Here is a 576,716-nt window from a genome sequence, read left to right as displayed (position 1 = left end):
GGCCTGAACTTTAACAGGGTCCATCTCGATAGTAGAAGGGGAAAAAATGAAACCCAAAAATGAAACCTTCTGAACACCAAAGAGACACTTTGACCCCTTCACAACCAAAGAATTCGCACGCAGGACCTGGAACACCATTCTAACCTGCTTCACGTGAGACTCCCAATCATCCGAGAAGACCAAAATATCATCCAAGTATACAATCAGGAATTTATCCAGGTACTCTCGGAAGATGTCATGCATAAAGAACTGAAATACTGATGGAGCATTGGAAAGCCCGAATGGCATAACCAGGTACTCAAAATGGCCCTCGGGCGTATTAAATGCTGTTTTCCATTCATCGCCCTGTTTAATACGCACAAGATTATACGCACCACGAAGATCTATCTTGGTGAACCAACTAGCCCCCTTAATCCGAGCAAACAAATCAGACAGCAGCGGCAAGGGGTACTGAAATTTGACTGTGATTTTATTAAGAAGGCGGTAATCAATACAAGGTCTCAACGAACCATCCTTCTTGGCCACAAAAAAGAACCCCGCTCCCAATGGCGACGACGACGGGTGAATATGACCCTTCTCCAAGGATTCCTTTACATAACTCCGCGTAGCGGCGTGCTCAGGCACAGACAAATTAAACAGTCGACCTTTAGGAAATTTACTACCAGGAATCAAAGCGATAGCACAATCGCAATCCCTATGCGGAGGTGGGGCACTGGATTTGGCCTCATCAAATACATCCCGGCAATCCGACAAGAACTCTGGGACCTCAGAAGGGGTGGATGATGAAATAGACAGAAATGGAACATCACCATGTACCCCCTGACAACCCCAGCTGGACACAGACATAGATTTCCAATCCAATACTGGGTTATGGACCTGTAGCCATGGCAACCCCAACACGACCACATCGTGCAGATTATGCAACACCAAAAAGCGAATATCCTCCTGATGCGCAGGAGCCATGCATATGGTCAGTTGGGTCCAGTACTGAGGCTTATTCTTGGCCAAAGGCGTAGTATCAATTCCTCTCAATGGAATAGGACACTGCAAGGGCTCCAAGAAAAACCCACAGCGCCTAGCAAACTCCAAGTCCATCAAATTCAGGGCAGCGCCTGAATCCACAAATGCCATGACAGAATACGATGACAAAGAGCAGATCAAAGTAACGGACAAAAGAAATTTCGACTGTACCGTACCAATGGTGGCAGACCTAGCGAAACGCCTGGTGCGCTTAGGACAATCGGAGATAGCATGAGTGGAATCACCACAGTAAAAACACAGCCCATTCCGACGTCTGTGTTCTTGCCGTTCATCTCTGGTCAAAGTCCTATCACATTGCATAGGCTCAGGTTTATGCTCAGATAATACCGCCAAATGGTGCACAGTTTTACGCTCACGTAAGCGTCGATCGATCTGAATGGCCAAAGACATAGACTCATTCAGACCAGCAGGCATAGGAAATCCCACCATGACATCCTTAAGGGCTTCAGAGAGACCCTTTCTGAAAATTGCTGCCAGAGCACATTCATTCCATTGAGTGAGCACAGACCACTTCCTAAACTTCTGACAATATATCTCTACCTCATCCTGACCCTGACACAGAGCCAGCAAGATTTTCTCTGCCTGATCCACTGAATTAGGTTCATCATAGAGCAATCCGAGCGCCAGAAAAAACGCATCAATATCGCATAATGCAGGATCTCCTGGCGCAAGGGAAAATGCCCAGTCTTGAGGGTCGCCACGTAATAAAGAAATAATGATCTTCACTTGTTGAAACCAGGGATTCAAGCTTGAGGAGGCTAATTTGCATACTCCAGGTGCCTTCTGGGAAAAGCGAAGAGTCTCCCTAAGCTAGAAGATCGTTGGGTACAGCCGGGACCAGCTGCTTGGAAAGCATCACCAAACCAGGGATTCAAGCTTGAGGAGACTAATTTGCATATTCCAGGTGCCTTCTGGGAAAAGCGAAGAGTCTCCCTAAGCTAGAAGATCGTTGGGTACAGCCGGGACCAGCTGCTTGGAAAGCATCACCAAACCAGGGATTCAAGCTTGAGGAGGCTAATTTGCATATTCCAGGTGCCTTCTGGGAAAAGCGAAGAGTCCCCCTAAGCTAGAAGATAGTTGGGTACAGCCGGGACCAGCTGCTTGGAAAGCATCACCAAACCAGGGATTCAAGCTTGAGGAGGCTAATTTGCATATTCCAGGTGCCTTCTGGGAAAAGCGAAGAGTCTCCCTAAGCTAGAAGATCGTTGGGAATTTTTGCCTGTAGGACATTATTGCAAGAGAGCTTGGCTGAGTAGATTACACAAGAAGGAAAACACACAACAAGTCAGCAGGATCTAGGAGCAATATGGCAGATGTGACAACCTACATGGTGAGCTGCAGCATGTGCTACATGTTCACAGATCGACCAGAAGAAGAATCAAATTTCACCTGTCAGAAGTGTAGACTAGTGGCCCTTTTAGAAGAAAAGGTGCGGGGTCTGGAAGAAAGAATAGCAACTTTGAAACTCATCAAAGAGAATGAAGACTTTCTAGACAGAACAGAAGCATCTCTACTGGTCACAGAATGTGAAAAAAGTGTCAGAGAACCTCCAAAAGCAGATGAGTGGAAGCATGTGACCAAAAGAAGCAAGAAGACCATGGAGAAATCACCAACCACACAACTGAAGAACCGATATCAAATCTTTGTAGAGGATGAAGATGGCACACCTAAGGATGAAGCAATACCAGCAAGCAAAAAAGAAAAGGGCACACAGCAACAAGTGACAGCAAAAAGTACAGCCAAGAAGCAACGAAGAGTGGTGGTGGTGGGAGACTCACTACTGAGAGGCACAGAAGCAGCCATCTGCAGACCGGACATAACTGCAAGAGAAGTATGCTGCCTTCCAGGTGCGATAATCAAGGATGTGACCGATAGGATACCAAAGCTCTTCAGCTCCAAGGACGTTTCTTCTGATACATGTTGGCACCAATGACACGGCAAGGAAGGACCTACCGACAATCTGCAAAGACTTTGAAGAGTTGGGGAAGAAAGTAAAGGAACTGGATGCACAGGTAGTTTTTTCTTCTATCCTTCCAGTAGACGGGCATGGCACCAGGAGATGGAACAGGATCCTTGATGCAAACAACTGGCTAAGACGATGGTGCAGACAACAAGGATTCGGATTCCTGGACCACGGTGTGAATTACTGGTACGATGGACTCCTCGCCAGAGACGGACTACACCTCAACAAACTGGGAAACACACATTCGCCAGAAGACTCGCTACACTCATCAGGAGAGCGTTAAACTAGAAGAAGAGGGGACGGGAAGAAAAACATTAGACTTGAACAAAGAAGACCCAGGAAAACATACTCAGATGGGAGGTAAGAACATTTCTAAAACAATCCACAGCGAGGAGATTGGAACAAAACAAAATCCTCTAAACTGCATGCTCGCAAACGCCAGAAGCCTGACAAACAAGATGGAAGAACTAGAAGCAGAAATATCTACAGGTAACTTTGACATAGTGGGAATAACCGAGACATGGTTAGATGAAAGCTATGACTGGGCAGTTAACTTACAGGGTTACAGTCTGTTTAGAAAGGATCGTAAAAATCGGAGAGGAGGAGGGGTTTGTCTCTATGTAAAGTCTTGTCTAAAGTCCACTTTAAGGGAGGATATTAGCGAAGATAATGAGGATGTCGAGTCCATATGGGTCAAAATTCATGGAGGGAAAAATGGTAACAAAATTCTCATTGGGGTCTGTTACAAACCCCCACATATAACAGAAACCATGGAAAGTCTACTTCTAAAGCAGATAGATGAAGCTGCAACCCATAATGAGGTCCTGGTTATGTGGGACTTTAACTACCCGGATATTAACTGGGAAACAGAAACCTGTGAAACCCATAAAGGCAACAGGTTTCTGCTAATAACCAAGAAAAATTATCTTTCACAATTGGTGCAGAATCCAACCAGAGGAGCAGCACTTTTAGACCTAATACTATCTAATAGACCTGACAGAATAACAAATCTGCAGGTGGTTGGGCATCTAGGAAATAGCGACCACAATATTGTACAGTTTCACCTGTCTTTCACTAGGGGGACTTGTCAGGGAGTCACAAAAACACTGAACTTTAGGAAGGCAAAGTTTGACCAGCTTAGAGATGCCCTTAATCTGGTAGACTGGGACAATATCCTCAGAAATAAGAATACAGATAATAAATGGGAAATGTTTAAGAACATCCTAAATAGGCAGTGTAAGCGGTTTATACCTTGTGGGAATAAAAGGACTAGAAATAGGAAAAACCCAATGTGGCTAAACAAAGAAGTAAGACAGGCAATTAACAGTAAAAAGAAAGCATTTGCACTACTAAAGCAGGATGGCACCATTGAAGCTCTAAAAAACTATAGGGAGAAAAATACTTTATCTAAAAAACTAATTAAAGCTGCCAAAAAGGAAACAGAGAAGCACATTGCTAAGGAGAGTAAAACTAATCCCAAACTGTTCTTCAACTATATCAATAGTAAAAGAATAAAAACTGAAAATGTAGGCCCCTTAAAAAATAGTGAGGAAAGAATGGTTGTAGATGACAAGGAAAAAGCTAACATATTAAACACCTTCTTCTCCACGGTATTCACGGTGGAAAATGAAATGCTAGGTGAAATCCCAAGAAACAATGAAAACCCTATATTAAGGGTCACCAATCTAACCCAAGAAGAGGTGCGAAACCGGCTAAATAAGATTAAAATAGATAAATCTCCGGGTCCGGATGGCATACACCCACGAGAACTAAGAGAACTAAGTAATGTAATAGATAAACCATTATTTCTTATTTTTAGGGACTCTATAGCGACAGGGTCTGTTCCGCAGAACTGGCGCATAGCAAATGTGGTGCCAATATTCAAAAAGGGCTCTAAAAGTGAACCTGGAAATTATAGGCCAGTAAGTCAAGTCTAACCTCTATTGTTGGTAAAATATTTGAAGGGTTTCTGAGGGATGTTATTCTGGATTATCTCAATGAGAATAACTGTTTAACTCCATATCAGCATGGGTTTATGAGAAATCGCTCCTGTCAAACCAATCTAATCAGTTTTTATGAAGAGGTAAGCTATAGGCTAGACCACGGTGAGTCATTGGACGTGGTATATCTCGATTTTTCCAAAGCGTTTGATACCGTGCCGCATAAGAGGTTGGTACACAAAATGAGAATGCTTGGTCTGGGGGAAAATGTGTGTAAATGGGTTAGTAACTGGCTTAGTGATAGAAAGCAGAGGGTGGTTATAAATGGTATAGTCTCTAACTGGGTCGCTGTGACCAGTGGGGTACCGCAGGGGTCAGTATTGGGACCTGCTCTCTTCAACATATTCATTAATGATCTGGTAGAAGGTTTACACAGTAAAATATCGATATTTGCAGATGATACAAAACTATGTAAAGCAGTTAATACAAGAGAAGATAGTATTCTGCTACAGATGGATCTGGATAAGTTGGAAACTTGGGCTGAAAGGTGGCAGATGAGGTTTAACAATGATAAATGTAAGGTTATACACATGGGAAGAAGGAATCAATATCACCATTACACACTGAACGGGAAACCACTGGGTAAATCTGACAGGGAGAAGGACTTGGGGATCCTAGTTAATGATAAACTTACCTGGAGCAGCCAGTGCCAGGCAGCAGCTGCCAAGGCAAACAGGATCATGGGGTGCATTAAAAGAGGTCTGGATACACATGATGAGAGCATTATACTGCCTCTGTACAAATCCCTAGTTAGACCGCACATGGAGTACTGTGTCCAGTTTTGGGCACCGGTGCTCAGGAAGGATATAATGGAGCTAGAGAGAGTACAAAGGAGGGCAACAAAATTAATAAAGGGGATGGGAGAACTATAATACCCAGATAGATTAGCGAAATTAGGATTATTTAGTCTAGAAAAAAGACGACTGAGGGGCGATCTAATAACCATGTATAAGTATATAAGGGGACAATACAAATATCTCGCTGAGGATCTGTTTATACCAAGGAAGGTGACGGGCACAAGGGGGCATTCTTTGCGTCTGGAGGAGAGAAGGTTTTTCCACCAACATAGAAGAGGATTCTTTACTGTTAGGGCAGTGAGAATCTGGAATTGCTTGCCTGAGGAGGTGGTGATAACGAACTCAGTCGAGGGGTTCAAGAGAGGCCTGGATGTCTTCCTGGAGCAGAACAATATTGTATCATACAATTATTAGGTTCTGTAGAAGGACGTAGATCTGGGGATTTATTATGATGGAATATAGGCTGAACTGGATGGACAAATGTCTTTTTTCGGCCTTACTAACTATGTTACTATGTAACTGGGTTACCAGAGGAGCGGGGTTTCAAAGCCAGAAACAGTTTACATTTATTTTTGAAACTCAGAAACTTAGCTCTATCTCCAGAAAACAAATCAGGAATAGGAATTCTAGGTTCTAACATAGAATTCTGAACCACAAAGTCTTGAATATTTTGTACTCTTGCAGTGAGATGATCCACACAAGAAGACAGACCTTTAATGTCCATCACTACACCTGTGTCCTGAACCACCCAAATGTCTAGGGGAAAAGAAAGACAAAACACAGTGCAGAGAAAAAAAAATGGTCTCAGAACTTCTCTTTTCCCTCTATTGAGAAGCATTAGTACTTTGGGCCTCCAGTACTGTCATGAACTGGTGATTTAGAACCACAATGGACCTGGTGGTTAAGAGCACAGAAAATGACCTGATAGTTACTAATAACACAGGACGAGCTCTGAGACGTGGGAACTCTGCTGACCGCAATCCCTAATCCTATCACACCACACTAGAGGTAGCCGTGGAGCGCTCCTGACCAGACCTAGGCGCCTCGGCACAGCCTAAGAAACTATCTAGCCCTGAAGATAGAAAAATAAGCCTACCTTGCCTCAGAGAAATTCCCCAAAGGAAAAGGCAGCCCCCCACATATAATGACTGTGAGTAAAGATGAAAATACAAACACAGAGATGAAACAGATTTCAGCAAAGTGAGGCCCGACTTACTGAATAGACCGAGGATAGGAAAGATAGCTTTGCGGTCAGCACAAAAACCTACAAACAACCACGCAGAGGGCGCAAAAAGACCCTCCGCACCGACTAACTCACATCCACCAGAGGAAGCCCATGGACAGAACCAGCCGAAGTACCAGTCATGACCACAGGAGGGAGCTCGACCACAGAATTCACAACAGAATTGGCTGGAATTGAGATCGGACGCCATGTCACGTTTAGAGAGCCCCTGATGTGCCTAAACAGTGGAAACTCCCCACAAGTGACACCATTTTGGAAACTAGACCCCTTAAGGAACTTATCTAGATGTGTGGTGAGCACTTTGAACCCCCAAGTGCTTCACAGAAGTTTATAACGTAGAGCCGTGAAAATAAAAAATCGCTTTTGTTTACACAAAAATGATCTTTTCGCCCACAAATTCTTATTTTCACAAGGGTAACAGGAGAAATTAGATCACCAAAGTTGTTGTGCGATTTCTCCTGAATACGTCGATACCCCATATGTGAGGGTAAACCACTGTTTGGGCGCACCGCAGAGCTTGGAAGTAAAGGAACGCCGTTTTACTTTTTCAATGTAGAATTGGCTGGAATTGAGATTGGACGCCATGTCGCGTTTGGAGAGCCCCTGATGTGCCTAAACAGTGGAAACCCCCCACAAGTGACGCCATTTTGGAAACTAGACCCCTTAAGGAACTTATCTAGATGTGTGGTGAGCACTTTGAACCCCCATGTGCTTCACAGAAGTTTATAATGTAGAGCCGTGAAAAAAAAAATCACATTTTTTCTACAATAATGATCTTTTTGCCCACAAATTTTTATTTTCACAAGGGTAACAGGAGAAATTAGACCACAAAAGTTGTTGTTCAATTTCTCCTGAGTACGCTGATACCCAATATGTGGGGGTAAACCACTGTTAGGGCGCACGGCAGAGCTTGGAAGAGAAGGAGTGCCGTTTTACTTTTTCAATGTAGAATTGGCTGGAATTGAGATCGGACGCCATGTCGCGTTTGGAGAGCCCCTGATGTACCTAAACAGTAGAAATCCCCCACAAGTGACCCCATTTTGGAACCTAGACCCCCCATGGAACTTATCTAGATGTGTGGGGAGAACTTTGAATGCCCAAGTGCTTCACAGAAGTTTAGAATGCAGAGTCGTGAAAATAAAAAAAAAATATTTTTCCACAAAAAAGATATTGTAGCCCCCAAGTTTTTATTTTCACAAGGGTAACAGGAGAAATTGGACTGCAATAGTTGTTGTCCAATTTATCCCGAGTACGCTGATGCGCCATATGTGGGGGTAAACCACTGTTTGGGCGCACGGCAGAGCTTGGAAGGGAAGGAGCGCCTTTTTGGAATGCAGACTTTGATAGAATGGTCTGTGGGCATTATGTTGCAATTGCAGAGCCCCTGATGTACCTAAACTGTAGTAACCCCCCACAAGTGACCCCATTTTGGAAACTAGACCCCCCCAAGGAACTTATCTAGATGTGTGGTGAGAACTTTGAATGCCCAAGTGCTTCACAGAAGATTAGAATGCAGAATCGTGAAAATAAAAAATATTTTTTTTTTCCACAAAAAAAATATTGTAGCCCCCAAGTTTTTATTTTCACAAGGGTAACAGGAGAAATTGGACCTCTAAAGTTGTTGTCCAATTTATCCTGCGTATGCTGATGCCCCATATATGGGGGTAAACCACTGTTTGGGCGCACGGCAGAGCTCGGAAGGGAAGGAGCACCGTTTTGGAATGCAGACTTAGATAGAATGGTCTGTGGGCGTTATGTTGCGTTTGCAGAGCTCCTGATGTACCTAAACAGTAGTAACCCCCCACAAGTGACCCTGTTTTGGAAACTAGACCCCCCAAGGAACTTATATAGATGTGTGGTGAGAACTTTGAATGCCCAAGTGCTTCACAGAAATTTATAATGCAGAGTCATAAAAAAAATATATATATATTTTTCCACAAAAAAAGATTTTGTAGCCCCCAAGTTTTTATTTTCACAAGGGTAACAAGAGAAATTGGACCCCAGTAGTTGTTGTCCAATTTATCCCGAGTACGCTGATGCCCCATATGTGGGGGTAACCCACTGTTTGGGCGCACGGCAGAGCTCAGAAGGGAGGGAGCACCATTTGACTTTTTGAGCGCAAAATTGGCTGTCGTGTTTGGAGACCCCTTGATGTAACTAAACAGTGGAAACCCCCCAATTCTAGCTCCAACCCTAACCCCAACACACCCCTAACCCTAATCCCAACCTGATCCATAATCCTAATCACTAACCCTAACCATAATCACAACCCTTACCCCAAAACAACCCTAATGTCAACCCTAACCATAACCCTAATCAAAACCCTAAATCCAACACACCCCTAATCCTAATCTCAACCCTAACCTCAAACCTAACCCTAATCCCAATACACCCCTAATCACAACCCTAACCCTACTCACAACCCTAACCTTAACCCTAATCCCAAACCTAACCCTAATCCCAAGCGTAACCCTAATGCCAACCTTAACCCTAATACCAACCCTAATCCAAACGCTAACCCTAATCCCAACTCTAACCCTAACTTTAGCCCCAACCCTAGCCCTAACTTTAGCCCCAACCCTAACCCTAGCCCTAAGGCTACTTTCACACTTGCGTCGTTTGGCATCCATCGCAATCCGTCGTTTTAGACAAGAAACGGATCCTGCAAATGTGCCCGCAGGATGCGTTTTTTGCCCATAGACTTGTATTGCCGACGGATCGTGACGGATGGCCACACGTCGCGTCCGTCGTGCACTGGATCAGTTGTGTTTTGGCGGACCGTCGGCACAAAAAAAGTTCAATGAAACGTTTTTTTGTACGTCGCATCCGCCATTTCTGACCGCACATGCGTGGCCGTAACTCCGCCCCCTCCTCCCCAGGACATAGATTGGGCAGCGGATGCGTTGAAAAACTACAGCCGCTGCCCACGTTGTGCACAATTTTCACAACGTGCGTTGGTATGTCGGGCCGACGCATTGCGACGGCCCCGTACCGACGTAAGTGTGAAAGAAGCCTAACCCTAAATTTAGCTCCAACCCTAACCCTAAATTTAGCCCCAACCCTAACCCTAAATTTAGCCCCAACCCTAGCCCTAACCCTAGCCCTAACCCTAGCCCTAACCCTAACCCTACCCCTAACCCTAGCCCTAACCCTAGCCCTAGCCCTAACCCTACCCCTAGCCCTAACCCTACCCCTAACCCTAACCCTAATTTTAGCCCCAACTGCTGTTCTCCTGCCGGCCAGCAGATGGAGACAGATGGCAGGCGCACTGCGCATGCGCCCGCCATTTTGCCGGCGGCCAGGAGGAGCAGCAGGAGGATCCAGGGACGCAGGTGAGTATTGTAGGGTCCCCGAATCCCCCTATTTCTCTGTCCTCTGATGTGCGATCACATCAGAGGACAGAGAATTACACTTTACTTTAAACAGTTAATTACCGGCGATCGCAAAACAGGGGTCGGTAAAACCGACCCCGATCATGCTCTTTGGGGTCTCGGCTACCCCCGGCAGCCGAGACCCCAAAGATTCTCGCGGGGCCGGCCGGCGGGCGCACTGCGCATGCGCCTGCCATATTTAAGATGGCGGCGCCCACCGGGAGCCACGAGGAGCACCGGGGGAGATAGGTAAGTATTGGGGGGCCACCTGGGACCCCTTTTCTCTGTCCTCCGATGTGCAATCACATTGGAGGACAGAGAAATTAAAAAGAGATCGCTTTTTTTTTTTTTTGCGATCGCCGGTAAACGGTTAATTACCGGCGATCGCAAATGCGGGGTGGGTAAAAAAAAACCCCAAATCATGTTCTCTGGGGTCTCGGCTACCCCCGGCAGCCGAGACCCTGGAGAAAATCCGACTCTGGGGGGCGCTATTTACTTTTTCCACAGCGCCGTTAATTAACGGCGCTGTGGTTTAAGTACCCTTAGCGGCCGCCGTTAAAAGGCGTATCGGTGGTCGCTAAGGGGTTAAGTTTCCTGTCCTGACACTTTGATGTCTTTCTTGGTCTACCAGTATGTTTGCCTTTAACAACCTTCCCATTTTGTTTGTATTTGTTCCAGATTTTAGACACAGCTGACTGAACAACCAACATCTTTTGCAACATTGCGTGATGATTTACCCTCTTTTAAGCGTTTGATCATCCTCTCCTTTGTTCCATTTGACATCTCTCGTGTTGGAGCCATGATTCATATCAGTCCGCTTGGTGCAACAGCTCTCCAAGTAACATAAGCATAGGGGTAAAATAATGGACTCACTCAATTCTGAGGAAAAAATTATGGAATCACCCTGTAAATTTAGATGCAGACTAACGAGCAGATCTAATTTGATGCAGATGTTAGTTTTGGGAATGAAAATTTACAGGGTGATTCCATAATTTTTTCCTCAGAATTGAGTGAGTCCATTATTTTACCCCTATGCTTATGTTACTATGTTAAAAAAGTAACCATTACTGACTACCACATTTTTTGTTCTTGACTTCTTTTAGTGTTTCTTAAAGCCAGAAAGTTGCCATTTGAATTTACTTTAGTTTTGTGCCATGTCTGTGATCTGCTTTTTTTTCTACAAAATTAAACAACTGAATAAACATCCTCCAAGGCCGGTGATTCCATAATTTTTGCCAGGGGTTGTAGTTCTATAGAAGCAATTCACAAATGTAAACAGTGTATAAGAAAATAACTGCTATAATACTGTTCCTATGACCAAGAATATAACTACTATAATACTGTTCCTATGACCAAGAATATAACTACTATAATACTGCCCCTATGTACAAGAATATAACTACTATAATACTGCTCCTATGTACAAGAATATAACTACTATAATACTGCTCCTATGTACAAGAATATAACTACGATAATACAGCTCCTATGTACAAGAATATAACTACTATAATACTGCTCCTATGTACAAGAATATAACTACTATAATACTGCTCCTATGTACAAGAATATAACTACTATAATACTGCTCCTATGTACAAGAATATAACTACTATAATACTGCTCCTATGTACAAGAATATAACTACTATAATACTTCTCCTATGTACAAGAATATAACTACTATAATACTGCCCCCTATGTACAAGAATATAACTACTATAATACTGCCCCCTATGACAAGAATATAATTACTATAATACTGCCCCTATGTACAAGAATATAACTACTATAATACTGCCCCCTATGTACAAGAATATAACTACTATAATACTGCTCCTATGTACAAGAATATAACTACTATAATACTGCTCCTATGTACAAGAATATAACTACTATAATACTGCTCCCTATGTACAAGAATATAACTACTATAATACTGCTCCTATGTACAAGAATATAACTACTATAATACTGCCCCTATGTACAAGAATATAACTACTATAATACTGCCCCCTATATACAAGAATATAACTACTATAATACTGCCCTCTGTGTACAAGAATATAACTACTATAATACTGCCCCCTATGTACAAGAATATAACTACTATAATACTGCTCCCTATGTACAATAATATAACTACTATAATACTGCTCCTATGTACAAGAATATAACTACTATAATACTGCTCCTATGTACAAGAATATAACTACTATAATACTGCCCCATATGTATAGGAAGATATGTTTTTCCTTTCTTGCTGAGGCAGTACGGTGTTGCTGATGGGAAAGGTTTGTGATGTGCAGGTTTGCTGGTGTCAGGGGTGACGCAGTACACAGCAGTATGCATTATTTAGGGTGTGGGGGTGTTGTGTTACCGCTTCCTAATCTGATACCAGAGATGTGAGCACAAGCTCAGTTCCCGCTTCGCTCTATCCCCTTCGGGGGTTATATGGACGTCTCCCTTTGGCTGAGGAGCGGTGCACTTGCTATGTGGGATGGTTGTTTTTTTCTAAGGTTGTAGATTTCAGGTCAATTGAGGAAACATTTACAAAACACAGAGAGGATCAGTAGGAGGACAAGAGGACAGTCTGCATAAACTGCTATCAATAAACATTGCTCTGGGGCTACTTTGGGTGGGATTGACCCAGTTTAGAGCCGACATGTTGTGTAGTCATAGTACCACTTTTCTAGCTAGGTAAATAACATATAAGGTCTAATCCGAGTGACGTGGTGGGGAAGGGATCATGAAAAAATGTGGTAAGATAAGAAAAGTTTATCATTAAAGAAAATATGTATTTTCATATTTTATTCTTCAAGGGGAGTTCCCGTTTAGTAAAATTTCACAGCTTAAAGAGGCTGTCTAGTTAAATAGATATACGGTATATGGGGCTGCTTTATTTGAGATTCTTTGAGGATCAGATATAAAGAGCGTCTCACTTTCTGGAGGACCTGTGCTGCCCTCCGTTATGTAACTAGAGTCCGATGGGCCCCGATGCAAAAATTTGGACCCAGGCCAACCCCATGCATGTTGGTCAGATGTATGGGACTTTGTAACATTCTAAATCTTATAAGGACATACCACCAGGTATATATTTCCCCCAATCCTAGGTCCTTCCAGATATATCCCCCATCCTAGGTTTCTTCCTGGTATATATGTTCCCCATCCTGGTATATATGTCCCCTATCCTTGTATAAATGACCCACTTCTCAGTATATATCTTCCCCATCCTGGTATATATGCCCCTCATCCTAGGTTCCTTCCTGGTATATATGTTCCCCATCCTGGTATATATGCCCCCCATCCTGGACCCCCTCCTGGTTTATACTGTATGCCCCCATCCTGGTATAAATGTCCCCGTCTTGGTCCCCTTCCTGGTATAATTATGTTCCCATTCTGGGTTCTTAATGGTATATATGTCTCCTATCCTGGTATAATGTTCCCCATCTTGAGCCCCATCCTGATATATATGTCTCTCATCCTGGGCACCTTTCTGGTTTATATGTGTCCCATCCTGGTATATATCCAGTCCACTGACCTGTTGCTCTGCGGTCAGTACCCCTGTCTGTTGAGCTATTGCCTTTTCTTCCCTATCCAAATGCTGATAGCTTTTATTGTCTTTGTTATCCATTCTCGGTTTGCTCCTCTCCATGTGTTTTCCACTTTCCCATTTTGGTCTACCATATCACATTCTGGGGTGGGTTTTATATGTTTACCCTTCACTGCACTTCCTTGCTGGCTATACATCTAGGTGTACTTGGGTTGAGAAGTTCCAGCCCTTCAGCTAAGGGGTTTACGCTGCATGGTCAACACCAGTTGAATTCGTTCAGTGAGTCTGTTTGTTTTCCTTCCCAACTCCTCTTCCTTTCAACTCTTTAGGTTTCTGGGAGGTTACACTTGTTCAGGTTACTTTTTGTTCTCCTTTCCTTTCCTTCTCTACCTTATATGAACATGTTTTAATTTTCACACCCTGCTTTTCGTATGTTCCTGCACATTTTACTCTCTTCTTGTTGGCAGTGTAATGCAGCCTCACATCTGATCCCTCAGCAGGTAGGAGAAACCCCTCAATTGCCTTTTAACCCCTTTACCCCCAAGGGTGGTTTGCACATTATGGACCGGGCCAATTATTACAATTCTGTCGTCCACTGTCCATTTATGAGATTATAACTCTGGAACGCTTCAACGGATCCCAGTGATTCTGACATTGTTTTCTCGTGACATATTGTACTTCATGATAGTGGTAAAATTTCTTTGATATTACCTGCGTTTATTTGTGAAAAAAAAAACGGAAATTTGGCAAAAATTTTGAAAATTTTGCAATTTTCCAACTTTGAATTTTTATGCAATTAAATCACAGAGATATGTCACACAAAATATGTAACAAGTAACATTTTCCACATGTCTACTTTACATCAGCACAATTTTGGAACCAACATTTTTTTTTGTTAGGGAGTTATAAGGGTTAAAAGTTGACCAGCATTCCCACCCAATTTTTATTTCCTACCCAATTTTTATTGCAATAAGTAATGCATGGTCCAAATTTGCTAGGCCCAAAAGAGGAACAGAAAGATTCGAGTCTCTGAAAAATCGGGCTATTTCTTATATATTCGAGCTGCATAATAAATTGGTCAATCCCAAATGGTCCGATTACAAAATCACAAAACTTTCCCATATATTCGACGGAGAAAATTTTGTACTTTTTAATTCTCTCAAAAACACTTATAATATCCCCTCTTCTATGTTTTGCGAGTACATGATCATCAAGGATCAATGTCAGAAATTCTTATCAAAAAAGCCCAGTTTTTCTGAAGCGGCTCTAAATCTGATTTGTAACCCCGACCATAATATTTTCTGGAGCTACAAATATATCTATAGCTGGTTTAACCATGATTCAGACTTCGCGAAATCTCCTTCCATGCTGAAATGGGAGCAAGATCTGCAGACAATAATTGACCCAGATGAATGGGAAAGTGCCTTGGTCCACTCATACTCCGCTTCCATTTCTATGTCATTACAAGAGTCCTATTTCAAACTAGTCATACGCTGGTACCTCACCCCAGCAAGACTGTCCATGATAGGGGGTCATACCTCCCCAGATTGTTGGAGGGCTTGCGGACACAGGGGCAACTTGCTCCATATTTTCTGGAGCTGTCCCAAAATTAAATCACTTTGGTCTAAAATCTCTGGTCTGATTGGAGTACTTCTGAATAAAAATTTCATCTTGACTCCTCAGATGGCATTGCTCTCTGTAGGATTAAGTGACACACACTTTCCTCTTAAAGCGTTGGTCATTCATATTCTTTTGGTCACCAAAAATGCCATCGCATACAATTGGAAAAAGCCTAAACCTTCATCATTCCAAGAGATCAAAGATCGTATTGACCTCCATAGAACATACGAGCAAAAATTCGCCCTAAATAATGACAGCCTCAAAAAATGCTCAAAAAAATGGGCTCGTTGGGAAGAAGTTTTCCCGTAGCAATTTTCAGCTGAAATTGTCACAAAGTGAACCAGACTTTGATTTAATGTGTCTGTAATTCAAGACTGGCCAGTGAGTCCACCCTTCTTTCGTGATCAAATGTATTTTAATTATTCACCTTCCAAACGTTGTTTTATCATTTGACAAATATGGTTACCTGTTGTCGCTTACTTCAAGTGTCTTCTCTCCCCTTTTTCTTCCCATGTTCTTCCCCCCCCCTCCTTCCAGCCCCCCTCCACTCCCCCTCCCCTCTCCCCTCATCCCCCCTTTCCCTTTTCCCTTCCTGCCCAGTTAATTGTTAAAATCGAATAAAGATTATTTGGAAAAAAAAAAAAAAAGTTGACCAGCAATTTCTCATTTTTACAACACCATTTTTTTTAGGGACCATTTGAAGTCATTTTGAGGGGTCTATATGATAGAAAATAACCAAGTGTGACACCATTCTAAAAACTGCACCCCTCAACGTGCTCAAAACCACATTCAAGAAGTTTATTAACCCTTCAGGTGTTTCACAGGAATTTTTGGAATGTTTAAATAAAAATGAACATTTAACTTTTTTTCACAAAAAATTTACTTCAGCTCCAATTTGTTTTATTTTGCCAAGGGTAACAGGAGAAAATGGACCCCAAAAGTTGTTGAACAATTTGTCCTGAGTACGCCAATACCCAATATGTGGGGGTACATCACTGTTTGGGCGCATGGCAGAGCTCGGAAGCGAAGGAGCGCCACTTGACTTTTCAATGCAAAATTGACTGGAATTGAGATGGGACGCCATGTTGCGTTTGGGGAGTCCATGATGTGCCTAAACATTGAAACCCACCACAATTGACACCATTTTGGAAAGTAGGCCCCCTAAGGAACTTATCTAGATGTGTGGTGAGCACTTTGACCCACCAAGTGCTTCACAGAAGTTTATAATGCAGAGCCGTAAAAATAAAAAATCATATTTTTTCACAAAAATGATTTTTCACCCCCAATTTTTTATTTTCCCAAGGGTATGAGAAGAAATTGGACCCCAAAAGTTGTTGTACAATTTGTCCTGAGTACGCTGATACCCCATATGTGGGGGTAAACCACTGTTTGGGCGCATGGCAGAGCTCAGAAAGGTAGGAGCGCCATTTGACTTTTCAATGTAAAATTGACAGGAATTGAGATCGGATGCCATGTTGCGTTTAGAGAGCCACTGATGTGCCTAAACATTGAAACCCTCCACAAGTGACACCATTTTGGAAAGCAGACCCCCTAAGGAACTCATCTAGATGTGTTGTGAGAGCTTTGAACCCCCAAATGTTTCACTACAGTTTATAACGCAGAGCCGTGAAAATAAAAAATCCTTTTTTTTCCACAAAAATTATATTTTAGCCCCCAGTTTTGTATTTTTCCAAGGGTAACATGAGAAATTGGACCCCAAAAATTGTTGTCCAATTGGTCCTGAGTACGCTGATACCCCATATGTGGGGCGAACCACCATTTGAGCACATGGCAGAGCTCAGAAGGGAAGGAGCGCCATTTGGAATGCAGACTTAGATGGAATGGTCTGCAGGCGTCACATTGCGTTTGCAGAGCCCCTAATGTACCTAAACAGTAGAAACCCCCCACAAGTGACCCCATGTTGGAAACTAGACCCCTCAAGGAACTTATCTAGATGTGTTGTGAGAACTTTGAACCCCCAAGTGTTTCACTACAGTTTCGCAGAGCCGTGAAAATAAAAAAAATAAAAATTCCACAAAAATTTTAGCCCCCAGTTTTGTATTTTCTCAAGGGTAACAGGAGAAATTGGACCACAAAAGTTGTTGTCCAATGTGTCCTGAGTGCGCTGATACCCCATATGTGGGGGGGAACCACCGTTGGGGCGCATGGGAGGGCTCGGAAGGGAAGGAGCATCATTTGGAATGCAGACTTAGATGGATTGGTCTGCAGGCATTACATTGCGTTTGCAGAGCCCCTGATGTACCTAAACAGTAGAAACCCCCCACAAGTGACCCCATATTGGAAACTAGACCCCCCAAGGAACTTATCTAGATGTGTTGTGAGAACTTTGAACCCCCACGTGTTTCACCACAGTTTATAACGCAGAGCCGTGAAAATAAAAAATATATTTTTTTCCACAAAATTATTTTTTAGCCCCCAGTTTTGTATTTTCTCAAGGGTAACAGGAGAAATTGGACCCCAAAAGTTGTTGCCCAATGTGTTCTAAGTACGCTGATACCCAATATGTGGGGGGAACCACCGTTTGGGCGCATGGCAGAGCTCGGAAGGGAAGGAGCATCATCTGGAATGTAGACTTAGATGGATTGGTCTGCAGGCGTCACATTGCGTTTGTAGAGCCCCTGATGTACCTAAACAGTAGAAACCCCCTACAAGTGACCCCATACTGGAAACTAGACCCCCCAAGGAACTTATCTAGATGTGTTGTGAGAACTTTCAACCCCCAAGTGTTTCTCTACAGTTTATAACGCATAGCCGTGAAAATTAAAAAACTTTTTTTTTCACAAAAATTATTTTTTAGCCCCCAGTTTTGTATTTTCCCAAAGGTAACAGGAGAAATTGGACCCCAAAAGTTGTTGTCCAATGTGTCCTGTGTACGCTGATACCCCATATGTTGGGGTAAATGTCATGAACCCAATGGCAGGGAATCACAAAAGGACAAGCACAAAAAAGAAAACAAGCTCTAGGGTGATGGAAACTGAGCTGACCGCGATCCTGAACCTCAACACACAACTAGCTGTAGCCGGGGAACGTGCCTACGATGATTCTAGACGTCTCGCGCCAGCCGAAGAACTAACTTTCCCTATTAGAAGAAACACAGACCTCTCTTGCCTCCAGAGAAACACCCCACAGAAATAGCAGCCCCCCACATGTAATGACGGTGAAATGAGAGGAAAGCACATACGTAGTTATGAAAACAGATTCAGCAAAATGAGGCCCGCTAAAGCTAGATAGCAGAGAATACAAAAGTGAACTGCGCGGTCAGCGAAAAACCCTACAAAAAACCATCCTGAAATTACTTGAACTCATGTTCCAACTCATGGAACATGAGGAGTAATATCAGCCCACTAGAGCAACCAGCAAAAAAGAATCACATATCTGCAAGCTGGACTAAGACAAAAATTAAGCAAAACGTGGAACAGGAAAATCAAAAACTTAGCTTGTCCAGAAGAATACAGAAGTGGGAAGCAGAGGTAACAAGACACACTGATTACATTGATAGCTGGCGAGGAAATGACAAGAAAGCCAGGTTAAATAGGAAACTCCCATATCCTGATAGAACAGGTGGACACCAGAGACCGCAGAGAACACAAGTCACCCAGTACCATCTGTAACCACCAGAGGGAGCCCAAAAACAGAATCCACAACAGTACCCCCTCCTTGAGGAGGGGTCACCGAACCCTCACGAGAACCACCAGGGCGACCAGGATGAGCCCTATGAAATGCACGGACCAAATCAGCAGCATGAACATCAGAGGCAACCACCCAAGAATTATCCTCCTGACCATAACCCTTCCACTTGACCAAATATTGGAGTTTCCGTCTGGAAACACGAGAATCCAAGATCTTCTCCACAACATACTCCAATTCTCCCTCCACCAGCACCGGAGCAGGAGGCTCAAGCGAAGGAACAACAGGTACCTCATACTTCCGCAACAACGACCGATGGAACACATTATGAATAGCAAACGATGCCGGGAGATCCTAACGAAACGACACAGGGTTAAGAATTTCCAAGATCCTATAGGGACCGATGAACCGAGGCTTGAACTTAGGAGAAGAGACCTTCATAGGAACAAAACGAGAAGACAACCACACCAAGTCCCCAACACGAAGTCGAGGACCCACGCGGCGACGGCGATTAGCAAACTACTGAGCCCTCTCCTGGGACAACTTCAAATTGTCCACCACATGACTCCAAATCTGATGCAACCTATCCACCACCATGTCCACTCCAGGACAATCAGAAGGCTCCACCTGACCAGAGGAAAAACGAGGATGAAACCCCGAATTACAAAAGAAAGGAGAAACCAAGGTAGCAGAACTAGCCCGATTATTAAGGGCAAATTCGGCAAGCGGCAAAAAGGTAACCCCGTCATCTTGATCAGCAGAAACAAAACACCTTAAATAAGTTTCCAAGGTCTGATTAGTTCGTTCCGTCTGGCCATTCGTCTGAGGATGGAATGCAGACAAAAAGGACAAATCAATGCCCATCTTAGCACAGAACGTCCGCCAAAATCTAGACACAAACTGGGATCCCCTGTCAGAAACGATGTTCTCCGGAATCCCATGCAAACGAACCACGTTCTGAAAAAACAGAGGGACCAACTCAGAGGAGGAAGGCAACTTAGGCAAGGGTACCAGATGAACCATCTTAGAATAGCGGTCACACACAACCCAGATGACGGACATTTTTTGAGAGACAGGGAGATCCGAAATAAAGTCCATGGAAATGTGCGTCCAAGGCCTCTTCGGGATAGGCAAAGGTGACAACAATCCACTGGCCCGAGAACAGCAAGGCTTAGCCCGAGCACAAACCTCACAAGACTGCACAAAAGAACGCACATCCCTCGACAAGGAAGGCCACCAAAAAGACCTGGCCACCAAGTCTCTAGTACCAAATATTCCAGGATGACCTGCCAACGCAGAAGAATGGACCTCGGAGATGACTCTACTGGTCCAATTATCCGGAACAAACAGTCTCTCAGGCGGACAACGATCAGGTTTAGCCACCTGAAACTCCTGCAAAGCACGTCGCAAGTCTGGGGAGACAGCAGACAAAATCACCCCATCCCTAAGGATACCAGAGGGCTCAGAATTTCCAAGGGAGTCAGGCACAAAACTCCTAGAAAGAGCATCCGCCTTCACATTCTTTGAACCTGGCAGGTATGAAACCACAAAATCGAAACGGGAGAAAAACAGTGACCAACGAGCCTGTTTAGGATTCAGACGCTTGGCAGACTCAAGGTAAATCAGATTTTTGTGATCAGTCAAGACCACCACACGATGTCTAGCACCCTCAAGCCAATGACGCCACTCCTCAAATGCCCACTTCATGGCCAAAAGCTCCCGATTACCAACATCATAATTCCGCTCAGTGGGCGAAAACTTTCTAGAAAAGAACGCACATGGCTTCATCACTGAGCAATCGGAGCTTCTCTGTGACAAAACCGCCCCCGCTCCAATCTCGGAAGCATCAACCTCAACCTGAAAAGGAAGCAAAACATCTGGCTGACGCAACACAGGAGCAGAAGAAAACCGGCGCTTAAGTTCCTGAAAGGCCTCCACAGCCGCAGGAGACCAATCAGCAACATCAGCACCCTTCTTAGTCAAATCCGTCAAAAGCTTAACAACACTAGAAAAATTAGTTATGAAACGACGATAAAAATTAGCAAAGCCCAAGAACTTCTGTAGACTCTTAAGAGATGTAGGCTGCGTCCAGTCACAAATAGCCTGAACCTTGACGGGATCCATCTCAATAGTAGAAGGGGAAAAAATATACCCCAAAAAAGAAATCTTCTGGACTCCAAAGAGACACTTTGAACCTTTTACAAACAAAGAATTGGCCTGCAGGACCTGAAACACCTTCCTGACCTGCTGAACATGGGACTCCCAGTCATCCGAAAAAACCAAAACATCATCCAAATACACAATCATAAATTTATCCAGATATTCACGGAAAAAATAGTGCATAAAGGACTGGAAGACAGAAGGAGCATTAGAAAGTCCAAAAGGCATCACCAAATACTCAAAATGGCCCTCAGGCGTATTAAATGCGGTTTTCCACTCATCACCCTGCTTTATCCGCACAAGATTATACGCACCCCGAAGATCAATCTTAGTGAACCATTTAGCCCCCTTAATGCGAGCGAACAAATCAGTCAACAATGGCAAAGGATACTGATATTTAACTGTAATCTTATTCAAAAGACGGTAATCTATACAAGGCCTCAAGGAACCATCTTTTTTGGCCACAAAAAAAAAACCTGCTCCCAAAGGGGACGAAGATGGCCGGCTATACTGTCATGATCCCAATGGCAGGGAATCACAAAAGGACAAGCACAAAAAAGAAAACAAGCTCTAGGATGATTGAAACTGAGCTGACCGCGATCCTGAACCTCAACACACAACTAGCTGTAGCCGGGGAACGTGCCTACGATGATTCTAGACGTCTCGCGCCAGCCGAAGAACTAACTTTCCCTATTAGAAGAAACACAGACCTCTCTTGCCTCCAGAGAAACACCCCACAGAAATAGCAGCCCCCCACATGTAATGACGGTGAAATGAGAGGAAAGCACATACGTAGTTATGAAAACAGATTCAGCAAAATGAGGCCCGCTAAAGCTAGATAGCAGAGGATACAAAAGTGAACTGCGCGGTCAGCGAAAAACCCTACAAAAAACCATCCTGAAATTACTTGAACTCATGTTCCAACTCATGGAACATGAGGAGTAATATCAGCCCACTAGAGCAACCAGCAAAAAAGAATCACATATCTGCAAGCTGGACTAAGACAAAAATTAAGCAAAACGTGGAACAGGAAAATCAAAAACTTAGCTTGTCCAGAAGAATACAGAAGCGGGAAGCAGAGGTAACAAGACACACTGATTACATTGATAGCCGGCGAGGAAATGACAAGAAAGCCAGGTTAAATAGGAAACTCCCATATCCTGATAGAACAGGTGGACACCAGAGACCGCAGAGAACACAAGTCACCCAGTACCATCTGTAACCACCAGAGGGAGCCCAAAAACAGAATCCACAACAGGTAAACCCCTGTTTGGGCGCACGGGAGAGCTCGGTAGGGAAGGAGCACTGTTTTACATTTTCAACCCAAAATTGGCTGGAATTGAGTGTCTAAACAGTGGAAACCCCCCAATTATAACTGAAACCCTAATCCAAACACATCCCTAACCCTAATCCCAACGGTAACCCTAACCACACCTCTAACCTTAACACACCCCTAACCCTTATCCCAACCCTATTCCCAACCGCAAATGTAATCCAAACCCTAACTTTAGCCCCAACCCTAACTGTAGCCTTAACCCTAGCCCTAACCCTAATTGGAAAATGGAAATAAATACATTTTTTAAATTTTTCCCTAACTGAGGGGGTGATGAATGGGGGTTTGATTTACCTTTATAGTGGGATTTTTTGCGGATTTTTATGATTGGCAGCCGTCACACACTGAAAGATGCTTTTTATTGCAAAAAAAAATTTTTGCGTTACCACATTTTGAGAGCTATAATTTTTCCATATTTTGGTCCACAGAGTCACGTGAGGTCTTGTTTTTGCGGGACGAGTTGACGTTTTTATTGGTAACATTTTCGGGCACGTGACATTTTTTGATCACTTTTTATTCCGATTTTTGTGAGGCAGAATGAACAAAAACCAGCTATTCATGAATTTCTTTTGGGGCGGGGGGCGTTTATACCGTTCCGCGTTTGGTAAAATTGATAAAGCAGTTTTATTCTTCGGGTCAGTACGATTACAGCGATACCTCATTTTTATCATTTTTTTATGTTTTGGCGCTTTTATACGATAAAAACTATTTTATAGAAAAAATAATTATTTTTGTATCGCTTAATTCTGAGGACTATAACTTTTTTATTTTTTTGCTGATGATGCTGTATGGTGGCTCATTTTTTGCGGGACAAGATGATGATTTCAGCGGTACCATGGCTATTTATATCTGTTTTTTTGATCGCGTGTTATTCCACTTTTTGTTCGGCGGTATGATAATAAAGCGTTGTTTTTTACCTGTTTTTTGTTGTTGTTTTTTTACGGTGTTCACTGAAGGGGTTAACTAGTGCGACAGTTTTATAGGTTGGCTCGTTACGGACGCAGCGATACTAAATATGTGTGCTTTTATAGTTTTTTTTTAAATTTAGATAAAGAAATGTATTTATAGGAACAATATATACCGTATATACTCGAGTATAAGCCGACCCGAGTATAAGCCGACCCCCCTAATTTTGCCACAAAAAACTGGGAAAACTTATTGACTCGAGTATAAGCCTAGGGTAGAAAATGCAGCATTTACCGGTGAATTTCAAAAATAAAAATAGATGCTCCATACCGTTCATTATTGCCCCATAGATGCTCCATATACAACTGTGCTATATAGAATGCTCTGCACCGTTGATTATGGCCCCATAGATGCTCCTTATAATGCTGTGCCATATATGCTCTGCACCTTTGATTATGGCCCCATAGGTGCTCCTTATAATGCTGTGCCCCATATATGCTCTGCACCTTTATGGCCCCATAGGTGCTCCTTATAATGCTGTGCCCCATTTATGCTCTGCACCTTTATGGCCCCATAGGTGCTCCTTATAATGCTGTGCCCCATATATGCTCTGCACCTTTATGGCCCTATAGGTGCTCCTTTTAATGCTGTGCCCCATATATGCTCTGCACCTTTGATTATGGCCCCATAAATGCTCCTTATAATGCTGTGCCCCATATATGCTCTGCACCTTTATGGCCCCATAGGTGTTCCTTATAATGCTGTGCCCCATTTATGCTCTGCACCTTTATGGCCCCATAGGTGCTCCTTATAATGCTGTGCCCCATATATGCTCTGCACCTTTATGGCCCCATAGGTGCTCCTTATAATGCTGTGCCCCATATATGCTCTGCACCTTTATGGCCCTATAGGTGCTCCTTATAATGCTGTGCCCCATATATGCTCTGCACCTTTGATTATGGCCCCATAAATGCTCCTTATAATGCTGTGCCCCATATATGCTCTGCACCTTTATGGCCCCATAGGTGTTCCTTATAATGCTGTGCCCCATTTATGCTCTGCACCTTTATGGCCCCATAGGTGCTCCTTATAATGCTGTGCCCCATATATGCTCTGCTGTCATGATCCCAATGGCAGGGGATCACAAAAAGGACAAGCACAGATACAAACAAGCTCTAGGGCGATGGAACCTGAGCTGACCGCGACCCTGAACCTAACACACAAATAAAAGTAGCCGGGGAACGTGCCTACGATGATCCTAGACGTCTCGCTCCAGCCGAAGATCTCACTTCCCCTATCAGAAGAAACACAGACCTCTCTTGCCTCCAGAGAAATACCCCACAGCAAATAGCAGCCCCCCACATATAATGACGGTGAAATGAGAGGAAAGCACATACGTAGTATGAAAACAGTTTCAGCAAAATGAGGCCCGCTAAAGCTAGATAGCAGAGGATACAAAAGTGAACTGCGCGGTCAGCGAAAAACCCTTCAAAAAACCATCCTGAAATTACTTGAACTCATGTGCCAACTCATGGTACATGAAAAGCAATTTCAGCCCACTAGAGCAACCAGCAGCAGAGAATCACATATCTGCAGGCTGGACTAAAAACCAAATTAAGCAAAACACAAAACAGGAAAATCCAAACTTAGCTTGTCCAGAAGGTTCTAGGAGCAGGGAGCAGAGGTAACAAGACACACTGGATACATTGATAACCGGCGAGGAAATGCCAGCAAAGCCAGGTTAAATAGGAAACTCCCATATGCTGATGGAACAGGTGGAACCCAGAAACCCAGGAAAGACAAGTCACCCAGTACCATCAGTAACCACCAGAGGGAGCCCAAAAACAGAACTCACAACAGTACCCCCCCCTTGAGGAGGGGTCACCGAACCCTCACGAGAACCACCAGGGCGACCAGGATGAGCCCTATGAAAAGCGCGAACCAAATCATCAGCATGAACATCCGAGGCAACCACCCAAGAATTATCCTCCTGACCATAACCCTTCCACTTGACCAAATACTGGAGTTTCCGTCTGGAAACACGAGAATCCAAGATCTTCTCCACAACATACTCCAATTCTCCCTCCACCAGCACTGGAGCAGGAGGCTCAAGAGAAGGAACAACAGGTACCTCATACTTCCGCAACAACGACCGATGAAACACATTATGAATAGCAAACGATGCCGGGAGATCCAAACGAAACGACACAGGGTTAAGAATTTCCAAGATCCTATAGGGACCGATGAACCGAGGCTTGAACTTAGGAGAAGAGACCTTCATAGGAACAAAACGAGAAGACAACCACACCAAGTCACCAACAAGAAGTCGAGGACCCACGCGGCGACGGCGATTAGCAAACTGCTGAGCCTTCTCCTGGGACAACTTCAAATTGTCCACCACATGACTCCAAATCCGATGCAACCTATCCACCACCATGTCCACTCCAGGACAATCAGAAGGTTCCACCTGACCAGAGGAAAAACGAGGATGAAACCCCGAATTACAAAAGAAAGGAGAAACCAAGGTAGCAGAACTAGCCCGATTATTAAGCGCAAACTCGGCCAGCGGCAAAAAGGTAACCCAGTCATCCTGATCAGCAGAAACAAAACACCTTAAATAAGTTTCCAAGGTCTGATTAGTTCGTTCAGTCTGGCCATTCGTCTGAGGATGGAATGCAGACGAAAAGGACAAATCAATGCCCATCTTAGCACAGAAAGTCCGCCAAAATCTAGACACAAACTGGGATCCCCTGTCAGAAACGATGTTCTCAGGAATCCCATGCAAACGAACCACATTCTGAAAAAACAGAGGGACCAACTCAGAGGAGGAAGGCAACTTAGGCAAGGGTACCAGATGAACCATTTTAGAAAAGCGATCACAGACAACCCAGATGACGGACATTTTTTGAGAGACAGGGAGATCCGAAATAAAGTCCATGGAAATGTGCGTCCAAGGCCTCTTCGGGATAGGCAAAGGTGACAACAATCCACTGGCCCGAGAACAGCAAGGCTTAGCCCGAGCACAAACCTCACAAGACTGCACAAAAGAACGCACATCCCTCGACAAGGAAGGCCACCAAAAAGACCTGGCCACCAAGTCTCTAGTACCAAATATTCCAGGATGACCTGCCAACGCAGAAGAATGGACCTCGGAGATGACTCTACTGGTCCAATTATCCGGAACAAACAGTCTCTCAGGCGGACAACGATCAGGTTTAGCCACCTGAAACTCCTGCAAAGCACGTCGCAAGTCTGGGGAGACAGCAGACAAAATCACCCCATCCCTAAGGATACCAGAGGGCTCAGAATTTCCAAGGGAGTCAGGCACAAAACTCCTAGAAAGAGCATCCGCCTTCACATTCTTTGAACCTGGCAGGTATGAAACCACAAAATTGAAACGAGAGAAAAACAGTGACCAACGAGCCTGTCTAGGATTCAGACGCCTGGCAGACTCAAGGTAAATCAAATTTTTGTGATCAGTCAAGACCACCACACGATGTCTAGCACCCTCTAGCCAATGACGCCACTCCTCAAATGCCCACTTCATGGCCAAAAGTTCCCGATTACCAACATCATAATTCCGCTCAGCCGGCGAAAACTTTCTAGAAAAAAACGCGCATGGCTTCATCACTGAGCCATCGGAGCTTCTCTGTGACAAAACCGCCCCCGCTCCAATCTCGGAAGCATCAACCTCAACCTGAAAAGGGAGCGAAACATCTGGCTGACGCAACACAGGAGCAGAAGAAAACCGGCGCTTAAGTTCCTGAAAGGCCTCCACAGCCGCAGGAGACCAATTAGCAACATCAGCACCCTTCTTAGTCAAATCCGTCAAAGGCTTAACAACACTAGAAAAATTAGTTGTAAAACGACGATAGAAATTAGCAAAGCCCAAGAACTTCTGTAGACTCTTAAGAGATGTAGGCTGCGTCCAGTCACAAATAGCCTGAACCTTGACGGGATCCATCTCAATAGTAGAAGGGGAAAAAACATACCCCAAGAAAGAAATCTTCTGGACTCCAAAGAGACACTTTGAGCCTTTTACAAACAAGGAATTGGCCCGCAGGACCTGAAACACCTTCCTGACCTGCTGAACATGAGACTCCCAGTCATCAGAAAAAACCAAAATATCATCCAAATACACAATCATAAATTTATCCAGATATTCACGGAAAATATCGTGCATAAAGGACTGGAAGACTGAAGGAGCATTAGAAAGTCCAAAAGGCATTACCAAATACTCAAAATGGCCCTCAGGCGTATTAAATGCGGTTTTCCACTCATCACCTTGCTTTATTCGTATAAGATTATACGCACCCCGAAGATCAATCTTAGTGAACCATTTAGCCCCCTTAATGCGAGCAAACAAATCAGTCAACAATGGCAAAGGATACTGATATTTTACGGTAATCTTATTCAAAAGACGATAATCTATACAAGGCCTCAAGGAACCATCTTTCTTGGCCACGAAAAAAAAACCTGCTCCCAAAGGGGACAAAGATGGACGGATATGTCCCTTTTCCAAGGACTCCTTAACATAATCCCGCATAGCAGTATGCTCTGGCACTGACAGATTGAACAAACGACCTTTAGGAAATTTACTGCCCGGAATTAAATTTATAGCACAATCGCAATCCCTGTGAGGAGGAAGCGAACTGAGCTTAGGCTCCTCAAAAACATCCCGATAGTCAGACAAAAACACAGGAATCTCAGAAGGAGTAGATGAAGCGATAGAAATCGGAGGTGCATTATCATGAACCCCCTGACAACCCCAGCTTAACACAGACACTGATTTCCAGTCAAGGACTGGATTATGAGTTTGTAACCATGGCAGACCAAGTACTAGAACATCATGCAAATTATACAGTACCAGGAAGCGAATCACCTCCTGATGAACGGGAGTCATACGCATGGTCACTTGTGTCCAGTACTGAGGTTTATTCATAGCCAAAGGTGTAGAGTCAATTCCCTTCAAAGGAATAGGGACTTCCAGAGGCTCCAGACTAAACCCACAGCGATTGGCAAATGACCAATCCATAAGACTCAGGGCAGTGCCTGAATCCACATAGGCATCGACGGAAATGGATGATAATGAACAAATCAGAGTCACAGACAGAATGAACTTAGACTGTAAAGTACTAATGGCAACAGACTTATCAACCTTTTTTGTGCGTTTAGAGCATGCTGATATAACATGAGCTGAATCACCACAATAAAAGCACAACCCTTTTTTCCGCCTATACTTTTGCCGTTCACTTCTGGACTGAATTCTATCACATTGCATTATCTCAGGTGACGGTTCAGACGACACCGCCAAATGATGCACAGGTTTGCGCTCCCGTAAACGCCGATCAATCTGAACAGCCATAGTCATAGACTCATTCAGACCAGCAGGCGCAGGGAACCCCACCATAACATCTTTAATGGCCTCAGAAAGGCCATCTCTAAACTTTGCAGCCAGAGCGCACTCATTCCACTGAGTAAGTACCGACCACTTCCGAAATTTTTGACAATAAATTTCTGCTTCATCTTGCCCCTGAGAGAGGGCCAACAAAGCTTTTTCAGCCTGAATCTCTTGGTTAGGTTCCTCATAGAGCAAACCCAATGCCAGAAAAAACGCATCTGCATTAAGCAACGCAGGGTCCCCTGGTGCCAATGCAAATGCCCAATCCTGAGGGTCACCCCGCAGGAAAGATATAATTATCTTGACTTGCTGAGCAGGGTCTCCAGAGGAGCGAGATTTCAAAGAAAGAAACAACTTGCAATTGTTCCTAAAATTCAGAAAACGAGATCTATCTCCAGAAAAAAACTCTGGGACAGGAATTCTAGGTTCAGACATAGGAGCATGTACAACAAAATCCTGTATATTTTGAACCTTAGTGGCAAGATTATTCAGGCTGGAAGCCAAACTCTGGACGTCCATGATAAACAGCTGAGATCAGAGCCATTCAAAGATTAAGAGGAGGAGGAAGTAGCCAGGCTGCAATAAGGCTAGGCAGCAAACTCTGAGGGGAAAAAAAAAAAAAAAAAAAAACTTCCTCAGACTACTTATCCTCCTACTTCAGCCAATACAATTAACACTTTGTGGGCCGGTTATACTGTCATGATCCCAATGGCAGGGGATCACAAAAAGGACAAGCACAGATACAAACAAGCTCTAGGGCGATGGAACCTGAGCTGACCGCGACCCTGAACCTAACACACAAATAAAAGTAGCCGGGGAACGTGCCTACGATGATCCTAGACGTCTCGCTCCAGCCGAAGATCTCACTTCCCCTATCAGAAGAAACACAGACCTCTCTTGCCTCCAGAGAAATACCCCACAGCAAATAGCAGCCCCCCACATATAATGACGGTGAAATGAGAGGAAAGCACATACGTAGTATGAAAACAGTTTCAGCAAAATGAGGCCCGCTAAAGCTAGATAGCAGAGGATACAAAAGTGAACTGCGCGGTAAGCGAAAAACCCTTCAAAAAACCATCCTGAAATTACTTGAACTCATGTGCCAACTCATGGTACATGAAAAGCAATTTCAGCCCACTAGAGCAACCAGCAGCAGAGAATCACATATCTGCAGGCTGGACTAAAAACCAAATTAAGCAAAACACAAAACAGGAAAATCCAAACTTAGCTTGTCCAGAAGGTTCTAGGAGCAGGGAGCAGAGGTAACAAGACACACTGGATACATTGATAACCGGCGAGGAAATGCCAGCAAAGCCAGGTTAAATAGGAAACTCCCATATGCTGATGGAACAGGTGGAACCCAGAAACCCAGGAAAGACAAGTCACCCAGTACCATCAGTAACCACCAGAGGGAGCCCAAAAACAGAACTCACAACACTCTGCACCTTTATGGCCCCATAGGTGCTCCTTATAATGCTGTGCCCCTTATATGCTCTGCACCTTTATGGCCCCATAGATGCTCCTTATAATGCTGTGCCCCATATATGCTCTGCACCTTTATGGTCCCATAGGTGTTCCTTATAATGCTGTGCCCCATTTATGCTCTGCACCTTTATGGCCCCATAGGTGCTCCTTAGAATGCTGTGCCCCATATATGCTCTGCACCTTTATGGTCCCATAGGTGCTCCTTCTAATGCTGTGCCCCATATATGCTCTGCACCTTTATGGCCCCATAGGTGCTCCTTATAATGCTGTTCCCCATATATGCTCTGCACCTTTATGGCCCCATAGATGCTCCTTATAATGCTGTGCCCCTTATATGCTCTGCACCTTTATGGCCCCATAGATGCTCCTTATAATGCTGTGCCCCATATATGCTCTGCACCTTTATGGCCCCATAGGTTCTCCTTATAATGCTGTGCCCCTTATATGCTCTGCACCTTTATGGCCCCATAGGTGCTCCTTATAATGCTGTGCCCCATATATGCTCTGCACCTTTATGGCCCCATAGGTGCTCCTTATAATGCTGTGCCCCTTATATGCTCTGCACCTTTATGGCCCCATAGGTGCTCCTTAGAATGCTGCTGGTGCTGCCATAAAAAAAAAAAAAATCACATACTCACCTCTCTTCTCAGGACGCCGGCGCTTTCAATAATTACCTGCTCCACTGCGGCTCCGTCTCCAGCACTGACGCTCAGCAGAGGGCGCGCACTGACTACGTCACAGCGCCCTCTAACCTGAGCGTCACTGCTAGAGGACGCTGCAGACGGAGCTGGAGCGAGGAGCAGGTAATTATAGCGCTGCGCTCCCCTTACCTGCTGCGGCGCGGTCCCTGCAGTCCCTGGCTTCTCCGCCGCTGCAGCTTCTTCCTGTAATTGAGCGGTCACATGGCACCGATCATTTACAGCAATGAATATGCGGCTCCTCCCCTATGGGGGTGGAGCTGCCTATTCATTTCTGTAATGAGCGGTGCCATGTGACCGCTCAGTGCAGGAAGAATCTGCAGCGCCGGAGAAGCCAGGGACTGCAGGGACCGCGCTGGGAGCAGGTAAGTATGACTACACAGCCCCCGCTCCCCCTCCCCTGCTGACACCCGGGTATATGACTCGAGTATAAGCCGAGAGGGGGACTTTCAGCCCAAAAAAATGGGCTGAAAATCTCGGCTTATACTCGAGTATATACGGTATATATTTTTTTTTTAGGAATTTTTTTAAAAATTTTATTTTACACTATAACATTACCCCAGGGATGGGGCATCATGTTATAGTGTAAGATCTCTGATCTGACACTTTGCTGTGCACTGTGTCAGATCAGCGATCTGACGTGCACTCCCGGAGGCTTCCCGGCACCTGCTCTGAGCAGGCGCTGTGAAGCCACCTCCCTCCAGGACCCGGATGCCACGGCCATTTTGGATCCGGGCCTGCTGCAGGGAGGAAGGAGGTAAGAGACCCTCGGAGCAACGCGATCACATCGCGTTGCTCCGGGGGTCTCAGGGAAGCCCGCAGAGAGCCCCCTCCCTGCGCGATGCTTCCCTATACCGCCGGAACACTGTGATCATGTTTGATCGCAGTGTGTCGGGGGTTAATGTGGTGGGGGCGGTCCGTGACTGCTCCTGGCACATAGTCCCGGATGTCAGCTGCGATAGTCAGCTGACACCCGGCCGCGATCAGCCGCGCTCCCCCCGTGAGCGCGGCCGATCGCATATGACGTACTATCCCATCGGTGGTCATACAGGCCCATCCCAACTTGACAGGATAGTACGTCTTATGTCAGAAAGGGGTTAAGGAGCCAGGTCGGAGATGGTGTTTTTCAGATGTACAACTAGGGTCTTTTTAGTCTATACAGGGAACAGTTGGATGTGGGTGCGGCATTTCTCTGTAATAGGTCTTCCTTTTTTCCGTTACCCATAAATGTGTGTTGCGTTCATAACATTATAGTGGATCGCCCCCATGGGTCTGTGGGGTACTCGGTACCGGGGCCTTCGGTTTACGGGGGGATGTCACAGTGGCTGACCCGGTCCGTTGCCCTGGGACGTCCGTTTAAAAGGGAAAGGTCTTTAAAGGGATAGAGTTCATGTTCGGGACGCCACCTGTGGTATTCGGTCAGGGTGACCGACGCAGCTTTGAGGGGTCCGCTGGGGTGATGTTATGGCAGCTAGATGGTATACCTTCCCACAGGTGAAGTATGTCCCCAGGGCTTCCCACTATGTAGATTGTGAATGGTGAATGGCGCAGTGAAGAACGAGGACACAAGGGTGCAGTCTCTTTACCTTTACTGAAGGCTTCAGCATCCACAGTCCAGGGCAACAGATCACAGGGCAGGCAGAGTCCGGCTGGCTTGGAGGCAAGTCCAGAGTCCCCTTATCGAGATGGAAATCAGTAGCCTTCCCTTCCCAGTGTTGTAGTCCCTTACTGCTAAGCTTCTCATAATGTCCTCACAACTGTTGTAGATGTTATGTCTCTCTCTCTGTCCCCCAGATAGGATAGGACAAACCCGTATGACTGGTGGCTTGAGGTGGTTTATAGGGACTCTATCATGCTCCAGCCTCTAAGGGGTGCCACCTTGCCTCCTGGGTGTAGGGCGGACCGGTAACGTGAAATTAGCTGTCCTGCCGGTCTCTGGAGCAAGGCATAAAGGTTGTTACTCCCTTGGTGTTCCGGCTACCGGGATTCTGCGCCTCAGAAGGAGGCAGCCTGTGTAGGGCTGGTCCCCTTCTGATATGCACTCCTTTGCTACGACTTCCTTGCATGCTCGCTGCAATACAGTTCTACCTTCGATGTCTCATTCTAGGAGCTGCAGCTCTGAGGGCATGCACAGCTCTGTGTCCTTCTCCTTTGCTCTGTGGGGAGTGACCTAATAAATAGGAGCAAGAGCTCCCCCTGGTGACCTGGAGTGTGAAATGTGTTGCATGTTTGTGATACCTGGATGCAGTTATCCTTCTTTGCCTCCAAACGTAACATCACCCTCCCCTAGAGGAGAATGATATGACTGCAACAACCAGGAACCTGGGGTTCTGCAATAGCCAGCCCTTAGTGTGTTTTGGAGTGTCAACATGGATCCATTGAACACCTTAGCCACACAATTATAAACTTTATCCTTGGAAGTTGCGGATATCAAGCGTCAACAATAACTTACATGTTCAGCTGCTCCAAATTACTTGTTCCAACACGGCGTCACAGTGGAACCCCAAGTAAAGTCGCTGGACTGCTTAGACAGGGACAGGAGTAAGTTCTCAATCTTTTTTGCCTCCTGCAAGTTATACTTTTGCCTCCTGTCTCCTCTGGTTCCGAGAGTCAACAAGTGGGCATTGTTTTGTCTTTGCTCCGCGGAGCAACAACAGGCATGGACATTTTCTTTGACAGAGGATTCCCTGGTGTTGTCCTCTGATGAGGCATTTATTTTCAACTCTTTTGCTTTATTTATGACAACCCTGACAAAGTCACTGTGTTTGAATCCAAGATCCATAAGCTGGTTCAGGGAGGCTGTAGAGCTGAGGACTACTGCTCAGAGTTTGGCCTCTGAGCAAGATAGACCTCCTGGAATGACCCTGCTCTTCGGAGTCAGTTCTGCCTGGGACTTTTGGATTAGATTAAGAACATGCTGGTCTACAGTCCTTGTTTACAGTCCCTGGAGGCAGATACAGTATGTGTCAGAGGGATACCGCTGGGGCCAGAAGATCCCGGCATCTGGTTACACAAACCCTTGAACATTAGATCTGCTTCATATTCATTTTAGCAGTGCAATTATTCCTTGCTCTGTTATTGCAAGGGTCAATGTGTGTTCTGTCTATCTACTGGAGCTCTCTGACCTGAATTGTCTCAGCTGTTCTGTGTTTTCCACTCTTCTAAGGTATATATGATCACATTTTGCACTAAGGAATTGCTAGTGATTCCTAGTTTGGTGGTGAAGAAGAGTTCTGCATTACTAACAGTCAGTTGGTGTTGTTAACAGGAGATTAGAGATGGGCGAACCCGAACAGTAAAGTTCGGAGTCCATACCGTACTACTGTTCGGTCACGGACACTGAACACGGACTTCACCAGGAAGTCTGTTTTACTGTTCAGTTGCGGTCCCCCAAACACAGGGTGTTTATCGCACTGCCATATGCATGACAGCGCGGCAAACACAGCTTCTGATTGGTGGTGAAATCATCACCGCCGGTCAGAGAGCCGCAGTTCCCACACTGTCAACCGACGCCTGTTGCTGCTAATAACAGTGAAAGCAGGAGCGACTGATGTGAGTATCCTTCGGCCGGTGTCTGCACTATAAGTAAATAATTAAAGAAAAAAGACGGGGTGGGTTGCCCTGTATTTTTTATAACCAGCCAGGCAAAACTCACAGCTGGGGGCTGCAACTCTCAGCTCTTAGCTTCAGCAAGGCTGGTTATCAAGAATAGAGAGGTCCCCCGCGCCATATTTTTAAATTAAAATAATAAAAAAAAACAATGTAGGGTACCTCTCATTTTTGACAACCAGCCAAACAAGCAGACAGCTGGGGGCTGGTAAGGGGCCATAGATATTGCCCCCCGTCCTAAAAATAGCAGCCCAGAAAAGGCGCATCTATTAGATGTGCCAATTCTGGCGCTTTGCCCGACTCTTCCCTCTTGCCCTGTAGCGGTGGCAAATGGGGTTCATGTTTGTAGGATTGATGTCACCTTTGTATTGTCAGGTGACATCAAGCCCACGGATTACTAATGGAGAGGTGTCTATAAGACGCCTATCCATTACTAATCGTATAGTTACATAGTAACTTAAGACACATCCAGAATAAAGTCTTTTATTAGAAATAAAACAAAACACACTTTTTCTTTTTGATGTAAAAATTACAAACACAGTTTTACTCACCTAACGCCTAATTCCACTTAATCCCTCATCTCCTGTAAGAATACAAAAATAGAAAACAACAATATCCCTCACCTGTCTATCTGTTAGCACGAGTGCCCTAAGTACATGGCTAGAGGACGTCTAGAAGCATGCCTAGCATGGGGAAGGGAAGAACTGTCTGCAGCATAGGTGAATGAAGAGACATGCTGGAGCGATTACTCCCATCAGCCGCTCCTGCTTTCACTGTTATTAGCAGCAGCAGGCGTCGGCTGATGGGAGCGGTAGTCCCATCAGCTGACACAAATGACCGGAGGTGAACTTTATTCTATTTTTAGGCTGGAGCAGTCAATATCCATGGGCCCTTAGCAGCCTGAGAATGCCAGCCTCCAGCTGTCTGCTTTAGCAAGGCTGGTTGTCAAAAATGGGGAGACTCCATGTCGTTTTTTAAATTATTTATTTAAGTAATTTAAAAATACAGCATGAGCACTCCTCTATTCTTGATAACCAGTCTTGCTGAAGTTGACAGCTGAGGGCTGCAGCCCTCATCTGTGAGTTTTGCCTGGCTGGTTATCAAAAATACAGGGGAACCCATGCCAGTGTTTTCATTATTATTTAGTTACAGCGCAGGAGGCAGCTGATGAATACTCCCACCAGCCGATTCTTCTCTTACTGTTATTAGCGGCAGCAGGCGTAGGCTGATGGGAGCAGCTGACACCAGTGACTTGAGGTGAACTTTATACCTCCAATCATAGCTGCTGGCTCACACTGTCTTTTGACAGTGTGGGAACTCCGGCTCTCTGACCGGTGGGGATGATTTCACCGCCGATCAGAAGCAATGTTTGCTCCGTTCTCATGCACATGACAGCGTGGAAAACATTGGATGTTCAGGCCACCCGTTCAAGTGAATGGGGTTTGGGTCCTGGTACTGTTCTGGCACCCAAACCCAAACTTTTTGTAACTGTTCATCAGAACCCGTCAGACCCAAACATCCAGGTGTCCGCCCATCTCTACAGGAGATATCTGCTTGGATTTGGTATTGGGTGTTAATCCTAATCTTCTTTGCCATTTGGTTTATCCCTCCTATAGTTCCCTTGATTTCCACTTATTTGTTTTCTATGTTTATAGTTTTCTTTTACCCCTGTCTGTTTTCCCAGTCTGTCAGGTTTGTGTTTTCATATACACTCCTGTACCATACCTCCCTGGTGGGGGAGGAAACAGGTCAGCATGCATATAAGAGCATAGCAAGGTATGAGACCCCAGCATCTCAACTATCAGGGGTAATCTGGGAAACCGGTGATAGCCTAGGGTCCTCCTAGTTTGAGGGGCTGGGATGAAGCCCATTGCTTTAGGAAATCTTGCTACAGTATCGTGACATTATCACCAGCCAATACTTTTTTAGATTAACTATGGATCCTGTGGCTGCTTTTGTTGAACAGTTACAAACACTTAGCATTTTCCCTGACACCTGATTTCTAGTCGCTTCAGATGGTCGAGGAATTGTTTAAAGCTTTGGATCTAATTTATGATGATCCTCACCATGTCTTTCTGGCTGAGTCTAAATTACTTTGGATTTAGCAGGTAGACCGGCAAGCGGAGGAGTATTGCTCCGAGTTCCATAGGTGTTCTACGGATACTCGGTGGAATGATCCCACGCTCAGTTTCTAATTTTCTCTGGGGCTCTCAGAGAAGGTGAAAGATGTCTTTCTTCTTTATGAGTCCCATGCCTCTAGCAATATGAGTAGTCCGCTGTCTACGAGGGAGACAAAAAGAAACATCTCAATCTTTGTGTGGGTCAGGTATCAATGGAACCTAGAGCTGAGTCTACCGAGAAACCTATGCAGTTGAGTGGGACGAACCATTGTATCGATCCTCTTGCAGTCCGGCACAAAGAAGGAGTGTGTTTTTTTTTTGTGGCAAGAAGAGCCATTTTGAGGGCACCTGTCCATTCTTACTTAGTTGCAAACAAACATTTGGAAAACTAAGAAGCCCGGGTGTACACATGTTCTCTGTGGCCAGGTTGTAATTCTTTTTACCTGCCGAGATCCATATAGGCAAAAGTAAGGTGGTTATGTCGACTTTTTTGGACAGTGGTATGAGGTTTAATCTGATTGATGCCTGGTTCGTCCAGGACTAGGATCTCAGTCTTTATAAGTCGTCAAGGCCTATACCTTTAATAGCTATCGATTCTGCATTCTTAGGCCAGGGGTATTTTACTGAGGTCATTTGCAGGTAGGGGCCATGCACGCAGAATCTATTTATCGTTATGTGTTAGAGGGCTTGCCCTTCCTGGTGAGTCTTGGTCTACCTTGGCTGACGTTACACAATCCCATGGTGGACTGGCAGACTCAGGAAGTAGTAAGATGGAGCAATTACTGTAAAAAACACTGCATGTGTACCTCGGTCTCTGCCGGAATACCTGTCTTATTTTGAGGTTATGTTCTCGGAACAGGGGTGTCAAGAACTTCCAACTTATGGACCATATGATTGCTCCATTAATTTAATTTCTGGGTTCAAGACGTCTAACAGCAGGTTATGGAGCGCCCCCAGACGCAGGGCCACGCGCTCTCGGTACCGGGCCTCTCTGGTTCGGTTCTGAAGCTGTCACGGTGGCTAGACCCGGTCCGTGACCCTGCTAAGGGGCGTCCAATAAAGGTGGTACAGTCTATCAGGGATTCGTGACGCCACCTGTGGTGTTCGGTCAGGGTGACCGACGCTGCTGTGGGGTCCGCTGTGGTGATGGAATGGCAGCTAGATGGTATACCTTCCCACAGGTGAAGTGTGTCCCCAGGGCTTCCCAGTAAGGTGGATGGTGATGGTGTGAGGTGCGGGCAATAACGAGGACACAAAGTTGCAGTCTCGTTACCTCTTTACTGAAGACTTCAGGATCCGCAATCCAGAGCACGCTTAACAGGGCTATCTGAGACCGGCCGGTCGATGGGCACTTCCAGAATTCCCTTTGCAGGTGGAAATCGTTGCCTACCAATAGCGCCTGTGTGTTGTAGTGCTACCCTGCTAAGCATTCAGAATAGTCCTCACAACTTCTGTTCTCGTTCGTTTGTTCTTTCTAATGTGTTCCAGATGTTTCTAGTTCAACGTCCCCCAGGTATGTTATGGCTAGGACGCACCCGTATGACGGGAAGGCCTGGAGTTCTTCCGGGACCCTAGAGACGCCCCTCTCCCACTGTTGCCCCCTATGTCTTCGTAGGTGTTTAGGTGAGACAGCCAACCTATAACTAACTGTCCTGCGGAGTTTGAAGTAAGGCGTAGAGTCAGTTACTCACTCGGTGTTTCGGCCACCGGCTACGCGCCTCAGTAGGATGTTGCCTCGGTCTCACAGCACGACTCCTACTGGCTCTCCTTTGTGCTTGATCTCGTTTCTCAGTGTCTCACAATATCCTTCGCTTCGTGTCTCTTTCTTAGGATACCGCCGCAGGGTGTGCAGGCGCGGTTCCGTAACGTTCTATTCTGGTCGCTAGGTGCCTGTCAGGTTCCCACGCCTGACAGGGACTCCCCTGTGTCTTTTCCCTGCAACACCCCCTGTCATGGGATGTTGCCTGAATCCAACCCAGTCAGCTTCTGACTAACTTTCTATCCAACCCCTAGTTTTACCAGTGTGAGGAGTGGCCCAATAAATAAAGCCTTTGGCTCCCCCTAGTGGCCGGAGTGTGAAGTGTAATGTGTGCTGGTGATACCTGGCCAGTAGAATTCCTTCAGTGCCATCAGACGTACCATCACTCCCCTTAGTGGCAGAGTGTCATACTGCAATGACCAGATCTCTGGGGCGCTGCAGTTACATAATGTTTCAGGTCAGAGGGGCAGGCCATGTAGGACTACAGTATATCACTGAAAGTCTGGCTAAGGGTCATCCCCTGTTACAGCAAAGTTTTTCTTTGTTAAGAAAAAGGATGTGGGGGTTACATCCCTGCTTAGATTTCCGAGAACTAAATTTTATCACGGTTTGGGATCCGTACCCTCTCTCTCTCATTCCGGATCTCTATAATCAGATTGCTGATGCTAAGTGATTTTCCAAACTGGACCTCAAGGGGCTTATAATCTTATTTGTATTAACGGGGAGGATGAGTGGAAGACTGCTGTTAATACACCAGAGGGACACTAGGAAAACTTTGTTATGCCATTTGGGTTGACTAATGCTCCCGCCGTTTTTCAGCACTTTGAAAACTTTTTTTCTGCCATCTAGCAGGTAGATTTGTGGTAGTCTCTGTGGATGACATATTGATTTATTCGCTGGACTCCAAGTCTCATCAGGTACATGTCTGACAGGTCTTTCAAATACTCAGAGAAAATAAATTGTATGTCAAATCAGAGAAATGTATGTTTTCGGTTCAGGAGATCCATTTTCTGGGGTATCTATTATTGTCCACCGGTTTTTGCATGGATTCGGTGAAAGTCCAGGAGTTACTGGATTGCGATCATCCTGAAAACTTAAAATCTTTCTATAGGTTTTTTAGGATTCACCAATTATTACCTTAAGTTCATGAAGAACTTTTTTGGCAGTAACCAAACCATTTACAGATATGACCAGGAAAGGGATGGACTTTTCTAAATGGTCCATTCTGGTCAGTGAAGCATTTGCTGCTTTAAAGAGATATACTGCTTCTGTGCCGATTCTTATATCTCCTGACATCACTCAGCCACTCATTGTGGAGATTGACGCATCAGAGGTGGGGGTGGGGGCTGTATTGTTGCATCTCCAAGTAAATGGCGTCTGTGAGCATACTCCTCCAATCAATATCTTAAATAGGTTATACCCTAATGGTCTCATTAGACATTATGAATTTAATCGCATTATGTGATTTTGAGCATCCTGTTTTTCCTTCTTAAGCTCTCTTTTTTTTTATTTTAGATATCTCAGATGCGCTGATTGAATATTGGATATGTTAGTCTCTATGGAATCATACAACATGCAAGTGAATATTAATATATTATTTTTTGTGGCAATAGAAATAGATTTTTTCTATGGATTTAGTAAAATATTGTCGTCATATAATATGTGTCACGGGGTTACCGCTACAGAGAGGAGCCAGAAGACCGGAGCATCTGATTGCTCCTACTCCTGTGCTGAAAGGAAGCACTTCACCTTCTTTTTAAATGGTGTAAATTAATTTTGGCAGTACGGGGGTTAATCGACCATGTTGGGAGCTCTGGGAGTCTGGGCTCTCAAGTGTGCACCATTAGCCACTCCCTTCCCCTATATATAATGTGGGTCCTGACTGAAACACATTGTCAGAGTTAGCTTTTGCTGCATGGCTGGAAGGATAGGAGTTAGTAGTTATATGAGTAGGAGTTTGGTGGATTCAGATGTGACTGTTGCTTGGTTTTGAGTCTGTGATAATTCCCTTTCCTTCTCCTTCTTTGGTTTTCCCCATTCTCCACTCCCCTATGCATTCCTCTGTTATATGTGAGTGAATATGTGTATGCCTAGTATTTTCCATTGCCCCTGTTTGCATTACCTTGTTTGTCTGGTTGGTGTACTACGGTGCACAACTACTCCCCTCTTCCCTGCGTGGGGAAAGGGTACAGACTGAGGACGAATTCAGGAGATAAGGCAAAGTACGTGGCCCTGGCATCTTCACCTTCAGAAGTAAACCGGGCAACAGGACGAGCTAGGGCGCCCCCTAGTGTTAGAGACAGGGAAGGAGCCCCTGGTCTCGGGTCACCTGACAACCGAGTTGTGACAATATGGATTTTGTAATATTGCGATATGAATGTAGAATTTTAATAAATTGAAATAAATTTATAGATCAGAGATAGTAAATATTAAACTTAGTATTATTGATACAGGCTAAATTAATGAATACGTATGATAATTTTTGTGATCATTTTATTATATATGACATCTTATTTTTGTCTATGTACATTATTCAACTTTGCATTTATTGATATCCAGAGAGGGAATTTTACATGTTTGTATAAGTAGGGATATGTTTTATTGTATTTTTTTTCTATTTTTTTTGTATATGTTGGAAATATTTCATATATGGATTTGGTGTTTGTTGATGATTTATGCATATTATATATTTGTTCAATTATATATCTGTTTATTATACAGTAGGGGAAATTAATATTTGATCCCTTGCTGATTTTGCACGTTAGCCCACTGACTAAGACATGAACAGTCTATAATTTTAAGGGTAGGTTATTTTTAACATTGAGAGATAGAATATCGAAAATAAAGTCCAGAAAATTACATTGTATAAATTATATAAATTTATTTGCATTTTGCAGTGAGAAATAAGTATTTGATCCCTTACCAACCATTAAGAGTTCTGGCTTCTACAGACCAGTTAGACGCTCCTAATCAACTCGTTACCTGCATTAGAGACAGCTGTCTTACATAGTGACCTTTATAAAAGACTCATGTCCACAGACTCAATAAATCAGTCAGACTCTAACCTCTACAACATGGGCAAGGCCAACAATCTTTATAAGGATGTCAGGGACAAGATCATAGACCTATACAAAGCTGGAATGGGCTACAAAACCATAAGTAAGACGCTGGGTGAGAAGAAGACAACTGTTGGTGCAATAGTAAGAAAATGACTGTCAATCGACATCGATCTGGGGCACCATGCAAAATCTCACCTCGTGGGGTATCCTTGATCATGAGGAAGGTGAGAAATCAGCCTAACACTACACAGGGGGAACTTGTTAATTAAGTCTCAAGGCAGCTGGGACCGCAGTAACCAAGAAAACCATTGGTAACACATTACGCCGTAAAGGTTTAAAATCTTGCAGTGGCCACAAGGTCCCTCTGCTGAAGAAGGCACATGTGCAGCCTGTCTTCAGTTTGCCAATGAACACGTGGATGATTCTGTGAGTGATTGGGTGAAGGTGCTGTGGACAGATGAGACAAAAATTGAGGTCTTTGGCATTAACTCAACTCGCCGTGTTTGGAGGAAGAGAAATGTTGCCTATGACCCAAAGAACACCATCCCCACTGTCAAGCATGGAGGTGAAACATTGTTTTGGGGGTGTTTCTCTGCTAAGGGTACAGGACTACTTCACCGCATCAGTGGGAGAATGGATAGAGCCATGTACCATGAAATCCTGAGTGACAACCTCCTTCCCTCTGACAGGACATTAAAAATGAGTCGTGGCTGGGTCTTCCAGCAAGACAATGACCCAAAACAAACAGCTAAGGCAACAAAGGAGTGGCCCAAAAATTAACACGTTAAGGTGATAGAGTGGCCTAGCCAGTCTCCAAACCTTAATCCCATAGAAAACGTATGGAGGGAGTAGAAGCTCCGAGTTGCAAAGCGACAGCCTCAAAATCTTAATGATTTAGAGATGATCTGTAAACAGGAGTGGACCAAAATTCCTCCTGACATGTGCGCAAACCTCATCATCAACTACAAGAAACATCTGACGGCTGTGCTTGCCAACAACGGTTTTGCCACCAACTATTAAGTCTTGTTTGCCAGAGGGATCAAATACTTATTTCTCACCAGGGCTGCCATCAGGGCATGACAGCCGTGACTGGCGTATGGGGCCCGGTGAGCAGAGGGGGCCCGCATCGGGCCCCGTCTCATCTGGTCACCGGGCCCCCCCTGCAGGCGCTGCGGCAGCGGCACACTATTGACGTGCGGGCCCGCGCCCGCACGTCAGTAGTTAACAGCCGCCAGCCAGTCTGAGGCTGGCGGCTGAATAGGGCCGCAGTGCGCAATCGCCGGCGTCTGACGTCATTGTCAGCCGCCGGGCTCGGCGGCGAGTGCGTCTGTGTGGAGCCTGGAGAGGGAGCTTCACCCGGCGCTGGAGCTTGGCCAGTTAAGAAGTTGTGTTTTTTTTTTTTCTTTGAGAGCTGCTGCGATCCGGGGGGCAGGATGATGGACACACAGGGGCAGAAATGCTGGACACAGTGAGGCAGAATGCTGGACACACAGGGGCAGAAATGCCGGACACAGTGGGGCAGAAATGCTGGACACAGTGGGGCAGAATGGTGGACACAGTGGGGCAGAATGGTGGACACACAGGGGCAGAAATGCTGGACACAGTGGGGCAGAAATGCTGGACACAGTGGGGCAGAATGGTGGACACACAGGGGCAGAATGGTGGACACACAGGGGCAGAATGGTGGACACAGTGGGGCAGAATGCTGGACACACAGGGGCAGAAATGCCGGACACAGTGGGGCAGAATGGTGGACACAGTGGGGCAGAATGCTGGACACAGTGGGGCAGAAATGCTGGACACAGTGGGGCAGAAATGCTGGACACAGTGGGGCAGAAATGCTGGACACAGGGGCAGAAATGCTGGACACAGTGGGACAGAATGGTGGACACACACAGGGGCAGAAATGCTGGACACAGTGGGGCAGAAATGCTGGACACAGTGGGGCAGAAATGCTGGACACAGTGGGGCAGAAATGCTGGACACAGTGGGGCAGAAATGCTGGACACAGTGGGGCAGAAATGCTGGACACAGTGGGGCAGAAATGCTGGACACAGTGGGGCAGAAATGCTGGACACAGTGGGGCAGAAATGCTGGACACAGTGGGGCAGAAATGCTGGACACAGAGGGACAGAAAGGTGGACACACACAGGGGCAGAAATGCTGGACACACAGTGGGGCAGAATGCTGGACACAGTGGGGCAGAAATGCTGGACACAGTGGGGCAGAAATGCTGGACACAGTGGGGCAGAAATGCTGGACACAGTGGGGCAGAAATGCTGGACACAGTGGGGCAGAAATGCTGGACACAGTGGGGCAGAAATGCTGGACACAGTGGGGCAGAAATGCTGGACACAGGGGCAGAAATGCTGGACACAGTGGGACAGAATGGTGGACACACACAGGGGCAGAAATGCTGGACACAGTGGGGCAGAAATGCTGGACACAGTGGGGCAGAAATGCTGGACACAGTGGGGCAGAAATGCTGGACACAGTGGGGCAGAAATGCTGGACACAGTGGGGCAGAAATGCTGGACACAGTGGGGCAGAAATGCTGGACACAGTGGGGCAGAAATGCTGGACACAGTAGGACAGAAAGGTGGACACACACAGGGGCAGAAATGCTGGACACACAGTGGGGCAGAATGCTGGACACAGTGGGGCAGAAATGCTGGACACAGTGGGGCAGAAATGCTGGACACAGTGGGGCAGAAATGCTGGACACAGTGGGGCAGAAATGCTGGACACAGTGGGGCAGAAATGCTGGACACAGTGGGGCAGAAATGCTGGACACAGTGGGGCAGAAATGCTGGACACAGGGGCAGAAATGCTGGACACAGTGGGACAGAATGGTGGACACACACAGGGGCAGAAATGCTGGACACAGTGGGGCAGAAATGCTGGACACAGTGGGGCAGAAATGCTGGACACAGTGGGGCAGAAATGCTGGACACAGTGGGGCAGAAATGCTGGACACAGTGGGGCAGAAATGCTGGACACAGTGGGGCAGAAATGCTGGACACAGTGGGGCAGAAATGCTGGACACAGTGGGGCAGAAATGCTGGACACAGTGGGACAGAAAGGTGGACACACACAGGGGCAGAAATGCTGGACACACAGTGGGGCAGAATGCTGGACACAGTGGGGCAGAAATGCTGGACACAGTGGGGCAGAAATGCTGGACACAGTGGGGCAGAAATGCTGGACACAGTGGGGCAGAAATGCTGGACACAGTGGGGCAGAAATGCTGGACACAGTGGGGCAGAAATGCTGGACACAGTGGGGCAGAAATGCTGGACACAGTGGGGCAGAAATGCTGGACACAGTGGGGCAGAAATGCTGGACACAGTGGGGCAGAAATGCTGGACACAGTGGGGCAGAAATGCTGGACACAGTGGGGCAGAAATGCTGGACACAGTGGGGCAGAAATGCTGGATACAGTGGGGCAGAAATGCTGGACACAGTGGGACAGAATGGTGGACACACGCAGGGGCAGAAATGCTGGACACACAGTGGGGCAGAATGCTGGACACACAGTGGGGCAGAAATGCTGGACACAGTGGGGCAGAATGCTGGACACAGTGGGGCAGAATGCTGGACACACAGTGGGGCAGAATGTTGGACACAGTGGGGCAGAATGCTGGACACAGTGGGGCAGAAATGCTGGACACAGTGACAGGGGCAGAATGCTGGACACAGTGACAGGTGCAGAATGCTGGACCCAGGGGCAGACTGTGAGACCCAGGGGCAGAATGCGAGACATGGGGCAGAATGGAGATACGGGGCATGATTGGAGACAAGTGTCAGGATTGCAGACATGGGGGCATGGTTGGAGACATAGGGGGCAGAATGGAGACATGGGGCATGATTGGAGACACTGGGGGCAGAATTGGAGACAGATCGTGCAGGATCATGGGGCAGGATGGATATGATGGAGACAGATAGGGCAGGATGGAGAGATCACATGGGGCGATCATATGGGGCAGGATAAGGAGATCATATGGGGCAGAATGGATACTCATGAGGGCAGGATGGGAGAATATCTGGCTGACGCCAGGAATGAGACACACGGGGCCAGGCTGGGTGATATTATTAATACCATAGGGGCTAATTTAGGGATATTATTACTGCAGTGATGTATTTATTTTATTTTTTGAGTATACTGTTTTAAATGGGGGGTGGTCCTGTTACTGTATAGAGTGATACTATGTCGCCTTCTTCATGTGGTGCAATGTAGAAGTTGTGAAAAATTAAGTAATGTGTTCTGCAAGCGGAGCTCGAGATAACTGTGTTATTTCCTGCAGAGAGAAGTCCTGGCTGGATGAAATGATGGCGGTCTGTGCTGGATGAAAGATGAAGGACTTCACCTAGAGACGTCACTGGTGAGTCAGTGTGTTACCTATACACTGACACTATACACTGTATACAGAGCTCCTGTGTATAATTTCACTAGTGATCACTATATTATCTGTACACAGACACTGCATACTAAGTACAGATCTCCTGTGTATAATGGCACTTATGGTGATAGTATGGTGCTTTTTTAAAAATTACTGATCAGAATTGTAGTATTCAGTCACTATGTGGTGGTAATATGTGGTCTGGACATGGTGTTGTGGTATTTGTTCCTTGTATGTGATATTATTCGATCACTGTGGTGGTAATATGTCATCTGGTCATGGTGTTGTGGTATTTGTTCCTTGTATGTGATATTATTGGGCATTTTAAAAATTGAAAAATAAATAAAAATATACCTAAATTGTATTGCATATTTTAACAAATATTTAATAGGTTACAGCAGAGTAGGGCCCGGCCAAAAGTGTCTACCGTGTTATGGTGGCGGCTTAAAAAATCTTTTGGCCAAAACAAAAGCTGCCTGCTATATGTGTGATCTGGTGATGGGAACTGTTAATGTGTGATTGGTGAGAAGTGGAGTTTTTCCAAGAGAGAGCGGTGGGACTGTGGACAGTTCGAGGGGTGGAGCCTGGAGGTGGGGCTGGGGTGGAGCCTGGGCGGAGTCTCAAGGGGGCCCCGAAAATTTTGCCAGTATGGGGCCCCGAAATTTCTAGTGGCAGCCCTGTTTCTCACTGCAAAATGCAAATAAATGTATATAGTTTATACAATGTGATTTTCTGGATTTTATTTCTGATATTCTATCTCTCAATGTTAAAATTAACCTACCCTTAAAATTATAGACTGGTCATGTCTTCGTCCGTGGGCAAACTTACAAAATCAGCAAGGGATCAAATACTTATTTTCCCCACTGTATGTATATTTGTTTAATTATTAATGTATTATATTTAGTTTTAGCTTGGAATGATTGTTTGATTTACGTTTTTTTCATATGTTAATGATTATGATATAATTTCCTTGGGATTGTTGTATATCAAACCTTTTTTGTAACATTATTTCACAATTTACAAAAGCCTGAGATGGGACGAAACGTCTTGTGTGGATTTTCATGTATCGGATTAAATGTCATTCAGGTAAGCGGTTTGTCCCTGTCAGCCTCAGTCTTAGAATTTTGAGTAAACATCACAATTCGGTGCTGGCCGGACAACCTGGTAGTAAAACCACCACAGATCATCTTCTTACTCACCGTTTCTGGTGGTCTTGGGGCATCAGGATGTTCGTGAGTACCTAGCTGCCTGAAGTACTTGTGCTCGCTCTAAGACCCCAAATACTCGTCCGTCTGGGTCTCTCCAACCTTTGGCAATTCCCTGTAAACCATGGACTCATTTGTGTGTAGATTTCATCAGTGATCTACCCATGTCAGAAGGTAACACTGTAATATTGGCGTTGGTTGATAGATTCAGTAAGATGGCTCATTTCATTGCACTACCTGCTTTACCAAATGCCAAGACTTTGGTACAAAATTGTATTAAAGAAGACATGAAATTACATGGGATCCTGTTAGTGACCTAAGGGATCAATTTATTTCAAAATTTTGAAAAGCACTTTGTGCTTGTTTAGGGATTGATCTTTAATTTTCTTCCTCCTTTCTTCCACAGTCTAATAGGTAAACTGAGCGACTGAACAAAAATCTTGAGACATATCTTAGGTGCTTTGTCTCCGAAAATCTGAAGTATTGGTTTTCTTATTTACCTATAGCTGAGTTCACTATGAATAACTGTTGTCATGAATCTTCTGACAAGTCCCTGCTTTTCGGGTCATATGGTTTTCATCCTCAATTCTGCACTTTCAATAGGAATTGTTCTTCAGGAGCACCTGAGGAGGAACGTTTTGTCTTCGTCTATTACATCAGTGTGGCAAGGTCTTCTTAATAATTTGAGGAGGATGGGGTCCAAATATAAGAGTATGGCTGATTAGAAACGCTTGGTGGGTCAAGAGCTGTGTGTTGGTGGTTTGGTGTGGCGGTCCTCAAAGAACTTTAAGTTGAAGGTTCCTTCTTGGAAACTGGGACCCACGTTCATCGGCCCCTATAAGATAGTTGCAGTTGTCAATCAAATAGTGTTTCACCTTGCTTTGCCACCCAGATTTCAAAATCCATAATGTTTTTCACCGATCACTTCTCAAAAAATATATTGCTTCCATTCAACTTGTCACGAGGATGTCATGTCCCCATGGAAGACTTGGAGTTAGACGGTCACATCGTTTAATGAATTGCATTCCTCTTTAGAGATGGTGTGATTCATGTCCTAATCTAAATGGATTTCCCTTTTTCTTCAGTGCCGAGCGGGTTAAGGACTCTTTCCATGCTGGCTGAGACCATACAGTCTGGTTTTTCTCAGCTGCAACTACTTACCCTTTACTCCCTCTATATATACTCGTGTTGGGCATCTCCACAAGCTCCCCCAACTAACTGCCGCTTTATTGGCATCTTACCGGATGTATTCAACATTAGGAACTTGTACCCCTAGGGTATTTTACCTCTTTTTTTGGTCATTGTTAGATTTGTTTGCCCATGTGCAATTAGGAGCATTTGTTCCTTTATACGGTGGACTTTTTTTCAGATCTACGGTAGACTTGCACTTTTTGTTTCAGTGGTATTATTTTTTTGTTCATCTTACTGCATGGATGATGATTACTTGTCAGTAGATCTAGTCACTCATTCACTGTTATATCCATGTTTTCTATCTACACGTGTGTATTTTACATGGTTGGTCTTTATTGTTGTTAATAAATTGTTCCACCAGATATTACAACATGTATGCCATAGATGGATATACTTTTTTAATACATCTGTGTTTAATTCTTAGCCACTTGAACCTGTCTATTCTGGCCTGTTGAGTTCTTGCTTATCGCTTTATTATGAGTCAATAATGTTTTGTACATGTCATGTTTATGACTTTTTTTTAAAATGTTTTTTCTCTGTAATTGTTTGTTGTGTATCCAATAAAATCTTTGGGTATTTTGCGGTGATCCCTGTCATGGTCTGTAGCTTTGTATTTGGTATTATTTTTGTCTCTGGGCGTTTAGTCCCTGCCGATGAAAGATTCATCTTCCTGTGCTGAGTGCTAATGCTATGTAGTTGAAGTTTGGAGTTGTGATGTGCTGTAATTTGCTGTGGTACGTATGTGTTTATCTCCTGTTTCCTTTTCCCATTTAGTTTAATCCTCCCTGTCCCTATCCTCCTCCCTATTGTTGGCTAGTGCTGTTGTATGATAGAGGTTTTCTGTTATCCCTTTTTTGTCTTTGCGTCTGGTTCACCTTTCATTTCTGTGCCATACCTCATGGGGTGGGGGAGGGGACACATTAGAGTTTTTACCGGAGCATAGTAAAGTCAGAGACTCGGGTCTCTCTACTTTTAAGAGTACCCGTGGGACAGGAATAGTTAGGGTCTCAGCTCCAGTTTCAGGCCCCTCTTCTTTACTGAAGAATGTCACAACGTGACAAAAATATCTCCGCCACCACCTTACCCAGAATTTGGAATTCCAGATAGTTAAGATTATCGACTCTCTCGTGGTACGCCGGTCTTTTCTATATTTGGTACGTTTGAAATGTTACGGTCCTGAGGAGAGAATGTGGGTACCAGCATCTAATGTTCATACGATAAACCTGGTTCTGAGGGTCCTGAGGATCCTCTGAGGAGAGAGGTTACTGGCACAGGAATTCTGTGACAGAGAGGGGCCAGAAGATTGCGGCATTTAGTTACACAAACCCCTGCACATATTAGATCTGCTTCATCTTCCTTTTAGCAGTGCAGGTCTCACTGATGACATTTCATCCCTCTAGATCTTCCCCATCACCTGTGAGGGATATTATTGAGAAGATGAAGGAACCATAGCACTGAAGAGCTAAACGGGAGACGTGTTTTGTGCAGTGAGGGATAACACTTCTCTACCTGGCGTCTGATGGGTTTGGTGATTCCAGGAGAACGTTACCCCCTGCCTGCATTATGCCCGTTGTACAGATGGTGGAGGAGGAACATGCTATGGGCTTGTTACCAGTGGTTGGCCTCGGCCTCTTAGATCTAGTGAAAGGAAATCTTATCACTTCAACAAGACATTGTGAATAATTGTAGCTTCTAGCTTTGTCGGAACAGTTTGGGAAAGGCCCGTTTCTATTCCCCATGTCTGTACCCAGTTCACAAGGTCCATACAGACATGGAGGGGGCAGAACATGATATGCCTCGGAGACCCCGGAGCTCAACCCCATCCAAGACTGGAGATTGTGTGACCGGCCTCTCTCCAATATCAATATCTGGCCTCACAAATGCTTAAAAATCCCCACAGACACCTCCAAAATCTTGTATAAATCCTTCTCAGAAGAGCAGGAGCTCCTTTAGCTGTAGAGAGACCGACTCCATATTAATACCTATGTAGGATGAAAGGTCATAAAAGCTCCTGGAGGTGTAATATGGAGGGGGCACATACTTTTCTCTAGATTGTGTAGATATGAGATAGATGTAAATAACGCGTTGTAGAGTGAAGGGGTTAATACCCATCATAATATTTTCCACCCAGGGACTGAGCTGTGATATATCAGTAGAGCAGCAGTGCTTTCACTATCCATCATGTTCAGAGCAGCGTGGACATTGTGGTATTTACCTTGGCATTAGTGGTGTTTAGCCACCACCTCACCCCAATCCACCCAGAACAGTGGGACTACGCAGGAGTGTGAGCCGTCACTGCTGTTTTTCCTTCCTTCTCTCATGTGAATTGTCTTTTAGTAAACAGCGTGACATGTCCCCTCACTCCTCTCCACACAAATATTGATCCTCGACGCTCGCTGTTCCATTATGCGCTGGTTGTGCACACACTCCTAAAACATGACACTTGAGTAGGAAAGTGCCAGGAAAAAAAAAAAGATGAATGGACCCATGAGAAAAAAATCACGGCGAACCGCGAGAGGGGCGGTTATAAGTGGCATCTCGTAATCCAACAATGGTTAGACCAGAAAATGCCGCAGGCCGGTCATGGAAAGTTTTAGAACTCGAGAACTCAAACTTTAGACCCCCAATATCTATCACTGAATGTGAGTCATTGACCACAAAAGTGGAGTGAAGCCGAAAAGTCTGGTCAACTGTTATTGGCCAGAGATTTCCAAATATGGCTCCACTTCTTTAGATGCAGGCGAGACATGGCCGGCCCATGAGCAACTTTTATCCTGTAGCCTCAAAATAGAAGAAGAATGGGGGTCCCACAGATCACTGGAATGACCTTTGAAAGAAAAAAAAGCACTGGTTACCCTTGTGCAGTGGCGCTATGTAGGTGGTGTGCATGTGGGACCATCACTCTGCTGCTTGGCAGGCAACACAGCTAAAATCCATTGGAGAAGTAATTCCAAACTTGCCAACTTTTCAAAGCAGCCGTATGGGAGACAGAGTTCGGAGGAATCCAGGAGGTCCATCCTTTTCCAGAGAGCCATCTGGATGTTGGCATTTACGGCTAGAGGTCAGTACTGACGTCACACACATGGGTCCATTCCCCCTAGATGATTATTTGAAATGATAGTTCTGAGGACTTTCTCCTTTCCCAATCACCTGATGAACAAGCAAAACAGAACACATGAGAACCATGACACTCTATGCACATAGAATAATCTATTATTTTGTGCGCATAGGATGTAACACTAATTCCGGCGCCCCTGCATGCTTCCCCTTCCCCCTCCATGGGGGGATGCAGACTTACTCACCTACCTGGCCACCACACAGGCTTCCCGGCGGTGCGCCTAGTTCTTAAAGAAGCAGCGTGTCCACTGTGAAAGTGCCTCAAGTCAATAGGTGGGAGGCATTCTCCCTAGTAGTAAAGTGCCTGAGCAACCCCTGTAGCTTCCCGTCAACTCTTGTGTGCAACTGTATGTTGCCAGGATCCTGTCCTAATCCATTGCATTTGGTTTGCTATCCTGATTTTGTTTGCGTTTTCCTGGATAGTGTGCAAATTACCCTTAAGCCGCTCTAGTGGTACCTGAATCCTGAAGCTGCTCTGGCGGTACCTGAATCCTGAAGCTGCTCTGGCGGTACCTGAATCCTTAAGCCGCTCTGGCGGTACCTGAATCTTGAAGCCGCTCAGGCGGTACCTGAATCCTGAAGCTGCTCCAGTGGTACCTGAATCCTGAAGCTGCTCCAGTGGTACCTGAATCCTGAAGTCACTCTGGCGGTACCTGAATCTTGAAACTGCTCTGGCGGTACCTGAATCCTGAAGCCACTCTGGCGGATCCTGAAACTGCTCCGGCGGTACTTGAATCCTGAAGTCGCTCCGGCGGTACTTGAATCCTGAAGCCGCTCTGGCGGTACCTGAATCCTGAAGCCACTCTGGCGGTACCTGAATCTTGAAGCCACTCAGGCGGTACCTGAATCCTGAAGCTGCTCCAGTGGTACCTGAATCCTGAAGCCACTCTGGCGGTACCTGAATCCTGAAGCCGTCCAGGCGGTACCTGAATCTTGAAACTGCTCCGGCAGTACCTGAATCCTGAAACTGCTCTAGTGGTACTTGAATCCTGAACCACTCTGACGGTACCTGAATCCTGAAGCCGCTCAGACGGTACCTGAATCCTGAAGCCACTCTGGAGGTACCTGAATCCTGAAGCCGCTCAGACGGTACCTGAATCCTGAAGCCACTCTGGCGGTACCTGAATCCTGAAGCCGCTCCGGCGGTACTTGAATCCTGAAGCCACTCTGGAGGTACCTGGATCCTGAAGCCACTCTGGCGTTACCTGAATCCTGAAGCCACTCTGGCGGTACCTGAATCCTGAAGCCACTCTGGAGGTACCTGAATCCTGAAGCCACTCTGGCGGTACCTGAATCCTGAAGCCACTCCAGCGGTACTGTAGCCACACCTGTGTGAACAGTCTCCGAATAAGCCTTGTCTGTGACTCCGAATCCTACCTAAGGATATGAACTGGGATATAAACTGGGGTGCATGCAGCATGTAAGTGCACGTTCACACTCGCTACTAAACAGATTTAAAAAAAAAGACAGAAACACAATAATTGAATAAAATAAGTAGCAACAGTGAATGAAAATAATGAAAATAATATAGGGTACTTTGATAAAAAAAAATGCGAAAGCCACAGTCTCACAGCTCTTTTTAGTAATGCCGCTTGTGGTTGCAGCACCAGTTTAGCTGCACAAACCAGGCCAACCCTTATCTGTAAATGGAAGCTGTAGTCTGCTGACACCTGCATGACCGCATATGCCGAGTACGGTCTTTTCCTACGTATGTAACCTAACCACCAAGACTGCCCACCGACCCAACCTTTTCCTTAAATAAAAACATAACCAATTATTCTTTTGGATATTTTGGCCACAGCGGCCAACTTTTATTAACAAAATTAACATAAACATAAATACAACAGTATAAATTCGAGGGGAGGGTTCTTGGAGCTAAAAAGATCTGGCAAAACCCCACAAGAGAAGATCGACCACCATATTACCCTCAGCCGTGAAAACCAGCTCGAGGGCACCGTACATCCCGTTCCGGGAAGAGAAAAAACCACCGACAGCTCCCAGGGTAAAACCCCGTCCAGAGCCCATACCAAAATGCCAGATCCAACCCCACCACATTTTAAATTGCCTGCAATTATGCTCCAATTCCTTCCCCCAACCAATCAGCGTCAACTCCAAGAACCCCCACCCCCCCACCACACACGAACAGCCCTGACCACCTCAGGCTCGTGAGTGCCCCAACGCCACCAACGCCCGTTCAACTCCCTCTTGCAATGCTAAAGTCCACAAATCAATCCCAATCGCGTTTAAGTGGACTCCGTCCTCCAACCAGTAGTTACCAAGCCCTGACTCCAATTCAAAATGTCTCACACTAATCCCCCCGTTCCTGGAAACAAAACCCGCTATTGCCCTATTCAACTTGACCCTAGCCCTATTAATACCCTTCAAAGATCTAGCCCCCCTCCACTGTTTCCTAGGCACAATATCTGACCACACAATCAACACCCCAGGAAATGATACCTGCAAGCTCAACAAATCGAACCGTATGTCCCTAATCAACTCCCTGACAGGCCGCACACCCAAGTCGTTCCCCCCCAAATGCACAATTAAAATGTCAGGTTGTCTATCTAAACGAACCGCCTTAGAAAATTCAGAAAGGGACCTGCTCCACACCATCCCCCTATATCCCAACCACCGAATGACAACTTGACGCCTACTAAACCCCAGTTACCTACCGTCCGGCCTGACCTCGGCCCGCAGCGCCCCCCAATGAACGAACGAATGTCCGAAGATCCAGGCTAAGTAAGGGGACACACCTGCAACAAGATGCATGAAGAAAAAACACTTGGGTCAAATACAAAATCATAATCACACCACTAAATTAATGACGGACGTAACTTAAGTAACGATTGGAAGTCCACCTGCCAATTCTACAAATGTCTTCCGCGCCCAAACCCAAACTATCAGCTTCTGATGCCGCCCCGATACGAAATGAATGCGACCCAAACAAATCCGGAGAAAGGCCCAACTCCCGCAAGCCCCTTCTTAACACCGCAATGAACTGAAAGCGTGACAAAAAGGACCCCTCTACGTGACACAACAAAGGGCCAGATCTGCCTGACCATAACTGCCAGTATGCTTCCAGACAACCTCTAGGGCACATCAGAGACCCGTTAACCCTCCCCAGCACCACACGTTTTCCTCTCCCCATTTGGTCAGTCTTTGAACGCCGAATCCAAAAAACGATACCCCCCGTCCAAACTTCCACATCCTCCGCCAACAAACCCCCTGCTCGAACTCTGGAACTCGACACCAGCTCCCCAACACGCAATGCCCCAAAAAATGCTAATGAAAAAGCGAGACGAAATAACGCCAACTCAAAACTCGAACCACAAATAATCTCCAAAACTCCGCCCAACCGTTCCAAAAGGCTAAACGAAATGGGGCGGCGACGGTCAATCGACTGATTGCCTCTCCTAAAACCCCTAAGTGCTTGTCTGACCAAAAAATGCTTTGTCGCGTCCACCAACCCCTGCAACTTAAAAGCAAAAGCCAATCCAGCAACAAATTTGTTTACCTTCGAAATCGACCAACCTTCCTCGGCCGCCTTACCGATCAAGAATAACACCGCCAACATCCTATCTTCGTCAGACACCAACTGGCCCCACACCGACACCCAACTTTGCCATACCCTCCAAGAGGCTTCGTATGATGCCCAGGTTTGACTCGTCACAGACTCCCGAATCAACCGGCCCGCTTGTCCATAATCACGCTCCAAAGATGCAAAGGGCATTCCTCTCCCGACATCTCCGCGTCCGGCGCCAATTCCCGAAAACGGTCCCACTGGAAACGAGACAATGCATCGGCTATTGAGTTCTGCACACCCGGCACATGCACAGCCGAAATACAAGCGTTCAGCTCCAAGCACCGGAAAACCAACTCCCTCACTAACTTAATCACCGGGGGGGATGAGGCCGATAAACTGTTCATCAGCGACACGACGTTCATGTTGTCGCAATGAAAACGAATCCTCCTGTTAGCAAACATTTCACCCCAAATGGAAACCGCCACCACGATGGGAAACAATTCCAGCAAAACCAGATTTTTTGTAAGGCCCAACTCCCTCCACTGGCCCGCCCACCGTCCGGCACACCAACGACCACCGCAATAGGCCCCGTAACCAGCCGAACCGGCTGCATCCGTATAAATCTCGCAATCAAAGTTTGTTAAGACCTCCTGCTGAATCAACGACCGCCCGTTGTAATTGCACAAGAAACGTTGCCACACTAGCAAGTCGTCTTTGTGTTCCTTGCTCAGGCGAACAAAATGATGCGGCTCTTTCACACCTGCTGTTGCGACCGACAACCTGCGACAAAATATCCTGCCCATGGGTATGATCCGACATGCAAAATTCAATCTACCCAAGAGAGACTGCAACTCTTTCAAAGTCAGCTTCCTCCTCCTTCTAGCTCTATCAACCTCATGCTGCAGCATGGCCAACTTATCCTCCGGCAACCGACACTCCATTCTCTTGGAGTCAATTAAAATTCCCAAAAAACTCAACACCGTGGTGGGACCTTCCGTCTTATCCGCCGCTAATGGAACTCCAAAAAGCTCTGCTACCCAAAACATAGCCGTTAACGTATTACGACACACTGCGGAATCAGGCGGCCCAATAAACAAAAAATCATCCAAATAATGGATAACCGACTGAACTCCCGCCACGTCCCTAACCACCCACTCCAGAAAAGTACTAAATGTCTCAAACAATGAACAAGAAATGGCGCAACCCATTGGCAAACATCTGTCCAAATAGTAACCACCATTCCAAAAGCAACCTAACAACGGAACACTGTCCGGATGCACCGGAAGCAACCGGAAGGCCGATTCAATATCCGTCTTTGCCAACAGCGCCCCCGGGCCATGCCTTCTCACCCACTGTACCGCTGCATCGAATGATGTATACTCAACAGAGCACAGTTCTTGGGCGATGCCATCATTTACCGACCGACCCTTTGGATACGACAAATGTTGAATCAACCGAAATTTATTCGGCTCTTTCTTAGGCACCACCCCCAAAGGGGAAACCACCATACCCTCAGTCGGCGGGTTCAAAAACGGCCCAGACATCCTTCCCAACTCCACTTCTTTCTTGAGTTTAACATCAACCACCTCGGCATGCAACATTGCCGACCGCAAATTCTTAATCGAAAAAGGAACCTCGTGACTCGGGGGAGGAATCCTAAAACCATCTGCAAAACCATTAAAAATAATACCTGCCTTCACCTGATCAGGGTACCTATTTAGAAAGGGGGCCATCTCGTGAAGCCTCACCGGGCTCTCCCCCTTGACCGGCACCCACAACTGGCTTTCCTTTCCCCTTCCTGAAACACTTTGAAGCCCCGTGTGAACTTCCATTACAGTGGGAACACACGTGCTTAAATTTACAGGTGTTACCGTATTTACACTGCCCGTCATTAAACTGCCAGCAGGTTCCAGACTTCTCCTTTGCTCCCTGTGCACCCTGACTACTGCTTCCGTGTCCCGCCTGCTGGCTGCCACCACCCCCGGACCCATGAAAGGACTGCCAATGTCTAGCTGGGGCCATAACCTTCAGCCAAAGGCCTATATCCTTCTGGTCCCACCTAATTTCCGGCCTCACCGCCTTTCTCTGCCTAAACTGCTCATCATACCGCAGCCACGTCTGACCGCCGTATGTACGATGCGCCTCCCCAATCGAGTCCAGATAGCAAAACAAACCCGAGCAATTCTCGGGCGCTTTCTCCCCCACTACGCTCGCCAATATTGCGAATGCCTGTAACCAATTCACAAATGTCTGCGGAATTAACCGCCACCTCCGCTTTTCTTCCTCCTCCTTTTTGCTATCGTCTTTTTTCCCTTTATCCAAGTTAAACTTCTCCAACGGAAGCAGAGAAAAAAATTTCCACATACTCGTCTCTCCAAATCTTCTCCTTCACCTCCTTTTTTAAATGCGCTCCCAACGGCCCTTCAAAGCACACATAAACTTCCCCTTTCGCTCTGTCATCTAATTTGACCGTATCGCCTTTCTCCTTCTCTGTCTGAACCGAAACCGATACACCTGCCGATGCCACCTCCAATACCCGACTAGGGCTTACCAACCCACTTCCCGACGGGGGTGCCACCCCTCGCCCAGCCAACCACGCCTCCACCGGCGATGCGGCAACCCCAGTTGCCGACCCCCCCTCCAATCTACGCAAAATTTGCGACATACCCTGCAATAAGTCCTGCATACCTGGCACCTCTGCCACAATCGGCCCACTCCTCTGCCGTTCCTCACACACCGCCACCCGACCTCCCCTAACTTCCTGCAACCCGGCCCCTGCGGGCGACAAACCAGACATAGACTCATACTCACAACGCTGCGCGGGTGCTGTGTCCCCGCCAGCCGGACCTCCGGATCCCTGTCGCTCCGACCTCCCTTGACGATCACCGCTGGACTCCGACACCTCCTCACCGCGTCGATGCCCTGGGCCCGCGCCCCTGGCCTCCTCGTCACCAGGGGGGACCCGAGCGTGATGGAACTGCTGCGCCGCTAGCCCTCTCTGTCCCAGGCCCGCGCCCCTGGCCTCCTCGTCACCAGGGGGGACCCGAGCGTGCTGTAGCTGCTGTACCGACCCACTCCTCCGTCCGTGGTCAATCTCCCCCGCCACCTAACCGTCCGATGAGTAACGGGTAAATGCTGCTCTGTGCTCCGGCGACCTCCTGGGCGACCTCGACCGATCCCCGCGTTCCAACCCGGGCGAGCCCGCCCGGTCGTGTAACATTCTTCGCTCCCGAGCAGGCAGCTCGACACTGCTGCCTGCATCTCTCTCTCCGCTGCGCCGTTCCGTACAAGCGGGACGTATAAGATCCCCTGACCGCTGACCGTCCGCCGCCTGTGTACTCCTCGTGGTCATCCCAGCAGGCACCCTGGGAGGTGACGGGCTGTGGGTGCCTGCCGCCGGTAAAGGGTCCGGATTACTGGCTGCTGCTGCTGCTCTTCCTGGCCGTGCTGCTCCTCCTAGCCGCGCTGCTCCTCCTGGCTGTGCCGCTCTACCTGGCTGTGCTGCTCCTCCTGGCAGCGCTGCTCTTCCTTTTCCTGCCGCTGCGCGCCCCCTGGGCGCTGTGGATCTGCTGGGGGCAGGGGGAGCGGCGGCCGCTCTCCCTCTGGACACCGGCACAGCAGGAGAAGCCGGTGGAGCGGCGGCCGCGCGTCCCCTGGGAGCAGGAGACCTGACAGGAGCTGGGGAAGCTGCGGCTGCGCTCTGCCTGGATCGCGCAGGCCGCGCTTCCGGTCCGGCGCTCCCGGCAGCAGCGGCGGTGTCCTGGGCCCGACTCCCGGCGCCTGCAGGCCGGGTACTTGGATTCCTGCCAGAGCGGGAGCGACCAGAGGGGGCAGCGCCGCCGGACTCACCGCCCGCAGGGTCCCTGGAGGGGCTCCGGAGCCTGCGCCTGCCACGCGCCGGGACTTCGGGGGATAGTCTCTCTGGGGGCCTGGTCCTCCTGCCCCGTGAGCTCTGCCCGGATCCTCCTGCAGCACCGATGATGGAGGCCAGCTGGGCCTCAAGCCAGCCCCCTCTCCTGGACCTGGCCATCTCTCTCAGCTGGGACATCATTGAATCCGCCGACGCCATCCTGCACGTCTTCCTTCTCCTGAATTAAGGTAGGGAATGGCGGTTTTCCCGCACTTTCCCTACTACCTCCCCCTTCTAAACCCCTCCCCCCCTTTCCATTCTCCTATCCCCAGCCGCAGCATTATTTAAAAAGACCGCCCGGCTGAAAGCAGTCATGGGGGGCCTCCTCCCAGCTGCGCTTTGTTCCAGCCCCCATCTGGACAGTGAAGGGCAATATGGAAACAGACTACATAAGTGAGCACAAATACCCTGTGTACACACATTCACTAAGCTCACGCGTACTCACGTAGGGGGCGCACACAGTCAGCACATTCGCTTTTGATCATAGTTTCTGCACTGTCACTATAATTCCGCCAGTTATACTCCTTCTGACTAATCTACAAAAATAATCTCTACAATTTCTGAAAATCAAGCAGCCCATATACTGGTCCTATACATGGGCCCCTAGTTGTTTTTGATTGTCCCGGAATAAACTGCAAGAGCGGCAAGGCGGGAAGAGATTTGGCGCAGAGACAAGCGGAACGTGCGCAGAGAATGACGTCAAGGCCAAAACCCCGGAGCACCTCAGGAGAGCTGATCCAGAGGGCTGTTGCGTGCCTGTGACCAAGAATGAGATGACGTTGGTTTAGGTCCATGAGCCAGACGTTGCCTGTCAAGATCTGAAGTCCAGATCCATACCAGTCAAGGTCTGTGAACCAGACTATGCTAGTCAATTCTCAGAGCCCAGCCCTTGTTTCTCCAGGCCCGATAGACACCCGTTGCAGGCTAAGCACCAAAGACCCGGTGGAGACTCCAATGCGAAAGTGAACATCTATGGCGGTGAATCGGAGTAGCGAGTCATTACTTCAGCACTGACCTATGGTACAGGGTGCAGTCTGGGGTAGTGCGGCCGATGGGACGGGCGATCAGCCAGTGTGAAAAAGGATCAGAGAGTATTGCTAGACTTTATCAGAAGGACTTGCGCCTTAGCGGAAATAGCCAGATACCCTCGCTAGGGTGTCACATGACTGTAGCTTGATATCCTGGGGCCCTATCCCTAAAGCTAGGGGTGTTCTAGCTATTCCTGCTACCCAGATTACTTCTAATGCTGAAGATGCCAGGGCCATGTACCTTGCTGAACTCCTGAATTAGTAATAGTCTTTCCCCTCCACCACCCAGGGAAGTAGGGAGTAGTTGTATATAATAATACACAAACCAGACTAACAAGAAAAGACGTTCAGGGATAAATGAAAATACCAATCATACATACATGCACTCACAAACAACAGAGTGGAACACCGAGAAATAAAAAAAGGAACAACCAAATTGGAGAGAATGAGGATATGCACACAGACAAATTACCAAGCAACAGTCTTTAGATCAACACTCCAAATGCCTCCTCAACAAACATCTCCAACTCCACACAAGGGAATATAATACTAGCATTGGCAATTCTGATTGCAAGAGGCAAGTATAAACAGCAGAGGAGAGTGAGCAACACTGAACAGGTGAGATCATCAAAGCAAGAAAACTTAAGAGACTCTCAACCGAACAGAAAATACCCATGCACCGCTAGCAGAAACTTGCACCGTTTAAGTGACAGAGCCAATTTGGTACTTAATGACGGAGCCAATTTTTAGAATTCTCACCACTGTCACTTTATGAGGTTATAACTCTGGAACGCTTTAACTGATGCCGCTGATTCTGAGACTGTTTTTTTCGTGACATATTGTACTTCATGTTAGTGGTAACAATTCTTTGATATTACTTGCGATTATTTATGAAAAAAACGGAAATATTTTGAAAATTTTTTAAATTTTACAATTTTCAAACTTTGAATTTTTATGCCCTTAAATCAGAGATATATGTCACACAAAATAGTTAATAAGTAACATTTCCCACATGTCTACTTTACCATCAGCAGAATTTGGGAAACAACATTTTTTTTTGTTAGGAAGTTATAAGGGTTAAAAGTTGACCAGCGATTTCTCATTTTTACAACAAAATTTACAAAAGCATTTTTTTAGGGACCATCTCACATTTAAAGTCACTTTGAGGGGTGTAAATAACAGAAAATACCCAAACTTGACACCATTCTAAAAACTACACCCCTCAAGGTGCTCAAAACCACATTCAAGAAGTTTATTAACCCTTTACGTGCTTCACAGGAACTGAAACAATGTGGAAGGAAAAAATGAACATTTAACTTTTTTTTGCAAACATTTTACTTCAGAACCAATTTTTTTTATTTTCACAAGTGTAAAAAGAGAAAATGAACCACAAAATGTGTTGTGCAATTACTCCTGAATACGCCAATACCCCATATGTGGGGGTAAACCACTGTTTGGGCGCATGGCAGGGCTTGGAAGAGAAGGAGCACCGTTTGACTTTTTCAATGCAGAATTGGCTGGAATTGAGATCGGATGCCATGTTGCGTTTGGAGAGCCCCTGATGTGCCTAAACATTGGAAATTCCCCACAAGTGACACTATTTTGGAAACTAGACCCCTTAAGAAACTTATCTAGATGTGTGGTGAGCACTTTGAACCCCCAAGTGCTTCACAGAAGTTTATAACGTAGAGCCGCGAAAATAAAAAATCTAATTTTTTCTGCAAAAATGATCTTTTCGCCCTAAAATTTTTATTTTCACAAGGGTAACAGGAGAAATTAGACCACAAAAGTTGTTGTGCAATTTGTCCTGAGTAAGCCGATACCCCATATGGGGGATAAACCACTGTTTGGGCGCATGGCAGAGCTTGGAAGAGGAGTTCCGTTTGACTTTTTCAATGCAGAATTGGCTGGAATTGAGATCAAACACCATGTCGCGTTTGGAGAGCCCGTGATGTGGAAATCCCCCACAAGTGAACCCATTTTGGAAACTAGACCCATTAAGAAACTTATCTAGATGTGTGGTGAGCACTTTGAACCCCCAAGTGCTTCACAGAAATTTATAATGTAGAGCCATGAAAATAAAAAATCCTTTTTATTCTCTCAAAAATGATTTTTTAGCCCGCAATTTTTTATTTTCTCATGGGTAACAGGAGAAATTGGACCCCAAAATTTGTTGTTAAGTTTGTCCTGAGTACTCTGATACCCCATATGTGGGGGGGGGGGGCACTATTTGGGCACACATCGGGGCTCGGAAGGGAAGTAGTGATGTTTTAAAATGCAGACTTTGATGGAATGGTCTGCGGGCGTCATGTTGCATTTGCAGAGCTCCTGCCTCCTGATGTACCTAAACAGTAGAAACCCCCGACAAGTGACCCCATTTTGGAAACTAGACCCCCCAAAGAGCTTATCTAGATGAGTGGTGAGCACTATGAACCCCCAACTGTTCCACAGAAGTTTATAATGTAGAGCCATGAAAATAAAAAATTATATTTTTTCCACAAAAATGACCCCCAAATTTTTACTTTCACAAGGGTAACAGGAGAAATTGGACTCCAAAATTGTGAAATTTATCCTGAGTACGCTGATACCCCATATGTGGGGGGGGGGAGGCACTGTTTGGGTGCATGGCAGAGCTCGGAAGGGAAGTAGTGACGTTTTAAAATGCAGACTTTGATGGAATTGTCTGCGGGTGTCATGTTGCATTTTCAGAGCCCCTGATGTACCTAAACAGTAGAAACCCCCCATAAGTGACCCCATTTTGGAAACTAGACCCCCCAAGGAACTTATCTAGATGTGTGGTGAGCACTTTGAGTGCCCGAGTGCTTCACAGAAGTTTGACACAGAGCCGTGAAAATAAAAAAATAATTTTTTTTCCACAAAAATGATTTTTTTAGCCCCCAATTGTTTTTATTTTCGCAAGGGTAACAGGAGAAACTGGACGCCAAAAGTTGTTGTGCAATTAGTCCTGAGTACGCTGATGTCCCATATGTGGGGGTAACCCACTGTTTGGGCGCACGGCAGAGCTCAGAAGGGAGGGAGCACCATTTGACTTTTTGAGCGCAAAATTGATGTACCTTAAAAGTGGAAACCCCCCAATTCTATATCCAACCCTAACCCCAGCACACCCCTAACCCTAATCCCAACCCGACCCATAATCCTAATCACAACCCTAACCATAACGCTAATCACAACCCTAATCCAAAACACCCCTAACCCTAATCCCAACCCTAACCATAACCCTATTCAAAATCCTAAACCCAATACACCCCCAATCCAAATCTCAACCCTAACCTCAAACCTAACCCTAATCCAAGCCCTAATCTCAATACACCCCTAACCCTAATCCCAACCCTAACCTTAACACTAATCCCAAACTTAACCCTAATGCCAACCCTAACCCTAATCCAAACCCTAATCTCAACCCTAATCTCAACTCTAACCCTAACTTTATCCCCAACCCTGGCCCTAACCCAAACTTTAGCCCCAACCTTAACCCTAACTTTAGCCCCAACCCTAACCCTAACTTTATTCCCAACCCTAACCCTAACTTTAGCCCCAACCCTAACTCTAACCCTAACTTTATTCCCAACCCTAACCCTAACTTTAGCCCCAACCCTAACCCTAACTTTATTCCCAACCCTAACCCTAACTTTAGCCCCAACCCTAACTCTAACCCTAACTTTATTCCCAACCCTAACCCTAACTTTAGCCCCAACCCTAACCCTAACCCTAACTTTAGCCCAACTCAGTTTAGCCGAACTGTAACCCTAATTGGAAAATGGAAATACAATTTTTTTTTATTTTATTATTTTCTCCTAACTAAGGATCTATCACAGTGACCAAAATGAAACAAGAGAAAGAATCTGCCTGCCAGCAGATCACGGCAGGCGCCCTGCGCATGCACCCGCCATTTTCTCACCGGAGGAAGAAGCCGGAGGCCAGGAGGGGACGCAGGAGGACCCAGGGACACTGGTAAGTATGACAGGGTCCCCGATCCCCCTATTTCTCTGTCCTCTGATGTGCGATCACATCAGAGGACAGAGAATGACAGACACATCGCATTTTTTTGTTTTTTGCGATCGCCGATAAACTGTTAATTACCGACGATCATAAAACAGGGGTCGGTAAAAACTGACCCCGATCATGTTCTTTGGGGTCTTGGCTACCCCTGGCAGCTGAGACCCCAAAGATCTGCCGGATGCCGGCCAGCGGGCGCGCGCACACGCATTTTTTTGCCAGAAAAAGATGGCGACGCCCATGGGGAACCACGAGGAGCACCGGGGGACACGGGTAAGTATAGGGGGCAATCGGGGACCCCATTTCTCAGTCCTCTGATGTGCGATCACATTAGAGGACAGAGAAATTAAATGGCAAATAACTTTTTTTTGGCGGCCGCCAATAAAAGGTTAATTACTGGCGATCGCAACCCGGTGGTCGGTAAAAAACGACCCGAATCATGTTCTCTGGGGTCTCGGCTACCCCCTGCAACCGAGACCCCAGAGAAAATCCAACTCTCGGGGGGCGCTATACACTTTTTCCACAGTGCAGTTAATTAACAGCGCTGTGGTTAACCCTTAACTGCAGCCGTTAAAAGGCATATCGGCGGTCGTTAAGGGGTTAATATGATGGTTAAGTGCTTATAATCAGTGCAGGAGTATGTAGAATCAGAGCACGCGGTTTTTTTGGCCCCTCTCTGTTGCAGTAAACTTGTGAGAGTAAGAGGGACCTCTGGAACCTCTTGGCTGGCCCGGATCTATCAAGGTGTGTCGCGTGAAAATGACGGATCAGCCTGAACACATAGAAATCAGATGTTGGTGCCCACATTCTCTCTTCAGGACTGAAACCCTTCCAGTGGACCAAATACTGTAGAGACGGATGAACCAAGCGCAAATCAACGATCTTAGGCTAGGTTCACATTTGCGGTTGAGTCCGCAGCATTTCGTACGCAACCGCAAACGCATGGCAAAACGCATGCAAACGCATGATAACGATGCGTTTTTTATCCGCATCAACTTACGCATGACGGATAAAAAAACGCAACGTTTGCACACGTTTTTGCATGCGTTTGCGTTGTTTATGCGCATGCGTTTGTTATGAAAAATGTTTTCAAGGAGAATTTCCTTGAATCATAATGCTACAGGATTGACAATGGCCACAATCTTATAAGCACCGATGAACCTGGGTCCCAGTTTCCAAGAAAGAACCTTCAGCCTAATGTTCTTTGAGGACAACCACACCAAATCACCAAAACACAGGTCTGGACCCACCAAGCATCTCCAATCAGCCATACTCTTATATTTGGACCTGTTGCCGTGCCCTGGACTGGGGCCTACCATCTGCAGTAAACCAGGTAACGACTTACAACTTCATTTATTCACCGGCACAAACTATCCACGCCTCACATCATAGGACCCCACTTCACCTGTGGGAAGTGTACCATCCGTGCTGCAATAACAACCCCCAAGGACCCCCTTCAATGCAGCGTCGGCACCACTACTGACCGAACACCACAGATGGCGTCACGACAGACTCATGAACATTTTTCCCTTTAAAGACCGTTCCCCTTTAATGTTGAGCCCCAGGGCCACAGACCAGGTCGCAGCCACCGTGACATCTCCTTTAATAGCCGACCGGACCTGGCACCAAGTACCCTATCCTGGTGGGTTCCTGAAGAACGATTCCTATTAAACGAGCTGAACTGAGGATGAAACTCATGAGCCCTGAAGAATGAGGACTTACCAATAGACTCATGACAAGAATTATTTACCGCAAATTCAACTAGAGGTAAGTAGGTAACTGAATCCTCCTGATTCTCAGTTTCTTAGAAAAATATGCACACAGATGCCATTTATTAGGAGATGCACCCTGCGACAATACAACCCTCACCCTCACTTCAGATGCTTCAACTTCTACAAGAAATGGCTGAGTGACATCAGGCTGTATAAAAATTCACACAGATGCAAAACATTTCTTCATGATATCAAAAGCCTCCCTGGCCGAACTAGACCATTTGGAAAAGTCTTTCCCTTTCCGGCTCATATCCGTAAAGAGATTTGGCCACTACCGAAAAGTTTTTGATGAACTTATGGTAGTAGTTGACGAAACCCAAAAACCTTCGTAACAACTTTAGTCCTCAGGACAATCCCAATCCAGTACCGCCGGGACTTTCACTGGATCCATATGAAAGCTGGTGGACAATGAGAAATAACCTAGAAAAGGGATCTCCTCAACAGAGAACATACATTTCTTAGGTTTGACAAAAAATGTATTGTCTCTGAGTATCTGTAAGACCTGCCTGACATGTATCTGAAGGGATTTGAGGTCAGGCGAATAAATCAATATGTTATCAAGATAGCTCACAACAAATCTACTGCCAAGTGACTAAAAATGTCATTCCAAAATGCTGAAAGATGGTGGGAGCATTAGTCAATTCAAATGGCATTACAAGGTTTTCATAGTAACCCTCAGGTGCATTGAAGGCATTTTAGAAAGCCATTTGGCTCCTACAATCTGATTCAAGAGGTCCAGAATGAGAAGGACTGTGATCCGATTTAGTTTGCGAAAATCTAGGCAAGGGCTCAAAACTCCCTGTCTTTTTTCTTGACAAAGAAACACCCAGATGCAACAGATGAGGAAAATAGTTTAATATAGCCCTTTGCCAGACTATCAGCGATATTGTCCTTTATGGCCTGCCATCTTCCTTGACTAACAAAGTACAAAAACCCAAACTTTGATTTTTATTTGATAAAGGTTAAAGTGGATATCTGGGATGTTAGAAAAAAAGGCATGCATTCACTAACAGAGGCAACTACCTGTCTGTTGAACCGAGTGACGATCATTGACCGCTCCTGCCAGAGATTCAGCTACTCCGTGTCAACTGAGCAGTAGTTTCTCTTCCTGGGAAGGACTACTGGGTTCATGCTGATTGACAGCCGACTCCCGCTGCCTAATTGGAGGAAGCCTGCTGTCAATCAGCATGACACCAGTAGTCCCGCCCTGTCAACAGGAAGAGAAACTGCTGCTCTGTTGACATTGAGAAGCTGAATTTCTGGCAGGAGCGGTCAAGAATCTGCACCAGGTACAACAGGCAAGTAGTTTCTTCTATTAGTAACTACATGCCTTTTTTTTAATAGTTTCGGATATTCCCTTTAAATATATAAAACGTAATAGTTCTGTTCCTCTTGCTCTGTAAACCGCACTCCTGAAGCCATGCACTACCTGTAATTTGTGTCCAATCGGCCTGTATAAAAGAATGGTAGTGGCAGCAAGAAGTTCATTTTGTTCTTTTTGTTATGTGGAGTTGGCAGTGACGTAGCGGGGTGTATATATACTGTATATATATATATATATATATATATATATATATACATACATACAGTGCCTTGCGAAAGTATTCGGCTCCCTGGAACTTTTCAACCTTTTCCCACATATCATGCTTCAATGCAATGCATGCACCGGGGCGTCGCGAGGAGCGGGAAAGGCCTTTTCCTGATCCGGGGGGCCGACGGACGGTGAGTATATAACTATATTTTATTTTTTTAAATTATTTTTAACATTAGATCTTTTTACTATTGATGCTGCATAGGCAGCATCAATAGGAAAACGTTGGTCACACCGGATATATATCAAGACACCGGATATATCCCCCAAAAAACCTCCAATAACAATAAATATATCTATCTATAGATTAGAATACAATACCTCCCATATAACCCACTATAAGGATAACCCACGTTAACCCCTGAAAAAATACCCCTACCAAATGCATAACTACTAGAAACTAATATTCTAAAATTTATTCTTCTCTTTTCCTTTTTCTCTTGCTTATCTTCTCCCAAACGAATATACAGAACCACTGCATACTCCATAGAAGATTAAAGAACCCATAGACAGGCCAATAGGCAAGAACCTCTCATATACTAAAAAAACACACAAAAGAATAAACTGTTAGAAGATAAAATCAAAATTAATACATATATATTAAAATACCCCTCTCTTTTCTGTTCGCCGTATTCTCTCACCGCCTCTCTGTCAGGCAAGTGCGCATGCGTTGCGATCCTGCCCTCGGTCGCTTGCAGCGACGCTCACAGACTGACACGTATAGCTTATGTTTGCGTGTCATTGAGCGTCGGCAGGAAGCGCGTTGTTATGGGGGCGGAGTCGCATGCGATGCGCCTTCAGTGCCTACGGATTCTACAGTATTAGCACCTCTCCTATACAAGCACGGCTGCCCCTCACCTCGGCACGCCCCCGGAAGAAGCAGGAGGCGAAACGCGCGTCGGGGTGAGGGGAGGCTATTAATGCAAGGTAAAACACTTCTTTTGCTTGGTATGACGGGGGTATTCACGCAGGTTCATTACGGATGGGTGGTTCTGGTCTCAAGTGTTCTCATTGATATTGCTACCCTCCATAAGACCACTGTGCTGGGTATTATATTCCTTTTGTAAGCAGTGTATACATTAGGAGAGCTGTATTGGCTGGCCATTCCACTGGTTTATGCTGTAGTACTACCAATTGTTGGTGTATATTATTATCATTATATTAATCCGTTGTTTTGGCGTGGGTATTTCCCCGTGTAGTCTAGCTACTATTTAGTATTGATTATTGAGTAACAGCCTTGTATTTTTGGTGTCCCCTACGGTTAATTTTGCTTTTTTATTATGTTATTTTAAAAAGTATTAATAAACATTGGTTTTAACTTGAATGGGACCTCTTCTTCTTCTCACATGTATTGATGTGGGATTAGTTTAGCATTGTGAAGTGCCCTGGCATCGTTAAAGGGACTCTGTCACCTGAATTTGGCGGGACTGGTTTTGGGTCATATGGGCGGAGTTTTCGGGTGTTTGATTCACCCTTTCCTTACCCGCTGGCTGCATGCTGGCTGCAATATTGGATTGAAGTTCATTCTCTGTCCTCCATAGTACACGCCTGCGCAAAGCAATCTTGCCTTGTGCAGCCATGTACTATGGAGGACAGAGAATGAACTTCAATCCAATATTGCATCCAGCATGCAGCCAGCGGGTAAGGAAAGGGTGAATCAAACACCCGAAAACTCCGCCCATATGACCCAAAACCAGTCCCGCCAAATTCAGGTGACAGGTTCCCTTTAAAGACAGGTGTTGAATAAAATTTTGTTTTAGCCAAAGATTTTACTTTTTCACACAAGAAGTGGGTAAATATGGCAACAATATTTGTCCCACGATTTCTACTGATAGTGGCAATACCCCATATGTGGCTGTACAGTGCTACTTAGCCATGCGGAGAGACTCGGGAGGAATGGAGCGCTATTTGCCTATTCAAGTAAATGGGTCTGTCCACGTCAGTGTGTTTCCATGGACCATGTGCCCATGGGCAAAACACGCTGACGTCCATTTTTTAATGTCAGCATGGGCCATAAAACTTCCTGCACACGTGCATACACAGACACACATGGATGTCATCCATGTGACACGCATCGGCGCCAGGGAAGAAGCGTTACAGTAAGCACTGTTACCCGGCACCAGGTGGTGAACACGGCTCTCCTCATTCTTCCCTGCTCTGCTGGCGATCGGCGCGAGTAGGGGAGAATGATGAGAGTTACATCAGAGTAATAAAAGAGACAGCAGGCGGCGGCTGAGGGGACTATTAGGCCGGCCTCACACTCAGCGTAAAAAAATACGGTCCGTTATTTACGGCCGTAATACGCAGAAAAGTCCCCAAAATAGTGGTCCGTATCTCATTCGTAGGCAGGGTGTGTCAGCGTATTTTGCGCATGGCATCCTCCGTATGTAATCCGTATGGCATCCGTACTGAGATTTTCTCACAGGTTTACAAAACATATATACTGTCTATATATATATATATATATATACAGTGGGGCAAAAAAGTATTTAGTCAGTCAGCAATAGTGCAAGTTCCACCACTTAAAAAGATGAGAGGCGTCTGTAATTTACATCATAGGTAGACCTCAACTATGGGAGACAAACTGAGAAAAAAAAATCCAGAAAATCACATTGTCTGTTTTTTTAACATTTTTTTGCATATTATGGTGGAAAATAAGTATTTGGTCAGAAACAAACAATCAAGATTTCTGGCTCTCACAGACCTGTAACTTCTTCTTTAAGAGTCTCCTCTTTCCTCCACTCATTACCTGTAGTAATGGCACCTGTTTAAACTTGTTATCAGTATAAAAAGACACCTGTGCACACCCTCAAACAGTCTGACTCCAAACTCCACTATGGTGAAGACCAAAGAGCTGTCAAAGGACACCAGAAACAAAATTGTAGCCCTGCACCAGGCTGGGAAGACTGAATCTGCAATAGCCAACCAGCTTGGAGTGAAGAAATCAACAGTGGGAGCAATAATTAGAAAATGGAAGACATACAAGACCACTGATAATCTCCCTCGATCTGGGGCTCCACGCAAAATCCCACCCCGTGGGGTCAGAATGATCACAAGAACGGTGAGCAAAAATCCCAGAACCACGCGGGGGGACCTAGTGAATGAACTGCAGAGAGCTGGGACCAATGTAACAAGGCCTACCATAAGTAACACACTACGCCACCATGGACTCAGATCCTGCAGTGCCAGACGTTTCCCACTGCTTAAGCCAGTACATGTCCGGGCCCGTCTGAAGTTTGCTAGAGAGCATTTGGATGATCCAGAGGAGTTTTGGGAGAATGCCCTATGGTCTGATGAAACCAAACTGGAACTGTTTGGTAGAAACACAACTTGTCGTGTTTGGAGGAAAAAGAATACTGAGTTGCATCCATCAAACACCATACCTACTGTAAAGCATGGTGGTGGAAACATCATGCTTTGGGGCTGTTTCTCTGCAAAGGGGCCAGGACGACTGATCCGGGTACATGAAAGAATGAATGGGGCCGTGAGATTTTGAGTGCAAACCTCCTTCCATCAGCAAGGGCATTGAAGATGAAACATGGCTGGGTCTTTCAACATGACAATGATCCAAAGCACACCGCCAGGGCAACGAAGGAGTGGCTTCGTAAGAAGCATTTCAAGGTCCTGGAGTGGCCTAGCCAGTCTCCAGATCTCAACCCTATAGAAAACCTTTGGAGGGAGTTGAAAGTCCGTGTTGCCAAGCGAAAAGCCAAAAACATCACTGCTCTAGAGGAGATCTGCATGGAGGAATGGGCCAACATACCAACAACAGTGTGTGGCAACCTTGTAAAGACTTACAGAAAACGTTTGACCTCTGTCATTGCCAACAAAGGATATATTACAAAGTATTGAGATGAAATTTTGTTTCTGACCAAATACTTATTTTCCACCATAATATGCAAATAAAATGTTAAAAAAACAGACAATGTGATTTTCTGTTTTTTTTTTCTCAGTTTGTCTCCCATAGTTGAGGTCTACCTATGATGTAAATTACAGACGCCTCTCATCTTTTTAAGTGGTGGAACTTGCACTATTGCTGACTGACTAAATACTTTTTTGCCCCACTGTATATATATATATATGTCAGTGAGACACATATATGTATATATATTAATATTTCATACAGCGCTAGATAGCTTAAAAGCCGGTAATTCAATTGCCGACTTTTGCTATCTCCTTCTCAAACCCGACATGATATGAGACCTGGTTTACATACAGTAAACCATCTCATATCCCTTTTTTTTTTGCATATTCCACACTACTAATGTTAGTAGTGTGTATGTGCAAAATTTGGGCGCTCTAGCTATTAAATTAAAGGGTTAATTCGCAGAAAAAATTGGCGTGGGCTCCCGCACAATTTTCTCCGCCAGAGTGGTAAAGCCAGTGACTGAGGGCAGATATTAATAGCCTGGAGAGGGTCCACGGTTATTGCCCCCCCCCGGCTAAAACATCTGCCCCCAGCCACCCCAGAAAAGGCAGATCTGGAAGATGCTCCTATTCTGGCACTTGGCCACTCTCTTCCCATTCCCGTGTAGCGGTGGGATATGGGGTAATGAAGGGTTAATGCCACCTTGCTATTGTAAGGTGACATTAAGCCAGATTAATAATGGGGAGACGTCAATTATGACACCTATCCATTATTAATCCAATAGTAGGAAATGGTTAAAAAAACACACACACATTATTACAAAGTATTTTAATGAAATAAATACACAGGTTGTTGTAATATTTTATTATACTGGTAATCCACCTGAAGACACTTGTCACCTGTAATAAATGTAAAAAAACAAACAACAATATTCCATACCTTCCGATGATCAGTCTCGTCCCACGCTGTAAATCCATCTGAAAGGGTTAACTAATTTTACAAGCAGAAGCTCTGCTAATGCAGCTGTGCTCCTGCCTGTAAAACCCCGGGGAACTAATGGAATGTAGGTGAATGACCTGTAGTTACCTCGAGTTGCGGTGATGCGCCTTCTGCTGGATGTCCTCATATGAACTCGAGCGTGGGAAAATATTCAGAAAAGTTCTCCAGTACAACTCGTCTGCAGAGAATACAACAAAGACACATTTAACTTCTCACATTCCAGCCATCACCATCTATTCCCAACCTGCACAAACTCCTCATCCTGCTGATACCCCAATACTGAGCCTCTGCTGCCATATGTGACCCTATTACTGCCCCTGATACCCAAATACTGAGCCACTGCTGTATGTGTCCCTCCGTTCTCAGCCGGACTGAACTGCAGTGACTTCTGTGAGATTTCCGCTAGCACCGTGAGCCGTAAGCCTATGTTTTGGTGAGGTAAGCTGTTGTGACCTAACACCTATGTTTCTGAGAGTAAGGCTGTCAGGTAAGAGTTATAAGGGCTGTTTACACCTGATTGATCGTTTTCAATCTATTCCCCGTGTAAACAAGACAAGCAATCAAACACACAATCATAATCTTGTTCGATCTTGATCAAAGTTGTTTTATGATGACATATTGGTCAGCATTTGTGGGCAGCACATCACGCCGTTACCACAGAGGATATCAGCAGCCGGTTCCCATTTGGGACATCACCAATCACTATGAGGCCACTGTAGATGTCATTACCGTGCCGCAAAATAACATTTGTGATGGACTCGCCAGTTCTCCTGTCCTGTAATGAGGTTAATGATGACCTCGTAATACGACCTTGGAAATTACGGGAGCAGAGGGAAAAAAAGCTGAGTTCATCACAGATGTTATTATGTGGCACTACGAATTTTGGGAACCGTTAATGTTATTAGACGAGAGCTTCACAGCGACATATGTCGCGCAACATAGAAATCGCAGTGTAATCCGCAACCTACTGCATATGCAACATGGTCACAAATGTGTCCAGTCGTGTTGGATTTTCTCTCACAAGCGACTGTTACCATAAACTTTATGTGACTGCGACATTCCTGCGATTTGTCTGCAATTAATTTTTTTTTTTTTGCAGCAAAATCGCACGTTGCAAAAATGTTTTTGGTTGTAGAACTGGTCTGAGAACTGCTGTCGTGCAACAAATTTTATTCTGTAGCCCAAGCCCAAGATGCACTGTGGAAATTATTATGGGGCACTGTGCATATTATGGGGCTTTGTGCATATTATGGGGCACTGTGGATGTTATTATGGGGCACTGTGGATTTTATTATGGGGCACTGTGGATGTTATTGGGCACTGTGGTTGTTATTATGGGGCACTGTGGTTGTTATTAAGGGGCACTGTGGTTGTTATTATGGCGCACTGTGAATGTTATTATGGGGCACTGTGGTTGTTATTATGGGGCACTGTGGTTGTTATTAAGGGGCACTGTGGTTGTTATTATGGGGCACTGTGAATGTTATTATGGGGCACTGTGAATGTTATTATGGGGCACTGCATATTATGGGGCTTTGTGCATATTATGGGGCGCTGTGGATGTTATTATGTTGCATGTGGATGTTATTATGGGGCACTGTGAATGTTATTATGAGGCACTGTGAATGTTTTGGGGCACTGAGGATGTTATGAAGCACTGTGTATGTTATTTTGGGCACTGCCCTATACATAGAACAACTCGGCACAGACGGCGACAACCGTGGCACACGCTGCAAACACGTTTCCTACAGCGGTGCTCCAGGTGCGGCGAACGTCTGTGGAGAAAATCCAATCTACCTGAAGATTTCATCCATTATAAGTTTATGCTTAAAACATACAGCTCTGCCCTTCACCTCTACAAACAAGCCTATTTCAACACCCTCATCACCTAACTGTCCAATAACCCTAAACTTCTCTTTGACACTTTTCATTCCCTACTCAACCCAAGAGTGCAGGCCCCAACCACGGATCTCCGCGCTGACGATCTGGCCAATTACTTCAAAGAAAAAATTGACCACATTCGACAGGAAATCATCTCCCAATCTCTTCATACCATGCACTGTCCTCCCTCCCCCACTGCATCTAGTTCACTCTCTGACTTTGAACGAGTCACAGAAGAAAAAGTATTCAGGCTCCTTGCATCTTCTCGCCCAACCACTTGCACCAGTGACCCCATTCCGTCACATCTTCTCCAGTCCCTTTCCCCAGCTGTCACCTCTCACCTAATGAAAAATTCAACCTCTCTCTCTCTTCCGGTATCTTTCCCTCCTCATTTAAGCATGCCATCATACACCCATTACTTAAAAAACATCCCTCGACCAAAACTGTGCCGCTAACTATAGACCTGTCTCTAATCTTCCCTTCATCTCTAAACTCCTCGAACGCCTGGTCCACTCGCGTCTTACCCGCTATCTCTCAGATAACTCTCTTCTCGACCTTCTACAATCCGGTCTCCGCTCTCTACACTCTACTGAAACTGCCCTCACTAAAGTTTCTAATGATCTACTAACAGCTAAATCTAATGGTCACTACTCCATGCTAATTCTCTTGGATCTCTCTGCAGCATTGGACGCTGTGGATCATCAGCTCCTCCTCACTATGCTCCGCTCCATCGGCCTCAAGGACACCGTTCTCTCCTGGTTCTCCTCCTATCTCTCTGACCGATCCTTCACTGTATCTTTTACTGGTTCCTCCTCCTCTCACCTTCCCCTTACTGTTGGGGTTCCTCAAGGATCAGTCCTAGGCCCCCTCCTCTTCTCTTTGTATACTGCCCCTATTGGACAAACAATCAGTAGATTTGGTTTCCAGTACAATCTCTATGCTGATGACACCCAATTATACACTTCTGCTCCTGATCTCACGCCTGCCATTTTAGAAAACACCAGTGATTGTCTTACCGCTGTCTCTAGCATCATGTCCTCCCTCTATCTGAAACTGAACCTGTCAAAAACTGAACTCCTTGTGTTTTCTCCCTCTACTAATGTACCTATGCCTGACATTGCCATCTCCGTGTTTGGTTCCATCATTACTCCCAAGCAACATGCCCGCTGCCTTGGGGTCATACTTGATTCCGAGCTTTCATTCACGCCCCACATCCGATCACTGGCTTGCTCTTGTTATCTGCACCTCAAGAACATTTCTAGAATTCGACCTTTTCTTACTTTCGACTCTGCAAAAACTCTTAGGCTATGTGCACACATTGTGGATTGTATGCGTTTTTGCCGCCTGTTTTCACGGCGAAAGTGCTGCGAAAACGCAAATGTAACCCACTGAATTCAATGGGATTCCGCAATGCTGTGCTAATGCTGCGTATTTTTCCGCGGCGGAATCGCATTGTGGAAAAATACGCAGCATGCTCATTCTTTGTGTGGAATCACGGCGATTCTGCACACATAGGAATGCATTGATCCGCTTACTTCCCGCATGGGGCTATGCCCACCATGCGCAAAGTAAGCGGATCATGTGCAGATGGTACTCAGGGTGGAGGAGAGGAGACTCTCCTCCAGGCCCTAAAAAAAGAATTAAAATAAAAAAATAGTTATATACTAACCTTCTGGCGGCCCCCGGATCCAGCCCAGGCCTTAGCGATGCTCCCGGCAGAACCCGTTCCCAGTGATGCCTTGCGACAATGACTTGTGATGACGTAGCGGTCTCACACTATGTTTGACAAGTGTGACCAACCTGTCAATCATTTTTCCAAGCTACAGGTCGCTTTGAAAACACTAGCATTCTGCAAGCTAATTACGCTTGCAAAACGCTAGTGTTTAACGGGAATATGCATGCCAATTCCGCATGTGTATTTCCCGCGGCAGGGAGTTGCGGAATTGCTGCTGAAATTTCCATGGCAATTTCGCAACTGTGCACATAGCCTAACTGTTTCTCTTATTCAATATCATCTGGACTATTGTAACTCTCTACTAATCGGCCTCCCTCTTACCAAACTCTCCCCGCTCCAATCTGTCCTGAATGCTGCAGCCAGGATCATATTCCTCACCAACCGTTACACCGATGCCTCTACCTTGTGCCAGTCATTACACTGGTTACCCATCCACTCCAGAATACACTACAAACTTATTACCCTCATCCACAAAGCACTCCATGGCTCAGCACCACCCTACATCTCCTCCCTGATCTAAGACTACCACCCTACCAGTGCTCTCCGTTCTGCTAATAACCTTAGATTAACATTCTCAATAATCAGAACCTCCCACTCCCGTCTCCAAGACTTTACACGTGCTGCGCCAATTCTTTGGAATGCACTACCCAGGTTAATATGATTAATCCCCAATCCCTAGTTTTAAGCGTGCCCGAAAAACACATTTGTTCAGACTGGCCTACCACATCAACGCATTAACCTAATTATCCCTGTGTGGCCCATTCACAAAAAAAATACTTAAACCATAATCAGGTTCCTCGCATCATGTTCTCATACACTTTATGCAGTTATTAGCCCTCTGTGTCTGTACTGCTACATACTTAGGCAGGTAACTGGTTCATGCAGCTTTACATGAACACCGGAACAACGAAAGCAATTGTTACCATCCACTTCTCCTGTCTCCCCTTTTCCTCATAGTTTGTAAGCTTGCGAGCAGCAGGGCCCTCATTCCTCCTGGTATCTGTTTTGATCTGTGTTTATTGTTATGCTGTAATGTCTATTGTCTGTACAAGTCCCCTCTATAATGTAAAGCGCTGCGGAATATGTTGGTGCTATATAAATTCAATTATTATTATTACTGTGCATATTATGGGGCACTGTGAATATTATTGTGTAGCACTGTGCATATTATGGGGCCCTGTGGATATTATTGTGTGGCACTGTGGATGTTATTATGAGGCACTGTGGATATTATTGTGTGGCACTGTGGATGTTATAATTGGGCATTGTGGATATTACGGGGTACTTTGGATGTTATGGGGCACTGTGTGTATTATGGGGCATCGTGGATATTATGGGTCACTGTGTATATTATTATGTGACACTGAAGATGTTATTATATGCATCGTGGATGATAATAATATATAAGGCACAGTGGATATTATTACAGGGCACTGTGGATGTTATTATGAGTTACTGTGGGTTTATTATGTGATGTGGCGGGTGTGTAAACAGATGATACGAGGGACCAAAATTGGAGAACATCTTAGAAAAGGAGAGCAGGGAATCGCTAGATTAACGATAGCTCAGTCTAAAAACATGTGATTTTAGGGCACATGTACACTGTGGATACTGGGAAGTAACCGGATTGCCTGGTGTAGAGCATTCCAGAGAACGGGTCAAGCACAAGAGAAGTGTTGGAGACGGGAGTGGGAGGCTCGGGTTCTAGAAGATGCTCGTCTTGGGTCATTAGCAGAGCGGAGGGCACGGGTAGGGTGGTAGGCCGAGACGATGGAAGGGTGCTGAGCCGTGGAGCGGTTTGTGGGTGACAGATGTTTATGCTGGGCTCTGTAGTGGACAGCAATGACCGGCACAGGGTTTACACTATTAATATGGCGCTGTGGAGGGGCTGCAGGTGCCATTACAGGGAAACGATGACTGGTAACCAATATAACAAGTTTTTATGAGTAAGAAGAGATTTTTTTTCTTCATGGATTATATATGTCATAGCAGCCATCAGACTACATGATCCATACACAGGCTGTACCTAATATCCCAGACCTTGTAGAACTACAAAGGACAGCATGCTCACAATGCTACACTAGTGACACTGAGAAATTACCTTTGGCTGTTAATGTTTAATTAAGTTGTTTTAATAAAAAAAAAAAACAACCCTATAAAATGTCATAAAAAGGTGACGTAAAACTGTCAATAAAGTTGTTTAAAAAAAAAAACCCACTTCATTTCCGCTCGCAGTTGCTAGGAGGCTGGAACGCATTACGTCACTTCCGCCTGTCAGTGAAAACATGGCGGCGCCCAGAGGACACGCGTTAATTCACCGAGTGTTAGCAGAATGTCCGGTGACGAAGGCTCGGGCCTGTGAGCTGATGTTACCGCACGGGCCGGTGAAGACCCCGGTGTTTATGCCGGTGGGAACTCAGGGCACCATGAAGGGAGTCACGGCCGAGCAGCTGCGGGACCTGGGCTGTGAGATCTGCCTGGGAAACACCTACCACCTGGGCATGAGGCCGGTAATAAGGCAGTGGAGGAGGGGGCGCAGGGCTGAATGACAGGAAGTGCTACTGTCTGCTGAACTACAACCCCCAGCATTCCATAGTTCCATTCTACGGGGGAGGGTCTTGTCTAATAAAGTTTTTTATTGTTAATATTTAGGAAAATGTATATGCAAATGAGGGTGTCTTGTGATCCTATTGGTTTAGAGGCGTCACATGACTTCTCTCAATGCTAAAAAATGGCGCGTCCAGCAACTACTTGTAATGAAAAATCAATCCGAAAGTTTTACACTCCTTTATTATTCCGAATATCGCCTTCACGTCTCAGGATGTAGCGGCACGGGGTGTACGGAAGGGTGTGGGGTGCATGGAGGGCGTGGGGTGTACGGAGGGCACAGGGTGGGTGGAGGGTGCGGGGCGCATGGAGGGCACGGGGTGTATGGAGGGTGTAGGGGGCATGGGGTGTGGAGTGTATGGAGGGCACGGGGTGCATGGAGGGCGTGGGGTGTATAGAGGGCACGGGGTGTACAGACGGTGTGGGGTGCATGGAGGGCGCGGGGTATATGGAGGGCACGGGGTGTACAGATGGTGTGGGGTGCATGGAGGGCGCGGGGTGTATGGAGGGTGCTTGGAGGGCATGGGGTGTACAGACGGTGTGGAGTGTATGGAGGGCGTGGGGTGTACAGACGGTGTGGGGTGTACGGAGGGCACGGGGTGTATGAAGGGTGGAGGGTGCGGGGCGCATGGAGGGCACGGGGTGTACAGACGGTGTGGGGTGCATGGAGGGCGCGGGGTGTATGGAGGGTGCTTGGAGGGCATGGGGTGTACAGACGGTGTGGAGTGTATGGAGGGCGAGGGGTGTACAGACGGTGTGGGGTGTACGGAGGGCACGGGGTGTATGAAGGGTGGAGGGTGCGGGGCGCATGGAGGACACGGGGTGTACGAAGGGTGTTGGGTGCATGGAGGGCGTGGGGTGTACAGACGGTGTGGGGTGTACGGAGGGCACGGGGTGTATGAAGGGTGGAGGGTGCGGGGCGCATGGAGGGCACGGGGTGTACGAAGGGTGTTGGGTGCATGGAGGGCATGGGGTGTACAGACGGTGTGGAGTATATGGAGGGCACGGGGTGCATGGAGGGCGTGGGGTGTATGGAGGGCGCGGGGTGTACAAACGGTGTGGGGTGCATGGAGGGCGCGGGGTGTATGGAGGGCACGGGGTCTACAGATGGTGTGGGCTGCATGGAGGGCGCGGGGTGTATGGAGGGCACGGGGTGTACAGACGGTGTGGGGTGCATGGAGGGCGCGGGGTGTACAGACGGTGTGGGGTGCATGGAGGGCGCGGGGTGTACAGACGGTGTGGGGTGCATGGAGGGCGCGGGGTGTATGGACGGCTTCATTAGTATAAAATTTCGAGCTCTAAAAATAATAGTAAATGATTCGCCCCAAAAGGTAAAACGGAAAGATTCGAAACACGACAATTTCCAATCGTTGGAAAAAAAAAAATGCAATAACGTGAAATGGACCTGTCGTATCGACCCCAAAATGGTGTCGGTGAAAGCTACAGCTGAGGATGCAAAAATGAGACCACTAGCGGAAAACTAAAAATGGTGCTGGTCTCAGAAAATGGGGACACAGAACAATTTTTTTTTTCTAACAAAATTCAGAGTTTTTACACCACGAAAATTATATAAAAAAAACTCGATAATTTCGGTGACCGTGGAATCACACCAACCAGAAGGATCTTGTTACCGGGGGGATTTTACAGAAGAGTGAGCTTGGTTTGAGACCCCCTCCCCATTACATGGTGGGATAATCAGATGAAGATTCACTATAGGCTGCAGTCTCTGCCCCCTCCCTGAAACAAAATGTGATTAGTGAAGTCCATACCTTTGGCTGGGCTAGTCCCTACTCTGGTGAGCATGCACCGATTGTCAATTCCAACGTATGCTCTGTGGATCTCTGTCACTGTGCAATGTGCATAGTGACAGTGCACTCTCTTGTTGGCTCAGATAAGAAGCAACGATCCTGCAGGAGAGCGCACTGTCAGTGCGCCTTGTATGAATACCCGGCGTGTAGAGACTAGAGGTGCCCCCGAAAGTGACATCGCTTGTAGAGGCAGCACTGGCTAATTCTCTTACAACGATCACTGACAGTGCACTCTCGTCGGCTCAGATAAGAAGTAGCGAGCCTGCAGAAGAGCGCACTGTCAGTGTGCATTGTATGTATACCCGGCGTGTAGAGACTAGTGACGTGACTTGTAGGGGTAGTGCTGGCTAATCTTCTTACAGCGATCAGTGACAGTGCGCTCTTCTTGATGTAGTCTTCACTGATAGGGCAGTAACACTGACGAGAGGAATAGTGTCACCCAGCTGCACATTTTGGCCAGAGCTACCTGGTGACTTTGGTTACATGACATGGAAGTGAGCAGAGCGGTGGTCCCACATGCACACATCGTCATAGGGACTTTGAGACCCCCCTATTTTGGGATTGGTGGCTGTCGGACGCCCCAGAGATCATACATTTATTACCTATCCTGTAACCCTTGTGTCCCCCCGAGTCTCCTAATCGCCCTCTGTCCTTGTGGACAAATATTCCCCCCTCTTCGCTTCCATGATAGAATTTAACCCCTTCTTGCTTTTCTCCGTCAGGGCCCAGAAATAATGAAGAAGGTAAACGGCCTCCACGGCTTCATGAGCTGGGATCGAAACCTGCTGACTGTAAGTGTGGAGCTGGGAGAGAGGGGAGATGTTGTCTACGATGGTGGTGCTCTGACAGATTCGTGCCGTGCCAGATTCTAAGACATGTCGTTAGCAAATGTGATGATATCCCTTCGTATTACAGGGGCACAGGTTTCCCTTTACCAGGGTGGGCACAAAATGTTCTATGTTTTTGGGACAATTGCTCCCCCATATTGTGTCCAGTTGAACTCTGGAGGTCGAGCCAAGAACCTGGTAAATAGTGCGATAACAAGTTCCCCTGTAGTCCCTGACCGGTTTGTGACTTCAGGAGTGACGCCTGCAGAGCAGCGCCGTGCGCCCCCGATGCTTTCTCTAGGACCTGCTCTATAGCGCCACCTATCGTACCACATTTTCTACCAGATATTAGTGAAATGTTTCTGGCGTCTGTGACTTTTCCCCCCTTTCACCCGGCCACAGGACAGCGGCGGCTTCCAGATGGTGTCGCTGGTGGAGCTCTCCAAGGTGGCGGAGGACGGCGTGCACTTCACGTCTCCGTATGATGGGAAGGAGATTCTCCTCACCCCGGAGAAATCCATCGAGATCCAGAACGCGTTGGGTGAGTGAGTGACGTCGCGTCGTCCTTAAAGGGACAGTGCTGGCGAATACTGGATGCATGGTCTCATGCACGTAACACGGTCATCATATTAGAGGCGAGCAAAAAGATTTGCGCTGATTTCATGGCGGCCAGACCAGGGGAGTGTCACTACTGCGTCCGTCATCATGGCCACTCCTTTTGCTCATGCGCCGTCATGACGTGCGCCACTTCATGGCATCGTGGGGTCTAATCAGCACAAGGATTGCCATGAAGGAACAAACTGGACCAGGGTTGGCTTTTTGCTCATCTCTTATGATCATGCCGGATCATTTTATGTACGCAGCTTTCATGTAGAACAATGTTGTCTTATTTATTACAACATTGTTGCGACCGCACTTTGAAGCCAGGGAGACCCTCGAGGACCCCCGAACTACGTCTGATTAGCATCGCTGTTAGCCTCCTCGGGACGGAGCAGAAATTGTCAGCACCCGTTCTCATCCCTCCTCCGCCCGCTGCAGTGTGTGGTGTGCATTGTCAGTGCCCGTCCTCATCCCTCCTCTCCGCCCGCTGCAGTGTGTGGTGTGCATTGTCGGCGCCTGTCCTCATCCCTCCTCTCCGCCCGCTGCAGTCTGTGGTGTGCATTGTCAGCGCGCGTCCTCATCCCTCCTCTCTGCCCGCTGCAATGTGTGGTGTGCATTGTCAGCGCCCGTCCTCATCCCTCCTCTCTGCCCGCTGCAGTGTGTGGTGTGCATTGTCAGCGCCCGTCCTCATCTTTCCTCTCCGCCCGCTGCAGTGTGTGGTGTGCGTTGTCAGCGCCCGTCCTCATCCCTCCTCTCCGCCCGCTGCAGTGTGTGGTGTGCATTGTCAGCGCCCGTCCTCATCCCTCCTCTCCGCCCGCTGCAGTGTGTGGTGTGCATTGTCAGCGCCCGTCCTCATCCCTCCTCTCCGCCCGCTGCAGAGTGTCGTGTGCATTGTCAGCACCCATCCTCATCCCTCCTCTCTGCCCGCTGCAATGTGTGGTGTGCATTGTTAGCGCCCGTCCTCATCCCTCCTCTCCGCCCGCTGCAGTGTGTGGTGTGCATTGCCAGCGCCCGTCCTCATCCCTCCTCTCCGCCCGCAGGCTCTGACATCATGATGCAGCTGGATGATGTGGTGAGCAGCACCATCTCCGGTCCTCGGGTGGAGGAGGCCATGTACAGGTCGGCACTAGGAGGCGCTCACACTCGCCCGTCTTCACATCCGTAATTATGACACGTGACGTTGCATTGTCGCCATTCTCCGGCCTCAGATCCGTCCGCTGGTTAGATCGCTGCATCGCCGCCAACCGGAACCCGGAGAGGCAGAATCTGTTCGCCATCATCCAAGGAGGCCTGAATGCTGAGCTGCGCAGGAAGTGTTTGGACGGTAGGTTCAGCATCACGGCATGTGGGGGACCGGCCTCACTGTGCAGCATGCTCAATCCTGCAGGCTTCACAGCTGAAATCTCCCAGCATTCTCTGTAGGCTCAATATTCCACTACTAGTGTTCTCTGATGACTGACATTTGGGAATCGTAGTCTTTACACCACGGCCTACAGAGTACAGCTCTGGGGTGTAATGCAGGATAACTAATGTATGTACACAGTGACTGCACCAGCAGAATAGTGAGTGCAGCTCTGGAGTATAATACAGGATGTAACTCAGGATCAGTAATGTAATGTATGTACACAGTGACTGCACCAGCAGAATAGTGAGTGCAGCTCTGGAGTATAATACAGGATGTAACTCAGGATCAGTAATGTAATGTATGTATACAGTGACTGCACCAGCAGAATAGTGAGTGCAGCTCTGGAGTATAATACAGGATGTAACTCAGGATCAGTAATGTAATGTAATGTATGTACACAGTGACTGCACCAGCAGAATAGTGAGTGCAGCTCTGGGGTATAATACAGGATGTAACTCAGGATCAGTAATGTAATGTATGTACACAGTGACTGCACCAGCAGAATAGTGAGTGCAGCTCTGGGGTATAATACAGGATGTAACTCAGGATCAGTAATGTAATGTATGTATACAGTGACTGCACCAGCAGAATAGTGAGTGCAGCTCTGGAGTATAATACAGGATGTAACTCAGGATCAGTAATGTAATGTAATGTATGTACACAGTGACTGCACCAGCAGAATAGTGAGTGCAGCTCTGGGGTATAATACAGGATGTAACTCAGGATCAGTAATGTAATGTATGTACACAGTGACTGCACCAGCAGAATAGTGAGTGCAGCTCTGGGGTATAATACAGGATGTAACTCAGGATCAGTAATGTAATGTATGTACACAGTGACTGCACCAGCAGAATAGTGAGTGCAGCTCTGGGGTATAATACAGGATGTAACTCAGGATCAGTAATGTAATGTATGTACACAGTGACTGCACCAGCAGAATAGTGAGTGCAGCTCTGGAGTATAATACAGGATGTAACTCAGGATCAGTAATGTAATGTATGTACACAGTGACTGCACCAGCAGAATAGTGAGTGCAGCTCTGGAGTATAATACAGGATGTAACTCAGGATCAGTAATGTAATGTATGTACACAATGACTGCACCAGCAGAATAGTGAGTGCAGCTCTGGGGTATAATACAGGCTGTAACTCAGGATCAGTAATGTAATGTATGTTGTTATGACCTGGTGGTTAGGACAAGAATGGACCTGATGGTCAAGAGCACCCGGAAAGACCTGATAGCTACAAAAATACAGGACAAGCTCTGGGAAGTGGAAACTCTGCTGACCGCAATCCCTAATCCTATCACACACACTAGAAATAGCCGTGGATTGCTCCTAACGCTCCCTATGCAACTCGACACAGCCTAAGAAACTAGCTAGCCCTAAAGATAGGAAAATAAAGCCTACCTTGCCTCAGAGAAATTCCCCAAAGGAAAAGGCAGCCCCCCACATATAATGACTGTGAGTAAAGATGAAAACACAAACACAGAGATGAAATAGATATAGCAAAGAGAGGCCCGACTTACTGAACAGACAGAGGATTGGAAAGGCAACTTTGCGGTCAGCACAAAAACCTACAAAAAGCCACGCAGAGAGTGCAGGGAAAAAAAACCTTCCGCACCGACTCACGGTGCGGAGGCGCCCCTCTGCGTCCCAGAGCTTCCAGCAAGCAAGGCAATATTCACAATAGCAAGCTGGACAGAAAAAATAGTAAACAAGAAAATAGCAAAGAGGAACTTAGCTTCTGCTGGAAATAACAGGTAACCAGAACGATCTAGGAGCGAACTAGACCAGTGGTACAACATTGACAGCTGGCATGGGGCAAAGATCCAAGTGGAGTTAAATAGAGCAGCCCACTAACGACTTAGCCTCGTCACCTGTGGAAGGAAACTCAGAAACACCCACAGCCACCAGAGGAAGTCCATGGACAGAACCAGCCGAAGTACCATTCATGACCACAGGAGGGAGCCCGACAACAGAATTCACAACAGTACCCCCCCTTGAGGAGGGGTCACCGAACCCTCACCAGAGCCCCCAGGCCGACCAGGATGAGCCAAATGAAAGGCACGAACCAGATCGGCAGCATGAACATCAGAGGCAAAAACCCAGGAATTATCTTCCTGACCATAACCCTTCCACTTGACCAGGTACTGGAGTTTCCGTCTCGAAATACGAGAATCCAAAATCTTCTCCACCACATACTCCAACTCCCCCTCAACCAACACCGGGGCAGGAGGATCAATGGATGGAACCACAGGCGCCACGTATCTCCGCAATAACGACCTATGGAACACATTATGGATGGCAAAAGAAGCTGCAAGGGCCAAACGAAATGACACAGGATTGATAACCTCAGAAATCTTATACGGACCAATGAAACGAGGCTTAAACTTAGGAGAGGAAACCTTCATAGGAACATAACGAGATGACAACCAATCCAGATCCCCAACACGAAGTCGGGGACCCACACAGCGCCGGCGGTTAGCGAAACGTTGAGCCTTCTCCTGGGACAATGTCAAATTGTCCACCACATGAGTCCAAATCTGCTGCAACCTGTCCACCACAGTATCCACACCAGGACAGTCCGAAGACTCAACCTGCCCTGAAGAGAAACGAGGATGGAAACCAGAATTGCAGAAAAACGGCGAAACCAAAGTAGCCGAGCTGGCCCGATTATTAAGGGCGAACTCAGCCAACGGCAAAAAGGACACCCAGTCATCCTGATCGGCAGAAACAAAGCATCTCAAATATGTTTCCAAAGTCTGATTAGTTCGTTTGGTTTGGCCATTTGTCTGAGGATGGAAAGCCGAGGAAAAAGACAAATCAATGCCCATCCTAGCACAAAAAGATCGCCAAAACCTCGAAACAAACTGGGAACCTCTGTCCGAAACGATGTTCTCCGGGATACCATGTAAACGAACCACATGCTGGAAAAATAATGGCACCAAATCAGAGGAGGAAGGCAATTTAGACAAGGGTACCAAATGGACCATCTTAGAGGAGCGATCACAAACCACCCAAATGACCGACATCTTTTGAGAGACGGGGAGATCCGAAATAAAATCCATAGAAATATGCGTCCAGGGCCTCTTCGGGACCGGCATGGGCAAAAGCAACCCACTGGCACGAGAACAGCAGGGCTTAGCCCGAGCACAAGTCCCACAGGACTGCACAAAAGAACGCACATCCCGTGAGAAAGACGGCCACCAAAAGGATCTAGCCACCAAATCTCTGGTACCAAAGATTCCAGGATGCCCAGCCAACACTGAACAATGAATCTCAGAGATAACTCTAATAGTCCATCTATCAGGGACAAACAGTTTCTCCGCTAGGCAACGGTCAGGTCTATCAGCCTGAAACTTTTGCAGCACCCGCCGCAAATCAGGGGAGATGGCAGACAAAATTACCCCCTCTTTGAGAATACCCGCCGGCTCAGGAACACCCGGAGAGTCGGGCACAAAACTCCTTGACAGGGCATCAGCCTTCACATTCTTAGAGCCCGGAAGGTACGAAACCACAAAATCAAAACGGGAGAAAAACAGCGACCATCGAGCCTGTCTCGGATTCAACCGTTTGGCAGACTCAAGATAAGTCAAATTCTTGTGATCTGTCAAGACCACCACGCGATGCTTGGCTCCTTCAAGCCAATGACTCCACTCCTCAAATGCCCACTTCATGGCCAACAACTCTCGATTACCAACATCATAATTGCGCTCAGCAGGCGAAAACTTTCTAGAAAAGAAGGCACATGGCTTCATCACCGAGCCATCAGAACTTCTTTGCGACAAAACAGCCCCTGCTCCAGTCTCAGAAGCATCAACCTCAACCTGAAATGGGAGCGAAACATCTGGCTGGCACAACACAGGGGCAGAAGAAAAACGACGCTTCAACTCCTGAAAAGCCTCTACAGCTGCAGAAGACCAATTGACCACATCAGCACCTTTCTTGGTCAAATCAGTCAACGGTTTAGCAACACTAGAAAAATTAGCGATGAAGCGCCGATAAAAATTAGCAAAGCCCAGGAACTTTTGCAGGCTCTTCACAGATGTCGGCTGAGTCCAATCGTAAATGGCCTGGACTTTAACAGGGTCCATCTCGATAGTAGAAGGGGAAAAAATGAAACCCAAAAATGAAACCTTCTGAACTCCAAAGAGACACTTTGACCCCTTCACAAACAAGGAATTCGCACGAAGGACCTGGAACACCATTCTGACCTGCTTCACATGAGACTCCCAATCATCCGAAAAGACCAAAATATCATCCAAATACACAATCAGGAATTTATCCAGGTACTCTCGGAAGATGTCATGCATAAAGGACTGAAATACTGATGGAGCATTGGAAAGCCCGAATGGCATAACCAGGTACTCAAAATGGCCCTCGGGCGTATTAAATGCTGTTTTCCATTCATCGCCCTGTTTAATACGCACAAGATTATACGCACCACGAAGATCTATCTTGGTGAACCAACTAGCCTTTTTTTTTGTATAAATCAGGTTTATTGAAGCAAATAAACAATACAAACAATAGTACAATGCTGAAACAATTGTTAAACTCAGCGGGTTACAGCCCGTAGATCGTATAAGAAGAGAGAGTCTCAGCAGGTATTAAATGTAGTTGGCCACTGCCAACGATAACACTTTCAAATTAGTAATGATATTCTTCACAGTTGAAACTAATAAGCAGCATCAAAGGCAATCAAGCATTACTAGCTATATTAATCCTTTGTATTAGTGTATAATGTCACTAGATGTAAAAAGTAAGCAAAAGTAGAAAGAATTAAAGAAACGGAAAAAGGAGGAAAGAAAGGAGAGGGAAAAAAAAAAAAAAAAGGAGGGAGAGGAGGGGAAAGGAAAGCGGGTGAAGGTAAGAGGGTACACTATGTGTGAGGAGTGCGACACTCCTCCCGGGCCGATCCCAGGCCCCACGTAGAGGAGAGAAGAACATTGAGTCATCAACATTGACTCCAGGCCGCAACAGCAAGTCAGAGGATATGGGTCACTGCCGTTACGCTAGCGCTCCCAGATCGGCTCCAGATATGAATTAGGACCTGGACAACCATGCATCCGGTTCCGGGGTCTCCCTGAATACAATCCATGAAGCCCAAGTGTTAAAAAATTTCGTCGAGTCCCCCATGGATTCACTTATCAATTGTTCCATTCTGTAAATGTTGTTAAGCTCCGCAACAAAGTCGGAGCCTGAGGGGTAACGATCTTGCTTCCAGTATCTAGGAATCAAATTCCTGGCAGCCGTAAGAAAATGTCTGAGAAGACTCCTCTTAAAACCAGATATCGACATGTCACACAGAGACAAGAGAGCTAGTTCCACTGTGGGTTGTATTTTGCGAAAGGCTAATTTGTTATGGAGATCAAAAACCAACATCCAGAATTTCTTTATGGGTGGACATTCCCACCAGATATGGACATAAGTCCCTTTTTCTGATGAACATCTCCAACAAGTATCCGGTATCACCGGGAACATGGTGTGAACCTGGCAGGGGCATCTATACCACCTCGACAGAACCTTGTAACTCCTCTCCTGTGATACGGCCGACAGCGAAGTCCTAAAGGTGAACAGCAAGATCTTATCCCTTTCCTCTTGGGATAATGAAATCCCCAAGTCACTCTCCCATCTTGAGAAAAATGTTGGGAAGTCATGTGTTGGAGTCTGACTCTCCTGGAAAAGATTATATAAGAGGGACACCTTACGAGACGGGGGCTACTCTGCGAGACAAATTTTCTCGAAAGGGGTCAACACCCCCATGGACTTGTTGAGTTTAAATGATGTGCCTATGAAGCTCTTTAGTTGTTCGTAAAAGAACCAAGAGCCCTCAGGAGGTTCCCCCCCCTGGTATACCTCCCGTAGGGACTTAATACCTGTCTGGTTTATGAAGTCAAATATAATGGGTTTTGAAGCTCTGTTTTTATTCAGGAAATTTTCCCTACGGAGACCTGCAGGGAAGTGAGGATTGTCGTAGATTGGGGTTAGTGGACCCGGGGCTGTAGAAGTTATAGTATTTCTGCCACTCTGTCGAATAAGTAGGAGCATGTTTCTAGTCATGAATGGAAGGTTCGACCTCGCCCCCCCCCCTCCTGTGTTCCACAATATCGTCTGAGGATCCCCGCCAACAAGATCGCCCTCCAAGCCCACCCATTTCTTGTTGTTGCTGCTATGATATAGGTCTAATATGCAAGAACCTATTGAGGCACGACTATATACTAGGAAGTCTGGTAGGCCAATTCCCCCCCTCCTCTTGGACCTGCTTAATACAAAGTGAGATATTCTTGATCTAGCATGGGACCAGACCAGTCGGATGACCGCTTTCTTGAGTCGTGAGAAAAAGGACGCGGGAAGATATAATGGGATTGTCTGGAAATAATATAAAAGGCGAGGCAACAAGTCCATTTTAATTACATTAACTCTACCAAACCAGGACAATTGTAATTTATGCCACTTCTCTAAGTCCAGCTCCGCTTTTTGCAACGCCTTTTTGAAATTTGCATCGTACAAACCAGATGTTTTGGCTGTTATTCTGATCCCCAGATATGGAAGTGAATCAAAGCGCCAACCGAACGGGAAAGAGGCTCGCAGCCTACTCACCTAAGATGGTGGTAGGGATATATTTAATGCCATGGATTTATGGGAATTAATTTTAAAATTGCTTAGGTGACCGAATTTCGATAATTCTAGTATAATATTGGGTAAGCTAGTTATGGGGGAGGTAACATATAAGAGGATATCATCGGCAAAAAGCGCCAACTTGTGTTCCTCCGAACTTAATTTAACTCCTCCTATGGAGGGGTTATTGCGTATGGCGGTTGCCAGGTATTCCATTGACCCAACTAGCCTTTTTAATACGAGCAAACAAATCAGACAGCAACGGCAAAGGATACTGAAATTTGACTGTAATTTTATTAAGAAGGCGGTAATCAATACAAGGTCTCAAAGAACCATCCTTCTTGGCCACAAAAAAGAACCCTGCTCCTAACGGTGATGACGACGGGCGAATATGACCTTTCTCCAAGGACTCCTTTATATAACTCCGCATAGCGGCGTGCTCTGGCACAGATAAATTGAACAGTCGGCCCTTAGGAAACTTACTACCAGGAATCAAATTAATAGCACAATCGCAATCCCTATGAGGAGGTAGGGCACTGGACTTGGGCTCATCAAATACATCCCGGTAATCAGACAAGAACTCTGGAACTTCAGAAGGAGTGGAAGACGAAATAGACAAAAATGGAACATCACCATGTACCCCCTGGCAACCCCAGCTGGACACAGACATAGATTTCCAGTCCAATACTGGATTATGAACCTGTAGCCATGGCAACCCCAAAACGACCACATCATGCAGATTATGCAACACCAAAAAGCGAATATCCTCCTGATGTGCAGGAGCCATGCACATGGTCAATTAGGTCCAGTACTGAGGCTTATTCTTGGCCAAAGGCGTAGCATCAATTCCTCTCAATGGAATAGGATACTGCAAGGGCTCCAAGAAAAAACCACAGCGCCTAGCATACTCCAAGTCCATCAAATTCAGGGCAGCGCCTGAATCCACAAATGCCATAACAGAATAGGATGACAAAGAGCAAATCAGAGTAACGGACAATAGAAATTTCGACTGTACCGTACCAATGGTGGCAGACTTAGCGAACCGCTTAGTGCGCTTAGGACACTCGGAGATAGCATGAGTGGAATCACCACAATAAAAACATAGCCCATTCCGACGTCTGTGTTCTTGCCGTTCAGCTCTGGTCCAAGTCCTATCACATTGCATAGGCTCAGGCCCATGCTCAGATAGTACCGCCAAATGGTGCACAGCTTTACGCTCACGCAAGCGTCGATCGATCTGAATGGCCAAACACATAGACTCATTCAGACCAGCAGGCATGGGAAATCCCACCATGACATCCTTAAGGGCTTCAGAGAGACCCTTTCTGAAGATTGCTGCCAGGGCACATTCATTCCACTGAGTAAGCACAGACCTCTTTCTAAACTTCTGACAATATATCTCCGCTTCATCCTGACCCTGACACAGAGCCAGCAAGATTTTCTCTGCCTGATCCACTGAATTAGGTTCGTCATAAAGCAATCCAAGCGCCAGGAAAAACGCATCAACATCACGCAATGCCGGATCTCCTGGCGCAAGGGAAAATGCCCAGTCTTGAGGGTCGCCGCGTAACAAAGAAATAATGATCTTTACTTGTTGAACAGGGTCACCTGAGGAGCGAGGTTTCAAGGCAAGAAACAATTTACAATTATTTTTGAAATTCAAGAACTGAGATCTATCACCAAAAAACAAATCAGGAATTGGAATCCTAGGCTCTGACATCGGATTCTGAACCACAAAATCTTGAATGTTTTGTACACTTATAGTGAGATTATCCATCCAAGAGGACAGACCTTGAATGTCCATGTTTACACCAGTGTCCTGAACCACCCAGAGGTAAAGGGGAAAAGAGAGACAAAACACACTGCAAAGAAAAAAAAAATGGTCTCAGAACTTCTCTTATCCCTCTATTGAGATGCATTAATACTTTGGGCCAGCTGTACTGTTATGACCTGGTGGTTAGGACAAGAATGGACCTGATGGTCAAGAGCACCCGGAAAGACCTGATAGCTACAAAAATACAGGACAAGCTCTGGGAAGTGGAAACTCTGCTGACCGCAATCCCTAATCCTATCACACACACTAGAAATAGCCGTGGATTGCTCCTAACGCTCCCTATGCAACTCGGCACAGCCTAAGAAACTAGCTTGCCCTGAAGATAGAAAAATAAAGCCTACCTTGCCTCGGAGAAATTCCCCAAAGGAAAAGGCAGCCCCCCACATATAATGACTGTGAGTAAGATGAAATCACAAACACAGAGATGAAATAGATATAGCAAAGAGAGGCCCGACTTACTGAACAGACTGAGGATAGGAAAGGCAACTTTGCGGTCAGCACAATAACCTACAAAAAGCCACGCAGAGAGTGCAGGGAAAAAAAACCTTCCGCACCGACTCACGGTGCGGAGGCGCTCCCTCTGCTTCCCAGAGCTTCCAGCAAGCAAGGCAATATTCACAATAGCAAGCTGGACAGAAAAAATAGCAAACAAGAAAATAGCAAAGAGGAACTTAGCTTCTGCTGGAAATAACAGGTAACCAGAACGATCCAGGAGCGAACTAGACCAATAGTACAACATTGACAGCTGGCATGGGGCAAAGATCCAAGTGGAGTTAAATAGAGCAGCCCACTAACGACTTAGCCTCGTCACCTGTTGAAGGAAACTCAGAAACACCCACAGCCACCAGAGGAAGTCCATGGACAGAACCAGCCGAAGTACCATTCATGACCACAGGAGGGAGCCCGACAACAGAATTCACAACAGTATGTACACAGTGACTGCACCAGCAGAATAGTGAGTGCAGCTCTGGGGTATAATACAGGATGTAACTCAGGATCAGTAATGTAATGTATGTACACAGTGACTGCAGCAGCAGAATAGTGAGTGCAGCTCTGGGGTATAATACAGGATGTAACTCAGGATCAGTAATGTAATGTATGTACACAGTGACTGCACCAGCAGAATAGTGAGTGCAGCTCTGGAGTATAATACAGGATGTAACTCAGGATCAGTAATGTAATGTATGTACACAGTGACTGCACCAGCAGAATAGTGAGTGCAGCTCTGGGGTATAATACAGGATGTAACTCAGGATCAGTAATGTAATGTATGTACACAGTGACTGCACCAGCAGAATAGTGAGTGCAGCTCTGGGGTATAATACAGGATGTAACTCAGGATCAGTAATGTAATGTATGTACACAGTGACTGCACCAGCAGAATAGTGAGTGCAGCTCTGGATTATAATACAGGATGTAACTCAGGATCAGTAGTGTAATGTATGTACACAGTGACTCCACCAGCAGAATAGTGAGTGCAGCTCTGGGGTATAATACAGGATGTAACTCAGGATCAGTAATGTAATGTATGTACACAGTGACTGCACCAGCAGAATAGTGCATGCAGCTCTGGAGTATAATACAGGATGTAACTCAGGATCAGTAATGTAATGTATGTACACAGTGACTCCACCAGCAGAATAGTGAGTGCAGCTCTGGGGTATAATACAGGATGTAACTCAGGATCAGTAATGTAATGTATGTACACCGTGACTCCACCAGCAGAATAGTGAGTGCAGCTCTGGGGTATAATACAGGATGTAACTCAGGATAAGTAATGTAATGTATGTACACAGTGACTGCACCAGCAGAATAGCGAGTGCAGCTCTGGGGTATAATACAGGATGTAACTCAGGATAATTAATGTAATGTATGTACACAGTGACTGCACCAGCAGAATAGCGAGTGCAGCTCTGGAGTATAATACAGGATGTAACTCAGGATCAGTAATGTAATGTATGTACACAGTGACTGCACCAGCAGAATAGTGAGTGCAGCTCTGGAGTATAATACAGGAGGTAACTCAGGATCAGTAATGTAATGTATGTACACAGTGACTGCACCAGCAGAATAGTGAGTGCAGCTCTGGGGTATAATACAGGTTGTAACTCAGGATCAGTAATGTAATGTATGTACACAGTGACTGCACCAGCAGAATAGTGAGTGCAGCTCTGGGGTATAATACAGGATGTAACTCAGGATCAGTAATGTAATTTATACACAGTGATTGCACCATCAGAATAGTGAGTGCAGCTCTGGGGTATAATACAGGATGTAACTCAGGATCAGTAATGTAATGTATGTAACACAGTGACTGCACCATCAGAATAGTGAGTGCAGCTCTGGGGTATAATACAGGATGTAACTCAGGATCAGTAATGTAATGTATGTAACACAGTGACTGCACCATCAGAATAGTGAGTGCAGCTCTGGGGTATAATATAGGATGTAACTCAGGATCAGTAATGTATGTACACAGTGACTGCACCAGCAGAATAGTGAGTGCAGCTCTGGGGTATAATACAGGATGTAACTCAGGATCAGTAATGTAATGTATGTAACACAGTGACTGCACCAGCAGAATAGTGAGTGCAGCTCTGGAGTATAATACAGGATGTAACTCAGGATCAGTAATGTAATGTATGTACACAGTGAGTGCACCAGCAGAATAGTGAGTGCAGCTCTGGGGTATAATACAGGATGTAACTCAGGATCAGTAATGTAATTTATGCACAGTGATTGCACCATCAGAATAGTGAGTGCAGCTCTGGGGTATAATACAGGATGTAACTCAGGATCAGTAATGTAATGTATGTAACACAGTGACTGCACCATCAGAATAGTGAGTGCAGCTCTGGGGTATAATACAGGATGTAACTCAGGATCAGTAATGTAATGTATGTAACACAGTGACTGCACCATCAGAATAGTGAGTGCAGCTCTGGGGTATAATATAGGATGTAACTCAGGATCAGTAATGTAATGTATGTACACAGTGACTGCACCAGCAGAATAGTGAGTGCAGCTCTGGGGTATAATACAGGATGTAACTCAGGATCAGTAATGTAATGTATGTACACAGTGACTGCACCATCAGAATAGTGAGTGCAGCTCTGGGGTATAATATAGGATGTAACTCAGGATCAGTAATGTAATGTATGCACACAGTGACTGCACCATCAGAATAGTGAGTGCAGCTCTGGGGTATAATATAGGATGTAACTCAGGATCAGTAATGTAATGTATGCACACAGTGACTGCACCAGCAGAATAGTGAGTGCAGCTCTGGGGTATAATACAGGATGTAACTCAGGATCAGTAATGTAATTTATGCACAGTGACTGCACCAGCAGAATAGTGAGTGCAGCTCTGGGGTATAATACAGGAGGTAACTCAGGATCAGTAATGTAATGTATGTACACAGTGACTGCACCATCAGAATAGTGAGTGCAGCTCTGGGGTATAATACAGGATGTAACTCAGGATATGTAATGTATGTACACAGTGACTGCACCAGCAGAATAGTGAGTGCAGCTCTGGGGTATAATATAGGATGTAACTCAGGATCAGTAATGTAATGTATGTACACAGTGACTGCACCAGCAGAATAGTGAGTGCAGCTCTGGGGTATAATATAGGATGTAACTCAGGATCAGTAATATAATGTATGCACACAGTGACTGCACCATCAGAATAGTGAGTGCAGCTCTGGGGTATAATATAGGATGTAACTCAGGATCAGTAATGTAATGTATGCACACAGTGACTGCACCATCAGAATAGTGAGTGCAGCTCTGGGGTATAATACAAGATGTAACTCAGGATCAGTAATGTAATGTATGCACACAGTGACTGCACCATCAGAATAGTGAGTGCAGCTCTGGGGTATAATACAGGATGTAACTCAGGATCAGTAATGTAATGTATGTACACAGTGACTGCACCATCAGAATAGTGAGTGCAGCTCTGGGGTATAATACAGGATGTAACTCAGGATCAGTAATGTATTGTATGTACACAGTGACTGCACCAGCAGAATAGTGAGTGCAGCTCTGGGGTATAATACAGGATGTAACTCAGGATCAGTAATGTAATGTATGTAAACAGTGACTGCACCAGCAGAATAGTGAGTGCAGCTCTGGAGTATAATACAGGATGTAACTCAGGATCAGTAATGTAATGTATGTACACAGTGACTGCACCAGCAGAATAGTGAGTGCAGCTCTGGGGTATAATACAGGATGTAACTCAGGATCAGTAATGTAATGTATGCACACAGTGACTGCACCATCAGAATAGTGAGTGCAGCTCTGGGGTATAATACAGGATCAGTGCAGGATCGCAGTAGTGTAATCTCACATACATGCAGGGATGTTTGTGGTTAGTGGATGTTTAGTGTCCGTTCCTATTGTCATACAGTCATTTCCGGGTTCCTCACATTCGCGCTGTGTCTCCAGTGACGTCTGATGAAGTGAATCTCATTTTGAGAATGTCATTAGATGTACATCTGATTTCTTATTTACGGTAGTTGGAGTCGGCCATGTTTTTTCATGGATCGTAACAATTTTAATTAGCATTTTCCACACTTTCTGCCGATCCTAAAGTGATTGTCCACAAGAGAACAGGTCTTTTTTCTCTGTTTTAAACAATCTAAATAGGTGGCGATACGGTTATGATTTTTTTTATATCTCTTTTTAGTTTTTTGGGCTCCTTTGTTCTCATGCCGATGTTTAGATTGTGCCTGCAGCCACCGCTAGGGGGAGCTCATGACCTCACTGCATACTGATTAATATGGAAGTTGTCGGCTCTGGAGCTCCCTCTAGTGGTGGCTGCCAGAATCATATGTTTTGTCATTTCCTTAGACCACATAACTAGTAAACGTCTTCCTTCCTTCTCTTCTCACGATTTGTCACGTTGCAATGTGACTTTTTTCTATCTTTAAAAATAGTTGTCTGATCTCTTTTCAGAGATGACCAAGCGAGATGTTCCTGGATTTGCCATTGGCGGCCTGAGTGGAGGGGAGGAGAAGGACCACTTTTGGCGGATGGTGACTCTCAGCACTGACTACTTACCCAAGGACAAACCACGCTACCTCATGGGAGTCGGGTAAGGCCCTTCTGGAAGTATCGTGTTTTCTCTCTTTCTTAAAGGAATTTTGCGTGACCTTAAAGGGTACATGTGAGAAGTGTTAACCTATGAGGTACTGAGACCCCCACCGATTGCTCGTCCCTGTCTGTGCACCCAAGCGGCCATCAATTAAAACTTTTATTACTTTGACTTGTCAAAACTTTTATTCTTTTCTGTGGGATATGATCGGTGTCCGTCAGTAAGTGATCGGCTGCAGTCCGTCTGCTGGCGATCAGTGCAAGAAAGTGTCTCCACAGCGCCATACACACAGTTCTGGCTGAATCTGGTACTGCAGCACCAGGTACAGCGACCTGAGGCTGAGATTTGGGCCGTAGTTAAGTTTTGTCAGGGATCTTCCTAGTATGATGGTCTCCATTTTGTCCGGTCTTTGTATTTTTTTTTTCTGACAGCTCCCTTTGTCTACATTTTTGCACTTTCTTACAATGACTCTCATCCTCCTCATACATTACTGCGGGGGCCGTAGTTCTGTGCGCTGATTACACCACACATCTGTGCTTCTTGGCATCACTCTTCATATTGAGAAACCATCAATCTCTGAATTAATGTAATCACTGATCTTCAAAGCCTTTCTCTGACTCTGTGGAGTCTCATCTCCCAGATCCCTACCGATTTCTCTGACTCAATGGTGTCTCATCTGCTGGATCCCTACCGATCTCTCTGACTCTGGGGAGTCTCATCTCCTAGATCTCTCCCGATCCCTCTGACTCTGGGGAGTCTCATCTCCTAGATCTCTCCCGATCCCTCTGACTCTGGGGAGTCTCATCTCCTAGATCTCTACCGATCCCTCTGACTCTGGGGAGTCTCATCTCCCAGATCTCTACCGATCCCTCTGACTCTGGGGAGTCTCATCTCCCAGATCCCTACTGATCCCTCTGACTTGGGGGAATCTCATCTCCCAGATCCCTACCAATCCCTCTGATTCGGGGAGTCTAGTCTCCCAAATTTTTACCGATCCCTCTGACTCAGGGAAATCTCATCTCCCAGATCCCTACCAATCCCTCTGACTCTGGGGAATCTCATCTCACAGATCCCTACTGATCCCTCTGACTCAGTGGAGTCTCATCCCCCAGATCCCTTGTGATCCCTCTAACTCAGTGGAGTCTCATCCCCCAGATCCCTTGTGATTCCTCTGACTCAGTGAAGTCTCATCTCCCAGATCTCTTGTGATCCCTTTGACTCAGTGGAGTCTCATCTCCCAGATCCCTAGTGATCCCTCTGACTCAGTGGAGTCTCATCTCCCAGATCCCTACAGATCCCTCTGACTCGGGGGGAGTCTCATCTCCCAGATCCCTTGCGATCCCTCTGACTCGGGGGGAGTCTCATCTCCCAGATCCCTTGCGATCCCTCTGACTCAGCGGAAGCTCATCTCCCAGATCCCTTGCGATCCCTCTGACTCGGAGGAGTCTCATCTCCTAGATCCCTTGCGATCCCTCTGACTCGGGGGAGTCTCATCTCCCAGATCCCTTGCGATCCCTCTGACTCAGTGGAAGCTCATCTCCCAGATCCCTACCGATCCCTCTGATTCTCGACAAATTAGTAGACAAAAATATTCCTAGAACGTTTTCATCCACCTTTCTGTCTCCTCCAGATACGCCACCGATCTTGTAGTTTGTGTCGCTCTTGGGTGCGACATGTTTGACTGCGTGTTCCCCACCAGGACGGCCGTAAGTATCTTCTGCCTGATGTATGATGACGACCTTTAACCTTTTCAGGAACCGGTTGATACCCAGAGCGGAGTTCCCCTGATTTTTTGGTGTAAGTTGTTGTTCAGACTTGGGGGGCACGTCTACAGTGACTGTGAGCAGTGTGAGCTGTCAGGATTCCCCGTTATTAGCGGCAGGTGCCGATTTGCGTGCTCCTGGCCACATTCCCACTAGACGTGTCCGGCCTCGCTCCGTACACTTCCACTGTGGATGGATGCACACGACTAGTCTGCATGTGACTGCACCTATGCAAATAGCCGTGTCGGAGGATCCTGACAGCGTGCAGTGGGCACACTGAGGATTCACAAATCTACAGCCACATAGACTGCAGACCTGTACCCAAAGCTTGGACAACCCTATCAATTTCTGTCAGCGCCATTTAATAAGCGCAAAAGCAGAGGTGCGCCATTTTGTGGGCCCATCCGACTCCTTATGGTGCGATCGATCCTTGTGGATCTGCAGAAGATTTTCCCACCCCCATGGCGGACATCTTGTTACTCCTGTAAGCCCCTGAGCCTTCATAGGAGACCGTCGTCTACTGTATATAGGGAGCAAGTCCCCTGAGGAAACTAAAGGAAGTAAAAGAAAAAAAAAAGTTATAAAAGTTGAAGAAAAAAAATAAAATTTAACCCCGAAAAGTTTTTGTTTTGGAAAACCATGTAAACTGATCCTGAGGGTGATGGGATCGGCCATGTCTGGTCTCCGGGGTCATTATCTCCCCGTCCCTGGTGTTATCGCTGATTCTTGGGCCTTACGGAGGCGACGTTCTCGTAATTACTGTTACGCTCCACAGATCCCCAATCTCCTACTAATCCTAATCCTAAAACAATTAGGCCCCGTCCTCCAGGGTGATGGGAAAGCTCTAGTGTAATCTCAGGGTAACACTAAAGGGGGCGACCATCTTTAATAAAAGGGGTATTCTCAAGTTTGGAAGTTATCACTCATCCATAGCCAATCACTAAAGGTCCAACTGCTGGGACCCCCCCAATCCTGAGAAGAGGGGCTCTGAAGAGCCTGTGTGAATGGACCTGTAGTCAGTCACGCACAAATAGCTCTATTCACAGGAGCGGGAATTACTGAGCTGCTGCAGCACCTCCTCATACACACCTCATCTGCTGCAGAACCTCCTCATGAACACAGCTGCTGCAGCACCTCCTCCTCATACCTCAGCTGCTGGAGAACCTCCTCATAAACACCTCAGCTGCTGCAGAACCTCCTCATACACACCTCAGCTGCTGCAGAACCTCCTTATATATTTATTTTGTTTCTTGTAGCGGTTCGGCTCGGCGCTGGTCCCCTGGGGATCTCTTCAGATAAAGAACAAACAGTTTGCTAAGGATTTCCAGCCCATAGACGAGGCCTGTAAATGCCCCACGTGTCAGAGGTGAGGTGCTGTGTGATACCGGCGCAGGCTGTATGCAATGACCACAGATCCGTGTCCTCAGGCCGATGATTTCTTCCCTAGATATTCCCGCGCTTATATCCATGCGCTGTATAAAAGTGACACCGCAGCGATGCATCACATCACCGTCCATAACATCGCGTACCAGGTATGTGCCAGACAGGAGCTGCACAGGGGACACGTATACTGTGTGCCGAGTCTGCTCCTCCCTCTACAGGGTGGCAGGCAGGAGGGAGGAGCTATGTGACATGGGTCTGCCCCTCCCTCCACAGGGTGACAGGAGGGAGAAGCAATGCGACATGGAGTCTGCTGCTCCCACACAGGGTGACACGGTCAGGAGGGAGGAGCTATGACATGCAGTCTGCCCCTCCCTCCACAGGGTAACAGGAGGGAGAAGCTATTTATCATTTTTTGCCCCTCCCACCACAAGGTGTCAGTCAGGAGAGAGGAGCTATGTGACATGGAGTCTGCCCCTCCCACCACAGAGTGACAGGAGGGAGGAGCTATATGACAGAATCTGCCCCTCCCACCACAGGGTGACACTCAGGAGGGAGGAGCTATGTGACATGGAATCTACCCCTCCCACCACAGGGTGGCAGTCAGGAGGGAGGAGCTATGTGACATGGAGTCTGCCCTTCCCACCCCGGGGTGACCCAGTCAGGAGGGAGGAGCTATTTATCATGTTTTTGCCCCTCCCACCACAGGGTGTCAGTCATGAGAGAGGAGCTATGTGACATGTAGTCTGCCCCTCCCACCACAGGGTGACAGGAGGGAGGAGCTATGACAGTCTGCCCCTCCCTCCATAGGGTGGCAGTCAGGAGGGAGGAGCTATGAGTCTGTCCCTCCCTCCACAGGGTGACAGGATGAAGGAGCTATGTGACATGGAGTCTGCTCCTCCCACACAGGGTGACACGGTCAGGAGGGAGGAGCTATATGACATGCAGTCTGCTCTTCCCACCACAGAGTGGCAGTCAGGAGGGAGGAGCTATGTGACATGGAGTCTGCCCCTTCCACCACAGAGTGGCAGTCAGGAGGGAGGAGCTATGTGACATGGAGTCTGCCCCTTCCACCACAGAGTGGCAGTCAGGAGGGAGGAGCAATGTGACATGGAGTCTGCACTTCCCACCCCAGGAGAGAGGAGCTATTTCTCATGTTTTTGCCCCTCCCACCACAGGGTGTCAGTCAGGAGAGGAGCTGTGTGACATGTAGTCTGCCCCTCCCACCACAGGGTGGCAGTCAGGAGGTGTCACGATTCACACCGTGACCGTCACCCCTACGTCACGGATCGGGGTGACCTTTAGGCCAACAGACGGCTATCACATGTGCAGGGGGGCTTATCTTAGTTATCCCTCCACTGCTACAATGTGATGAAAAACACAGACAAGGCTACTGACCTCTTAGTTTACAGCAGGGGCTTATTCTAGGTATCCCACTGCTTTTCAATATACCGCGAACTGCAGGGATTTATGTATATTCCGCTTTACAGTTCTGCTTGAAAACTTGCAGCTCTCTGGCGCCCCCCTCACCCTCAGGTCAGACTAGGTACTGCACCTGGGGTAATTAGTCGCCAGAAAGGCTGCCTGCTATGTACTGGCTATTGGGCACGCTGCAGCGAGGCGATATAAATACTCCCACTCAAGCAGGAACAATATCAACGCCGCAGTCGCTACAACGACTCTCAACTACCCAGTACAAAGGTATGCTGCCACCAGCTTCGATTAAATGGGTCCGAAGCTAACCCAAAACAGTAGCATAATTCCCTTCAGAAGACTTAGGGTCCTTTTTAGAGCAGGAAGTACGAAAACTAGTAATTTATATATTTTACTCCAAAAGAAGGCAGTGTTTATAAAAAGGCATATAAAGATGTTACAAAAGAGACAATTGTAAATATGTACAAGGTAATTATAAAATAAAGGGATTAAATGAGAAAAGGTACAACTCACATGTTCTCAGTTCATTTCAGGCGAAACCATGCTGGTGGGCGGAGCTCCCAAATGTCCCCATGCATAGGTCTGGCAGTGAGGGCTCCTCTGGTAAGGTTCAGACTCAGACTCGGAAGGCTTGGGTAAAGTGGAGTCACTTAAATAACCACAGCCTCTTGACATCACTAAAGGGGATGGTTTCCTCAGACCCTCCCATCTCCTCAAACATACCAAATTTAACACAAAGTAATATATATATACTATAATATATATATAATGCTCATATCGCCGCTCAAGAGCATTCCAGAATCCCAGCACACCCCTCATTCAGCTTATTTTAAAATTGGCTTTCTAATGAAACCAAATTTGGGCTGGTTGGAACATGCAGTTCCAGAGAAATCTGTATTTTGTTGCCTGGTGGAATTAGAGGCGAGTGCTTACAGGGGACGATAGATCCGCCGAAGGAGGTTAGCAATATATACTTGTTATTTTTCTAGCCCAAATCGGTGGCCCAATATCTTACTATAACTGAACAAAGAACCGCATGGCTTTGAGAAGGCTATCAGACCAATTCTAGCTGGAGAGAGAATTGTGCCGCTACCAGCGCACTAGACCTTTCTGGCTTGGGGGCAGGGCAGAGCATTGAGAAGAAAAGCTCCACTCACACATTCCAGCAACACACAAAGAAGAGAAGGGGGGGGGGGACAACGCCCACCCTATATGTGCTGGCAAGAGAAATTAAAACTTATTTTATACATTTTCCTCACAGGAGGGAGGAGCTATGTGACATGTAGTCTGCCCCTCCCACCACTGGGTGGCAGTCAGGAGGGAGGGGCTATGTGACGTGATAGGACATAACCCATATTCTCTTTCCGTTCTCCAGCTAAACCTGATGCGCTCGGTGCGGGGCAGCATTGTGGACGGCTGTTTCCCACAGTTCGTGCAGGATTTCATGAGAACCATGTACGGCACAAAGGACAAGTACCCACGGTGGGCCGTGGACGCCCTAATGACTGTCGGCATCACCTTAGAGTGACCTCTGGATGAGGTGTAGGACGTGCGCTCCTTCTCCGGGACCCCTCTGTCTTCTCCCGCAGGACAGGGGGATGTCGCACCTCCAGGGGACTTTCCGGTGGTGATCCAGGAACCCACATCCTGCTCCATTACTCTGCAGTTAGATCTGTCGCGGCCTCCATACTGGACACCACCGAGCTTTCCCACGATGATGGATGAGGACCGCGTCAAGGACGCCTGCCATGTTTGTACTGCAACCTGTCCGTTTCAGGAGCTGTGGGACCCGCTGGGCCTCGGCCGGACAAGGGTTTTCTCTATTTTATTCATGAATCTTCTGTCTTTCTCCGCTTTTTTAATATTTTTTTTACAATAAAGCAGATGGTGTAGATGAGGGCGGCCTCCGATCTAAACCTTAGCATATTCCAGAAATGGTGGCAGATAGAAATCACTGGGACCCATTGATGACCCTTACCTGCACGTCTGGGTTCTCCTGACGCAGGACAGGTGCCAGTGATGGGCGCTGCGTTACAGCTCTGGGGTGGCTGCAGACGACCCTCCTAATTCATGATGGGGGTCCAGGAAGCTGAGATGTTTGATGGGGTCCTCACACTATAGCCCCACCTGGGATGTAGAGGGAACACCGTGGTCCGTGGGAGCCTCCATTTCTGATGGTCGGGGGCATTATTTAGGGAACACATGAATTTCAACATGAACCACCTTGTAACACACATTTTATTTTTGCCAGAATTCTGGAGTTTTTTTTTTTGCGCAACTGATAAATGACCAACTTTTTCAATTTTTGCCGTTTTCATGCCCCTTCCTGGGCAAATTTTTATATTTTTGGGAAAAAATGGAGAGAGTATGGCTGAACGTGGCCGACAAATTCGGCATAATTTACCCTATCAGAGTGGCGCAAATTATACCGAATAATCTCACAGGGCGCTGCTTATAACGGCCCCCCCCCCAATGAAGTTGGCGCAAAATGGGAACATTTTCAGGACTCTCCAAACTTCATATTCTCTTATTATTATAGTCGAGACTTGTCATTAAAGGGGTTGTCCATGGGATGGGGTGGCAATTTTCCTACAGCGGGGGTCCGACCTCTGGGTTCCATAAGATCAAATGGAGCTGCAGTGCGCGTGCTCTACCCCTGCGCCGTTCTAGAACCCCCGATTCTCGAGATCTATGAGGGTCCTAGCGGTCAGACTCCGGCGATTAAGATTTTATCACCGAATGCCAGTGATAGGGGATGACTTCCAAACCTCAGAGTACCCCTTTTGATTAACTGATTGGAAATGGGATTTCACCCTTCCCCTCTGGTGATCCCGTCCCCAGAATATTTAGTCAATGCAGCAGTATTTTCCATTTTCTGCAGCCCACGCGCCCCTCCCCCGCCACCTTCTTGTGCTTTCAGCATCTCTTGGTGCCTGGTTTACATTGTTTCTGCCCCGCCGGTGCTATATAAATGTATTTATTTAATGTACACGGCTCCGGAAGCCGATAATTACTGACATGTGCTTCCACCGGCAATCAGAGCAGGCGGGCGCAGCCTATAGATAGCCACAAGACCAGAGAACGCGCTGCACACTGCGATAGTCACCTCCGGAGCCCTCCTGACTAATCTTAAAAGCTGGATGCATGGATGGACTAATGGATGGATGGATGGATGGATGGATGGATGGATCTCTGCCCTGGGATCCAACCGTGAAGGGACAGACTGCATTCTATCACTTTGCAGCTAGAGGGCGCCAGAGCACCGCTGGAGAATGCAGATTTATGCCGCAGATCTGCTGTGTGATGGATCCTAGTGATTATGCTGCAGACCCTCGGTGGTGTTACTGGGGGGCCCGATAGAAGATCCATCATCTCTCCTTCCCTATCGTGCGCCATGTTCCTGTCAATCAAAGCCCGTTTTGCTATTTTTTCCCGACTGTCTCGTCGCTAGTATTCCTATCCATACACTCATGTACTGAGTTACTGTCTCTCTGTTCTCCCCCAGAGCAAATCAGAGTCCAGCTTTTATCTATCTGGCGCATGATGGGAAAAAAATATCTAAAATCCGTCTCTCATGTAGCAGTCACATATATATATATATATATATATACACAGTCTCACATTCAGAAGTAACTTGTGCACAGTCGCTCTCATACAGTCACTTCCGTACAGACAGTCACTGTTCTATACTCTCCCCCCATACAGTAATGCCTCCTGCATACTCTCCCCCCATACAGTAATGCCTCCTGCATACTCTCCCCCCATACAGTAATGCCTCCTGCATACTCTCCCCCCATACAGTAATGCCTCCTGCATACTCTCCCCCCATACAGTAATGCCTCCTGCATACTCTCCCCCCATACAGTAATGCCTCCTGCATACTCTCCCCCCATACAGTAATGCCTCCTGCATACTCTCCCCCCATACAGTAATGCCTCCTGCATACTCTCCCCCATACAGTAATGCCTCCTGCATACTCTCCCCCCATACAGTAATGCCTCCTGCATACTCTCCCCCCATACAGTAATGCCTCCTGCATACTCTCCCCCCATACAGTAATGCCTCCTGCATACTCTCCCCCCATACAGTAATGCCTCCTGCATACTCTCCCCCCATACAGTAATGCCTCCTGCATACTCTCCCCCCATACAGTAATGCCTCCTGCATACTCTCCCCCCATACAGTAATGCCTCCTGCATACTCTCCCCCCATACAGTAATGCCTCCTGCATACTCTCCCCCCATACAGTAATGCCTCCTGCATACTCTCCCCCCATACAGTAATGCCTCCTGCATACTCTCCCCCCATACAGTAATGCCTCCTGCATACTCTCCCCCCATACAGTAATGCCTCCTGCATACTCTCCCCCCATACAGTAATGCCTCCTGCATACTCTCCCCCCATACAGTAATGCCTCCTGCATACTCTCCCCCCATACAGTAATGCCTCCTGCATACTCTCCCCCCATACAGTAATGCCTCCTGCATACTCTCCCCCCATACAGTAATGCCTCCTGCATACTCTCCCCCCATACAGTAATGCCTCCTGCATACTCTCCCCCCATACAGTAATGCCTCCTGCATACTCTCCCCCCATACAGTAATGCCTCCTGCATACTCTCCCCCCATACAGTAATGCCTCCTGCATACTCTCCCCCCATACAGTAATGCCTCCTGCATACTCTCCCCCCATACAGTAATGCCTCCTGCATACTCTCCCCCCATACAGTAATGCCTCCTGCATACTCTCCCCCCATACAGTAATGCCTCCTGCATACTCTCCCCCCATACAGTAATGCCTCCTGCATACTCTCCCCCCATACAGTAATGCCTCCTGCATACTCTCCCCCCATACAGTAATGCCTCCTGCATACTCTCCCCCCATACAGTAATGCCTCCTGCATACTCTCCCCCCATACAGTAATGCCTCCTGCATACTCTCCCCCCATACAGTAATGCCTCCTGCATACTCTCCCCCCATACAGTAATGCCTCCTGCATACTCTCCCCCATACAGTAATGCCTCCTGCATACTCTCCCCCATACAGTAATGCCTCCTGCATACTCTCCCCCCATACAGTAATGCCTCCTGCATACTCTCCCCCCATACAGTAATGCCTCCTGCATACTCTCCCCCCATACAGTAATGCCTCCTGCATACTCTCCCCCATACAGTAATGCCTCCTGCATACTCTCCCCCCATACAGTAATGCCTCCTGCATACTCTCCCCCCATACAGTAATGCCTCCTGCATACTCTCCCCCCATACAGTAATGCCTCCTGCATACTCTCCCCCCATACAGTAATGCCTCCTGCATACTCTCCCCCCATACAGTAATGCCTCCTGCATACTCTCCCCCCATACAGTAATGCCTCCTGCATACTCTCCCCCCATACAGTAATGCCTCCTGCATACTCTCCCCCCATACAGTAATGCCTCCTGCATACTCTCCCCCCATACAGTAATGCCTCCTGCATACTCTCCCCCCATACAGTAATGCCTCCTGCATACTCTCCCCCCATACAGTAATGCCTCCTGCATACTCTCCCCCCATACAGTAATGCCTCCTGCATACTCTCCCCCCATACAGTAATGCCTCCTGCATACTCTCCCCCCATACAGTAATGCCTCCTGCATACTCTCCCCCCATACAGTAATGCCTCCTGCATACTCTCCCCCCATACAGTAATGCCTCCTGCATACTCTCCCCCCATACAGTAATGCCTCCTGCATACTCTCCCCCCATACAGTAATGCCTCCTGCATACTCTCCCCCCATACAGTAATGCCTCCTGCATACTCTCCCCCCATACAGTAATGCCTCCTGCATACTCTCCCCCCATACAGTAATGCCTCCTGCATACTCTCCCCCCATACAGTAATGCCTCCTGCATACTCTCCCCCCATACAGTAATGCCTCCTGCATACTCTCCCCCCATACAGTAATGCCTCCTGCATACTCTCCCCCCATACAGTAATGCCTCCTGCATACTCTCCCCCCATACAGTAATGCCTCCTGCATACTCTCCCCCCATACAGTAATGCCTCCTGCATACTCTCCCCCCATACAGTAATGCCTCCTGCATACTCTCCCCCCATACAGTAATGCCTCCTGCATACTCTCCCCCCATACAGTAATGCCTCCTGCATACTCTCCCCCCATACAGTAATGCCTCCTGCATACTCTCCCCCCATACAGTAATGCCTCCTGCATACTCTCCCCCCATACAGTATTGCCTCCTGCATACTCTCCCCCCATACAGTAATGCCTCCTGCATACTCTCCCCCCATACAGTAATGCCTCCTGCATACTCACTCTCTCTTACAGTTTCTCTTCTATGTCGTCTAACACACTTTTCTATAATATCAATCATAATATAATCACTTCTATGTAGTGTCTTGCAAAAAAGTATTCACCCCACCTTTTTTCGTGTTTTGCGATCCCGCAACCCGGATATTCACTTTTTTTGAAGGCTTACATCAGTTCATGTATAGACCATATTACACTCAAAAACAAAACCCCAAACTAAAGACGAAAAACTCCAAGCGTACATAATATCAATCAGCTGACCAGTGGTGCACATAGACCACAAAGAGAATATAATCCTTTAAATAGAATATTGATAATAAAATTGAATACATTAAGAACTAGTACTACTGGACACCATATTGTCAGGGAGAGACTACACTGAACACATCATCAATGCCTTTACAAATTAATCATATCTAGTGTTGAGCATTCCGATACCGCAAGTATCGGGTATCGGCCGATATTTGCGGTATCGGAATTCCGATACCGAATTCCGATACTTCCCGCGTATCGGATACCGGAATCGGAAGTTCCCAGAATTCAAACTGAACGCAGCAGCCAATGAGGAATGATTGGAAGTGTGGGCACATCCTGTTTAGCATGGTGGGCATGTAAGTACTGGCAAGGCTGTGATTGGCTGCTGAAATGATGTCACTCTGCACTATAAAAAACGCTGCCGCCATTTTGCGCTCACTCTGCTGTGATTTCAGTTAGGGACAGGACGCTGTGTTCTAACTGAGGGCCAGTTGAGCTAGCTAATTGCTTTATTTTCCTTTCCAAAGGCTAATTTAGCAAAACGCTGTGTGTTCTTCACTGTTCACCTTGCTCTTGCCTTGCAGCGCTGTTTTAACAGCGTTCTGCAAGGTCTCTCTGTGTGTGTGTGTGTGCAGCTCACTCTGTAGTCTGTGTGCAGCCATATACCCGGTTGTATTCAGCTCAGGGGGGGTTCACACTGCCTCACACAGTTGTCCTTTTTTGCTCATAGTGCAGCCTGCTGCACATTTTTTCTCAAATTTCCTATTAGTGTTTTTCCACCCGTCTCCAGCTAAATTGTGGAAAAACACTACATAGGCTAACCTAGAGGGGGGTTTTTGGGCCTTGCAGCGCCGTTTACGGCTGTCTGCACGGTCTCTGTGTGAGCGCAGCTCGCCCTGTAGTCTGTGTGCAGCTATAGCCGGTTGGATTCAGCTCAGGGTGCGTTACTGCCTCATACCTTGAAAAAAAATTTCATTTTTTTCAAATAGTGCAGCCAGTTTAAAATTTAAAAAAAAAATTTCCTATTAGTGTTTTTCCACCCGTCTCCAGCTAAATTGTTGAAAAACACTACATAGGATAACCTAGAGGGTGTTTATTGGGCCTTGCAGCGCCGTTTACGGCTGTCTGCACGGTCTCCGTGTGATTTAAACTAGCTCTGTAGCCCGATCTGCAAAAAAAAAAAAAAGTAAAGTTCACCAAACACAACTTAACACTTGTGTAGGCCACATTTGAAAAATAATAAAGTTTAGTCCACAATTTACAACATTAGTGTTTCTTACACCTGTTAGGAGGAGCATTTCAGGAATAAGCACACTAAGGCCTTAGTACTTTTCTGCTTATCTTTATCTGTCAACCAAGATGAAGAGGGCAGGGAGTAAGGCACGTGGGCGCAGAGCAGGGAGAGGAGCAGGGAGAGGACGTGGTGATTCTGTGCCTGCTGCGGGCGCCGGTGACTCGTCGTCACTCAGTTTCAGCAGGGAACAGTCCTTCATGCGCAGCTTTGTCGGAGAGCGCCGTTGCACCGCTGCTGCGCGAAGACCAAATTGAAGCCGTTGTCGGGTGGATGGCAGCTAACGCCTCGGCATCGACTTCAGTTAGTGCCACATCCTCTCAGGCACAGACCACTGGAGAGCAGCCATCTGTCTCTTCACTACCTGCCAAATTGGCCAGGCAGTCAGAGAGCCCAGCACAGGAGCCGTCTCTACTTCTGTTCTCTGAATCTCTTGGCTTGGAAACAGGGGGCCAGCCAAGCAGCATTGGAGAAATGGAAGAAGAGGCAGTGTGCAGTGATGCCCAACAGCTTTGTCTCTCTGACTCTGAAGAGGCGGGTGGGCCAGTGCCTCCGGTGACCACAGCGCAGTACGCATCTGATGATGAAACTCAGGTGCCGCTTTCTGGTGCGTACTGTGCTGCCGAGACTACCCAGGAGGAGCAGTTGGTGGCAGAGGGTAGTGGAGATGATGAGGTCGTTGACCCATCGTGGCGTGAGGAACAGGAAGGTGGTGGGAGCAGCTCTGAGGAAGAGATTATCTTTACGGGCCAAAGAGAGAGAGGGAGGGGGAAGACTGCGGAGCCTGTAGCCTCCACTTTGGCACCCGTTAGGAGCCTGTCTCTTTCCAAAGCCAAAAAGGGCGCTCCCAAGACTTGCAGTGCCTGGTCCTTTTTTGACACAGTTGCAGATGACATTTGTTTTGTCAAATGCAAGCTGTGTCATCAGAAAGTAAAAAGAGGGAAAAATGTCAGCAACCTCAATACCACAAATATGTGGAAACATGTGCGGACCAGGCACGCGGGGGAGTTACAGAAACAGACTGAAGATGTAGGCCAACCAACAGCGGCAGCTACCACCTCTTCAGCTCGTGTTGCCTCTTCCTCCAGCTCACGCACAGCTGGTTTGGCTTCCTCCCAGGATCGCCATGGAAGAACCTCTGGCACTGTTGTCCAGAGACCTTGTGTAATTCCACCCACAGCACCACCTTCCCAGTCATCCTCACACTCCCAGTCTACTCTACAGCCATCGGTAGTACAGGCATGGGAGAAAAGGCGGGCATTCTCGGCCAACCACCCCCGAGCACAGGCTCTGAATGCAGGCATTGCCAAACTGTTGTCCCTGGAAATGCTCTCGTTCAGGCTGGTGGAGACTGACAGCTTCCGTGACTTGATGGCTTTGGCAGTCCCACAGTACAAGGTGCCCAGCCGCTTTTACTTCAGCAGGCAGGCTGTCCCTGCCCTGCACAGGCATGCTGAGGGAAACATAAAACATGCGCTACTGAACGCCGTCAGTAGCAAGGTCCACCTCACCACCGATGCGTGGACCAGTCAGCATGGACAGGGGCGATACGTTTTCCTCACTGCCCATTGGGTTAATGTTGTTGAGCCAGGTACAGATCGTGCGAGTGGCGCAGGACGTGTCCTGCTCACTCCAAGGATTGCAGGAATCCAGTCTGTACGCATTGACTCCTCCTCTTACACAAGTTCCTCAGAATCAACTCTGCAGGAGCCGTCACAGTCCACCTCCACATGGACCCGTGAACGTTTACCTATGACCGACATGAGCACAGCCGTGGCCAAACGTCAGCAGGCCGTCTTGAAACTAGTTTCATTGGGGAATCGAAGCCACACAGCGCAGGAGCTCTGGAATGCCATCAAGCAGGAGAGCGATGTGTGGTTATTGCCAGCGAATCTCCAGCCAGGCATGGTAGTGTGTGACAATGGCCGAAATCTGGTGGCAGCTTTGGCCCTTGGCAACCTCACTCACATCCCATGTCTGGCACATGTGCTCAATTTGGTTGTGCAGAGTTTTCTGAGGGACTATCCGGATCTTGATGCCCTGCTGCACAAGGTCTGCCTAGAGTGTGCTCACTTGCGGCGTTCCAGCTTGGCCAGATCCCGCATTGCTGCTCTGCAGCGCCGATTCCGCCTTCCGGAACACCGCATCATATGTGACCTACCTACCCGGTGGAATTCCACGTTACATATGTTGGAGCGGTTGTGTGAGCAGCAGCAAGCAGTTATGGAGTACCAGCTGCATCAGGCGCAAAGAAGTCGCAGTCAGCGCCGATCAGACTTCACAACCACAGAGTGGGCCACTATGAAGGACGTCTGCCAGGTTTTGCGTCCTTTTGATTATTCCACGCGGATGGCAAGTGCAGATGATGCACTAGTCAGCATGACTGTCCCCCTTATCTGCCTGCTTCAGCAAACTTTGCAAGGGTTAAGGGATGATGTTGTGGAAGAGGTGGAGGATGAGGAGTCACCTTTTCCATCAGCTTCTGGAGAGTCAGCGCCACGTGGTTCCTCACAAAGGGGTACGCAGGGGCCAATTTGTGAGGAGGATGAGGAGGAGTCAATGGAGGAGGAAGAGCTCCGTCCAGAGGAGGGAGTGACACAATTGTCCAGTGGTCAGTGTGTACAGCGAGGGTGGGGTGATGACGAGCGGGCAGAGATCATGTCTCAAGCAGGGGACAGCGTTTCTGGGCCAGTTGGCACTCTGCAGCACATGGTGGATTTCATGCTGCAGTGCCTGAGAAACGACCGCCGCATCGACCACATTCTCAACATGCCTGATTATTGGGTGTTCACCCTCCTCGATCCTCGCTACCGGGACAACGTCCAAAACCTCATCCCAGCGTTGACCCGGGAGCGTAAATTGCGGGAGTACCACGACACACTGGTGAAATCTATCATCTTCTCCTGTCCAACTGAGAGGAGTGCTGCTAGTGCTTTACAAAGCAGCTCAGTGCGTCGAGGCAGTGGGGGAGGCTCTGCCCAAAGAGGGAGCAGAAGCAGTGCCTCTGCCCAAGGCAAGCCCAGTATGGCACAACTCTGGCACACTTTTGTGTGCCCGCCCCAAATGTCTACACCATCACCGGCGGCTCCAGTCAGCAGGAGGCAACGGTTCCGTCAGATGGTGACAGACTACATGGCTTGCCCTCTTACTGTACTCCCAGACGGCTCTTCCCCGTTCAAGTTTTGGGTCTCTAAGCTGGATACATGGCCAGAGCTAAGCCAGTATGCATTGGAGGTGCTGGCTTGCCCTGCGGCTAGTGTCTTATCGGAACGTGTCTTTAGTGCCGCAGGTGGTGTACTAACAGACAGTCGCATGCGACTATCCTCCGATAACGTTGACCGGCTTACTTTCCTGAAAATGAACCAGGCCTGGATCTCGCAGGAATTTGCCACTCCTCTGCCTGATTAAGTAATTGGGTGTCATCCAGGTCTCCTGATGTGTTCATCTTTCTACCACCTGAACTGCTATTCCTGGGCTCCAACACCACCAGTTGCGGCTCAGAAGTGCAGGCTGCACAGTAAAAACATACGACCCAGTGTTATTGGGTTTCAGTAACGTCTGCTGATCCCCAGCTGTGTAGCCGGCAATGTGTCCTGCGACCGCCACGCTGGCACAACAACCTAAATGTAAGGGAACCTGTCCCCCCCCCCCCCCCCGGCGTTTGTTACTGAAAGAGCCATCTTGTGCAGCAGTAATGCTGCACAAGGAAAAGGTAGCTCTTTTTTTTTTAGCTCCTTGCACACGCAGAACTTAACACTTATAAAATGTGTTCACTGGTACCGTTATACCGTCCCGGAGCTGGGACTTTCCTTCGTAATGTGACGCAGCACAGCAGTCATTCCTACCCCCTTGGTGCCATGCGCTGCCTCCTCAACGTTGTTTTAAGCTGTCACGGAGCCTGCGCTGTTCTGTTATCCCTTGGGCATGCCCTATTTGCGCTGCCTGTCTTCTGACATAATTTGGTGTCAGGCTGGCTGCGCCTGTGCGGCCGCGCTGCCCGAGATCCCGCCTCGCAGTGTCTTCTGATTGAATCACACTGCGGGCCTTGGATCCATGGACATGCGCAGTGCATATCTTCCCCTCGGGCTCTCGCTCATCTTCCTCCGCCTTCTTTAGACTGTGCGCCGTCAGCTGATCCCTAATAGCATGCCACGGCCGTGACATCGCAAAGTCTGAAGAAGAGAGAAGGAGGGGAGTGAGAGTCGAGGATATGCACTGTGCATGCCCATGGATCCAAGGCCCGCAGTGGGATTACGTTAGACGACACTGCGAGGTGGGATCTGGAGCAGCGTGGACGCACAGGCACTGACAGCTTGACATCAAATTATGTCAGAAGACAGGGAGCGCTAATTGGGCATGGCCAAGGGATAACAGAACAGCGCAGGCTCCGTGACAGCTTAAAACAACGCTGAGGAGGCAGCGCACGGCACTAAGGGGATAGGAATGACTGCTGTGTCCCATTACGAAAGAAATTCGCACCTCCGTGACGGTTTTACGGTATAAGGGGACACATTTTTAGTGTTTACTTCTGTGTTTGCAAGGAGCATAATTAAAAGAGCAACCTTTTCCTTTTGCATCCTTAGTGCTGCACAAGATGTCTCTTTCAGCTACAAACGTCTTGGGGGGGGGGGTTAAAGGTTCCCTTTTAACTTGCTCCAATCAGGCTTCGGCCTACACTCTGTTCCTCTGCTCCTCCTGCTGTCCCTGGGCTCTAACACCGCCAGTTGGTGCCTGGAAGTGCTGTCTGCACAGTCAACAGTCGCTCCTCTGTTATTGGGGTTCAGTAACGTCAGCTGATCCCCAGCTGTGTGTGCGGCAATACCTCCAATCTGCTCCTCCTGCTGTCCCTGGGCTCTAACACCGCCAGTTGGTGCCTGGAAGTGCTGTCTGCACAGTCAACAGTCGCTCCTCTGTTATTGGGGTTCAGTAACGTCAGCTGATCCCCAGCTGTGTGTGCGGCAATACCTCCAATCTGCTCCTCCTGCTGTCCCTGGGCTCTAACACCGCCAGTTGGTGCCTGGAAGTGCTGTCTGCACAGTCAACAGTCGCTCCTCTGTTATTGGGGTTCAGTAACGTCAGCTGATCCCCAGCTGTGTATCCGCGGCAACGTGTCATGCGACCGCCATGATGGCACAACTAAAATGTAAGAGGACCTGTCCCCCCCCCCCAGGCGTTTGTTACTGAAAGAGCCACCTTGTGCAGCACTAATACTGCACAAGGAAAAGATCGCTCTTGAAATTATGCTCCTTGCAAACGCTGAACTGCACACTCATGTAATGTGTCCCCTCACACCGTCAAACTGTCCCTGAGGTGGGACTTTCCTTTGTAATGTGACGCAGCACAGCCGTCATTGCTACCCCCTTGGCACCGTGCGCTGCCTCCTTAGCGTTGTTTGATTCCGTCCTGGACCCTGCGCTGTTATGTTATCCCTTGGCCATGCACAGTTTGCGCTGCCCGTCCTCTGACATCATTTGTTGTCGTCCTGGCTGCGCCTGTGCGTCCACGCTGCCCGAAATCCCACCTCGCAGTGTCGTCTAATGTGATCCCACAGTGGGCCTGGTATCCATGGCCATGCGCAGTGCATATACTAGCCTCTCACTCCCCTTCTTCACGCTTCTTCAGACTAGGCGGCGTCAGCTGATCCCTAATAGCATGCCACGGCCGTGACGCCGCACAGTCTGAAGAAGCAGGAAGGAGGTGAGTGAGAGGCGATGATATGCACTGCGCATGCCCATGGATCCCTGGCCCGCAGTGGGATTACATTAGATGACACTGCGAGGTTGGATCTCGGGCAGCTTGGACGCACAGGCACTGCCAGCCTGACACCTAAATGATGTCAGAAGACGGGCACCGCTAACTGTGCATGGCCAAGGGATAACATTACAGCGCGGGCTCCGTGACAGAACCAAACAACGTTGAGGAGGTGGCGCACGGCACCAAGGGGGTTGGAATGACGGCTGTGCTGTGTCACATTACAAAGGAAAGTCCCACTTCCGGGACGGTTTGACGGTGTGAGGGGACACATTATATGAGTGTGTACTTCAGCGTTTGCAAGGAGCATAATTTTCGGAGCCACCATTTTCCATGTGCAGTATTACTGCTGTACAAGATGGCTCTTTCAGCAACAAATGCCTGGGGGGGGTTAAAGGTTCCCTTTCAACTTGCTCCACTGCAGGCTTCGGCCTACACTCTGCTCCTCTTTGATTCCCTGGGTTTCAACACTGTCAGTTGCCACCTGGAAGTGTTGTTTACACAGAAAAAACACTAGGTGATGTGTCAGTGGGGTTCAGCACCGCCTAGGTGATGTGTCAGTGGGGTTCAGCACCGCCAGCTGTTCCCCTGCTGTGTAGTCGGCAACGTGTCCAGCACAAGCCACGCTGACACAACAGAACAAAAGCTGCCACCAGTGCAGGCTTCGGCCTACACTCTGCTCCTCTCCTCCTCCTGCTGCCCCTGGGCTCAAACACCGCTAGTTTTTGCCCGGACGTGCTAGCTGCACAGAGAAAAACACCAGCCAATGTGCTAGTGGGGTTCAGCACCGCCAGCTGTTCCCCTGCTGTGTAGCCGGCAACGTGACCTGCAAACGCCACGCAGGCACATGAACTGAAATTAAAGGGACCCTGCCACCCACCCCAAGGTGTTTCTATGTATAACAGCTACCTTGTACAGCAGTAATGCTGTATTTGTACAAGGTGGCTGATGTTTTCTCCTTGCCCACGTGGAACTCAACACGTACAAAATGTGTCTCATTGAGACCATTCCACTGTCCCTGAGGTGTGACTTTCCTTTCTAATGGTACGCAGCACCACCCTTGGTAGCGCTGCCAGTCTTCTGACATCATTGGTTGGCTGCCTGTGCCTGTGCGTCCGCCCTGCCCGACACAACCCCCCTCGTTGTCTCATATATTTTGGCTGCGAGGGTGTGATTGATGGGCATGTGCAGTGCAAATGTTCGCCTGTCTTAACTCATCTCCTTCCGCCTTCTTCAGACTGCGGCCTCATGGCCGTGGTAGGCGATAAGGGATCAGCTGAGGCCGCCCAGTCTGAAGCAGGTGTAAGGACATGTGTGAGTGGCAAACATATTTACTGCACAAGGGCACGAATCCCAGCCACGCAGTGTGGTTTTTTGAAAACACACTGCGGGTCTGGGATTCATGGCCATTGCTAACCGCACCGGCCAACATGAAATGAGGTGAGAAGACAGGCAGCGCTCACAGCGCATGGCCAAGGGATCACAATAGCGCAGACTCCTGTACAGCAAATAACAACGCTCAGGAGGCTGCGCCCAGCACCTAGTTGTAAATTTTGACACCTGTGCTGCGTCTCCTTAAAAAGACAAGTCACGCCTCCACTACTGTTTGACAGTATAATGGGCTAAATAGTGTACGTGTTTTATTCAGCGTGTGCAATGAGCAAAATTAAGAGAGCAACCATTGACTTGTGCAGCATTAATGCTGCACAAGGTGTGGCTCTTGTACCTTGCAACACCTGAGGGGGGGTTAAAGGTTACCTTTGAAATTGGTTCAACTAGGCTTCGGCCTACACTCTGCTCCTCTCCTCCTCCTGCTGACCCTGGGCTCTAACACCGCTAGTTTTTGCCCGGAAATGCGAGCTGCACAGAGAAAAACAACAGCCAATGTGTTAGTGGGGTTCAGCACCGCCAGCTGTTCCCCTGCTGTGTAGCCGGCATCGTGTCCAGCACAAGCCACGCTGGCACAACCGACCAAAAGCTGCCACCAGTGCAGGCTTCGGCCTACACTCTGCTCCTCTCCTCCTCCTGCTGACCCTGGGCTCTAACACTGCCAGTTTTTGCCCGGACATGCTAGCTGCACAGAGAAAAACACCAGTCAATGTGTCAGTGGGGTTCAGCACAGCCAGCTGTTCCCCTGCTGTGTAGCTGGCAACGTGTCCTGCAAACGCCATGCAGGCACCTGAACTGAAATTAAAGGGAACCAGCCCCCACCCCCCAGGTGTTTCTATGTATAACAGCCACCTTGTACAGCAGTACTGCTGCATTTGTACAAGGTGGCTGACTTTTTCTCCTTGCCCACGTTTAAATAAACACGTACTAAATGTGTCTCATTGAGACCATTCCACTGTCCCTGAGGTGTGACTTTCCTTTCTAATGATACGCAGCACCCCCCTTGGTAGCGCTTCCCGTCTTCTGACATCATTGGTTGGCTTGTTGCGCCTGTGCGTCCGCCCTGCCTGAAACAATGCTCCTCGTTGTCTTACTTATTTTGACTGCGAGGGTGTGATTGATGGGCACGAGCAGTGCATATCTTCGCCTGTCTTAACTCATCTCCTTCCGCCTTCTTCAGACTGTCCGGCCTCATGGCCGCGGCAAGCGAGAAGGGATCAGCTGAGGCCGCCCAGTCTGATGCAGGTGTAAGGACATGAGTGACAGGCGAAAAAATTTACTGCGCAAGGTCACGAATCCCAGCCCCGTAGTGTGACTTAAAGAAAAGACACTGCGGGTCTGGGTTTCATGGCCATCGCTAACCGCACCTGCCAAAATGAAATGAGGTCAGAAGACAGGCAGCGCTCACAGCGCATGGCCAAGGGATAACAAGAGCGCAGACTCCTGTACAGCTAATAACAACGCTCAGGAAGCTGCGCCCATGCACCAAGGTGTTATTTTGGACACCTGTGCTGCGTCTCCTTAAAAAGACAAGTCACGCCTCCACTACTGTTTGACAGTATAATGGGCTAAATAGTGTATGTGTTTTATTCAGCGTGTGCAAGGAGCAAAAGTAATAGAGCAACCATTTACTTGTGCAGCATTAATGCTGCACAAGGTGTGGCTCTTGTACCTTGCAACACCTGAGGGGGGGTTAAAGGTTACCTTTGAAATTGGTTCAACTAGGCTTCGGCCTACACTCTGCTCCTCTCCTCCTCCTGCTGACCCTGGGCTATAACACCGCCAGTTGTAGCCTGGAAGTGCTAGCTGCACAGAGAAAAACACCCGCCAATGTGTTAGTTGGGTTCAGCACCGCCAGCTGTTCCCCTGCTGTGTAGCCGGCATCGTGTCCAGCACAAGCCACGCTGGCACAACTGGCCAAAAGCTGACACCAGTGCAGGCTTCGGCCTACACTCTGCTCCTCTCCTCCTCCTGCTGCCCCTGGGCTCAAACACCGCTAGTTTTTGCCCGGAAGTGCTAGCTGCACAGAGAAAAACACCAGCCAATGTGTTAGTGGGGTTCAGCACCGCCAGCTGTTCCCCTGCTGTGTAGCCGGCATCGTGTCCAGCACAAGCCACGCTGGCACAACCGACCAAAAGCTGCCACCAGTGCAGGCTTCGGCCTACACTTTGCTCCTCTCCTCCTCCTGCTGACCCTGGGCTCAAACACCGCTAGTTTTGGCCCGGAAGTGCTAGCTGCACAGAGAAAAACACCAGAAAAAGTGTTAGTGGGGTTCAGCACCGCCAGCTGTTCCCCTGCTGTGTAGCCGGCAACGTGTCCTGCAAACGCCATGTAGGCACATGAACTGAAATTGAAGGGAGCCTGCCCCCCACCCCCAGGTGTTTCTATGTATAACAGCCACCTTGTACAGCAGTACTGCTGCATTTGTACAAGGTGGCTGACTTTTTCTCCTTGCCCGCGTGGAACTCAACATGTACAAAATGTGTCTCATTAGAGACCATTACAATGTCCCTGAGGTGTGACTTTCCTTTTTAATGACACGCAGCCCCCCCATTGTTAGCGCTGCCCGTCTTCTGACACCATTGGTTGGCTGGCTGTGCCTGTGCGTCTGCCCTGCCCGACACAACGCCCCTCGTTGTCTCATATATTTTGACTGCGAGGGTGTGATTGATGGGCACGAGCAGTGCATATGTTCGCCTGTCTTCACTCCCCTCCTTCCGCCTTCTTCAGACTGTGCGGCCTCATGGCCGTGGCAGGCAATAAGGGATCAGCTGAGGCCGCTCAGTCTGAAGCAGGTGTAAGGGACATGTGTGAGCGGCGAACATATTTACTGCACAAGGCCACGAATCCCAGCACCGCAGTGTGACTTTATCAAAAGGCACTGTGGGTCTGGGATTTATGGCCATCGTTAACCGCACCGGCCAACATGAAAAGAGGTCATAAGACGGCCTGCACTAACAGGGTATTGCCAAGGGATAACACAAGAGCGCAGTCTCCTGTACTGCAAATAACAACGCTCAGGAAGCTGCGCCCATGCACCAAGGTGTTATTTTGGACACCTGTGCTGCGTCTCCTTAAAAAGACAAGTCACGCCTCCACTACTGTTTGACAGTATAATGGGCTAAATAGTGTACGTGTTTTATTCAGCGTGTGCAAGGAGCAAAATTAAGAGAGCAACCTTTGACTTGTGCAGCATTAATGCTGCACAAGGTGTGGCTCTTGTACCTTGCAACACCTGAGGGGGGGTTAAAGGTTACCTTTGAAATTGGTTCAACTAGGCTTCGGCCTACACTCTGCTCCTCTCCTCCTCCTGCTGACCCTGGGCTCTAACACCGCTAGTTTTTGCCCTGAAGTGCTAGCTGCACAGAGAAAAACACCAGCAAATGTGTTAGTGGGGTTCAGCACCGCCAGCTGTTCGCCTGCTGTGTAGCTGGCATCGTGTCCAGCACAAGCCACGCTGGCACAACCGACCAAAAGCTGCCACCAGTGCAGGCTTCGGCCTACACTCTGCTCCTCTCCTCCTGCTGCTGCCCCTGGGCTCAAACACCGCTAGTTTTGGCCCGGAAGTGCTAGCTGCACAGAGAAAAACACCCGCCATTGTGTTAGTGGGGTTCAGCAACGCCAGCTGTTCCCCCACTGTGTAGCCGGCAAAGTGTCCTGCAAACGCAACACAGACACAAAGCTGCCTCCATTGCAGGCTTCGGCCTACACTCTGCTCCCCCTGCTTACCCTTTGCTCCAGCACCGCTAGTTGGGGCTCTAGGAAGACAATCTTTAATAGGCAACGCATCTGGGTTCCAGCACCGCCAGCTGGTTCTCGGCAGTGTTTTTGTCACGGGTACTCCCTCGTGCCCAGCCTGGTTCCAGCACCGTCAGCTGTTTCCGGGTTGTGTCAAACTCGCTGAGACGCCTATGCTTGCCCCGTCGTGTTGCGGTCGGGTTAGCCAACTCCAGGGTGCCTCCAGTTTAGGAGCTTCCTATGTGGGCTGCATGAATTGGTAGTCAAGGCTGGTTCTGTAGTGCCAGTAGGCCCAGCTCCCCCTGTAGGACTGTTGGGGTTCGGTAACTGCGGCTGCCTCGCGGCCTAGCTGTTCTCTCCTCTCCTGTGGGCCTTCGGGTCCACCACCTGGTTCCAGCACCGTCAGCTGGTTCTGGGCCGAGCCTTTGGCTTAGGTGCCTCCTCCTGGGTATCCGAGTTCCGCCAACGCCTGGCGGTCCTCGGTAGTGCTTTTAAGCGCGGGGACCTACAGCTTAGTAACCGGGTTCCAGCACCGTCAGCTGGTCCTCGGTCGTGCCATTGGCTCTTGCACACTGGGGCAACGCATCCGGGTTCCAGCACCGCCAGCTGGTTCTCGGCAGTGTTTTTGTCACAGGTACTCCCTCGTGCCAAACCTGGTTTCAGCACCATCAGCTGTTTCCGGGTTGTGTCAAACTCGCTGAGACGCCTATGCTTGCCCGTCGTGTTGCGGTCGGGTTAGCCAACTCCAGGGTGCCTCCAGTTTAGGAGCTTCCTATGTGGGCTGCGTGAATTGGTAGTCAAGGCTGGTTCTGTAGTGCCAGTAGGCCCAGCTCCCCCTGTAGGACTGTTGGGGTTCGGTAACTGCGGCTGCCTCGCGGCCTAGCTGTTCTCTCCTCTCCTGTGGGCCTTCGGGTCCACCACCTGGTTCCAGCACCGTCAGCTGGTTCTGGGCCGAGCCTTTGGCTTAGGTGCCTCCTCCTGGGTATCCGAGTTCCGCCAACGCCTGGCGGTCCTCGGTAGTGCTTTTAAGTGCGGGCACCTACAGCTTAGTAACCGGGTTCCAGCACCGTCAGCTGGTCCTCGGTCGTGCCATTGGCTCTTGCACACTGGGGCAACGCATCCGGGTTCCAGCACCGCCAGCTGGTTCTCGGCAGTGTTTTTGTCACAGGTACTCCCTCGTGCCAAACCTGGTTTCAGCACCGTCAGCTGTTTCCGGGTTGTGTCAAACTCGCTGAGACGCCTATGCTTGCCCCGTCATGTTGCGGTCGGGTTAGCCAACTCCAGGGTGCCTCCAGTTTAGGAGCTTCCTATGTGGGCTGCATGAATTGGTAGTCAAGGCTGGTTCTGTAGTGCCAGTAGGCCCAGCTCCCCCTGTAGGACTGTTGGGGTTCGGTAACTGCGGCTGCCTCGCGGCCTAGCTGTTCTCTCCTCTCCTGTGGGCCTTGGGGTCCACCACCTGGTTCCAGCACCGTCAGCTGGTTCTCGGCAGTGTCTTTTGCTCTTGTACCTTCTGCTCCCCATCCTGGTTCCAGTACCGTCAGCTGGTTCCGGGCAGAGCCTTTGGCTTAGGTGCCTCCTTCTGGGTATCCAAGTTCCACCAACGTCAGGTGGTCCTTGGTAGTGCTTTCAGGCACGGGTACCTCCTGCTTAGTAACCGGGTTCCAGTAACGTCAGCTGGTCCTCGGTAGTTCCATTGGCTCTTGGACCTTCGGCTACCCATCCGGGTTCCAGTACCGTCAGCTGGTTCTCGGCAGTGTCTTTTGCTCTTGTACCTTCTGCTCCCCATCCTGGTTCCAGTACCGTCAGCTGGTTCCGGGCAGAGCCTTTGGCTTAGGTGCCTCCTTCTGGGTATCCGAGTTCCGCCAACGTCAGGCGGTCCTTGGTAGTGCTTTTTAGCACGGGTACCTCCTGCTTAGTAACCGGGTTCCAGTAACGTCAGCTGGTCCTCGGTAGTTCCATAGGCTCTTGAACCTTCGGGTAGCCATCCGAGTTCCAGTTCCATCATCTGGTTCTTGGCATTTTCTCAGCCTTCTTGTACCTTCTGCTACATTTCCAAGTTGAAGACCCTAAAGTCGACGACCCGGAAGACCACCCCGATGACGACGACAACCCGGAAGACCACCCCGATGACGACGACGGAGACGACGACGGCGGAGACGACGACGGCGGAGATGACGACACTGGAGACGACGACATGGAAGACCGAGAAGCAGAAGAACAATAGGCTGCAGAACAAAGAGCAGAAGAACATTAAGCATAACACTTAATATCAGGGCAAAAGATATTATCTCAATTATATGCAGAAGAAGACTAAGCAGTGTATGGGGGTGAGTCCGTTCCTCCTCGTGGTGCCCCTGGATAAAGCCTGATGCTGCAGGCCAAACTGAACGCGGACAAATGTAACTTTTGTGACTGGCAGAACGGAAGGTGTAATCTTCCAACTTTTATAGATAACAACTACGGGAATGCCTGTCACAAATGAGAATATGATGAAGAAGTAGAATAGGAAGAATAATAACAGTGGAATAAAAAGAATATGTAGAATAGGAAGAATAATAATAGTTGAATAAAATGAATATGAAGAATGTAATAAAAAAAAAGGTAAAGGATGAAGAAGAAGATGAATAAGGTGAAGAAGAAGTTGATGTCAAAGATGCTGATGATGATGAAGATGAAAGTGTGGGAAAAGTAAAAAAAAAAAAAAAGGGGAAGGGCGTGGAATAGTGAAACATTAATATCTGACAAAATAAAAAAAATATTTACATAGTCAATATCTTTGTCACTCCGAACGTCTTTAAAAAAAAAAAAAAAACATGCTATTCTATTTGATTGGGCTAAACCTCTATGACTTTAATGTCTCCGCCACCTCCCCAAATACATCCTACATTATTCTTAGTTGTTTTCCTTCATGTAGAATGAACCTACAAGGAAAGAAAGGGTTTATTTTAATTCCGATATTTTGGTCCCATTGACTTGCATTGGGATCGGGTATCGGTATCGGTGATATCCGATATTTTTTGAATATCGGCCGATCCTATCCGATACCGATACTTTCCGATATCAGAAGGTATCGCTCAACACTAATCATATCGTATCGACGTGCAATACTGATCAATGAAAGCTTAAAATCACAAAATGCAATAGTCTGGGGCCACAAATAAAATTCAGAAGCCAGCCATAATACCTACAGGTTAATTATGAAAAAAATTAAAGTGCAAATGCATGTAATATAATCCATGGCAAACTGCTGCTTCATACGGCCCCATTATTAGAAAAGAAATACGACATATCTTACCAATGAAGTAAACAGGTGATGTGCCAGTGAAAGTCCGTCCCCGACGCACGTTTCGTCAAGACTTCCTCAGGAGGCCTCCTGAGGAAATTGAAGGGTTGACCAGTGATTTCTAAATTTTCCAATAAAAGTTACAAAACCATTTTTTTTTTTTAGGGACCACATCGCATATGAAGAGACTTTGAGGGGTCTATATGGCAGAAAATACCCAAAAGTGACACCATTCTAAAAACAGCTCCCCTCGAGGTGCTCAAAACCACATTCAAGAAGTTTATTAACCCTTCAGGTGCTTCACGAGAACTGAAGCAATGTGGAAGAAAAAAAAATTAGCATTTATCTTTTTTCACAAAATATTTACTTTAGACCTAAACATTTTTATTTTCACAAGGGTAGCAAGAGAAAATGGACCCCAAAATGTATTCTGCAATTTCTCCTAAGTACGCCAATACCCCATATGAGGGAGAAATCCACTGTTTGGGTGCACGACAGAGCTCGTAAGGGAACACTCGTAAGGGGACCTTTTGAATGCAAAATTTGCTGGAATCAAGAGCGGATGCCACGTTGCATTTGGAGAGTCCCTGATGTGGAAACCCCCCACAAGTGACCCCATTTTGGAAACCACATCCCTCAAGGATTTTATCTAGGAGTACAGTGAGCATTTTTCACCCACAGGTACTACAAAAAAATGTAAAAAATGTAGTAACAATAGATTGTCATACTGAATATGTCATCAGAGCCACCATCAGTGCATTACTGCCCTTACTGCTGCATGGGGCCTGGTGAGCAGCAGTACAGAGGAGGGCACAGGCCCGCATCTTATGCTTCTGCTCACCAGGCCCCATCATGCTCTAAAATGCTGTGCACGTCGGCGCTAGGGCCTGGGAGCTTTCTCGGAGCTGTGCACAGCCGTCTAACACGTATGTGCCGATGCATGTAAAGAAGCTGCGGAGACACCATCACATGTTTCTCGAAGCAAGCAGTGAATAGCCAGGCCTTTCCCCGGGAAGGAACAACCACGGGAAGGGCAGCATCCTATGACATATAACACGTGATGGTGTCTCCGCGGTGTTGGATGTTTTGGTCTCCCCGAGGCCAATCATCTGTGCCTTTATAGCCTTTTTACTAGGCACTGCTCCTAATAGCCAGATTCCTACTCCACACTGATGAGGGGCAAAAACCCCGAAACAGCTGTCTGTGGATGGATACCATGCTTGGCATAGGTGGCTTTCCTTCATAGGATGCTGCCCTTCCCGTGGTTGTTCCTTCCCAGGGAAAGGCCTGGCTATTCACTGCTTGCGTTGAGAAACATGTGATGGTGTCTCCGCAGCTTCTTTACATGCATCTGCATATTTCCCATAAGGGATGGGGGCAGTGTTCTGGAATCACTGCGTTGAGAAACACGTGATGGTGTCTCCGCGGTGTTGGATGTTTTGGTCTCCCCGAGGCCAATCATCTGTGCCTTTATAACACGTATGTGCCAAACTGTACAAGAAAGCCAGAAGGAAAGCTGCGGCTACTGGGAATCGTATGTGAGGCAAGTATGAAAAACTATATTTTTCTTTGTAAAATTCATTAAATGGGTGAGGGGGAGAGGGTGACTGTACATTATGAAGTGGGGGAGAGGGACTGCATATGCTGATGTGTGTCTGGGGCGGACTACACATGATGAAGTCGGGTGAAGGGGACTGCAAATTATGGAGTGAGGGGAGTGGGGGACTGCAAATCATGAAGTGGGGGGATGGGGACCTGCAAATGATGAAGTGAGGGGGCAGGCTGATTGCAAGTGATGAAGTGGGGCAGGGTGACTGCAAATGATGAAGTGAGGGGGACTGCAAATGATGAAGCGGGGGTTGAGGGGGACTAGAAATGATGAAGTGAGGGAGGATGGGGGACTGCAAATCATGAAGTGAGGGGGATAGGGGACTGTAAATGATGAAGTGGGGGCAGGGTGATTGCAAATGATGAAGTGAAGGGGAGGGGGACTTCAAATGAAGTGTGGGCACTGCAAATCATGAAGTGAGGGGGGAAGCGGACTGCAAATCATGAACTGGGGGGTGATGGGGGACTGCAAATGATGAAAGGGGGTTAGGGTGACAGCAAATGATGTGAGGGGGAGGGGACTGCAAATGAAGAATTGAGCGTGAGGAACGGGACAGCAATTGAATGTAGGTGGGGAGAGCAAATGATTAATTGAACGTGGGGGTGGGAGAGCAGATAATGATGACTTTTGATGGTGGGGGGAGAAATGATGTATTGAATGTGGGGGGAGCAGTTGATAATGAATAGAGGGTGGGAGAGAGAGAAGACATGACAATGAATTGGGGCAGAAGGGGCATGTAAATACAATGAATCGGGGAGTGGGAGGTACATAGTGGGGGGAATTGAAGATGCAGTGACTGGTAATGAATTAGGGAAAGAGTACAGATGCTAATTACATATTAGGTGGGGAAAGTGGCTATGTATAGTTGGGGCACAGTGGTTGATTATAATTTATATTTGGAATGGTGGGTTGTATAATAACTAGTTATGTATTAATGGTGTGTGCTCGGCTGTATTCTGCTGCGTATTGTAGAAGAAAGGGAAAAAGTGGGGAATGTGCTCTTGAAGTGGTGCTTTAGGTAACTATGTGTTATTTTATGCAGAGACGAGTCCTGGATGGAATAAGTGATAGCGGTCTGCGCTACATGATAAAGAAAAGCAAAGATGAACGACTTCAGCTAGAGACATCACTGGTGAGTCAGTGTGTTACCCGTACACTGACATTATACACTGTATACTATGTGCAGAGCTCCTTTGTATAATGTCACTGGTGATCACTTTATTACTTGTATACTATACACTATATACAGAGCTCCTGTCTATAATGGCACTGTATTACCTGTACACTCACTAAATACAAAGCTCATGTGTATAATGTCACTGGTGGTCACTGTATTACCTGTATACTATACACTATATACAGAGCTCCTGTGTATAATGCCATTGGTGATCACTGTATTACCTGTACACTGACACTATATACATGTGTATAATGTCACTGGTGATCCCTGTATTACCTATACACTATATACAGAGCTCCTGTGTATAATGCCATTAGTGATCACTGTATTACCTGTACACTATATACAGAGCTCCTGTGTATAACGTCGCTGGCGATCACTGTATTACCTGTACACTGACACTATATACATGTGTATAATGTCACTGGTGATCCCTGTATTACCTGTGCACTGACACTATATACAGAGCTATGTATAACGTCACTGGTGATCACTGTATTACCTGTACACTGACTCGATATGCCTCTTGTTAATGGTGCTGTTTAGTTAGCGTTGCCTCTTGATAATGGTGTTTAGTTAGTGGTGCCTCTTGTTAATGGTGGTGTTTGGTTAGTGGTGCCTCTTCTTAATGGTGTTGTTTGGTTATACAAAGCTCCTGTATATAATGTCTCTGGTGATCACTGTATTACCCATACCATGATAGTATATACAGAGCTTCTGTGTATAACATCACTGGTGATCACTGTATTATCTGTACACTATATACAGAGCTCCTGTGTATAATATTACTGGTGACATTATACACTGGAGCTCTGTATAATGTTACTGGTGATCACTGTATTACCCATACACTGACAGTATCTACAGAGCTTCTCTGTGTATAACGTCACTGGTGATCACTGTATTATCTGTACTGTTGTGAATTCTGTGGCTGAATTCACTCCTGTGGTCACAAGTGGTACTGCAGCTTCTGAGCTTCCTCCCTCAGGTGTTCTGGTGAGCTCGTTGGCTGCTTTGTTATTTAACTCCGCCTGATTCTGTCTTCCTTGCTCCTTGTCAATGTTCCAGTGTTGGATCTGAGCTTCTGGATCTTTCCTGTGGCCTGCTGCTCTGCTTAGATAAGTGCTTTTTTGCTTTTGTTGCTACTTTTTCTCTCCAGCTTGTCAATTCGTTTTGCTGGAAGCTCTGAGACGCAAAGGGTGTACCGCCGTGCCGTTAGTTCGGCACGGTGGGTCTTTTTGCCCCCTTTGCGTGGTTTTTTGCTTTAGGGTTTTTTGTAGACTGCAAAGTTCTCTTTGCTATCCTCGCTCTATCTAGAATATCGGGCCTCACTTTGCTGAATCTATTTCATCCCTACGTTTGTCTTTTCTTCTTGCTAACAGTCATTATATGTGGGGGGGCTGCCTTTTCCTTTGGGGTATTTCTCTGAGGCAAGTCAGGCTTGTTTTTCTATCTTCAGGCTAGTCAGCTCCTCAGGCTGTGCCGAGTTGCATAGGTAGTGTCAGGCGCAATCCACAGCTGCCTTTAGTTGTGCTTAGGATAGGTTCAGGTATTGCGGTCTACAGAGATTCCACGTCTCAGAGCTCGTTCTATTGTTTTTGGGTTATTGTCAGATCACTGTATGTGCTCTGATTGCTGGCACACTGTGTCACTGGATTGCCTACATAACAGTACAAGGAGCCACCCTAATGATTCTCAATAGAGGGAAAAAAGAAGTTCTGACATCATTTTTTTTTCTCAGCTCTGTGTTCAGTCTTTTTTTTCCCCTAGACATTTGGGTGTTTCAGGACACAGGTGTGGACATGGATATTCAGGGTCTGTGCTCTTCAATGGATAATCTCGTTACAAATGTACAAAGGATTCAAGATACTATTGATCAGAAATCTATGTTAGAACCAAGAATTCCTATTCCTGATTTGTTTTTTGGTGATAGAACTAAGTTTCTTAATTTCAAAAATAATTGTAAGCTATTTCTGGCCTTGAAACCTCATTCTTCTGGTAATCCTATTCAACAGGTTTTGATTATTATTTCTTTTTTGCGCGGCGACCCTCAGGACTGGGCATTTTCTCTTGCGCCAGGAGACCCTGCATTGAGTAATGTCAATGCGTTTTTCCTGGCGCTCGGATTACTTTACGATGAGCCTAATTCAGTGGATCAGGCTGAGAAAAATTTGCTGGCTTTGTGCCAGGGTCAGGATGATATAGAAGTATATTGTCAGAAATTTAGGAAGTGGTCAGTACTCACTCTGTGGAATGAATCTGCGCTGGCAGCTTTGTTCAGAAAGGGTCTCTCTGAGGCTCTTAAGGATGTCATGGTGGGTTTTCCTATGCCTGCTGGTTTGAATGAGTCTATGTCTTTGGCCATTCAGATCGGTCAGAGTTGAACGGCAAGAACACAGACGTCTGAATGGTCTGTGTTTCTACTGTGGTGATTCCACTCATGCTATTTCTGATTGTCCTAAGCGCACTAAGCGGTTCGATAGGTCTGCCGTCATTGGTACTGTACAATCCAAATTCCTTCTGTCCATTACCTTGATATGCTCTTTGTCATCGTATTCTGTCATGGCGTTTGTGGATTCAGGCGCTGCCCTGAATCTGATGGATTTGGATTATGCTAAACGTTGTGGGTTTTTCTTGGAGCCTTTGCGGTGTCCTATTCCGTTGAGAGAAATTGATGCTACACCTTTGGCCAAGAATAAACCTCAGTACTGGACCCAGCTGACCATGTGCATGGCTCCTGCACATCAGGAAGTTATTCGCTTTCTGGTGCTACATAATCTGCATGATGTGGTCGTGTTGGGGTTGCCATGGCTGCAAACCCATAATCCAGTATTGGATTGGAACTCTATGTCGGTATCCAGCTGGGGTTGTCAGGGGGTACATGGTGATGTTCCATATTTGTCTATTTCGTCATCCACTCCTTCTGAGGTCCCAGAGTTCTTGTCTGATTATCAGGATGTATTTGAAGAGCCCAAGTCCGATGCCCTACCTCCGCATAGGGATTGTGATTGTGCTATCAATTTGATTCCTGGTAGTAAATTCCCTAAAGGTCGATTATTTAATTTATCCGTGCCTGAACACGCTGCTATGCGCAGTTATGTGAAGGAATCCCTGGAGAAGGGACATATTCGCCCATCGTCATCACCACTGGGAGCAGGGTTCTTTTTTGTAGCCAAGAAGGATGGTTCGCTGAGACCGTGTATTGATTACCGCCTTCTTAATAAGATCACTGTTAAATTTCAGTATCCCTTGCCATTGTTATCTGACTTGTTTGCTCGGATTAAGGGGGCTAGTTGGTTCACTAAGATAGATCTTCGTGGTGCGTATAATCTTGTGAGAATCAGGCAAGGAGATGAATGGAAAACTGCATTTAATACGCCCGAGGGTCATTTTGAGTATCTAGTGATGCCGTTCGGACTTGCCAATGCTCCATCTGTGTTTCAGTCTTTTATGCATGACATCTTCCGTGAGTATCTGGATAAATTCCTGATTGTTTACTTGGATGACATTTTGATCTTCTCAGATGATTGGGACTCTCATGTGAAGCAGGTCAGAATGGTTTTCCAGGTCCTGCGTGCTAATTCTTTGTTTGTGAAGGGATCAAAGTGTCTCTTCGGTGTGCAGAAAGTTTCATTTTTGGGGTTCATCTTTTCCCCTTCTACTATCGAGATGGATCCGGTTAAGGTCCAAGCCATCCAGGATTGGACTCAGCCGACATCTCTGAAAAGTCTGCAAAAATTCCTGGGCTTTGCTAATTTTTATCGTCGCTTCATCTGTAATTTTTCTAGCATTGCCAAACCATTGACCGATTTGACCAAGAAGGGTGCTAATTTGGTTAATTGGTCTTCTGCTGCTGTGGAAGCTTTTCAGGAGTTGAAGCATCGTTTTTGTTCTGCCCCTGTGTTGTGTCAACCAGATGTTTCTCTTCCGTTCCAGGTCGAGGTTGATGCTTCTGAGATTGGAGCAGGGGCGGTTTTGTCACAGAGAGGTTCTGGTTGCTCAGTGTTGAAACCATGTGCTTTCTTTTCCAGGAAGTTTTCGGCTGCTGAGCGTAATTATGATGTGGGCAACCGAGAGTTGCTGGCAATGAAGTGGGCATTCGAGGAATGGCGTCATTGGCTTGAAGGAGCTAAGCATCGCGTGGTGGTATTGACTGATCATAAGAACCTTACTTATCTCGAGTCTGCCAAGCGCTTGAATCCTAGACAGGCCCGTTGGTCGTTATTTTTTGCCCGCTTCGATTTTGTGATTTCGTACCTTCCGGGCTCTAAAAATGTGAAGGCGGATGCTCTGTCTAGGAGTTTTGTGCCCGACTCTCCGGGTTCATCTGAGCCGGCGAGTATCCTCAAGGAAGGAGTCATTGTGTCTGCCATCTCCCCTGATTTGCGGCGAGTGTTGCAAAAATTTCAGGCGAATAAACCTGATCGTTGTCCGGCGGAGAAACTGTTCGTCCCTGATAGGTGGACTAGTAAAGTTATCTCTGAACTTCATTGTTCGGTGTTGGCTGGTCATCCTGGAATCTTTGGTACCAGAGAGTTAGTGGCTAGATCCTTCTGGTGGCCATCTCTGTCACGGGATGTACGTACTTTTGTGCAGTCCTGTGGGATTTGTGCTAGGGCTAAGCCCTGCTGTTCACGTGCCAGTGGGTTGCTTTTGCCCTTGCCGGTCCCAAAGAGGCCTTGGACACATTTCGATGGATTTCATTTCTGACCTTCCCGTTTCTCAAAAGATGTCAGTCATTTGGGTGGTCTGTGATCGCTTTTCTAAAATGGTCCATCTGGTGCCCTTGGTTAAATTGCCTTCCTCCTCTGATTTGGTGCCTTTGTTCTTCCAGCATGTGGTTCGTTTGCATGGCATTCCTGAGAATATTGTTTCTGACAGAGGTTCCCAGTTTGTTTCAAGGTTTTGGCGAGCCTTTTGTGGTAGGATGGGCATTGACCTATCTTTTTCCTCGGCTTTCCATCCTCAGACTAATGGCCAGACCGAACGAACCAATCAGACCTTGGAAACATATCTGAGATGTTTTGTTTCTGCAGACCAGGATGATTGGGTGTCCTTTTTGCCGTTGGCTGAGTTCGCCCTTAATAATCAGGCCAGCTCGGCTACCTTGGTCTCTCCATTTTTCTGCAATTCTGGGTTCCATCCTCGTTTCTCTTCAGGACAGGTTGAGTCTTCGGACTGTCCTGGTGTGGATTCTGTGGTGGACAGGTTGCAGCAGATCTGGACTCAGGTAGTGGACAATTTGACCTTGTCCCAGGAGAAGGCTCAACTTTTCGCTAATCGCAGACGCCGTGTGGGTCCCCGACTTCGTGTTGGGGATCTGGTTTGGTTATCTTCTCGTCATATTCCTATGAAGGTTTCCTCTCCTAAATTTAAACCTCGTTTTATTGGTCCGTATAGGATTTCTGAGATTCTCAATCCTGTGTCTTTTCGTCTGACCCTCCCAGACTCCTTTTCCATACATAATGTATTCCATAGGTCGTTGTTGCGGAGATACGTGGCACCTATGGTTCCATCTGTTGAGCCTCCTGCCCCGGTTTTGGTGGAGGGGGAATTGGAGTATATTGTGGAGAAAATTTTGGATTCTCGTGTTTCTAGACGGAAACTCCAGTATCTGGTTAAATGGAAGGGTTATGCTCAGGAAGATAATTCCTGGGTTTTTGCCTCTGATGCCCATGCTCCAGATCTTGTTCGTGCCTTTCATGTGGCTCATCCTGGTCGGCCTGGGGGCTCTGGTGAGGGTTCGGTGACCCCTCCTCAAGGGGGGGGGGGGGGGTACTGTTGTGAATTCTGTGGCTGAATTCACTCCTGTGGTCACAAGTGGTACTGCAGCTTCTGAGCTTCCTCCCTCAGGTGTTCTGGTGAGCTCGTTGGCTGCTTTGTTATTTAACTCCGCCTGATTCTGTCTTCCTTGCTCCTTGTCAATGTTCCAGTGTTGGATCTGAGCTTCTGGATCCTTCCTGTGGCCTGCTGCTCTGCTTAGATAAGTGCTTTTTTGCTTTTGTTGCTACTTTTTCGGTCCAGCTTGTCAATTCGTTTTGCTGGAAGCTCTGAGACGCAAAGGGTGTACCGCCGTGCCGTTAGTTCGGCACGGTGGGTCTTTTTGCCCCCTTTGCGTGGTTTTTTGCTTTAGGGTTTTTTGTAGACTGCAAAGTTCTCTTTGCTATCCTCGCTCTATCTAGAATATCGGGCCTCACTTTGCTGAATCTATTTCATCCCTACGTTTGTCTTTTCTTCTTGCTAACAGTCATTATATGTGGGGGGCTGCCTTTTCCTTTGGGGTATTTCTGAGGCAAGTCAGGCTTGTTTTTCTATCTTCAGGCTAGTCAGCTCCTCAGGCTGTGCCGAGTTGCATAGGTAGTGTCAGGCGCAATCCACAGCTGCCTTTAGTTGTGCTTAGGATAGGTTCAGGTATTGCGGTCTACAGAGATTCCACGTCTCAGAGCTCGTTCTATTGTTTTTGGGTTATTGTCAGATCACTGTATGTGCTCTGATTGCTGGCACACTGTGTCACTGGATTGCCTACATAACACTGTACACTATGTACAGAGCTCCTGTGTATGTCACTGGTGATCACTGTATTATCTGTACACTGACACTATATACAGAGCTCCTGTGTATAATGTCACTGGTGGTCACTGTATTACCCGTGCACTGACACTATATACAGAGCTCCTGTGTATAATGACACTGGTGATCCCTGTATTACCTATACACTATATACAGAGTTCCTGTATATAATGTCACTTGTGATCACTGTATTACCCGTACACTGACACTATATACAGAGCTCCTGTGTATGTCACTGGTGGTCACTGTATTTCCTATACACCATATACAGAGTTCCTGTGTATAATGTTACTGGTGATCACTGTATTACCTGTACACTGACACTCTATACAGAGCTCCAGTGTGTAATGGCACTGTATTACCTGTACACTGTCACTATATACAGAGCTCCTATGTATAATGTCACTGGTGATGACTGTATTACCCGTACACTGACAGTATATACAGAGCTCCTGTGTATAATGTCACTGGTGATCACTGTATTACCCATACCCTGATAGTACATACAGAGCTTCTTTGTATAACTTCACTGGTGATCACTGTATTATCTGTACACTATATACAGAGCTCCTGTGTATAATGTCACTGCTGATCACTGTATTACCCATACACTGACATGACAGTATATACAGAGCTTTGATGTATAACGTCACTGGTGATCACTGTATTATCTGTACACTATATACAGAGATTCTGTGTATAAGGTCACTGGTGATCACTGTATTACCTGTACACTGACACTATATACAGAGCTCCAGTGTATAATGTCACTTGTGATCACTGTATTACCTGTACAGTATACAATATATACAGAGCTCCTGTGTATAATGGCACTGTATTACCTGTACACTGTCACTATATACAGAGCTCCTGTGTATAATGTCACTGGTGATCACTGTATTACCCGTACACTGACAGTATATACAGAGCTCCTGTGCATAATGTCACCGGTGATCACTGTATTATCTGTGCACTATATACAGAGCTCCTGTGTATAATGTCACTGGTGATCACTGTATTACCTGTACACTGACACTATATACAGAGCTCATGTGTATAATGTCACTGGTGATCACTGTATTACCCGTACACTGACAGTATATACAGAGCTCCTGTGTATAATGTCACCGGTGATCACTGTATTATCTGTACACTATATACAGAGCTCCTGTGTATAATGTCACTGCTGATCACTGTATTACCCATACACTGACATGACAGTATATACAGAGCTTTGATGTATAACGTCACTGGTGATCACTGTATTATCTGTACACTATATACAGAGATTCTGTGTATAATGTCACTGGTGATCACTGTATTACCTGTACACTGACACTATATACAGAGCTCCAGTGTATAATGTCACTTGTGATCACTGTATTACCTGTACACTATACAATATATACAGAGCTCCTGTGTATAATGGCACTGTTTTACCTGTACACTGTCACTATATACAGAGCTCCTGTGTATAATGTCACTGGTGATCACTGTATTACCTGTACACTGACACTATATACAGAGCTCATGTGTATAATGTCACTGGTGATCGCTGTATTACCCGTACACTGACAGTATATACAGAGCTCCTGTGTATAATGTCACCGGTGATCACTGTATTATCTGTACACTATATACAGAGCTCCTGTGTATAATGTCACTGGTGATCACTGTATTACCCATACACTGACAGTATATACAGAGCATCTGTGTGTAACGTCACTGGTGATCACTGTATTATCTGTACACTATATACAGAGCTCTTGTGTATAATGTCACTGGTGATGACTATTACCTGTACACTGACACTATATACAGAGCTATGTATAACGTCACTTGTGATCACTGTATTACCTGTACACTGACTCGATATGCCTCTTGTTAATGGTGCTGTTTCGATAGTGGTGCCTCTTGATAATGGTGGTGTTTGGTTAGTGGTGCCTCTTCCTAATGGTGGTGTTTGGTTAGTGGTGCCTCTTGTTAATCGTGGGGTCTGATTAGTGGTGTCTCTTGTTAATGGTGCGGTTTGGTTAATGGTGCCGCTTGATAATGGTGGTGTTTGGTTAGTGGTGTCTCTTGCTAATGGTCTTGTTTGGTTAGTGGTGCCTCTAGTTTGTGGTGGTGTTTCTTGTTAATGGTGGTGTTTGGTTAGTGGTGCCTCTTGGTGATGGTGTTGTTTGGTTAGTGGTGCCTCTTGTTCATGGTGGTGTTTGGTTAGTGGTGCCTCTTGTTCATGGTGGTGTTTGGTTAGTGGTGCCTCTAGTTTGTGGTGGTGTTTGGTTAGTGGTGTTTCTTGTTAATGGTAGTGTCTGGTTAGTGGTGCCTTTTGGTGATGGTGGTGTTTGGTTAGTGGTGCCTCTTGGTGATGGTGGTGTTTGGTTAGTGGTGCCTCTTGGTGATGGTGGTGTTTGGTTGGTGGTGCCTGTTATTATTGGTTTTGATTGGTTAGTGGTGCCTCTCGTTAATGGTGTTGCAGCCTCTATTTACTTTCAGAAAAGGTAACGTGTATATACTGACAGCCATGTGACAGTTAGATTACACACAGAGGGACGTCTTGTCACTAAGCATGGGACTTATAAAGGTAATTGCTTGCACCAGAACTTTTTAGGGGCTTCATAGCAAAAGGGGTGAATACATACTGTATGCACATGACATTTTTTACTTATTTAATCTCATAATGTAATTTATGCTTATATTTTTCTCACTTCACCAACTCAGACTGTTTAGTGCTGATGCATCACACACACATCACATCACAAAAATATTTACACACAGGTTGTAATGTAACAAACTAGGCAAAACACCAAGGGGGTGAATACTTTCGCAAGCCACTGTATATAGTCTCGTGTGCAGTCTAATACAGCAGTCACTTCTGTATAGTCTCATACAGTCACTTTTGCACAGCCGCTCCCTCCCGCAGCAGTCTCTCTCATATATGGATACCTCTTTCACAGCAGTCACTTCTATACAGTTTGATGCTAGTGCAGCAGTCACTTGTATGTCTCATCTCTGCTTCATCCGTCTCTTCTGTAATGTCTCTTTCCTGGAGCACTCACTTCTATGTAGATTCTCTTGCAGCAGTGTAATGTAAAAATCAGTATTTCTCCTTTCGCTAAGCATTTGTAATTGACAGTCTCTAATAATTCCCCTGTATGTGGCGTCTGCCTCTCTCTCTCTGTGCTCTGAGCATTCTTCATATCTGCAGACAGTCTCTATCCTTTATCGGCAGTCTCTTTATTTTTTCACTTTTTTTTGCAATCCACATTTCTACTTTTGGTCTATCCTCTTTGAGCAGTCACTTATAGCCTGTCTCTTGCCACTTTCTGTCCTCTTCCCCTCTCTGGGCAGTCACATCTATCTACTGTGGTCTCTGTCTGTCTCTGAGCTGTCACATCTATCTACTGTGGTCTCTTTGTCTCTGAGCTGTCACATCTATCTAGTGTGGTTTATTTCGGTCTCTGAGCAGTCACATCTGTCTACTGTGGTCTCTTTCTGTCTCTGAGCAGTCACATCTGTCTACTGTGGTTTATTTCTGTCTCTAAGCAGTCACATCTGTCTACTGTGGTCTCTTTTTGTCTCTGAGCTGTCCTTTCTATTTATAGTCAGTCTTTCCTCCTGACCAGCCACTTGTAGTTTGGAGAGGCTCCTTTCTGAGTCAGCCTCCTTCCCCTCCAGAGCAGTCATTTTGTGTCTCTGTAAACAGTCACTTGCACCTACATTCTATTTCCTTAATCAGGTGTCTCCACAGTTTCTTCATTGTCTCTAAGCAGTCACTTGTCTCTACAGTCAGTCTCTCCTCACTTTCTTAGCAGTCACTTGTAACTACAGACAGCCTCTTTCTGAGCAAACACCTGAGTCTGCAGTTGGTATGTCGCTTTGGGCAGTGTTTTCAGTGAATCTCTACACTATCCTCAGGAGGTCACCTGTCTCTTTAGTCTTTCTCTTGTCTCATCAGTCACCTGTCTCCTCAGTCTCTTCTCTCAGCAGTCACCTGTCTCCTCTGTCAGTCTCTTCTCAGTATTCACCTGTCTCCTCAGTCTCTATCCTCTCTCAGCAGTGACCTGTCTCCTCAGTCTCTATCCTCTCTCTGCAGTGACCGTCTCCTCAGTCTCTATCCTCTCAGCAGTGACCTGTCTCCTCAGTCTCTATCCTCTCTCAGCAGTGACCGTCTCCTCAGTCTCTATCCTCTCTCAGCAGTGAGCTGTCTCCTCAATCTCTATCCTCTCTCAGCAGTGAGCTGTCTCCTCAATCTCTATCCTCTCTCAGCAGTGACCTGTCTCCTCAGTCTCTATCCTCTCTCAGCAGTCACCTGTCTCCTCAGTCTTTATCCTCTCTCAGCAGTCACCTGTCTCCTCAATCTCTTCTCAGCAGTCACCTGTCTGTTCAGTCAGTCTCTTCTCTCAGCAGTCATTTGTCTCCTCAGTCAGTCTCTTCTCTCAGCAGTCACCTGTCTCCTCAGTCTTTATCCTCTCTCACCAGTCACCTGTCTCCTCAGTCTCTTCTCTCAGCAGTCACCTGTCTCCTCAGTCAGTCTCTTCTCAGTATTCACCTGTCTCCTCAGTCTCTTCTCTCTATTCACCTGTCTCCTCAGTCTCTATCCTCTCTCAGCAGTGACCTGTCTCCTCAGTCTTTATCCTCTCTCAGCAGTGACCTGTCTCCTCAGTCTCTATCCTCTCTCAGCAGTCACCTGTCTCCTCAGTCTTTATCCTCTCAGTCACCTGTCTCCTCAATCTCTTCTCAGCAGTCACCTGTCTATTCAGTCAGTCTCTTCTCAGCAGTCACCTTTCTCCTCAGTCTTTATCCTCTCTCATCAGTCAACTGTCTCCTCAGTCTCTTCTCTCAGCAGTCACCTGTCTCCTCAGTCAGTCTCTTCTCAGTATTCGCCTGTCTCCTCAGTCTCTTCTCTCTATTCACCTGTCTCCTCAGTCTCTATCCTCTCTCAGCAGTGACCTGTCTCCTCAGTCTCTATCCTCTCTCTGCAGTGACCGTCTCCTCAGTCTCTATCCTCTCAGCAGTGACCTGTCTCCTCAATCTCTATCCTCTCTCAGCAGTGACCTGTCTCCTCAATCTCTATCCTCTCTCAGCAGTGACCTGTCTCCTCAGTCTCTATCCTCTCTCAGCAGTCACCTGTCTCCTCAGTCTTTATCCTCTCTCAGCAGTCACCTGTCTCCTCAATCTCTTCTCAGCAGTCACCTGTCTGTTCAGTCAGTCTCTTCTCTCAGCAGTCATTTGTCTCCTCAGTCTCTGTCCTCTCTCAGCAGTGACCTGTCTCTTCAGTCTCTATCCTCTCTCAGCAGTGACCTGTCTCCTCAGTCTCTATCGTCTTAGCAGTGACCTGTCTCCTCAGTCTCTATCCTCTCTCACCAGTCACCTGTCTCCTCAGTCTTTATCCTCTCTCAGCAGTCACCTGTCTCCTCAATCTCTTCTCAGCAGTCACCTGTCTGTTCAGTCAGTCTCTTCTCTCAGCAGTCATCTGTCTCCTCAGTCAGTCTCTTCTCTCAGCAGTCACCTTTCTCCTCAGTCTTTATCCTCTCTCAGCAGTCACCTGTCTCCTCATTCAGTTTCTTCTCTCACCAGTCAACTGTTTCCTCAGTCAGTCTCGATCCTCTCTCAGCAGACACCCGTCTCTTCAGTCTCTCTCTCTGAGCAGTCACCTGTCTCTCTTTTATCTCTCTTTATGAGCAGTTACCTATCTGGTCAGTCTGTAACTCTCTCAGCAGTCACACATCTTTTCAGTCTGTCTCTATCCTCTCTCTGCAGTGACCTGTCTCCTCAGTCTCTATCTTCTCTCAGCAGTGACCTGTCTCCTCAGTCTCTATCCTCTCTCAGCAGTGACCTGTCTCCTCAGTCTCTATCCTCTCTCAGCAGTGACCTGTCTCCTCAGTCTCTATCCTCTCTCAGCAGTGACCGTCTCCTCAGTCTCTATCCTCTCAGCAGTGACCTGTCTCCTCAGTCTCTATCCTCTCTCAGCAGTGACCTGTCTCCTCAGTCTCTATCCTCTCTCAGCAGTGACCTGTCTCCTCAGTCTCTATCCTCTCTCACCAGTCACCTGTCTCCTCAGTCTTTATCCTCTCTCAGCAGTCACCTGTCTCCTCAATCTCTTCTCAGCAGTCACCTGTCTCCTCATTCAGTTTCTTCTCTCACCAGTCACCTGTTTCCTCAGTCAGTCTCGATCCTCTCTCAGCAGACACCCGTCTCTTCAGTCTCTCTCTCTGAGCAGTCACCTGTCTCTCTTTTATCTCTCTTTATGAGCAGTTACCTATCTGGTCAGTCTGTAACTCTCTCAGCAGTCACACATCTTTTCAGTCTGTCTCTATCCTCTCTCAGCAGTCACCTGTACCTTCTGTGAATCTCTAACTCTGGACACTCTCCCATGTCTTTAGTCAGTGTCTCTCTCATCAGTCACTTGTCTCTCTCCCTCTGGGCAGTCAGTATCTTCTATCTTCCTCTGGGCAGTCTCTTCTCTCTCTCACTGGTCAGTCAGTCTCTCCTCTGCTTCTCGCTCTGGGCAGTCAGTCTCTCCACTCTCTGGTTAGTCAGTCTCTCCTCTCTCTGGGCAGTCAGTCTCTCCTCTCCCTCTGGGCAGTCAGTGTCTCCTCTCCCTCTCGGCAGTCAGTGTCTCCTCTCTATCTCTGGGCAGTCAGTCTCTCCTCTCTATCTCTGGGCAGTCAGTCTCTCCTCTCCCTCTGGGCAGTCAGTCTCTCCTCTCCCTCTGGGCAGTCAGTCTCTCCTCTCCCTCTGGGCAGTCAGTCTCTCCTCTCCCTCTGGGCAGTCAGTCTCTCCTCTCCCTCTGGGCAGTCAGTCTCTCCTCTCTCTGGGCAGTCAGTCTCTCTTCTCCCTCTGGGCAGTCAGTCTCTCCTCTCTCTCTGGGCAGTCAGTCTCTCCTCTCTATCTCTGGGCAGTCAGCATCTCCTCTCTCTGGGCAGTCAATCTCTCCTCTCCCTCTGGGCAGTCAGTCTCTCCTCTCCCTCTGGGCAGTCAGTCTCTCCTCTCTATCTCTGGGCAGTCAGCATCTCCTCTCTCTGGGCAGTCAATCTCTCCTCTCCCTCTGGGCAGTCAGTCTCTCCTCTCTCTCTGGGCAGTCAGTCTCTCTTCTCCCTCTGGGCAGTCAGTCTCTCCTCTCTCTCTGGGCAGTCAGTCTCTCCTCTCTATCTCTGGGCAGTCAGCATCTCCTCTCTCTGGGCAGTCAATCTCTCCTCTCCCTCTGGGCAGTCAGTCTCTCCTCTCCCTCTGGGCAGTCAGTCTCTCCTCTCTATCTCTGGGCAGTCAGCATCTCCTCTCTCTGGGCAGTCAATCTCTCCTCTCCCTCTGGGCAGTCAGTCTCTCCTCTCCCTCTGGGCAGTCAGTCTCTCCTCTCCCTCTGGGCAGTCAGTCTCTCCTCTCCCTCTGGGCAGTCAGTCTCTCCTCTCTCTCTGGGCAGTCAGTCTCTCCTCTCTCTGGGCAGTCAGTCTCTCCTCTCTCTGGGCAGTCAGTCTCTCCTCTCTCTCTGGGCAGTCAGTCTCTCCTCTCTCTGGGCAGTCAGTCTCTCCTCTCTCTGGGCAGTCAGTCTCTCCTCTCTCTGGACAGTCTCTCCTCTCTCTGGGCAGTCAGTCTCTCCTCTCCCCCTGGGCAGTCAGTCTCTCTTCTCTCTGGGCAGTCTCTCTTCTCTCTGGGCAGTCTCTCTTCTCTCTGGGCAGTCTCTCCTCTCTGGGCAGTCTCTCCTCTCTGGGCAGTCTCTCCTCTCTGGGCAGTCTCTCCTCTCTGGGCAGTCAGTCTCTCCTCTCTCTGGGCAGTCAGTCTCTCCTCTCTCTGGGCAGTCAGTCTCTCCTCTCTCTCTGGGCAGTCAGTCTCTCCTCTCTCTCTGGGCAGTCAGTCTCTCCTTTCTCTCTGGGCAGTCAGTCTCTCCTCTCTCTCTGGGCAGTCAGTCTCTCCTTTCTCTCTGGGCAGTCAGTCTCTCCTCTCTCTCTGGGCAGTCAGTCTCTCCTTTCTCTCTGGGCAGTCAGTCTCTCCTCTCTCTCTGGGCAGTCAGTCTCTCCTCTCTCTCTGGGCAGTCAGTCTCTCCTCTCTCTCTGGGCAGTCAGTCTCTCCTCTCTCTGGGCAGTCAGTCTCTCCTCTCTCTCTGGGCAGTCAGTCTCTCCTTTCTCTCTGGGCAGTCAGTCTCTCCTCTCTCTCTGGGCAGTCAGTCTCTCCTTTCTCTCTGGGCAGTCAGTCTCTCCTCTCTCTCTGGGCAGTCAGTCTCTCCTCTCTCTCTGGGCAGTCAGTCTCTCCTCTCTCTCTGGGCAGTCTCTCCTCTCTCTGGGCAGTCTCTCCTCTCTCTGGGCAGTCTCTCCTCTCTCTCTCTGGACAGTCTCTCCCCTCTCCTCACAGTCTCTGTCTCCCCCATCACAAAGCAGTCTGATGGCCCCTCATGCACCAGTAGACCCCATACTTCGCTCCCTGTGCGCTCCTCTCTCTGCAGAATACTAATCTGTTGAAGGGTCTCACTTTTCTCCTGCCCCCCCAGTATGACAATACACTTGTGGCTCTGGCCCCTTCTCTACCTTTCTCATTACACCCCCCAATGTCCCTGGCTCCCAGCCCCCTCTTCCTCCTGTTGCTTTCTCTTCCCAGCCCACATCTCTGAGTCTGTGAATAAAAAGCATTTCTCCTTTCTCCTGCTCCTCCTTCTCCCTCCCCTGATTGAGGAATTACAGCAGGGAGCAGTGCATTATATGGATATATAGGTGTAGTGCCCACCTGTACCCTGGGCGCCGCTCTGCGTGCCCCCGTGTGGAGCGTCGTCCCCTATAGCCCCCATACTCTCCATTGATATACGGGCAGAGGAGAAGTTTTGATCCCTGGATAAGAGCGGTGGAGAGGAAACCCCAATATGCTCCTATTATCAAACCATTACCCACATCTTAGACTTCACAAAGTCCGAATTTTGGTACCCCATTAGCTTCTGTCTCTGGACTGGCACCACATGCCAAGGAAATTAGTGGCACCACCAAAACAGGACCACCGGAGGAAAAGTCCCAGGTGTTATGAACGCCCCTTTAATTCATGGATGTGTCCCTTAGGACTCTGCAGATCCGATGACAGGTGTCGGAAACTGAAGATAAAAGTGGCAGCAGGCAGCTGGCAGGATGGAAATGGAAAAAGACGTCCAGCCCTTACCACCCCGGTACAGGTTCCGAGACCTGCTGATGGGAGACTGGCAGCAGGATGAAAGGTAAAGGGGTCCGCAGGGTGGGGGGTGGCGGTAACGAAAGGGTTAAGAGATGCACATGGAGGAAAAGATGGGACTAAAGGCGGCTGGTCCCTGTCACAAATAAACTTAGGAGGAAATCACCATGTAACAGTCAACAGGTGTCTACGCTGTATATAATGTACAGAGAGGAGCCGTATAATACACAGATATTACTAGGATCCCAGAGGAGTCTGCACTGTATATAATGTACAGAGAGGAGCCGTATAATACACTGATATTACTAGGATCCCAGAGGAGTCTGCGCTGTATATAATGTACAGAGAGGAGCCGTATAATACACAGATATTACTAGGATCCCAGAGGAGTCTGCGCTGTATATAATGTACAGAGAGGAGCCGTATAATACACAGATATTACTAGGATCCCAGAGGAGTCTGCGCTGTATATAATGTACAGAGAGGAGCCGTATAATACACAGATATTACTAGGATCCCAGAGGAGTCTGCACTGTATATAATGTACAGAGAGGAGCCGTATAATACACTGATATTACTAGGATCCCAGAGGAGTCTGCACTGTATATAATGTACAGAGAGGAGCCGTATAATACACAGATATTACTAGGATCCCAGAGGAGTCTGCACTGTATATAATGTACAGAGAGGAGCCGTATAATACACTGATATTACTAGGATCCCAGAGGATTCTGCGCTGTATATAAGGTACAGAGAGGAGCCGTATAATACACAGATATTACTAGGATCCCAGAGGAGTCTGCACTGTATATAATGTACAGAGAGGAGCCGTATAATACACTGATATTACTAGGATCCCAGAGGGGTCTGCACTGTATATAATGTACAGAGAGGAGCCGTATAATACACAGATATTACTAGGATCCCAGAGGAGTCTGCACTGTATATAATGTACAGAGAGGAGCCGTATAATACACAGATATTACTAGGATCCCAGAGGAGTCTGCACTGTATATAAGGTACAGAGAGGAGCCGTATAATACACTGATATTACTAGGATCCCAGAGGAGTCTGCACTGTATATAATGTACAGAGAGGAGCCGTATAATACACAGATATTACTAGGATCCCAGAGGATTCTGCGCTGTATATAAGGTACAGAGAGGAGCCGTATAATACACAGATATTACTAGGATCCCAGAGGAGTCTGAACTGTATATAATGTACAGAGAGGAGCCGTATAATACACAGATATTACTAGGATCCCAGAGGAGTCTACGCTGTATATAATGTACAGAGAGGAGCCGTATAATACACAGATATTACTAGGATCCCAGAGGAGTCTGCGCTGTATATAATGTACAGAGAGGAGCCGTATAATACACTGATATTACTAGGATCCCAGAGGAGTCTGCGCTGTATATAATGTACAGAGAGGAGCCGTATAATACACAGATATTACTAGGATCCCAGAGGAGTCTGCACTGTATATAAGGTACAGAGAGGAGCCGTATAATACACAGATATTACTAGGATCCCAGAGGAGTCTGCACTGTATATAATGTACAGAGAGGAGCCGTATAATACACTGATATTACTAGGATCCCAGAGGAGTCTGCACTGTATATAATGTACAGAGAGGAGCCGTATAATACACAGATATTACTAGGATCCCAGAGGAGTCTGCACTGTATATAATGTACAGAGAGGAGCCGTATAATACACAGATATTACTAGGATCCCAGAGGAGTCTGCTCTGTATATAATGTACAGAGAGGAGCCGTATAATACACTGATATTACTAGGATCCCAGAGGAGTCTGCACTGTATATAATGTACAGAGAGGAGCCGTATAATACAGATATTACTAGGATCCCAGAGGAGTCTGCACTGTATATAATGTACAGAGAGGAGCCGTATAATACACAGATATTACTAGGATCCCAGAGGAGTCTGCACTGTATATAATGTACAGAGAGGAGCCGTATAATACACAGATATTACTAGGATCCCAGAGGAGTCTGCACTGTATATAATGTACAGAGAGGAGCCGTATAATACAGATATTACTAGGATCCCAGAGGAGTCTGCACTGTATATAATGTACAGAGAGGAGCCGTATAATACACTGATATTACTAGGATCCCAGAGGAGTCTGCGCTGTATATAATGTACAGAGAGGAGCCGTATAATACACAGATATTACTAGGATCCCAGAGGAGTCTGCACTGTATATAATGTACAGAGAGGAGCCGTATAATACACTGATATTACTAGGATCCCAGAGGAGTCTGCACTGTATATAATGTACAGAGAGGAGCCGTATAATACAGATATTACTAGGATCCCAGAGGAGTCTGCACTGTATATAATGTACAGAGAGGAGCCGTATAATACAGATATTACTAGGATCCCAGAGGAGTCTGCACTGTATATAATGTACAGAGAGGAGCCGTATAATACACAGATATTACTAGGATCCCAGAGGGGTCTGCACTGTATATAATGTACAGAGAGGAGCCGTATAATACACTGATATTACTAGGATCCCAGAGGGGTCTGCGCTGTATATAAGGTACAGAGAGGAGCCGTATAATACACAGATATTACTAGGATCCCAGAGGAGTCTGCACTGTATATAATGTACAGAGAGGAGCCGTATAATACACAGATATTACTAGGATCCCAGAGGAGTCTGCACTGTATATAATATACAGAGAGGAGCCGTATAATACACTGATATTACTAGGATCCCAGAGGAGTCTGCGCTGTATATAATGTACAGAGAGGAGCCGTATAATACACAGATATTACTAGGACCCCAGAGGAGTCTGCACTGTATATAAGGTACAGAGAGGAGCCGTATAATACACAGATATTACTAGGATCCCAGAGGAGTCTGCACTGTATATAATGTACAGAGAGGAGCCGTATAATACACAGATATTACTAGGATCCCAGAGGAGTCTGCACTGTATATAATGTACAGAGAGGAGCCGTATAATACACAGATATTACTAGGATCCCAGAGGAGTCTGCGCTGTATATAATGTACAGAGAGGAGCCGTATAATACACAGATATTACTAGGATCCCAGAGGAGTCTGCGCTGTATATAATGTACAGAGAGGAGCCGTATAATACAGATATTACTAGGATCCCAGAGGAGTCTGCGCTGTATATAATGTACAGAGAGGAGCCGTATAATACACTGATATTACTAGGATCCCAGAGGAGTCTGCACTGTATATAATGTACAGAGAGGAGCCGTATAATACACTGATATTACTAGGATCCCAGAGGAGTCTGCGCTGTATATAATGTACAGAGAGGAGCCGTATAATACAGATATTACTAGGATCCCAGAGGAGTCTGCGCTGTATATAATGTACAGAGAGGAGCCGTATAATACACTGATATTACTAGGATCCCAGAGGAGTCTGCGCTGTATATAATGTACAGAGAGGAGCCGTATAATACACTGATATTACTAGGATCCCAGAGGAGTCTGCACTGTATATAATGTACAGAGAGGAGCCGTATAATACACTGATATTACTAGGATCCCAGAGGAGTCTGCGCTGTATATAATGTACAGAGAGGAGCCGTATAATACACAGATATTACTAGGACCCCAGAGGAGTCTGCACTGTATATAAGGTACAGAGAGGAGCCGTATAATACACAGATATTACTAGGATCCCAGAGGAGTCTGCACTGTATATAATGTACAGAGAGGAGCCGTATAATACACTGATATTACTAGGATCCCAGAGGAGTCTGCACTGTATATAAGGTACAGAGAGGAGCCGTATAATACACAGATATTACTAGGATCCCAGAGGAGTCTGCACTGTATATAATGTACAGAGAGGAGCCGTATAATACAGATATTACTAGGATCCCAGAGGAGTCTGCGCTGTATATAATGTACAGAGAGGAGCCGTATAATACACTGATATTACTAGGATCCCAGAGGAGTCTGCGCTGTATATAATGTACAGAGAGGAGCCGTATAATACACTGATATTACTAGGATCCCAGAGGAGTCTGCGCTGTATATAATGTACAGAGAGGAGCCGTATAATACACTGATATTACTAGGATCCCAGAGGAGTCTGCGCTGTATATAAGGTACAGAGAGGAGCCGTATAATACACAGATATTACTAGGATCCCAGAGGAGTCTGCGCTGTATATAATGTACAGAGAGGAGCCGTATAATACACAGATATTACTAGGATCCCAGAGGAGTCTGCACTGTATATAATGTACAGAGAGGAGCCGTATAATACACTGATATTACTAGGATCCCAGAGGAGTCTGCACTGTATATAATGTACAGAGAGGAGCCGTATAATACACTGATATTACTAGGATCCCAGAGGAGTCTGCACTGTATATAATGTACAGAGAGGAGCCGTATAATACACTGATATTACTAGGATCCCAGAGGAGTCTGCACTGTATATAAGGTACAGAGAGGAGCCGTATAATACACTGATATTACTAGGATCCCAGAGGAGTCTGCACTGTATATAATGTACAGAGAGGAGCCGTATAATACACTGATATTACTAGGATCCCAGAGGAGTCTGCACTGTATATAATGTACAGAGAGGAGCCGTATAATACACAGATATTACTAGGATCCCAGAGGAGTCTGCACTGTATATAATGTACAGAGAGGAGCCGTATAATACACTGATATTACTAGGATCCCAGAGGAGTCTGCGCTGTATATAATGTACAGAGAGGAGCCGTATAATACAGATATTACTAGGATCCCAGAGGAGTCTGGACTGTATATAATGTACAGAGAGGAGCCGTATAATACACTGATATTACTAGGATCCCAGAGGAGTCTGCACTGTATATAATGTACAGAGAGGAGCCGTATAATACACAGATATTACTAGGATCCCAGAGGAGTCTGCACTGTATATAATGTACAGAGAGGAGCCGTATAATACACTGATATTACTAGGATCCCAGAGGAGTCTGCGCTGTATATAATGTACAGAGAGGAGCCGTATAATACAGATATTACTAGGATCCCAGAGGAGTCTGGACTGTATATAATGTACAGAGAGGAGCCGTATAATACACAGATATTACTAGGATCCCAGAGGAGTCTGCGCTGTATATAATGTACAGAGAGGAGCCGTATAATACAGATATTACTAGGATCCCAGAGGAGTCTGGACTGTATATAATGTACAGAGAGGAGCCGTATAATACACTGATATTACTAGGATCCCAGAGGAGTCTGCGCTGTATATAATGTACAGAGAGGAGCCGTATAATACAGATATTACTAGGATCCCAGAGGAGTCTGGACTGTATATAATGTACAGAGAGGAGCCGTATAATACACTGATATTACTAGGATCCCAGAGGAGTCTGCACTGTATATAAGGTACAGAGAGGAGCCGTATAATACACAGATATTACTAGGATCCCAGAGGAGTCTGCGCTGTATATAAGGTACAGAGAGGAGCCGTATAATACACAGATATTACTAGGACCCCAGAGGGGTCTACACTGTATATAATGTACAGAGAGGAGCCGTATAATACACTGATATTACTAGGACCCCAGAGGAGTCTGCTCTGTATATAATGTACAGAGAGGAGCCGTATAATACACAGATATTACTAGGATCCCAGAGGAGTCTGCACTGTATATAATGTACAGAGAGGAGCCGTATAATACACTGATATTACTAGGATCCCAGAGGAGTCTGCACTGTATATAAGGTACAGAGAGGAGCCGTATAATACACTGATATTACTAGGATCCCAGAGGAGTCTGCACTGTATATAATGTACAGAGAGGAGCCGTATAATACACAGATATTACTAGGATCCCAGAGGAGTCTGCACTGTATATAATGTACAGAGAGGAGCCGTATAATACACAGATATTACTATTATCCCAGAGGAGTCTGCGCTGTATATAATGTACAGAGAGGAGCCGTATAATACACAGATATTACTATTATCCCAGAGGAGTCTGCGCTGTATATAAGGTACAGAGAGGAGCCGTATAATACACAGATATTACTAGGATCCCAGAGGGGTCTGCACTGTATATAAGGTACAGAGAGGAGCCGTATAATACACTGATATTACTAGGATCCCAGAGGAGTCTGCACTGTATATAATGTACAGAGAGGAGCCGTATAATACACTGATATTACTAGGATCCCAGAGGAGTCTGCACTGTATATAAGGTACAGAGAGGAGCCGTATAATACACAGATATTACTAGGATCCCAGAGGGGTCTGCACTGTATATAAGGTACAGAGAGGAGCCGTATAATACACAGATATTACTAGGATCCCAGAGGAGTCTGCTCTGTATATAATGTACAGAGAGGAGCCGTATAATACAGATATTACTAGGATCCCAGAGGAGTCTGCGCTGTATATAATGTACAGAGAGGAGCCGTATAATACACTGATATTACTAGGATCCCAGAGGAGTCTGCTCTGTATATAATGTACAGAGAGGAGCCGTATAATACACAGATATTACTAGGATCCCAGAGGAGTCTGCTCTGTATATAATGTACAGAGAGGAGCCGTATAATACACTGATATTACTAGGATCCCAGAGGAGTCTGCACTGTATATAATGTACAGAGAGGAGCCGTATAATACAGATATTACTAGGATCCCAGAGGAGTCTGCGCTGTATATAATGTACAGAGAGGAGCCGTATAATACACAGATATTACTAGGATCCCAGAGGAGTCTGCGCTGTATATAATGTACAGAGAGGAGCCGTATAATACAGATATTACTAGGATCCCAGAGGAGTCTGCACTGTATATAATGTACAGAGAGGAGCCGTATAATACACAGATATTACTAGGATCCCAGAGGGGTCTGCACTGTATATAATGTACAGAGAGGAGCCGTATAATACACAGATATTACTAGGATCCCAGAGGAGTCTGCACTGTATATAATGTACAGAGAGGAGCCGTATAATACAGATATTACTAGGATCCCAGAGGAGTCTGCACTGTATATAATGTACAGAGAGGAGCCGTATAATACACTGATATTACTAGGATCCCAGAGGAGTCTGCACTGTATATAATGTACAGAGAGGAGCCGTATAATACACAGATATTACTAGGATCCCAGAGGAGTCTGCACTGTATATAATGTACAGAGAGGAGCCGTATAATACACTGATATTACTAGGATCCCAGAGGAGTCTGCACTGTATATAATGTACAGAGAGGAGCCGTATAATACACTGATATTACTAGGATCCCAGAGGGGTCTGCGCTGTATATAAGGTACAGAGAGGAGCCGTATAATACAGATATTACTAGGATCCCAGAGGGGTCTGCACTGTATATAATGTACAGAGAGGAGCCGTATAATACACAGATATTACTAGGATCCCAGAGGGGTCTACACTGTATATAATGTACAGAGAGGAGCCGTATAATACACTGATATTACTAGGATCCCAGAGGAGTCTGCACTGTATATAATGTACAGAGAGGAGCCGTATAATACACTGTTATTACTAGGATCCCAGAGGAGTCTGCACTGTATATAATGTACAGAGAGGAGCCGTATAATACACTGATATTACTAGGATCCCAGAGGGGTCTGCGCTGTATATAAGGTACAGAGAGGAGCCGTATAATACAGATATTACTAGGATCCCAGAGGAGTCTGCACTGTATATAATGTACAGAGAGGAGCCGTATAATACACTGATATTACTAGGATCCCAGAGGAGTCTGCACTGTATATAATGTACAGAGAGGAGCCGTATAATACACAGATATTACTAGGATCCCAGAGGAGTCTGCACTGTATATAATGTACAGAGAGGAGCCGTATAATACACAGATATTACTAGGATCCCAGAGGGGTCTGCGCTGTATATAATGTACAGAGAGGAGCCGTATAATACACTGATATTACTAGGACCCCAGAGGAGTCTGCACTGTATATAAGGTTCAGAGAGGAGTCGTATAATACACTGATATTACTAGGATCCCAGAGGAGTCTGCACTGTATATAATGTACAGAGAGGAGCCGTATAATACACTGATATTACTAGGATCCCAGAGGAGTCTGCACTGTATATAATGTACAGAGAGGAGCCGTATAATACACTGATATTACTAGGATCCCAGAGGAGTCTGCACTGTATATAATGTACAGAGAGGAGCCGTATAATACACAGATATTACTAGGATACCAGAGGAGTCTGCACTGTATATTATGTACAGAGAGGAGCCGTATAATACACAGATATTACTAGGATCCCAGAGGAGTCTGCACTGTATATTATGTACAGAGAGGAGCCGTATAATACACAGATATTACTAGGATACCAGAGGAGTCTGCACTGTATATAATGTACAGAGAGGAGCCGTATAATACACAGATATTACTAGGATCCCAGAGGGGTCTGCACTGTATATTATGTACAGAGAGGAGCCGTATAATACACAGATATTACTAGGATCCCAGAGGAGTCTGCACTGTATATAATGTACAGAGAGGAGCCGTATAATACACAGATATTACTAGGATCCCAGAGGAGTCTGCACTGTATATAATGTACAGAGAGGAGCCGTATAATACAGATATTACTAGGATCCCAGAGGAGTCTGCTCTGTATATAATGTACAGAGAGGAGCCGTATAATACACAGATATTACTAGGATCCCAGAGGAGTCTGCACTGTATATAATGTACAGAGAGGAGCCGTATAATACACAGATATTACTAGGATCCCAGAGGAGTCTGCACTGTATATAAAGTACAGAGAGGAGCCGTATAATACACTGATATTACTAGGATCCCAGAGGAGTCTGCACTGTATATAATGTACAGAGAGGAGCCGTATAATACACAGATATTACTAGGATCCCAGAGGGGTCTGCACTGTATATAATGTACAGAGAGGAGCCGTATAATACAGATATTACTAGGATCCCAGAGGAGTCTGCGCTGTATATAATGTACAGAGAGGAGCCGTATAATACACAGATATTACTAGGATCCCAGAGGAGTCTGCACTGTATATAATGTACAGAGAGGAGCCGTATAATACACAGATATTACTAGGATCCCAGAGGAGTCTGCGCTGTATATAATGTACAGAGAGGAGCCGTATAATACACAGATATTACTATTATCCCAGAGGAGTCTGCGCTGTATATAATGTACAGAGAGGAGCCGTATAATACACAGATATTACTACTATCCCAGAGGAGTCTGCACTGTATATAATGTACAGAGAGGAGCCGTATAATACACTGATATTACTAGGACCCCAGAGGAGTCTGCACTGTATATAAGGTTCAGAGAGGAGCCGTATAATACACAGATATTACTAGGATCCCAGAGGAGTCTGCACTGTATATAATGTACAGAGAGGAGCCGTATAATACACTGATATTACTAGGATCCCAGAGGAGTCTGCACTGTATATAATGTACAGAGAGGAGCCGTATAATACACTGATATTACTAGGATCCCAGAGGAGTCTGCACTGTATATATTGTACAGAGAGGAGCCGTATAATACACAGATATTACTAGGATCCCAGAGGAGTCTGCACTGTATATAATGTACAGAGAGGAGCCGTATAATACACTGATATTACTAGGATCCCAGAGGAGTCTGCTCTGTATATAATGTACAGAGATGAGCCGTATAATACAGATATTACTAGGATCCCAGAGGAGCCTGCACTGTATATAATGTACAGAGAGGAGCCGTATAATACACAGATATTACTATTATCCCAGAGGAGTCTGCACTGTATATAAGGTACAGAGAGGAGCCGTATAATACACAGATATTACTAGGATCCCAGAGGGGTCTGCACTGTATATAATGTACAGAGAGGAGCCGTATAATACACAGATATTACTAGGATCCCAGAGGAGTCTGCACTGTATATAAGGTACAGAGAGGAGCCGTATAATACACTGATATTACTAGGATCCCAGAGGAGTCTGCACTGTATATAAGGTACAGAGAGGAGCCGTATAATACACAGATATTACTAGGATCCCAGAGGGGTCTGCACTGTATATAATGTACAGAGAGGAGCCGTATAATACACAGATATTACTAGGATCCCAGAGGGGTCTGCACTGTATATAATGTACAGAGAGGAGCCGTATAATACAGATATTACTAGGATCCCAGAGGAGTCTGCACTGTATATAATGTACAGAGAGGAGCCGTATAATACACAGATATTACTAGGATCCCAGAGGAGTCTGCTCTGTATATAAGGTACAGAGAGGAGCCGTATAATACACAGATATTACTAGGATCCCAGAGGAGTCTGCACTGTATATAATGTACAGAGAGGAGCCGTATAATACACTGATATTACTAGGATCCCAGAGGAGTCTGCACTGTATATAATGTACAGAGAGGAGCCGTATAATACACAGATATTACTAGGATCCCAGAGGAGTCTGCGCTGTATATAATGTACAGAGAGGAGCCGTATAATACACAGATATTACTATTATCCCAGAGGAGTCTGCGCTGTATATAATGTACAGAGAGGAGCCGTATAATACACAGATATTACTAGGATCCCAGAGGAGTCTGCACTGTATATAATGTACAGAGAGGAGCCGTATAATACACTGATATTACTAGGATCCCAGAGGAGTCTGCACTGTATATATTGTACAGAGAGGAGCCGTATAATACACAGATATTACTAGGATCCCAGAGGAGTCTGCTCTGTATATAATGTACAGAGAGGAGCCGTATAATACACTGATATTACTAGGATCCCAGAGGAGTCTGCACTGTATATAATGTACAGAGAGGAGCCGTATAATACACAGATATTACTATTATCCCAGAGGAGTCTGCGCTGTATATAATGTACAGAGAGGAGCCGTATAATACACAGATATTACTATTATCCCAGAGGAGTCTGCACTGTATATAATGTACAGAGAGGAGCCGTATAATACACTGATATTACTAGGATCCCAGAGGAGTCTGCGCTGTATATAATGTACAGAGAGGAGCCGTATAATACACAGATATTACTAGGATCCCAGAGGAGTCTGCACTGTATATAATGTACAGAGAGGAGCCGTATAATACACTGATATTACTAGGATCCCAGAGGAGTCTGCACTGTATATAATGTACAGAGAGGAGCCGTATAATACACAGATATTACTAGGATCCCAGAGGAGTCTGCACTGTATATAATGTACAGAGAGGAGCCGTATAATACACAGATATTACTAGGATCCCAGAGGAGTCTGCGCTGTATATAATGTACAGAGAGGAGCCGTATAATACACAGATATTACTAGGATCCCAGAGGAGTCTGCACTGTATATAAGGTACAGAGAGGAGCCGTATAATACACTGATATTACTAGGATCCCAGAGGAGTCTGCACTGTATATAATGTACAGAGAGGAGCCGTATAATACACAGATATTACTAGGATCCCAGAGGAGTCTGCACTGTATATAATGTACAGAGAGGAGCCGTATAATACAGATATTACTAGGATCCCAGAGGAGTCTGCACTGTATATAATGTACAGAGAGGAGCCGTATAATACACTGATATTACTAGGATCCCAGAGGGGTCTGCACTGTATATAAGGTTCAGAGAGGAGCCGTATAATACACAGATATTACTAGGATCCCAGAGGAGTCTGCGCTGTATATAATGTACAGAGAGGAGCCGTATAATACACAGATATTACTAGGATCCCAGAGGAGTCTGCGCTGTATATAATGTACAGAGAGGAGCCGTATAATACACAGATATTACTATTATCCCAGAGGAGTCTGCGCTGTATATAATGTACAGAGAGGAGCCGTATAATACACTGATATTACTAGGATCCCAGAGGAGTCTGCACTGTATATATTGTACAGAGAGGAGCCGTATAATACACAGATATTACTAGGATCCCAGAGGAGTCTGCTCTGTATATAATGTACAGAGAGGAGCCGTATAATACACAGATATTACTAGGATCCCAGAGGAGTCTGCACTGTATATAATGTACAGAGAGGAGCCGTATAATACACAGATATTACTAGGATCCCAGAGGAGTCTGCGCTGTATATAATGTACAGAGAGGAGCCGTATAATACACAGATATTACTAGGATCCCAGAGGAGTCTGCACTGTATATAAGGTACAGAGAGGAGCCCTATAATACACTGATATTACTAGGATCCCAGAGGGGTCTGCACTGTATATAATGTACAGAGAGGAGCCGTATAATACACTGATATTACTAGGATCCCAGAGGATTCTGCGCTGTATATAAGGTACAGAGAGGAGCCGTATAATACACAGATATTACTAGGACCCCAGAGGAGTCTGCTCTGTATATAATGTACAGAGAGGAGCCGTATAATACACTGATATTACTAGGATCCCAGAGGAGTCTGCACTGTATATAAGGTAAAGAGAGGAGCCGTATAATACACTGATATTACTAGGATCCCAGAGGAGTCTGCACTGTATATAAGGTACAGAGAGGAGCCGTATAATACACAGATATTACTAGGATCCCAGAGGAGTCTGCACTGTATATAATGTACAGAGAGGAGCCGTATAATACACAGATATTACTAGGATCCCAGAGGAGTCTGCACTGTATATAATGTACAGAGAGGAGCCGTATAATACACAGATATTACTAGGATCCCAGAGGAGTCTGCACTGTATATAATGTACAGAGAGGAGCCGTATAATACAGATATTACTAGGATCCCAGAGGAGTCTGCGCTGTATATAATGTACAGAGAGGAGCCGTATAATACACAGATATTACTAGGATCCCAGAGGAGTCTGCACTGTATATAATGTACAGAGAGGAGCCGTATAATACACAGATATTACTAGGACCCCAGAGGAGTCTGCGCTGTATATAATGTACAGAGAGGAGCCGTATAATACACTGATATTACTAGGATCCCAGAGGAGTCTGCACTGTATATAATGTACAGAGAGGAGCCGTATAATACACTGATATTACTAGGATCCCAGAGGAGTCTGCACTGTATATAATGTACAGAGAGGAGCCGTATAATACACAGATATTACTAGGATCCCAGAGGAGTCTGCACTGTATATAATGTACAGAGAGGAGCCGTATAATACAGATATTACTAGGATCCCAGAGGAGTCTGCACTGTATATAATGTACAGAGAGGAGCCGTATAATACAGATATTACTAGGATCCCAGAGGAGTCTGCACTGTATATAATGTACAGAGAGGAGCCGTATAATACACTGATATTACTAGGATCCCAGAGGGGTCTGCACTGTATATAAGGTTCAGAGAGGAGCCGTATAATACACAGATATTACTAGGATCCCAGAGGAGTCTGCACTGTATATAATGTACAGAGAGGAGCCGTATAATACACTGATATTACTAGGATCCCAGAGGAGTCTGCACTGTATATAATGTACAGAGAGGAGCCGTATAATACACTGATATTACTAGGATCCCAGAGGAGTCTGCACTGTATATAAGGTACAGAGAGGAGCCGTATAATACACAGATATTACTAGGACCCCAGAGGAGTCTGCTCTGTATATAATGTACAGAGAGGAGCCGTATAATACACTGATATTACTAGGATCCCAGAGGAGTCTGCACTGTATATAATGTACAGAGAGGAGCCGTATAATACACTGATATTACTAGGATCCCAGAGGAGTCTGCACTGTATATAATGTACAGAGAGGAGCCGTATAATACACTGATATTACTAGGATCCCAGAGGAGTCTGCACTGTATATAATGTACAGAGAGGAGCCGTATAATACACTGATATTACTAGGATCCCAGAGGAGTCTGCACTGTATATAATGTACAGAGAGGAGCCGTATAATACACTGATATTACTAGGATCCCAGAGGAGTCTGCTCTGTATATAATGTACAGAGAGGAGCCGTATAATACACTGATATTACTAGGACCCCAGAGGAGTCTGCTCTGTATATAATGTACAGAGAGGAGCCGTATAATACACTGATATTACTAGGATCCCAGAGGAGTCTGCACTGTATATAATGTACAGAGAGGAGCCGTATAATACACAGATATTACTATTATCCCAGAGGAGTCTGCGCTGTATATAATGTACAGAGAGGAGCCGTATAATACACAGATATTACTATTATCCCAGAGGAGTCTGCACTGTATATAATGTACAGAGAGGAGCCGTATAATACACTGATATTACTAGGATCCCAGAGGAGTCTGCACTGTATATAAGGTACAGAGAGGAGCCGTATAATACACAGATATTACTAGGATCCCAGAGGAGTCTGCACTGTATATAATGTACAGAGAGGAGCCGTATAATACACAGATATTACTAGGATCCCAGAGGAGTCTGCGCTGTATATAATGTACAGAGAGGAGCCGTATAATACACACATATTACTAGGATCCCAGAGGAGTCTGCACTGTATATAATGTACAGAGAGGAGCCGTATAATACACTGATATTACTAGGATCCCAGAGGAGTCTGCACTGTATATAATGTACAGAGAGGAGCCGTATAATACACAGATATTACTAGGATCCCAGAGGAGTCTGCACTGTATATAATGTACAGAGAGGAGCCGTATAATACACAGATATTACTAGGATCCCAGAGGAGTCTGCGCTGTATATAATGTACAGAGAGGAGCCGTATAATACACAGATATTACTAGGATCCCAGAGGAGTCTGCACTGTATATAAGGTACAGAGAGGAGCCGTATAATACACTGATATTACTAGGATCCCAGAGGAGTCTGCACTGTATATAATGTACAGAGAGGAGCCGTATAATACACAGATATTACTAGGATCCCAGAGGAGTCTGCACTGTATATAATGTACAGAGAGGAGCCGTATAATACACAGATATTACTAGGACCCCAGAGGAGTCTGCACTGTATATAATGTACAGAGAGGAGCCGTATAATACACAGATATTACTAGGATCCCAGAGGAGTCTGCACTGTATATAATGTACAGAGAGGAGCCGTATAATACACAGATATTACTAGGATCCCAGAGGAGTCTGCACTGTATATAATGTACAGAGAGGAGCCGTATAATACACTGATATTACTAGGATCCCAGAGGGGTCTGCGCTGTATATAATGTACAGAGAGGAGCCGTATAATACACAGATATTACTAGGATCCCAGAGGGGTCTGCGCTGTATATAATGTACAGAGAGGAGCCGTATAATACACTGATATTACTAGGATCCCAGAGGAGTCTGCACTGTATATAAGGTTCAGAGAGGAGCCGTATAATACACAGATATTACTAGGATCCCAGAGGAGTCTGCGCTGTATATAATGTACAGAGAGGAGCCGTATAATACACAGATATTACTAGGACCCCAGAGGAGTCTGCACTGTATATAATGTGCAGAGAGGAGCCGTATAATACACAGATATTACTAGGACCCCAGAGGAGTCTGCACTGTATATAATGTACAGAGAGGAGCCGTATAATACACAGATATTACTAGGATCCCAGAGGAGTCTGCACTGTATATAATGTACAGAGAGGAGCCGTATAATACAGATATTACTAGGATCCCAGAGGAGTCTGCGCTGTATATAATGTACAGAGAGGAGCCGTATAATACAGATATTACTAGGATCCCAGAGGAGTCTGCACTGTATATAATGTACAGAGAGGAGCCGTATAATACACTGATATTACTAGGATCCCAGAGGAGTCTGCACTGTATATAAGGTACAGAGAGGAGCCGTATAATACACTGATATTACTAGGATCCCAGAGGAGTCTGCACTGTATATAATGTACAGAGAAGAGCCGTATAATACACTGATATTACTAGGATCCCAGAGGAGTCTGCTCTGTATATAATGTACAGAGAGGAGCCGTATAATACACAGATATTACTAGGATCCCAGAGGAGTCTGCGCTGTATATAAGGTACAGAGAGGAGCCGTATAATACACAGATATTACTAGGATCCCAGAGGAGTCTACGCTGTATATAATGTACAGAGAGGAGCCGTATAATACACTGATATTACTAGGATCCCAGAGGAGTCTGCACTGTATATAATGTACAGAGAGGAGCCGTATAATACACTGATATTACTAGGATCTCAGAGGAGTCTGCACTGTATATAATGTACAGAGAGGAGCCGTATAATACACTGATATTACTAGGATCCCAGAGGAGTCTGCACTGTATATAAGGTACAGAGAGGAGCCGTATAATACACAGATATTACTAGGATCCCAGAGGAGTCTGCACTGTATATAATGTACAGAGAGGAGCCGTATAATACACTGATATTACTAGGATCTCAGAGGAGTCTGCACTGTATATAATGTACAGAGAGGAGCCGTATAATACACTGATATTACTAGGATCCCAGAGGAGTCTGCACTGTATATAAGGTACAGAGAGGAGCCGTATAATACACTGATATTACTAGGATCCCAGAGGAGTCTGCACTGTATATAATGTACAGAGAGGAGCCGTATAATACACTGATATTACTAGGATCTCAGAGGAGTCTGCACTGTATATAATGTACAGAGAGGAGCCGTATAATACACTGATATTACTAGGATCCCAGAGGAGTCTGCACTGTATATAAGGTACAGAGAGGAGCCGTATAATACACACATATTACTAGGATCCCAGAGGAGTCTGCACTGTATATAATGTACAGAGAGTAGCCGTATAATACACAGATATTACTAGGATCCCAGAGGAGTCTGCACTGTATATAATGTACAGAGAGGAGCCGTATAATACACTGATATTACTAGGATCCCAGAGGAGTCTGCACTGTATATAATGTACAGAGAGGAGCCGTATAATACACTGATATTACTAGGATCCCAGAGGAGTCTGCACTGTATATAATGTACAGAGAGGAGCCGTATAATACACTGATATTACTAGGATCCCAGAGGGGTCTGCACTGTATATAATGTACAGAGAGGAGCCGTATAATACACAGATATTACTAGGATCCCAGAGGAGCCTGCACTGTATATAATGTACAGAGAGGAGCCGTATAATACACTGATATTACTAGGATCCCAGAGGAGCCTGCGCTGTATATAATGTACAGAGAGGAGCCGTATAATACACTGATATTACTAGGATCCCAGAGGAGCCTGCGCTGTATATAATGTACAGAGAGGAGCCGTATAATACAGATATTACTAGGATCCCAGAGGAGTCTGCGCTGTATATAAGGTACAGAGAGGAGCCGTATAATACACAGATATTACTAGGATCCCAGAGGAGTCTGCGCTGTATATAATGTACAGAGAGGAGCCGTATAATACACTGATATTACTAGGATCCCAGAGGAGTCTGCACTGTATATAATGTACAGAGAGGAGCCGTATAATACACAGATATTACTAGGATCCCAGAGGAGTCTGCACTGTATATAATGTACAGAGAGGAGCCGTATAATACACTGATATTACTAGGATCCCAGAGGGGTCTGCACTGTATATAAGGTACAGAGAGGAGCCGTATAATACACAGATATTACTAGGATCCCAGAGGGGTCTACACTGTATATAATGTACAGAGAGGAGCCGTATAATACACAGATATTACTAGGATCCCAGAGGAGTCTGCACTGTATATAATGTACAGAGAGGAGCCGTATAATACAGATATTACTAGGATCCCAGAGGAGTCTGCACTGTATATAATGTACAGAGAGGAGCCGTATAATACACTGATATTAATTGGATCCCAGAGGAGTCTGCACTGTATATAATGTACAGAGAGGAGCCGTATAATACAGATATTACTAGGATCCCAGAGGAGTCTGCACTGTATATAATGTATAGAGAGGAGCCGTATAATACACAGATATTACTAGGATACCAGAGGAGTCTGCACTGTATATAATGTACAGAGAGGAGCCGTATAATACACAGATATTACTAGGATCCCAGAGGAGTCTGCACTGTATATAATGTACAGAGAGGAGCCGTATAATACACTGATATTACTAGGATCCCAGAGGAGTCTGCACTGTATATAATGTACAGAGAGGAGCCGTATAATACAGATATTACTAGGATCCCAGAGGAGTCTGCACTGTATATAATGTACAGAGAGGAGCCGTATAATACACAGATATTACTAGGATCCCAGAGGAGTCTGCACTGTATATAAGGTACAGAGAGGAGCCGTATAATACACTGATATTACTAGGATCCCAGAGGAGTCTGCACTGTATATAATGTATAGAGAGGAGCCGTATAATACACAGATATTACTAGGATCCCAGAGGAGTCTGCACTGTATATAATGTACAGAGAGGAGCCGTATAATACACTGATATTACTAGGATCCCAGAGGAGTCTGCACTGTATATAATGTACAGAGAGGAGCCGTATAATACACTGATATTACTAGGATCCCAGAGGAGTCTGCACTGTATATAATGTATAGAGAGGAGCCGTATAATACACAGATATTACTAGGATCCCAGAGGAGTCTGCGCTGTATATAATGTACAGAGAGGAGCCGTATAATACACTGATATTACTAGGATCCCAGAGGAGTCTGCACTGTATATAATGTATAGAGAGGAGCCGTATAATACACAGATATTACTAGGATCCCAGAGGAGTCTGCACTGTATATAAGGTACAGAGAGGAGCCGTATAATACACTGATATTACTAGGATCCCAGAGGAGTCTGCACTGTATATAATGTATAGAGAGGAGCCGTATAATACACAGATATTACTAGGATACCAGAGGAGTCTGCACTGTATATAATGTACAGAGAGGAGCCGTATAATACACAGATATTACTAGGATCCCAGAGGAGTCTGCACTGTATATAATGTACAGAGAGGACCCGTATAATACACTGATATTACTAGGATCCCAGAGGAGTCTGCACTGTATATAATGTATAGAGAGGAGCCGTATAATACACAGATATTACTAGGATCCCAGAGGAGTCTGCGCTGTATATAATGTACAGAGAGGAGCCGTATAATACACTGATATTACTAGGATCCCAGAGGGGTCTGCGCTGTATATAAGGTACAGAGAGGAGCCATATAATACACAGATATTACTAGGATCCCAGAGGAGTCTGCACTGTATATAATGTACAGAGATGAGCCGTATAATACACAGATATTACTAGGATCCCAGAGGAGTCTGCACTGTATATAATGTACAGAGAGGAGCCGTATAATACACAGATATTACTAGGATCCCAGAGGAGTCTGCACTGTATATAAGGTACAGAGAGGAGCCGTATAATACACTGATATTACTAGGATCCCAGAGGAGTCTGCACTGTATATAATGTACAGAGAGGAGCCGTATAATACACAGATATTACTAGGATCCCAGAGGAGTCTGCACTGTATATAATGTACAGAGAGGAGCCGTATAATACACTGATATTACTAGGATCCCAGAGGAGTCTGCGCTGTATATAATGTACAGAGAGGAGCCGTATAATACACAGATATTACTAGGATCCCAGAGGAGTCTGCACTGTATATAATGTACAGAGAGGAGCCGTATAATACACAGATATTACTAGGATCCCAGAGGAGTCTGCACTGTATATAATGTACAGAGATGAGCCGTATAATACACAGATATTACTAGGATCCCAGAGGAGTCTGCGCTGTATATAATGTACAGAGATGAGCCGTATAATACACAGATATTACTAGGATCCCAGAGGAGTCTGCGCTGTATATAAAATGTACAGAGAGGATCCGTATAATACACAGATATTACTAGGATCCCAGAGGAGTCTGCACTGTATATAATGTACAGAGAGGAGCCGTATAATACACAGATATTACTAGGATCCCAGAGGAGTCTGCGCTGTATATAAAATGTACAGAGAGGATCCGTATAATACACAGATATTACTAGGATCCCAGAGGAGTCTGCACTGTATATAATGTACAGAGAGGAGCCGTATAATACACAGATATTACTAGGATCCCAGAGGAGTCTGCACTGTATATAATGTACAGAGAGGAGCCGTATAATACACAGATATTACTAGGATCCCAGAGGAGTCTGCACTGTATATAATGTATAGAGAGGAGCCGTATAATACACAGATATTACTAGGATCCCAGAGGAGTCTGCACTGTATATAAGGTACAGAGAGGAGCCGTATAATACACTGATATTACTAGGATCCCAGAGGAGTCTGCTCTGTATATAATGTACAGAGAGGAGCCGTATAATACACAGATATTACTAGGATCCCAGAGGAGTCTGCACTGTATATAATGTATAGAGAGGAGCCGTATAATACACTGATATTACTAGGATCCCAGAGGAGTCTGCACTGTATATAATGTACAGAGAGGAGCCGTATAATACACTGATATTACTAGGATCCTAGAGGAGTCTGCACTGTATATAATGTACAGAGAGGAGCCGTATAATACACAGATATTACTAGGATCCCAGAGGAGTCTGCACTGTATATAATGTATAGAGAGGAGCCGTATAATACACTGATATTACTAGGATCCCAGAGGAGTCTGCACTGTATATAAGGTACAGAGAGGAGCCGTATAATACACAGATATTACTAGGATCCCAGAGGAGTCTGCACTGTATATAATGTACAGAGAGGAGCCGTATAATACACAGATATTACTAGGATCCCAGAGGAGTCTGCGCTGTATATAATGTACAGAGAGGAGCCGTATAATACACAGATATTACTAGGATCCCAGAGGAGTCTGCACTGTATATAATGTACAGAGAGGAGCCGTATAATACACAGATATTACTAGGATCCCAGAGGAGTCTGCGCTGTATATATTGTACAGAGAGGAGCCGTATAATACACAGATATTACTAGGATCCCAGAGGAGTCTGCGCTGTATATAATGTACAGAGAGGAGACGTATAATACACAGATATTACTAGGATCCCAGAGGAGTCTGCACTGTATATAAGGTACAGAGAGGAGCCGTATAATACACTGATATTACTAGGATCCCAGAGGAGTCTGCGTTGTATATAATGTACAGAGAGGAGCCGTATAATACACTGATATTACTAGGATCCCAGAGGGGTCTGCACTGTATATAATGTACAGAGAGGAGCCGTATAATACAGATATTACTAGGATCCCAGAGGAGTCTGCACTGTATATAAGGTACAGAGAGGAGCCGTATAATACACAGATATTACTAGGATCCCAGAGGAGTCTGCACTGTATATAATGTACAGAGAGGAGCCGTATAATACACAGATATTACTAGGATCCCAGAGGAGACTGCACTGTATATAATGTACAGAGAGGAGCCGTATAATACACTGATATTACTAGGATCCCAGAGGAGTCTGCGCTGTATATAAGGTACAGAGAGGAGCCGTATAATACACTGATATTACTAGGATCCCAGAGGAGTCTGCACTGTATATAAGGTACAGAGAGGAGCCGTATAATACAGATATTACTAGGATCCCAGAGGGGTCTGCGCTGTATATAAGGTACAGAGAGGAGCCGTATAATACACAGATATTACTAGGATCCCAGAGGAGTCTGCACTGTATATAAGGTACAGAGAGGAGCCGTATAATACACTGATATTACTAGGATCCCAGAGGAGTCTGCACTGTATATAAGGTACAGAGAGGAGCCGTATAATACACAGATATTACTAGGATCCCAGAGGAGTCTGCGCTGTATATAATGTACAGAGAGGAGCCGTATAATACACAGATATTACTAGGATCCCAGAGGAGTCTGCGCTGTATATAATGTACAGAGAGGAGCCGTATAATACACAGATATTACTAGGATCCCAGAGGAGTCTGCACTGTATATAATGTACAGAGAGGAGCCGTATAATACACTGATATTACTAGGATCCCAGAGGAGTCTGCACTGTATATAAGGTACAGAGAGGAGCCGTATAATACAGATATTACTAGGATCCCAGAGGAGTCTGCACTGTATATAATGTACAGAGAGGAGCCGTATAATACAGATATTACTAGGATCCCAGAGGGGTCTGCGCTGTATATAAGGTACAGAGAGGAGCCGTATAATACACAGATATTACTAGGATCCCAGAGGGGTCTGCGCTGTATATAATGTACAGAGAGGAGCCGTATAATACAGATATTACTAGGATCCCAGAGGAGTCTGCGCTGTATATAATGTACAGAGAGGAGCCGTATAATACACTGATATTACTAGGATCCCAGAGGAGTCTGCTCTGTATATAATGTACAGAGAGGAGCCGTATAATACACAGATATTACTAGGATCCCAGAGGGGTCTGCACTGAATATAAGGTACAGAGAGGAGCCGTATAATACACAGATATTACTAGGATCCCAGAGGAGTCTGCACTGTATATAATGTACAGAGAGGAGCCGTATAATACAGATATTACTAGGATCCCAGAGGAGTCTGCGCTGTATATAATGTACAGAGAGGAGCCGTATAATACACTGATATTACTAGGATCCCAGAGGAGTCTGCTCTGTATATAATGTACAGAGAGGAGCCGTATAATACACAGATATTACTAGGATCCCAGAGGGGTCTGCACTGAATATAAGGTACAGAGAGGAGCCGTATAATACACAGATATTACTAGGATCCCAGAGGAGTCTGCACTGTATATAATGTACAGAGAGGAGCCGTATAATACAGATATTACTAGGATCCCAGAGGAGTCTGCGCTGTATATAATGTACAGAGAGGAGATGTATAATACACAGATATTACTAGGATCCCAGAGGAGTCTGCACTGTATATAATGTACAGAGAGGAGCCGTATAATACACAGATATTACTAGGATCCCAGAGGAGTCTGCACTGTATATAATGTACAGAGAGGAGCCGTATAATACACAGATATTACTAGGATCCCAGAGGAGTCTGCGCTGTATATAATGTACAGAGAGGAGCCGTATAATACACAGATATTACTAGGATCCCAGAGGAGTCTGCACTGTATATAATGTACAGAGAGGAGCCGTATAATACAGATATTACTAGGATCCCAGAGGGGTCTGCGCTGTATATAAGGTACAGAGAGGAGCCGTATAATACACTGATATTACTAGGATCCCAGAGGGGTCTGCGCTGTATATAAGGTACAGAGAGGAGCCGTATAATACACAGATATTACTAGGATCCCAGAGGAGTCTGCACTGTATATAAGGTACAGAGAGGAGCCGTATAATACACAGATATTACTAGGATCCCAGAGGAGTCTGCACTGTATATAATGTACAGAGAGGAGCCGTATAATACACAGATATTACTAGGATCCCAGAGGAGTCTGCACTGTATATAATGTACAGAGAGGAGCCGTATAATACACAGATATTACTAGGATCCCAGAGGAGTCTGCACTGTATATAAGGTACAGAGAGGAGCCGTATAATACACAGATATTACTAGGATCCCAGAGGAGTCTGCACTGTATATAAGGTACAGAGAGGAGCCGTATAATACACAGATATTACTAGGATCCCAGAGGAGTCTGCATTGTATATAATGTACAGAGAGGAGCCGTATAATACACAGATATTACTAGGATCCCAGAGGGGTCTGCGCTGTATATAATGTACAGAGAGGAGCCGTATAATACACAGATATTACTAGGATCCCAGAGGAGTCTGCACTGTATATAATGTACAGAGAGGAGCCGTATAATACAGATATTACTAGGATCCCAGAGGAGTCTGCGCTGTATATAATGTACAGAGAGGAGCCGTATAATACACTGATATTACTAGGATCCCAGAGGAGTCTGCACTGTATATAATGTACAGAGAGGAGCCATATAATACACAGATATTACTAGGATACCAGAGGGGTCTGCACTGTATATAATGTACAGAGAGGAGCCGTATAATACACTGATATTACTAGGATCCCAGAGGAGTCTGCACTGTATATAATGTACAGAGAGGAGCCGTATAATACACTGATATTACTAGGATCCCAGAGGAGTCTGCACTGTATATAATGTACAGAGAGGAGCCGTATAATACACAGATATTACTAGGATCCCAGAGGAGTCTGCACTGTATATAATGTACAGAGAGGAGCCGTATAATACACTGATATTACTAGGATCCCAGAGGAGTCTGCGCTGTATATAATGTACAGAGAGGAGCCGTATAATACACAGATATTACTAGGATCCCAGAGGAGTCTGCACTGTATATAATGTACAGAGAGGAGCCGTATAATACACTGATATTACTAGGATCCCAGAGGAGTCTGCACTGTATATAATGTACAGAGAGGAGCCGTATAATACACAGATATTACTAGGATCCCAGAGGAGCCTGCGCTGTATATAATGTACAGAGAGGAGCCGTATAATACACTGATGTTACTAGGATCCCAGAGGAGTCTGCACTGTATATAATGTACAGAGAGGAGCCGTATAATACACAGATATTACTAGGATCCCAGAGGAGTCTGCACTGTATATAATGTACAGAGAGGAGCCGTATAATACACAGATATTACTAGGATCCCAGAGGAGTCTGCACTGTATATAATGTACAGAGAGGAGCCGTATAATACACTGATATTACTAGGATCCCAGAGGAGTCTGCACTGTATATAAGGTACAGAGAGGAGCCGTATAATACACTGATATTACTAGGATCCCAGAGGAGTCTGCACTGTATATAATGTACAGAGAGGAGCCGTATAATACACAGATATTACTAGGATCCCAGAGGAGTCTGCACTGTATATAAGGTACAGAGAGGAGCCGTCTAATACACTGATATTACTAGGATCCCAGAGGAGTCTGCGCTGTATATAATGTACAGAGAGGAGCCGTATAATACACTGATGTTACTAGGATCCCAGAGGAGTCTGCACTGTATATAATGTACAGAGAGGAGCCGTATAATACACAGATATTACTAGGATCCCAGAGGAGTCTGCACTGTATATAATGTACAGAGAGGAGCCGTATAATACACAGATATTACTAGGATCCCAGAGGAGTCTGCACTGTATATAATGTACAGAGAGGAGCCGTATAATACACTGATATTACTAGGATCCCAGAGGAGTCTGCACTGTATATAAGGTACAGAGAGGAGCCGTATAATACACTGATATTACTAGGATCCCAGAGGAGTCTGCACTGTATATAATGTACAGAGAGGAGCCGTATAATACACAGATATTACTAGGATCCCAGAGGAGTCTGCGCTGTATATAATGTACAGAGAGGAGCCGTATAATACACAGATATTACTAGGATCCCAGAGGAGTCTGCGCTGTATATAATGTACAGAGAGGAGCCGTATAATACACTGATATTACTAGGATCCCAGAGGAGTCTGCGCTGTATATAAAATGTACAGAGAGGATCCGTATAATACACAGATATTACTAGGATCCCAGAGGAGTCTGCACTGTATATAATGTACAGAGAGGAGCCGTATAATACACAGATATTACTAGGATCCCAGAGGAGTCTGCGCTGTATATAATGTACAGAGAGGAGCCGTATAATACACTGATATTACTAGGATCCCAGAGGAGTCTGCACTGTATATAATGTACAGAGAGGAGCCGTATAATACACAGATATTACTAGGATCCCAGAGGAGTCTGCACTGTATATAATGTACAGAGAGGAGCCGTATAATACACAGATATTACTAGGATCCCAGAGGAGTCTGCGCTGTATATAATGTACAGAGAGGAGCCGTATAATACACTGATATTACTAGGATCCCAGAGGGGTCTGCACTGTATATAAGGTACAGAGAGGAGCCGTATAATACACAGATATTACTAGGATCCCAGAGGAGTCTGCGCTGTATATAATGTACAGAGAGGAGCCGTATAATACACAGATATTACTAGGATCCCAGAGGAGTCTGCGCTGTATATAATGTACAGAGAGGAGCCGTATAATACACTGATATTACTAGGATCCCAGAGGAGTCTGCACTGTATATAAGGTACAGAGAGGAGCCGTATAATACACAGATATTACTAGGATCCCAGAGGAGTCTGCACTGTATATAATGTACAGAGAGGAGCCGTATAATACACTGATATTACTAGGATCCCAGAGGAGTCTGCACTGTATATAATGTACAGAGAGGAGCCGTATAATACACAGATATTACTAGGATCCCAGAGGAGTCTGCACTGTATATAAGGTACAGAGAGGAGCCGTATAATACACAGATATTACTAGGATCCCAGAGGAGTCTGCACTGTATATAATGTACAGAGAGGAGCCGTATAATACACTGATATTACTAGGATCCCAGAGGAGTCTGCACTGTATATAATGTACAGAGAGGAGCCGTATAATACACTGATATTACTAGGATCCCAGAGGGGTCTGCGCTGTATATAATGTACAGAGAGGAGCCGTATAATACACAGATATTACTAGGATCCCAGAGGAGTCTGCACTGTATATAAGGTACAGAGAGGAGCCGTATAATACACAGATATTACTAGGATCCCAGAGGAGTCTGCACTGTATATAATGTACAGAGAGGAGCCGTATAATACACTGATATTACTAGGATCCCAGAGGAGTCTGCACTGTATATAAGGTACAGAGAGGAGCCGTATAATACACAGATATTACTAGGATCCCAGAGGAGTCTGCACTGTATATAATGTACAGAGAGGAGCCGTATAATACACTGATATTACTAGGATCCCAGAGGAGTCTGCACTGTATATAATGTACAGAGAGGAGCCGTATAATACACTGATATTACTAGGATCCCAGAGGGGTCTGCGCTGTATATAATGTACAGAGAGGAGCCGTATAATACACAGATATTACTAGGATCCCAGAGGAGTCTGCGCTGTATATAATGTACAGAGAGGAGCCGTATAATACACAGATATTACTAGGATCCCAGAGGAGTCTGCGCTGTATATAATGTACAGAGAGGAGCCGTATAATACACTGATGTTACTAGGATCCAAGAGGAGTCTGCACTGTATATAATGTACAGAGAGGAGCCGTATAATACACAGATATTACTAGGATCCCAGAGGAGTCTGCACTGTATATAATGTACAGAGAGGAGCCGTATAATACACAGATATTACTAGGATCCCAGAGGAGTCTGCACTGTATATAATGTACAGAGAGGAGCCGTATAATACACAGATATTACTAGGATCCCAGAGGAGTCTGCACTGTATATAATGTACAGAGAGGAGCCGTATAATACACTGATATTACTAGGATCCCAGAGGAGTCTGCACTGTATATAATGTACAAAGAAGAGCCGTATAATACAGATATTACTAGGATCACAGAGGAGTCTGCGCTGTATATAATGTACAGAGAGGAGCCGTATAATACACTGATATTACTAGGATCCCAGAGGAGTCTGCACTGTATATAATGTACAGAGAGGAGCCGTATAATACACAGATATTACTAGGATCCCAGAGGAGTCTGCGCTGTATATAAGGTACAGAGAGGAGCCGTATAATACACAGATATTACTAGGATCCCAGAGGAGTCTGCACTGTATATAATGTACAGAGAGGAGCCGTATAATACACAGATATTACTAGGATCCCAGAGGAGTCTGCACTGTATATAATGTACAGAGAGGAGCCGTATAATACACTGATATTACTAGGATCCCAGAGGAGTCTGCACTGTATATAAGGTACAGAGAGGAGCCGTATAATACACTGATATTACTAGGATCCCAGAGGAGTCTGTGCTGTATATAATGTACAGAGAGGAGCCGTATAATACACAGATATTACTAGGATCCCAGAGGAGCCTGCACTGTATATAATGTACAGAGAGGAGCCGTATAATACACAGATATTACTAGGATCCCAGAGGAGTCTGCACTGTATATAATGTACAGAGAGGAGCCGTATAATACAGATATTACTAGGATCCCAGAGGAGTCTGCACTGTATATAATGTACAGAGAGGAGCCGTATAATACACAGATATTACTAGGATCCCAGAGGGGTCTGCACTGTACATAATGTACAGAGAGGAGCCGTATAATACACAGATATTACTAGGATCCCAGAGGAGTCTGCACTGTATATAATGTACAGAGAGGAGCCGTATAATACACTGATATTACTAGGATCCCAGAGGAGTCTGCACTGTATATAATGTACAGAGAGGAGCCGTATAATACACAGATATTACTAGGATCCCAGAGGAGTCTGCACTGTATATAATGTACAGAGATGAGCCGTATAATACACTGATATTACTAGGATCTCAGAGGAGTCTGCACTGTATATAATGTACAGAGAGGAGCCGTATAATACACAGATATTACTAGGATCCCAGAGGAGTCTGCACTGTATATAAGGTACAGAGAGGAGCCGTATAATACACAGATATTACTAGGATCCCAGAGGAGTCTGCACTGAATATAATGTACAGAGAGGAGCCGTATAATACACTGATATTACTAGGATCCCAGAGGAGTCTGCGCTGTATATAATGTACAGAGAGGAGCCGTATAATACACAGATATTACTAGGATCTCAGAGGAGTCTGCACTGTATATAATGTACAGAGAGGAGCCGTATAATACACTGATATTACTAGGATCCCAGAGGAGTCTGCACTGTATATAATGTACAGAGAGGAGCCGTATAATACACAGATATTACTAGGATCCCAGAGGAGTCTGCCCTGTATATAATGTACAGCGAGGAGCCGTATAATACACAGATATTACTAGGATCCCAGAGGAGTCTGCACTGTATATAATGTACAGAGAGGAGCCGTATAATACACTGATATTACTAGGATCCCAGAGGAGTCTGCGCTGTATATAATGTACAGAGAGGAGCCGTATAATACACTGATATTACTAGGATCCCAGAGGAGTCTGCGCTGTATATAATGTACAGAGGAGCCGTATAATACAGATATTACTAGGATCCCAGAGGAGTCTGCACTGTATATAAGGTACAGAGAGGAGCCGTATAATACACTGATATTACTAGGATCCCAGAGGAGTCTGCACTGTATATAATGTACAGAGAGGAGCCGTATAATACACAGATATTACTAGGATCTCAGAGGAGTCTGCACTGTATATAATGTACAGAGAGGAGCCGTATAATACACTGATATTACTAGGATCCCAGAGGAGTCTGCACTGTATATAATGTACAGAGAGGAGCCGTATAATACACAGATATTACTAGGATCCCAGAGGAGTCTGCCCTGTATATAATGTACAGCGAGGAGCCGTATAATACACAGATATTACTAGGATCCCAGAGGAGTCTGCACTGTATATAATGTACAGAGAGGAGCCGTATAATACACTGATATTACTAGGATCCCAGAGGAGTCTGCACTGTATATAATGTACAGAGAGGAGCCGTATAATACACAGATATTACTAGGATCCCAGAGGAGTCTGCACTGTATATAATGTACAGAGAGGAGCCGTATAATACAGATATTACTAGGATCCCAGAGGAGTCTGCTCTGTATATAATGTACAGAGAGGAGCCGTATAATACACTGATATTACTAGGATCCCAGAGGAGTCTGCACTGTATATAAGGTACAGAGAGGAGCCGTATAATACACGGATATTACTAGGATCCCAGAGGAGTCTGCACTGTATATAATGTACAGAGAGGAGCCGTATAATACACTGATATTACTAGGATCTCAGAGGAGTCTGCACTGTATATAATGTACAGAGAGGAGCCGTATAATACACAGATATTACTAGGATCCCAGAGGAGTCTGCACTGTATATAAGGTACAGAGAGGAGCCGTATAATACACAGATATTACTAGGATCCCAGAGGAGTCTGCACTGAATATAATGTACAGAGAGGAGCCGTATAATACACAGATATTACTAGGATCCCAGAGGAGTCTGCGCTGTATATAATGTATAGAGAGGAGCCGTATAATACACTGATATTACTAGGATCCCAGAGGGGTCTGCACTGTATATAATGTACAGAGAGGAGCCGTATAATACACTGATATTACTAGGATCCCAGAGGAGTCTGCGCTGTATATAATGTACAGAGAGGAGCCGTATAATACACAGATATTACTAGGATCCCAGAGGGGTCTGCACTGTATATAATGTATAGAGAGGAGCCGTATAATACACTGATATTACTAGGATCCCAGAGGAGTCTGCACTGTATATAATGTACAGAGAGGAGCCGTATAATACACTGATATTACTAGGATCCCAGAGGGGTCTGCACTGTATATAATGTATAGAGAGGAGCCGTATAATACACTGATATTACTAGGATCCCAGAGGAGTCTGCACTGTATATAATGTACAGAGAAGAGCCGTATAATACACTGATATTACTAGGATCCCAGAGGAGTCTGCGCTGTATATAATGTATAGAGAGGAGCCGTATAATACACTGATATTACTAGGATCCCAGAGGAGTCTGCGCTGTATATAATGTACAGAGAGGAGCCGTATAATACACTGATATTACTAGGATCCCAGAGGAGTCTGCACTGTATATAATGTACAGAGAGGAGCCGTATAATACACAGATATTACTAGGATCCCAGAGGAGTCTGCACTGTATATAATGTACAGAGAGGAGCCGTATAATACACTGATATTACTAGGATCCCAGAGGGGTCTGCACTGTATATAATGTACAGAGAGGAGCCGTATAATACACTGATATTACTAGGATCCCAGAGGAGTCTGCACTGTATATAATGTACAGAGAGGAGCCGTATAATACACAGATATTACTAGGATCCCAGAGGAGTCTGCGCTGTATATAATGTACAGAGAGGAGCCGTATAATACACAGATATTACTAGGATCCCAGAGGAGTCTGCACTGTATATAATGTACAGAGAGGAGCCGTATAATACACTGATATTACTAGGATCCCAGAGGAGTCTGCACTGTATATAATGTACAGAGAGGAGCCGTATAATACACAGATATTAATAGTATCCCAGAGGAGTCTGCACTGTATATAATGTACAGAGAGGAGCCGTATAATACACTGATATTACTAGGATCTCAGAGGAGTCTGCACTGTATATAATGTACAGAGAGGAGCCGTATAATACACTGATATTACTAGGATCCCAGAGGAGTCTGCACTGAATATAATGTACAGAGAGGAGCCGTATAATACACAGATATTACTAGGATCCCAGAGGAGTCTGCACTGTATATAATGTACAGAGAGGAGCCGTATAATACACAGATATTACTAGGATCCCAGAGGAGTCTGCACTGAATATAATGTACAGAGAGGAGCCGTATAATACAGATATTACTAGGATCCCAGAGGAGTCTGCACTGTATATAATGTACAGAGAGGAGCCGTATAATACACTGATATTACTAGAATCTCAGAGGAGTCTGCACTGTATATAATGTACAGAGAGGAGCCATATAATACACAGATATTACTAGGATCCCAGAGGAGTCTGCACTGTATATAATGTACAGAGAGGAGCCGTATAATACACAGATATTACTAGGATCCCAGAGGAGTCTGCGCTGTATATAATGTATAGAGAGGAGCCGTATAATACACTGATATTACTAGGATCCCAGAGGAGTCTGCGCTGTATATAATGTACAGAGAGGAGCCGTATAATACAGATATTACTAGGATCCCAGAGGAGTCTGCACTGTATATAATGTACAGAGAGGAGCCGTATAATACACTGATATTACTAGGATCCCAGAGGAGTCTGCGCTGTATATAATGTACAGAGAGGAGCCGTATAATACACTGATATTACTAGGATCCCAGAGGAGTCTGCACTGTATATAATGTACAGAGAGGAGCCGTATAATACAGATATTACTAGGATCCCAGAGGAGTCTGCTCTGTATATAATGTACAGAGAGGAGCCGTATAATACACAGATATTACTAGGATCCCAGAGGAGTCTGCACTGTATATAATGTACAGAGAGGAGCCGTATAATACACTGATATTACTAGGATCCCAGAGGAGTCTGCGCTGTATATAAGGTACAGAAAGGAGCCGTATAATACACTGATATTACTAGGATCCCAGAGGAGTCTGCACTGTATATAATGTACAGAGAGGAGCCGTATAATACACTGATATTATTAGGATCCCAGAGGAGTCTGCACTGTATATAAGGTACAGAGAGGAGCCGTATAATACACAGATATTACTAGGATCCCAGAGGAGTCTGCACTGTATATAATGTACAGAGAGGAGCCGTATAATACACTGATATTATTAGGATCCCAGAGGAGTCTGCACTGTATATAAGGTACAGAGAGGAGCCGTATAATACACAGATATTACTAGGATCCCAGAGGAGTCTGCACTGTATATAAGGTACAGAGAGGAGCCGTATAATACACTGATATTACTAGGATCCCAGAGGGGTCTGCACTGTATATAATGTACAGAGAGGAGCCGTATAATACACTGATATTACTAGGATCCCAGAGGAGTCTGCACTGTATATAATGTACAGAGAGGAGCCGTATAATACACAGATATTACTAGGATCCCAGAGGGGTCTGCGCTGTATATAAGGTACAGAGAGGAGCCGTATAATACACTGATATTACTAGGATCCCAGAGGAGTCTGCACTGTATATAATGTACAGAGAGGAGCCGTATAATACACAGATATTACTAGGATCCCAGAGGAGTCTGCACTGTATATAATGTACAGAGAGGAGCCGTATAATACACAGATATTACTAGGACCCCAGAGGAGTCTGCACTGTATATAATGTACAGAGAGGAGCCGTATAATACACAGATATTACTAGGACCCCAGAGGAGTCTGCACTGTATATAATGTACAGAGAGGAGCCGTATAATACACAGATATTACTAGGATCCCAGCGGAGTCTGCACTGTATATAATGTACAGAGAGGAGCCATATAATACACAGATATTACTAGGATCCCAGAGGAGTCTGCACTGTATATAATGTACAGAGAGGAGCCGTATAATACACAGATATTACTAGGACCCCAGAGGAGTCTGCACTGTATATAATGTACAGAGAGGAGCCGTATAATACACAGATATTACTAGGATCCCAGCGGAGTCTGCACTGTATATAATGTACAGAGAGGAGCCATATAATACACAGATATTACTAGGATCCCAGAGGAGTCTGCACTGTATATAATGTACAGAGAGGAGCCGTATAATACACAGATATTACTAGGACCCCAGAGGAGTCTGCACTGTATATAATGTACAGAGAGGAGCCGTATAATACACTGATATTACTAGGATCCCAGAGGAGTCTGCGCTGTATATAATGTACAGAGAGGAGCCGTATAATACACAGATATTACTAGGATCACAGAGGAGTCTGCACTGTATATAATGTACAGAGAGGAGCCGTATAATACACAGATATTACTAGGATCCCAGAGGGGTCTGCGCTGTATATAAGGTACAGAGAGGAGCCGTATAATACAGATATTACTAGGATCCCAGAGGGGTCTGCGCTGTATATAAGGTACAGAGAGGAGCCGTATAATACGGATATTACTAGGATCCCAGAGGAGTCTGCACTGTATATAATGTACAGAGAGGAGCCGTATAATACACTGATATTACTAGGATCCCAGAGGAGTCTGCACTGTATATAATGTACAGAGAGGAGCCGTATAATACACTGATATTACTAGGATCCCAGAGGAGTCTGCACTGTATATAATGTACAGAGAGGAGCCGTATAATACACAGATATTACTAGGATCACAGAGGAGTCTGCACTGTATATAATGTACAGAGAGGAGCCGTATAATACACAGATATTACTAGGATCCCAGAGGGGTCTGCGCTGTATATAAGGTACAGAGAGGAGCCGTATAATACAGATATTACTAGGATCCCAGAGGGGTCTGCGCTGTATATAAGGTACAGAGAGGAGCCGTATAATACGGATATTACTAGGATCCCAGAGGAGTCTGCACTGTATATAATGTACAGAGAGGAGCCGTATAATACACTGATATTACTAGGATCCCAGAGGAGTCTGCGCTGTATATAATGTACAGAGAGGAGCCGTATAATACACTGATATTACTAGGATCCCAGAGGAGTCTGCACTGTATATAATGTACAGAGAGGAGCCGTATAATACACTGATATTACTAGGATCCCAGAGGAGTCTGCACTGTATATAATGTACAGAGAGGAGCCGTATAATACACAGATATTACTAGGATCCCAGAGGAGTCTGCACTGTATATAATGTACAGAGAGGAGCCGTACAATACACAGATATTACTAGGATCCCAGAGGGGTCTGCGCTGTATATAATGTACAGAGAGGAGCCGTATAATACACAGATATTACTAGGATCCCAGAGGAGTCTGCACTGTATATAATGTACAGAGAGGAGCCGTATAATACACTGATATTACTAGGATCCCAGAGGAGTCTGCACTGTATATAATGTACAGAGAGGAGCCGTACAATACACAGATATTACTAGGATCCCAGAGGGGTCTGCGCTGTATATAATGTACAGAGAGGAGCCGTATAATACACAGATATTACTAGGATCCCAGAGGAGTCTGCACTGTATATAATGTACAGAGAGGAGCCGTATAATACACAGATATTACTAGGATCCCAGAGGAGTCTGCGCTGTATATAATGTACAGAGAGGAGCCGTATAATACACAGATATTACTAGGATCCCAGAGGAGTCTGCACTGTATATAATGTACAGAGAGGAGCCGTATAATACACAGATATTACTAGGATCCCAGAGGAGTCTGCACTGTATATAATGTACAGAGAGGAGCCGTATAATACACTGATATTACTAGGATCCCAGAGGAGTCTGCACTGTATATAATGTACAGAGAGGAGCCGTACAATACACAGATATTACTAGGATCCCAGAGGGGTCTGCGCTGTATATAATGTACAGAGAGGAGCCGTATAATACACAGATATTACTAGGATCCCAGAGGAGTCTGCACTGTATATAATGTACAGAGAGGAGCCGTATAATACAGATATTACTAGGATCCCAGAGGAGTCTACACTGTATATAATGTACAGAGAGGAGCCGTATAATACACAGATATTACTAGGATCCCAGAGGAGTCTGCACTGTATATAATGTACAGAGAGGAGCCGTATAATACACAGATATTACTAGGATCCCAGAGGAGTCTGCACTGTATATAAGGTACAGAGAGGAGCCGTATAATACACTGATATTACTAGGATCCCAGAGGAGTCTGCACTGTATATAAGGTACAGAGAGGAGCCGTATAATACACAGATATTACTAGGATCCCAGAGGAGTCTGCACTGTATATAATGTACAGAGAGGAGCCGTATAATACAGATATTACTAGGATCCCAGAGGAGTCTGCACTGTATATAATGTACAGAGAGGAGCCGTATAATACACTGATATTACTAGGATCCCAGAGGAGTCTGCACTGTATATAAGGTACAGAGAGGAGCCGTATAATACACAGATATTACTAGGATCCCAGAGGGGTCTGCACTGTATATAAGGTACAGAGAGGAGCCGTATAATACAGATATTACTAGGATCCCAGAGGAGTCTGCACTGTATATAATGTACAGAGAGGAGCCGTATAATACAGATATTACTAGGATCCCAGAGGAGTCTACGCTGTATATAATGTACAGAGAGGAGCCGTATAATACACAGATATTACTAGGATCCCAGAGGAGTCTGCGCTGTATATAATGTACAGAGAGGAGCCGTATAATACAGATATTACTAGGATCCCAGAGGAGTCTGCACTGTATATAAGGTACAGAGAGGAGCCGTATAATACACAGATATTACTAGGATCCCAGAGGAGTCTGCACTGTATATAATGTATAGAGAGGAGCCGTATAATACACTGATATTACTAGGATCCCAGAGGAGTCTGCACTGTATATAATGTACAGAGAGGAGCCGTATAATACAGATATTACTAGGATCCCAGAGGAGTCTGCACTGTATATAAGGTACAGAGAGGAGCCGTATAATACACAGATATTACTAGGATCCCAGAGGAGTCTGCACTGTATATAATGTATAGAGAGGAGCCGTATAATACACTGATATTACTAGGATCCCAGAGGAGTCTGCACTGTATATAATGTACAGAGAGGAGCCGTATAATACAGATATTACTAGGATCCCAGAGGAGTCTGCGCTGTATATAAGGTACAGAGAGGAGCCGTATAATACACAGATATTACTAGGATCCCAGAGGAGTCTGCGCTGTATATAATGTACAGAGAGGAGCCGTATAATACACAGATATTACTAGGATCCCAGAGGAGTCTGCACTGTATATAATATACAGAGAGGAGCCGTATAATACACAGATATTACTAGGATCCCAGAGGAGTCTGCGCTGTATATAATGTACAGAGAGGAGCCGTATAATACACTGATATTACTAGGATCCCAGAGGAGTCTGCACTGTATATAATGTACAGAGAGGAGCCGTATAATACACTGATATTACTAGGATCCCAGAGGAGTCTGCACTGTATATAATGTACAGAGAGGAGCCGTATAATACACAGATATTACTAGGATCCCAGAGGAGTCTGCACTGTATATAATGTACAGAGAGGAGCCGTATAATACACTGATATTACTAGGATCCCAGAGGAGTCTGCACTGTATATAATGTACAGAGAGGAGCCGTATAATACACAGATATTACTAGGACCCCAGAGGAGTCTGCACTGTATATAAGGTACAGAGAGGAGCCGTATAATACACAGATATTACTAGGATCCCAGAGGAGTCTGCACTGTATATAATGTACAGAGAGGAGCCGTATAATACACAGATATTACTAGGATCCCAGAGGAGTCTGCACTGTATATAATGTACAGAGAGGAGCCGTATAATACACAGATATTACTAGGATCCCAGAGGAGTCTGCGCTGTATATAAGGTACAGAGAGGAGCCGTATAATACAGATATTACTAGGATCCCAGAGGGGTCTGCGCTGTATATAAGGTACAGAGAGGAGCCGTATAATACACTGATATTACTAGGATCCCAGAGGGGTCTGCACTGTATATAAGGTACAGAGAGGAGCCGTATAATACAGATATTACTAGGATCCCAGACGAGTCTGCGCTGTATATAATGTACAGAGAGGAGCCGTATAATACAGATATTACTAGGATCCCAGAGGGGTCTGCGCTGTATGTAAGGTACAGAGAGGAGCCGTATAATACAGATATTACTAGGATCCCAGAGGGGTCTGCACTGTATGTAAGGTACAGAGAGGAGCCATATAATACACAGATATTACTAGGATACCAGAGGGGTCTGCACTGTATATAATGTACAGAGAGGAGCCGTATAATACACTGATATTACTAGGATCCCAGAGGAGTCTGCACTGTATATAATGTACAGAGAGGAGCCGTATAATACACTGATATTACTAGGATCCCAGAGGAGTCTGCGCTGTATATAATGTACAGAGAGGAGCCGTATAATACACAGATATTACTAGGATCCCAGAGGAGTCTGCACTGTATATAAGGTACAGAGAGGAGCCGTATAATACACAGATATTACTAGGATCCCAGAGGAGTCTGCACTGTATATAATGTACAGAGAGGAGCCGTATAATACACAGATATTACTAGGATCCCAGAGGGGTCTGCACTGTATATAAGGTACAGAGAGGAGCCGTATAATACAGATATTACTAGGATCCCAGACGAGTCTGCGCTGTATATAATGTACAGAGAGGAGCCGTATAATACAGATATTACTAGGATCCCAGAGGGGTCTGCGCTGTATGTAAGGTACAGAGAGGAGCCGTATAATACAGATATTACTAGGATCCCAGAGGAGTCTGCACTGTATATAATGTACAGAGAGGAGCCATATAATACACAGATATTACTAGGATACCAGAGGGGTCTGCACTGTATATAATGTACAGAGAGGAGCCGTATAATACACTGATATTACTAGGATCCCAGAGGAGTCTGCACTGTATATAATGTACAGAGAGGAGCCGTATAATACACTGATATTACTAGGACCCCAGAGGAGTCTGCACTGTATATAATGTACAGAGAGGAGCCGTATAATACACAGATATTACTAGGATCCCAGAGGAGTCTGCACTGTATATAATGTACAGAGAGGAGCCGTATAATACACTGATATTACTAGGATGCCAGAGGAGTCTGCTCTGTATATAATGTACAGAGAGGAGCCGTATAATACACTGATATTACTAGGATCCCAGAGGAGTCTGCACTGTATATAATGTACAGAGAGGAGCCGTATAATACAGATATTACTAGGATCCCAGAGGAGTCTGCACTGTATATAATGTACAGAGATGAGCCGTATAATACACAGATATTACTAGGATCCCAGAGGGGTCTGCGCTGTATATAATGTACAGAGATGAGCCGTATAATACACAGATATTACTAGGATCCCAGAGGAGTCTGCTCTGTATATAATGTACAGAGAGGAGCCGTATAATACACTGATATTACTAGGATCCCAGAGGAGTCTGCACTGTATATAATGTACAGAGAGGAGCCGTATAATACAGATATTACTAGGATCCCAGAGAAGTCTGCGCTGTATATAATGTACAGAGATGAGCCGTATAATACACAGATATTACTAGGATCCCAGAGGGGTCTGCGCTGTATATAATGTACAGAGATGAGCCGTATAATACACAGATATTACTAGGATCCCAGAGGAGTCTGCTCTGTATATAATGTACAGAGAGGAGCCGTATAATACACTGATATTACTAGGATCCCAGAGGAGTCTGCGCTGTATATAATGTACAGAGAGGAGCCGTATAATACACTGATATTACTAGGATCCCAGAGGAGTCTGCACTGTATATAATGTACAGAGAGGAGCCGTATAATACACTGATATTACTAGGATCCCAGAGGAGTCTGCGCTGTATATAATGTACAGAGAGGAGCCGTATAATACACAGATATTACTAGGATCCCAGAGGAGTCTGCACTGTATATAATGTACAGAGAGGAGCCGTATAATACACTGATATTACTAGGATCCCAGAGGAGTCTGCGCTGTATATAATGTACAGAGAGGAGCCGTATAATACACTGATATTACTAGGATCCCAGAGGAGTCTGCACTGTATATAATGTACAGAGAGGAGCCGTATAATACACAGATATTACTAGGATCCCAGAGGAGTCTGCACTGTATATAATGTACAGAGAGGAGCCGTATAATACACAGATATTACTAGGATCCCAGAGGAGTCTGCACTGTATATAATGTACAGAGAGGAGCCGTATAATACACTGATATTACTAGGATCCCAGAGGAGTCTGCTCTGTATATAATGTACAGAGAGGAGCCGTATAATACACTGATATTACTAGGATCCCAGAGGAGTCTGCGCTGTATATAATGTACAGAGAGGAGCCGTATAATACACAGATATTACTAGGATCCCAGAGGAGTCTGCACTGTGTATAATGTACAGAGAGGAGCCGTATAATACACAGATATTACTAGGATCCCAGAGGAGTCTGCACTGTATATAAGGTACAGAGAGAAGCCGTATAATACACTGATATTACTAGGATCCCAGAGGAGTCTGCTCTGTATATAATGTACAGAGAGGAGCCGTATAATACACAGATATTACTAGGATCCCAGAGGAGTCTGCACTGTATATAAGGTACAGAGAGGAGCCGTATAATACACAGATATTACTAGGATCCCAGAGGAGTCTGCACTGTATATAATGTACAGAGAGGAGCCGTATAATACACTGATATTACTAGGATCCCAGAGGAGTCTGCACTGTATATAATGTACAGAGAGGAGCCGTATAATACACAGATATTACTAGGATCCCAGAGGAGTCTGCACTGTATATAATGTACAGAGAGGAGCCGTATAATACACTGATATTACTAGGATCCCAGAGGAGTCTGCACTGTATATAAGGTACAGAGAGGAGCCGTATAATACACTGATATTACTAGGATCCCAGAGGAGTCTGCACTGTATATAATGTACAGAGAGTAGCCGTATAATACACAGATATTACTAGGATCCCAGAGGAGTCTGCACTGTATATAAGGTACAGAGAGGAGCCGTATAATACACAGATATTACTAGGATCCCAGAGGAGTCTGCACTGTATATAATGTACAGAGAGGAGCCGTATAATACACTGATATTACTAGGATCCCAGAGGAGTCTGCACTGTATATAATGTACAGAGAGGAGCCGTATAATACACTGATATTACTAGGATCCCAGAGGAGTCTGCACTGTATATAAGGTACAGAGAGGAGCCGTATAATACACTGATATTACTAGGATCCCAGAGGAGTCTGCACTGTATATAATGTACAGAGAGTAGCCGTATAATACACAGATATTACTAGGATCCCAGAGGAGTCTGCACTGTATATAAGGTACAGAGAGGAGCCGTATAATACACTGATATTACTAGGATCCCAGAGGAGTCTGCGCTGTATATAATGTACAGAGAGGAGCCGTATAATACACAGATATTACTAGGATCCCAGAGGAGTCTGCACTGTATATAATGTACAGAGAGGAGCCGTATAATACACAGATATTACTAGGATCCCAGAGGAGTCTGCACTGTATATAATGTACAGAGAGGAGCCGTATAATACACAGATATTACTAGGATCCCAGAGGAGTCTGCACTGTATATAATGTACAGAGAGGAGCCGTATAATACACTGATATTACTAGGATCCCAGAGGAGTCTGCACTGTATATAATGTACAGAGAGGAGCCGTATAATACACTGATATTACTAGGATCCCAGAGGAGTCTGCACTGTATATAATGTACAGAGAGGAGCCGTATAATACACAGATATTACTAGGATCCCAGAGGAGTCTGCACTGTATATAATGTACAGAGAGGAGCCGTATAATACAGATATTACTAGGATCCCAGAGGAGTCTGCCCTGTATATAATGTACAGAGAGGAGCCGTATAATACACAGATATTACTAGGATCCCAGAGGAGTCTGCACTGTATATAATGTACAGAGAGGAGCCGTATAATACAGATATTACTAGGATCCCAGAGGAGTCTGCACTGTATATAATGTACAGAGAGGAGCCGTATAATACACTGATATTACTAGGATCCCAGAAGAGTCTGCACTGTATATAAGGTACAGAGAGGAGCCGTATAATACACAGATATTACTAGGATCCCAGAGGAGTCTGCACTGTATATAATGTACAGAGAGGAGCCGTATAATACACAGATATTACTAGGATCCCAGAGGAGTCTGCGCTGTATATAATGTACAGAGAGGAGCCGTATAATACAGATATTACTAGGATCCCAGAGGAGTCTGCACTGTATATAATGTACAGAGAGGAGCCGTATAATACACTGATATTACTAGGATCCCAGAGGAGTCTGCACTGTATATAATGTACAGAGAGGAGCCGTATAATACACAGATATTACTAGGATCCCAGAGGAGTCTGCGCTGTATATAATGTACAGAGAGGAGCCGTATAATACACTGATATTACTAGGATCCCAGAGGAGTCTGCGCTGTATATAATGTACAGAGAGGAGCCGTATAATACACTGATATTACTAGGATCCCAGAGGAGTCTGCACTGTATATAATGTACAGAGAGGAGCCGTATAATACACTGATATTACTAGGATCTCAGAGGAGTCTGCACTGTATATAATGTACAGAGAGGAGCCGTATAATACACAGATATTACTAGGATCCCAGAGGAGTCTGCACTGTATATAAGGTACAGAGAGGAGCCGTATAATACACAGATATTACTAGGATCCCAGAGGAGTCTGCTCTGTATATAATGTACAGAGAGGAGCCGTATAATACACAGATATTACTAGGATCCCAGAGGAGTCTGCTCTGTATATAATGTACAGAGAGGAGCCGTATAATACACAGATATTACTAGGATCCCAGAGGGGTCTGCGCTGTATATAATGTACAGAGAGGAGCCGTATAATACACAGATATTACTAGGATCCCAGAGGAGTCTGCACTGTATATAATGTACAGAGAGGAGCCGTATAATACACAGATATTACTAGGATCCCAGAGGAGTCTGCACTGTATATAATGGACAGAGAGGAGCCGTATAATACAGATATTACTAGGATCCCAGAGGGGTCTGCGCTGTATATAATGTACAGAGAGGAGCCGTATAATACAGATATTACTAGGATCCCAGAGGAGTCTGCACTGTATATAATGTACAGAGAGGAGCCGTATAATACACAGATATTACTAGGATCCCAGAGGAGTCTGCGCTGTATATAAGGTACAGAGATGAGCCGTATAATACACAGATATTACTAGGATCCCAGAGGAGTCTGCACTGTATATAATGTACAGAGAGGAGCCGTATAATACACTGATATTACTAGGATCCCAGAGGAGTCTGCACTGTATATAATGTACAGAGAGGAGCCGTATAATACACTGATATTACTAGGATCCCAGAGGAGTCTGCACTGTATATAATGTACAGAGAGGAGCCGTATAATACAGATATTACTAGGATCCCAGAGGAGTCTGCACTGTATATAATGTACAGAGAGGAGCCGTATAATACACTGATATTACTAGGATCCCAGAGGAGTCTGCACTGTATATAATGTACAGAGAGGAGCCGTATAATACACAGATATTACTAGGACCCCAGAGGAGTCTGCACTGTATATAATGTACAGAGAGGAGCCGTATAATACACAGATATTACTAGGATCCTAGAGGAGTCTGCGCTGTATATAATGTACAGAGAGGAGCCGTATAATACACTGATATTACTAGGATCCCAGAGGATTCTGCGCTGTATATAAGGTACAGAGAGGAGCCGTATAATACACAGATATTACTAGGATCCCAGAGGAGTCTGCACTGTATATAATGTACAGAGAGGAGCCGTATAATACACAGATATTACTAGGATCCCAGAGGAGTCTGCACTGTATATAATGTACAGAGAGGAGCCGTATAATACACAGATATTACTAGGATCCCAGAGGAGTCTGCGCTGTATATAAGGTACAGAGAGGAGCCGTATAATACAGATATTACTAGGATCCCAGAGGGGTCTGCGCTGTATATAAGGTACAGAGAGGAGCCGTATAATACACTGATATTACTAGGATCCCAGAGGGGTCTGCACTGTATATAAGGTACAGAGAGGAGCCGTATAATACAGATATTACTAGGATCCCAGACGAGTCTGCGCTGTATATAATGTACAGAGAGGAGCCGTATAATACAGATATTACTAGGATCCCAGAGGGGTCTGCGCTGTATGTAAGGTACAGAGAGGAGCCGTATAATACAGATATTACTAGGATCCCAGAGGGGTCTGCACTGTATGTAAGGTACAGAGAGGAGCCATATAATACACAGATATTACTAGGATACCAGAGGGGTCTGCACTGTATATAATGTACAGAGAGGAGCCGTATAATACACTGATATTACTAGGATCCCAGAGGAGTCTGCACTGTATATAATGTACAGAGAGGAGCCGTATAATACACAGATATTACTAGGATCCCAGAGGAGTCTGCGCTGTATATAATGTACAGAGAGGAGCCGTATAATACACAGATATTACTAGGATCCCAGAGGAGTCTGCACTGTATATAAGGTACAGAGAGGAGCCGTATAATACACAGATATTACTAGGATCCCAGAGGAGTCTGCACTGTATATAATGTACAGAGAGGAGCCGTATAATACACAGATATTACTAGGATCCCAGAGGGGTCTGCACTGTATATAAGGTACAGAGAGGAGCCGTATAATACAGATATTACTAGGATCCCAGAGGAGTCTGCGCTGTATATAATGTACAGAGAGGAGCCGTATAATACAGATATTACTAGGATCCCAGAGGGGTCTGCGCTGTATGTAAGGTACAGAGAGGAGCCGTATAATACAGATATTACTAGGATCCCAGAGGAGTCTGCACTGTATATAATGTACAGAGAGGAGCCATATAATACACAGATATTACTAGGATACCAGAGGGGTCTGCACTGTATATAATGTACAGAGAGGAGCCGTATAATACACTGATATTACTAGGATCCCAGAGGAGTCTGCACTGTATATAATGTACAGAGAGGAGCCGTATAATACACTGATATTACTAGGATCCCAGAGGAGTCTGCGCTGTATATAATGTACAGAGAGGAGCCGTATAATACACAGATATTACTAGGATCCCAGAGGAGTCTGCACTGTATATAATGTACAGAGAGGAGCCGTATAATACACTGATATTACTAGGATGCCAGAGGAGTCTGCTCTGTATATAATGTACAGAGAGGAGCCGTATAATACACTGATATTACTAGGATCCCAGAGGAGTCTGCACTGTATATAATGTACAGAGAGGAGCCGTATAATACAGATATTACTAGGATCCCAGAGGAGTCTGCACTGTATATAATGTACAGAGATGAGCCGTATAATACACAGATATTACTAGGATCCCAGAGGGGTCTGCGCTGTATATAATGTACAGAGATGAGCCGTATAATACACAGATATTACTAGGATCCCAGAGGAGTCTGCTCTGTATATAATGTACAGAGAGGAGCCGTATAATACACTGATATTACTAGGATCCCAGAGGAGTCTGCACTGTATATAATGTACAGAGAGGAGCCGTATAATACAGATATTACTAGGATCCCAGAGGGGTCTGCACTGTATATAATGTACAGAGAGGAGCCGTATAATACACAGATATTACTAGGATCCCAGAGGAGTCTGCACTGTATATAATGTACAGAGAGGAGCCGTATAATACAGATATTACTAGGATCCCAGAGAAGTCTGCGCTGTATATAATGTACAGAGATGAGCCGTATAATACACAGATATTACTAGGATCCCAGAGGGGTCTGCGCTGTATATAATGTACAGAGATGAGCCGTATAATACACAGATATTACTAGGATCCCAGAGGAGTCTGCTCTGTATATAATGTACAGAGAGGAGCCGTATAATACACTGATATTACTAGGATCCCAGAGGAGTCTGCGCTGTATATAATGTACAGAGAGGAGCCGTATAATACACTGATATTACTAGGATCCCAGAGGAGTCTGCACTGTATATAATGTACAGAGAGGAGCCGTATAATACACTGATATTACTAGGATCCCAGAGGAGTCTGCGCTGTATATAATGTACAGAGAGGAGCCGTATAATACACAGATATTACTAGGATCCCAGAGGAGTCTGCACTGTATATAATGTACAGAGAGGAGCCGTATAATACACTGATATTACTAGGATCCCAGAGGAGTCTGCGCTGTATATAATGTACAGAGAGGAGCCGTATAATACACTGATATTACTAGGATCCCAGAGGAGTCTGCACTGTATATAATGTACAGAGAGGAGCCGTATAATACACAGATATTACTAGGATCCCAGAGGAGTCTGCACTGTATATAATGTACAGAGAGGAGCCGTATAATACACAGATATTACTAGGATCCCAGAGGAGTCTGCACTGTATATAATGTACAGAGAGGAGCCGTATAATACACTGATATTACTAGGATCCCAGAGGAGTCTGCTCTGTATATAATGTACAGAGAGGAGCCGTATAATACACTGATATTACTAGGATCCCAGAGGAGTCTGCGCTGTATATAATGTACAGAGAGGAGCCGTATAATACACAGATATTACTAGGATCCCAGAGGAGTCTGCACTGTGTATAATGTACAGAGAGGAGCCGTATAATACACAGATATTACTAGGATCCCAGAGGAGTCTGCACTGTATATAAGGTACAGAGAGAAGCCGTATAATACACTGATATTACTAGGATCCCAGAGGAGTCTGCTCTGTATATAATGTACAGAGAGGAGCCGTATAATACACAGATATTACTAGGATCCCAGAGGAGTCTGCACTGTATATAAGGTACAGAGAGGAGCCGTATAATACACAGATATTACTAGGATCCCAGAGGAGTCTGCACTGTATATAATGTACAGAGAGGAGCCGTATAATACACTGATATTACTAGGATCCCAGAGGAGTCTGCACTGTATATAATGTACAGAGAGGAGCCGTATAATACACAGATATTACTAGGATCCCAGAGGAGTCTGCACTGTATATAATGTACAGAGAGGAGCCGTATAATACACTGATATTACTAGGATCCCAGAGGAGTCTGCACTGTATATAAGGTACAGAGAGGAGCCGTATAATACACTGATATTACTAGGATCCCAGAGGAGTCTGCACTGTATATAATGTACAGAGAGTAGCCGTATAATACACAGATATTACTAGGATCCCAGAGGAGTCTGCACTGTATATAAGGTACAGAGAGGAGCCGTATAATACACAGATATTACTAGGATCCCAGAGGAGTCTGCACTGTATATAATGTACAGAGAGGAGCCGTATAATACACTGATATTACTAGGATCCCAGAGGAGTCTGCACTGTATATAATGTACAGAGAGGAGCCGTATAATACACTGATATTACTAGGATCCCAGAGGAGTCTGCACTGTATATAAGGTACAGAGAGGAGCCGTATAATACACTGATATTACTAGGATCCCAGAGGAGTCTGCACTGTATATAATGTACAGAGAGTAGCCGTATAATACACAGATATTACTAGGATCCCAGAGGAGTCTGCACTGTATATAAGGTACAGAGAGGAGCCGTATAATACACTGATATTACTAGGATCCCAGAGGAGTCTGCGCTGTATATAATGTACAGAGAGGAGCCGTATAATACACAGATATTACTAGGATCCCAGAGGAGTCTGCACTGTATATAATGTACAGAGAGGAGCCGTATAATACACAGATATTACTAGGATCCCAGAGGAGTCTGCACTGTATATAATGTACAGAGAGGAGCCGTATAATACACAGATATTACTAGGATCCCAGAGGAGTCTGCACTGTATATAATGTACAGAGAGGAGCCGTATAATACACTGATATTACTAGGATCCCAGAGGAGTCTGCACTGTATATAATGTACAGAGAGGAGCCGTATAATACACTGATATTACTAGGATCCCAGAGGAGTCTGCACTGTATATAATGTACAGAGAGGAGCCGTATAATACACAGATATTACTAGGATCCCAGAGGAGTCTGCACTGTATATAATGTACAGAGAGGAGCCGTATAATACAGATATTACTAGGATCCCAGAGGAGTCTGCCCTGTATATAATGTACAGAGAGGAGCCGTATAATACACTGATATTACTAGGATCCCAGAAGAGTCTGCACTGTATATAAGGTACAGAGAGGAGCCGTATAATACACAGATATTACTAGGATCCCAGAGGAGTCTGCACTGTATATAATGTACAGAGAGGAGCCGTATAATACACAGATATTACTAGGATCCCAGAGGAGTCTGCGCTGTATATAATGTACAGAGAGGAGCCGTATAATACAGATATTACTAGGATCCCAGAGGAGTCTGCACTGTATATAATGTACAGAGAGGAGCCGTATAATACACTGATATTACTAGGATCCCAGAGGAGTCTGCACTGTATATAATGTACAGAGAGGAGCCGTATAATACACAGATATTACTAGGATCCCAGAGGAGTCTGCGCTGTATATAATGTACAGAGAGGAGCCGTATAATACACTGATATTACTAGGATCCCAGAGGAGTCTGCGCTGTATATAATGTACAGAGAGGAGCCGTATAATACACTGATATTACTAGGATCCCAGAGGAGTCTGCACTGTATATAATGTACAGAGAGGAGCCGTATAATACACTGATATTACTAGGATCTCAGAGGAGTCTGCACTGTATATAATGTACAGAGAGGAGCCGTATAATACACAGATATTACTAGGATCCCAGAGGAGTCTGCACTGTATATAAGGTACAGAGAGGAGCCGTATAATACACAGATATTACTAGGATCCCAGAGGAGTCTGCTCTGTATATAATGTACAGAGAGGAGCCGTATAATACACAGATATTACTAGGATCCCAGAGGAGTCTGCTCTGTATATAATGTACAGAGAGGAGCCGTATAATACACAGATATTACTAGGATCCCAGAGGGGTCTGCGCTGTATATAATGTACAGAGAGGAGCCGTATAATACACAGATATTACTAGGATCCCAGAGGAGTCTGCACTGTATATAATGTACAGAGAGGAGCCGTATAATACACTGATATTACTAGGATCCCAGAGGAGTCTGCACTGTATATAATGTACAGAGAGGAGCCGTATAATACACAGATATTACTAGGATCCCAGAGGAGTCTGCACTGTATATAATGTACAGAGAGGAGCCGTATAATACACAGATATTACTAGGATCCCAGAGGAGTCTGCACTGTATATAATGGACAGAGAGGAGCCGTATAATACAGATATTACTAGGATCCCAGAGGGGTCTGCGCTGTATATAATGTACAGAGAGGAGCCGTATAATACAGATATTACTAGGATCCCAGAGGAGTCTGCACTGTATATAATGTACAGAGAGGAGCCGTATAATACACAGATATTACTAGGATCCCAGAGGAGTCTGCGCTGTATATAAGGTACAGAGATGAGCCGTATAATACACAGATATTACTAGGATCCCAGAGGAGTCTGCACTGTATATAATGTACAGAGAGGAGCCGTATAATACACTGATATTACTAGGATCCCAGAGGAGTCTGCACTGTATATAATGTACAGAGAGGAGCCGTATAATACACTGATATTACTAGGATCCCAGAGGAGTCTGCACTGTATATAATGTACAGAGAGGAGCCGTATAATACAGATATTACTAGGATCCCAGAGGAGTCTGCACTGTATATAATGTACAGAGAGGAGCCGTATAATACACTGATATTACTAGGATCCCAGAGGAGTCTGCACTGTATATAATGTACAGAGAGGAGCCGTATAATACACAGATATTACTAGGACCCCAGAGGAGTCTGCACTGTATATAATGTACAGAGAGGAGCCGTATAATACACAGATATTACTAGGATCCTAGAGGAGTCTGCGCTGTATATAATGTACAGAGAGGAGCCGTATAATACACTGATATTACTAGGATCCCAGAGGATTCTGCACTGTATATAATGTACAGAGAGGAGCCGTATAATACACAGATATTACTAGGATCCCAGAGGAGTCTGCACTGTATATAAGGTACAGAGAGGAGCCGTATAATACACAGATATTACTAGGATCCCAGAGGAGTCTGCACTGTATATAAGGTACAGAGAGGAGCCGTATAATACACAGATATTACTAGGATCCCAGAGGAGTCTGCACTGTATATAAGGTACAGAGAGGAGCCGTATAATACACAGATATTACTAGGATCCCAGAGGAGTCTGCACTGTATATAATGTACAGAGAGGAGCCGTATAATACACAGATATTACTAGGATCCCAGAGGAGTCTGCACTGTATATAATGTACAGAGAGGAGCCGTATAATACACAGATATTACTAGGATCCCAGAGGAGTCTGCGCTGTATATAATGTATAGAGAGGAGCCGTATAATACAGATATTACTAGGATCCCAGAAGAGTCTGCGCTGTATATAAGGCACAGAGAGGAGCCGTATAATACACTGATATTACTAGGATCCCAGAGGAGTCTGCACTGTATATAATGTACAGAGAGGAGCCGTATAATACACTGATATTACTAGGATCCCAGAGGAGTCTGCACTGTATATAATGTACAGAGAGGAGCCGTATAATACACTGATATTACTAGGATCCCAGAGGAGTCTGCGCTGTATATAATGTACAGAGAGGAGCCGTATAATACACTGATATTACTAGGATCCCAGAGGAGTCTGCGCTGTATATAATGTACAGAGAGGAGCCGTATAATACAGATATTACTAGGATCCCAGAGGAGTCTGCACTGTATATAATGTACAGAGAGGAGCCGTATAATACACTGATATTACTAGGATCCCAGAGGAGTCTGCACTGTATATAATGTACAGAGAGGAGCCGTATAATACACAGATATTACTAGGATCCCAGAGGAGTCTGCACTGTATATAATGTACAGAGAGGAGCCGTATAATACACTGATATTACTAGGATCCCAGAGGAGTCTGCCCTGTATATAATGTACAGAGAGGAGCCGTATAATACACTGATATTACTAGGATCCCAGAGGAGTCTGCACTGTATATAATGTACAGAGAGGAGCCGTATAATACACAGATATTACTAGGATCCCAGAGGGGTCTGCGCTGTATATAATGTACAGAGAGGAGCCGTATAATACACAGATATTACTAGGATCCCAGAGGAGTCTGCACTGTATATAATGTACAGAGAAGAGCCGTATAATACACAGATATTACTAGGATCCCAGAGGAGTCTGCACTGTATATAATGTACAGAGAAGAGCCATATAATACACAGATATTACTAGGATCTCAGAGGAGTCTGCGCTGTATATAATGTACAGAGAGGAGCCGTATAATACACAGATATTACTAGGATCCCAGAGGAGTCTGCACTGTATATCATGTACAGAGAGGAGCCGTATAATACACAGATATTACTAGGATCCCAGAGGAGTCTGCACTGTATATAATGTACAGAGAGGAGCCGTATAATACACAGATATTACTAGGATCCCAGAGGAGTCTGCACTGTATATAATGTGCAGAGAGGAGCCGTATAATACACTGATATTACTAGGATCCCAGAGGAGTCTGCACTGTATATAATGTACAGAGAGGAGCCGTATAATACACTGATATTACTAGGATCCCAGAGGAGTCTGCACTGTATATAATGTACAGAGAGGAGCCGTATAATACACTGATATTACTAGGATCCCAGAGGAGTCTGCACTGTATATAATGTACAGAGGAGCCGTATAATACACTGATATTACTAGGATCCCAGAGGAGTCTGCACTGTATATAATGTACAGAGAGGAGCCGTATAATACACAGATATTACTAGGATCCCAGAGGAGTCTGCACTGTATATAATGTACAGAGAGGAGCCGTATAATACACTGATATTACTAGGATCCCAGAGGAGTCTGCACTGTATATAATGTACAGAGAGGAGCCGTATAATACACAGATATTACTAGGATCCCAGAGGGGTCTGCACTGTATATAATGTGCAGAGAGGAGCCGTATAATACACTGATATTACTAGGATCCCAGAGGGGTCTGCACTGTATATAATGTGCAGAGAGGAGCCGTATAATACACAGATATTACTAGGATCCCAGAGGAGTCTGCGCTGTATATAAGGTACAGAGAGGAGCCGTATAATACACAGATATTACTAGGATCCCAGAGGAGTCTGCACTGTATATAATGTACAGAGAGGAGCCGTATAATACACTGATATTACTAGGATCCCAGAGGAGTCTGCACTGTATATAATGTACAGAGAGGAGCCGTATAATACACTGATATTACTAGGATCCCAGAGGAGTCTGCGCTGTATATAATGTACAGAGAGGAGCCGTATAATACACAGATATTACTAGGATCCCAGAGGAGTCTGCGCTGTATATAAGGTACAGAGAGGAGCCGTATAATACACAGATATTACTAGGATCCCAGAGGAGTCTGCACTGTATATAATGTACAGAGAGGAGCCGTATAATACACTGATATTACTAGGATCCCAGAGGAGTCTGCACTGTATATAATGTACAGAGAGGAGCCGTATAATACACAGATATTACTAGGATCCCAGAGGAGTCTGCGCTGTATATAATGTACAGAGAGGAGCCGTATAATACAGATATTACTAGGATCCCAGAGGAGTCTGCACTGTATATAAGGTACAGAGAGGAGCCGTATAATACACTGATATTACTAGGATCCCAGAGGAGTCTGCACTGTATATAATGTACAGAGAGGAGCCGTATAATACACTGATATTACTAGGATCCCAGAGGAGTCTGCACTGTATATAATGTACAGAGAGGAGCCGTATAATACACAGATATTACTAGGATCCCAGAGGAGTCTGCACTGTATATAATGTACAGAGAGGAGCCGTATAATACAGATATTACTAGGATCCCAGAGGAGTCTGCGCTGCATATAATGTACAGAGAGGAGCCGTATAATACACTGATATTACTAGGATCCCAGAGGAGTCTGCACTGTATATAATGTACAGAGATGAGCCGTATAATACACTGATATTACTAGGATCCCAGAGGAGTCTGCACTGTATATAATGTACAGAGAGGAGCCGTATAATACACTGATATTACTAGGATCCCAGAGGAGTCTGCACTGTATATAATGTACAGAGAGGAGCCGTATAATACACTGATATTACTAGGATCCCAGAGGGGTCTGCAATGTATATAATGTACAGAGAGGAGCCGTATAATACACTGATATTACTAGGATCCCAGAGGGGTCTGCACTGTATATAATGTACAGAGAGGAGCCGTATAATACACTGATATTACTAGGATCCCAGAGGGGTCTGCGCTGTATATAATGTACAGAGAGGAGCCGTATAATACACAGATATTACTAGGATCCCAGAGGAGTCTGCACTGTATATAATGTACAGAGAGGAGCCGTATAATACACTGATATTACTAGGATCCCAGAGGAGTCTGCACTGTATATAATGTACAGAGAGGAGCCGTATAATACACTGATATTACTAGGATCCCAGAGGAGTCTGCACTGTATATAATGTACAGAGAGGAGCCGTATAATACACAGATATTACTAGGATCCCAGAGGAGTCTGCACTGTATATAATGTACAGAGAGGAGCCGTATAATACACAGATATTACTAGGATCTCAGAGGAGTCTGCGCTGTATATAATGTACAGAGAGGAGCCGTATAATACACTGATATTACTAGGATCCCAGAGGAGTCTGCACTGTATATAATGTACAGAGAGGAGCCGTATAATACACTGATATTACTAGGATCCCAGAGGAGTCTGCACTGTATATAATGTACAGAGAGGAGCCGTATAATACACTGATATTACTAGGATCCCAGAGGAGTCTGCGCTGTATATAATGTACAGAGAGGAGCCGTATAATACACTGATATTACTAGGATCCCAGAGGAGTCTGCACTGTATATAATGTACAGAGAGGAGCCGTATAATACACAGATGTTACTAGGATCCCAGAGGAGTCTGCACTGTATATAATGTACAGAGAGGAGCCGTATAATACAGATATTACTAGGATCCCAGAGGAGTCTGCACTGTATATAATGTACAGAGAGGAGCCGTATAATACAGATATTACTAGGATCCCAGAGGAGTCTGCACTGTATATAATGTACAGAGAGGAGCCGTATAATACACTGATATTACTAGGATCCCAGAGGGGTCTGCACTGTATATAATGTACAGAGAGGAGCCGTATAATACAGATATTACTAGGATCCCAGAGGGGTCTGCGCTGTATATAATGTACAGAGAGGAGCCGTATAATACACTGATATTACTAGGATCCCAGAGGAGTCTGCACTGTATATAATGTACAGAGAGGAGCCGTATAATACACTGATATTACTAGGATCCCAGAGGAGTCTGCGCTGTATATAATGTACAGAGAGGAGCCGTATAATACACAGATATTACTAGGATCCCAGAGGAGTCTGCGCTGTATATAAGGTACAGAGAGGAGCCGTATAATACACTGATATTACTAGGATCCCAGAGGAGTCTGCGCTGTATATAATGTACAGAGAGGAGCCGTATAATACACTGATATTACTAGGATCCCAGAGGGGTCTGCGCTGTATATAAGGTACAGAGAGGAGCCGTATAATACAGATATTACTAGGATCCCAGAGGAGTCTGCACTGTATATAATGTACAGAGAGGAGCCGTATAATACACTGATATTACTAGGATCCCAGAGGAGTCTGCACTGTATATAATGTACAGAGAGGAGCCGTATAATACACTGATATTACTAGGATCCCAGAGGAGTCTGCGCTGTATATAATGTACAGAGAGGAGCCGTATAATACACTGATATTACTAGGATCCCAGAGGAGTCTGCACTGTATATAATGTACAGAGAGGAGCCGTATAATACACAGATATTACTAGGATCCCAGAGGAGTCTGCGCTGTATATAATGTACAGAGAGGAGCCGTATAATACACTGATATTACTAGGATCCCAGAGGAGTCTGCACTGTATATAATGTACAGAGAGGAGCCGTATAATACACTGATATTACTAGGATCCCAGAGGAGTCTGCACTGTATATAATGTACAGAGAGGAGCCGTATAATACACTGATATTACTAGGATCCCAGAGGAGTCTGCGCTGTATATAATGTACAGAGAGGAGCCGTATAATACACAGATATTACTAGGATCCCAGAGGAGTCTGCGCTGTATATAATGTACAGAGAGGAGCCGTATAATACACAGATATTACTAGGATCCCAGAGGGGTCTGCGCTGTATATAATGTACAGAGAGGAGCCGTATAATACACTGATATTACTAGGATCCCAGAGGGGTCTGCGCTGTATATAATGTACAGAGAGGAGCCGTATAATACACTGATATTACTAGGATCCCAGAGGAGTCTGCGCTGTATATAATGTACAGAGAGGAACCGTATAATACACTGATATTACTAGGATCCCAGAGGAGTCTGCGCTGTATATAATGTACAGAGAGGAGCCGTATAATACACAGATATTACTAGGATCCCAGAGGAGTCTGCGCTGTATATAAGGTACAGAGAGGAGCCGTATAATACACTGATATTACTAGGATCCCAGAGGAGCCTGCACTGTATATAATGTACAGAGAGGAGCCGTATAATACACTGATATTACTAGGATCCCAGAGGAGTCTGCACTGTATATAATGTACAGAGAGGAGCCGTATAATACACAGATATTACTAGGATCCCAGAGGAGTCTGCACTGTATATAATGTACAGAGAGGAGCCGTATAATACAGATATTACTAGGATCCCAGAGGAGTCTGCGCTGCATATAATGTACAGAGAGGAGCCGTATAATACACTGATATTACTAGGATCCCAGAGGAGTCTGCACTGTATATAATGTACAGAGATGAGCCGTATAATACACTGATATTACTAGGATCCCAGAGGAGTCTGCACTGTATATAATGTACAGAGAGGAGCCGTATAATACACTGATATTACTAGGATCCCAGAGGAGTCTGCACTGTATATAATGTACAGAGAGGAGCCGTATAATACACTGATATTACTAGGATCCCAGAGGAGTCTGCACTGTATATAATGTACAGAGAGGAGCCGTATAATACACTGATATTACTAGGATCCCAGAGGGGTCTGCACTGTATATAATGTACAGAGAGGAGCCGTATAATACACTGATATTACTAGGATCCCAGAGGGGTCTGCACTGTATATAATGTACAGAGAGGAGCCGTATAATACACTGATATTACTAGGATCCCAGAGGGGTCTGCGCTGTATATAATGTACAGAGAGGAGCCGTATAATACACAGATATTACTAGGATCCCAGAGGAGTCTGCACTGTATATAATGTACAGAGAGGAGCCGTATAATACACTGATATTACTAGGATCCCAGAGGAGTCTGCACTGTATATAATGTACAGAGAGGAGCCGTATAATACACTGATATTACTAGGATCCCAGAGGAGTCTGCACTGTATATAATGTACAGAGAGGAGCCGTATAATACACAGATATTACTAGGATCCCAGAGGAGTCTGCACTGTATATAATGTACAGAGAGGAGCCGTATAATACACAGATATTACTAGGATCTCAGAGGAGTCTGCGCTGTATATAATGTACAGAGAGGAGCCGTATAATACACTGATATTACTAGGATCCCAGAGGAGTCTGCACTGTATATATTGTACAGAGAGGAGCCGTATAATACACTGATATTACTAGGATCCCAGAGGAGTCTGCACTGTATATAATGTACAGAGAGGAGCCGTATAATACACTGATATTACTAGGATCCCAGAGGAGTCTGCGCTGTATATAATGTACAGAGAGGAGCCGTATAATACACAGATGTTACTAGGATCCCAGAGGAGTCTGCACTGTATATAATGTACAGAGAGGAGCCGTAAAATACACAGATATTACTAGGATCCCAGAGGAGTCTGCACTGTATATAATGTACAGAGAGGAGCCGTATAATACAGATATTACTAGGATCCCAGAGGAGTCTGCACTGTATATAATGTACAGAGAGGAGCCGTATAATACAGATATTACTAGGATCCCAGAGGAGTCTGCGCTGCATATAATGTACAGAGAGGAGCCGTATAATACACAGATATTACTAGGATCCCAGAGGGGTCTGCGCTGTATATAATGTACAGAGAGGAGCCGTATAATACACTGATATTACTAGGATCCCAGAGGAGTCTGCACTGTATATAATGTACAGAGAGGAGCCGTATAATACACAGATATTACTAGGATCCCAGAGGAGTCTGCACTGTATATAATGTACAGAGAGGAGCCGTATAATACACTGATATTACTAGGATCCCAGAGGAGTCTGCACTGTATATAATGTACAGAGAGGAGCCGTATAATACACTGATATTACTAGGATCCCAGAGGAGTCTGCGCTGTATATAATGTACAGAGAGGAGCCGTATAATACACTGATATTACTAGGATCCCAGAGGAGTCTGCGCTGTATATAATGTACAGAGAGGAGCCGTATAATACACTGATATTACTAGGATCCCAGAGGAGCCTGCACTGTATATAATGTACAGAGAGGAGCCGTATAATACACAGATATTACTAGGATCCCAGAGGAGTCTGCACTGTATATAATGTACAGAGAGGAGCCGTATAATACACTGATATTACTAGGATCCCAGAGGAGTCTGCACTGTATATAATGTACAGAGAGGAGCCGTATAATACACAGATATTACTAGGATCCCAGAGGAGTCTGCGCTGTATATAATGTACAGAGAGGAGCCGTATAATACACTGATATTACTAGGATCCCAGAGGAGTCTGCACTGTATATAATGTACAGAGAGGAGCCGTATAATACACTGATATTACTAGGATCCCAGAGGAGTCTGCACTGTATATAATGTACAGAGAGGAGCCGTATAATACACTGATATTACTAGGATCCCAGAGGAGTCTGCGCTGTATATAATGTACAGAGAGGAGCCGTATAATACACAGATGTTACTAGGATCCCAGAGGAGTCTGCACTGTATATAATGTACAGAGAGGAGCCGTATAATACACTGATATTACTAGGACACCAGAGGAGTCTGCACTGTATATAATGTACAGAGAGGAGCCGTATAATACACTGATATTACTAGGATCCCAGAGGAGTCTGCACTGTATATAATGTACAGAGAGGAGCCGTATAATACAGATATTACTAGGATCCCAGAGGAGTCTGCGCTGTATATAATGTACAGAGAGGAGCCGTATAATACAGATATTACTAGGATCCCAGAGGAGTCTGCACTGTATATAATGTACAGAGAGGAGCCGTATAATACACAGATATTACTAGGATCCCAGAGGGGTCTACACTGTATATAATGTACAGAGAGGAGCCGTATAATACACTGATATTACTAGGATCCCAGAGGAGTCTGCACTGTATATTATGTACAGAGAGGAGCCGTAAAATACACAGATATTACTAGGATCCCAGAGGAGTCTGCACTGTATATAATGTACAGAGAGGAGCCGTATAATACAGATATTACTAGGACCCCAGAGGAGTCTGCACTGTATATAAGGTACAGAGATGAGCCGTATAATACACTGATATTACTAGGATCCCAGAGGAGTCTGCACTGTATATAATGTACAGAGAGGAGCCGTATAATACACTGATATTACTAGGATCCCAGAGGAGTCTGCACTGTATATAATGTACAGAGAGGAGCCGTATAATACACTGATATTACTAGGATCCCAGAGGAGTCTGCACTGTATATAATGTACAGAGAGGAGCCGTATAATACACTGATATTACTAGGATCCCAGAGGGGTCTGCACTGTATATAATGTACAGAGAGGAGCCGTATAATACACTGATATTACTAGGATCCCAGAGGGGTCTGCACTGTATATAATGTACAGAGAGGAGCCGTATAATACACTGATATTACTAGGATCCCAGAGGGGTCTGCGCTGTATATAATGTACAGAGAGGAGCCGTATAATACACAGATATTACTAGGATCCCAGAGGAGTCTGCACTGTATATAATGTACAGAGAGGAGCCGTATAATACACTGATATTACTAGGATCCCAGAGGAGTCTGCACTGTATATAATGTACAGAGAGGAGCCGTATAATACACTGATATTACTAGGATCCCAGAGGAGTCTGCACTGTATATAATGTACAGAGAGGAGCCGTATAATACACAGATATTACTAGGATCCCAGAGGAGTCTGCGCTGTATATAATGTACAGAGAGGAGCCGTATAATACACAGATATTACTAGGATCCCAGAGGAGTCTGCGCTGTATATAATGTACAGAGAGGAGCCGTATAATACACAGATATTACTAGGATCCCAGAGGGGTCTGCGCTGTATATAATGTACAGAGAGGAGCCGTATAATACACTGATATTACTAGGATCCCAGAGGGGTCTGCGCTGTATATAATGTACAGAGAGGAGCCGTATAATACACTGATATTACTAGGATCCCAGAGGAGTCTGCGCTGTATATAATGTACAGAGAGGAACCGTATAATACACTGATATTACTAGGATCCCAGAGGAGTCTGCGCTGTATATAATGTACAGAGAGGAGCCGTATAATACACAGATATTACTAGGATCCCAGAGGAGTCTGCACTGTATATAATGTACAGAGAGGAGCCGTATAATACACTGATATTACTAGGATCCCAGAGGAGTCTGCACTGTATATAATGTACAGAGAGGAGCCGTATAATACACTGATATTACTAGGATCCCAGAGGAGTCTGCACTGTATATAATGTACAGAGAGGAGCCGTATAATACACTGATATTACTAGGATCCCAGAGGAGTCTGCACTGTATATAATGTACAGAGAGGAGCCGTATAATACACTGATATTACTAGGATCCCAGAGGAGTCTGCGCTGTATATAATGTACAGAGAGGAGCCGTATAATACACAGATGTTACTAGGATCCCAGAGGAGTCTGCACTGTATATAATGTACAGAGAGGAGCCGTATAATACACAGATATTACTAGGATCCCAGAGGAGTCTGCACTGTATATAATGTACAGAGAGGAGCCGTATAATACACAGATATTACTAGGATCCCAGAGGAGTCTGCACTGTATATAATGTACAGAGAGGAGCCGTATAATACACTGATATTACTAGGATCCCAGAGGAGTCTGCACTGTATATAATGTACAGAGAGGAGCCGTATAATACAGATATTACTAGGATCCCAGAGGAGTCTGCGCTGCATATAATGTACAGAGAGGAGCCGTATAATACACTGATATTACTAGGATCCCAGAGGAGTCTGCACTGTATATAATGTACAGAGAGGAGCCGTATAATACACAGATATTACTAGGATCCCAGAGGAGTCTGCACTGTATATAATGTACAGAGAGGAGCCGTATAATACAGATATTACTAGGATCCCAGAGGAGTCTGCGCTGCATATAATGTACAGAGAGGAGCCGTATAATACACTGATATTACTAGGATCCCAGAGGAGTCTGCACTGTATATAATGTACAGAGAGGAGCCGTATAATACACAGATATTACTAGGATCCCAGAGGGGTCTGCGCTGTATATAATGTACAGAGAGGAGCCGTATAATACACAGATATTACTAGGATCCCACAGGAGCCTGCGCTGTATATAATGTACAGAGAGGAGCCGTATAATACACAGATATTACTAGGATCCCAGAGGAGTCTGCACTGTATATAATGTACAGAGAGGAGCCGTATAATACACAGATATTACTAGGATCCCAGAGGGGTCTGCACTGTATATAATGTACAGAGAGGAGCCGTATAATACACTGATATTACTAGGATCCCAGAGGAGTCTGCACTGTATATAATGTACAGAGAGGAGCCGTATAATACACAGATATTACTAGGATCCCAGAGGAGTCTGCGCTGTATATAATGTACAGAGAGGAGCCATATAATACACTGATATTACTAGGATCCCAGAGGAGTCTGCGCTGTATATAATGTACAGAGAGGAGCCGTATAATACACTGATATTACTAGGATCCCAGAGGAGTCTGCACTGTATATAATGTACAGAGAGGAGCCGTATAATACACTGATATTACTAGGATCCCAGAGGAGTCTGCACTGTATATATTGTATAGAGAGGAGCCGTATAATACACAGATATTACTATTATCCCAGAGGAGTCTGCACTGTATATAATGTACAGAGAGGAGCCGTATAATACACAGATATTACTAGGATCCCAGAGGAGTCTGCTCTGTATATAATGTACAGAGAGGAGCCGTATAATACACAGATATTACTAGGATCCCAGAGGAGTCTGCACTGTATATAATGTACAGAGAGGATCCGTATAATACACTGATATTACTAGGATCCCAGAGGAGTCTGCGCTGTATATAATGTACAGAGAGGAGCCGTATAATACACTGATATTACTAGGATCCCAGAGGAGTCTGCACTGTATATAATGTACAGAGAGGAGCCGTATAATACACAGATATTACTATTATCCCAGAGGAGTCTGCACTGTATATAATGTACAGAGAGGAGCCGTATAATACACAGATATTACTAGGATCCCAGAGGAGTCTGCTCTGTATATAATGTACAGAGAGGAGCCGTATAATACACAGATATTACTAGGATCCCAGAGGAGTCTGCACTGTATATAATGTACAGAGAGGAGCCGTATAATACACTGATATTACTAGGATCCCAGAGGAGTCTGCGCTGTATATAATGTACAGAGAGGAGCCGTATAATACACTGATATTACTAGGATCCCAGAGGAGTCTGCACTGTATATAATGTACAGAGAGGAGCCGTATAATACACAGATATTACTAGGATCCCAGAGGAGTCTGCACTGTATATAATGTACAGAGAGGATCCGTATAATACACAGATATTACTAGGATCCCAGAGGAGTCTGCACTGTATATAATGTACAGAGAGGAGCCGTATAATACACTGATATTACTAGGATCCCAGAGGAGTCTGCGCTGTATATAATGTACAGAGAGGAGCCGTATAATACACTGATATTACTAGGATCCCAGAGGAGTCTGCGCTGTATATAATGTGCAGAGAGGAGCCGTATAATACACTGATATTACTAGGATCCCAGAGGAGTCTGCACTGTATATAATGTACAGAGAGGAGCCGTATAATACACAGATATTACTAGGATCCCAGAGGAGTCTGCTCTGTATATAATGTACAGAGAGGAGCCGTATAATACACAGATATTACTAGGATCCCAGAGGAGTCTGCTCTGTATATAATGTACAGAGAGGAGCCGTATAATACACTGATATTACTAGGATCCCAGAGGAGTCTGCACTGTATATAATGTACAGAGAGGAGCCGTATAATACACAGATATTACTAGGATCCCAGAGGGGTCTGCACTGTATATAATGTACAGAGAGGAGCCGTATAATACACAGATATTACTAGGATCCCAGAGGAGTCTGCACTGTATATAATGTACAGAGAGGAGCCGTCTAATACACTGATATTACTAGGATCCCAGAGGAGTCTGCACTGTATATAATGTACAGAGAGGAGCCGTATAATACAGATATTACTAGGATCCCAGAGGAGTCTGCACTGTATATAATGTACAGAGAGGAGCCGTATAATACACAGATATTACTAGGATCCCAGAGGAGTCTGCACTGTATATAATGTACAGAGAGGAGCCGTATAATACAGATATTACTAGGATCCCAGAGGAGTCTGCACTGTATATAATGTACAGAGAGGAGCCGTATAATACAGATATTACTAGGATCCCAGAGGAGTCTGCACTGTATATAATGTACAGAGAGGAGCCGTATAATACACTGATATTACTAGGATCCCAGAGGAGTCTGCACTGTATATAATGTACAGAGAGGAGCCGTATAATACACTGATATTACTAGGATCCCAGAGGAGTCTGCGCTGTATATAATGTACAGAGAGGAGCCGTATAATACACAGATATTACTAGGATCCCAGAGGAGTCTGCGCTGTATATAATGTACAGAGAGGAGCCGTATAATACACACATATTACTAGGATCCCAGAGGAGTCTGCTCTGTATATAATGTACAGAGAGGAGCCGTATAATACACAGATATTACTAGGATCCCAGAGGAGTCTGCGCTGTATATAATGTACAGAGAGGAGCCGTATAATACACAGATATTACTAGGATCCCAGAGGAGTCTGCACTGTATATAAGGTACAGAGAGGAGCCGTATAATACAGATATTACTAGGATCCCAGAGGAGTCTGCACTGTATATAAGGTACAGAGAGGAGCCGTATAATACACAGATATTACTAGGATCCCAGAGGAGTCTGCACTGTATATAATGTACAGAGAGGAGCCGTATAATACACAGATATTACTAGGATCCCAGAGGAGTCTGCGCTGTATATATTGTACAGAGAGGAGCCGTATAATACACAGATATTACTAGGATCCCAGAGGAGTCTGCACTGTATATATTGTACAGAGAGGAGCCGTATAATACACAGATATTACTAGGATCCCAGAGGAGTCTGCGCTGTATATATTGTACAGAGAGGAGCCGTATAATACACAGATATTACTAGGATCCCAGAGGAGTCTGCACTGTATATAATGTACAGAGAGGAGCCGTATAATACAGATATTACTAGGATCCCAGAGGAGTCTGCACTGTATATAAGGTACAGAGAGGAGCCGTATAATACACAGATATTACTAGGATCCCAGAGGAGTCTGCGCTGTATATAATGTACAGAGAGGAGCCGTATAATACACAGATATTACTAGGATCCCAGAGGAGTCTGCGCTGTATATAAGGTACAGAGAGGAGCCGTATAATACACAGATATTACTAGGATCCCAGAGGAGTCTGCGCTGTATATATTGTACAGAGAGGAGCCGTATAATACACAGATATTACTAGGATCCCAGAGGAGTCTGCACTGTATATAATGTATAGAGAGGATCCGTATAATACACAGATATTACTAGGATCCCAGAGGAGTCTGCGCTGTATATAATGTACAGAGAGGAGCCGTATAATACACAGATATTACTAGGATCCCAGAGGAGTCTGCACTGTATATAATGTACAGAGAGGAGCCGTATAATACACTGATATTACTAGGATCCCAGAGGAGTCTGCCCTGTATATAATGTACAGAGAGGAGCCGTATAATACACTGATATTACTAGGATCCCAGAGGAGTCTGCACTGTATATAATGTACAGAGAGGAGCCGTATAATACACAGATATTACTAGGATCCCAGAGGAGTCTGCGCTGCATATAATGTACAGAGAGGAGCCGTATAATACACTGATATTACTAGGATCCCAGAGGAGTCTGCACTGTATATAATGTACAGAGAGGAGCCGTATAATACACTGATATTACTAGGATCCCAGAGGAGTCTGCGCTGCATATAATGTACAGAGAGGAGCCGTATAATACAGATATTACTAGGATCCCAGAGGAGTCTGCACTGTATATAATGTACAGAGAGGAGCCGTATAATACACTGATATTACTAGGATCCCAGAGGAGTCTGCACTGTATATAATGTACAGAGAGGAGCCGTATAATACAGATATTACTAGGATCCCAGAGGAGTCTGCGCTGTATATAAGATACAGAGAGGAGCCGTATAATACACAGATATTACTAGGATCCCAGAGGAGTCTGCGCTGTATATAATGTACAGAGAGGAGCCGTATAATACACTGATATTACTAGGATCCCAGAGGAGTCTGCGCTGTATATAAGATACAGAGAGGAGCCGTATAATACACAGATATTACTAGGATCCCAGAGGAGTCTGCACTGTATATAATGTACAGAGAGGAGCCGTATAATACACAGATATTACTAGGATCCCAGAGGAGTCTGCACTGTATATAATGTACAGAGAGGATCCGTATAATACACAGATATTACTAGGATCCCAGAGGAGTCTGCGCTGTATATAATGTACAGAGAGGAGCCGTATAATACACAGATATTACTAGGATCCCAGAGGAGTCTGCACTGTATATAATGTACAGAGAGGAGCCGTATAATACACTGATATTACTAGGATCCCAGAGGAGTCTGCCCTGTATATAATGTACAGAGAGGAGCCGTATAATACACTGATATTACTAGGATCCCAGAGGAGTCTGCACTGTATATAATGTACAGAGAGGAGCCGTATAATACACAGATATTACTAGGATCCCAGAGGAGTCTGCGCTGCATATAATGTACAGAGAGGAGCCGTATAATACACTGATATTACTAGGATCCCAGAGGAGTCTGCACTGTATATAATGTACAGAGAGGAGCCGTATAATACACTGATATTACTAGGATCCCAGAGGAGTCTGCGCTGCATATAATGTACAGAGAGGAGCCGTATAATACAGATATTACTAGGATCCCAGAGGAGTCTGCACTGTATATAATGTACAGAGAGGAGCCGTATAATACACTGATATTACTAGGATCCCAGAGGAGTCTGCACTGTATATAATGTACAGAGAGGAGCCGTATAATACAGATATTACTAGGATCCCAGAGGAGTCTGCTCTGTATATAAGGTACAGAGAGGAGCCGTATAATACACAGATATTACTAGGATCCCAGAGGAGTCTGCGCTGTATATAATGTACAGAGAGGAGCCGTATAATACACTGATATTACTAGGATCCCAGAGGAGTCTGCGCTGTATATAAGATACAGAGAGGAGCCGTATAATACACAGATATTACTAGGATCCCAGAGGAGTCTGCGCTGTATATAATGTACAGAGAGGAGCCGTATAATACACAGATATTACTAGGATCCCAGAGGAGTCTGCGCTGTATATAATGTACAGAGAGGAGCCGTATAATACACAGATATTACTAGGATCCCAGAGGAGTCTGCACTGTATATAATGTACAGAGAGGAGCCGTATAATACACAGATATTACTAGGATCCCAGAGGAGTCTGCGCTGTATATAATGTACAGAGAGGAGCCGTATAATACACTGATATTACTAGGATCCCAGAGGAGTCTGCACTGTATATAATGTACAGAGAGGAGCCGTATAATACACAGATATTACTAGGATCCCAGAGGAGTCTGCACTGTATATAATGTACAGAGAGGAGCCGTATAATACACAGATATTACTAGGATCCCAGAGGAGTCTGCGCTGCATATAATGTACAGAGAGGAGCCGTATAATACACAGATATTACTAGGATCCCAGAGGAGTCTGCACTGTATATAATGTACAGAGAGGAGCCGTATAATACACAGATATTACTAGGATCCCAGAGGAGTCTGCACTGTATATAATGTACAGAGAGGAGCCGTATAATACACGGATATTACTATTATCCCAGAGGAGTCTGCACTGTATATAATGTACAGAGAGGAGCCGTATAATACAGATATTACTAGGATCCCAGAGGAGTCTGCGCTGTATATAATGTACAGAGAGGAGCCGTATAATACACAGATATTACTAGGATCCCAGAGGGGTCTGCACTGTATATAATGTACAGAGAGGAGCCGTATAATACACTGATATTACTAGGATCCCAGAGGAGTCTGCACTGTATATAATGTACAGAGAGGAGCCGTATAATACACAGATATTACTAGGATCCCAGAGGAGTCTGCACTGTATATAAGGTACAGAGAGGAGCCGTATAATGCACTGATATTACTAGGATCCCAGAGGAGTCTGCACTGTATATAATGTACAGAGAGGAGCCGTATAATACACAGATATTACTAGGATCCCAGAGGAGTCTGCACTGTATATAAGGTACAGAGGAGCCGTATAATACACTGATATTACTAGGATCCCAGAAGTGTCTGCACTGTATATAATGTACAGAGAGGAGCCGTATAATACACTGATATTACTAGGATCCCAGAGGAGTCTGCACTGTATATAATGTACAGAGAGGAGCCGTATAATACACTGATATTACTAGGATCCCAGAGGAGTCTGCACTGTATATAAGGTACAGAGGAGCCGTATAATACACTGATATTACTAGGATCCCAGAAGTGTCTGCACTGTATATAATGTACAGAGAGGAGCCGTATAATACAGATATTACTAGGATCCCAGAGGAGTCTGCACTGTATATAATGTACAGAGAGGAGCCGTATAATACACAGATATTACTAGGATCCCAGAGGAGTCTGCACTGTATATAATGTACAGAGAGGAGCCGTATAATACACAGATATTACTAGGATCCCAGAGGAGTCTGCACTGTATATAATGTGCAGAGAGGAGCCGTATAATACACTGATAATACTAGGATCCCAGAGGAGTCTGCACTGTATATAAGGTACAGAGAGGAGCCGTATAATACACTGATATTACTAGGATCCCAGAGGAGTCTGCACTGTATATAATGTACAGAGAGGAGCCGTATAATACACTGATATTACTAGGATCCCAGAGGAGTCTGCACTGTATATAAGGTACAGAGAGGAGCCGTATAATACACAGATATTACTAGGATCCCAGAGGAGTCTGCACTGTATATAATGTACAGAGAGGAGCCGTATAATACACAGATATTACTAGGATCCCAGAGGAGTCTGCACTGTATATAAGGTACAGAGAGGAGCCGTATAATACACAGATATTACTAGGATCCCAGAGGAGTCTGCTCTGTATATAATGTACAGAGAGGAGCCGTATAATACACAGATATTACTAGGATCCCAGAGGAGTCTGCACTGTATATAATGTACAGAGAGGAGCCGTATAATACACAGATATTACTAGGATCCCAGAGGAGTCTGCGCTGTATATAATGTACAGAGAGGAGCCGTATAATACACTGATATTACTAGGATCCAGAGGAGTCTGCACTGTATATAATGTACAGAGAGGAGCCGTATAATACACAGATATTACTAGGATCCCAGCGGAGTCTGCACTGTATATAATGTATAGAGAGGAGCCGTATAATACACTGATATTACTAGGATCCCAGAGGAGTCTGCACTGTATATAATGTACAGAGAGGAGCCGTATAATACAGATATTACTAGGATCCCAGAGGAGTCTGCACTGTATATAATGTACAGAGAGGAGCCGTATAATACACTGATATTACTAGGATCCCAGAGGAGTCTGCACTGTATATAATGTACAGAGAGGAGCCGTATAATACAGATATTACTAGGATCCCAGAGGAGTCTGCTCTGTATATAATGTACAGAGAGGAGCCGTATAATACACTGATATTACTAGGATCCCAGAGGAGTCTGCACTGTATATAAGGTACAGAGAGGAGCCGTATAATACACTGATATTACTAGGATCCCAGAGGAGTCTGCACTGTATATAAGGTACAGAGAGGAGCCGTATAATACACAGATATTACTAGGATCCCAGAGGAGTCTGCACTGTATATAAGGTACAGAGAGGAGCCGTATAATACACAGATATTACTAGGATACCAGAGGAGTCTGCACTGTATATAATATACAGAGAGGAGCCGTATAATACACAGATATTACTAGGATCCCAGAGGAGTCTGCACTGTATATAAGGTACAGAGAGGAGCCGTATAATACACAGATATTACTAGGATCCCAGAGGAGTCTGCACTGTATATAATGTACAGAGAGGAGCCGTATAATACACAGATATTACTAGGATCCCAGAGGAGTCTGCACTGTATATAATGTACAGAGAGGAGCCGTATAATACACTGATATTACTAGGATCCCAGAGGAGTCTGCCCTGTATATAATGTACAGAGAGGAGCCGTATAATACACTGATATTACTAGGATCCCAGAGGAGTCTGCGCTGTATATAATGTACAGAGAGGAGCCGTATAATACACTGATATTACTAGGATCCCAGAGGAGTCTGCACTGTATATAATGTACAGAGAGGAGCCGTATAATACACAGATATTACTAGGATCCCAGAGGAGTCTGCACTGTATATAATGTGCAGAGAGGAGCCGTATAATACACTGATAATACTAGGATCCCAGAGGAGTCTGCACTGTATATAATGTACAGAGAGGAGCCGTATAATACACTGATATTACTAGAATCCAGAGGAGTCTGCACTGTATATAATGTACAGAGAGGAGCCGTATAATACACAGATATTACTAGGATCCCAGAGGAGTCTGCACTGTATATAATGTACAGAGAGGAGCCGTATAATACTCTGATATTACTAGGATCCCAGAGGAGTCTGCACTGTATATAATGTACAGAGAGGAGCCGTATAATACAGATATTACTAGGATCCCAGAGGAGTCTGCACTGTATATAATGTACAGAGAGGAGCCGTATAATACACTGATATTACTAGGATCCCAGAGGAGTCTGCCCTGTATATAATGTACAGAGAGGAGCCGTATAATACACTGATATTACTAGGATCCCAGAGGAGTCTGCCCTGTATATAATGTACAGAGAGGAGCCGTATAATACACTGATATTACTAGGATCCCAGAGGAGTCTGCACTGTATATAATGTACAGAGAGGAGCCGTATAATACACTGATATTACTAGGATCCCAGAGGAGTCTGCACTGTATATAATGTACAGAGAGGAGCCGTATAATACACTGATATTACTAGGATCCCAGAGGAGTCTGCTCTGTATATAATGTACAGAGAGGAGCCGTATAATACACTGATATTACTAGGATCCCAGAGGAGTCTGCCCTGTATATAATGTACAGAGAGGAGCCGTATAATACAGATATTACTAGGATCCCAGAGGAGTCTGCACTGTATATAAGGTACAGAGAGGAGCCGTATAATACACTGATATTACTAGGATCCCAGAGGAGTCTGCACTGTATATAAGGTACAGAGAGGAGCCGTATAATACACAGATATTACTAGGATCCCAGAGGAGTCTGCACTGTATATAAGGTACAGAGAGGAGCCGTATAATACACAGATATTACTAGGATCCCAGAGGAGTCTGCACTGTATATAATGTACAGAGAGGAGCCGTATAATACACAGATATTACTAGGATCCCAGAGGAGTCTGCACTGTATATAATGTGCAGAGAGGAGCCGTATAATACACTGATAATACTAGGATCCCAGAGGAGTCTGCACTGTATATAATGTACAGAGAGGAGCCGTATAATACACTGATATTACTAGGATCCAGAGGAGTCTGCACTGTATATAATGTACAGAGAGGAGCCGTATAATACACAGATATTACTAGGATCCCAGAGGAGTCTGCACTGTATATAATGTACAGAGAGGAGCCGTATAATACACAGATATTACTAGGATCCCAGAGGAGTCTGCACTGTATATAATGTACAGAGAGGAGCCGTATAATACAGATATTACTAGGATCCCAGAGGAGTCTGCACTGTATATAATGTACAGAGAGGAGCCGTATAATACACTGATATTACTAGGATCCCAGAGGAGTCTGCACTGTATATAATGTACAGAGAGGAGCCGTATAATACACTGATATTACTAGGATCCCAGAGGAGTCTGCACTGTATATAATGTACAGAGAGGAGCCGTATAATACAGATATTACTAGGATCCCAGAGGAGTCTGCACTGTATATAATGTACAGAGAGGAGCCGTATAATACACTGATATTACTAGGATCCCAGAGGAGTCTGCTCTGTATATAATGTACAGAGAGGAGCCGTATAATACACTGATATTACTAGGATCCCAGAGGAGTCTGCAATGTATATAATGTACAGAGAGGAGCCGTATAATACACTGATATTACTAGGATCCCAGAGGAGTCTGCTCTGTATATAATGTACAGAGAGGAGCCGTATAATACACTGATATTACTAGGATCCCAGAGGAGTCTGCACTGTATATAAGGTACAGAGAGGAGCCGTATAATACACTGATATTACTAGGATCCCAGAGGAGTCTGCACTGTATATAAGGTACAGAGAGGAGCCGTATAATACACAGATATTACTAGGATCCCAGAGGAGTCTGCACTGTATATAATGTACAGAGAGGAGCCGTATAATACACAGATATTACTAGGATCCCAGAGGAGTCTGCACTGTATATAATGTACAGAGAGGAGCCGTATAATACACTGATATTACTAGGATCCCAGAGGAGTCTGCACTGTATATAATGTACAGAGAGGAGCCGTATAATACACAGATATTACTAGGATCCCAGAGGAGTCTGCACTGTATATAATGTACAGAGAGGAGCCGTATAATACACAGATATTACTAGGATCCCAGAGGAGTCTGCTCTGTATATAATGTACAGAGAGGAGCCGTATAATACACTGATATTACTAGGATCCCAGAGGAGTCTGCCCTGTATATAATGTACAGAGAGGAGCCGTATAATACACTGATATTACTAGGATCCCAGAGGGGTCTGCACTGTATATAAGGTACAGAGAGGAGCCGTATAATACACTGATATTACTAGGATCCCAGAGGAGTCTGCACTGTATATAATGTACAGAGAGGAGCCGTATAATACACAGATATTACTAGGATCCCAGAGGAGTCTGCACTGTATATAATGTACAGAGAGGAGCCGTATAATACACTGATATTACTAGGATCCCAGAGGAGCCTGCACTGTATATAAGGTACAGAGAGGAGCCGTATAATACAGATATTACTAGGATCCCAGAGGAGTCTGCGCTGTATATAATGTACAGAGAGGAGCCGTATAATACACAGATATTACTAGGATCCCAGAGGAGTCTGCACTGTATATAATGTACAGAGAGGAGCCGTATAATACACAGATATTACTAGGATCCCAGAGGAGTCTGCACTGTATATAATGTACAGAGAGGAGCCGTATAATACACAGATATTACTAGGATCCCAGAGGAGTCTGCTCTGTATATAATGTACAGAGAGGAGCCGTATAATACACTGATATTACTAGGATCCCAGAGGAGTCTGCACTGTATATAATGTACAGAGAGGAGCCGTATAATACACAGATATTACTAGGATCCCAGAGGAGTCTGCACTGTATATAATGTACAGAGGAGCCGTATAATACACTGATATTACTAGGATCCCAGAGGAGTCTGCACTGTATATAATGTACAGAGAGGAGCCGTATAATACAGATATTACTAGGATCCCAGAGGAGTCTGCCCTGTATATAATGTACAGAGAGGAGCCGTAAAATACACAGATATTACTAGGATCCCAGAGGAGTCTGCACTGTATATAAGGTACAGAGAGGAGCCGTATAATACACAGATATTACTAGGATCCCAGAGGAGTCTCCACTGTATATAAGGTACAGAGAGGAACCGTATAATACACAGATATTACTAGGATCCCAGAGGAGTCTGCACTGTATATAATGTACAGAGAGGAGCCGTATAATACACTGATATTACTAGGATCCCAGAGGAGTCTGCACTGTATATAATGTACAGAGAGGAGCCGTATAATACACAGATATTACTAGGATCCCAGAGGAGTCTGCACTGTATATAAGGTACAGAGAGGAGCCGTATAATACACTGATATTACTAGGATCCCAGAGGAGTCTGCTCTGTATATAATGTACAGAGAGGAGCCGTATAATACACAGATATTACTAGGATCCCAGAGGAGTCTGCACTGTATATAATGTACAGAGAGGAGCCGTATAATACAGATATTACTAGGATCCCAGAGGAGTCTGCGCTGTATATAATGTACAGAGATGAGCCGTATAATACACTGATATTACTAGGATCCCAGAGGGGTCTGCACTGTATATAATGTACAGAGAGGAGCCGTATAATACACTGATATTACTAGGATCCCAGAGGAGTCTGCACTGTATATAAGGTACAGAGAGGAGCCGTATAATACAGATATTACTAGGATCCCAGAGGAGTCTGCGCTGTATATAATGTACAGAGAGGAGCCGTATAATACACTGATATTACTAGGATCCCAGAGGAGTCTGCACTGTATATAAGGTACAGAGAGGAGCCGTATTATACACTGATATTACTAGGATCCCAGAGGAGTCTGCGCTGTATATAATGTACAGAGAGGAGCCGTATAATACACTGATATTACTAGGATCCCAGAGGAGTCTGCACTGTATATAATGTACAGAGAGGAGCCGTATAATACACTGATATTACTAGGATCCCAGAGGAGTCTGCACTGTATATAATGTACAGAGAGGAGCCGTATAATACACTGATATTACTAGGATCCCAGAGGAGTCTGCACTGTATATAATGTACAGAGAGGAGCCGTATAATACACTGATATTACTAGGATCCCAGAGGAGTCTGCCCTGTATATAATGTACAGAGAGGAGCCGTATAATACACTGATATTACTAGGATCCCAGAGGAGTCTGCCCTGTATATAATGTACAGAGAGGAGCCGTATAATACACTGATATTACTAGGATCCCAGAGGAGTCTGCACTGTATATAATGTACAGAGAGGAGCCGTATAATACACAGATATTACTAGGATCCCAGAGGAGTCTGCACTGTATATAATGTACAGAGAGGAGCCGTATAATACACAGATATTACTAGGATCCCAGAGGAGTCTGCACTGTATATAATGTACAGAGAGGAGCCGTATAATACACTGATATTACTAGGATCCCAGAGGAGTCTGCACTGCATATAATGTACAGAGAGGAGCCGTATAATACAGATATTACTAGGATCCCAGAGGAGTCTGCACTGTATATAAGGTACAGAGAGGAGCCGTATAATACACTGATATTACTAGGATCCCAGAGGAGTCTACACTGTATATAATGTACAGAGAGGAGCCGTATAATACAGATATTACTAGGATCCCAGAGGAGTCTGCACTGTATATAATGTACAGAGAGGAGCCGTATAATACACTGATATTACTAGGATCCCAGAGGAGTCTGCCCTGTATATAATGTACAGAGAGGAGCCGTATAATACACTGATATTACTAGGATCCCAGAGGAGTCTGCCCTGTATATAATGTACAGAGAGGAGCCGTATAATACACTGATATTACTAGGATCCCAGAGGAGTCTGCACTGTATATAATGTACAGAGAGGAGCCGTATAATACACTGATATTACTAGGATCCCAGAGGAGTCTGCACTGTATATAATGTACAGAGAGGAGCCGTATAATACACTGATATTACTAGGATCCCAGAGGAGTCTGCACTGTATATAATGTACAGAGAGGAGCCGTATAATACACAGATATTACTAGGATCCCAGAGGAGTCTGCACTGTATATAATGTACAGAGAGGAGCCGTATAATACACTGATATTACTAGGATCCCAGAGGAGTCTGCACTGTATATAATGTACAGAGAGGAGCCGTATAATACACAGATATTACTAGGATCCCAGAGGAGTCTGCACTGTATATAATGTACAGAGAGGAGCCGTATAATACAGATATTACTAGGATCCCAGAGGAGTCTGCACTGTATATAATGTACAGAGGGGAGCCGTATAATACAGATATTACTAGGATCCCAGAGGAGTCTGCACTGTATATAATGTACAGAGAGGAGCCGTATAATACACAGATATTACTAGGATCCCAGAGGAGTCTGCCCTGTATATAATGTACAGAGAGGAGCCGTATAATACACTGATATTACTAGGATCCCAGAGGAGTCTGCACTGTATATAATGTACAGAGAGGAGCCGTATAATACACAGATATTACTAGGATCCCAGAGGAGTCTGCCCTGTATATAATGTACAGAGAGGAGCCGTATAATACACAGATATTACTAGGATCCCAGAGGAGTCTGCCCTGTATATAATGTACAGAGAGGAGCCGTATAATACACTGATATTACTAGGATCCCAGAGGAGTCTGCACTGTATATAATGTACAGAGAGGAGCCGTATAATACACTGATATTACTAGGATCCCAGAGGAGTCTGCACTGTATATAATGTACAGAGAGGAGCCGTATAATACACTGATATTACTAGGATCCCAGAGGAGTCTGCACTGTATATAATGTACAGAGAGGAGCCGTATAATACACAGATATTACTAGGATCCCAGAGGAGTCTGCACTGTATATAATGTACAGAGAGGAGCCGTATAATACACTGATATTACTAGGATCCCAGAGGAGTCTGCACTGTATATAATGTACAGAGAGGAGCCGTATAATACACAGATATTACTAGGATCCCAGAGGAGTCTGCACTGTATATAAGGTACAGAGAGGAGCCGTATAATACACTGATATTACTAGGATCCCAGAGGAGTCTGCGCTGTATATAATGTACAGAGAGGAGCCGTATAATACACTGATATTACTAGGATCCCAGAGGAGTCTGCACTGTATATAATGTACAGAGAGGAGCCGTATAATACACAGATATTACTAGGATCCCAGAGGAGTCTGCACTGTATATAAGGTACAGAGAGGAGCCGTATAATACACTGATATTACTAGGATCCCAGAGGAGTCTACACTGTATATAAGGTACAGAGAGGAGCCGTATAATACACTGATATTACTAGGATCCCAGAGGAGTCTGCGTTGTATATAATGTACAGAGAGGAGCCGTATAATACACAGATATTACTAGGATCCCAGAGGAGTCTGCACTGTATATAATGTACAGAGAGGAGCCGTATAATACACAGATATTACTAGGATCCCAGAGGAGTCTGCACTGTATATAATGTACAGAGAGGAGCCGTATAATACACTGATATTACTAGGATCCCAGAGGAGTCTGCACTGTATATAATGTACAGAGAGGAGCCGTATAATACACAGATATTACTAGGATCCCAGAGGAGTCTGCACTGTATATAAGGTACAGAGAGGAGCCGTATAATACACTGATATTACTAGGATCCCAGAGGAGTCTGCGCTGTATATAATGTACAGAGAGGAGCCGTATAATACACTGATATTACTAGGATCCCAGAGGAGTCTGCGCTGTATATAATGTACAGAGAGGAGCCGTATAATACACTGATATTACTAGGATCCCAGAGGAGTCTGCACTGTATATAAGGTACAGAGAGGAGCCGTATAATACACTGATATTACTAGGATCCCAGAGGAGTCTGCGTTGTATATAATGTACAGAGAGGAGCCGTATAATACACAGATATTACTAGGATCCCAGAGGAGTCTGCACTGTATATAATGTACAGAGAGGAGCCGTATTATACACTGATATTACTAGGATCCCAGAGGAGTCTGCGCTGTATATAATGTACAGAGAGGAGCCGTATAATACACTGATATTACTAGGATCCCAGAGGAGTCTGCACTGTATATAATGTACAGAGAGGAGCCGTATAATACACTGATATTACTAGGATCCCAGAGGAGTCTGCACTGTATATAATGTACAGAGAGGAGCCGTATAATACACTGATATTACTAGGATCCCAGAGGAGTCTGCACTGTATATAATGTACAGAGAGGAGCCGTATAATACACTGATATTACTAGGATCCCAGAGGAGTCTGCCCTGTATATAATGTACAGAGAGGAGCCGTATAATACACTGATATTACTAGGATCCCAGAGGAGTCTGCCCTGTATATAATGTACAGAGAGGAGCCGTATAATACACTGATATTACTAGGATCCCAGAGGAGTCTGCACTGTATATAATGTACAGAGAGGAGCCGTATAATACACAGATATTACTAGGATCCCAGAGGAGTCTGCACTGTATATAATGTACAGAGAGGAGCCGTATAATACACTGATATTACTAGGATCCCAGAGGAGTCTGCACTGCATATAATGTACAGAGAGGAGCCGTATAATACAGATATTACTAGGATCCCAGAGGAGTCTGCACTGTATATAAGGTACAGAGAGGAGCCGTATAATACACTGATATTACTAGGATCCCAGAGGAGTCTACACTGTATATAATGTACAGAGAGGAGCCGTATAATACAGATATTACTAGGATCCCAGAGGAGTCTGCACTGTATATAATGTACAGAGAGGAGCCGTATAATACACTGATATTACTAGGATCCCAGAGGAGTCTGCCCTGTATATAATGTACAGAGAGGAGCCGTATAATACACTGATATTACTAGGATCCCAGAGGAGTCTGCCCTGTATATAATGTACAGAGAGGAGCCGTATAATACACTGATATTACTAGGATCCCAGAGGAGTCTGCACTGTATATAATGTACAGAGAGGAGCCGTATAATACACTGATATTACTAGGATCCCAGAGGAGTCTGCACTGTATATAATGTACAGAGAGGAGCCGTATAATACACTGATATTACTAGGATCCCAGAGGAGTCTGCACTGTATATAATGTACAGAGAGGAGCCGTATAATACACAGATATTACTAGGATCCCAGAGGAGTCTGCACTGTATATAATGTACAGAGAGGAGCCGTATAATACACTGATATTACTAGGATCCCAGAGGAGTCTGCACTGTATATAATGTACAGAGAGGAGCCGTATAATACACAGATATTACTAGGATCCCAGAGGAGTCTGCACTGTATATAATGTACAGAGAGGAGCCGTATAATACAGATATTACTAGGATCCCAGAGGAGTCTGCACTGTATATAATGTACAGAGGGGAGCCGTATAATACAGATATTACTAGGATCCCAGAGGAGTCTGCACTGTATATAATGTACAGAGAGGAGCCGTATAATACACAGATATTACTAGGATCCCAGAGGAGTCTGCCCTGTATATAATGTACAGAGAGGAGCCGTATAATACACTGATATTACTAGGATCCCAGAGGAGTCTCCACTGTATATAATGTACAGAGAGGAGCCGTATAATACACAGATATTACTAGGATCCCAGAGGAGTCTGCACTGTATATAATGTACAGAGAGGAGCCGTATAATACACAGATATTACTAGGATCCCAGAGGAGTCTGCACTGTATATAAGGTACAGAGAGGAGCCGTATAATACACTGATATTACTAGGACCCCAGAGGAGTCTGCTCTGTATATAATGTACAGAGAGGAGCCGTATAATACACTGATATTACTAGGATCCCAGAGGAGTCTGCACTGTATATAATGTACAGAGAGGAGCCGTATAATACACAGATATTACTAGGATCCCAGAGGAGTCTGCGCTGCATATAATGTACAGAGAGGAGCCGTATAATACACTGATATTACTAGGATCCCAGAGGGGTCTGCACTGTATATAATGTACAGAGAGGAGCCGTATAATACACTGATATTACTAGGATCCCAGAGGAGTCTGCGCTGCATATAATGTACAGAGAGGAGCCGTATAATACAGATATTACTAGGATCCCAGAGGAGTCTGCACTGTATATAATGTACAGAGAGGAGCCGTATAATACACAGATATTACTAGGATCCCAGAGGAGTCTGCACTGTATATAATGTACAGAGAGGAGCCGTATAATACAGATATTACTAGGATCCCAGAGGAGTCTGCGCTGTATATAAGATACAGAGAGGAGCCGTATAATACACAGATATTACTAGGATCCCAGAGGAGTCTGCGCTGTATATAATGTACAGAGAGGAGCCGTATAATACACAGATATTACTAGGATCCCAGAGGAGTCTGCACTGTATATAATGTACAGAGAGGAGCCGTATAATACACAGATATTACTAGGATCCCAGAGGAGTCTGCGCTGTATATAATGTACAGAGAGGAGCCGTATAATACACTGATATTACTAGGATCCCAGAGGAGTCTGCACTGTATATAATGTACAGAGAGGAGCCGTATAATACAGATATTACTAGGATCCCAGAGGAGTCTGCGCTGCATATAATGTACAGAGAGGAGCCGTATAATACACAGATATTACTAGGATCCCAGAGGAGTCTGCACTGTATATAATGTACAGAGAGGAGCCGTATAATACACAGATATTACTAGGATCCCAGAGGAGTCTGCACTGTATATAATGTACAGAGAGGAGCCGTATAATACACGGATATTACTATTATCCCAGAGGAGTCTGCACTGTATATAATGTACAGAGAGGAGCCGTATAATACAGATATTACTAGGATCCCAGAGGAGTCTGCGCTGTATATAATGTACAGAGAGGAGCCGTATAATACACAGATATTACTAGGATCCCAGAGGGGTCTGCACTGTATATAATGTACAGAGAGGAGCCGTATAATACACTGATATTACTAGGATCCCAGAGGAGTCTGCACTGTATATAATGTACAGAGAGGAGCCGTATAATACACAGATATTACTAGGATCCCAGAGGAGTCTGCACTGTATATAAGGTACAGAGAGGAGCCGTATAATGCACTGATATTACTAGGATCCCAGAGGAGTCTGCACTGTATATAATGTACAGAGAGGAGCCGTATAATACAGATATTACTAGGATCCCAGAGGAGTCTGCACTGTATATAAGGTACAGAGGAGCCGTATAATACACTGATATTACTAGGATCCCAGAAGTGTCTGCACTGTATATAATGTACAGAGAGGAGCCGTATAATACACTGATATTACTAGGATCCCAGAGGAGTCTGCACTGTATATAATGTACAGAGAGGAGCCGTATAATACAGATATTACTAGGATCCCAGAGGAGTCTGCACTGTATATAATGTACAGAGAGGAGCCGTATAATACACAGATATTACTAGGATCCCAGAGGAGTCTGCACTGTATATAATGTACAGAGAGGAGCCGTATAATACACAGATATTACTAGGATCCCAGAGGAGTCTGCACTGTATATAAGGTACAGAGAGGAGCCGTATAATACACAGATATTACTAGGATCCCAGAGGAGTCTGCACTGTATATAATGTACAGAGAGGAGCCGTATAATACACTGATATTACTAGGATCCCAGAGGAGTCTGCACTGTATATAATGTGCAGAGAGGAGCCGTATAATACACTGATAATACTAGGATCCCAGAGGAGTCTGCACTGTATATAATGTACAGAGAGGAGCCGTATAATACACAGATATTACTAGGATCCCAGAGGAGTCTGCGCTGTATATAATGTACAGAGAGGAGCCGTATAATACACTGATATTACTAGGATCCAGAGGAGTCTGCACTGTATATAATGTACAGAGAGGAGCCGTATAATACACAGATATTACTAGGATCCCAGCGGAGTCTGCACTGTATATAATGTACAGAGAGGAGCCGTATAATACACTGATATTACTAGGATCCCAGAGGAGTCTGCACTGTATATAATGTACAGAGAGGAGCCGTATAATACACAGATATTACTAGGATCCCAGAGGAGTCTGCACTGTATATAATGTACAGAGAGGAGCCGTATAATACACTGATATTACTAGGATCCCAGAGGAGTCTGCACTGTATATAATGTACAGAGAGGAGCCGTATAATACACTGATATTACTAGGATCCCAGAGGAGTCTGCCCTGTATATAATGTACAGAGAGGAGCCGTATAATACACTGATATTACTAGGATCCCAGAGGAGTCTGCCCTGTATATAATGTACAGAGAGGAGCCGTATAATACAGATATTACTAGGATCCCAGAGGAGTCTGCACTGTATATAATGTACAGAGAGGAGCCGTATAATACACTGATATTACTAGGATCCCAGAGGAGTCTGCACTGTATATAATGTACAGAGAGGAGCCGTATAATACAGATATTACTAGGATCCCAGAGGAGTCTGCTCTGTATATAATGTACAGAGAGGAGCCGTATAATACACTGATATTACTAGGATCCCAGAGGAGTCTGCACTGTATATAATGTACAGAGAGGAGCCGTATAATACACTGATATTACTAGGATCCCAGAGGAGTCTGCTCTGTATATAATGTACAGAGAGGAGCCGTATAATACACTGATATTACTAGGATCCCAGAGGAGTCTGCTCTGTATATAATGTACAGAGAGGAGCCGTATAATACACTGATATTACTAGGATCCCAGAGGAGTCTGCACTGTATATAAGGTACAGAGAGGAGCCGTATAATACACAGATATTACTAGGATCCCAGAGGAGTCTGCACTGTATATAATGTACAGAGAGGAGCCGTATCATACACAGATATTACTAGGATCCCAGAGGAGTCTGCACTGTATATAATGTACAGAGAGGAGCCGTATAATACACTGATATTACTAGGATCCCAGAGGAGTCTGCACTGTATATAATGTACAGAGAGGAGCCGTATAATACACTGATATTACTAGGATCCCAGAGGAGTCTGCCCTGTATATAATGTACAGAGAGGAGCCGTATAATACACTGATATTACTAGGATCCCAGAGGAGTCTGCACTGTATATAATGTACAGAGAGGAGCCGTATAATACACAGATATTACTAGGATCCAGAGGAGTCTGCACTGTATATAATGTACAGAGAGGAGCCGTATAATACACAGATATTACTAGGATCCCAGAGGAGTCTGCACTGTATATAATGTACAGAGAGGAGCCGTATAATACACAGATATTACTAGGATCCCAGAGGAGTCTGCGCTGCATATAATGTACAGAGAGGAGCCGTATAATACACTGATATTACTAGGATCCCAGAGGGGTCTGCACTGTATATAATGTACAGAGAGGAGCCGTATAATACACTGATATTACTAGGATCCCAGAGGAGTCTGCGCTGCATATAATGTACAGAGAGGAGCCGTATAATACAGATATTACTAGGATCCCAGAGGAGTCTGCACTGTATATAATGTACAGAGAGGAGCCGTATAATACACAGATATTACTAGGATCCCAGAGGAGTCTGCACTGTATATAATGTACAGAGAGGAGCCGTATAATACAGATATTACTAGGATCCCAGAGGAGTCTGCGCTGTATATAAGATACAGAGAGGAGCCGTATAATACACAGATATTACTAGGATCCCAGAGGAGTCTGCGCTGTATATAATGTACAGAGAGGAGCCGTATAATACACAGATATTACTAGGATCCCAGAGGAGTCTGCACTGTATATAATGTACAGAGAGGAGCCGTATAATACACAGATATTACTAGGATCCCAGAGGAGTCTGCGCTGTATATAATGTACAGAGAGGAGCCGTATAATACACTGATATTACTAGGATCCCAGAGGAGTCTGCACTGTATATAATGTACAGAGAGGAGCCGTATAATACAGATATTACTAGGATCCCAGAGGAGTCTGCGCTGCATATAATGTACAGAGAGGAGCCGTATAATACACAGATATTACTAGGATCCCAGAGGAGTCTGCACTGTATATAATGTACAGAGAGGAGCCGTATAATACACAGATATTACTAGGATCCCAGAGGAGTCTGCACTGTATATAATGTACAGAGAGGAGCCGTATAATACACGGATATTACTATTATCCCAGAGGAGTCTGCACTGTATATAATGTACAGAGAGGAGCCGTATAATACAGATATTACTAGGATCCCAGAGGAGTCTGCGCTGTATATAATGTACAGAGAGGAGCCGTATAATACACAGATATTACTAGGATCCCAGAGGGGTCTGCACTGTATATAATGTACAGAGAGGAGCCGTATAATACACTGATATTACTAGGATCCCAGAGGAGTCTGCACTGTATATAATGTACAGAGAGGAGCCGTATAATACACAGATATTACTAGGATCCCAGAGGAGTCTGCACTGTATATAAGGTACAGAGAGGAGCCGTATAATGCACTGATATTACTAGGATCCCAGAGGAGTCTGCACTGTATATAATGTACAGAGAGGAGCCGTATAATACAGATATTACTAGGATCCCAGAGGAGTCTGCACTGTATATAAGGTACAGAGGAGCCGTATAATACACTGATATTACTAGGATCCCAGAAGTGTCTGCACTGTATATAATGTACAGAGAGGAGCCGTATAATACACTGATATTACTAGGATCCCAGAGGAGTCTGCACTGTATATAATGTACAGAGAGGAGCCGTATAATACAGATATTACTAGGATCCCAGAGGAGTCTGCACTGTATATAATGTACAGAGAGGAGCCGTATAATACACAGATATTACTAGGATCCCAGAGGAGTCTGCACTGTATATAATGTACAGAGAGGAGCCGTATAATACACAGATATTACTAGGATCCCAGAGGAGTCTGCACTGTATATAAGGTACAGAGAGGAGCCGTATAATACACAGATATTACTAGGATCCCAGAGGAGTCTGCACTGTATATAATGTACAGAGAGGAGCCGTATAATACACTGATATTACTAGGATCCCAGAGGAGTCTGCACTGTATATAATGTGCAGAGAGGAGCCGTATAATACACTGATAATACTAGGATCCCAGAGGAGTCTGCACTGTATATAATGTACAGAGAGGAGCCGTATAATACACAGATATTACTAGGATCCCAGAGGAGTCTGCGCTGTATATAATGTACAGAGAGGAGCCGTATAATACACTGATATTACTAGGATCCAGAGGAGTCTGCACTGTATATAATGTACAGAGAGGAGCCGTATAATACAGATATTACTAGGATCCCAGCGGAGTCTGCACTGTATATAATGTACAGAGAGGAGCCGTATAATACACTGATATTACTAGGATCCCAGAGGAGTCTGCACTGTATATAATGTACAGAGAGGAGCCGTATAATACACAGATATTACTAGGATCCCAGAGGAGTCTGCACTGTATATAATGTACAGAGAGGAGCCGTATAATACACTGATATTACTAGGATCCCAGAGGAGTCTGCACTGTATATAATGTACAGAGAGGAGCCGTATAATACACTGATATTACTAGGATCCCAGAGGAGTCTGCCCTGTATATAATGTACAGAGAGGAGCCGTATAATACACTGATATTACTAGGATCCCAGAGGAGTCTGCCCTGTATATAATGTACAGAGAGGAGCCGTATAATACAGATATTACTAGGATCCCAGAGGAGTCTGCACTGTATATAATGTACAGAGAGGAGCCGTATAATACACTGATATTACTAGGATCCCAGAGGAGTCTGCACTGTATATAATGTACAGAGAGGAGCCGTATAATACAGATATTACTAGGATCCCAGAGGAGTCTGCTCTGTATATAATGTACAGAGAGGAGCCGTATAATACACTGATATTACTAGGATCCCAGAGGAGTCTGCACTGTATATAATGTACAGAGAGGAGCCGTATAATACACTGATATTACTAGGATCCCAGAGGAGTCTGCTCTGTATATAATGTACAGAGAGGAGCCGTATAATACACTGATATTACTAGGATCCCAGAGGAGTCTGCTCTGTATATAATGTACAGAGAGGAGCCGTATAATACACTGATATTACTAGGATCCCAGAGGAGTCTGCACTGTATATAAGGTACAGAGAGGAGCCGTATAATACACAGATATTACTAGGATCCCAGAGGAGTCTGCACTGTATATAATGTACAGAGAGGAGCCGTATCATACACAGATATTACTAGGATCCCAGAGGAGTCTGCACTGTATATAATGTACAGAGAGGAGCCGTATAATACACTGATATTACTAGGATCCCAGAGGAGTCTGCACTGTATATAATGTACAGAGAGGAGCCGTATAATACACTGATATTACTAGGATCCCAGAGGAGTCTGCCCTGTATATAATGTACAGAGAGGAGCCGTATAATACACTGATATTACTAGGATCCCAGAGGAGTCTGCACTGTATATAATGTACAGAGAGGAGCCGTATAATACACAGATATTACTAGGATCCAGAGGAGTCTGCACTGTATATAATGTACAGAGAGGAGCCGTATAATACACTGATATTACTAGGATCCCAGAGGAGTCTGCACTGTATATAATGTACAGAGAGGAGCCGTATAATACACTGATATTACTAGGATCCCAGAGGAGTCTGCACTGTATATAATGTACAGAGAGGAGCCGTATAATACACTGATATTACTAGGATCCCAGAGGAGTCTGCACTGTATATAATGTACAGAGAGGAGCCGTATAATACACTGATATTACTAGGATCCCAGAGGAGTCTGCACTGTATATAATGTACAGAGAGGAGCCGTATAATACACTGATATTACTAGGATCCCAGAGGAGTCTGCACTGTATATAATGTACAGAGAGGAGCCGTATAATACACTGATATTACTAGGATCCCAGAGGAGTCTGCCCTGTATATAATGTACAGCGAGGAGCCGTATAATACACTGATATTACTAGGATCCCAGAGGAGTCTGCACTGTATATAAGGTACAGAGAGGAGCCGTATAATACACAGATATTACTAGGATCCCAGAGGAGTCTGCACTGTATATAATGTACAGAGAGGAGCCGTATAATACACAGATATTACTAGGATCCCAGAGGAGTCTGCACTGTATATAATGTACAGAGAGGAGCCGTATAATACACAGATATTACTAGGATCCCAGAGGAGTCTGCACTGTATATAATGTGCAGAGAGGAGCCGTATAATACACTGATAATACTAGGATCCCAGAGGAGTCTGCACTGTATATAATGTACAGAGAGGAGCCGTATAATACACAGATATTACTAGGATCCCAGAGGAGTCTGCACTGTATATAATGTACAGAGAGGAGCCGTATAATACACTGATATTACTAGGATCCAGAGGAGTCTGCACTGTATATAATGTACAGAGAGGAGCCGTATAATACACAGATATTACTAGGATCCCAGAGGAGTCTGCACTGTATATAATGTACAGAGAGGAGCCGTATAATACACTGATATTACTAGGATCCCAGAGGAGTCTGCACTGTATATAATGTACAGAGAGGAGCCGTATAATACAGATATTACTAGGATCCCAGAGGAGTCTGCACTGTATATAATGTACAGAGAGGAGCCGTATAATACACTGATATTACTAGGATCCCAGAGGAGTCTGCCCTGTATATAATGTACAGAGAGGAGCCGTATAATACACTGATATTACTAGGATCCCAGAGGAGTCTGCCCTGTATATAATGTACAGAGAGGAGCCGTATAATACACTGATATTACTAGGATCCCAGAGGAGTCTGCACTGTATATAATGTACAGAGAGGAGCCGTATAATACACTGATATTACTAGGATCCCAGAGGAGTCTGCACTGTATATAATGTACAGAGAGGAGCCGTATAATACACTGATATTACTAGGATCCCAGAGGAGTCTGCTCTGTATATAATGTACAGAGAGGAGCCGTATAATACACAGATATTACTAGGATCCCAGAGGAGTCTGCGCTGTATATAATGTACAGAGAGGAGCCGTATAATACACTGATATTACTAGGATCCCAGAGGAGTCTGCACTGTATATAATGTACAGAGAGGAGCCGTATAATACACTGATATTACTAGGATCCCAGAGGAGTCTGCCCTGTATATAATGTACAGAGAGGAGCCGTATAATACACTGATATTACTAGGATCCCAGAGGAGTCTGAACTGTATATAAGGTACAGAGAGGAGCCGTATAATACACAGATATTACTAGGATCCCAGAGGAGTCTGCACTGTATATAATGTACAGAGAGGAGCCGTATAATACACAGATATTACTAGGATCCCAGAGGAGTCTGCACTGTATATAATGTGCAGAGAGGAGCCGTATAATACACTGATAATACTAGGATCCCAGAGGAGTCTGCACTGTATATAATGTACAGAGAGGAGCCGTATAATACACTGATATTACTAGGATCCAGAGGAGTCTGCACTGTATATAATGTACAGAGAGGAGCCGTATAATACACAGATATTACTAGGATCCCAGAGGAGTCTGCACTGTATATAATGTACAGAGAGGAGCCGTATAATACACTGATATTACTAGGATCCCAGAGGAGTCTGCACTGTATATAATGTACAGAGAGGAGCCGTATAATACAGATATTACTAGGATCCCAGAGGAGTCTGCACTGTATATAATGTACAGAGAGGAGCCGTATAATACACTGATATTACTAGGATCCCAGAGGAGTCTGCTCTGTATATAATGTACAGAGAGGAGCCGTATAATACACTGATATTACTAGGATCCCAGAGGAGTCTGCACTGTATATAATGTACAGAGAGGAGCCGTATAATACACAGATATTACTAGGATCCCAGAGGAGTCTGCACTGTATATAATATACAGAGAGGAGCCGTATAATACACTGATATTACTAGGATCCCAGAGGAGTCTGCACTGTATATAATGTACAGAGAGGAGCCGTATAATACACAGATATTACTAGGATCCCAGAGGAGTCTGCACTGTATATAATGTACAGAGAGGAGCCGTATAATACACAGATATTACTAGGATCCCAGAGGAGTCTGCACTGTATATAATGTACAGAGAGGAGCCGTATAATACACTGATATTACTAGGATCCCAGAGGAGTCTGCACTGTATATAATGTACAGAGAGGAGCCGTATAATACACTGATATTACTAGGATCCCAGAGGAGTCTGCTCTGTATATAATGTACAGAGAGGAGCCGTATAATACACTGATATTACTAGGATCCCAGAGGAGTCTGCACTGTATATAATGTACAGAGAGGAGCCGTATAATACACAGATATTACTAAGATCCCAGAGGAGTCTGCACTGTATATAAGGTACAGAGAGGAGCCGTATAATACACTGATATTACTAGGATCCCAGAGGAGTCTGCACTGTATATAATGTACAGAGAGGAGCCGTATAATACACAGATATTACTAGGATCCCAGAGGAGTCTGCACTGTATATAAGGTACAGAGAGGAGCCGTATAATACACAGATATTACTAGGATCCCAGAGGAGTCTGCTCTGTATATAATGTACAGAGAGGAGCCGTATAATACACAGATATTACTAGGATCCCAGAGGAGTCTGCACTGTATATAATGTACAGAGAGGAGCCGTATAATACACAGATATTACTAGGATCCCAGAGGAGTCTGCACTGTATATAATGTACAGAGGAGCCGTATAATACACTGATATTACTAGGATCCCAGAGGAGTCTGCACTGTATATAATGTACAGAGAGGAGCCGTATAATACAGATATTACTAGGATCCCAGAGGAGTCTGCCCTGTATATAATGTACAGAGAGGAGCCGTATAATACACTGATATTACTAGGATCCCAGAGGGGTCTGCACTGTATATAAGGTACAGAGAGGAGCCGTATAATACACTGATATTACTAGGATCCCAGAGGAGTCTGCACTGTATATAATGTACAGAGAGGAGCCGTATAATACACAGATATTACTAGGATCCCAGAGGAGTCTGCACTGTATATAATGTACAGAGAGGAGCCGTATAATACAGATATTACTAGGATCCCAGAGGAGTCTGCGCTGTATATAATGTACAGAGAGGAGCCGTATAATACACAGATATTACTAGGATCCCAGAGGAGTCTGCACTGTATATAATGTACAGAGAGGAGCCGTATAATACAGATATTACTAGGATCCCAGAGGAGTCTGCGCTGTATATAATGTACAGAGAGGAGCCGTATAATACACTGATATTACTAGGATCCCAGAGGGGTCTGCACTGTATATAAGGTACAGAGAGGAGCCGTATAATACACTGATATTACTAGGATCCCAGAGGGGTCTGCACTGTATATAATGTGCAGAGAGGAGCCGTATAATACACTGATATTACTAGGATCCCAGAGGAGTCTGCTCTGTATATAATGTACAGAGAGGAGCCGTATAATACACTGATATTACTAGGATCCCAGAGGAGTCTGCACTGTATATAATGTACAGAGAGGAGCCGTATAATACACAGATATTACTAGGATCCCAGAGGGGTCTGCACTGTATATAATGTACAGAGAGGAGCCGTATAATACACAGATATTACTAGGATCCCAGAGGAGTCTGCACTGTATATAATGTACAGAGGAGCCGTATAATACACTGATATTACTAGGATCCCAGAGGAGTCTGCACTGTATATAATGTACAGCGAGGAGCCGTATAATACACTGATATTACTAGGATCCCAGAGGGGTCTGCACTGTATATAATGTACAGAGAGGAGCCGTATAATACAGATATTACTAGGATCCCAGAGGAGTCTGCCCTGTATATAATGTACAGAGAGGAGCCGTATAATACACTGATATTACTAGGATCCCAGAGGGGTCTGCGCTGTATATAATGTACAGAGAGGAGCCGTATAATACACTGATATTACTAGGATCCCAGAGGGGTCTGCACTGTATATAATGTACAGAGAGGAGCCGTATAATACACAGATATTACTAGGATCACAGAGGGGTCTGCCCTGTATATAATGTACAGAGAGGAGCCGTAAAATACACAGATATTACTAGGATCCCAGAGGAGTCTGCACTGTATATAATGTACAGAGAGGAGCCGTAAAATACACAGATATTACTAGGATCCCAGAGGGGTCTGCACTGTATATAATGTACAGAGAGGAGCCGTATAATACACAGATATTACTAGGATCACAGAGGGGTCTGCACTGTATATAATGTACAGAGAGGAGCCGTATAATACACTGATATTACTAGGATCCCAGAGGAGTCTGCACTGTATATAATGTACAGAGAGGAGCCGTATAATACACTGATATTACTAGGATCCCAGAGGAGTCTGCACTGTATATAATGTACAGAGAGGAGCCGTATAATACACAGATATTACTAGGATCCCAGAGGAGTCTGCACTGTATATAATGTACAGAGAGGAGCCGTATAATACACTGATATTACTAGGATCCCAGAGGAGTCTGCACTGTATATAATGTACAGAGAGGAGCCGTATAATACACAGATATTACTAGGATCCCAGAGGAGTCTGCACTGTATATAAGGTACAGAGAGGAGCCGTATAATACACAGATATTACTAGGATCCCAGAGGAGTCTCCACTGTATATAAGGTACAGAGAGGAACCGTATAATACACAGATATTACTAGGATCCCAGAGGAGTCTGCACTGTATATAATGTACAGAGAGGAGCCGTATAATACACTGATATTACTAGGATCCCAGAGGAGTCTGCACTGTATATAATGTACAGAGAGGAGCCGTATAATACACAGATATTACTAGGATCCCAGAGGAGTCTGCACTGTATATAATGTACAGAGAGGAGCCGTATAATACACTGATATTACTAGGATCCCAGAGGAGTCTGCACTGTATATAATGTACAGAGAGGAGCCGTATAATACACAGATATTACTAGGATCCCAGAGGAGTCTGCACTGTATATAAGGTACAGAGAGGAGCCGTATAATACACAGATATTACTAGGATCCCAGAGGAGTCTCCACTGTATATAAGGTACAGAGAGGAACCGTATAATACACAGATATTACTAGGATCCCAGAGGAGTCTGCACTGTATATAATGTACAGAGAGGAGCCGTATAATACACTGATATTACTAGGACCCCAGAGGAGTCTGCTCTGTATATAATGTACAGAGAGGAGCCGTATAATACACAGATATTACTAGGATCCCAGAGGAGTCTGCACTGTATATAATGTACAGAGAGGAGCCGTATAATACACTGATATTACTAGGATCCCAGAGGAGTCTGCACTGTATATAATGTACAGAGAGGAGCCGTATAATACACAGATATTACTAGGATCCCAGAGGAGTCTGCACTGTATATAAGGTACAGAGAGGAGCCGTATAATACACAGATATTACTAGGATCCCAGAGGGGTCTGCACTGTATATAATGTACAGAGAGGAGCCGTATAATACGGATATTACTAGGATCCCAGAGGAGTCTGCATTGTATATAATGTACAGAGAGGAGCCGTATAATACACTGATATTACTAGAATCCAGAGGAGTCTGCACTGTATATAATGTACAGAGAGGAGCCGTATAATACACTGATATTACTAGGATCCCAGAGGAGTCTGCTCTGTATATAATGTACAGAGAGGAGCCGTATAATACACTGATATTACTAGGATCCCAGAGGGGTCTGCACTGTATATAATGTACAGAGAGGAGCCGTATAATACACTGATATTACTAGGATCCCAGAGGAGTCTGCGCTGTATATAATGTACAGAGAGGAGCCGTATAATACAGATATTACTAGGATCCCAGAGGAGTCTGCGCTGTATATAATGTACAGAGAGGAGCCGTATAATACACTGATATTACTAGGATCCCAGAGGGGTCTGCACTGTATATAATGTACAGAGAGGAGCCGTATAATACACTGATATTACTAGGATCCCAGAGGAGTCTGCACTGTATATAATGTACAGAGAGGAGCCGTATAATACACAGATATTACTAGGATCCCAGAGGAGTCTGCACTGTATATAATGTACAGAGAGGAGCCGTATAATACACTGATATTACTAGGATCCCAGAGGAGTCTGCACTGTATATAATGTACAGAGAGGAGCCGTATAATACACAGATATTACTAGGATCCCAGAGGAGTCTGCTCTGTATATAATGTACAGAGAGGAGCCGTATAATACACAGATATTACTAGGATCCCAGAGGAGTCTGCACTGTATATAATGTACAGAGAGGAGCCGTATAATACAGATATTACTAGGATCCCAGAGGAGTCTGCGCTGTATATAATGTACAGAGATGAGCCGTATAATACACTGATATTACTAGGATCCCAGAGGGGTCTGCACTGTATATAATGTACAGAGAGGAGCCGTATAATACACTGATATTACTAGGATCCCAGAGGGGTCTGCGCTGTATATAAGGTACAGAGAGGAGCCGTATAATACAGATATTACTAGGATCCCAGAGGAGTCTGCACTGTATATAAGGTACAGAGAGGAGCCGTATAATACAGATATTACTAGGATCCCAGAGGAGTCTGCGCTGTATATAATGTACAGAGAGGAGCCGTATAATACACTGATATTACTAGGATCCCAGAGGAGTCTGCACTGTATATAAGGTACAGAGAGGAGCCGTATAATACACTGATATTACTAGGATCCCAGAGGAGTCTGCACTGTATATAATGTACAGAGAGGAGCCGTATAATACACTGATATTACTAGGATCCCAGAGGAGTCTGCACTGTATATAATGTACAGAGAGGAGCCGTATAATACACAGATATTTCTAGGATCCCAGAGGAGTCTGCACTGTATATAAGGTACAGAGAGGAGCCGTATAATACACTGATATTACTAGGATCCCAGAGGAGTCTGCACTGTATATAATGTACAGACAGGAGCCATATAATACACTGATATTACTAGGATCCCAGAGGAGTCTGCACTGTATATAATGTACAGAGAGGAGCCGTATAATACACTGATATTACTAGGATCCCAGAGGGGTCTGCACTGTATATAATGTACAGAGAGGAGCCGTATAATACACTGATATTACTAGGATCCCAGAGGGGTCTGCACTGTATATAATGTACAGAGAGGAGCCGTATAATACAGATATTACTAGGATCCCAGAGGAGTCTGCCCTGTATATAATGTACAGAGAGGAGCCGTAAAATACACAGATATTACTAGGATCCCAGAGGAGTCTGCACTGTATATAATGTACAGAGAGGAGCCGTATAATACACAGATATTACTAGGATCCCAGAGGAGTCTCCACTGTATATAATGTACAGAGAGGAGCCGTATAATACACAGATATTACTAGGATCCCAGAGGAGTCTCCACTGTATATAAGGTACAGAGAGGAACCGTATAATACACAGATATTACTAGGATCCCAGAGGAGTCTGCACTGTATATAATGTACAGAGAGGAGCCGTATAATACACTGATATTACTAGGATCCCAGAGGAGTCTGCACTGTATATAATGTACAGAGAGGAGCCGTATAATACACAGATATTACTAGGATCCCAGAGGAGTCTGCACTGTATATAAGGTACAGAGAGGAGCCGTATAATACACTGATATTACTAGGATCCCAGAGGAGTCTGCTCTGTATATAATGTACAGAGAGGAGCCGTATAATACACTGATATTACTAGGATCCCAGAGGGGTCTGCACTGTATATAATGTACAGAGAGGAGCCGTATAATACACTGATATTACTAGGATCCCAGAGGAGTCTGCGCTGTATATAATGTACAGAGAGGAGCCGTATAATACACTGATATTACTAGGATCCCAGAGGAGTCTGCGCTGTATATAATGTACAGAGAGGAGCCGTATAATACACTGATATTACTAGGATCCCAGAGGAGTCTGCGCTGTATATAATGTACAGAGAGGAGCCGTATAATACACTGATATTACTAGGATCCCAGAGGAGTCTGCACTGTATATAATGTACAGAGAGGAGCCGTATAATACACAGATATTACTAGGATCCCAGAGGAGTCTGCTCTGTATATAATGTACAGAGAGGAGCCGTATAATACACAGATATTACTAGGATCCCAGAGGAGTCTGCACTGTATATAATGTACAGAGAGGAGCCGTATAATACAGATATTACTAGGATCCCAGAGGAGTCTGCGCTGTATATAATGTACAGAGATGAGCCGTATAATACACTGATATTACTAGGATCCCAGAGGGGTCTGCACTGTATATAATGTACAGAGAGGAGCCGTATAATACACTGATATTACTAGGATCCCAGAGGGGTCTGCGCTGTATATAAGGTACAGAGAGGAGCCGTATAATACAGATATTACTAGGATCCCAGAGGAGTCTGCACTGTATATAAGGTACAGAGAGGAGCCGTATAATACAGATATTACTAGGATCCCAGAGGAGTCTGCGCTGTATATAATGTACAGAGAGGAGCCGTATAATACACTGATATTACTAGGATCCCAGAGGAGTCTGCGCTGTATATAATGTACAGAGAGGAGCCGTATAATACACTGATATTACTAGGATCCCAGAGGAGTCTGCGCTGTATATAATGTACAGAGAGGAGCCGTATAATACACTGATATTACTAGGATCCCAGAGGAGTCTGCACTGTATATAATGTACAGAGAGGAGCCGTATAATACACTGATATTACTAGGATCCCAGAGGAGTCTGCACTGTATATAATGTACAGAGAGGAGCCGTATAATACACAGATATTTCTAGGATCCCAGAGGAGTCTGCACTGTATATAAGGTACAGAGAGGAGCCGTATAATACACTGATATTACTAGGATCCCAGAGGAGTCTGCACTGTATATAATGTACAGACAGGAGCCATATAATACACTGATATTACTAGGATCCCAGAGGAGTCTGCACTGTATATAATGTACAGAGAGGAGCCGTATAATACACTGATATTACTAGGATCCCAGAGGGGTCTGCACTGTATATAATGTACAGAGAGGAGCCGTATAATACACTGATATTACTAGGATCCCAGAGGAGTCTGCACTGTATATAATGTGCAGAGAGGAGCCGTATAATACACTGATATTACTAGGATCCCAGAGGAGTCTGCACTGTATATAAGGTACAGAGAGGAGCCGTATAATACACAGATATTACTAGGATCCCAGAGGAGTCTGCACTGTATATAATGTACAGAGAGGAGCCGTATAATACAGATATTACTAGGATCCCAGAGGAGTCTGCACTGTATATAATGTACAGAGAGGAGCCGTATAATACACTGATATTACTAGGATCCCAGAGGAGTCTGCACTGTATATAATGTACAGAGAGGAGCCGTATAATACACAGATATTTCTAGGATCCCAGAGGAGTCTGCACTGTATATAAGGTACAGAGAGGAGCCGTATAATACACTGATATTACTAGGATCCCAGAGGAGTCTGCACTGTATATAATGTACAGACAGGAGCCATATAATACACTGATATTACTAGGATCCCAGAGGAGTCTGCACTGTATATAATGTACAGAGAGGAGCCGTATAATACACTGATATTACTAGGATCCCAGAGGGGTCTGCACTGTATATAATGTACAGAGAGGAGCCGTATAATACACTGATATTACTAGGATCCCAGAGGAGTCTGCACTGTATATAATGTGCAGAGAGGAGCCGTATAATACACTGATATTACTAGGATCCCAGAGGAGTCTGCACTGTATATAAGGTACAGAGAGGAGCCGTATAATACACTGATATTACTAGGATCCCAGAGGAGTCTGCACTGTATATAATGTACAGAGAGGAGCCGTATAATACAGATATTACTAGGATCCCAGAGGAGTCTGCACTGTATATAATGTACAGAGAGGAGCCGTATAATACACTGATATTACTAGGATCCCAGAGGAGTCTGCACTGTATATAATGTACAGAGAGGAGCCGTATAATACAGATATTACTAGGATCCCAGAGGAGTCTGCACTGTATATAATGTACAGAGAGGAGCCGTATAATACACACATATTACTAGGATCCCAGAGGAGTCTGCGCTGTATATAATGTACAGAGATGAGCCGTATAATACACTGATATTACTAGGATCCCAGAGGAGTCTGCACTGTATATAATGTACAGAGAGGAGCCGTATAATACACAGATATTACTAGGATCCCAGAGGGGTCTGCGCTGTATATAATGTACAGAGAGGAGCCGTATAATACACAGATATTACTAGGATCCCAGAGGAGTCTGCACTGTATATAATGTACAGAGAGGAGCCGTATAATACACAGATATTACTAGGATCCCAGAGGAGTCTGCACTGTATATAATGTACAGAGAGGAGCCGTATAATACACAGATATTACTAGGATCCCAGAGGGGTCTGCGCTGTATATAATGTACAGAGAGGAGCCGTATAATACACAGATATTACTAGGATCCCAGAGGAGTCTGCGCTGTATATAATGTACAGAGGAGCCGTATAATACACAGATATTACTAGGATCCCAGAGGAGTCTGCACTGTATATAATGTACAGAGAGGAGCCGTATAATACACAGATATTACTAGGATCCCAGAGGAGTCTGCACTGTATATAATGTACAGAGAGGAGCCATATAATACACAGATATTACTAGGATCCCAGAGGAGACTGCTCTGTATATAATGTACAGAGAGGAGCCATATAATACACTGATATTACTAGGATCCCAGAGGAGTCTGCACTGTATATAATGTGCAGAGAGGAGCCGTATAATACACTGATATTACTAGGACCCCAGAGGAGTCTGCACTGTATATAATGTACAGAGAGGAGCCGTATAATACACAGATATTACTAGGACCCCAGAGGAGTCTGCACTGTATATAATGTACAGAGAGGAGCCGTATAATACAGATATTACTAGGATCCCAGAGGAGTCTGCACTGTATATAAGGTACAGAGAGGAGCCGTATAATACACTGATATTACTAGGATCCCAGAGGAGTCTGCACTGTATATAAGGTACAGAGAGGAGCCGTATAATACACTGATATTACTAGGATCCCAGAGGAGTCTGCACTGTATATAATGTACAGAGAGGAGCCGTATAATACACAGATATTACTAGGATCCCAGAGGAGTCTGCACTGTATATAATGTACAGAGAGGAGCCGTATAATACACTGATATTACTAGGATCCCAGAGGAGTCTGCACTGTATATAATGTACAGAGAGGAGCCGTATAATACACTGATGTTACTAGGATCCCAGAGGAGTCTGCGCTGTATATAAGGTACAGAGAGGAGCCGTATAATACACTGATATTACTAGGATCCCAGAGGAGTCTGCACTGTATATAATGTACAGAGAGGAGCCGTATAATACAGATATTACTAGGATCCCAGAGGAGTCTGCACTGTATATAATGTACAGAGAGGAGCCGTATAATACACTGATATTACTAGGATCCCAGAGGAGTCTGCACTGTATATAAGGTACAGAGAGGAGCCGTATAATACACTGATATTACTAGGATCCCAGAGGAGTCTGCACTGTATATAATGTACAGAGAGGAGCCGTATAATACACTGATATTACTAGGATCCCAGAGGAGTCTGCACTGTATATAAGGTACAGAGAGGAGCCGTATAATACACAGATATTACTAGGATCCCAGAGGAGTCTGCACTGTATATAATGTACAGAGAGGAGCCGTATAATACACTGATATTACTAGGATCCCAGAGGAGTCTGCACTGTATATAAGGTACAGAGAGGAGCCGTATAATACACAGATATTACTAGGATCCCAGAGGAGTCTGCACTGTATATAATGTACAGAGAGGAGCCGTATAATACACTGATATTACTAGGATCCCAGAGGAGTCTGCACTGTATATAATGTACAGAGAGGAGCCGTATAATACACGGATATTACTAGGATCCCAGAGGAGTCTGCGCTGTATATAATGTACAGAGAGGAGCCGTATAATACACAGATATTACTAGGATCCCAGAGGGGTCTGCACTGTATATAATGTACAGAGAGGAGCCGTATAATACACAGATATTACTAGGATCCCAGAGGAGTCTGCACTGTATATAATGTACAGAGAGGAGCCGTATAATACACAGATATTACTAGGATCCCAGAGGAGTCTGCGCTGTATATAATGTACAGAGAGGAGCCGTATAATACACAGATATTACTAGGATCCCAGAGGAGTCTGCACTGTATATAATGTACAGAGAGGAGCCGTATAATACACAGATATTACTAGGATCCCAGAGGAGTCTGCACTGTATATAATGTACAGAGAGGAGCCGTATAATACACAGATATTACTAGGATCCCAGAGGAGTCTGCGCTGTATATAATGTACAGAGAGGAGCCGTATAATACAGATATTACTAGGATCCCAGAGGAGTCTGCACTGTATATAATGTACAGAGAGGAGCCGTATAATACACAGATATTACTAGGATCCCAGAGGAGTCTGCGCTGTATATAATGTACAGAGAGGAGCCGTATAATACACAGATATTACTAGGATCCCAGAGGAGTCTGCTCTGTATATAATGTACAGAGAGGAGCCGTATAATACACTGATATTACTAGGATCCCAGAGGAGTCTGCTCTGTATATAATGTACAGAGAGGAGCCGTATAATACACTGATATTACTAGGATCCCAGAGGAGTCTGCACTGTATATAATGTACAGAGAGGAGCCGTATAATACACAGATATTACTAGGATCCCAGAGGAGTCTGCGCTGTATATAATGTACAGAGAGGAACCGTATAATACACTGATATTACTAGGATCCCAGAGGAGTCTGCGCTGCATATAATGTACAGAGAGGAACCGTATAATACACAGATATTACTAGGATCCCAGAGGAGTCTGCACTGTATATAATGTACAGAGAGGAGCCGTATAATACACAGATATTACTAGGATCCCAGAGGGGTCTGCACTGTATATAATGTACAGAGGAGCCGTATAATACACAGATATTACTAGGATCCCAGAGGAGTCTGCGCTGTATATAATGTACAGAGAGGAGCCGTATAATACACAGATATTACTAGGATCTCAGAGGAGTCTGCGCTGTATATAATGTACAGAGAGGAGCCGTATAATACACTGATATTACTAGGATCCCAGAGGAGTCTGCACTGTATATAATGTACAGAGAGGAGCCGTATAATACACAGATATTACTAGGATCCCAGAGGAGTCTGCACTGTATATAATGTACAGAGAGGAGCCGTATAATACACAGATATTACTAGGATCCCAGAGGAGTCTGCACTGTATATAATGTACAGAGATGAGCCGTATAATACACAGATATTACTAGGATCCCAGAGGAGTCTGCACTGTATATAATGTACAGAGAGGAGCCGTATAATACACTGATATTACTAGGACACCAGAGGAGTCTGCACTGTATATAATGTACAGAGAGGAGCCGTATAATACACTGATATTACTAGGATCCCAGAGGAGTCTGCACTGTATATAATGTACAGAGAGGAGCCGTATAATACACTGATATTACTAGGATCCCAGAGGAGTCTGCACTGTATATAATGTACAGAGAGGAGCCGTATAATACACAGATATTACTAGGATCCCAGAGGAGTCTGCACTGTATATAATGTACAGAGAGGAGCCGTATAATACAGATATTACTAGGATCCCAGAGGAGTCTGCCCTGTATATAATGTACAGAGAGGAGCCGTATAATACACTGATATTACTAGGATCCCAGAGGAGTCTGCACTGTATATAATGTACAGAGAGGAGCCGTATAATACACAGATATTACTAGGATCCCAGAGGAGTCTGCGCTGTATATAATGTACAGAGAGGAGCCGTATAATACACAGATATTACTAGGATCCCAGAGGAGTCTGCACTGTATATAATGTACAGAGAGGAGCCGTATAATACAGATATTACTAGGATCCCAGAGGAGTCTGCCCTGTATATAATGTACAGAGAGGAGCCGTATAATACACTGATATTACTAGGATCCCAGAGGAGTCTGCACTGTATATAATGTACAGAGAGGAGCCGTATAATACACTGATATTACTAGGATCCCAGAGGAGTCTGCACTGTATATAAGGTACAGAGAGGAGCCGTATAATACACTGATATTACTAGGATCCCAGAGGAGTCTGCACTGTATATAATGTACAGAGAGGAGCCGTATAATACACAGATATTACTAGGATCCCAGAGGAGTCTGCCCTGTATATAATGTACAGAGAGGAGCCGTATAATACACTGATATTACTAGGATCCCAGAGGAGTCTGCACTGTATATAATGTACAGAGAGGAGCCGTATAATACACAGATATTACTAGGATCCCAGAGGAGTCTCCACTGTATATAAGGTACAGAGAGGAACCGTATAATACACAGATATTACTAGGATCCCAGAGGAGTCTGCACTGTATATAATGTACAGAGAGGAGCCGTATAATACACAGATATTACTAGGATCCCAGAGGAGTCTGCACTGTATATAATGTACAGAGAGGAGCCGTATAATACACAGATATTACTAGGATCCCAGAGGAGTCTGCACTGTATATAATGTACAGAGAGGAGCCGTATAATACAGATATTACTAGGATCCCAGAGGAGTCTGCACTGTATATAATGTACAGAGAGGAGCCGTATAATACACAGATATTACTAGGATCCCAGAGGGGTCTGCACTGTATATAATGTACAGAGAGGAGCCGTATAATACAGATATTACTAGGATCCCAGAGGAGTCTGCACTGTATATAATGTACAGAGAGGAGCCGTATAATACACTGATATTACTAGGATCCCAGAGGAGTCTGCACTGTATATAATGTACAGAGAGGAGCCGTATAATACAGATATTACTAGGATCCCAGAGGAGTCTGCACTGTATATAATGTACAGAGAGGAGCCGTATAATACAGATATTACTAGGATCCCAGAGGAGTCTGCACTGTATATAATGTACAGAGAGGAGCCGTATAATACACAGATATTACTAGGATCCCAGAGGAGTCTGCGCTGTATATAATGTACAGAGAGGAGCCGTATAATACAGATATTACTAGGATCCCAGAGGAGTCTGCACTGTATATAATGTACAGAGAGGAGCCGTATAATACACAGATATTACTAGGATCCCAGAGGAGTCTGCGCTGTATATAATGTACAGAGAGGAGCCGTATAATACACTGATATTACTAGGATCCCAGGGGAGTCTGCACTGTATATAATGTACAGAGAGGAGCCGTATAATACACAGATATTACTAGGATCCCAGAGGAGTCTGCTCTGTATATAATGTACAGAGAGGAGCCGTATAATACACTGATATTACTAGGATCCCAGAGGAGTCTGCACTGTATATAATGTACAGAGAGGAGCCGTATAATACACTGATATTACTAGGATCCCAGAGGAGTCTGCTCTGTATATAATGTACAGAGAGGAGCCGTATAATACACAGATATTACTAGGATCCCAGAGGAGTCTGCACTGTATATAATGTACAGAGAGGAGCCGTATAATACACGGATATTACTAGGATCCCAGAGGAGTCTGCTCTGTATATAATGTACAGAGAGGAGCCGTATAATACACAGATATTACTAGGATCCCAGAGGAGTCTGCGCTGTATATAATGTACAGAGAGGAGCCGTATAATACACAGATATTACTAGGATCCCAGAGGAGTCTGCACTGTATATAATGTACAGAGAGGAGCCGTATAATACACAGATATTACTAGGATCCCAGAGGAGTCTGCTCTGTATATAATGTACAGAGAGGAGCCGTATAATACACAGATATTACTAGGATCCCAGAGGAGTCTGCGCTGTATATAATGTACAGAGAGGAGCCGTATAATACACTGATATTACTAGGATCCCAGAGGAGTCTGCTCTGTATATAATGTACAGAGAGGAGCCGTATAATACACTGATATTACTAGGATCCCAGAGGAGTCTGCACTGTATATAAGGTACAGAGAGGAGCCGTATAATACACAGATATTACTAGGATCCCAGAGGAGTCTGCACTGTATATAATGTACAGAGAGGAGCCGTATAATACACAGATATTACTAGGATCCCAGAGGAGTCTGCGCTGTATATAATGTACAGAGAGGAGCCGTATAATACACAGATATTACTAGGATCCCAGAGGAGTCTCCACTGTATATAAGGTACAGAGAGGAACCGTATAATACAGATATTACTAGGATCCCAGAGGAGTCTGCACTGTATATAATGTACAGAGAGGAGCCGTATAATACACAGATATTACTAGGATCCCAGAGGAGTCTGCACTGTATATAATGTACAGAGAGGAGCCGTATAATACACAGATATTACTAGGATCCCAGAGGAGTCTGCACTGTATATAATGTACAGAGAGGAGCCGTATAATACACTGATATTACTAGGATCCCAGAGGAGTCTGCACTGTATATAATGTACAGAGAGGAGCCGTATAATACACAGATATTACTAGGATCCCAGAGGAGTCTGCTCTGTATATAATGTACAGAGAGGAGCCGTATAATACAGATATTACTAGGATCCCAGAGGAGTCTGCACTGTATATAATGTACAGAGAGGAGCCGTATAATACACTGATATTACTAGGATCCCAGAGGGGTCTGCGCTGTATATAATGTACAGAGAGGAGCCGTATAATACACTGATATTACTAGGATCCCAGAGGGGTCTGCGCTGTATATAAGGTACAGAGAGGAGCCGTATAATACACTGATATTACTAGGATCCCAGAGGAGTCTGCACTGTATATAAGGTACAGAGAGGAGCCGTATAATACAGATATTACTAGGATCCCAGAGGAGTCTGCGCTGTATATAATGTACAGAGAGGAGCCGTATAATACAGATATTACTAGGATCCCAGAGGAGTCTGCACTGTATATAATGTACAGAGAGGAGCCGTATAATACAGATATTACTAGGATCCCAGAGGAGTCTGCGCTGTATATAATGTACAGAGAGGAGCCGTATAATACACAGATATTACTAGGATCCCAGAGGAGTCTGCGCTGTATATAAGGTACAGAGAGGAGCCGTATAATACACAGATATTACTAGGATCCCAGAGGAGTCTGCGCTGTATATAATGTACAGAGAGGAGCCGTATAATACACTGATATTACTAGGATCCCAGAGGGGTCTGCGCTGTATATAATGTACAGAGAGGAGCCGTATAATACACTGATATTACTAGGATCCCAGAGGGGTCTGCGCTGTATATAAGGTACAGAGAGGAGCCGTATAATACACTGATATTACTAGGATCCCAGAGGAGTCTGCACTGTATATAAGGTACAGAGAGGAGCCGTATAATACAGATATTACTAGGATCCCAGAGGAGTCTGCGCTGTATATAATGTACAGAGAGGAGCCGTATAATACAGATATTACTAGGATCCCAGAGGAGTCTGCGCTGTATATAATGTACAGAGAGGAGCCGTATAATACACTGATATTACTAGGATCCCAGAGGAGTCTGCTCTGTATATAATGTACAGAGAGGAGCCGTATAATACAGATATTACTAAGATCCCAGAGGAGTCTGCGCTGTATATAATGTACAGAGAGGAGCCGTATAATACACTGATATTACTAGGATCCCAGAGGAGTCTGCACTGTATATAATGTACAGAGAGGAGCCGTATAATACACTGATATTACTAGGATCCCAGAGGGGTCTGCACTGTATATAATGTACAGAGAGGAGCCGTATAATACACAGATATTACTAGGATCCCAGAGGAGTCTGCGCTGTATATAATGTACAGAGAGGAGCCGTATAATACACTGATATTACTAGGATCCCAGAGGGGTCTGCGCTGTATATAATGTACAGAGAGGAGCCGTATAATACACTGATATTACTAGGATCCCAGAGGAGTCTGCACTGTATATAATGTACAGAGAGGAGCCGTATAATACACTGATATTACTAGGATCCCAGAGGAGTCTGCACTGTATATAATGTACAGAGAGGAGCCGTATAATACACAGATATTACTAGGATCCCAGAGGAGTCTGCACTGTATATAATGTACAGAGAGGAGCCGTATAATACACTGATATTACTAGGATCCCAGAGGAGTCTGCACTGTATATAATGTACAGAGAGGAGCCGTATAATACACTGATATTACTAGGATCCCAGAGGGGTCTGCGCTGTATATAATGTACAGAGAGGAGCCGTATAATACACTGATATTACTAGGATCCCAGAGGAGTCTGCACTGTATATAATGTACAGAGAGGAGCCGTATAATACACTGATATTACTAGGATCCCAGAGGAGTCTGCACTGTATATAATGTACAGAGAGGAGCCGTATAATACACTGATATTACTAGGATCCCAGAGGAGTCTGCACTGTATATAATGTACAGAGAGGAGCCGTATAATACACTGATATTACTAGGATCCCAGAGGAGTCTGCACTGTATATAATGTACAGAGAGGAGCCGTATAATACACTGATATTACTAGGATCCCAGAGGAGTCTGCACTGTATATAATGTACAGAGAGGAGCCGTATAATACACTGATATTACTAGGATCCCAGAGGAGTCTGCACTGTATATAATGTACAGAGAGGAGCCGTATAATACACAGATATTACTAGGATCCCACAGGAGCCTGCGCTGTATATAATGTACAGAGAGGAGCCGTATAATACACTGATATTACTAGGATCCCAGAGGGGTCTGCACTGTATATAATGTACAGAGAGGAGCCGTATAATACACAGATATTACTAGGATCCCAGAGGAGTCTGCGCTGTATATAATGTACAGAGAGGAGCCGTATAATACACAGATATTACTAGGATCCCAGAGGAGTCTGCACTGTATATAATGTACAGAGAGGAGCCGTATAATACACTGATATTACTAGGATCCCAGAGGAGTCTGCACTGTATATAATGTACAGAGAGGAGCCGTATAATACACAGATATTACTAGGATCCCAGAGGAGTCTGCGCTGTATATAATGTACAGAGAGGAGCCGTATAATACACAGATATTACTAGGATCCCAGAGGGGTCTGCACTGTATATAATGTACAGAGAGGAGCCGTATAATACACTGATATTACTAGGATCCCAGAGGGGTCTGCGCTGTATATAATGTACAGAGAGGAGCCGTATAATACACTGATATTACTAGGATCCCAGAGGAGTCTGCACTGTATATAATGTACAGAGAGGAGCCGTATAATACACAGATATTACTAGGATCCCAGAGGAGTCTGCACTGTATATAATGTACAGAGAGGAGCCGTATAATACACAGATATTACTAGGATCCCAGAGGAATCTGCGCTGTATATAAGGTACAGAGAGGAGCCGTATAATACACTGATATTACTAGGATCCCAGAGGAGCCTGCACTGTATATAATGTACAGAGAGGAGCCGTATAATACACTGATATTACTAGGATCCCAGAGGAGTCTGCACTGTATATAATGTACAGAGAGGAGCCGTATAATACACAGATATTACTAGGATCCCAGAGGAGTCTGCGCTGTATATAATGTACAGAGAGGAGCCGTATAATACACAGATATTACTAGGATCCCAGAGGAGTCTGCACTGTATATAATGTACAGAGAGGAGCCGTATAATACACTGATATTACTAGGATCCCAGAGGAGTCTGCACTGTATATAAGGTACAGAGAGGAGCCGTATAATACACTGATATTACTAGGATCCCAGAGGAGTCTCCACTGTATATAATGTACAGAGAGGAGCCGTATAATACACAGATATTACTAGGATCCCAGAGGAGTCTGCACTGTATATAATGTACAGAGAGGAGCCGTATAATACACTGATATTACTAGGATCCCAGAGGAGTCTGCGCTGTATATAATGTACAGAGAGGAGCCGTATAATACACAGATATTACTAGGATCCCAGAGGAGTCTGCACTGTATATAATGTACAGAGAGGAGCCGTATAATACACTGATATTACTAGGATCCCAGAGGAGTCTCCACTGTATATAATGTACAGAGAGGAGCCGTATAATACACAGATATTACTAGGATCCCAGAGGAGTCTGCACTGTATATAATGTACAGAGAGGAGCCGTATAATACACTGATATTACTAGGATCCCAGAGGAGTCTGCACTGTATATAATGTACAGAGAGGAGCCGTATAATACACTGATATTACTAGGATCCCAGAGGAGTCTCCACTGTATATAATGTACAGAGAGGAGCCGTATAATACACAGATATTACTAGGATCCCAGAGGAGTCTGCACTGTATATAATGTACAGAGAGGAGCCGTATAATACACTGATATTACTAGGATCCCAGAGGAGTCTGCACTGTATATAATGTACAGAGAGGAGCCGTATAATACACTGATATTACTAGGATCCCAGAGGAGTCTGCGCTGTATATAAGGTACAGAGAGGAGCCGTATAATACACTGATATTACTAGGATCCCAGAGGAGTCTCCACTGTATATAATGTACAGAGAGGAGCCGTATAATACACAGATATTACTAGGATCCCAGAGGAGTCTGCACTGTATATAATGTACAGAGAGGAGCCGTATAATACACAGATATTACTAGGATCCCAGAGGAGTCTGCACTGTATATAATGTACAGAGAGGAGCCGTATAATACACAGATATTACTAGGATCCCAGAGGAGTCTGCACTGTATATAATGTACAGAGAGGAGCCGTATAATACACAGATATTACTAGGATCCCAGAGGAGTCTGCACTGTATATAATGTACAGAGAGGAGCCGTATAATACACTGATATTACTAGGATCCCAGAGGAGTCTGCACTGTATATAATGTACAGAGAGGAGCCGTATAATACACTGATATTACTAGGATCCCAGAGGAGTCTGCGCTGTATATAATGTACAGAGAGGAGCCGTATAATACACTGATATTACTAGGATCCCAGAGGAGTCTGCACTGTATATAATGTACAGAGAGGAGCCGTATAATACACACATATTACTAGGATCCCAGAGGAGTCTGCGCTGTATATAATGTACAGAGATGAGCCGTATAATACACTGATATTACTAGGATCCCAGAGGAGTCTGCACTGTATATAATGTACAGAGAGGAGCCGTATAATACAGATATTACTAGGATCCCAGAGGAGTCTGCACTGTATATAATGTACAGAGAGGAGCCGTATAATACACAGATATTACTAGGATCCCAGAGGAGTCTGCACTGTATATAATGTACAGAGAGGAGCCGTATAATACACAGATATTACTAGGATCCCAGAGGAGTCTGCACTGTATATAATGTACAGAGAGGAGCCGTATAATACACTGATATTACTAGGATCCCAGAGGAGCCTGCACTGTATATAATGTACAGAGAGGAGCCGTATAATACACAGATATTACTAGGATCCCAGAGGAGTCTGCACTGTATATAATGTACAGAGAGGAGCCGTATAATACACTGATATTACTAGGATCCCAGAGGAGTCTGCACTGTATATAAGGTACAGAGAGGAGCCGTATAATACACAGATATTACTAGGATCCCAGAGGAGTCTGCACTGTATATAATGTACAGAGAGGAGCCGTATAATACACACATATTACTAGGATCCCAGAGGAGTCTGCGCTGTATATAATGTACAGAGAGGAGCCGTATAATACACTGATATTACTAGGATCCCAGAGGGGTCTGCACTGTATATAATGTACAGAGAGGAGCCGTATAATACACTGATATTACTAGGATCCCAGAGGGGTCTGCACTGTATATAAGGTACAGAGAGGAGCCGTATAATACACTGATATTACTAGGATCCCAGAGGGGTCTGCTCTGTATATAATGTACAGAGAGGAGCCGTATAATACAGATATTACTAGGATCCCAGAGGAGTCTGCGCTGTATATAATGTACAGAGAGGAGCCGTATAATACACAGATATTACTAGGATCCCAGAGGAGTCTGCACTGTATATAATGTACAGAGAGGAGCCGTATAATACACAGATATTACTAGGATCCCAGAGGAGTCTGCACTGTATATAATGTACAGAGAGGAGCCGTATAATACACAGATATTACTAGGATCCCAGAGGAGTCTGCACTGTATATAATGTACAGAGAGGAGCCGTATAATACACTGATATTACTAGGATCCCAGAGGAGTCTGCACTGTATATAATGTACAGAGAGGAGCCGTATAATACACTGATATTACTAGGATCCCAGAGGAGTCTGCACTGTATATAATGTACAGAGAGGAGCCGTATAATACACAGATATTACTAGGATCCCAGAGGAGTCTGCACTGTATATAATGTACAGAGAGGAGCCGTATAATACACTGATATTACTAGGATCCCAGAGGAGTCTGCACTGTATATAATGTACAGAGAGGAGCCGTATAATACACTGATATTACTAGGATCCCAGAGGAGTCTGCGCTGTATATAATGTACAGAGAGGAGCCGTATAATACACAGATATTACTAGGATCCCAGAGGAGTCTGCACTGTATATAAGGTACAGAGAGGAGCCGTATAATACAGATATTACTAGGATCCCAGAGGAGTCTGCACTGTATATAATGTACAGAGAGGAGCCGTATAATACACTGATATTACTAGGATCCCAGAGGAGTCTGCACTGTATATAAGGTACAGAGAGGAGCCGTATAATACAGATATTACTAGGATCCCAGAGGAGTCTGCACTGTCTATAATGTACAGAGAGGAGCCGTATAATACACAGATATTACTAGGATCCCAGAGGAGTCTGCACTGTATATAATGTACAGAGAGGAGCCGTATAATACACTGATATTACTAGGATCCCAGAGGAGTCTGCACTGTATATAATGTACAGAGAGGAGCCGTATAATACACAGATATTACTAGGATCCCAGAGGAGTCTGCGCTGTATATAATGTACAGAGAGGAGCCGTATAATACACAGATATTACTAGGATCCCAGAGGAGTCTGCACTGTATATAATGTACAGAGAGGAGCCGTATAATACACAGATATTACTAGGATCCCAGAGGGGTCTGCGCTGTATATAATGTACAGAGAGGAGCCGTATAATACACAGATATTACTAGGATCCCAGAGGAGTCTGCACTGTATATAATGTACAGAGAGGAGCCGTATAATACAGATATTACTAGGATCCCAGAGGAGTCTGCACTGTATATAAGGTACAGAGAGGAGCCGTATAATACACAGATATTACTAGGATCCCAGAGGAGTCTGCACTGTATATAATGTACAGAGAGGAGCCGTATAATACAGATATTACTAGGATCCCAGAGGAGTCTGCACTGTATATAAGGTACAGAGAGGAGCCGTATAATACACAGATATTACTAGGATCCCAGAGGAGTCTGAGCTGTATATAATGTACAGAGAGGAGCCATATAATACACAGATATTACTAGGATCCCAGAGGAGTCTGCGCTGTATATAATGTACAGAGAGGAGCCGTATAATACACAGATATTACTAGGATCCCAGAGGAGTCTGCGCTGTATATAATGTACAGAGAGGAGCCGTATAATACACAGATATTACTAGGATCCCAGAGGAGTCTGCGCTGTATATAATGTACAGAGAGGAGCCGTATAATACACAGATATTACTAGGATCCCAGAGGAGTCTGCACTGTATATAATGTACAGAGAGGAGCCGTATAATACACTGATATTACTAGGATCCCAGAGGAGTCTGCACTGTATATAATGTACAGAGAGGAGCCGTATAATACACAGATATTACTAGGATCCCAGAGGAGTCTGCACTGTATATAATGTACAGAGAGGAGCCGTATAATACACAGATATTACTAGGATCCCAGAGGAGTCTGCACTGTATATAATGTACAGAGAGGAGCCGTATAATACAGATATTACTAGTATCCCAGAGGGGTCTGCGCTGTATATAATGTACAGAGAGGAGCCGTATAATACACAGATATTACTACGATCCCAGAGGAGTCTGCACTGTATATAATGTACAGAGAGGAGCCGTATAATACACAGATATTACTAGGATCCCAGAGGAGTCTGCACTGTATATAATGTACAGAGAGGAGCCGTATAATACAGATATTACTAGGATCCCAGAGGAGTCTGCACTGTATATAATGTACAGAGAGGAGCCGTATAATACAGATATTACTAGTATCCCAGAGGGGTCTGCGCTGTATATAATGTACAGAGAGGAGCCGTATAATACACAGATATTACTACGATCCCAGAGGAGTCTGCACTGTATATAATGTACAGAGAGGAGCCGTATAATACACTGATATTACTAGGATCCCAGAGGAGTCTGCACTGTATATAATGTACAGAGATGAGCCGTATAATACACTGATATTACTAGGATCCCAGAGGAGTCTGCGCTGTATATAAGGTACAGAGAGGAGCCGTATAATACACTGATATTACTAGGATCCCAGAGGAGTCTGCACTGTATATAATGTACAGAGAGGAGCCGTATAATACACTGATATTACTAGGATCCCAGAGGAGTCTGCACTGTATATAAGGTACAGAGAGGAGCCGTATAATACACAGATATTACTAGGATCCCAGAGGAGTCTGCTCTGTATATAATGTACAGAGAGGAGCCGTATAATACTGATATTACTAGGATCCCAGAGGAGTCTGCACTGTATATAATGTACAGAGAGGAGCCGTATAATACACAGATATTACTAGGATCCCAGAGGAGTCTGCACTGTATATAATGTACAGAGAGGAGCCGTATAATACAGATATTACTAGGATCCCAGAGGAGTCTGCGCTGTATATAATGTACAGAGAGGAGCCGTATAATACACTGATATTACTAGGATCCCAGAGGAGTCTGCACTGTATATAATGTACAGAGAGGAGCCGTATAATACAGATATTACTAGGATCCCAGAGGAGTCTGCACTGTATATAATGTACAGAGAGGAGCCGTATAATACACTGATATTACTAGGATCCCAGAGGAGTCTGCACTGTATATAATGTACAGAGAGGAGCCGTATAATACACAGATATTACTAGGATCCCAGAGGAGTCTGCACTGTATATAAGGTACAGAGAGGAGCCGTATAATACACAGATATTACTAGGATCCCAGAGGGGTCTGCACTGTATATAATGTACAGAGAGGAGCCGTATAATACAGATATTACTAGGATCCCAGAGGAGTCTGCACTGTATATAATGTACAGAGAGGAGCCGTATAATACACTGATATTACTAGGATCCCAGAGGAGTCTGCACTGTATATAATGTACAGAGAGGAGCCGTATAATACACTGATATTACTAGGATCCCAGAGGAGTCTGCTCTGTATATAATGTACAGAGAGGAGCCGTATAATACACTGATATTACTAGGATCCCAGAGGAGTCTGCACTGTATATAATGTACAGAGAGGAGCCGTATAATACACAGATATTACTAGGATCCCAGAGGAGTCTGCACTGTATATAATGTACAGAGAGGAGCCGTATAATACACTGATATTACTAGGATCCCAGAGGAGTCTGCACTGTATATAATGTACAGAGAGAAGCCGTATAATACACTGATATTACTAGGATCCCAGAGGAGTCTGCACTGTATATAATGTACAGAGAGGAGCCGTGTAATACACTGATATTACTAGGATCCCAGAGGAGTCTGCACTGTATATAATGTACAGAGAGGAGCCGTATAATACACAGATATTACTAGGATCCCAGAGGAGTCTGCACTGTATATAATGTACAGAGAGGAGCCGTATAATACACAGATATTACTAGGATCCCAGAGGAGTCTGCACTGTATATAATGTACAGAGAGGAGCCGTATAATACAGATATTACTAGTATCCCAGAGGGGTCTGCGCTGTATATAATGTACAGAGAGGAGCCGTATAATACACAGATATTACTACGATCCCAGAGGAGTCTGCACTGTATATAATGTACAGAGAGGAGCCGTATAATACACAGATATTACTAGGATCCCAGAGGAGTCTGCACTGTATATAATGTACAGAGAGGAGCCGTATAATACAGATATTACTAGGATCCCAGAGGAGTCTGCACTGTATATAATGTACAGAGAGGAGCCGTATAATACAGATATTACTAGTATCCCAGAGGGGTCTGCGCTGTATATAATGTACAGAGAGGAGCCGTATAATACACAGATATTACTACGATCCCAGAGGAGTCTGCACTGTATATAATGTACAGAGAGGAGCCGTATAATACACTGATGTTACTAGGATCCCAGAGGAGTCTGCACTGTATATAATGTACAGAGATGAGCCGTATAATACACTGATATTACTAGGATCCCAGAGGAGTCTGCGCTGTATATAAGGTACAGAGAGGAGCCGTATAATACACTGATATTACTAGGATCCCAGAGGAGTCTGCACTGTATATAATGTACAGAGAGGAGCCGTATAATACACAGTTATTACTAGGATCCCAGAGGAGTCTGCCCTGTATATAATGTACAGAGAGGAGCCGTATAATACACTGATATTACTAGGATCCCAGAGGGGTCTGCACTGTATATAAGGTACAGAGAGGAGCCGTATAATACACTGATATTACTAGGATCCCAGAGGAGTCTGCACTGTATATAATGTACAGAGAGGAGCCGTATAATACACTGATATTACTAGGATCCCAGAGGGGTCTGCACTGTATATAATGTACAGAGAGGAGCCGTATAATACAGATATTACTAGGATCCCAGAGGAGTCTGCACTGTATATAATGTACAGAGAGGAGCCGTATAATACACAGATATTACTAGGATCCCAGAGGAGTCTGCACTGTATATAATGTACAGAGAGGAGCCGTATAATACACTGATATTACTAGGATCCCAGAGGGGTCTGCACTGTATATAATGTACAGAGAGGAGCCGTATAATACAGATATTACTAGGATCCCAGAGGAGTCTGCACTGTATATAATGTACAGAGAGGAGCCGTATAATACACAGATATTACTAGGATCCCAGAGGAGTCTGCACTGTATATAATGTACAGAGAGGAGCCGTATAATACACAGATATTACTAGGATCCCAGAGGGGTCTGCACTGTATATAATGTACAGAGAGGAGCCGTATAATACACAGATATTACTAGGATCCCAGAGGAGTCTGCACTGTATATAATGTACAGAGAGGAGCCGTATAATACACGGATATTACTAGGATCCCAGAGGAGTCTGCACTGTATATAATGTACAGAGAGGAGCCGTATAATACACAGATATTACTAGGATCCCAGAGGAGTCTGCACTGTATATAATGTACAGAGAGGAGCCGTATAATACAGATATTACTAGGATCCCAGAGGAGTCTGCACTGTATATAATGTACAGAGAGGAGCCGTATAATACACAGATATTACTAGGATCCCAGAGGAGTCTGCGCTGTATATAATGTACAGAGAGGAGCCGTATAATACACAGATATTACTAGGATCCCAGAGGAGTCTGCGCTGTATATAATGTACAGAGAGGAGCCGTATAATACACTGATATTACTAGGATCCCAGAGGAGTCTGCACTGTATATAATGTACAGAGATGAGCCGTATAATACACTGATATTACTAGGATCCCAGAGGAGTCTGCACTGTATATAAGGTACAGAGAGGAGCCGTATAATACACAGTTATTACTAGGATCCCAGAGGAGTCTGCACTGTATATAATGTACAGAGAGGAGCCGTATAATACACTGATATTACTAGGATCCCAGAGGAGTCTGCACTGTATATAATGTACAGAGAGGAGCCGTATAATACACTGATATTACTAGGATCCCAGAGGAGTCTGCACTGTATATAATGTACAGAGAGGAGCCGTATAATACACTGATATTACTAGGATCCCAGAGGAGTCTGCACTGTATATAAGGTACAGAGAGGAGCCGTATAATACACTGATATTACTAGGATCCCAGAGGAGTCTGCACTGTATATAATGTACAGAGAGGAGCCGTATAATACACAGATATTACTAGGATCCCAGAGGGGTCTGCACTGTATATAATGTACAGAGAGGAGCCGTATAATACACTGATATTACTAGGATCCCAGAGGAGTCTGCACTGTATATAATGTACAGAGAGGAGCCGTATAATACACTGATATTACTAGGATCCCAGAGGAGTCTGCTCTGTATATAATGTACAGAGAGGAGCCGTATAATACACAGATATTACTAGGATCCCAGAGGGGTCTGCACTGTATATAATGTACAGAGAGGAGACGTATAATACACAGATATTACTAGGATCCCAGAGGAGTCTGCGCTGTATATAATGTACAGAGAGGAGCCGTATAATACACAGATATTACTAGGATCCCAGAGGAGTCTGCACTGTATATAAGGTACAGAGAGGAGCCGTATAATACACAGATATTACTAGGATCCCAGAGGAGTCTGCACTGTATATAATGTACAGAGAGGAGCCGTATAATACACAGATATTACTAGGATCCCAGAGGAGTCTGCACTGTATATAATGTACAGAGAGGAGCCGTATAATACACTGATATTACTAGGATCCCAGAGGAGTCTGCACTGTATATAATGTACAGAGAGGAGCCGTATAATACACTGATATTACTAGGATCCCAGAGGAGTCTGCACTGTATATAATATACAGAGAGGAGCCGTATAATACACAGATATTACTAGGATCCCAGAGGAGTCTGCACTGTATATAAGGTACAGAGAGGAGCCGTATAATACACAGATATTACTAGGATCCCAGAGGAGTCTGCACTGTATATAATGTACAGAGAGGAGCCGTATAATACACTGATATTACTAGGACCCCAGAGGAGTCTGCACTGTATATAATGTACAGAGAGGAGCCGTATAATACACAGATATTACTAGGATCCCAGAGGAGTCTGCACTGTATATAATGTACAGAGAGGAGCCGTATAATACACAGATATTACTAGGATCCCAGAGGAGTCTGCACTGTATATAATGTACAGAGAGGAGCCGTATAATACACTGATATTACTAGGATCCCAGAGGAGTCTGCACTGTATATAATGTACAGAGAGGAGCCGTATAATACACAGATATTACTAGGATCCCAGAGGAGTCTGCACTGTATATAATGTACAGAGAGGAGCCGTATAATACACAGATATTACTAGGATCCCAGAGGAGTCTGCTCTGTATATAAGGTACAGAGAGGAGCCGTATAATACACAGATATTACTAGGATCCCAGAGGAGTCTGCTCTGTATATAATGTACAGAGAGGAGCCGTATAATACACAGATATTACTAGGATCCCAGAGGAGTCTGCACTGTATATAATGTACAGAGAGGAGCCGTATAATACACAGATATTACTAGGATCCCAGAGGAGTCTGCACTGTATATAATGTACAGAGAGGAGCCGTATTATACACAGATATTACTAGGATCCCAGAGGAGTCTGCACTGTATATAATGTACAGAGAGGAGCCGTATTATACACAGATATTACTAGGTTCCCAGAGGGGTCTGCTCTGTATATAATGTACAGAGAGGAGCCGTATAATACACTGATATTACTAGGATCCCAGAGGAGTCTGCACTGTATATAATGTACAGAGAGGAGCCGTATAATACACAGATATTACTAGGATCCCAGAGGAGTCTGCACTGTATATAATGTACAGAGAGGAGCCGTATAATACACTGATATTACTAGGATCCCAGAGGAGTCTGCACTGTATATAATGTACAGAGAGGAGCCGTATAATACACTGATATTACTAGGATCCCAGAGGAGTCTGCACAGTATATAATGTACAGAGAGGAGCCGTATAATACACTGATATTACTAGGATCCCAGAGGAGTCTGCACTGTATATAATGTACAGAGAGGAGCCCTATAATACACTGATATTACTAGGATCCCAGAGGAGTCTGCACTGTATATAATGTACAGAGAGGAGCCGTATAATACAGATATTACTAGGATCCCAGAGGAGTCTGCGCTGTATATAATGTATAGAGAGGAGCCGTATAATACACAGATATTACTAGGATCCCAGAGGAGTCTGCACTGTATATAATGTACAGAGAGGAGCCGTATAATACACAGATATTACTAGGATCCCAGAGGAGTCTGAGCTGTATATAAGGTACACAGAGGAGCCGTATAATACACTGATATTACTAGGATCCCAGAGGAGTCTGCACTGTATATAATGTACAGAGAGGAGCCGTATAATACACAGATATTACTAGGATCCCAGAGGAGTCTGCACTGTATATAATGTACAGAGAGGAGCCGTATAATACACAGATATTACTAGGATCCCAGAGGAGTCTGCGCTGTATATAATGTACAGAGAGGAGCCGTATAATACACAGATATTACTAGGATCCCAGAGGAGTCTGCGCTGTATATAATGTACAGAGAGGAGCCGTATAATACACAGATATTACTAGGATCCCAGAGGAGTCTGCGCTGTATATAATGTACAGAGAGGAGCCGTATAATACAGATATTACTAGGATCCCAGAGGAGTCTGCACTGTATATAATGTACAGAGAGGAGCCGTATAATACACAGATATTACTAGGATCCCAGAGGGGTCTGCGCTGTATATATTGTACAGAGAGGAGCCGTATAATACACAGATATTACTAGGATCCCAGAGGAGTCTGCACTGTATATAAGGTACAGAGAGGAGCCGTATAATACACTGATATTACTAGGATCCCAGAGGAGTCTGCACTGTATATAATGTACAGAGGAGCCGTATAATACACAGATATTACTAGGATCCCAGAGGGGTCTGCACTGTATATAATGTACAGAGAGGAGCCGTATAATACACAGATATTACTAGGATCCCAGAGGAGTCTGCACTGTATATAATGTACAGAGAGGAGCCGTATAATACACAGATATTACTAGGATCCCAGAGGAGTCTGCACTGTATATAATGTACAGAGAGGAGCCGTATAATACACTGATATTACTAGGATCCCAGAGGAGTCTGCGCTGTATATAATGTACAGAGAGGAGCCGTATAATACACTGATATTACTAGGATCCCAGAGGAGTCTGCGCTGTATATAAGGTACAGAGAGGAGCCGTATAATACAGATATTACTAGGATCCCAGAGGGGTCTGCACTGTATATAATGTACAGAGAGGAGCCGTATAATACACTGATATTACTAGGATCCCAGAGGAGTCTGCACTGTATATAAGGTACAGAGAGGAGCCGTATAATACACAGATATTACTAGGATCCCAGAGGAGTCTGCACTGTATATAATGTACAGAGAGGAGCCGTATAATACACTGATATTACTAGGATCCCAGAGGAGTCTGCACTGTATATAATGTACAGAGAGGAGCCGTATAATACAGATATTACTAGGATCCCAGAGGAGTCTGCACTGTATATAATGTACAGAGAGGAGCCGTATAATACAGATATTACTAGGATACCAGAGGAGTCTGCACTGTATATAATGTACAGAGAGGAGCCGTATAATACACAGATATTACTAGGATCCCAGAGGAGTCTGCTCTGTATATAATGTACAGAGAGGAGCCGTATAATACACTGATATTACTAGGATCCCAGAGGATTCTGCGCTGTATATAAGGTACAGAGAGGAGCCGTATAATACACTGATATTACTAGGATCCCAGAGGAGTCTGCACTGTATATAAGGTACAGAGAGGAGCCGTATAATACACAGATATTACTAGGATCCCAGAGGAGTCTGCACTGTATATAATGTACAGAGAGGAGCCGTATAATACACAGATATTACTAGGATCCCAGAGGGGTCTGCACTGTATATAAGGTACAGAGAGGAGCCGTATAATACACTGATATTACTAGGATCCCAGAGGAGTCTGCACTGTATATAATGTACAGAGATGAGCCGTATAATACACTGATATTACTAGGATCCCAGAGGAGTCTGCACTGTATATAATGTACAGAGAGGAGCCGTATAATACACTGATATTACTAGGATCCCAGAGGAGTCTGCACTGTATATAATGTACAGAGAGGAGCCGTATAATACACAGATATTACTAGGATCCTAGAGGAGTCTGCGCTGTATATAATGTACAGAGAGGAGCCGTATAATACACTGATATTACTAGGATCCCAGAGGAGTCTGCACTGTATATAATGTACAGAGAGGAGCCGTATAATACACTGATATTACTAGGATCCCAGAGGAGTCTGCGCTGTATATAATGTACAGAGAGGAGCCGTATAATACACAGATATTACTAGGATCCCAGAGGAGTCTGCGCTGTATATAATGTACAGAGAGGAGCCGTATAATACACTGATATTACTAGGATCCCAGAGGAGTCTGCACTGTATATAAGGTACAGAGAGGAGCCGTATAATACACTGATATTACTAGGATCCCAGAGGAGTCTGCACTGTATATAAGGTACAGAGAGGAGCCGTATAATACACAGATATTACTAGGATCCCAGAGGAGTCTGCACTGTATATAATGTACAGAGAGGAGCCGTATAATACACAGATATTACTAGGATCCCAGAGGAGTCTGCGCTGTATATAATGTACAGAGAGGAGCCGTATAATACACATATTACTAGGATCCCAGAGGAGTCTGCACTGTATATAATGTACAGAGAGGAGCCGTATAATACAGATATTACTAGGATCCCAGAGGAGTCTGCACTGTATATAATGTACAGAGAGGAGCCGTATAATACACTGATATTACTAGGATACCAGAGGAGTCTGCACTGTATATAATGTACAGAGAGGAGCCGTATAATACACAGATATTACTAGGATCCCAGAGGAGTCTGCTCTGTATATAATGTACAGAGAGGAGCCGTATAATACACTGATATTACTAGGATCCCAGAGGAGTCTGCTCTGTATATAATGTACAGAGAGGAGCCGTATAATACACTGATATTACTAGGATCCCAGAGGAGTCTGCTCTGTATATAATGTACAGAGAGGAGCCGTATAATACACAGATATTACTAGGATCCCAGAGGAGTCTGCTCTGTATATAATGTACAGAGAGGAGCCGTATAATACACAGATATTACTAGGATCCCAGAGGAGTCTGCTCTGTATATAATGTACAGAGAGGAGCCGTATAATACACTGATATTACTAGGATACCAGAGGAGTCTGCACTGTATATAATGTACAGAGAGGAGCCGTATAATACACAGATATTACTAGGATCCCAGAGGAGTCTGCACTGTATATAATGTACAGAGAGGAGCCGTATAATACACTGATATTACTAGGATACCAGAGGAGTCTGCACTGTATATAATGTACAGAGAGGAGCCGTATAATACACAGATATTACTAGGATCCCAGAGGAGTCTGCTCTGTATATAATGTACAGAGAGGAGCCGTATAATACACAGATATTACTAGGATCCCAGAGGAGTCTGCACTGTATATAATGTACAGAGAGGAGCCGTATAATACACAGATATTACTAGGATCCCAGAGGAGTCTGCGCTGTATATAATGTACAGAGAGGAGCCGTATAATACACAGATATTACTAGGATCCCAGAGGAGTCTGCGCTGTATATAATGTACAGAGAGGAGCCGTATAATACACTGATATTACTAGGATCCCAGAGGATTCTGCGCTGTATATAAGGTACAGAGAGGAGCCGTATAATACACTGATATTACTAGGATCCCAGAGGAGTCTGCACTGTATATAATGTACAGAGAGGAGCCGTATAATACACAGATATTACTAGGATCCCAGAGGAGTCTGCACTGTATATAAGGTACAGAGAGGAGCCGTATAATACACTGATATTACTAGGATCCCAGAGGATTCTGCGCTGTATATAAGGTACAGAGAGGAGCCGTATAATACACTGATATTACTAGGATCCCAGAGGAGTCTGCACTGTATATAATGTACAGAGAGGAGCCGTATAATACACAGATATTACTAGGATCCCAGAGGAGTCTGCACTGTATATAAGGTACAGAGAGGAGCCGTATAATACACAGATATTACTAGGATCCCAGAGGAGTCTGCGCTGTATATAAGGTACAGAGAGGAGCCGTATAATACACAGATATTACTAGGATCCCAGAGGAGTCTGCACTGTATATAATGTACAGAGAGGAGCCGTATAATACACTGATATTACTAGGATCCCAGAGGAGTCTGCACTGTATATAAGGTACAGAGAGGAGCCGTATAATACACAGATATTACTAGGATCCCAGAGGAGTCTGCACTGTATATAATGTACAGAGAGGAGCCGTATAATACACAGATATTACTAGGATCCCAGAGGGGTCTGCACTGTATATAAGGTACAGAGAGGAGCCGTATAATACACTGATATTACTAGGATCCCAGAGGAGTCTGCACTGTATATAAGGTACAGAGAGGAGCCGTATAATACACAGATATTACTAGGATCCCAGAGGAGTCTGCACTGTATATAATGTACAGAGAGGAGCCGTATAATACACTGATATTACTAGGATCCCAGAGGAGTCTGCACTGTATATAATGTACAGAGAGGAGCCGTATAATACAGATATTACTAGGATCCCAGAGGAGTCTGCTCTGTATATAATGTACAGAGAGGAGCCGTATAATACACTGATATTACTAGGATCCCAGAGGAGTCTGCGCTGTATATAATGTACAGAGAGGAGCCGTATAATACACATATTACTAGGATCCCAGAGGAGTCTGCTCTGTATATAATGTACAGAGAGGAGCCGTATAATACACTGATATTACTAGGATCCCAGAGGAGTCTGCACTGTATATAATGTACAGAGAGGAGCCGTATAATACAGATATTACTAGGACCCCAGAGGAGTCTGCACTGTATATAATGTACAGAGAGAAGCCGTATAATACACAGATATTACTAGGATCCCAGAGGAGTCTGCGCTGTATATAAGGTACAGAGAGGAGCCGTATAATACACTGATATTACTAGGATGCCAGAGGAGTCTGCACTGTATATAATGTACAGAGAGGAGCCGTATAATACACTGATATTACTAGGATCCCAGAGGAGTCTGCACTGTATATAATGTACAGAGAGGAGCCGTATAATACACTGATATTACTAGGATCCCAGAGGAGTCTGCACTGTATATAATGTACAGAGAGGAGCCGTATAATACACAGATATTACTAGGATCCCAGAGGAGTCTGCACTGTATATAATGTACAGAGAGGAGCCGTATAATACACAGATATTACTAGGATCCCAGAGGAGTCTGCACTGTATATAATGTACAGAGAGGAGCCGTATAATACACTGATATTACTAGGATCCCAGAGGAGTCTGCACTGTATATAATGTACAGAGAGGAGCCGTATAATACACTGATATTACTAGGATCCCAGAGGAGTCTGCGCTGTATATAATGTACAGAGGAGCCGTATAATACACAGATATTACTAGGATCCCAGAGGAGTCTGCACTGTATATAATGTACAGAGAGGAGCCGTATAATACACAGATATTACTAGGATACCAGAGGAGTCTGCACTGTATATAATGTACAGAGAGGAGCCGTATAATACACAGATATTACTAGGATCCCAGAGGAGTCTGCTCTGTATATAAGGTACAGAGAGGAGCCGTATAATACACAGATATTACTAGGATCCCAGAGGGGTCTGCACTGTATATAATGTACAGAGAGGAGCCGTATAATACACAGATATTACTAGGATCCCAGAGGAGTCTGCACTGTATATAAGGTACAGAGAGGAGCCGTATAATACAGATATTACTAGGATCCCAGAGGAGTCTGCACTGTATATAATGTACAGAGAGGAGCCGTATAATACACTGATATTACTAGGATCCCAGAGGAGTCTGCGCTGTATATAAGGTACAGAGAGGAGCCGTATAATACACTGATATTACTAGGATCCCAGAGGAGTCTGCACTGTATATAATGTACAGAGAGGAGCCGTATAATACACTGATATTACTAGGATCCCAGAGGGGTCTGCGCTGTATATAATGTACAGAGAGGAGCCGTATAATACACTGATGTTACTAGGATCCAAGAGGAGTCTGCACTGTATATAATGTACAGAGAGGAGCCGTATAATACACTGATATTACTAGGATCCCAGAGGAGTCTGCACTGTATATAATGTACAGAGAGGAGCCGTATAATACACTGATATTACTAGGATCCCAGAGGAGTCTGCACTGTATATAATGTACAGAGAGGAGCCGTATAATACACTGATATTACTAGGATCCCAGAGGAGTCTGCACTGTATATAAGGTACAGAGAGGAGCCGTATAATACACAGATATTACTAGGATCCCAGAGGAGTCTGCACTGTATATAATGTACAGAGAGAAGCCGTATAATACACAGATATTACTAGGATCCCAGAGGAGTCTGCACTGTATATAATGTACAGAGAGGAGCCGTATAATACACTGATATTACTAGGATCCCAGAGGAGTCTGCACTGTATATAATGTACAGAGAGGAGCCGTATAATACACAGATATTTCTGTGGATTTGGGGTACTCGGTGCCTCCATTATTATGGGTGACCTGTGCTTTCGGTGAGATGCGGTGGCCTCTTCGATGTTTCCTGACCTCCTCATTAGTTTTGTGCCGTCCGTGTCTGATCTGTGAGTGTTGTCAGTGATTGGCCGCACGGATCCAGAGATCTGCCGGGGATTATAATAGGAGATCGGCATTTTGTTCCCGAGTTTAATCCTAATTCAAAGCTCAGGACACAAATCATTCACTGTTCTGCTTGTTAAAAACGTGGATATTCGTTCTCTATTAACATCCACTGGAAATGATTTTTTCGTACTTTCCTTTTTGGTTTGTCGCTATTATTTAGTACATAAGATGTTAGTGAAATGCTCAGAGAGAAAATGCCTTATGGACAATATTGATGTATGATATAAAATTGAAGATATCTAAAATACCAAACCATCCGCCTGATGTAGTGTATAACAGGGCTGCCTATCCTTCAAAATGAAAAAAAGAAATGCTGCCATACAGTGGCCATGTAACAACACCGCCATGTAGTACTAACATAACATTTCCGTGTAGTGTCCAAATAATGCTGCTTTACAATGTATGTAAAATAATACTGTCAAGCAATACATACAAATAATAATACCGCAGTATAATACAGATGAATAATGCCATAATGTCGTCATATAACACATACGAAGAATAATACCGTCCTAGAATGAAATTCTTCCTGTGAGATCCATAAAATGTAAATCTGTTTTGTAGCCATGAGGCTTTTGCTTAGTTTGCGGCCCGTGATCTTGTTTTTTTCCTGCTGTAATCACATCCCGAGAGAGAGAATATTATGCCGGCTGATACTCGGCCTAACAAGCTCGCTGCGCAGCGTTCGCTCATTGTCACCTTATTTCTCACAATTCCTCTTAGAGGAGGCAGCGCTCAGCTGATGGCCTCTGCTTCTTCATTTTAGCGATTACCCCCGGGGTGTAACATCCGGCCTCTCACCCAGGTGCAAAAAAAAAAAAAAAGGTTATTCAGCTCACCATTATGCCACGTTCCCTCCTTCAGTATTTGGTCAGTATTTTACCTCAGTATTTGTAAGCCAAAACCAGGAGTGGAACAATCAGAGGAGAAGTGTAATAGAAACATGTGCACCACTTCTGGATTTTTGATCCAGTCTGGGTTTTGGCTTACAAATACTCGCTCTACCCCCTCCCCCCTCGTTTATAACATCCAGACCCCCTGCATCCAGTGTATAACATCCACACCCCCTACCTTTGGTGTATAACATCCAGACCCCCTGCCTCCGGTGTATAACATCCAGACCCCCTGCCTCCGGTGTATAACATCCAGACCCCCTGCCTCCGGTGTATAACATCCAGACCCCCTGCATCCGGTGTATAACATCCAGACCCCCTACCTTTGGTGTATAACATCCAGACCCCCTGCCTCCGGTGTATAACATCCAGACCCCCTGCCTCCGGTGTATAACATCCAGACCCCCTGCATCCAGTGTATAACATCCAGACCCCCTGCATCCGGTGTATAACATCCAGACCCCCTACCTCCGGTGTATAACATCCAGACCCCCTGCCTCCGGTGTATAACATCCATACCCCCTGCCTCCGGTGTATAACATCCAGACCCCCTGCATCCGGTGTATAACATCCAGACCCCCTACCTCCGGTGTATAACATCCAGACCCCCTGCCTCCGGTGTATAACACCCAGACCCCCTACCTCCGGCGTATAACACCCAGACCCCCTACCTCCGGTGTATAACACCCAGACCCCCTACCTCCGGTGTATAACATCCAGACTCCCTGCCTCCGGTGTATAACATCCAGACCCCCTGCCTCCGGTGTACAACACCCAGACCCCCTGCCTCCGGTGTATAACATCCAGACCCCCTGCCTCCGGTGTATAACATCCAGACCCCCTGCCTCCGGTGTATAACATCCAGACCCCCTGCCTCCGGTGTATAACATCCAGACCCCCTGCCTCCGGTGTATAACATCCAGACCCCCTGCCTCCGGTGTATAACATCCAGACCCCCTACCTCCGGTGTATAACATCCAGACCCCCTACCTCCAATGTATAACATCCAGACCCCCTGCCTCCGGTGTATAACATCCAGACCCCCTGCCTCCGGTGTATAACATCCAGACCCCCTACCTCCGGTGTATAACATCCAGACCCCCTGCATCCGGTGTATAACATCCAGACCCCCTGCCTCCGGTGTATAACATCCAGACCCCCTGCATCCGGTGTATAACATCCAGACCCCCTGCCTCCGGTGTATAACATCCAGACCCCCTACCTCCGGTGTATAACATCCAGACCCCCTGCCTCCGGTGTATAACACCCAGACCCCCTACCTCCGGCATATAACATCCAGACCCCCTACCTCCGGTGTATAACATCCAATCCCCCTGCCTCCGGTGTACAACATCCAGACCCCCTACTTCCGGTGTATAACATCCATGTCATGCCGCCGCTGCTGCTGCCGCCGCCTCTCCCCACTGTAGCTCGCCGGGTGCACGCGCGTCGCATTCAGCTCTGCGCATGCGCACATCTGATTTCTCTGTTGGCGCTCTTTCCTGTCCTCTCTGTCATCCTGGAGGACTGTAACCCGGAAGTAGCTCCCATGCTGCTATGTAAACTGCTTCCTGCTGCTTCTCTGTGCCTGATGTTCATTTGTGTTTACAAGTGCTTCTGGCCACCTGTGGTCTCTGTGCGTTCCTAGCTCTCTGACTTTGGGTCTCCTCCGCCCTCTGCAGTGCCTGCCTGTTTCCTGCCTTGTTCCTTCAGTTCCTTTTCCTCTGCGGTACCTGCCCGGCTCCTATATCCTTTCCTTGCTCCCGTCAGCCTCGGTGTCTCCATATTGTCCTGCCAGCCTCCGTATCTCCGTAGCGTTCCCATCTTCTCCCTCGTCTCAGTGGTTCCTTTCTGTTCCCTCTGTCCCTTTTTGCCTACAGTGTACCCGTCTATCTCAGTCGATCCTCCAGCTTCCGTGGCGATAGTCCCTCACGGGCCTGCCCCTAACTCTCCCTGTATAGGGGGCGGTCCACCTGGTCAGCTTGTCCAAGAGGGGTTCGTCGTCACGGTCCAGTGGGTCCACTCTTCCTTTTCCCTGTTTGAATCGATACGCTCAAATAGGACTGCACTCGGGTGACATCCAAGTGCAGCCAGATTCTTACAGCATCACAATGCAGACCCCCTGCCTCCGGTGTATAACATCCAGACCCCCTGCCTCCGGTGTATAACATCCATTCTCCCTACCTCCGGTGTATAACACCCAGACCCCCTGCCTCCGATGTATAACATCCAGACCCCCTACCTCCGATGTATAACATCCAGACCCCCTACCTCCGGTGTATAACATCCAGACCCCCTACCTCCGGTGTATAACACCCAGACCCCCTACCTCCAGTGTATAACACCCAGACCCCCTACCTCCGGTGTATAACACCCAGACCCCCTACCTCCGGTGTATAACACCCAGACCTCCTACCTCCGGGGTATAACACACAGACCCCCTGCCTCCGATGTATAACATCCAGACCCCCTACCTCCGATGTATAACATCCAGACCCCCTACCTCCAGTGTATAACACCCAGACCCCCTACCTCCGGTGTATAACATCCAGACCCCCTACCTCCGGTGTATAACACCCAGACCTCCTACCTCCGGTGTATAACATCCAGACCCCCTACCTCCGGTGTATAACACACAGACCCCCTACCTCCGGTGTATAACATCCAGACCCCCTGCCTCCGGTGTATAACATCCAGACCCCCTACCTCCGGTGTATAACATCCAGACCCCCTACCTCCGGTGTATATCACCCAGACCCCCTCTACTGTATAACATCCAGACCCCCTACCTCCAATGTATAACACACAGACCCCCTACCTCCGGTGTATAACATCCAGACCCCCTACCTCCAATGTATAACATCCAGACCCCCTACCTCCGGTGTATAACATCCAGACCCCCTACCTCCGGTGTATATCACCCAGACCCCCTGCCTCCAATGTATAACATCCAGACCCCCTGCCTCCGGTGTATAACATCCAGACCCCCTACCTCCGATGTATAACATCCAGACCCCCTGCCTCCGGTGTATAACATCCAGACCCCCTGCCTCCGGTGTATAACATCCAGACCCCCTACCTCCAATGTATAACATCCAGACCCCCTGCCTCCGGTGTATAACATCCAGACCCCCTGCCTCCGGTGTATAACATCCAGACCCCCTGCCTCCGGTGTATAACATCCAGACCCCCTACCTCCAGTGTATAACATCCAGACCCCCTGCCTCCACTGTATAACACCCAGACCCCCTGCCTCCGGTGTATAACATCCACACCCCCTGCCTCCGGTGTATAACACCCAGACCCCCTGCCTCCGGTGTGTAACACCCAGACCCCCTACCTCCGGTGTATAACACCCAGACCCCCTGCCTCCGGTGTATAACACCCAGACCCCCTGCCTCCGGTGTATAACATCCAGACCCCCTACCTCCGATGTATAACATCCAGACCCCCTGCCTCCGGTGTATAACATCCAGACCCCCTGCCTCCGGTGTATAACATCCAGACCCCCTACCTCCAATGTATAACATCCAGACCCCCTGCCTCCGGTGTATAACATCCAGACCCCCTGCCTCCGGTGTATAACATCCAGACCCCCTACCTCCAGTGTATAACATCCAGACCCCCTGCCTCCGGTGTATAACACCCAGACCCCCTGCCTCCGGTGTATAACATCCAGACCCCCTACCTCCAGTGTATAACACCCAGACCCCCTGCCTCCGGTGTATAACACCCAGACCCCCTACCTCCAGTGTATAACATCCAGACCCCCTGCCTCCACTGTATAACACCCAGACCCCCTGCCTCCGGTGTGTAACACCCAGACCCCCTACCTCCGGTGTGTAACACCCAGACCCCCTACCTCCAGTGTATAACATCCAGACCCCCTGCCTCCACTGTATAACACCCAGACCCCCTGCCTCCGGTGTATAACACCCAGACCCCCTGCCTCCGGTGTGTAACACCCAGACCCCCTACCTCCGGTGTATAACACCCAGACCCCCTGCCTCCGGTGTATAACATCCAGACGCCCTGCCTCCACTGTATAACACCCAGACCCCCTGCCTCCGGTGTGTAACACCCAGACCCCCTACCTCCGGTGTATAACATCCAGACCCCTCTGCCCCCGGTATATAACATCCAGACCCCCTACCTCCAATGTATAACATCCAGACCCCCTACCTCCGGTGTATAACACCCAGACCCCCTACCTCCGGTGTATAACACCCAGACCCCCTCTACTGTATAACATCCAGACCCCCTACCTCCAATGTATAACATCCAGACCCCCTGCCTCCGGTGTATAACATCCAGACCCCCTGCCTCCGGTGTATAACATCCAGATCCCCTACCTCCGATGTATAACATCCAGACCCCCTGCCTCCGGTGTATAACATCCAGACTGTTGTGAATTCTGTGGCAGAGCTCCCTCCTGTGGTCACAAGTGGTACTTCGGCTGATTCTCTCTGTAAGCTTCCGTTGGTGGAGGGAAGTGGTACTGCGGCTTCTGAGTTTCCTCCCTCAGGTGATGTGGTGAGGTCGTTAGGTGCTGCTCTACTTAACTCCACCTAGTGCTTTGATCCTGGCTTCCTGTCAATGTTCCAGTATTGGACTTGTTTTCCTCCTGGATCGTTCCTGTGGCCTGCTGCTCTGCATAGCTAAGTTTTCCTTTGCTATTTGTTTGCTTTTCTTCTGTCCAGCTTATCTATTTGTTTTGCTGGAAGCTCTGGGACGCAGAGGGTGTACCTCCAAGCCGTTAGTTCGGTACGGAGGGTCTTTTTGCCCCCTTTGCGTGGTTTTTAGGGTTTTGTGTTGACCGCAAAGTTACCTTTCCTATCCTCGCTCTGTTCAGAAAGTCGGGCCTCACTTTGCTAAATCTATTTCATCTCTACGTTTGTCTTTTCATCTTACTCACAGCCATTATATGTGGGGGCTGCCTTTTCCTTTGGGGTATTTCTCTGAGGCAAGGTAGGCTTATTTTCTATCTTCAGGCTAGCTAGTTTCTCAGGCTGTGCCGAGTTGCATAGGCAGAGTTAGGCGCAATCCACGGCTGCCTCTAGTGTTGTTGGATAGGATTAGGGATTGCGGTCAACAGAGTTCCCACGTCTCAGAGCTCGTTCTATGATTTTGGATTATTGTCAGATCACTGTATGTGCTCTGACCTCTATGTTCACTGTGGTACTGAGTTGCCTAATCATAACACCAGACCCCCTACCTCCAGTGTATAACATCCAGACCCCCTGCCTCCGGTGTATAACATCCACACCCCCTACCTCCAATGTATAACATCCAGACCCCCTGCCTCCGGTGTATAACATCCAGACCCCCTGCCTCCGGTGTGTAACACCCAGACCCCCTACCTCCAGTGTATAACATCCAGACCCCCTGCCTCCACTGTATAACACCCAGGCCCCCTACATCCGGTGTATAATATCCAGGCCCCCTACCTCCGGTGTATAACATCCAGACCCCCTACCTCCGGTGTATAACATTCAGACCCCCTACCTCCGATGTATAACATCCAGGCCCCCTACCTCCGGTGTATATCACCCAGACCCCCTACCTCCGATGTATAACATTTGACCCCTCACCCCTGGCCCATGACCATGCTGTCTGCCTTACTATCATGTGACAGAACAGTCAGTGGTGCAGAGCTCACTGATACCAGCCCGGTCCTGTTATATTGGCCAACGATGTAATAAGTCCGATCATGACATTTCTTCCTCCATCACCTGTGAGTGACATTATTGAGAATTGGAAGGAACCGCAGCAGCTCAGCCTTGAAAGCGGAGACCCCGTAACATTACAGAGCGGGAGGCCGAGTGCCTTTATATGTTGTTTTTTTTTTTTTTCACAGCACACACCTTTCTCCATATAGTGTACATACCTTTCTCCATATAGTGTATATACCTTTCTCCATATAGTGTATATACCTTTCTCCATATAGTGTATATACCTGGATTCTGTGGCATGTGACTGCTTCTTGTAGCACAGTTGACCCCTGACCTCGAGGTCTACAAGGCGCAATCACCATATGGCGGTCATGCTCACGCTCCGGCCTTCTTAATGTGAGAAGTGCACATGCGACTGACAAGGACGCAGCCTTGAGATTAGTGAGATGTATGAAGATGGATTTTCATTGAATTTGATGAAATGTTCCTTGCAGAAGGTCAGAGGCTCTTCAGTGAAATCTATTGATACACAGTTATTCTTCAAGGCGAATAATAAGCATTATATATACATACTGTATCTCAGAAGCTGAATTAGCACTCTGCCCAGCAGACATTCGGCATGGCCGTGAATGATGAGCAAAACACCAAGGTCCTAATCCTTTACATGAGCACTGTTACATTCTCCTAGCTGCAGCCACCAGTAGAGGGAGCTGAGGAGCCGTCTGCATACGTGATCATTATTAGATTCAATGAGTAAATAGTATGCAGTTAGCTCCCTCTAGTGGTGACAGAAGGCATCCACAATTTTCTTACTTGGGGAAGGCATCTTCTAGTATCATATAATTCCCCTTTATCACCTCAGTTACTGAAAAAAATCTATCTATCTGGAGTATTATAATTTAGTTTGGAAAAAGGGGTGAGGAGGGGGATGTAGCTGCAGTTTTTTTTTTTTTTGCTGTCTGTGAGACTCTCTACAATAAACAGCAGATTAAGTAGATCGGGAACACTTCTTGGTATATTTTTCTTATTATATGTCCAAAGTTAAAGGGATTTGTTCTGGCAACAGGTTACTTTTACAAACTGTATAAGGAATCTAAAAGTTATGCTTCGAGGTTGTGAGCCTAGGGGTGGAGACATAGCAGGTGAATACAGAAGTGGGACTAAGGGACCGTTTGCCACATACAAACGTATTATGGGTGGTATAAAGCAGGTAGGAAGCCTTGTTAAGAATTTGGCTCTCGGGCTTCAAACTATGTATCTGGGCATTGAGATGATGATCATGCTCTTCTGGTCAGAGGGAGCCCACCATTTCTCTACATTGATACATCCATGTGTCACAGTCCATGATTCATGACCCAAACTCAAACTCAACGGTCCCATAGTCATATATGAGGCTGTCAAGTTCAGGCCAGCAGACCACCGCCGCTGGTCCACACTTCACGGTCCATACTTGGACCTCAACACATGGCTGTGTGAATCCAGCCTTAGCTGCGTCAATTTACATTTGAATGAAGGAAATGATTAAAAAAAAAGTTAAGTGATTTTATAATTAAAGTTTGTCAGGAACCCATAAACCCAAATCCTTCTATCTGCTATACAACACACTGCCTTTCCCTTATGCACAGACTTGTTTGCTGGTGGAGAGGGAAGGGCCTGAAACAAGTAAGAGTTGACAATAAAAGTTAAAAAGCAAGTAAGAGTTGACAATAAGAGTTGAGGTTTATGGAAAAGAAAACTGAAGATGTAGTAGGTTAAAACACATAAAATGAAATCCAGAAGATAGTTTCAAAGGCAGGATCTTAATGGTGGCGCTTGGCTCGTACAGCAGAGGTTGGCCAATGTTTCTCTCGGAGGAATTGTGGGTCACGCCGTGACGTTTCTATTGTATTAGTGCAGTACATAGTGTTCACCTAGCTGAAGGACCAGGATGTATCCCTGGAAGAGTAACACTGATTAGAGGAAAGACGTGCAGTGCTTCAGCTTGGCTTGAATGCGAGACAGATGTTTCTCTTGTCGAGAGGGCAAAGTGTCATTCACGATGGCTTGGTGCCCAGACAGTTGACTTCTTTCATCTTAAAAGCTACATGTTCTTATTACTAGAAGAGAACCCTTTATACCAGAGCAGGAATGAAGACTGGATATCATTTGAAGGTGTACACATTGATGGTCTATCTTTAGGACTGAATATCAATGTTTGACAAGTGGATGCACAACCTCCAGGTCGCCCCTCATTCTCAAAGTGGTGCTTGCACCTCAGTAAATGCACTTCAAGCACAGAACCTTAGTCTCATTCATGTTGGCATAACCACTTGCGCGCATTACTGTGCTCCATCAAGGACGACGGCCCCTTCCTCATTCTGCTGGTCAACGATTATATAACGATGGTTGAGCCTAAAGATCAGCAAGAACTCATGCATGTTGTTGCTTTTTGGGGGGGTCTAGAATTGTTGTAATTTCGTGCCCATATGTAATGGGCCCATATGGATATGGAATAAGCTCAAAAATTATGATTCCAAACTTAAGAAAAACACCGAAAGAATATAATAAAAACATTGAAAACGATATTAGAGAAATGTAAGCCCAGAAGAAGAAAGGGTAGGCCAGAGAATGAATGAGTAGGCCAGAAGAAGAAAGGGTAGGCCAGAGAATGAATGAGTAGGCCAGAAGAAGAAAAGGCAGATCAAAAGGAGAAAGGGTAAGCCAGAAGAAGAAATGGTATGCCAGAAGGATAAGAAATAGGCTAGAAGGAGAAAGGGTAGTTTAGAAGAAGAAAGGGTAGACCAAAAGGAGAAAGGGTAAGCCAGAAGAAGAAAGGATATGCCAGAAGGAAAAGGAGTAGGTTAGAAGGAGAAAGGAATAGGCTAGAAGGAGAAAGGGTAGTCCAGAAGAAGAAAGAGGAGACCAAAAGGAGAAAGGGTAAGCCAGAAAAAGAATGTATATGCCAGACGGAAAAGGAGTAGGCTAGAAGGAAAAAGGGTAGTCCAGAAGAAGATAGAATATGCCAGAAGGAAAAGGAGTAAGCTAGAAGGAGAAAGGAATTAGCTAGAAGGAAAAAGGGTAGTCCAGAAGAAGAAAGGGTAGACCAAAAGTAGGATAAGCCTGAAGAAGAAAGGGTAGGCCACGAGAAGAAATGGTTAGTGAAGTGCCCCCAGACACAGGGCCACGAGTTCTCGGTACCGGGCCTCTCTGGTTCGGTTCTGAGGCTGTCACGGTGGCTAGACCCGGTCCGTGACCCTGCTAAGGGGCGTCCAATAAAGGTGGTACAGTCTATCAGGGGTTCGTGACGCCACCTGTGGTGTTCGGTCAGGGTGACCGACGCTGCTGTGGGGTCCGCTGGGGTGATGGAATGGCAGCTGGATGGTATACCTTCCCAGTGTCGGACTGGGGCATCGGGACACCGGAGAATCCTCCGGTGGGCCCTGCCTGCTGCCTCCTTCATTTGTCCCTGCAGTGCCCAGGCTGCCTCATTCACGCATAGTGTGCTCAGTCACTCACGTCACTGTTCTGACTCGTGCTGAGTGCACTGCTGACTGTGCACACAACAAGTTAAACAAAATTGATAGCCGGGGCCGGCGCCGCGCACAGGCTGCTGAACCGAAGAAAATGATGTGATCATCATGTCCTGTGAGAAGTGCAGCTGCGCGGCAGCTCCTTCTCCACATGACATCACATCACCACACTAGTCCACACGATTCATTACCGCGCGCTCAGTGCTGGGCTGGCTGCAGACAGTGCATTGGCTAGTACTGTCTGCAGCTGCTGCAGTGCCGACTGTGCGCTACTGGCTGCCTGGCTGCTAGAGCAGGCAGCCCGTGCGGAGCGATTCGCCGCTCAGCAGACCCGGCCACCACCCCACCAGCACCAGTCACGAGTCACTCAGTCACATACCATTTGCATGATGCTGCATCATTCATGATCTCAACTCCGCCTCCTCTTCTAGTTCTGTGGTCTGGTTGGACTACGGTTTTCTAATGCTGATTGGCTGACATGCAGCCAATCAGCATTAGTTTTACTTGTGTGACCTCACAGGTCACAGCACAGGTTGAGCTGTGCTGTGATTGGTCTACTGTCCTCCTCCTGCCCAAGCAGCACAGAGCCTGCACAGGCGCACTACTCCTGCACTATCATTCATAGTCGGAGAGGCTGCTGTAGCTGATGGTTCGGAGTCCGGGTATTTCCTGTCTTAGTTAGTGAGTCGGTATTGTAATAAATCAATCAATGTACTAATGTATGTAGTATGTGAGTAAAATATGCCTGCAGCAGTAGACAGCCACTGAGACAGTTATGGGAGGCCCCCCCGGCCCCTGCAATCTAACGCAGTGACACAAGGTGGGGGTCTGGGGGCAGGGCCGGCTCCAGGTTTTTGAGGGCCCCGGGCAAAAGAGTCTCAGTGGGCCCCCCCTTTAACACATACCCCGATTCATGATCGCATATAAACACAGCCATGTAGTATATAACACTGCCCACGTAGTATATAGCAGCCCATGTAGTATATAGCAGCGCAGCCCACATAGTATATAGCAGCACCACTCACTCATGCACTGGTAGGACTAGGAGCTCCTCCTGAATCTGCCTCATAACTTCAGCAGCATGGCAGCCAGCCAGGGGCGGAGAGCAGAGCAGAGAATGTGCTCTCTCCCCCCACAAACAATGTCACGCTGGCTGCCTTCTCTTAACCCCTATGTGTGCCTGCCTGGCTGCACTCACTGAGTGATAAGATGCTTGTGTCAGAGCTGGCACATAGGGGTTAAGAGAATGCAGCCAGCAGTGACTTTGTAGGCGGAGAGAGCGTGTTATCTCCTGCTCTGCTCTCCCAGCTGTATCTATGACAGCATGAGTGGGCCCCCCTCTCTCCCCAGGGCCCCGGCATTTGCCCGCTGTGCCGGGTGCTGACGCCGGCCCTGTCTGGGGGGCCCCCATAGAAAATTTCTAATTTCCTTTGGTCCCCCTTCCCCACTGTCTCCTAATTTACTGTGGGGCCCGGACACCTCTCCCACCATTTCACCTCTGATGAAGGGCCCCAAATGGGCACACAGGGGGCCCTCAAGAAATTAGGTGACACAGTGGGGAAGGGGTCCTCAGGAAATCAGGTGACGTGACACAGTGAGGAAGGCAATATACTACGTGGCTCTGTGCTGTATACTACGTGGCTGGGCAATATACTACGTCGCTGTGCAATATATTACGTGGCTGGGCAATATACTACGTCGCTGTGCAATATATTACGTGGCTGGGCAATATACTACGTCGCTGGGCAATATACTACGTGGCTGGGCAATATACTACGTCGCTGGACAATATACTAGGTAGCTGGGCAATATACTACGTCGCTGTGCAATATATTACGTGGCTGGGCAATATACTACGTCGCTGGGCAATATACTACGTGGCTCTGTGCTGTATACTACGTGGCTCTGTGCTGTATACTACGTGGCTGGGCAATATACTACGTGGGCTGTGCAATATACTACGTGACTGGGCAATATACTACGTGACTGGGCAATATACTACGTGGCTGGGCAATATACTACGTGGGCTGTGCAATATACTACGTGACTGGGCAATATACTACGTGACTGGGCAATATACTACGTCGCTGGGCAATATACTATGTGGCTGTGCAATATACTACGTGACTGGGCAATATACTACATAGCCGGGCAATATACTACGTGGGCTGTGCAATATACTACGTGACTGGGCAATATACTACGTGGCTGTGCAATATACTACGTGGCTCTGTGCAGTTTATACTACGTGGCTCTGTGCTGTATACTACGTGGCTGGGCAATATACTACGTGGCTGGGCAATATACTACGTGACTGGGCAATATACTACGTGGCTGGGCAATATACTACGTGGCTGGGCAATATACTACGTGACTGGGCAATATACTACATGGCTGGGCAATATACTACGTGGCTGGGCAATATACTACGTGACTGGGCAATATACTACGTGACTGGGCAATATGCTACGTGGCTGGGCAATATACTACGTGACTGGGCAATATACTACGTGACTGGGCAATATACTACGTGACTGGGCAATATGCTACGTGACTGGGCAATATACTACGTGACTGGGCAATATACTACGTGGCTGGGCAATATACTACGTGACTGGGCAATATACTACGTGACTGGGCAATATACTACGTGACTGGGCAATATACTACGTGAGTGGGCAATATGCTACGTGGCTGGGCAATATACTACGTGACTGGGCAATATACTACGTGACTGGGCAATATACTACGTGGCTGGGCAATATACTATGTCGCTGTGCAATATACTACGTGGCTCTGTGCTGTATATACTACGTCACTGTGCAATATACTACGTCACTGTGCAATATACTACGTCACTGGGCAATATGCTACGTCGCTGGGCAATATACTACGTCACTGGGCAATATACTACGTCACTGGGCAATATACTACGTGGCTGGGCAATATACTACGGGGCTCTGTGCTGTATACTACGTGACTTGGCAATATACTACATGGCTCTGTGCTGTATACTATGTCACTGGGCAATATACTACGTGGCTGGCCAATATACTACGTCACTGGGCAATATACTACGTGGCCAGGCTGCGCAATATAAGTTAAATTGGTTATTTATTGGTTAATAAACACTACGTTTGATATTACATCATTTTACAACATAATTGGTATTATTTCTATATAACTGCAAGGTGGGCCCCAAGAATGATTTTTCTCTGGTGGGCCCAAGGTACTCCAGTCAAACGCTGTACCTTCCCACAGGTGAAGTATATCCCCAGGGCTTCCCAGTAAGGTGGATGGTGATGGTGTGAGGTGCAGTCAATAACGAGGACACAAGGTTGCAGTCTCTTTACCTCTTTACTGAAGACTTCAGGATCCTCAATCCAGAGCACGCTTAACAGGGCTATCTGAGACCGGCCGGTCCGATGGGCACATCCAGAGTTCCCTTTGCAGGTGGAAATCAGTGCCTACCACTAACGCCTGTGTGTTGTAGTGCTACCCTGCTGAGCATTCGGAATAGTCCTCACAACTTCTGTTCTCGTTCGTTCGTTCTTTCTAATTCTCTCTCGCTTGTTCCAGATGTTACTAGTTTCTCGTCCCCCAGTATGTTTTGGCTAGGATGCACCCGTATGACGGGAAGGCTCGGAGCTCTTCCGGGACCCTAGAGACGCCCCTCTCCACGCGTTGCCGCCTATGTCTTCGTAGGAAATTTAAGGTAGACAGCCAACCTATAATTAACTGTCCTGTGGAGTTCGAAGTAAGGCCTTGAGTCAGTTACTTCCGCGGTGTTCCGGCCACCGGCTACGCGCCTCAGTAGGATGTTGCCTCGGTCTCACGGCACGACTCCTACTGGCTCTCCTTTGTGCTTGATCTCGTTTCTCAATGTTCCACAATATCCTTCGCTTCGTGTCTCTTTCTTATGATACCGCCGCGGGGTGTGCAGGCGCGGTTCTGTAACGTTCTGCTCTGTTCGCTAGGTACCTGCCAGGTTCCCACGCCTGAGAGGGACCCCCCTGTGTCTTCTCCCTGCAACACCCCCTGCCACGGGATGTTGCCTGAATCCAACCCAGTCAGCTTCTGACTAACTTCCTATCCAACCCCTAGTTTTACCAGTGTGAGGAGTGGCCCAATAAATAAAGCCTTTTGCTCCCCCTAGTGGCCGGAGTGTTAAGTGTAATGTGTGCTGGTGATACCTGGTCAGTAGAATTCCTTCAGTGCCATCAGACGTACCATCACTCCCCTTAGTGGCAGAGTGTCATACTGCAACGACCAGGTCTCTGGGGCGCTGCACTCCCCCCCGGTTAAATCCAGTACTCCTGGACTGGGAAGAAGAACAACAATACATTTCAGCAAAAGACATACAAAATTTTGAAATGCTTAAAACAAGTAAATAAAACAATGCTTCCCTTTATGGGAGGTGAGGACACTTGAACGTTACAAACAAATACAGGATTAAATATTTTTAAATAACATTATGACTATAAATAACTCTTTTCACCCAACCGGGTAATTCTACTCAGTGCAAATTCTGAACAATAAGTTAACTTTTCCTTTAAGGGCATATAAGCTGAACCCACTAAAGGCCTACTACAAAATACTATAAAATAACTCAACTTGTCTTTCCTTTCTAGCTTCACCAATGCAGGACCGCCTAGCTCCCGGGCTGGGCCTACTGTCATTGTCTCTCTTTCAGCTACCAACTGTCGTTCTACGGTTCTCAGGAGGACTCTCTCTCTAACCCCTACGGGTTCACTTTCAATCTTTCCTGTCCTCAATCTCTAGTAACATTATCAAACTTTTCTGAATCACAACATTATTAACATTTCAACTTTTCTTAAGGCAACATTATAACTTCAGTGCAACATGTGAACATTCCCTTTAACCCCTTAATCCCATATGACGTACTATCCCGTCGAGGTGGGGTGGGCCTTAAAGGGAACCTGTCACCCCGAAAATCCGGGGTGAGGTAAGCCCACCGGCATCAGGGGCTTATCTGCAGCATTCTGTAATGCTGTAGATAAGCCCCCGATGTTACCTGAAAAGGGAGAAAAAGACGTTAGATTATACTCACCCAGGGGCGGTCCCGTTGCTGGTCAGGTCAGATGGGCGTCTCTGGTCCGCTGCGGCGCCTCCTATCTTCTTTCCATGACGTCCTCTTCTGATCTTCAGCCACGGCTCCGGCGCAGGCGTACTTTGTCTGCCCTGTTGAGGGCAGACAAAGTACTGCAGTGCGCAGGCGCCGGGCCTCTGACCTTTCCGGCGCCTGCGCACTGCAGTACTATCCTCTGCCCTCAAGAGGGCAGAGCAAAGTACGCCTGCGCCGGAGCCGTGGCTGAAGATCAGAAGAGGACGTCATGGAAAGAAGATAGGAGGCGCCGCAGCGGACCGGAGACGCCCATCCGACCTGACCAGCAGCGGGACCGCCCCTGGGTGAGTATAATATAACGTCTTTTTCTCCCTTTTCAGGTAACATCGGGGGCTTATCTACAGCATTACAGAATGCTGCAGATAAGCCCCTGATGCCGGTGGGCTTACCTCACCCCGGATTTTCGGGGTGACAGGTTCCCTTTAATTCCCACCGACGGGAAAGTATGTCATAGCGATCGGCCGCGCTCACAGGGGGAGTGCGGCCGATCGCGGCCGGGTGTCAGCTGCCTATCGCAGCTGACATCCGGCGCTATGTGCCAGGAGCGGTCACGGACCGCTCCCGGCACATTAACCCCCGGCACACCGCGATCAAACATGATCGCGGTGTACCGGCGGTACAGGGAAGCATCGCGCAGGGAGGGGGATCCCTGCGGGCTTCCCTGAGACGATCGGTACAAGGTTATGTACTCACCTTGTACCGAGCGTCTTCTCCCTGCAGGCCCCGGATCCAAAATGGCCGCGGGGCTGCATCCGGGTCCTGCATCCGGGTACTGCAGGGAGTACTTCCGGGTCGACTGCAGGCGCTGGTAAGCCTGCAGCGATGTAACTGAGATCGCCGATCTAACAGAGTGCTAAGCAAACTGTCAGATGGGACAAAGTAAAAAAGTTTAAAAAATTTTTTCCACATGTGTAAAAAAAAAAAAAAAAAAAAATCCTAAATAAATAAAAAAATATATATATATATTATTCCCATAAATACATTTCTTTATCTAAAAAAAACAAACAAAAAAAAAATAAAAGTACACATATTTAGTATCGCCGCGTCCGTAACGACCCAACCTATAAAACTGTCCCACTAGTTAACCCCTTCAGTGAACACCGTGAGAAAAAAAAAACGAGCCAAAAAACAACGCTTTATTATCATACCGCTGAACAAAAAGTGGAATAACACGCGATCAAAAAGACGGATATAAATAACCATGGTACCGCTGAAAATGTCATCTTGTCCCGCAAAAAACGAGCCACCATACAGCATCATAAGCAAAAAAATAAAAAAGTTATAGTCCGCAGAATAAAGCGATGCCAAAATAATTATTTTTTCTATAAAATAGCTTTTATCGTATAAAAGCGCCAAAACATAAAAAAAATGATATAAATGAGATATCGCTGTAATCGTACTGACCCAACGAATAAAACTGCTTTATCAATTTTACCAAACGCGGAACGGTATAAACGCCTCCCCCAAAAGAAATTCATGAATAGCTGGTTTTTGGTCATTCTGCCTCACAAAAATCGGAATAAAAAGTGATCAAAAAATGTCACGTGCCCGAAAATGTTACCAATAAAAACGTCAACTCGTCCCGCAAAAAACAAGACCTCAGATGACTCTGGACCAAAATATGGAAAAATTATAGCTCTCAAAATGTAGAGACGCAAAAACTTTTTTGCTATAAAAAAGCGTCTTTTAGTGTGTGACAGCTGCCAATCATAAAAATCCGATATAAAAAAGCTATAAAAGTAAATCAAACCCCCCTTCATCACCCCCTTAGTTAGGGAAAAATAATAAAATTAAAAAAATGTATTTATTTTCATTTTCCCATTAGGGCTAGGGCTAGGGTTAGGGCTAGGGTTAGGGTTAGGGCTAGGGTTAGGGTTAGGGCTAGGGTTAGGGTTGGGGCTAAAGTTAGGGTTAGGGTTGGGGCTAAAGTTAGGGTTAGGGTTAGGATTACATTTACGGTTGGGATTAGAATTAGGGGTGTGTCAGGGTTAGGGGTGTGTCAGGGTTAGGGGTGTGGTTAGGGTTACCGTTGGGATTAGGGTTAGGAGTGTTATTGGATTAGGCTTTCAGTTATAATTGACGGGTTTCCACTGTTTCGGCACATCAGGGGCTCTCCAAACGCGACATGGCGTCCGATCTCAATTCCACCAAATTCTGCGTTGAAAAAGTAAAACAGTGCTCCTTCCCTTCCGAGCTCTCCGGTGCGCCCAAACAGGGGTTTACCCCAACATATGAGGTATCAGCGTACTCGGGACAAATTGGACAACAACTTTTGGGGTCTATGTTCTCTTGTTATCCTTGGGAAAATAAAAATTTGGGGGGCTAAAAATCATTTTAGTGGGAAAAATAAGATTTTTTTATTTTCACGGCTCTGCGTTGTAAACTGCAGTGAAACACTTGGGGGTTCAAAGTTCTCACAACACATCTAGGTAAGTTCCTTGGGAGGTCTAATTTCCAATATGGGGTCACTTGTGGGGGGTTTGTACTGTTTGGGTACATCAGGGGCTCTGCAAATACAACGTGACGCCTGCAGACCAATCCATCTAAGTCTGTATTCCAAATGGCGCTCCTTCCCTTCCGAGCCCTCCCATGCGCCCAAACAGTGGTTCCCCCCCCACATATGGGGTATCAGCGTACTCAGGACAAATTGGACAACAACTTTTGGGGTCCAATTTATCCTGTTACCCTTGTGAAAATACAAAACTGGGGACTAAAAAATCATTTTTGTGAAAAAAAAATAATTTTTATTTTCACGGCTCTGCGTTATAAACTGTAGTGAAACACTTGGGGGTTCAAAGCTCTCAAAACACATCTAAATAAGTTCATTAGGGGGTCTACTTTTTTCCAAAATGGTGTCACTTGTGGGGGGTTTTAATGTTTAGGCACATTAGGGGCGCTCCAAACGCAACATGGCGTCCCATCTTAATTACAGTCAATTTTGCATTGAAAAGTCAAATGGCGCTCCTTCCCTTCCGAGCTCTGCCATGCGCTCAAACAATGGTTTACACCCATATATGGGGTATTATCGTACTCAGGACAAATTGCACAACAACTTTTGTGGTCTAATTTCTTCTCTTAACCTTGGGAAAAAAAATTGGGGGCGAAAAATCATTTTTGTGAAAAAATATGATTTTTTTATTTTTACGGTTCTGCATTATAAACTTCTGTGAAGCTCTTGGTGGGTCAAAGTGCTCACCACACATCTAGATAAGTTCCTTAAGGGGTCTAATTTCCAAAATGGTGTCACTTGTGGGGGGTTTCAATGTTTAGGCACATCAGGGGCTCTCCAAACGCAACATGGCGTCCCATCTCAATTCCAGTCAATTTTGCATTGAAAAGTCAAATGGCGCTCCTTTCCTTCATTCTGCCATGCGCCCATACAGTGGTTTACCCCTAAATATGGGGTATCAGCGTACTCAGGACAAATTGTACAACAACTTTGGGGGTCCAATTTCTCCTGTTACCCTTGGTAAAATAAAACAAATTGGAGCTGAAATAAATTTTGTGTGAAAAAAAGTTAAATGTTCATTTTTATTTAAACATTCCAAATATTCCTGTGTGAAACACCTGAAGGGTTAATAAACTTCTTGAATGTGGTTTTGAGCACCTTGAGGGGTGCAGTTTTTAGAATGGTGTCACACTTGGGTATTTTATATCATATAGACCCCTCAAAATGACTTCAAATGAGATGTGGTCCCTAAAAAAAATGGTGTTGTAAAAATGAGAAATTGCTGGTCAACTTTTAGCCCTTATAACTCCCTAACAAAAAAAAATTTGGTTCCAAAATTGTGCTGATGTAAAGTAGACATGTGGGAAATGTTACTTATTAAGTATTTTGTGTGACATATCTCTGTGATTTAAGGACATAAAAATTAAAAGTTGGAAAATTGCGAAATTTTCAAAATTTTCGCCAAATTTCCGTTTTTTTCTCAAATAAACGCAAGTTTTATCGAATAAATTTTACTACTAACATGAAGTACAATATCTCATGAGAAAACAATGTCAGAATCGCCAAGATTCGTTGAATGTTCCAGAGTTATAACCTCATAAAGGGACAGTGGTCAGAATTGTAAAAATTGGCCCGGTCATTAACGTGCAAACCACCCTCGGGGCTTAAGGCGTTAAGAGGGAACCGAGTCTCTTGGAGGTAGTGCAGATTCTCTCTGTCTGCAAGTCCAATGAAAGCAAGACCTTCTGCGTCATGTCCAGAAGCATTATCTTCGCAAAGTCTTCTTTCTTTTGTAAAACCAGTAGGGAGCACCTTTAAGAAGGTGCAAACTATATACAAAACAGTTTTGGAATCATTCACTGTTCATGATACATGTTGGCACCAATGACACGGCAAGGAAGGACCTACCGACAATCTGCAAGACTTTGAAGAGTTGGAGAAGAAAGTAAAGGAACTGGATGCACAGGTAGTTTTTTCTTCTATCCTTCCAGTAGACGGGCATGGCACCAGGAGATGGAACAGGATCCTTGATGCGAACAACTGGCTAAGACGATGGTGCAGACAACAAGGATTCGGATTCCTGGACCACGGTGTGAATTACTTGTACGATGGACTCCTCGCCAGAGATGGACTATACCTCAACAAACCTGGGAAACACACATTCGCCAGAAGACTTGCTACACTCATCAGGAGGGCGTTAAACTAGAAGAAGAGGGGATGGGAAGAAAAACATTAGACTCGAACAAAGAAGACCCAGGAAAACATACTCAGAAGGGAGGTAAGAACATTTCTAAAACAATCCACAGCGAGGAGATTGGAACAAAACAAAATCCTCTAAACTGCATGCTCGCAAACGCCAGAAGCCTGACAAACAAGATGGAGGCTGGTCACAGCTGGGATGGGGAGCGGTCACCGGAGCTGGATCGATCGGCGGGGCAGGGTTGCTTTTGGTACCTGCGTCTGATGTGGTTCCACCGATGTCGATCGGCTCCGCTGACGACGCTGTAGTCTGCGGTGGCTCTGACCACGGCGCTCCCTGTGCTATCTTCTTGCACAGCTCCGACTTCCATTTCTTCGCCGTCGCCGACCCCTCGCCTGGAGTCGGGTGGTTCGATGCCTCCTCCGGCAATTCCAGGGGATCCGGATCCCCCTGTGGCGGTAAGCCCTGGTCTGGCTCCGCTGGGTTGCAGTAATCCTGGGTCACTTCGTCGTCGTTCAGGCACTCGCTGGTCGCCGTCTCCTGTCCTGGCCCTGCGGCAGCACACACACGAGGCTCCTCCATTTTCTGGGGTTTGAGCTCCTCCATTCCTGAGCCTGTCATCCTGCAGCCGTAATCGGAGGGGGCGGATGCTGCTTTTCGCGCCGTTTTCTCGATCTCCTCCCATGACACGCCCTCCTTTTTCTCCTGCGCTCCTCGTGGAGCGGCAATGGCGGCGGTTTTGGCCGGAATCATGCGACCATCAGCAATACACAGTCCTTGCAATAAATCACAGTCCAAACACGTTTCAATCACAATTCCAAGGCACACATGACCTGCTTCTCAGGCTTAAGTACGATCCTGTTCGTGACGCCAAGTTGAAGTGCCCCCAGACACAGGGCACGAGTTCTCGGTACCGGGCCTCTCTGGTTCGGTTCTGAGGCTGTCACGGTGGCTAGACCCGGTCCGCGACCCTGACAAGGGCCGTCCAATAAAGGTGGTACAGTCTATCAGGGATTCGTGACGCCACCTGTGGTGTTCAGTCAGGGTGACCGACGCTGCTGTGGGGTCCGCTGGGGTGATGGAATGACAGCTGGATGGTATACCTTCCCACAGGTGAAGTATGTCCCCAGGGCTTCCCAGTGAGGTGGATGGTGATGGTGTGAGGTGCAGTCAATAACGAGGACAAAGGTTGCAGTCTCTTTACTGAAGACTTCAGGATCCTCAATCCAGAGCACGTTTAACAGGGCTATCTGAGACCGGCCAGCAGGGCTGCCACTAGAAATTTCGGGGCCCCATACTGGCAAAATTTTTGGGGCCCCCTTGAGACTCCGCCCAGGCTCCACCCCAGCCCCGCCTCCACGCTCCACCCCTCGAACTGTCCACAGTCCCACCGCTCTCTCTTGGAAAAACTCCACTTCTCACCTATCACACATTGACAGTTCCCATCACCAGATCACACATATAGCCGGCAGCTTTTGTTTTGGCCAAAAGATTTTTTAAGCCGCCACCATTAGGGCTTGTTTTCACTTGCGAGGAACACGTCCGTGTCTCGCATGTGGAAACGAAGCTCTGGCGCCGGCACTGTGGAGTGGAGCGTGCGGCCGCATAGCAACACATGGAGCCGCACGCTCCGCTCCGGAGTGCTGGCACCAGAGCTTCATTTCCACATGCGAGACACGGACGTGTTTCTCGCAAATGGAAACAAGCCCTAACACGGTAGACACTTTTGGCCGGGCCCTACTCTACTGTAACCTATTAAATATTTGTTAAAATATGCAATACAATTTAGGTATATTTTTATTTATTTTTCAATTTTTAAAATGACCAATAATACCACATACAAGGAACAAATACCGCTACACCATGACCAGATGACATATTACCACCACTGTGATCGAATAATATCACATACAAAGAACAAATACCACTACACCATGACCAGACCGCATATTACCACCACAGTGATCGAATAATATCACATACAAGGAACAAATACCGCAACACCATGTCCAGACCGCATATTACCACCACAGTGATCGAATAATATCACATACAAGGAAAAAATACCGCAACACCATGTCCAGACCACATATTACCACCACATAGTGACTGAATACTACAATTCTGATCAGTAATTAAAAAAAAAGCACCATACTATCACCATAAGTGCCATTATACACAGGAAATCTGTATTTAGTATGCAGTGTCTGTGTACAGATAATACAGTGATCACTAGTGACATTATACACAGGAGCTCTGTATATAATATACAGTGTATAGTGTCAGTGTATAGGTAACACACTGACTCACCAGTGACGTCTCTAGGTGAAGTCCTTCATCTTTCATCCAGCCCAGACCGCCATCACTTCATCCAGCCAGGACTCGTCTCTGCAGGAAATAACACAGTTATCTCGAGCTCTGCTTGTAGAATACATTACTTAATTTTTCCCAACTTCTACATTACACCACATGAAGAAAAAGAGGCGACATAGTGTCACTCTACACAGTAACAGGACCACCCCCCCCATTTAAAACCGTGTCTTTAAAAAATAAAATAAATACATCACTGCAGTAATAATATCCCTAAATTAGCCCCTATGGTAATAATATTCCCCATCCTGGCCACCGTGTGTCTCATTCCTGGCGTCAGCCATATGTTCTCCCATCCTGCCCTCATGAGTATCCATTCTGTCCCATATGATCTCCCCATCCTGCCCCATATGATCGCCCCATGTGATCTCTCCATCCTGCCCCATCTGTCTCCATCGTATCCATCCTTCCCCATGATCCTGCACGATCTGTCTCCAATTCTGCCCCATGTCTCCATTCTGCCCCCTATGTCTCAAACCATGCCCCCATGTCTGAAATCCTGCCACTTGTCTCCAATCATGCCCCATGTCTCCATTCTGTCCACTATGTCTCCAACCATGCCCCCATGTCCAGCATTCTGCCCCCACTGTGTCCAGCATTCTGCCCCCACTGTGTCCAGCATTCTGCCCCCACTGTGTCCAGCATTCTGCCCCCACTGTGTCCAGCATTCTGCCCCCACTGTGTCCAGCATTCTGCCCCCACTGTGTCCAGCATTCTGCCCCCACTGTGTCGAGCTTTACTGCCCCCACTGTGTCCAGCTTTACTGCCCTCCCTGTGTCCAGCTTTACTGCCCCCACTGTGTCCAGCTTTACTGCCCTCCCTGTGTCCAGCATTCTGCCCCCACTGTGTCCAGCATTCTGCCCCCACTGTGTCCAGCATTCTGCCCCCACTGTGTCCAGCATTCTGCCCTCCCTGTGTCCAGCATTCTGCCCCCACTGTGTCCAGCATTCTGCCCCCACTGTGTCCAGCATTCTGCCCCCACTGTGTCCAGCATTCTGCCCCCACTGTGTCCAGCATTCTGCCCCCACTGTGTCCAGCATTCTGCCCCCACTGTGTCCAGCTTTACTGCCCTCCCTGTGTCCAGCTTTCTGCCCCCACTGTGTCCAGCTTTACTGCCCTCCCTGTGTCCAGCTTTCTGCCCCCACTGTGTCCAGCTTTGTGCCCCCACTGTGTCCAGCTTTCTGCCCCCACTGTGTCCAACATTCTGCCCCCACTGTGTCCAGCTTTCTGCCCCCGTGTCCAGCTTTCTGCCCCCACTGTGTCCAGCATTCTGTCCCCACTGTGTCCAGCTTTCTGCCCCCACTGTGTCCAGCTTTCTGCCCCCCTGTGTCCAACATTCTGCCCCCACTGTGTCCAGCTTTCTGCCCCCCTGTGTCCAGCTTTCTGCCCCCACTGTGTCCAGCATTCTGCCCCCACTGTGTCCAGCTTTCTGCCCCCACTGTGTCCAGCTTTCTGCCCCCACTGTGTCCAGCTTTCTGCCCCCACTGTGTCCAGCTTTCTGCCCCCACTGTGTCCAGCTTTCTGCCCCCACTGTGTCCAGCTTTCTGCCCCCACTGTGTCCAACAGGACTGGAGTGACAGTTCTCCGTGACTAAGAGCACAGAGCTGCACAACTGCCAGACGGGGGAGGAGGAGAGACCTGAATTAGCGCCAGCAGATGCAGCCACCCGAAGCCTCTTCTCACTGGATGCAGTCTCCTCACTTCTCCTGCTCTCTGCCTCAGCCCGCCCAACGACAACACAGCCACACGTGACTCCTCCAGAATGAGGAAGTGCTCAGTGTGTAACGTGACCATGATGCACCAGGGCCCACAAATTAAAGGTATAGTGCCCATTTCTCTCTGCCAGATACATTAACAACGCTGTAGGTGTAACTTTAAATCACCACAGTGTTGTTATGTATCTGGTCTGCAGCAGCTTTAAACAAAATATCCCAGGGGCCCGATGAGCATTAGCAAAGAGAGGGGGGCCCGCCCAGATCGGGCTGCCAGCGTGTGCGGGCCCCCCTTTTTGCTTCAGATCATCGGGCCCCATACTGTAGTGATGGCTGTAATGCCCTGATGGCGGCCCTGCCGGCCGGTCCGATGGGCACATCCAGAGTTCCCTTTGCAGGTGGAAATCAGTGCCTACCACTAGCGCCTGTGTGTTGTAGTGCTACCCTGCTGAGCATTTGGAATAGTCCTCACAACTGCTGTTCTCGTTCGTTCGTTCTTTCTAATTCTCTCTCGCTTGTTCCAGATGTTACTAGTTTCTCGTCCCCCAGTATGTTATGGCTAGGACGCACCCGTATGACGGGAAGGCTCGGAGCTCTTCCGGGACCCTAGAGACGCCCTTCTCCACGCGTTGCCCCCTATGTCTTCGTAGGAAATTTAAGGTAGACAGCCAACCTATAATTAACTGTCCTGCGGAGTTCGAAGTAATGCCTAGAGTCAGTTACTCCCGCGGTGTTCCGGCCACCGGCTACGCACCTCAGTAGGATGTTGCCTCGGTCTCACGGCACGACTCCTACTGGCTCTCCTTTGTGCTTGATCTCGTTTCTCACTGTTCCACAATATCCTTCGCTTCGTGTCTCTCTCTTGGATACCGCCGCAGGAGGTGCAGGCGTGGTTCCCACGCCTGACATGGACCCCCCTGTGTCTTCTGCCTGCAACACCCCCTGCCACGGGATGTTGCCGGAATCCAACCCAGCCAGCTTCTCTCTAACTTCCTCCCCAGCCCCTAGTTTTACCAGTGTGAGGAGTGGCCCAATAAATAAAGCCTTTTGCTCCCCCTAGTGGCCGGAGTGTGAAGTGTAATGTGTGCTGGTGATACCTGGTCAGTAGAATTCCTTCAGTGCCATCAGACGTACCATCACTCCCCTTAGTGGCAGAGTGTCATACTGCAACGACCAGATCTCTGGGGCGCTGCATTAGTCCTAAAGGAGGAAAAGTAAGTCAGAAGAAGAAAGGGTAGCCCTGAATAAGAAAACGTAGACCAAAGGAATAAAGAGAAGGCCAAATGATGAAAAGGTAAGTCTAAGGAAGGAAGGATAGGTCAGAAAATGGAAGAGTAGGCTAGAAGAACCACTTAGACCCCAAAAAGCATGCTATATTTTCTCACATGTACTGTAACTTTTATTTTCTTACTGTAAGTTTTACTTTGATTCAGGTAAGTGTAACATTGGCATCCCTCGGAGTTTTGGCCCTTGAATTACTTCTTGGAGTAACAGCCTGTAGGCCTCATGGTCTGAACTGACAACGTCAACGATTCCTTTGATCATTTGAACCACTTTCGAGATACAATTTGTGACCAAATCATAATTCTAAAAATGCGCCTGTTTGGTGTGATAGAGCGTCCTATATAGTGGAGTCAATCTTAAGACTACGGACACAGGTCTGCAAGATTACAGCTTGGCTCTCGGTGAACATCAAAGACACGATGAAGATGAACAATGACCATACAGGGAAGGCCAGCTAGAGCTATTTTTGTAAAAGGACCTGTGTATTTAAAGGGCTGTTCCAGATAACACTGGCTGCAGGATACACTGAGAATTAAAGACCTGTCATGTGCCATTGATCACTTTATGAAAGGGTTTGAGTATTATGGAGAGCTGAGCGCTCCGCCGCTCCTTCAGCAGGGAAATCTATGTCTCATCTCACCAATCTTCACACATGATCACATAAAAGATATGTACATTTTTGCAAATTTTTGTTTTAAATGTTCCAAGGCATGTGAAATAAAATAAAGCAACTTTTCAAATAGTCCAAATATTAGCGACTGTTTTTTGTGTACCGCTTCTCTGCAGATCTGTGAGTGCCCGTGACTGTGACCTATGTGTAGTCCCGAATTTTGCAGTGATTTCTTACTCTCCTTCCCCCATTTTTAGGTTCTAATCCTGATTTTAACAAATATATTTTAAATCAAAATTTTTTATAAAATTGTTTCGCTATTGGGACTTTTATGCTGTAATCTGTAAGAATACCTGGAAGCAAGTGCAAAATTTTTGTACAGCTCCCCCGCAGGAGAAGTAAAGTATTACACATTTAGTTTTTTTTTTTTAATCCTCCAGAGTCTATTCACGGACTATTTTAACCTCTGACTAATAATAGAGGTGAGGGGATCATTAAGATAAATCACACTCTCATCGTATATAGGTGCTCTATAGCGAGGGGGTGTCCTGGATAAGAAAACCTGACTGCTGTCAATCCCCCCTCCAAAAAATAAAACGTGGTATGTATGTGGCATACCAGCTTAGGTCTATACACTTCCATAGAGCTAAGCTGCAGTACCCGACACAACCTGTAGAAAAGGTGGCGCTGTTTTTTTTGTTTTGTTTTGTTTTTTAAAGAAAAAAAAGTGAGCAGATCCCGGGTCATTTTTTGCTCAGGTGTCAGTGAGCACTGCCCGCTGTACCTGGTTGTCCCCGTGATTATCTTTTATCAGCATGCAGAGCGGAAATCAATATTAACGGCTGCTGCCAGCGAGGTAATAAATTCAGGACCGAGGAGAGCAGTCAAGAGAGTTTCCATGGAAATGCTGGGCTTAGCATCCCAAGGAGACCCTGATATCAATGTAATTCTCGTTTTTACTGTCAGCTTGAACGGCACAGACCGCTCGGAAAAGACTGACTAAGGTATGCACCACTTGGAGCCTAATAAATCTGCTGCCAGCGACTTCGGGGTCAATTGCAACCACTGCTGCTCATTAGGGAGCGGTCCCAATAGAGTCTGGAGATGATACAACGGATTACGCAACCGGCAATACTTTCTTATGATGGGGGCAATTAACATCCCTTTAATTAATTTCAGTTGTAAAAAACCTAATAACTAACTCTGCTTGCATTTAATTTTACAAAGCTGCAGTGCAAAGCGTGGGGGACAGAGACCTTCTTGATTAATTGGAGGTAAACTGAGACCGACTAGATGATGCAGTGGCATGCACAGGCACTAGGACTGGCATTGGGTATACTAGTGTCACAGATATGGTTTGTGGAACCACTGTGCCTCGGACCACAGAAAGCCTGGAGGGGCATCACTAAGCGAGCACCGGACTGTTCACTGGAGCCTCTGATGGTGAGGTTCTGGAGCCTCTGATGGTGAGGTTAGACTTGGCTCCCAATGATCGCCAGGTGCCACTCCAGGACAGACCAATGGATGCTCGGCAGCTGGACCCAGGAGGACAGACTGGATGGTGCAGCATGCAGAGTTTGAATCAAAGTGCAGCAGGCAGAGCGCATGTTAGAGTGCAGCAGGCAGAGTGCGTGTCAGAGTGCAGCAGGCAGGATCTGCACCAGAGTGCAGCAAGGACTGGTACGCAACCTTACACAACTTAGAAGCAGAACAGGAAGGATGCTCAGCCACTTCCCCATAGCCATTGACTGGGGAGGAAATAGCAAGTGCATGCGCTGACCCTTTAAGAGGGCAGGAACGCGAGCGCACTTGCTCTAAGGACATAGTTGGAGGACCGGTTGGAAGTTCTGCTGGAAGTATGCAGAGCATGGGGAAGGGAAGCACCGACCGCAGCGCGGGTGAGTGAATTGACACTCCGGAGATCCTGCCTGTCAGATCAGTGATCCGGCATGGTGCTAACAGTACCCCCCCTTTACGCCCCTCCTCTTCAGGCCATCGATGAAGTTCCGGAGGAGAATCGGAGTGTGAATGTTCTCCTTAGGCTCCCAGGATCTCTCATCGGGACCAAATCCCTTCCAGTTGACAAGGAAGAAGGTCTTGCCTCGCACCCTCTTCATGGACAAGATGTTCTCCACCTCAAAAACATAATCTGAGGCAGTTGGCACAGGCGTGGTACTGGGATCCATGAAGAAGGGACTCAGGGTGATCGGCTTCAGCAGAGGTACATGGAAAGAATTTGGAATCGGTAATGAAGGAGGCAACGTCAGTTTATAGGAGACCTTGCTGATCCGCTTCAGGACCTCGAAAGGCCCGATAAAACTTGTAAGAGGGAACCCTCAATCGGAAGTACCTGGACAAGAGCCATACCTTGTCGCCGGGGCTGAAGCACAGGGGTTCAAACAGCTCCGCTGCATGTCTCTTTATACGACGGGAGGATGCTTCTAAAGTGGCTTTGGTGTCCTCCCACAACTTTACAAAATCCTTGGAGAGAACCTCTGCCTCTGGAATATCAGATGGAACCATCACCGGGAGGGGAACCTCGGGTTGCTGACCGAACACAACGTAGAAAAGAGACTCTCCCAAAGCTTCACCAACATGATAGTTGTACAAGAACTCAGCCCAGGGAAGTAATTTCACCCAATTATTGTGGTGGGTATTAATGAAGTGTCACAAGTAGTTTCCCAGGACCTGGTTGACATGCTGCACTTGCCCATTGGACTGAGGGTGATAGGACGAAGAGAAGTCCAAGACGATATCCAGATGTTTACAGAGATGTTTGGAAGTGAACTGCGAACCTCGATGGACACTATGTGATGAGGAAATCCATGCAGGCAGAAAATGTTTGATGAAGCGGTCAGCTAGTACAGGACCATTGCACCATTTTGGAGACGCGATCCACGACTACCCAGATGACAGTGCAACCCTCAGATACTGGAAAATCTGTAATGAAGTTCATTGCTATGTGTTGTCATGGACCAGACGGCACAGGTAACGGCAGGAGAGAACTGGTAGGAAGTCACCTGGGAACCTTATTGTGGGCACTAATTGGACAGGCAGCCATGTAAGCATAGATCTCCCTCCTCATGGATGGCCACCAGTAGTGGCGAGAAATCAATTGTAGTGTCTTCCTTTGTCCAGCATGACCAGCTACCTTGGACGAGTGACCACATGACAAAACTCACTCCTTCTCGGATTCGGCCACAAGGGTTTTTCCTGGGGGAATTCGCGACAGGCTGACTGGAGCGACAGTAACCATCTTTGAGGGTTCAATCATAAATTGAGGATGCTCCTCTTGATCCCTGGACAGAAATGAGCGAGAGAGGGCATCGGCTTTGACATTCTTGTCACTGGACCAGAAATGTAATAAAAAGTTAAAACGGGCAAAAAACAAAGACCAGAAAAACCAAAAAAGAAAACAGGGATCTCTAAAATATAACTTTTAATGTATAAAGTTTAAAAGAGTATTCCAAAATTGGAGACAAGCAACAAAAATGTAAATATATAACATAGGGAATAATATGAATACCAATAGTGTATCCTGTTGGGCCCTATAAATAAACTAGAGTGACCCCTACCTGACAGTGGAGGTTGGCACCCTAAGTTTCAGCGGTAAGCGTCCCTATTCCGCGGCGGCTCGCCCTCCTGTCCCCACAAAGCCCTATGATCAGCTAAAAATATGTCTCAATACACCCATTGCCCATGTGAAAAGAACAAAAAAAACTTGAAAAAGGCATCTCATAATGGTCAAACAACTCAGGAATCAAAGGGATAGGGAATTTATTTTTAACCTTGATCTGGTTGAGACCCCAATAGTCTATACAGGGTCAGAGTGATCCGTCTTTCTTTTTATGTTTATTCTGGTTTTTATTTAAAAGAAATTCAGAACAATCAGGTAACAAAGGATTCAGCAACATAACAATTACTGAGTACAAAAAGAAATCTCATTTACAACTGTATATCAAGACCTGTAGCCAACAAGTCCCAAAATAATAGAACTTTCAGGTCAAAAGTCATTTTCAATCAAGTCCAACAAAATCCGAGAAGAAAAATAAATCCATGAATCAGTCTTTCGTTTTAAAGAAGAAAAACCCGGCCCCAGCAGGAGAGGAGGACTATTGAATGAACACCCTGGCCAAATTCTCCAGAATGTAGTCCGACATAGCCTGAGTCTCAGCTGGGGACAGAGGGTAAATTCCACCTCTAGGAGGCATAGATCCAGGTATTATGTCGATAGGGCAGTCATATGGTCTGTGGGGTGACAAAGTGTCTGCTTCCTTTTTGTCAAATACCTCGGCAAAGGACCAATATGCAGACGGCAAACCGGGCAGTGATGATAGAGAAGATGTGACATTAGCCAGACATACTGGAGCCAGACACTTCTCACGACAGGAATGTCCCCAGCGGAGCACTTCTCCAGTTGCCCAGTCCAACACAGGTTCGTACTGTCGTAGCCATGGTAGACCTAAGAGAAAAGCGTGAGACATGTGGGAAAGAACATAGAAGACTATCTTCTCAGTATGAAACATCCCTCAAGCGGCTCAGTGGCCAGACGAACCATCTCTTGAAGCGCCCCGGAATACAAATACACAGTCTCAATAAACTGGGATTCACCGGTTGTCACGCCCACAGTAAGAGTCAAGGATAGAGAGGTGTCTTTTCCATTTAGGGAGGCCTCTCCTACCGACTCTAGATGCTGGAGTTTCCCAGCTTCAACAGACAGGTGCCAATTAAGTGGCCTACGTCTCCACAATACAGGCACTGGCCTTTAGCATGACGATCCCTCTGATGCTAACTATCGAGGGCAAAGCGGTCGACCTGCATGGGTTCCGGTGAGGCCTCGAAAAGGGAGGGTGGAGGAACAAGCGGTCTTTGAAAGGATGGAGCCAGGCACCATGATCCTCTTTCACGTGCCACCTCACGAGCACGCTCTTGCAAACAAAGGTCTATACGGATGGCGAGGGAGCCTAAGTCGTCGAAGGCAGTTGGTAGGTTTATGTCCCATAAAAAAAGAAGCAAAGCACGGCAACACTCACCGGTCCTGTGATGCAAAGCTTGTCTTTATTGAAGCTTGTTAGACATAAATCTTCATGGCACGGGGGAGTACGGAGGAGTGAGAGGTGAACAGACGAGGACTATGGCCATTTCACGCCCGACTGGCGCTTCTACGGGTCCAATAAAGACAAGCTTTGCATCACAGGACCGGTGAGTGTTGCCGTGCTTTGCTTCTTTTTTTTATGGGACATTTTCATTTTGTTTTACACACGAGCACCTCCCGTGAACACCAGGTTCTTGAAACACTGACAGTTGAGTAATTTAGTCTCTGTGAGAGGCTGTGAGGCTTATTTTTTCTATTAGTTGGTAGGTTTAGACCAGCTAGCTCATCCTTAATGTTTCCGGAAAGCCCCTCCCAGAATGTCACCACCAAAGCTTCATTATTCCATCTGAGTTTGGATGCTAGAGTACGGAAGCGTAGCGCATATTGTCCCACGGAAGAGTTGGACTGATGTAAGCGGAGAAGAGCGGAAGCTGAAGAGGTGGTTCATAAAATACTTTGCGGAAAGCCTCCAAGAATACAGGCAAATTTGAGATGTTAGGATCCTCTCTTTCCTATAATGGGTTCAACCACGCCAGGGAATCGCCTCCAAGGTGCGACATAAGGAATGCTACCTTTGTTCGGTCCAACGGGAAGTGATGAGGAAGAAGTTCAAAATGTAGCCGGCGCTGATTTATGACCCCTTGGCAGAGCTTCAGAATGCCATCAAAGCGGGGTTGCGCTGCGAGTCGGGGATCTGAAGCTCGAACTAAGCAAAAAGACTGAGAAGTTTCTGGAGAAGACATAGCTGCTTGAACGTGAGGAGACTCTGGAGAGATGTCTAAGGCCTCCAACTTGGTAGTCAGGGACGGCAACTGCATCGATTACCTCCCCTGCATGCTTTTCTGTCAGCAAAGTACTTGGTACATAGTCCAATCAAGCGGGATCCAGCGGGGTCCATGGCCTGAGCAAACTGTCTCGGATGTGGTTTGTGGAACTACAATGCCTCGGACCACGTAGAGCCTGGAGGGGCGTGACTAAGTGAGCACCGGTCTGTTAACTAGAACCTCTGATGCTGAGGTTGGACTTGGTTCCCGATGAACGCCAGGTGCCCTCTCCAGGACAGACCAACATGCTGGGCAGCTGGACCCCGAAGGACTGGATGGTGCAGCATTTAGAGTTTGAATCAGAGTGCAGCAAGCAGAGTATGTATCAGAGTGCAGTAGGCAGAGTGCGTGTCAGAGTGCAGCAGGCAGGATCTGCACGAGAGTGCAGCAGGTAGGATCTGCACCAGAATGCAGCAGGCAGGATTTGCACCAGAGTGCAGCAGGCAGGATCTGCACCAGAATGCAGCAGTAAGGATCTGCACCAGAGTGCAGTAGGCAGGATCTGCACCAGAGTGCAGCAGGTAGGATCTGCACCAGAATGCAGCAGTAAGGATCTGCACCAGAGTGCAGCAGGCAAGATCTGCACCAGAGTGCAGCAGGTAGGATCTGCACCAGAGTGCAGCAGGTAGGATCTGCACCAGAGTGCAGCAGGCAGGATTTGCACCAGAGTGCAGCAGGCAGAGTGTGCATCAGAGTGCAGCAGGCAGGATCTGCACCAGAGTGCAACAGGCAGGATCTGCACCAGAGTGCAGCAGTCAGGATCTGCACGAGAGTGCATCAGGTAGGATCTGCACCAGAGTGCAGCAGTCAGGATCTGCACGAGAGTGCATCAGGTAGGATCTGCACCAGAGTGCAGCAGGCAGAGTGCGCGTCAGAGTGCAGCAGGCAGGATCTGCACCAGAGTGCAACAGGCAGGATCTGCACCAGAGTGCAGCAGTCAGGATCTGCACGAGAGTGCAACAGGTAGGATCTGCACCAGAGTGCAGCAGTCAGGATCTGCACGAGAGTGCATCAGGTAGGATCTGCACCAGAGTGCAGCAGTCAGGATCTGCACGAGAGTGCAACAGGTAGGATCTGCACCAGAGTGCAGCAGTCAGGATCTGCACCAGAGTGCAGCAAGGACTGGTACACAACCTTACACAACTTAGCCTGCAGAACAGGAAGGTTGCTCAGCCACCTCTCCAGTGGGGAGGAAGCAATATATACATAATGCCCCACATCCATTGGCTGGAGAGGAAATAGCAAGTGCACGCTGACCCTTTAAGAGGGCAGGAGCACACGCGCTGTAAGGACATGGCTGGATGCCGCAGCGTGGGTGAGTGAAGTGACACGCCGGAGATCCTGCCTGTCAGAGCAGGGATCAGGCACGGTGCTAACAACTAGACTGACATTGGGTATACTACACCTGGGGGTACAGTGGCATGCACAGGCTGTAGGACTGGCATTGAGCATATTAGACCTGGGGGTGCAGCGGTATGCACGGGCTGTAGGACTGGCATTGGCTATAATAGACCTGGGGATGCAGTGGCATACACGGGCTGTAGGATGTGGCATTGGGTATACTAAACCTGGGGGTGCAGTGACATGCATGGGCTATAGGACTGGCATTGTGTATACTAAACCTGGGGTGCAGTGACAGGCACGGGTTGTAGGACTGGCATTGGGTATCCTAAACCTGGGGTGCAGTCTCATGCATGGACTGTAGGATTGGCATTGGGTATACTACACCTGAGGGTGCAGTGGCATGCAAAGGCTTTAGGACTGGCATTGGGTATACTAGACCTGGGGGCAGGGCCGGCTCCAGGTTTTCGAGGGCCCCGGGCGAAAGAGTCTCAGTGGGCCCCCCCCCCCCTTTAACACATACCCCGATTTATGATGCACAGATACAGCAGAGAAATGTATAGTACAATGCCAGATTTCACTTCTTACATGAGTGACAGCTATTGTAAATTCTGCAGTGTATATATACAGGAGGAAAGGCTCTGTGCAGTGTATATATACAGGAGAGGTGCTGTGCAGTGTATATATACAGGAGGAAAGGTGCTGTGCAGTGTATATATACAGGAGAGGTGCTTTTCTGTTTTGAGTTTTTCTATGAAACAAAGACTTTTCTACATAAACAACGTTGTTTGGTTTTGCGGCCCCAACAGATCTGTGCTACAAAGTAACCGGCGGCTCGGGCATTAATGAGGGACCTGATGCTGAATCCTTTCCACAAACCCTAATGACCCAATTAGTGCCCCGTCATTAGAAGCTCATTAAACGCCTCCCTGTCCTGAGCAGTCATGTACAGTATGGGGGGATCCTGCAGCCCACCCCCTGACTGCTCCATACCATACACTGCCCTCTGTCGCTCTCACTATTATCCTGTGCATTTCTCTGTCATCGTTACCCCATGTTACACTTGTCACCCCCCACTACAGAGTAGCAGGGCAGCCAATGTCACCCCCTCCCGGACCCTAATGGCAGCAGGAAATGTCTGCTCCTCTATTGGGTTGGAACCTGATTTAATCAAGGAATAATGTGGATTTGTTGCCGGTGGCTGCAGGGGAAGGGTTAAGTGATGCCATGTCCGTGGTGGGAGCGGTGGCAGCTGCTGGGACCTGGACAGAGACAACCAATGTTGCTGTGACTGCACAGTGTGATGTGGAGGAGAGAAGCTGAGACTCCGGAGCAGAAATCACCCACATGCCAGCACTGGGCAGAGTCCCTCCAGTCACCAGCCAGGGGCCACAGGGCCCCAACCTACAGCCCACAGCTCAGATTTATCCATGGCAGCAGCTCCCCTTCCTCCTGGCATCTGGTTAACCCCATTTATGCGGGTCGGATTGTTATCTTTAAGGTTTAGCAATAACCTTCATACAGATGGGAAGGGGTTAAGCTTCTTCCTACCCCACTGGTGCAGGTTTGGTGCAGCATGCATGTATTCTGGGTGAGCTGGGCGGCTACAGGCTGCACCCCACCAGCTGCTCCTCCAGACATCACCCACATTTTTAGGCAGCAGAGACAGACAGCAGCAGACTGAGCCACAACTGCAACCACTGCTGGATACCATAACACTCACTGGGGCATGGGTAGGATGGAGCTCCTTGGAATCTGCCTGATAAACTTCAGCACTGTCTGCAGCCACCCAGGGGGGAGAGCAGAGAACGTGCTCTCTCCGCCCACAAACAGTCACACTGGCTGCCTTCTGTTAACCCCTATGTGTGCCTGCCTGGCTGCACTGACTGAGTGAGAAGATGCTTGTGTTAGAGCTGGCACATAGGGGTTAAGAGAACGCAGCCAGCAGTGACTTTGTGGGGGGAGAGAGCATGTTATCTCCTGCTCTGCTCTCCCAGCTGTATCTATGACAGCATGAGTGGGCCCCCCCCTCTCCCCAGGGCCCCGGCATTTGCCCGCTGTGCCGGGTGCTGACGCCGGCTCTGCCTGGGGGTGCAGTGACATGCACGGGCTGTAGGACTGGCATTGGGTATACTAGATCTGGGGGTGCAGTGGCATGCACGGGCTGTAGGATGTGGCATTGGGTATACTAAAACTGGGGGTGCAGTGACCTGCACGGGCTATAGGAATGGCATTGGGTATACTAAACCTTGGGTAGCAGTGACAGGCATGGGCTGTAGGTCTGGCATTGGGTATACTAGACCTGGGGTTGCAGAGGCAAGAACAGGCTGTAGGACTGGCATTGGGTATATTAGACCTGGGGGTGCAGTGACATGCACGGGCTGTAGGATGTGGAATTGGGTATACTAAAACTGGGGGTGCAGTGACCTGCACGGGCTATAGGAATGGCATTGGGTATACTAAACCTGGGGTGCAGGGACAGGCATGGGCTGTAGGTCTGGCATTGGGTATACTAAACCTGGGGTGCAGTCTCATGCATGGGCTGTAGGTCTGGCATTGGGTATACTACACCTGAGGGTGCAGTGGCATGCATGGGCTGTAGGACTGACACTGGGTATACTAGACCTGGGGTTGCAGAGGCAAGAACAGGCTGTAGGACTGGCCTTGGGTATATTAGACCTGGGGGTGCAGTGGCATGCACGGGCTGTAGGACTGGCATTGGGTATACTAGATCTGGGGTGCAGCAGCATGAACAGGCTGTAGGACTGGCCTTGGGTATACTAGACCTGGGGGTGTAGTGGCATGCATGGGCTATAGGACTGGCATTGGGTATACTAGATCTGGGGGAGCAGTGGCATGCATGGGCTGTAGGACTGGCATTGGGTATACTAGACCTGGGGTTGCAGAGGCATGAACAGGCTGTAGGACTGGCATTGGGTATATTAGACCTGGGGGTGCAGTGACATGCACAGGCTGTAGGACTGGCATTGGGTATACTAGACCTGGGGTGCAGTAGCATGAACAGGCTGTTGGACTGGCATTGGGTATACTAGACCTGGGGGTGTAGTGGCATGCATGGGCTATAGGACTGGCATTGGGTATACTAGACCTGGGGGTGCAGTGACATACACAGGGTGTAGGACTGGCATTGGGTATATTAGACCTGGGGGTGCAGTGGCATGCACGGACTGTAGGACTGGCATTGGGTATAATAGACCTGGGGGTGCAGTGACCTGCACGGGCTGTAGGATTGGCATTGGGTATACTAGATCTGGCGGTGCAGTAGCATGCATGGACTGTAGGACTGGCATTGGGTATACTAGACCTGAGGGTGCAGTGACATGCACGGGCTGTAGGATTGGCATTGGGTATACTAGATCTGGGGGTGCAGTAGCATGCATGGACTGTAGGCCTGGCATTGGATATAGTAGACCTGGGCGTGCATTGGCATGCACGGGCGGTAGGACTGGCATTGGATATACTAGGCCTGAGGGTGCAGTGGTATGCACGGGCTATAGGACTGGCATTGTGTATACTAGATCTGGGGGAGCAGTGGCATGCATGGGCTGTAGGACTGGCATTGGGTATACTAGACCTGAGGGTGCAGTGGCATGCACGGGCTGTAAGACTGGCATTGGGTATACTAGATCTGGGGGTGCAGTGGTATGCATGGGCTGTCGGACTGGCATTGGGTATACTAGACCTGAGGGTGCAGTGGCATGCATGGGCTGTAGGACTGGCATTGAGTATATTAGACCTGGGGGTGCAGTGGTATGCATGGGCTGCAGGACTGGCATTGGGTATACTACAACTGGGGATGGGGACTAAGAAATTTCCAGTTCTTCACCTTAAAGTGGTCGACGATCAGTCCGACATATGAAACGCGCCATTCTTAGTAATTCCCCATCGCTGTGAATATTTATAGCTAACATGCTGCTTGTGTTTCCATCATTTCACCTTCTAACTATGTTATAACAGGGTAGAGCCGTGAACCTTTTATGAGCTCAAATGCTTTAATTAATTCCACATTAGAACATGATGTTTTACAAGAGTTTTAGATAAGTGATCTCAGCGCCAGATGTTTCATTACCCTTTATATTACCGATTTCACCATGATGAGATTGCAGGAGCGCCACTGGCGGACCTGTCAATTCTGGGGTTCTCGGTCGCCAATCAAGCTGCATAGTGCTGGATTATGAGCTCAGATCCCTCAAGCCTTCTGTTTCTGACACTTTACTCTGGCTATAATACTGCACCCTTAAAATTAAAATAGAGCTTAAATCATACAATAATACCGTAATTACAAGATTAAATAAATAAATAAATCTTTATTTTTATATAGCACTAACATATTCCGCAGCGCATTACAGTTTGCACACATTATCTATAACTACTATAATACTGCTCCAATGTATAAGAATATAACTACTATAATATTGCTCCCATAGTGTGCGTTTCATAGGAGACTATCATTTTACCTATACTGCAGTATATGGTAAGAGCAATTAAATGTGATTGCAGATTCAAGTTTCCTAAAAGTGTGAACATTTTTTAAAGTTAGGCCGGAAGAGGAAATGGTACATACATACTGCAAAACGTGGTTGTCAATCAAAATGACGTGGCGTTCATAGAGCTACTCCTCACAGTGAAGTGAGAGCTCCTATTATTATTATTATTATAGCGCCATTTATTCCATGGCGCTTTACATGTGAGGAGGGGTATACATAATAAAAACAAGTACAATAATCTTAAACAATACAAGTCATAACTGGTACAGGAGGAGAGAGGACCCTGCCCGCGAGGGCTCACAATCTACAAGGGATGGGTGAGGATACAGTAGGCGAGGGTAGAGCTGGTCATGCAGCGGTTTGGTAGATCGGTGGTTACTGCAGGTTGTAGGCTTGTCGGAAGAGGTGGGTCTTCAGGCTCTTTTTGAAGGTTTCGTTGGTAGGTGAGAGTCTGATATGTTGGGGTAGAGGGTTCCATAGTAGGGGGAATACGTGAGAGAAATCTTGTATACGATTGTGGGAAGAGGAGATAAGAGGGGAGTAGAGAAGGAGATCTTGTGAGGATCGGAGGTTGCGTGCAGGTAAGTCCCGGGAGACGAGGTCACAGATGTATGGAGGAGACAGGTTGTGGATGGCTTTGTACGTCATGGTTAGGGTTTTGTAGTGGAGTCTCTGGGCAATGGGGAGCCAGTGAAGGGATTGACAGAGGGGAGAGGCCGGGGAATAGCGGGGGGACAGGTGGATTAGTCGGGCAGCAGAGTTTAGAATAGATTGGAGGGGTGCGAGAGTGTTAGAGGGGAGGCCACAGGGCAGGAGGTTACAATTGTCAAGGCGAGTGATGATGAGGGCATGAACTAGGGTTTTTGCAGATCCTTGGTTGAGGAATGAACGGATTAGTGAAATATTTTTGAGTTGAAGGCGGCAGGAAGTGGAAAGGGCTTGTATATGTGGTTTGAAGGAGAGATCAGCGTCAAGGATTACCCCGAGGCAGCGAGCTTGTGGGACTGGGGAGAGTGGGCAGCCATTTACTGTAATGGATAGATTCGTTGGGGGGGGTTGTGTGAGATGGGGGAAAGATGATGAATTCTGTTTTGTCCATGTTAAGTTTCAGAAATCTATCGGAGAAGAAGGATGAAATAGTGGACAGACATTGAGGGATTCTGGTTAGTAGGGAGGTGATATCTGGTCCAGAGATGTAGATCTGTGTCATCAGCATAGAGATGATACTGAAAGCCATGAGATTCTATGAGCTGTCCCAGGCCAAAGGTGTAAATGGAGAAGAGCAGGGGCCCTAAGACTGAACCTTGTGGGACTCCGACAGATAGGGGGCGAGGTGAGGAGGTGGTGTGAGAGTGGGAGACACTGAATGTCTGGTCTGTTAGGTATGATGAGATCCAGGATAGGGCCAAGTCTGTGATGCCAAGGGATGAGAAGGTCTGTAGTAATAGGGAATGGTCCACTGTGTCAAAGGCAGCTGTTCTGTCCTCACTAGCTGAGGCAGGCTCATACGTAGCTATACAGTCAGCTAAACCGCTATACCGGGGTCCAATAAGGAGACTGTGGTTGAGTCTGTGCTTTATTAAACGTAGTGGTATATTGATGCGGTGAAACTGTGAACAATGATATACATAGAATCAGTGCATGGCATAGAACAGATACATAATACACATGATATACATTATGCATAACATTTAGAAAGCTAGTGACTAAACTAGGAGTACAACTGGTTAAACTAAGCTAATATAGAGCAGGAATATCTATAGGAAGCATAAAGACATACCGGCAATGCAATCGCAAGGGGGATGAAGTGAAGCGTCTTTCCTTGAAGGCAAACTGAAGAAAGTGAAAGGAACAATGGAGGGAAATGGAGGCTGAGCTACCATAATGCATTGCAAAGGAGGAGGAGAATCAGACATGGATAATACAAAAACAAGATTGAACTGCCAACATAACTCTGGCCGCTAGAGGGAGCCAAAGCATCACAGATGAATAAAGGCATGAATATACCAATACTGTATACTGAGGAAACTGCAATTATGCAAGCAAATAATCAGGGCAACAATATTAGATGGCGGAGACAGAACACTCCCCGTCTGGCATCAACGGATGTCACTACTCCTTTCTTTCGAAGGCAACAATAGGACCAGTTCAGATACCGGTCTGGAAAATGTCTTAGGTTCATTCCCTTTGGTCATCCTTAGCTCAACTTTGCGGACGTTGCCGTCCTTGCTCGGGAACGTTGCGGTAACTAGACCAAGTGGCCACTGGTTCCGGTGAATCTGACAGTCTTTCACAAGAACAAGGTCACCTATGTTCAGATTAGGTTTAGTAGATTGCCACTTCGTCCGTGGCTGCAGGGTAGACAAATATTGTTTGCGCCACCTGTCCCAGAAAGTATTTGCAAGACTTTGTACCTGTCTCCATTGGCGCTTGTAGAGGTCCTTCGCGTCGAATCCTCCTGGAGGGGCACTGGACAGTCCTGTTTTCTGGGTAAGTAAAGTAGCTGGAGTCAATAACAAAGGCTCCTCAGGGTCGTGAGGAACTGGAACCAGGGGTCTTGCGTTAATTATAGCTGCAGCTTCAGCCATGAAGGTGATGAGACTTTCGTGGGTGAGTCTCGCTGCTCCTTCTTGAAGAAGAGTGGAGTCAAGAATTCTCCGTACTAGACCAATCATTCGTTCCCAAGAACCTCCCATATGTGAAGAGTGAGGTGGGTTGAATGACCATGTGCAGCCTTGGTCACTGAGGAATCTCTCGAGAGTCTTATAGTTTAGATTTGAGGGTATTCCTAATTCCTTTGCTGCACCAACGAAGTTAGTACCTCTGTCTGAACGTATGTGCTTGATAGGACCACGGATGGCCATAAAACGTCTTAAGGCATTGATGAAGCTTGACGTGTCAAGGGACTCGATGACCTCTATGTGGACGGCTCTGATTGACATGCAAGTGAACATGACTGCCCAACGTTTACTATTGGCTTGGCCGCCTCTCGTACGACGTGTAACAACTGACCAAGGCCCAAACACATCGAGACCAACGCTAGTAAAAGGAGGGTCTGGGCTGAGTCTATTTGCTGGTAGGTCAGCCATCTTTTGGGTTTGAGTTGAACCACGAAGCTTACGGCAGGTAACACATTTGTAGATGACACTACTGATGAGTCTTTTTGCACCGATAATCCACAAGCCAGCAGATCTGATGGCTCCTTCTGTAAATAGTCTTCCTTGGTGCTTGACCAGATTGTGGTAATGTTGTACGATTAGGTAGGCAACATGACATTTTCCGGGAAGTATAAGAGGGAATTTCTCCACAAACTCCATCTCAGCTTCTTTGAGTCGGCCTCCTACCCTCAGCAGGCCGTTGTTGTCGATGAATGGGTCGAGTTTTCTCAATACGCTGCTCGCTGGTATTGGAGCTTTGTTAGTAAGACATTGGATTTCTGCCAAGTAGGTTTCTCTTTGAACAGTGAGGATGATGTGATTTCTAGAGAACTCTAAGTCGGAGGTAACGTAGGTATTTTTACAAAGATGCCAACCTTTACATTTTTCTGTGCCACAAGTTCTGGTAGCCATGAATGAGCGAGCTATATGTGTCAGGCAGGTAATGGCTCGAGTAAGTGACTTCCAACTTGAGAATCTGTCGAACCTGCAAGATCCAAGCTGGATAACAGAGGTCATTGTATGTAGTGTAGACACCTGAGGGCGGATTTCAGCATCTGAGTCCTCTCCTACAAGTTCGAAGGTGTCTGGAAAACATTCCTCAATGTACAATAGTTTTGGTCCAGAGAGCCACGTTGTGCTTCCTAGTCGACTTGCGTCAACTGCTCTAGTTGCATGATCTGCGGGATTCTGGTCTGTGGGTATGTAATGCCACTGCTGTGGGTGAACTGATCTCCTGATTCGTAGCACTCTGTTATTGACATAAACGTAGAATCGCCTGGTTTCGTTGTGGATATATCCCAGGACTACTTTGCTGTCTGAGTAGAACTTGGCTTGTGTCAGGTCGATATCCATTTCGGATGCGATGAACTCCGCTAACTCAACGGCTAAGACTGCGGCACAAAGCTCTAACCTGGGTATAGTGTGCTCTGGTTGTGGTGCGAGTTTGGCCTTTCCCATGACGAAACCAATGTGGCACTGACATTTAGAGTCTACAGTTTTGAGGTAGGCAACAGCGGCAATTGCTTTGACAGAAGCATCTGCAAATACGTACAGTCTTTGGCTCTGTATCTCAGTAGATGGCACAGGGGTGTATGGTCTTGGCATATGCAAGTTGGAGAGTGCCGCTAACGAGTTCTTCCACTCTTCCCACTGGATCCTCTTATCAGGTGGCAGAGGTGCATCCCAGTCAGATGTTTCCCTAGTTAAGTCTCTTAGTAGGGCCTTGCCTTGTATAGTAACAGGAGCTGCGAAACCCAAGGGGTCGTACAGACTGTTGATGGTAGACAGGACGCCTCTACGTGTGAAAGGCCTTTCTTCCTGGCTGACCTGAAAGGTGAAAGTGTCTGATTGTAGATTCCAGAGAAGCCCGAGGCTGCGTTGCATTGGTGCGGGGTCTGACCCCAGGTCCAGGTCTCTGAGACCATTACATAGGTCTTGAGAAGGGAACGCTTCCATGAGTTCTTGGCTGTTTGAGGCTATTTTATGAAGCCTAAGGTTCGAGCAGGCAAGCATGTCCTGAGCTCTCCTGAGAAGACTGATGGCAGTCTCATTTGAAGGCAAGGCTTTTAGACAGTCGTCGACATAAAAGTCCTTTTCTATGAATTGTCTGACATCTGCTCCGTATTCTGCTTCTCCTTCCTGAGCCGACCTTTTGAGTCCGTAAATGGCGACTGCAGGTGAAGGACTGTTGCCAAAGATGTGCACTCTCATGCGATACTCTGTGACTTCTTTAGTAGGATCATTGTCTCTGTACCAGAAGAATCTTAGGAAGTTCCTGTCTCTCTCTCTCACAAGGAAACAATGGAACATTTGCTGGATGTCAGCGATGAAGGCAATGGAATCCTTACGGAAGCGCATAAGTACACCCAGTAGTTTGTTATTGAGGTCTGGTCCTGTCAGTAGAACGTCATTCAGGGAGACATCATTAAATTTAGCACTGGAATCATACACAACTCTGATCTGGCCTGGTTTCTTAGGGTGGTATACTCCGAACATGGGTAGGAACCAGCATTCTTCAGAGTCTTTGAGAGTGGGAGCTAGTTCTGCGTGACGGTTTTCAAAAAATCTTTGACGTGAAGGAGAAAAAGTGATCTTTCATCTCTGGTTTCTTTTGCAGATTACGAATGAGAGAGGAGAAACGTTGTAATGCCTGATTTCTGTTGTTTGGTAGACGTGGTCTGTGGGTTTTGAAGGGAAGAGGTGCGACCCAGCTGTTGGTCTCATCTTTAACGAGTCCCTTGTCCATTACCTCTAAGAACAACTTGTCCTCTACCGACATTGCCACTTGGTTGTCCTGCTTAGTTCTCTGGAAGACTGTGCCCCCTAACTGATCCTCATAGCTTCCCGACACTATACTGCTGTCGTGAGTAAAGTCTATTAAATGATCAGGTAGTTGGATGCGGTGTGGCAGTTCCCTGACATGGAACTCATTGTTACAAGGTTGAAACAGAGATGGACGTCCTTTCTCCAATGTATTTGTCAGCATGCTTGTCACAGAAGATGGGGCGTGCATGCGTCCCAAGCATACGTTGCCAATTATGACCCATCCTAGGTCTAGCCTTTGGGCATAGGGAGCATTGTGGAGTCCGTTGATATGACGTCTCACTTTATGAACCTGTAGGATATCTCTCCCCAACAGCAGAATTATCTGGGCCTGATGGTCGAGTTCCGGTATGAGGTGTGCTATTTGTTTTAAGTGAGCGTGATGGATTGCTACATCTGGCGTAGGGATTTCAGATCTGTTGTCTGGGATCTAGTTACATTCGATGATCGTAGGTAGTGGTAGGCAGAATTGTCCGTCTAAAGACTCGATCTGGTAGTCAGTAGCTTTCCTGCCTGCTGTTGTCACAGTACCTGCACACGTCTTTAAGGAGTAGGGAGTGCTTGGCCCTTTGATGTTGAATAGGTCAAAGAACGTTGATCTAGCCAAGGATCGATTACTTTGGTCATCTAAGATAGCATAGAGTCTTACAGCTTGGTCTCTATGGCCCTTCGGGTATACTTTGACGAGGCATATTTTTGAACAGGACCTACTGTCTATTGTACCTTTGCAGACCTCGGTGCATTGTGAAGTGATCTCTGGCGTAGCTGTATCAGTGTTCCTTTCCTCCCCGCCATGCTCACTGTCAGCTGGCGTGTTTTGTGTACTCCATGGAGCTGGGCCAGGGTGTAGAGCGGTGTTATGATCTGTGGTGCCACATTCTGTGCATTTTACACTGACCTTGCAATCCTTGGCGAGATGAGCTGTGGACGAGCAGCACTTGTAGCAGATACCGTTTTCTTTCAGGAAGCTTCTGCGATCTGGCATAGATTTTCCTCTGAAGGCTCTGCATTTCAGGAGAGGATGAGGCTTCTGATGAAGTGGGCACTACTTGTCATGGTCCTGCACCTTTGTCTCTGAGTGGGAGCAGCCAGCAGACCTGTAATTAGAACCTGGAGAAGAAACATAAGTCTTGTGTACTTCCACAGATGTTCTGCGTGGATTTGCAGGTGGTGATGGTGTGGCATATGGTATTGCAAAGTCAAAGCTGGGATCGTTTCTAATTCTTGCTTGTTGGTGTATGAAGTCTACAAAAACGGAGAAGGGAGGGAATGGAACGCTGTGTTTGTATTTGTACGTGGAACCATGTGTGAGCCACCTCTCCTGTAGATTGTAGGGCAACTTCTGGACTATAGGGTTAACACCTCTGGCTGTGTCGAGAAATGCAAGTCCCTGTAGGCCGTCCTCGTATTTGGCAACTTGGACTTCCTTTAGCAAGTCGCTTAGCTCTCTAAGTTTCTGGAGACCTTTGTTAGATATTTTAGGAAAGTCATCGATTCTTTTGAACAAGGCTCTTTCTATTACTTCTGGTGAGCCGTAACACTCATCCAGCCTTTTCCAGATCTCTTTGAGGCCAGTCTCAAGGCGGTTTATATTAATGTCTCTGATCCTTACTGCGTGTTTGACTGACTCTTCTCCCAGGTATTTGACTAACAGGTCTATCTCTTCCCTGTGTTGTAGCCCCAAGTCTCTAATGACATTTTGGAAGGAAGCTTTCCAAGCTCTGTAACCTTCAGCTCGGTCAGTGAATTTCATGAGTCCCTTGGCAACCAGTTCACGTCGTGTGAAGAACTTGGCAAATTCTGTCGTGAACCAGTTGTCAGCAGAGTATACTGGTGATGGGTCGCCCTGATAGTGATGTGAGGTGCGTTCGTACCTGTTAGTGTCCTCATGGTGGCGCCAGCCGGTGTCGTATTGCTTCGGCCTGATGTACGGTGCGTCAGCAGGGTGATCCACGTTGGTTACCTGATGAGGGGCAAGGTAGTCATTAGCAGAATTGTTTTGCCTCACATTTTCGAGTTTGTTTCTGTCCTGAGCCTTGTGACGACTCTCGCTCACTTCGCTGGAGGTGTCGTATTTTGGTTTTGGTACTGGTTCAGGGTTATAGTTTGGATCAGGAAGGTCATTAACATACTGAGATGTGCGTTGTGGTGAGTCTTGCAGTGGAAACTCCAGACTCGACGTACTGCTTTGGCTATGCAGCTTGGGATTTTGTGCGGCTTCTAGCGATTCTGCTTCGGCGAGGGCTGCGGCAGCTTCCCTTTTTGCTGCTAGGCTTTCTAAGGCGGCATCCACACGTGCCTTCTCTAACTGCGTTCTTCTCTCTTGGTCGGCTCTCTCTAAGCGTGACCTTCTCTCTTGCTCATCTCTCTCTAAGCGCGACCTTCTCTCTTCGTCATCTAGGCGTGCTTTTTCTAATTTAAGTTGCATCTCTTGGTCAGCAAAACTCGCTCGTATTTTGGCGGCTTCAGCATTTGCGCGGGCAATGGCGACCGCGCTGCTGATGGATGTTGTCTTTGAGGAGACGGAAGTAACAGATCTTGTCCTATGTGATTTGTGAGACATGGTGTCTTGGGAGAGTGCTTGGCTGTGCAGAGATTGCTGTAGCTGTATTTAGTCTCTGAGTAGCCGGTTACTTGAATCCCACTAGTTGGATGGCTGCCGTTTCACTGTTCTGTCCTCACTAGCTGAGGCAGGCTCATACAGTGGGGCAAAAAAGTATTTAGTCAGTCAGCAATAGTGCAAGTTCCACCACTTAAAAAGATGAGAGGCGTCTGTAATTTACATCATAGGTAGACCTCAACTATGGGAGACAAACTGAGAAAAAAAAATCCAGAAAATCACATTGTCTGTTTTTTTATCATTTTTTTTGCATATTATGGTGGAAAATAAGTATTTGGTCAGAAACAAACAATCAAGATTTCTGGCTCTCACAGACCTGTAACTTCTTCTTTAAGAGTCTCCTCTTTCCTCCACTCATTACCTGTAGTAATGGCACCTGTTTAAACTTGTTATCAGTATAAAAATACACCTGTGCACACCCTCAAACAGTCTGACTCCAAACTCCACTATGGTGAAGACCAAAGAGCTGTCAAAGGACACCAGAAACAAAATTGTAGCCCTGCACCAGGCTGGGAAGACTGAATCTGCAATAGCCAACCAGCTTGGAGTGAAGAAATCAACAGTGGGAGCAATAATTAGAAAATGGAAGACATACAAGACCACTGATAATCTCCCTCGATCTGGGGCTCCACGCAAAATCCCACCCCGTGGGGTCAGAATGATCACAAGAACGGTGAGCAAAAATCCCAGAACCACGCGGGGGGACCTAGTGAATGAACTGCAGAGAGCTGGGACCAATGTAACAAGGCCTACCATAAGTAACACACTACGCCACCATGGACTCAGATCCTGCAGTGCCAGACGTGTCCCACTGCTTAAGCCAGTACATGTCCGGGCCCGTCTGAAGTTTGCTAGAGAGCATTTGGATGATCCAGAGGAGTTTTGGGAGAATGTCATATGGTCTGATGAAACCAAACTGGAACTGTTTGGTAGAAACACAACTTGTCGTGTTTGGAGGAAAAAGAATACTGAGTTGCATCCATCAAACACCATACCTACTGTAAAGCATGGTGGTGGAAACATCATGCTTTGGGGCTGTTTCTCTGCAAAGGGGCCAGGACGACTGATCCGGGTACATGAAAGAATGAATGGGGCCATGTATCGTGAGATTTTGAGTGCAAACCTTCCATCAGCAAGGGCATTGAAGATGAAACGTGGCTGGGTCTTTCAACATGACAATGATCCAAAGCACACCGCCAGGGCAACGAAGGAGTGGCTTCGTAAGAAGCATTTCAAGGTCCTGGAGTGGCCTAGCCAGTCTCCAGATCTCAACCCTATAGAAAACCTTTGGAGGGAGTTGAAAGTCCGTGTTGCCAAGCGAAAAGCCAAAAACATCACTGCTCTAGAGGAGATCTGCATGGAGGAATGGGCCAACATACCAACAACAGTGTGTGGCAACCTTGTGAAGACTTACAGAAAACGTTTGACCTCTGTCATTGCCAACAAAGGATATATTACAAAGTATTGAGATGAAATTTTGTTTCTGACCAAATACTTATTTTCCACCATAATATGCAAATAAAATGTTAAAAAAACAGACAATGTGATTTTCTGGATTTTTTTTTCTCAGTTTGTCTCCCATAGTTGAGGTCTACCTATGATGTAAATTACAGACGCCTCTCATCTTTTTAAGTGGTGGAACTTGCACTATTGCTGACTGACTAAATACTTTTTTGCCCCACTGTACGTAGCTATACAGTCAGCTAAACCGCTATACCGGGGTCCAATAAGGAGACTGTGGTTGAGTCTGTGCTTTATTAAACGTAGTGGTATATTGATGCGGTGAAACTGTGAACAATGATATACATAGAATCAGTGCATGGAATAGAACAGATACATAATACACATGATATACATTATGCATAACATTTAGAAAGCTAGTGACTAAACTAGGGGTACAACTGGTTAAACTAAGCTAATATAGAGCAGGAATATCTATAGGAAGCATAAAGACATACCGGCAATGCAATCGCAAGGGGGATGAAGTGAAGCGTCTTTCCTTGAAGGCAAACTGAAGAAAGTGAAAGGAACAATGGAGGGAAATGGAGGCTGAGCTACCATAATGCATTGCAAAGGAGGAGGAGAATCAGACATGGATAATACAAAAACAAGATTGAACTGCCAACATAACTCTGGCCGCTAGAGGGAGCCAAAGCATCACAGATGAATAAAGGCATGAATATATCAATACTGTATACTGAGGAAACTGCAATTATGCAAGCAAATAATCAGGGCAACAATATTAGATGGCGGAGACAGAACAGCAGCCGACAAGTCCAGGAGGAGGAGGACAGAGTAGTGTCGCTTGCTCTTGGCAGTTAATAGGTCATTGGTGACCTTATGGCAGTTTCAGAGGATTGGTGTGACCGGAAGCCAGATTGTAAGCGGTCGAAGAGGGAGCAAGAAGAGAGATGGGAGGACAGTTCAAGGTAGACGTTTTGTTCCAGTAGCTTGGAGGCATAGGGGAGAAGTGATATACGGCGATAGCTAGATACAGAGGATGGGTCAAGAGAGGGCTTTTTGAGGATAGGTGTGATGCAGGGGCGTAGCTAGAGCTTTTGCCGCCCGGGGCTGCTCCCGAGTTTGGCGCCCCCCCCCCCCTCGGCTCAATACACACAAAGGTTACCAAAAATAGGGCAACACACATGATAGGGTCTGCAAAAAAAAAAAACAAGTTCTGCTTACCTGACCGCGCTCCTGCTCTCTCCACGCAGCTGAAGCGTGCACTCGCCGGCGACTGACAATGACGTCAGAAGCCGTCAACGTGTGCGCTGCGGCCGACTTCAGCTGCTAGCCTCCAAATGGCTGGTGGCTGTTGTTAACTATTGACGTACGGGCGCGGGCCCGCACGTCAATAGCGTTAAACAGCTGCAGCGCCGGCCGCGGTTTTAGAGGGCCCCGGGCGAAAGAGTCTCAGTGGGCCCCCCCTTTAACACATAGCATGATTCATGATGCAGATACAGCAGAGAAATATAGCATAGTCACATAGCATATAACACAGCCCACGTAGCATATAGCACAGCCACGTAGTGTATAACACAGCCCACGCAGTATATAGCACAGCCCACATAGCGTATAGCACAGCCACGTAGTATATAACACAGCCACGTAGTATATAACACAGCCATGTAGTATATTGCACAGCCCACGTAGCATATTGCCCAGCCACGTAGTATATAACACAGCCATGTAGTATATTGCACAGCCCACGTAGCATATTGCCCAGCCACGTAGTATATTGCCCAGTCACGTAGTATATTGCCCAGCCACGTAGTATATTGCCCAGCCACGTAGTATATTGCCCAGTCACGTAGTATATTGCCCAGCCACGTAGTATATTGCCCAGTGATGGAGTATACAGCACAGAGCCACGTAGTATACAGACTTAAAATAAAAAATAAACATATACTCACCCTCCGATGAATTCTGGCCCTGTATCGCACGAGGCAGCTTCCAGTCCCAGGGTTGGTATGAGCGCAGGACCTGTGATGACGTTGCGGTCACATGACCGTGACGTCATGGCAGGTCCTTCTCACATACCATCCTTGGCACCGGAAGCTGCCGCTTGCATGGAGCGGGCACTGGAGCGTTGCGAGGAGCGGGAAAGGCGATGGAGGGTGAGTATAGCAGGTTTTTTCATTTTTTTATTATTTTTAACATGACATATTTTTACTATTGATGCTGCATAGGCAGCATCAATAGTAAATAGTTGGGGACACACAGGGTTAATAGCAGCGGTAACGGAGTGCGTTACACCGCGGCCCGTTACCGCTGCTATTAACCCTGTGTGAGTGGTGACTGGAGGGGATTATGGAGCGGGCGCCGGGCACTGACTGCAGCGGAGGGACTAATCGGACTGTGCCCGTCGCTGATTGGTCGCGGCAGCCATGACAGGCAGCTGCCGAGACCAATCAGCGACGACAGACAGAGGCCGCGACCAATGAATATCCGTGAAAGAAAGAAAGACAGAAGGACAGACAGAAAGACGGAAGTGTGACCCTTAGACAATGATGTAATATATATATATATATATATATATATATATATATATATATACATATATACTTCTCACCTGTGTCTTGCCTCTCTGTTGTTTTCTGTCTCTGTTCTCACATCTTTTCTGTCTCCCGCTCTGATTTTCATATTTCCTTCTGCCTCTTCTTCCTGCTTGTCCGTGTCTCCGCCCCCGACATTTAGCCCCGCCCCTCCATGGCTCTTCACATTGTGAGAGCTGTGACGCTGCTGGAGGGGCGGGATCGGAGCTTCTGCTGCTGACTGCAGGTGCGGGGGTGAGTCACAGCGTGTGTGACTGTGTGCCCCTGCTACACTGCAGCCAGCAACTCTGCACGGCCGCGCGCACTGCCAGCGCTCTGCTCCAGTCCTCATAATGCTGGGAGGAAGGAGCAGAGAATGAGTGCGCGCAGCCGTGCTGATAGCCGCCCCCACATTGTGCCGCCCGGGGCGGCCCGCCCCCCCCGCACCCCCCTTCCTACGCCACTGGTGTGATGGAGGCATGTTTAAAGCCTGAGGGGAAAACACCAGTTGTTAGCGATAGGTTGAAAAGATGGGTTAGGGCTGGGATGAAGACTGTGGTGAGGTTTGGGATGAAGTGGGATGGGAGCGGGTCAAGTGCACAGGTGGTGAGATCTGATCTTGAGAGTGGAGAGTCGATCTCCTGTAATGGTGGAGAAGTTGGTTTTGGAGGTGGAGGGCTGGGAAGTCGGGAGGAAGGGCTCCGGGGGTTGTTGACCAAAACTGTCTCTGATGTTATCAATCTTATGCTTGAAAAATGGGGCAAAGTCTTCAGCTGAGATGAGTGGGGAGGGATGAGGTGCTGGGGGACGGAGGAGAGAATTGAAAGTGTTGAATAACTGTTTAGGGTTGTGAGACAGGGAGAATATGAGAGATGAGAAGTAGGTTTGTTTACCTGTGGCGAGTGTGGTCTTAAAAGTAGTGAGGGACTGTTTGAATGCGATGAAGTGCTCATTGGAGTGGGATCTTTTCCATCTGCGCTCAGCCTATCCTATCCTATCCTATGTGCGGTCACTGTTCCATGAACGTCCCTATGAGTGAAAGGCAGCCACCACTATACAATATACAATAAATAGTGTTTTCTGAGGTGACAGGTTCCCTTTAAGTAAAATATATATATACAGGTCCTTCTCAAAAAATTAGCATATAGTGTTAAATTTCATTATTTACCATAATGTAATGATTACAATTAAACTTTCATATATTATAGATTCATTATCCACCAACTGAAATTTGTCAGGTCTTTTATTGTTTTAATACTGATGATTTTGGCATACAACTCCTGATAACCCAAAAAACCTGTCTCAATAAATTAGCATATTTCACCCATCCAATCAAATAAAAGTGTTTTTTAATAACAAACAAAAAAACCAACAAATAATAATGTTCAGTTATGCACTCAATACTTGGTCGGGAATCCTTTGGCAGAAATGACTGCTTCAATGCGGCGTGGCATGGAGGCAATCAGCCTGTGACACTGCTGAGATGTTATGGAGGCCCAGGATGCTTCAATAGCGGCCTTAAGCTCATCCAGAGTGTTGGGTCTTGCGTCTCTCAACTTTCTCTTCACAATATCCCACAGATTCTCTATGGGGTTCAGGTCAGGAGAGTTGGCAGGCCAATTGAGCACAGTAATACCATGGTCAGTAAACCATTTACCAGTGGTTTTGGCACTGTGAGCAGGTGCCAGGTCGTGCTGAAAAATGAAATCTTCATCTCCATAAAGCATTTCAGCCGATGGAAGCATGAAGTGCTCCAAAATCTCCTGATAGCTAGCTGCATTGACCCTGCCCTTGATGAAACACAGTGGACCAACACCAGCAGCTGACATGGCACCCCACACCATCACTGACTGTGGGTACTTGACACTGGACTTCAGGCATTTTGGCATTTCCTTCTCCCCAGTCTTCCTCCAGACTCTGGCACCTTGATTTCCGAATGACATGCAAAATTTGCTTTCATCAGAAAAAAGTACTTGGGACCACTTAGCAACAGTCCAGTGCTGCTTCTCTGTAGCTCAAAAGTGGCTTTACCTGGGGAATGCGGCACCTGTAGCCCATTTCCTGCACACGCCTGTGCACGGTGGCTCTGGATGTTTCCACACCAGACTCAGTCCACTGCTTCCTCAGGTTCCCCAAGGTCTGGAATCGGTCCTTCTCCACAATCTTCCTCAGGGTCCGGTCTCCTCTTCTCGTTGTACAGCGTTTTCTGCCACATTGTTTCCTTCCAACAGACTTACCATTGAGGTGCCTTGATACAGCACTCTGGGAACAGCCTATTTGTTGAGACATTTCTTTCTGGGTCTTACCCTCTTGCTTGAGGGTGTCAATGATGGCCTTCTTGACATCTGTCAGGTCGCTAGTCTTACCCATGATGGGGGTTTTGAGTAATGAACCAGGCAGGGAGTTTATAAAAGCCTCAGGTATCTTTTGCATGTGTTTAGAGTTAATTAGTTGATTCAGAAGATCAGGGTAATAGGTCGTTTAGAGAACCTTTTCTTGATATGCTAATTTATTGAGACAGGTTTTTTGGGTTATCAGGAGTTGTATGCCAAAATCATCAGTATTAAAACAATAAAAGACCTGACAAATTTCAGTTGGTGGACAATGAATCTATAATATATGAAAGTTTAATTGTAATCATTACATTATGGTAAATAATGAAATTTAACACTATATGCTAATTTTTTGAGAAGGACCTGTATATACTGTACATATATAAAAGTTCAAAACACCCACATTTTCGTAATAGAAAAAAAATAGAGATTAAAAACAATCTGTTTTTGGTGCATACGTAAAAGCCCAACAATCAACATCTAAAATGTATTGACTAAGAAGCTAAATGCTACAAAGCAAAAATAAACAAAACAAAAAAATAAAGCTCCAGAATTGCCGTTTTTTAGTCATCAATCATAAAAAAGTGATGAAAGTGTTGTACATACTAAAAAAAAGTACCACCAAAAATGACAATTTGTCACTCAAAAAAGCTCTAAGGGCAGAAAAATGAAAAAAAATAAAAAATAAAAATGTTACTGGTCTTATAAAATGGTGACAAAAATAATAAAATTTGTTGTTGTTTTTTTTTTTTTTTTTTTACAAAATTCAGTTTTTCTTTTTTCACTCCTTTAAAATTAAAAGTTCAGTGTCGCCCTGAGAGGCCTGGATGTCTTCCTGGAGCAGAACAATATTGTATCATACAATTATTAGGTTCTGTAGAAGGACGTAGATCTGGGGATTTATTATGATGGAATATAGGCTGAACTGGATGGACAAATGTCTTTTTTCGGCCTTACTAACTATGTTACTATGTTACTATGTATGCCCTCATCCTACTGAACCGGAGAATCATTGAGTAAAGGAGCGTTTTCATTTCACTGTACTATTTTTCCCACATTTTTGTGTGTCATGGCCTCCCATACTATATATTTCCTGTGCCCCTCCTGAGCAGCCTCAGCGCCGTCATACGCGTGAAGTTAGTGAGTGGACGCCAGGCTTCCGGTCGGATGTTCCGCTCTGATAATAAAGGCTTGGATAGGATAGGACATTGGATTTGGCCGTGTAGGATGTCTGCTTTGGCTTCTATTAAATCTGCTGTTTGTGTAATTAAACGTTATCGCGGTGTCAGGCATCTGCCTATATTTACATAAAATGTCTTATCTACGATTATCCGCAGACTGTGTTTGCGCTGACGAGTCGTGGCTTCATCTGTCACCTGTGTATTCCCACCGCGGCCAGAAAAATGCTGGTTCCTTGATCAACCTGTCATTTAGGACTATGACCAAGCTGGTCTGTGCTGCACAGTGCCGTGACCTGTAGGACCTTCAACCTCGACATAAACAATGGTGGAGCAGGGATCTGACTGCTCCCTGCTCCACCACTGTAGTAAACTGTATCTGTGCTCCCCAACCTCTAAGGACAACAGGACAGTTCCCCAAATTTTAGATTGTCCTACTAGATCCGAGACAGTTGGAAGGTATGATATTGGTTGCCTCTTTCTTTTGGTCCCATGAACATCATGTATCATCTACAGTAATTTATGATCACGGGTTCCCTCACTGATCATTAAAATGGGAGTCTATGATAAAACGTTGTTAGGCCGCAAGTCCCTTCTTGATCGATTGGTCTCTTTACATGTTTAGCACTGGCCGTCTCCGTTCTCTGAAGCGGGCCCTGTTCTCCTGTGTACCGTGCTTCCGCTCTCACACACACTTCTCTTGGCTCTGGACTTGCTCACTTAGTTCTTGCCTCGGTCACTTAGCTCTGTTCGGTCTTTTATTCCGTTCTGGTCATTCGATTCTTTGTTTGCAGACACTCTGTTAGCGTTAACTGTGTGAGTCTTCTCGTCTCCTTACATCAGGATAGTCGTGAAAATGGGGGGCGTCTCACTGTCCTGGGACGTCCCGCTTCCAGTTGAATGCAATAGTGGAGCAGTGAGCCAGCAGCTCTTTCCTCCATGATTCACCGCTGTCTGTTGAGGCTCATTGCAAGCGGTGCAATGATGTATGCTCCATTGGGTCATACACAGCACAGAGTGGAGGTCTGGTCCTCTTGTGGGGACTGGGCTAGGTGAACATTTATTTTTAATTGCCAGTGGAGTGGAACAGCACGATACTGGTGGTGAAAGGGCGCACTGTGGGTTATCATTCACCATGTGTAGGTATCACGCTGCGTGACGGGTACTGTCAGGGCATCACGTTTTGTAGAGGGGGTACTCTGAGGGAATCAACTTGTGGGGTAAGCATTAAAGGGCAACATATTATGTAGGGGGAACTTTCAAAGCATCACAATGTAAGGGAAGCACTGTGGTGGCATCATAAAGTTTATAGGTGGGCAATACAATGTAGATGTCATACTGTGAGGGTGGACATCGTTGGAAGAACAAAGTGTGTAAGGGAGGCATTATGGGGACATCATAATTTGTGCTAAACATTAGGCTGTGTAGGAGAATCACTGTGACAGCATTATACTGTGAGAGGGCACTGTGGGGGCATTATTCTGTGCAAGTAGGGCACTGTGAGGGCATTATTCTGTGTAAGTAGGGCACTGTGGGGGCATTATTCTGTGCAAGTAGGGCACTGTGGGGGAATTATTCTGTGTAAGTAGGGCGCTGTGGGGGAATTATTCCGTGTAAGTAGGGCGCTGTGGGGGAATTATTCTGTGCAAGTAGGGCGCTGTGAGGGCATTATTCTGTGTAAGTAGAGCGCTGTGAGGGAATTATTCTGTGTAAGTAGGGCACTGTGGGGGCATTATTCTGTGTAAGTTGGGCACTGTGGGGGAATTATTATCTGCAAGTAAGGCACTGTGGGGGAATTATTCTGTGTAAGTAGGGCACTATGAGGGCATTATTCTGTGCAAGTAGGGCACTGTGGGGGAATTATTCTGTGTAAGTAGGGCACTGTGGGGGATTTATTCTGTGTAAGTAGGGTGCTGTGGGGGAATTATTCTGTGTAAGTAGGGCGCTGTGGGGGCATTATTCCGTGTAAGTAGGGCGCTGTGGGGGAATTATTCTGTGCAAGTAGGGCGCTGTGAGGGCACTATTCTGTGTAAGTAGAGCGCTGTGAGGGAATTATTCTGTGTAAGTAGGGCACTGTGGGGGCATTTTTCTGTGTAAGTAGGGCACTGTGAGGGAATTATTCTGTGTAAGTGGGGCACTGTGGGGGCATTCTGTGTAAGTAGGGCACTGTGGGGGCATTATTCTGTGTAAGTAGGGCACTGTGAGGGCATTATTCTGTGTAAGTAGGGCACTGTGGGGGCATTATTCTGTGTAAGTAGGGCACTGTGAGGGCATTATTCTGTGTAAGTAGGGCGCTGTGGGGGAATTATTCTGTGTAAGTAGGGCACTGTGAGGGCATTATTCTGTGTAAGTAGGGTGCTGTGGGGGCATTATTCTGTGTAAGTTGGGCACTGTGAGGTCATTATTCTGTGTAAGTAGGGCACTGTGGGGGAATTATTCTCTGCAAGTAGGGCACTGTGGGGGAATTATTCTGTGCAAGTAGGGCACTGTGAGGGAATTATTCTCTGCAAGTAAGGCACTGTGGGGGCATTATTCTGTGTAAGTAGGGCGCTGTGGGGGCATTATACAGTATGGAGCATCATGTGTGGCCATTATACAGTATGGAACATCATGTAGGGCTATTATACAATATGGAGCACTGTGTGGCCATTATATATTATGGAGCATCATGTGTGGCCATTACACAGTATGGAGCATCATGTGTGGCCATTATACAGTATGGAGCATCATGTGGGGCCATGATACAGTATGGAGCACTGTGTGGCCATTATACAGTATGGAGCATCATGGGTGGCCATTATACGGTATGGAGCATCATGTGTGACCATTATACAGTATGGAACATCATATGGGGCAATTATACAGTATGTAGCATCATGTGTGGCCATGATACAGTATGGAGCATCATGTGTGGCCATTATACAGTATGGAACACAATGTGAGGCCATTATACAGTATGGAGCATCATGAGGGACCATGATACAGTATGGAGCACTGTGTGGCCATTATACAGTATGGAGCATCATGTGTGGCCATTATACAGTATGGATCATCATGTGTGGCCATTATACAGTATGGAGCATCATGTGTGGCCATTATACAGTATGGAGCACTGTGTGTCCATATTTTTTGTTCATAATTATTGTTAATGAAACAGTGTAATCAGCAGTGCTAAATGGCTGTGGTTGGGATGTGGATATGGGTGTGACTAGTTGTGAAATGGGTGTGGTCAGAGGCGTGGCTTAAAATTTGCCGCGGCGCGCCACAAACTTTGTCCCTCTTTCCTCTCTTCAAAAGTTGGGAGGTATGGTTTAACTGCGCCCCTACTTGTATATGTTTGAGGAAAAGGTGTGTGTAAATGGGAGTGGCTTAAAAAATGGGTGTGGTTTTCCTACACACAAACACAGAACCTGTTGTTAAAAATTGGAATCCCACCCCTGTTTACATAACTTTGTTGCGCTATGGGGGGGTGTGGGGGAGAAGATTTCTTGCCCAGGAGCCCTCTGCAGTCTGTGTCCGCCCCTGGCGGGAGATACACTGTGGGTGCATCATATTGTATTGGGGGCACTGTGGGGACATTATTCTGTGTGAGAGGGACACTATGGGGGCATCATTCTGTGTGGAGACAACTTTGGAACAATATATTTTATGTGGAGGGGTATTGTGAGGGCATTATACTGCATGGACAACATTAAAGGACAACAGTAGCTATATCTCTTTTTTGTCTTTCCAAGTTAGGAGATCTGGTGGTCATCCCGTCTCCCTACCTCTCTATTCACACACTGGGGACCTGATGGTGGGATGGGTGGGGGTCCTTGCAGCCTGACCCCCAGCAATCATGCCTTAATAATCTATCCGTGAATAAGAGATGAACGTTATATACAGGACAACCCCTTTAAGATACAGCTGAATACAATTTGCATCTGTTTATGAAAAGGATGGATGAAATGCAATATGGCCGTCATTACCTGCCCCGTAAAACATTTTAATATATGAAATTAGGACCACCTAGGAATACCCCTAAAATGACCAGAACCTATCCCAAAATGTCCACTTAAAAGCATCATAAGCTCCACAATTTGGGATTGTCCATGCAAAATCTGGATTGTTGGAAATGATTCTTTACAGTTTATGCAGAGATCGCCATTCAGCTTTCCAAGAGTCCTGAATGGCAAGTCTGCCTTATTATGGTGAACAATAGGCGATATAGAGTTATATATCACTGACAACCTTGTGGAAACTGTACTGGGGGCCATATTGGTTGTCACCTAGCTTCCTTTCTTATACAAGTGTGTAACCAGACTTCCTGTCAGCCATTTTGGATGTCACTCTATTTACCATTTCAATTCTATTTTTAGCTGTTTCTAGCCGTGTGACATCCAATATGGCCGATGTTAGGCTCTGTTCACAAGTTGCGTTTTTACACTTCATTCCAGAGCAGAAAAACAGAAAATCTGACTGACAGCTATAGGCGGCCATATTGTTTATCACCCAACTTTCTCAAAGAGAGATATTACTAAGAAAAAGATGCATAACCTTCTTAAAGGGGAAGTCCTCTATGCTTTATTTCTCCGTCTATCATGACATGGTTAGAGGGACATCTCTGTCACCGGTTCTAGGCCCCATTTCGGCGGAGTTAAGATGTCGTAAAACTTGTTGACTGCGGAGATGTCATCTTGCTGCCGTCGATAGTCCGCCTATTGTCTTATAACGTTATTTTCCGCTCTCCCTATATTTAATTTAGAAAAGTACCAGGGCAGGCCTCCCTCGCACCAGCAGGCCTTTATCGCCATGGCAACCCCCCTCCATCCTAAGTGTCCCTGCTACGCTCTCAGTCATCCTAACGAGGTGACATCGTTAGGAGGAGAAAGGAAAAAGAACAAACCAGGAGCAGAGGCGATATAAACCTATTACACAATGGGGGAGGGAGTTAGACCGGAGCCAATTTGCTAACGAGCTGTTAATTTATTTCCCTTTAGTATTTTTCCTTGTAGAATAACACTTTTATTTATCCCTTTTTATGGGTTTAGATTACTTTCGCCCAAACTGTCCGTAAATGGGGGAGAGAGTTAAAAAAAGGACGGAGCGAGATCACCGGACACTCGGATGACGGGGTAGGGGGGGCTTAAATGGCCGACCTAAAGTTTTTTGGCAGGTACAATGGGGCAGGAGGCACAATGGACCCTGGGTAAGTGACCTATTACTTCTATGGCGTCCACGTTTCTTTTAAAGTCGAGCGCTTTAACCGTACTGAGACTACTTCTCCCTGTGTGTGACGGTCCTAGGCATGCTGAGAGTTGTAGTCTTACAATGGTGGGACTCGGAGGCCGCTTCTATAAATCCTCGTTTCAGATGTTTGCCTTGTGTTTTTAAGTCATAATCGATTTTATCGTATCTTTTAAATAGTGTTCTGCTGCTATTTTTTTTAGTAGATTTTTAAGAAAGTGTGCATTGATGATGACTCACGTTCATTTTTCCTCAGCAGATTACATTATAGCCCAAAAATAAATTGTTTCTAGAATGAGGAGCAAAGCAAAAATGACGTCTGGGGGGGAACCAGTGCCTCAAAAGTGGCATAATAGTGGTTAAATAATACCACCATATGGTGAGGGTATGTGTGTGTGTGTGTGTGTGTGTGTGTGTGTGTATATATATATATATATATATATATATATACGCATACAAGTACTATATGGCGGTATTATTTAGCCATAATTGTGATATTTTTGAGGCATCTGTCCTCCGCAGCCTTCATTTTTGCATGCTGTCTAGAAACATTATATGTACGGTATATACAGTATATGTGTGTATATATATATATATATATATATATATATATATATATATAAAATATATACTGGTTTATTCTGGATAGCATAGACCTTGGCAGAGTCCTTTCTCTGCAGGGTTCACCTGCAGTTATCCCGCACAGTCCTTAGCTCCTCCATGAGCTATGTGGGAGTTCCTGCTCTACAAAGACACAACACACGCCGACTCTCATGGCCAGGTATTTAACACCCATGTGATGGTCACATGACCTTGACCTCACACAGGTTCTGGCAGGACTCTGCAGGTGGAGATACGGTGGACCTCCGCCCACCCGCTCTATGAAGGTCCACTAAAACCAGTCCATAATATAGGTTCCTATTAACCCTCTCAGCACTTAGCGTGCTGGAGGCAAAAAACACTCTGGTTTTACATCACTGACTGCGGTATGCGCAGTGACAGGTATCTCCCCTAACATACTGTGTCAGTGACTCTCTCACTATATATATATATATATATGTACACACACTCATATACACACACATAGGCAGCGGATATAAAACCCATGTGTCACGATATGGTATGAAATATCATAAGTAGTTCTCTTGCTAGCCTGCGTGGGCTAAGCCCCCCTTCTTGGAGTAACAGTTTGTAGCTGCCAATTCCTGGCTTTCCTTCTCAGAGAGTGTGGGGAGTTTTATGGCCGAATGGTATTTACGACCAGGTTAGAATCTTCCACTAGCTGGACAATGGAAAAGTGGCTCCAAAAATTCATGAAAGATTCTTTGTTTAGTTTTTGTTAGATATTAGGCAAACGATTTAAGCTAGAAATACGAAAATATATATTCTTATCCTCACTCGGTGTATCTACCCATCCCTTGAAACTCGGGCTTCTAACTCCGTCTGGTAAAGAAGTAGGGTTTTCTCTGTAAATATGTATCCCAGATAGGACATATTTGATCTCATTAGAATGCTCACGTTAATCCGAGATGAATGATAGGTTGAGTCTGACTCTGTCATGTTTTGTAGCGAAGTTATAGCAAGTAGATAAATTTAAGATTGAAGTACTCAGAATGTAGAGAGAGGAGGGTCTGGATAAGCCAGCCCTTCTGTGATGTCAAAGCCTTAAGGTATTAAGTTGTGGCACACATCCCCAGCTCAGGCCTTCTGCTTGATTTCTTCTTCTGGACTTCTCGTCCTATTGTCCTGGAAGAGCTGAGTACATCCCATGGACTGGGATGTATGGAAACTGCACTAGCCTGGGGTGTCCGCCATGCTTTTAACATGTGAGTGTTATCTTTTCTCATTTATTCCCTTTATGTTATAATTACCCATGTACATATTTGCAATTGTCTCATTTGTAACATCTTTATAAACTATTTTTGATAAAGCACTGCCTAAGTATTTTTATGGGATATAATATTTCATATTAGTTCGTTCATCCATGCTCTAAACGTACCCTGTCTCTTGAAGAGAATTACGCTACTGTGTTGGGTTAGCTTCGGACCCGTTTAATCGAAGCTGGTGGCAGCGAGAAGTGTGCAGACTTTTGGGTTATGTTGTAGCGGCTGCGGCGTTAATAATTATTGTTCCTGCCTGAGTGGGAGTAGTTATCGCGTCGCTGCAGCGTGCCCAATAGCCAGTACATAGCAGGCAGCCTTTCTGGCGACTAATTACCCAGGGTGCAGTACCTAATCTGACCTGAGAGTAAGGGGGCGCCAGAGAGCTGCAAGTGTTAAGTGGAACTGTAAGCGGGATATACATAAATCCCTGCAGTTCGTGGTATATAGAAAAGCAGTGGGATACCTAGAATAAGCCCCTGCTGTAAACTAAGAGGTCAATAGCCTTGTGTGTGTTTTTTCATCACATCGTGGAGTGGAGGGATAACTAAGATAAGCCCCCCTGCACATGTGATAGCCGTCTGTTGGCCTAAAGTCACCTCAATCCGTGACGTAGGGGTGACGGTCACGGTGGGAATCCTGACCAATTGGTGACAGCGGTCAGGGGAATCGTGACACCATGTTAAAATACCAGGTTTTTGTCTTTTTGTTGATTAATGACAGCATTCAGTTTCTTTGGGTAAGAGTCTCTCAGCACAGCACATCTTTATTATTGGCGATTTTTGACCACTCTTCCTTGTTCCAAATCTGTTATATTGCGAGGCTATCTAATATGTACAGCGCCCTCTTCAGGCCAATCACTGATTTTCAATTGAATTCAGGTCTTGGCCATGGCAAAACTTTGTCCCTGATTCATCAAAGCAATTTTGCCTGATTTTAGATGTAAATTGCCTAGAAAAAAAATGCAAAATTTTTGCACAACTTGTTGTAGTTCACAAAATAATGTGACTTTTGGTATTCTTCAACAAAATGGACGGAATAGGGGTGTGACGCTATAGCGTGTTTAGTTTATGCCGAGCTAGTTAGGGACTGCAGTAAGATTTCTTGCGAGGATCACGGAGACGCACGTCACCCATCAGACGCTCTTGATTCATTAAGGGACTTAAGTGCTTATAATGAAGCAGCAGCGTCTGACTCCTACTGTTAGAATCAGGCTGCACTCAGATGTCGTCCGAGTGCAGTCTGTGACGCCGAAGGCGACGAGAACAAAGAGTGGACCCACTGGACCGTGGCACCGAACCTCCCCTGAGCGAGCACTCCAGAGTGGAACCAACCCCTATACAGGGACTGTTAGAAGGCAAGCACAGGGAAAACTAGTACCACGGAGGCCAGGACCAGGGATCGGCTCCAGGAAAGGGAAACAGGGAGAAAAACGGGGAAAAACAGAAAGGGAAGAAGGTGACGGAGGAAAACCTGGGTGAGAAGTAAAGGAGCTGAGGAACGGACTGAGGAAAGGGAAAACACAGGAACTGCGGAACACAGGAGCAGGAACTGAAAGAGAAAACAGGAGAACAAGAGGTTAAACAACACAGGGCTGGAAAGGCACAAGACTGGGAATGCACAGGACTGGTAAAGCACAGAAAAGAAAACTATGCGGCCTAACTAAAGCAGGAAAACACAATAATCAGGCGCCTCCACAAAGGGAGGAGGGCCAGAAATACCTGAGGCCAGACTTTGATTGGCAGGAAGTACTTCCGGGTCAGGTCATGGAGGGATAGAAGAGCAGAAGGAGCGCACGCGGTCAGAGCCTACTGCGCCTGCGCAACCCACAGGAGCGCGCAGCTGAGTGCAGGGAGGACACGCGCCGGGATGCAAGCACCGAGCCCCGGAGTGAGGAGGACGCAGCAAGGACATCAGCTGACCTGGACTCGGCGGCAGCAGGAGGAGTGCCAGGAACAGGAGCCGAGGTAACACCTACACGCCCCCTCATCAAAACGGGTGAGAAAATCGCTGGTCATGATAAGGGGCCTTTGATCTTCTTGAAGTGAAGCCATCCTTTTGGTGATTTGGAGGTCGTTGTTGTGCTGAAAGGTGAAATTGCTGTTCATCTTCAATCTTTTAGCAGAAGCCTGAAGGTTTTCATGCAAAATTGACTGATATTTGGACCTGTTTATTATTCCCTCTATTAAAGCCCTAGATTTAGCTGCTGAAAGACAGCCTTAAAGCAAAATGTTGCCTCCACCGTGCTTCATTGTAGGTATGGTGTTCTTTTGTTGATGTCTAGTTTTGGTCTGACGCCAGTCAAACCTTTTGGAATTATGTCCAAAATGTTAACCTTGGTTTCTTCAGACATAACATGCTTTCCCACATACTGTTGGCAGGCTTGGTGTAGGTTTTGGAAAACATAGCCATGCTTGAATGCTTTTCTTTGCATGAAAAGGCTTCCATCTTGCCACCCTACCTCACAGGCCAGACATATGAAGAATACAAGAGATTGTTTTCACTTGCAGCACACAACCATTACTGGCCAGAAATTCCTCCAGCTCTGTTATTGCTGCTGTAGGTCTCTTGGCAGCCTCTTGACCAATTTTTTTTTCTTTTCATTAATTTTTGAATGATGTCCCATTTTAGGTAATGTCACTGGCACTTCTTGATGACGTCTTCATAGTGTCCATAATATATCTAATGTCGAACAGTTTTTGTACCCTTCTCCTGACTGATAACTTTTATCAATAAGATCCCTTTGCTGTGTTGTCAGCTGTTGTTATCAGACTGTGGCAATTACTATAAAGTTCAACTAAGAAAATGACGAAATCCTTCTAGAACAGCAAAACTTTATATGGGGTTAATCAGAATCCCTGTGAATGATGGTGGCCATACGCTGACTACTATATAACATGAGGGTAAATGTGATTGGAAAATTCTGAACACAACCCCATCCCCAATTATAAGAGGGTGTTCACACTTATGCAACCACATTATTTTAGTTATTGTTATTTTTCCCCTCTAAATTATATCAGTTTGTTTCTGAATGGATTTGTGCAGATTATGTTTGATATTAAAAGTGGAAAAAGTTCTGAAATAATTCTTGTTTTATGATTTTTTTTACAACATGACAAAAAGCTGGCATTTTAACACGGATGTGTAGACTTTTTATATCCACTTTGTATATGTAATGTATATCATACTCCTATATATTATTATATACACATGTCTCACGCAGAAATCCCCATACTTACAGCCTTGGCTGTTGTCATTCAGGTTATTAATGGTCGTCTGAGGAAGGTTCTCAATGCACTTGGCCAAATCATCAAGATCCCCTGCTGGCAGCTGCCATTCTAATTGATGACCAATGACATCCCAGATGTGCTTGATGGGAGACAAGTCCGGAGACGTTGCAGCCATGATAGCATGTTCAGGCCGTGGAGATTACTCACAGTCTCATGATTATCGTGCGGTCTGATGTTATCGTTTTGGAAAACGACTAAATAATTGCCATATAGTGCTGAAATAATAAATAATAATTGATGGCTTCATGATATGTGTTTAGGCCAATACTGGGGACCTCAGAGCTGTAGCTAGAGTCCCACCTAAACATACAGGATTGTCACCAACATTTAATCCATGTGCCCACTTTGGGTATATTTGCATAGGACCATCCTACAAAAAATGGGGAGTTTAGAGATCTACCACTGACCGATACCAGAATACGTAGTCTTGGGTGGGGTTTACCCCAACCTTACCCCCTTTTATCCCAGTAATTCCCTGATAATTAATGATAATCAGTATTATTAATGTCACTTTGCCTTGCCACAGATTTTGGCTTCAGGGTTTACACTTCTGGCTGGTCCCTAAGAGGTGGAAGTAGTCCAAAAATTGACCCCTTTGCCTGTGATAGAACTGTGGCCAGGATACAAAGGGGAACCGGGGCCAAAAGCATATTAAATAAGATCTGTCATCTGCCATAAATATGTATTTTTTTTCCAGCCGGTGTAAATGCCGCTGTTCTCCTGAATCCGGCGTTGTGTTTCTTTTGTTCCTACGCCTCTGCGTTCCAGAGATATGGCCTCCTCTTTCTTGTACCTACATCTAGTCTTGTTAGCCATTCGGGTGGATCAGTATGAAGATCTCCATGAAGAACATGAGATGACCACACCCACTTGGCTAAGAAGAGAAGATCTACGTACCAGAAAGAAGGGGTCGTATCTCAGGAACGGAGAGGAGCAGGAACACATGAAAAACATCTCCGGATTCAGGAGAACAGCGGCAATTACACCGGCTGAAAAAATACATATTTATGTCCACTTGACTGGTCCTGGTCAAGGGGTGGCAAACTAAAGAATTGCTCAGAGACCCATTTTGCTAGGTGCTCTAATAATGCAGCCTCAGCGGTTACATCAGCTTTTATTGGTCTACGTAGGTTTATCAGCTGCGTATATCTCTCTTCTGTGCTGATATTTTGTGACAGTGTATCAGTACAGGTATATTGCATTAGCCTGGCGTCCAGGCCGTTCAGCTAAGCTATTTATTCCCATTACTGATTGATGTAACTGCTGACGTAAATGCCCCATGAGATAAATGACATATGTCGCGTGGGGGCCAAATGTCAGACAGCATTGATTTTAAAGTATTCGGGGTAAATCGCTGCCATGTGAGGCCGCAACCATAATCGCTGCCATGTCAGCCGGCAGAGACATTTAAAGGGGAAAGCCCACCTCAAATTCACTGATGTGTAAGAGCGAGACAGTGAGAGTCTAGTTTTTTATTTCTAGATTTGCATTGAAAAGCCTAGTCCTGCTCACACAGGTGTAATGTAGTGTGAGGCGTCAGGTACTCGTCTTCCACGCCCCGACGCGCTGTATGAAAACAGGGGGTCCTGGCTGAGTATACGGCCCAGCTTTGCATAGCAGAAATCATCATCTTAGTGATTGACAGCGGCATTTAACATGGTAACAGCCGCGGGTGGATCACGATTCCACCTGTGGCTGTTAGGGGCACATGGCAGCTGATGAAATAATGTTTCGTGTAAGATGTGCGCTCAGCACCGGATCCAGCAATCAAAGGAGGTGGAGGAGGATAGATGACTTTGGACGTACCTATACATCCAAGGTCATTAGGGAGTTAAGTGCGAGAGACCCCAGTTAAAAAATGATCTTTTTTACTGAAGAATAACTTTGTATGAATGATATACAGCAGACAGTAGGCATTTATCGTCCAGGACGTTTCATCGAACATGTTTTTTTTCTTTTTGCTCACTGCTTCGGAATCATCCCTCATTCTCAATAACGTCACTACAGTCCAGTAAGCAAGAATTCAGGACTCCAACCCTCGGTTCCGAGTCCTTTTCTCCTTAGGAGAATTTTCTGTGCCACAGTTTCCCTTTTCGTTCCATTATCTTTCTGACAGATAACTCTGTACTGTCCCACTAGGCTTCCTGCCCCAGGCCCCAATACTTCTTCCTTCTGTTTCTATTCCGACTCCAGACTGCAGTGCTATTCACTTTTGTCCCAGTTGTTTCTTCTCTACAGGGCCTGCAGGGTGAGTATATTTGGCCCACCATGCCTCCTCCCGGCATCACACGTTACTAAGCCCCCATGATATCTTGACATCTCATGAGGCCTGCTAGCCCTAACTCAAAATCCGGATGTCATGAGGACCTAGTCACTAGACCTCATGGGAAGTTATGACATTGTGTGGGCCTTGTCACCAGACCTCATAAGATGGTTTGACATTGTGGGCCCCTTGTCACTAGACCTCACAAGTTGGTTTGACATCATGGGGGCTTTGTCACTAGGCTTCACGAAATGTCATGACGCTATGGGAGCCTTGACACTAGACCTCCCAGGATATTTTTTGACGTCAGTGGGCCCCAGCTTTCCTTCCTCACTCCTCACTCTCCTCTCACCAACTGTCTCTCTCTAACTGCCTAGCAACTGACTCCTCTTCCCAGCCAGGGAGAGCAACTCCCCTGAAGTAGGGTGTAGAGCTCCCCATTCTGGCCTGGAGTCAGAACAGTGTTGTATGTGCTGAATACCTGTTTAAGGGATCCTTCCTCGCTTCCAAGCATGACATCACTCTCCCCGTGCGGAAAGCAATGCCACTGTAACAAGCAGCTACCTGGGGTGTTACACACTGCCCTGGTGCTGCTGCTAAAAAGTACTGATGTGGAATCTATAACATATTTTTAAGTATCCTGCTCAACTCTGGAACACACTAAGGTCAACTCTGACACATGGTACGGTTTTTAATAATAGACAGTGTAGGACTGTCCCGATCAGAGTCACCTTGTCAACGGTGGATGGCTTTTATGCTATTTTTGATCAAAAACAGTATTATTAAGAACCCTGTGTTATTTAAACGCACGTTTGCTTTTTACTTATTTAGTTACAGCAGGGTTTTTGCTCATTTTGTTTCTTGTAGGTTTTGTATGCTTTATGGCCAATGTGAACATGCGTTTATGTGCTGCATGTGTACCAACTTAATCCAAGCTCAATTTTTGTCTTTTTTCCTTTGTATTTTTGCTTTCTATGCAAGTAAGGGTGTGGCCTCCCTCTCCTGAGCAGGAAATTACATTTAAAGGCTTCATTAGACTGGTGTCCACTGGTTGGGACCCGGTCCTTTTGTCTGCCCTTATTCACACACTGAGGTCAACTCTGACACATGGTAAGGTTTTTAATATTAGACAGCGTAGGACCGTCCCGATCAGAGTCACCTTGTCATGGTGGGATGGCTTTTATGATATTTTTGATCAAAAACAGTGTTATTAAGAACCCTGTGTTATTTAAATGCACTTTTGCTTTTTCTTTATTTATTAAAGGGGTGTTTAACATTGCTATAGGACAAAGTACTAAATAACTAGAGTTCCTGTTAAGACATGGGTTACAACCACTGCGAAAGCTGTCAGGTGGGCATTTTGGTTTTCCCTCATCTTTTACAGAAGCTTAGAAGAATTCAACATCTACTGGGGTGAAGCGTTTTCTCATTCTTCCCCCACAGACGTACACCCAGCTTGTCACGTGAGATCCCCTCCATGTTGTTCTCCGGTTTCCATGCCAACCTCAGCTGCACGCTTCACAGGACGCTCATTTACTGCCATTCATGTAAATGTGTTTCCCGTCTCTTTTCCCCGCTTCCTCCCTCTCACCATTTCTGGATAGATAACTTCCATTTTATTTCTTTTGCGCCCGCTTCCCTCTCATGCATTTAATTTGCTCCGCCGTCCCTCGCCCGCTCTTTCAGCTGATAAACCATGTGTTCATTTTCCTGTCAAGCATGAAATGTGGCAGTGTAACCTGCCAGAGAGAACAGATTGCAGAATTCATTGTCAGGATGGCTGACGGCTCCCTGTCAGGACTGCAAACGAGAGCACATGGCCCATGGCCCCCTTAAGGTGACTGCTCCGGTCTGTATCCCACTGCCCTTGCGACAGGAGCTTGTGTTTATAATGGCCGCCAGCTGCTTTATGACCAAGATGACTTATCTATTTATATAATTACCTTAAATTGTCTGTCATCCACTTCCGTCTGGATGTCCTCAAATCCCACCGTGCCGCGCCGGTTGTACGCCGACCGCCATATTGGAATACCCAAGTGTTGGGTATTCCAATATGGCACCCGCTGGTGGTACCAGGCCCTTGCTCAGTACCACAAGCAGGTCATTGCCGGACCCCCCGCTGCTGGGACTCCCCCGCTGCAAGATCCCCACGCTGCAAGGACCCTTCCCACCGCTGGGATCCAGACCGCTGCTGGGATCCAGGCCGTCGCTGGAATCCAGACTGACGCTGGGATCCCGACCTCCGCTGTAATCCAGGCCGCTGCTGGGATCTAGGCCGCCGCTGGGATCCCAGCTGCCGGTGGGATCCCGGCCGCTGCTCGGATCCAGACCACCGGAGCCCCCTCCCCGCCGGGCAGCCATAGGAAAATGATTCACTGCGCAGGCGCAGTAAATCAGACCGCCATCTTTATAGAGGCAGATGACAGTGGCGGGGCGCATTAACTGCGCATGCGCGAACCCAGGGAGCGCATGCGCAGTTGATCTATTTATTTATGAACTGCATCACAGCATGTAATTGATAGATGCTGTGACGCGCATGCTAGCAGCCTCGAATTGGTGGAAGTTTAGACTCAATTACTTTCCCCTTGTTTTATGGCCTTGACTTAAACCTCAAGATTCACACTTAAGAGATTCTCAGTGCTGCAAAGCCTGCCCCATGGGGACGTCACCACCCTCCCGATGCGATAGCATCGGGCCTCCATTTAAGTCCTTTAATATTTGGAAATACTGTAGGTACATCTCCATTAACTTTCCACAGTAATTTTTTTAACGACCCCCAAGAGTAAAACAATAGTTAATATATTTTAGGGCATTGATGGTAGTCTCCATTTACATGTTGGCATGGACATATTTATAGGGGGTGCAGTTGCATCTGGAGCTCAGGGTTCCCAAAAGTCTCTATTACCCATGTGAGAAACTATTAAAGAAATAGGGCTTTGATGAAGACACAAAAGCTTGACTTTACGCCACTGCATGTTGGGAACCATAAATGGCGGGAAGCAAGTGGTTGATTACAAAGGTTGGCACTGATGAGGGCAAGGAGGTTGGTTCTCATGTGGATGTTATGGTCAACAGTGATGGGGGTAACTAGAAGTGCCAGGGCCTCTTGGAAAACTTTTAAACGGGTCCCTTCCACTCATCACCCCTGGGCCCTTTTTTCTACTGTCCGTTGTGACATGCCACCCCTCCTCCCCGCACATCACTGTCAGACCTTCTTGTAGTGCTGACTTCTGTGACACCTCTTTCCGCAAATAACTAGAATTCCCTTCTGTTTTGCTGCCCACTCTGACATCACCAAAAGTGGGCAGCATTGTATGTGCCATCGATGATGAGCGACGGTTGAGTCGGAGTGGTCAGGAGTTGTGACGTGAATATTCGCTCCTGCAATGGCAGACCTCGTAGAAGCCATTGAGGCTGCAATGTCTATAGTCCCTCCACTTGGCTAATTATCACAGGATCACGGTGACTGGCACTGAGGATAGTGCTCATTGGGCACTGTGGCTGACATTGTTGGGGTGCTGTTGCTGGTACTCATGGGGTTGCTGAAGATGCGACAACTGCGGTTGCGACTCAAGGGTGACTATTATAGGAGAACAGAACTAGGGTTGGTCTCAAAGGGAACACTTGGGGTGACATTGGTATTTATGAGGCACTGTGGCATGGCAATGATAGGTGGCAGTAGCCTGGCACTAACCCTCCCATATACATGAGTAAATCTTCAAATTCAGTTGTGCGTCATAGGGACTGGGCATGAGATAGTGGATCAGAGTATCTACACGTAACTTCTTCATCCAGGGATCCTTCTCTTTGAGATGGCTGGCACTTATTAGCATGGTATTGGTAAGGGAACACGTTGGCATGGTACAGTAATGGGCAGGTATGGACTGGGGCTGAAATTCAGTACTGGCATTTGCAATCACACAGGCCAGTGTTGTCCCCATCCCCATGAACCAGATGGGATATATCACTAATATTACCTTGGATGGAGGAAAGGAAGATTTTCTACAAGACCAATATTTCTAATTATACCCATGGCCTGCTGGGGTAGGTGACGGAGTCAGCGACTTTGTGCTCCAACACAACTCTTAACAGTATGGGTATCTTGAGAACACCAATTCTGTTAAAAACGTAGCAGACAAGGCGGCCCATGACCAGACAGGCCCTTCTGGCATTTGCCAGAATTGCCAGATGGCCAGTCCGGCCCTGGTAATGGGACACTGTGGTGCAGCATTGGTAAAGTTATGGGGCTAAAGGAGAAGGGGTCATAGCCTTAAAGTTTCAGAATTAGTTAGGATTCCAAGGGGCGGGCCCCCTCTCATCATTCGCAGCTATGGCATAGACTGGTACATGCCAGTATTTCACTTACTGCTTCGCGTGTTATAGAGAACGACATTGTGGCTGTTTACTATGCAGATAATTATACGGTTATGCTGGATGACTGCATCTACAGATAGCCAATCTCCATTTTCAGCTCTTCGGGAATCGCAGGGGTTAAAGCAGACAATGCAGCCGGCAGCTGCAGAAAATTAGAGTCTTGGTTAAGACTGCAAAAACTAGAACAACAGTTCCTCCGTCATGGCAGGGTGGCAGCTGGCTGATTATGTAACTGATACTAGGGAAGGTGGTTTCCTGCTGAGGGGAGCATCGGGCAGTGTCTTCCTTTGCCACAGGTCACTCTCGAGACAAATGTCAGAGCGCTGATTAGGGCAAGCTTTATAGGACTGCGGTGCCCCTTCCTACAGGGTCCCCAGATGCTTGGAGAAATGTTTCGAAAAACCCCACCATATCTGTAATATTACAGGAATTATCACAATACCAGTGATAGCTTACTGTCATTATAAACCATCACTTTATAATGAGTGAGGGATAAGTTACCAACATTGATTCCGGGATGTCCTTAACCGACGCCACCCCCACAAGGACCACCAATTTATGAGATGTGTTCACATAACACATCCCTTCTCAGACCAGGACATTCCAAAATTTGCCAGGACTGATTTTGAAAATCGAGTGCAGTCCCAACTTAGTCCACCATACTCGTCATGTAGACCGGCATACAAAAAGGACAGAATTGATAAATCGGGGCCTATAAGCGTGAATTCATCATAAAGGAAAGCTGTGTCAGATACTAAATGCAGGGCGCAAGAGGTGTGGATGTGACGCAGAGGTTCATAGAGCCCGGGACGTAACTTGAAGATTGCAGGCCCCAATTGCAAAAACTCCAACAGGACCCCACAGCTATTATAGGTCTTTGATAGTCTTTGTTTTCTCGTATGGATCAAAGGCACCCCTACAGCGCCCCATGTGCAACCACCGACCACACACCCTTGTATTGTTATGCCCCTGACTGTAGAGAGAATTTTTCATATGTTGAACTAGGCACAAGATATAGGGACAGATTTACTATCACTGTTGCACCAAAAATCTGAAGCAACTTATTTTAGCCACATTTTTTAACAAATTGCACCAAACTAAATGTGTCGGCATTTTGTTAGTCACTGGGTCAAAGCGTCTAGAAAAGAGGCCTTGATTTTATCTATCCATAAGGTACGCCAGATTTATTAGTGGCGTACGCCAGTTTTAAGATACTGGCCTATACATATAAGAAATTGGCCTGGAGAGGTAGATATCTGCAGAGCCTGGTCTGAGGTTTGTGTTCAGCCAAAGAACCACCATGGCTCCGATTCATAAGGCGACGTGAAGTGCCAGGAGCCTGATTCGTATAGAGGCCTCTTAATGAAATAGGCAAGGCGTGTGCTTCCATGTGCGTGTCATCTCAAATCTTTCAATGGAGTAAGATTTTTGGCGTGAGGAGTGCTACCACTCATCATGAATTTGAGGTCTCCATGCGCTGTCACAACCCCTTCCCGAATTCTGGCGTAAAAGCTGTGTATATCCTAAGGATGAGTACCAGTTTTACAGAACTAGAGAACCTCCTAAAGGGACTCTGTCACCACAGAATGATTGTTCGAACCAAGAACAGACATTCCGTGCACCCTTGGCGTGGCCAAACATTAAGTGCACCTTCCCACCTACTTGTTTTCCCTCTATCTTCACCCCAACCCTTTTTTAATCGACAGCTCTGGCTTTATAGTGCAAGAGAACGGTGGAGATAGATGCAAAACAAGTAGGATGGGAAGGTGCGCTGAAATGTTTGACCATGCCAAGGATGCACCAAGCGCCTGACCGTGTTGGTTTGGCTTGACCTGTCTACATCTCTAAAGCCATCAGTCACTTGCCTCCAGGACAAGCTGTACATTCTCGACATTGTTCATTGAACTTACAGTTTGGCAGAAAAAAACCCCAGAATATCTTTGTATTACCACCAAATATATTTTTTGGATTGACATAAGACCAACCTGGAGTTTTGGACCCTCTGTGTCGCTATCTATTTAGGCTAGCCCCCAAAGTTGTCTCCATTAACAATGGTTGAGAACAGGACAAATAGTTGACTTCAGTTTGCTGAACCAAACAGTAGGCAAATTTTTGGTCGGCAGAGTTCCTTCACCTCTTGTAAAAGTCTGAGGGTCAGGGCATGGGCAAACAAGGATTCATAGCAAGGAAACTCGCCAATAAAAACAAGTCAGGAAACACAACTTTGAAGCTAACAGGAACTTTACAATCTTAAGGTGAGCTCAGATGAGCGTTTGCAAAATTGGGCAATTTGTCAATTTTTTTATTCAGAAATCTGTTGCTATTTTTCAGCCGTATTGTCATCCATATGCAATCTGTACGTCCGTTTGATAGAGGTTTTAACTTGAATAATATAATAAAAGACAAATTCAGCTTTGTTCCTTAATAATTGTTATGGATCCATTTTGTTAAAAACGTACCCGTATTTGATCCGTTTTTTGGCGAGTCTAATCCGAAGTGTGAATCAAAGCAGTGCATCCTGTGATTTTTTTACCTGCAGACTATCGGTCCGTGTGTAAAAAAAGGATTGACATGCAGTGGTCAGTGTGCTGTCCGTATGCTTCCCGTTTTGCATACGTTTTGCAGTTTGAACAAACTCTGTTGCACAGGCTGTGAGCGCTGGTAAATGTCCTTTACAAAATCCCCGATTGGCACGAAGAATTTTAGTACTATGATTATGGTTTATGATATCTAAGGGTAATGTGTGTTAAATGACTAGCATTACGGTGGTTGGATTTAGAGAAATTGCCCCATCTGTGTTTAGAACTTATTAAACCCTGTTGATTGTATATAACGACCCCTCACAAATGTTACATTCAGAAAAATAAAATGAAATGTTATTATGTGCATTCGATTTTGCAATTTCCCCAAGACAGAAAGGTGTGAAAATTATATTGGTTATTGCTGTCAGGAAGATTGATTGTTCACGCTGTGACTGTAGGTAATCCAGAGAAAATAATCATCAATTAACTGTGTTCAATCCATTTAACAGTGAAACATAAAACGTAGATATCTGATTGGCCGGAATACTGCAAATATTCCGCTTCTGATAATCCATGAAGATGAGAGATGGCGTTAATTGAGGAGATAACTGGTCAGAGGGGGAGCTAAGTGGAGAAACATGTGAAATAACAGCACCGCACTTTGGTCACCCTTTCATACATATTCCCAGAGGGTGCCAATCCAATCTGAATGTTAATTTCTAAAATCATACATGAACATTAAGCTTTAGGAGCCGCAAAGACTTATAATTTTCTATGAGAGAGTTAAAAAACGAGGCATTCCTGGAAGAAATCAATGGGACTGGGCAAAAAAAAGTACTTTGATTTATTTTTTTCACCTGTGACATCAGATGTTAGACAGAGATGATCAATACTAGGAGAACATGAAAGGTTCTGCTATGGGATTATCTGATACATTTTTTTCACCTATGACATCAGATGTCGGACAGAGATGATCAATACTAGGAGATCATATAAGGTTCTGCTATGGGATTATCTGATACATTTTTTTCACCTGTGACATCAGATGTCGGACAGAGATGATCAATACTAGGAGAACATGAAAGGATCTGCTATGGGAATATCTGATTAATTTTTTTTCACCTGTGACATCAGATATCGGACAGAGATGATCAATACTAGGAGAACATGAAAGGTTCTGCTATGGGATTATCTGATTAATTTTTTTTTCACCTGTGACATCAGATGTCGGACAGAGATGATCGATACTAGGAGAACATGAAAGGTTCCTTCTATGGGATTATCTGATTCACTTCTTTTCACCTGTGACACCAGGTGTCGGATGAGGATTGTAGATGCTAGGGAAACATGAGAGGTTCTTCTATGGGATTATCTGATTCACCTGATTCATCAGGATCTCATCATACCTAACAGACTGGACATTCAGTGTCTCCCACTCACACACCACCTCCTCACCTTGCCCCCTGTCTGTCGGAGTCCCACAAGGTTCAGTCCTAGGGCCCCTGCTCTTCTCCATTTACACCTTTGGCCTGGGACAGCTCATAGAATCTCATGGCTTTCAGTATCACCTCTATGCTGATGACACACAGATCTACATCTCTGGACCAGACATCACCTCCCTACTAACCAGAATCCCTCAATGTCTGTCCACTATTTCATCCTTCTTCTCCGCTAGATTTCTGAAACTTAACATGGACAAAACAGAATTCATCATCTTTCCCCCATCTCACGTGATCCCCCCAACGAATCTATCCATTACAGTAAATGGCTGCCCACTCTCCCCAGTCCCACAAGCTCGCTGTCTTGGGGTAATCCTTGATGCTGATCTCTCCTTCAAACAACATATCCAAGCCCTTTCCACTTCCTGTCGACTTCAACTCAAAAATATTTCACAAATCCGTTCATTCTTCAACCAAGAATCTGCAAAACCCCTAGTCCATGCCCTCATCATCTCTCGCCTTGACTACTGTAACCTCCAGCTCTGTGGCCTCCCCTCGAACACTCTCGCACCCCTCCAATCTATTCTAAACTCTGCTGCCCGACTAATCCATCTGTCCCCCCGCTATTCCCCGGCCTCTCCCCTCTGTCAATCCCTTCACTGGCTCCCCATTGCCCAGAGACTCCAGTACAAAACCCTAACCATGACATACAAAGCCATCCACAACCTGTCTCCTCCATACATCTGTGACCTCGTCTCCCGGTACTTACCTGCACGCAACCTCCGATCCTCACAAGACCTCCTTCTCTACTCTTCCAACAAAGTAGACGCTCCAGCTCCAGCAAGATGGATAAAAAGTTGCTTTTTGTAAGGAATTTTTCTGCTTTTATTGCCACTTTGGATTAATAAAATTTGCAACTTTTTATCCATCTTGCTGGAGCTGGAGCGTCTACTTTGTTGGAAGTGCTGCTGCTGGACGTCTGGATCAGGACGGGCTCCTGTGCTCCGCTTTCGATGGTCTGGTTGGTGAGCTGGCTGCGACTTTTTTAGTCGTTTTTTTTTCTTGTTTTTGTATCCTTCTCTACTCCCCTCTTATCTCCTCTTCCCACAATCGTATACAAGATTTCTCTCGCCTATCACCCCTACTCTGGAACTCTCTACCACAACATATCAGACTCTCACCTACCATCGAAACCTTCAAAAAGAGCCTGAAGACCTACCTCTTCAGACAAGCCTATAACCTGCAGTGACCACCGATCGACCAAACCGCTGCATGACCAGCTCTACCCTCACCTACTGTATTCTCACCCATCCCTTGTAGATTGTGAGCCCTCGCGGGCAGGGTCCTCTCTCCTCCTGTACCAGTTATGACTTGTATTGTTTAAGATTATTGTACTTGTTTTTATTATGTATACCCCTCCTCACATGTATGGCGCCATGGAATAAATGGCGCTATAACAATACATAATATAATAATAATAATAATGGATGTGTTCCATGTATCTCCTATACAGTCATGGCCGAAAGTGTTGACACCCTTGACATTGTTCCAGAAAAGGAAATATTTATCCCAGAGAATCATTGTAATTACACATGATTTGTTATACACATGTTTATTTCCATTGTGTGTATTGGAACAACACAAAAAAAAAGAGAAAAAAAGCCACATTTGACTCAATTTCACACAAAACTGCAAAAATCGGCCAGACAGAATTGTTGCCACCCTCAAATTAATGTTTGGTTGCACACCTTTTGGAATAAATAATTGCAATCAATCTCTTCCTATAACCATCAACAAACTTCTTAGGGTATGTGGACACGTATCTATGAGTGCTGCGGATTTTTCCACAGCGGATTTGATAAATCAGCAGTGCAAAACCGCTGCGGTTTTTCCTGCTGATTTATCGCGGTTTCTATTGCGGCTTCCGCTGAGGGTTTACACCTGAAGTTTCCTATTGCGTTTCCGCGCGTTTTTTTCGCGGCATGTGCACTGCGGATTTCGTTTCCCATAGGTTTACATTATACTGTAAACGCTTGGGAAACCGCTGCGGACCCACAGCTGCGGATCCGCTGCGGATCCGCAGCAAAATCCGCAGCATGTGCACATACCCTAACACCTCTCAACTCGAAATTTAGACCACTTTTCTTTAACAAACTACTCCAGGTCTCATAATTGAAAACATCTTCCCCCAACAGCAATTTTAAGATCTCTCCACAAGTGTTCAGTAAGATTTAGGTCCGGAATCATTGCTGGTCACTTCAGAACACTCCAGTACTTTGGGGTTATTGTCCTGCTTGAAGACCCATGACCTAGGACGCACTCCCAGCTTTCTGACACTGGGCACTGCATTGTGACCCAAAATCCTTTGGCAATCTTCAGATTTCATGATGCCTTGAACACAGTCAAGGCTTCCAGTGCCAGAGGCAGCAAAACAACCCAAAAGAATCTTTGAACCTCCACCATATTTGATTGTAGGTACTCTGTTATTTTCTTTGTAGGCCTCATTCTGTTTTCGGTAAACAGTAGAATTATGCGATTTACCAAAAAACTCTATGTTGGTCTCATCTGTCCACAAGATGTTTTCTCAAAAGCATTTTGACTTGCTTGCATACATTTTGGCAAACTGAAGTCTAGCTTTTTTATGACTGGGGTCCTCCTGGATTTCCTGCCATACCGTTTCATTTCATTCAGATGTCGACAGAACTTGGGGCTGCTTATCCATCATCCGGACTATCCTGTGTTGCAACCTTTCATCAATTTTTCTCTGCCGTCCAGGGAGATTAGCTACAGTGCCCCGGGTTCTAAACGTATTGATTATGCTGCACAAAGGAACATCAAGATCTCTAGAGATGGACTTGTAACCTTGAGACTTATTAAATTGTTCTTTTCTCTTTCTGTTCTCCATGCTTAGTGTGGCACACACCGACACAATGCAAATATTGAGTCACCTTCTCACGTTTTCATCTGGTTTCAGATATGATTTTCATATTGTCCACACCTGTTACTTGCCACTCGTGAGTTTGAACGAGCATCAAACAAAGCTTGAAACGAAGTCGTTTACCCACAATTTTGGAATGACTCCAATTTTTCTCTGGCCCATTTTGGGGGTTTTGTGTGACATTATCTCCAATTTGCCTTTTTTCCTCTGTTTCTTTTTTTTTGTGTTGCTCCAATATGCACAAAGGAAATAAACATGTGTAATTGTAATCATGTTCTAGGAGAAATGCTTCTTTTTCTGGAACATTTTCAAGGGTGCCAACACTTTCGGCCATGACTGTACATCAGTAGTTATGTAATTCTTGTTCAATAAATCCCCGAGAATTACTTTAAGCTTTGCAAATTGAACCATTCATTAGAAGATTACAGTAATCCAGGTGGGAAATCATGTGTATAAACTAATGTTAAGGAAACACTACAGGAAAAATGTGCACGCTGTTTTGGAGCTGGATGGGAAAAATCAAATTTATCTGATATTTTTATTTCACCTATGACATGAGGCATCAGATAAGACGTCTGACATTTACGATTGTTGTTATCAATGTTAATAAGCATGCTAGAGAGGCTTTTACCCAGACATCCCCCTATACTTGAAAGAGTAGGGGATACTTATGTAATATTGAACATATAGCGTGGGTGGTGGGGGGCTATCTTTTTCTAGCTAACTCCATCTTCAGTTAGGAAGGGTAGTGCTCAACTAAATGGGCAAAGTATTATTTGATCAGCCTTTTCTGGACACTGAGTAGTCAAAGACAAAATTTAGAGAGACCCTTGTCAACAGAAAGGTGAAAGGTGGTGGAATTTGGAAATCTAGGTTTATTTTTTATTGCAACATGGGACAGAGCCTCAACATAACATCAATATAAAGGAAGAGTCTTAGAATCATAGAATGTTAGAGATGGAAGGTTCCTCCAGGGTCGTCGTGTCCAACCCCCTGCTCAATGCAGGGTTCACTAAACCATCTCCGGCAGAAATCTGTCCAGCCTCTGTTTGAAGACTTCCATTGAAGGAGAACTCACCATCTCTCGTAGCAGCCTGTTCCACTCATGCGCCTGGGTTGGGAATTCATTGGAAGATTTGGAGATCAGGTCTTGGGTTTTTAGTAGGTAAGAGCAAACTGTAGATGATGTCTCCTAAACACTCTGGGCCCAAGTCATCTTTTGTGATTTAATTACCGTAAGTCATTTTTCTTTTTTGTATTGTATTTGCCAAATTCTTCAAAAATAGCACACACAGTTCATACTTTTTTTTCTGCAAAAACAAAATGTACTCACCTAAAACCAGTTTTTGTGACTTTTTAGCTCCAAAAGCTTGATATCCTTTCAAACGTAGTATAACATGGCAAAGAAATTGCATCATTTGGTTAAAGTCACATTTCAAGAATCTGGTTTAAAACGTCTGGATAAGCAAAGTTGTTGAAGAAAAATTTGAAAGAGATTTCAAAAGTGACGCAAAACCTTTTGGGAATAAAGCGCTAAAAAGGAGCAAATTACTCCAAAAAACTGGAGAAACATCAATGACAAATTGGGGCCTCTGACTTCCAAATTGAAGAACTATATTAACATTGAGGACCGTCGAGGGGACAGCTTGTGTTTTGTGGTCACACAAATAAATGATTATGTACAAGAGGCCATATCCCGTAAGGCTACATGAAGAATGAAACCACATGAGTTGCGGTATTTTGTATGGAAATGTATCAATCGCACAAATCTCTCCCGAGTGGGTGATAGGGCCATAACTAAATGGTGCAATATTAGTCGAAGGGTGGTGGAGGGGATTTTAGACACCCTGATTTGGCTCATGGATTTACATACGGGTCTAACTTAACCCCCAGGCTGAAAGAAGGCTTATCTGATTCACAAAATATTGGTCTTGGTATCGACATCCATATTTTCCTGGCAGCTGTGAGAAATTTGATTCTCCGCTGTCTGCTAGTCTCCTTGATTGCCCAAATTTCTTCCCCTTTCCGGGATAGTTCTATATCAGGAAGATAAACCCAATACCGTGCAATGGCATAGAAGGTGAAGAACAAGGGGATGTCGTAGACCCTGCTTCTGGTATAGCCAGTGCCACCCCAATCACCACTCCGTCTACATAACAAATAAATCATTTTAGGCTACTTTATCACTAGCATCGGACTCGGCCCGTCGCAGTGCGTCAAGCCGAGGTTCCGACGCTTGCAGTGAATGCGCCGCACAACGGAGGCAGCGGATGCATTTTTCCTGCGCATCCGCTGCCCCATTGTAAGATGCGGGGAGGTGGGGGTGGAGTTCCGGCCGCGCATGCGCGGTCGGAAAAAGCAGTCCGTTGGCAGCAAAAAATGTTACATGTAACGTTTTTTGCTCCCGGCGGTCCGCCACAACACAGCGCAACCGTCGCACGACGGTTGCGACGTGTGTTAATGCGTCGCAATGCGTCGCTAATGTTAATCTATGGGGCAAAAACGCATCCTGCAAACAACTTTGCAGGATGCGTTTTTTCCCATAAACGACACATTGCGACGTATTGCAAAAAACGCTAGTGTGAAAGTAGCCTTAGTTAACTGGAGCAACTCAGGTGACAATAAAAAGGGCTATCGACGACGGTTAACTTCATCTTGGGCATGGAATAGATCTAAGACTATTGACTGCTAATGGGTTTAAAAGCCAAAAAAAAAAAAAACACTATTCGCTTCAATTCGAGGATTTTGTATTTTTTTCTATTAGTACAGGGTAGAGTGAATTATTGCAAGACAGAGAATTATACAAGTACAATATACAGCAATGATTCAACGAGATTTATTGTGAAGTAGGGTAATTTAAAGTAGATGAAGGATGTACAGATGATGCCACTGAGCTGGCGTCAATCAGTGCCTGCTGCTGAATAAAAAGGCTTAAAAGGCCAGAGGAGATTACTTCTGTTGCGAGAAGCTGGAGAAATTGAGCACGAGGAAAGCATGAACAAAGATTGGGAAAATGGAGGATGAAGTACAAGTAGTCACATTTAGCCACACACGTTATCATTTTTCCCAGCTGTACTGATTTTGTCAATTGTAACAGTTCCTTTTCACTTTTGTCCATCCCATGATAGATTAAGCCATGTGAGCTTTAGACATCTGTATTGCAAGGACCTAAAACTCTATGAGAGGCTGAAGCTCTGGGAGCTTCAGATATTTTTTCAGACTTTAATCATGAAAGTGTGGAAAAGACAATAAAACTGGGACCGCAATGGGTGTTACCAACACCCCTTGTTAAGACAGTAATGATGATTATCATGATCTGAAGAGATGTGTGTAGAGCCAGATTAAGATTGGAGGAGTCAAGCTTCAGGGATTCAAGCTTCAGGAGGCTAATTTGCATATTCCAGGTGCCTTCTGGGAGAAGCGAAGTCTCCCTAAGCTAGAAGATCGTTGGGTACAGCCGGGACCAGCTGCTTCGAAAGCATCACCAAACCGCGCGCCTTACGGCGCGTGAATTTTTGCCTGTAGGACATTATTGCAAAAGAGCTTGGCTGAGTAGATTACACAAGAAGGAAAACACACAGCAAGTCAGCAGGATCTAGGAGCAACATGGCAGATGTGACAACCTACATGGTGAGCTGCAGCATGTGCTACATGTTCACAGATCGACCAGAAGAAGAATCCAATTTCACCTGTCAGAAGTGTAGACTAGTGGCCCTTTTAGAAGAAAAGGTGCGGGGTCTGGAAGAAAGAATAGCAACTTTGAAACTCATCAAAGAGAATGAAGACTTTCTAGACAGAACAGAAGCATCTCTACTGGTCACAGAAGGTGCAAAAAGTGTCAGAGAACCTCCAAAAGCAGATGAGTGGAAGCATGTGACCAAAAGAAGCAAGAAGACCATGGAGAAATCACCAACCACACAACTGAAGAACCGATATCAAATCTTTGTAGAGGATGAAGATGGCACACCTAAGAATGAAGCAATACCAGCAAGCAAAAAAGAAAAGGGCACACAGCAACAAGTGACAGCAAAAAGTACAGCCAAGAAGCAACGAAGAGTGGTGGTGGTGGGAGACTCACTACTGAGAGGCACTGAAGCAGCCATCTGCAGACCAGACATAACTGCAAGAGAAGTATGCTGCCTTCCAGGTGCGATGATCAAGGATGTGACCGATAGGATACCAAAGCTCTTCAGCTCCAAGGACGTCCACCCATTTCTTCTGATACATGTTGGCACCAATGACACGGCAAGGAAGGACCTACCGACAATCTGCAAGGACTTTGAAGAGTTGGGGAAGAAGGTAAAGGAACTGGATGCACAGGTAGTTTTTTCTTCTATCCTTCCAGTAGACGGGCATGGCACCAGGAGATGGAACAGGATCCTTGATGCAAACAACTGGCTAAGACGATGGTGCAGACAACAAGGATTTGGATTCCTGGACCACGGTGTGAATTACTGGTATGATGGACTCCTCGCCAGAGACGGACTACACCTCAACAAACCTGGGAAACACACATTCGCCAGAAGACTCGCTACACTCATCAGGAGGGCGTTAAACTAGAAGAAGAGGGGACGGGAAGAAAAACATTAGACTCGAACAAAGACGACCCAGGAAAACATACTCAGAAGGGAGGTAAGAACATTTCTAAAACAATCCACAGTGAGGAGATTGGAACAAAACAAAATCCTCTAAACTGCATGCTCGCAAACGCCAGAAGCCTGACAAACAAGATGGAAGAACTAGAAGCAGAAATATCTACAGGTAACTTTGACATAGTGGGAATAACCGAGACATGGTTAGATGAAAGCTATGACTGGGCAGTTAACTTACAGGGTTACAGTCTGTTTAGAAAGGATCGTAAAAATCGGAGAGGAGGAGGGGTTTGTCTCTATGTAAAGTCTTGTCTAAAGTCCACTTTAAGGGAGGATATTAGCGAAGGGAATGAGGATGTCGAGTCCATATGGGTTGAAATTCATGGAGGGAAAAATGGTAACAAAATTCTCATTGGGGTCTGTTACAAACCCCCAAATATAACAGAAAGCATGGAAAGTCTACTTCTAAAGCAGATAGATGAAGCTGCAACCCATAATGAGGTCCTGGTTATGGGGGACTTTAACTACCCGGATATTAACTGGGAAACAGAAACCTGTGAAACCCATAAAGGCAACAGGTTTCTGCTAATAACCAAGAAAAATTATCTTTCACAATTGGTGCAGAATCCAACCAGAGGAGCAGCACTTTTAGACCTAATACTATCTAATAGACCTGACAGAATAACAAATCTGCAGGTGGTTGGGCATTTAGGAAATAGCGACCACAATATTGTGCAGTTTCACCTGTCTTTCACTAGGGGGACTTGTCAGGGAGTCACAAAAACATTGAACTTTAGGAAGGCAAAGTTTGAACAGCTTAGAGATGCCCTTAATCTGGTAGACTGGGACAATATCCTCAGAAATGAGAATACAGATAATAAATGGGAAATGTTTAAGAACATCCTAAATAGGCAGTGTAAGCGGTTTATACCTTGTGGGAATAAAAGGACTAGAAATAGGAAAAACCCAATGTGGCTAAACAAAGAAGTAAGACAGGCAATTAACAGTAATAAGAAAGCATTTGCACTACTAAAGCAGGATGGCACCATTGAAGCTCTAAAAAACTATAGGGAGAAAAATACTTTAGCTAAAAAACTAATTAAAGCTGCCAAAAAGGAAACAGAGAAGCACATTGCTAAGGAGAGTAAAACTAATCCCAAACTGTTCTTCAACTATATCAATAGTAAAAGAATAAAAACTGAAAATGTAGGCCCCTTAAAAAATAGTGAGGAAAGAATGGTTGTAGATGACGAGGAAAAAGCTAACATATTAAACACCTTCTTCTCCACGGTATTCACGGTGGAAAATGAAATGCTAGGTGAAATCCCAAGAAACAATGAAAACCCTATATTAAGGGTCACCAATCTAACCCAAGAAGAGGTGCGAAACCGGCTAAATAAGATTAAAATAGATAAATCTCCGGGTCCGGATGGCATACACCCACGAGTACTAAGAGAACTAAGTAATGTAATAGATAAACCATTATTTCTTATTTTTAGTGACTCTATAGCGACAGGGTCTGTTCCGCAGGACTGGCGCATAGCAAATGTGGTGCCAATATTCAAAAAGGGCTCTAAAAGTGAACCTGGAAATTATAGGCCAGTAAGTCTAACCTCTATTGTTGGTAAAATATTTGAAGGGTTTCTGAGGGATGTTATTCTGGATTATCTCAATGAGAATAACTGTTTAACTCCATATCAGCATGGGTTTATGAGAAATCGCTCCTGTCAAACCAATCTAATCAGTTTTTATGAAGAGGTAAGCTATAGACTGGACCACGGTGAGTCATTGGACGTGGTATATCTCGATTTTTCCAAAGCGTTTGATACCGTGCCGCACAAGAGGTTGGTACACAAAATGAGAATGCTTGGTCTGGGGGAAAATGTGTGTAAATGGGTTAGTAACTGGCTTAGTGATAGAAAGCAGAGGGTGGTTATAAATGGTATAGTCTCTAACTGGGTCGCTGTGACCAGTGGGGTACCGCAGGGGTCAGTATTGGGACCTGTTCTCTTCAACATATTCATTAATGATCTGGTAGAAGGTTTACACAGTAAAATATCGATATTTGCAGATGATACAAAACTATGTAAAGCAGTTAATACAAGAGAAGATAGTATTCTGCTACAGATGGATCTGGATAAGTTGGAAACTTGGGCTGAAAGGTGGCAGATGAGGTTTAACAATGATAAATGTAAGGTTATACACATGGGAAGAAGGAATCAATGTCACCATTACACACTGAATGGGAAACCACTGGGTAAATCTGACAGGGAGAAGGACTTGGGGATCCTAGTTAATGATAAACTTACCTGGAGCAGCCAGTGCCAGGCAGCAGCTGCCAAGGCAAACAGGATCATGGGGTGCATTAAAAGAGGTCTGGATACACATGATGAGAGCATTATACTGCCTCTGTACAAATCCCTAGTTAGACCGCACATGGAGTACTGTGTCCAGTTTTGGGCACCGGTGCTCAGGAAGGATATAATGGAACTAGAGAGAGTACAAAGGAGGGCAACAAAATTAATAAAGGGGATGGGAGAACTACAATACCCAGATAGATTAGCGAAATTAGGATTATTTAGTCTAGAAAAAAGACGACTGAGGGGCGATCTAATAACCATGTATAAGTATATAAGGGGACAATACAAATATCTCGCTGAGGATCTGTTTATACCAAGGAAGGTGACGGGCACAAGGGGGCATTCTTTGCGTCTGGAGGAGAGAAGGTTTTTCCACCAACATAGAAGAGGATTCTTTACTGTTAGGGCAGTGAGAATCTGGAATTGCTTGCCTGAGGAGGTGGTGATGGCGAACTCAGTCGAGGGGTTCAAGAGAGGCCTGGATGTCTTCCTGGAGCAGAACAATATTGTATCATACAATTATTAGGTTCTGTAGAAGGACGTAGATCTGGGGATTTATTATGATGGAATATAGGCTGAACTGGATGGACAAATGTCTTTTTTCGGCCTTACTAACTATGTTACTATGTTACTATGTTACTATGAGTCACCAGGGCAAAATTTAATTTGGGGGAACCTATTCCTTTTGTATGACTCAGTCCCCATCTGTTCCCTTAGTGTGGGAGTGTAAAAAAGAAAACTTGACAGAGGGACCTGAACTATAATTATAAAAGATTGGTTAAAGGTGTATTTAATATTTTGGTTTGCATATATGTTACATTTTCTGAATCATGCCTTATGTTTTAATATGGTATGACCAAAGTTTGTGGGCAGACAGTTAAGATTTGTTGCTTTAACAGGGTCCATTGCTGAGAAACCCTGGATGATATCTGCACCGTGTGACTTCATAGATTGCTGCAACTTTTGAGTCGGGGTTGTAGAGATGTAAGTAGGGCTTTAATTGCCCCTTATACTTTACAAGGAAGCAGTCAGTTACAGGAATGGTGAGAAGGTGACTTGTAGAAGCCATCTAGGTCTTTAAAGTTGATGGATTCCGAGGGCATGAGGGTCATGTGACCTCTCTAATAAACATTTGCTACTCTATGGGGTGAAATGAAATATTTCGGATTGCATTTGAAGTTCTTACTATGCTTCCCATTTTTATGATGTTTGAGTTCTAATATCTTCTGATAACATTTACTGACATTACACGCATGACATCTCTTTTCATTTTTTATTCTTGTTATAGGGTCCAAGTAGAATTTTATGTGAATGAAAACTCCTTCAAGGAACGACTTAAACTGTTCTTCATTAAAAATCAGAGATCAAGTAAGTATTTAAAATACATAGACAGGAAGGAGGAGCTATATGACACGGATAGTGATACAGACAGGAGGGAGGAGCTATGTGACAGGGAGAGTTATACAGACAGGAAGGAGGAGCTATGTGACAGGGAGAGTTATACAGACAGGAAGGAGGAGCTATGTGACATGGATAGTGATACAGACAGGAGGGAGGAGCTATGTGACATGGATAGTGATACAGACAGGAGGGAGGAGCTATGTGACATGGATAGTGATACAGACAGGAAGGAGGAGCTATATGACACGGATAGTGATACAGACAGGAGGGAGGAGCTATGTGACAGGGAGAGTTATACAGACAGGAGGGAGGAGCTATGTGACATGGATAGTGATACAGACAGGAGGGAGGAGCTATGTGACATGGATAGTGATACAGACAGGAGGGAGGAGCTATGTGACATGGATAGTGATACAGACAGGAGGGAGGAGCCATATGACACGGAGAGTGATACAGACAGGAGGGAGGAGCTATGTGACATGGGTAGTGATACAGACAGGAGGGAGGAGCTATGCGACATGGGTAGTGAGAGACAGGAGGGAGGAGCTATGTGACATGCATAGTGATACAGACAGGAAGGAGGAGCTATGAGACATGGATAGTGATACAGACAGGAGGGAGGAGCTATGTGACATGGGTAGTAATACAGACAGGAGGGAGGAGCTATGTGACATGGATAGTGATACAGACAGGAGGGAGGAGCTATGTGACATGGATAGTGATACAGACAGGAGGGAGGAGCTATGTGACATGGGTAGTAATACAGACAGGAGGGAGGAGCTATGTGACATGGATAGTGATACAGACAGAAGGGAGGAGCTATATGACTGAGAGTGATACAGACAGGAGGGAGGAGCTATGTGACATGGATAGTGATACAGACAGGAGGGAGGAGCTATATGACTGAGAGTGATACAGACAGGAGGGAGGAGCTATGTGACATGGATAGTGATACAGACAGGAGGGAGGAGCTATATGACTGAGAGTGATACAGACAGGAGGGAGGAGCTATGTGACATGGGTAGTGATACAGACAGGAGGGAGGAGCTATGCGACATGGATAGTGATACAGACAGAAGGGAGGAGCTATGTGACATGGGTAGTGATACAGACAGGAGGGAGGAGCTATGCGACATGGATAGTGATACAGACAGAAGGGAGGAGCTATGTGACATGGGTATTGATACAGACAGGAGGGAGGAGCTATGTGACATGGATAGTGATACAGACAGAAGGGAGGAGCTATGTGACATGGGTAGTGATACAGACAGGAGGGAGGAGCTATGCGACATGGATAGTGATACAGACAGGAGGGAGGAGCTATGTGACATGGATAGTGATACAGACAGGAGGGAGGAGCTATGCGACATGGATAGTGATACAGACAGAAGGGAGGAGCTATGTGACATGGGTAGTGATACAGACAGGAGGGAGGAGCTATGCGACATGGATAGTGATACAGACAGGAGGGAGGAGCTATGTGACATGGATAGTGATACAGACAGGAGGGAGGAGCTATGCGACATGGATAGTGATACAGACAGAAGGGAGGAGCTATGTGACATGGGTAGTGATACAGACAGGAGGGAGGAGCTATGCGACATGGATAGTGATACAGACAGAAGGGAGGAGCTATGTGACATGGGTAGTGATACAGACAGGAGGGAGGAGCTATGCGACATGGATAGTGATACAGACAGGAGGGAGGAGCTATGTGACATGGATAGTAATACAGACAGAGGGAGGAGCTATGTGAGATGAAGAGTAATACAGACAGGAGGGAGGAGCTATGTGACAGGAAGAGTGATACAGACATAAGGGATGAGCTATGTGACAAGAATAGTGATATAGACAGGAGGGAGGAGCTATATGACATGAAGAGTAATATAGACAGGAGGGAGGAGCTATATGACATGAAGAGTAATACAAACAGGAGGGAGGAGCTATTTGACATGAAGAGTAATACATACAGCAGGGAGGAGCTATGTGACACGGAGAGTAACACAGACAGGAGGGAGGAGCTGTGTGACACAGAGTAATACAGACAGGAGGGAGGAGCTATGTGAGATGAAGAGTAATACAGACAGAGGGAGGAGCTATGTGACATAAAGTGTAATACAGACAGGAGGGAGGAGCTATGTGACATGGATAGTAATACAGACAGGAGGGAGGAGCTATATGACAGGGAGAGTGATACAGACAGGAGGGAGGAGCTATGTGACATGAATAGTGATATAGACAGGAGGGAGGCGCTATGTGACATGAATAGTGATATAGACAGGAGGGAGGAGCTATGTGACATGAATAGTGATATAGACAGGAGGGAGGAGCTATGTGACATGAATAGTGATATAGACAGGAGGGAGGAGCTATGTGACGGCGAGTCTACTCCTTCCATCTGGTTACATAGAAATGAAGGAGGAGCTATGTGATATTGGCACCATTATTGGGAGCTCTTCTACAAGTTTCACCTTCTTCATTGCCTTTGTGTTTTCCAGGTTTAAGGGTCAGATTGTTTAACTTCTCTCTCAAGCTGCTGAGTTGCCTTCTGTACATCATACGAGTATTACTGGATGATCCAAGAGAAGGCAAAGCAAATTGGTGAGTATATCAGGATCTCTGATCGATGCTCTGGACTTTCATCCCTTAAAGGGGAATTACAATATCTCAGGAGAGAGGACCCTGTGTATGAGGCTCCAAAGCTACAGGTATTTATACTGTAATGTTGGTCAGTTATTATTATAGAGCAACCCGATATCTGTTGTGTATAGCCAGCTTTACTGCAGCAACCTGACCCTGAGGACTCAGCTCTCTCAGACTCTCCAGCCGGAGATTCACACAAGTCCTGTACACCTCCTAGGAGGCTTTAATAAAGGGGCAGCACATCGTTGTTATAATGTGAATCATTATCTTCTGACGAAATATACAGCTTTCTTATAGATTTCATATTTTATTAGCCACCATAATAACTACCCCTTTAAGGGATTTCATGGATGGTAACTGACACCTGTATTTTTGGGCTCATTATTTTATAGTCACCGTCTTTCCGCACTATTTTTGGGCTCTCTTTATAGTCAGCCTCCCTCTCTCGATCAAAATCTCTCACCCCATGTACCAGGGATCTGTCAAACCCTGGCTTCCCGCTGTTCCTGTGTGCTGCAGCCTCAACACCCTTATTTCTAGAGTCACCTCCTCTTTGTCTATGGTACTACTCCGCTAATCATCCTATATTTTGTATTACAGCTTGGACTGTCCAAAGCAGAACTACTCCTCTCAACATAAATTTGATTGGTAAGACTTGAGGCATGACCATCTTCTTTGAAGAAAATAAGTTGTTACCGATCCACAGGTTAGGTAGGTTGTAACTTATTGTTTGGTGGACTCCGACCATTGGGAATCGTACTGATTTGAAGAATGGAGAACTTTTATCCCCATTTTAAAATGGAGCGGCTGGTGGGATGTCTGACCGCAGCTCCATTCATCCTCTTTGGGGCTTCCCGAAAAAAAGAAGTGCAGCTTGCAGCCACTTGGGGAATGAATAAATCAGTGGTCGAGTCGACCATGTCGTCCATACCAATAGGGATAAAAGTTGCACATTCTGCCAGTCGGTGCTGGTTCCAGCCGTCGGACCACCACCAATCAATAACTTATCACGTATCCTCAGTTCATGTTCACACGTTCAGTATTTGGTCAGTATTTTACATCAGTATTTGTAATCAGAGTATAATAGCAACACGTGCACTACTTCTGCATTTTTTGCCGACTCCAGGTTTTGAAGGCTTAAAAATACTGATGTAACATACTGACCAAATTCTGAATGTGTGAGCATGGCCTTAGGATAGGTGATTACTTATTTTCACTGGAGAACCCCTGTATTTTTGCTACTGTGTAATAGTCACAGGACAAGGAGGGATTAAATGTCCAACGATTTAATATCTACTGGAAATAAAGAGTATTACCCTTATTGGTATCAGAGAGAACAGGTGACCTCCATACACAACACAATCCACTATACAAAGACCAATAATATCACATACAAGGAAGAAATACCACCACACCATGACCTAACCATGTATTATCACCACACAGTGACCAAATAGTACCACATACAAGGGACAAAACCACCACACCATACCCCCGGAGTACACCTTACCACCAAATAGTAACCAAATAATAACACATACATTGGACAAATACTGCCACATCATGACTGGACCACATATTACCATCACATAGTGAACAAATAATATTAAGTACAAGGGACCAATACTACTACACCATGACTGGAGTACATATTACCACCATGTGGTGACCAATTAATACTAAATACAGGGGAGATATACCACCACTCCATGACCAGACCACATATCACCAAATAGTGACCAAATAACACCACATACAAGAGAGAAATACTGACACACCATGACCAGAGAAAGACAACATATTACCTCTACATAGTGACTGAATAATACCACATACAAGAAAAAAGTATCGCCACACCATGACCAGACCGCATATTTCCACTACATACACAAATGGTCAAAATTGTTGGTACCCCTCGTTTTGATGACAGAAAAACCCACAATGGTCACAGAAAGAACTTGAATCTGACAAAAGTAATAATGCATAAAAAAATCTATCAAAATGAACAAATGAAAGTCAGACATTGCTTTTCAACCATGCTTCCACAGAGTTTAAAAAAAAAATGAAACTCCTGAAATAGGCCTGGACAGAAATGATGGAACCCCTGAAAATAATGTGACAAAAGGGACATGTTAAATCACGGTGTGTCCACTAATTAGCATCACAGGGGTCTACAATCTTGGGATCAGTGAGTGGCCTGTATATAGGACTACAGATACTCACTGTGCTGTTTGGTGACATGGTGTGTACAATGACTGATAACACCTCTATATACAGTAGATAACACAGGATCCACCATTCACAATTGGTGATATCACAGCTCACCTCATCCTCCTGTACAATGACTGATAACACCTCTATATACAGTAAATAACACAGGATCCACCATTCACAATAGGTGATGTCACAGCTCACCTCCTCCTCCTGTACAATGACTGATAACACCTCTATATACAGTAGATATCACAGAATCCACCATGCACAATAGGTGATGTCACAGCTCACCTCCTCCTCCAGTACAATGACTAATAACACCTCTATATACAATAGATAACACAGGATCCACCATTCACAATAGGTGATATCACAGCTCACCTCCTCCTCCTGTACAATGACTGATAACATCTCTATATGCAGTAGCTAACACAGGAGCCACCATTCACAATAGGTGATGTCACAGCTCACCTCCTCCTCCTCCTGTACAATGACTGATAACTCCTCTATTTACTTTAGATAACACAGGATCCACCATCACAATAGATGATGTCACAGCTCACCTCCTCCTGTACAATGACTGATAACACCTCTATATACAGTAGATAACACAGGATCCACTATTCCCTATAGGTGGTATCACAGCTCACCTCCTCCTCCTGTATTATATTTAACATTATAGATTGTTAAAAATAAAAATGATCAAAATAACAAAATGCAAAACTTGACGTAAACCATATGTAATTTTCTAACTACACATTCCCTTCTGAGGACATAACTGGAATGACCTTATGGCTTTACACAAGCTGAGCTTTTTACACTAATCTACTAGCTGACACTAATAGTCCAGAAAGTGTACCGTGTTTGATATAACATTTCTGTCTGGAGGACCTGACATCTACATATAGCAAAATTGAAATCTTCTTCAAAACGTCAATTGAAATGTTACTAATACAATAATGATTTATTTTCCAGGACTCCTATTATTTGGGTAAACAGACCAGTTCCTTTGTGGGGTCTTCAGGTAAATTTCACAGAATATCACTATTATGTGGTCCCTGTATATCACTATTATGTGGTCCCTGTATATCACTATTATGTGGTCCCTGTATAGCACTATTATGTGGTCCCTGTATAGCACTATTATGTGGTCCCTGTATAGCACTATTATGTGGTCCCTGTGTAGCACTATTATGTGGTCCCTGTATAGCACTATTATGTGGTCCCTGTATATCACTATTATGTGGTCCCTTTATATCACTATTATGTGGTCCCTGTATAGCACTATTATGTGGTCCCTGTATAGCACTATTATGTGGTCCCTGTATAGCACTATTATGTGGTCCCTTTATATGACTATTATGTGGTCCCTGTATATCACTATTATGTGGTCCCTGTATAGCACTATTATGTGGTCCCTGTATATCACTATTATGTGGTCCCTGTATAGCACTATTATGTGGTCCCTGTATATCACTATTATGTGGTCCCTGTATAGCACTATTATGTGGTCCCTGTATATCACTATTATGTGGTCCCTGTGTAGCACTATTATGTGGTCCCTGTATGGCATTATTATGTGGTCCCTGTATAGCACTATTATGTGGTCCCTGTATATCACTAATATGTGGTCCCTGTATAGCACTATTATGTGGTCCCTGTATAGCACTATTATGTGGTCCCTGTATAGCACTATTATGTGGTCCCTGTATAGCACTATTATGTGATCCCTGTATAGCACTATTATGTGGTCTCTGTATAGCACTATTATGTGGTCCCTTGTTATGATCTGGTGGTTAAGGAGCAACATGGAACGAGCTCTAAAGGAAGTGGTACCAGTACTGACTGCAGTCCCTAAGCTTAACACAACACTAGAAGTAGCCGTGGGATGCTCCTAACTCTCCCTAGGCACCTCGTCACAGCCTAAGAGCTAACTACCCCTAAAGATAGAAACAGGAAAGCTATCTTGCCTCAGAGAAAATCCCCAAAGGATAGATTAGCCCCCCACAAATAATGACTGTGAGAGGAGAGGGAAAAAGACATACACAGAATGAAACCAGGATGAGCACAGGAGGCCAGTCTAGCTAGATAGAGAGGACAGGATGTGCGGTCAGTATAAAACACTACAAAAATCCACGCAGAGATTACAAAAATCTCCACACCTGACTAAAGGTGTGGAGGGTAAATCTGCTTCACAGAGCTTCCAGCAACAGAATTAAATCATACTGACAAGCTGGACAAACATAGCAAGCACAGAACGGATAAGTCCACAACCTGTGGACAGAAAAGAGCAAGCAAGGACTTAGCTTTGCTGAACTGGTCAGGATAACAGGGAAATCGAAAGAGATGTGAATCCAACCAGGAACCATTTACAAGTGGCACTGGCTGAAGAAAGAGCCAGGCATAAATAGCCGAGCAGAAAAGACAATCAGTGGAAGCAGCTGAAGACAGCTAAATCCAAGGAGCAGCCATACCACTTGAAACCACAAGAGGGAGCCCAAGAACGGAATTCACAACAGTCCCTGTGTGGCACTATTATGTGGTCCCTGTGTGGCACTATAATGTGGTCTCTGTATATCACTATTATGTGGTCCCTGTGTGGCACTATTATGTGGTCTCTGTATATCACTATTATGTGGTCCCTGTATATCACTATTATGTGGTCCCTGTATAGCACTATTATGTGGTCCCTGTATAGCACTATTATGTGGTCCCTGTATATCACTATTATGTGGTCCCTGTGTGGCACTATTATGGGGTCTCTGTATATCACTATTATGTGGTCCCTGTATATCACTATTATGTGGTCCCTGTATAGCACTATTATGTAGTCTCTGTATATCACTATTATTTGGTCCCTGTATAGCACTATTATGTGGTCCCTGTATAGCACTATTTTGTGGTCCCTGTGTGGCATTATTATGTGGTCTCTGTATGGCATTATTATGTGGTCCCTGTATAGCACTATTATGTGGTCCCTGTGTGGCATTATTATGTGGTCTCTGTATGGCATTATTATGTAGTCTCTGTATATCACTATTATTTGGTCCCTGAATAGCACTATTATGTGTTCCCTGTATAGCACTATTATGTGGTCCCTTTATAGCACTATTATGTGGTCCCTGTAAAGCAGGAGAAAGCTATATGAAAATAGCAAAGCAGTTTCAATTTGCCCTTTCCTTAGTACAAAATGTAATTAATAAATGGCAGTTACCAGAAACAGTGGAGGCCAAGATAAGATCTAGAAGACCAAGCAAAATTTTATTGCGTGCTGATCGTAGGATTGCTAGAGAGGCAAATGATAATCCCTGTACTGCAAAAGACCTTCACAAAGATTTAGCAGACTCTGCAGTTGTGGTAAATTGTTCTACTATTCAGAGACAGCTGCACAAATATGGGCTTCATGGAAGAGTCATCAGAAGAAAAACTCTCCTGCATCCTCAATTTCAGTAAACTAAATAGCAAAGCCACTAGAGAATTCTTGTGCAAAAGATGAACTGGTAAAGTAATCTAGAAATCGAATCTGATATACCATACACCTGCAACCAGAATGTCCTGACTGTCGTATGCGGTATCTTCCGGCATCGTTTGATCCAATCGCCTCCTGATGAACTGACATCTTGGAAGGGAAACGCGTTGAGGCATTTGTCCATCACTTGGACCCCAGATAAGATTGCTTGTTTGTTTTAGTGTCGCTGTATTTCTGGGCTTTGTGCAATAAGGGAGAGCTGCAATATTGAACCATTTGTTGTTTATGGGGATACTTTCTGATTTGGCTCCCAGTAACATGTCGGCCATGGTACTGGTCTAATGCATGATTTAAAGGGCAGGTTCTTGCTATTTGGGACCAGTATGACACTGTACCAGTAAAAGCAATTAACCCAGTGACTGGAACTTGCGTCTACCGTAACCGTTTATCGTATGGTGCACCTATCTTGGCTTTGGTTCTATGCTGAACCCCTTATTGTTACCCTTGAGCGCACTAGTTTGAGCTTATTTACTGTCCTGTGCACCCTCTGTCCCAGTTTTTCCTGCACACGTGGTTCCCTCACTCTCCCTTGGCTGGTTATCTTTATCTTGAGAGATGAGAGGGTAAGTGTGTAGGGTAACTGAGGGTGAGCCGACGAGAGCGGGGGCGCCATTTGCATTGGGTTATAGGTTGCCAACCTCCGCTGTCAGGCAGGGACAGTGGCAATAGGGTGAATATAGGGCCAGTTAGCAAAGGCCTTCAATTTTTTATTGCTGTGTTGTTTCACCCTTGCCCTTGTGATATTCCATCATTTATTTTTTAGTCAGTTGTGTTATTTGTATCAGTATGTGTTTACATTTGGCACGTATTTGAATAAGATCTATAGTATCTGATATTATTGGTAAGACATCACCTTCTTTACTTGATCACTCTCTACCCTCCTCCTCCTTTAGATACTCTATATCTGTACGGCACAATTTTCTGTTGACTGGTTTAGTTGTTGTGTATTGGTTGCATATTTATCACTTATCTAGGGTTCAACAGATTGTATCCAGGGTGAGCCGTCGGTGAGCGGGGCGCTACATTGCGTACAAGCTAGGGTGCCAACCTCTGCTGGTAGGAAGGGTGCATGAGGGAGCAGTAGGGTGTACTAGGAGCTTTTGTACGTTTTTTTTGTTTTTCAGGCTGCAGGTCTGTGGCAATTTGTCTAAAAGTTTTTATAGAATTATTAATAAAGAATTTATTTTAGGTATTAGTCATGTTAGATTTCTAAATTACTATACCAGTTCATCTTTTGCACAAGAATTCTCCAATGGCTTTGCTATTTAGTTTACTGAAATTGAGGATGCAGGAGAGTTTTTCTTCTGATGACTCTTCCAAAGAATTTATTTTAGGTATTAGTTATTATGTTAGATTTCAAAGCCACTAGAGACTCAAGGTCTACAAAAATTCAATTTTCAACAGCAGAAAAAAAGGCAGCAAAATTTACCCGCCCAGATCTTGGAACAAATGCACTGCCTTTTTTTCTGCTATTGAAAATTGAATTTTTGTAGACCTTGAGTCTCTAGTGGCTTTGCTATTTAGTTTAGTGTAGGACTTGTGAGCGTGGGGACCCTTGGCGTGGGTTACGAGCTTGCGTATTTTGGCCAAAATATCAACCAATACCTCACTATTTTTGTATTTTTTTTTGCACTATATTTTTCGGGGTGCAGCCATGCCCAAGCACTTTTGGTCTCGCATGAGGGGTGTTCGCACTGGGATGCATTGAAAGTGTGCTGGCCAGCCCGCCTAATCGAAAAGTAGGGGCGTGACTAATAGGCTGTGAACCAAACACTATGCAGTACCATTGTGTGAACAACGCCCTATGTGGGCCTTTATTGTGCAATTGTATACTGTGCAGTCACCCCCTCCAGGAGTGGGTATGCGGAGAGTGGCTGCTGATCTGGTATTTTGCACCTGTGTTGCTAACATCTTGCTTTATGGGCTGGCTGCACCCTGCATTGCATTTGTTCCAAGTTCTGGGCAGGTAAATGTTGTTGCCTTTTTTCTGCTGTTGAAAATCCTCAATTTCAGGAAAAGAACATCTCGCCAACCATTAATCATGAGTGGATCAATCATGCTTTGAGGCTGTGTTGCTGCCAATGGCAAAGGGACATTTTACCAGTAGAGGAAAGAATGGATTCAATGAAATTTCAACAAATTCTTGATGCAAAAATAACACCATCTGTAAAAAAGCTGAAGATGAAAAGAGGAAGAGGATGGCTTGTACAAATGGATAACGATCCTAAACACATGTCGCAATCCACAATAGATGACCTCAATAGGCGCAAGCTGAAGGTTGTACAATGGCCCTCACAGTCCCCTGATCTGAACATCATTGAAAATCTGTGATTAGACCTGAAAATAGCAGAGGATGCAAGACGACCCAGGAATCTCACAGAACTGGGAGAATTCTCCAAGGAAGAATGGATGAAAATCTCTCAAACAAGAACTGAGACTCTTGTCTGGCTACAAGAAGTGTTTACAAGCTGCGATACTTGCAGTAGGGGAGTGGTACTAGATACTAACCATGCAGGGTGCACAAACTTTTACATCGGCCCATTTTTCCTTTTGTATTTTTTTTAAATGAAAAATATGACAATATATACTTTTTTTCCCCTAAAATACAAAGGGAATGTGTCATCTTTAACTTTAGGCCTTTTAGAAATCAATTAATTTTCAACTTGCTTAACTGTTCATAATAACAGTAATTTTGACCAGGGGTGCCCAAACTTTAACATCCCACGGTGTGTGTGCACTCTATGGCGGTATTATATGGCACTCTGGTATTAATTAGCTGCCCTTGCTCTTGGGACAGTGTTAGTCTCTGTTTTTCTCCTTCCTTTGTACAATGCGGCAAAAAAGTATTTAGTCAGTCAGCAATAGTGCAAGTTCCACCACTTAAAAAGATGAGAGGCGTCTGTAATTTACATCATAGGTAGACCTCAACTATGGGAGACAAACTGAGAAAAAAAACCCCAGAAAATCACATTGTCTGTTTTTTTAACAATTTATTTGCATATTATGGTGGAAAATAAGTATTTGGTCAGAAACAAAATTTAATCTCAATACTTTGTAATATATCCTTTGTTGGCAATGACAGAGGTCAAACGTTTTCTGTAAGTCTTCACAAGGTTGCCACACACTGTTGTTGGTATGTTGGCCCATTCCTCCATGCAGATCTCCTCTAGATCAGTGATGTTTTTGGCTTTTCGCTTGGCAACACGGACTTTCAACTCCCTCCAAAGGTTTTCTATAGGGTTGAGATCTGGAGACTGGCTAGGCCACTCCAGGACCTTGAAATGCTTCTTACGAAGCCACTCCTTCGTTGCCCTGGCGGTGTGCTTTGGATCATTGTCATGTTGAAAGACCCAGCCACATTTCATCTTCAATGCCCTTGCTGATGGAAGGAGGTTTGCACTCAAAATCTCACGATACATGGCCCCATTCATTCTTTCATGTACCCGGATCAGTCGTCCTGGCCCCTTTGCAGAGAAACAGCCCCAAAGCATGATGTTTCCACCACCATGCTTTACAGTAGGTATGGTGTTTGATGGATGCAACTCAGTATTCTTTTTCCTCCAAACACGACAAGTTGTGTTTCTACCAAACAGTTCCAGTTTGGTTTCATCAGACCATAGGACATTCTCCCAAAACTCCTCTGGATCATCCAAATGCTCTCTAGCAAACTTCAGATGGGCCCGGACATGTACTGGCTTAAGCAGTGGGACACGTCTGGCACTGCAGGATCTGAGTCCATGGTGGCATAGTGTGTTACTTATGGTAGGCCTTGTTAGATTGGTCCCAGCTCTCTGCAGTTCATTCACTAGGTCCCCCCGCGTGGTTCTGGGATTTTTGCTCACCGTTCTTGTGATCATTCTGACCCCACGGGGTGGGATTTTGCGTGGAGCCACAGATCGAGGGAGATTATCAGTGGTCTTGTATGTCTTCCATTTTCTAATTATTGCTCTCACTGTTGATTTCTTCACTCCAAGCTGGTTGGCTATTGCAGATTCAGTCTTCCCAGCCTGGTGCAGAGCTACAATTTTGTTTCTGGTGTCCTTTGACAGCTCTTTGGTCTTCACCATAGTGGAGTTTGGAGTCAGACTGTTTGAGGGTGTGCACAGGTGTCTTTTTATACTGATAACAAGTTTAAACAGGTGCCATTACTACAGGTAATGAGTGGAGGAAAGAGGAGACTCTTAAAGAAGAAGTTACAGGTCTGTGAGAGCCAGAAATCTTGATTGTTTGTTTCTGACCAAATACTTATTTTCCACCATAATATGCAAATAAATTGTTAAAAAAAAACAGACAATGTGATTTTCTGGATTTTTTTTTCTCAGTTTGTCTCCCATAGTTGAGGTCTACCTATGATGTAAATTACAGACGCCTCTCATCTTTTTAAGTGGTGGAACTTGCACTGTTTCTGACTGACTAAATACTTTTTTGCCCCACTGTATATGGCAGAATTGTTGAGTAATCTTACAGCCTCTCGTTCTGTGTTCTCTCCTCCAGGTTCTCGTTGCGTTAATCAGCTTTCTGGAGACAATGCTCCTCACCTACCTGGGATATAAGGTAGGTCTCGTCCTCCGCTCCGCAGTGTAGTGTGAATGTGCGCCAATTCCGGACAACACGTGTATTTTTTGACCAAATATTTAATCTGCTTTATATTTGTAGCTCCAAGTATCCAGGAGAGTTCACACTTGTGTCTTCTAGGTCTCCACACCAGCTCCCCTCCCTGTAATCACCTCCATCCATCTCGTGTCGCCTCCTACCTGAACCATGTCCCTCTCCACCACGGTCCTATCAATTTTCTTCTTCCACTTCATCCATACCCTCAAGTTTTCCTTGTGCATCAAAATCCTTTGTCTTCCTCACTCTCAATTTTTTTCTTCCCTTCTTTCTTTTGTCTTTCTTTTCTTTCTCATTCTTTTTTCTTTCTTCTTCTTTCTTTTTTATCTTTCTTTCTTTTTATTTGTTTTCTTTCCTTCCCTTCTTTGTTCATGTTTTCTTTCTTGCTTCCATTCTTTCTTTCTCTTTTTTTTGTTTTCTTTCCTTCCCTTCTTTATTGTTTTCTTTCTTTTTTTCCTGTCTTTTTTTCTTCCTTTTTTCTTTCCGTTTTTCGCATTCTCTTTTTTATTTTTTTCCCTTTCTTCTTTCTTGTATTCTCTCTTTTTTTTCTGTCTTTCTGTTTTTTTTCTTCCCTTTTTTTCACGTTCTCTTTTTAATCTTTCTGTCCTTCCCTTCTTTCTCCTTTCTTTCTTTTCATTCCTTTTTCCTCTCTCTTTTTTCTTTTTAATTTATTTTCCTTTCTTTTTTGTTCTCTTCATCAATTTTTCTTTCTCTTTCTCTCTCTCTTTCTTTCTTTCTTTTTTTCTTTCTTTCTCTCTCTTTCTTTCTTTCCCTCTTTTTTCCCCTACATATCTCTCTTCTTAGTTTTTTTTCTTATCTATACATCTCATACCTATACACTATCATCTTCAGAGGGCATCAATAGTTTGTTCTCCCAGACTCTTCTGTCTCTCTGAGGCTTGAAGTTACCTTTCAATACCAGTAATTTCACGTCCATGATGCTGCTATCAGTGATACAAAAATGTCTGGCCACAGGTAGATCCATTCTTTTTTTATTTTATTGTGTGGCGATGAGAATTCATCCTTGTTCTGAGCTTTTGCCCTGTCTCCCCACATACAGACCCTCAGCTGGACGTTTGGTACATATAATTAGAGGGAACCTGTCACCCCCCAAGGCCTATTACAGTAAAAGAGTCACCTTCAGCAGCACTAAGGCTGCATTCTGTGAAGGTGGCTCTTATGTTTATTATCCCTAGGAACGGTGAAATAATCGCTTTTATAAATTTCCCGCCATACCCCTACTGAGTCAGGGAGGTATGTTTTCTCTCCCTGACTCAACCGCCTCCTCCGGGCGCCGCCTCCTCCCTTTATAGTGACATCACTGGCGCCTTCGTGTAACGGAGGCCCCAGATCCCGCCCCATAGTATGTTATGATGTGTTCACACTGCGGGGCTGGGAATCTGGCGCCTGCGCAGTGGAGCGGGTCACCGTGCTCCATTGAAGATAGTGCCGACGTCTCGCGAGATTTGTGAAGGGGTGCGCGTGTGTACTGGACCTGTTAACCCCTTAAGGTATACCATTTTCATCTGTACCCCTTGTATACTGCAATCACTTATATGGTGCACTACCTTCACTATTAGTTCTATATTAGAACACAGCGATCTATTTTTTATGACTTGTTGTCTTTCACATTTGCACTCTGTGAGGTTGTGTATACAGCTCTCACGTGAATAGCATATTTTTTCACTCATATTTATATTTTTATTATCATAATCCTTCACTTTTTTTTTACACCCTTTTTTTTATGCAATACATGGGTTATAGTATTATAGTATACATATTTCCAATTAATAAATAACTGTTTACATATTTATTTCTTTCATGTTTTTTATATCTTGGTCCTGCATACGTGCACATTGTTTTTATTACATGTTTTATGGAATATTGTTTGCCACATGATATATAAAAAATATATATGGTATATATTCTTTCACCTATTCTCTTGTCTGGGCTTCCCTGTTTATCCACTGCTCTGTATTGGCTCTTGTATACTGGTTCAGACAGGTCTTTCGGAGGCACCGAGGTGTTCGTTTCTATCTGTAGGGTTGGACCACATCCGATTGAAACTGATGGCCGGACTGTAGACAATAGAGTTTTTATGCGTTTTGGATGACAACTGTCTCATCTAAGATTTATTGGATGGTCAATTGCATTCTGGTTCAGGGATGTCTCTATTGTATTGTTCTGTATCCTGTTGATGGTGTTCAAAAAGCTGATTTCAAAGAGTATTAAGTTGATGGTGAAATGAAACTGTGAAGTAGTTCATGGAACGTCTTCAGCTGTTGCTCAGACTCCATCCAGATGATTAAAATATCGTCAATGTAACGGTAATAGCCCAGAGACTTGATGGGACAAGAGGATGAAAAGACACTTTCAAGCTTGGCCATGGATGTGAATACTTTTCTGCCTATTGATAACAGAAGTATTCTAGGAGTGATACCTTTATTGGCTAACCAGAAAATAATATGTTTGCAAGCTTTCAGAGCACAGTGGCTCCTTCTTCAGGCAGGATTGCCAATCTATTTGTAATCTTGCCTGAAGAAGGAGCCACTGTGCTCTGAAAGCTAGCAAACATATTATTTTCTGGTTAGCCAATAAAGGTATCACTCCTAGAATACTTCTGTCATAATTGGGCAGAAAAGTATTCACATCGATTTTTCTGGCTAACACGGTACCACAATACAATTTGGTATTGTACATCAAGCTTGGCCACGAAAAGATTTGCATATTGTGAGGTCATTTTGCTTCCCATGCCTGTACCAATCTCCTGTAAATATATGTTGTCATCAAAATGCAAAGTAATTATAGATGAGGATTAATTTTATAAGCTTCACCACAGTATCAGCTTCAGTTTTCCATTAAGACTTTGTAGGTATTTAATCCATCCTGGTGTGGGATATGAGTGTAAAAGATTCCACATTCATGGTGGCCAGGATGGTTCCTTCTGGTAGACGACCTGTTGCTGGTAGTTTATTCAATAGGTCAGTTGTGTCTTGAATGTAAATGGGTGTATCCTTTACCAGGGGCTTAAGAACACCCTCTACCCTTCCAAAAACGTTATCCGTAAGGTGCCCCCACATGAAATAATTGGTCTTCCCGGATTTCCTGATCACAGCATCATGGACATCAAATTGCTAGTACTGAAAGGTAACTTTACATCCCAGAGACAGAAGAATCAGGGAGTACAAATTTATGACAACCATTGACACATTTAGTGCAGGAATGAATGTGTTTCATGTATTTCTTTCTTTCTACATTAATTAAGAAATGTGCCCCTCAGACTTTGTGGGGACATCACAACCCTGGAGGAGACCTCAATCAGAGGACAATAAAACCTTCACCCTTCTAATCTATGAACTCCTCCAATATTTACTGTTTCTCCTCTTCCCACATTGATATTTCTGCTTCACGTCACTTGTCTTATTACGGCATTATTCCTGTGCCTTGTTGTGTAGTAATATGATATTCTTCATATTTTGTGTTATTCTATGCCTGATGAAGAGACCGGAGGCATCTCAAAAGCTGCTATGTGCTACTATCTTTTTGGAGCGCCCCCATAGGGCAGTGGGGTACTCGGTACCGAGCCCTTCGGTTCTCAAGGGGGATATCACAGTGGCTGACCCGGTCCGTGGCCCTCGGGAGGTCCGTTGTAAAAGGGAAAGGTCTTTAAAGGGGGAATATTCGTGATGCCACCTGTGGTATTCAGTCAGGGTGACTGACGCTGCTTTAAGGGGTCCGCTAGGGTGATGTTATGGCAGCTAGATGGTATACCTTCCCACATGTGAAGTATGTCCCCAGGGCTTCCCAGTGTGCAGATGGTGGATGGTGGAAGGTGGAAGGTGTAAGGCGCAGTGAAGAATGAGGACACAAGGTTGCAGTCTCTTTACCTTTACTGAAGGCTTCAGCATCCACAATCCAGAGCACCAGATCACAGGGCAGACAGAGTCCGGCCGGTCTGAAGGCAATTCCAGAGTCCCCTTATCCAGGTGGAAATCAGTAGTCTTCCTCTAGCTCCTGGGTGTTGTAGTACCTTATTGCTGAGCCTCTCATAAGGTCCTCACAACTGTTGTAGATGTTCTAGATGTTGTGTCTCTCTCTGTCCCCCAGATGGATAGGAACAAACCCGTATGACTGATGGCCTGAGGCTTTTTACAATGACTCTAGCACGCCCCAGCCCCCACAAGTTGCCTCCATGCCTCCTGGGAATAGGGCGGATCAGTAACTTGGAATTAGCTGTCCTGCCGGTCTCTGGAGCAAGGCATAGAGACTGTTGCTCCCTCGGTGTTCTGGCTACCGGATCCTGCGCCTCAGAAGGAGGCAGCCTGTGCAGTGCAGAACTCCTTCTGGTTTCCTCTCCTTGTGCTATGACTTCGTTTCTCACCCTCTACAATACAGTTCGCTGTTCGTGTCCTTTCTTAGGATGCTGCCGCACGTGGGGCAGGCGCAGCTCCGTGACCTTCCGTCTAGGCCTCTGACAGGATCCCACCCCTGTCAGGGACCAACCCTGTCGGCAACTACTAGATGTTCCTCCTTCCTCTCTGTCTGCCTGACAGGAACTGCCTAACTTCCTATCCAGACCACCAGTTTTACCTAATTGTGAAGAGTGCCCTAATAAATAGGAGCTTAGTGTGTTGCATGTATGTGATACCTAGTAAAGAGATTTCCTTTATTGCCTTCAAACGTAACATCACTCCCCCCTAGAGGAGAATAATATTACTGCAACGACCAGGACCCTGGGGCGCTGCATTTTCACTTAGCCATTAAAAAGAGGACTCTGAAATTCCAATATTTTTTACGTATTCAGATAGGTCCGCATCTTTGCGTCACATCTTCCCTTCTGTTTATCTCCACACATTAAAGTACCTGCCAGTGGTTTGCAGTTTGTGTAATTAAGAGATGATCCGCGTAGACTGATAATCTTCTGTGGATAAAACGGTGTCTGGTTCTATTTGAGGTTCTACTGTTCTCGGCACAATTGGATTTGACAGTGAGGGACAGGTAATTCCCTTTTAGGCGCAATGTTCCCGTTGTCTTAAGTGTTCAGTCTCTTCTAATTCCTATTAATGTACGGGGAGGACGGGACCTGTCATACGGGCGCCAGGTAGCTTTCCAGAGAGCAAAGGATATGAAGATGGTAAGAATTAGCATTTTTAGCTAAAATAATCCCATCTAGATGTTGCGTTAGGGCATATCGGCCTGAAGAGGCTCCGCGCTCCTGTACAGGCTCTGCGGGGGCCGGCCCAACCTGGCCTTACATGGTTTACAAAGGTAATACCAGGGGTTAGAGACATCACACCTACAGCGATCGGCTGATTGGCTTGTATTGAACCCCTTCCCAGCCAGGCAATTTTTTTCATTTTTTTGCTTTTTTTTCCTCCTCTTTTTCCCAGAGCTATATCATTATATATGTTTTTTTTTCCATTTTTGTTCTTTTTCCATCCTTATCGCCGTATTAGACCTTGTTGCACGCTGGATAAGTTCTAATTTTGAATCACACCATTCATTTTACCCCTAGATGTAAAAAAAGAAAAATAATCGCAAAGCGCTGTGAAACGGACATAAAGAAAACATTTGTTGAAATTGTTTTTTTTTTTTTTTTGAGTTTTGTTATTACAGTGTTCATTATGCTGTAAAAACGACCGAGCAACGTGATTCTCCAAGTCAGAACGATTACGGCGATACCAAACATGAGTAGTTTTTCGTGGTGAAAAAAATGAGATATTCGCAAACAAACAAAAAAATTTACTTGTATCGCCATTTTCCAGGATTTTTTTTTTAATCTTTCCATTGCTTGACTTGTGGAAGAGTTTTTATTTTTTGTTTTTGTATTTTGTAGGTTTCATTGATGAAATATTTGGCTACATATGAAGTTTTGATCACATTTTATTGCGGCGACCAAAAAAAACCCTTAATTTCAGAGTTTTTATTTTACTGTACATATTAATTTATCTTACATCTTAATAGTTTTGCTATAAAAAAAAAAGGTGTTTTTTTTTTTCATTTCTTTTTTTTTTTTTGCTTCTTTATATTTGATAGGGTAAAAGATTTTTTTTTACTTATTTTTTTTTCCCATTTCATAAATGTATTGTATTTTATTTTTGTACTTTTATTTTCCATCGGAGATTTGAACCTGCCTGATCGCTTCTTTTATATACTACGACACTACTGCATAATCAAAATGACGATCTTCCATGAAGTGCATTATGGATTAAGGATTATGATAATTTCAGGCCATCGGGTATCCTGACAACCCATCACCTGAAGGCCAATGGGTTGCGGTTCACAAATTTGCATCCAACAATAGACAGAATTTGCAAACATTATTAATGATACCCAATTGCAAAAAAAAAAAATATTTTTTTAGCCCCAAAAAACATGCATTTAAGTAAAAAAAAATTTGAAATCTGATAACTTAAAGGGGTTGTATAGAGTTAAAAAAAAAAAAACATGGCTGCATTCTTCCTTAAAAAAAGCACCACAAATGTCCACAGGTTGAATGTGGTATTGCAACACTGCTTTATTCAATTGAATGCCACTTACCTGCAATACCAGACCCAACCAGTAGGCAGTGGTGGCGCTTTTTCATACTTCTTTTTTTTTTTACTTCTAATCCTAGAAGATAATTTTTTTCCCCAATGATTTTTTGCCCCCCAAAAACATGCATTTAACAAAAAAATAATTATCCCCAAATAATAATAAAAATAATAATTTTTATTTATATAGCGCCAACATATTCCGCAGCGCTTTACAACTTATAGAGGGGACTTGTACAGACAATAGACATTACAGCATAACAGAAATCACAGTTCAAAACAGATACCAGGAGGAGTGAGGGCCCTGCTGCTCGCAAGCTTACAGACTATGAGGAAAAGGGGAGACACGAGAGGTGGATGGTAACAATTGCTTTAGTTATTCGGACCAGCTATAGTGTAAGGCTCAGGTGTTCATGTAAAGCTGCATGAACCAGTTATCAGCCTTATTATGTAGCAGTACAGACACAGAGGGCTATTAACTGCATAAAGTGAATGAGAACATGATGCGAGGAACCTGATTATGTTGGTTTTTTTTTTTTAATGGGCCACACAGGGATCGTTAGGTTAATGCATTGAGGCGGTAGGCCAGTCTGAACAAATGAGTTTTTAGGGTACGCTTAAAACTGTGGGGATTGGGGATTAATCGTATTAACCTAGGTAGTGCATTCCAAAGAATCGGCGCAGCACGTGTAAAGTCTTGGAGACGGGAGTGGGAGGTTCTTATTATTGAGGATGCTAACCTGAGGTCATTAGCGGAGCGGAGGGCACGGGTAGGGTGGTAGACTGAGACCACAGAGGAGATGTAGGGTGGTGCTGAGCCATGGAGTGCTTTGTGGATGAGGGTAGTAGTTTTGTACTGGATTCTTGAGTGGATGGGTAACCAGTGTAATGACTGGCACAAGGTAGAGTCATCGGTGTAACGGTTGGTGAGGAATATGATCCTGGCTGCAGCATTCAGGACAGATTGGAGCGGGGAGAGTTTTGCAAGAGGGAGGCCGATTAGTAGAGAGTTACAATAGTCCAGACGAGAATGAATAAGTGAAACAGTAAGAGTTTTTGCAGAGTCGAAAGTAAGGAAAGGGCAAATTCTAGAAATGTTTTTGAGATGCAGGTAAGAAGAGCGAGCCAGTGATCGGATGCGGGGGGTGAATGAAAGCTCGGAATCAAGTATGACCCCAAGGCAGCGGGCATGTTGCTTTGGAGTAATGGTGGAACCGCACACGGAGATGGCAATGTCAGGCAAAGGTAGGTTAGTGGAGGGAGAGAACACGAGGAGTTCAGTTTTTGACAGGTTTAGTTTCAGATAGAGGGAGGACATGATGTTAGAGACAGCGGTAAGACAATCACTGGTGTTTTCTAAAAAGGTCGGCGTGATAAGAGAAGAAGTGTATAATTGGGTGTCATCAGCATCGAGATGGTACTGGAAACCAAATCTACTGATTGTTTGTCCAATAGGGGCAGTATACAAAGAGAAGAGGAGGGGGCCTAGGACTGATCCTTGAGGAACCCCAACAGTAAGGGGAAGGTGAGAGGAGGAGGAACCAGCAAAACATACAGTGAAGGAGCGGTCAGAGAGATAGGAGGAGAACCAGGAGAGAACGGTGTCCTTGAGGCCGATGGAGCGGAGCATAGTGAGAAGGAGCTGGTGATCCACAGTATCGAATGCTGCAGAGAGATCCAAGAGAATTAGCATGGAGTAGTGACCATTAGATTTAGCTGTTAGTAGATCATTAGAGACTTTAGTGAGGGCAGTTTCAGTAGAGTGTAAAGAGCGGAAGCCAGATTGAAGAGGGTCGAGAAGAGAGTTATCTGAGAGATAGCGGGTAAGACGGGAGTGGACCAGGCGTTCCAGGAGTTTAGAGATGAAGGGAAGATTAGAGACAGGTCTATAGTTAGCGGCACAGTTTTGATTGAGGGATGGTTTTTTAAGTAATGGGTGTATGATGGCATGCTTAAATGAGGAGGAAAAAATACTGGAAGTGAGGGAAAGGTTGAATATTTTTGTTAGGTGAGAGGCGACAGCCGGGGAAAGGGACTGGAGGAGATGTGACGGAATGGGGTCACTGGTGCAAGTGGTTGGGCGAGAAGATGCAAGGAGCCTGCTTACTTCTTCTTCTGTAACTGCTTCAAAGTCAGAGAGTGAACTAGATGCAGTGGGGGAGGGAGGACAATGGAAAACCCCTTTTAGTCAACTCCTCTTTAGTCAATGTATCGAAATTGGATAAGTAACTTAAAGGGGTTGTAAAAAAAGAAAAACACAGCTGTTTTCTTATTTAAAAAAAGCTCCAAAGGTTGAATGTTTTACTCTGCTTTTATCCAGTTCAATGGAGTTGACCTGCAATACCAGACACAACCTGTAGGTTTTTTTTTTTTAATCTTAGAGGATAATTTTGTGTTGTTTTTTTTTTCTGCTGTCTCGCTGTAACCCTAATAAGGGCATCCCCTTTAAATGTTATATATTATGTATTATACATACATTTTTTTTGCTATATTACAGGGCAATATTTGGGAGCAGTTGCTGAGATTCCCGTTTATTCTCGAGATGGTCAATACTCTGCCGTTCTTTGTTACTGTAAGTACCAATCCCCCCGCCCACTCCACTCGTTCATTACCCTTTTCACCCTCTTCCTCTTGCAGAGCAGCTGACCCGCACATCCCCCCTGATGGCAGCCCCCCACCCACCTCGGGCTTTCCCCATTAATCCGCAGACAGGTTGAGAGCAGCGATCCACAATGTACCTTTCCTGACAGCCATTCATGTGGAATAAAAGCTTTTTATATGGGAATGTAGTGCGGGGTTATAGAGAGCTGCTTATTTTTAGCGCTTTTAACGCTGTTTGTTCCATCCCGGGTCATGGAGGTGACGTATTTAATACTAACAGGTTATTTTATTAGCACCCCAGCCAAAGCCAGTTTGGAAAAAAAAGAAAAAAAAAGTCCGACAGAAATTTAATAGTCCATTAAAGCACATAAATAGGAGTTTATAAAATATGTATTATAATAGGGTTATCTTGTTCCAGGAAAGTTGGGTAAGAACCAGTCATGGCCGCCCTCAACGATGTGCCATCTATGGTGAAGCATGGTACAATATGTTTTTTTTCTGTGAGACTTCTATTTCAGACTGTTACCATAGAGGCACATTTTTCTGCATAGGAGCTGTGTACATAAAACAGTATTTTTTTTTTTTTTTGCATTGAAGCAATAGGGGAAATAGTTGCAAATGTTTTCACACCCTTTCAAGGTACAACTGTAGGGGGTGAAGTTGCACCCATAAGCCACACAAGTTCTTTTTCATGTTTTTTTTTCTTTACCTCATTCTAATAGTTTATGCCGCCTTCTATTTCTAATTAGAAGTGAGTCCTGAATGTTCCTCGGGGGCGTGGAAAGTTCCCAAACCCCAACAGAAGGAGGAGAAGGGCCGCAAAGATTATATTTGGAGAAACATCAGCCACCTGTCATGCCCGGACTCAGAGTACACAGCTCAGGGGCCCAGTAGAGTAATTGATTAATGCTTTACTAGACTATTAAACAGACCTGAGGCTGTCCCATATGGGATCTATTATAGATGCTCCAAATGGAATAATCCCTTTAAGAAGGACCTATCACTAGGTCAAAGGTGTCTTTATTTTGCCCTTCTTTTTCCCACTGCTCCCCTCAGTGTCCAGTTTTTTATTTTTTTTAAATCCGATATTTGGTTCCAGAGATATGAAGCCTTTTTTATTTAACCATTCCTGGTCTTTCTAAAGGGGCGTGGCTCACAGAGTAATTATGCAAATTAGCCTAAGGACAATCCCCAGAGGATCCTGTGAGCCACGCCCCCTTTGTTAAAGACTATAAAAAACGAGTACGAAATGAAAAGGTCCATATCTCTGGAACGGTTTGGCGGATTTTCAAAGAACGAAAAGCAAAATACTCAGGTGAACAGCGGGAATAAAATAAGAGCACACAACATCCTCTTTGGTCTGGTGACAGGTCCTCTGTATGCATATGGATTTAGCAGAGGGGGTCCCGGCCTACCCATGGATATTCCCATTCCTTTGACTGCCCACTATGTAATACTATGTTTCCCTGGCAGTAATGGCTTTATCTCTGCGCTAGCGCAAAGACCAGGCACCGTTCTTATTCATTTCCCTTATATCAACTCCTCACCAATCTCAAGATCTCTGCTAGCTGTCAGTGAAAGGGGAAACAATCTTGATCAAATCCAGTGTCCTAAACTAATGCTTCTTCCAGCTGACTGTATCCAGCCTGGGGTGTGGATGATTTAGCTCACAGAGGTAAATCATCGTGTCGTCGCTCGGCAGCAGTGTCATGGCGGCTCCTGTCCTACAACCGCAGATTACCGATCTGGCCACTGAACCAGGGTCTTGCTAATGAAGTCAGGACCACACGGCCGAGGATCGCTACATCGCAACATAGTGCAGGTAAATGGGGAACACAGGCAACTCCCAAAAAATTCAACTGGTGCCGACTTTGCGCAACTTGCTTGTGGCGGTACCTTGTGGGTTGTACTAGAATCCCATTCACCTGCATTACACTGCCATGTAACAGCGGCATTTAACTATCCCTGTACCACCAACTGGTTAATGCAAGAGGGTGGTTCGCTGGCACCAGCGCTTATTTCAGTTGGATGTACCTCCTTGGACACACATTCAACTGGAATATATTGTGGCGCAGAGACCTGCTGGCTCCCTGCACTGCTATACACGTCGCCGGCATGACCATCACGGATGGCACTTTGCAGTGACGTCATGTGCTGCCTGTGGCAGGCATGCCGAAGTCAGCTGCTGGCCTTTGTGCTGTGCCCCGGCTATGGCAGAGAGTGACCCATGTCGTGGAGGCGCGTTAAGGTTAGAAGATTTATTTTAAAAATTTGTTGAATAATAGAGGCAGAATGGAGGACATTAATACTGGAAGGGGCCAAGGGTGGAGGACATTATACCAAGAAGGGGCCAGGATAGCAACATTATACCAAGAAGGGTCCCACATTGGAGGACACAATTACAGAATGGGGGACATAATTACAGGATTGGGGGACATTATTACTGGAAGGAGCCAAGCATGGGGGGATATTATTACTGGAAGGGGCCCAGGATGGGGGGACATTATACCAGGAGAGCCCAAGCTGGGAATATTATAGAAGGAAGGGGCCCAAGATGAAGGAGATATTTACAGTATGGGGAATTAAGGATGGGGATATTATTACTGGGTAGGGCCCAGGAAAGGGAGACATTATACCAGGAAGGGGCTCAAGATGAAGGACATAATTACAGGATGGAGGACATAATTACAGTATGGGGAATTAAGGATGGGGGATATTATTACTGGTAGGGCCCAGGACAGGGAGACATTATACCAGGAAGGGGCCCAAGATGAAGGACATAATTACAGGATGGAGGACATAATTACAGTATGGGGAATTAAGGATGGGGATATTATTACTGGGTAGGGCCCAGGACAGGTAGACATTATACCAGGAAGGGGCCCAAGATGAAGGACATAATTACAGGATGGAAGACATAATTACAGTATGGGGAATTAAGGATGGGGGATATTATTACTGGGTAGGGCCCAGGACAGAGAGACATTATACCGGGAAGGGGCCCAAGATGGAGGACATAATTACAGGATGGGACATTATTACAGAATGGACAACATTATTACTCGGGGGTTGAACACATTTGTTTTTTTTAATCTAGAATGCTACAAGGGTCCATACATCTGACCAACATGCAGGTAGGGACCCAAATTTTGCACTGGGGCTCATTGGGCTCTAGTTACACCAATGACCATGGCCAAAGTCGATGTGCAGACCTAGACTTAGGGTTCCATGAGTTATGTAGCATCAAGAATGCTCCCGTTCAATGACAGCAAGCACGATATATTAGAAAGTTGCAGAAGTTTTCATCCTATAATAATAATTCTGCTGGGAGTTGTAGTTTTGCAATAGCTGCAGAGGCGCAGGGTAGGGACCAAAGGTCTAAATGACATGTCCCCATCAGTAACCTGCACTGATTTCTCCCGTGCTGCACATTTGCTTTCTTCTCCCTCCTCTCTGCCTTTTCTTGGCCTCGCTCCTCTGTTTTCAGAAGCACCTGTCGGGTAATGCCATGTGCCCATTCTCTTGCTGCCCACTCGTGGTGTGTGAAGTGCCGCTGGGATTGGGTTCGGCTGCCACTCACATCCCACATCCATCAGGCTGATGTGTACAAGCCCTGCCTGTCACCTCGCTCTCAGTAATCAGGCGCAGGCTGTTATTACGGCCCGGTGGGTGGATAGTTAAAACGAAATGTGCTCAGGAGGGAGCTGGGGCCACGGTAATAACCAGTCTCAGGGCACAAATATCTAACCCTTCCACCGAAAACATTATTCCAAATGCTGTGCTCTACTATCCATGACGTTCTGCTCTCCACTCACGTCCAAAGCGGCATTCAATATTTTTTCTAAGCTAGAAATACATTTCATGCAAGCTGCTGGATTATGAATGCAGCTTTAGATGTGACTGGGGTAGAATATTCATACCCACTTGTTGCTGTGTGTTTTGTTTTTTAGGTTTTTTGGCCGCCTCTGAGAAGTCTTTACATCCCTGTCTTCCTCAACTGCTGGCTGGCAAAGCACGCTCTGGAGAACATGATTGTAAGACTTTGTGACTAGTCGGTGACCATTTCTCTTTTTCCTCTGGTCCTGCTGTTTTTACATAGTGGATGGCTTATTATTATTTATGGCAGGTGGAGTGTTGTACATATGGGCAAAATTATAGGGTCCCATAAGGAAGCTCAAATTTCCACCCTCCCCCACTCTAACAAATGTACTAATAAAGAGGTAGAATCTGCTTCCCTTCCCACAGACTGGACCTGTCAGCAGGACTGATCTATTCCCTTCCCACAGACTGGACCTGTCAGCAGGACTGGTCTATTCCCTTCCCTCAGACTGGATCTGTCAGCAGGACAGGTCTATTCCCTTCCCACAGACTGGACCTGTCAGCAGGACTGATCTATTCCCTTCCCACAGACTGGACCTGTCAGCAGGACTGATCTATTGCCTTCCCACAGACTGGACCTGTCAGCAGGACTGGTCTATTCCCTTCCCACAGACTGGACCTGTCAGCAGGACTGGTCTATTCCCTTCTCCCAAACTGAACCTGTCAGCAGGACTGGTCTATTCCCTTCCCACAGACTGGACCTGCCAGCAGGACTAATCTACTCCCTTCCCTCAGACTGGACCTCTCAGTAGGACTGGTCTATTCCCTTCCCTCAGACTGGACCTGTCAACAGGACTGATCTATTGCCTTCCCACAGACTGGACCTGTCAGCAGGACTGATCTATTGCCTTCCCACAGACTGGACCTGTCAGCAGGACTGGTCTATTCCCTTCCCACAGACTGGACCTGTCAGCAGGACTGGTCTATTCCCTTCCCACAGACTGGACCTGTCAGCAGGACTGATCTATTCCCTTCCCACAGACTGGACCTGTCAGCAGGACTGGTCTATTCCCTTCCCTCAGACTGGATCTGTCAGCAGGACAGGTCTATTCCCTTCCCACAGACTGGACCTGTCAGCAGGACTGATCTATTCCCTTCCCACAGACTGGACCTGTCAGCAGGACTGATCTATTGCCTTCCCACAGACTGGACCTGTCAGCAGGACTGGTCTATTCCCTTCCCACAGACTGGACCTGTCAGCAGGACTGGTCTATTCCCTTCTCCCAAACTGGACCTGTCAGCAGGACTGGTCTATTCCCTTCCCACAGACTGGACCTGCCAGCAGGACTAATCTACTCCCTTCCCTCAGACTGGACCTCTCAGTAGGACTGGTCTATTCCCTTCCCTCAGACTGGACCTGTCAACAGGACTGGTCTATTCCCTTCTCCCAAACTGGACCTGTCAGCAGGACTGGTCTATTCCCTTCCCACAGACTGGACCTGCCAGCAGGACTAATCTACTCCCTTCCCTCAGACTGGACCTCTCAGTAGGACTGGTCTATTCCCTTCCCACAGACTGGACCTGTCAACAGGACTGGTCTATTCCCTTCTCCCAAACTGGACCTGTCAGCAGGACTGGTCTATTCCCTTCCCACAGACTGGACCTGTCAGCAGGACTGATCTATTCCCTTCCCTCAGACTGGACCTGCCAGCAGGACTAATCTACTCCCTTCCCTCAGACTGGACCTGTCAGCAGGACTGGTCTATTCCCTTCCCTCAGACTGGACCTGTCAGCAGGACTGTTCTATTCCCTTCTCCCAAACTGGACCTGTCAGCAGGGCTGATCTATTCCCTTCCCACAGACTGGACCTGTCAGCAGGACTGTTCTATTCCCTTCTCCCAAACTGGACCTGTCAGCAGGACTGATCTATTCCCTTCCCACAGACTGGACCTGTCAGCAGGACTGTTCTATTCCCTTCTCCCAAACTGGACCTGTCAGCAGGACTGGTCTATTCCCTTCCCACAGGCTGGACCTGTCAGCATGACTGTCCTATTTCCTTCCCACAGACTGGACATGTCAGTAGGACTGGTCTATTCCCTTCCCTCAGACTGGACCTGTCAACAGAACTGATCTATTCCTTTCCCACGAACTGGACCTGACAGCAGGACTGATCTATTCCCTTCCCACAGACTGGACCTGACAGCAGGGCTGGTCTATTCCCTTCCCTCAGACTGGACCTGTCAGCAGGACTGGTTTATTCCCTTCCCGCAGACTGGGCCTGTCAGCAGGACTGATCTACTTCCTTCCCACAGACTGGACCTGTCAGCAGGACTGTTCTATTCTCTTCTAACATAGTAACATAGTAACATACATACATAGTAACATAGTTAGTAAGGCCGAAAAAAGACATTTGTCCATCCAGTTCAGCCTATATTCCATCATAATAAATCCCCAGATCTACGTCCTTCTACAGAACCTAATAATTGTATGATACAATATTGTTCTGCTCCAGGAAGACATCCAGGCCTCTCTTGAACCCCTCGATTGAGTTCGCCATCACCACCTCCTCAGGCAAGCAATTCCAGATTCTCACTGCCCTAACAGTAAAGAATCCTCTTCTATGTTGGTGGAAAAACCTTCTCTCCTCCAGACGCAAAGAATGCCCCCTTGTGCCCGTCACCTTCCTTGGTATAAACAGATCCTCAGCGAGATATTTGTATTGTCCCCTTATATACTTATACATGGTTATTAGATCGCCCCTCAGTCGTCTTTTTTCTAGACTAAATAATCCTAATTTCGCTAATCTATCTGGGTATTGTAGTTCTCCCATCCCCTTTATTAATTTTGTTGCCCTCCTTTGTACTCTCTCTAGTTCCATTATATCCTTCCTGAGCACCGGTGCCCAAAACTGGACACAGTACTCCATGTGCGGTCTAACTAGGGATTTGTACAGAGGCAGTATAATGCTCTCATCATGTGTATCCAGACCTCTTTTAATGCACCCCATGATCCTGTTTGCCTTGGCAGCTGCTGCCTGGCACTGGCTGCTCCAGGTAAGTTTATCATTAACTAGGATCCCCAAGTCCTTCTCCCTGTCAGATTTACCCAGTGGTTTCCCATTCAGTGTGTAATGGTGATATTGATTCCTTCTTCCCATGTGTATAACCTTACATTTATCATTGTTAAACCTCATCTGCCACCTTTCAGCCCAAGTTTCCAACTTATCCAGATCCATCTGTAGCAGAATACTATCTTCTCTTGTATTAACTGCTTTACATAGATTTGTATCATCTGCAAATATCGATATTTTACTGTGTAAACCTTCTACCAGATCATTAATGAATATGTTGAAGAGAACAGGTCCCAATACTGACCCCTGCGGTACCCCACTGGTCACAGCGACCCAGTTAGAGACTATACCATTTATAACCACCCTCTGCATTCTATCACTAAGCCAGTTACTAACCCATTTACACACAATTTCCCCCAGACCAAGCATTCTCATTTTGTGTACCAACCTCTTGTGCGGCACGGTATCAAACGCTTTGGAAAAATCGAGATATACCACGTCCAATGACTCACCGTGGTCCAGTCTATAGCTTACCTCTTCATAAAAACTGATTAGATTGGTTTGACAGGAGCGATTTCTCATAAACCCATGCTGATATGGAGTTAAAGAGTTATTCTCATTGAGATAATCCAGAATAACATCCCTCAGAAACCCTTCAAATATTTTACCAACAATAGAGGTTAGACTTACTGGCCTATAATTTCCAGGTTCACTTTTAGAGCCCTTTTTGAATATTGGCACCACATTTGCTATGCGCCAGTCCTGCGGAACAGACCCTGTCGCTATAGAGTCCCTAAAAATAAGAAATAATGGTTTATCTATTACATTACTTAGTTCTCTTAGTACTCGTGGGTGTATGCCATCCGGACCTGGAGATTTATCTATTTTAATCTTATTTAGCTGGTTTCGCACCTCTTCTTGGGTTAGATTGGTGACCCTTAATATAGGGTTTTCATTGTTTCTTGGGATTTCACCTAGCATTTCATTTTCCACCGTGAATACCGTGGAGAAGAAGGTGTTTAATATGTTAGCTTTTTCCTCGTCATCTACAACCATTATTTCCTCACTATTTTTTAAGGGGCCTACATTTTCAGTTTTTATTCTTTTACTATTGATATAGTTGAAGAACAGTTTGGGATTAGTTTTACTCTCCTTAGCAATGTGCTTCTCTGTTTCCTTTTTGGCAGCTTTAATTAATTTTTTAGATAAAGTATTTTTCTTCCTATAGTTTTTTAGAGCTTCAATGGTGCCATCCTGCTTTAGTAGTGCAAATGCTTTCTTTTTACTGTTAATTGCCTGTCTTACTTCTTTGTTTAGCCACATTGGGTTTTTCCTATTTCTAGTCCTTTTATTCCCACAAGGTATAAACCGCTTACAGTGCCTATTTAGGATGTTCTTAAACATTTCCCATTTATTATCTGTATTCTTATTTCTGAGGATATTGTCCCAGTCTACCAGATTAAGGGCATCTCTAAGCTGGTCAAACTTTGCCTTCCTAAAGTTCAGTGTTTTTGTGACTCCCTGACAAGTCCCCCTAGTGAAAGACAGGTGAAACTGCACAATATTGTGGTCGCTATTTCCTAGATGCCCGACCACCTGCAGATTTGTTACTCTGTCAGGTCTATTAGATAGTATTAGGTCTAAAAGTGCTGCTCCTCTGGTTGGATTCTGCACCAATTGTGAAAGATAATTTTTCTTGGTTATTAGCAGAAACCTGTTGCCTTTATGGGTTTCACAGGTTTCTGTTTCCCAGTTAATATCCGGGTAGTTAAAGTCCCCCATAACCAGGACCTCATTATGGGTTGCAACTTCATCTATCTGCTTTAGAAGTAGACTTTCCATGGTTTCTGTTATATTTGGGGGTTTGTAACAGACCCCAATGAGAATTTTGTTACCATTTTTCCCTCCATGAATTTCGACCCATATGGACTCGACATCCTCATTTCCTTCGCTAATATCCTCCCTTAAAGTGGACTTTAGACAAGACTTTACATAGAGACAAACCCCTCCTCCTCTCCGATTTTTACGATCCTTTCTAAACAGACTGTAACCCTGTAAGTTAACTGCCCAGTCATAGCTTTCATCTAACCATGTCTCGGTTATTCCTACTATGTCAAAGTTACCTGTAGATATTTCTGCTTCTAGTTCTTCCATCTTGTTTGTCAGGCTTCTGGCGTTTGCGAGCATGCAGTTTAGAGGATTTTGTTTTGTTCCAATCTCCTTGCTGTGGATTGTTTTAGAAATGTTCTTACCTCCCATCTGAGTATGTTTTCCTGGGTCTTCTTTGTTCAAGTCTAATGTTTTTTTTTTTAAACATTCCCAAACTGGACCTGACTGGACTGGTTTATTCCCTTCCCGCAGACTGGGCCTGTCAGCAGGACTGATCTACTTCCTTCCCACAGACTGGACCTGTCAGCAGGACTGTTCTATTCTCTTCTCCCAAACTGGACCTGTCAGCAGGACTGGTCTATTCCCTTCCCACAGACTGGACCTGTCAGCAGGACTGATCTATTCCCTTCCCACAGACTGGACCTGACAGCAGGACTGGTCTATTCCCTTCCCTCAGACTGGACCTGTCAGCAGGACTGGTTTATTCCCTTCCCGCAGACTGGGCCTGTCAGCAGGACTGTTCTATTCCCTTCTCCCAAACTGGACCTGTCAGCAGGACTGGTCTATTCCCTTCCCACAGACTGGACCTGTCAGCATGACTGATCTATTCCTTTCCCACAGACTGGACCTGACAGCAGGACTGATCTATTCCCTTCCCTCAGACTGAACCTGTCAGCAGGACTGATCTATTCCCTTCCCACAGACTGGACATGTCAGCAGGACTGATCTATTCCCTTCCCACAGACTGGACCTGTCAGCAGGACTAATCTAATCCCTTCCCTCAGACTGGACCTGTCAGCAGGACTGGTTTATTCCCTTCCCGCAGACTGGACCTGTCAGCAGGACTGTTCTATTCCCTTCCCACAGACTGGACCTGACAGCAGGACTGGTCTATTCCCTTCCCACAGACTGGACCTGTCAGCAGGACTGATCTACTACCTTCCTTCAGACTGGACCTGTCAGCAGGACAGGTTTATTCCCTTCCCGCAGACTGGACCTGTCAGCAGGACTGATCTACTTCCTTCCCACAGACTGGACCTGTCAGCAGGACTGTTCTATTCTCTTCTCCCAAACTGGACCTGTCAGCAGGACTGGTCTATTCCCCTCCCACAGACTGGACCTGTCAGCAGGACTGATGTATTCCCTTCCCTCAGACTGGACCTGTCAGCAGGACTGGTCTGTTCCCTTGCCACAGACTGGACCTGTCAGAAGGACTGATCTATTGGGACCTAAAAAAAAACTTCTGAAGTTATATCCATTACTCAGTTTTATTAAAAGTATTTAAAAAAAATGTCTGTGTCACATGCAAATTAAAACCCAAGTCTCCAATGGGTGGATCCAGACCGTCTAAGTGTCCTGTACAACCTTTCATAAGCCACTCCTGGGATGTGGATTCATGTACAGTTTGACCTGAAAAATTGTCACATGCGCAGAGTAAACATTTTTAGCCTGCACATGCACTGGTCATAATCTTACTACTGGGTGATCCATGTGTATTGTGAGTGAGGATATTTGTGCTGATATGTAGGTCTATGTATGTACAGTAGTGAGCATGACTCCATATATATTAGTCAGCATATATAACGCCTTGAAAAATATTCATACCCCGTGAATTTTTACACATTTTTTTCCAGTTACACTCACAAACTTAAATGTATATTACTGGGATTTTATGTGATACCAACACAAAGTAGCAACTAACTGTGAAGTGCATAGGATACAGGGTTTTCTAAATATTTTAAAAATATAAATCTTAAAATGTTGACATGCATTTGTATTCAGCCCCCACAGTCTATACCCCTAAATAAAATCCTGAGAGACAAAAATGTCCCCAGAATTCACATAATTGGTACATTGAGTCCACCGGTGTGTGATTTCTTCTCAGTATAACTACAGCTGTTTTGTGAAGACCTCAGAGGTTTGTTACACAACATTAGGGATCAGACAGCATCATGAAAACCAAGGAACACACCGGACAGGTCAGGGATAATGTTGTGGAAAAGAGTAAAGCAGGGTTACGTTATAAAAACAAAATAGCCCAATGTTATGATCTGGTGGCCTAGGAACAGTATGAGACGGACTCTGGAGAAGGTGGTCCCTGTACTGACCGCAAAATCTGAACCTAGCAGCGCAACTAGAAGTAGCCGTGGGGGGTACCTAACACTCCCTAGACCCCTCGGCACAGCCTAAGATCTAACTTCCCCTAAAGACAGAAAGAGGAAACCTATCTTGCCTCAGAGAAAATCCCCAAAGGATAGATAGCCCCCCACAAATATTGACTGTGAGAGAAGAGGGAAATAACATACGCAGATATGAAATCAGATTTTAGCATAGGAGGCCATACTAGCTAAAAAGAAAGAATAGAACAGAGTACTATGCGGTCAGTATTAAAACACTAGAAAATATCCTTCACAGAAAATACAAATCACCACATCTGACTAAAGACATGGAGGGTATATCTGCATCTCCAGAGACACAGCTTGGCTGCAAAAAATCCTTCACAGACAAAGCTGGACAAGACAAAAACATGAATATGCACAGAACTATAAGGTCCACAGCAGGTGGACAGCAAAAACAAAGCCAGGACTTATCTTTGTAGAAAAGCACAGCAAACTGGAGAGACCAGGAGGGAAGTGAATCCTCCAAAAACAATGGACAACTGGCAAGGACTAAAGAATCCTGCAAAGCTATATACCCCAGTCAGTCTTGCAATTAGTAGATACACCTGTCCAATTCTGCAGTCCAGGCACAACTGCATTACCCTCTACAACCACCGGAGGGAGCCCAAAAGCTGAATTCACAACAGTACCCCCCCTTGAGGAGGGGTCACCGAACCCTCACCAGAGCCCCCAGGCCGATGAGGATGATGCCGATGAAAGGTACGAACCAAATCAGCGGCATGGACATCAGAGGCAGAAACCCAAGAATTATCCTCCTGGCCATAACCCTTCCATTTGACAAGGTACTGAAGCTTCCACCTCGAAAAACGAGAATCCAAAATCTTCTCAACAACATATTCGAACTCCCCATCGACCAACACAGGGGCCGGAGGATCAACAGAGGGAACAACGGGCTCCACATATTTCCGCAACAAAGATCTATGGAAGACATTATGAATAGCAAAAGAGGCCGGAAGCGCCAGGCGAAAGGACACCGGATTAATAATCTCAGAAATCCTATAAGGACCAATAAATCGAGGCTTAAACTTAGGGGAAGAAACCTTCATAGGAACATGACGGGAAGATAACCAAACCAGATCCCCAACCCGAAGCCGGGAACCAACACACCGACGACGGTTAGCAAAACGTTGAGCCTCCTCCTGAGAGAGCACCAAATTGTCTATCACATGAGCCCAAATCTGCTGCAACCTGTCAACCACAGAATCCACAGCAGGAAGGTCAGAAGGCTCAACCTGCCCAGAAGAAAAACGAGGATGAAAACCAAAATTACAAAAAAATGGCGAAACCAAAGTAGCCGAACTAGCCTGATTATTAAGGGCAAACTCGGCCAATGGCAAAAAAGCCACCCAATCATCCTGATCAGCAGACACAAAGCATCTCAAATAGGTCTCCAAGGTCTGATTAGTTCGCTCAGTCTGGCCATTTGTCTGAGGATGAAATGCAGAAGAAAAAGACAAATCAATGCCCAGCTTGGCACAAAAGGCCCGCCAAAACCTAGAAACAAACTGGGAACCTCTGTCAGACACAATATTCTCCGGAATACCATGCAAACGTACCACATGCTGAAAAAACAACGGAACCAAATCAGAAGAAGGCAATTTATGCAAAGGCACCAAATGAACCATCTTAGAAAATCGGTCACAGACAACCCAGATAACCGACATTCTTTGGGAAACAGGAAGATCGGAAATAAAATCCATAGAAATCTGTGTCCAGGGCCTCTCGGGGACCGGTAATGGCAAAAGCAACCCACTAGCACGGGAACAGCAAGGCTTAGCTCGCGCACAAATCCCACAGGACTGCACAAAAGAACGCACATCCCGCGACAAAGAAGGCCACCAAAAGGACCTACCAACCAAATCTCTGGTACCAAAAATCCCAGGATGGCCAGCCAACACAGAACAATGAACCTCAGAAATCACTTTACTAGTCCATCTATCAGGAATAAACAGTTTCCCCACTGGACAGCGGTCAGGTTTATTAGCCTGAAATTCCTGAAGAACCCGTCGTAAATCAGGGGAGATGGCAGAAAGAATCGCCCCTTCCTTCAGAATGCCGACCGGCTCAAGAACCCCAGGGAAATCAGGAAAAAAACTCCTAGAGAGGGCATCCGCCTTAACATTCTTAGTACCAGGAATGTACGAGACCACAAAATCAAAACGGGAGAAAAATAGGGACCATCGAGCCTGTCTAGGATTCAGCCGTTTGGCAGACTCGAGGTAAATCAGATTCTTATGATCGGTCAGGACCACAATACGGTGCTTGGCCCCCTCAAGCCAATGTCGCCACTCCTCAAATGCCCACTTCATAGCCAACAACTCCCGATTGCCGACATCATAATTGCGTTCCGCAGGCGAAAACTTCCGAGAAAAGAGGGCACACGTTTTCATCAAGGAACCATCAGAATTCCTCTGAGACAAACGGCCCCTGCCCCAATCTCAGACGCGTCAACCTCAACCTGAAATGGAAGAGAAACATCTGGCTGACGCAACACAGGGGCAGAAGTAAATCGGCGTTTAAGCTCTTGAAAGGCAGAAACAGCCGCGGAGGACCAATTCGTCACATCAGCGCCTTTCTTTGTCAAATCGGTCAGAGGTTTAACCACACTGGAGAAGTTGGCAATGAAACGACGATAAAAATTAGCAAAGCCCAAGAATTTCTGAAGGCTCTTTACAGATGTGGGCTGAATCCAATCATGAATGGCCTGAACCTTAACCGGATCCATTTCTATAGATGAGGGAGAAAAAATGAAACCCAAAAAAGAAACCTTCTGCACTCCAAAGAGGCACTTTGACCCCTTCACAAATAAAGCATTATTACGGAGGATCTGAAATACCATCCTGACCTGTTTCACATGAGACTCCCAATCATTGGAAAAAATCAAAATATCATCCAAATATACAACCATGAATTTATCAAGATAACTCCAAAAGATTTCATGCATGAAGGATTGGAACACAGATGGAGCATTAGAGAGTCCGAATGGCATCACAAGGTATTCAAAATGGCCTTCGGGCGTATTAAATGCAGTTTTCCATTCGTCACCCTGCTTAATACGAATAAGATTATATGCCCCTCGAAGGTCAATCTTAGTAAACCAGCTAGCCCCCTTAATCCTAGCAAACAAATCAGTAAGCAGATTCAAAGGGTATTGAAATTTGACCGTGATCTTATTCAAGAGGCGATAATCAATACAGGGTCTCAAGGAGCCATCCTTCTTGGCAACAAAAAAGAACCCCGCTCCCAACGGTGAAGAAGATGGCAGAATATGCCCCTTCTCCAAAGACTCCTTAATATAGCTCCGCATGGCGGCATGTTCTGGCACAGACAGGTTGAAAAGTCGGCCCTTAGGGAACTTACAACCTGGAATCAAGTCAATAGCACAATCACAGTCCCTATGCGGTGGAAGGGAACTGGATTTGGGCTCATCGAATACATCCTGAAAGTCTGACAAAAACTCAGGAATTTCAGAAGAGGGGGAAGAGGAAATGGACATCAAAGGAACATGATCATGAACCCCCTGACAACCCCAACTAGTCACAGACATGGATTTCCAATCTAACACCGGATTATGTAGCTGCAACCATGGAAAACCCAGCACAATATGATCATGCAAATTATGCAACACCAGAAAACGACAATCTTCCTGATGGGATGGCGCCATGCGCATGGTCAGCTGTGTCCAAAACTGAGGTTTATTTCTAGCCAACGGTATAGCATCAATGCCCCTCAAAGGAATAGTGTTCTGCAAAGGCTGCAAGGGGAAACCACAACGTCTGGCAAATTCTAAGTCCATTAAGTTCAGAGCGGCGCCTGAATGCACAAATGCCATGACAGAAAATGATGATAATGAGCAGATCAAGGTCACAGATAACAGAAATTTAGGTTGTATAGTACTGATGGTAACAGAACTCTTTTTGTACGCTTAGGGCAATCAAAATAACATGAGCAGAATCGCCGCAGTAAAAACACAACCTATTCTGACGCCTGAATCTTTGACGTTCAGCTCTAGACAAAATCCTATCACACTGCATAGGCTCAGGGCTCCGCTCAGAGGACAACGCCACAGTGTGCACAACTCTGCGCTCGCGCAAGCGCCGATCAATATAAATGGCCAGAGACATAGAATCACTCAGACCAGCAGGCGTGGGGAACCCCACCATAACATCTTTAACGGATTCAGAAAGACCCTTTCTGAAAATTGCCGCCAAGGCATCCTCATTCCATTTAGTCAGTACAGACCATTTTCTAAATTTCTGGCAATACGATTCTGCCGCTTCTTGACCTTGACACAGGGCCAACAAGATTTTCTCAGCCTGATCCACAGAATTAGGCTCATCATACAACAACCCCAATGCCTGAAAGAACGAATCAACATTAAGCAAAGCAGGATTGCCAGTTTCCAGGGAAAATGCCCAATCCTGTGGGTCACCACGCAGCAGAGATATGATGATTTTAACCTGCTGAATAGGATCACCAGAAGACCGGGGTCTTAATGCAAAAAACAGTTTACAGTTATTTTTGAAACTCAAAAATTTGGATCTGTCACCAAAGAATAAATCAGGAGTGGGAATCTTAGGTTCCAAGGCAGGAGTCTGAACAATATTATCTGAAATACCCTGTACCCTAGCAGCAAGCTGATCCACCCGAGAAACTAACTCCTGAACATTCATGTTAATACTAGATTCCGTAGCCACCCAGAGATTAAGAGCGAGGATAATACCAAACAGGCTAAGGAAAAAAAAATGGCTCAAAAGCTTCCCTCCCTTCTTCTGAGATGCAATTAACTCATTGTTGGCCAGTTGTACTGTTATGATCTGGTGGCCTAGGAACAGCATGAGACGGACTCTGGAGAAGGTGGCCCCTGTACTGACCGCAAAACCTGAACCTAGCAGCGCAACTAGAAGTAGCCGTGGGGGGTACCTAACACTCCCTAGACCCCTCGGCACAGCCTAAGATCTAACTTCCCCTAAAGACAGAAACAGGAAACCTATCTTGCCTCAGAGAAAATCCCCAAAGGATAGATAGCCCCCCACAAATATTGACTGTGAGAGAAGAGGGAAATAACATACGCAGATATGAAATCAGATTTTAGCATAGGAGGCCATACTAGCTAAAAAGAAAGAATAGAACAGAGTACTATGCGGTCAGTATTAAAACACTAGAAAATATCCACCACAGAAAATACAAATCACCACATCTGACTAAAGACATGGAGGGTATATCTGCATCTCCAGAGACACAGCTTGGTTGCAAAAAATCCTTCACAGACAAAGCTGGACAAGACAAAAACATGAATATGCACAGAACTATAAGGTCCACAGCAGGTGAACAGCAAAAACAAAGCCAGGACTTATCTTTGTAGAAAAGCACAGCAAACTGGAGAGACCAGGAGGGAAGTGAATCCTCCAAAAACAATGGACAACTGGCAAGGACTAAAGAATCCTGCAAAGCTATATACCCCAGTCAGTCTTGCAATTAGTAGATACACCTGTCCAATCCTGCAGTCCAGGCACAACTGCATTACCCTCTACAACCACCGGAGGGAGCCCAAAAGCTGAATTCACAACAGCCCAAGCTCTGAACATCTCACAGAGCACTGTTCACTCCATCATCCCAAAATTTCAGGATTATGTCACAACTGCAAACCTACCAAGACATGGCCGTCCACCTAAACTGACATCCCAAGCAAAGAAAGCACTAATGAGAGAAGCAGCCAAAAAGCCCATGGTCACTGGAGGACTGCAGAGATCCACAGCTCGGGTGGCAAAATTTGTCCACAAGACAACTATTAGTTGCATGCTGACCAAATCTGGCCTATGTAGAAGAGTGGCAAGAAGAATGCCATTTTTTAAAACAAGTCATAACAAGTCCCATTTTCAAGATGCAAAAAGCCATGTAGAGGACACAGCAAGCATGTGGAAGAAGGTGCTCTGGTCACAAGACCAAAGTAGGATTTTTGGGGCTGACTGGAAAATGTTAGGTGTGCTGGAAAACTAACATGGCACATCACTCTGAAAACACCATCCCCACAGTCACACATGGTGGTGGCATCATCATGCTGTGGGGATGCTTTTCTTTAGCAGGGGCAGGGAAATTGGTCAGAATTGATGGGAAGATGAATGGAGCTAAATATTGGGCAAACCTGGAGGAAAACCTTTTAGAGGCTGTAAAAAAACTTGAAACCGGGACGAGGGTTCACCTTCCAACAGGACAACGACCCTAAACATTCTGGTTTAGATCAAAGCATATTCATGCTTAAATCCAGGCCTAAATCCCATCGAGAATCTTTGTCAAGACGTGAAAATTGCTGATCACAGACGCCTCCATCTAACCTCACTGAGCATATAGTGAGTGTGGAAAGAAGTAGGAGCAGGCAAAAAATGTCCCCTCTAGATGTGCTAAGCTGGTAGAGACAGACCCCAGAAGACTTCCAGGTGGTCCTACAAAATTTTGTCTCTGGGGGCTGAATACAAATGGTATGAATACTTTTTCAAGGCGCTGTATATAGTGAACATGCATATGTCTATGAGTGTGGTTACTGCACTTTGGGGGGGCTGAGAATTAAGGCAATTTATGAGCCTGAAGTCGTCCTTGTCTCTAAGGCACGGGCGGCCGCTCCCACCACACGAGAAAGAAAAGCGCCATGAATGAGAAGTGCAGAAATATCTTCTGCGCTTCCAGCTACGAAAGTACAAAATAATGAGCGTCTGCTGGATATCACCTCTGTAGCTGTGAAATCACCCCCCGCCCGCCGCCGCTCGCTCTCCAGCGCCCGCTTCCAACTATGAATCTAAATCAGCTGCAAGGAGAAGTCAGCGCGGAGTAATGACTGCGAGGGTCCGCACAGACACTCATAATATTACTATCTATTTATATCAGAAATGCTAAAACTTACCCCTGTGTGAATTGCAACTTTTAATAAATGTCAAACAATACAGCAGTGTTAAAGGGATTCTCCTCTTAAAGGGGTTTTGAATTTTCAGCAAATAAATTCCCAATAGCACATGTATAGCAAAGGAATGACAAATGTGCTCTTCTGTAGTAATCATATTGCCCACGACCTTGTGCTTATACCTAGCAGCCAATCTGGTAAAGCAGAGCTGCAGTGTAAAGCATAGAGGAGCAGAGCAGCAGCTACAAGCCTGAGATCAAACGGGAAGCGCAGCTAAACTGAAGAGAATGAGCATAGCTGCGACCCAATGGCGTAGAGCTAAAAATCAGAAGAGAAGAAAACAGATGGGAGATAGGAAGACAGAAAAGGCACTCATCCATCTCTCATCACTCAGTAATCGATTTCTTTTTTGTTTTTAGAATGACTTGCATCGAGCAATCCAGAGGACGCACTCCGCCATGTTCAACCAGGTGTTCATCCTCATCTGTACTCTGGTCTGCCTCATGTTTACTTGGTACGTGCACATGAAGTTCTATAAAAATCCCTCTACCTGTTCCAATCTGCATTTTTATACAAAGAGGGCAGTAATAAAGTAGTTATATTCTGGTACATAAGGGCAGTATTATAGTAGTTATATTCTTGTACATAGGAGCAGTATTATAGTAGTTATATTCTTGTATATTGGGGCAGTATTATAGTAGTTATATTCTTGTACATAGGGGCAGTATTATAGTAGTTATATTCTTGTACATAGGGGGCAGTATTATAGTAGTTATATTCTTGTACATAGGGGGCAGTATTATAGTAGTTATATTCTTGTACATAGGGGGCAGTATTATAGTAGTTATATTCTTGTATATTGGGGCAGTATTATAGTAGTTATATTCTTGTACATAGGAGCAGTATTATAGTAGTTATATTCTTGTACATAGGGGCAGTATTATAGTAGTTATATTCTTGTATATTGGGGCAGTATTATAGTAGTTATATTCTTGTACATAGGGGCAGTATTATAGTAGTTATATTCTTGTACATAGGGGGCAGTATTATAGTAGTTATATTCTTGTACATAGGGGCAGTATTATAGTAGTTATATTCTTGTACATAGGGGCAGTATTATAGTAGTTATATTCTTGTACATAGGAGGCAGCATTATAGTAGTTATATTCTTGTACATAAGGGGCAGTATTATTGTAGTTATATTCTTGTACATAGGGGCAGTATTATAGTAGTTATATTCTTGTACATAGGAGCAGTATTATAGTAGTTATATTCTTGTACATAGGGGCAGTATTATAGTAGTTATATTCTTGTACATAGGGGGCAGTATTATAGTAGCTATATTCTTGTACATAGGAGCAGTATTATAGCAGTTATATTCTTGTACGTAGGGGGCAGTATTATAGTAGTTATATTCTTGTACATAGGAGGCAGCATTATAATAGTTATATTCTTGTACATAGGGGCAGTATTATAGTAGTTATATTCTTGTACATAGGGGCAGTATTATAGTAGTTATATTCTTGTACATAGGGGGCAGTATTATAGTAGTTATATTCTTGTACATAGGAGCAGTATTATAGTAGTTATATTCTTGTACATAGGAGGCAGCATTATAGTAGTTATATTCTTGTACATAGGGGGCAGTATTATAGTAGTTATATTCTTGTACATAGGGGCAGTATTATAGTAGTTATATTCTTGTACATAGGAGCAGTATTATAGTAGTTATATTCTTGTACATAGGGGCAGTATTATAGAAGTTATATTCTTGTACATAGGAGCAGTGTTATAGTAGTTATATTCTTGTACATAGGGGCAATTTTTATTATAAAAACCAAACATAAATACAATTATAATAAAAACAAAAATCACCCAGAATTACAAGAATTACAAAACACAATTCACTTTGGTCATATATACACAAGTACTAAATAATCAGATCATATTGATACATAAATTAAAGTGTCCACACCTGGAGGTAGATGAAAATTAAACAAAAAAAAAAAAAAAAAAGTCATATCATATTTTCTAACTGAATTTTACATTCCTCCATAACTTAATATTTCTCGGACTCCTTCCAACTTCTAGCGATTTTATCCACCGGAGTTCTGACATAACCTGACCAGCCGCGCGGTGTGATCAAACAGCTCATTGTGCAGTGACACCCGGGTTCTCATGTGCCAATGATAGTATTTGATGACGCTTATTATAATGTACATCGTCTCTCTGTCGATGTTACTAACAGTGGAGGGGACGCCATAGATTATGTCAGAATACTTTAGAGTCCGCAGTCTGGGGATTTTTAGATTATCTGACACTTCCTCCCAGATCTTCCTCCCTCCCCAGCAATCACATATAAAGTGCTCCATAGTCTCCTCCTGCTGACAACCAAGGGGACAATTCCGATCGGAGACACTCAAGTGTTTCAGGTTCCCCCTGACAAAGAGCCGACTATGCAGCGAAAGCCAAGTGACGTCAAACAGTTTAGGAGGAAGTCTTTTCCCGTTTAGGAACCTAAGGCTTTCCTGCAGGGTGGTGGTGACACAATCTCTCAGGGCCAGTGGAGAGTAAAAGAAAGTCCTACATACATGAGCATACAGGTCTCTTCTCGTACTGCTCTCAATGTAAGACTTCTCCAGTCCCCACCTCCTAACACACTTCAGACCATAGTCCAGATACTGGGGGAGGTGGTCACCTGTCCATCTCCTCCTCTTGAGACTGCCGCCTCGCACCCAAGATTCTGCAAAAGGCAATATCCAGTACCTGATACTATTTACCCACAGAGAGCTACTGTTTGAGTCCCTGTTCCCAAAATTTACCTTTAGAAACAAGGAGTCAAAGAAAACCCTTGGATTCAACATATCCAGCCCACCCTCTCTCCGCCGTAGGTAGGTTATTCCCCTCTTTATTAGGTTCAACCTATTCCCCCACAAGAGCTGGAAGAACAGGCTGAAGAGCCTCGCTGAGAAAGATTCTGGCAAAGGGAAAATGACAGAGACATACAAGAAAACAGGGACCAGGTAAGTCTTCAACATTGCGACCCTTTCTCTGTAGGTCAGCCTCCAGTTCTTCCATCGCTGAACCTTTGCATTTCCGGCTTCCAATTTCTCCTCCCAATTTAGCGTGCCATTATCATCCCTCCCAAACTTAACCCCAAGGATCTTAATATGGGTGGAGGCTTTGGCAAACTGCCGCAGATCATAGCTGGGATCAGTATCTAATGTCCACAGAGCTTGACTCTTCTCAAGGTTGACCAGAGACCCGGAGGCCTCTGAGTAACTTCTGATAGACGCAGATAACATCTGCACCTCTCGAGGATTAGAGATCACCAACGTCACATCATCCGCATAGGCAACAACATTCAGAGGCAGGCAATGGGGGACCGGCACCCCCTGAAAATCACACTCCTGCAGTGACCTCAGAAACGGGTCTAGGGCAAAAACGTACAGGAGGGGACTCAGTGGGCAACCCTGTCTCACCCCTGCCTCAACTCCAAAAGTGTCACCCTGCCAACCATTAATCAGAGGAAAGCTCACCGCCTCTCTGTACAATGTCTTCAGCCAATCCACAAATTGTCCCGGAATACCGTACTTTGACAAAGTGGCCCACAGATAGTCATGATCAACCCTGTCAAAGGCTTTAGCTTGGTCCAGACTAACAATATATTTCCCACACCGCAGGGCTTTACATCTCTCAAACATCTCCCGTATCGAGATGACTGCTCCAGAGATGTTCCGCCCTTTTACTGTGCCAAACTGAGAGCCTGCCAACAGTGCTGGGGACAAACAGACTAATCTAGAAAACAGGATCTTTGCTAGAATCTTCCTGTCCACATTCAAGAGGGCAATCGGCCTCCAGTTCTTGATGTCGCTCGGCTCTTTACCTTTTAGACAGCAGAATCAACGAGGACACTCTCATGGATGGAGGCATCAGGTGATTTTCTAGACAACTTCTATACACATCCACGAGGATTGGAGCCAGGAGGTCTCTGAATTTCCTATAAAATTCTGCTGTTATGCCATCTGGACCTGGTGCCTTCTTCAGATGTAATTTATCAATAGCCTCCTTAACTTCCTCCACCGTTAACTCCGCTGTCAAAGGAGAAAAGTCCAGATCATTAGTATCAGGCGCAGGAGTTGCCTCCAAGAATTGAGCCATCTTATCTTTATCCAAAACTTTCCTCTGAAACAAGTCAGCATAGTAAGATCTCACCACCTCCAGGATACCCTCCCGTGAATCCTGCAATACACCCTGGAAGTCAGTGAGACCCGTGACCATTTTTTTGACTACCCTCTCCCTGCAATTCTCAAAGGGATCAGGGGCCCCCAAGGACCCATAATCCCGTTCAAGAACCAGGGAGGTATACCTACTATACTGATACTGTCTTATCTCAGATTTCAGTCGGTCGATCTTCACTTTGTCATCCCCGCCCGCCGAATATAGTGACTCCAATTCTTTACGCAGCTTTAGGTACTGGCTGTACTTATTCCTCCCTTTATTAACTGACAGTCTCTTTAAGAGGGATCTGATATCCTCCTTGACGTCCTCCCACCAGTCGGTCATGTTATCATAGAAGTCAACCCTATCTAGATGAAGCTGGATAAGGGAGTAGACACGACTCTGAACATAAGCATCATCCAAGAGACTGGAATTGAGCTTCCACAGCCCTCTACCGATGTCTGGACAGTTAGAGGTCCCCAGACAGAAACACAAGGCGAGGTGATCAGAGTAAGGGACAACCTTCTCACTCAGGGTGTCAACAGCCTCAGTAGGACTCACAAAAGCAAAATCTATCCTACTGCTCCTGTTGGAACATAAATATGTGAATTTTGGCTGTCGACCTCCCTGTGCGAAAACATCAGTCAGTCCAGCCTGCATTATAATGTTATGTAGGACCTTACCGTCCCTGGTCACTGTCCTGCCCGAGGAACTGTCACCCGATGTCAGTATGGCATTAAAGTCCCCTGCCATCACCACCGGAAGAGAAGTGAAGAGGTAAGGCTTAACGTTATTAAACAGCTGGATCCTGTCAGTCACTGTCTGTGGCCCATAGATGTTAATAAGCCGGAGTCGCCTCCCATGAATAGTGACTTCCAGGACCAAACATCTTCCCATGACCACCTCCGTCATCCTATGCACAGTCACATCATTGGTGTTAAACAGGACAGCGACTCCGGCGTAAGGCTCCACAGCCAGTGACCAGAAAGAAGGACCGCACCGCCATTCCCTCTCAGCCTCTCTCATAAGCCCCAGAGATGTCAGTCGTGTCTCCTGCAGGAAAATGACATCGGTGTCCAGATGTGTGAGATGTTCATACACCACATGTCTCATCCTCCTTGCCTTAATACTGTTGACATTACTTGAGGTTAGTGTTAATGAGAACCCCGCCATCACAACACAATAGAGAAGGAGCACAGTAACTGCCATCATCATGAGTCAGGGATGTTCTGTCCACCACCGGTGTCCATGTCAGACTCTACCTGAGGGTCCACAGATAAAGGCTTCCGCTTTGACGGAGGGTGGTCCTCTATGTCCCTGTCACACTCTGCATCAACTTTCCTCAACTCTGTCTCATAATCATCATCATTAGACTCCGATAAAACTCCATACTTGTTGGACACAACCATCACTCCTGCAGAATTCTGAACCTTCTTAGTAGCACTCTGACCGGTGTCATATTCTGCCTCAGGTTTACGGGAGGATGTGCTCTTTTTCTTCCTTTTATTGTGATTAACGCTCCAGTCATCAGATTCAGACAGTGATGCTGAAGGGGGGGCTACCTGAGGCCGCTGGACCTGAGGAGCGACCTCCAAGTTCCCCTCTGCACCCTCTATACCCTGCTTATGAGTGGACTCCTGTTGGGCATCTGGGCTGGTCACCATCTCTCCTGAAATTAAATCCTCCCCCTCATGCGCCCCTGCCACCACATCCTCATCCTCCTGAGCCTCTGCTCCTGCCAGTGCAGCCTCATCAGGGAAGACCCTGCAGATATTATGCCAGGCGTCTGGACAGTCCCTGTGAGGGTGGCCCATCTTACCGCAGAGGTTGCACCTAACATCCCGGCAATCCACAGCGACATGGCCGATATCCCCACACAAGCTGCACTTCACCACAGTACAGGCGTTGGCCAGATGACCTTTCTCACCACATTTGAAGCACTTTCTGGGCTGCCCGGGGTAATAACATCTTCCCTTCTCCCTCCCAATGAAGAAGGAGTTGGGTAAATGGGCAGTAATATTATTAAATTGCCGCAGTTTAACCACAGCTTTCCACCCCATTGTCCAGATACCATCCTCATCTCTGACCTTGGAGAGTCCAGAGGTGAGGTCACAGTGTCTCCGGAGCCACACCTCGATGTCCTGTGGGGGAACGGCCTCATTCCAGAAGGTGATATTTACCGTGACAGTGTCCGGCCTGGAGATAGGAACCAATATAAATTTATTCCAGCCTTCAGCATCTCTGAACCTGGGGTAATTGGCCCAGAACCTGTCCAGGTCACACTGCAGCTTGAAGCTGACCTCGTAGCCCTGTCTGTCCAGAAGATTGGACACCGCCAGTATCTCGTTTACCACAAACCCCATCTGGCCGCATAGCAGCTCTCTCACCACATACCTGCGCTGTGGCAGATCCTCCTTGGCACCTATGTACTTAAACCGCACCACATTAATGCGCTTAAAAGTCTGGCCGGTATATCTGGCGCTGGAAGTGAAGGATGGGGCGCCGCGGCTCCAGGCATTCCTGGGGGGCACCTGCCGGGCCACACTGGGCCGACTGACAGGGAGAGGGTCTGCAGCAGGGGGGGCTGCCACACCTTGTGGACTAGATGGTAACGGGGGATAGTCACACATATCATGCACATTATCATTAGTAGCATCATTATCATCAGACAGTGCCACGTCCATGACAGAATGTGAAACCTCCCCAACCCCCGACCCCATGGGCACAACATCACAAGCCCGAGTCTGTGCCTCAGCCTCAGCCTCGGCCTCATCAGCACAAACAGTCTCACAAACACTGTCCTGCTCCTGCGTGGGGCATTCTGGGACCTGTGGTGCCTCTGTTGGAGTCTGAAGTGCATGCTCCTGTTCACACTCAGCTGCTTGCTGCTGCACTTTTTTCCCTTCTTGGAAGCAGAAACGGGCAGCCTGTAACACAGGCTGTGTCCGCTGCTGGGGGGTCCCAGTCTCTACAGCACAGTCCTGATTTTGGGAGGCGAACCGCTCCCGGTTCCTGTAGGTCTCTGCCAGGGGCCCCATGCCCTCCAGCACAGATTCAATGTCCTGCACCACACTTGCCAGCTGCACCCCCAGTGTGTTCAGCCTCAGGTCATACACATCATTACTGGCAGGATTAGTGGTCTTTAGGCTATAGATAAAGTCGACCTCCATTTGCAGCGCTTTTTTTTGCTGCTGTAACTCACCCAGTTTCCTGACAAGTCCTGGTATCTCGTCCGCTAGCTGCAGCTCGGGTGCATGCGCCGGCTGCACAGGTTTTACCTTCACCACGGGTACAGGGATTTTGAACACTGCCTTGTGCGGTTCCACCACAGATGGCTTTGTGGCTCCTCGGCTGGATGCCGGCTCCGCAGCAGGTTTATCGCTGCCACCTGACTGTGACCGGGTGCGTCCTGACAGCGCCACACTGCCATGTTGCTGCAAGTTCTCCTGGATGGTCTGTCTTTCCAAAGACGTCCGTCTCTGCCTGGAAGCAGGAGAGGTGATCTGCACACCTGAGAGTGATTTCACCTGTGCCTCAGGCAGGGGCTGCTGACTGACCGGGGAGTTACAGGACTTCATACTGTGCTGTGGAACATCACTCACCAACACTTTACCTTCTGGCTTCTTTGCTGGACTTGGAGTAGATTTTCCTCCCAAAACTTTACTTGCTGGTTTCTCCTCCTTCACAGAACTGCTGCAGCTTTGGCCGCTGCATTCACCGGTCTCACAGTGGCTTTGGGATTAGCATTCCCATTCAGAGAAGCCTGGGAGCCTTGTCCCAGTGTAGGCCGAGAAGCCTGGGCCTTGCCTGGGGAGCTTCCCCGCCCAGGGTGGCCCCTCCCTGGGCTTGCTCCAGACATCAGGAGAGCTACCAACACACAACCTCACAGCTAGGAGGCAGTATTATAGTAGTTATATTCTTGTACATAGGGGCAGTATTATAGTAGTTATATTCTTATACATAGGGGGCTGTATTATAGTAGTTATATTCTTGTATATAGGGAGCAGTATTATAGTAGTTATATTCTTGTATATAGGGGGCAGTATTATAGTAGTTATATTCTTGTACATAGGGGCAGTATTATAGTAGTTATATTCTTGTACATAGGAGCAGTATTATAGTAGTTATATTCTTGTACATAGGGGCAGTATTATAGTAGTTATAATCTTGGACATAGGGGCAGTATTATAGTAGATATAATCTTGTACATAGGGGCAGTATTATAGTAGTTATATTCTTGTACATAGGGGCAGTATTATAGTAGTTATATTCTTGTACATAGGGGCAGTATTATAGTAGTTATAATCTTGGACATAGGGGCAGTATTATAGTAGTTATATTCTTGTACATAGGGGCAGTATTATAGTAGTTATATTCTTGTACATAAGGGCAGTATTATAGTAGTTATATTCTTGTACATAGGAGCAGTATTATAGTAGTTATATTCTTGTACATAGGGGCAGTATTATAGTAGTTATATTCTTGTACATAGGAGGCAGCATTATAATAGTTATATTCTTGTACATAGGGGCAGTATTATAGTAGTTATATTCTTGTACATAGGGGGCAGTATTATAGTAGCTATATTCTTGTACATAGGGGGCAGTATTATAGTAGTTATAATCTTGTACATAGGGGCAGTATTATAGTAGTTATATTCTTGTACATAGGGGCAGTATTATAGTAGTTATATTCTTGTACATAGGGGCAGTATTATAGTAGTTATAATCTTGGACATAGGGGCAGTATTATAGTAGTTATATTCTTGTACATAGGAGCAGTATTATAGTAGTTATATTCTTGTACATAGGGGCAGTATTATAGTAGTTATATTCTTGTACATAGGAGGCAGCATTATAATAGTTATATTCTTGTACATAGGGGCAGTATTATAGTAGTTATATTCTTGTACATAGGAGTAGTATTATTGTAGTTATATTCTTGTACATAGGGGCTGTATTATAGTAGTTATATTCTTGTACATAGGAGTAGTATTATTGTAGTTATATTCTTGTACATAGGAGTAGTATTATAGTAGTTATATTCTTCTACATAGGGGCAGTATTATAGTAGTTATATTCTTGTACGTAGGGGGCAGTATTATAGTAGTTATATTCTTGTACATAGGAGGCAACGTTATAATAGTTATATTCTTGTACATATGGGGCAGTATTATAGTAGTTATATTCTTGTACATAGGAGTAGTATTATTGTAGTTATATTCTTGTACATAGGGGCTGTATTATAGTAGTTATATTCTTGTACATAGGGGGCAGTATTATAGTAGTTATATTCTTGTACATAGGAGCAGTATCATAGTAGTTATATTCTTGTACATAGGAGGCAGCATTATAGTAGTTATATTCTTGTACATAGGGGGCAGTATTATTGTAGTTATATTCTTGTACATAGGGGCAGTATTATAGTAGTTATATTCTTGTACATAGGAGCAGTATTATAGTAGTTATATTCTTGTACATAGGGGCAGTATTATAGTAGTTATATTCTTGTACATAGGAGCAGTGTTATAGTAGTTATATTCTTGTATATTGGGGCAGTATTATAGTAGTTATATTCTTGTACATAGGGGTATTATTGTAGTAGTTATATTCTTGTACATAGGGGCAGTATTATAGTAGTTATATTCTTGTACATAGGAGCAGTATTATAGTAGTTATATTCTTGTACATAGGGGCAGTATTATAGTAGTTATATTCTTGTACATAGGAGCAGTATTATAGTAGTTATATTCTTGTACATAGGGGGCAGTATTATAGTAGTTAATTTCATGTTTATATTGTATATAAAGCCTCTCTAACATTAGTGGCTGAGACACTTGGAGCACTGAAGGTCCATGTTGCCGTGTTCATGTCACATAGGCCACATTTCATCAACACTGTGCAATACTCATAGGCTACGTTCACATTTGCGTTGTGCGCCGCTGCGTCGGCGACGCAACGCACAACGCAAATAAAAACGCACAAAAACGCACGCAAAAACGCTGCGTTTTGCGACGCATGCGTCGTTTTTTGCCGAAATTTCGACGCAAAAAAATGCAACTTGTTGCGTTTTCTTTGCCCGACGCTTGCGGCAAAAAAAAACGCATGCGTCGCACAACGCAGCACAACGCATGTCCATGCGTCCCCCATGTTAAACTTAGGGGCGCATGACGCATGCGTCGCCGCTGCGTTTCCCGACGCTGCGTCGGGAAACACTAATGTGAACGTAACCTTACAGACGTCACACTCACAGTCATGACATGCCATTCCCACTGATCTTTATCCTATATCATGTACTTTCCATTAATTTTTCCCTGCAATCGTATAATATTTTTTTGCTTAGGATTGTATTTTCATGAAGTAATGGTCCTCTGTCAATCATTATGACATGGCCCCCTGCCGTTCTCCTCCCCTTTTGCACTGCGCTGCACCGCTATGCATCCATTCACACAAGTAACAACAATGTATTTTTGGATTTGGAATTTTAGCAAAATTTACGGCTCATTCTAATTTTGATAAACGGCACAGATGTCAATCACCTTCTCTGGATTTACCATTAATCCCCACCCCAGAGCGATGCTCAGTATCAGGTCTTATTCATTTATGTATTTTATTTATTTATACACTCGCTCAGCTATTCATTGCTCTATCATTACCTGTGGATATATGGATTAGAAACTGTCTGTATTTTAATATATAATTGATTATTGTTTTTTGACCTTTTACCAATAATTCTGTCTTTAGCGGCACAATCAGTACTACTCTTAGGCTGGGATCACACATACGCGAGATACAGCCGAGTCTCGCAGGAGAAAACCCAGGTCTGGCGCCGGCACTATGGAGCGGAGCGTGCAGCCGCACAGCAACACATGGAGCTGCACGCTCCGCTCCCAAGTGCCGGTGCCAGACCTGGGTTTTCTCCTGCGAGACTCGGCCGTATCTCGCGTTGTGTGATCCCGGCCTTAAGTGAAGACTCTTGTGGGGGTTGGATTTGTTTTTATATATATTGTATCCCTTGAACTATTTTTTCGTTTTGTAAGATAGCACCTACTATATTCCCATATTTGTTATGTTTATTTTGCTTTTTCCTTGTTGTGTTGTTGGGAAGTTGCAGTATTTCTAGGGTAATAATTAGCTGTTAAGTTGTGTGTCACGATAATGTAAAAATGTCATAATGTGAGATTAATTCTATAAAGTACCATCTCACAGACACACACTGCAGTTTTGACCCTCCCTTTCTTCCCCTCTGCATTCGCTCATACAACAAACAAAGCCCTATGGCAGAGACACTGCGCAACTCGATACCAATGTGTGAGCAGTTTATGGCTTTTAAACTGCAGACGACCAATCCCGTAAAGCCACTTGTTCCCCCTTTTCCTTTCCCAAGGAATGTCTGCCTGGTGTCTCAAAAAACGTAAATAGTAGAAAAAGGAGTGCATGTCATTACTCAGCCCACTCAGTGATGTCACAACAAGAGGGCATATCTTTACCCCTGCTGAGTTGTGAGAGAGTTGGTCCAGGAAGCGAGTTAACAACAGCTCGGCAAAGCTGTGCTCATGCATCTGTTTATATGGAAGCCCTTTCTCCTCCATAGCACACAGCCAGTCACAAGCTGAAATGATCTGAATGCTATGTGTTTTTCAATTTTAATCCCTTTTTATTTGTAATCTGTAATGTACACATGATGTTGTCTTCTTTATAATATCTTTTATACTTTGTAAACACTGCCTACCTTTTTATGGAGTAAAATATATACACTGTGTGCAGAATTATTAGGCTAGATGTATTTTGATCACATGATACTTTTTATACATGTTGTCCTACTCCAAGCTGTTCAGGCTTGAGAGCCAACTACCAATTGAGTAAATCAGGTGATGTGCATCTCTGTAATGAGGAGGGGTGTTGTCTAATGACATCAACACCCTATATAAGGTGTGCTTAATTATTGGGCAACTTCCTTTCCTTTGGCAAAATGGTCCAGAAGAGAGATTTGATGGGCTCCGAAAAGTCCAAAATTGTGAGATGTCTTGCAGAGGGATGCAGCAGTCTTGAAATTGCCAAACTTTTGAAGCGTGATCACTGAACAATCAAGCGTTTCATTGCAAATAGGCAACAGGGTCGCAAGAAGCGTGTTGGGCAAAAAAGGCGCAAAATAACTGCCCATGAATTGAGAAAAATCAAGCGTGAAGCTGCCAAGATGCCATTTGCCACCAGTTTTGCCATATTTCAGAGCTGCAACGTTACTGGAGTAACAAAAAGCACAGGGTGTACGATACTCAGGGACATGGCCAAGGTAAGGAAGGCTGAAAAACGACCACCTTTGAACAAGAAACATAAGATAAAACGTCAAGACTGGGCCAAGAAATATCTGACTTTTCAAAGGTTTTAAGGACTGATGAAATTAGAGTTACTCTTGATGGGCCAGATGGATGGGCCGGAGGCTGGATCAGTAAAGGGCAGAGAGCTCGACTCCGACTCAGACGCCAGCAAGATGGAGGTGGGGTACTGGTATGGGCTGGTATCAAAGATGAACTTGTGGGACCTTTATGGGTTGAGGATGAAGTGAAGCTCAACTCCCAGACCTACTGCCAGTTTCTGGAAGACAACTTCTTCAAGCAGTGGTACAGGAAGAAGTCGGTATCGTTCAAGAAAAACATGATTTTCATGCAGGACAATGCTCCATCACATGCCTCCAACTACTCCACAGCAAGGCTGGCCAGTATAGGTCTCAAAGAAGAAAAAATAATGACATAGCCCCCTTGTTCACCTGATCTGAACCCCATAGAGAACCTGTGGTCCCTCATAAAATGTGAGATCTACAGGGAGGGAAAACAGTCCACCTCTCGCAACTGACAGAATCTATGGATGGAGGGCTGTTGAGTGTCATTATAAAGAAAGGTGGCTCTATTGGGCACTAATTTTGGGGGGTTTTGTTTTTGCATGTCAGAAATGTTTATTTCTAAATTTTGTGCAGTTATATTGGTTTACCTGGTGAAAATAAACAAGGGAGATGGGAATATATTTGGTTTTTATTAAGTTGCCTAATAATTATGAACAGTAATAGTTGACTGCACAAACAGATATCCTCTTAAGATAGCCAAATCTAAAGAAAAAACCCACTCCAACTTCCAAAAATATTAAGCTTTGATATTTATGAGTCTTTTGGGTTGATTGAGAACATAGTTGTTGATCAATAATAAAAATAATCATCTAACATACAACTTGCCTAATAATTCTGCACACAGTGTAATTTACTAGCTTGTCTCTCTGCTCTATAAACGAACTGTCGCTTCCTCTGAAGTGAATTACGCTACTGATTTGGGTGGGCTCCGGACCCATTAACCCCTAGGAAACTGGAGCTGGTGGCAGCATACTTTGTTTTGTGCGATTGGGAATCTTTGTAGCGACGGCGGCGTTGATAATTATGGTTCCCGCCTGTGTGGGAGTAGTTAAATCGCCCTCGCTGCAGCATGCCCAATAGCCATTACATAGCAGGCAGCCTTTCTGGTGACTAATTACCCTAGGTGCAGACCCTAATCTGACTTGAGGGTAAGGTGGGCGCCAGAGAGCTGCAAGTTCTAAACCAGAACTGGGAAGTGGGATATAGATAAATCCCCTTCAGAAGAAAACAGGGGCGACCAAACAACCCCGGTTCATGACAAATTGGTGTGAGTAGTGGGAATGATAAAGATATCCTCCCCGGGATCCCTGACATATTGGTGGGATCTGTGACATATTGTTGGCAGCACGGTGTGAACCGTGACATGGTGCTCATCCAGTGCATGCTCAGAATCCATGATTGGGCTGGAGCCTAGCAGAAGGCTTTCATGTTAGCTGGAATTGTGCTCACTAATCTGTCTAATCTGTGCAGACTCACAAATGAACTATTTATGAAAAAATGAGATAATGGGAAAGGAACAGAAGTAATAATTGGATTTTCTGGCAGTCCGCCATCATTATTACTGTGGAGAGATTAATCCGTTGTTTTCCACCTGCAATATTTATTGATAACGCTAATTACAGGGAAGGTGTCATTTCAGTAATTCTTGGAGAGTGAGGTGATGTCATTGAGAAAATTTAGTAGTACACTGTTTATTATATTGCATGGTTTTTTTGAAGGTATTGCATATGGTATCACCAGTATCCAAGATTTTTCATTACTATTTGTCACTCATCTCATTACCCGACCAACTCTTTTTGCTCTCCCCTTTCAGACTCACCTCCCTTACTCTAATGACCCCTATCACCCACCTTCCTTACACTAAACTCCCCTATCACTCAAACCCCCTTACACTATTGTCCTCTATCACCCCAACTTCCCTTACACTATTGTCCCCTATCACCTCATCTTCCCTTACACTATTGTCCCCTATCACCCCAACTTCCCTTACACTATTGTCCCCTATCACCATAACCTCCCTTACACTATTGTCCCCTATCACCCCATCTTCCCTTACACTATTGTCCCCTATCACCCCAACTTCCCTTACACTATTGTCCCCTATCACCCCAACCTCCCTTACACTATTGTCCCCTATCACCCCATCTTCCCTTACACTATTGTCCCCTATCACCCCAACTTCCCTTACACTATTGTCCCCTATCACCATAACCTCCCTTACACTATTGTCCCCTATCACCCCATCTTCCCTTACACTATTGTCCCCTATCATCCCAACTTCCCTTACACTATTGTCCCCTATCACCCCAACTTCCCTTACACTATTGTCCCCTATCACCCCATCTTCCCTTACACTATTGTCCCCTATCACCCCAACTCCCCTTACACTATTGTCCTCTATCACCACAACCTCCCTTACACTATTGTCCCTTACACTAAAGCCTATCAACCAAACTCCCCTTACAGTATTGTCCACTATCACCCAAACCCCCTTACACTAATGTCCCCTATCACCACAACCTCCTTTACACTAAAGTCTCTTATCACTCCAACCTCCCTTACACTAATATCCCCTATCACACCAACTTCCTTTACACTATTGTCCCCTATCACCCCAACTCCCCTTACACTATTGTCCTCTATCACCACAACCTCCCTTACACTATTGTATCTTACACTAAAGCCTATCAACCAAACTCCCCTTACAGTATTGTCCACTATCACCCAAACCCCCTTACACTAATGTCCCCTATCACCACAACCTCCTTTACACTAAAGTCTCTTATCACTCCAACCTCCCTTACACTAATATCCCCTATCACACCAACTTCCTTTACACTATTGTCCCCTATCACCCCAACTCCCCTTACACTATTGTCCTCTATCACCACAACCTCCCTTACACTATTGTATCTTACACTAAAGCCTATCAACCAAACTCCCCTTACAGTATTGTCCACTATCACCCAAACCCCCTTACACTAATGTCCCCTATCACCACAACCTCCTTTACACTAAAGTCTCTTATCACTCCAACCTCCCTTGCACTAATATCCCCTATCACACCAACTTCCTTTACACTATTGTCCCCTTTTACACCAACCTCCCTTATACTAATTTCCCCTACTATCTATTTCCCTTACACTAATATCCCTATCACTCCAACCTCCCTAACACTATTGTCCACTTTCACCCCAACTTCTCTTACACTATTGTCCCCTATCATTCCAAACTCCCTTACACTAATGTCCCTATTGGTGATGAGCGAATATACTAGTTACTCGAGATTTCTCGAGCATGCTCTGGTGTCCTCCGAGTATTTCTAAGTACTCGGAGATTTAGTTTTCAGCGCCGCAGCTGAATGATTTACATCTGTTAGCCAGCTTGATTACATGTGGGGATTCCCTAGCAACCTGGCAACCCCCACATGTACTTATGCTGGCTAACAGATGTAAATCATTCAGCTGCGGCAGGAAAAACTAAATCTCCGAGTACTTACAAATACTCGGAGGACACCAGAGCGTGCTCGAGAAATTTCGAGTAACGAGTATATTCGCTCATCACTAGTCCCTATCACTACAACCTCCCTAACACCAATATCCCCTACCATACATTTCCCTTACAATAATGTCCCCTATCACCTCGACCTCCCTTACACTAATGTCCCCTATCACCACAACCTCCCTTACACTAATGTCCCCTATCATCCATTTCCCTTACACTAATGTCCCCTATCACCCCATTCTCCCTTACACTAATGTCCCTTATCACTCCAACCTCCCTAACATTAGTGTTCCCTATCACCCACCTCCCTTATACTATTGTCCCCTATCACCCACCTCCCTTACACTAATGTCCCCTATCACCACAACCTCCCTTACACTATGGTCCTCTATCATCACAACCTCCCTAACACTATTGTCCCCTATCACTCTAACTTCCCTTACACTATTGTCCCCTATCACCCACCTCCCTTACACTATTGTCCCCTTTCACACCAACTTCCCTTACACTATTGTCCCCTATCACCCACCTCCCTTACACTAATGTCCCCTATCACCCACCTCCCTTACACTATTGTCCCCTTTCACACCAACTTCCCTTACACTAATGTCCCCTATCACCACAACTTCCCTTACAGTATTGTCCACTATCACCACAACCTCCCTTACACTAATGTCCCTATCACTCCAACCTCCCTTACACTGGTGCCGCCTGTGATGGTGTGACATGGTGTGTGGGATAGCATTTTGTCTATATTCATATTTTTACTGATTTTAGGAGTGTTGTCTTGTTGCTCTGTATCATTCCGTGTATCCCTTCTAATATGACGACACAGTATTGAATCTTAATGATCCAGATGTCTATATTCAGTAGGTCAATAACCATCGACGTTTGTCATATGAGTCTTTAAAGTTGACTTCATATTTTTGAATGGCGGCTGTTTGCCTCTCATATCAGCTCCTACAGGGTATTGTCTGCTATCTTTGCAAGACAGGGACGCAGGGTCATTGAACAATCGATGTTTGATAATATGTTGATTGACCATTGTGTAGGACCCTGTAGCTTGTTGACCTGCAGAGCAGAGGAGGACAAATTATGCAGATTGACTAAATACTCAAACAATAAGAGATGTGCCCCCGCCACCTCACCCCTAACCTGTGGAGGATGACCTGAAACACAAATGTGGGTATAAAGAGGGATATTCTATCCTTCTGAGGAGAAAGACCAGTAAGATAGATTCTTTGTGGGATGCTGATGTTAGCGCCAGCACCCCAGAGAGACTTGGAGAAACCCAGATTACTCTGGAAAATACTTCTGGAGGAGCCTACACAGAGAAGCATCTGTAGCCGCACTGCCATATTGAGCTCTATGCGGAGGATTGTGACTCTCATCTCCCAGGGCATTTATCCCCTTACTGGACTGTATTCGTGATGCTGGACTATTTTATCCTCTGTGTGGTGGATTGTTTTATGAACCTTTCGGTTTACATGTACTAAAGGTTGTTAGGACTGTTCACTCATCTCTCTATCTGACCAGGGTTATTTCAGTTTAATCTTTTCATTAAAAATTATGTTTTAAGAAATTTTTCTATGGTATACAATACTGGTGCTTTACATATACCATCACCTTAATATTGAGTGCTACTCACCCCTACTTGCTAGCTAGCTTTGGTGCAGGAATTTCTGTGTCAACTGTGTGTTTCTGACCCTTTCTGGCATGAAAGCACTTCCTCTTATGCTCTAAGAAATGTGACCAGGGAAGTTCTTTTGCTCCTGACCCCACATTGCCCTTTTATACAGCCATGTCATCACCAGCACATTAACTCCAAGGACCTAAGACAGAACCCCTTGCTATGACTAGCGGAATAAGCACTATTATTCATCAGGAGCCATCTTCTTGGTGATGCTGTCAGATTGTCTCGACCTTTCTATTATTTCTTTGCAATGTTTTTTATCTAACCACTGTTTTTTTTTTTATCTCTTCGTAGCATTTGCGGCATTCAGCATCTGGAAAGAGCAGGCAATAATCTCACCCTCTTTGACTCATTATACTTCTGCATTGTCACTTTCTCCACGGTGGGCTTTGGAGATGTGACTCCCAAGATCTGGCCGTCTCAGCTTCTGGTGGTCATCATGATCTGCGTTGCTCTTATAGTGCTACCCATACAGGTGACTGTCTATGTTCGCCATCTTATTCTGTCTTTTTTTTTTTTTGGTTCATCTTTCTACGAGAAGCTCTCTAAGCTTCGGAGAGATGAGCGGATCGGCCTGTGATGACAGTTGTCATTAGAGAAGATGACAGATGAGGATGCCGGGTAAGAATGGCATGGAGCGCCATCAGCACTTTCATACAATTAACCCCCGACAGCTTCATGGGAAAGCTATAATTACCGTCAAGTGCTCTGCCTGATGGATCAAAGCCTTTATAGTGATTGTCACTAGGTCACTGTGTTCTCGGACCAATCTTTTATTTGTTTTTTAAATGGGCACTTTTTTTTTGGAAAAGTGCTTAATGTGTCATTTGGGCTATAACAATAACGAAAAAAAAGGAACTTATTCTTCTAAATTCTACATTTTATAATGGCGCATTATAGGAATATAATAGAGAGCGGGCACCCAGCTATTCGTACAATGGTTAAAGCCAAAAATTATTACACACAATTATGTACATAGAGCTAAATCTAGTTGAGCAAAAAGATCCATAGGACCTCGGTTTAGTGGACACGTCCATAGTCCATGGCCGACAGACCAGAGCTAAGGCAACCCCCCTCTTCCTACAATGGCATGAGGGTCATGTTGCAAAGTTAAGACATTGCGGGGGGCCTACTAATCAAAAGAAGTGCCAGTAGGTAGAAGGAGTTTGCAGAACTTTGGTTCGACAGCCAAGGACTACCGAAACTTTTTACACAATTCTACAACTAAATTTATCAGAATCTCGAAGTTTATATTCTGCTGACAACGCAACTCTCAGAGCTTCTCCATTTGGCTAAAACTTTATGGACCCTCACATGGGTTTTGAAACTAGTGAGGGTTGAGTTGTCTGAGGGGCCACCAGGAGACCAGACTCTCCCCTACAAGGATGTCCAAACCTTCAAGGCCTGGGCTGTCGATCCACAGGCTAGGCGTGGGTCATCTGCTGACCACCCCAGAAGTCCAGGCCTGGTGCACAGGGTCTTAAAAGTGTGACCTTGCAGGGCACCGCCATCATCCCCGGGCTGGTAAACCTGATATCAGTAGGTCAGACCCTCCAGTGGTTGAGAAACTCGTCCCCGTTGACTGCCAAGGAAGTCCTGCTTTCATTATCTCAGCTTTGCTCACTTGAAGGTAATCAATTAATTAAATGTATGCAAATTGGTGCCATTAATAATACAACTGATTTGGCACAAAAGACCCCTCAAAAATGCAAAAAAAAACCCCCAAATCCCTGAGGTCAAAATAGGACTTAAAGTGAACCTGTCAGCAGCTTTTTGCTATGTAATTTGAAAGCAACTTAATATTGTGGCTGAAGGCTGATTCCTGTGATGTGTCACTTACTGGGCTGTGTATTTTTGCTGTTTCAATAGCATCAGTGTTTTATCAGCAGGAGATTATCACTACAGGACTAGGTGTCTCATGCCTCCTAGTCCAACCACGCCCTCACCACTAATACATGCAAAGCAGCCAATCAGTGATGTGGGCGGGGTTATATAAGGCTCTGCATTCTGAGCTCTGCTAGACCTGCAGCAGGGAAAACTGGGATTGTATCAAAATGACAACATGCAGACCACCAAGTGACACATCGCTGGAATCGGGGTCTCAGCACCTAAACCATGCTGCTCTCAGATTACAGTAAAACCTTATGACAGTCTGGGCGGGTGGGTTCTTCTCTCTGACCTCTCTTTAAAACCACTCGCTACTCTGTTGTATAATTGTAGCGAGCGGCTGCCGCAGAGAGGAGCCGGGGTGAGGAATTCCTAAGCCATCTATGTGCACACCTGTACTGACACTGTGTGCGCATGGCCAGGCTTAGGCAGTGTCAGTGCGCACGTGCAGACACGTGGGCTGATTTCAGGCAGCACCTGCTCTGGGCAAAAGAGCTCTGTCAATCAGAGGCAGGGGAGACCACTAAATGCAAATCAAGGGGCGCAGGGAACTTAGAAGCCCCCTAATTTGCATTTTAATTAAAAGTAACTTTCTAAGGCACTAAATGTACAATATTAGTGTGAGTTTTATCCATTTTGGGGAGTCAGAGTCCTGCAGTCACCACTAGGGGGAGCTTTGGGGCTGACTGCATACTGATTTATCATTGTTTTCCATGTATACACAGTATGCAGTGTGCTCCCCCTAGTGGTGGCTGCAGGCGGACAGAATATTATCCAATAAATCTGTTAGGCTCAGAATTCTGGACCTTGTGAGCTTACAAACAGGCTTTAAATCTTACAACGGGGACAATCTGTAAAATAAGAAACAAAACAGAATATAATTGAAAACATCTCATTGTAAGTCTTCACAATGGCCCTTTGTGTTGTCCCCGAGGCTCGCGGCTGTTCACACCAGCTTTCATGCCTGATGCCATTGTATTGTGTTGATGTGTTATTGTTATGATGAGAACTATAGTACCCAACATCTGCAGATGGCCAATGTGTGGGATTCATGGTGCCGCGGGAACATCAACTTGGAAACAGATCTACTTTTTAACACAATTGTTTTTTTTTCCATAATCAGCAAATACTTTAATTACTTTGATCTTAAGTTATAATTTCAGTAACATCCCAAATTGCCCGTGAATGACCCTCTATCACTGCAGTGCCATCCTGCTCCATTCATGCATCTGTACCGTCTTCAGAGCTGTCACACTTTTCTTTGTGAGCTTCCTCACTAGTGCCCTGCTTGTGCCTTTCTCGTTTTCACATACTTTAAAGGGAATCTGTTAGTAAGATTTTACCCCCAAACTATTTATATGCACATGTAGCTCTTTCAAAGTAAAAAAAAATAAATAAAAACAATTGCAAAATATTTTTTTTTTAAAAATCACTAAATAATAATAATAAAAATATACTGTACCCATAAATAAGTGTTTTTATGTAAAAAAAAAAATTAATAAAGTACAGGTTTGGTATCGCCGAGCCTGGAATGACCCGATCTATAAAACTGTCCCACTAGTTAATCCCTTCAGTCAACACTGTTAAAAAAATAAAAATAAATAAAGCGAGGCAACATTTTTTAGCTTTTTCATCATATTATTGCTAAACAAAAAGTGGAATAAAACACAATAAAAAAGACAAATGTAAGTAAGAATGGTACCGCTGAAAACATCATCTTGTCCCGCAAAAAAACAAGCTGCCGTACCGTTGTGAATTCTGTGGCAGAGCTCCCTCCTGTGGTCACAAGTGGTACTTCGGCTGATTCTCTCTGTGAGCTTCCGTTGGTGGAGGAAAGTGGTACTGCGGCTTCTGAGTTTCCTTCCTCAGGAGATGTGGTGAAGTCGTTAGGTGCTGCTCTATTTAACTCCACCTAGTGCTTTGATCCTGGCTTCCAGTCAATGTTCTAGTATTGGACCTGTTTCCTCCTGGATCATTCCTGTGGCCTGCTGCTCTGCATAGCTAAGTTTCGCTTTGCTATTTTGTTTGCTGTTTTTTTCTGTCCAGCTTGTCTATTTGTTTTTTCCTGCTTGCTGGAAGCTCTGGGACGCAGAGGGTGTACCTCCGTGCTGTTAGTTCGGTACGGAGGGTCTTTTTGCCCCCTTTGCGTGGTTTTTGTAGGGTTTTGTGTTGACCGCAAAGTTACCTTTCCTATCCTCGCTCTGTTCAGAAAGTCGGGCCTCACTTTGCTAAATCTATTTCATCTCTACGTTTGTCTTTTCATCTTAACTCACAGTCATTATATGTGGGGGCTGCCTTTTCCTTTGGGGTATTTCTCTGAGGCAAGGTAGGCTTATTTTCTATCTTCAGGCTAGCTAGTTTCTTAGGCTGTGCCGAGTTGCATAGGGAGCGTTAGGCGCAATCCACGGCTGCCTCTAGTGTGGTTGGAGAGGATTAGGGATTGCGGTCAGCAGAGTTCCCACGTCTCAGAGCTCGTTCTATGTTTTTGGGTTATTGTCAGGTCACTGTATGTGCTCTGACTTCTATGTCCATTGTGGTACTGAATTACCTTATCATAACAGTACTGGAGGCCCAAAGTACTAATGATTCTCAATAGAGGGAAAAAAGAAGTTCTGAGACCATTTTTTTTTCTCTGCACTGTGTTTTGCCTTTTTTTTCCCCTAGACATTTGGGTGGTTCAGGACACAGGTGTAGCAATGGACATTAAAGGTCTGTCTTCATGTGTGGATCAGCTCACGGCAAGAGTACAAAGTATTCAAGACTTTGTGGTTCAGAATTCTATGTTAGAACCGAGAATTCCTATTCCTGATTTGTTTTTTAGAGATAGAACTAAATTTCTGAGTTTCAAAAATAATTGTAAACTATTTCTGGCCTTGAAACCTCGCTCCTCTGGTGACCCAGTTCAACAAGTTAAGATCATTATTTCTTTTTTACGTGGCGACCCTCAGGACTGGGCATTTTCTCTTGCGTCAGGAGATCCTGCATTTAGGCTACGTTCACATTAGCGTTGCGCCGCCGTGCGTCGTTTTCCGACGAAAATCGGACGCACAGAAAATGCTACATGTAGCGTTTTCTTGCGTCCGACGCTAGCGTCGGAAACAACGCACGTGGCGAAAAACGCCACCAAAACGACGCACGCGTCCCCTATGTTAAACATAGGGGCGCGTCGCCGCTGCGTCGCCGGCGCAACAGCGACGCACATTGGCGGAACGCCAATGTGAACGTAGCCTAAGTAATATCGATGCGTTTTTCCTGGCGCTCGGATTGCTGTACGATGAACCTAATTCTGTGGATCAGGCAGAGAAGAATTTGCTGGCTCTGTGTCAGGGTCAGGATGAGATAGAGGTATATTGTCAGAAATTTAGAAAGTGGTCCGTACTCACTCAATGGAATGAAGGTGCGCTCGCCGCTATTTTCAGAAAAGGTCTCTCTGAAACCCTTAAGGATGTCATGGTGGGATTTCCTATGCCTGCTGGTCTGAATGAGTCTATGTCTTTGGCCATTCAGATCGGTCGACGCTTGCGTGAGCGTAAATCTGTGCACCATTTGGCGGTATTACCTGAGCTTAAACCTGAGCCTATGCAGTGCGATAGGACTTTGACCAGAGTTGAACGGCAAGAACACAGACGTCTGAATGGGCTGTGTTTCTACTGTGGTGATTCCACTCATGCTATCTCTGATTGTCCTAAGCGCACTAAGCGGTCCGCTAGGTCTGCCACCATTGGTACGGTACAGTCAAAATTTCTTCTGTCCGTTACCTTGATCTGCTCTTTGTCATCGTATTCTGTCATGGCATTTGTGGATTCAGGCGCTGCCCTGAATTTGATGGACTTGGAGTATGCTAGGCGTTGTGGGTTTTTCTTGGAGCCCTTGCAGTGTCCTATTCCATTGAGAGGAATTGATGCTACACCTTTGGCCAAGAATAAGCCTCAGTACTGGACCCAGCTGACCATGTGCATGGCTCCAGCACATCAGGAAGTTATTCGCTTTCTGGTGTTGCATAATCTGCATGATGTGGTTGTGCTGGGGTTGCCATGGCTACAAGTCCATAATCCAGTATTAGATTGGAAATCCATGTCGGTGTCCAGCTGGGGTTGTCAGGGGGTACATGGTGATGTCCCATTTCTGACTATTTCGTCATCCACCCCTTCTGAGGTTCCAGAGTTCTTGTCTGATTACCGGGATGTATTTGATGAGCCCAAGTCCGATACCCTACCTCCGCATAGGGATTGTGACTGTGCTATCGATTTGATTCCTGGTAGTAAATTCCCAAAAGGTCGACTGTTTAATTTATCTGTGCCTGAGCACGCCGCTATGCGGAGTTATGTGAAGGAGTCCTTGGAGAAGGGGCATATTCGCCCGTCATCGTCGCCATTAGGAGCAGGGTTCTTTTTTGTAGCCAAGAAGGATGGTTCACTGAGACCTTGTATAGATTACCGCCTTCTAAATAAGATCACGGTTAAATTTCAGTACCCCTTGCCGTTGTTATCTGATTTGTTTGCTCGGATTAAGGGGGCTAGTTGGTTCACCAAGATAGATCTTCGTGGTGCGTATAATCTTGTGCGTATTAAGCGAGGTGATGAATGGAAAACTGCATTTAATACGCCCGAGGGCCATTTTGAGTATCTAGTAATGCCATTCGGACTTGCCAATGCTCCATCAGTGTTTCAGTCCTTTATGCATGACATCTTCCGAGAGTACCTGGATAAATTCCTAATTGTATATTTGGATGATATTTTGGTCTTCTCGGATGATTGGGAGTCTCACGTGAAGCAGGTCAGAATGGTGTTCCAGGTCCTGCGTGCTAATTCTTTGTTTGTGAAGGGATCAAAGTGTCTCTTTGGTGTTCAGAAGGTTTCATTTTTGGGGTTCATCTTTTCCCCTTCTACTATCGAGATGGACCCTGTTAAGGTCCAAGCCATCCATGATTGGACTCAGCCGACCTCTCTGAAAAGTCTGCAAAAGTTCCTGGGCTTTGCTAATTTTTATCGTCGCTTCATCTGCAATTTTTCTAGTATTGCTAAACCATTGACCGATTTGACCAAGAAGGGTGCTGATGTGGTCAATTGGTCTTCTGCTGCTGTGGAAGCTTTTCAAGAGTTGAAGCGTCGTTTTTCTTCTGCCCCTGTGTTGTGTCAACCAGATGTTTCGCTTCCGTTCCAGGTCGAGGTTGATGCTTCTGAGATTGGAGCAGGGGCTGTTTTGTCGCAGAGAAGTTCTGATTGCTCGGTGATGAAACCATGCGCCTTCTTTTCCAGGAAGTTTTCGCCTGCTGATCGAAATTATGATGTGGGCAATCGAGAGTTGCTGGCCATGAAGTGGGCATTCGAGGAGTGGCGTCATTGGCTTGAAGGAGCTAAGCATCGCGTGGTGGTCTTGACTGATCATAAGAACTTGACTTATCTCGAGTCTGCCAAGCGGTTGAATCCTAGACAGGCTCGTTGGTCGCTGTTTTTTGCCCGTTTTGACTTTGTGATTTCGTACCTTCCGGGCTCTAAAAATGTGAAGGCCGGATACTCTGTCTAGGAGTTTGTGCCCGACTCTCCGGGTTTATCTGAGCCGGCGGGTATCCTCAAAGAGGGAGTAATTGTGTCTGCCATCTCCCCTGATTTGCGGCGGGTGCTGCAAAAATTTCAGGCTAATAAACCTGATCGTTGCCCAGCGGAGAAACTGTTTGTCCCTGATAGGTGGACGAATAAAGTTATCTCTGAGGTTCATTGTTCGGTGTTGGCTGGTCATCCTGGAATCTTTGGTACCAGAGAGTTAGTGGCTAGATCCTTTTGGTGGCCATCTCTGTCGCGGGATGTGCGTACTTTTGTGCAGTCCTGTAGGATTTGTGCTCGGGCTAAGCCCTGCTGTTCTCGTGCCAGTGGGTTGCTTTTGCCCTTGCCGGTCCCGAAGAGGCCTTGGACACATATCTCTATGGATTTTATTTCAGATCTTCCCGTCTCTCAAAAGATGTCAGTCATTTGGGTGGTCTGTGATCGCTTCTCTAAGATGGTCCATTTGGTACCCTTGTCTAAATTACCTTCCTCTTCTGATTTGGTGCCATTGTTCTTCCAGCATGTGTTTCGTTTACATGGCATTCCAGAGAATATCGTTTCTGACAGAGGTTCCCAGTTTGTTTCGAGGTTTTGGCGAGCCTTTTGTGGTAGGATGGGCATTGACTTGTCTTTTTCCTCGGCTTTCCATCCTCAGACTAATGGCCAGACCGAACGAACCAATCAGACCTTGGAAACATATCTTAGATGCTTTGTTTCTGCTTATCAGGATGACTGGGTGTCCTTTTTGCCTTTGGCTGAGTTCGCCCTTAATAATCGGGCCAGCTCGGCTACCTTGGTTTCGCCGTTTTTCTGCAACTCTGGGTTTCATCCTCGTTTCTCTTCAGGGCGGGTTGAGTCTTCGGACTGTCCTGGTGTTGATACTGTGGTGGACAGGTTGCAGCAGATTTGGACTCATGTAGTGGACAATTTGACCTTGTCCCAGGAGAAGGCTCAACGTTTCGCTAATCGCAGACGCTGTGTGGGTCCCCGACTTCGTGTTGGGGATTTGGTTTGGTTATCTTCTCGTCATATTCCTATGAAGGTTTCCTCTCCTAAGTTTAAACCTCGTTTCATTGGTCCGTATAGGATTTCTGAGGTTCTTAATCCTGTGTCTTTTCGTCTGACCCGTCCAGATTCTTTTTCCATACATAACGTATTCCATAGGTCATTGTTGCGGAGATACGTGGCACCTAGGGTTCCATCTGTTGATCCTCCTTCCCCGGTTTTGGTGGAGGGGGAGTTGGAGTATATTGTGGAGAAGATTTTGGATTCTCGTGTTTCAAGACGGAAACTCCAGTATCTGGTTAAGTGGAAGGGTCATGCTCAGGAAGATAATTCCTGGGTCTTTGCCTCTGATGTCCATGCTCCCGATCTTGTTCGTGCCTTTCATATGGCTCATCCTGGTCGTCCTGGGGGCTCTGGTGAGGGTTCGGTGACCCCTCCTCAAGGGGGGGTACTGTTGTGAATTCTGTGGCAGAGCTCCCTCCTGTGGTCACAAGTGGTACTTCGGCTGATTCTCTCTGTGAGCTTCCGTTGGTGGAGGAAAGTGGTACTGCGGCTTCTGAGTTTCCTTCCTCAGGTAATGTGGTGAAGTCGTTAGGTGCTGCTCTATTTAACTCCACCTAGTGCTTTGATCCTGGCTTCCAGTCAATGTTCTAGTATTGGACCTGTTTCCTCCTGGATCGTTCCTGTGGCCTGCTGCTCTGCATAGCTAAGTTTCGCTTTGCTATTTTGTTTGCTGTTTTTTTCTGTCCAGCTTGTCTATATGTTTTTTCCTGCTTGATGGAAGCTCTGGGACGCAGAGGGTGTACCTCCGTGCCGTTAGTTCGGTACGGAGGGTCTTTTTGCCCCCTTTGCGTGGTGTTTGTAGGGTTTTGTGTTGACCGCAAAGTTACCTTTCCTATCCTCGCTCTGTTCAGAAAGTCGGGCCTCACTTTGCTAAATCTATTTCATCTCTACGTTTGTCTTTTCATCTTAACTCACAGTCATTATATGTGGGGGCTGCCTTTTCCTTTGGGGTATTTCTCTGAGGCAAGGTAGGCTTATTTTCTATCTTCAGGCTAGCTAGTTTCTCAGGCTGTGCCGAGTTGCATTGGGAGCGTTAGGCGCAATCCACGGCTGCCTCTAGTGTGGTTGGAGAGGATTAGGGATTGCGGTCAGCAGAGTTCCCACGTCTCAGAGCTCGTTCTATGTTTTTGGGTTATTGTCAGGTCACTGTATGTGCTCTGACCTCTATGTCCATTGTGGTACTGAATTACCTTATCATAACACCGTACAGCTCCATCAGTGGAAAAATAAAAAAGTTATAGCTCTCAGAATACAGCGATAAAAAATAATAATTTTTTTGTATAAAATCGTTTTTATTGTGTAAAAGCATCAAAACATAAAAAAAATTATATAACTTGGATATTGCTGTAAAAAAGCAAAAACCTGACCAGCAGCTCCATATAGTGTGAACTGGTGCAAGCTGCAATGACTATATAACATAAAAAAAGGGCATAGCGGTACTTTGTAAGGACCAAGATATGTGCAAAAACGAGGTCTAAACTACATTGTTGCTGAAAAAAATGGACTAACAAAAAGAAGTACTTACAAAAATGAAGGTTCTTTGCGCATAAATTGGCCAATTCACGTGTGCCCGTCAACCACGGCAAGGTGACACTTCTCTGATGGGTCCTATCTTGCGTAATAATAATAAATCTACAATTTTAAGTGGGCAGGTAGGAACCAGCAGTAATTTAAAGCACCCTTGAGCTGATGGGAGGAGTGCAGATTCCCCAGCCCACAAGATCCCAACTCTGGGCCAATAGTTCCACTGCCCCTGTAGCAGGCAATGCTCACTGTCTCCCAACTTTTGGTTGGCCCAGAGCATTTGTATCTCCCACCAGTATAGTTTGTAGTCACAGTCTATGCTTCTTCAGACGATGGATACCACGACCATAGCACGTGTATCCATCTCCAGCCCGCAACTACCCCTTATTTCCTTATCAGCGTTCTAAACACTTCTCCCCCCAAAGCTAACTGTGCATTAGTGGAGGTATTTTCCTGATGCTGAGCCCATCACCTGGGACTGTTAGTTTGCCCCCCTGTGGTAACGGTTCCACTGGGTCTACTATCCGCATCCACATAATGGGACTAGTTCCTGGGAGAACAATGGCTTGAGGCCCCTGAGACACTAAGGAGAGTGAGGGAATGATTGCTTTACCGGATTACCAACCTTGTGTCTGGCCTTATGTATTCATAAAATCCAGCCCGCACGTCGTCCTCTGCTAACTGAATGTAAACATTGATTCCTGAGGCTGAACACTTTCCACAAGAGATTTGTGCCCCTTAAACTGACAAGCAAACAAATCTCTAAAAAAACACAACAATAAGGTTACCGTAACCGGTGCTCCGTGCTGGAAAAAATCTGCATCCGTTAGAGTCGTGGATTCCCCTCTAAGTGTATTGTTCCAATCAGGGCCGGACTGGGACTAAAATTCAGCCCTGGCATTTGAAGTCACACAGGCCCACTTGTCACATGGTGACTGTATAATATCTTTGCACACTTGTAGGTTACAAGAAGTGAGGGGAGTGTAACACGACTATATGACATATAATCACAGCTGTATCCAGCATTACCGCTCAGTCCTATTTAACCAAGAAAAGCCGCTACTTTACCTACATAACTGGATCTCGTAGATAATGAAGGGATTGTGGAACCTCATTCTGATGCTCCATACACTTTACCTACAGCCACTTTTGGTTCCTCTGCGCAGCACGAGACCCGGTGACTCTGAGGAGCGGTGACATCAGTAACGCCACCGCTCTTCAGATATTCCGGGTCTTGCGCTGTGCTCGGCGACTGTGAAGAGCGATATTGTTACTACCGTCACCGCTCTTCAGAGTCGCTGGGTCTGGGCTAGTAGTGGGGGTGTCTGATAGACACCTCTCCATTACTTACACCAGGGATTGATAGCAGCTGACATTACGCAGCTGACATCAACCCTAAAAATCATTACACATACTAGAATTAAATGCTCTGGCGGCTGGGAAAAGCAGTAGGGTTAGCGCTATTCCCAGGCGCCGGGTGCTAACTACAACTCTCATCATCCTTGCCTGCTCTCCCTGCGAAGCATTTCTGCTGTATTTACATGAGCTGATCTCAGGCCGCTAAACGAGTGTGATGGACAATACTGAAGTCGGTCGCTTGTTTCCCGGCCTCTTTACATCAACTGAGAAAGAATGAAGGGAACAGAACAATGAAAATTTGATCAATCTGTCCTCATACAGTATCATGTTATCAGCAGCACATTTACAGTTTACACCGGTGATGTGCTGCTGAGAACAAGAATTTCTGTTCCCACATAAACAATCCAATCACTCGATGAATAGGCAGCATTTTGCCTGTTTAGTATAATACGGCCCATAGTCCTCCATATATTATAATGTGCACCTCAGTCCTCCATATAGTATAATACACTCCTCGGTCCTCCATATAGTATAATACACTCCTGAGTCCTCCATATAGTATAATACATTCCTCAGTCCTCCATATAGTATAATACATTCCTCAGTCCTCCATATAGTATAATACATTCCTCAGTCCTCCATATAGTATAATACACTCCTCAGTCCTCCATATAGTATAATACATTCCTCAGTCCTCCATATAGTATAATACATTCCTCAGTCCTCCATATAGTATAATACACCCCTCATAGTCCTCCATATAGTATAATACACTCCTCAGTCCTCCATACAGTATAATAGACTCCTCATAGTCCTCAATGTATTAAATACACTGCACAGTCCTCCATATAGCATAATACACTCCTCATAGTGCTCCATATAGTATAATGCACCGCCATAGTCATCCATGTAGTACTATTCACTTCCCTTAGTATAATGCACCCCATAGTTCTTCATATAGTATAATAACATAGTTAGTAAGTAAGGCCGAAAAAAGACATTTGTCCATCCAGTTCAGCCTATATTCCATCATAATAAATCCCCAGCTCTACGTCCTTCTACAGAACCTAATAATTGTATGATACAATATTGTTCTGCTCCAGGAAGACATCCAGGCCTCTCTTGAACCCCTTGACTGAGTTCGCCATCACCACCTCCTCAGGCAAGCAATTCCAGATTCTCACTGCCCTAACAGTAAAGAATCCTCTTCTATGTTGGTGGAAAAACCTTCTCTCCTCCAGACGCAAAGAATGCCCCCTTGTGCCCGTCACCTTCCTTGGTATAAACAGATCCTCAGCGAGATATTTGTATTGTCCCCTTATATATTTATACATGGTTATTAGATCGCCCCTCAGTCGTCTTTTTTCTAGACTAAATAATCCTAATTTCGCTAATCTATCTGGGTATTGTAGTTCTCCAATCCCCTTTATTAATTTTGTTGCCCTCCTTTGTACTCTCTCTAGTTCCATTATATCCTTCCTGAGCACCGGTGCCCAAAACTGGACACAGTACTCCATGTGCGGTCTAACTAGGGATTTGTACAGAGGCAGTATAATGCTCTCATCATGTGTATCCAGACCTCTTTTAATGCACCCCATGATCATGTTTGCCTTGGCAGCTGCTGCCTGGCACTGGCTGCTCCACGTAAGTTTATCATTAACTAGGATCCCCAAGTCCTTCTCCCTGTCAGATTTACCCAGTGGTTTCCCATTCAGTGTGTAATGGTGATATTGATTCCTTCTTCCCATGTGTATAACCTTACATTTATCATTGTTAAACCTCATCTGCCACCTTTCAGCCCAAGTTTCCAACTTATCCAGATCCATCTGTAGCAGAATACTATCTTCTCTTGTATTAACTGCTTTACATAGTTTTATATCATCTGCAGATATCGATATTTTACTGTGTAAACCTTCTAGAGAACAGGTCCCAATACTGACCCCTGCGGTACCCCACTGGTCACAGCGACCCAGTTAGAGACTATACCATTTATAACCACCCTCTGCTTTCTATCACTAAGCCAGTTACTAACCCATTTACACACATTTTCCCCCAGACCAAGCATTCTCATTTTGTGTACCAACTTCTTGTGCGGCACGGTATCAAACGCTTTGGAAAAATCGAGATATACCACGTCCAATGACTCACCGTGGTCTAGCCTATAGCTTACCTCTTCATAAAAACTGATTAGATTGGTTTGACAGGAGCGATTTCTCATAAACCCATGCTGATATGGAGTTAAACAGTTATTCTCATTGAGATAATCCAGAATAACATCCCTCAGAAACCCTTCAAATATTTTACCAACAATAGAGGTTAGACTTACTGGCCTATAATTTCCAGGTTCACTTTTAGAGCCCTTTTTGAATATTGGCACCACATTTGCTATGCGCCAGTCCTGCGGAACAGACCCTGTCGCTATAGAGTCACTAAAAATAAGAAATAATGGTTTATCTATTACATTACTTAGTTCCCTTAGTACTCGTGGGTGTATGCCATCCGGACCCGGAGATTTATCTATTTTAATCTTATTTAGCCGGTTTCGCACCTCTTCTTGGGTTAGATTGGTGACCCTTAATATAGGGTTTTCATTGTTTCTTGGGATTTCACCTAGCATTTCATTTTCCACCGTGAATAACGTGGAGAAGAAGGTGTTTAATATGTTAGCTTTTTCCTCGTCATCTACAACCATTCTTTCCTCACTGTTTTTTAAGGGGCCTACATTTTCAGTTTTTATTCTTTTACTATTGATATAGTTGAAGAACAGTTTGGGATTAGTTTTACTCTCCTTAGCAATGTGCTTCTCTGTTTCCTTTTTGGCAGCTTTAATTAGTTTTTTAGATAAAGTATTTTTCTCCCTATAGTTTTTTAGAGCTTCAATGGTGCCATCCTGCTTTAGTAGTGCAAATGCTTTCTTTTTACTGTTAATTGCCTGTCTTACTTCTTTGTTTAGCCACATTGGGTTTTTCCTATTTCTAGTCCTTTTATTCCCACAAGGTATAAACCGCTTACACTGCCTATTTAGGATGTTCTTAAACATTTCCCATTTATTATCTGTATTCTTATTTCTGAGGATATTGTCCCAGTCTACCAGATTAAGGGCATCTCTAAGCTGTTCAAACTTTGCCTTCCTAAAGTTCAATGTTTTTGTGACTCCCTGACAAGTCCCCCTAGTGAAAGACAGGTGAAACTGTACAATATTGTGGTCGCTATTTCCTAGATGCCCAACCACCTGCAGATTTGTTATTCTGTCAGGTCTATTAGATAGTATTAGGTCTAAAAGTGCTGCTCCTCTGGTTGGATTCTGCACCAATTGTGAAAGATAATTTTTCTTGGTTATTAGCAGAAACCTGTTGCCTTTATGGGTTTCACAGGTTTCTGTTTCCCAGTTAATATCCGGGTAGTTAAAGTCCCACATAACCAGGACCTCATTATGGGTTGCAGCTTCATCTATCTGCTTTAGAAGTAGACTTTCCATGGTTTCTGTTATATTTGGGGGTTTGTAACAGACCCCAATGAGAATTTTGTTACCATGAATTTCGACCCATATGGACTCGACATCCTCATTTCTTTCGCTAATATCCTCCCTTAAAGTGGACTTTAGACAAGACTTTACATAGAGACAAACCCCTCCTCCTCTCCGATTTTTACGATCCTTTCTAAACAGACTGTAACCCTGTAAGTTAACTGCCCAGTCATAGCTTTCATCTAACCATGTCTCGGTTATTCCCACTATGTCAAAGTTACCTGTAGATATTTCTGCTTCTAGTTCTTCCATCTTGTTTGTCAGGCTTCTGGCGTTTGCGAGCATGCTGTTTAGAGGATTTTGTTTTGTTCCAATCTCCTCGCTGTGGATTGTTTTAGAAATGTTCTTACCTCCCTTCTGAGTATGTTTTCCTGGGTCTTCTTTGTTCAAGTCTAATGTTTTTCTTCCCGTCCCCTCTTCTTCTAGTTTAACGCCCTCCTGATGAGTGTAGCGAGTCTTCTGGCGATGTATTCCCCATAGTATTGTATGTATTCCCCATAGTCCTCGATACAGTATAATGCAGCCCACATATAGTATAATGATGCCACCCCAGAGTATAATGCAGCCACCCCACAGAATATCTTGTAGCCCCCTAAGTATAAGGTATCCCCCCAGAGAATATAATGCAGCCCCCTCATATAGTATAATGCAGCCCCCCCATAGAATATAATGTAGACCCTCCATAGAATACAATGCAGCCCTCCTCAAATAGTATAATGCAGCTCCCCATAGAATATAATGCAGCCCCTCATAGAGTATGATGCAATCACCCCTCATAGAATATAATAAATTTAATACATAGAATATAATACAGCCTACCTCCCCATAGAATATAATGTAGCCCCATAAAAGAGTATGATGCAATCCTCCCTCATAGAATATAATACAGCCCCCCATGGAATATAAGTATTGGAGAAAATAAGTATTGGGTCACCTAAAAAATGTAAGATTTCTGGCTCTCACAGACCATCCACTGCCCATATAAATAGCACACATAGTGCTGGAGAATGCCATCCAGTGCCCATATAAATAGCACACATAGTGCTGGAGAATGCCATCCAGTGCCCATATAAATAGCACACATAGTGCTGGAGAATGCCATCCAGTGCCCATATAAATAATACACATAGTGCTGGAGAATGCCATCCAGTGCCCATATAAATAGCACACATAGTGCTGGAGAATGCCATCCAGTGCCCATATAAATAATACACATAGTGCTGGAGAATGCCATCCAGTGCCCATATAAATAGCACACATAGTGCTGGAGAATGCCATCCAGTGCCCATATAAATAGCACACATAGTGCTGGAGAATGCCATCCAGTGCCCATATAAATAGCACACATAGTGCTGGAGAATGCCATCCAGTGCCCATATAAATAGCACACATAGTGCTGGAGAATGCCATCCAGTGCCCATATAAATAGCACACATAGTGCTGGAGAATGCCATCCAGTGCCCATATAAATAGCACACATAGTGCTGGAGAATGCCATCCAGTGCCCATATAAATAATACACATAGTGCTGGAGAATGCCATCCAGTGCACAAACCAATAGTACACATAGTGCTGGAGAATGCCATCCAATTCCCATATAAATAGCACACATAGTGCTGGAGAATGCCATCCACTGCCCATAGAAATAGCACACATAGTGCTGGAGAATGCCATCCAGTGGCCACACTAATAGTACACATAGTACTTGAGAATGCCATCCAGTGCCCACACCAATAGTACACATAGTGCTGGAGAATGCCAACCAATGCCCATATAAATAGCACACATAGTGCTGGAGAATGCCATCCAGTGCCCATATAAATAATACACATAGTGCTGGAGAATGCCATCCAGTGCACAAACCAATAGTACACATAGTGCTGGAGAATGCCATCCAATTCCCATATAAATAGCACACATAGTGCTGGAGAATGCCATCCAGTGCCCATATAAATAGCACACATAGTGCTGGAGAATGCCATCCAGTGCCCATATAAATAGCACACATAGTGCTGGAGAATGCCATCCAGTGCCCATATAAATAGCACACATAGTGCTGGAGAATGCCATCCAGTGCCCATATAAATAATACACATAGTGCTGGAGAATGCCATCCAGTGCACAAACCAATAGTACACATAGTGCTGGAGAATGCCATCCAATTCCCATATAAATAGCACACATAGTGCTGGAGAATGCCATCCACTGCCCATATAAATAGCACACATAGTGCTGGAGAATGCCATCCAGTGCCCACACCAATAGTACACATAGTACTTGAGAATGCCATCCAGTGCCCACACCAATAGTACACATAGTGCTGGAGAATGCCAACCAATGCCCATATAAATAGCACACATAGTGCTGGAGAATGCCATCCAGTGCCCACACCAATAGTACACATAGTACTGGAGAATGCCATCCAGTGCCCACACCAATAGCACACATAGTGCTGGAGAATGCCATCCACTGCCCACACCAATAGTAGACATAGTGCTGGAGAATGCCATCCACTGCCCATATAAATAGTACACATAGTGCTGGAGAATGCCATCCACTGCCCACACCAATAGTAGACATAGTGCTGGAGAATGCCATCCAGTGCCCACACCAATAGTACACATAGTGCTGGAGAATGCCAACCAATGCCCATATAAATAGCACACATAGTGCTGGAGAATGCCATCCACTGCCCATATAAATAGCACACATAGTGCTGGAGAATGCCATCCAGTGCCCACACCAATAGCACACATAGTACTTGAGAATGCCATCCAGTGCCCACACCAATAGTACACATAGTGCTGGAGAATGCCAACCAATGCCCATATAAATAGCACACATAGTGCTGGAGAATGCCATCCACTGCCCATATAAATAGCACACCTAGTGCTGGAGAATGCCATCCAGTGCCCACACCAATAGTACACATAGTACTGGAGAATGCCATCCAGTGCCCACACCAATAGCACACATAGTGCTGGAGAATGCCATCCACTGCCCACACCAATAGTAGACATAGTGCTGGAGAATGCCATCCACTGCCCATATAAATAGTACACATAGTGCTGGAGAATGCCATCCACTGCCCACACCAATAGTAGACATAGTGCTGGAGAATGCCATCCAGTGCCCACACCAATAGTACACATAGTGCTGGAGAATGCCAACCAATGCCCATATAAATAGCACACACAGTGCTGGAGAATGCCATCCACTGCCCATATAAATAGCACACCTAGTGCTGGAGAATGCCATCCAGTGCCCACACCAATAGTACACATAGTACTGGAGAATGCCATCCAGTGCCCACACCAATAGCACACATAGTGCTGGAGAATGCCATCCACTGCCCACACCAATAGTAGACATAGTGCTGGAGAATGCCATCCACTGCCCATATAAATAGTACACATAGTGCTGGAGAATGCCATCCAGTGCCCACACCAATAGTAGACATAGTGCTGGAGAATACCAACCAATGCCCATATAAATAGCACACATAGTGCTGGAGAATGCCATCCACTGCCCACACCAATAGTAGACATAGTGCTGGAGAATGCCATCCACTGCCCATATAAATAGCACACGTGGTGCTATAAATAGCACATGTAGCGCCCCCCCCAATAGCCCCACAATCCAGTTATCACTAGTGTTGAGCATTCCGATACCGCAAGTATCGGGTATCGGACGATACTTGTGGTATCGGAATTCCGATACCGAGATCCGATACTTTTGTGGTATCGGGTATCGGTATCGGATCCATAGGGATGTGTAAAATAAAGAATTAAAATAAAAAATATTGATATATTCACCTCTCCGGCGGCCCCTGGACATCACGCTGGTAACCGGCAGGCTTCTTTGTTTAAAATGCGCGCGTTTAGGACCTGCAAATGACGTCCCGGCTTCTGATTGGTCGCGTGCCGCCCATGTGACCGCCACGCGACCAATCAGAAGCCGTGACGTCATTCGCAGGTCCTAAATTCCTAGAATTAGGAGTTTAGTGAATGAGTTTAGTGAATGAGAATGACGTCGCGGCTTCTGATTGGTGCGTGGCGGTCACATGAGCGGCACGCGACCAATCAGAAGCCGCGACGTCATTCTCATTCACTAAACTCCTAATTCTAGGAATTTAGGACCTGCGAATGACGTCACGGCTTCTGATTGGTCGCGTGGCGGTCACATGGGCGGCACGCGACCAATCAGAAGCCGGGACGTCATTCCTCAGGTCCTAAACGCGCGCATTTTAAGCAAAGAAGCCTGCCGGTTACCAGCGTGATGTCCAGGGGCCGCCGGAGAGGTGAATATATCAATATTTTTTATTTTAATTCTTTATTTTACACATCCCTATGGATCCCAGGGCCTGAGTTTCCTCTCCTTCAGACCCTGGGAACCATCAGGATACCTTCCGATACTTGGTGTCCCATTGACTTGTATTGGTATCGGATATCGGTATTGGCGATATCCGATATTTTTCGGGTATCGGCCGATACTATCCGATACCGATACTTTCAAGTATCGGACGGTATCGCTCAACACTAGTTATCACTCATTGATATAATAAAAAGAAAAAACACAATCCTCACCTCTCCTCGTGCCCCGCGCTGCTCCTGGCTCCGTTCTCAGCGCCTGTAGTCTGCCCGCTCGACACACAGCAGGTGCATGATTAAATGACGTCATCGCGCACCCGCAGTGTCAGAGGCAGAGCAGGGAATGATGGGAGAGGGAGCGTCAGCAGACGCTCTCTCCTCCGTCACTGCATTCAACTGTGCCGGCGTCATAGACGCCGGTATAGTTGAATGCGTCGGCGCTGGCGGGGGGTGAGTCAGATCGAGCGGCCCACTACTGGCACCGGCCCTTCTGGCATTTGCCAGAAGTGCCCGATGGCCAGTCCGGCCCTGGTTCTAATAGTCTTTAGTCCAAGGCCAGCTCCCCACAGGGGTATTGACAAGTTAGTCAGAAATTGTGTGAGAAATTTTGGTGCCATTTTTACCCATTGTAAAAATATAAAACAACTTTTTTTGTGGTAAAAATTTAATTATTATTTCTTCACAGCCCAATGGTATAAAATTCTGTGAAACACATGTGGTGTCAATATGATCACTGCACCCCTAGATAAATTAATTGAGAGGTGTAGTTTGTAAAATAAGGTCACTTATGGGGGGTTCTGCTGTTCTGGCACCTCGGGCTCTCCCAATAGGTCATAGCACTTGCAAACTATATCCGTAAAATCTGCACTATAATCCGGCGCTGCGTCCCTGAGCATTGCACTGTGCCTCAAACGTATTGGCGCACTCAGGAGAAATTGCACAACAAACTCAGAGGTCCATTTTTTCCTATTAACCCATAGAAAAATACAAAAATTGGGGCTAAAAGAGCATATTAGTGGCAAAAATGTAATTATTCTTTCCTTACCGCCCAATGGTACAAATTTCTGTGAGGCACATGTGGTGTCAACCTGTTCACTGCACCTCTAATTCAAGTAATTGAGAATTTTGGTTTGCAAGATGGGGTTACGTATGGGGAGGGGAGAGTTCTGGCATGCTCAAACCATTCCAGCAAAACCGGTACTTAAATATGACGCTCCTTCCCTTCTAAGCATTGCACTGTGCCTCAAAAGTAGTTTTTGACTACATATGGGTTATCGGCGTACTCAGAAGGAATTGCACAACAAATTGTATGGTCCATTTTCTCCTCCTACCGAAGGGAAACTGAAAAATTTGGGGCAAAACTAAAATTTTGTGCTTGAACAAAAATTATTTTTCCATTTTCACAGTTCAACGTTATAAACTTCTGTGAAGCACTTGGAGGTTCAGGATGCTCACCACATATCTAGATAAATTATATGAGGGGTCTAGTTTCCAAAATGGCGTGACGTGTTGGGGGGTTTCCACTGCTTAGACACATCAGCACGACATGGCATCTGTTCTCGATTCCAGCCATTTTTGGGGTCAAAATGTCAAACGGTGCTCCTTCCCATCCGAGCCCTGCCGTGCACCAAAACGGTAGTTTTCCCCCACATTTGGGGTATCAACGTACTCAGTAGACATTACACAACAAATTTTGCGTCCATTTTCTTCAGTTACCTTTGTGAAAATAGAAAAATTGAAGCTAAAGTAACATTTTTGTAAAAAAAAAAAAAAAGTTAAATGTTCCTTTTTTTGTTTCTTCCTCTCATTAATTCCAGTGATTTGGGTATTTTCTGTCATATAGCCCCCCCCCCCAAATGTGAAGTGGTCCCTAAAAATGTTATTTATTAACTATTTTGTGTGACATAACTCTGGTTTAAGGGCATAAGAATTAATAGTTTGAAAATGTAGATTTTTTTTTTATATTTCACAAATAAACACAAGTTTTATCGAACACATTTTACCACTATCATATGAAGTACAATATGTCATGAGAGAACATTCTCGGAATCATTGGGATCCGTTGAGTTATTATCACATAAAGTGACAGTGATCAGAATTGTAAAATTTGGCCAGGTCTTAAAGGTGAAAACAGGCTGGGCGCAGGTGCAGAGTCGCCCACGATTGTTGAAAAGATGGAGTAGAAGCCCTAAACCACACACAGCTCGGCTCCAAGACTGGATAGAAAGCCTACAAGTCCGCGTTCCTTCATTTTAGCGATCGGTGAGGGTCTCAGCACCCGAACTGGACCCCTCTGCTGTAAAATGATATTGGAAAGTGAAGTTCTATGCCCCATGATACTGCTATCAGGCGGCTGACTCTGATGTCCCTAACTTGGCCATGTCACTGTGCTTTAGTTCGAGCAGCTTGTGTTCCTCTGGATGGAGAGACAGAAGTCCGGAGGCAACTACAGCCGATACCGCGCACAGACGGAGAAACATGTGGTGCTTTGTGTCAGTTCCCTAAAGATAGATCTTCTCATGGATTTTCTTAATGAATTCTACGCGCATCCCCGACTTCAGGTGAGGAATGAGAATGTTGTGTCCTGGGCAAGAGCGCGACTAGATATTCACACGTAGACCGGATCCAAAATCCAATAGTACAAATATATATAAATAAAATCCTCCCAAACTCCAATATAATCTGAACTTGGTGTAGCCTATTTTTTTTGGTAGCGGAATAAGATGTCCCCACAGTTCCTTCATTGTTTACATAGACACAGCACCAGACACACAGTCAGGTCTGTACTTAGTACAGAAGTCCATTTACTTGACCTGGGACTGAGTTGCAGTTCCAGGAACGGCCGCTGTGACTGGATTTGGTACATGCAGGATCATTGAAGCTGAGGTCTTATAGGTGGTCTCTAAAAATTGCTTTCTTCAAAAAACATTACAACACCTATCCATAGGCTGTGACTGGTACTGCGCCTTAGCTCAGTTGAAGTGACTGGAACTGAACTGCAATGCCAAACATAACGTGTGCACAGGGGTGGCACTGTTTTCAGGTAAAAGCAGCCAGGACACCAGCGAAATAAAGGGGAAGTCGCACTTCGGCCTTTTCATTGTTTACAGAGGCAAAGCACAATACATACAGCTGTGACTGTACCTGGTAGTGCAGTTTACGTTACCCATATACATTAGAAAGCTGTCAGACAAACTTTAGTCAAGCTGCCAGAATTCTCGCATACAGAGGAGTGGTTCAGTGTTCTCTACCAAAGAGCTGCTTCCAGACTCCTGCATGCTTTCCCCACTCCTGTGCTTCCCCTCAACTCCTGTGCGTCCCCCCGACTCCTGTGCATCCCCCCCGACTCCTCCGCTTCCCCCCGACTCCTGCGCATCCCTCCGACTCCACTTCCCCCCGACTCCTGCGCTTCCCCCGACTCCTGTGCGTCCCCCTGACTCCTGTGCGTCCCCCGACTCCTGTGCATCCCCTGACTCCTGTGCGTCCCCCTGACTCCTGTTTGTCCCCCCAACTCCTGTGCGTCCCCGACTCCTGTGCATCCCCCCAACTCCTGTGCTTCCATTTGACTCCTGTGCATCCCCCAACTCCTGTGCTTCCACTTGACTCCTGTGCATCCACCAACTCCTGTGCTTCCACTTGACTCCTGTGCGTCCCCCGACTCCTGTGCATCCCCCAACTCCTGTGCTTCCACTTGACCCCTGTGCGTCCCCCGACTCCTGTGCGTCCCCCGACTCCTGTGCTTCCACTTGACTCCTGTGCATCCCCCAACTCCTGTGCTTCCACTTGACTCCTGTGCATCCCCCAACTCTTGTGCGTCCCCCGACTCCTGTGCATCCCCCGAGTCCTGTGCATCCCCCTGACTCCTGTTTGTCCCCCCAACTCCTGTGCGTCCCCAACTACTGTGCATCCAACTCCTGTGCTTCCACTTGACTCCTGTGCATCCCCCAACTCCTGTGCTTCCACCTGACTCCTGTGCATCCCCCGAATCGTGCATCTCCTGAGTTCTGTACATCTTCCCAACTCCTGTGCATCCCTCCTGACTCCTGCCTGTCCTCCATGTTCCTGCGCGTTCCCCCGACTCCTGCACATCCCCCCGACTCCTGCGCGTCCCTGTAACTCCTACACGTCTTCCAGACTCCTGCACGTCCCCCTTGTCTCCTGTGCCTCCCCGACTCCTATGTGTCCCTGACTCTTGTGCCTCTCCTGAGTCTTAAGCTTCCCCCCTTACTTCTGTGCATCCCCCCTGACTCCTGTCCATCCCCCATGTTCTGTTGCTTTCCCCCAACTCCTGTGCATTCTCCCAACTCCTACGCATCCCCTTGGCTCCTGTGCATCCCCCAGACTCCTGCACGTACTCCAGACTCTCCCAGAAAACAAAAGTATCAGCCACTAGAATTCAGCTGGATGGATTTTTCTTCTCTTGGGAGGCCCCATATACATTTCACTGATATTGACGGGTTCGGACGACTTTAGTCTAATGTCTATGGTGGCCTTTACTCTTGTAGTGGAATGAGCTACAGTACCGGACTTAGTCATCAATGTGGATGATCCACAGATTGGGCTCTTTCAGATGTCCATGATAATCCCTCCGATGTCGGATCGCAATGCACGGACTGGTCGCCAATCATCTGACCCGAGGGTGACAACTTCATAGAAAGCTATGAAGCTGTCATTTTCGGGTCTGTAGATGTGCGACCAGTCCATTCATTACGATCTGACATTGGAACGATTATCACAGACATCTGAAGCCCTAGTTGTATAAATTAAGAAGTGCTGCTTTACTTGCAGGGGTATTACTGCTCCTTTACTGTGCGGGTGGTCTTCACCCCCAGTGATCAAACTGATGTGGTTATATGGGATTTTAAAAATATTGCTATTTTTTTAGGATAAAAGTCTTGGAAAAACTCTTTTATATTCCATTAAGTTTAACTTCAAGAACTTTCCAAATGATGATTGATCATTAAAAAGCCATCCATTATTGTGGATAACGTGCACATCCCTCATATCATGCAGGATCATTACGTCGTCCTCCTGTGTCCCACTGAAATGGATCTGCCAGTAAGAAGAGTCTTACAGATCCCCCTGTGGTCCCAGCGCGTTATCTACCTGCAGGGCTCCGCACTGAAGGATCAGGATCTCATGAGAGCCAAGTACGTCTTCTAGTAAATATCCGTTATGGAACTTTCCGCCCCCTTCAGAGGACTCATTATCTTTCTGCAATTTCTACCTAGTTATTATTGCTGGAGATTAATAATAAAGCTCAGCAGGAGATGTCTCAGTGGGGCGGAAGGGTAGAGGCGCAGCGCACATTTCTGTGATGATTCAGTTTTTAGTCATCGTGTCAGTCGGAGCCCAGTTTTCCGGTGCGGAGTCCCACATCCTTTGTATACTCACAGAGGTAAATGATAGAGTTCTGTCTTGGTTCAGCCACCACTAGGAGGAGCATAGGAGCTTGCTGCGTACAACTTACACATTTTCCTAAAGGGAACCTGATTGACCCTATAAACCTCTCTTACCACCTCCTGTGACCTGAAAAGATCTTTCAAAACTTAGATCCTTTAGTTTAAAGGCTAAAGTGTACACAGGGTATATATCTTTGGTGATAAGACGTTTGTAGAACGTCTACCCTTGTTTGTACAGACTGACTAATTTTGGTCTGTGCATGCGTCAGTCTGTTGATCTAGCACAGGCGCATGCACAGACCAGCTAGACTTCACGTTGCCCTTGGCCTGGTGTCTGGTCTGGTCCTCTGTGGCAGCTGTGCTTCACTTTTGCATATGGCATCCTGGAAGTCTTTTAGAGCACCCAACATCACATTATGGGTCCTAATAGACTTGAGAGGCCCCCAGATGCCAGGTTGAGGTTGCAAGGTTGAGGATGCAGATACCAGGTTAAGGTTGGTCTTCAGAAGCGAAGACCGTCTGCAATGGAAGCCCGGATTAGATGCTTGACTAAGGTAGTGTGAATTTAATTTTTTAGACTCACCTAGTGAGGTGGATCCACTAAGTCTCATGTCCGGGTTGGCCCACGGACTTCACGCTGCCCTTGGCCTTGTGTCTGGTCCTCTGTGGCAGCTGGTCTTCACTTTTGCATACGGCATCCTGGGTGTCTTTTAGAGTACACATCACATCATGGGTCCTAGTAGACTCAAGAGGCCTCAGATGCCAGGTTGAGGTTGAGGTTGCAGATGCCAGGTTGAGGTTGGTTTTCAGAAGCGAAGACCGTCTGCAATGGAAGCCCGGATTAGACACTGGTCTAAGGTAGTGCAAATTTATTTTTTTAGGCTTAGCTAGTGAGGTGGATCCACTAAGCCTCGTGTCCGGGTGGGCCCATAGACTTTGGGCGATGCTGTAGCAGGCAGGAAAGTGCTTGTGGAGTGAGGATTTGGAACACTAGAGACGACAGGAGGACAGGTGCAGAGAGGAAAGGTTGAAGCAACGAAGGCAGCAGGTATCTAGTTTTATAAGGCAGATGCAGACCAGTAGATGATGGAGGAGCTCAGCAAACAGGACTAGGAGTCTTTAATACCTATACACAAGTGTGTGTCTGAGTCAGACTTAATAGGCCCAGGCAGATGATATCATGGAAGCACATTGGGCCACTTGTAAAACTTGATGTGGAGCACCGCAGAGGGCAGTGGCCACAGGGGAAGGTGGTGGAGCCCTGCCAAGCTCAGCTAGATGCTTAACAGAATTGCTCATCTCAAGACCAGAACAAGATTAATTGCTTTGCCCACACTTGAGTTCGTGTAGCCCATGGATGGCACAGCACCAGGCACAGCCTCACCTGGTGCCAATGATTTCGTTTATAGGACTGACTCTGTATAAAAATAACTTGGAAAAGTCAAAGTGACTTATTGGCGTGTTACCTGGTACCCAGCCCCTGCATCCTAAGTTGCACCCTCTAGCTAACCTACCCCCATAATGTAGGTTAAATACTCATGAATAAGGAGACCAGTCTTGGTGAATATTGACCAGGCACTTCTACATTACTGATACACCCACTGGACACTTTCATTTGCATATAGTTTTGTAAAGATATGTAAGTTACAATTGACTGTTGGATATAACTTTAGAAAGATCTTTTATGGTCAGAGCATAGGGAGTAAATGCTGCCGACAGGTTACGAATGATAATAGAACAGTACGCAGGACGCTCCGAAGCGCCCCCTAGGGGTGACTGCAATCATGCAGGATTCTATTGTTTTAAGTGTAAAAAGAGAAGGAAGGAGTTTGGATCTCTGTGGCCGAAAAACTGACCTCTAAGATCTCTTGTTTCTAAGGTGCACTGGTATAATGTCTGCCTATATGTAGAGGAGAAGCCTGTTTCCCTCATCAGCACTCATCATTGCAATAACAAATATTTCTGATCACCACGAGATTGAGACCAGTTTCCAGCTCTGTTTCCTAATCCTCTGTATTAATAACCTATGACATCAAAAACCAATTACTAACACGCTCTCCTATTTATTTTTGCTTCTCCCTTCTTTCCCCTTTCCTCTCCACCAATTTTTTCTCTACCTTTCGCATTCTTATAGAATTGATGACGCAGAAGCCTGCTTCATTCTCAGCAATCGCTTTGAGACCGACCGCATCGCAGCCGTACGTCTGAGAGGGTTTGGGGACCGAAGGGGACGGATACTACTATATTGTTAACATAGAGATTTATGGCTATTAATCATCGCAGTGACGCAGAAGATGCTACGAGCCAGGGAAGTTATAATGTGCTCATTGTAGAGACGAGGAAGAAAAACATCTGAGTATAGTTCCATTAAATCTATGCACAGTTGTGTACATCATTTTACATACAGGAAAGTATTATAGTAGTTATAGTCTTGTACATAGGAGCAGTATTATAGTAGTTATATTCTTGTACATAGGAGCAGTATTATAGTAGTTATATTCTTGTACATAGGGGCAGTATTATAGTAGTTATATTCTTGTACATAGGAGCAGTATTATAGTAGTTATATTCTTGTACATAGGGGCAGTATTATAGTAGTTATATTCTTGTACATAGGGGCAGTATTATAGTAGTTATATTCTTATACATAGTAGCAGTATTATAGTAGTTATATTCTTGTACATAGGAGCAGTATTATAGTAGTTATATTCTTGTACATAGGAGCAGTATTATAGTAGTTATATTCTTGTACATAGGGGCAGTATTATAGTAGTTATATTCTTGTACATAGGGGCAGTATTATAGTAGTTATATTCTTGTACATAGGAGCAGTATTATAGTAGTTATATTCTTGTACATAGGGGCAGTATTATAGTAGTTATATTCTTGTACATAGGGGCAGTATTATAGTAGTTATGTTCTTGTACATAGGGGCAGTATTATAGTAGTTATGTTCTTGTACATAGGGGCAGTATTATAGTAGTTACATTCTTGTACATAGGGGCAGTATTATAGTAGTTATATTCTTGTACATAGGAGCAGTATTATAGTAGTTATATTCTTGTACATAGGGGCAGTATTATAGTAGTTATATTCTTGTACATAGGGGCAGTATTATAGTAGTTATATTCTTGTACATAGGGGCAGTATTATAGTAGTTATATTCTTGTACATATGAGCAGTATTATAGTAGTTATATTCTTGTACATAGGGGCAGTATTATAGTAGTTATATTCTTGTACATAGGGGCAGTATTATAGTATTTATATTGTTGTACATAGGGGCAGTATTATAGTAGTTATATTCTTGTACATATGAGCAGTATTATAGTAGTTATATTCTTGTACATAGGGAGCAGTATTATAGTAGTTATATTGTTGTACATAGGGGCAGTATTATAGTACTTATATTCTTGTACATAGTGGGCAGTATTACAGTAGTTATATTCTTGTAGATAGGAGCAGTATTATAGTAGTTATATTCTTGTACATAGGAGCAGCATTATAGTAGTTATATTCTTGTTCATAGGGGGCAGTATTATAGTAGTTATATTCTTCTAGATAGGAGCAGTATTATAGTAGTTATATTCTTGTACATAGGAGGCAGTATTATAGTAGTTATATTCTTGTAGATAGGGGCAGTATTATAGTAGTTATATTCCTGTACATAGGAGCAGTATTATAGTAGTTATATTCTTGTACATAGGAGCAGTATTATAGTAGTTATATTCCTGTACATAGGAGCAGTATTATAGTAGTTATATTCTTGTATATAGGGGTAGTATTATAGTTTGTAAGCTTGCGAGCAGGGCCCTCATTCCTCCTGGTATCTGTTTTGAACTGTGATTTCTGTTATGCTGTAATGTCTATTGTCTGTACAAGTCCCCTCTATAATTTGTAAAGCGCTGCGGAATATGTTGGCGCTATATAAATAAAAATTATTATTATTATTATTATTATAGTTATATTCTTGTATATAGGGGTAGTATTATAGTAGTTATATTCTTGTACATAGGAGCAGTATTATAGTAGTTATATTATTGTATATAGGGGCAGTATTATAGTATTTATATTCCTGTACATAGGGGTAGTATTATAGTAGTTATATTCTTGTACATAGGAGCAGTATTATAGTAGTTATATTCTTGTACTGTATATAGGGGCAATATTATAGTAGTTATATTCCTGTACATAGGGGTAGTATTATAGTAGTTATATTCTTGTACATAGGAGCAGTATTATAGTAGTTATATTCTTGTACTGTATATAGGGGCAATATTATAGTAGTTATATTCCTGTACATAGGGGTAGTATTATAGTAGTTATATTCTTGTTCATAGGGGCAGTATTATAGTAGTTATATTCCTGTACATAGGGGGCAGTATTATAGTAGTTATATTCTTGTATATAGGGGCAGTATTATAGTAGTTATATTCTTGTACATAGGAGCAGTATTATAGTAGTTATATTCTTGTACTGTATATAGGGGCAATATTATAGTAGTTATATTCCTGTACATAGGGGTAGTATTATAGTAGTTATATTCTTGTTCATAGGGGCAGTATTATAGTAGTTATATTCCTGTACATAGGGGGCAGTATTATAGTAGTTATATTCTTGTATATAGGGGCAGTATTATAGTAGTTATATTCTTGTCTATAGGGGTAGTATTATAGTAGTTATATTCTTGTACATAGGAGCAGTATTACAGTAGTTATATTATTGTATATAGGGGCAGTATTATAGTAGTTATATTCCTGTACATAGGGGTAGTATTATAGTAGTTATATTCTTGTACATAGGAGCAGTATTATAGTAGTTATATTCTTGTACTGTATATAGGGGCAGTATTATAGTAGTTATATTCTTGTTCATAGGGGGAGTATTATAGTAGTTATATTCTTGTAGATAGGAGCAGTATTATAGTAGTTATATTCTTGTACATAGGAGCAGTATTATAGTAGTTATATTCTTGTTCATAGGGGGAGTATTATAGTAGTTATATTCTTGTATATAGAGGCAGTATTATAGTAGTTATATTCTTGTTCATAGGGGGGAGTATTATAGTAGTTATATTCTTGTAGATAGGGGCAGTATTATAGTAGTTATATTCTTGTACATAGGGGGCAGTATTATAGTAGTTATATTCTTGTACATAGGGGGCAGTATTATAGTAGTTATATTCTTGTAGATAGGAGCAGTATTATAGTACTTATATTCTTGTACATAGGGGCAGTATTATAGTAATTATATTCTTGTACATAGAGGGCAGTATTATAGTAATTATATTCTTGTACATAGGAGCAGTATTATAGTAGTTATATTCTTGTATATAGGGGCAGTATTATAGTAGTTATATTCTTGTACATAGGAGCAGTATTATAGTAGTTATATTCTTGAACATAGGGGCAGTATTATAGTAGTTATATTCTTGTTGATAGGAGCAGTATTATAGTACTTATATTCTTGTACATAGGGGCAGTATTATAGTAATTATATTCTTGTACATAGAGGGCAGTATTATAGTAGTTATATTCTTGTACATAGGGGCAGTATTATAGTAATTATATTCTTGTACATAGGAGCAGTATTATAGTAATTATATTCTTGTACATAGGAGCAGTATTATAATAGTTATATTCTTGTACATAGGGAGCAGTATTATAGTACTTATATTCTTGTACATAGGGCAGTATTATAGTAATTATATTCTTGTACATAGAGGGCAGTATTATAGTAATTATATTCTTGTACATAGGGGCAGTATTATAGTAGTTATATTCTTGTAGATAGGAGCAGTATTATAGTACTTATATTCTTGTACATAGGGGCAGTATTATAGTAATTATATTCTTGTACATAGAGGGCAGTATTATAGTAATTATATTCTTGTACATAGGAGCAGTATTATAGTAGTTATATTCTTGTACATAGGAGCAGTATTATAGTAGTTATATTCTTGTAGATAGGAGCAGTATTATAGTAGTTATATTCTTGTATATAGGGGCAGTATTATAGTAGTTATATTCTTGAACATAGGGGCAGTATTATAGTAGTTATATTCTTGTACATAGGAGCAGTATTATAGTAGTTATATTCTTGTACATAGGAGCAGTATTATAGTACTTATATTCTAGTATATAGGGGCAGTATTATAGTAGTTATATTCTTGTACATATGAGCAGTATTATAGTAGTTATATTCTTGTACATAGGAGCAGTATTATAGTAGTTATATTCTTGTACATAAGGGTAGTATTATAGTAGTTATATTCTTGTTGATAGGAGCAGTATTATAGTACTTATATTCTAGTATATAGGGGCAGTATTATAGTAGTTATATTCTTGTATATAGGGACAGTATTAGAGTAGTTTAATTGATGTAGAAGGTATATCATTTTTGTGTATCTAGCAGACTGTTGAAATGGGCTTTAAATTCTAGAGGTTGGAGCATTTTCATTCAAAGTGTTTTACTCAACAGGGGCGATAACCAGCACAGTAAAAAACATCTTCAGACGTAAAACGAATATGATGAAATCTGTGCTCCATCCTGAGCCTTGATGGGAAGGACCCATTTTTGTGCTATAATATAATATTAGTAGCCATAAATGATGTTCCATTTCTTCACGAGGCGAGATACCAATAGTGTGCAATGTTCTCTTCCGCTCACTAGGATCACCAGACCATTCTCCGAGCCTGGGCCGTAAAAGACTTCGCTCCTAATTGTCCTCTTTATGTCCAGATACTGAAGCCGGAAAATAAGTTTCATATCAAATTTGCAGGTAATGAATCAGATAAGACATTTATTACATCTCCAGCACATTCATTAAATGATTTTATGAGCAGCGGTGACAATTATGCTATTGCATAATCCACACATTGTTTGTCGCACTGAATATGAGATTTCATAGGGAATATTATAAGTTTATTAAAAAAAAAGCAATTTAACTGATGCAAAAAATTAAAAAAAATGGAAAAAATCTGCATAAGGCCGGCCTCACACTCAGTGTATAAAAATACGGTCCGTATTTTACGGCCATAATACGCCACAAAATTAAAAAAATGGTGATCCGTAAGTACTCCGTTGGCAGGGTATGTCAGCGTAATGTGAGCATGGCATCCTCCGTATGTAATCCGTATGGCATCCGTACTGCGAGATTTTCTCGCAGGCTTGCAAAACCGACATACGGACATATAATGGATCCATGTGCTCCCAAAAACATAAAAACATATATACTGTCTATATATATATATATATATATATATATACAGAACAACACACAATGTACCCACTAAAAGCGCCATGGACGGAAAGTAACAACAATAATAAAACTGTACAGACATAGACCTATCTTTGGGGTTAGCGGTGGACGGCGTGGTGACGGGCCTATATGTAGCGGTATGTTATTATGATATCTATTTGCCTTATTTTCGATATGCCCTATATCTATATGTCATCCTACTAGCCGATTCTGTTCACATGTCTGGCTATGCCATGATAGGTCTATGTCTGTACAGTTTTATTATTGTTGTTACTTTCCGTCCATGGCGCTTTTAGTGGGTACATTGTGTGTTGTTCTGTCGCATGGTTTCCCATGTTTTTCCCCCCTACCTGTTTTTATTGTATATCTTCAATAAAATGCTTTTTGATATTTTGGACATATAGTTGTCTTGGGTGCTTTTTGGTTTAGTTTATGTCTTATGGCAGCTTGTCCTGGTAATGTCCAAGTGAATGGTGGGGAGTAGTATTAGTCCCATTGGTGGACTTTATACCTGTCTATTTCCTTCCCCTATCGTATAGGATGTCATTTCTTTTGTATTTAATATTAGTAGTGTGTAATATGCAAAAAAAAGGGATATGAGATGGTTTACTGTATGTAACCATGTCTCATATCATGTCTGGTTTAGGAAGGAGATAGCAAAAGCCGGCAATTGAATTACCGGCTTTTAAGCTATCTAGCGCTGTATGAAATATTAATATATATATATGTGTCTAACTGCGTTTTTCTACGGCCGTAGAAGACCGTATAATACAGATCAGTAAAATACGGCTGATAGGAGCAGGGGCATAGAGAATCATTGTACCGTATGCAATCCGTATTTTCAGCACCTCTCTTACGTCCGTAAAACACGCTAGTGTGAGGCCGGCCTTACTCTTAATGGCCAGTAGGTTTGATCATCCATAAATTTGCCAATATTTTTTGTGTAAGAGTTAACTAAGAAGATTGTCTTCCGCTCTGGAGGATCAGGTATTTTTTTCGCTCACTCTGGAGGACTCGGCGCCTTTTTTAATTTAAATAGTAATTGTGCAGTTCCTAGTTTCTCCTCCGGGGGCACTGTAGAATAACTGAACACTTCATGCTGGATTTCTTCCCAGATTATTGATGATCGCCGGGTAAAATATGGCTGACTTTGTTATCGTATGTAAATGATTCACTTTTCTCTGCTTCCTAATTTTTTTTTTTCTTTTTAGATCATGTGGTCTGCGAAGAAGAATTTAAGTATGCCATGTTGGCGCTCAACTGTGTTTGCCCAGCAACCTCCACCCTCATTACACTACTGATACACACCTCTAGGGGGCAGTAAGTGAATGAAACAACTTTTACTGTTTCATCAGAGCGTCCATTGTTTCTTGACGATGGGAAAGGAATTGGGGTTTAATACTGGAAAGGAAGCTTGCTTCAGCAGAAACCTCCCCCCATATCTCACTTCAGGATTAAGCATAGTACTATATATGGCCGGGAATGGGTTTAAAGTGAAACCTCTTACTATTTATTACAAATCAACAGTAGAAGTGACGATAAGCAACCTCATAATTTATCTTATCCGAAAAATCAGCTTCTTTCCTCTCCGGGACGGATCTTTTGCTCACTTTATGGGTAACATCTGACACATTTTCCCATTCTTGAGATAAAAAATGACAGTTGGTGCATGTGACATTTTATGGAAAGGGGAGGGTGAGGAGCTAGAGGCAGAAACAAACATTTGGCTCCTCCCCCTCTCCATAGAATCTTACGAGCACCAATTGTCATTTTCTGTGCAAACAATGGGAAAATCGGAAGACGGATTTTAGCGATGACTTGAGAAGTTTGACAGCGAACGATCAATCCAGGAGGAGACAGAAGCTCATAACTTACTCTACAAATTTTCTTAATTGAAAAAAAAGTATTTAAGGCTACATTTAATACTAGTTCCAGTCATCCTATAGTTTTAATTGTTAATCCATACTATCCAATTGTTGTTTTTTTTAAGGGCGATCACTACTGATTCATTCCGCCAGCGCCCGAGCCCCTGGCAAGCCCTCTCCAGGTACCAAGATAGACTTCTGGTCATTGTATCATTTACTTAACGTCTTAGGAACACGAATTTGATGGTGGTGGCCATTCACGTGAATGGCGATCTTTGTAGTACAAGGATGACTGGTCCGGTGGCTTTCAATATTGGCTGATTACAGGGACTCGCTATCAGGGTACCCCCTAAATGATGTCCAAATACCCTAGTCAACATTGTAATACCAAATATGTTGGAGATGTTATTTGGGAACTGTATGTTGGTATTGTTTCAGCAATGTATGGCGGCACTTTGTTGGGTATAGTAGTATAACAATATATTTAGGAAACCGTATGGAAGTAATATTTGCCCAATGTGACGCATGATGCCATATGCCACTATTAATTAGGTCAAATAATGATATTGAAGGCACCAGAGGCCTGCATTGTTCTGTTAGGTTTCCAGTGAAGATCTGTCACTTGCCACAAATATGTAATTTTTTTGTTGCCTGGTGTAAACGCCTTTGTTCTCCTGAATCCAGCGTTGTTTTTCTTTTTTTTCTGTGCCCCTGCGTTCCTGAGATAAAGACCTTTCTTCCCTACGTAAAGATCTAGCGTAGTTAGCTAAGTAGGCGTGGCCTTAACGGTTCCTAGTGGGCGTATTTTTTGAGTGCCACACCCACTTGGAGAACAAGACTAGATTTTCATCCAGGGAAGAGAGGGCTATATCTTAGGAAAGGAGAGGCCTAGAAACACAAGAAAAACTACGCCGGATTCAGGAGAACGGCGGCATTTACAGCAGGTAAGAAAAAAAAAAACATATTTATGAAAATGAAAAGCGATTGAAGTTCTTTAATATCCAGATTATTATATTGGCGGTCTGACCACTAATTATCTGATTATAGGGGCCATCACTTATGCAGGGATTTAATGGTTTTCCCTTTATCCCCCCCCCCACTAGAGATAATCCCACATCACCTGACCAGTGGCAAAGAAACTACAGCCGATGCTCTGCCAATGAAATCTACCACATACGACTGAGCGAGAGTAAATTCTTTGGCGAGTTTGAGGGGAAAAGCTTCACATATTCCTCCTTTCATTCTCATAAAAAGTAAGTTGTCATCAATTCTTTGCAACATTCCGGAGATTGTTTAGGTTCTGTTCACATTTTAGGAGGCACCATTGCAGATTTTATCATGTTTTATGGAATGACAGACCATTATAAGTCAGCTGGGTCCATTTTGGCATTCCTCAGGTGCTTCATTTCCCTGCAGCTCCCCCACAGGGGAAGTGAAGAATTGCAGTGTTCTGATCGAAATCAATTACCAGTCAATAGAACGCATGGACATTCTGGGTCTTTCTGTGTCTATGTTCACACTGAGGTTTCAAAGTGTCATGAAATTGAATCCTCTCCAATCTAGGTACCAGACAATCCCAAGACTGCAAAGAACACTTCAGGGAAAAATAAATCTTCCATATGTCTTCAAAAATTTGCTTCAGGAAAAGAAAAAAAGTATTAAAAATTTCCCATAAAAATTTGCGTTTTCTTGGAGCAGTTTCTGCTTGATAAATTAGTAGTTTTCGAACGTTGCGTTGCTGAGAATTGTAGTGCTGCTCTATCTGCAGAGCCGTAATTTGGGAGCCATCATTCGTATTTGATGATGGTGGTGATTACCCCATCTGGTGACGTCGTACGTTTTTGTTCCCCTTTTTCACCCATCTTAGAACTTTCCTAAAAAACAAAAAAAGTGGAGCAAATTCACTATAGACAGAAAACTACCACACACGATGGCCAAAATCTGCAGTAGATGAGACTGCGGTTCATATTATGGCGAATGAAGAGCCCAAGAGATGCCCCAAATTAATTTAGAGGAATTTTACAATTTTAGAATGTTTGACGCACTTCAAGACAGGGGTATAAAACAGCAGATTTGTTAAATTCTCCACTATGCTTTTAACCTGTCATACCACTATCTACCCTAAGGGGGCACATGTCGTGTTTTTAGGGGATACTCATTAATTTAAAATTGGCGTTACTGTGTATGATCGCAGTCTTGGAGGTGTTTTCTATAACTTGTTTGAATAGGGGGTAATTAAGGACACTGGACTAGGGTGGGTGTGTTCCCATTAGGTTCCTCACCCTAGGAAATCCTTGACCAACCCAGAAGGGGGAGCCAATCTATTAAGTTGCTATGTTCTTAGTTGGGTGACACTCTTTGCAATCACCAGGGCATATATAAGTATTGGTGAGGGGACGTCACTTGCCCCTAACCCTTGTTGAGCCGTATGAGCGTCCAGGCCTCAGAGATCTCCTTGCCACAGAAGAAGACACAAGCACCATAAAAGGACCATGGTGGGTGGAGGTCCTGTTACAAATTTTTGCATTAGCCAGATCAGTATTCTGAGACCACAGCAGTAGAAGGGCCATTATGCGTGGTCATCACACTGTGTGGGGGGCATCATTATATGAAGGGGCGGACTGAAATAGCCAGACAGTTCCCAAAATGAGGCAAAGAAGATTAACCCCCGCATGACCATCCCGGGGAGAGAATAATCAGAAACAAATCCCGGACTGGATCATGACAGCAAGATGGATCCGTAAAAGTGAACAGCACTCCTATGCCTTCCTTGTGCTACCCATTTTTTCACCTATTGTTTCATGGGGAAGCTTAAGAAACCTCCATCTATTATTTTTTTTTTATCCGTGAAAAACTGATGAAACTCAGACGAAACTCTGAGTAAAAATTGATACACTAACCAAAAACCCAGACTTTTTTTGTGTGTGTAATACTTCATTTCTCCTCTGGGGGTGCTGCAGGGAAATTGAATACTTGCAGTCAAGTTTCCCTACAGCTGATCACTGGGATAAGCATCAGGAAAACCTATGACCATTCAATATTTGAAGGGAATTTCTAGAAAAAAAAAACGTATACATAAAGGACGCCCCCTTTAAATACCTATTAAAGATTTCTTCTTTTTTTGTTGTATACCATGTTTCTATATATAAATGCACAGTTCTTCGTTGACGCGAGACAAACTTTATATATAACGACTTGAACGGTTTATTCTTTTGTAGCCACAAAAGCTCAGTGAGGGTTTGGACACCAGGTACCACGGTAAAGTCTAAAAGCAGAGCCACCTACTCACCGGAAACGAGCGCTGCTCTAACGGGAGTCTTCTCATAATTTCACAATACAATACCCAGTACATTTTCTTCTCCTGCTTATGTTAACATGCAAATAAAGTGCACTTATTCACCCGCTGATTTTTGCTTTAATTATGATTTCCAGCCTGCGGCGATCGTTTATAATGTTCTGAACAGGAAAAAGCGTGTGTCGAAAACCTAGTAATACCCAAAGTAGAATTTATCACAATGTTCTCCGCACCCTTCACCCACTTTAACTGTACCAGAGAAACTGCACAAAATCATTTTAATATCAGATCCTGAAACTAGTTCGTAAATTATGCTTTTTTTTCCGGAATATTGATTCATCATTGGCTCTGCGTGATATGATCATCTTGCTGTTGGATTTATGGATCTCAAAGAAAAACAGTTTCCCACAGCATGCAGCTTTTGAGAGACTCTGGGTTGTGACTGCCAACGTCATGTTGATTGACAGCTGGCTCCCTGCAGCTAGGCAGTGGGGAGCTAGCTGTCAATCAGCATGACATCAGCATCAAGCAGTAGAGGAAGAGCTGCTCTATTGACATAAAGAAGCATAATCGTTCGCAGGAGAGGTCTGGGAGCGCTCTGAGCCGGCAGCGGGCAGAACAGGCAGGTAGTTAGCAACTTGAAATATAACTTGGGTTATAAGACAAACTGGAGACACCAAAGCTTGATTGAAGCCATTTTGCATACTATTTTGCAGAACGCACTTTGCCTTCTACTAGTGTTACGCTCACCAGGTGAATTGAATCCTCCAAGCCGAAAGTCCATGTTGGCGCATGTGCCATTGGCGACAGTGCAGCAGAGACGTTAGACACAGATAGCTGAGGGACTGTAAACCGCAGGTCGACAAGAGACGACCAGGGGATCACCGACAGTCAACTGGGATGCTGAAAACCACAGGCAAGCGGTAAAAGTACATGAGACCCTGGACAGATTGTGGGAATGATTGAAACTGCCCGCAGGCAGGAAACATCCAGTAGACCACTGACAAACAGCAGGAATAGTGGAAACCGCAGACAGGCAGGAGACGACCAGGGGACCACGGACAGTCAACTGGGATGCTGGAAACCGCAGGCAAGTGGTAAACGTAAATGAGACTCCGGACAGGCAGTGGGAATGCTGGAAACTGCCCGCAGGCAGGAGACATCCAGGAGACCACTGAGAGGCAGAAGGAATAGTGAAAACTGTAGACAGGCAGGAGACATCCAGGTGACCACAGACAGACAGTTAGAATGTTGTAAACCGCAGGCAGGAGATGTCCAGGAGAGCATGGAAAGACAACAAAAATAATGGAAACTTCAGGCAGATGTCCGGGAGACCACGAACAGGCACAAGGAATGTGGGACATGTTCAGGAGGCCAAGGACAGGCAGCAGCTCAGTCTTGGAAGCACTTAAGTCTTACTACAAAATCTTAATACCGAGACATAGGTATGTGTCTTGGGAGGCCTTATATAGGCCCAAAACACTCTGGACTACTCTCATAACTTGACGTGGAGCACAAGAAAGTTCAGCGGACAGAGGTCTAAGGAGCAGAGCACGGATCTGGGACATGCATAACAACTAGCAAGATCTTCACAAGGAAAATTGGAACCTTTGAAGACCCCATACAAATGGCTTGTTTAATGCCCAACCAGAACCTTCATGGTACTGCCAAGGAGAAGCAACCCAAAAACAGCTGTCCATAGACGAGTATCTACGGTTTGGATTATACCTTAAGGGTTTGGCATTGATTTAAGTGGCACTAGAGAAAGCTTTCTTATTCTGGAGAGGAGCTCTTACATTTTGTCCTACAAGCTGAGTCTTCAAGAAAAATTGCTACCTTCCGAGAGTTAGTAATGTAAAGGATCAGACATTCAGACCCATTTCATTCCACCTGTTATCATTACCCTTAACAGCATGCTCTGGCAAAAAAGTTAATCTGCTTGTCGGGATGCAGTGCGCTTACGATGATTGATAGTACGAACTACGTCTCTGGCTCAAACTGTTCGCCCTCTCATGCTACAAGCAGAGATAACTTTCCCTCTGCAGCATTGGAGGAGTACAGGACCACTAGTGATCCGGCCAGCATTTGGGCCGCACTTGCAAGTTCTGTAGCAAAGAACTTGTAAGTGTTGCATTCCTTGCCTAGGAGACCGTCCACCTCTGATAGACTACATTGATGGCCGGTAACTTAGGCGACGAGCAGTGAACTATTAAGGAACACCACAACTCATCATGAATTAGACCATTTTGTGGAATCTGACGTGAAAAAGGCAAAAGTCTCAAAATTTTTGTGCACTATAACAGGGCTGTCAAACTGCATTCCTCGAGGGCTGCAAACAGTGTTGTGAATTCTGTTTTCGAACTCCCTCCTGTGGTCATGAATGGTACTTCGGCGAGTTCTGTCCATGGACTCCCTCTGGTGGCTGTGAGTGGAGCTGCTGCTTCTGAGGTTCCTTCCACAGGTGACGTAGTTTATTCTTTGGCTGGCTGTTCTATTTAACTCCACTCAGATCATTACTCCATGCCAGCTGTCAATGTTCTTGTACTGGTTCAGTTCGCTCTTGGATCTTTCTGGTGACCTGTCTACTCCAGCAGAAGCTAAGTCCCTGCTAGTTAATTATTTGTTCATTGTTTCCTTGTCCAGTTGGCTATCATGATTTTGTCTTGCTAGCTGGAAGCTCTGGGATGCAGAGTGGCACCTCCGCACCGTGAGTCGGTGCGGAGGTCTTTTTGCACACTCTGCGTGGTTTTTTGAAGTTTTTTGTGCTGACCGCAAAGATACCTTTTCTATCCTCAGTCTGTTTAGTAAGTCTGGCCTCCCTTTGCTGAAACCTGTTTCATCTCTGTGTTTGTGACTTTCATCTTAACTCACAGTCAATATATGTGGGGGGCTGCCTTTTCCTTTGGGGAATTTCTCTGAGGCAGGGTAGGCTTTATTTTCTATCTTTAGGGCTAGTTAGCTCTTGGGCTGTGAAGAGGCGTCTAGGTCGTGTTAGGTATGCTCCACGGCTATTTCTAGTTGTGTGATAGGATTAGGGGTTGCGGTCAGCAGAGTTCCCACTTCCCAGAGCTTGTCCTGTGTGAGTTTAACCATCAGGTCGTTCCGGGTGCTCTTAACCACCAGGTCCATAACAGTACAGCTGGCCAAAAGTATTAATGCATCTCAATAGAGGGATAAGAGAAGTTCTGAGACCATTTTTTTTTCTCTGCAGTGTTTTTGTCTTTCTTTTCCCCTTAACATCTGGATGGTTCAGAACACAGGTGTAGATATGGACATTCAGGGTTTGTCCTCTTGTGTGGATCATCTCACTGCAAGGGTACAAAACATTCAAGATTTTGTGGTTCAGAATCCGATGTTAGAGCCTAGAATTCCAATTCCTGATTTGTTTTCTGGGGATAGATCTAAGTTCTTGAATTTCAAAAAAAATTGTAAACTGTTTCTTGCTTTGAAACCCCGCTCCTCTGGTGACCCCGTTCAACAGGTAAAAATCATTATTTCTTTGTTGCGTGGTGACCCTCAAGACTGGGCATTTTCCCTTGCGCCAGGAGATCCTGCATTGCGTGATGTTGATGCGTTTTTTCTGGCGCTTGGATTGCTTTATGATGAACCAAATTCAGTGGATCAGGCAGAGAAAATCTTGCTGGCTTTGTGTCAGGATCAGGATGAAGCGGAGGTGTACTGTCAGAAGTTTAGAAAGTGGTCTGTGCTTACTCAGTGGAATGAATGTGCCCTGGCGGCAATTTTCAGAAAGGGTCTTTCTGAAGCCCTTAAGGATGTCATGGTGGGATTTCCCACGCCTGCTGGTCTGAATGAGTCTATGTCCTTGGCCATTCAGATCGATCGGCGCTTGCGTGAGCGCAAAGCTGTGCACCATTTGGCGGTATTCTCTGAGCATAGGCCTGAGCCTATGCAATGTGATAGGACTTTGACCAGAGCGGAACGGCAAGAACACAGACGTCGGAATGGGCTGTGTTTTTACTGTGGTGAATCCACTCATGCTATCTCCGATTGTCCTAAGCGCGCTAAGCGGTTCGCTAGGTCTGCCACCATTGGTACGGTACAGTCTAAATTTCTTTTGTCCGTTACTCTGATTTGCTCTCTGTCGTCCTATTCTGTTATGGCATTTGTGGATTCAGGCGCTGCCCTGAATTTGATGGACTTGGAGTTTGCCAGGCGCTGTGGTTTTTTCTTGGAGCCCTTGCAGTATCCTATTCCATTGAGAGGAATTGATGCTACGCCTTTGGCCAAGAATAAGCCTCAATACTGGACTCAATTGACCATGTGCATGGCTCCTGCACATCAGGAGGATATTCGCTTTTTGGTGTTGCATAATCTGCATGATGTGGTCGTTTTGGGGTTGCCATGGCTACAGGTCCATAATCCAGTATTGGATTGGAAATCTATGTCTGTGTCCGGCTGGGGTTGTCAGGGGGTACATGGTGATGTTCCATTGCTGTCAATTTCGCCTTCCACTCCTTCTGAAGTCCCTGAGTTTTTGTCAGATTACCGGGATGTATTTGAAGAGCCCAAATCCAGTGCCCTACCTCCTCATAGGGATTGCGATTGTGCTATTAATTTGATTCCCGGTAGTAAGTTTCCTAAGGGCCGACTGTTTAATTTATCTGTGCCAGAGCACGCCGCTATGCGGAGTTATATAAAGGAATCCTTGGAGAAAGGTCATATTCGCCCGTCGTCATCACCGTTGGGAGCAGGGTTCTTTTTTGTGGCCAAGAAGGATGGCTCTTTGAGACCTTGTATTGATTACCGCCTTCTTAATAAGATCACAGTCAAATTTCAGTACCCTTTGCCGCTGCTGTCTGATTTGTTTGCTCGGATTAAGGGGGCTAGTTGGTTCACCAAGATAGATCTTCAAGGGGCGTATAATCTTGTGCGAATTAAACAGGGCGATGAATGGAAAACAGCATTTAATACGCCCGAGGGCCATTTTGAGTACCTGGTTATGCCATTCGGGCTTTCTAATGCTCCATCTGTGTTTCAGTCCTTTATGCATGACATCTTCCGAGAGTACCAGGATAGATTCATGATTGTATATTTGGATGATATTTTGGTCTTTTCGGATGATTGGGAGTCTCATGTGAAGCAGGTCAGAATGGTGTTCCAGGTCCTTCGTGCGAATTCCTTGTTTGTGAAGGGGTCGAAATGTCTCTTTGGGGTTCAGAAGGTTTCATTTTTGGGTTTCATTTTTTCCCCTTCTACTATCGAGATGGACCCTGTTAAAGTTCAGGCCATTTATGATTGGACTCAGCCAACATCTGTGAAGAGCCTGCAGAAGTTCCAGGGCTTTGCTAATTTTTACCCTCGCTTCATCGCTAATTTTTCTAGTGTTGTTAAACCATTGACTGATTTGACCAAGAAAGGTGCTGATGTGGTCAATTGGTCCTCGGCGGCTGTAGAGGCTTTTCAGGAGTTGAAGCGTCATTTTTCTTCTGCCCCTGTGTTGTGCCAGCCAGATGTTTTGCTCCCGTTTCAGGTCGAGGTTGATGCTTCTGAGATTGGAGCAGGGGCTGTTTTGTCGCAAAGAAGTTCTGATGGCTCGGTGATGAAACCATGTGCCTTCTTTTCTAGAAAATTCTCGCCTGCTGAGCGCAATTATGATGTTGGCAATCGAGAGTTGTTGGCCATGAAGTGGGCATTCGAGGAGTGGCGACATTGGCTTGAAGGAGCCAAGCATCGCGTGGTGGTCTTGACGGATCACAAGAATTTGACTTATCTCGAGTCTGCCAAACGGTTAAATCCTAGACAGGCTCGATGGTCGCTGTTTTTCTCCCGTTTTGATTTTGTGGTTTCGTACCTTCCGGGCTCTAAGAATGTGAAGGCTGATGCCCTGTCAAGGAGTTTTGTGCCTGACTCTCCGGGTGTTCCTGAGCCGGCGGGTATTCTCAAAGAGGGGGTAATTTTGTCTGCCATCTCCCCTGATTTGCGGCGCGTGCTGCAGAAGTTTCAGGCTGATAGACCTGACCGTTGTCCAGCGGAGAAACTGTTTGTCCCTGATAGATGGACTAGTAGAGTTATCTCTGAGGTTCATTGTTCGGTGTTGGCTGGTCATCCTGGAATCTTTGGTACCAGAGATTTGGTGGCTAGATCCTTTTGGTGGTCTTCTTTGTCACGGGATGTGCGTTCATTTGTGCAGTCCTGTGGGATTTGTGCTCGGGCTAAGCCTTGCTGTTCTCGTGCCAGTGGGTTGCTTTTGCCCTTGCCGGTCCCGAAGAGGCCCTGGACGCTTATTTCCATGGATTTTATTTCAGATCTCCCTGTCTCTCAAAGGATGTCGGTCATTTGGGTGGTTTGTGATCGCTTCTCTAAGATGGTCCATTTGGTACCCTTGTCTAAATTGCCTTCATCCTCTGATTTGGTGCCATTGATTTTCCAGCATGTGGTTCGTTTGCATGGCATTCAGGAGAACATCGTCTCGGACAGAGGTTCTGTTTGTTTCGAGGTTTTGGCGGTCCTTTTGTGCTAAGATGGGCATTGATTTGTCTTTTTCTTCGCCTTTCCATCCTCAGACAAATGGCCAAACCGAACGAACTAATCAGACTTTGGAGACATATCTGAGATGCTTTGTTTCTGCTGATCAGGATGATTGGGTGTCCTTCTTGCCTTTGGCTGAGTTCGCCCTAAATAATCGGGCCAGCTCGGCTACTTTGATTTTGCCTTTTTTCTGTAATTCTGGTTTCCATCCTTGTTTCTCTTCAGGGCAGGTTGAGCCTTCGGACTGTCCTGGTGTGGATACGGTGGTGGACAGGTTGCAGCAGATTTGGACTCATGTGGTGGACAATTTGACATTGTCCCAGGAGAAGGCTCAACGTTTCGCTAACCGCCGGCGCTGTGTTGGTCCCCGACTTTATGTTGGGGATTTGGTTTGGTTGTCATCTCGTCATGTTCCTATGAAGGTTTCCTCTCCTAAGTTTAAGCCTCGTTTCATTGGGCCATATAAGATTTCTGAAGTTCTTAATCCTGTGTCATTTCGTTTGGACCTTCCAGCTTCTTTTGCCATCCATAATGTGTTCCATAGGTCGTTATTGCGGAGATACGTGGCGCCTATGGTTCCCTCCGTTGATCCTCCTGCCCCGGTGTTGGTCGAGGGGGAGTTGGAGTATGTGGTGGAGAAGATTTTGGATTCTCGTATTTCGAGACGGAAACTCCAGTACCTGGTCAAGTGGAAGGGTTATGGTCAGGAAGATAATTCCTGGGTTTTTGCCTCTGATGTTCATGCTGCCGATCTAGTTCGTGCCTTTCATTTGGCTCGTCCTGATCGGCCTGGGGGCTCTGGTGAGGGTTCGGTGACCCCTCCTCAAGGGGGGGGGGTACTGTTGTGAATTCTGTTTTCGAACTCCCTCCTGTGGTCATGAATGGTACTTCGGCGAGTTCTGTCCATGGACTCCCTCTGGTGGCTGTGAGTGGAGCTGCTGCTTCTGAGGTTCCTTCCACAGGTGACGTAGTTTATTCTTTGGCTGGCTGTTCTATTTAACTCCACTCAGATCGTTACTCCATGCCAGCTGTCAATGTTCTTGTACTGGTTCAGTTCGCTCTTGGATCTTTCTGGTGACCTGTCTACTCCAGCAGAAGCTAAGTCCCTGCTAGTTAATTATTTGTTCATTGTTTCCTTGTCCAGTTGGCTATCATGATTTTGTCTTGCTAGCTGGAAGCTCTGGGATGCAGAGTGGCACCTCCGCACCGTGAGTCGGTGCGGAGGTCTTTTTGCACACTCTGCGTGGTTTTTTGAAGTTTTTTGTGCTGACCGCAAAGATACCTTTTCTATCCTCAGTCTGTTTAGTAAGTCTGGCCTCCCTTTGCTGAAACCTGTTTCATCTCTGTGTTTGTGACTTTCATCTTAACTCACAGTCAATATATGTGGGGGGCTGCCTTTTCCTTTGGGGAATTTCTCTGAGGCAAGGTAGGCTTTATTTTCTATCTTTAGGGCTAGTTAGCTCTTGGGCTGTGAAGAGGCGTCTAGGTCGTGTTAGGTATGCTCCACGGCTATTTCTAGTTGTGTGATAGGATTAGGGGTTGCGGTCAGCAGAGTTCCCACTTCCCAGAGCTTGTCCTGTGTGAGTTTAACCATCAGGTCGTTCCGGGTGCTCTTAACCACCAGGTCCATAACAGTACAGCTGGCCAAAAGTATTAATGCATCTCAATAGAGGGATAAGAGAAGTTCTGAGACCATTTTTTTTTCTCTGCAGTGTTTTTTGTCTTTCTTTTCCCCTTAACCTCTGGATGGTTCAGAACACAGGTGTAGATATGGACATTCAGGGTTTGTCCTCTTGTGTGGATCATCTCACTGCAAGGGTACAAAACATTCAAGATTTTGTGGTTCAGAATCCGATGTTAGAGCCTAGAATTCCAATTCCTGATTTGTTTTCTGGGGATAGATCTAAGTTCTTGAATTTTAAAAATAATTGTAAACTGTTTCTTGCTTTGAAACCCCGCTCCTCTGGTGACCCCGTTCAACAGGTAAAAATCATTATTTCTTTGTTGCGTGGTGACCCTCAAGACTGGGCATTTTCCCTTGTGCCAGGAGATCCTGCATTGCGTGATGTTGATGCGTTTTTTCTGGCGCTTGGATTGCTTTATGATGAACCAAATTCAGTGGATCAGGCAGAGAAAATCTTGCTGGCTTTGTGTCAGGATCAGGATGAAGCGGAGGTGTACTGTCAGAAGTTTAGAAAGTGGTCTGTGCTTACTCAGTGGAATGAATGTGCCCTGGCGGCAATTTTCAGAAAGGGTCTTTCTGAAGCCCTTAAGGATGTCATGGTGGGATTTCCCACGCCTGCTGGTCTGAATGAGTCTATGTCCTTGGCCATTCAGATCGATCGGCGCTTGCGTGAGCGCAAAGCTGTGCACCATTTGGCGGTATTCTCTGAGCATAGGCCTGAGCCTATGCAATGTGATAGGACTTTGACCAGAGCGGAACGGCAAGAACACAGACGTCGGAATGGGCTGTGTTTTTACTGTGGTGAATCCACTCATGCTATCTCCGATTGTCCTAAGCGCGCTAAGCGGTTCGCTAGGTCTGCCACCATTGGTACGGTACAGTCTAAATTTCTTTTGTCCGTTACTCTGATTTGCTCTCTGTCGTCCTATTCTGTTATGGCATTTGTGGATTCAGGCGCTGCCCTGAATTTGATGGACTTGGAGTTTGCCAGGCGCTGTGGTTTTTTCTTGGAGCCCTTGCAGTATCCTATTCCATTGAGAGGAATTGATGCTACGCCTTTGGCCAAGAATAAGCCTCAATACTGGACTCAATTGACCATGTGCATGGCTCCTGCACATCAGGAGGATATTCGCTTTTTGGTGTTGCATAATCTGCATGATGTGGTCGTTTTGGGGTTGCCATGGCTACAGGTCCATAATCCAGTATTGGATTGGAAATCTATTTTCTGTGTCCGGCTGGGGTTGTCAGGGGGTACATGGTGATGTTCCATTGCTGTCAATTTCGCCTTCCACTCCTTCTGAAGTCCCTGAGTTTTTGTCAGATTACCGGGATGTATTTGAAGAGCCCAAATCCGGTGCCTTACCTCCTCATAGGGATTGCGATTGTGCTATTAATTTGATTCCCGGTAGTAAGTTTCCTAAGGGCCGACTGTTTAATTTATCTGTGCCAGAGCACGCTGCTATGCGGAGTTATATAAAGGAATCCTTGGAGAAAGGTCATATTCGCCCGTCGTCATCACCGTTGGGAGCAGGGTTCTTTTTTGTGGCCAAGAAGGATGGCTCTTTGAGACCTTGTATTGATTACCGCCTTCTTAATAAGATCACAGTCAAATTTCAGTACCCTTTGCCGCTGCTGTCTGATTTGTTTGCTCGGATTAAGGGGGCTAGTTGGTTCACCAAGATAGATCTTCAAGGGGCGTATAATCTTGTGCGAATTAAACAGGGCGATGAATGGAAAACAGCATTTAATACGCCCGAGGGCCATTTTGAGTACCTGGTTATGCCATTCGGGCTTTCTAATGCTCCATCTGTGTTTCAGTCCTTTATGCATGACATCTTCCGAGAGTACCAGGATAGATTCATGATTGTATATTTGGATGATATTTTGGTCTTTTCGGATGATTGGGAGTCTCATGTGAAGCAGGTCAGAATGGTGTTCCAGGTCCTTCGTGCGAATTCCTTGTTTGTGAAGGGGTCGAAATGTCTCTTTGGGGTTCAGAAGGTTTCATTTTTGGGTTTCATTTTTTCCCCTTCTACTATCGAGATGGACCCTGTTAAAGTTCAGGCCATTTATGATTGGACTCAGCCAACATCTGTGAAGAGCCTGCAGAAGTTCCAGGGCTTTGCTAATTTTTACCCTCGCTTCATCGCTAATTTTTCTAGTGTTGTTAAACCATTGACTGATTTGACCAAGAAAGGTGCTGATGTGGTCAATTGGTCCTCGGCGGCTGTAGAGGCTTTTCAGGAGTTGAAGCGTCGTTTTTCATCTGCCCCTGTGTTGTGCCAGCCAGATGTTTTGCTCCCGTTTCAGGTCGAGGTTGATGCTTCTGAGATTGGAGCAGGGGCTGTTTTGTCGCAAAGAAGTTCTGATGGCTCGGTGATGAAACCATGTGCCTTCTTTTCTAGAAAATTCTCGCCTGCTGAGCGCAATTATGATGTTGGCAATCGAGAGTTGTTGGCCATGAAGTGGGCATTCGAGGAGTGGCGACATTGGCTTGAAGGAGCCAAGCATCGCGTGGTGGTCTTGACGGATCACAAGAATTTGACTTATCTCGAGTCTGCCAAACGGTTGAATCCTAGACAGGCTCGATGGTCGCTGTTTTTCTCCCGTTTTGATTTTGTGGTTTCGTACCTTCCGGGCTCTAAGAATGTGAAGGCTGATGCCCTGTCAAGGAGTTTTGTGCCTGACTCTCCGGGTGTTCCTGAGCCGGCGGGTATTCTCAAAGAGGGGGTAATTTTGTCTGCCATCTCCCCTGATTTGCGGCGCGTGCTGCAGAAGTTTCAGGCCGATAGACCTGACCGTTGTCCAGCGGAGAAACTGTTTGTCCCTGATAGATGGACTAGTAGAGTTATCTCTGAGGTTCATTGTTCGGTGTTGGCTGGTCATCCTGGAATCTTTGGTACCAGAGATTTGGTGGCTAGATCCTTTTGGTGGCCTTCTTTGTCACGGGATGTGCATTCATTTGTGCAGTCCTGTGGGATTTGTGCTCGGGCTAAGCCTTGCTGTTCTCGTGCCAGTGGGTTGCTTTTGCCCTTGCCGGTCCCGAAGAGGCCATGGACGCTTATTTCCATGGATTTTATTTCAGATCTCCCTGTCTCTCAAAGGATGTCGGTCATTTGGGTGGTTTGTGATCGCTTCTCTAAGATGGTCCATTTGGTACCCTTGTCTAAATTGCCTTCATCCTCTGATTTGGTGCCATTGTTTTTCCAGCATGTGGTTCGTTTGCATGGCATTCCGGAGAACATCGTCTCGGACAGAGGTTCTGTTTGTTTCGAGGTTTTGGCGGTCCTTTTGTGCTAAGATGGGCATTGATTTGTCTTTTTCTTCGCCTTTCCATCCTCAGACAAATGGCCAAACCGAACGAACTAATCAGACTTTGGAGACATATCTGAGATGCTTTGTTTCTGCTGATCAGGATGATTGGGTGTCCTTCTTGCCTTTGGCTGAGTTCGCCCTAAATAATCGGGCCAGCTCGGCTACTTTGATTTCGCCTTTTTTCTGTAATTCTGGTTTCCATCCTTGTTTCTCTTCAGGGCAGGTTGAGCCTTCGGACTGTCCTGGTGTGGATACGGTGGTGGACAGGTTGCAGCAGATTTGGACTCATGTGGTGGACAATTTGACATTGTCCCAGGAGAAGGCTCAACGTTTCGCTAACTGCCGGCGCTGTGTTGGTCCCCGACTTTATGTTGGGGATTTGGTTTGGTTGTCATCTCGTCATGTTCCTATGAAGGTTTCCTCTCCTAAGTTTAAGCCTCGTTTCATTGGGCCATATAAGATTTCTGAAGTTCTTAATCCTGTGTCATTTCGTTTGGACCTTCCAGCTTCTTTTGCCATCCATAATGTGTTCCATAGGTCGTTATTGCGGAGATACGTGGCGCCTATGGTTCCCTCCGTTGATCCTCCTGCCCCGGTGTTGGTCGAGGGGGAGTTGGAGTATGTGGTGGAGAAGATTTTGGATTCTCGTATTTCGAGACGGAAACTCCAGTACCTGGTCAAGTGGAAGGGTTATGGTCAGGAAGATAATTCCTGGGTTTTTGCCTCTGATGTTCATGCTGCCGATCTAGTTCGTGCCTTTCATTTGGCTCGTCCTGATCGGCCTGGGGGCTCTGGTGAGGGTTCGGTGACCCCTCCTCAAGGGGGGGGGGTACTGTTGTGAATTCTGTTTTCGAACTCCCTCCTGTGGTCATGAATGGTACTTCGGCGAGTTCTGTCCATGGACTCCCTCTGGTGGCTGTGAGTGGAGCTGCTGCTTCTGAGGTTCCTTCCACAGGTGACGTAGTTTATTCTTTGGCTGGCTGTTCTATTTAACTCCACTCAGATCGTTACTCCATGCCAGCTGTCAATGTTCTTGTACTGGTTCAGTTCGCTCTTGGATCTTTCTGGTGACCTGTCTACTCCAGCAGCAGCTAAGTCCCTGCTAGTTAATTATTTGTTCATTGTTTCCTTGTCCAGTTGGCTATCATGATTTTGTCTTGCTAGCTGGAAGCTCTGGGATGCAGAGTGGCACCTCCGCACCGTGAGTCGGTGCGGAGGTCTTTTTGCACACTCTGCGTGGTTTTTTGTAGTTTTTTGTGCTGACCGCAAAGATACCTTTTCTATCCTCAGTCTGTTTAGTAAGTCTGGCCTCCCTTTGCTGAAACCTGTTTCATCTCTGTGTTTGTGACTTTCATCTTAACTCGCAGTCAATATATGTGGGGGGCTGCCTTTTCCTTTGGGGAATTTCTCTGAGGCAAGGTAGGCTTTATTTTCTATCTTTAGGGCTAGTTAGCTCTTAGGCTGTGAAGAGGCGTCTAGGTCGTGTTAGGTATGCTCCACGGCTATTTCTAGTTGTGTGATAGGATTAGGGGTTGCGGTCAGCAGAGTTCCCACTTCCCAGAGCTTGTCCTGTGTGAGTTTAACCATCAGGTCGTTCCGGGTGCTCTTAACCACCAGGTCCATAACAAAACAGGTCATGTTTTCAGGATTTCCTTGTACTGCACAGGGGATAATTTAATCACCTACACAAATAATGAGTTGGTGATTAAATTATCACCTGTGCAGTACAAGGAAATCCTGAAAACATGACCTGTTTGCAGCCCTCAAGGAATGCGGTTTGACACCCCTGCACTATAATATTACCCCGTATGTGGAGTTGATCAGTGGGATCAGTGTTTCATGGAAGGATGCAACCCTATTAGTGTCTTTTGTCTGTGACGGTAGCATCTAATGCCGCCAACATGTCACTGTCTCATATGGACCTTGTGTCTTTCTTGTATTGATATGTTTAGATACGGTGTTTGCCTCATTGGAGTCTGCCGGGAAGATAAATCCAACATTCTCCTGAATCCCGGGCCCAGCCATATAATGTCCTCATCCGATACTTGTTTCTACATTAACATATCTAAGGAGGAAAACTCAGCCTTCAGCTTTAAGGAACAGGAAAACATGCAGAGATCGGGGGTGCCTAAATCTGCCTACCACGGCCTGACCAGACTCCCAGTGCACAGTATTATAGCCAGCATGGGTAAGAGTGCATGAGCGAAATTGGACGTCCACGACCAACCAAAATTTTGTGAAACTTGATGAACTTCATCTGTTACCACTGAAGGGGGCGCCATTGGCCATGGTGGCTTGGACAGAAAGCACTTGGCAGCCCTATACCCAGACTTCATTGTTTTTTTTGTCTCCATCCAGGTACAGTTGCAATTGATCTACAGGGGTCAAGAAGCCCAGAGAATACAGATAGTAATATGCTAAGCCCACCCGCAGTCTCCAGCCATAGAAGGAAGCACAGCATCGATCCTGTGCCCGACCTCATTGATGGTGACACAAACACAACTTTTGACCTCCTGAGTGACCAGTCCGAGGATGAAATCAGTCAGTCAGATGATGAATTAGGCTCCTTTAATGAGTATGCCATGCAAATGATTACTACATATATGACATATTATTTCAGTTTTGTACAACAGAGTTAACCATGTTTTAAAAAGAAGGCAATGTATGCCACCTATATTCTGGTATATAGGAGCAGTATTATAGTAGTTATATTCTTGTATACAGAGGCAGTATTATAGTAGTTATATTCTTGTACATAGGGGGTAATATTATAGTAGTTATATTCTTGCACATAGGAGCAGTATTATAGTAGTTATATTCCTGTACATAGGGAGCAGTATTATAGTAGTTATATTCTTGCACATAGGAGCAGTATTATAGTAGTTATATTCCTGTACATAGGGAGCAGTATTATAGTAGTTATATTCTTGCACATAGGAGCAGTATTATAGTAGTTATATTCCTGTACATAGGGAGCAGTATTATAGTAGTTATATTCTTGAACATAGGAGCAGTATTATAGTAATTATATTCTTGAACATAGGAGCAGTATTATAGTAGTTATATTCCTGTACATAGGGAGCAGTATTATAGTAGTTATATTCTGTACATAGGGGGGCAGTATTATAGTAGTTATATTCTGGTATACAGAGGCAGTATTATAGTAGTTATATTCTTGTACATAGGGGGGCAGTATTATAGTAGTTATATTCTGGTATACAGAGGCAGTATTATAGTAGTTATATTCTTGTACATAGGGGGGCAGTATTATAGTAGCTATATTCTGTACATGGGGGGCAGTATTATAGTAGTTATATTCTGGTATACAGAGGCAGTATTATAGTAGTTATATTCTTGTACATAGGGGGTAATATTATAGTAGTTATATTCTTGTACATAGGAGTAGTATTATAGTAGTTATATTCCTGTACATAGGGAGCAGTATTATAGTAGTTATATTCTGTACATAGGGGGGCAGTATTATAGTAGTTATATTCTGGTATACAGAGGCAGTATTATAGTAGTTATATTCTTGTACATAGGGGCAGTATTATAGTAGTTATATTCTGGTATACAGAGGCAGTATTATAGTAGTTATATTCTTGTACATAGGAGCAGTATTATAGTAGTTATATTCTTGTACATAGGAGCAGTTTTATAGTAGTTATATTCTTGTACATAGGAGCAGTATTATAGTAGTTATATTCTTGTACATAGGGGCAGTATTATAGTAGTTATATTCTGGTATACAGAGGCAGTATTATAGTAGTTATATTCTTGTACATAGGGGCAGTGTTATAGTAGTTATATTCTTGTATATAGGAGCAGTATTATAGTAGCTATATTCTTGTACATAGGGGCAGTATTATAGTAGTTATATTCTTGCACATAGGAGCAGTATTATAGTAGTTATATTCTTGTACATAGAGGCAGTATTATAGTAGTTATATTCTTGTACATAGTGGGCAGTATTATAGTAGTTATATTCTTGTACATAGGGGCAGTATTATAGTAGTTATATTCTTGTACATAGGGGCAGTATTATAGTAGTTATATTCTTGTACATAGGGGCAGTATTATAGTAGTTATATTCTTGTACATAGGGGCAGTATTATAGTAGTTATATTCTTGGACATAGGAGCAGTATTATAGTAGTTATATTCTTGTACATAGGGAGCAGTATTATAGTTGTTATATTCTTGTACATAGGGGCAGTATTATAGTAGTTATATTCTTGTACATAGGGGCAGTATTATAGTAGTTATAATCTTGTACATAGGAGCAGTATTATAGTAGTTATATTCTTGTACATAGGGAGCAGTATTATAGTAGTTATATTCTTGTACATAGGAGCAGTATTATAGTAGTTATATTCTTGTACATAGGGAGCAGTATTATAGTAGTTATATTCTTGTACATGGGGCAGTATTATAGTAGTTATATTCTTGTACATAGGAGCAGTATTATAGTAGTTATATTCTTGTACATAGGGGGCAGTTTTATAGTAGTTATATTCTTGTACATAGGGGCAGTATTATAGTAGTTATATTCTTGTTTATACAGCTGAAGTGAAATTTGAGACTTTATGCATTTTCTACAATATTTGTAGTACAACATTGAAGCCGTTGTCTGTTTCTCCTTAGCTGGGTGAAGGGTTATCCATCCAATACTCCTTACATTGGCAGTTCGCCCACCTTGTGCCATCTCCTCCAGCAGAAGAGTCCATATTGCTGCTTGCGTCTTGATAAGGTATGCTTGAAGCTAGTCTACCATCATTGTCGGTCACCCAGTGGATCTAGTTGTGTCATAATACACAGCCTAGTATGGTCTATGTCCAGTATATAGAAAAAGTGATGGAAGAAACCCAGTGTCAGATTTGTCATTTAGCAGGTGTCGCACCTCCGGCACCAAAAAGTACAATGAAAATGATGAAAATTTGTCACCTAAAATAATACAATATAACCTTCCTGTACAGCTATGTCAATGGAGAAATAGAAAAAGTATGACCCTTAAGTGAAGAAACGGTAAAGATGAAAGAGCAAAACCGAAACTGGCCTTGATGGAAAGGGGATTATATAAAGCTCACTGTGTCATGGACAAAGTGATGGATCTGGAATATTTTTTTAAGGTTCAAAAGATTTTCTACATTAATGGCCTCATCCTTGGTTTCCTGATGGTTTCAGTGTGATCCTTCTCTCTGGTTTTGCTTAGGAGTTGAAAACGTAATTCACTTTATTAACAAATATGGCGCCCTGTGATCTATCTCTAGAGACCTTTCAAAGGCCTTTAATATCTCGTTCTGATCCCGTTATGAGCGCAGGAGATGTGTAATACAGAGACTGAGTGATATCTGGGTCATCCAGTGAAATGTAGTAATATCAGCACATTTCTATCAGTTCAAAATAATTTACCTTAGATGGAAAAAATTCACACTGATTTACATTAAAGAGGTTTTCCTGGGTAATTTTGGAGTGAAATGGGCCTTAAGTATACAGCAATTTAAGGTTGGGAATTATTCTTTACTGTACTTTATTGTGTATGATTTACTGCAGTAGGCAGCACAGCAGGAGGTGTGCACTTTATGGCAGCGTCATGCTAGGATGATGATATGAAATACCACCCGAAATTAGGAAATGGTCTAAGGAGATGCATGCAAAGTTTTCTGTGTTTAAACCAACTCCCCTGTCTATTGTTATCCATTGTGTAACCCTGCCTATCTAGTCTCCAGCACTATAATAAATTTTAAACTGCCCACACAACCCTAAAGGTTCCTTCACACATAACGATTTCGTTAACGATATCGTTGCAACGTCACGCTTTTTGTGACGTAGCAACGATCCCGCTAACGATCTCGTTATGTGTGACAGCGGCCAATGATCAGGCCCCTGCTGGGAGATCGTTGGTCGCTGAGGAATGATCAGGACCTTTTTTTGGTCGCTGATCACCCGCTGTCATCGCTGGATCGGCGTCACTTGTAACCAGGGTAAATATCGGGTTACTAAGTGCAGGGCCGCGCTTAGTAACCCGATATTTACCCTGGTTACCATTGTAAAAGTAAAAAAAAAAAAAACAGTACATACTCACATTCTGATGTCTGTCACGTCCCCCGCCGTCAGCTTCCCTGCACTGACTGTCAGTGCCGGCCGTAAAGCAGAGCACAGCGGTGACGTCACCGCTGTGCTCTGCTTTACAACCAGCGCTGACACAGTCAGTGCGGGAAGCTGACGGCGGGGCAATGACAGACATCGGAATGTGAGTGTTAGTAACCCGATGTTTACCCTGGTTACCCGGGGACTTCGGCATCGTTGAAGACAGTTTCAATGATGCCAAAGTCGTTCCCCTGATCGTTGGTCGCTGGAGAGAGCTGTCTGTGTGACAGCTCCTCAGCGACCACACAACGACTTACCAACGATCACGGCCAAGTCGTATCGCTGGTCGTGATCGTTGGTAAGTCGTTTAGTGTAACGGTACCCTAACATTCCCTCAAGATTGCATTAAATGCCACCCAATGAAATAGCCTAAGGAGATGATTGCAAAATCTTCTGTGTTCATACTCTTTGCCGCGGAAACTGTTATCAATGGTGTTCTACTGCTGGAGACTAGACACACAGGATAATAGATCTTATAATGCCCACAGTATACTGAGATTTAAAGTGGAATAAAACTATACCCTTTCAAGGAAGATGCCACTCAAAATGAAGAATTGGCCTACGGAGACTCATGCAAAGGCTTCGGTGTTTATACACACGCCCCTGTCGGGTGTTATCTGTGGTGTAATCCTATTTTATTATTATTATTATTATTATTATTATTATAGCGCCATTTATTCTATGTTGCTTTACATGTGGGGAGGGTTATACATAATCAAAAACAAACCACACAACAAAGGCACAGTAAAACCCCAAAATACTCTGTTGCAAAAAAATAACAGTAAAATAATAACAGTAAACTAATAAAAAGATGGAAAAACACAGGGTATTTGGTTAATGCGTTTTTTTGCAAAAAAATGTATATTAAGTCGCTCTACCAAACGTCAAGGTATACCCGTATTAGAGCAGTCCTAACTAATGTATGTAATCCCTATCTAATATATTTAAAAATCTGGTCATCTGTACAATACCAAGCAGGGTTCAGAAAGGTAATGTCCAATATGGACACGCAGTATAGAGCAGCTTTTATGTGCACGGCTCATAAGGAGGGGTGGAAACCTCCCAAGTCTTGTAGAAACAAGAAAACAATAGATTAAAACAGAAACACATGAGCCGTGCATTCAGTGAACAGGCCTGTAGGGACACTGTTCACACCACCAGGAGGCAAACCACACAAAAAAATGCACAGTAAAACCAAAGAATACTCTGTCTGTACCATGACCCGGGCTCTTAGGGTACTGCTGTACCTCAGGCTTGGTGTGGGCAGTTAACGTGTAGTCTAGTGCCCCCCGGTTCTGCTCTGTGTCTGAGTCCCACAAAAGCCTCAGGCTCCCAGTACCCGGTTTCTGCACTCTGGCTCAGAGGGTGCCCAGTCACAGTTCCCCTCTGAGCCTTGTTCCACTCCTGTACTCCTTTCCTCAAGGCTCCACTGCATGCAACAACCTTTCAGTTTCTCTCTCTTCCCAGAGGCTGCAGCTCCATGTGGCTGCTAGGCCTCTCTGTCTGTTCCAAACGTCCTTCCTCTATCTCTCCCTCCTGAAGACTAACTCGCTCCTTCTCCAGGCCAGGATACATAAAATCTAAGGAAGCTCCCCTGAATTCGGGTCCTGAACTCCCCCTCCTGGCCTGGATTCAGAATGTGTTGCATGTGTGTGCTTACCTGGTAAAGAGAATCCTCCTTGCCTCCACGCCTGACATCGCCCTCCCCGAGAGGAAGGCAACATCACTGTAACAACCGGTTACCTGGGGTGTTACACCACCACCATGTTTGACAGTGGGGATGGTGTGTTCAGGGTGATGCGCTGTGTTGCCTTTACGCCAAACATATCGTTTGGCATTGTTGCCAAAAAGTTAGATTTTGGTTTCTTCTGACCAGAGCACCTTCTTCCACATGTTTGGTGTGTTCCCCAGGTGGCTTGTTGCAAACTTTAAACCACACTTTTTATGGATATCTTTGAGAAATGGCTTTCGTCTTGCCACTCTTCCATAAAGGCCAGATTTGTGCAGTGTATAACTGATTGTTGTCCTATGGACAGACTGTCCCACCTCAGCTGTAGATCTCTGCAGTTCATCCAGAGTGATCATGGGCCTCTTGGCTGCATCTCTGATCAGTCTTCTCCTTGTTTGAGATGAAAGTTTAGAGGGACGGCCGGGTCTTGGTAGATTTGCAGTGGTATGATACTCCTTCCATTTCAATATGATCGCTTGCACAGTGCTCCTTGGGATGTTTAAAGTTTTGGAAATCATTTTGCATCCAAATCCGGCTTTAGGCTATGTGCACACGTTCAGGAATTCATGCAGAAAATTCCTGTGGAAATCCGGACATTTCTGCCAGATTTCCGCATGAAATTCGCATGCGTTTTTTGTGCAGTTTTGACGCAGTTTTTGCGCGTTTTTTGTGCAGTTTTTCCCAGACATTTCCCAATGCATTAGACAGTGGGAAATCCGCGAAAAACCGCAAAATTAACGAACAGGTTCATTATTTTTCCGCAATGCGTTTTTCATGCGGAAAAACGCACATCATGTGCACAGAAATTGCGGATTCCATTATAAATGATGGGATGCTTAATGTATGCAGATTATTTGCGGTTTTATAGCGTTTTTATAGAGCAAAAACGCTAAAAAACCGCAAATAATCTGCAACGTGTGCACATAGCCTTAAACTTCTCCACAACAGTATCACGGACCTGCCTGTTGGGTTCCTTGGTCTTCATGATGCTCTCTGTGCTTCAAACAGAACCCTGAGACGATCACAGAGCAGGTGCATTTATACGGAGACTTGATTACACACAGGTGGATTATATTTATCATCGTTAGGCATTTAGGACAACATTGGATCATTCAGAGATCCACAATGAACTTCTGGAGTTAGTTTGCTGCACTGAAAGTAAAGGGGCCGAATAATATTGCACGCCCCACTTTTCTGTTTTTGAATTTCCACAAAAATTTAAAATAAGCAATAAATTTCATTCAACTTCACAACTGTGTTCCACTTGTTGTTGATTCTTCACCAAAAATTTACATTTGGTATTTTTATGTTTGAAGCATGATATGTGGGAAAAGGATGAAAAGTTCCAGGGGGCCGAATACTTCGCAATGCACTGTATATCCACTCTGCTGTCTGAAGTTATACATTGTGTAATCCTGCCTTTCTAGTCTCCAGCAGTACAATAAGTCTTATACTGCCCACACTAAACGAGAATTCAAAGTGGGATAAAATTATACTCCCTAAAATTCTTCTGTCATTATATCGACTCCCCTGTCTTGTGGAATCCATAATGTAATCCTGCCTCTCTAGTCTCCAACTGTATAATAAATCTCATACTGCCCATAATAATCTGAAATTTAAGGTGGGATAAAACTGTACCCCCTCTAGGAAGACGTTTAATGGTGCTAAAAATGAAGAAATGGCCTAGAGAGGCAAATGCTAAGGCTTCTCTCTTTATACCCACTCCCCCGTCTGGTGTTATCCATTGTGTAATCCTGCCTTTCTAGTTTCCAGCAGTACAATAAATCTTATACTACCCACACTAAAGTATGATTCAAAGTGGGATAAAAATATACACACTTTACTGTCCTTATACCAACTCCCCTGTCTGTTGTTATCCATGGTGAAATCCTGCCTCTCTAGTCTCCATGTATCCAAATAAAAGGGAAGGTACAAAAAAACACCCAAGTAAAATCAGAAATATTTTATTGATTCATCAAATTTTAAAAAAAACATTATTTATATATATATATATATATATATATATATATATATATATATATATATATATATATAACAACCAGTGGGCTTAATAATATATATTGGGCTATGGTGATCAAAAGCACAGAATGAAGTGCTGGTGCATACGTGCAAAATACTGGGATACAAAATATGGAAATTGGTAAAATAATTTAATGTTACAAAAAACACCATATACAAAGGAGGCTACCACAAATTAAATGTATCACATCTAGCAACCTGGTGGTTGGACAATACTCATATTAGGGTACCAAGAAAATCCTTTTAAAGCTGGAGTGCTAAATGGCTAAAAATATATGCAACAAAGTAAATGTGGATCCACGAGAGAGAGAGCAGCAATGAATGATTCACAGAGATTATTAAGAGGTTTACTAAAGTGCAGATGCATAGGAAATTAAGGCATATAGCCAGCTGGAAAGCGCTGTGAATAAAGCTTTCATATGAATTCACATGAAGGCTGTGAAATACATGTTGCTGATACCTGGATCGTAGAGCTGCTCAGGCAAGAGGAACCCCGACGCGCGTTTCGCAATCGCTTCTTCCTGGGGTGAGTCGGGGTACTTTCTAGTCTCCAGCAGTATAATAAATCTTAAAATTCCCTGTCACGCCGTAAGCGGCGATAAAGTCGCAGGTCGGCGTACTGGGACCCGCACCTGTCCCTACCACTATAACGGGGCCCTGGCTTTCCCTTATCTCAGGGGTACCTATGATGGTTAGGAGACCTGAGCCGCCAGCGTGTCCCTGTCTCCTGTGCAGGCCCTATCAGTGGCCCCCTCTCCCCCCAAAGGAGGTGGACTGCACCAGTGTAATAATACAACAAATAACAGGGTATACAGACAAGGTAACTAAAAGTCTCAAACTCACCAAATGCTCACGCAACCACAGAGGGTACACATAGAAGGGAAGAGAAGGAGAAAACTAGGAAGGAAAACAGGTATAACATGCAACCAAAACAGCAGACACCAATCTCTGTAAATAAACCTCCAACACCAACACTACGCTCCTTCAACCTCCAAGCCAGGCAGTAGAACTGATCACTGACAATAGCTGAAGTCAGGACTGTGTCTATATAGAGGATCAGATTACAAAATCCACTTCAGCTGAGAGAGACCCAGCTCTCAGCAACTCAGCAATAAGGCTAACTCCTGCACTGCTGGCACAAAGCAGCCAGGTCAGAATACAGGTGAAGAGCTTCTGTTCACTGTGTGTGAACGAGGCCCAAAGCGCTGAGGTTCTCTGGAACCTCTCTGTCGCGGTAACCCCGTGACATTCCCACAGTATGCTGACATTCAAAGTAAAAAGTTTTACAGCTCCCTATTCAGGTTGTTTCCAGGGGTCATCTTTTAGTTTATGTGCTATGTCCCATTGTTACATACCTTCCCTTGGTTTTTCACTCCAATCTTCTTAACCCTTTACAGAGCTGCCACCATTTTCCCTATGAAGACGCAAGGGCATACGGCTTCAAGAACGCCCTGGTGATTGTATCAGCGGAAAGAGCGGGCAACGGGCTGTATAACTTCATAGTTCCTCTGAGGGCATATTACAGAGCCAAGAAGGAGCTGAGTCCCATCGTCCTCCTCCTGGAGAACCCGTAAGGATCAACTCGTGGAGTCTTGAGGGGAATTATATGAGTCGCCCCGCCTGGGCTGTGGGGTATTCAGTACCGGGTCCTGAGTTCACAGGGGGATGTCACGGTGGCACACCCGGTCTGTGGCCCTGGGCACCCATTTAAAAAAAGGGAAGGTCTTTAAAGGGAATAAAGTTTATGTTCGTGATGCCACCTTTGGTATTCGGTCAGTGGGGACCGACACTGCTTTAAGGGATCCTTTGGGGTGATGTTATGGCAGCTAGATTGTATAACTTCCCACAGGTGAAGTATATCCCCAGGGCTCCCAGTGTGTAAATGGAAGATGGTAAGTGGTGCAATGAAGAATGAGGACACATGTTTGCAGTCTCTTTACCTTGTTTACTGAAGTCTTCAGGCAGCCACAGTCCAGGGCACCAGATCACAGGGCAGGCAGGGTTCGGCCAGCTTGGAGGCAAGTTAGGAGTCCCCTTCCCCAGGTGGAAATCAAAGCCTTCCTCTAGCGCCGTGGTGTTGTAGTCCCTTACTGCCTAGGGCTTCAAGTAAGGTCCTCACAGGTGTTCTATTGTTCTCTCTGTTCCCCATATAGGATAGGACATGACCCGTATGACTGGTGACTTGAGGCGGTTTATAGGGACTCTAGCACGCCCCAACCTCTAAGGGTGTCACCATGCCTCCTGGGTACTAAGGCGGACAGGTAACGTAGAGTTCAGCTGTCCTGCCGGTCTCTGATGTAAGTCGTGGAGGGCCTTACGATCCTCGGTGTTCTGGCTACCTGTTTCTGCGCCTAAGAAGGAGGCAGCCTGCTCGGGGCTGGTCTCCCCCTGGTATCCTCTCCTATGCTTTGCTCTCCTGCATGTTCACTGCAATATATTTGGCTTTCTGAATGTCTCTTTCCAGGAACTGCCGCACTGCGGCTACACAGCTCGGTAAACCCTCTTCTGCCTCAGACTGATCCAGTCTGTTTCCTGTCAAGAACTGTTCTCAGCTTTCCCTACAGACTGCCATATATATGGGGGGGTCACCTAGTGAATAGGATCAAAAGCTCCCCCTGGTGGCCTGGAGTGTGAATGTGTTGCATGTTTGTGGTTACCTGGTTACAGTTATCTCTTCTTGCCTTCAAGCATAACATCACTTTCCCCGTGAGGAAAGCGATGCTACTGTGACGACCAGGACCCTGGGGCGCCACACTCCCGCCCCTCCCCCCGTTAAATCCAGTACTCCCGGTCTGGGAAAAGAAGAACAACGTTTTAGCAAAAGACATACAATTTTTGAAATGCTATAAACCTATAAAACAAATTTGCACTAATTAAAAATGGAACTGGAGGTTCCCTTTATGGGAGGTGAGAACACTTGAACGTTGCAAGTACTTTTAACAATAGAGAACAGTATAATAACTAACTAACTATGAAATGCTTTTATCTGCTATGGGTATACTATCTCTTAAAGCTTCAAAGTGCAAAACAAACATTTTCTTTATTCAAAGTGCAAAACTTTTCTGGCAACGAATACTACCCCTACGGATATGCTATCTCAAGTACATCTGGTTCAAAAGTGCAACATCATACATTTTCACTACTTTCTGCACACAACACTATCTAACTACAAGTTTCAATTTTATTTTTACTCAATATATTAACTCACTAATATACTACTAGCTGGCATATGATGTACTTTTCTAACTAACTTTTGGTTCAACAAAGTGCAACAAATCAACTTTCAAGTCTTTCAATTCTGAGGTAGTGCAATTTGATGCTCAAGTCAATCATTAACTTTAGAACAGCAGTAACGATGCGAGGGACCCCTCATTAACCCCCAACGTTGGTTTTGGGCGGGCTACAAGGCGTGAATCCAGACCTGGAATCCTACCGAGCCAAACAGGTTTTTCTTCAGGTCTCTGTAAAACAAAGCAACTTTCACAGTAATGTTAGAAGCAATCTTTTCAAAGCTTCTTTGTCAAACCAGTAGGAAGCATTTTTAAGAAGGTGAAAACTATTTACACAACAGTTTGTGAATCATTCACCATCCATGATCCAAATGTTCTTGGAGCACAATAAAACTCTGTAAACAGAGGATCCCTTTAAACGAGGGACCCCTTAAATTATAAACCTGGTCAGGTTTATTAAACTTTTGAACGGTAGCAACAAAGAGTTAACTTTTAACTATGTACAGTTATTTTCAAATCTTTACTTTATTTTAGCTGTGGCATTGTCCAAGGTAGCCCCTGCGGATGTGGGCGGCTACTGGGTACCACATAGAGTGCATCCACGCTCCGAATAGGAGTCTGAGTACTCACTGACTTTTGGTAAATGGTGACTTGGGTGGATCTTGAGCACAGGGTGACGGGTACTCTATCAGAAGTAGGGGTGATTATCACCTGGCCAGGTGGAGACGCTGGTGAGTTAGGCAGGGCTGCTTGGAGTGGTTCAAGGTCACGAGCTGGCAGTTTGGTGACCTTCGGTACACACTTGTGGATGTGCAGAGAATTCCACCCTTTATCTCCCCAGTGCCTGGTATAGGTGACGCGATCACCGGGGTAGAGGTCCCTGTCAGCGTGTCCCTCCTTCATGTGGGCTTCCACATCACGCCCAGTGACAAATACCTCCAGATAAAGATCCTAGGCCTAGGGCTTCAAGTAAGATCCTCACAGGTGTTCTATTGTTCTTTCTGTCCCCCATATAGGATAGGACACGACTCGTATGACTGGTGACTTGAGGGGGTTTATAGGGACTCTAGCACGCCCCAGCCTCTAAGGGTGTCACCGTGCCTCCTGGGTACTAAGGGGGACAGGTTACGTGGAGTTCAGCTGTCCTGCCGGTCTCTGATGTAAGTTGTGGAAGGCCTTACGATCCTCGGTGTTCCGGCTACCGGTCTCTGCTTCTCAGAAGGAGGCAGCCTGCTCGGGCTGGACTTCCCCTGGTATCCTCTCCTATGCTTTGCTCTCCTGCACGTTCACTGCAATATATTCGGTTTTCTGAATGTCTCTTTCCAGGAACTGCTGCACTGTGGCTGCACAGCTCCGTAAACCCTCTTCTGCCTCAGACTGATCCAGTCTGTTTCCTGGCAAGAACTGTTCTCAGCTTTCCCTACAGACTGCCATATATATATATATATATATATATATATATATATGGGGGAGTCACCTAGTAAATAGGATGAGAAGCTCCCCCTGGTGGCCTGGAGTGCGAATGTGTTGCATGATTGTGGTTACCTGGTTACAGTTATCCCTTCTTTCTTTCAAGCGTAATATCACTCTCCCCGTGAGGAAAGCAATGCTACTGTGACGACCAGGACCCTGGGGCGCCACATTACACAGCAGATCATGATGGGAGTTGTCAAAGTGTACTATATATGAAAAGCAAATAAAGTAGTAGGGGCCAAGGTGTTACCAGAGAAAGCTAGATAAACCCCGCTAAGAGATAGACACTTTATTACATATGCAGATATGCATGAAAAATAGGAGTGTCATGTAAGGTATCAATAAAAAAAAGTGTTTGTGCCAAAAAAGTGTACACCAAAACAGCGTATATGGGTTACTGATAAATCATAGAGATTGTGCAGGGTCAAGTGTATCCCTTAGTATTTGCTGAAGGCAAATAATAGGATAATAATGGTGGAAGGATTAAAGACCCCGCTGACGTCGATGTAAGATGCCATGTGGCAGGAAACACACGCGCGTCCCTCTCACCGATGGCAGCCTGTTTTCAGCACCCTCCAACTTTCTTCTTCTTGTGTTGTCAGCGCCCTCCAACTTTCTTCTTCTTGTGTTGTCAGCGCCCTCCGACTTTCTTCTTCTTCTTTTCCCTGATAAACCTCCACACTTTGGGACAAGGGACAAAGGAAAAGAGATAACTGATCATTATTTATATTTCTTTCGGGGGAATTTACTTTTCATGTTTTAGTTATTATTTGCTTGTTCAAATGACATCTATTGGATGTGTCCAAGTACTTGGTTTTTGATACTTGCTGGTGTTTATTGGTGTTTTCTCTATTTTCAGAGATGTGTCACACAGGGGTCTGCAGTTAGGGCTTATCTACGTTGAATAAGGGGTGCCATATTGCTTATCTATAGGGTGCCAACCTTCACTGTCATGAAGGCTCTGATAGGGTTGAATAGGGACAGACTATTGCATCAATGTCCTACCTACTATAATTTCTCTCGTTACCCCCCTTCTTTTTAATAATTGCCCTACCTTTCCTTGGGACACCACTGAATGGGCTCCACCTAGTGGACAGGCAGGGAACTGCACTACAGCTTCACCTAGTGGATGGGCAGAGGACACTGTTATAGCCTAATGTAGGGTATAGACAGAGGATAGCATCATAGCTTCACCTAGTGGATGGGCAGATGGATGCATCATAGCTTCACCTAGTGGATGGACGGTGGACTGCATTATAACAACCCAGATAATGTGCATATGAAGGCATTATAGCTTCACCTAGCGGATGAGCAGGGTACTTAATCACAGCTGTACCGAGTGGGTGGGTAGATGGCATAACTTCACCTTGTGTATGGAGAGGGCACTGCATCGTAGCTTTACTTAGTTGATGGGCAGAGGACAGCATTATAGCTTCACCTAGTGGGTAGGCAGGGTACTGCATCTTACCTTCACTTAGTGGATGGGCAGGGTACTGCATCTTACCTTCACCTAGTGGATGGGCAGGGTACTCCATCTTACCTTCACTTAGTGGATGGGCAGGGTACTCCATCTTACCTTCACTTAGTGGATGGGCAGGGTACTGCATCTTACCGTCACTTAGTGGATGGGCAGGGTACTGCATCTTACCTTCACCTAGTGGATGGGCAGGGTACTCCATCTTACCTTCACCTAGTGGATGGGCAGGGTACTGCATCTTACCTTCACCTAGTGGATGGGCAGGGTACTGCATCTTACCGTCACTTAATGGATGGGCAGGGTACTGCATCTTACTTTCACCTAGTGGGTGGGCAGGGTACTGCATCTTACCTTCACCTAGTGGATGGGCAGGGTACTGCATCTCACCTTCACTTAGTGGATGGGCAGGGTACTGCATCTTACCTTCACCTAGTGGATGGGCAGGGTACTCCATCTTACCTTCACCTAGTGGATGGGCAGGGTACTGCATCTTACTTTCACCTAGTGGATGGGCAGGGTACTGCATCTTACCTTCACCTAGTGGATTGGCAGGGTACTGCATCTCACCTTCACCTAGTGGATGGGCAGGGTACTGCATCTTACCTTCACTTAGTGGATGGGCAGGGTACTGCATCTTACCTTCACCTAGTGGATGGGCAGGGTACTGCATCTTACCTTCACCTAGTGGATTGGCAGGGTACTGCATCTTACCTTCACTTAGTGGATGGGCAGGGTACTGCATCTTACCTTCACTTAGTGGATGGGCAGGGTACTGCATCTTACCTTCACTTAGTGGATGGGCAGGGTACTGCATCTTACCTTCACTTAGTGGATGGGCAGGGTACTGCATCTTGCCTTCACTTAGTGGATGGACAGGGTACTGCATCTTACCTTCACTTAGTGGATGGGCAGGGTACTGCATCTTGCCTTCACTTAGTGGATGGGCAGGGTACTCCATCTTACCTTCTCTAAGTGGATGGGCAGGGTACTGCATCTTGCCTTCACTTAGTGGATGGACAGGGTACTGCATCTTGCCTTCACTTAGTGGATGGGCAGGGTACTCCATCTTACCTTCACTTAGTGGATGGACAGGGTACTGCATCTTGCCTTCACTTAGTGGATGGGCAGGGTACTCCATCTTGCCTTCACTTAGTGGATGGGCAGGGTACTGCATCTTACCTTCACTTAGTGGATGGACAGGGTACTGCATCTTGCCTTCACTTAGTGGATGGGCAGGGTACTCCATCTTGCCTTCACTTAGTGGATGGGCAGGGTACTGCATCTTGCCTTCACTTAGTGGATGGGCAGGGTACTGCATCTTACCTTCACTTAGTGGATGGGCAGGGTACTGCATCTTGCCTTCACTTAGTGGATGGGCAGGGTACTGCATCTTGCCTTCACTTAGTGGATGGGCAGGGTACTGCATCTTACCTTCTCTTAGTGGATGGGCAGGGTACTGCATCTTACCTTCACTTAGTGGATGGGCAGGGTACTGCATCTTACCTTCTCTTAGTGGATGGGCAGGGTACTGCATCTTACCTTCACTTAGTGGATGGGCAGGGTACTGCATCTTACCTTCACTTAGTGGATGGACAGGGTACTGCATCTTGCCTTCACTTAGTGGATGGGCAGGGTACTGCATCTTACCTTCTCTTAGTGGATGGGCAGGGTACTGCATCTTACCTTCACTTAGTGGATGGGCAGGGTACTGCATCTTACCTTCTCTTAGTGGATGGGCAGGGTACTGCATCTTACCTTCACTTAGTGGATGGGCAGGGTACTGCATCTTACCTTCACTTAGTGGATGGACAGGGTACTGCATCTTGCCTTCACTTAGTGGATGGGCAGGGTACTGCATCTTACCTTCTCTTAGTGGATGGGCAGGGTACTGCATCTTACCTTCACTTAGTGGATGGGCAGGGTACTGCATCTTACCTTCTCTTAGTGGATGGGCAGGGTACTGCATCTTACCTTCACTTAGTGGATGGGCAGGGTACTGCATCTTGCCTTCACTTAGTGGAAGTACAGGGTACTGCATCTTGCCTTCACTTAGTGGATGGACAGGGTACTGCATCTTACCTTCTCTTAGTGGGTGGGCAGGGTACTGCATCTTACCTTCACTTAGTGGATGGGCAGGGTACTGCATCTTGCCTTCACTTAGTGGATGGGCAGGGTACTGCATCTTACCTTCACTTAGTGGATGGGCAGGGTACTGCATCTTGCCTTCACTTAGTGGATGGGCAGGGTACTGCATCTTACCTTCTCTTAGTGGATGGGCAGGGTACTGCATCTTACCTTCACTTAGTGGATGGGCAGGGTACTGCATCTTACCTTCTCTTAGTGGATGGGCAGGGTACTGCATCTTACCTTCACTTAGTGGATGGGCAGGGTACTGCATCTTACCTTCACTTAGTGGATGGGCAGGGTACTGCATCTTGCCTTCACTTAGTGGAAGTACAGGGTACTGCATCTTACCTTCACTTAGTGGATGGACAGGGTACTGCATCTTACCTTCTCTTAGTGGATGGACAGGGTACTGCATCTTACCTTCTCTTAGTGGATGGGCAGGATACTGCATCTTACCTTCTCTTAGTGGATGGACAGGGTACTGCATCTTACCTTCACTTAGTGGATGGACAGGGTACTGCATCTTACCTTCTCTTAGTGGGTGGGCAGGGTACTGCATCTTACCTTCACTTAGTGGGTGGGCAGGGTACTGCATCTTACCTTCACTTAGTGGATGGACAGGGTACTGCATCTTACCTTCTCTTAGTGGGTGGGCAGGGTACTGCATCTTACCTTCACTTAGTGGGTGGACAGGGTACTGCATCTTACCTTCACTTAGTGGGTGGACAGGGTACTGCATCTTACCTTCTCTTAGTGGATGGGCAGGGTACTGCATCTTGCCTTCACTTAGTGGATGGGCAGGGTACTGCATCTTACCTTCACTTAGTGGATGGGCAGGGTACTGCATCTTACCTTCACTTAGTGGATGGGCAGGGTACTGCATCTTACCTTCTCTAAGTGGATGGGCAGGGTACTGCATCTTACCTTCACTTAGTGGATGGACAGGGTACTGCATCTTACCTTCTCTTAGTGGGTGGGCAGGGTACTGCATCTTACCTTCACCTAGTGGATTGACTGATATCGGCCAATCAGAGGCCAACAGCTGACATCAGTGTGAAGACGTGATGGCGTATGATGCCACTGCCATGCTCCGGCACACCGATGTAAGCTGCTGGCCTCTGATTGGCTGCTGGCTGGCATTGGTGTTGTGGTACATAGAGTTTGTCTCATTTCACATTTCAATTGATTGTGTGTCCAAAGACGCACCTTCAGCTGCAATTAAGAGCTGCCGTCGGCGGACCCCTGGACCGGGCCAGAACTGTCAAAGCTTATATAGTGCCTCATGGGCCGCACACGGGCCACATGTTTGAGACCCGTGTACAACACAGTACCCTGTATATACAGTGCATACATATCTCAATGTAGGTAAAGAGGCGTAAAAGTTTTTCCATTTTTATCATCTTATCCTTCAGGCCGGACACACAGTTTCTTGAAGCTATCTGCTGGTTCCCTCTTGTCTACTACATGGTGGGATCCATTGACAAGTGAGTAATAATGAGAAAAATATCAATATTAGTTATATGTGACCATCACACCATGCATACCTTTGTATCTGACCAACCTAAAAAATAAAATGCTTTCTACCAAAAATAGCGCCACACCTGCTCACATGTGGTGTACGGTACTGCAGCCCAGCCACAATCACTCCCGGAGAGAACTGCAGGTCGGCCCCATTCTTTGCTTCACATCCTTATTCAGACTTTCCGTTAATCCTGACACATCTACCTAGGATTCCCTCCTCATAGGGATCTCAACAGTCAGATCAATGTTTAGCCATTTATGGCTTATCCCTTCACAATCCCATAAACCAGACTGATCTTTGCTGCCGTATTAATCAGATTTCTCTCCACTGCCGTATTAATCAGATTTCTCTCCACTGCCGTATTAATCAGATTTCTCTCCACTGCCGTATTAATCAGATTTTTCTCCACTGCCGTATTAATCAGATTTCTCTCCATTGCCGTATTAATCAGATTTTTCTCCACTGCCGTATTAATCAGATTTCTCTCCATTGCCGTATTAATCAGATATCTCTCCACTGCCGTATTAATCAGATTTCTCTCCACTGCCGTATTAATCAGATTTCTCTCCACTGCCATATTAATCAGATTTCTCTCCACTGCCATATTAATCAGATTTCTCTCCACTGCCGTATTAATCAGATTTCTCTCCACTGCCGTATTAATCAGATTTCTCTCCATTGCCGTATTAATCAGATTTCTCTCCATTGCCATATTAATCAGATTTCTCTCCACTGCCGTATTAATCAGATTTCTCTCCATTGCCGTATTAATCATATTTCTCTCCACTGCCGTATTAATCAGATTTCTCTCCATTGCCGTATTAATCAGATTTCTCTCCACTGCCGTATTAATCAGATTTCTCTCCACTGCCTTATTAATCAGATTTCTCTCCACTGCCGTATTAATCAGATTTCTCTCCACTGCCTTATTAATCAGATTTCTCTCCACTGCCGTATTAATCAGATTTCTCTCCATTGCCGTATTAATCAGATTTCTCTCCATTGCCGTATTAATCAGATTTCTCTCCACTGCCGTATTAATCAGATTTCTCTCCACTGCCGTATTAATCAGATTTCTCTCCACTGCCTTATTAATCAGATTTCTCTCCATTGCCGTATTAATCAGATTTCTCTCCATTGCCGTATTAATCAGATTTCTCTCCACTGCCGTATTAATCAGATTTCTCTCCATTGCCGTATTAATCAGATTTCTCTCCACTGCCGTATTAATCAGATTTCTCTCCACTGCCTTATTAATCAGATTTCTCTCCAACTGCCGTATTAATCAGATTTTTCTCCACTGCCGTATTAATCAGATTTCTCTCCACTGCCGTATTAATCAGATTTCTCTCCACTGCCGTATTAATCAGATTTCTCTCCACTGCCGTATTAATCAGATTTCTCTCCACTGCCGTATTAATCAGATTCTTCTCCACTGCCGTATTAATCAGATTCTTCTCCATTGCCGTATTAATCAGATTTCTCCTTCACCACATTGGGGGACACAGGACCATGGGTTATGCTGCTGTCACTAGGAGGCTGACACTAAGCTGAGACAAAAAAAGGTTAGCTCCTCCCCTGCAGTATACACCCTCATGCTGGCTTCCAGAGACCCAGTTCAAGCTTAGTGTCCGTAGGAGGCACACTGATTTTTACTTTCTAACCGGACGAAGGGAGCAACGGATTCTTTCATGTTCCGATCTCCCCCGAACCTACAACAGGCGAGCACGGGAGTTCACCTCTCCTGCGACGTGGGAGCCACTGCCTGAGCTGACCCTTTTGGGCGACGGTCCCTTTCACGGGCGCCGATCTCCCCTCTAAGTACAGACGAGCACTAGTGTTTGACCTCCAGTATCCTCCTCTGCAGCCAGGCCTTTTTATTGCCGGACATCTGCCCTGTCCACCAGGTTTCACCCTCGGCTGTACAGAGGCTCTATTACCTGTGGCGTCCGTGCAGCCCACACTGCATCACCACTGTCTATGCGGCTGATTCAGGTGGTGGACGGTTCCTCTCCACCCCCCTTTCTGGGGTCGGTGGATAGAGGCTTCCCAACCCCTGCACCGTCCCTGTTCTCTCACTCCAGGCACTCCTTCAGCCCCCTGTGCAGCAGCTGCTTCCTAGGGGTAAGTGTCTCGGGGGGGGGGGGGGTCGCCGGTTCTGCGGTCCGGAGGGCTCCCTTAGCGGTGGCACACGCTTTTTTCTGGCCCCCTTTTAGTCCGACCATCAGCGGCCGCGCGCCGGGCCGAGGCCGTAAATTTAGCCCCCGGCTTCGGCCTAGCCGCAGGCCGCATCCCGAGGCTCCGCCCCCTCTTGCGCGTCATCTTGCGGCGCCGCCCCCCGGTCCTGGCGCTTCTCGCCGCCTACGAGATCTCTCTTCCTGATCTCGGCGGCCATCTTGGATTCATCCCTGCACGCCGCAGCTCCAGCTCTCTGGCCGCAGCTCCAGCTCTCTGGCCGCAGCTTCCCATGTGCAGCGCTGTTATCGCCCGCCGTCGCCACACTTCTTCTGCGGGACACAGGACCTCGGTAAGGAGACTACATCAGCCTCTCCTCTGCAGTGCCACCCTCACTTCTGTAGTTTATAGACCCTGTGGTCTATTTTACATTAGGTACACCATGTCCCAGTCAAGGTCTAAAAAATCCTCTAAGGTGCATACGACCTTTTTTTCTGCGTGTACCACCTGCCAGGCTCCACTTCCTCGGCCTCAAAGTTCCCCCCTCTGCTCAGCCTGCGATGCCCCATGTGCCCAGGAGCCCTCCACCGCCACCGACTCCGGCGTACCTAGTCCCCCCGCGTGGGTCGCGTCACTCTCGCAGTCCGTGGATTTTTTAGCCAATGCCATCAAATCCATTCAGAACCTTCCTGGGGAACGGGACAATCCGTTACAGGTGTTAAGAGATCCCTCCGTAGCAGGGGAATCGTCGGCCAGCAGGGGCCGCTCTCTCCGGAAAGAGGCACGGTCATCCAGAAAACGGATCCGCACTACCTCTCCTGAGCGCTCATCTCGCCACTCAGCTTCTGGCAGCTCCACCTCTCGCTCACCCTCTTTGGGGGCTCGCAGCGTTCACGACTCCGAATATGAGTCTGATGTATCCTTAGACCCGGAGGCTCCGGAGTTTAGATCTACGGTTGACTCCCTCATTGTAGCAGTCAATCATGCACTTAAAGTGGACGATGACTCTAATTTTGCTCCGGACCACGCAATCTCCTTTACTAGAACCAAGCGTTTTCATAAGACCTTCGCCTCTCACCCAGATTTTCTGGAGATAGTCAGGCGACACAGGGTGCGTCCGGATAAACGTTTCACGGGAAAAAAGGACCTCGTATCGAAGTATCCCTTTTCAGTAGATCTCGTGAAAGACTGGACGGATCCCCCACTAGTAGATCCCCCAGTTTCGCGCCTTGCTTCCAAAACGCTCCTATCCGTCCCGGAGGGCGCGTCGATTAAGAGTCCCACTGAACGCCAGCTAGATTCCCTAGCTCGCTCAGTGTACGAAGCCTCAGGTTCTTCCCTATCTCACTCCTTCGCCGCGGCTTGGGTGGCCAAGGCAATGGTTTCCTGGTCGGACGCTCTAGCGAAATCCATTCATGAACAGGATCTCCCGGCTGAGATGGCGGACCTTGCTAAACAGATAGCCATGGCCGGGGATTACGTGATGTACGCATCTCTCGATGCAGCGAATTGCGCAGCATCGGCGGCCTCAAACGCCATCACTATCAGAAGGGCTATTTGGCTCAGAGAGTGGCGCGCAGATTCCTCCTCTAAAAAATCTCTGATTTCTCTCCCTTTTCAGAGCGGGCGTCTCTTTGGTGAAAAGCTAGACCAGCTTATTTCTGACGCTACAGGGGGAAAGAGCAAGTTCCTTCCACAACAGAGGCCCAAGGCGGCCTTCCAGCGCCAGCCATTTTTTCGTTTTCGGCCCTTTCGTACCAGCCCAGCCTGGTCCAATCCTGCCGGCTTTTCCAGATCGGACCGATCCGCTCGCTCAGACAGAGATGTTCGTCCCTCTTTCAGGCCGAATCCGTCCTGGCGAGGAAAGCCTAGGCAGCCCAGGACCAGAGGTTCCAGACCTCCCAGATTCCCTTCTCAATGACTCGGGAACGGCGCCAGTCGATACCACCAGAGTAGGCGGACGCCTACTTCTTTTCCAGCAAGCCTGGCTCTCCGTCGTTCACGACGAATGGGTCAGGGATCTGGTGTCGTCTGGCTACAAAATAGAGTTTTCCGCTCCCCCTCCAACTCGGTTTTTTCCCTCTCGTCTCCCCAGTTCGGGAGCTCAGTCTCGCGCCCTCCTTTGCGCCATTCATTCCCTCCGCCAGAGCGGGGTCATTGTTCCGGTTCCGGAACACGAGAAGTTCAAAGGTTTCTACTCAAACCTCTTCGTCGTGCCAAAGAAGGACGTGAAAGTGCGCCCCATTTTGGATCTGAAGCTCCTGAACAAGTGCGTAAAGGTACGACACTTCAGGATGGAATCGCTCAGGTCGGTCATCTCCTCGATGGAAAGAGGGGAATTCTTGGCATCGATAGATATCAAGGATGCCTATCTTCACATTCCAATATTCCCGCCACATCAAAGGTTCCTCCGCTTTGCCGTTCTAGAGGACCATTTCCAGTTCACGGCCTTAACCTTTGGTCTTGCCACGGCACCCAGGGTATTCACGAAGGTCATGGCGGCTGTCATGGCCATTCTTCATTCTCGAGGAGTCGTCGTGTTGCCTTACTTAGACGACCTCCTCATAAAGGGTTCGTCTTATCAGGCCTGCGAGGCAAGCGTCCACATTACCGTGGATTCTCTTTCGCGCCTGGGCTGGTTGATCAACTTGGACAAGTCCTCTCCCGTCCCTGCCCGTCGGATCTCCTTTCTGGGAATGATCCTGGACACTTCAAGGGGCCTGGTCTTGCTTCCTCGGTCCAAGGCCCAAGCGCTTCGGCAAGGAGCCCGAACACTCTGCCATCCTCGCCCGCGACCCATTCGGTTTGCCATGAAAATCCTGGGAAAGATGGTTGCAGCAATTGAAGCGGTTCCTTTCGCTCAACTCCATCTCCGCCCCTTGCAACAGGCGCTGCTGGACAACTGGGACAGGAGTCTCTCATCTCTCGACCGTCCTTGCCCGTTGTCTCCGCGGATCAGACAATCTCTCGTTTGGTGGACCCTGGGTCCATCTCTTCTCCAGGGGAAGTCCTTTCTCCCGATCCGCTGGTTGGTGGTTACTACCGACGCCAGTCTCCTCGGCTGGGGTGCGGTGTTTCTTCACCACTCTGCCCAGGGCCGTTGGACTGTTCCGGAGTCGAGGCTCCCTATCAACATTCTGGAGATTCGTGCGATCAGGCTTGCTCTGAATCGCTTTCACGCCCTGCTTGCGGGCCACCCGATTCGAGTCCAATCGGACAACGTCACAGCGGTGGCTTACATAAATCACCAGGGGGGTACCCGCAGCAGGGCGGCGTGCAGGAAGTCTTCCACATTCTTCATTGGGCTGAAACCAACCATTCCACCATCTCCGCGGTGCACATTCCGGGAGTCGAAAACTGGGCGGCGGACTTTCTGAGCCGCCAGGGCCTTGCCTCGGGGGAGTGGGAACTCCATCCAGAGGTTTTTCGACAGATCTGCCTTCGCTGGTGGACCCCGGACGTGGATCTGATGGCGTCCAGATTGAACGCCAAGGTCCACCCCTTCATTGCGCGTTCTCGGGATCCCCAGGCCATCGGAGTGGACGCGCTGATATTCCCCTGGAATCAGTTTCAGCTCCCATACGTGTTTACTCCACTTCCCTTACTGCCGAAGGTGATCCGAAAGATCAAGACGGATGGTGCTCCGGTCATTCTGGTCGCCCCAGATTGGCCACGTCGCGCTTGGTATGCGGAGCTCGTTCAACTCGTAGCCGATGTCCCCTGGCAGTTACCAGACCGCCCAGACCTGCTTCGCCAAGGACCGATCTGCCACCAGAGCTCAGGGGCCCTACGTTTAACGGCGTGGCTGTTGAAACCTGGATTCTAACTCGAGCTGGTTTCTCTCAGCAGGTCATCCCCACCATGCTAAGCGCTCGCAAGGCTTGGAAGACCTTCTTCTCATGGTGCAGGCTCCGAGGTCACCCTCCGCTAGTCTTCTCAATCCCTTGCATCTTGGATTTCCTTCAGTCCGGGTTGGATTCCGGCTTGGCACTGAGTTCCCTCAAAGGTCAGATCTCAGCGTTATCCGTGTTGTTTCAACGCAGGATCGCTGCCAACCTTCAAGTCAAGACTTTCATTCAGGGGGTCTCCCATGTGGTACCCCCCTACAGAATGCCGTTAGAGACCTGGGATCTCAACTTGGTCTTGGGGGTTCTCCAGGAACCTCCATTTGAACCCCTTCAGGACGTTCCGCTTTCTGTCCTCTCCTGGAAGGTTGCCTTCCTCGTAGCCGTAACGTCTATCAGACGGGTCTCAGAATTGGCCGCTTTATCCTGCCGGGCTCCTTTCCTTGCCTTCCATCAGGACAAGGTAGTCCTACGCCCTTCTCCGGCCTTTCTTCCTAAGGTGGTCTCATCTTTTCACCTTAACGAGGACATCATTCTTCCCTCTTTTTGCCCGCAGCCAAAACACAGAGTTGAAAAAGCCTTTCATACCCTGGACGTGGTACGGGCTCTTAGGAGGTACATTTCCAGAACGGCTCATTTCAGAAAATCGGACGCCCTTTTCGTGCTCCCGGAGGGTCACAGAAAGGGTTTGGCTGCGTCTAAAGCCACGATAGCCAGATGGATTCGATCTGCCATCCAGGAATCCTATCGGGTCAGGGGCAGTCCTATCCCTGCGGGGATTAGAGCACACTCCACTCGGTCGATGGGTGCTTCCTGGGCCATCCGGCACCAGGCTACAGCGGAGAAGGTGTGCAAGGCTGCAACGTGGTCCAGCCTGCATACTTTCACAAAGCACTACAATGTCCACATTCACTCCTCTGCGGACGCGGCCCTTGGCAGACGTATTCTGCAAGCGGCCATTGCGCATTTGTAGTCAGATGGTATTCGGAGTAGTCAGATGGTACACGGAGTTATTTGGTTGTATTGTTTCCCTCCCAGGGACTGCTTTGGGACGTCCCATGGTCCTGTGTCCCCCAATGTGGCGAAGGAGAAATAGGGATTTTTGTGTGTACTCACCGTAAAATCCTTTTCTCCGAGCCACTCATTGGGGGACACAGCACCCACCCTGGTAGCCTTACGGCTCGTTGCCTTTTTTAGTTTTGACTGTTTCATTGACATGTTATACTCTAATGTTACTTGATATTTTGTTGTTATTATCCTACTGCTTTTGCACTGAACTGGGTCTCTGGAAGCCAGCATGAGGATGTATACTGCAGGGGAGGAGCTAACCTTTTTTTGTCTCAGCTTAGTGTCAGCCTCCTAGTGACAGCAGCATAACACCCATGGTCCTGTGTCCCCCAATGAGTGGCTCGGAGAAAAGGATTTTACGGTGAGTACACACAAAAATCCCTATTTCTCTCCACTGCCGTATTAATCATATTTCTCTCCACTGCCGTATTAATCAGATTCTTCTCCACTGCCGTATTAATCAGATTTCTCTCCACTGCCGTATTAATCAGATTTCTCTCCACTGCCGTATTAATCAGATTTCTCTCCACTGCCGTATTAATCAGATTTCTCTCCATTGCCGTATTAATCAGATTTCTCTCCACTGCAGTATTAATCAGATTTCTCTCCATTGCCGTATTAATCAGATTTCTCTCCACTGCCGTATTAATCAGATTCTTCTCCACTGCCGTATTAATCAGATTTCTCTCCACTGCCGTATTAATCAGATTTCTCTCCACTGCCGTATTAATCAGATTTCTCTCCATTGCCGTATTAATCAGATTTCTCTCCACTGCCGTATTAATCAGATTTCTCTCCATTGCTGTATTAATCAGATTTCTCTCCATTGCCGTATTAATCAGATTTCTCTCCATTGCCGTATTAATCAGATTTCTCTCCATTGCCGTATTAATCAGATTTCTCTCCACTGCCGTATTAATCAGATTTCTCTCCATTGCCGTATTAATCAGATTTCTCTCCATTGCCGTATTAATCAGATTTCTCTCCACTGCCGTATTAATCAGATTTCTCTCCATTGCTGTATTAATCAGATTTCTCTCCATTGCCGTATTAATCAGATTTCTCTCCATTGCCGTATTAATCAGATTTCTCTCCATTGCCGTATTAATCAGATTTCTCTCCACTGCCGTATTAATCAGATTTCTCTCCATTGCCGTATTAATCAGATTTCTCTCCACTGCCGTATTAATCAGATTTCTCTCCATTGCCGTATTAATCAGATTTCTCTCCACTGCCGTATTAATCAGATTCTTCTCCACTGCCGTATTAATCAGATTTCTCTCCACTGCTGTATTAATCAGATTTCTCTCCACTGCTGTATTAATCAGATTTCTCTCCACTGCCGTATTAATCAGATTTTTTGTCCACTGCCGTATTAATCAGATTTCTCTCCACTGCCGTATTAATCAGATTTTTCTCCACTGCCGTATTAATCAGATTTCTCTCCACTGCCGTATTAATCAGATTTCTCTCCACTGCCGTATTAATCAGATTTCTCTCCACTGCCGTATTAATCAGATTTTTTGTCCACTGCCGTATTAATCAGATTTTTCTCCACTGCCGTATTAATCATATTTTTCTCCACTGCCGTATTAATCAGATTTCTCTCCACTGCCGTATTAATCAGATTTCTCTCCACTGCCGTATTAATCAGATTTCTCTCCACTGCCGTATTAATCAGATTTCTCTCCACTGCCGTATTAATCAGATTTCTCTCCACTGCCGTATTAATCAGATTTCTCTCCACTGCCGTATTAATCAGATTTCTCTCCACTGCCGTATTAATCAGATTTCTCTCCACTGCCGTATTAATCAGATTTCTCTCCACTGCCGTATTAATCAGATTTCTCTCCACTGCCGTATTAATCAGATTTTTTGTCCACTGCCGTATTAATCATATTTTTCTCCACTGCCGTATTAATCATATTTTTCTCCACTGCCGTATTAATCAGATTTCTCTCCACTGCCGTATTAATCAGATTTCTCTCCACTGCCGTATTAATCAGATTTCTCTCCACTGCCGTATTAATCAGATTTCTCTCCACTGCCGTATTAATCAGATTTCTCTCCACTGCCGTATTAATCAGATTTCTCTCCACTGCCGTATTAATCAGATTTTTCTCCACTGCCGTATTAATCAGATTTCTCTCCACTGCCGTATTAATCAGATTTCTCTCCACTGCCGTATTAATCAGATTTCTCTCCACTGCCGTATTAATCAGATTTTTTGTCCACTGCCGTATTAATCAGATTTTTCTCCACTGCCGTATTAATCATATTTTTCTCCACTGCCGTATTAATCAGATTTCTCTCCACTGCCGTATTAATCAGATTTCTCTCCACTGCCGTATTAATCAGATTTCTCTCCACTGCCGTATTAATCAGATTTCTCTCCACTGCCGTATTAATCAGATTTCTCTCCACTGCCGTATTAATCAGATTTCTCTCCACTGCCGTATTAATCAGATTTCTCTCCACTGCCGTATTAATCAGATTTCTCTCCACTGCCGTATTAATCAGATTTCTCTCCATTGCCGTATTAATCAGATTCTTCTCCACTGCCGTATTAATCAGATTTTTCTCCACTGCCGTATTAATCAGATTTCTCTCCACTGCCGTATTAATCAGATTTCTCTCCACTGCCGTATTAATCAGATTTCTCTCCACTGCCGTATTAATCAGATTTCTCTCCACTGCCGTATTAATCAGATTTCTCTCCATTGCCATATTAATCAGATTTTTATCTTTTCTGTGTTTTATTCAGATTTTTCTCTGGAGTTGCATATACACTGAGAGATATTCACGAATCCGCATTCTTAGAAACACTCATTTCACGATTATCTTCATGTGTCGACAGGTTGCCGATCACTCTGTAAATGACTAAAATGCTCGTTAATTGGCTGAAGTGATCTATTGTGCAACACAAGAATTCATCATTCTCTGCTGCCCCTCGTCCTGTGTAAACAGAACTCGCACTGCCAAGAATCACGACAGCCTAGCGCGCTGAGAGATCCACTCCAGATCACTTAGTTTGCTTTGTCTATTTTGGTCTGCTTGTATAATCAGGCTTTTAAACATCCTGTAAAGGTTTAACGATTGGCAGTCGTATCCTGCCCACGGCTGTCGGTTTGTGTACACGGACCCTTACGGTCTTATTAATCCAATCTTTCTCTTACTGCCATTTTATTCAGATTTTTCTCTTATTGCCTTATTAGTCCGATTTTTTTCTTACTGATTTTGTATTCATATATTTCTCTTACTGTCTTTTTAATCAGATTTTTCTTTTAATGCCTTATTAAGTTTTTTTAGTCTTACTGTCTTCTTAATCAGATTTGTTTCTTACTGCCTTACTAATAATATGTGTCTCTATCCGTCTTATTAATACGATTTCTCCCTTACTGCCTTAGGCTAGGTTCACATTGTGTTAGGGCAATCCGTTTAGCGCATACGCTAGTGGATTGCGCTAACGCAATATCACAAAAGGGATCGCGTTTGGCGATCCCGCTAGCGCAGATGCCCGATCTGCGCTAGCGAGGAACGGACTTCGGACATCGCTAGTGCATGCCAGAAATGGCATGCGTCAGCAATGCGTTGGCGACCCGTTAGCACATTGCTGTCAATGGGTGCGCTAACGGACCCGTTACATGGCGTTAATTGCGACAATTTCGCCATGTAACGGAGTCCGCTAGCGGACACCCATTAACGCAATGTGAACCTAGCTTTATTAATCAGATTTTTCTCCACTGCCGTATTAATCAGATTTTTCTCCACTGCCGTATTAATCAGATTTCTCTCCACTGCCGTATTAATCAGATTTCTCTCCACTGCCGTATTAATCAGATTTTTCTCTGGCTGTCATTACATTCAGGTTTTTCTCTTACTGCCTTATTAATCATACTTTTCTCCTGCCTTACTAGTCAGATTTTTGTCTCACTGGCATCTATATCAGATTTTTATCTTAATTGATCAGATTTTTCCAAAAGTATATTTAAACTGATTGCACCATTTATTTCTCCTAAGTTAACAAAGAAACCCTCCAATAACAATAATATACCTATATGTGTATGTACAGACATATACTGTAGTTATTAATGCTAGCACCATCAATCAGAGTGTGAAGGAGAAAATGGCTAATGAAATCAATTATTAAACCTTATATAAGTCAGTTCAGATATGGTGTAGCAAGATGGCGATTGTGTCTGAAGATATCTTGGAGATCCTTGAAACTGTCTTGGAAAGAATCTTTGGAATGCAGGAGTGAAGATACTGGAATACACCGTATTTGAAAATGAAGTTGGAATGAACCAATCAGAGTGACACTAACTATTCAGAAGTTGTGCGACCTCCCCTATTCCGTGTTTTTAGTATCTTCCTTTGTTCAGAATAAAGTTCAGTTGGGGAACAACTTTCGCTGAGAGAGGCAGTGTGTATCGTCTTTGTGTATGTGATGCATTCTTGGCCTCTAAGCTAGCACTCAGCTTATATTTGGTCAGGTACAAGCAATCAAATTGATCTCACTTTAAGAGATCACCTTCACAAGAGTATGGTAAATAAAAAAAAAATTCTTACCCACTGTGTAATATGGTTTAGCGCCCCTCCCTGGAAATGCAAAACTTTCCTCTGCGCAATGTATCATCAGTGCTATATTGGAATCAGCAGTTCTGTTTTCTCCGCAGTCTTGATGACCTGCTACGTTGTGGTGTAAGTTACGCTGCTCACATGGTCGTTGTTGGAGAGGAAAGCTCCATGATTGCAGAGGAAGATTATATGGCCGATGCTCGGACCATAGTAAATGTGCAGACACTTTTTAGGTAAGACCTTTCTTATACGTAGAGAGTGTCATCTAGTGCTCAAGGTCTCCTCATCACAAGACGCCAATCCACCCCTTACCTCCTTTTTAAATGGATTAAATAGATGCAACAGCTCATACAATGAAGAGACAGTGGTACTTTACCAACACTAATTATTTGACTATCTATACTGTAAGTACATATATACAGTATATTGTGGTAGATAGATGCACTCGGCTGCTCATAGAGGTAGACACAGGAGCGCTGTCTCTTTAAATGTTCCACTGGTTTATTTAGGTACAGCATAAACCATGTCAGGGTTAGCCGCTTAAAAGCAGCATTTCTGGCCTAACAAAAAAAACAAAAACCAAAACCTATGCCAGGGTCTGTGTTGCTGCAAGATCTGCCCGCTCAGGAAACAATCGTACGAAAAAAAAGGTCCAATGCTGGAGCAATTTCTAGGTTCATATCACTGAAGCTAATAACCTCCGTGATACATATCTGCCCTCCAGTACTTTGCTAGGGACTTTGTCACTTATATAGCGCCATTAATTCCACAGCGCTTTACAGATATTATTGACACTGTCCCCATTGGGGCTCACAATCTAAATTCCCTATCACTATGTCTTTGGGTTGTGGAAGGAAACTTAAGTACCTGGAGGATATGTATCACAGTAGTTTGACAATAAATGGCTTCACCCAACCGCTAACCATGAGTGGAAAAAAAGTTTTAGTGTTATCATTCATATTCTCTGAAGAATGGCCAAGAAAGCAAAAATTCTGCTGGGGAATGTAAACTTTGAGCACAACTGTATATATATGTATTGTAGAGGATTGTACTCATTCAACTGCTTGAGTTAGGCACAGGAAGCGGTATTGCTCCAATGTCCAGGCAAGTTTATTTAACCCCTTTCTACCATTGGACGTACTATTCCGTCCATGTGGGGTGGGCCCTATTTCCCAAGGACGGAATAGTATGTCCAGAGTGATCAGCCGCGCTCACTGGGGGAGCGCGGCCGATCGCGGCCAGGTGTCAGCTGACTATCGCAGCTGACATCCGGCACTATGTGCCAGGAGTGGTCACGGACCACTCCCGGCACATTAATCCACGGCACACTGGTATACCGGTGGTATAGGGAAGCATCGTGCAGGGAGGGGGCTCCCTGTGGGCTTCTCTGAGACCCTCGGAGCAACGCGTTGTGATCACATTGCTCTGAGGGTCTCTTACCTCCTCCTCCTCCCTGCAGCAGGCCCGGATCCAAAATTGGCCACGGGGCTACATCCGGATCCTGCAGGGAGGTGGCTTACCAGCACTTGCTCAGAGCAGGCGCCGGGAAGCCTCCAGGAGTGCACAGCAATATGTCAGATCAGCATCTGTTACTTTACTGTGATGTCCCCCCTGGGGCAAAGTAAAAAAGTAAAAAAAAAAATTTACATGTGTAAAACAACAACAACAAAAAAATCCTATTTAAATAATAATAATAAAAAAAATTTTGTTCCAATAAATACATTCCTTTAAATAATAATAAAAAACAGTAAAAGTGCACATATTTAGTATCGCCGCATCCGTAACGACCCGACCTATAAAATTGTCCTACTAGTTAACCCCTTCAGTGAACACCGTAAAAAAAAAAAAGAGGCAAAAAACAACGCTTTTTTATCATACCACCGAACAAAAAGTGGAATAACACGCGATCGAAAAGACGGATATAAATAACCATGGTACCGTTGAAAACGTCATCTTGTCCCGCAAAAAAACAAGCTGCCATACAGCATCATCAGCGAAAAAATTAAAAAAGTTATAGTCCTCAGAATAAAGCGATGCAAAAGTAATGATTTTTTCTATAAAATAGTTTTTATCGTATAAAAGCGCCAAAACATAAAAAAAATATAAATGAGGTATTGCTGTAATCGTACTGACCCGAAGAATAAAACTGCTTTATCAATTTTACCAAACATGGAATGGTATAAACGCCTCCCCCAAAAGAAATTCATGAATAGCTGGTATTTGGTCATTCTGCCTCACAAAAATCGGAATAAAAAGCGATCAAAAAATGTCACGTGCCCAAAAATGTTACCAATAAAAACCTCAACTCGTCCCACAATAAACAAGACCTCACATGACTCTGTGGACTCAAATATGGAAAAATTATAGCTCTCAAAATGTGGTAACGCAAAAAATATTTTTTGCAATAAAAAGCGTCTTTTAGTGTGTGATGGCTGCAAATCATAAAAATCCGCTAAAAAACCCGCTATAAAAGTAAATCAAACCCCCCTTCATCACCCCATTAGTTAGGGAAAAATAAAAAAAATAAAAAAATGTATTTATTTCCATTTTCCCATTAGGGTTAGGGTGAGGGCTAGGGTTAGGGCTAGGGTTAGGGCTACAGTTAGGGTTGGGGCTAAAGTTAGGGTTAGGGTTGGGGCTAAAGTTAGGGTTTGGATTACATTTACAGTTGGAAATTGGGTTGGGATTAGGGTTAGGGGTGTTTCAGGGTTAGGGGTGTGGTTAAGGTTACCGTTGAGATTAGGGTTAGGGGTGTGTTTGGATTAGGGTTTCAGTTATAATTGGGGGGTTTCCACTGTTTAGGCAAATCAGGGGCTCTCCAAACGAGACATGGCGTCCGATCTCAATTCCAGCCAATTCTGTGTTGAAAAAGCAGAGCACTTCCCTTCCAAGCTCTCCCGTGCGCCCAAACAGGGGTTTACCCCAACATATGGGGTATCAGCATACTCAGGATACATTGGGCAACAACTTTTGGGGTCCAATTTCTCCTGTTACCCTTGTAAAAATACAAAACTGGGGGCTAAAAAATAATTTTTGTGGAAAAAAAGGATTTTTTATTTTCACGGCTCTGCATTATAAAATGTAGTGAAACACTTGGGGGTTCTAAGTTCTCACAACACATCTGGATAAGTTCCTTGGAGGGTCTAGTTTCTAATATGGGGTCACTTGTGGGGGGTTTCTACTGTTTAGTTACATCAGGGGCTCTGCAAACGCAACGTGATGCCTGCAGACCAATCCATCTAAGTCTGCATTCCAAATGGCGCTCCTTCCCTTTCGAGCTCTGTCATGCACCCACACGGTGGTTCCTCCCCACTTATGGGGAATCAGTGTACTCGGGACAAATTGAACAACAACTTTTGGGGTCCAATTTCTCCTGTTGCCCTTGGGAAAATACAAAACTCGGGGCTAAAACATAATTTTTGTGGGAAAAAAAAATTATTTTTATTTTCACGGCTCTGCCTTATAAGCTGTAGTGAAACACTTGGGGGTTCAAAGCTCTCACAACACATCTAGATGAGTGCCTTAGGGGGTCTACTTTCCAAAATAGTGTCACTTGTGGGGGGTTTCTATTGTTTAGGCACATCAGTAGCTCTTCAAATGCAGCATGGCGTCCCATCTCAACTCCAGTCAATTTTGCATTGAAAAGTCAAACGGTGCTCCTTCCCTTCCGAGATCTCCCTTGCGCCCAAACAGTGGTTTACCCCCACATATGGGGTATCAGCATACACAGGACAAATTGTACAACAACTTTTGGTGTCCAATTTGTTCTCTTACCCTTGGGAAAATAAAAAATTGGGGGTGAAAAGATCATTTTTGTGAAAAAATATGATTTTTTATTTTTACGGCTCTGCATTATAAACTTCTGTGAATCATTTAATGGATGAAAGTGCTCACCACACATCTAGATAAGTTCCTTAGGGGGTCTACTTTCCAAAATGGTGTCACTTGTGGGGGGTTTCAATGTTTAGGCACATCAGGGGCTCTCCAAACGCAACATGGCGTCCCATCTCAATTCCAGTCAATTTTGCATTGAAAAGTCAAATGGCGCTCCTTCCCTTCTGAGCTCTGCCATGCGCCCAAACAGTGGTTTACCCCCACATATGGGATATCGGCGTACTCAGGACAAATTGTACAACAACTTTTGGGGTCCATTTTCTCCTGTTACCCTTGGTAAAATAAAACAAATTGGAGCTGAAGTAAATTTTTTGTGAAAAAAAAGTTAAATGTTCATTTTTATTTAAACATTCCAAATATTCCTGTGAAACACCTGAAGGGTTAATAAACTTTTTGAATGTGGTTTTGAGCACCTTGAGGGGCGTCACACTTGGTTATTGTACCTATGGTACATTGGTCTACTGTTCAGAGACAGCTGCACAAATATGGCCTTCATGGAAGAGTCATCAGAAGAAAACCTCTCCTGTGTCCTCACCATAAAATTCAGTATCAGAAGTATGCAAAAGAACATCTAAACAAGCCTGATGAATTTTGGAAACAAGTCCTATGGATCGATGAGGTTAAAATAGAAGTCTTTGGCGACAATGATCAATGGTATGAGTAGAAAAATTAGGGCACATAATTTCAGGGAAAGAACATTAAGCATTGGGGTGGATCAATCATGCTTTGAAGTTGTATTGCAGCCTATGACACAGGGAAGATTTCATGGGTAGAGTGAAGAATGGATTCAGTTAAAGTTTTTTGTTCTTATTTTGTTGAACATGCACGTCCACTCTTGGGGTACCTACTTCTGTAATAACGTCTTTACTTTCACTTTCGCGTTTGACCTAGAAATGGCGGTGTTCACTTGCAGTTACTCAGTTAGGTATCAACTGTACTCGTCTCATCTATTGTCCACCTCCTTACATCTGAACTTGTTCTTATGTGTATGAGTATATGGAAAGATAATAACGAATGTCTCTTCACGCTCATCCTACAGACTGTTTCCCGGGCTGAATATTATCACAGAATTAACACATCCAGCAAATATGAGGTTCATGCAGTTCAAAGCCAAGGACAAATACTCAGTGGTGCTGTCTAAACTGGAGAAGGTAAAGGCCTTAACACTCGTCAGATATCTGTCTGACTGTCTCTCTAATGTCTGTCATCTTCCTATGTCTTCTTCTCCCTTTCCTAATCCCTCCCTCAAAGCTCTGTCCTCTCACAGAGGGAACGTGAACGGGGCTCTAACCTGGTCTTCATGTTCAGACTGCCTTTTGCTGCTGGGAAGGTCTTCAGTGTCAGCATGCTAGATACCCTACTATATCAGGTACGGCCAATAAATCACTGTCATCCCCACTATTACATTGTACTATTCCTATGGCCTCTCCTACATCTCCTCCTATTACTCCATATATCCTCCCTATATATCCTCCTATTACTCCATATATCCTCCTATATCTCCTCCTATTACTCCATATATCCTCCTATATCTCCCCCTGTTACTCCATATATCCTCCTTGTATCTCCTCCTATTACTCCATATATCCCCCCTATATCTCCTCCTATTACTCCATATATCCTCCCTATATCTCCTCCTATTACTCCATATATCCTCCCTATATCTCCTCCTATTACTCCATATATCCTCCCTATATCTCCTCCTATAACCCCATATATCCTCCTATATCTCCTGTTGTGAATTCCGCTCTTGGGCTCCCTCCGGTGGTTGTAAGTGGCACTTTTGTGAGTTCTGCTCTTGGGCTCCCTCCGGTGGTTTTAAGTGGTATGGCTGCTCCTTGGATTTAGCAGTCTGCAGCTGCTTCCACTGATTGTCTTTCCGCTCGGCTATTTATGCCTGGCTCTTCCCTTCAGCCAGTGCCACTTGTCAATGGTTCCTGGTTGGATTCACATCTCTCTTGTATTTCCCTGATATCCTGACCAGTTCAGCAAAGATAAGTCCTTGCTTTGCTCTTTTCTGTCCACATGTTGTGGACTTATTCGTTCTGTGCATTCTATGTTTTGTCCAGCTTGTCAGTATGGATTAATTCAGTTAAGCTGGAAGCTCTGGGAAGCAGATTTACCCTCCACACCTTTAGTCAAGTGTGGAGATTTTTGTAAACTCTGTGTGGATTTTTGGAGTTTTTTTTACTGACCGCACAGTATTCTATCCTGTCCTATCTATCTAGCTAGACTGGCCTCCTGTGCTACATCCTGGTTTCATTCTGTGTATGTCTTTTCCCTCTCCACTCACAGTCATTACTTGTGGGGGGCTATCTATCCTTTGGGGATTTTCTCTGAGTCAAGATAGTTTTCCTGTTTCTATCTTTAGGGGTAGTTAATTCTCAGGCTGTGACGAGGTGCCTAGGGAGTGACAGGAGCATCCCACGGCTACTTCTAGTGTTGTGTTGAGCTTAGGGACTGCGGTCAGTACAGGTACCACCTCCTTCAGAGCTCGTCCCATGTTGCTCCTAAACCACCAGTTCATAACAGTACAAGTGGCCAGAAATGAATTAAATGCATCTCAAAAGAAGGAAAAAAAAATTCTGAGCCATTTTTTTTTCTGTGCTCTGTTTTGTCTTTTTTTCCTCTTGATCTCTGGGTGGTTCAGGATTTATGCTCTGGCATGGATGTTCAGGGTTTGTTTTCTCGTGTGGATCAACTTTCTGCAAGAGTACAGAGTATCCAAGATTATGTTGTCCAGACTCCGGCTTTGGAGCCTAAAATTCCTACTCCTGATTTGTTTTTTGGGGACAGATCCAAGTTTTTGAACTTTAAAAATAACTGCAAATTGTTTTTTGCTTTGAAACCCCGTTCTTCTGGTGATCCCATTCAGCAAGTTAAAATCATCATATCCTTGCTGCGTGGTGACCCTGAGGACTGGGCATTCTTCCTTGAATCAGGGGATCCGGCATTGCTGAATGTAGACGCATTTTTTCAAGCACTCGAATTATTGTATGACGAATCTAATTCTGTGGATCATGCAGAAAAAACCCTGTTGGCCCTGTGTCAAGGTCAGGAAGCGGCAGAATTATACTGCCAGAAATTTAGGAAATGGTCTGTGCTCACTAAATGGAATGAGGATGCTCTGGCTGCTATTTTCAGAAAAGGTCTTTCTGAAGCCCTTAAAGATGTTATGGTGGGCTTCCCTACGCCTGCTGGTTTGAGCGAATCTATGTCTCTAGCCATTCAGATTGATCGGCGTCTGCGCGAGCGCAAAGCTGTGCACCATATGGCAGTGTCCTCTGAGCAGAGTCCTGAGCCTATGCAATGTGATAGGATTTTGACTAGAACAGAACGGCAGGAATTCAGACGTCAGAATAGGCTGTGTTTTTACTGTGGTGATTCTGCTCATGTTATTTCTGATTGCCCTAAGCGTACTAGGAGGGTCGCTAGGTCTGTTACCATCAGTACTGTACAGCCTAAATTTCTTTTATCTGTGACCCTGATTTGCTCATTGTCGTCCTTTTCTGTCATGGCATTTGTGGATTCAAGCGCTGCCCTGAACTGAATGGACTTAGAATTCGCCAGGCGCTGTGGTTTTTCCTTGCAGCCTTTGCAGAGCCCTATTCCTTTGAGGGGCATTGATGCTACACCATTGGCCAAGGATAAACCTCAGTACTGGACGTAGATGACCATGTACATGGCTCCAGCACATCAGGAAGATTGCCGTTTTCTGGTGTTGCATAACCTGCATGATGTTGTTGTACTGGGTTTTCCATGGTTACAGGAACATAATCCGGTGCTGGATTGGAAAACTATGTCTGTGACTAGTTGGGGTTGTCAAGGGGTACATAGTGACGTTCCTTTGATGTCAATTTCCTCTTCCCCCTCTTCTGAGGTCCCTGAGTTTTTGTCGGATTTCCAGGATGTATTTGATGAGCCCAAGTCCAGTTTCCGTCCTCCACATAGGGACTGTGATTGTGCTATTAACTTGATTCCAGGTTGTAAGTTCCCTAAGGGCCGACTTTTCAATCTGTCTGTGCCAGAGCATGCCGCCATGCGGAGTAATGTTAAGGAATCTTTGGAGAAGGGGCATATTCGGCCGTCTTCGTCACCATTGGGAGCGGGTTTCTTTTTTGTTGCTAAGAAGGATGGCTCCTTGCGACCCTGTATAGATTATCGTCTTCTTAATAAGATCACGGTCAAATTCCAATACCCCTTGCCTTTGCTTTCTGATTTTTTTGCTCAGATTAAGGGGGCTAGTTGGTTTACTAAGATTGACCTCCGAGGGGCATATAATCTTGTTCGTATTAAACAGGGTGACGAATGGAAAACTGCATTTAATACGCCCGAAGGCCATTTTGAATACCTTGTGATGCCATTCGGGCTCTCTAATGCTCCATCTGTGTTCCAGTCCTTCATGCATGATATTTTCCGCAATTATCTTGATAAATTCATGGTCGTATATTTGGATGATATTTTGATTTTTTCCGATGATTGGGAGTCTCATGTGAAGCAGGTCAGGATGGTGTTCCAGATCCTTCGTGATAATGCTTTATTTGTGAAGGGGTCTAAGTGCCTATTCGGAGTTCAGAAGGTCTCTTTTTTGGGTTTTATTTTTTCTCCCTCGTCTATGGAAATGGATCCTGTTAAGGTCCAAGCTATTCATGACTGGATTCAACCCACATCTGTGAAGAGCCTTCAAAAATGTTTGGGCTTTGCTAATTTCTATCGCCGTTTCATTGCCAACTTTTCCAGTGTGGTTAAGCCCCTTACTGATTTGACGAAGAAAGGCGCTGATGTGACGAATTGGTCCTCTGCGGCTGTTGAGGCCTTTCGGGAGCTTAAACGCCGATTTACTTCTGCCCCTGTGTTGCGTCAGCCGGATGTTTCTCTTCCTTTTCAGGTTGAGGTTGACGCTTCTGAGATTGGGGCAGGGGCCGTTTTGTCTCAGAGGGATTCTGATGGTTCTTTGATGAAACCGTGTGCTTTTTTTTCCAGAAAGTTTTCGCCTGCGGAATGCAATTATGATGTCGGCAATCGGGAGTTGTTGGCTATGAAGTGGGCGTTTAAGGAGTGGCGACATTGGCTTGAGGGAGCTAAGCACCGCGTTGTGGTCTTGACTGATCATAAGAATCTGATTTACCTCGAGTCGGCCAAGCGGCTGAATCCTAGACAGGCTCGATGGTCCCTGTTTTTCTCCCATTTTGATTTTGTGGTCTCGTATCTTCCGGGATCTAAGAATGTTAAGGCTGATGCCCTCTCTAGGAGTTTTTTGCCTGATTCTCCTAGAGTCCTTGAGCCGGTTGGCATTCTTAAGGAAGGGGTGATTCTTTCTGCCACCTCCCCTGATTTGCGGTGGGTGCTTCGGGAATTTCAGGCTGATAAGCCTGACCGCTGTCCAGTGGGGAAGCTGTTTGTTCCTGATAGATGGACAAGTAAGGTAATTTCTGAGGTTCATTGTTCTGTGTTGGCTGGTCATCCTGGGATTTTTGGTACCAGAGATTTGGTTGCTAGGTCCTTTTGGTGGCCTTCCTTGTCGTGCGATGTGCGTGCTTTTGTGCAGTCCTGTGGGACTTGCGCCCGGGCCAAGCCTTGCTGTTCCCGCGCTAATGGGTTGCTTTTGCCTTTGCCGGTCTCTGAGAGGCCCTGGACGCATATTTCCATGGATTTTATTTCGGATCTTCCTGTTTCCCAGAAGATGTCTGTTATCTGGGTTGTTTGTGACCGGTTCTCTAAAATGGTCCATCTGGTACCTTTGCCTAAGTTGCCTTCCTCCTCAGATTTGGTTCCATTGTTTTTTCAGCATGTGGTTCGTTTGCATGGCATTCCGGAGAATATTGTGTCTGACAGAGGTTCTCAGTTTGTCTCTAGGTTTTGGCGGGCCTTTTGTGCTAGGATGGGCATTGATTTGTCTTTTTCTTCGGCGTTTCATCCTCAGACTAATGGCCAAACTGAGCGAACTAATCAGACCTTGGAAACCTATTTGAGATGCTTTGTGTCTGTTGATCAGGATGATTGGGTGGCTTTCTTGCCGTTGGCCGAGTTTGCCCTTAATAATAGGGCTAGTTCGGCTACTTTGGTTTCACCTTTCTTTTGTAATTTTGGTTTTCATCCTCGTTTTTCTTCGGGGCAGGTTGAGCCTTCTGATTGTCCTGGTGTGGATTCTGTGGTAGACAGGCTGCAGCAGATTTGGACTCATGTGGTGGACAATTTGACGTTGTCTCAGGAAAAGGCTCAACGTTTTGCTAACCGCCGTCGGTTTATTGGTCCTTATAAGATTTCTGAAATTATCAATCCGGTGTCTTTTCGTTTGGCTCTTCCAGCCTCTTTTGCCATTCATAATGTTTTCCATAGATCTTTGTTGCGGAGATATGTGGTGCCCGTTGTTCCCTTGGTTGATCCTCCTGCCCCGGTGTTGGTTGAGGGAGAGTTGGAATATGAGGTTGAGAAAATTTTGGATTCTCGCTTTTCGAAGCGGAGGCTTCAGTATCTTGTCAAGTGGAAGGGTTATGTGTTGTGAATTCTGTGGCCAAGCTCCCTCCTGTGGTCGAGAGTGGTACTTCGGCTGGTTCTGTCTATGAGCTTCCTTTGGTGGATGAGAGTGGTACTGCGGCTTCTGAGTTTCCTTCCTCAGGTGATGAGGTTAAGTCGTTAGGTGCTGCTCTATTTAACTCCACCTGGTGCTTTGATCCTGGCCTCCAGTCAATGTTCTAGTATTGGTCTTGCTTCCTCCTGGATCGTTCCTGTGGCCTGTTTATCCTGCATAAGCTAAGTTTTGCTTGTGTTATTTTTGTTTGCTATTTTTTCTGTCCAGCTTGCTATATTGGTTTTTCTTGCTTGCTGGAAGCTCTGAGACGCAGAAGGAGCACCTCCGTACCGTTAGTCGGTGCGGAGGGTCTTTTTGCCCCTCTGCGTGGTTGTTTGTAGGTTTTTGTGTTGACCGCAAAGCTATCTTTCCTATCCTCGGTCTATTCAGTAAGTCGGGCCTCACTTTGCTAAATCTATTTCATCTCTGTGTTTGTATTTTCATCTTTACTCACAGTCATTATATGTGGGGGGCTGCCTTTTCCTTTGGGGAATTTCTCTGAGGCAAGGTAGGCTTATTTTTCTATCTTCAGGGCTAGTTAGTTTCTCAGGCTGTGCCGAGTTGCATAGGGAGCGTTAGGCGCAATCCACGGCTACCTCTAGTGTGGTGTGATAGGATTAGGGATTGCGGTCAGCAGAGTTTCCACGTCTCAGAGCTCGTCCTATGTTTTAGGTAAATGTCAGGTCACTTTGTGTGCTCTGAACTTCAATGTCCATTGTGGTTCTGAATTACCTGTTCATAACAGTACTGGAGGCCCAAAGTACTAATGCTTCTCAATAGAGGGAAAAGAGAAGTTCTGAGACCATTTTTTTTTCTTTGCACTGTGTTCTGTCTTTCTTTTCCCCTTTACATCAGGGTGGTTCAGAACACAGGTGTGGACATGGACATTCAAGGTCTGTTCTCTTTGATGGATAATCTCGCTATAAATGTACAGAATATTCAAGATTTAGTGGTTCAGAATCCTATGTTAGAACCTAAAATTCCTATTCCTGAGTTATTTTCTGGAGATAGAGCTAAGTTTTTGAATTTTAAAAATAATTGTAAACTATTTCTGGCTTTGAAACCCCGCTCCTCTGGTGACCCAGTTCAACAAGTAAAGATCATAATTTCTTTATTACGTGGTGACCCTCAAGACTGGGCATTTTCCCTTGCGCCAGGAGATCCTGCATTATGTAATATTGATGCGTTTTTTCTGGCGCTCGGATTGCTGTACGACGAACCTAATTCAGTGGATCAGGCAGAGAAAAATTTGCTGGCTCTGTGTCAGGGTCAGGATGAGATAGAGATTTATTGTCAGAAGTTTAGAAAGTGGTCCGTGCTCACTCAATGGAATGAATGTGCGCTGGCAGCTATTTTTAGAAAGGGTCTCTCTGAAGCCCTTAAAGATGTCATGGTGGGATTTCCTATGCCTGCTGGTCTGAATGAGTCTATGTCTTTGGCCATTCAGATCGGTCGACGCTTGCGCAAGCGTAAATCTGTGCACCATTTGGCGGTATTATCTGAGCATAAACCTGAGCCTATGCAGTGCGATAGGACTTTGACCAGAGCTGAAAGGCAAGAACACAGACGTCAGAATGGGCTGTGTTTCTACTGTGATGATTCCACTCATGCTATCTCCGATTGTCCTAAGCGCACTAAGCGGTTCGCTAGGTCTGCCACCATTGGTACGGTACAGTCGAAATTTCTTTTGTCCGTTACTTTGATCTGCTCTTTGTCTTCCTATTCTGTCATGGCATTTGTGGATTCAGGCGCTGCCCTGAATTTGATGACTTGGAGTTTGCTAGGCGCTGTGGGTTTGTCTTGGAGCCCTGTTGTGAATTCTGTGGCTGAATTCACTCCTATGGTCACAAGTGGTACTGCAGCTTCTGAGCTTCCTCCCTCAGGTGTTCTGGTGAGCTCGTTGGCTGCTTTGTTATTTAACTCCGCCTGATTCTGTCTTCCTTGCTCCTTGTCAATGTTCCAGTGTTGGATCTGAGCTTCTGGATCTTTCCTGTGGCCTGCTGCTCTGCTTAGATAAGTGCTTCTTTGCTTTTGTTGCTACTTTCTCTGTCCAGCTTGTCAATTCGTTTTGCTGGAAGCTCTGAGACGCAAAGGGTGTACCGCCGTGCCGTTAGTTCGGCACGGTGGGTCTTTTTGCCCCCTTTGCGTGGTTTTTTTGCTTTAGGGTTTTTTGTAGACTGCAAAGTTCTCTTTGCTATCCTCGCTCTATCTAGAATATCGGGCCTCACTTTGCTGAATCTATTTCATCCCTACGTTTGTCTTTTCATCTTGCTAACAGTCATTATATGTGGGGGGCTGCCTTTTCCTTTGGGGTATTTCTCTGAGGCAAGTCAGGCTTGTTTTTCTATCTTCAGGCTAGTCAGCTCCTCAGGCTGTGCCGAGTTGCATAGGTAGTGTCAGGCGCAATCCACAGCTGCCTTTAGTTGTGTTTAGGATAGGTTCAGGTATTGTGGTCTACAGAGATTCCACGTCTCAGAGCTCGTTCTATTGTTTTTGGGTTATTGTCAGATCACTGTATGTGCTCTGATTGCTGGCACACTGTGTCACTGGATTGCCTTCATAACAGTACAAGGAGCCAACCTAATGATTCTCAATAGAGGGAAAAAAGAAGTTCTGACATCATTTTTTTTTCTCAGCTCTGTGTTCAGTCTTTTTTTTCCCCTAGACATTTGGGTGTTTCAGGACACAGGTGTGGACATGGATATTCAGGGTCTGTGCTCTTCAATGGATAATCTCGTTACAAATGTACAAAGGATTCAAGATACTATTGATCAGAAATCTATGTTAGAACCAAGAATTCCTATTCCTGATTTGTTTTTTGGTGATAGAACTAAGTTTCTTAATTTCAAAAATAATTGTAAGCTATTTCTGGCCTTGAAACCTCATTCTTCTGGTAATGCTATTCAACAGGTTTTGATTATTATTTCTTTTTTGCGCGGCGACCCTCAGGACTGGGCATTTTCTCTTGCGCCAGGAGACCCTGCATTGAGTAATGTCAATGCGTTTTTCCTGGCGCTCGGATTACTTTACGATGAGCCTAATTCAGTGGATCAGGCTGAGAAAAATTTGCTGGCTTTGTGCCAGGGTCAGGATGATATAGAAGTATATTGTCAGAAATTTAGGAAGTGGTCAGTACTCACTCTATGGAATGAATCTGCGCTGGCAGCTTTGTTCAGAAAGGGTCTCTCTGAGGCTCTTAAGGATGTCATGGTGGGTTTTCCTATGCCTGCTGGTTTGAATGAGTCTATGTCTTTGGCCATTCAGATCGGTCGACGCTTGCACGAGCGTAAATCTGTGCACCATTTGGCGGTATTGTCTAAGATTAAACCTGAGCCTATGCAGTGCGATAGGACTATGACCAGAGTTGAACGGCAAGAACACAGACGTCTGAATGGTCTGTGTTTCTACTGTGGTGATTCCACTCATGCTATTTCTGATTGTCCTAAGCGCACTAAGCGGTTCGATAGGTCTGCCGTCATTAGTACTGTACAATCCAAATTCCTTCTGTCCATTACCTTGATATGCTCTTTGTCATCGTATTCTGTCATGGCGTTTGTGGATTCAGGCGCTGCCCTGAATCTGATGGATTTGGATTATGCTAAACGTTGTGGGTTTTTCTTGGAGCCTTTGCGGTGTCCTATTCCGTTGAGAGGAATTGATGCTACACCTTTGGCCAAGAATAAACCTCAGTACTGGACCCAGCTGACCATGTGCATGGCTCTTGCACATCAGGAAGTTATTCGCTTTCTGGTGCTACATAATCTGCATGATGTGGTCGTGTTGGGGTTGCCATGGCTGCAAACCCATAATCCAGTATTGGATTGGAACTCTATGTCGGTATCCAGCTGGGGTTGTCAGGGGGTACATGGTGATGTTCCATTTTTGTCTATTTCGTCATCCACTCCTTCTGAGGTCCCAGAGTTCTTGTCTGATTATCAGGATGTATTTGAAGAGCCCAAGTCCGATGTCCTACCTCCGCATAGGGATTGTGATTGTGCTATCAATTTGATTCCTGGTAGTAAATTCCCTAAAGGTCGATTATTTAATTTATCCGTGCCTGAACACGCCGCTATGCGCAGTTATGTGAAGGAATCCCTGGAGAAGGGACATATTCGACCATCGTCATCACCACTGGGAGCAGGGTTCTTTTTTGTAGCCAAGAAGGATGGTTCGCTGAGACCGTGTATTGATTACCGCCTTCTTAATAAGATCACTGTTAAATTTCAGTATCCCTTGCCATTGTTATCTGACTTGTTTGCTCGGATTAAGGGGGCTAGTTGGTTCACTAAGATAGATCTTCGTGGTGCGTATAATCTGGTGAGAATCAGGCAAGGAGATGAATGGAAAACTGCATTTAATACGCCCGAGGGTCATTTTGAGTATCTAGTGATGCCGTTCGGACTTGCCAATGCTCCATCTGTGTTTCAGTCTTTTATGCATGACATCTTCCGTGAGTATCTGGATAAATTCCTGATTGTTTACTTGGATGACATTCTGATCTTCTCAGATGATTGGGACTCTCATGTGAAGCAGGTCAGAATGGTTTTCCAGGTCCTGCGTGCTAATTCTTTGTTTGTGAAGGAATCAAAGTGTCTCTTCGGTGTGCAGAAAGTTTCATTTTTGGGGTTCATCTTTTCCCCTTCTACTATCGAGATGGATCCGGTTAAGGTCCAAGCCATCCAGGATTGGACTCAGCCGACATCTCTGAAAAGTCTGCAAAAATTCCTGGGCTTTGCTAATTTTTATCGTCGCTTCATCTGTAATTTTTCTAGCATTGCCAAACCATTGACCGATTTGACCAAGAAGGGTGCTGATTTGGTTAATTGGTCTTCTGCTGCTGTGGAAGCTTTTCAGGAGTTGAAGCATCGTTTTTGTTCTGCCCCTGTGTTGTGTCAACCAGATGTTTCTCTTCCGTTCCAGGTCGAGGTTGATGCTTCTGAGATTGGAGCAGGGGCGGTTTTGTCACAGAGAGGTTCTGGTTGCTCAGTGTTGAAACCATGTGCTTTCTTTTCCAGGAAGTTTTCGGCTGCTGAGCGTAATTATGATGTGGGCAACCGAGAGTTGCTGGCCATGAAGTGGGCATTCGAGGAATGGCGTCATTGGCTTGAAGGAGCTAAGCATCGCGTGGTGGTATTGACTGATCATAAGAACCTTACTTATCTCGAGTCTGCCAAGCGCTTGAATCCTAGACAGGCTCGTTGGTCGTTATTTTTTGCCCGCTTCGATTTTGTGATTTCGTACCTTCCGGGCTCTAAAAATGTGAAGGCGGATGCTCTGTCTAGGAGTTTTGTGCCCGACTCTCCGGGTTCATCTGAGCCGGCGAGTATCCTCAAGGAAGGAGTCATTGTGTCTGCCATCTCCCCTGATTTGCGGCGAGTGTTGCAAAAATTTCAGGTGAATAAACCTGATCGTTGTCCGGCGGAGAAACTGTTCGTCCTTGATAGGTGGACTAGTAAAGTTATCTCTGAACTTCATTGTTCGGTGTTGGCTGGTCATCCTGGAATCTTTGGTACCAGAGAGTTAGTGGCTAGATCCTTCTGGTGGCCATCTCTGTCACGGGATGTACGTACTTTTGTGCAGTCCTGTGGGATTTGTGCTAGGGCTAAGCCCTGCTGTTCACGTGCCAGTGGGTTGCTTTTGCCCTTGCCGGTCCCAAAGAGGCCTTGGACACATATTTCGATGGATTTCATTTCTGACCTTCCCGTTTCTCAAAAGATGTCAGTCATTTGGGTGGTCTGTGATCGCTTTTCTAAAATGGTCCATCTGGTGCCCTTGGTTAAATTGCCTTCCTCCTCTGATTTGGTGCCTTTGTTCTTCCAGCATGTGGTTCGTTTGCATGGCATTCCTGAGAATATTGTTTCTGACAGAGGTTCCCAGTTTGTTTCAAGATTTTGGCGAGCCTTTTGTGGTAGGATGGGCATTGACCTATCTTTTTCCTCGGCTTTCCATCCTCAGACTAATTGCCAGACCGAACGAACCAATCAGACCTTGGAAACATATCTGAGATGTTTTGTTTCTGCAGACCAGGATGATTGGGTGTCCTTTTTGCCGTTGGCTGAGTTCGCCCTTAATAATCGGGCCAGCTCGGCTACCTTGGTCTCTCCATTTTTCTGCAATTCTGGGTTCCATCCTCGTTTCTCTTCAGGACAGGTTGAGTCTTCGGACTGTCCTGGTGTGGATTCTGTGGTGGACAGGTTGCAGCAGATCTGGACTCAGGTAGTGGACAATTTGACCTTGTCCCAGGAGAAGGCTCAACTTTTCGCTAATCGCAGACGCCGTGTGGGTCCCCGACTTCGTGTTGGGGATCTGGTTTGGTTATCTTCTCGTCATATTCCTATGAAGGTTTCCTCTCCTAAATTTAAACCTCGTTTTATTGGTCCGTATAGGATTTCTGAGATTCTCAATCCTGTGTCTTTTCGTCTGACCCTCCCAGACTCCTTTTCCATACATAATGTATTCCATAGGTCGTTGTTGCGGAGATACGTGGCACCTATGGTTCCATCTGTTGAGCCTCCTGCCCCGGTTTTGGTGGAGGGGGAATTGGAGTATATTGTGGAGAAAATTTTGGATTCTCGTGTTTCTAGACGGAAACTCCAGTATCTGGTTAAATGGAAGGGTTATGCTCAGGAAGATAATTCCTGGGATTTTGTCTCTGATGTCCATGCTCCAGATCTTGTTCGTGCCTTTCATGTGGCTCATCCTGGTCGGCCTGGGGGCTCTGGTGAGGGTTCGGTGACCCCTCCTCAAGGGGGGGGTACTGTTGTGAATTCTGTGGCTGAATTCACTCCTGTGGTCACAAGTGGTACTGCAGCTTCTGAGCTTCCTCCCTCAGGTGTTCTGGTGAGCTCGTTGGCTGCTTTGTTATTTAACTCCGCCTGATTCTGTCTTCCTTGCTCCTTGTCAATGTTCCAGTGTTGGATCTGAGCTTCTGGATCTTTCCTGTGGCCTGCTGCTCTGCTTAGATAAGTGCTTCTTTGCTTTTGTTGCTACTTTCTCTGTCCAGCTTGTCAATTCGTTTTGCTGGAAGCTCTGAGACGCAAAGGGTGTACCGCCGTGCCGTTAGTTCGGCACGGTGGGTCTTTTTGCCCCCTTTGCGTGGTTTTTTTGCTTTAGGGTTTTTTGTAGACTGCAAAGTTCTCTTTGCTATCCTCGCTCTATCTAGAATATCGGGCCTCACTTTGCTGAATCTATTTCATCCCTACGTTTGTCTTTTCATTTTGCTAACAGTCAATATATGTGGGGGGCTGCCTTTTCCTTTGGGGTATTTCTCTTAGGCAAGTCAGGCTTGTTTTTCTATCTTCAGGCTAGTCAGCTCCTCAGACTGTGCCGAGTTGCATAGGTAGTGTCAGGCGCAATCCACAGCTGCCTTTAGTTGTGTTTAGGATAGGTTCAGGTATTGCGGTCTACAGAGATTCCACGTCTCAGAGCTCGTTCTATTGTTTTTGGGTTATTGTCAGATCACTGTATGTGCTCTGATTGCTGGCACACTGTGTCACTGGATTGCCTACATAACAGAGCCCTTGCAGTGTCCTATTCCATTGAGAGGAATTGATGCTACGCCTTTGGCCAAGAATAAGCCTCAGTATTGGACCCAGCTGACCATGTGCATGGCTCCTGCGCACCAGGAGGATATTCGCTTTCTGGTGTTGCATAATCTGCATGATGTGGTCGTGTTGGGGTTGCCATGGCTACAAGTCCATAACCCAATATTAGATTGGAAATCAATGTCTGTGTCCAGCTGGGGTTGTCAGGGGGTACATGGTGATGTTCCATTTCTGTCTGTCTCATCATCCACCCCTTCTGAGGTCCCAGAGTTCTTGTCTGATTACCGGGATGTATTCGATGAGCCCAAGTCCAATGCCCTACCTCCGCATAGGGATTGTGATTGTGCTATCGATTTGATTCCTGGTAGTAAGTTTCCTAAGGGTCGACTGTTTAATTTATCTGTACCTGAGCACGCCGCTATGCGGAGTTACGTGAAGGAGTCTTTGGAGAAGGGTCATATTCGCCCGTCATCGTCGCCATTGGGAGCGGGGTTCTTTTTTGTGGCCAAGAAGGATGGTTCGCTGAGACCTTGTATTGATTACCGCCTTCTAAATAAAATTACGGTCAAATTTCAGTACCCCTTGCCGCTGCTGTCTGATTTGTTTGCTCGGATTAAGGGGGCTAGTTGGTTCACCAAGATAGATCTTCGTGGTGCGTATAATCTTGTGTGTATTAAACGGGGCGATGAATGGAAAACAGCATTTAATACGCCCGAAGGCCATTTTGAGTACCTGGTTATGCCATTCGGACTTTCTAATGCTCCATCAGTGTTTCAGTCCTTTATGCATGACATCTTCCGAGAGTACCTGGATAAATTCCTAATTGTATACTTGGATGATATTTTGGTCTTCTCGGATGATTGGGAGTCTCATGTGAAGCAGGTCAGAATGGTGTTCCAGGTCCTGCGTGCTAATTCTTTGTTTGTGAAGGGGTCAAAGTGTCTCTTTGGTGTTCAGAAGATTTCATTTTTGGGGTTCATTTTTTCTCCTTCTACTATCGAGATGGACCCTGTTAAAGTTCAGGCCATTTCTGATTGGACTCAGCCAACGTCTCTGAAGAGTCTGCAGAAGTTCCTGGGCTTTGCTAATTTTTATCGTCGCTTCATCGCTAATTTTTCTAGTATTGCTAAACCATTGACTGATTTAACCAAGAAGGGTGCTGATGTGGTCAATTGGTCTTCTGCTGCTGTGGAAGCTTTTCAGGAGTTGAAGCGTCGTTTTTCTTCTGCCCCTGTGTTGTGCCAACCAGATGTTTCGCTTCCGTTCCAGGTCGAGGTTGATGCTTCTGAGATTGGAGCAGGGGCTGTTTTGTCGCAGAGAAGTTCTGATTGCTCGGTGATGAAACCATGCGCCTACTTTTCCAGGAAATTTTCGCCTGCTGAGCGAAATTATGATGTTGGAAATCGAGAGTTGCTAGCCATGAAGTGGGCATTCGAGGAGTGGCGTTATTGGCTTGAAGGAGCTAAGCATCGCGTGGTGGTCTTGACTGATCATAAGAACTTGACTTATCTCGAGTCTGCCAAACGGTTGAATCCTAGACAGGCTCGTTGGTCGCTGTTTTTCTCCCGTTTTGACTTTGTGGTTTCGTACCTTCCGGGCTCTAAAAATGTGATGGCGGATGCCCTGTCTAGGAGTTTTGTGCCCGATTCTCCGGGTTTGCCTGAGCCGGCGGGTATTCTCAAAGAGGGGGTAATTTTGTCTGCCATCTCCCCTGATTTGCGGCGGGTGCTGCAAAAATTTCAGGCTAATAGACCTGACCGTTGCCCAGCGGAGAAACTGGTTGTCCCTGATAGGTGGACGAATAAAGTTATCTCTGAGGTTCATTGTTCGGTGTTGGCTGGTCATCCTGGAATCTTTGGTACCAGAGATTTGGTGGCTAGATCCTTTTGGTGGCCGTCTCTGTCGCGGGATGTGCGTTCTTTTGTGCAGTCCTGTGAGATTTGTGCTCGGGCTAAGCCCTGCTGTTCTCGTGCCAGTGGGTTGCTTTTGCCCTTGCCGGTCCCGAAGAGGCCTTGGACACATATCTCTATGGATTTTATTTCGGATCTCCCCGTCTCTCAAAGAATGTCGGTCATTTGGGTGGTTTGTGATCGCTTCTCTAAGATGGTCCATTTGGTGCCCTTGTCTAAATTGCCTTCCTCCTCTGATTTGGTGCCGTTGTTTTTCCAGCATGTGGTTCGTTTACATGGCATTCCAGAGAACATCGTTTCTGACAGAGGTTCCCAGTTTGTTTCGAGGTTTTGGCGAGCCTTTTGTGCTAGGATGGGCATTGATTTGTCTTTCTCCTCGGCTTTCCATCCTCAGACAAATGGCCAAACTGAACGAACCAATCAGACCTTGGAAACCTATCTGAGATGTTTTGTTTCTGCTGATCAGGATGATTGGGTGTCCTTTTTGCCTTTGGCTGAATTCGCCCTTAATAATCGGGCCAGCTCGGCTACTTTGGTTTCGCCGTTTTTCTGCAATTCTGGGTTCCACCCTCGTTTCTCTTCAGGGCAGGTTGAGTCTTCAGACTATCCTGGTGTGGATACTGTGGTGGATAGGTTGCAGCAGATTTGGACTCATGTAGTGGACAATCTGACTTTGTCCCAGGAGAAGGCTCAACGTTTCGCTAACCGCAGGCGCTGTGTGGGTCCCCGACTTCGTGTTGGGGATTTGGTTTGGTTGTCATCTCGTTATATTCCTATGAAGGTTTCCTCTCCTAAATTTAAGCCTCGTTTCATTGGTCCATATAGGATTTCTGAGGTTCTTAATCCTGTGTCTTTTCGTTTGACTCTTCCAGCTTCTTTTTCCATCCATAACGTGTTCCATAGGTCATTGTTGCGGAGATACCTGGCACCTGTGGTTCCATCTATTGATCCTCCTGCTCCGGTTTTGGTTGAAGGGGAATTGGAGTATATAGTGGAGAAGATTTTGGATTCTCGTGTTTCGAGACTGAAACTCCAGTATCTGGTTAAGTGGAAAGGTTATGGTCAGGAAGATAATTCCTGGGTCTTTGCCTCTGATGTCCATGCTGCCGATCTGGTTCGTGCCTTTCATGTGGCTCATCCTGGTCGGCCTGGGGGCTCTGGTGAGGGTTCGGTGACCCCTCCTCAAAGGGGGGGTACTGTTGTGAATTCTGTGGCCAAGCTCCCTCCTGTGGTCGAGAGTGGTACTTCGGCTGGTTCTGTCTATGAGCTTCCTTTGGTGGATGAGAGTGGTACTGCGGCTTCTGAGTTTCCTTCCTCAGGTGATGAGGTTAAGTCGTTAGGTGCTGCTCTATTTAACTCCACCTGGTGCTTTGATCCTGGCCTCCAGTCAATGTTCTAGTATTGGTCTTGCTTCCTCCTGGATCGTTCCTGTGGCCTGTTTATCCTGCATAAGCTAAGTTTTGCTTGTGTTATTTTTGTTTGCTATTTTTTCTGTCCAGCTTGCTATATTGGTTTTTCTTGCTTGCTGGAAGCTCTGAGACGCAGAGGGTGCATCTCCGTACCGTTAGTCGGTGCGGAGGGTCTTTTTGCCCCTCTGCGTGGTTGTTTGTAGGTTTTTGTGTTGACCGCAAAGCTATCTTTCCTATCCTCGGTCTATTCAGTAAGTCGGGCCTCACTTTGCTAAATCTATTTAATCTCTGTGTTTGTATTTTCATCTTTACTCACAATCATTATACACTGGGGCAAAAAAGTATTTAGTCAGTCAGCAATAGTGCAAGTTCCACCACTTAAAAAGATGAGAGGCGTCTGTAATTTACATCATAGGTAGACCTCAACTATGGGAGACAAACTGAGAAAAAAAAATCCAGAAAATCACATTGTCTGTTTTTTTAACAATTTATTTGCATATTATGGTGGAAAATAAGTATTTGGTCAGAAACAAAATTTCATCTCAATACTTTGTAATATATCCTTTGTTGGCAATGACAGAGGTCAAACGTTTTCTGTAAGTCTTCACAAGGTTGCCACACACTGTTGTTGGTATGTTGGCCCATTCCTCCATGCAGATCTCCTCTAGAGCAGTGATGTTTTTGGCTTTTCGCTTGGCAACACGGACTTTCAACTCCCTCCAAAGGTTTTCTATAGGGTTGAGATCTGGAGACTGGCTAGGCCACTCCAGGACCTTGAAATGCTTCTTACGAAGCCACTCCTTCATTGCCCTGGCGGTGTGCTTTGGATCATTGTCATGTTGAAAGACCCAGCCACGTTTCATCTTCAATGCCCTTGCTGATGGAAGGAGGTTTGCACTCAAAATCTCACGATACATGGCCCCATTCATTCTTTCATGTACCCGGATCAGTCGTCCTGGCCCCTTTGCAGAGAAACAGCCCCAAAGCATGATGTTTCCACCACCATGCTTTACAGTAGGTATGGTGTTTGATGGATGCAACTCAGTATTCTTTTTCCTCCAAACACGACAAGTTGTGTTTCTACCAAACAGTTCCAGTTTGGTTTCATCAGACCATAGGACATTCTCCCAAAACTCCTCTGGATCATCCAAATGCTCTCTAGCAAACTTCAGACGGGCCCGGACATGTACTGGCTTAAGCAGTGGGACACGTCTGGCACTGCAGGATCTGAGTCCATGGTGGCGTAGTGTGTTACTTATGGTAGGCCTTGTTACATTGGTCCCAGCTCTCTGCAGTTCATTCACTAGGTCCCCCCGCGTGGTTCTGGGATTTTTGCTCACCGTTCTTGTGATCATTCTGACCCCACGGGGTGGGATTTTGCGTGGAGCCCCAGATCGAGGGAGATTATCAGTGGTCTTGTATGTCTTCCATTTTCTAATTATTGCTCCCACTGTTGATTTCTTCACTCCAAGCTGGTTGGCTATTGCAGATTCAGTCTTCCCAGCCTGGTGCAGGGCTACAATTTTGTTTCTGGTGTCCTTTCACAGCTCTTTGGTCTTCACCATAGTGGAGTTTGGAGTCAGACTGTTTGAGGGTGTGCACAGGTGTCTTTTTATACTGATAACAAGTTTAAACTGGTGCCATTACTACAGGTAATGAGTGGAGGAAAGAGGAGACTCTTAAAGAAGAAGTTACAGGTCTGTGAGAGCCAGAAATCTTGATTGTTTGTTTCTGACCAAATACTTATTTTCCACCATAATATGCAAATAAAATGTTAAAAAAAACAGACAATGTGATTTTCTGGATTTTTTTTCTCAGTTTGTCTCCCATAGTTGAGGTCTACCTATGATGTAAATTACAGACACCTCTCATCTTTTTAAGTGGTGGAACTTGCACTATTGCTGACTGACTAAATACTTTTTTGCCCCACTGTATGTGGGGGGCTGCCTTTTCCTTTGGGGAATTTCTCTGAGGCAAGGTAGGCTTATTTTTCTATCTTCAGGGCTAGTTAGTTTCTCAGGCTGTGCCAAGTTGCATAGGGAGCGTTAGGCGCAATCCACGGCTACCTCTAGTGTGGTGTAATAGGATTAGGGATTGCGGTCAGCAGAGTTTCCACGTCTCAGAGCTCGTCCTATGTTTTGGGTAAATGTCAGGTCACTTTGTGTGCTCTGAACTTCAATGTCCATTGTGGTTCTGAATTACCTGTTCATAACAGTTATGGCCAGGAGGATAATTCTTGGGTTGTTGCCTCCGATGTCCATGCCGCCGATTTGGTTCATGCTTTTCACTTGGCTCGTCCTGATCGGCCTGGGGGCTCTGGTGAGGGTTCGGTGACCCCTCCTCAAGGGGGGGGGTACTGTTGTGAATTCCGCTCTTGGGCTCCCTCCGGTGGTTGTAAGTGGCACTTTTGTGAGTTCTGCTCTTGGGCTCTCTCCGGTGGTTTTAAGTGGTATGACTGCTCCTTGGATTTAGCGCAGTCTGCAGCTGCTTCCACTGATTGTCTTTCTGCTCGGCTATTTATGCCTGGCTCTTCCCTTCAGCCAGTGCCACTTGTCAATGGTTCCTGGTTGGATTCACATCTCTCTTGTATTTCCCTGATATCCTGACCAGTTCAGCAAAGATAAGTCCTTGCTTTGCTCTTTTCTGTCCACATGTTGTGGACTTATTCGTTCTGTGCATTCTATGTTTTGTCCAGCTTGTCACTATGGATTAATTCAGTTAAGCTGGAAGCTCTGGGAAGCAGATTTACCCTCCACACCTTTAGTCAGGTGTGGAGATTTTTGTAAACTCTGTGTGGATTTTTTGAGTCTTTTTTACTGACCGCACAGTATTCTATCCTGTCCTATCTATCTAGCTAGACTGGCCTCCTGTGCTACATCCTGGTTTCATTCTGTGTATGTCTTTTCCCTCTCCACTCACAGTCATTACTTGTGGGGGGCTATCTATCCTTTGGGGATTTTCTCTGAGTCAAGATAGTTTTCCTGTTTCTATCTTTAGGGGTAGTTAATTCTCAGGCTGTGACGAGGTGCCTAGGGAGTGACAGGAGCATCCCACGGCTACTTCTAGTGTTGTGTTGAGCTTAGGGACTGCGGTCAGTACAGGTACCACCTCCTTCAGAGCTCGTCCCATGTTGCTCCTAAACCACCAGTTCATAACAGTACAAGTGGCCAGAAATGAATTAAATGCATCTCAAAAGAAGGAAAAAAAAATTCTGAGCCATTTTTTTTTCTGTGCTCTGTTTTGTCTTTTTTTCCTCTTGATCTCTGGGTGGTTCAGGATTTATGCTCTGGCATGGATGTTCAGGGTTTCGCTCCCGTTCCAGGTCGAGGTTGATGCTTCTGAGATTGGAGCAGGGGCTGTTTTGTCGCAAAGAAGTTCTGATGGCTCGGTGATGAAACCATGTGCCTTCTTTTCCAGGAAGTTTTCGCCTGCTGAGCGTAATTATGATGTTGGCAATCGAGAGTTGCTGGCCATGAAGTGGGCATTCGAGGAGTGGCGTCATTGACTTGAAGGAGCTAAGCATCGCGTGGTGGTCTTGACTGATCACAAGAACTTGACGTATCTCGAGTCTGCCAAACGGTTGAATCCTAGACAGGCTCGTTGGTCGCTGTTTTTCTCCCGTTTTGACTTTGTGGTTTCGTACCTTCCGGGCTCTAAAAATGTGAAGGCGGATGCCCTGTCTAGGAGTTTTGTGCCCGACTCTCCGGGTTTGCCTGAGCCGGCGGGTATTCTCAAAGAGGGGGTAATTTTGTCTGCCATCTCCCCTGATTTGCGGCGGGTGCTGCAAAAATTTCAGGCTAATAGACCTGACCGTTGCCCAATGGAGAAACTGTTTGTCCCTGATAAATGGACGAGTAGAGTTATCTCTGAGGTTCATTGTTCGGTGTTGGCTGGTCATCCTGGAATCTTTGGTACCAGAGATTTGGTGGCTAGATCCTTTTGGTGGCCGTCTCTGTAGCGGGATGTGCGTTCGTTTGTGCAGTCCTGTGGGATTTGTGCTCGGGCTAAGCCCTGCTGTTCTCGTGCCAGTGGGTTGCTTTTGCCCTTGCCAGTCCCGAAGAGGCCCTGGACACATATCTCTATGGATTTTATTTCGGATCTCCCCGTCTCTCAAAAGATGTCGGTCATTTGGGTAGTTTGTGATCGCTTCTCTAAGATGGTCCATTTGGTACCCTTGTCTAAATTGCCATCCTCCTCTGATTTGGTGCCATTGTTTTTCCAGCATGTGGTTCGTTTACATGGCATTCCAGAGAACATCATTTCTGACAGAGGTTCCCAGTTTGTTTCGAGGTTTTGGCGAGCCTTTTGTGCTAGGATGGGCATTGATTTGTCTTTTTCCTCGGCTTTCCATCCTCAGACAAATGGCCAAACTGAACGAACCAATCAGACCTTGGAAACATATCTGAGATGTTTTGTTTCTGCTGATCAGGATGATTGGGTGTCCTTTTTGCCTTTGGCTGAGTTCGCCCTTAATAATCGGGCCAGCTCGGCTACTTTGGTTTCGCCGTTTTTCTGCAATTCTGGTTTCCATCCTCATTTCTCTTCAGGGCAGGTTGAGTCTTCGGACTGTCCTGGTGTGGATACTGTGGTGGATAGGTTGCAGCAGATTTGGACTCATGTAGTGGACAATTTGACATTGTCCCAGGAGAAGGCTCAACGTTTCGCTAACCGCAGGCGCTGTGTGGGTCCCCGACTTCGTGTTGGGGATTTGGTTTGGTTGTCGTCTCGTTATATTCCTATGAAAGTTTCCTCTCCTAAGTTTAAGCCTCGTTTCATTGGTCCGTATAGGATTTCTGAGGTTCTTAATCCTGTGTCTTTTCGTTTGACCCTTCCAGCTTCTTTTTCCATCCATAATGTATTCCATAGGTCATTGTTGCGGAGATACGTGGCACCTGTGGTTTCATCCGTTGATCCTCCTGCCCCGGTTTTGGTTGAGGGGGAGTTGGAGTATATAGTGGAGAAGATTTTGGATTCTCGTATTTCGAGACGGAAACTCCAGTACCTGGTTAAGTGGAAGGGGTTATGGTCAGGAAGATAATTCCTGGGTCTTTGCCTCTGATGTTCATGCTGCCGATCTGGTTCGTGCCTTTCATTTGGCTCATCCTGGTCGGCCTGGGGGCTCCGGTGAGGGTTCGGTGACCCCTCCTCAAGGGGGGGTACTGTTGTGAATTCTGTGGTCAAGCTCCCTCCTGTGGTCATGAGTAGTACTTCGGCTGGTTCTGTCTATGAGCTTCCTCTGGTGGATGTGAGTGGGGCTGCGGATTCTGAGTTTCCTTCCTCAGGTGACGAGGTTAAGTCGTTAGGTGCTGCTCTATTTAACTCCACCTAGTTCTTTGTTCCTGGCCTCCAGTCAATGTTCCAGTATTGGTCTTGCTCTCTCCTGGATCGTTCTTGTGGCCTGTCTTCACTGCATAAGCTAAGTTCTGCTTGTGTTACTTTTGTTTGCTATTTTTTCTGTCCAGCTTGCTATATTGGTTTTTCTTGCTTGCTGGAAGCTCTGAGACGCAGAGGGAGCACCTCAGTACCGTTAGTCGGTGCGGAGGGTCTTTTTGCGCCCTCTGCGTGGTTGTTTGTAGGTTTTTGTGCTGACCGCAAAGCTATCTTTCCTATCCTCGGTCTATTCAGTAAGTCGGGCCTCACTTTGCTAAAACCTATTTCATCTCTGTGTTTGTATTTTCATCTTTACTCACAGTCATTATAAGTGGGGGGCTGTTGTGAATTCTGTGGCAGAGCTCCCTCCTGTGGTCACAAGTGGTACTTCGGCTGATTCTCTCTGGGAGCTTCCGTTTGTGGAGGAAACTGGTACTGCTGCTTCTGAGTTTCCTCCCTCAGGTGATCTGGTGAGGTCGTTAGGTGCTTCTCTACTTAACCCCACCTAATGCTTTGATTCATGCTTCCTGTCAATGTTCCAGTGTTGGACTTGTGTTTCTCTGGATCATTCCTGTGGCCTGCTGCTCTGCATAGCTAAGTGCTTCTTTGCTATTTGTTGCTATTTTTTCTGTCCAGCTTGTCTATTTGTTTTGCTGGAAGCTCTGGGACGCAAAGGGTGTACCTCCGTGCCGTTAGTTCGGTACGGAGGGTCTTTTTGCCCCTTTGCGTGGTTTTCTTTAGGGTTTTGTGTAGACCGCAAAGTTATCTTTCCTATCCTCGTTCTGTCTAGAATATCGGGCCTCACTTTGCTGAATCTATTTCATCCCTACGTTTGTCTTTTCATCTTACTCACAGTCATTATATGTGGGGGGCTGCCTTTTCCTTTGGGGTATTTCTCTGAGGCAAGGTAGGCTTATTTTTTCTATCTTCAGGCTAGTTAGTTTCTCAGGCTGTGCCGAGTTGCATAGGGAGCGTTAGGCGCAATCCACGGCTGCCTCTGGTTGTGTTTGGAGAGGATCAGGGATTGCGGTCTGCAGAGTTCCCACGTCTCAGAGCTCGTTCTATTATTTTGGGTTATTGTCAGATCACTGTGTGTGCTCTGACCTCCATGTCCATTGTGATACTGAATTGCCTTTCATAACAGGGGGCTGCCTTTTCCTTTGGGGAATTTCTCTGAGGCAAGGTAGGCTTATTTTTCTATCTTCAGGGCTAGCTAGTTTCTCAGGCTGTGCCCGAGGCGCCTAGGTCTGGTCAGGAGCACTCCACGGCTACCTCTAGTGTGGTGTGATAGGATTAGGGATTGCGGTCAGCAGAGTTCCCACGTCCCAGAGCTCTTCCTATGTTATTATTAACTATCAGGTCACTTTGTGTGCTCTTAAAGGGAACCTGTCACCTGAATTTGGCGGGACTGGTTTTGGGTCATATGGGCGGAGTTTTCGGGTGTTTGATTCACCCTTTCCTTACCCGCTGGCTGCATGCTGGCTGCAATATTGGATTGAAGTTCATTCTCTGTCCTCCATAGTACACGCCTGCGCTGTGCAAGATTGCCTTGTGCAGGCGTGTACTATGGAGGACAGAGAGTGAACTTCAATCCCATATTGCAGCCAGCATGCAGCCAGCGGGTAAGGAAAGGGTGAATCAAACACCCGAAAACTCCGCCCATATGACCCAAAACCAGTCCCGCCAAATTCAGGTGACAGAGTCCCTTTAACCACCAGGTCTATTGTGTTTCTGAATCACCAGTTCATAACAATCCCCTGTATCTCCTCCTATTACTCCATATATCCTCCTATATCTCCTCCTATTACTCCATATATCCCCCTATATCTCCTCCTATTACTCCATATATCCCCCTATATCTCCTCCTATTACTCCATATATCCTCCTTTATCTCCTCCTATTACTCCATATATCCCCCTATATCTCCTCCTATTACTCCATATATCCTCCTATATCTCCTCCTCTTACCCCATATATCCCCTATATCTCCTCCTATTACTCCATATATCCCCCTATATCTCCTCCTATTACTCCATATATCCTCCATATATCTCCTCCTATTACTCCATATATCCTCCCTATATCTCCCCCTATTACTCCATATATCCCCCTATATCTCCTCCTATTACTCCATATAGCCTCCCTATATCTCCCCCTATTACTCCATATATCCCCCTATATCTCCTCCTATTACTCCATATATCCTCCCTATATCTCCTCCTATTACTCCATATATCCTCCCTATATCTCCCCCTATTACTCCATATATCCCCCTATATCTCCTCCTATTACTCCATATATCCTCCCTATATCTCCTCCTATTACTCCATATATCCTCCCTATATCTCCTCCTATTACTCCATATATCCTCCTATATCTCCTCCTCTTACCCCATATATCCCCCTATATCTCCTCCTATTACCCCATATATCCTCCCTATATCTCCCCCTATTACCCCATATATCCTCCTATATCTCCTCCTATTACTCCCTATATCCTCCCTATATCTCCTCCTATTACTCCATATATCCTCCCTATATCTCCCCCTATTACCCCATATATCCTCCTATATCTCCTCCTATTACTCCCTATATCCTCCCTATATCTCCTCCTATTACTCCATATATCCCCCCTATATCTCCTATTACTCCATATATCCTCCCTATATCTCATCCTATTACTCCATATATCCCCCTATATCTCCTCCTATTACTCCATATATCCTCCCTATATCTCCTATTACTCCATATATCCTCCCTATATCTCCTCCTATTACCCCATATATCCCCCATATCTCCTCCTCTTACCCCATATATGCCCTATATGTCCTCCTGTTACTCCATATACTACCTGTGTATATGACAGGTCCGTGTATTACTGATGTCTCTTTCCCTTCCACCATGCAGTCGTTTGTGAAGGATTACATGATCTCCATCACGCGTCTCTTGCTGGGTCTGGATTCGATGCCCGGCTCTGGTTTCCTGTGCGCTGTAAGTTCCCTCTTCTGGCTTTGCAGCTCTGGATGTGACTAAAATCCAGTCTATATAATATTGGTTTCATCTTTAATAAAGGGGTTGTAGACAGAATAGGGGGTTACTGACTGATCGCTTGGAGTTTGACCACTGGTATCTGCACTGTGGGAGGAACCCAAGGGCCCCGTCACTTTTCCAGCCACACGTTGCCTAACCCTTGTAGTGCCACCTACTAGGAATTTTAGGAACTTTTTGGTCCTGATAGTTATGGAGCTCACAGAACACGTCTGTGGTCCTCAGGGAGCCGTGCTGTACTTGTAGTGCTAAATGTTTGCCCTTCACAATCCTAGGAAAACCACAGCTCTCGGAGCAGAATATTATGTGATGAAGGACCACTCAAGGACTTAGGTATTAGGGCCCCTGCCCTCTTCCTGCCCGGGGCCCCACTGATGTTACATAGAAGATAAACTATGAAGGGAGAATCAGCCGCCTGATGTTCTGGGGCCGGCTTCGTCTTGCGTCTTTCATGATTTTCTATTTTCCAGCATCGTCCATGCCCTGGGCAAATCATGTTCTGCCGATTCCCAGAGCAATCACGTCCAGAATCCTAGTATTCAGGCGAGACTCTGATATGCAAATGAGCTTTATAATCAAGAGTCAAAGGTTCATGATAAAATCCATCATGTGCAAAACTATAAAACAAATCTATAATAAATATATGTATATACTGTACGTATATAGGTGCATGTGCTAAATGGAGCCCCTCGTATACCCTGCAGGACCAGTGACTGATGGAGGTTACCCCCCTCCCCTCGTTCTATCATTTATAACTAGCTATTGAACCCGTTCTACGCCCGGGTGGCGAGCATTTACAGTATATTGGTATATGGTCTCCATCCTGGTATGTGCCGCTCCATCCTGTGCCCCCATCCTGTCATGTGCTGCTCCATTCTGCGTCCCCATCCTATCATGAGCTGCTCCATCCTGCGCCCCCATCCTGTCATGTGCTGCTCCATCCTGCGCCCCCATCCTGTCATGTGCTGCTCCATCCTGCGTCCCCATCCTGTCATGAGCTGCTCCATCCTGCGCCCCATCCTGTCATGTGCTGCTCCATCCTGCGTCCCCATCCTGTCATGTGCTGCTCCCATCCTGCGCCCCCGTTCTGTCATGTGCTGCTTCCATCCTGCACCCCCGTTCTGTCATGTGCTGCTCCCATCCTGCGCCCCCATTCTGTCATGTGCTGCTCCCATCCTGCGCCCCCTTTCTGACATGTGCTGCTCCCATCCTGCGCCCCCATTCTGACATGTGCTGCACCCATCCTGCGCCTCCATTCTGACATGTGCTGCACCCATCCTGCGCCTCCATTCTGTCATTTGCTGCTCCCATCCTGCGCCCCCGTTCTGTCATGTGCTGCTCCCATCCTGCGCCCCCGTTCTGTCATGTGCTGCACCCATCCTGTGCCTCAATTCTGTCATTTGCTGCTCCCATCCTGCGCCCCCGTTGTCATGTGCTGCTGCCATGCTGCGCCCCCTGTTCTGTCATGTGCTGCTTCCATCCTGCACCCCCGTTCTGTCATCTGCTGCTCCCATCCTGTGCCCCCGTTCTGTCATGTGCTACTTCCATCCTGCACCCCCGTTCTGTCATGTGCTGCTGCCATCCTGCGCCCCCGTTCTGTCATGTGCTGCTTTCATCCTGCATCCCCGTTCTGTCATGTGCTGCTTCCATCCTGCACCCCGTTCTGTCATCTCCTGCTCCCATCCTGCGCCCCCATTCTGTCATGTGCTACTTCCATCCTGCACCCCCGTTCTGTCATGTGCTGCTATCATCCTGCACCCCCGTTCTGTCATGTGCTGCTCCCATCCTGCGCCCCCGTTCTGTTATGTGCTGCTGCCATCCTGCGCCCCCATTCTGTCATGTGCTGCTATCATCCTGCACCCCCGTTCTGTCATGTGCTGCTTCCATCCTGCACCCCCGTTCTGTCATGTGCTGCTCCCATCCTGCGCCCCCGTACTGTCATGTGCTGCTTCCATCCTGCACCCCCGGTTCTGTCATGTGCTGCTGCCATCCTGTGCCCCCGTTCTGTCATGTGCTGCTCCCATCCTGCGCCCCCATTCTGTCATATGCTGCTTCCATCCTGCACCCCCGTTCTGTCATGTGCTGCTTCCATCCTGCACCCCGTTCTGTCATGTGCTGCTGCCATCCTGCTCCCCCCCATTTCTGTCATGTGCTGCTCCCATCCTGCGCCCCCGTTCTGTCATGTGCTGCTTCCATCCTGCACCCCCGTTCTGTCATGTGCTGCTGCCATCCTGCGCCCCCGTTCTGTCATGTGCTGCTGCCATCCTCAACCGCCGTTCTGTCATGTGCTGCTTCCATCCTGCACCCCCGTTCTGTCATGTGCTGCTGCCATCCTGCACCCCCATTCTGTCATGTGCTGCCCTATTCTGTTATGTGCTGCTCCCATCCTGCGCCCCCGTTCTGTCATGTGCTGCTACCATCCTGCGCCACCGTTCTGTAATTTGCTGCTCCCATCCATATGCCCCATACGCTGCTCCATAAAGGTTTATGGCCCCCATAAGATGCTCCATAGTATATGCCCCGTACACTGCTCCATAAAGGTTTATGGCCCCCATAAGATGCTCCATATTATATGCCCCGTACACTGCTCCATAAAGGTTTATGGCCCCCATAAGATGCTCCATAGTATATGCCCCCGTACACTGCTCCATAAAGGTTTATGGCCCCCATAAGATGCTCCATAATATATACCCCCGTACTCTGCTCCATAAAGGTTTATGGCCCCCATAAGATGCTCCATATTATATGCCCCGTACACTGCTCCATAAAGGTTTATGGCCCCCATAAGATGCTCCATAATATATACCCCGTACACTGCTCCATTATGGTTGATGGCCCCATAAGATGCTCCATTGTATTATATGCACCGTATGCTGCTGCGATATATAAAAAAAAAATAACATACTCACCTATCGTCGCTGGGCGCCGAGTGCTGGGGGGCCTGAGCAGGCGGGGACACCGGCGCGCTGTGGGGGTCAGGTGCCGGAGTCGCCGCTAGCTCAGGCCCCCGACACTTGCTATATTCACCTGTCCCGTTCCAGCGCTGCGTGCCGCTCCGTGTTCCGGGTCCTCTGGCTGTGACTGTTCAGTCAGAGGGCGGCGCGCATAAAGCGCGTCATCGCGCCCTCTGAACTGTGATCGTCACAGGCAGAGGACCCGGAGGACAGAGCGGCGGGCAGCACTGGAACGGGACAGGTGAATATAGCTAATACTCACCCTCCTGGCGCGTCCCTGCTATCCGTTGGAGATCGCGGTGTGCGTTCAGTGCTTACGCATACCGCAATCTCCTGGGAGCCTCACTCTGTGGGGTCCAGACTGCGCCGGCGCTTGCGCAGTCTATAAAGGCTTCGAACAGAGTGACGCTCCCAGCCTTATATTATAGATATGTAATGTTGTGTGATGAGAACATATTCACACTTTATGTTACTCTGCTCCTTGATGGTGAAACTGAGCGTTGGCGTAACTTTTTCTGGTTCCTACACAGCTGCAAGTTACAGAAGAAGACCTGTGGATCCGATGCTATGGTCGCCTGTATCAGAAGCTGTGCTCCACTACTGGAGACATACCCATTGGAATTTTCCGCACCGAGACACATGTGTTGCCGACTTCAGAGGTACACTGGTGCCTCTTTGCGTTTTCTTAGTACATTTTTTTTGCTTTTGTGTGCACTCATTAGCCAAAAATGAGAAAGCACACTTAGGACTGACAACAGGACAGTGAGAATCAGATTGATTTAGGTTTTGATGCCTTTAAGTGAGGGTTGAGCTGGAACACCAGTTATAGTCACAGTATAACACCGGGCACGATCACAGTCCAGAACCAGTCAGTATTGGCCATGGAGACAGTGCAGCATCAGGCACCCGTCACAGTGCAACCCTGGGCACTGTCACAGTGCAGCACTGGGCAGGGTCACAAAGAAGCCGAGGGCAGGGTCATAGTGCAGCATCAGGCACGGTCACCATGCAGCACCCTGCACAGTAACAGAGCAGCACCTGTCACAGTGCATACCAGACACAGTAATAGGGCAGCCCAGTACAGGGCCACAGTGCAGCACTGGGCAGGCTCACAGAGCAGAACTGGGCACTGTCACAGTGCAGCACTGGGCAGGGTCACAAAGCACTCCAGGGCAGGGCCATAGTGCAGCATCAGGCACGGTCACAGTGCATTACCTTGCACAGTAACAGGGCAGCCCAGGACAGCGCCACAATGCAATAATGGGCAGGGTCATAGTGCAGCACTGGGCAGGCTCACAGTGCAGCAAACGATGTGGCTGCAGTGCAGCACCAGGCAGGGTCGCAGAGTAGCACCAGGCAGCTTCACAGTGCAGCACTGGGCAGGGTCATAGTGCAGGATTTTTTTTTAAATGCAGCCAAGGAAAGATTTTTTTTTTTTTTTTTTAAGATGGAAAACCCTTTAAGTATATGTGTAGTACTATGATGCCGTGCAATGCAATTCTTCTGATACATAATGCGATTCACTCAGCAGATAAATTATGCTACTAAGTGCTAAGATAAGCCGTCCACACAGCTCAACTGAATAGTGCACAAAGTACTCGGATATATAGTTCTATAAAGATAGAGAGCGCAGGTGGCCAGATAAATGATGCCACACAGTGTGCAGATGAGTAGTGCCATAAAGTTTTCAGTTAAATGTCATACAGAGATCAGATAAATTGTGTAATGCAGTGTACAGATGAGTAGTACCAGGTACAGTCAATTTTCAGATAAATAGTATCATACAGTGCTAAGATAGATAACATAAGTGTTCAGATAAATAATGTTGCACAGTGGTGTACTGATGAATGGTGCCACTAAGTCATCAGATAATAGTGTAACACAGACTGTAGGTAAGTAGCGGTACACAGTGCTCAGATACATAGTCCTGTACAGTGCTTAGATAAGTAATGCCGCACAGTGTACAGATTTACTAATATCACACAGTCCTCAGATAAACTGTCATACAGAGCTCAGATAAATTGTGCCACACCGAGTACAGATTTATAGTGACATAAAGTGCTTGGATGCGTGGTCCCATACAGTGCTCAGGTAAATAGTCCCATACAGTGCTCAGGTAAATAGTCCCATACAGTGGTCATATAAAACAGTGCCACCATTCTACAGATAAATAATACACGTGTGGCCCATATTTAGTGCTGGTATACTGCTGTCCAGTGCCCAGTGATACACAACAGTGCCCGCATAGGGAACACATTAGCCAGATTGATCTCACATGGATCGTCAGTATGTTGCCCCTGTGTGCTGATGTAGTTCTACCACTATAGGGTGACATAGACTGGAGGAAGAAGCGTATACTGATAACATAGCGCTTTATTTTGTCCCTTTTCCGTATACTGTTTTTGCCTCCTGCTGGACTGATGTGGCTCATCCACTTCATGATGGCACATGTTGTCTTGCCAGTGCACCTGGTCCGGCTGTGTAATGACCATTTTTGATTGTTATTATGCCCCTCTTGCTTGTCCTTCTAGTCACAGGTCTCTATCAGCGTGGAAGACTATGAAGACACAAGAGAAAGCCGCTGGGGAGACACCATCCAAAGCCGTGGGCCCCATCGCAACTCTACATCCAGCGACCAGTCCGAGCATCCATTGCTGCGCAGGAAGAGCATGCAGTGGGCTCGGAGACTGTCTCGTAAAGGGGCCAGGCAACCTGGGAAGTCGGCGTCAGAAAGGATTAGCCAACAGAGAATGAGTCTGTACAGACGCTCAGAACGGCAGGAACTCAATGCTCTGGTGAAGACCAGAATGAAACATCTGGGTCTCTCCACTGCAGAGTACAGTATGTGACACATATTGTCTACTTGTGACGAAAAATAGAGGACCATGTGCCCCCACCACAGCAGAATCAACAGAGGGGGAGGAGATATGCTATACGGAGACTACTCCTCCCATCAGAGGGTGATACCCGGCTGAGTAGTTATGTGACATAGAGTCTGCTCCTCCCACCACAGGGTGATCGGATGGAGGAGCTATGTGACATGGAGTCTGCTCCTCCCCCTGCAGGGTGATAGGAGGGAGGAGCTATGTGACATGGAGTCTGCTCCTCCCACTACAGGGTGATACAGTCAGGAGGGAGGAGCTATGTGACATGGAGTCTGCTCCTACCACTACAGGGTGGCAGTCAGGAGGGAGGAGCTAGTGACATGGAGACTACTCCAGCCACAGGGTGATAGGAAGGAGGAGCATTGTGACATGGTGTATGCCCTTCCCACCACAATTTTGCACAGTCAGGAGGTAGTAGCTATGTGACATGGATACTACTCCTCCCACCATAGGATGATACAATCAAGAGGGAGGAGCTATGTGACATGGAGACTACTCCTCCCACCAGAGGATAATACAGTCAAGAGGGAGGAGCTATGTGACATGGAGACTACTCCTCCATCCACAGGGTGATAGGAGGGAGGAGCTATGTGACATGGAATCTGGCTCTCACACCACAGGGTGATACAGTCAGGAGTAAGGCTCCTATAAGACAGGAGGGAGGAGCTGTAAGACATGCAGACTCCTCCCACCACAGGGTCATACAGTCAGGAGGGAGGAGCTATATGACATGCAGACTCCTCCCACCACAGGGTCATATAGTCAGGAGGGTGGAGCTATGTGGCATGTAGCCTGCTGCTCTCACCACAGCATTTATTTCTCTTTTTCTACAGTGGACATTATGGACACAGATAACGCCTTGTCATATATCCTTATAAATCCTTCTCCAGACACCAAGCTGGAGCTCAATGATGTGGTGTAAGTATATTTCATATCTCCGGCTCTCGTGTTACCCCCATTATTTACCCTGGCACAGTGACTGCTCCCTACTGGGGTCTCAGTCACTTGTCCCTTCTGTGTCCTCGTCAGCAGGGTTCCTATAGACTGGGACTCCGGTGATAAAATGTTGACAATCTATCCTAAAAACTGACAAAAATTCTTCATAAACAGCTTTTTAAATCCCAGATTTCCCTGGACATCACCAGTCACTTTTAGAAAGTGGAATTTTGTATTCGCAAATATTTTCCAATTTGTGCCGCTGTCGTCTTCTGAGCAGGCGGGGGTCTGATGTGTCCTCATTGTATGCTGCACTCCCCATAGTCTGGCACCGTCCACATTAGTCATCTGCAGATGTTCCTCCCCGCTCTCATTACATGATGTGCTGCTTAGAGATCATCTTCCCTTTCATAATTTCCCATTGATCCTCTGCACATTCTCCTCTTGCATTTTTCTATGACATATTCCCTCTTGTCTCGGCGTTGACGTTGTGTCTTCGGCTCCCTGCGGTTTCTTGGCATTTCATTGTATCTCTAGAAGAGCTGTCCATCTCACTAATGTTCAGGTGTCAGGCAGACTCTTCTTAATGTCTCCCCGTTCTGTGACTTCATTGTCTCTGTCTTCTCCCTGTTTTCTCTGTTCTGTCTTCTCCTCCCTGGTCTGACAGATTAGGTCTTTCCTCTGGTACATTGAGGATCAGAGAAGAGACTGAATGTAGTAAAAAGCAATTATCTCAAATGAGATGAACATAACCAGTGATTAATCTCCAGCAAGGAACATGAGAATGAGCAAAATGAGCCATTATAATACTGCTCCCTATGTGCAAGAATATAACTACTATAATACTGCTCCTATGTACAAGAATATAACTACTATAATACTGCCCCCTATGTACAAGAATATAACTACTATAATACTGCCCCCTATGTGCAAGAATATAACTACTGTCATACTGCCCCTATGTACACGAATATAACTACTATAATACTGCCCCTATGTACAAGAATATAACTACTATAATACTGCTCCTATGTACAAGAATATAACTACTATAATACTGCTCCTATGTACAAGAATATAACTACTATAATACTGCCCCTATGTACAAGAATATAACTACTGTCATACTGCCCCTATGTACAAGAATATAACTACTATAATACTGCTCCTATGTACAAGAATATAACTACTATAATACTGCTCCTATGTACAAGAATATAACTACTATAATACTGCTCCTATGTACAAGAATATAACTACTATAATACTGCTCCTATGTACAAGAATATAACTACTATAATACTGCTCCTATGTACAAGAATATAACTACTATAATACTGCCCCTATGTACAAGAATATAATTACTATAATACTGCCCCTATGTACAAGAATATAACTACTATAATACTGCCCCCTATGTACAAGAATATAACTACTATAATACTGCTCATATGTACAAGAATATAACTACTATAATACTGCCCCTATGTACAAGAATATAACTACTATAATACTGCTCCTATGTACAAGAATATAACTACTATAATACTGCTCCTATGTACAAGAATATAACTACTATAATACTGCCCCTATGTACAAGAATATAACTACTATAATACTGCCCCCTATGTACAAGGATATAACTACTGTAATACTGCCCCTATGTACAAGAATATAACTACTATAATACTGCCCCCTATGTACAAGGATATAACTACTATAATACTGCCCCCTATGTACAAGGATATAACTACTGTAATACTGCCCCTATGTACAAGAATATAACTACTATAATACTGCCCCCTATGTACAAGGATATAACTACTGTAATACTGCCCCTATGTACAAGAATATAACTACTATAATACTGCCCCCTATGTACAAGGATATAACTACTATAATACTGCCCCCTATGTACAAGGATATAACTACTGTAATACTGCCCCTATGTACAAGAATATAACTACTATACTACTGCCCCTATGTGCAAGAATATAACTACTATAATACTGCTCCTATGTACCAGAATATAACTACTATAATACTGCTTCCTATGTGCAAGAATATAACTACTATAATACTGCCCCTATGTACAAGAATATAACTACTATAATACTGCTCATATGTATAAGAATATAACTACTATAATACTGCCCCTATGTACAAGAATATAACTAGTATAATACTGCCCCCTATATACAAGAATATAACTACTATAATACTGCCCCTATGTGCAAGAATATAACTACTATAATACTGCCCCTATGTACAAGAATATATCTACTATAATACTGCCCCCTATATACAAGAATATGACTACTATAATACTGCCTCCTATGTGCAAGAATATAACTACTATAATACTGCCCCTATGTACAAGAATATAACTACTATAATACTGCTCCCATGTACAAGAATATAACTACTATAATACTGCCCTGTATATACAAGAATATAACTACTATAATACTGCTCCCATGTACAAGAATATAACTACTATAATACTGCCCCTATGTACAAGAATATAACTACTATAATACTGCTCCTATGTACCAGAATATAACTACTATAATACTACTCCTATGTACAAGAATATAACTACTATAATACTGCTCCTATGTACAGGAATATAACTACTATAATACTGCCCCTTATATACAAGAATATAACTACTATAATACTGCCCCTTATATACAATAATATAACTACTATAATACTGATACTATGTTCAGGAAGGTAACTACTATAATACTGCCCCCTATGTACAAGAATATAACTACTATAAGACTGCTCCTTTGTACAAGAATATAACTACTATAATACTGCCCCATATGTACATGAATATAACACTATAACACTGCCCCTACGTACAAGAATATAACACTATAATACTGCCCCTATGTGCAAGAATACAACCACTACAATATTGCTCTATATATTTAGATGAATAAAATGTTTCTTATTCTCTGTAATAACGGGCCATCATATATTTTCCAGTTACCTGATACGTCCGGATCCATTGACTCTTGCTCCTAATAATGCCCGTAAAGCCAGCGTGACACGATCCGAAGGTACGATATTTGACACAAAGGACAGCACTCACCTATGAAACCTCATCATCTCGCTTGCTGAAAGAGACCTTTGAATGTGAGATCAGAAGACAATATGTATCCGAGAAACCTCAAGGAAGCCGAAGATCTCATGCCCACCATGATTACATCGCTGTGTCCCACCAAATCTCAAGGATTTGCGCACGGGGCTTCTTGCTTATCACATTCTTGCTTCAGCTCCATCTAGACCGTTCTTTTACTTCTCTGGTTCCAAGACTATTTTGAGGAGGAGGACGGGGTAGTGTGCAGTGGAAAGATCTTAGGTGGAAGGTCCTATATGTTGACCATCCAGTTTTCCAACAAGCCAAGTAAATTATTGTGTATGCTCAGGTGTAAAGTTGTCCTGCCAAAGGAATTCTGGGAGTTTTATTATAAAAAGTATAATAGAGGATAAAGTACAGGGAAGGGGGGTACTAGTGTAGTAATTTGTGATGGCACAGTTCTGCGGCCTTATGTTACATCTGTACAGTTATTAGAATTTGCCAAGTGTTATTGTGGATTGCCCTAGAACCTCAGTTTTATTTATTAATGACAAACCTTAGGGTGAACATTCCCCTTTTTTTGTAACTATTGTTTTATATCATGAAGCTGCATGATTTCCTGTGCAATGTTTTCCTACTTCCTGGTTTTAGAGTGGGCGGAGCTTAAAACAAGTCTGGTCAGCACAGAGAGGCAGTATACTGTATAGCAACTTGAACTTTACTGTGGTCTTCACACCACAAGAATGTAGTAATTGCAGTATCAGTCTCCCCAAAATACTTCAGTTATCTTGCAATTGTAGACACTTATCATAGTTTACAAAAAAAGAGAGATATGAAATGACCTATTCATCTCAAGGGTCACGATTTTTAATTTGCACAGTCCTGATGTGCCTAAATTTCCTTTAAAGGGGTTTTTATCGGATCAGTAAAACATAGCTGCTTTCCTTGAGAAACAGCAACACTCCTGACTACTGGTTGTGTCACGGTTAACGAGCCGATTTCCAACACTTTACTACCCTTGCGGGCCATTATTGGCCCAAAAATTGAAAAGAAATGTCCACAAACTTCATGTCATACTCTACTTGGATCCTAAATATGATCTGGTCTACAGGGTACTGCAAAAAGATTTAGCCTAAAATAAGCCATTGTTTGTCTGTTGGCTTAGATAGAATTAGTTTAGATCATTTTGTTTGTATGGATGGTCGGTCTTATTATACACAGAGTGAGATATATATATATTTTTGCATAACTTCTGCAATAAAATAGTCTGAGATTTCAATGTTGCGTGCTACAAAGAATCTTAAGAGCAAAGGGTTTAGATACACCCAGACTAAGGTTCCTTGGACCCACCGGAGGAAATGGACTGAAGATATACAGAACATGGGAGTCATAAACATCATTGGCTATTTGTGAATTCACCTACATGGTATAGACCCTAGGGGCAAGACATCATCTTCTGTTTCGAAGCCTGGTCCATGGAAAGGATCTTCTGCAGGCCCAGGTGGACACTGTTGAACCTGCTGTCCCCTTGTATTCATATGTACACAAATAAGCCCATAAGTAGTTATTGGTGACATCATGTTCCTCCTCTGGGCATTCGGGAAATCAAAAAAACTACTTGTTTGTCTATGTTCAGCTTCAGTAGTGCCAATTGTTGACTTGTCTCTTTGTTCCCGTGTACATCTACTGAACTGCGTCACTCGTCTCGGTGCCATGTCTAATGTTAAAGCGTTGCTAGTCTGTCTGTACCTTTTGTTACCGAGGTGCCAAGTGCTGAAACTGAATGTCTTCTCTAGTGGTATTGCACACTGTTTTTACATAAAGCCCTGGAGGTATCATGCCATATATCCGATGTACAAAACTAGGTCTTCTGAAAAAAAAAAAAGATCATTGATCCCCAACCTATTATGGTCTCAACCATGTTGTGGAAGGTGAAGTGGTCGGAATACTACTGTTGTTCTTTATCTGAACCAATTGGGAGGTATTGTTGGATGGTGACCCCTTGGATTATGGACAAAATGTTGTTCTTAATAATGAACATGTTAAGGTTAGATCGAGGATATGGGTCACGATTGTTGTGTAATGCTCTATCCAAATATTTTTGCCTTACCTTGATTATGCCCTTATAAAGTGGCAATTAGATGTCCAGAAGAGTCCAACATCTTAAAAAAGGAACTTCTAAGACAATGATGGTATATTGAGACTATCTTCAATTGGATTGGGCATGGTCAACCTGTTGATCAAGACCTATCAAGAAAAGTAGATGCAGAATTGGCCAAGAGTCATGGAAAGGGTGTGGAAGGGGGACACAAACAACATACACTTCTGTACTAGATAGCAAAATGTTGTATTTTCTCCACTCCTATGATGACTCTCTATTCTAATGAATAGCTGAAGAAGGTTATGTGCCCACAAGGTCTTTTTCAGGCGCCGTGAACATTGAACATAATGCGCAGCAATTTTAACTGTTTATAAGGAATCTATCAGTGGGCTCCACCCTTCTAAGCTGTCTATATGGGCATGCAGGTCATAAAAAGTTGAATAACATGATATCTTGATATCTGCGATCTATTGCCTTGTTCCAGAGAAATTCACATTTTTCATAAAATGTAAAGGAGATGTTAAGATCTATGGGCCGGACACTGATCTCCATAAGAATCTGCCTCCATAGCTTATTTTAGATTAAAAGGGGAATTACCACTGTAAGACTTGTAATAATGGATAGTCTGCTCATAATCACACACAGCTCTGCAGTGAGAGCAGAACTAACACCGTAGAAGTGAATTTTGTCTCATTACAAACACATTTGCAGCAGCAGTTTTCCTCTCATAGTGCTTTAGCTTCTATCTCACAGGCAGCCAGTTTATGGAGCAAAGACAGTACAGCTGAGCTGACAGCAATGTGAGGAGACATTTGCACATGTATTAGTTGTGTTTGTATTGAGACAAGGTTCATTTTTGCTGTACTGTGTTGGTTATAATCAGGCACAGCTCTGCAGCAGAGATGACCGCACTGAGAGGATAACTGCTGCTGTAAATGTGTTTGTAATGAGACATAATTCACTTCTGCTGTACTGTTAGTTCTGATCTCACTTTCAGAGTGAGCTGTGTGTGATTATAAGAGCAAACTGTCACTTATTACATGATTCACACTGGTAATGCCTCTGGACGCAGATTTTCAGGGAGATCCATAACCGGCCCATAGATCTTAACAACTTATTTACATATTTAGAAAAATGTGGATTTCTCTGGAACAAGTAATCGGATCATAGATATCAGCGTATCATTTTATCGAACTTCTTTTGACTCGTATGCCCATATAAACTGCTTAGGAGGGTAGACCCTAAAGATTTTCTTCTAGGGTTCGGAAACAGTGAAGCCGTTATAAGGCATCACATATTCTTTCGGTGACTTCGTTTGGAAGCCGTCTGCTCTCCGTAGTTGAAAATTGGGCAAACCACCAGCAAAGCCACTTTCGGAAACAGAGTTTGCTGAACTTGTAGGTCTAAGTTGAAGACCCCTCTTTTTATTGGGGGTTGAATTGGTCCTAGGGCTATGGAAAGGGTGAGGAAGCACAAAAAAATATTTGTCCCCTTTGTCCTGGGTGGCAAAACTTGGCACTCTATTTCATCCTGTTCTTGGTGGCAATAATATGTTGAGCCCTTTGGCCTACGTGTCCAACAATCAACCCCTTGAGAGCAGTCAATTCTGATCTTTACGATGTTTCTCACTTTTGATGCAGATATTCCTTGTCCAAAAACAATGTTTGAGTGCACTTTGGCTTGGCCTAAGAACACAAATGTGTGTACCATTAGCTACTGGTTGGGGTTCACTGATCTGTTCAGTCCTAGGGAACGCTGAAAATCTTGTGCTTAATATATGTAAAGGGATAATTATCCCAGTCTATAACACTGTGACAAAGGACTGTAAAATAAAGACTAATGGATAAGCTCTCCATGTCTCCTTTTATTTTGTCACATACACATTTGCCTCAGTTTTGTTCGGGTGGTCTTACTCACTTGGTCAGGGATTTATTACATTAAATGTTTCCAGGTTACCCTTGCTATTCAACGGCATATGGAATATGCAGCAAAAATTGAATTCTTCTGAAGATAAAAGGGACCCAGCTCTGAATGGTCCATACTCTTTGGTGTGGTGAGATGATAAAACTCATGACTTCTTTATTTTAAACAGATATTCAAAATATTGGAGTCCGTTCTACACACAGGGTGAAGATTATCGATTCATCATTAATGTCACTTATGAGTTAGTTCAATTTGGTCACAAGTTGCTGCATTGTAGAAGAAATGATAGAGTAAGTCTATCTTTCTTTTACACTCATGTACCTCCATAACAGACATGTTTCTCCAAAACAGGCATTTTCAGGAGTACATAAGGCTTAAAAGTGGTGACAATGTTCTGAAACCTTGTTGTTAAAGCATTGATTGTCACGAGGTTCTTCTTCAACTTGCAGTCAGGATAGTGCGTCTGCATTGACATTGGTTTTCCCACTTCTGTATTTGATGGTAAAGCAGTAATTTGCGAGCCTGGAAGCCCATCTTTGTTCTAAGGCACCTAGTCGGGCAGTATTCAAATGTGCTTGAGGATTATTGTCCGTAAACACGGTAAATGGTGTGGCCGCTAAGTAATCCTTAAATTTGTCCGTCACAACCCACACCAAAGCTAAGAGCTCCAACTTGAATGATCTATAGTTATCATTCTTTTCAGCACCTCGTAGGCTTCAGCTGGCATATGCCATAACACGCTCTTTGCCGTTTTGAGCTTGAGAAAATACTGCACCAAGATGTTGGCTTTAATTAGGATAAGCCATGATTAGGGGTTGAGTCAGCAAAGACTTCAGCATCTGGAATGCTGTCTCTTGTCTTTCAGTCCAGTCAATAGGAAGTGTTCGATTACAGTTCTACTTGGGGCTTCCATGTAAGAGGTCTGTCAATGGTTCAGCCACTTGCGCAAAGTGGGGAAAGAAGAGGCGATAATAGCTGGCAAAACCCAGAAAACTTCTGACTTCTTGGACAGTTGTTGGAGTTGGCCAATTCTGCACAGCAGCAAGCTTTTCAGGATCAGGCTGTATTCCTTCAACACTGACAATGTGGCCCAGGTGGCTTTAAAGGGTGACATTTGAAGGGTTTGATTTTTAGGCCATGCTGGATGAGCACCTTAATTAACAAGAATCAGGGATCCCTCCCAGAGAACATGCAGCAGTTATTATTCTCCTTAGTATATATATATATATATATATATATATATATATAATTGTCTAAGGGTTTTTCCGTCTGTCTGTCTGTCTGTCTGTCCAGGAAATCCTGCGTCTCTGATTGGTCGAGGCCGCCAGGCCTCGACCAATCAGCAACAGGCGCAGTATCGACATAGAAATCCCGCGTCTCTGATTGGTTGAGGCCGCCAGGCCTCGACCAATCAGCGACGGGCACAGCGACGATGATGTCATAAAGGACGTAGACACCCCGCGTCTCTGATTGGTCGAGGCCGCCAGGCCTCGATTAATCAGCAACGAGCACAGTATTGACGTAGATGTCATAATGGTTGCCATGGCGATGATGATGTCATAAAGGTTGCCTCGACCAATCAGCGACGGGCACAGTCTGCCGCGAATTCTGGAATCATCATTGTCCATATACTACGGGGACATGCATATTCTAGAATACCCGATGCGTTAGAATCGGGCCACAATCTAGTATATATATATATATATATATACATATATATATATATACAGTACAGACCAAAAGTTTGGACACACCTTCTCATTTAAAGATTTTTCTGTATTTTCAGGACTATGAAAATTGTAAATTCACACTGAAGGCATCAAAACTATGAACTAACACATGTGGAATTATATACTTAACAAAAAAGTGTGAAACAACTGAAAATATCTCTTATATGCTAGGTTCTTCAAAGTAGCCACCTTTTGCTTTGATGATTGCTTTGCACACTCTTGGCATTCTCTTGATGAGCTTCAAGAGGTAGTCACCGGGAATGGTTTTCCCTTCACAGGTGTGCCCTGTCAGGTTTAATAAGTGGGATTTCTTGCCTTATAAATGGGGTTGGGACCATCAGTTGTGTTGTGCAGAAGTCTGGTGGATACACAGCTGATAGTAACATAGTAACATAGTTAGTAAGGCCGAAAAAAGACATTTGTCCATCCAGTTCAGCCTATATTCCATCATAATAAATACCCAGATCTACGTCCTTCTACAGAACCTAATAATTGTATGATACAATATTGTTCTGCTCCAGGAAGACATCCAGGCCTCTCTTGAACCCCTCGACTGAGTTCGCCATCACCACCTCCTCAGGCAAGCAATTCCAGATTCTCACTGCCCTAACAGTAAAGAATCCTCTTCTATGTTGGTGGAAAAACCTTCTCTCCTCCAGACGCAAAGAATGCCCCCTTGTGCCCGTCACCTTCCTTGGTATAAACAGATCCTCAGCGAGATATTTGTATTGTCCCCTTATATACTTATACATGGTTATTAGATCGCCCCTCAGTCGTCTTTTTTCTAGACTAAATAATCCTAATTTCGCTAATCTATCTGGGTATTGTAGTTCTCCCATCCCCTTTATTAATTTTGTTGCCCTCCTTTGTACTCTCTCTAGTTCCATTATATCCTTCCTGAGCACCGGTGCCCAAAACTGGACACAGTACTCCATGTGCGGTCTAACTAGGGATTTGTACAGAGGCAGTATAATGCTCTCATCATGTGTATCCAGACCTCTTTTAATGCACCCCATGATCCTGTTTGCCTTGGCAGCTGCTGCCTGGCACTGGCTGCTCCAGGTAAGTTTATCATTAACTAGGATCCCCAAGTCCTTCTCCCTGTCAGATTTACCCAGTGGTTTCCCGTTCAGTGTGTAATGGTGATATTGATTCCCTCTTCCCATGTGTATAACCTTACATTTATCATTGTTAAACCTCATCTGCCACCTTTCAGCCCAAGTTTCCAACTTATCCAGATCCATCTGTAGCAGAATACTATCTTCTCTTGTATTAACTGCTTTACATAGTTTTGTATCATCTGCAAATATCGATATTTTACTGTGTAAACCTTCTACCAGATCATTAATGAATATGTTGAAGAGAACAGGTCCCAATACTGACCCCTGCGGTACCCCACTGGTCACAGCGACCCAGTTAGAGACTATACCATTTATAACCACCCTCTGCTTTCTATCACTAAGCCAGTTACTAACCCATTTACACACATTTTCCCCCAGACCAAGCATTCTCATTTTGTGTACCAACCTCTTGTGCGGCACGGTATCAAACGCTTTGGAAAAATCGAGATATACCACGTCCAAAGACTCACCGTGGTCCAGCCTATAGCTTACCTCTTCATAAAAACTGATTAGATTGGTTTGACAGGAGCGATTTCTCATAAACCCATGCTGATATGGAGTTAAACAGTTATTCTCATTGAGATAATCCAGAATAACATCCCTCAGAAACCCTTCAAATATTTTACCAACAATAGAGGTTAGACTTACTGGCCTATAATTTCCAGGTTCACTTTTAGAGCCCTTTTTGAATATTGGCACCACATTTGCTATGCGCCAGTCCTGCGGAACAGACCCTGTCGCTATAGAGTCCCTAAAAATAAGAAATAATGGTTTATCTATTACATTACTTAGTTCTCTTAGTACTCGTGGGTGTATGCCATCCGGACCCGGAGATTTATCTATTTTAATCTTATTTAGCCGGTTTCGCACCTCTTCTTGGGTTAGATTGGTGACCCTTAATATAGGGTTTTCATTGTTTCTTGGGATTTCACCTAGCATTTCATTTTCCATCGTGAATACCGTGGAGAAGAAGGTGTTTAATATGTTAGCTTTTTCCTCGTCATCTACAACCATTCTTTCCTCACTATTTTTTAAGGGGCCTACATTTTCAGTTTTTATTCTTTTACTATTGATATAGTTGAAGAACAGTTTGGGATTAGTTTTACTCTCCTTAGCAATGTGCTTCTCTGTTTCCTTTTTGGCAGCTTTAATTAGTTTTTTAGATAAAGTATTTTTCTCCCTATAGTTTTTTAGAGCTTCAATGGTGCCATCCTGCTTTAGTAGTGCAAATGCTTTCTTTTTACTGTTAATTGCCTGTCTTACTTCTTTGTTTAGCCACATTGGGTTTTTCCTATTTCTAGTCCTTTTATTCCCACAAGGTATAAACCGCTTACACTGCCTATTTAGGATGTTCTTAAACATTTCCCATTTATTATCTGTATTCTTATTTCTGAGGATATTGTCCCAGTCTACCAGATTAAGAGCATCTCTAAGCTGGTCAAACTTTGCCTTCCTAAAGTTCAATGTTTTTGTGACTCCCTGACAAGTCCCCCTAGTGAAAGACAGGTGAAACTGCACAATATTGTGGTCGCTATTTCCTAAATGCCCAACCACCTGCAGATTTGTTATTCTGTCAGGTCTATTAGATAGTATTAGGTCTAAAAGTGCTGCTCCTCTGGTTGGATTCTGCACCAATTGTGAAAGATAATTTTTCTTGGTTATTAGCAGAAACCTGTTGCCTTTATGGGTTTCACAGGTTTCTGTTTCCCAGTTAATATCCGGGTAGTTAAAGTCCCCCATAACCAGGACCTCATTATGGGTTGCAGCTTCATCTATCTGCTTTAGAAGTAGACTTTCCATGCTTTCTGTTATATTTGGGGGTTTGTAACAGACCCCAATGAGAATTTTGTTACCATTTTTCCCTCCATGAATTTCAACCCATATGGACTCGACATCCTCATTCCCTTCGCTAATATCCTCCCTTAAAGTGGACTTTAGACAAGACTTTACATAGAGACAAACCCCTCCTCCTCTCCGATTTTTACGATCCTTTCTAAACAGACTGTAACCCTGTAAGTTAACTGCCCAGTCATAGCTTTCATCTAACCATGTCTCGGTTATTCCCACTATGTCAAAGTTACCTGTAGATATTTCTGCTTCTAGTTCTTCCATCTTGTTTGTCAGGCTTCTGGCGTTTGCGAGCATGCAGTTTAGAGGATTTTGTTTTGTTCCAATCTCCTCACTGTGGATTGTTTTAGAAATGTTCTTACCTCCCTTCTGAGTATGTTTTCCTGGGTCGTCTTTGTTCGAGTCTAATGTTTTTCTTCCCGTCCCCTCTTCTTCTAGTTTAACGCCCTCCTGATGAGTGTAGCGAGTCTTCTGGCGAATGTGTGTTTCCCAGGTTTGTTGAGGTGTAGTCCGTCTCTGGCGAGGAGTCCATCATACCATCCTACTGAATAGACTGTTAGAATTTGTATTATGGCGAGAAAAAAGCAGCTAAGTAAAGAAAAACGAGTGGCCATCATTACTTTAAGAAATGATGGTCAGTCAGTCTGAAAAATTGGGAAAACTTTGAAAGTGTCCCCAAGTGCAGTTGCAAAAACCATCAAGCGCTACAAAGAAACTGGCTCACATGAGGACCGCCCCAGGCAAGGAAGACCAAGAGTCATCTCTGCTTCTGAGGATAAGTTTATCCGAGTCACCAGCCTCAGAAATCGCAGGTTAACAGCAGCTCAGATTAGAGACCAGGTCAATGCCACACAGAGTTCTAGCAGCAGACACATCTCTACAACAACTGTTAAGAGGAGACTTTGTGCAGCAGGCCTTCATGGTAAAATAGCTGCTAGGAAACCACTGCTAAGGACAGGCAACAAGCAGAAGAGACTTATTTGGGCTAAAGAACACAAGGAATGGACATTAGACCAGTGGAAATCTGTGCTTTGGTCTGATGAGTCCAAATTTGAGATCTTTGGTTCCAATCACCTTGTCTTTGTGCGATGCAGAAAAGGTGAATGGATGGACTCTACATGCCTGGTTCCCACCAAGAAGGAGAGTGATGGGGTGCTACGCCAGATGACCTGGCCTCCACTGTCACCAGACCTGATCCCAATGACCTGATCTCAGATGGTTTGGGGTGAGCTGGACCGCAGAGTGAAGGCAAAAGGGCCAACAAGTGCTAAGCATCTCTGGGAACTCCTTCAAGATTGTTAGAAGACCATTTACGGTGACTACTTCTTGAAGCTCATCAAGAGAATGCCAAGAGTGTGCAAAGCAGTCATCAAAGCAAAAGGTGGCTACTTTGAAGAACCTAGAATATAAGACAGAATTTCAGTTGTTTCACACTTTTTGTTAAGTATATACAGTGGGGCAAAAAAGTATTTAGTCAGTCAGCAATAGTGCAAGTTCCACCACTTAAAAAGATGAGAGGCGTCTGTAATTTACATCATAGGTAGACCTCAACTATGGGAGACAAACTGAGAAAAAAATGCAGAAAATCACATTGTCTGTTTTTTTATCATTTTATTTGCATATTATGGTGGAAAATAAGTATTTGGTCAGAAACAAAATTTCATCTCAATACTTTGTAATATATCCTTTGTTGGCAATGACAGAGGTCAAACGTTTTCTGTAAGTCTTCACAAGGTTGCCACACACTGTTGTTGGTATGTTGGCCCATTCCTCCATGCAGATCTCCTCTAGAGCAGTGATGTTTTTGGCTTTTCGCTTGGCAACACGGACTTTCAACTCCCTCCAAAGGTTTTCTATAGGGTTGAGATCTGGAGACTGGCTAGGCCACTCCAGGACCTTGAAATGCTTCTTACGAAGCCACTCCTTCGTTGCCCTGGCGGTGTGCTTTGGATCATTGTCATGTTGAAAGACCCAGCCACGTTTCATCTTCAATGCCCTTGCTGATGGAAGGAGGTTTGCACTCAAAATCTCACGATACATGGCCCCATTCATTCTTTCATGTACCCGGATCAGTCGTCCTGGCCCCTTTGCAGAGAAACAGCCCCAAAGCATGATGTTTCCACCACCATGCTTTACAGTAGGTATGGTGTTTGATGGATGCAACTCAGTATTCTTTTTCCTCCAAACACGACAAGTTGTGTTTCTACCAAACAGTTCCAGTTTGGTTTCATCAGACCATAGGACATTCTCCCAAAACTCCTCTGGATCATCCAAATGCTCTCTAGCAAACTTCAGACGGGCCCGGACATGTACTGGCTTAAGCAGTGGGACACGTCTGGCACTGCAGGATCTGAGTCCATGGTGGCGTAGTGTGTTACTTATGGTAGGCCTTGTTACATTGGTCCCAGCTCTCTGCAGTTCATTCACTAGGTCCCCCCGCGTGGTTCTGGGATTTTTGCTCACCGTTCTTGTGATCATTCTGACCCCACGGGGTGGGATTTTGCGTGGAGCCCCAGATCGAGGGAGATTATCAGTGGTCTTGTATGTCTTCCATTTTCTAATTATTGCTCCCACTGTTGATTTCTTCACTCCAAGCTGGTTGGCTATTGCAGATTCAGTCTTCCCAGCCTGGTGCAGGGCTACAATTTTGTTTCTGGTGTCCTTTGACAGCTCTTTGGTCTTCACCATAGTGGAGTTTGGAGTCAGACTGTTTGAGGGTGTGCACAGGTGTCTTTTTATACTGATAACAAGTTTAAACAGGTGCCATTACTACAGGTAATGAGTGGAGGAAAGAGGAGACTCTTAAAGAAGAAGTTACAGGTCTGTGAGAGCCAGAAATCTTGATTGTTTGTTTCTGACCAAATACTTATTTTCCACCATAATATGCAAAAAAAAATGATAAAAAAACAGACAATGTGATTTTCTGCATTTTTTTTCTCAGTTTGTCTCCCATAGTTGAGGTCTACCTATGATGTAAATTACAGACAATTCTCATCTTTTTAAGTGGTGGAACTTGCACTATTGCTGACTGACTAAATACTTTTTTGCCCCACTGTAATTCCACATGTGTTAGTTCATAGTTTTGATGCCTTTCAGTGTGAATTTACAATTTTCATAGTTATGAAAGTATCTAAAAATCTTTAAGTGAAAAGGTGTGTCCAAACTTTTGGTCTGTACTGTCTATGTATATATATATATATATATATATATATATATATATATATATATATATATATATATATATATATATATATATATATAACTTATATAGATTACTGGGAGGTAAATCCAATAGTTGGAAGGACAGCCGGTAATGCAGTAGCAATAACCCCAAGGATAAAAACAAAAAAACGACCAGAAAGTCCAAAATATATTGCAATATTAGTATCATATACGGTAATTTTTATTAAACAGCAGATTAAAAACAATGAGATCAAAAAAGTCTATACCTGTAATAAGAAAAAATACTTAAAAACAATTTCTGTGTATTATTACAGGGGTGCAAACAACTCCAGTTAGTATACTGGTAAATATAAACTTGTGGGATACACTGAGGTTTATACGTGGCTCATAGACATATAGTAATATAGTGCATATACAGCGTGTATATGAAAAGTGCTAACACATATAAAAAGTAATCAAAACGTGCAAAATCTAATTCAAAATTGTAAGGTGCATGTGCAAGTATTGACAAAAATTTATATATAAATTAAAAAAAAATATTTTCTTAAAAGTGAAATAGTGTAACAACCAGACAACCATCAGGGGTCAGTGTTTGCGCCCCTGTAATAATATACAGAAATTGTTTTTAAGTATTTTTTCTTATTATATGTATAGACTTTTTTGATCTCATTGTTTTTAATCTGCTGTTTAATAAAAATTATATGATACTAATATTGCAATATATTTTGGACTTTCTGGTCGTTTTTTTGTTTTTGTCCTTGGGGTTATTGGATGAGTCCCTTGAATACTTCCCCCAGGTGACGTAGATGAACTTGATAGGTGTGGGAGTACACCATGACATCATCAAGGTAGAGTAATACATTTTGAAACTTCATATGTCCAAGACATCTTTCCATAAGTCGCTGAAACGTAGCGGGGGCATTACAAAGTCCAAATGGCATACCGTTAAATTCATAAAGTCCCATTGGGGTGGTAAAAGCATCAGGTGCCAAGGGCACTTGCCAGTATCCACTGGTCAAGTCCAGAGTGGAAAAGTAGGCATCAGAACCAGGAGCTGTAAGAGACTTGTCGATGCATGGAAGAGGATATGCATCTTTGTATGTGATGTTCAATTTTCTATAATCCACACAGAATCTTATAGAGCCATCTTCTTCTTCACTAGGACTAATGGTGTAGCCCAGGGACTTTGGCTTTCCCTGATAACATTAGCATCCTTCATCTCCTTTATCACTTTCTTCACAGGCTGGTACATTGTTGGTGCTAAAGCACGATGTCTTTCCTTGCTAGGAGGGTGATCACCTGTGTTGGTATGATGCTGGGGTAAAGTTGTCTATCCAAAATCTAATAGATGCTTGCTAAATGCTTGGTGGTGACGATTGGCAACATTAAGAACTCCAGTGATTCTGTCTACAGGAGTGTTAGCATCTCCCACATTAAATTCAGTCCACCAAGGTGTAGAAACTCGTTTGTTAGAATCTTGGGTACTGACTTTAGTTGACTGTCGGTAAGCAATGACATCTTCAGACAGGACATCCTCTGGATCACGTCGGTATAGCTGTGCAACAGGGTGGAACTTGTGCAATTCTATTGGCGTATCACTGAGGTTTACAAGATGTATAGGAACCTTACCATTAGAGACTACAACAATACTTCTTGCTGCATCAACCAATGGCTGACCATCAATTTGGATTGAGTCAAGGAAGTCTTCATAGTCCTTGCTTTCAATGCCTGGACAGGCACGGCACCAGAAAAGAGTCTCACTGTTGGGCGACAGATTCACTGGATGTGTATCCTGTATGTGGACATCCTGAGTTTCAAACTTCTGCTGGGCACAGAGCTTTTGGATGGTATGTTGAATTGTTTTCCTACAGGAGGGGGAATCAGTGAAGAGAGAGACATGCAAAGCATCAAGCAATTCAGTAAAACAGTGAGGAATTACATTCATTCCTAACACTATAGCTGAAGTAACTTCTTCTGCTGCCTCGGTGACAATCGCTCCCTGTCTAGACAAGTTGTGGTCACCCACTTGTTTGGTGGGCTCCCAATAACCCAGTTGAAAAATAGGCTGTCCATTGCTAGCCAGCAGACACAATTTGACCTTCGGTACAGTACTTAATTCGCTATGATCCCAATATGTCTCAAAAGCACTCTTTTCAATGGTGGTCACCTGTGATCCAGTGTCCACTAGAGCATCTAATGGAACACCATTAATATGCACAGTTATGTACTGACAGGCCAAGAGGAATCGGGATTCCCATTGTTGTGTTCTCTCTGGACCTTTTGATTCTCCTCCCGAGGGGTAGTCCTCTGCCTCGTGGGTTTCCCATTTAACTGGAAGCATCGGGATCGGTGGTGTCCAGTTCGATGGCAATAAGTGCTTAAGGGCATTCACGTCTCCGGGTTCCTATTGGAGAAGGCTGTTTAGGATTTGGACTAGTAAAATGAAGCTCCAGTGACAATGCTGGGAGATGGATTACAGGATGGCAGTGTAGGCCGAACAGTTAGCTCTTTGAGGGTCTGACAGACCTGGTCAAGGGTCCTGGACATTGCATCTAACTCGTTAGTGTAGTGCAGTAGTAGTAATGACACCTGAGGGTTGTGCCACCTGACAAGCTGGAGTGGATAAAACATGAGACAGTGGGGGTACAGTAGGGGGTCCACCATAAGTTGTCAGTACCTAAAACACGTAAGGCTTGATTCTTGAACTCAGAAAACGACATTCCAGGGTTCTGAGCAGTAAGAATACAAGAATACGTAGTTTGCTCTGTAGTAGCCTAGAGTCCACACCCCCTATAAATCTGTCCAGAATCATACACTCAACCTCTGCAGGGGCTAGAGTATTCACTTGGTGCAGACTCTGAAAGCAGTCTGGAGGACCAAAGCAGTCTCTAAGAGTCTCATCTGGTCTTGCCTGTAGAAGGCCAGGAACGAACTTCTTCTGCATCAGGTCCTTCAAGTTTTCCCAGTAAAAGTGGTACCTGCTGGATAGGAGAGAGAGTGTGATACAAACTCAAGTGTCCTGGATATTTTCTCCCTAAAATCTGCAAAGTTATGCCGTTCTCCTCTGCAAATGGGCAGGTTGGAAATCCCAATAAATATTGGCATCCCTGTGGGTAGAGCTGGAACAGGGGCCACAAGAACACTAGTTGGTGGAACTGCCTAGGAACTAGCTGCTGGTATTGATGAAGCACTGGCAACAGGTTGCGCACTTCCGTTGGAGTTATACATGACTGCAAATAATCGATGTACTGTCTCTTTAAGAAATCACAAAATCGTGCTGCAGGTAGTTGACAACAATATAGTCTATACAGTTGAACACTGGAGAGTCAGAGCGCTCCCCCTCTTAACTGGAGTGCACGTAGCTGATAAAAATAGTTGAAACAATCAGCTTCAGCAGCATTAGGAGACAATTAAAATGATGTTTTACCGGTTTTGGCCACTGAGAAACTCTGTCGGCTGATGCCACATTGAGATGGGGGAAGAAAATGGAGGCACTTCCTGTGCGTCCAGCTGCTCTTTTTCTCGCCACGCTTTCGCGGGCTTTTCCTTTTTGTCACTAACCAGCCGGTCTTCACCAGTTGTAGTAATGACGCAGATGTTTTTTGCAAATGGCTCCTATGCATCTTCACTCAACAGTCATAATATACAGTTCAATCCAGCCGAGTAATGATAACATTCAAAGCAACAAAAGCAGCAGTTTCAACTCCACAAAAATCATGAATACCATAAATTCTTAGGCACACAATGCGATCTTGTTTGTGGCGCCAAGCGAGGTTGCAGTGCCTAGGAGGGAACTAGATGAAAGGTGCCAGGGCCGGCCAGTAATAAAGAAATTAGGAATGTCACAGGCGGCATTGTGCCATGCTAGCCCTGTGTCCCTCACACTGAGCCCTTACAGCTTCCTAGTGTGCGCGCAGTTTCAAGGATGAATGCTGACAAGGGTATTAACAATCAAAAGGGAGTCTTCACTGTATTCACTTCACAATACGTTGTCCATAGCGATGGTATCAAAGTCTTTCATACAAGCTTGAAAATTTAGGTAGCAAGAGAAATGGTGACCTTGACGTTTAAGATGGAATCTGCCCAGTTAATGGCTTGAATAAAGGGATCATCTGACTGCCGGTTATAAACCAGGTTACTATGTTAATTCGCGCAGCTCTTCAGTTATATTACGACCAAGGATGGGCGCACACAGTTTAGTTCACTGTGGAAATAGTGTTCACTGCTTACTCACGATTAAGTCCTGATACGGTTCCCTGTCGCAGGGCGTGCAGTAGAATATGTAGTACACATGAGGCACTCACGCTGGCAGAACCATTAAAGCTGTGTAGCGTATCGGAAGAGCCCTTGTAACGCTCTATCTCTTCGGTCTCTATGAAGATTGAAATTTAAGATGCCCTCCTGGTGTAGGCTGTGGGCAGTTTCCTGGCCGATTGAAGATTAAGGGAAGCGGGACCTAGGCTAAAGACAGAGCAGCCTAGGAATTAGATCTCTCCTCTCGTCGCTCCTCACAGGAAGGACAGGAACTCCTCCACAACTTTTACCTCAGGAGCTTCTAGAGGCTTCCGCAAAAAACAGGCTGAGAGAGAGTCATGTGACCAAAACTCTTGCACCTTTACACTTTGGACAGTTGATGGCAGTTTAGGACAATTTATCAAATAAACCACATAACAGGACATAGGATTTTGGTAACCACCAGACAACTATATTTTGCATCTGATAGGAGGAGGTACTGGGACACTACACTGACACTTCAGGAGCAAAGGACTGTCTTATCTCTGCCTCTTCCGAGAGAGACTAATTGAGCCTCCAAAAGCCTCTTCCCATCCGGGCGGCATTTGTGGCATTCAGAGAAAACAAATCAGTGGTTGGAGAACACCACCTCAACAACAGACACTGCTGAAGAGAAGTCTTTCTCCTTTAAATAAAACTTGTATATTCTAGACCTACAGTTACTTTTATGATACGTGAACCCCTTGTGACCTGGGGTGTGACTAATGGGGACAGCCACCAGGCAAGCCTCACTAGCTATGTTATTAAGGGTGACGATATCATAAATCAGCTTGTCTCTGAATCCTCCTCTATCTCGGGGCCTTGTGAAAGTGTTGAAGTCCCTTCCAAAGGTAACCTGTCGACTTATAAAAAGGTAGGGCTTGATCCTCATAAAGAGACACTTCCGGCCCCACTTAGATTGGGGACCATTTATGTTAAAGAGCTTGAGCTCTTATTCCTTCATGAGGACATCTAAGATCAGGCAACTCCCAATCTCTATCTCAATGACCCATTGGCATTCTATGGTTCTCTTGCAAACTGAAAATATCAGCTTTAACCTGCTGAAAAAAAACAAATTCCACAAATCTAGCCGTATTTGACTTAATGCTGGTGACATTAATGCAGTCAGTGTCAATCATTTGTGATTACGTTTCATGACTTTCTTCTTCCCACTCAACTTTTTATCCTCCATCTCAGAGGAAGAATCCTTACCCCTCTTTAATGACACAGGCATCCAATCCCACATATTTTTTTCCTCTTTTGTCCTCACCTCTGGACTCTGGACCTTGCATCCCCAGAAGAAGGAGACTTTGCACCCATTGAAGCCCCGACAAGGCTGGAACCTCACCCTCGGTTTCTTCCTCAGAGTAAATGATGTTCACAAGGGCTTCAATTAGTTAGACTAACCAGTCAGTTTTACCTTTCTTGTGTACCTTGGTCAAAGCAGGAGATGTTTTATCTCCCTTCTTTCTCTTTTATTTGGTGCCGAGATTATGCTTGTTCTCTAATCACTGCTTAATCTCTTCATCCATACTTTCATAAAGGGAGGATCGTGAGGAAGTGGCGCTTTCCTCCCTGTGGATCCTCACAATCTCATCAAAATTGTCTTCTCTCAGGTTCTCAGCAGGAAGATTGGCATTCAGGACAGGGGCTTCCCCTGTAGCCCGGGGCTCACCCAGCTCCCTCTCCAGTCTGTGCTTAACTAGATGCCTCTGCTGGGCAGGCGTCTTTAACTTTCTTTTCCTTCCTGGTCCCTCAGCTTGCTCATCTCTGCTAGTCCCTTCTCAAAATCAGCCTCACGGCTTTCTCCCACCAGGTTCATGAGTAGTATTGAGCCACCCCCCTAGTGTTCGAGTTTGGTTAGTTGAATTGGGGCGTGTTCGTCGAACGTTCGACGAACACCGTCGAACCCCATTGAAGCCAATGGCAGGCAAACACAAACACATACAAACACATAGAAAACACCTTAAAAGGTGTCCAAAAGCTGACAAACTGCTCAGAAGACACAACAAACACATGGAAAAGTCACAAGTACATATAGTCATGCGAAAAGATAAGAGGTGGAGGAGTAAAAGGAGAAGGAGACACAGATATACAGTAATATAGAAGATGCTAAGCACAGCCTAAATAGGGGAGGTGCACAGTCATAGGTGCCCAAACCTGAACGTATACAATATAAAGTGACTAGCACACTCCAGGGTGTTGTGATGCAAAAAAGTGGGGATTTATTACATACAGTAAATCACAAACGTTTCGGTCGATACTGGACCTTCATCAGTGTGCTACAAAAAAGGAATTATATACAGAACAAAAAACAATAAATGTGTTGTACATATGAAAGACAAAAACAAAACAGAAACAAAAGTATATACATCACGGAGACACAGGTCATAAAATGAGGAGAGAGAACAATGACCCTGGAGGACATTCAACTTGCGTGGATACAGGTGTATATATATATATATATATACATACATAATTCTTTAAATCATAGGCTGCAAGTTCTAACATGGAAAAGCCGTTGGTACGCTGAGGACATAGGTCCAAGAGGGAGTGTGAGAGGACTACTTTGTGGAACACGAGCGGTGAAGTGATATGCCGAGGGGAGAGTTGGTGTACAGTGAACACATACCTAGGTATAATTGTATACTTGTATGGCCCCAAAAACAATAGACTACTCGGATTTGCATCTAGAGATGAGAAAACGGGGTTACGGTCACAGACACTAATGGTGCCGAGTGTGTGTGGAGCTAAATAAGGCTACCTACCAATCAGACATGCTGGAAAAAAAGCAACAAGCCGGGAAGAAACAGAACCAGGCTGGTCTGTGGAGTAATGGTGAAATAATAATGGAAATGTAAGACAAGATGCTATTATGTGTACATGGAGAGTAATAAGGAGGGGTACATACCAACTGACGGTGAGTCAGAATAATGGGTGGCGCTGAGGCTCAAAAGAGCTGTCTGTAGGAGGAGGGTAAAAATCTATTGTTAATGTACTACTACAGAGACCATGTAAATTGTACCGCCATAAGTTGCAGAGTGACGCTGAGAGACTTACCAGTACGCCAGGACACTAGGGATAAATGCGGTATCCACCGCTAATAGAGTGTGTGCAGGGATTGCCGGCATGGCCCTTTATATAGTGGGGCAGAGCACATAGTGTGCTGTGTGAGCTGGCAAGACACAGGAAGGGGTGGGGCGGTGATGACATGGGAGTCAGCTGACTAATGGGGGCGGTGATCTGAGCGCTCCACTGACAAAAAAAAAAAAAAATATTAGAGGTGTATTCCAGCTGCTGGGATGAGGTGTTAGCTGACCGCAGAGGGCGGTGATGTGAGCGTTCCACAAATGGAGGTGCATTCCAGTTGAGAGGAGCAGTGAATAGCCGTGCATTAGTGGTGGCCGAAAGGTGTCACAAAACGGCAGTGGAGAAGTGAAGTCAGAGTGGGCGATTCTGTGAAAAAGAGCAAAGATAATTACTATGCTATATTGAACACATTAAGCAGCAGACATGATAACTACATTGGAATATACCAAACGTGCAATATTGATACCGATATAGATGCAAACCAAGGGGTTATACAGGTAAAAAAACTGGGTTATATTACAGACCTGGAGAATAGGAATAACAATAATTATTGTTAGCAAAAAACTCACAGTGAGTTGCGGGGGTGAAAAGGACAACCCCTTAATTATGGGATATACAAGACCCAAAGATACTATACCATAGCATAATGGTTGCATGATAAAAAAAGGTGCACTTAGGTATAAACCTGATGAAAGAAACCATATGGGGCCACTAAAGATAGAGGTACTCCTGTCAAGGAAACAGAACTGCAGGTTATAAATAATATGATAACAAAATGTAGAATCATAAGGCAACAATAGCACATTGATGTTACAGATGATCAGAAATTGGATTTTTAATTTCAAATGAAGGACATTAGTTCGTAATCCCTGTTGAGACCTTTGAGACTTAAGGTGTTAAGCTCGTGTATCCAATAAGCCTCCCTACGCTTCAGTATAGTAACTCTGTCTCCCCCGCGGCGAGGTGGTGTGACCTGTTCGATTATTTGAAATCTGAGTTGGGACAGGTTGTGGCCTTTCTCTATAAAATGAGACGGTAATGGGAGCATGAGATTTTTGCACCGAATGGTGGACTTATGTTTAGATATACGTGATTTTACTGACTGAGTGGTCTCGCCCACATATAAAAGACCACAGGGGCATTTGATCAAATAGACTGCGTAATTAGTATCACAGGTAAAAAAGTTGTTGATTGGGTATCTCTTTCCTGTGTGTGGGTGATGTATGGTATTGCCCCGCAGTACGTTGTTGCACTGATTGCAACTCAGGCACGGGAAGGTACCCGTTTTGGGGTTGGCTAGAAAACGCTGAGTTGGGCCAGAGTGTGTGGGGCCAATGTCTGCACGGACTAGGTTATCCTTGATATTACGCGGTCTTTTAAAGCATGGGAGAAAAGGATGTTGAAATTCTTGGATCGTGGGGTATGCTTCTTGAAGAATATGCCAATGTTGGCGAATGGTTCTGTGTAGTTTATAAGCTGCAGGATGGTACTGGTGTACAAATGGGATCCGTGACGTAGCGGATATCCTGTCTCTGGTAGTACTGTTGGCCTGGGCGGTATCAAGGATACGTGGTGGATAACCCCTTTCACGGAATTTTGACCTCATCTCAGTTGTTCTAAGGTCTTTGGTGGCAGGGTCTGAGACTATTTTTGATACCCTGTTTAGTTGTGATTTGGGAATAGATTTTATCATGTTTTTGGGGTGGAAACTACTGTAATGCAACAGACTGTTGCGGTCCGTAGGTTTTGAGTATAAATCTGTTGACAAATTCCCATTATCATCTTTGATGACCAATGTATCGAGGAAACTGATTTGGTGAGTGTCATACGTCATCGTGAAATCCAATCCGGGCCACAAGGTCCTAAGAACTTGAAAAAAGGCTTGTAGGGTTCTAAGATCACCCCCCCAGACACAGAAGACATCATCTATATAGCGCTTCCATGTCAATGCATGGCTACGAAAGAGATCTTGAGTGTATATAGATGTGTCTTCGTAATGGGCCATGTAGGCATTGGCATATGGAGGTGCCACGTTCGAGCCCATGGCCGAGCCCTTTATTTGGAGATAGTAGGTGTCTTCGAACAAGAAAAAGTTATTATTCAGAACGATAGACAGGAGCTCACAACACAGGTCAGAAAGATCGGGGTTCATGTGATTAGTGGTGAGTAGCCAGCGGACAGATTGTATGCCATTTGTATGGGGTATGGACGTGTACAAGTCCTTCACGTCAAAGGATACTAGATAGGCGTCAGGAGGGACAGGGGATATGTTCCTAACAGTTTCCAGAAAGGCACCCGTGTCAAGAAGGAAGGAAGTGGTGTTCCTAATGAGGGGTGTCAAGATCTTTTCTAAGTAGATAGAAATGGGAGCCAAGATCGAATCAGTAGATGCCACAATGGGTCTACCAGGTGGATTATGTAAACACTTGTGGATCTTGGGTAGGATGTAAATTACTGGTGTAATCGGATGTTTCTTAGTCAAAAAGGCCCGAGTTTTGCAATCTAGGATGCCCCTGGTTTGAAACCCATCTAGAGTTGTGCGGATGACATCTTGGATGGTTTGAGTGGGATTATAGGAAAGTTTTTTGTATGTGGTAGTGTCGCTGAGTTGGCGGTACACTTCATTCTTATAAAGGGTTTTGTCCATTACCACTATGGCCCCACCCTTATCTGCTGGCTTGATAATGATGTCCTTCTCTTGTTTTAAGGATGTTAAGGCCTGTCTCTCGGTAACGGAAAGATTTGAAGGGTAGTGGATCCTACCTCTATCCGTGTCGTTCCTCAGTTTTTGAAAAGATTTGTCTACAAATTGGATGAAGGTCTCAAGGGGATGTGACCCTTTTGGTGGCTGATATGTGCTCTTATCACGTAGCCCAAGGCTAGCTGCAGTAATCCCTATAGGTGCCATGGCTTGTAGGTTAGGGGGTGTTGCATGGTCTGTATCAGCAAAGTGTAACTTGAGTCTTAAGGATCTGTAGAACTTCTGCAGATCCATATCCATTTGGAACGTGTTGTGTTTGTAACTCGGACAAAATGAGAGCCCTTTCTGTAAGGCGCTGTGTTCAGCTACCCCTAGAGTTTTGGAGGAAATATTTACGACTAACGGTTGTGTACCTGAGATCGTGTCACTCTCGCAAAGTCCATGTTTCTGGGTCCTGTGAAGCCCCCGTCTGGCCCTCTTCTTTTGCCTCGTCGTTTCTGTCGGCCTAAAAAACGACCCGGATACGGGTATCTGCCAGGTCGCTCTGGATCCGAATCTGACGTAGTGTAGTCTACTGATGAATGGTAGCCTTCCTGCCTGGAAGGTTTTCTGGAGGTAGACTTGTCCTGCCATTGGTACACTCTATTTAGTTCATAGTCCTCAAGGTCCCTTTGGAACTTGGTCCTTTTTTTCAGCTCGATGTCGCGGCGATGTAGACTGATGTTAGAATCGATTTTCTTCTTAAGGGAATTAAATTCGTCAACCGATATGGTGGAAGAGAGTTGACTCTCGAGATTCTTGATCTGTTCCTGGGTGGTAGAGATCTCCTTGTGAAGGTGTTCTAATGTTAGGACCATAAGATCAAAGGAGCATTTGTTTAAAATCAATTCAAACTTAGTACAGAATTCAGTGGAATTGCTAAATAGGGTGGGACGGAGTGAAACCCTTAGGCCCCGGGGAATCCTCTGAGCTTTGAGATACTCAGTTAGAGTGGCCCCATGCAGTTCGAGATTGGTGCAGCGTCGGAGTTCGCGCTCCCAATCCCTACCCCGTATTTCACAGGGGGGGATCTTAGGGAAGTCGCTAGGAACTTTGGACAACGCGATAATGTTGGATGTCTCCTCTGGGTTATATGAAAAGGTTAAAGCTGACATGACAATGTCGGCGTGCTGAGCATATGGGAAGATACTGTGATATAGAAGATGCTAAGCACAGCCTAAATAGGGGAGGTGCACAGTCATAGGTGCCCAAACCTGAACGTATACAATATAAAGTGACTAGCACACTCCAGGGTGTTGTGATGCAAAAAAGTGGGGATTTATTACATACAGTAAATCACAAACGTTTCGGTCGATACTGGACCTTCATCAGTGTACTACAAAAAGCTCAAAAGAGCTGTCTGTAGGAGGAGGGTAAAAATCTATTGTTAATGTACTACTACAGAGACCATGTAAATTGTACCGCCATAAGTTGCAGAGTGACGCTGAGAGACTTACCAGTACGCCAGGACACTAGGGATAAATGCGGTATCCACCGCTAATAGAGTGTGTGCAGGGATTGCCGGCATGGCCCTTTATATAGTGGGGCAGAGCACATAGTGTGCTGTGTGAGCTGGCAAGACACAGGAAGGGGTGGGGCGGTGATGACATGGGAGTCAGCTGACTAATGGGGGCGGTGATCTGAGCGCTCCACTGACAAAAAAAAAAAAAAAATATTAGAGGTGTATTCCAGCTGCTGGGATGAGGTGTTAGCTGACCGCAGAGGGCGGTGATGTGAGCGTTCCACAAATGGAGGTGCATTCCAGTTGAGAGGAGCAGTGAATAGCCGTGCATTAGTGGTGGCCGAAAGGTGTCACAAAACGGCAGTGGAGAAGTGAAGTCAGAGTGGGCGATTCTGTGAAAAAGAGCAAAGATAATTACTATGCTATATTGAACACATTAAGCAGCAGACATGATAACTACATTGGAATATACCAAACGTGCAATATTGATACCGATATAGATGCAAACCAAGGGGTTATACAGGTAAAAAAACTGGGTTATATTACAGACCTGGAGAATAGGAATAACAATAATTATTGTTAGCAAAAAACTCACAGTGAGTTGCGGGGGTGAAAAGGACAACCCCTTAATTATGGGATATACAAGACCCAAAGATACTATACCATAGCATAATGGTTGCATGATAAAAAAAGGTGCACTTAGGTATAAACCTGATGAAAGAAACCATATGGGGCCACTAAAGATAGAGGTACTCCTGTCAAGGAAACAGAACTGCAGGTTATAAATAATATGATAACAAAATGTAGAATCATAAGGCAACAATAGCACATTGATGTTACAGATGATCAGAAATTGGATTTTTAATTTCAAATGAAGGACATTAGTTCGTAATCCCTGTTGAGACCTTTGGGACTTAAGGTGTTAAGCTCGTGTATCCAATAAGCCTCCCTACGCTTCAGTATAGTAACTCTGTCTCCCCCGCGGCGAGGTGGTGTGACCTGTTCAGTTTTTTTTTTTTTTTTTATTTTTTTCCAGCATGTCTGATTGGTAGGTAGCCTTATTTAGCTCCACACACACTCGGCACCATTAGTGTCTGTGACCGTAACCCCGTTTTCTCATCTCTAGATGCAAATCCGAGTAGTCTATTGTTTTTGGGGCCATACAAGTATACAATTATACCTAGGTATGTGTTCACTGTACACCAACTCTCCCCTCGGCATATCACTTCACCGCTCGTGTTCCACAAAGTAGTCCTCTCACACTCCCTCTTGGACCTATGTCCTCAGCGTACCAACGGCTTTTCCATGTTAGAACTTGCAGCCTATGATTTAAAGAATTATGTATGTATATATATATATATATACACCTGTATCCACGCAAGTTGAATGTCCTCCAGGGTCATTGTTCTCTCTCCTCATTTTATGACCTGTGTCTCCGTGATGTATATACTTTTGTTTCTGTTTTGTTTTTGTCTTTCATATGTACAACACATTTATTGTTTTTTGTTCTGTATATAATTCCTTTTTTGTAGCACACTGATGAAGGTCCAGTATCGACCGAAACGTTTGTGATTTACTGTATGTAATAAATCCCCACTTTTTTGCATCACAACACCCTGGAGTGTGCTAGTCACTTTATATTGTATACAGATATACAGTAGGCATGTCATGCCCTTCTAAAATCAAGAAAGGCTGGAGTAAAAATCTAAAATCAGCCTACCAACACCCAGACATCGTGACAAAAATTAATATCTTTATGTAGAATGGCTGCAGGTCCATTCAGAACACTTTCCTTAGAAGACGTAGTGGTATCTCCATGATATTTGTCATATCCAAGGGGCAGGTCAGTAAACGACAACATCGACACGGAACCAAGTACAGTACTATATACTGTACCTCCTTTGACAAAGGCAATCAGGCGGGTCAAGAAGTTGGACACCCTAATGGCCAAAACCGACATTGAGGGGGCGTTCCGGTTACTACCTGTGCCTCCGAATAGTGTCCGACTATTGGGCTGCTTCTGTGAAGGAGCATACTACATAGATCGCTGTTTGCCCATGGGGTGCTCCATATCCTGCTCACTATTTGAGGCGTTTAGTTACTTCCTCGAATGGGTCGTCATGGATGTTTCTAAGGGGGCATATATTATCCATTACCTCGACGACTTCTTATGCCTGGGCCCAAAAGATTTGCCACAGTGTGAATACACGCGGTAGTCCACCTGTGAGAAGGAGAGAGCTGGAGGGAGAGCGGACACCCTAGAGCTGAGGGGTTAGATTGAGAAAGGAAGAAGGCGGTGTAGCTTGCTTCATGGTGCGGTACTCTGCTGAGTAGCAGAAACGGCTACTAGGCCCAAAGTATTGCCTGGGCTAGATGCAGTTAAAAATTAGTACTTAGATAAACAGGCGGTGTAGCTTGCTTCATGGGTGGGGTACTCTGCTGAGTAGCACAGACTGCCGTGACCCAAAAACCTTTACTCCCATAAAGTGACACCACAACACTTTCGTGAAAATATAACTGCTTTATTTAGGAAACATTTTAACAAACTTTCTTTTTACTTGGCTTAAAATTATGGCCGCAGCTTAACACCGGCAATATTTGCCAACAAATTGGGTGTAGGGAGATTATCTGCCTTCCGGTCTCCCGGTACAGGTTTCTTCACCACCAAAATCTCCACCCATTCTGCAGCTGCAACTTCAAAATCACATAATAAAGGGGAGGGACGACGGGAACAGGTCCGAGTACTGAGGAGACCGCATGTGCCACCGGTCACCTGACGATCCACCTTCTGGGAAGGAAAACGCCCCCCCCTCAGAAGGCGTGACAAAACGGTTTTAGTGATGACTCGACATTCCCATGGTTGGCAAGTTAGAACTCAGAGATTCACTATGTGCACCACTGGTGTTTTGTGGAAAAGCAGATGTAAGATTCTGTAACAGTCTCTGCTGATACTCCTGCATGCGTGAATCCCTTTCTATGGCAGGAATTATTTCGCCAAATTTACTTTTGTACTGAGGGTCATGTAGCAGGTAGTGCAGCTAGAAAGCACTCATGTGTCTTGCGCATCCAGGAGGACCGAGTCCTTGTTGTCTTGGTGGCGGCGAGGTGAGAATCATGCTTCCTTCCTCTGCCCTCTCCCCCCAACCTTGCACAACAGAAATTTTGTTCAAGGTCTCCCTCATCTGATGAGTCTTTCATGCCCAGCGCCAGTTCGTTCTCCACTTCTTCCTTGCCTTCTGCACCTTCCTCAACAGTTTGACTGCTACCATGCGCCCTCGGTAATCTCTCTCCCCCACCCTCCAATGCCAGCCGCCTTGGTGCTGCCGACCGTCTGGACCTTGGAAGTATAATTCCTTACGCATACGACTCCTCCTGTTCCTCCTCCTCCTCTTGTCCCACCACCTGACTCCGAATAGTGTTTAAGGTGTGCTCCAGCATGTAAATCACCGTAATAGTCATGCTGATAATGGCATCGTCAGCACTAAACATCTTCGTCGCTATTTCAAAATTGTGCAGAAGGGTGCATAGGTCCCTGATCTGAGACCACTCCTGCAGCATGATTTGCCCCACCTCTGGATCTCGTTGGCCCAGGCTATACGTCATAACGTATTGCACCAGGACTCATCAGTGCTGCCACAGTCGCTGCAACAGGAGCAGAGTTGAATTCCACCGTGTGGGAACATCGCATTTCAGCCGGTGAACTGGCAGGCCCAACAACTTCTGTAGAGATGTAAGTTGTTGAGCTGCTGGATGCGAACGGCGGAAGTGAGCACACAGCGACCGTGCCCTCTACAGAAGCCCATCTAGTCTGGGATAGTTGGATAAAAATTTCCTGGACAACCAGGTTCAAAACGTGAGCCATACAAGGCACGTGTGTGACATTTCCCCGGCGAAGGGCCGCACCCAGGTTTGCAGCATTGTCGCACACGGCCTTTCCTGGCTGCAGGTTCAGTGGAGACAACCATTGATGGAACTCGGTCTCAAGAGCTGACCACAACTCCTCAGCTGTGTGACTCACATTTCCCAGACATTTCAAGGTAAACATCACCTGATGCCGTTGAGCCCTGGTGACAGCATAGTAAGGAGGTGTGCAGGATTCCTTCTGCGCAGTTAGAACGCGGGTGGCATTACCAGACAGGCTTTGGGTGCAGGTGGAGGACCGAGAGGAGGTTGAAGAGGCAGAAGCAGTGGGGAACTTCTAGATACAGAGTATCGACTAGCAACTCGTGGGGACGGCAAGACTTGGACAGCAGCCCCTTCTCCTGATGTCACCTTAGTTACCCAGTGCCCAGTCCAGTAACTCCCCTGTCCATGTCTACTCGTCCAAGTGTCTGTAGTGAAATGCACCCTGTTACACACAGTGTTTTTCAAGGAAGCGGTGATGTTGTGTGCGACATGCTTGTGTAGTGCAGGCACAGCTTTCTTTGAGAAGTAGTGGCGACTGGGCATCTGGTACTGGGGCACTGCGACGGACATAAGGTCTCGAAAATCCTCTGTGTCCACCAGGCAGAAAGGCAGCATTTCTGTAGCCAACAGCTTGCAGATGGTGAAATTCAACCTCTTAGCTTTGTCATGGCTTGGAGGAAATGGTCTTTTACTTGTCCACATCTGAGGGACCGAGGGCTGGCTGCCGTGCTTAGACGAGGTTGAGTAGGATGTCCCCGGAAAACTGCTGGTCTGTGAGTAAGGTGCAGGCGGAGATATTATGTTGCCTTGATCAAATGTGGTCTCGATGTCATAGAGTGCTCAACATCAGCAGGTGTTTCCACTTGCAAATGTCCTGACGACCTGCCAATCACACTAGCTGTTGCAGGTAAAGAGGTGGAAGGTCTGTGTCCAAAACCATGTGCGACTGCTGTCCCCACAGTCACAGAGGATGAAGAGGCCGCGGATGCACTTGATGGGGCAGACGGTGGTTGGTCCGGCCCCCTAGGCCGCATTGTAGCACAGTGAGCTTCCCACTGCAACTTATGCCTTATATCCATGTGACGGTTAATGCATGAAGTACTCAAACTATTAATTTTTTGGCCTCTACAGAGATTTTGGGGACAAATCTTACAGACAACATGAATTGGGTCCTCCTTTGCGATCTCAAAAAATGCCCAGGCTATGCAAGGCTTAGAGCCCGTGCGACCTGAAGAGCCATCACGACTTGTGCTCAGAGGCACAGTTTTGGTTGGGGATGCAGTTGTTGACGTGCTTCCAGCACTTCGTCTATGTCCAGGAAGGCGCAACCGAACCTCGTCGTCAGACTCGCCACTAGCATCCTCCTCCACCTCCTCTGCTGACCTCATGGACTGGCGGACTGTGGGTTGACAGTAAGTGGGGTCTCCAACCTCGTCATCATCACCCTATGTGTTCTCACACCCGTCGTCCTCAGAGCCAACCTCTTCCTGCCCTGACCGAAAAGTCAAGTTTTCGTTCCAATCAGGTATCTCAGTCTCATCATCATCACATCATCATCATCTTCCTCATTGTCTCCACCAAGAGGAGTTACAGTTTGGGAACGAAGGTCTACATTATGCTCAGAACCATCTTCATCTGGGCCTGGCTCAGAACCATCTTCATCTGGGCCTGGATCCGACTCACAAAGATTCTGGGCATCAGTGCAGATCATTTCCTCGTCTGGATTCACAGAAGCTCTGGAGCAGACCTCTGATTCCCAGGCTATAGTATGAGTAAACAGCTCTGCTGACTCAACCATCTGTGTTACCCCATACTCAGGCGGGCGGCTAGAGATTTGGGAGCTGCAAGGAAGCAAGTGTGATTGAGGTTACACCTCTGAGGACTGGAGTATTTGTGATGTTGAAGTTGAGGTGGTGGAGAGCCCACTTGAACGAGCATTTGATATCCATTCAAGCACCTGGTGTTTTTGTGCCTCATCTGGAATTTGTAGCGATGCTCATAGCAATGGTCGTAAGAAAGGGATCAAATCAGATTATCCACGAAAAGAAGTAGACATCTTACTTTGGCTGGAAGATGGTCTTTCTTCTCCAGATGTTACTGTTGCTTTACCACCTACCCCATGGACACAACCTTTTTTTCCCTTTCCAACATGCCTATTCCCCTTTCCACCAGCAGCAGGCCTTTTGCCACTCATTTTGGTGCTTAACTAATTGGCAACTCTGTATCTGTAGTTGTTGGCACAAGAAACGATTGATGGAAACCGAGCAGAACTGAGTGGCCAAACTGTGCTCCTAGGCCCAAAACGATTTACTGGGTTAGATGCAGTAAAAATTTTGATACACAGGTGGTGTAGCTTCACAGGCGGGCTACTCTGCTGATGTGCAGACACTGCTCCTAGGCCCAAAACGATTTATTTGGTTAGATGCAGTAAAAATTTAGATACACAGGCGGTGAAGTTAGCTTCACAGGTGGGCTACTCCGCTGACGTGCAGACACTGCTACTAAGCCCAAAACATTTTACTGGGTTAGATGCAGTATAAATTTAGATACACAGGCGATGTAGTTTCACAGGCGGGCTACTCCGCTGATGTGCAGACACTGCTCCTAGGCCCAAAACGATTTACTGGGTTAGATTCAGTAAAAATTTAGATACACAGGCGGTGTAGTTAGCATCACAGGCGGGCTACTCCGCTGACGTGCAGACACTGCTACTAATCCCAAATCGATTTACTGGGTTAGATGTAGTAAAAATTTAGATACACAGGTGGTGTAGCTAGCTTCACAGGCGGGCTACTCAGATGACTTACCAGACAATGCTACTAGCCAAAAAGGATTGGCTGAGGTAGATTACACCAAATGCTGTGACAAACACTTGCACAGCACTGGCACAGACCTGCCTGGCAAACAGTGCTATGAGCTGCTGTAACCTACCCTGAAAAGAGCTGATATTACAACTAGTCCCGACTCCTCCCGATTCCCTAAACCTATCTCTCAGAAAATTTGCTCCCAAAAAAGACTCTTAGGCTATGTGTGCGTAGGAAATTAATTCATTTCATACGTAGGAAATACATTTCCTACGTATTTCACGTAGGAAATGTGGTGCAGAATTTTCTGCATAAAATCCGCATCTCCTGGCAGAATCCGCAGCTGCGGATTTGCCACGGTTTTTATGTGAATTTTGTGCGTATTTGCCGCGGAATTGATGCGGATTTTGTGCCGATTTTATGCAGTTTTTGCCACTGCGGATTTCTATCATGGAATGTTGCAGAAACACTGCAGATCCGCACAAAAGAAGTGACATGCACTTCTTTTAAATCCGCAGCAATTCTGCACTGATTTTTCCGCACCATCTGCACTTTTTTTTTTACCCATTGATTTACATTGTACTGTAAATCACAGTGCAGATCTGCAGCATTTCAGCGCGGAAAAATCCGCGGCGGATCCGCAGCAAATCCGCATCATGTGCACATAGCCTTAGTCTGTATAGCTCCCACAGCAGCAGCGGTGCCGTCTAACACTAAGCTGCAGCAGTGAGGAAATGGTGGTGACAGCGAAAATGGCTGGTTCTTATAGGGCAAGGACATGTTACATTCACAGCCAATGCTACACATGCCCTTGCTTGTGTGCATCACATGCGCATTGCTGTGTGTGTGTGCACTGCTGATAGGCTGAGAGACTGCACCGACCCACTGTAAATGCGGGAAAGAAAAAAAAATGGAGATCGGCATTATTTCAGCACAGATCTATCCCCTGCCCCCCCACTATACACTGAAACAGTCTATTAACAATGATAAACAGTTTTAATGTGAAAATCAAGTTAGGCTTTTGGTGAACTAACAGTTATCAAACAGAAACTTGAACAGCTGAATTTTAAGCAATTTGTTCGAGTTCGACGAACGACTCGGACACCGCCCAAAACAGCTCGAATTTGAAATTGGCGAATAGTTCGACTCGAACACCGCTCATCTCTATTCATACATAGTTACATAGTTACATAGTTATTAAGGTTGAAGGAAGACTATATGTCCATCTAGTTCAACCCATAGCCTAACCTAACATGCCCTAACATGTTGATCCAGAGGAAGGCAAAAAAACCCCATGTGGCAAAGAGTAAGCTCCACATTGGGGAAAAAAATTCCTTCCCAACTCCACATACAGCAATCAGACTAATTCCCTGGATCAACGCCCTATCAAGGAATCTAGTGTATATATCCTGTAACATTATACTTTTCCAGAAAGGTATCCAGTCCCCTCTTAAATTTAAGTAATGAATCACTCATTACAACATCATACGGCAGAGAGTTCCATAGTCTCACTGCTCTTACAGTAAAGAATCCGCGTCTGTTATTATGCTTAAACCTTTTTTCCTCCAACCGCAGAGGATGCCCCCTTGTACCTGTTTCAGGTCTATGATTAAAAAGATCATCAGAAAGGTCTTTGTACTGTCCCCTCATATATTTATACATTAAAATAAGATCACCCCTTAGTCTTCGTTTTTCCAAACTAAATAGCCCCAAGTGTAATAACCTATCTTGGTATTGCAGACCCCCCAGTCCTCTAATAACCTTGGTCGCTCTTCTCTGCACCCGCTCCAGTTCAGCTATGTCTTTCTTAAACACCGGAGACCAGAACTGTGCACAGTATTCTAAGTGTGGTCGAACTAGTGACTTGTATAGAGGTAAAATTATATTCTCCTCATGAGCATCTATGCCTCTTTTAATGCATCCCATTATTTTATTTGCCTTTGTAGCCGCTGCCTGACACTGGCCACTGAATTTAAGTTTGTCATCCACCCATACACCCAGGTCTTTTTCATTGACGGTTTTGCCCAGAGTTTTAGAATTAAGCACATAATTATACATCTTATTACTTCTACCCAAGTGCATGACCTTACATTTATCCCCATTAAAGCTCATTTGCCATTTATCAGCCCAAGCTTCTAGTTTACATAAATCATCCTGTAATATAAAATTGTCCTCCTCTGTATTGATTACCCTGCAGAGTTTAGTGTCATCTGCAAATATTGAAATTCTACTCTGAATGCCCCCTACAAGGTCATTAATAAATATGTTAAAAAGTAGAGGGCCCAATACTGACCCCTGTGGTACCCCACTGCTAACCGCTACCCAGTCCGAGTGTGCTCCATTAATAACCACCCTTTGTTTCCTATCCCTAAGCCAGCTCTCAACCCACTTGCACATATTTTCCCCTATCCCCATTATTCTCATTTTATGTATCAACCTTTTGTGTGGCACCGTATCAAAAGCTTTTGAAAAGTCCATATACACTACATCCACTGGGTTCCCTTGGTCCAATCCGGAACTTACCTCTTCATAGAAACTGATCAAATTAGTCTGACATGAACGGTTACTAGTAAACCCGTGCTGATACTGGGTCATGAGGTTATTCCTCTTCAGATACTCCAGTATAGCGTCCCTTAGAATGCCCTCCAGGATTTTGCCCACAGTAGAGGTTAAGCTTAATGGCCTATAATTTCCGAGTTCAGTTTTTGTCCCCTTTTTGAATATTGGCACAACATTTGCTATACGCCAGTCCTGCGGCACAGACCCTGTTATTATGGAGTCTTTAAAGATTAAAAATAATGGTCTATCAATGACTGTACTTAATTCCTGCAGTACTCGAGGGTGTATCCCATCCGGGCCCGGAGATTTGTCAATTTTAGTGATTTTTAGACGCCGCCGCACTTCCTGCTGGGTTAAGCAGGTGACCTTTAATTGGGAATTTTTATCACTAGACATTTTGTCTGCCATGGGATTTTCTTGTGTAAATACTGATGAAAAAAAGTCATTTAGCATATTGGCTTTTACCTCATCCTCATCCACCATCTCACCCAGACTATTTTTAAGGGGGCCAACACTATCATTTTTTAATTTCTTACTATTTATGTAGTTAAAGAATATTTTAGGATTATTTTTACTCTCTCTGGCAATGAGTCTCTCTGTCTCAATCTTTGCTGCCTTGATTTGCTTTTTACAGAATTTATTTAATTTTCTGTATTTATTTAATGCCTCCTCACTACCTACTTCTTTTAATTCTCTAAATGCTTTCTTTTTGTCACTTATTGCGCCCCTTACAGCTCTATTTAGCCATATTGGTTTCCTCCTATTTCTAGTATGTTTATTCCCATACGGTATATACTGTGCACAGGTCCTATCCAGGATGCTAATAAACGTCTCCCATTTTCTTTGTGTATTTTTGTGTCTCAGGATATCGTCCCAGTTAATTGCACCAAGATCCTCTCTCATCCATTGGAAATTTGCCCTCCTGAAGTTTAGTGTCCTTGTAACCCCTCTACTACACATCTTTTTAAAGGATACATCCCAAGTGACCCCCAACCCTTATATTTGATATGCGGTCTGGCCTGTTGGTTAATATTAGGTCTAGCAGTGCCCCCCTTCTTGTTGGGTCCTGAACCAGTTGTGAAAGGTAATTGTCTCTCATAATTGTCAAAAACCGATTACCTTTGCTGGAACTGCAGGTTTCTGTTCCCCAATCTATTTCAGGGTAGTTGAAGTCCCCCATAATAATGACTTCTCCTTGAGTCGCAGCTTCATCTATTTGCTTTACGAGGATATTCTCCATTGCTTCCATTATTTTTGGAGATTTATAACAAACCCCTATCAGTAATTTATTATTTTTCCCCCTCCCCTTATCTCCACCCACAGGGATTCTACATTTTCATTAAATTCACCTATATTATCGCGCAGGATGGGTTTTAAGGATGATTTTACATATAGACACACCCCTCCCCCTCACTTATCTGTACGGTCATTTCTGAACAGGCTATAGCCCTGCAAGTTAACAGCCCAGTCATGGCACTCATCCAGCCACGTTTCAGATATCCCCACCATGTCATAATTATGCCATGAGTGATTTAGCGAAAGAGTGAGGACAATGGCTGAATGGGTGACCTAACTCACTACACAGGTGGCAACTAATCTTCTTACAAGATGCAGCAAAATGGCCTACATCTCCATACAATGCATATTTCTGCACAGTGCTATTTGCACTCAAGTGTGTGGGGTCACCGCACTTGTGACAGAGCTTTGGTTGCTCTTGTAGAAGACCAGTATATGATCCCTACCCAGGAAGTCAGATGATGGAAACCAGGCAACTGTACCACTTAAACGCTTAAATTTTACCATAAATACGTTCACACCCCTGACCAAATAGCAAAGTTGTTGCGGTTTTTCTTTGGCATTTCCACAACCTCTTTGTACCGACCAAGCCACGTCATGTTGTCATAACAAGAACGCAACTTGTTACAAGTCATCCAGGTCACCTTCTTCTTCTTAACTTGATTTTGTTGAGACACCGCCTGGTCGGTAAAGTCTCACCAGCCGGGCTTGTTTTTTGCCAACTTATAATTCGACCAGAAGAGCTGAAGCCCATCTGTAGGAACAAAGCTGACATCAAACTTAGGCAAGGAAAAGGGATGTATAAAGGTGTAGATGTTAATTGCCTTGAAGCCCATCTTCAGCAGGAGGTCCACAAACTTAGACCACGGAGGACACGCATCACTGCTGCCAATGAAGACTGGCCCCATTCCTACAAACACCGCACAGCCCAGCTGTTGGGAGGACCACACTGTATCTCCCCTTTTTGCCCTCAGTAGGCGCTGAGATCTGGCTTTTCTATCCAAAAAGTTAGATCAACCTCTCGAACCTTTACCATTAGTAATCTCTCCCCTCTTTAGAGCCCCCAAGAGTGCCGCTGTAACAGGGCAAGGAGGATGCCCTATTTTCCCCAGAGATGACACCGACAAAACTCCTGACTGGTTCCATCAGGGGGGAAACAGGACCAGTGAACTACATCAGCAAAAAACGATGACATTTTTCTAGCATTTGATTGGTGCTATATTGTATATATACCGGATATGTCATTTAGCAGATCAGCTGTGATAAAGACCGCTTGGTCGAAACGCGCCGCTCGCCTTACTATGTGTATGATGCCGTCCCAGGAGTTGTCTCCTTATTTTAATATGTTGGATTAAACTTTTATATTTTATTTGGAAGCTGGATCATCTTTTCGTTTTTTGGATATTCTTCACGTCACGTCAGGACGGAGATCCGTGCTTCCTGTATTTCCTCGGTGTGCTGGCTCCCTGCCTTTTGAACTACATCAGCCCCAACATCATTACCACTCACCTCCATCACCATCTCACCCTCCACCACACCAGCACCCACACCAATATTCACATCATTAGACAATGAATTTGCCTCATTCACACCCAGGTATTCAAACTTGCTGGACCAGCAACGACAATAGGTGATATTTTGTCCTAGCCACCATCAGGCATAAGGGGTTTAGCCACCTCCATAGAGCCGGAGACAACCTCACCACTGGTCTTGCATGTGTCCTCCGCATCTTCTGTTGGTTATTTCTGCTGCTTTACATTTGGAATAATGTGCCGTTAATCCTTAGCTGCTGTGAGGAGCCACTGATATTTAGCATCAGGATCTGGTTGACCAGCATTGCCAACACAGAATAATACTTTAGTGGCAGGACTGGAATCTCAGCCCCAGCAGCAACTTCACACTATCACTTCTCAACTGAATGATCAGCAGCAACAGCACTACGAGGTGCTGATGCTACTGGAGTTGCCCCCGACACTGAGCTACTTCCCCTTCCCACTGAGGATGCACCACAGTACTATAGCCTGATCAAATGCCTACCTCTGGGCCGCCCTTACTGTCGAGCCTTTCGGCTGATGCAACCCTGCTACGTCCCCAACACTACAAGCAGAGACGGAGCTCTATGCGTCTCTACCTCGCTTTGTGATCTCCCCATGCCTTTATACTGAATCTGGAGCGCCCTACCAAGGCTGTGGGGTACTCAGCACCGGGTCTCTCTTAAAGGGGATGTCACGGCGGCTGCGACCCGGTCTGTGGCCCTGGGCGTCCAATAAAAGGGGAACGGTCTTTAAAGGGGAATTATAAATAAGTCTGTCGTGATGCCACCTGTGGTGTTAGGCCAATAGTGGAACCAACGCTGCATTAAAGGGGTCCTCTGGGGATGTTGTTGCAGCAATGATGGTAACGCTTCCCACAGGTGAAGCGTGGTCCCCAGAGGTCCTGAAGTGTATGGCGATGATGGTGTAGGCCGGTAAAATGAGTAAAGGGCACAAGTTGTAAGTCTTTACTTGGTTTACTGTAGTTAGCAGGCCACAGACCAGGGTACCAGGCACAGGTAATGGCATGGCCCGGCCGGCTAGGAGGCAATGGAAGATTGCCTTTTTCCATTCGAGGTCCGTGAGCCTTTCCAACTAGCGCTTGCTGTATATGAAGTCCCTGCTGCCTGAAGCTTTCTGCAGAGTCCTCTATTTCCCCTGTCCTGAGACAGGTACCTGCATGATGGGCAGCTTGAGCCTTTTTATAGGGACTCTATCATGCCCCGGGCTCCTCAGGTGTTGCTGTGTTTCAGGTGTGGTGTGGGCCAATCCCATAAAGTTCTCAGCCCTCCGGTTCTGTCAACTGTACTACAGCTCCACTAAGGTCTTGGTCTCCCGGTACCCGATACTGCGCTTCGGCTCTGAGGGTGGCCAGTCACAGTTCCCCTCTGAGCCCTGTTCCTCTCCTTTGCTCCTCTCCTCTGAAGCTCCACCACATACAACCCCTTGGGTTATCTGTGCTTTTGGAGGCTGCAACTCCCTCGTGGCTGCCAGGCCTCTCCGTCTGCTCTCAGTTCCTGACTTCCTTCTCCTTCAGTGTCTCTTTCAGACTCACTCACTCCTCCTCCAGACCAGGACATATATTCATATTTGAGGGAAGCTTCCCTGAATCCGGGTCTTGAGCTCCCCCTCCTGATCTGGATTCAGAATGTGTTACATTCGGGTGCCTTACTTGGTAAACAGAATTCCATTGCCTCTGAGCATGATATTACCCTCCCCGAAGGGAAAGCAACATTACTGAAACAACCGTTTAGCTGGGGTGTTACACTCCCCCTCTGTTAACTCCAGCACTCCCAGACTGAGAAAAGAAAAACAGGCATTACAGGTTAAGACAATTTTGAGGCATGCATGTCAACAAGTTGAACAGGTGAAAACTTAAGCATCCCTTTATGGCAGGTTACGGTTCTTGAACGTTGCATAAATAACATTAACATAACTTTTTATTACAAGTGCACACAGGTTAAAGTGCAAATTTTAAGGATAGCAAGACGCATTGACCAGACCTGGTCTCCGCTGCGCCATGCAGTCTTAGGCTGCTTTCACACATCAGGTTTTTTGCCGGATGCCGGATGCGGCGTCGCGCCGCATCGCCGGATCCGGTTTTCTTAAACAAAACCGGAGGCAACCGGATGAGCCGGATCCGTTTTTTTTGCCGGATCAGGTATCCGGATCCTGCGAAAAACCGGATCCGGCTCATCCGATTGCCTCCGGTTCGTCCGGTTTTCTTTCCGGTTTTTTACGGATCCGGCTTTAAAAACGCCCCCTGAAAGGCTACAAAGGTGATTGGCCGGCTGAAAACTATATATACAGTGTTCTTAACATCTGTGATGGGTTGGAGAGGAGCAAGATACAGAGCAAGATGGATGGCATTATTGCAAAGATTCTGCAGAACAACGTGGATTTCATCACAGAGGCGAATCGATTAAAAGCTATTGTGATTGAGAAAGAGGAAGAGAGACAGCGTGTCATGCGTCTGCGACGACGCCGTTTGTGGATCCACCCCATCACGGCACAGAGAATGACATAGTAACATAGTAACATAGTTAGTAAGGCCGAAAAAAGACATTTGTCCATCCAGTTCAGCCTATATTCCATCATAATAAATCCCCAGATCTACGTCCTTCTACAGAACCTAATAATTGTATGATACAATATTGTTCTGCTCCAGGAAGACATCCAGGCCTCTCTTGAACCCCTCGACTGAGTTCGCCATCACCACCTCCTCAGGCAAGCAATTCCAGATTCTCACTGCCCTAACAGTAAAGAATCCTCTTCTATGTTGGTGGAAAAACCTTCTCTCCTCCAGACGCAAAGAATGCCCCCTTGTGCCTGTCACCTTCCTTGGTATAAACAGATCCTCAGCGAGATATTTGTATTGTCCCCTTATATACTTATACATGGTTATTAGATCGCCCCTCAGTCGTCTTTTTTCTAGACTAAATAATCCTAATTTCGCTAATCTATCTGGGTATTGTAGTTCTCCCATCCCCTTTATTAATTTTGTTGCCCTCCTTTGTACTCTCTCTAGTTCCATTATATCCTTCCTGAGCACCGGTGCCCAAAACTGGACACAGTACTCCATGTGCGGTCTAACTAGGGATTTGTACAGAGGCAGTATAATGCTCTCATCATGTGTATCCAGACCTCTTTTAATGCACCCCATGATCCTGTTTGCCTTGGCAGCTGCTGCCTGGCACTGGCTGCTCCAGGTAAGTTTATCATTAACTAGGATCCCCAAGTCCTTCTCCCTGTCAGATTTACCCAGTGGTTTCCCATTCAGTGTGTAATGGTGATATTGATTCCTTCTTCCCATGTGTATAACCTTACATTTATCATTGTTAAACCTCATCTGCCACCTTTCAGCCCAAGTTTCCAACTTATCCAGATCCATCTGTAGCAGAATACTATCTTCTCTTGTATTAACTGCTTCACATAGTTACTAACCCATTTACACACATTTTCCCCCAGACCAAGCATTCTCATTTTGTGTACCAACCTCTTGTGCGGCACGGTATCAAACGCTTTGGAAAAATCGAGGTATACCACGTCCAATGACTCACCGTGGTCCAGCCTATAGCTTACCTCTTCATAAAAACTCATTAGATTGGTTTGACAGGAGCGATTTCTCATAAACCCATGCTGATATGGAGTTAAACAGTTATTCTCATTGAGATAATCCAGAATAACATCCCTCAGAAACCCTTCAAATATTTTACCAACAATAGAGGTTAGACTTACTGGCCTATAATTTCCAGGTTCACTTTTAGAGCCCTTTTTGAATATTGGCACCACATTTGCTATGCGCCAGTACTGCGGAACAAACCCCGTCACTATAGAGTCCCTAAAAATAAGAAATAATGGTTTATCTATTACATTACTTAGTTCTCTTAGTACTCGTGGGTGTATGCCATCCGGACCCGGAGATTTATCTATTTTAATCTTATTTAGCCGGTTTCGCACCTCTTCTTGGGTTAGATTGGTGACCCTTAATATAGGGTTTTCATTGTTTCTTGGGATTTCACCTAGCATTTCATTTTCCACCGTGAATACCGTGGAGAAGAAGGTGTTTAATATGTTAGCTTTTTCCTCGTCATCTACAACCATTCTTTCCTCACTATTTTTTAAGGGGCCTACATTTTCAGTTTTTATTCTTTTACTATTGATATAGTTGAAGAACAGTTTGGGATTAGTTTTACTCTCCTTAGCAATGTGCTTCTCTGTTTCCTTTTTGGCAGCTTTAATTAGTTTTTTAGATATAGTATTTTTCTCCCTATAGTTTTTTAGAGCTTCAATGGTGCCATCCTGCTTTAGTAGTGCAAATGCTTTCTTTTTACTGTTAATTGCCTGTCTTACTTCTTTGTTTACCCACATTGGGTTTTTCCTATTTCTAGTCCTTTTATTCCCACAAGGTATAAACCCAGGGAGTCTTTTCAACGTTGTATATGGAGCTTCGAGGTGACCCTGAAAAGTTTTTCTGCTATGTTCGGATGAAAGCGGAGAACTTTGATATATTGGTGGAGCGGGTTCAACATCTGATAAGAAGGAGTGATACCTATTGCCGATTCTCCATTACCCCGGCTGAGCGTCTGATGGTCACTCTTCGGTAAGCATTCTTTTCTAATCAACTTTTGTTGTGGACTCTTTACTTGATATTTTGAATTTGTAGTAATTTCTTCCTTCCTTTTCTTCACAGATTCCTAGCAACCGGTGAATTCCTGTCTTCCCTACATTTTCAGTTCAGACTGGGCATTTCTACAATATCAGGAATAGTGAGGCACACTTGCCATGCACTGTGGGACTGTCTGCATGAAGAATACATTCCACATCCCACAATGCAGACATGGTTGGAAGTAGCTGACAGATTCCTGGAAGTGTGCCAGTTTCCCAATTGCTTGGGTGCGGTGGACGGGAAACACATCCGTATTGTGAAACCGGCTGGTTCTGGATCTCAGTATTTCAACTACAAGAAGTACTTTTCCATTGTGTTGATGGCCATCGCCGATGCGGATTACAAATTTGTAGCGGTGGACATTGGGTCGTATGGCCGTTCTAATGATTCGCAAGTTTTCAAACTGTCTTCTATGGGGCGGCATTTATATGGACAAACCTTTCAATTTCCCCCCCCAAGACCACTGCCTCAAACCTCTGAGCCACCAATGCCATTTGTATGTGTTGGGGATGAAGCTTTTCAGCTTTCAGAGCATCTTTTGAAACCCTACTCCAGCTGTGGTTTAACCAATACTAAAAGAATTTTCAACTACAGACTCACACGTGCAAGGAGAATGGTGGAGTGTGCGTTTGGGATCCTAACCGCCAAATGGAGAGTTCTCTTGACATCCATAAACTTAAAGACAGACACTGTGGATGAGGTGGTGAAAGCGTGTGTTGTCCTACACAATTATGTTATATCCAAGGAACAGCTTTCCATTGAGGACCACTCTGCCGAAACCACCTTGATGGATAATAGCAACCAGACATACAGAAGTTCTGCCACAGTTTCCAGAATACGGGATCACTTTGCAGAATATTTTATTTCACCCCAAGGAAGAATACACTGGCAGGATGATAGAGTTTAAACACTTTGTATGTACCTAGTAATAACTTTAACCGTTACCCATGTTGTGTACCTGTTGGTTTTACCTTACTCATGTTTTGTACCAGTTTGGTTTTTACCCTCATGTTGCGTACCTGTTTTGGTTAACCTTTTACCCATGTTGCGTACCTGTTGTTTTTACCTTACCCATGTTGTGTACCAGTTTGGTTTTTACCCTCATGTTGCGTACCTGTTTGGATTTACCTTTTACCCATGTTGGGTACCTGTTTGAGTTTATTTTTAAACCAAGATGTGCATCTTTTTGGGTTTTACCCAAAGTACTACTGTTACCAATAAACCTTTTTTAACAAAAGTGTTATTTGTACCTAATGAATAAATACAAGAGAGTTTTCAACCAAAAAGTTTTATTAACATAATGTAACACGCAAAAAAATTGGGTACTAAATGTTTTCATATGTCGGGGTGGAGATACTATCGGAGGCACTGTCTGATAGGGACACTTCGACAGTGGGAGTGTGGAGAGAGGAATGTGATGGTGGTGGAGAATGTTCAACGGTTAGGGGTGAAGGAGTGGAGAAAGCTATTGAGCGGGTGGACAAGAAAGTGGGATTGGGGTTAGAAATTTGGTAGGATGGAGGGGTGTAGGAAATGTTTTGTGAGGATTGGGTGGCAGAATGAGTGATATGTGTAGAAGATGTTTGGGAAGAGGGTGATAGAGTCTGTTGGAAGTGGGCAGGGAGAGGAGGCGAGGATGAAGTAGATGTGAAGTTGTATGGGTCGGGATCATCATATGGGTGGGAAGTGGCACGGGCGGGAGGCTGGTAGTGTGGATGGTGGGAAGGGGCACAGGGCTGGTGGTGTGGCTGGTGGGAAGGGGCACGGGAACGCTGAAAGTGTTGTGGCTGCAGGGACCTAGCAGAAAGGACAGATCATTACGGAGCCACGCCTGCACTACCTTGCGTCGGCATCTTAAGGAAGGACACGAAGCGAAGTGTATTGTGGAGAAGTGAGAAACGAGTGTGACGGGGTGTACGGCAGAGCAAGAAGGGACAACAGGCCAAGGGATGATTCCACAGATTTATTATCAAGAACGCTGGAACAACACATGCAGGTAGATCTACAAAGTCCACAATTAGTCCAACGGAACAGGTTCGGGGCACCTCCCGATAATCCTTGTGCCAGCTAACAAAGCAATAGTCCACACGAGTCCAAGGGATCCCAAAACAATCCCACGAACGACGAGATATGTCCTCAGCTCAAGTCTCGCCTCATTCGCTTCCGCAGTCACAGATGGACATGGGGTCTTGCCTCAGCTAAGAATCCCCACTCCTTCTCCTTTAAGGATCAACTCACACCTGATCTCAAAATAAGAATGGATTGTCTGAGCTCCTGGGATCTGCCCATGAAGGGGGGTAGGGGTCACACCTTCTATTCAATGGTTGGGTCCACCAGAAGATTCTAGACTGGTGGGCTCTGCTTAGTCTATGTAGTATGTACATTTGACTAGCCACCTGCTGTGAGGAAGAATGGCTATTCTTTCACTAGTGATGTTGACAAAGCTTAATTACATTATAGCTTAGGGCTGCAAGTATTGGGGGAAGGAGACATATTGTTACAGGTGAACTCCCAGCACAAGAAAATACATAAATTACAGCTAATAGAAACCAGAGAACAGTTACATACATCAAATGGCATATTATTCAAATACAGGACAGGGCAAAAGTACATATCATGACAACGAGATCACAGCAAAAAGGCGATAGAACCAGTAGGAGTCGAGCCTCGAGATCTGCAACATCCTACTGAGGCGCGTAGCCGGTGGCCGGAACGCCGAGGAAGTAACAGACTTCAAGCATTACTTCAAACATTGGCAGGACAGATAATTATAGGTTGGCTGTCTCACCTAAATCACCTAAGCAGACATAGGAGGCAATCGTGGGAAAGGGGCATCTCTAGGATCCCAGAATAACTCCAGGCCTACCTGTCATACGGGTGCGTCCTAGCCATATCATCTGGGGGACGGAGAGAGAAAGAACAAATACGACAGTTGTGAGGACTATCCCGTGGTGCTCAGCAGGGAAGGACTACAACACATAGGCGCTAGTAGGTAGGCACTGATTTCCACCTGCAAAGGGAACTCTGGATGTGGCTTCGGACCGGCTGGTCTCAGCCAGCCCTGTTAGCAGTGCTCTGGATTGCGGATTCCGAAGTCTTCAGTAAAAAGTTAAAGAGACTGCACCCTTTGTGTCCTCGTTATTAACCGCGCCTCACATCATCACCATCTACACTACTGGGAAACCCTGGGGAAACACTTCACCTGTGGGAAGGTATTCCATCTAGCTGCCATAACATCACCCCAGTGGACCCCCAAGCAGCGTCGGTCACCCTGACCGAATACCACAGGTGGCGTCACGAACACTTGACAAACTTTCATCACCTTTCATTGGACGCCCCTTAGCAGGGTCACGGACCGGGTCTAGCCACCGTGACAACCCCAGGACCGAGACAGAGAGGCCCGGTACCGAGTGCCCCCGTGGCCCTGCGTCTGGGGGCACTCCAACTGCAACATCACTGTAACAACCGGTCACCTGGGGTGTTACAAATCCGCAGCAGAACCCGGGCTGGGCTGGTCAAATTGGGCTTATACAGCGAGTTGACCCTGAGGCCGACTCAAGGGGCACAAGGAGAGGGGCACATACTGTTGTGTAAAAAAGTGTTTGCTCCTTTCCTGATTTCCTATTCTTTTGCATGCTTGTCACTCTTAAAATGTTTAAGAATACAAAGCAAAGTTAAATATTAGACAAAGATAACACAAGTAAGCACAAAATGCAGTTTTTAAATGAAGGTTTTTATTATTAAGTGAATAAGAAATCCAAGCCTACAGTGACTTGTGTGAAAAAGTGATCCCCCTTAAAGGGAACCTGTCACCCCCCCAGGTGTTTTTAACTAAAAGAGCCACCTTGTGCAGCACTAATGCTGCATTCTGTCAAGGTGGCTCTTTTAGTTCGGGTCTCTGCCACTGCTGAAATAATCGCTTTTATAATTTGTCCCTGATACCTTGAAATAGACCTGGGGGCAGGTCTTTTCCCCCGGACAGAAACGCCTCCCAGCTGTCACTCAGGGCCTCTGCGCGTTGGGCTCCGCCTCCTCTGCCTTCATTAACATCTCACATGGGGGCTCCCGGATTTACCGCCTTGTCAGTTACCACCGCGGTGCGTCCCTCACTTGCCAGGCGACCGAGCAGCAGCCGCAACAGCGACCACTGTAAGTTCGAAGGGCAGTGCAAACTGCGCATGCCCCCCAAAAAACTTACAGCACAGGCACTGCGGGGCCGCAGCAGAACACACGGGCGACTGCTGCGTGTTCACTTTCTCAAAGTGGTCGCTGTTGCGGCTGCTGCTCCGACCGCGGAAGGTTGTCTGGCAGGGACAAATTATAAAAGCGATTATTTCGGCATTGGCAGGGACCCGAACTAAAAGAGCCACCTTGGCAAAATGCAACATTTGTGCTGCACAAGGTGGCTCTTTTAGTTAAAAACGCCTGGGGGGTGACAGGTTCCCTTTAAAACATAAATTAACTGTGGTTTATCACATCTTTGGAAAGCTGAGTTCAAATACCCTAGACACATGCAGACGTGATTACTGCCACACCTGTTCTCAATCAATAAATCACTTAAATAGGACCCGCCTGACAAAGTGAAGTAGACCAAAAGTTCCTCAAAAGCTAGCCATCATGCCACGATCCAAAGAAATTCTGGAACAAATGAGAAGCAAAGTAATTGTGACCTACCAGTCTGGAAAAGGTTATAAAGCTATTTCTAAAGCTTTGGGACTCCAGCAAACCACAGTGAGAGCCATTATCCACAAATGGCGAAAATATAGAACAGTGGTGAACCTTCTCAGGAGTGGCTGGCTGACTAAAATTATCCCAAGAGCGCAGCAATGACTCATCAATGAGGTCACAAAAGACCCTACAACAACATCCAAAGAACTGCAGGCCTCACTTGTTTCAGTTAAGGTCAGTGTTCATGACGAAAACCACTGCTGAGTAGTGTTGAGCATTCCGATACTGCAAATATCGGGTATCGGCCAATATTTGCTGTATCGGAATTCCGATACCGAGTTCCGATATTTTTGCGATATCGGAAATCGGAATAGGAAATTCCTATAAGTTCCCAGTCATCTTTGGCGTGTGCGGTGCGTATGGTTCCCAGGGTCTGGAGGAGAGGAAACTCTCCTTCAGGCCCTGGGATCCATATTCATGCAAAAAAAATAAAGAATAAAAATAAAAAATATGGCTATACTCACCCCTCCGACGGCCCCTGGCTCTCAGCGGTGCAACCGGCAGCCTCCATTCCTAAGAACGGTCACCTGACCGCTCACGTGACCGCGACGTCATCGAAGGTCCTTCACTCTCTGCATTCTTAGGAACGGAGGCAGACGCAGCAGTGACAGCCAGGGTTCGTCGGAGGGGTTAGTATATCCATATTTTTTTATTCTTTATTTTTTACATGAATATGGATACCAGGGCCTGAAGGAGAGTTTCCTCTCCTTCAGACCTTGGGAACCATCCAGGATAGCTTCCGATACTTGTGTCCCATTGACTTGCATTGGTATCGGGTATCGGTATCGGCGATATCCGATATTTTTTGGATATCGGCCGATCCCATCCGATACCGATACTTTCAAATATCGGAAGGTATCGCTCAACACTACTGCTGAGCAATAAGAACATAAAAGCTAATCTCAGTTTTGCCAGAAAACATCTTGATGATCCCCAAGACTTCTGGGGGAATACCATGTGTATTGATGAGACAAAAGTTGAACTTTTTAGAAGATGTATGTCCCATTACATCTGGCATTGAAGTAACATAGCATTTCAGAAAAGGAACATCACAGACGCCAACAGTAAAATATGGTGCTGGTAGTGTGATGTTCTGAGGCTCTTTTGCTGCTTCAGGACCTGGAAGACTTGCTGTGGTAAATGGAACGATGAATTCTGATGTCTACCAAAAAATCCTCACGGAGAATGTCCGGCCATCTGTTTGTGACCTCAACATGAAGCACACATGGGTTATGCAGCAGGACTATGATCCAAAACACACCAGCAAGTCCCCTTGGAAGACCTGGAGTTAGACGGTCACGTCAGGTAATGAATCACAGGTCTCTTTCAGAGATGGGATGGTTCATGTTTTATTGTAAATGGATTGGTTTCCTTCAGTGCTGAGAAGGTTAACGAGTCTTCCCATGCTGGCTGAGACTATACAACCTGGTTGCTCCCAGCTGCAACAGCTTATAATTTACTCCCTCTATATATACTGCCTCTGGGCGGTTATTCCCTGCTGGTGAAAGATATGTCTTCATGTGCTGAGTGCTAAAGCTCAGTGGTTGGAGCTAGTTGTTGTAGTGATCTGTAGTTTTCTGTAGTACCTGTGTGTTTATCTCCTGGTTCCTATTCCCATTTAGTTTATTCCTCCCTGTCGCTATCCTCCTTTCTATTGTTGGTTTGTTCTTTTGTATGAATGAGGTTTTCTGTTATCCCTGCTTTGTCTTTGTGTCTTGTTTAGGTCATATTTCTGTCCCATGCCTCATGGGTTGGGGGAGAGGACAGATCATGGTTTAACAGGAGCATAGTAAGGTCGGAGTCCAACTACTCTCTACCATCAAGAGTACCCCCGGGACAGGGATAATGACGGTCCCAGTCCCAGGGACATTTCGAGTCCCCTCTACCCTTGTTGAAGATCATCACAGCATGGCACAATGTGAATGAATTACAACAATTCTGCAAAGATGAGCGGGCCAAAATTCCTCCAGAGCGTTGTAAAAGACTCATTGCCAGTTATCGTGAACGCTTGATTACGGTTGTTGCTCTTATGGGTGGCTCAACCAGTTATTAGGTTTAGGGGGCAATCACTTTTTCACACAGGGCCCTGTAGGTTTGGATTTCTTTTTCCCTTAATAATAAAGACCTTCATTTATAAACTGCATTTTGTGGTTACTTGTGTTATATTTGTCTAATATTTACATTTGTTTGGTGATCTGAAACATTAAATTGTGACAAACATGCAAAAGAATAGTAAATCAAGAAGGGGCAAATACTTTTTCACACAACTGTACATGGATTACTGCTTACTGCAGCTTTGTAGCCTGTTTTTTTTGCCCACAGGTTCTTCCTCTGGTAGATGATCACCAAGATAGAAGTTCTGAAGGCACACTGGGGACTCCAGGAGCTCCACCTTTAGTGTCTCCCTGCCTGCTGTTGTCACTGTCCTCCCCAGAGCTGGCAGGACTGCGACTGGATGGCACTGTCACCTGTCCTGCAGGGTGCTCCCTCCATGTGACCTGCAGGTGGTTTTGCAGGCTGCCTGGAGGGGCTTTCTGCTTGTCATTATCACTGTCATCATCCACCTGGTTTTCAGGCAAAATTGAGAGTCATCAGTTGATACCTTTTACTGGCTAACTGGAAATAACCTCTTTTCAGTTAGTCTTTACTATTCTTTACTGATTCTGAGTTATTTCCTTCAGAGCTGCATTCACTGTTCTATTGCCTTCACACCTGAAATTTCCCAGTGTTCCCTCTTTATTTGGGGCCCAATTATTTACTTTCTGGTTAGTGACACCTTTTTTTTACCTTATACTGTAATAATATCAGGGACCGGCCTCTTTATTGAGAATAGAGGGTCTCAGAACTCTGTCCTTCTTGGCAAGGTGGTCACTGCATTCAGAGGGAGAAGGAACTCAGAAGTCACCTCTTCAGCCAACTTATCAGGACTTTAAAAGTGGAGTTGTAGCACCTCAGGTAACCGGTTGTTACAGTGATGTTGCCTTCCTTTTGGGGAGGGTGATATCACGCTTGGAGGCAAGGAAGATTCTCTTTACCAGGTAAGGCACTCACATTCAACACAATCTGAATTCAGACCAGAAGGAGAAGCTCAGGACCCGGATTCAGGGGAGCTTCCCTTAGCTATAGGCTTCCTGATCAGAGGAGGAGTTAGTCAGTCTAGAGGAGAGAGTGAGAGGAGAAGGACGTCTGGAACAGACAGAGGGGCCGAGCAGCCATGTGGGAGCTGCAACCTCTGGAAAGAATGAGAATTTCAAGAAGTTGAATAGTGGAGGAGCTTAGAGGAAAGGAGCACAGAGGAGGAAGAGGCTCTGCTGGGGAACAGCGGAAGGACACCCTCAGAGCCAGAGTGCAGAAACCGGGTACCGGGAGCCCGAGGTCGTGTTGTTCTCCAGGACGCGCGACAGAACCGGAGGGCATAGGACTGTATGTGAATTGCCTGCATCAAGTCTGAGGTGAAGCAGTAATCTGAGAGCCCGGGTCGTGATAGAGACCTAATAAACCGGCTCGCACTGCCTATCGTACAGACATCTGTCTTAGGACACGAGAGAGAAGACTTTGCAACCAAGCTTCAAGCGGCAGGGACCTAATCAACTAAAGTAGCGCAAGTAGGAAAGGCTTACGGACCTCACCTGGGAGAGGGATCCCCTATTGCCTCCATGCTGGCCGGACCATAGCTACCCTGCACTTGGTACTCTGGACTGAGGACTGCTATCATCAGTAAACCAGGTAAAACACTGCAAACCTGTGTCCTCATTCTTTGCCATACCATCCACCACACCATCGGTGCCCTACACCTGGGAAGCCCTGGGGACCCCGCTTCACCTGTGGGAAGCGTCACCATCTTGCTGCACACCATCACCCCAGAGGACCCCTTAAGCAGTGTCGGTACCCACTGACCGAACACCATAGGTGGCGTCACGAACAATAAACTTTATTCATAAAACCCCTAAAAGACATTCCCCTTTAATTGGGCGCCCAGGGCCACGGACCAGGTCTCAGCCACCGTGACATCCCCTTTAAGTACCGATCCCAGTACCGAGTACCCCACGGCCTTGGCAGGCGTTCCAGAGTCACCCCTTCAGGTGTAGGTCCTAGTCTTGACACCTGCAACTATATAACATTTGTTGCCTGCCCCATGAATAATGGCAACCATACTTGTTGTCATCCAAATTTCCCAGTAACAGAAATAATTGAGAAACAGCTGAACAGAACTCAAGGGCGACTCACTGTTTTCCATTACTGGGATTTTGTTTATTTAAGGTGGAAATATTCTTTCTTTTCTTAATAAAAACCCTTCACCGAAAGCGAAAACGATGACATTTTGGTGACATTCTCTTCGCCTTGATCCTAATGTTTTCCATTCTTTTGGTCCAGTGTAAGGAGATGATGAAAGACCAGGGAGATGCATCGATTAGGAGACATTTAAAAGTGAGAGATGAAAAACAATGCCACAAATGACAGCTGTCTAATGGGAGCTGCTTATCAACACTATGTCATATCTACACGTGTCTCATGGTCCTTGAGGGTCTCTATTCAAGCTGCCTAATGTTAATGGAGAAACTTGCAGAAGGAGACATCAGGAGAGAGGAGGTGAATGATCTACATGGGGCTACTGAGGTGTAGGTGAGCTCTTCTTTTCATGGAGGGTGGGGAGTGCGGCATCCCTCTTTGATGATCTGTATTTACCCTGGCCGGGGAAGATTGGCATGTCGGTGCCCCCAAGTTAACTATCACACAGACACCTTCACCAATAGTCCTCCCCCGTCATACAGTACCATTGAGGCCGTCACTAAATACTGCAAGCATGAGTTTGCCGCTGATAAAGGCACATGTAACTCCTCCGTATATACAGTACGTACAACTTTTAAAGAAAAGAAGTTCACATACTGCGTAGCATCTTGCCGAAATTTTTGTTTTCCGCTAAGCAACTTCCCTAATTTTGCCCAGTCCTTTACAGGCGCCTACGTGAGCAGGATGCCGGATGCAGTAATGGATAAGAGGCAGAGCAAGTGTAAAATAAACTTTACTATAACAGGGGTATACGTGCAGAGAGGAGAGAAGGTATAGACAGGCGGTATTAACACTTTCATTATACCGATGGAGTGAGTGAGGGCGAAGGGTATAAACAAT

The 576,716-nt window shown here is 44.8% G+C and overlaps 2 protein-coding genes across 5 annotated transcripts; both read left to right on the top strand.

Annotated features, from left to right (window-relative positions):
- The first annotated feature begins 78,271 nt into the window (after positions 1–78,271).
- QTRT1 (queuine tRNA-ribosyltransferase catalytic subunit 1) lies at positions 78,272–103,282 on the top strand. Its single transcript, XM_069767120.1, has 10 exons — positions 78,272–78,512; positions 81,140–81,208; positions 81,647–81,785; positions 82,885–82,963; positions 83,053–83,168; positions 96,670–96,808; positions 98,439–98,514; positions 99,828–99,937; positions 100,019–100,103; positions 102,761–103,282. Exons 1-10 carry the CDS (start codon positions 78,288–78,290, stop codon positions 102,911–102,913), a joined length of 1,191 nt encoding a protein of 396 aa, XP_069623221.1. The 5' UTR covers positions 78,272–78,287; the 3' UTR covers positions 102,914–103,282.
- A 38,136-nt stretch (positions 103,283–141,418) lies between these two features.
- On the top strand, positions 141,419–530,574 carry LOC138677188 (potassium channel subfamily T member 2-like). 4 transcript variants are annotated; one of them, XM_069767116.1, is made up of 30 exons: positions 141,443–141,952; positions 348,877–348,956; positions 351,488–351,590; positions 352,233–352,280; positions 354,822–354,870; positions 361,870–361,929; positions 371,017–371,091; positions 375,071–375,154; positions 389,613–389,707; positions 407,306–407,486; positions 428,685–428,849; positions 431,302–431,438; positions 433,825–433,888; positions 438,362–438,470; positions 440,162–440,270; positions 440,941–440,997; positions 441,919–442,068; positions 457,551–457,786; positions 457,957–458,173; positions 460,242–460,347; positions 466,914–467,086; positions 475,236–475,307; positions 487,110–487,244; positions 491,945–492,056; positions 492,173–492,274; positions 516,616–516,699; positions 520,241–520,369; positions 522,242–522,551; positions 523,429–523,513; positions 526,529–530,574. In XM_069767116.1, the coding sequence occupies exons 1-30, from the start codon at positions 141,867–141,869 to the stop codon at positions 526,638–526,640; spliced, it is 3,525 nt and encodes a 1,174-aa protein (XP_069623217.1). In that variant the 5' UTR covers positions 141,443–141,866; the 3' UTR covers positions 526,641–530,574. The 4 variants fall into 4 exon arrangements, with proteins under 4 accessions (XP_069623218.1, XP_069623217.1, XP_069623219.1 ...); XM_069767118.1 differs by lacking the exon at positions 141,443–141,952 and adding an exon at positions 321,542–321,892; XM_069767117.1 differs by lacking the exon at positions 440,941–440,997 and having other exon boundaries at positions 141,419–141,952.
- Positions 530,575–576,716: the final 46,142 nt, after the last annotated feature.

This window comes from Ranitomeya imitator, chromosome 4 (genome assembly GCF_032444005.1).
Source record: "Ranitomeya imitator isolate aRanImi1 chromosome 4, aRanImi1.pri, whole genome shotgun sequence".
Classification (NCBI taxonomy): Eukaryota; Metazoa; Chordata; class Amphibia; order Anura; family Dendrobatidae; genus Ranitomeya; species Ranitomeya imitator.
The sequence above is the reverse complement of the archived record's forward strand: the minus strand, read 5'-3'. Positions and strand labels throughout refer to the sequence as shown.

Bases quoted from the DNA above. Each gene is read 5' to 3' on its own strand.
- QTRT1 (XM_069767120.1), top strand. From the start codon at position 78,288: ATGGCGGCGCCCAGAGGACACGCGTTAATTCACCGAGTGTTAGCAGAA. The intron at 83,169-96,669 runs GTAGGTTCAGCA...ATCTCTTTTCAG, and splicing joins GCGCAGGAAGTGTTTGGACG to AGATGACCAAGCGAGATGTT. The intron at 99,938-100,018 runs GTGAGGTGCTGT...TTTCTTCCCTAG, and splicing joins AAATGCCCCACGTGTCAGAG to ATATTCCCGCGCTTATATCC.
- LOC138677188 (XM_069767116.1), top strand. From the start codon at position 141,867: ATGGAAATGGAAAAAGACGTCCAGCCCTTACCACCCCGGTACAGGTTC. The intron at 492,275-516,615 runs GTACGGCCAATA...TCCACCATGCAG, and splicing joins TAGATACCCTACTATATCAG to TCGTTTGTGAAGGATTACAT. The intron at 520,370-522,241 runs GTACACTGGTGC...TTGTCCTTCTAG, and splicing joins ATGTGTTGCCGACTTCAGAG to TCACAGGTCTCTATCAGCGT.